We start from the raw sequence: 487,882 nt of genomic DNA, 5'->3' as shown, positions 1-487,882 counted from the left end.
CGTTCACATGCGTGATTAGTGAATTTCGCAGGTGATATACGGTAACACCGAACGATCCCCCTGCTTTGTCCACTCATCATCATTTACTTCGTGTATATGCCGCGATATTTTTTACACTCTGGGCAATCACGTAATTGTTGAGAAAGTGTAAGTGGGGGAGGCCACAACTAGCACAGTTCAAGAGCACGGACGGACGGCTGGTAACCGTGAGTATGAGACATTAAAAGCTTTCACCTTAATAAAGACGGGTGAGAGGGTAAGAGCCGAGACAAGCTAAAGCCAGCTAAGTACCCATCAGCGTTACGCTGTGGAACAGCCTTATGCGTGACTTGGTTAAAGTAGCGCTTTTTTTTTTGTTTTTTGACTCCGTAATCTTTGTCGTGGACATCGGAGAAGTGGAGTCAACTTCCTCCGTATGAAACCACCACCACAAATCGCCAACCGTCTACGACTGCCTTATCTAATGTTGTATAATTAGACTGTTGCGTGGGGTTGCTGCGTAATGGGGTAACTTTCTGTCCCCTCTTTTGGCTGGGTTTTCTGTTGCTCGTTCAGTTTAACCTATCCCATTTTCACATGTAGGTTAGCAAACTGGCTCTTCTGGACTGGTTAACCTTCCTCCCTTTTCTTTTCTACTGTTTGTTTTCTCTCTCTTGTGTGTCCGCCCATATATTTATTCTATATTCATTATATCCATTATATCCCGTTTCTCGTGTATGTGCACTTCTATCTTTATTGATTTTGGCCTTGAGGGTCTGCTAACTAAAAAAATTAAATATAGGTGCCCGGCATTATCTTAAAACTAACAAGAAAACATAAAGCTATCAAACCTCACCACCCTTCTGCATGCCTTCAATAGCGGTACTATGCTAGAAACTCACTTAGACTTGCTGTTTTATATGCAACTTACTTTCCAGGGCTACCTCGCTTGAATGCCGCGATTACACGTATTACAACTTAGATGCTTGTCGTTGTTCACGTCAAATCGATCACGGCTGAACGTAATTATTCTTTTGTCAATGTTACGACTTTAAAAACAAGGAATGTGCTGCTCGCGTGTAATCACCGATGATGCATGGGAAGAGCTCATTTTAGACCCGTCTAGCCACACACAACTACGCGCAGTAAAGTGGATGAAGGAACAAACAACACAGGCTTGCATGTTTAGCAGGACGCTCTGTGCGCAAAGGGGCTACATTTAGTTCTAATCTTAACACACAAACACGATACGTAAGGCTAACAAGTAATGTAGTCTATTGCGAAGTGCTGTCTGCAAAAGTTAATGCTGTAAAAGCAAATACAAAATGCGGATAAGGAATGCAATAGTGGATAAAGAATGAGATAGCACTAAACAACACCCAGTGTGCGTGCGTGTGTGCTTGTGTGTGTTCGTGTACGTGCGCGCATGTGTGTCAGTTATAGTCTTGTAAATGGCCAGCTTACGCATAGCAAACAAAACGCACTACAACTGCAACTGTATCACCGTTTTCCTTTATGCCACGGATGTTATAATTTTGACCGGCTTTGACGAATGAACTTCGCTGTGCGGTGGCAATTATGGTTTATGAAATAAGTGTTCAGTATAAAAAAAAAAGATCCTTGCTCAAGGTTATATGAAATATTTCCCAACTGCCCACCCCCACCGTTTTTCTAAAGGCGCGCGCGGGCGCGTGTGTGTGTGTGTGTAATTTTATTCAAATAAAGCAAATATTTAATGTTGTTTTTGTTGTTGTTGCTCATAATTATGGCCAGAGATTGAATTTTCCCAAAATTCGAGAACCTTGAAAAGCACTTACTGCCAAGCGCCTACAGCTGCCACAGATGTTCGCTTTCCGCAAGAATTCTGTTCTTGATGAGTCCGCTGAACGAAACAGCAAAAGCTTGCAATTATCCTACCTCAACAAGTATGCTCCGTGAAGCGCATCCTTACGATAATAACAATAAAATTATGAGGTTTTATGTGGTGAATCGCTCATGTAATTATGGGGGAAGCCATAGTGAGGAATTCTTCAGTAATCTCGACCACTTGAGGATTTTTTTTAATGCGCGTTTAAATCAAAACACGTGGGTCTTCTTTTCTCTCTCACTCTTTTTTTGTTTTTTTTGTTTTGCTCTGGCCACGGTGGCCTGATTTTGCCCCCATCGAAAAGCGGCCGCTCTAGCTAGCCGCCGGATTCGAACCGACGTCTTCGGTGAACAGCCTAATAACGACAGGTAATAACGGCCCCTAAACTACTTCGAGCACAAAGCTTTTCTAGGGCCCTTCCTATCCTTCGTACAGGCTGTACCTCTACCTCGACACTTATCTCTTCATAAAACACACGGGCAATGTCAGCACTATGCGTCGAGGCAGTCAATATTTCGCACTATTCGGCTGCCCGCCTTTTTTTTTTTACGCTTGCGCAGTTGAAAGCTCACGAAAAAAAGGGAAATCAGTCGACCGCCCACAATAGCGATACCAGACCATGCTGACAAACCAAGGTGGGATACAATTGACAAGTGATATCCCTCATATATGCACCGACCAATCACGTGAACGTACCGCTGGCGTCACGAATTGCACTGGGAAGAAAGGAAACACAAGGACAGAAGAGCACACTCGTTATTCGCAGTTTCAGAGGCTCCTGAAAGGGAATAATAACTTTATAGAAATGCAGTGCAGTCGTCAGCAACCTTAACTTGAAGGCTCCACGGTGTGTCCTGAGGCGGTTTGATTGACGCTAACAGAACATGTAGCTTTGACTTTTGTTCCTTAGATGTTACCCATACGTGCCGACATACTATCTAAGCCTAAATATTTCCACAACAACACCCACCTCTTCACGGCTGGCATAAGTGCAAGTATTCCAACTCACGCGTTGGGGCGTTCGTGTTAATCTTGCTGAAGGCTGTACGTCAATGATCCGCGACATTTCGCTGAATACTTGCTTTGTTTCCTTGTCGTCTCTTTCGGTAGAAACCGCCTAAAAAGTATGGAGGCAGCAGGAAATCACGATGTCATCGTGCGTTAACCCGAGAACGCCCGTGAATAGAACGCCAACAATGGGAACACACAACGGATGGAAGGGAAAACCGATCCGAGGGCTTCGAATGAGGAAAGTTCTCCACGGGGCGTTCTTGACTTACGCATCCTTCCATTCTTCCGTCTTTTTCTACGCCGAGAGAGAAGCGTTGGAACGAATAAATCTGGGTGGCCGGGCCACAAGACGTCTTTATTGCTTCTTCTTCGGCCACGCGTATTTTCCATTCAGACAGGCCACTTCCTGACGATGCGAGCGTTTCGTTCGCGCCCGAATATTTATAGCCGGCGTTGCGCTTCCTAATATCTCCACGACTTTCTCATTATATTTCGGCGCGTCCTTTCGTACGGTAAACCTTTCTGGTGCTCTTGTGCGCGGTCCTTTCGCATAAGTCGTTCATATGCTGCTTTCCCACGAAAGTGGAGGAACTCGTGTTGAATAACAGGCCAGAGCGATCGCACGCTCTAACTAAGCCACTAAAAGCAGCCCCTTCTTGCCCTACCGCGCTGCCGATTGTTTTTACCGCGCTGGTACGCCTGGATGGCTCTCTCGGGAGGTCTTGGCACGGCCGCTATTCTTACTTACCACGGGCACGCAAAACAAACACGCATCCCTACGAAAACCGCAAGTGCCGACGAAGATAAACAACTGCCGGACTCCTCAGAGCGACGAGCAGGTGAGACGAGGGGCTGGAGTGGCAAGCATCCCCCCCCCCCCCCCTTCGGTGCCGGCAGCGCTCTGCGAAGATCAGAGGAAGGAAGGGGAAAGTGTTTGGAAACCCACGGAGCACTTCTCAGGCTTTGTACGAACTCTCTCCATGCCGGCCGCGAAGTTTCCGACGCCTACCGCGGGAGGGCGCCACGGGCCTCGCGGTGCGGAGTGCGCCGCCGCAGCTTGGCTCAATGGGCTCCGTGGCCGCGATCGGAGAAACAACAGCGCTGCCGCCGCTGCTGGCATTCCAGCCATCCGTCCAGCGTTCCAGCTCCAGTCTCTCCGGTTGCCCGGCGGCGCTCTGACCCGAGACTCGCACGCCGGAGTACGGCACACTCCCCGGGCGCCTCTCGCAGCAGCTGACTTCTTTATTTTTTTTTTTTCGTGTTTGTATTTCTTCCGCTCGCGCGCTGCGTTCGGAGTGCTTCTCGAGAACGGCGGCAGAGCCGGCTTCGCCGCCCCACAGGAGCTCACGCGCCTCTCCAGTCTTCCCCGCCGGGACCTGCCCACGCGGCCGTAAGCACCGTGGTCGTCGGCGTTCGCTCGCCCCCCGCCAGAACTCTTCGTCGAGCAAGCGTCGCGAGGAGAGCATCTTCGCGCGTCGGATGTGAGCCGTGTGTCCCGTGGAGCGCTTCTGCACCGTCGCCTCGGCTTCTGTCCCGGTCTGCACTCCCGGCTGGCCGGCTGCTTTCAGCCTGAACATCGACTCGTCTTCGCGAGTGCGCGCGTTGGAGCAGTTGTGAGGAGTGCTTCGCACGCTCTTCTTCCTCTACGGGAGTGACCGGGTGGTGCGACTGCTGAACCACGACACTTTTGCACGACGACGCGCTATGGTTGTGCCGGGTTCGACTGTTGCCCGTGTGCGACAAGCGGCGAAGACGACGTGGCGACTCTGAGTGCGAACTCAAGCGACGCTTGGATACTCGTCGACGGGACATTCGGGGAGAAACCAGCCATGCAGTGCCGGAGGCCCCCGTCACTTGGTCGACTAAACTGCCCCGCGGGCAGGATGCTCCGCGTCGTCGCCGGATTCCTGGTGCTGGTTAACACAGGTCAGTGATCTTGCACTCGCGCTAAATCGACCGAAGCGGGACACTCTGAGCCTACCATGACACCTTCTATTTCTCGGAAGACCGCTTGTTGCCTCCCGAGCCGTCACGCGACGTAAAGGGAAATAGGCTACGACGACTTTTCACGGAACGATGCGGCGATTTCGATAAAGGCGTTTTCATGTATGGCTTTCTGCTGCTAATCGACTGAGCAACCTCGGCTTGAAACTGGCTTTTGTTTTTATTTCGAGGTCGAGGCATAATTCTGTGACTCACATCGAATGACGTCTAATGGCCCGCCGCTGGATGGTATCTCTGGTAACGCACTGCTTCGTGGCCGTGCGTACACTTTCCCGCAATACCTCGGTGATTGAAGGTGAAAGCGCACTGTCTTTGTAGGGTGCTCTCACCATTATTCTCGTATTCAGAAACGCCGCTTGACTTGAACTTGCACTGACCTGAATGCAGCACAAACGCGTTTCGAACGCACTGTCTTTAGGTGGTGCCAAGGCAGCACAAACGTACAGACACGTTTCAAACGCACTGCATTGAAGGTGGTTTCAAGTCGAGGAGGGTTTATGAATACGGGGGTAAGATATGGAATTTAGCTGGAGACTCCTATACTCGCGGACAACTTTTCTTGGCAATGCAGCGAAGGCTACATAGCCCAATCACATGCACCTTTCCACTAAATAAAACAGTCCCACAAATGCTTTCATATTTCTAACGTAAGTTGTGATAAATACTACCTGCATTTTTGGCATCTTATAGCTCTTTATAGCGTTATAGCTCATTGACACAGAACGCGGCTCACACCAGTGAAATATTCGTATTTGTCTGAATTTATTTGTTACCACTTCGCGTTTCTGAATACGTGAGAAAGGCGTGCCTTACCTGGGACGCCAAGCCACCACTCTCCACAGTAGTATACGGAACGCATGTCATACCGTACTACTTCACGTAGTGATGTATGCGCACAATCACCACCCCCGTAGCTTTCCCTTCATTGCCAAGAAAAGGCTGTCCACGAGTATATCCGTTGCACTTTCGGCCCGCCAAAAAAAAAAAAACTCTTGAATGGTTTGGATACTCCAAATCAGCTTTTTGCGAAAAGTAGTCTAGTTTAGCCGTTGTAGTTGTCGGACGATCGTTAACGGCTCCAAAATACAGTCTTGCGTCAATTGCCGCTTTAGTGGCTGCCGGTTTGAGCAGCGTATATACGGCTACAGGAGTGTTTCAAAATAACGCGATTTGCCAGATCGGCGCAGAAATCCTGTGGATGCCGTGGAGCAACAGTGTCTTCGCCGCAGCGTCTACGTTCTCGAACGTTGCTTAGCGTTGTCGCAAGCCAACGTTGAGCAAGCAAGTGGCTGCATGGGAAGTCATTTTTTTATGAGCATGTTTACTGCGGACGTGCAAAATTGCTTTCTCTTTTGCTTGTTTCATTCGTTTGTTTGTTCGCCTTCTTGTTTGCTTGCTTTATTACGACGAGACTTCTTGTTCAATAGAATGTATGTGCTGAAATTCAAATGTGGAACTTCCATGTAACACATCTCCGCCACTTGATGCGTTTTTACTTGCTACCGCCCTTTCGTGTACATGTGCACCGCCGTATGAGATCACGAAAGGGCAGGAAGATTGCAACGAGAGCAAGATAACCGAGGATAACATTATTTCGTTTTCTACAGCATTTTTAAGTATGTCTTCACCACCTGCTTTGAAGCATTGATTGATGAAAGTCATAGATCCTCCTAAAAGCTTTCGGTATTGCTTATTTGCTACACCCATCAGCGTTATCTCATCACTTGCTTTACTTGAAGTTTCTCAAGTTCTGTCTTCCTACATTTCATTTACATTTGGTCCACTGATGTTTTCTTTTTTCAAGGAGCTTCTAGACTATCGCGCACTTAAATGCTCGGAATATTTTTTTAGCTAAACATATGTTTCATTCCAGGAGGTGATCTGAATTGCTGATGTCAGACTTTGCTTTTCTTATGTTCGTGTTTCTTTAGGGCTCTTGCCTAATTTCTTAGTACTTAGGAACGGAAACCGATATTATTCTGCGTCCTGATGTATTATCCCTTATACACGGTCTCTAAGTATCACTACTCTCGCTTAGGACATGGCGACCAAAAATATAAACCTGTACCGGGTTGCGAATTCACGGTTACGAATAGAGGCTCGTTATTCAAAAGTTCTACGTGTACGGTCTTCACGCTATAAAATTAGACGGCTTATACAGTGCTCGTTTCACAACACACGCAGTTAAGCAACTTCGTTTCCTGCATGTTTTCGAAATCCCCCAGTAGCAACGTGTTCGTATAAAAGCGCACACATGCATCCGTCGTATCGACGTTCGTCCTTGCACGCAAATACCACCGCAGAAAGTCGCGATGACAGTTTGATTTCGATCGAAACGAGTAAAATGACTCTTGCAGACAATCTTGATTTCCGATAATTGGCCGCGCATAACTGTGGGCGATCAACGGTGCACAACGTGGACTGACAAGAAATGAATACAAACTTACAATGTCACCTCATTGATTAACCTTGAACTAATTTAGGGCAAGAGCGACAGGCTCAAACTGTTTGACATGGTGTGTACTTTTCAAATAAATGTTTTCGATTGCAAACCGTGGTGATTGTAAGAATAGTTTAATGAACCGGGTCATTGTTATAGGAAAACTGCAAGCAAATATTTCGGCCAATCGTGAAGATGGACACTTTGCTTCCTATGCTGACTGTCGGGCCTATTGCAAACGGTGCTTATCAATTGAGAGTATTGCAGATTCGGACACACTTGATTTTACAACGTATGTATGCATGAGTACTTTTTGTATTAACAGCATCCTAAAATCCCCTTTGGCGATGAATGCCATTCTTTGCCTATACAGCATTGCCTGACATGGCCTCCGAAATCCATGCGTGGATGTCTCCACTCTCAGAGGACCTGCGTGGCCTCCGGTTACATAAGGTGGCGGACACCGAATATAATCGCATTGATAAAATTAACTGAGCAGCGCGTTTATCTACTTACGTCGCCGTTGTTTCACAGTCGTTCAATTCCAAGTTACGCGGCGGTAGTGGATTCCTAAACTTTCGTTTTGTTTAGCCTTGACCTGTGTGTATGGCTATAGGACGAAAATGATAGCCTAAGGACGACGAAGTCGACCAGCCAACGTGTCTTTAACTTAGTTCCGAGTCCTACAAGCGGTCGGACGGGGTACATTCATAACTATTCTGGGGTGCTGCACGGATTGCCAGCTCCAAACTTGTGCACAAGCTCTGGTGTCTCCCTTCTTTTGTGGGAGTTCTTCTTCGTTGTCTTTTTTTTATTTTATTTGCTTATGTCCTCGTTCCGGGCCCCTGTTTCCTCTCCCCGCTGAAGGGTAGCGAATCACTCGCTAGTACCAGGTGGAAGTCCCTGCTGTTTCTTTCAATCTCTTTCTTTATTCCTGGTGTCGCCCCTTATCGCTTCCTACTGGTGTGCGTGAAAACTTCGCGTGATGGATCTTTTAAGTGTTGCCGCTGCAAAAGCGAGTACGTCAAGACGCTCCCTAACGCGCAGGGTAGCACTTCAGGGAGATGGTCGCAAAAAGCCACCTCTGAGCTCTCGCAAGAATCATTCGACCGCATTCCATTGATCTTTCTTGGCGGTTGCGAAGAACGAGAAAAAAGAAAAAAAAAAGCAAGACCATCAATCCGTGCCGGATAATCAGATGTCGTTTAACGCACTTGCCATTGGCACTCATTCCCGGAGCTGCAGGATGTGGGAAAGAAAGAGGGCGAGTGAGGCGGAGAGGAAGAGCTAAATGAGGCAAAAAAAGGAAAACGCTTGGTCGTTGCGTCTCGTTAGGGACGACGGCTGCAGCCTCCGGGCCCAAAAAGCTGCTGCTGCGGCGCCGATTCAACCGCTTACACTGCTTGTTTTCTGTGTACCCCATATGGTCTCCAACGTCGAAAGGACAAAGCTGCACTGGAAAAACAGGAGTGGTGGACGCACCCTCCTCTTCCTCACACCAGGAATCGAGCAGGGAAGAAGGACTGTGCCGACGCCACGGGCGGTTTGCGACGCTCCGCTGGGGACGAGGGCCGCTTTCGCTCTTTCTCTCATCGTTGGCTTCCGAACGAACGTCCGGAATTCGGCGCCCACAGCAACGTTTCTAATTGGATCATCACGTGACGAGAAGAGCGCCAAAGAGGCGCGGAGGAAGCGCCCGTCGTGGCTTTTGGCAGAAACGACAGACCGGCTCTGCTTTGCGCAGTTTGCTCTCTCAGACGCACGCACTTACGCGGACCCCTGCCTTGACGAAGGATCGGAGATTATATAGCTACCGGTCTTGGTTGGCCTTCCCAGGCCACGGTGGCGTTTGCATGGAAGCGGCCAGCCCAGATGGGCTCGAACCTAAAGCAAGCGATATGTTCGGTCGAGGAAGTAAATTTCGTACGTCTTATTTCTCTGAAGAGACTTCGTTTCCCACACCGTTATCTCTCGGACTAGGTTAGCGTTAACCATGAACAGTGCATAATATTGTTTTACCGCTTTTTTTCATGTTTCTGTGAACCAGAGCTCTTTTTTTTTCAACTAGAATGAAAATAAGAAGATGGTAGACAGAATTACGATTTTTGAAGAACACGGTGGTTTTTGGTGTAAAGAAGTAATAACGCGTTCTAGTGTGGTTTCTGTGTATTCGGCATAGGGTTCCTTTAATAACCAATGAACGAATGCTTGTATACTCGAAAAGGCTGCTTCTTGCTGTAGCTTCACTTTAAGCCGAGGCTCACTCGTATCTATCTATCTATCTATCCATCTATCTATCTATCTATCTATCTATCTATCTGTGCCTGTCTGTCTGTCCTTTCAACTACGGTCATCCGATATGTTTGTGAAAGGCAGCCGGAAGATTCGCGGCCAATGAGCAAATGGCCCGCGAATCGCAGATTCGCCACGAGAACTTTCTTTTACCTCGTCTCCTTTTACGACGAGACAAAATAGTATACGTGCGGCAAAGCGCCAGTAAAGCCGCTTCAGATGCGCGCGCGTGCGCGAGTGTCTACAGTACATAGCGTACAGGCATCGCTGGTTCTGTGTGGCAGTGTATAAAAAAGAACCGGTTACACTTCTCGAACAGGGGGATTTACCCCAGGACAAACGAGTCTGCCGACGGACGAGCTAGGGCTCGCGGCACTTCGCTCGATTAGTCTCTCATGAGAAAATGAAGCCGGACGAGGAGAAGACCGGGAGAAGCATCATCCTCGGCGCAGCACTGGCGCATTTCATGGCGAAACTTTATTTTTATTTTTTTGCTTTTTTCGCTAGTCTCGTCAGCAGCGCACGTGCCCATTCGTGCTAGGGCGCAGGTGTTTTGAAGCAAATCTGGCGTATTAATAGCGCAGCGCGCGTGTATCTGTCCAGTAATCATTATGAGTGGAAGTAATTTATCGTTGATTAATACTATACGCGACTGGGCCCTTCTGGGCGTGCGGTCTTTTCAAACGAGACCGCTGTTTTTTTTTTGGCATAATCTGGTGAACACGTGAGGCATGATATACGATATACGTGTCATAGGGCTTTTGTGTGTGTGTGTGTGGGGGGGGTGCATAATGCTATGACGTATCAGTATTCGTAACTGCCGCCATATATTGCAAGTACCGTTCGATGTCGGCATTGATGATCTTCAGTGATCGAATGTCTCCGTTATGCGCATATCCTCTTGCATGTGGCTTTTCACTTAGCTAGTGAATACGCAAATGCCCGGAGTCACGAATGTGTGGTCGGCGAGCTTAAAATGTCCAACATACGCCTAAAGTTGCTTTCTCTTTCAACTGCCGACCTGAATGTTTCGGGTTCGATCCTGGCCCCGGCGAACACATGTCGATGTAGGCAAAATGCCAGAAGCTCGTGTACTGCACGGTGTCACTGAGCGTTGAAAAACACCACATGGATAGCATCCCGGACGTTAAACCCTTGATATCACAATTATCTTTCTCTCTCTCATGCCTCACACACACTGCTTTAGCTTACATTGCATGTTAAGAAAATGGAATAGCAATGCAATGGGACTGGTGAGCTCTGTAATCATAAAAAGAACAATGCGGTAGATAGTAGCGCAACATACGCGAGTATTTCCCGTCGTTCTTGATATAAAGACGGATGGTTGGAACGACAAAGTGATAAATATGTAAGATGAAAGCGTAAACAATAACGCGTCGCTTAGCGACAGTGCATATCTATAAACCTTGCTCGCAGCATGTAAGGTTCGCGTCCTGCGGGATATCGTCTAAGCTACGCCTTCGAATTCGTTTTTGTCTCCCAACTATTCTACTGTGCCTATCCATCCATGCTACTTGCTAAACCTTGGTGCTTCTCTTTGATTCCACCGCGAATCATTACGATGACGCACTAATAGAGTGCAGAGACATGCGTGGTCGATGCGAGAGAAAGAAATCTTGTAGTTGACGTTTGCGGCTTTCTACTCAGCTAACTTGTACTAGAACAGCTGTTGCGTGCATACAAAAAGACGGGGATTCGAAAGCTTGACGCTCCTGCGTTAAGCTCGTGCGTTTGCCGACGTTTCCGCGGCATAATCAACGGAAACCCGCTCGCAACGTTTCATTGCTCTAGTCACAACATTCCTGTATGCGCAGGCAATGCGCGCGCCAGCCCGCATGTATACCGCTTGGGCAAACATGAAACTCTTTCATGGTTATGGGGGAAAAACGTCGGAATTCTAATTTCGTTTTTTTTTGTTGTTGTTGTTCCTCCCTTTTTTCACGGTGCTTGCACTAGTACCGTTAGTGAATCGAGATTTCCTTTTGTCTATTTTGGAAGGGAGTTATATCGATCTCAATACTCGAGGTACGTGTCGCCGGGGCGGAAAACTAAACAAGCAAACTCTGGAGCGGGCCCTCTTTATTTCCCGCCGCTACCAACGAGAGATGAAAGGCGTCCTCAGAGTTTTGCTTGACGCGTGTTCGGAGGCAAACATTTCTCGAGAGGAAAGGGCCGCGGTAATCGCCATTACTTTAAACAGAGCCGCGCGCTTGCTTGAGGAGGGCGCTCATGGTGGCAACCAGGGAAGCACTTGGCGCGGCTCCAGAGGATCTCCCTCCCGAGGAGCGCGCCGTCGTGCAGACTCTTCCATAGATCCACGCCTTTCTCTTTCTCCCTTTCCTCCTCGCACCATAACCCTCTCACTCTCTTACACACACGCCGTCCTGGAGGAAGCCAGTTTCCGGAGACGTAAATCTAATTTATTCAACTGATTCGTTCCCGCTTTCAACCGGCCATGCATTTCTGTCCGCGGGCACAGCACAACACAACACACAAGCGACGGGCTCAAAAGACACACAAGTCAGCGCGCGCCTTGGTGCAAAAGAACAGCGCATTCCCGTCAGGGAAAATGAATAATGCTTGTTTCGTGGGCTCTTCCCTCTCTTTATTTCGTATTTGCCCGGTAACGTAGGAACGCTGCGAGATAACGGAAAACTAATCGGTACGGGCGACCATTTTGAGTGTAGCTTGTTTTGCGAGGAAGTATAGGCGCTAAAAGTTATTGCACCCTTTATCTCCACATGGCCGCAGTGCTCAGTAAAGGGAAACACATGTTTCAGAACGATTAGTTTTTTTTTTTTTTAGGGGGGGGGGGGGGCACCTTATGTTGAACGAGTACCTGTTTGGAGTGCGCCTGTCCCTGGAAGCAAAGTTTCTCGGGCAGTCTATAGGAAGAGAGAACAAAATAAAAAATAGGTCAATAGATCAACGAGTTTCTCTGCGATGTGTACCGTTCGGTGTCGCACTGCTTTCTGGATCGCGTAAACACATTCGAATATGTCCCCCCTTTTCGGAGAGGCAATTCGGTATATTTGCGGAGCGGTTCGATCACTCGCATTTGCTCGCAGGCAAACATCGGAGTGGTATATATTCTCCAGTATGTGGCATCCGAAACAGAAAGTTGTTTTCAGTTTTTCTTTTTTTTTTCATCGAGACAATTTCACGACCGCGGACCAAGAGCGCGGAATCCGTACCGCCTCTTGTTTTTCGGGAGGTGAGCTCGCAGTTCAATACCTTTTTTTTTTTTTTGCTCGGATAGAACAAGCTGACGCGCTCGCGTATGAACGTATATACACATGCAAACGTAGTGTGATCGCCAGTTTCTCGCTCAATCCAAGTGTGTGCCTGAAAACGTGTTTGCATCTTTCGAGGCCTATAACCTGTGAACCACACAACGCAGGTTCATGTTTAAAAAATGCTGGTCGTTGATTACGCGGGCTTTGTGTAGTAAGTTTCGCTACACATATGTATCGTATAGCATATATACGGCCCAGTGTTTTTGAATGCCTCCACGAGTATATCAGCGCTCTAACAATCAAATACGACAAAATACGTTGTCGTATTCGTCACTGGATGTTACGACGGGCAATTTTTCGAAGATATGGTACACGTTCATTGCCTTGACACGATTGTTAGGTACAGCAATGTTGTGTCGCTATGGTTGGATAGATTTAATTAGCATAAAATTTAGTGTATGATACCAGCCTTCACAAGGTATGTGGTGTTGTGTGAGGGCAGTGATAATCGGTGGGAAAAAATTGTCTTTGCGAGTGCAGGACTAAATGTCGACGCTGTTTGCCAACTATGCGGTGAGTTGAGGTTGTGCTGTATTATGCCGATGATCAATGATGGTATCAATGAGCAAAACTGTTTTTGACGTTTGAACAAGGCTTCCTCGCTGTGGTTACCCCGTGGTTCAATGCAGGCGGCAGCTCTAACGGACCAGACATTCAGGGCTCTCGGCCTATAGACCGCCGGCACCGCAGAGGCGCTATTCCCGCGGGCAGCGCGGAAAGCTGGCTTGAGATATCGGTTGGCGCAGACGTCTCCCAATAAATTATTCAAATTGCGTATCTCGCTTCGCGCGCGTTAGAGCATTGCGTGGCACTCCTGGAGGCGCAAATGTCGGCCTCTTGTCGATTGTTTCCCGTGCAGGGTTGGTTCTACGGATGTGCCGCGATGGTAATCAAGTGTCGCTCCAATCATTTCGTCAACTTTTATTCGCGGAACACTGAAAAGAGACGGTAATTTGATATGGACGTCTCTGGCTGCTGGCGTAAAAGAAAATAGCGTTATATATATAAAAAAAGAAACTGAGCGTCTTGGTGCGTATTTGTCTCCTGGTATCGCGAGGAGGCGCTCGATCGTGTCTCTGGGAATCGTGAAATATCGTGACTCTTCGCTCCCGCCCTAAGGGTGCTGAGGAATATTTACAGTTCGCGTTTTCGCCAGATGGAGGCTTTATACGCGTCGTTAAAGTCAGCAAGTGGTTGTATCCCTTGATGAACATGAGAACCGAAGTTCTTAACCCTTTCCCCTTGTATAACTGCTATATATATAAGCAACTGCTTTATGACAAATTTTTAATGAATAGTGTAATTGAATTAGATTTTGACGCAGTATTCGCTGTGTCCATTCGTGGGGACTAAATGTTTGAAGTGTTAGCTTGCGTTATCTGTATAATCACATTGTGCTGTATACAAATATAGTTCGTTAGAGGCATCTCTCATGTGCCTGCTCTTGCTTTTGTGCTCGTCTGTTAAAGCGCTTCTTTCAGTGTACAAGGATAGCCAACCAGACCGGCTGTATGTTCTGCTAGTGTGTTATCGGTACAAGAACATTATGTCCCGGTATTTTTTTTGTATGTGGGGTTCATATTAACCACTAATATCATAAATTCTGTGTTCTTCCTGTTGAACATTATCGTTAAACTTTGTAACACACGTAGTTTCTGAAAGGCTTCATCGCCAGGTTCGACTATGAGGGCTCTGTCTCGACAGCAAGTGCATGAATCTAGCTATATGCACTAAATATGAAATAACTCTTCAAACTTCAATGTAGCGAGTACACTCCTTTTGTAGTATCATCAGCAGTATCAGCACTAACGGAAAATTGTCCTTTCAAAGAACGCAAGTGGTCTCTATCCTCCTTCCCTGAATACAGACCACTTGGCAAGATAACCGTGAGAGTCATTACTTCGCGTGCTACGATGTACCATGCGTGCGTGCAAACGGGCTCTAGACTTGGAATCATTGCTTAAGCTATATCGTATAGTGATGATTCGCGTTTTTTTTTTGTCTCTTTCTGGTCACATCACGCGTACCTCCTTCTCTACAAAAGAAAAGTAATAGTGCCACTCCTTCGGCCGGCAATTATTAGTTCGAACTGCCAAACACGTTTCCATTCTGTTTCCAGCCAACTTGCACCGACACCCTTTCCATTCTTCCTCGGTGAAACTTTCCCACGACATAGTTCCCATTTGAATTTTACCGCCACGAATCACTCCAACAACGTTACGTCGAAGTTCCCGACTTTATTGTCGACGCCTCAACTTCTCCCCCCTTTTGTACGGCGTGTAGACGCAGCGAGGAGGCGTTGTTAGCACGGGAGACGTGACCCGGGTCGCCACAGACGTCGGCGCTATATACGCTCACGCACTCAGAAGCTGTATACGCCATCGAAGCTCGAAATCTCGGCCGCCAAGCAGCAACACGACGAGGACATGCAATCACGATAGGCCATCGCGTGACCGCGTATACATACAATACACGAAAACGCGAGTCCATATGTACGCCCCAATCATCGACTTCCCCGTCCATTCTGCCGCACCGTGTTTCCTGCTATATATGCATGCATCCTCACGTCGCCACCCCCCCACCTCTTTTTCATACCTTTGTTATACAAGTACACTGCGCATATATGAACACGCAGGAGATATACTAAACCCTCCTGGTCCTGTTGCCTCCTCCTCTCCACCAGCGCCGACTCGCTCCAGTGCACGGATCTGCAGAGTGTGAGCGGTGGAGCGCCGATCCAGTCCCAAGCCGCGTGTTTCGGCTGGCGTCCCCCGCGAGACTCGGCCACTATGTGGAGGTTATAGCCACCGCCGGCCAGATATCGCAATTAGAAGCGTGCAGCATCCGCGCGCATATTGGCGAAGGCAGGAGACGTGCTCGAGTTCACCGAAGCCGCTTGCATTTTCACATTAACACAGTTGGTAAATGCAGCGGCGTCATGCGCTGGCGTAGTACACGAGCGTTGCGATACTTTTGCGTGCGCTTGCTGAAAAGAGAAGGGAAATATACAGGTGGAGATTTACCATATCGTGACACCTTGTTAATGAAAGTAAGATATATGTTAACGGGAGAGAAGGTACAAGATCATTACTTCAAGGAAGTATGTCAAAAGAAGAAAAAAAAGAACGGGAGTGAGAGATGAAAGATTAGTTCGGGATAACTTATATCCCACGCTTCACTGGAGAAAATAACAAAATAATTGGAAAGTTATTGCCTAAAGAGAGAGAGCACACAATACGTCACAGTCCGCCAGTCTTGTGCCGCATACGACATCGCTACTACTCTATAAACGGATACGAAAGTCTGCGCAGTCGTGCTGCAGCCTACACTCGCTTACGGCCCGAATAACTCAGTCACTTTGGGTCCCGGAAGAATTAGCGGGAAGCTTCCGTGCAACTCTCGTGGCGCTGCACCTTTTTACAGAGGCAGATTACAGCTGGGGCCCCCGCGCTGTTCGGCCTTCCCGTCGTATCTGCTGTGCGCCGGCCAGGAGTGATGGCAAGGTTAGAGCGAAGGGTCGCTAAGGAAAGGGAGGGATGCGCGATACATGAGCCATTCCCTTTCGCGCGGAATCAGCAGCAGACGCGGCGCGATTGGCGAGGCGCCCCCCCCCCCCCCCACCACCACCACCACCGATCGGCTGGCGAGAACCACAATTCCCGCGAGTCCCTCTATCAAGTACCGCGGCCTTCTCTTCATTCCGGGGCAAGCCGCTATCGGCGGCCGCTATATGGACCGCCCGTATATATATTGCCACCGCGGCCCGTCGCCTTGGTTCGTGAGCCTGAAAAGTGGTCGGATCGCTGTGCCGGCTTCAGTAGCCTATATGTGCAACATACTTGTTTATGAATGCGTCAGCCTTTCGCAGGATCAACGGGATCCTCCTGTCCTCGTGTTTGCTCACTAACGCCCAGAAGCGGGCACAATATGCTCCGGCTGGGCACGTGCCTTCGTATTGGCAGACGCGAGAGGAGGGGCTTATAAACTGCGTTGCTTAGATACAAAAGAAGGAATGTTCCTAGGATTCCAAAGTAGGTCGCAAACAAAATAAAGGTGGACGTGCACGGCACATGTGCAGTTGAACGAAAGAAACAAAAAGAAACGTACGTGCTTTCGTGAAATAGCGATACAGAGAGAAGGAGAAGAAAAGGAGAAAGAGGGAGAGAGAGAAATGAACCAGCGAAAATATTGTTGCAAGAACCGGTACAGTTCGCGCTTTTTTTTCACCCGTACATAGCACGAGTGTTCATGCAAACTCACGCATGCCGATCATGCCGATTCAGAACGCGACGTGGCATATATATGCATGCCGTCAGCACCCTTCTGGCCGGTCGCTGCTCCGTTCTTTCCTTACGATTCTCCCGGCGTCAGCCATGCAGTTGCACTTGTTACTCTCCTTTCCATCTCCCCGTTTGTATATCTATTTTTTCCCCAGTCGGCGGCGGCGGTCCGCCCCGCGTCGTGCGCGCCGCGTTTGTAAGCGTTTTGTTCTGCGGCAGTTTCGTAGCGCCGCATTCCGGTCACACGTCCCCGTTTCGGCCGCGCCGGTGTGCCGTACCGCCGCGACGGCGATCTCGGAAATAACACGCTGCGGAACACATTAGGCCGGCGCGCTCCGCTCTTCTGATGGTGGCTGCTGCTCCGGTCAGAGGAAAAGGCCCAAGTGAAAAAAGAAACGTGAACCGCGCTGCCTCTTCTTCGTGAGGAGGAGTGGGCAGCTCCCGTCATGTTTTTTATATACTTCAAAGTGAGGAGGACCCGCCGTGGTCATTTTCTTGCATTTCGTTCTCTCTCTCGACTCCGTCCTCCTTTGTCGAAGGTGCTCCTCGTTCGCTCCGATTCTGCCCTTTCTTTTCTGTCCTTTTCGTGTCTCCCATTCACTCGAGCACGAGAATTCACCCCCTTTAGCGGTTGTAGCAGCGCATATAACAGAACGCGCGAGGTTCGCCGGCCCCCCTTTGTAAGAAGAGACTTGCGTCGTGCGATGCTGTCGACGACCCGATGGCTGCAATGCATTCATCGCGCCGCGGCGTCGACGATGTACCGCGTTAAGGGCAGAGAGGAAGATTAGAGCGAGTATGGTAATAACAAGGCGAACGCTGTCATTCCCGCCGCCGTGCGAAGTGCATGTGTACTACGAGCCGCTTCTTATCGCATCCCTCGAAGATGAGGACCTGCTCACGAGCGAGCGTCCTCGCACGAAGGGGGCTGTTTGTTGCGTAAGGTCAATTTTCGCCGAGTCTTCGCGGCTGATGCACTGTCGCGAAGCCTGGGCGACCGCGAACATTGAGGAAGGCTGGTCTTCTTCTTGTTCGTCTATTTCTCTCTCTCTTCTGTAAGCGTCCCATCAACGCGGGGAATTCTTAGTACCAGTTGGATCGTGTTTGTAAAAACAAAACAAAAAACAAATGCAGCTAACCCACGCAAACGTGTACCTGTTGGTTAAGTTGTTTGCGCTGGACAAATTGAATGTAAGTTTTGCGCTCTTTGCAAAGCGCAGCGCAGGTAAATAGAAGAAGTGGGGACGTGTTGCAAATGCAAACTCAACCAAAACCACACAGCTAACAATTCCAGGATCCAGGCCTACAACTTCGCATGATGCAAGTCCAGACTTGAGTCTTTTTCTTCGCGAGCTGTGGAATAACGCCGGATATATAACGACGTGCTGAGCATTTTATTTTTCTTGTTGTTTGATATTTATTTTTCATTTTGCTCGGTTTCCTCTCGAAATCACCTCCCGAACATCGACGAAATGTAAAAGCGATAAAAATAGAGACCGTCGGTACACCTTGCGTCAGGATGATGAAACGATCGTTAAGTCTTCGTTCTGGTTCATCTTTCGAAAGCACTGCTCATAGACTAAGTGATAAAAGCAGAGGACCTGGAGTGTTCCTGCCTAACCATCGTCTGGTTTATCGCGTTTTTCTCTCTCCCTAGAAATATGATAAGTTGTGTCAATATAATGCGACAACGTCGTCGTTATATAGCGCTCGTACAGGTACTTGCGTTTAAGCCTTATTTCGGTGTCTTTTTACAACATCGTTCGTAACGTTGCGGCGATGTGGGTCGAATTTCACGAGTGTACCGAGAAACAATTTCGTCGTTGCCCGATCCGAGGCAAACATGGACTCCGGTACTCGGATTTCCCTAATTTTTTTGTTGTCTCTTATGACGTCCATTACTGTTTTATAATAGTACCTTAGCTTTTCCGTCCCGAAATTACCATTTCAAGAATAGTGTAGAGTAGAGTGATGTAAAATGAGACAAAAATAATAATATACTGTGTATTTATTTTGATTTCACTTCCTACAACTAAACTTCAATGCAGAAACCTTCTTTTGGTTGCAAGGTATGTGCTAAATGAATATTGTCATGTTGCCACCGTTAAACCATTATTTAAAATAAATAAATAATGATCAATATGTCTCGTTTTCCCCCAACATGTGGGGCAAAAGGAAACGCTGTGTGAAGCAAAACGAGACAGTATGAAAAAAAAACATTAATTCGTTCAGTTTTTTTTTTTTGTTTTTCATTAGTATAAATAGTTGAAATTCATTTTGTGGACCCATACGCAGCCTAAAGGAGTCAAGTCCTTGGACTCCTCGCATTGAATCTAGACAGAACCTGGTTTTGTGTTGCTTCGAAACTTCTTTGAGATCAAACACCCCAGTCTTTCTTTCTGCTAATGTTGCCATTCGTTGAACGCCTGCATATCATTACCTCATTAGATTACTCAACGATCGGATGCTAGAGATGTTTTGACAGATCTTCTTCACCTCCTTTTGCCGTTTTGATGCAGAGCTGCTCAGGCGTTTCATGGCCTTAACTTCGTCAACGGCTTTGTGAGGCAATGAATTTAAACGTGCTAGATTCAAATTTTCTAGTACTTGTTTTTCTTTTTTGATTAGGGCATAGGAGCAACGTCGTTAAACCTCAGTCCCAGGACGTGATTGGGAGTGACTTGATTTGGAGATTGCACCTTTTCTAAAGCGTTTCTTGAGAGCAATCTTGGAAACACGGAAACACCTCGATGCGGCGCGAATGGAGGGAGTCATGTTCGGAACGGTAGTCAGTGCTTTTTCATGTCGTTTTCCTGCCAGGAAGCTCTATATGATATTTTCTTGTATGTCCGCGAACTCTCCTAAACAAAGGAATATATTATATAATCAGTGTAAGTTCATGATTGAAGTAACAGGACACTCTCTAAAGCAACTGGATGCCTCTTTGTCGCGTTTCGCCCCTCTCACATAGCAGAATTAAAAAAAATAATCCCACTGTCTCCAGCCGCCAAACCAACTAAGCTTTTGGTGTTATGTAGCTCGAAGTATAAGTTAACCATTATAAATTTTGACGTTGCTATACTTGCGCAGGAATAGCTTCATGCACGGGTCCGAAAATTTAGCCGAGCAGAATTTCACCCCGTTTTGAAGGGTGACGAAAACAATGACACCAGCCGCCTTTTTTTTTTCGTGCTAACGTTGTGAGGAATCATCAATTTTTACACTTGAAAATGTATACAGGGAGCAACACTTATCGCTGGAAAAGAGAAACAAAAAAGTTGTATTTGCATTAGTATCGAGGTCTGCGAAGTCAAAATGTCGCGTTTTGTCCCGTGTTCTATTTTACCCCAGCCTATCTATGCTTACGGGACCGAAGATTAGTCCAAGAAAACGAGTCCTCCGGTCTCTTGAAGGGGCAAGCCCTGGAAAAACTCATAACGGTGCAGCAGCTCGCGCAATATCTGGTTCGCGTCAACGCCGCCGCATTATTCAAAGCGACGTCCACGATTCATACAGGAAACAGCCTGTTACGTGCCCCGTGCCACGCGCCCCTTCCACCGGCTTACATTGCCTCGACGCTCTACAGCTTGCGCCGCACGTCTTCTGAGCGATGCGGTAAAAGCCACCTCCAGTGCGTGTGTGTATGCCGTGTTCTTTTTCCTCCGCAGACTCCAAATCGGGAGGACGGCGTGTCGCACACGGCAGGTGGGGGAGGGGGGAGGGTGCCATGGTGCTGGCACGTTAGCTTAATTAAGGGCGAGCTTGTTTTCGATCTCGTCTGCCCGCTCAATTAGGCGCAGCCAAGCGTTACGCAACGGTCGGTACGAGGCGCCGTCGTCACGAACGCTGGTCGCTCACTGCGATCCTTAGAAGTTCGATGAATCCTCCGTTGAAGACTGACGAGTTCGTACGAAGTGCCTGGACACGGGGACGTTTTAATTTTTTAAACGTTCTTTAGGGGAATCTGGACGGGTTAAGTTGAGGGAGCGCTCGTGTTCACCACGACGCACTCAATAGCGGCGCACCGATGGCACGTTCACTGGCGTCGGCCAGAGCGGTCAGCGGAGAACTTCTCGGCGCCTGGATAATTTGAGTGGGATGGCGTGCGAAGCTTCGTCTGCGCATCACGGCTGAACCAAGTGCGGCGCCACGCGCCGACAAATAATTGGACAGCTGGGCTCGGAGGCTCGTGTTGTAATGCGCAGCTCTATACGCTAAACCTAACGCGACGATGTCATTATTTATCGCGTAATAACTCATCACTACGTTCTAATTCAATCTTCATGCGGCGACACCGCATGTACGTTGTCCGGCTGCGCGGGGCCGCGCCAAATTCGAACGCCCTTGCACCGACGACTGAATGAGCCTTCGTGGAATCAATGAACAGTCACTTCGGATTTGCTTCTGATGCTACTCGTTTTGTCGCTATGGAGCTTGCTCGGGTATGTTTTCATTGCGGCAGGAGGTGTAACGAATGAAAGGTATTTTGGAGGGTGTTAAAAAAACGGGAAATGATGACTGCACCAATGATTTAATTAATTACCAGACACCGCTTCACCTGCCGTTTGCTGTGTCAGAGCTTCAACTACCATACGGCGAATAAGAGTTATTCTATTCTCCGGATCCTTCTCCACCCCATGTGTGTTTGATGACTCAATTTGGGACTAGCATCACGTTGTCCTACGATAAAGTGTATTCATAAGCTAAGTGTGATCGCTCTACATTGCTACTTGTCCCCGTCACAGAGAGGCATGTGCAGTCATTGATTACAATAGAAGGGTAATGCTGTACGATGTATACCGCTATCAGCAATTTACAAGCGATGGATATTTACACAAAAAACAGTAAAATTGGCTCGTCGCTTGGCATTGTGTAATGAGGATTATCGTTATTCGTCTGGGAATTAAAACACTGTCCTGACGTCGGCATCAGATATGTTCATCGGCCAATTAATTGGGAGTATACTTTTACAGAGATGTTACGTGATACGATATCGAGCCCAGTATCAGTGTCAATACTAATGCAAACACTAATCTCACAGCGGGGCTCAATGAGTTAAATCGCCGCTTAGGCCCGCAATTTGGAATCGATCAGCGAAGGGACACCTCTCTGATTACTATCATGATTCGCGCCCGAGTTGACGAGGAAATTTAACTATCTCGGCAACAATGTGCGGTGTGCTCTAGTTCATCGGCGCGTGTGACGTCGTCGTGCGTGCGCCATTAGCTGAACAAACAAAGGCGCTTCCCTGGTGCCACACACGCTTAGCGTGTGCACCGATCGTTAAAAGAGCTCGGCGTTGATGATTCCATTATGAACGTCTCTGGGGAAATAAGCAGAGTTCCTTTCGCGTGTCGCGCAGTCTCGATAATCGCGACAAGCGCGTGGCGGAGAACAAAGAAAAGTAACTGAGCGCGAGGAATAACACGAATAAAAGAGAAAAAAGAGCTTAGTGATGCGACTTATTCGAGACGCAGTCGCACCTGCCATTCGCTGAAGGTCCGATTCCCAAGGAACCACGCGAACGCACAGACACACGCTGTAAGAGACGCGCGCGCTCCACAACGCACGCCCGGTGGTGGGGTTTATTTTTCTTTATATGCGAGCCAAACCATCGCGTATTACAGGACCGCTTGGATATCAGCCCGGGATTAATTCCTCACGATGCACCGTCGGTGGGGGAAGGGTGGGGGACTAGCGCCTTAATACAGCACGACCCCCGCATTTTCCCGGTGGCCTTTTGCGCGACAGCCGAGTATAACTCCTTTGCCTGGCGGGAAAGCGCGTCCCACTTATTACGCAGTTCTGCCTCGGTGCGAAATCCCATTTCCTCCTTCCCGGGCTCTCTCGTTACCCGTGCTGCCGAGCTTGTCCACTTGATCTTTCGTCTGTGTATTTTCATTGGATCGCATCACAGCGCGACGCTGCCGCTATGCAGTAGCGAACAAGAAACGACGATGCGAGGAGAGGAGGCAACGTAAAAAGAAAAGGGGGCGCGACCGGTGCACAGAGCCGCCATAATTCGCGCCCTTCTTAATGACAATGCCCTCGCGAGTGCGCCCGTGGACTTTTCCTCTCTTGATCTTCTTCCTGCTCATTGCGTCCTGCGCAACCATCGGTGAAGAACTAATTAGAGGATGATAACAGTCGGCAGCGCGAGTGTGCGTAAAAAAAGAAGAACAAAAGAACGGAAGCCATGGTTGCGTGTTCCCGGAGGAACGAGCAGGGTATTTACAGACTGCTCCTATTTATCGACTGGTACTTCGCTGTTTTCGCTGCCGATGCGGCTAATGCAGGCACTGTCTGCTATAGTTTCGGAACGTGCGTGTGGGTCTGTGTTGGACAAGGAGTCTGGGAAGACAAAACACGCAAAGAAAGAAAGAACGAAAGCGATTGCGGTGGGTGTCCAAAAAGGTGGCGTGCGAGAATTTCCGGCTCGTCTTTCGAGCACATATATCGAAGATACATGACCCGCCGGCGTTGTTGCGAATGGGCAAGTATATACTCTGGTAAACCGACTTCAATCACAGGTGTGTTCTTTTTTCACTCTTGTGTGGACCACCTCAAGAACTGCACCCGTTGGCGCTTGTTGTTGCCTCTTCTTGTCCAAGTGACCCTTTATTGTCTTCTCACTCTTTCGCCTTCAGTGGCTTACACCGATCACCCGCTGTGTTACGTTGTTCAGCCCGTGTATATGCTGGGCTCGCAGTTGAGAGTCGCAGCATAGAAAAAAGAATAACGAGACAAGGAGATTATCAATCATGGTGCATCGAACATGATTGAAGATGTTACTTTGAAAAATGTTTGCTTTCCTACATATAACTCCTTATATGCTCTCAATGAAATTCATTGCGACAGTCACTGCATACTTTTGAGGTTAATGAGTTCTGATGATGAGGTCGCAGGTTCTATTTTCCCCACCGGGGAGCCCGCATTTCGATCAGTCGAAATGAAGACACGAATAAGTACTTAGGTTTATGTGACGTCAGAGAACTCAAATAGCTTAATTCGAGGACGCCACTTGCGCGTTGTAGTATGCCCCTCGCAACATTACTAAAATACACTCAGCTTTACCGTAAAGGAGATTTTGTACAGGAAAAGAAAAACCTGAGCAGAAACGCAACAGAACGCACCCATTTTCTAAATGTGCCTCACATTATTTCAGCACATAGAAGCCCAGAAACTAACTTAAGTGCGCTAAAATGGCTAGTGATAGTTGCCATAAATAAACAGTTTCTCCACAAAGCGCAATGAGCCGTCATTTTATGGAGCATACGAAAAAATGAGTATTATTGTTAATGATTGCTCAATTCTGCTTTAACGCGCCCTATGATCAAAGGGCACATTAAAGAACATCAGCTGATGGTCGAAAATTTCCGAGCCCTTCACTATGGCGTGTTCCTTATCAAATCCAGGCTTTGATATATAAAAGGCAAGTATTATTATTATTATTATTATTATTATTATTATTATTATTATTATTATTATTATTATTATTATTATTATACTACATACCGCCATCTTCTTAGCGGGTTAATTATATGAGTACACATATATTTATTGTTCTTGTTTAACATTTGTGATTGAGTTTCTTGAAGAGTTTCTCTCACACACAGGCGCACGCTCGTCTTTCTTTCACTTAACTCCTGCGAGGAAATGCGGGCGAAAAATCGCGAATGCCCTGTTAGCTATTGATCCTGAAAATGTGTGTATGCCTGTTTGAAACTGGAGCCCCTATTAACAGCCCCTTTGGGACTGGCTGTCCGGAACACAAGTCGGCTTAATCACGTTGACACTTTATTACAGTCTCTTTACGTGAGCCCCAGCTCTTTTATGTGCGGGTATAAATTTGGGCCGCCTTTTTAAAAGAAAGAAAAAACAGTCATGTACAAATGAAGCGGCGCCAATCCGCGCGACACAAAATAACACTTCGTTGGTCAGTTTCTTTTTCTCTCTCACTATCTAATACGTTACAAATTTCGCGTTCTTTAAATGAGCGCAGGCATGTGTGTTTTCTTTCTTTGCGCTAAAAAAGAAAGAAGTGGTTTTAAAAAAGAGATAAATAAATTTAAAAAATAAATTTCGCGCCTATATGCGGCAGAAACTTCGAACCTCAGATTGAAGAGAGCCGTCTGTCGGGATATATATATATATATATATATATATATATATATATATATAAACATTTGCTCCTTGCTAAAGCAAAAAGCAATGCTTGAAGCTTATCGGCTGCGCAAATTCCCATCGAGTTAATTATTTCGATTTAAAACCGCGCGAAATCCTCGGTGATTAGTATGTCGTTTGAGGATCATGAGGATCATGTTGTTTGCGAATACTTTTGCCTTGTTTCTTTTTCGGGTTACCTTTCATCACGGGTCTTGCACACTATACGCTAAAGTTAAATAGCGTTACGCTAGTATAGCATGCGCGGCCTAAAATGAAAAAAAAACAATTAGAAAATTATAAACGTGCACGTGCCAGAGGTGCCGCACTGATTCTGCGGCACCCTTTGTAAAAAATTTGTTCCTGCGTTCTGTTCCCCTGTTTTGTCGTTTTTTTTTTCCTTTTTAAACCATTGCAGCAGAAAGAAACTACTCTTCGAAGCTATCTTTCGGTAGTACAAAGGCGAAAGCCCACTGACACCGCGATTTTGGAGTTTTCGCATGATCGAGGAAATAATCCCCGATGAATCGAACTTTCTATCCGCTTTCCATGCGCTTGTTCGGGAAGTTGACAGCTCGTGAAAAACTGGTGTAATTATAGCGTCATCCCGTGAAATAAATAAATATAAAAGAAGTTAACAGACGCACCTGCAGACTGTAAAAAAAAGAACTCAGTGTGCCGTCTTTCTCGTTCGCTGAAAGTTATCACGATTCACGCCATATGTGGGTGTTATAAACTTTTATTTCGAATGAGCTCCAAAAGAAAAACTAGAGCGCTTAGGTTTCATATACCATGGCACAAAAGTTCTCCAGAGTTCGCCCATGCATGCACTGATAAAAAAAAAATCACGCAGGGCCAACTGCCGTTAAAAAAGAAAAGAGAGAAAAAGTGGCAGCATATCCACGGAGTGAATGATGGAGAGTGGGGCGAAGCATTCGTCCGTCCATGCGTCCGTCTGTGTGACCGTCCATGCGTTTGTTCCTGCGCCCGTCCCTGCGTTCGTTCATGCATCCGCCTCTGCGTCCTTTCATGCGTCCATCCATGCATCTGTCTGTGTGTCCGTTCGTCCATCTATTCAACACTCCAAGTCCCACCATCTCGCATCTTTTTATCATATATTCCCCATATAGAAGCACCGCCATTCAGTGGACATTCCAAGGACTAAACGAGAGGTGGCACACGCACACTTTCTTACGGCTTGCGCTTCGGGTCTACTTCCCACCTTCAACCACCTCGAGTTCATGGTATATACTAGTTCACTGTATTCATGGCACTGCGGCCCAATGCTCGCTAAACCTTTCTAAAACCAAGGAGGTTACGCCCAGAGAGTATAACGTAGCAACCTTTTCCTGTCAGATAGTGCTCAATGTACATGCCAGTGGCTGCTAATGTGAAATGACAGACAGGAGGATTCAGTTTTTGATTTCTTACGGCTTGCGCTTCGTATCTGCTTCCCCCCTTTAACCACCTCGAATTCATTCATGGTATATACTAGTTCACTGTATTCATGGCACTGCGGCTCAACGCTCGCTAAACCTTTCTAAAACTAAGGAAGTTACACCCAGCGAGTATAACGTAGCAACCCTTTCTTGTCAGATAGTGCTCAATGTACATGCCAATGGCTGCTAATGGGGATCGCAGCGTGCACGTTGACTAAAAGCCGAATGCTCCTGCCTCTCATTCCCCGTTATCAGCCATTGGCATGTGCATTGAGCACTATTTTTTATTGTTAAACAACGCACAGAAGAAATCTCTCACCGGCACCACCCTTGAGGTCAAATGTTATACCTATTTCGGGTATGTGCCACTAGTAGTTACGTACTACAAGGAACGTAAAAGCCACGCCATAAGGAGCTTCTCCCCTAAAAGGTAACAATTAACGGAAGCTTCCGTGCTGAGGAAGCTATACCTATTACATGTTTGTAAATAGCGCTAAGCACCATCGACACTCTGAGACGCTTGTAGCGACCTCGGAGTCCGCCCAGCCCAAAGCTCGCCATCGCCCTGTGTGATGACGTGGACACCCGGCACTGCACCTGCAAAGCTGCCTCCGAGCACAGCGCGTTCGCGGTAGGATCCTGCAGTGTATAGCTGAAATAATAAAGTATATACAAATGACTACACCCTATAAAATATCAACCAGGTAAAACGCAGGGTTCTCTAACGCAGGTAAAATAAGCTAGGACATGGTGTCTGTGTTTTTTACCTCTTCTTCAACAAGAGCTTCGAGCATGAGACTAATAATTTTCGGGATTTTTCCAGCTAGATAACACAATTGAGGCGAAAATAAAGCACTGCATTATTATTATTATTATTATTATTATTATTATTATTATTATTATTATTATTATTATTATTATTATTATTATTATTATTATCGATCATGCCTCCTGTTATCTATCTTCGTAAATTTATTAGGGCGTACGCGCCTAATGCTTTCGCCGACATCCTTAATTGCTCATGGTGCATCGAGGCAGAAACTGCTGCCGCAGATTCACTCCGTGACAAATTGTATTTGCCCGCGTTATCAATACTACAACACGCTTGTAATTAATCTTGGGACTTTTCGCTTGAGGACGCCACCTGTTAATTTCACTTTCGCGCTGTGCCGCCACCTGTTGAATGGTTACTTACTTATTCTTGATTGTTAATCAAATTAACAGTGAATAATTTGGCTGCGTGACCTTAGGAAGCTCTGACTGGGGGGAGAAAAAAAGGCAGGAACATAACAGCGTTAGTTAACCTCGCGTTCCGCCGTGTAGGTAACACAACTAATGTGAGAGTTAGGGGGGGAGAGAGAGAGAAAGCTAGTTGAGCGCACACATAGTAACCTTTAATTGTGGTATTTGACGTGCAATGAAATTACCTAAAGATGGTTCCGATAAATTCGGCTATGGGAGTCTCCGAATTCGGACCACCAGGAGCGACGCTCTTGAATCATTGTACACGGTTGTTTTTGTAGATGACCACCATATAATTGGGGCCTGCGTGATTGGAAATTCGAGCCTGCGTCCCATCAGTTAAGCATCGCAACCGCTTAGTTCCAGCTTCACAGCAACCACGGCCGGGGGGAGCAGCCGTGAGAAGTCCGAACGGGCCCTGTGAGTGAGAACCGAGCAGGACAAGTGCCGGGCGAATGACCGTGCGTAGCCCACGGCTCTGATTGACCCGCGAACAGCAAAAAAGTGGACTGAAAGGGGAGAAAGAAGGAGGAGAGAGAGAGAGGTGATGCGACAAGTGGCCCGATGGGTGCTTCCTCGCGGAGGGACACCAGCGCGCGTTGGCGCGTGCAAAATGTGCGTACAGTGTACTAGGTTGGTAAGCGTCGCTTACAGAGTGCTCACCTTTGCGACACAAGGGGTCGAGTCGTGAGATCCTGCGTACAGACGTATAGCGTGTGTACCGCGGACCTGGAGAGAGTGAGTGAGAAACAAAGAGAGAGCGACGGCCATTTTGTGCCCGAAGCGCTCTCATGTACGCGTACAAACACAAAAAGATACGCGAGAACCAGCAGAAGAAGAGGACCCTTAGCGTAAAAAACTCGCTTTGCAAGTCGGCTGGAAAGGGGACTCCGAAGAAGACGGCGAGAGGAGGGCGGGCTGGCGTGGCCGGAATAACAATTACCTGGCCGGACTGTCGCGCGGCCGTTTTCGTACACGTTCCCTTACTTTTGTTTCGTTCTTTTGTCGCTTATCTCGCGGGCAGAGAGCAAAAAAAAAAGAGAAAATAGTGAGGAGGGGACGATGAGGAGCTACAGATCTTCTCAGTTTGGGCCCCTTGTTTATCGTTTTCGTTTCTACCGTTTTGTTCGCATTACTTTCAGTTCCCTCCTCCTCCTCTCCCTCGCTGTCCTGATGGTCCGCCTCGCCCTCTCCCACCTTCTTCGAAGAGTGTCCGCGACGACCACCACCTCCTCTCGCTCTCGACTGTTCGAACGGACAGTCCACCTTGCTCTCTTCTCTCCTTCTGTCCTCCGCATCTCGCCGTCGTCGTTTCCGCCGAGACGCGCACGCTTCTCATTTTCCGCGCACTTTTCTTTCCACGTGTGCGTGTCTCTGTATGTGCGGGCGTGTTGCGTGCAGCGCAATGTTTCTAGATGCAGCGCTGTTACGAACGCCTCCCGCCGTTCGAAACTCGCCACTCTCAGAAGTGTGGCAGCTTGGGCTAGTTGGTATGGCATGACGATAGTTAAAGCGCGAGAACAAAACGACGACACAGAGACAAGACGGACACGAAGGTCCTTCGTGTCGTTCTTGTCTCTGTGTCGTCGTTTTGTTCTCGCGCTATAACTATCGTCGCCACTCTCGTTTGCTTACGTTCGGGGCGCTTCTCTCTACTGCACGCTTTTTTTTGTTTCTTCGGGTGACGTCGCTCCTGACTTCACCTTCGTCCTCCTCTCTCTCACTTTTACCACTCCTCTCTCAATTCTCTCTTTCATTTCTTCCTCGCCAGATGGAAAACTCCTACTTGAAAAACGCGCATCGCAGATGGCAGCCGGTGCGTGGATGCGAAAAAAGAACCGCGCGATCTTCTTCTTCTCCGAAAACACTCATGGATGAGCCAGGCGTTTTGCCGGGCCAGCAGGTGCTGTCTCGTTGCCTAGTTTTCTTGGCCCACTACCGGCGGCGGCCGCGCCGGAAATGCACACACATTAAAAACGTGATGACCGGATTTTTCACTCGCGCCCGGCCGGTGAAGGACTTTCGCTGGATCGAGTAGCCAGCGAAGCCACGAACCACCGTTCCGGTGGGTTCCGCCGCCGTATAGTCGTCCGGTCCAGTCGCTGTCCTCAGCAGCGGGGCGTGATTCACGCCTATCAAGGTCCCTTCCTAGCACGCGCGAGTAGCAGTGTCCGACTCATGAATGTGTCCCCCTCCACCTTTTTTTTTTTCTACCTTGGCGTTGAGCGTTTTTACACGCGACTCCCTCGTGAACACGACAATATGTGACCTCAAGGGACGCAAAATAGAAACGCTAGTGCACCCAGCATTCATAACGCACTCGGCCGACACGTTTAGTTTTGCGTTCGTTTGATAGTAGTAGGCTGTCAGATGAAAAGCTCGCGCTCACATGCAGTGGTCCATTTCACGCTGGGATGCCGGTAGCGGTGCTTCGCTGTGGTGTCAGGCCTTGCAATTTTTAATTCTGGAGCTCTTCGAGGTCCGTTTTATTCTTCGTATATTTACTTTTTTAGCTGTACTTGTTCTTGAGGCTGGTGGCCGCTTGCCCAGTGTTGTATACCCAAACGTGAAACCGAGATAGCGGTAATAATCGGTCAAGAGCTGAACTGGCGTAAAGCGACACAAACCAGGGCTTTGAATGAAACGTCGATCTTTCGGCCATGTGGGATGGACAGTTTGCCGAGGGAGACACACACGTCGGGTATGCATGGGTACGCCTGCCTCCAAGGAGTGTTATTGCTTCGCACTCGGCACTTGTACAGATGATTGAAGTGTTGGAATTAAGTGCTGGAATCGTGACGGTATACCAGTGATGTAAAAGGCGATAATAACCGTGATCTTTGGAAGATATGATTCGCACTAATTGCTCATTAGCCTGGTCAATATTGTACAGTAAGGTAGCAGTCGCTAAGCTTTCTCTTCCAATTGTTCTCGCCGAATATATTTTGCTCTTCGGGCCAAACTCAAGATTATAAGCATTATCTATCGGGACGAAAAATCGGCACATTATAATTTGAGGCGTGCACAAGAAGGGCCAAACGAAGGAAGGTGACAAAGTATTGATCATGCAGACCAAATGACACTAGACAGCCACGCTGCCTTTGCATAAATATTCTTTATCTTGGACATAATGACGGGACTGATGGTGATTATCATTGCGTCACTCGATGCAGTGGTGACAGATAATAACGGCATTGTCACCGGGCAATGTTCCCTTAATATAAGACGTATCTCTCCCAATCGAGTGGTGGATTATCGCGTCGGTCCTACGAAAATAGGCTACCCCGACATTTACCTCGGCAACACCTTGATTGAATAGCAGGCCGCCCTTAAAAAAAGTGTAACACTTTGTTATTAGGAATCCGTGTCATTTTAATCACCCTCGGAGGTACGGGTGCCATAGCCGATGTGATTCTTATTTTCAAAACGTGAGCAGGTCGCTATGGCGTTAAGTAATACGGCCACACTTCATTTTTTTTTCCTCATTACTTTCATTTCCATGCATTTACATTTTTCTTGACACTCACCCGAACACCAGCGAGGGTTCTAATTAATGGATGTTCCGCGGATGAACGCAAATTTATTACGGAAAGCCTTTTAATAGACGTTTTTGAAGTCGAGCACTGAGACTCCAGGAAACAAATATCACTACGTGATCAAACGTTCGGGGACTTACTTTTTCCGCCTGTATAAGACACAAAAAAAAAGTGGACCACATCTTAATAAATTTGATCCGGGAGCACGAAACAGGCATAAAGCATTATGAAAAGGGTAGCCACCATTTTTCTTCAAACCCCTTTTCCCCTAAAAAAAAATCTCTTGCTCGCACTTACGCAGACTCCGGCTACGCAGAATGTCATGTTCGATAAATAGCAACACAGCGTGCGTAACGCGGCGAGCAGCGCACGTGGGTGCCTTCTTTTTTTGTTTTGTTTTATTTTAACCCTTTCCTCACCACCGCGCAGCGGTCGCTTGCTACTTCTCCTCCTCCTCCTCCTCCTGTTCTCTCCTTCTTCCTTTTATTCTAGGATGACAAATTGACAACACCCACTCCGTCGATTAATTCTCCACTCGCGAGATCACGCTCGCGTCGAGGTGCATTACAGATTGCGCCCGAACTCGGCGCACGAGAGAGAAGCGGAGAGAACACGGAGAGTGTACGCAAAACTATATGAAAAACAACGAAACAGGCAGCGCCAGTGACATCGAACAGCCCCTATAGAAAAGAGCAGCCTTGTTAGTGTATATATGGCCAAATGGAAGCGCGCAGATTGCTGGAGGACCGGCTTTGTTTGTGTTCGCAGCAGTGCAAGCCAGCACTCGCCCCCCCCTCTCTCTCTCTCTCGTTACTGCTTTTTTGTTCTGGCATGAAAGAACCATTGCGAACAAAGGACCGAACTGTAAGAGAACGAGCGCGGGCATGAGTAATTATTCGACACAAGTAAGTCGTTTCCACGTGAACTCCAAGAGCCTTCGTACCGTACCGACATCTCTACGGTGCTCCATCCTCTTTACTCATCTTTTTGTTACTTTTTGATTGTATTAGACATTCGGAATAGCCCGTGTTTCAATAAGTGAACCTCGTTGTAGGCGTAAAAATAAGAGAGCCCTTTACGCGTAAGGCGCGAGGTATGAAATGACTCGCGCAGTATATACGTGTTGCAGGACGCAGGAATCTGAGCTTGAGCTCAAGCGAGGCCCGTTTACCGCCGCGTTTTCGTGTAGGATTACATAGTGAGATGAATTGCATGAAAAAGGGCGCTGAAGCTCGTAAAAGTCACCCCCTATATATATATATATACCCTCGTTGTTCGGTTTCCTTACGAATAAGCTTGTGCCCCCTTATACCTTTTAAGAAATCGTGTCGGAGCGATTCAGCCATGCATCACCCTAATCGTAAAACGTCTCCGCACGCGTAATATTTATACGTTTTTCGCTTTGTTTATTATGACGAGTTCCCCTCGTGATATTAAAAAAACAAAACGTTTCGTTCCCTTTATGAGAAGTTTTCCTAGCTGTCACACCTTAGTTCCACTGCCTGCCAAGCTCTAGCCCTGTCGCTGCGCCCGTGGAAGGTATACGTGTTACAAATCGCTCGCGCTTGCACAATCCCCTAGCCGTTATAGCTTATATCTCAGTCTTCACTGCCTTTGTAAATTTTGTGGTCCAAGCACGATTGGCCCAGCGTGTTAGAAGCCCACTCTTCCATTAAAGGCTCTCCTGCGCGAATCTAGGCTTGGAAGCATTAAAAAAACGAACGAAAAAGAAAATGGTGTTCGTCCGTCCAACTCGCGAAGCTCACATTGTATATCTCGTCGATGAACCAACGTCTCCCTTCGATAGAGGGGATGGGAGGAGGTTGAAGAGAACTTCGCAATCTTAGTATGGAGCACTCTTTGAAGACGTGCCCGCCGCTTCAGCGATGAACTGCTGCACTGCGCAACCAACACTTCGGGGGCCCGATGGTACGCCCCTCTCATCCTCCCCATTCTCTGTGGCGGTCGCATCGCGAATGCCATCACTCATCGCTGCTACCAGCTTCGCCAGGCGTGGTGGAAGGGGACTTGCGACACTGTGTACTGACCAGCGTCGATTCGAGCCGGCGCCCTGTCGCACACACGCCGTGAAGCCGGGGCACCGCGGTCCCTTAGCTCTCCTCCCCGACGACGACACCACCCCGAGCGAGCGACCACGCCCCACGGTCCACCCTCTGTCCATCACTCCCATTTCTCGTCCCCATCGTCATCTCGGCCTTCCCTCTGGACGCTCGCGAACACAAGTAAAAACGGTAACGCACCCGAAAAACGCGATGAAAAAAGAAGGGAGCTCTCCGACTCCTATTCACTTCGGCACTTCTTGGGCCAGTGTTCTCTCAGTATATCGCGCGGTTCGTTTTCTTTTTGTTTTGACGGCATCGCGCGCTGTCTTCGATTGCGCAACTTTTCATTTCATTTCTCGGTACTTCTCGCAAATTCTTTTAAATGTCGCGCATGGGATAATTCGTTTATGATTCTGTTTTCTCCCCTACTTTTTCTAAACCCGACTTCATTTTTTTTCGCTTTCTTCTTTCGTTATTACATCGGATCGCTGGCTTTTCAGGGCGACTGAATTCCGAGATTCTATAAAAGAGAGGGGAACCCCCGGCGTTTTCTCTGTTGCGAACTGAAAATGACAAGTGGTCGGCCGTGATAAAAGTCGCTTTGTCTCCTTCCTCAACAACGACGTTTTTTTTTTTGTTTTTTCTTTCTTTTTTGTGCACGCCTAGCTTCTTTAATATTTTTTTCGCACGCTCTCCACGTTTGAGCGGAGAGTTCACTGCTACAACAGGAGGAAACACTCTGTACTCGCAGTAAACTAAAAATAATGAAACGCTGAAAAAATTAACGTACCTTGCACTGGGCAGCTCGCCCTTATCGAAAAGTAGCGAGGAAATAAATTAATGAACGCGTGCAGCCCCATCGAGATATCTAGACAAACAAAATATGAAACATTCTTCGTTAGGATCGTCCTGCAAGCAATGTATTTAGAAACACACGCATTCCTGTCTACCTCCTTTTCTTCTTTTTTATTTGGTAAAAAGGGCATAGTTGCTGAACTGCATAGTTAAGAGTCCATTTCTTTTTCTCTTTACTGTCACTTGTAACGGTTGTCATGCTAGTGCCAATGTGGGTAGTATAAAGTCCAGCAACTGGGCATCAGGAACGTTAACTCACGGAGCCCGAAACTATTCTCATAGTTTGTATATTTTTTGAAGCTTCCTAGAACATCATCATCATCTTCATCATCTTCGTCATCCTTCGTGTCACCTTTCGCGCATCCATCATTTCGGAACCTGTTTGCACCTAAAGCTACAACTACGTTGATGTTTTGCTTAATAAGATCCTCCTTCACTTTTCTTTTCGCCTTGTTTTCGTATTTTGTTTTCTTCAGTTCTGCTTCAGAAAGCCTTGCATATCAGTGTAGGTCAGGAGAAAGACACTTCTGAGCACCTGATTAAGATCCGTCCACCTGAAGCAAACATCAAACAAACAAACAAAAACCGAAGTTTCTAACATATCAGTTGCATGTAATTTCTTTCATGTTCTTTCGTTCATTTGTGTTTCGCTCTACAGCTCATTACTTTTTTTTTACATAATGTGAATCCGGAGAAACTCGGGTCACCGAGAGGTCGAATAATCCATGAATCATCTGAACCGAACATGAATCGACTAAAACTCGGGCTACAATCAATAACAGTATAAGAATGCGATGTAACGATCAAAAGCATACAGCATGTAGCATAGGTCAAGCTTTACCTGCTACTCTCTACGTATGTATATATTTGTAAAGCAATCGGAAGAACATCCAATAACAGCGCATACTACAAGCAATTTCCCGAGCATCGGAACTAAAAGGAACATTCTCGCCCGAAGGTTGTCGAAATAGTGGAGCAGACAAGATTTAACATGAGAGCAGTATTTTCCACGCACGCACACAGACACACACACACACACACACACACACACAACGTGGGAGCTGCAATTGGAGGCCAACAGCGCCAGCGCTAAAGACGTGAGCAAAGCTCATCCGAGTAAAAAGGTAAACGCGCTCTCTCTTTTTTTCTTTTTTTTTAAGGAAGTGGAGCAGTTGGGCGAGTGGCTCCAATGACCTGTCATCGCGAGGGCACACCTTGCGAGGTAACTGCCGGGCAGAACTTCTCGTGCGAGAGCTTCTCTTCCGCTTCGCCAAATCATTGGCGGTGAAAAGCGCGCGCGCATGCTCGTCAAAGCCAGCTTCTCTTTTTATATAGGTTCCATTTTTTTCTTTTCTTTTTCTTTTTTTTTACCGAGTGCGGCGTCGGGCCGTACGAGGCTGTCTATTCATGACCTACAAGCGACGGGCAAATATTTGCCTCCGCTTGCGGCGCTGTTAGTTTCTTGCTTCCCTCTTTCTGTCTTGTAACTTCGTCGGTGCGATCGAGCGGGGGTTCTTTTGCTTCTGCGCTAGCCTGCCTGCGCAATATTAGGACCTACATTACGCCCAACGGCGCACGCGACGAAGGGGAGGGGGCTATGTTCATCCGGAACGGCTCCAACGACCGTGCTGCTCGAGAAGCCGCTCAGAACGAGGTGCATTTTTTTTTCTGTGTATCAAGCTCTGGTGCTATCGTGGTTAGCGGGATGACGGGCCCCGGTGGCTGGTAATTGTAGAGTCACCCTGAAATTCTTGTCCACCGTATCCAAGAAGAAGACAAGTTCTACAACAACGATTTCATCGTTGTCAGTCTCTTCCGGCCTGAAGGTCGCGGGATAAAATCCTGGTTCGCACTTCAATGGTGGCAAAGTTCTAGATGTCCGTGTGCTTGGATTTAGGAGCACGCTAAAGAACCCCAGGTAGCTGAAGTTTCTAGAGCCTTCCACTTCGGCGTCTCTCACAGTGATATCGTGATTTTCCAGCGTACAACCCCAACAATTAACATATATTATCTATGTTTTATGCAGAGCCATTTGGGGTAAGGACTCTTTGATACGAAATTTGGGGCAACTGTTGAGTATGTCTAAGATTATTTCTCTAACACCACTCCTGAAACACGCTATATTGCTGTATAAGCACAACTATACACGTGGAAGTATGGTGCACCCAAGAGCTCAGTCACGTTTCCACTGCATCTGTTCCAGCACATGTATCTATAGCAACGGGTACGCGCTGGGAGTTGCCTCTTTTTTTTTAATCTCTTTGTTTAGATCGGCTAAAGTAGAGTTGTCGCGGATACGTTCATACGCACATATCATGCAGAATTTGCCACGCTAGTGAACGATAACCGTTCTTTAGCGAGGTCCACTGCGGCAATAGCCAGCCTCGTAAACTCCATTATATAGCATGTGCACACTGCCAGAGTGCTTTCGCCACGTCGTCGTCATCTACCTTATACCAGCTCACACCACACCGACGCAAGGTAGCGACAAGGTTCGAGATATACCCCCGTATTCACAAACGCTCCTCGACTCGACTTTCACCCTTCACTAGACGGAGTTGAGCACTGCGCCACAGCTCGGCTCAAAATGACGCCGCGCTGCTCAAGAATCGCAGCAGATTGTCGCCGACTTGCAGTGACTTTCCTTGCGTAAAGATGGCGCTCCCATCGGCTTTCTCAAGTGAAGGTGAAGCATTGAGTGTAAGGGACGTTCTATAGAATAGGGGGGTTAGTGCACTCGCTTCATATGTGAGGTGGGTGGGAGGGGGGGTTAAATATTGCGCATTATTAGCAGTATTTCTTGCCGTTGCCTGCGTACTGTTTGCGCGCGCGCGCCTGTGCATATCGCCTGTGTGGGGCTTCAGCTTTCCCATTCTATCTATACATTTTTCTTCGCGTTGAACACTTGCCGTTCCGTGTTTTTCTGTTCTCCAGACAACTTTATTTTTACTATTCGTGGGCGAAGCGAAGTGGACAGAGACTCGATTAGAAGCGCAAGCAACCATTTGCGAAATTGAAATGTAGCCATGCAGGCATGGCAAATCAAACGGACACGCATCGCAATGAACAAATGACAAATAACCCACAATAGTAATTCAAATCGTCTCTGGGTGGTGATGGCCCTTAGTACCCACAGTTCTAAGCACTTGCGCGAAAACGACTTTCGTACTGTTTCCTTTTTTTTTTCGGCGCCGTTCTGGGCGGTTTTTTTAAGTGCATCAACGATCGCGCAAGGCCAAATGAAAAGAGCATTAAGGATTTCGGACGATGGCCCGGCCGTGCACGGTTTTCGAGAGGATAAATTCTTTCGTAATGTGGAGTGGGAGGCCGCCTGTGCGGCACTGCAGAAAGGACGCAAGCCGAGCTATAATCCAATATTCTTCCATCCTTATTGCGTTCAACTACGCCTAATGCACTCTGATCTTAAAACAAAAGGGGACGAATTCGAGCACGGTTGCCAGAATGCTCGTGCCGTCTTTTATCTCGAAACTAAGTCGCTGTTGAAACACCCCCTTCCGTGCTGTTCTGAATGTAAAACGATTGGCCAAGCATATATACAATAGCTCTACTCGTGCTACAAAAAAAAAGAAAAAGAACGAAAACTATATACATGTGCAGTGAGCAGGATTTCTAGGAAACCTTCCTTATTTTTTTTTTCAAACTTTCGCTGTGACTCATCCGGTTCGTAAATTGATTTTTGACAAATGTAAATGCTCTTTTACGCGAGTGTAATAAGCAAAGCAGCCCTTCTAGAAAAACCGAGGCGTGCACTGATACACTGTGTTTTCTACTTAATAGGGAGTTTTAGAATACCGGTTGCACACGCTGCTGGCGTAGCGTTTGCACTGCTGCAAACGCAACGTTTGCAGCAGTTTACAAGAATAGCGTTTACAAGAACAGCGTTTACAAGAATATCGTTTACAAAAATAGCGTTTACAAGAATAACGTTTACAAGAATAGCGTTCGCACTGCTGCAAACCGCAACGCACGATCGCAGCGGCACCGTAGCCTCGAATCCAGTGTTTGCGGGCCACATGCGGGCCACGATCGCCGCGCGCTATTTCGGATTTTCTACGCGCGGGCTGCGAACGCCGACTCGCGTTACGACGCATGCGCAGTGACAGCGACCGCACCGCAAGGGCTCGTGGTGCGCTATTCTAAAACTCCCTAATATTACACCGACCGTAACATTAACTGAAAAAAAAAACAACTCACGTGTATTGACGAAGCAAGTCAACTTACTTATGAGACAGCAAGCAGACTTAGGCTTCAAGTACAAGCAACAAGGATCTTTCTGATGATCTGCAAGAGCGTTAAAAGAAATTTCTGCTCCTAAACGTCATCATAATCATCAAATGATATTTAACTTCGTATGTAAATGAAAATATAGTCCAGCCAATGAAGGACGTTTACGCTGTGATCGTTTCGTGTAATTTGTGACCATCTAGAAAACAGCACGCGCTAGCCATTCAGCTTGTACCATTGAGTATAGGCTTTGCGCATGTCAGTCATTGGATAACGGTAAAAAATGAAAATGGGCATCTTCTAAACTGCTTCAAAGCATCGTATACCGTTTTCCAGCGAGTCCAGTAGACACAGCGTAGCGTCTGCGCGTATCATCTCCAGACGAATGCAAGTCGTTCGGGAAAGAGTTCAGCATTACAGTACGCTGGCCTTGCAACCTAAGGGAAGAAGCCCAAGTGTAAGGCTCACGTTACTCCTATCAGCAAAAGTGGCCGCCGAAAACGAACTCGACGGAGCTAAACCACTGCCAGCATCTGCAAGGCTCGTCCGCTCGTATACGTCGCCTCCTTGCGGCCGAGGAGTGCAGACCTGACTGGCGCCTTTTCCACCGATGCTTGCCAGCATCGCGGTGAAGCTCGCGCGCGGAACGAGTGTGGCGCGCTCTTTTTCTCTGGACACGGTCCGTCGCACCCGAGAGCCAGGCCGATCGCGATGCGAGATCCGCCGCTCGCTTCATTAGGCTTACGGCCTCGAACTGCGCTTGCTGCCGGCGACGCGGCCATTGAGCGGGGTCGTTTTGGGACTCCTCCGTACGTAGGGTGCCCGCGTTCGCGCCAGGTCAAGTGTTCGGAGTCCGTGGTCCCGCTCGTTTGGCGAGTGTGGCAGCCCTGAACCGAAATGTGCGTGCGTACGTGGCGTTCTTTTTTACTGTAACTGTGCCGTATACGCAGTTCGGACGGCAAACGAGCCCCAAGGTGCAGCTGGAAGCAGCCGGGGCGGACGTAAAACTGGTAAAAGAAAAAAAAAAGACGTGGAAAGGCGAAATGAAGTACAGCTTACATAAACGCCGTGACAGCCATCAATGCAGGCAGTGCCGTTTGGTCCGATGCCGCCGATGCTCGCGGGCAGGTGCTCATTGCTGAGATTGCAGCCGGCCGGTCGACCCACGCTCTACGGTGTGTGCTATGTAAAGAAGGGCAGGACACATGCGCAGTACGAGAGGCAGCCGGTGCTGTCGGAAGCGGCCTCGAGTGATGACGAGCGAGCCAAGCGATTACAAGTCATGTTTCGGGTGTCGTCGCGCGAGGTAAGGTCGGGCCACGCTTAAACGATCGTTATTGCAAGAAAGGTGACACGACTAAGTGCCTAACCAGTCCCAGCTGTCCCGCGCCCCTTCCGATACATATACGTTCTTTTAGAAGCCCCCTGCCGTTACGCTACAGCGCATGCCTCGGAGGTTATAGTATACATATAGCTGGGAGAACAGTCTACGTTGCATTGTCGTGTGCCGCCTTTATGCGTCGTATAATAATCGCGTGTAAAATTAAGCCATGGCGCCGCGACAGAGTTGCGGTTTCCGACGGGTGATTCGGCAAGACAGTGACAGTATAAACGCACCTTGGTTGAAATTCGTTTGCGCACAGTACACTGTGAAATAGCTTTCATGCCCAGCCACCGGCCGGCTGGAATAACAAACATGTCAGCGCAATCATAACAATAATTGTCGGTACTTGGCGTGCCTAAACCTCAATATGATTTCGAGGCACGCCGTAGTCGAGGCCTCGGGAAATTCGATAGGGAGGAGCTCTTTAACGTGCAATGACATCGCCCAGTATACTGCCCTCTGGCACTCCGCCTACATCGTAATATGACCGGGACCGAACCCACCAAATTCGGCTGACTAAGCGGTTTCAACAGAGCCACCTGGATAATAATAACACTAAGAAGTTCCTCTAAAGAACACGAATAGCGACCAACTGAGAGCGCAACAGTGGCGACAACATTTTGTGCCAGGTTTCTCTGTAAGGGTGTGGTGTGATATAACAGAGGCATTAGAATATCGATTAAAGTAGCAACGGCGGAGCAACCTCAGCATAGCTCCAGTAAGATATGGACAGCTGTAAAAAGTATTTCGAGTTCATCGCCTTTGAAGGTGATTCAGGGGTCACGCTCAGCCTTTCAAGGGAAGCCACTCGCAGCTCCAGGCGGAGGAGTGGAAGGGCAATTAAAGAACAGTTGAAAAAAAAAAACCGAAAAGAAAGGAAGGCATTGCAGGACACTAGGGCCTTACCGCGCGTCCTCCTCCTCTCGACGTTTCCTTTTCTCGACTTAACGCGGTCATTGCGATTGTACTTTACGACTCTGTTCTCGGCAAGTCCAGCGCGACAATGCTACTACGGCCGGACAGACCTGTTATGCAAAATACTATGACCATTCAGCCCTGACCCCCGGAGCATCGCCACTGGCAAAAGATAACAGCCTGACCAATCGGCTGCACACCGCTCGTTTCTTCTGCGAGTAACACAGGGGAGGAGTTGTTGAGGTTATGCCCGCGCCTGGGACGAAATTACGGCCGGCCATCGCAAAGAAGTCTGAGCGCAGCTCACGTCGCTTTTGTCTCGCCGTGGCCGCGTCTCGTGAATAGATACGGCACACACCTGTCCGCGCACGCGGAGGGGTTTACTGCAACGTTACGGAGGCGTTTCCCGATGCCCAATTGGCGTATCGCTGATTTCCTTTCACGGCGACCACTGGAGCGCGTCTCCGGCGTCACGCTCGCACTGACGTCTGGCGGCCGATCCGCTTGTCCCGGCTAGGGGGCTGCTAGGAAAGCACGCAGAGTAAAAACAGAGTCCTTACTTTTTTTTGTCTTTTATTTCCTTGGTTCTTTATCGAAGCCTATTCTGCCGCAGCCCTGTTCGGTCTTCCCACGCGGTTCTGGACACGCTACGCAGGAGCCGACGAGCGTTCATCATCCCGGCGAGCTGGGTCGTCATCATTCGCCGCTGTAAATCGAAGGCTCGGACGACGACTCGGAACGCACACACACTGAGTCTCGGGCCGGCCGGCTGCATCGCTGGACCGTCGTTCGGAGGCCCCGGGCCCGACAGTCGTTCCTAGGGTGCTTGACTCTTCGTTGTCTTTGCTTCGCGAAACAGTCTATATATACATAGGCGACGCCTTCGTATACACCTCGGTAACAGCCATGACTTTTTTTCTTTCTCTGCTCTTCGAAAACGCTCGCTTCTGTTCTTTTCCGCCACAAGCCTTTTTTTTATTATTTTCCCAGGGACCTGCGCTCGGGTGTGCATTATAGTCGTCGGTTGTTTATCACGGCGGGAACCTCGTTTTGTTACTGATGTCGCTGTCGTTTCGACTCCTGGCGCCGCTGCGCATCGAAGAAAGGAGGAGGAGGGGGGGGGGGAGAAGCTCGAGTCTTTTCGGCTTGTTGGTCCGGGGGTTGCACTCCTTCGGCAGAGGCCTCCCAGAGTTCCAGTCGAACGCATCGCGCATTTATTAACGCGTGGACGCGCGGAGTCCGTTCGGCTGTGGCCCGAGGCACCGTTACGTCGCCAACCGGGCGTGCGAATGCTCCGCGATGGGCATTTTGTTTTTCTTTTACCCCGTTTTACTTCTTTATTCTTTTTTTTCTCTTGCCAATCTTACAGCGGGAAACGCTCGCAAGTGGGCGGTAACCCGCTGCCGCTTCTTCGAGTTGCACTCTCTTGACGATGGTGTGATTCGCGTGTATTTTTTTTTATTACTTTCATCTTGAAAGACGTTTCTTAGCGCTGAGTTCGAAGCTCGTGCATTGCTATGCACGGTCGGCGAATACCGTGTAACAGTCGCTTTCTTTCTTTTTGTGTGTGTGTGTCTGTGCTTCTTTATTTACTTGTCGGATGTTGAACGAGGAAAAAAAAGAAGGGAGGAATGACACGTAGATTTATTTCCGAAAGCGGGAAACGATAGAGTGAGTACCGCTTCCGGGACAACACCGCTATGCACTGAGAGAGAGAGAGAGAGAGAGAGTTGAAGATGCCAAGGATGCGAAGAATAAAAAAAGAGGTGAAAAGTAAGCGCGTGAGCGTATCGCGAACATTTATACTTGGAGGCTCGGATAGAAACGTTCGAAAAGAGCAGGTTTTGTGAGTGCCCATACTGTTGTCTGTTTTTTTTTTTTGTTTTTACTCCTTCTTCTAAACCGTATAACATTTTTCTTCTTCACGCTAAAACTGAACTACGCTAAAGCAACGTCACTTTAGCGGGCTTCTGGTAGGAGGGAAACAAAAAAAATAAATAAAAAGAAAATCATGTCCGAGTTGGAGGAAAGAAAATATTATGGCGATTCTGGAGCGTTGTGGGAAGTTTAGGACATATGCAACGTGATGGCGTGGTACTCAGTTGTAGTAAACGGTCCATTCATCCCCGGGCTTGCGCACTATAGTAAATTCTGTATGATAGCCCAACAGCGCAGCGCCATATGTGCACCGGGATGCCACGGCGAGTATAGTTCCTTTTGAACCTGGAAACACCGCATGTGACATAAAATGAATCATCGTCCGTCCGTCCGGTTAGTATCAACGTTAACACTAAATGAAATAGGAAAAAGAGAAGAACTGACGTGACGATGTGATGACGTTATGTGACAATGTGACGTGACATGGACGCCGAGATAGCATCGACATTTATATAGTCGTAGCAACCAGGCAAAAGGTGCTTTCGCATTCAATGCACTTATTGTATTGCATAAGTTTTTTTATGCAAATTCACATTTTCGCTAGAAAATAAAACAGCAGTATACCTATCTCTTTTACCCGCTCTACTTAAAAAACCATTCATCTCTACGCATCATATTGGTTTCTAACAGGAACAAATGTCGCCGAAAAAAAAAGAGCATGCAACATTGTGTTTTAGGGTTTTATACTTCCTCGGTAGGCCCAAAGCAGTAGCGAATCATTTGACGTTCGAAATGAAGAGAGATCTGAAGAGTGGTCGTGATAATTGACTTGCTGTGTTATTGTCGTTGCACTAATATCACAGCATGTTCTAACCAGGCTTAATTTTTCATGTGCAAAGAAGTTTAAATGTTACCGAGAAATGTCCATTGATTTTCTTGTAACTACCTTATTTTAACGTGACCACGAATGCAACGTGTGGGGTGAGTTCTTATTGAGTCTATAAAAAAAAAAGATGCTTATTGCGTATTTCGGTATTCGTTTTTAACGGAAGAGGCGAATTTATGTGCCAGAAACAGGAGCAGTGACTTTTTTTTTTTTAGTGGATCCACCAGCTTGCGCCATTCCGCACAACTGATACTCTCTATGTGTTGTAGCAAAACAGCCATTTAGGATAGTTGGGCAAGGATTCATTCTAAATGGGAAAAGTGGGGCACGACACGGAACGGGAACTTGCTTTTTTTTTAGGCGACATGAATTTTAGTATGCGCAAATTTTGTAAGCTATATGTGTGTTATGCTTCTTCAGTAAACTTCCATTTGCGAGTGTGCGCCTGTGTTGTCGTTCTCTTCTCTGGCTCCTGTACCGTACTGGGCCCCACTTTTTGCATTTAGAATGATTTTCACTAACCAGATGGTATAGTAGGTAAATATACGCTGTGATGGCGAGCCAGTAGACGCCAGTGAGAGAGGTGATAACCACTGCACAACTGTTTTTGCCTTACATTCCCACTCTTTGCCCTCCCGTTTCTTTCTTTCTTCTCTTTCTTTCCCTCTCTCTCCTTCTGAGGCAAATCTTTGTTGCGCGTCGGGTCCTCTTGACAAAAGCTGAAATTGGGGCGAGCTTGTAGGTGTCCATAACTTATTAACAAGGAGAGCAGAACTAAACGAGAGTGAATAGCCTGACCTCATTCCTCCGTGTGTGACTCTTTTATTGCGCTGCTTGTTCCGGGATTCTCCATGTATACCCGAAGAAAGAGTACCATACGGCGTTGCTGCACTGGGCATTTCGCCGCCTTGATTAGGAATAATAATATCTGTGGTTTCACGCCCCAAAATCATGGCATGATTAGTAGCAACGCCGTAGTAGAAGGCTGTGAAACTTTTGACCATCTGGGGTTCTGTAGAGCGTGCACTGACTGACAAAGCACAGTGCACGGGCCTTTCGCTTCCATTTAAATGCGGTCGCCACGGGTGGGGTCGCACCCGCGACCTTTGTGTCGGGAGCCGAACACCACAACTATACTGCTCTACCGCGGCGGACGCCTTGTTTTTTCGAGCCCACACCGTATTCAGGAGCGGCGCCCAATGAGGCTAGATAAGCATCTCCGCTGTATATTACGAGACGGAAAGTTGGCCGACTGAGAGCGCGAACAGCGCCTGCGCTCGTACGTTGGTGATTCGGCGGGAAGCGCAGGATACACAGCGGCAACACGCAGTCGATGTTCACACGTGGGCGCCGCCGTCGGAGATTCTCCTCCTTAATGGAATAAGCTGATTGGTCGGTTCGGAAAGCCTCTCCTCTGCACAAGACGAAGACGTCGGGCCACGCGTGTCATTCGTCCCCGTGGGAAACGCAGCGCTGGGAATTCCCAGGCTCTCATTGGGACGAGCAGGGTGAACGAGCGTGTGTGTGCTCCAGGGGCCACGAACCTGTAAATGATGCCGCGGTGTTTAGGGAGGTCACCGCGCCTTATCTGTCATCTTCGGGTCAGTAAGATGTCAACGAAAAAGCGCGCGCTGCTTGGTGGATGGTCAAGATGGTCCAGTTAAGCTTTGTTTTTAAGATGATCTGCAACTATATGGGTTGTCGCTATACGCTGGTTATGTTTATTGCTTTTCCGATTATTGTTAATTATATGTTTTCATTTTATTGATTACTTTTGCAACACCAGTACAGAATGGGGTGCTGGAGTTACGAAACTGGTAGGCGTCTTATTGGTGATGCTTAACGTGAAGTAGAAGAACAACAACAACAAAAAACTGAAAGACCAGATGAAGCGGATACGGAAACGAAAAAAAAAAGTGAAAGAACACCGCAACAAGGGCTTATCACACGCAGAGCGCTAGCGTTGCAGAGGGGCGTCAAGTCGTTAATTGCGGCTCTTGCAGCCAATGAACAAATCAGAGTACAGGAGACAATGATAACGCGTAGCAATTTGACAGTCGCTAACACAATGAACTACGTTCATTTGCATAACTAAACGGAAGCGCTCGAACAACACAGAGCTCGAGGGTTTTCGACAACGCTCACCGCACGGCGCCTCATGTCTCTCGCTCATACTGAGCCTACAGTTTAGGTTAAAGTTTGAACTACCCAATACTTGCGCAATCGTAGCCTAGCTGCAATTAGGTAATACTGTGAGGCCTATGTTGTAGCTAGCTCGGCGATGTGGAATTATACATCCGGCTTGAACAAGGCGGCTAACGGCATGCTGCATAACGTGCTTTTTGACTCCAGTTTATCCTGGAAGTTTAGGTTAATAAAGTACATGGCCCACGTTGATCACTGATGCCAATTACGAAACCTCTCGTTTGATTAGTATTCTCGTAGAAGTTGTGAAGCTCGAGTACGTTGTGCTAATCAAAGATTCTATCAAGAGCGAGCGCAAATGTTTGAAAGGAACGAAAACCCCGAATAAATGAACTATACCGTCACCGCATTGCAACACGCTTGTTTGACTCTAGTCGACATGGGTTTCGCAAGAACGCCTACCCATGCATTGCAGTCCTACTGGTTCCCTTTATGAAAATACTAATTTGGCGAAATTGCGGATTTCAGCGCGACTGGTACGGAGAATCACATCGTGTTACACTGTTTTTTGAAACTGACTAAAGGAGTCACGTTTTTAGTTACGCGTTTTTTAACATAAAAATCCCGACGCCGACTATGTGCTTACGCAAAGGAGTTCGTAAGATCAATTTCCTGTTTGAATATCCCTTCCTGCGGATAACTTTTCCTAAAACACCTTCGGCTCGGTGTTTCTAACAGCACCCTGACTTCCCGATAAACCTTCATGAATTTTCAGGCAATGATTGCTATAGTAACTTAAATTCTGTGATATCGCGTGTCCAAGGAAGGTATAATTACGAGGCTGGCGGTATAATGCATGGCATATTCCGTGTTGGTTTGGTTGGGTGCCGTTCCTTGGCGTGCGCCATGATGTAAGCGCAGTAGGGGGATGTTCGTGCGTTTCGCCTGTATCGAAAGCATCGAACCCGCGTCCTCGTGCTTAACGGAGCCACAGCTTAGCCACTGAGGTATACCACTGCAGGTGAATTGTTAATATAATCGCGTTATCACTATGCTCGCTCAAATATGCTTTCAGCACAAGCGTCCATGCGTGTAAGCATTCGAATGCGCCATTCTTCTTCCGGGCACCCCGGCCCGCCCATTTGTTTGTCTTCTATAGGCGGCTCCGACGGGAAAATAGTTTGAAATTCGTCTTGAGGCCCCCGTCTTCGCCTTTCTCCCAACTCGATCAAGGCGGAATGCATAACAAGGAGAGAGAGAGATAGAGAGAGAGAGAGATGGCCAAGGAACAAGCTGCCGACAAGGTTGTACGGGCGAGCGTGGAGCCGAGACGGCCGCCTTCACCACTGCGCTGACCGATTCGCCGGATCCCGATGACGGATGGCGGCTACTGAATTTCAATGCGACAAGAAACTTTTCCGGACACAGATGTCTGGGAACCGCCGGAAGCAATCAATACGGAGAGAATCTATCGACTCATACTGCAGCTGCGTTGTACGGGGGGCTCCTTCGGAAAATTGCTCCCCATAAAAAGGTATAAATGGGCGCGAAGACAAGCGCGACCCAAAAGCAGTGCTGATCACACAAAACGAGATACAGCTGCCGAGACGTAAACAATGGGGAGCCAGCGGGTTCGGGGGGCGGCTGCACCGCTGCAGGAGGAGGCTGTACAGGAACAACGCTAGCGCGCCGGGGATGTTTCAGTGCTAAAGGGAAAAGAAGAGGGATGTCGAGAAGGTATAGAGGTGAGCTGTCCTGGCGGCCAAACTCGGTACGCGTTTTCGTCCTCTTGCTCGGTCCGTCGGTCCTATAGTATCGAACGGGAGCTCTCGGCGACCGATGCTACGAGCGGGCAGAATCCGATACACCGGTGGCTGACCGTCCACCCCGTTTTTCGACCTCCACGGACATGTTCGCAACCTTCATTTTCCTCCTCTTACATTTTTGCCGTTGCTTCGTTCATTCAATGCTGATAAAATCCTTTGAGAGAGAACTCGAGATTGGGTTTTCGAAGGTGTATAGCTGCTTATATGCGACGACGCGAGAGGCTGTAGGATCGAATTATTGGTGAATTGCTTGCGGACGCCTGTTTTAAGACTTCCCAATATTCTTTCGGACGCAGTCTTGAGATTCCCGCCGAACTCTGCGTGAGTAGATCAATGCGCAAGCGCCGCTGTGAAGGACTTAGCCTTGTCTTCGGACAGAGGAATACAGAAAGGCTCAGAGCGTTTTATAGGTATATCTAGATTGCATTTATTCATGCCAAGTTAATTTCCCACGATCATATAAAAAGAAACGAATGCGCAAAAATGGTAAACTCGATATTGCTATACTAAGGCAATGCATCGCTGACTAACGAGTAATAACAGACATGCTAAGTGATAACACTCACAAGTTTACTGACAGGTTTTCCTGCGTCAATGAAACGGTGGATGTGAAGGCTCCGTGCTTGTCGCACATTAAGTTGTAACGTGACTGCGGCCGAACGCTGAATAGGTGAACACTTCGAAGCACGGTACATGGAACGCATGAGACACATTGTACACGAAGTTCGTGCACCGGTCGAGATTCCGGGTGTTCGTTCAATGTCAGTCACATTATAGAGCAAGTGAAATATTCCGATGTGGCGAGAACGCAAAACGATGCGGTCGTCCATTTATATCGCCCCGTGCGTCAGAACATCCGTCACGGAGGTCTGCGCTACACAGTTCACAGACAGAGAACCACGACGAGTTCTCGCTCTCTGAGTGCGTGCAACAAACTGCCGACAATAGAACCAATACAAGCGTCTTGACCTCCTCCTTTCCACTTGTTTTTCTTTTATGCCTTAACAAAAGACGCTCGCAGACGTCACGCACCTCCGTGGAAAAAAACAAAACCAAAATTCAGCGTAAACTGCTCCGGGAGAGCAGAATGCTTAAATAGAGGTGGCTCACTCGCTTGCGCGTGTAATGAGCCATTGTCCACTACCTTGGCTCCGCCACTGTCGCCTCGGCAGCAGCGTCATCATCGGTCACGCGAACGCTTTATCGCAACTACGCGGTGGCGTCGTCGTCGTCAGCGAAGCCGAGGAGCTTCAAACAATGCTATTCCTGTCCTCGCGACTCGGCCGCGGCCAGTGCGAAAGAAGACGGAATATATTCCAGGGCTAGGTTAGGTCCGGCATCTGCTGACCCCTAGCGGTGGCCTCCGGCAACGGGTATAACCACGTCGCTCGCACGCAGCAAACCTGGCCCTTCTTCTCACCTCTCCGAGTGGGCGCGTCACGATTACCTTCGATTACGAGTGGTGCACCCCCCCCCAACCATTGTTTGTGTTGCGTTTCATGCGCGTCAGCAATTAAAGCCAGCGCGCGCTTAATTGCCGCACCGCCATGGTTGACTTCCTTTTACGCCCACTTTGGCTCTGGCAACGCGACAGGGTCGGACCGGGCAGCTAGGGTCCTGCCGTTTGCTCTGTTTTGTTTTTCTTTTTATTGGTCTATTCCCTTTGTTTTCTGCCGTGTCTGATGGTTGGAGTCCCCTTTACGAGGCGGTCGGCCGACACGAACCGAGCGGCCCCGGTTTTGGGATTGAGATTGAGGAGCCGGGACCCGGAGCGAGCGCTGGACAAACTTTGTTTCGGCCGGCGTGGGTGGATTCGGGAAGGCCGATGCCTCGCGGTATAGCGATGGAGGATGGCAATGGGGGAAGAAGCAATACGGGGAAGGCGCTGTAGTGTTGGGAAAACTCGATGGGGCGGCAGAGGAAGAATCGAGCACTTCCTTTGTTTTCTCCAACCGAACACCCTCCTGGCCAGGAAGAAGAAGAAGTTGAACCCACTTCAGACCGCGCGGTTTTCACCTGATTTCCATTAGCCCACTCTTCGCGCAAGTTTCCTCGACCAAAGACATGTCCCGATTTCGGTTTATTTGTTGTTTTTTTCTTTTACCCTGCGTTGCTCAAGTGGCGAAGAGTAATTTTGTCGAGATCCGGCCAGCTACGGCCCTTTCGATTTATTGCTTACGCTGCGATGCCTTGTTTATTTGTTTGTTTGTGTGCTCGCGCGCGCTGTAATTGTTGTGACAGTCGGGGCTTCTCCGCGCTTTCAGAGGAGTCGACGCTGTGTGTCCTCCGCCATCCGACACGTCTTCACTTTGAGAGGAAACTTCACAGCGAAACGACGTGCCATTAACCTAATGTGAAGAACACAGATCGGGGATAAAAAATAATGAAAGAAAAAAAGACAGACCATGCGCGAACCTCTCTTGTTATTTCTCACGAATTACTTTTCCCTTCGTTTATGATTCTATATTGTTTATATATAAGCTTTTAGTTGTCTTCTCGGTAATAGTAAAGAATTTGTCTCGAACGATGCAGTTGTAAGCATTTTGTCTCAAACAAAGCAGTGTCAGTTAAAGGCATCTATCTATCTATCTATCTATCTATCTATCTATCTATCTATCTATCTATCTATCTATCTATCTATCTATCTATCTATCTATCTATCTATCTATCTATCTATCTATCTATCTATCTATCTATCCGTCTGTCTCTCTACACACACACACACACACACAAACCAAACAACACACACACGCACACACACACACACACATATATATATATATATATATATATATATATTCTTTTATAGCTACTCACTCGCCAAAGTTTATACAACAATAGCTTCATCTCTGTAATGAAAGGGCGCTCAGTGCTTTTCTAAACTCACTGCATAGTTTAGAATTTGCGCAGCTCACCCAAAAAGTTTAAAGCAAGAGAAAATTTGCAATAAGTTCGCTTTATTTATCCCTTTCATTGCTACACTTTTTTTCGTGAATCTCATTAGCGAAAGAATAGGGTGTTATAAATTGACAAAAAAGTTATCTTTTAACGAGTTGGATAATTAAATTTAGCGCAGGGGGCCGGCTGGCATTAAAAACGCGTTATCGAGTTTCCTCAAATCAGGATGAAGAGGAAAGTGCCAAATTAAAAATGTATCAGACGATGATGTATGCCCTGGCATAATTTCATACGACTTCGGAGGGGGCTCAGACCCAGAATTAGTCAATATATTTTACCAGGAGTGTGAATCGTAGCAGTATATGCAGCGTGCGGGGTAAGTGAGGTGATCATTCATCTGCTTAAAAATGTCACACGCGCAAAAAAAAAAAAATCTTCTTCCTTATGTTCGAGGCGAAATCAATGAGTTCGGGTTATTGCATTAGCGCCGCAAACTTCGCAAAAGTAGGTAACCAGTTTGAAATAAAAACAGACTTGTTAAAAAATTGTAGAAGGCAAAATCAGCTAAAAGCACCTGGAGGCCGGAATCTCAGTTAGTTATCAGAATCCAGATAGCACGTCTGTTTTTTTTCCTTTTTTTATGGCACAATGTGCTTAGTGGCGGTATTGGGTCTCAACGTGCTGTCTGTCGACAGTTTTTTTTCTTCTCTATTGCTCACTGAACAGTTCAAGAATGAGCATTCTTTTTGTTTCCGGCTTATGGTGTTCAACGCCTCAAAGTGACTCCATGTTGTGAGAGGTGCTGTAGTAGAGATGTCCGGATAATTCATACCACGGTTCATAACACCGAAACACGACCGCTACCGCCGTGTATCGACTTTCGTGTCAACAGTGGACCACCCCATCCACTAGGCCACCGCGGTGATTCAGCTTGGACCTCGAGCTCTTCTTGAAACACGGCATACGTCTTTCGGCGAGAACGGACGAAATCGCAGTCAAACGGCCTTCGTTAAAAAGTATTGCGGGCCTCAAAAATCGTTCGATGCAGGTTACCTGGCTGTGGAGGTGGCGCATCGTATAACGCTTGCAGTATAGTCGAGACTTAAGAAACCATTCGTTACAGGCGTAATTTCGTTGTAGAAGTATCCGGCTGTATGAGCTGTATCATCATGTAAAGGAGATGTTGTTGCATTCTAGGTTTAAGGGTGGCGTTTGCGCCCACTTTCGCGAGTTTGCAGAAGTATAGCCTCACTTTCCTGCGGCAGCAAAAAGTCCGAACTGTCACCTTCCACTGAGTCACCGAAACAGACTCTCGCTACTTTAATAGGACATTTCAGCTTGCACGTATGCTTTTTACGTTACTGTGTTACCGAATTCCGGAAAGAATCTGCGTATGCGGGTGCCTTTGTGGTACGTAGATCTTTAGAGAACGTAAAGTATGATCCGGATAAGCTTTACGTTTGCTGCCCTAACTCGCTGATTCACTTTCGTTCGTGGCTATTCTTGATATCTGCATTTCGGAGACTTCAGCCGTCAAGTAAAAATAAGCTGAACTGCGAGCGCCAATAGCGATCGCATTGTTTCAGCCGGATTACCGAAGCTAGGGTGGCCTAGAACACCGAAACCGTAAACGTGCCAGACCTAAACACCCCCCTCCCCCGCAAACTGAACAGGTGGCGCCATCTAGCGGGGTCAGAACTAACCAGGCAAGCACAAAATTCTTATTAGAGAAACGTCGTGCATTCGGTTTCTGGTGTAAATGTCTCGAAACAGCATTAGTACAAATGAGTTGCCTTTTAAATAATTTTTTTACCTCAAGAACATTCGGCAAAAGCAGACCTGATTATGACTGTGGCTGCATGAAGCTTGACAAGATGTCGACACCATCATCCAGCAGCCTTGTATTTCTTCATCTCGTCACGCATACGAGGATACTGCATATGATAAAAAAAGCTCCGGGGATACTGCTGTGGCGGTGATTCAATGTTATTTAAGTTAAATATAGCTTGAATGCAGTTATCATCATTTATGATTACCTAAAACGTGCAGGTATACGTTTCCGTAAGTATACGTAAACGTTTACGTGTGGGTCTTAAACTTTGAAAAGCATGCGTTCCAGTAACAGGGTGATATAAAGAAGTATAGGTGCAAGCTAAAAAGCATCTATTATAAGGTCCAGAAGCTTCCCGATCAGAATATGGCCGTACATTTTTTTTTTCAGTTGGTCCCCTCCCACCTGTGCGTTGCTAAGTCGAATATGTGCGTTCCGTATGTCGATGGTTATATGGCAACATATTCCACAAACGACTCTTTCGTTTCGTTAAAGGTTACGTACACAATAGAGTTAACCATACCAAAGTTTATCGCAAGCCTGTATAAACTAAACGAAATTAAATTGGCATTTTCGGCAAAAACAGAAGCCGCGAAAGCTTTGATTATGTTATGTTGAATATTGTGGAACATGTTCCACGCATTTATAAAGACACTGGGCGCTACCATATCTTGTTAAAGTTCATGATCTTTTTATGCATTATGTACGAATTACTTCAAGTCACGTTATCCTGTTTTGTTCTTATTTTTTATCTCCCTCTTCCTTTCAACGCCCTATTCCCCAACCCTATTGCAGGGGAGCAGACCGGATTCTAGCGTTTGGTTAACCTCCCTGCCTTCCTTTTTTTCCTCTTTTCTCTCTCTTTTTATGAAAATCAATAAATAAATACATGCACGAAGCTATGCTCTGTGGCCGTGTCAAGACTATTAGAGGTGTGAGGACATTGATATTACTGCATACAAAAAAAGAAAAAAGAAAAAAAGAGGGAAAGGAATTGTCCAAATACTATTTCTACAGCTCTGATTCCGTCAAAAAAAAAAAACAATGTATCTGAATTGTAGGCGTAGTGCAGAATTTGCTCTTGTTTTTCAATCATCCTACTTCGCAACCCTAAATTGGACTGCCTTAACATTATTGTTCCCACTGCACTCGAAAGCTCAACAAAAAAATAAAAATAAAAAAAGGAGTGGGGGGAAGGAACGTGAACCTTCGAAAGTGTCGTTCGCATGCATGGCGATTGCACAAGCCAGCACAGAGGCAGGTCGGTCACTCGCGAGGCTCCTTTTTCCCCCAAGTGTGGAGCACAGCGTTCTTGCGAAAGAACGCAGCCACACACAAACAAAGTTAGTCTCGGCATCATAAGGCGCGTTTCGGAGCCCTACGCACGCGCACTTTGGGTGCCCGCAAACACGAACGTGGCACGAGAAAACGGCCGAGGGGACCTAATTTGGCAGCGCCTCGCTTATATCTTCGCTTCTCACACACGCGCAGTCTACTTCCATGTGGTCGCCGCGAAAAACGAAGAGTCGGGGCATATCGAGGAGAAGAAGGGAGGGTGCTCTGCGAGAAAAATAACAAACGAGCAAAGGGGTTACTTGAACGCAGAGCGTTGAATACAGCGCAAAGCGTGGGTGATGCCGCATTGCGGGCGTGCGTTCCTCCTCAAGCCAGAATACGCCTCCCTCCCCTTGCTCGCTTGCTTGCTTGCTTGCTTGCTTGCTTTACCCTCAGTTCGCGTATGCAAAGTGCCACCGCCGCATCCGATGCACGGCCCTTCCAGAAAATGAGATCCCCCTCCCCGATCCTTTAGTCCTGCACGCGACGTCAGCGAGGAACGGCGAGCAGTTCGTTTGTTTGGGGAAGCGATAATCTGGGAAGACCGAGAAGACAGTGCGAGTCTCTCTCGAGCTGCTGGACAGCGGTAGTTTCTGCTTTTGTCTTGCCTTCTCGAGCCGCTAACCCGGAGTGCGGAACCCACCACTCGTCGAGCTGCTCTTCTCCATATCGATAGTCGCCTTTGTGTGTGTGCGGGGTGAGGGGGGGAGGGGGGGGTGTGGACGCTTCTACACGAAGCGGGTTTTGTGTGCCCGGACGCGGGGGCTTTGTTCCTTTCCGAAGTGTCAACGTTCTGAATTCCTGCTGATTCGCCGTCACAGATTTCGGTTGGCTGGATGTTTGTCCAAGTTGGTTATAGGCTCAATATTAGGAGCGCAAAACACTAGAATAGGGAACGAGACAAGACAGGTGCCGATTCGCGATTAAACCTTCATTGAAGTGGACACGTGTTCGCATACTGAATTATTCCACCTGGACTAAATATAAAAAAACACTCGAGCAGAATAAGCGTAGTGACCATATTCACAAGCATGTTCTTTCAACCCAGACGTGAGCATATTCGTGCAAGATTAAGCCTGATAGCTGTCACGTATTTTCTAGAGGAAACTTGTAGCAGTTGATGCTTAATATTCGGCGCACATTGTGGTTTGTATGTTATGCGCATGCTCATGTTTACTTATCCCGCTTGTGCGGCAGGGCAGGTTTTTTATTTTTTTGACAGAACATGAACTCACGTAATTCCACGCTTTTACAAGCAAACATTCACTTTGGTGCTAGCACCCATGCTGATGGCTTCTCCAGTCCTCGTACTTCTTGGATTTTTTTTTTTTTGAGGAAGGGCCACATCACAGAAACTAGTTCCCCTTCCTGTATAAAGCATTCGCCCACGGGCCGTTATTGAAACCCCGAGAATCGAGAGCTCAAGCCGCCACCCAGGTTTAGAGAGACGTCCTCTCTCGCAGTCCCAAACGCGGCAGGGTTTTTTCGTATTAGAGTTTGGGCACGCTGAGCTCTGGAGCGATTGTTGCTCAGGCCATTTAGGAACGAAACGAGGCCTAGTGACACCGAAGAGGGGCTAACAAACGCACACGCACTGCACGGAAACGAGGAGATATCGTTTTCGAGAGTTGAGGCTCAATAATAATGTATAAGCACGCGTTCGCATCGCGTCGATATTGTTTAGGGGCGATAAAGGAATGGTTCTTTGCAGCCCGGCTTTATTCCAAACATTAGCATACTCTGCCACAGTGTGCATCCAGAAATGAGAATTAATAACACGGAACTCAAAGAATTACAGAGATCTCGAAGGACTTATCAATTATTCGGAACGAAAGACACCCGAGGGGTGTTACTAAAGTACCGCCCAACGTGGTCTGTATCGCGTGTAGCGTTGGAAAATGCCATCTGGTATAAGATCTGCATTAATGTGCACCCGCGTGAAGTGTTACCGCAGGTTTGCGCGCGATAGGTGAGCATATGGAAATGATTTAGATGGCTCTATAAAGTTCGATATGCACGGTGACTGCACTGCCGAATCGAGACGCCCTGCACTATAGTTTCGTTTTGTTGTGCAGGAATATAAGAGAGAGACATTGGGATAATCTACGCTGTGTGGCGGGTACTTTGATATTAATATCCTGTCGTATATAGTCCAATCGGTGGCGTGAACATTCGTGTCCTTAATTTATGCCCTATTGCAGGCTTTCGACATACCTAATTCTTTCTTGCCTATTTGTGAACGCAGCCCCACAATCTTGCTGTTTTGCCGATTACCACAGCCGTTCGCGCTCCCCCTTACACTAGTGTTCTTCTTCCTTTTCTTCTTCTGCTTTTTAGATAAAATAAAGATCAACGCGGGCAAACTTTTTCGCATAGCCGTCAGTACACAACCCGTACGCCCCTTGACGCGGAAGCAATGAACTGAGCTCCCCGGAGGCCGTGCTTTAGGCTTTGTGTGCTTGTCCAACGGTGAAGACCCCCAAACAGGGGTGGTATTGCCGATAGCCGCCCTGAAGGGGAGGAAAAGAAGAAGACTGTGAGTCCACTAGCATAGTCTTGCCTACTTGCCAGGGGGCGCCACGAACGTACCGGACGAGCCAGGGATATAGGGAACGCGGGCGCAAATAGACTCCCGCCAATCCGCGTTCGCAGTTATCGACCTAGCGGCAATAAAAGCGTGATCCCGGACGGGAGCAGTGTCACCGGGTCGGGAAGGAAGGTTGGGGAATGGTAGGGGATGACGCGGAATGCAGCTTAAAGGACCCCAGAGCGGCGGCGACGTGGCCGGTGGGTGCATCGTTCGAGAGGCGACTGAGTGGCCCACCACCACCTGCGGTGGCCGCTTCATCACGCGCCACGCGGAAATCAAACGCTGCGCGATCTGGTTGCGAGGGCGCACAAAACGATTCTGGGATTAAGAGTGTAAGAGAAAATAGCGCGAATGGCCGATGCAGTGGAAGAGGTATACTAATGATAAAAGTGCATGCAGTAAAGCCTAATACAGAATATTTTTCCTAATGATATCACTCAGAATACTCTTGCGCGTTTCAGTGCCGTCGGTTACGTTTTATATCTTAGCCTCCTCTGTCTCTTCACACGCACACATACAAACCTTTGTCATAGGATGCGTGAGACAGTGTAATACATGTGCGAAATATATAGCCATATTTATGGACTGTTACTGCTTCAGTCTAGTAATCCTCCACAGTAAATTTGTAATCTTTTTTTTATTATTAGAAGATGAGGTGACGCAGCTGATAGTGTTTCCAAAATTTAAAATCTACCCTGTTGTGGACAGCTTCTATAGTCTGTGCAGGCGCACTGTCATTGAAGAGAGAGAGAGAGTGCCACTTTGTTGATTTTTATTTTTTCCAAAGTGCGGGTGCGCTCGGAGTATAGCTTCGAAGAGAATTGTTCGCCCACTCATTCGGCTCCTAATGATATCTGCTGCCGTTTCTATAGATACTGACTCTGAGAAATATCCGCGAGCATCGTTTCCGCAATTGGACTTTGTAGCGAACTATAAGTGCTAAGTAGAAGGGCACAAGGATAGGGACAACAGCAAGCACAGTCTATCTTACAACTTCTTTGTATCGCTGATCCCCGCTTGAAACCTTAAGCTTCAACCTCCCGTGATCGCAGCATAAACAAAAAATAAAGTTTCGTCTCTTGTTTTCCTAGCTCTAGTTACGAATCGTTCTTTTATCTTTTTTTCAGTAACTTCTGTAGCGTTGAATGAAGTCCGTAACAAACTCGACAAATGAGGTTATGAAAGGGGAATGAGGTCGCAAGGCCTTGCAAACGACTTTGTTGTTGTTGTTGTTGTTGTTGTTGTTGTTGTTGTTAGACCAGCGAACTTAGTTGTTCAGATGAATGCCAGTTATTATTTCATCTGGGGAAATCGCTTTGTTATGAAGAGTGCATAAAACAACACACTACGAGAGAATAGGGGCCCGAGTTTACTGCGCAAGCTTGAAGTTCACTCATGCATTCACTCGTCGTGTCCACGCGTGTACTGTGATGGCTTGCTCACAATCGCTGGCGATTCTCTATGGAGCAGAAACGTTTATTCGTTTTGCAGGATAAAAGTAGCAAAAGTGCTGTCTGCGAGGTAGGGGCGTGGAAGGGGTAAAGGTGGGGGTAAGGTGGGAAGGGCGTGCTTCAAATTAATTCCCGCCCTCCGAACTTATAGGGCTTTAAATGTGCTACTCACTATAGCTGCACACTAGGCTTTTTTTTTTGTAAATTTTGCCTTCATCAGATTATACGGTTGACACAGCATTTCAACTGCAAAACATCGTGATCAGCTTCTGTTCTTTCTGCATACGGAGATCTACCGCAGAGAAAGGTGCATGGCTATAGAACGTCATAAGATGTTCTATACCGCGAGGGCCGAACCAACATGCCCTTCAAGTCTACCTTGTCTTGAAAATAGCTGTAACATCAGCGTCCGAGCGATCCAGGGTGGTGTAGGTGACGACGGGGACGCTTTCACGTTCTTTACTTTCTTTTCTCAGGCGAGAGAGCATCCAGGGCTAATCCCCCCGCCGTTTCCGGCGTTCATCTTCCTCCGTTTGCGCGTTGTACCACGTGAGACGTCCTGTGCTCCGCTAATAAGTTACCAAACGTACCGAACACAACCCATTTTCAATGTTTCTAAGTTTGTATATATATATATATATATATATATATATATATATATATATATATATATATATATATTGCTCACGGTCTGTGCCACCGAAGTAGTATTGGAGTGCAAGGAAGCTTGGAGGGAGCGAAAGTTTTGGGTTGCGAAGGTAGCTGCTGGCAGTATCGGGAGCCACTTCAGGAACTGCGAACGCGGGAGACGCATCCGGGGTTCAGAAAGATAACGACGGTAGTTTCAGTGAGAGAAAGACTGTGCTAGGTAGGAAATGGGCTTGGCGGTTGGGATGTCCACTGGCTGCTGCCACAGTAACGAGCTACGTGACCAGCACGACCGCAACGGAAGCAAATGGGCCTGCCGTCAGCTGTGCGCCATTCAGTCGCGTTGCGGGCATCTTGGAAATGCACTGGCTGGCGACAAGGTGTGCACGGCGTTTCGATACATGGAGCAGACAGACTGAATAAACGCCCGTGATGACGAACTCGAGCTTAAAACGGCGTATCATCGATGGATCCGGTAAGGACGTAAAAGTAAATAGATAGTCCTATGGAGTAAAATAAAAAGATAAACTCAAAACATAGATCTAGATGCGCTTTTGTCGAGACTTCACTGTTACGGCATCAACAGGAAGAACTTCCACCATCGTTTGTGCCATGTTTGATCACTCTGACCAAGCTGATTTCCCACGAGCTTCTTTCGTGGGAAATCAGCGTCTTGCGTGCGTAGGGGCGGGCTACTTTATATGAAATGTTTGAGATGGCACGGAGAGCGAAAAGTGAGAGAAAGAGAGTCGATGTACTTATCCAGGAGCGCATAAGGTCCGCCAAGACCACCCGTGGGACTAGGGGTGTATATACCACCCCTAGTCCCACGTAACGATTGCTTTAAGTTCAGTTACTTTCCACGTGCTATTGAAGATTGGAATATGCTGCCAGAGTCTATAATTGGTTGTTCCTCGCTTACATCATTTGAACAGAATCTAAAACGTTTATTTTCCGAATAACAGTGACATATGTTTTTTTTTGCGTGTGTGTGTACTTTTTGTTGGTTGCATGATCCTGCAGTAGTTTTCTTTCAAATCTTCAGCGCGGTGCAAAAGTGCCGCCTCAAATGCGTCATGTGCTGTTCTGCGCGTATGTATTGCATCGCATGTGTGTTCCATTTATGTATGTTATGTATAACTTCGAGTTGCTGGTCACAATAATACCGAGAAATTATCTCGAGACCTGTACGGTACTTCTGTTTTGCAAATAATTGTTTGTACTTCCACCCTGTAACGGCCCACTTCTGGGCTAACAGTATAAATAAATGAAATGAAATGAAATGAAGACAAGCTTGATGAAAATCTATCCGTCATAGCCAACGAAATATCCATAATTCATACGGCTCTGCCAATTAGTTCAGCAACTCCTTCTTGCCAAGGCCAATACAGAATGGAATAGTTTATGGGACCGTGTTGTGATTGTACGTGACCGCATCAAATTTCGAAACGTACTAACAAATTTATTGAATGCCGATGCGTAACGGATTGATAATTTTGTGTATTTGTGTTTTATTCTTGAGCGCATTAACCTGCACGTGCATTTTGATTACTTCTTTGTAACTTTTCTTGCATTTTGCTTTATTAATGACTGTTTGAACGTTCATTTTCTCTTGTGTATGCTTCCCCTTTGTGTAATACCCCAAAAGGTGCCTTTAAGGGTAAATAAATGATGATTATGATGATGATGATGGTGATGATGGTGATGATGGTGGCCTATGCAATACAGGCCATGAAACCCTTCACTGTTGTAATGCGCGGCATTTAGTTTCTAAAATGCCGCGCATTACAACAGTGAAGGGTTTCATGGCCTGTATTGCATAGGCCCGAATATTTCGGTGCCATACAGATTACCAGTTCATATATGCCCTCACATATAGACTCGAGCCATTGGGGTGAAACCGATGCCTTAGTGGAGTGAACCTTAGTGGAGTGAACCTTAGTGGAGTGAAGTTACATGTGACATGTTCAATATTACTATTACTGCGGGAGAATATCTACCCGAGACAACATTTTTTTCTTATGTTTTGCAGCTTCGGGGCTGGGGAGGGAAGTCTGTTTTTTGATGGGTTGCAGTTTCGCCTCTTCAATCATGCCACTCTAATAACTATAAACACGTGACGGCTAATCACTGACACAACCGCTGTTCGACGCGTAAGTCGACAAAACTTGATAAATAGCGCACACTCACAAGCACTGCTTCACAGTAGCAGCAGTAATTTATTATTATTATTATTATTATTATTATTATTATTATTATTATTATTATTATTATTATTATTATTATTCCCTCAAGCTTGTTCTAACACTCAGTCTGAGTCTGTGCTTGAGTGAGACTGCCGACCAGGCAAAATGCAGACTTCGTTGTGCACGCCGTGCAAGCGTCTTCAGCGAACGAGCTGGTGTTGCGCTGTAGGATGGTGGCGCCATCTCATGGCAGCTGTCGCAAACAACGGTGGTCGATCGTGCGGGATCTTCACCCTGTCTTCGTCCCGAGCTACACAGAACGGCGGTACGGAAAAATGGGAAAACAGCGCAGCTTTCTTTTTTTTCCCAGTTACGCAATGACAGGCACACGTTGACAGCTGCGAAAATTAAAAGCGTCGCGACAATAAGTGTCCGAGCCTCGCACAAGCATCGTAATTACGCAACGACATCAGCTATAGAAGCTCGTTGCTACAGCGAATCCATCTGGGTCGCGTAAACTGCGAATTAAGAAAAAAAAAACATTTTCTGTCATGGTGGTGTCATCCATATTATTAATACGCTGACAATGTCGACAGAAAAATTTATAAGTCTTCGCTTCATTGCCTAACGCCTAACGCAGTCATCGAGAAATCGTCGAGGCTGGAAACAAGCTGTACGCATCCCGGATCTTCTGCAATATCTCAAGACAGATAATCTTCAAGAAATATTAAACAGGGCAATGTCTTTGTTGTTATGCTGAACACTTGCCTAGCGGGATCGCGCGTGCCCTGGCCGCTTCAGTTGACTTGTTTTAATCGCAACGTTGAGCGTGCGACTACATCGGTATAGTTGGAACTTTGTTTTTTGTTTGTTTGCATCAAGTACCTTGAAAGGCTGAGTGTTGCGTCACGTAAGTTTTGTTCTTAACGAAGTTCGGGTGATAACAGCAATCAGGAATTTCGCGCTTTTGATAAAAATCAAATCGGGGCTCACTACAGATTGCGTTAATGTTGCGAAAATATTTCGACAATTAGCACGAACAGATTACTCTGCTGAACGCGAAGATTTCAAGCTAAACTTCGCTTTATCCGCTTGTTCCACGTTGCACCGGACATTACAGGTTCGCTCACGTCACGAAAAAATCAACCAGCAAATAAAATGAAAGAAAACGTGACCGAGCAAAGTCTAGGCTTGTTGTCGTGATGAATAAATAAATCTAACGCATTGGTTTAGAAAACCAATTCCTTGAGAGGAAGGAAGAAAGAGGACGTTAGGGTAGACCTTATTTCGATGTGAATGAAAACTTGGGCATTGACGGAATAAATGACACAGATGTAGACGCACGTATGGTTCGCGATATTGCTGAAGAGCAGTGACACACCTGAACTATATGTGACACGCACGAATATCGGTATCCTACGGCAATATGAAGAAAGTGACAGCTGTCGTGTACGACATAGGCTGGTGACAGTAAATTGCAAATTGTGCGAAATATGTCGCACAAGAGCTCTATGTAAGTTACTCTTAGCATTGCAATAGTTTTTTATTTTGTCAATCTGTGCTTGTTCCGTCGCATTTTGTCTATGACGCAGCTTGGTAAGCAGCATTAGTTTCTAGCCTTCTTTCTTTCTATATTCAAGACTCTGTGCATAGGTGCAATAGAATTAAATAAAATTTACTTAATTTATCTGGCACAAAACAACCTCTTTTCAGTACAGAAATTACTGGGTGAAAAAGAAGCTTTTAGCAGTGTAAATATGATATAGTATTGACCTATTCTATATATTTATTGCATGCCACATGTAAAACAACGAAATTTTTGTTAAGCTCATTAAGCCGTCATCATCTTCCTCTTCTTTTGATGAGCGTTCCCAGCCTCTCTTTATCGCAACGAGCGAGCGAAGGGAGTAGCACCAATAAATAAAAGAAAAGAAACAAAAAAGAACGATACTCACAGAGCAGTGATGAGCACTCATCAAGAGCCGTTATACACGTCTGTGTCAAAACAAGCGTAGATGAAAAAAAAAGAAGAGAAAAAGATGGACGTATGCAGAAGCGGAGGCCTCGCGCGCTCGCTGATTGAAACCCCTGAAGGGTATAGTTGTTCCGAGCACTTTCATTATGGTATGCTTTATAAGTTGGCGGTCGTATAGGCTCGGCTTGCGTGGTGGAACCGTTGAATTTGCAACGTCAGCCTATCACAACTGTGCTTCAAAACACTGAAGAAAAAAAAAGAAGAAGTAATAAGCTACTGATGGCACAGACATTGTTGAGGGCCCAACTTCAAAAAAGAAAAAAACAACAAAAGAACAATTGAAAAATGGTTCTATGAAAGAGGCGAAAACATTCAGTCAAGCTGCAGCCGGAGTTGGGAGGGGGGTCGTTGTAGGATGCGGCCGCCTAAAGTTCGTTAGCCCTCTCGTGAAGGCAATGCCGCAGATAGAAAGGCACGGCAGGTTGAAGAATGTTCAGATGGTCGCCATGTGTCGAAAAGGGAGAGCGGGATGGCAGAAATAAGGAACCGTGAGAAAGGTTCGTCGACGTTTCGGTTTACGTCATTTTCTTTTTTTTTTACAGTTTAGGGCTACATAGATGACTCTCCGCTACGCAGTCTATAAGTGCTACTCTTTTTTCTTTCTTTCTTCTTGAACCCCAACGTGGGCGTGCTGTGTCGTTGTGTCTCAAATAAAACATCATCTGTTTCCATAAACACACGCGGTGGCTTTGTCGACGGCCGCGAGCGTTTCGTAGGTCATGTAATGCAGCCGCCTCTTAAGGGGAATCAGTTTCCTCTAGCTCTGGAATTATCTCATTTATTGCAGCTCATTGTGCCACCGCGGTGGTGCCACAGTGGTTGCGGTCGTGTCGAGTGACTAAAACGAAATGTGTGCATTTGATTGCAGCCATGGCGGTCACATCTTGTGACATCACATCATTGTGACCGTGGCGGTCACAGCGAAGTGCTATAAGCCTGTGGGATGTTAACGCGTTAAAGAATCGCGGTGGACGAAAATCACCCGAAGCCCTTCCTTACCGCATCTCTCAATCTTTCTTTTAATTTATTTTCACTTATAAACAATGTGCTCCAACTTAGACCCTAGCAGATTGGTACATAAACATAAAAGAAACTCACAATTCGGCAAAGCAGCACGACAAACGATGACAAAGCAGTTAGAGCAGGTTGCAGAACACTTCGGATTGAATCCACTTCGGACCGAACGCACTTCAAAGGGAACCGAATATTTTGGGGTGTCAGCTTTGTTGTAGACAGGCTGTACCAATATTGAGCCGCTTTTGGGCTGAAAATTCTATAAGCCAGAATGAACACTACCATTTATTCATCCGTTTATGGTGAACCCGTCCACGTTCTCCCCCCCCCCCCCAAAAAAAAAGAAACAAAAAGCTGCGAGAGCTTTCGGCTGTCTTTGATTACACGTCGCGCTCTTAATTTATTAGTTAGTTAGCCCAGCTGACTACCGCACGAAAGTTGACGCAGCGCAGGGACCCGTACACGCTGCTTTCAACGAAAGCTATAACTTGACTCGGTAGTTCTACGGCCGTAGATAACGCCTTGCGTGAACGCGCCAAAGGGAGAACTGAACGCGCATCCTGGGCATGTGCCCCTTACGCGCTATCTGGTTCCGGGCTTGACAAAGCGAAGCCGTTGCATCAAGTTAGGGCTCGTTTCGGAACACCAGGTTAGTACTGAAGGAGGTCTTTCTTTCCTTTTTTTTGTTTTACTCGCCGCAGTTGGTCGATTCAGATGACAATTCGCTAAAATCGCTATCTATCAGCAACGTTGAACCACACTGACAGAATTGGTTTAGGGAATTTGTCCATTATAATAAGAGAAAGAAACGAGGATAGATAGATAGATAGATAGATAGATAGATAGATAGATAGATAGATAGATAGATAGATGGATAGATAGATAGATAGATAGATAGATAGATAGAAATGTAATGGAGAGAAACAAAGGAAGGAAGATAGAGGTGGAAACAAATAAATAAAGAAAGAGAGAAAGATAGAAAGGAAGGAAGGAAGGAAGGAAGGAAGGAAGGAAGGAAGGAAGGAAGGAAGGAAGGAAGGAAGGAAGGAAGGAAGGAAGGAAGGAAGGAAGGAAGGAAGGAAGGAAGGAAGACGTATATTGCGGCCACCCTCTACCTAAACCAAAAAGCAAGCACCCCACGCCGAGAAGACAGTTACAGCGGACCTGGCCAAAGTCGCTCCGCATTCACGGGTCTGTGGCCTGTCGCTCCTTGTCGACAGAAAAGCCATCTCCACCGCTGTGTAGGCCGGCACCTTCACCACTGCTTGCTGTTTACACGACCGTCGAACACGACAGTGCCCAGCATGGCGCCAGACCACGCATATACGTATCCCCACGTGTGAGAGAGACATTGCATACTTCGGCGCAGCATCTGACGACGGCCCACGTAGTTGGGAATGCTTTCGAACGCATGCTGCTGTGTATACATAATCTGACGCGTGTACATAAGCACTAAAGATACTGCCACTTAATCCTGCCCTTCTTTCCTTCTTGTTATTCAATGGCCAACCTCGAATGTGAAGAATGGCAAAGCTTAACTGGCCTAACCTCAGCGCCCTTTGGTCTTTCTTCTTATCCTTTGAGGGTCAATAGTGATGACAATGGCTGCAAATTTAAGGTAATCGTGTTTATTAGCGAGAAACCGTTGACTTCGCGGAGGCAAGTGTAAAAACAAGATTAACCACTTAGACTCTACTCGTGTAGAAGAATGCTTTGTGGATGAGTTTCTTCATCACGTAGCTGGAGGCGCAGAGCGAGAGACAGGGAAGTGAGCCAGACACGCTTTTGGTCATCCGAGGAAAAGAGATTATAGAGGATGAAAAATAAAGAAAACACAGTAGAAATGTCCTGTCCACAGCACAAATTTCATGCAAAAGCGATTGTCTCATTCCTTAGTTAGCCTGGTGAACTATCTTTTTTTTTGGTTTTTTGATATTGTTGATGCTCTTCTACTTATTTCGTGTACGAGTTCTACTACAACGACTAAAGCAATCGATAAACACGCCGTTGTGGTCCAGATGTTACGGTGGTCGACAACTGACCTCCGGGTCACTGGAACGAACGTCGGCCGCGGTGGCGGCACTTCGGCGGAACCGAGAATGCCTGTAGCCTTTGTTTCCGACAAACAGCGCACGTTAGAGAAGTCCAGGCGGCCCCAATTTTCGTATCCCTCCACTACGGCGTCTTTCGTAATCGTATCGTACTTTTGGAACAATAAACCGAAATACTCATTATTAGACCGGCCGATGCTAGTTAAGACCGCTCCTTGTGTCGTGCACCCTTTCACATCTTTCGGGCGGTATAAACAAACAATGCGCGCCCCGCCGCGGTGGTCTAGTGGCTAAGGTATTCGGCTGCTGACCCGCAGGTCGCCGGTTCGAGTCCCGGCTGCGGCGGCTGCATTTCCGATGGAGGCGGAAATGTTGTCGGTCCGTGTGCTCAGATTTGGGTGCACGTTAAAGAACCCCAGGTGGTCGAAATTTCCGGAGCCCTCCACTACGGCGTCTCTCATAATCATATGGTGGTTTTGGTACGTTAAACCCCACATATCAATCAAATCAATCAATCAATCAAACAAACAATGCGGGCAATCTCGGCGGATCGCGGCATCGCTGTCCGGAGCGGTCCCTCAAACGCATGCTTGCAGCGCTGCACGCAAGTAGTGAAACGGCTTTGCATAGCTGCACGCACTCTCCGCAGTCTCGCCAGCTTGACGGGAGAAAACCGCGCGGTCTCCTGCCAAACAGGCGCCACGCGCTGGCTGTCTGTCTTTCGAGAAGAGCGCGTTTTGCGTTATGCCGCGCTCGCAGCGGGAGGCCCATCCCCTCGCCCCTTTTCATGCTTAACGCGCGCACACACACGGAGAGTCGATGGCTGCGCGTGTAAACAAGTCGTAACTCCTGCCCAGTTACGCGAGCCCCGCCGCGGCTGCTTCGCTCAGCGGGGGACACATCCACGTGTGGGCGGACACGTGCGCTGTGCTTTGCACGCGACCGTTGTGATGGCGGTGGTCCCCGGCGCGCAGTGCACCGTGTTTTGTATCGAGATTCTTCTTTTTTTTTTTCGTGGAAGAACGGTGTTTATAGACGGACACGTCTCTTGCGATGAAAACTCGAGAATCATCGATCTTGGTTCAGCCCTGTGCTTGCATCGTTAATCTTTTTAAGTGTCTGAATATATCGAATTCTTAAAATAAAGTGGCATTCTATCGTCAACTTCGTGGTAACAATACGATCCAGTCACTACACAGCGTACTGCTTAAAATTGGTACTTATTGGTCAACTCTGGAAAAGGAAGAGGATAGAAAGGTATGGAGATCCGACACACGTGCCTCCGATTCGCTACCCTGTGATTGGGAAGGAAATTAAGATGTAAAAAAAACGATAACAGACTTAGAAGCATACATAAGTCCCTTGCAACAGTAACCGGAAAAATTACTTGGTTTCTCGCACGCTTTACACTGTCAGGCAGCAGATCATTAAAATTCAGAAACAATTATGTATTGGAGAGGAAGTGACATGTATGCAACTCATGCTTATATTTAACTTATTTGGTATGTTGTTCCGGAGCAACGCGTGAGAAAAAAAAAACAGGCAAATTTATCTACTGTTTGGTCGTACGTATAGTACCAGCAGAATATATTTCTTCTCTAGAAACCATTCGGCTTGAAACACGCATTCCGACTGAGATTAGAAAGATTTGCAACCAAAGCAGGACAAGCAAACACGAGTGCGCCTGTTGGCACAACGTATACAAAAAGAAAGGAAAACGCGAAAAGGAAGCTTGAAAATGCACCGCGTATACGATATTGCCGCTTTAATCTCGACACGGCGGATCCCGGATGCAGCGGACACATCACCGAGGTTCCGGCCTATCCAAAACTCCGGGTTGTCCTTTAGCGCCCGGATTTACTTTTCTATCTCCCACTCGGGAGCCGCAGTGGCAAGCAAAGATAAAATTGAACTTATTGAACGTTTCGAAGAGACGGAATACCAGGGAAGAAGCTATATAGCGGCCGCTAGAAGACACTCTTTTTAGTTTGCACTATACAAAAAACATTCTTTTTAGAATTTTTCTTTTATTCCTCATCGAGCCCCGGCAAGTGGGTCAAAGTGAAACTTGCTTTTCTTTTTTCCCCTGCTATTGACGCTGCTATTGCTTCTGGCCGTCTCTTCTTCGCGTTCTCGTCAAAAAGAGGTGCCGAAAGGAATCTGCAGAGAAACGAATTAGAAAACAAACTTGCGATCTTCTTTTTTTTTTCTGTCCTATGATAACTACTATAGTTTTTTTTATTTAGTTTTCGATCGAGTACCGAAGATTCTCGTTGCCGCCGTCGAGTCTTCATCGCTATAGATGTCGCTCGGGTCGCAATGCCAGAGCTTGTCGAGACCCTGGTTCGACCATATGGAAAAAAGATGGAGGAGCGAGCGCAGCGCCATCTGTCCTCAACCGAGAGGCTGGCGCTCACGTCCTGGTTTTATGTAACGCCTTTTTTTTGCTTCTTTCTCGCAAGAGTCAAAACTCGAATCGCGTCGAGTGAATAGAGCTGACGTTTCTCGCACGGTCTTTGTAGAGGCTGACACGTGGGCAGTGCGCAAAATCGCCGGTGCCTGCCTAAACACGAATCGTGGCAACTTCGCGCATCTTGCATTCAGCTTTTCACATCCACGGCTTCACTACGTTCGTAACAACAACGGCCATTATTACTAATAACAAAAAGAAAAGTGATTATCTAACATTGACTGAACTGAGACTGGGCGAAGGCAAAGCTCGTCGTGTTTAAGCCGCTTTTCAGCATACTCATGGTCAATCAAATTAATGAACGAATGAATAAACTTTATTTAGGGTCTGGCAGTTTTCTCCGAGCGAAGCGGCGAAAAGAAGAAATTAAACCCTGCCCCATACTACGACCCTCCGTCGATGATGGTGGTGCCTCAGGTGCCTAATTCATGTAAATAAATCATTCGAGATGAACCAATACCATTACCGACGTTAGCCATTTATTTTAGCGAGGCTATCCAACATCGCGCAGATTTCTCGAATACTGCTAGTACGCAAGTAAATACGGTATTTGATTTCGCATGATTGCTTGATACGGTCTGTTAAACTACACTGCCATCGTAATCGCTGAAAACCTTGGGTAATAAATTATCTGTTCTACTGTAGAAAAATTCTTAATTGAACCAAGGCGGTTGTGATTGCAAATCTTTCAATCAGTAAAACTTGATGTCTTCTAAGCAGTTTATAATTCATTAGATATATGTAATCTCCTCTATCGAATTACTCGTTTTATGGCCAATCTATCAGAGTGGGTGTGGCCAGGCTTTTAGGCCATCATCACCATCATCATCACCATCAACATCGTTGTCATGATCATCATCATCATCAAATCATCTTTCATGTTGCAGAATGGGAATGAAATATACGAAAAAGAATGGCGCCCTTCCCTCAAAACAAAAGAAAAAATATTAAGGTTGTTTTTAGCTGTTGCAGCAGCAAAATATGCATCACGTGTTCTTTTTTTCTTTTTTTTTCGTGTCTTTTAAGCATTCTCCCTTTGAAGTTCGTCCGACATGGCGCGCGCTTCGCAAAGACAAAGGCCGAATGCCGGAACGTAGTCTCGAGCGACAGCCATGTTTTAGAAATTTTCAGCTGTTCAAACTTTCATCTTCCCCTGAGCTTCTATTTTGTTTCAATGACACTTTAACGCGTTTCCTGAATTACTTACACGTGGAGATCAGCGAGACTGACGCTTTCTGCAGTTTTACATTTAAACTTTTTTTTTGTTCCACTTCACAACACGGGGCTTATACGCCACGTGCCTGCGAACTTACGCGTATATACACTCGAAGGCCGCCGTGGTATCGCGCCTTCGTCCCAATCGCCTCGTTCGTTTCAACGAGAGGCAACACCAATAAATAAAAGGGCGCGCTTTAACGTTCGCCTCGACGGACGGCGTTAGTGCGGATAATCGAACGATGCGGATCAAGTTAGCTGGACAGTTTTTTTTTATCCTAAACAAACTATTGCCCGAAACGTCTCGTTCAGTGGAGACGAAAGGAGAGCAGCGCCGCGGGTCGGTCAAAAGCGCATTAACAAGTAAACGTCTTCAGCGGCAGAAGTTGCCGCTTTGCTGCGACGCCACTGGCCTAAATTTGAGAAATTGCTGCTATATACGCACGGGGCTGCGGAATACTGATGAGCTCGAGTCGCCCTGTAACGCATTCCTCTCCGCTCTCTCTCTTGCTGGTTCCTTTTTTTTTTAAAAAAGCGAAAAGAAATAAATAAAAAAGAAAGGAGACGACATAGAATGCTTCTGTTGCGCTGTCTAGCGCAATGACAAGGCAGTAGACACGCCGCGAAAGAAAGAAAAAAGGACAGAAAAAAAATTACGAACATGTCTGTGGAACCCAGTTGCACGTGTAGAACGACAGAAGAATAGCAAAGAGTAAGAGAAACGAGATAAAAATAGAAATAGCAAAAAACAAAAAGAAAATGACGCATTACTCGCTCTGACAGCGGCGCTTAATATGCAAATGCATTCACGGTCAGGGGGCGTTTATGCATGCAAATCATTTAAACGTGCCCGAGCTTTGCCTACGTTCCTCGGCACATGCGGGACCAAGCTTTTCGTTGTCTCTCTCTCTCTTTTTGTGGAGGGGGTTGTTGACTTGTCGATATATTTTCTCCATACGAGTATATTTGTGGATTTCTTGCGCGGGCTGCAAGTTAAGGGCAAGCGGCTTGTTAACGTCTCGTAACTTGAACCCGAGTCTGTCTTGCGCCGAATTCGATGTCTTTCCACGCAAATTACGTTATCTCGCCCCGGCAGACGTGGTCGTGTTCGTTCCCTATAACGTCTTTAAGGAATTACAAACGCATACAACGTGGTGACACTAAATTGGTAGAAATCTATTATAGAAACTGAGGAACGAGCCGGAAGAGGAAGTGAGCATTGCTTTGTCTCACGGCTGACCGCGGTGGCAGTTGCAAGAAAAGGGTAGACATTTTATTTAGGGACGCGCGTCCGCTGTTTGCATTCCTTTCGCAAATGTCTGAGACGCAGTTATATACCGTCGTAGTATTGTATACCAGCTCTTTGCGGTATTCACCTTAGCGGGTAGACGAAGTTGCGCTGCTACATCCACCCTTAAGGTGAAGCTTAGCAGTGCTTAGCAGCTTCTTTTAAGCATTCAGCATCTGAAAGCTTCACCGCAAGGGCGAAGCTGTGACTTTTTGTATGTATGTGTGTGGTCGTACAAGCCGAAGCTTAATCCTGCCATTGATTGCAAATTTGTCATAGGTTCTTTCGTGGCAGTTTGTTTTTACCACGTATTAATAGGTTTCTCATTATTTTTTTCGATTCGACACGACGCAGTGCGAACCATTGTGCTTCAGGCCCATGGAAGAAAATTATAGAGTTCACAATGAAACTCAGTCCGTTGGTCGCCATGCTCTAATTAAGAGTTACAGTGCTTTACGACCGACCCGGACGTCGTGCGTGGGACCAAATCTCGGCCGTGGAATTCAATTTCTAATAGTCATATTGGGGTTTTTAGAGGTGAAACCCCAACAATTATTTTATTGTCACTCTAAAATTAGATAGAATTGCCATTGAAGGTGAGGGGTTGCTTACAAAAGCAGAAACCACTGCGGTTCTCAGCATGGAAACTATCGATAGATCATGGCTTAAATGTGAGCCTTTTTGTTTGAAGAACTCCTCTAATTTATCAAGCCGCTCAATTCAACCACACGCATTGAAGAACGGAAACCACGATTCCAAATAATCGCATACGCCTACACATGAGTTATCACTCCATGCTCAAGCAAGCTCTTAGCTGCCTCGAAAACGAGGGAGATAAAGTGAAAACAATCGCTTCGTGACATGAAGGCTTAAAGCGCACAAGCCGGGAGATCAGGCTGATCTGCGCATGCAGTGTAGTTGTGACAAGTAATGTATAATCTACTCTCGTTTAGCAATTAGTTATTTCTACGCGAAACAAAAGCAATCTCCGCATCTCCACGAAGTGAACCATCAAGAGTGGGCAAAGTTCTGGGTGTACTACACCGCGCAAGTAACCGTACTTTACCCCAGCGCTGCCCCATATAACTGAACGTGATCCACATAAAGTGCATATAGAAATGTAAACTGATTTCGCTTTCCAGTCGTCGTAAGCAATTGAAGGAGGATTTTAAAAATTGCTGGGGAGGAGTATGTGCCTCGAAAGAGAATCCAAGAAGCTGCCATCGTACCGGTGACTAGATACCATTTTAATATTGGGAAGGTAATTCATCGGGACATATAGACGTGTACCTTTCTTGTGAAGGTTTTTTTCGAGAAGTCTCAACATCTGAGCACAATTTAGTAGACATCAACTGTTCAATATTTTTTATTGGTTATTTTCGCCTGGTACAGTGATATTTTATCTGATAATTAGCCTATGTTCCTGTTGAAGTGTAGTGTAAACCTTTTTCGTATGTCTCACGTACGTTTATACTTTTAGCAATGGTTGTATACCGTGATCACAAGCAAAGACACAGCTAGGTCCCTGAGTAGTTTTGGCCCCAGAAAACAGTTTGTTAATTGTTACTTGAGATAATTTTAGATGTCACGCACCTCCCCTAACTTTTTCGACGCGTTTAGTCGAATGGACTAAGCGTTAAATTAGCGTACAGTCAGTTGCTTAGCTGATGCCAATGCGAGGACCGTGGGTGCAGTGTAATATAATAAACATACAGCCGAAGTTATCGGAAAAACGCAGGCCCATGGCAAGAAAGCAGTCCTCATGAATAAATTCATGCGCCTCGTAATGAGAACAAGATATCCTCTCAGCAGGTCATTCGTGTAGTCGTGACTGCGACTTCTGATTAAGAGGACACAACGGAACAGGAGCGAATAATTTATGGCCCCCAGAGAGTGTCGAAAAAGAGCCGATTAATGACAGAGAAAAAAGGAGAAAGAAAGAAAGAGAGAAAGAAAAACAAGCCATGAGGCTTAATGAGGACCTGAGGACACTGCGTTTTCTTAGGAGGCGAACGGAAAGAAGTTCATATCATTAGGCAGCCCCCAGCATAGCTGCTAAAGGATGACAAAAAAAAAAGAGAAAATGCATGCGCAAGAGAGGGAAAAAAAACGAGACGGCTCGGCAGTTATGACGGCCCAGGTGATTAAAATTGGTAGCCCCTGTTCTGTGCCTTACGTGCGCAACCGTTGCGCGAAAACGTCGTTTGTGCGTGTAAGAGGTTGCGCGCTGTGACCGACGTAACCGAGTCCGCGGGTACCTCCCGCCGCGGTCTACTATAAATAAACAGACCGTTGAAAGCAAGCAGCTGTGCCGCGCCTCCGATGTCAAGCTCCTGCCTTTGCGCGACGAGAATAACAAGGAAAAAAGGAGACAAGAACAAGGCGTTCTGTCCCCGGGTGTACGTACTGTAGTTGGCGGGCCGCTGCTTGTCCAGTTGTCCTGGCGGTAACGGGAACCGCGAAGAGAAAAGAACCTGGCTTTGGCTGCGAATGTGCCGCGCTAGCCATATTGTTTCGGTGGTTACTGCTTTCTTTGACGCTCTGTATATATCGCGTTTCGAGTGTGTGCACCCGTCGTTCCTTTAATGGCTTCAAAACCGCCGGGGCCTCCGCAAAACCACCGCCAAGCAAACGACAACGTTGTTAGTGTTCTCTGCCTCACCGCGGGATTATTACGTGGGAAACCTGATACGCAGGGACACCTCGGAATATGGGGGTGCGTACGCAATCTAAACCAACCCTTGAGAGCTGCACACACTAAACGAAAATGACCTGAAATAACCTCAAAAACTGGGTAAACCATTTGTCCTCTAGCGCACTACCTTTCCTGGGTTTTTTTTATTACCTACTATCGAGGTAAAAATTTAGAGTAATGCTGCACGCACGACGTCGTGAGCGCGGACCGGAAAAGGCTGCACGCACGACACGGCATAGTAGCGACATCTAGCGGGTGACGACGGACGATGCTACTAGCACATGACTAGCACGTGGCGGCCCGAAACGCCGCCGACGCCACGCCGGCCACGCTCACGCGTAGTCAACACATCACTCATCTTTCACGCGCGTGCCTGTGGTTTCTGTGGCGGTGCGCGTTAAGGAGCAGGCAGCGTGCGAGTTTCGAAGACATGGACGAAGGCGACATCTAATATATTGTAGCTTTGTTAATTACTTTGAGAGTCCAAAGTGGTCCGCATAGCAGAATGATGCAAAAGCGCACAGGCAGTCCTAGCTCGCAAGAAATAAGCCAAAAAGACAAAAAAAAAAGATTTTCTTTTCACGGCGTCTGGTTTCATTATCAAGCGATTTCGACTGCAGACGTTGCCTCGCTGTTCACACTTAAAAACATTTAACGTTTCAGTTGCTTGTCTGCGGAAGAGTCCGTTTGCGTGCGCTGTTGGAAGCAGTTAACCATGGCTATCAATCGGAGCCTGTTGTCGAAGGGCGTGTCATCTCCACCCTTGTAGCCAGGACCGGGGAGTCGTTGACCCCTCCTGCCCCTGGCTACGCACCTGCTTGAGAGATGATGACTGGCACGGCCGCCTGGATCGGGCGCGCGCGGCGGGACACCGCCGCGCGCCCCCGATCCAGGCGGCCGTGTGACTGGGATCTAATTTGTTTTTCGCGCCGCTTGGGGACATATTCACACAGTTCAAGTGCTGTGAGAACTTAGCTCCAGTCGTACACGAAATGCATGGATACGTGTTGAGGTTGGGCGCGGGAAAAAAAAAAGCCGTGGCACCGCGTCAAGAGAACTTTGCGTGTGCTTTTGTAGCGAGTGCTGAGGTGCAGGCGATGCTAACTGCTTGGTCTAATCGCTCAGTGGTCTGGTGCATGCGCCCGCTTTTCGTTTTAACGCGTTTTCTTTTCTCGATTTTTTTTTCATCGTCAAAGTTGTAAAACTCGTCCAAGGCACAACGTGGCCATAAACGACGTCACTTACTCGGCCTGCCATAGCGGATAACCGGGCGAGTCCTCGCTGCGAATTTCTATCCTTTCGTGCAGCGCTGTGCGCATCTCGACGACCAGGACCATACGACAATATTTGAGTACACTCTAAACCGCCATGAGCTAGATGTCGAGAATTTGCCGCGTCCATGACTGTGCCGCACCGCGCTTTGCGGATCTCAAAGGCCACATTAATGCCACGCTGATCACACGGATCACACTAAGTCGCGTCGTCACCCGCTAGATGTCGCTACTATGCCGCGTCGTGCGTGCAGCCTTTTCCGGTCTGCGCTCACGACGTCGTGCGTGCAGCATTACTCAAAAATTTACTCTCGTGCTGACTGAGTTTTTGAACGTAGGGAGAGTGGTAATTATTTACCCCAGTGAGGTTTTCAGCGAGTATAGGGAGAGTAAATTTTTACTCCCTTCACAAGGTTTTTGAGGCGATTTCTGGGAGTTATTTTCTGTGGTAAAAAATAAAAATTGACAGGTGCATTCGCCCAGAGTCGACAAATTTATTGAATAGCAGAATTGATAGAATTTATTAAACGGCAGAATTGGTGACACATAGATTCACATACAGACATACAGCAACACGCAACAAATGCAGAATAATACACCACTCGAACAGACTGCACGCGTTCTCAACTACAGTTTGACAATCCGGTATATATAGGCACAACTTTTTGACCAAACGTGTAGTACCGGTAGGAGAGCTCTTTTTTGCATCGATTAACTACAACGGTTGAAGGTGCAAGCGTAAATTTAAGGTGGGCTGCAGGGCACTAAATGTCACACCGACCTTTTATTTTAAATCTACCCGATCTCACCTTTTTGAGTATCCAATAATCACCGGGCTCATGGCCCCACGCGTGTTAGCACTGCTGATGCACAAGTCCATAATATATACCTAAGTACGCACAAACCAAGGTAGCTCAATGATTTTCATTAAGCGACGGTGCACAAACACTGTGGCATTCATCGCAACGGGCGTAGAGGAGCGGTACACGCCTGCACACAAGCTTCTTACCGACGGCGTACTAGGCCTTTTCGAGGAGCACGGCTATCCGACGAAACACAGCTGGCGATCACAGAACACATATCATGCGCGAATTTCGTCGTTATTTCACACACAAATGAACACGTGACCGCTAGCTTACGGGGACGGGGCGGTGTATGCATACTTCCAACGAAAGACCACAGTCCGGGTATTCTTCGTGCTCACCGGCAGCCGCTTGTTGGTTCCGTCTGCGCCGTATCGGCTTCGCGCTACATGTTTGAGAACTGTTGGTACATGAGGTGGGCGATTCGGGCAGTACTTTACTCATGCAGACATCGCCTACTGTGGAACAAAATATATGCGATGCTTCTTTCACCTGCCCCGGCGACACACTCCCACTGGTCACTGGCGGCCGCGACTCGGGGACGACGACAGAGTGAAGCATTTTGCCTATTGCTTCTCCAGTAGGCAAGCACGGACGATGACACCAGATTGATTTTGTTACCACTGGCAGATCTTCGCGATTCAGCATGGAAGCGAAGTATTCGCGACGTGCAGGTTCGGAGGCGCTCAAAATCGCACGGTCGCTCGATGATGTAGGAAACACGTGAGATCCATCAGCCCAACCAGACACACAGATACCGAGCTTCTTGCACCGTCTCTCTCCAAGGCCCCCGCCGAGCAAAAGCCAACAATTTGCGAAAATATGCAGGACAACTTTCCACAGCAGGTTTTCTTTCTTTTTTTTTTCTTTTTTTGAGAGCCCCCCCCCCCTTTCTTTTTTTTTCGTTCACAGAATGCTGTTCTCGCTTGTTGGGCTTATGCTGCCCCTAGTTCCAGTGAAAGTGCATTGACTTGAGGTCAGTCATGAGGCACGGCGATGCCAAAAAAAAAGAACAAAAAAAAAAAAACATCTGTGGTCCTCGCGTATACCTTCAGAGTTCACTGAGAGCGTCACAAGGGGGGGTATGGGGCAAAAGCCACCAAAGCACCTGCACCTTGCAGTCACGTGGTAATAAACTCTGAAACGCAGGTTAAAAATCACGTGATAGAAAACTCCCTACGTGGTAAAACTGGATTTTGACATCCTTTTACTACTTGCCTGAGAGGTGGTGGTAAAACTGTGTCATGTGCTATCTTTTACTCCTACACGAGGTAGTAAATTTAAACGCAAGAGAGTTTTCAGAGGTCATGAGCCGCAAAAAACCCAAACTCGGATAGTTTTTGCTTACAGTGCAGGCAACACAGCCTTGATCAGTCCCCGGCGACTTGCTACAGCTGTGGCCAAGAAACTTCACGAAAACAGATCGTGCTATATATAATTTAGTGGATGTTTCGTGGAGTTTCCTGCCATAATTACTAAAAGGAGCTATGGTGCTGCGATCTTTCAGCCACCATGGGAAACATGGGTACACGGATTTGCCCAGTGTACGTATTTGGGGATTTGAGCACACTATAGCGCCCTCGTTAATTGCCGTGTATCGTATTCTGTTTCGAATAAAAGAACTGCTCCTTGTGAACTTCGTTAGCTGCTTTGAATTATTCAGCCTAAGAGGGTCAACGGGTTGAAGAGGGACTGCTGAGCTTTTGATGAACTTACCTACGTGTTCAGACACGCTGCTTGTATTGGACTTGACTTGCCACCGACTTCAATGCAGCACAAACGCTCGTCGAACGCGTTGTCTTTAGGCGGCGCCAAGGCAGACGTGTTTCAAACGCGCTGCATTGATGGTGGTTTCAAGTTCAAGTCAATGAGCGTTTGTGAATACGGGCGTTAGTCTTGCGACAAAAGCGGCCCCAGGCCGCACGAAGACGAAAGGGCAAAACTTGGGCATGGCCACGTATACCATTCTCTTGCTGGCTGATGCGTCGTGGGTTGCAGCTCCCGTAGACACTAGCAACATACTGTCATCTACAGTACTATTATGAAACTTGGTGGTTATGTTAAGCTAGAGAACTGCAATACCGCGAAGCCAAATTTGTACTGAGCACAACTTTATACGACTTTTTAAGCTTGCCTTTGTTTTCATTCCCCCGTACCTGACTTCGTCTCTACACATTAGCAAGTTATGTGTAACCAGATTAGGCCCCCTGCTTTTCTGTTTGTCCTTCTCACTCTGTTCCGATGCAGACAGCTGTCGCGTCAACTAGGACCGTCCCGTTTTCACGCCTACGCGCGCAACCGTAAGAAACTCTGTACCCAGACACCCTGAAATCGCGTACGCGTGCAGATTCAGCAACAGCCTTACGACACCCCGCCGCATAAGCTCGACGAAGACCTGTCTCGCCGACAAGGACACGTGGACTTTCCGCTGACTCTGACGATACGCGAGGAATGACAGCCGAAACAATGTATCGAGCGAACGCAGGCAGCGTTGGGCATATGCGCATGCAGGACCCACGGAGGAAGAAAAATGTTTCTTCCCCCGTGGAAGGACCTGACGCCTACGTATACCGCGCACGTTGTCGGGGATTCTGCGTGCTTCTGTAGTGTCATGTACAGGCATGACGTGGTCTATACGGGTTGCGAAAACGCCGATAGCTGTTATTTCGAACGCAATCCTGTAGCGCCCCCGTGGTGTTGGCCATGGCGTTGATGCAATCGGGAGAACTTTTGTTTCAACGTCGAAGGCAGCCGAGTCGGTTCCTTAGTCTGTTTCCTTTCTCAACCCTCGGGAGAGGATTATGTTGCCCCTGCCAGATTATCGAGCCCATAGTCTGCACGGCCACCCTTGCTCGAGATTGCAACACTTTTTTCTTGTATTGCGTTTCCCCAAGTTATTTCTCGCAACGTGCTCGTTCGCTTTTATTTACTGGCGACGGCAGGGCGAGAGAGATGCTTATCTTAGGCGACTGCGAGAATTACGATGTGCGTGGACGAAAGGACGCGCTGGGCCAAAGTATATAAAAGAACAGGCTTAGTAGTAGTGGGCAGTAAGTATATATCCGCCCTTGTTTCTCGCGTGGTGTCGAGGCTGTTACGAGGGCCTGCCGCGTGTGTATTCTCAGTATTTCTTTATTAGGACTTTGGTCATTCCATCGGGCCTCTGCGGCTTCGGACGCCTCGGCGGTGGTCATCAGCAGCGCACACAAGACGGTCGCGCTGATTGCGCAGACGCTGGCCAGCGACGTGACATCACTTTGTGATTCAAGCTGACAGCCGGCTTACCTTATTTCCTCGGGGTTCGGGGACTTAGCCGGCCGGAATGGAAGCCCGCGATCGAATGCCAAGAAGTCACGTCTTGCTGCGCCGCTGGTCACTGCCTATACAGCATGATTCTATCCGCCTTTGCTTTGCCGAACCCGGCGCCGCATTAGGCTTACCTTTCGCTCCAAGGGACATCGGCGTGGGGACGTCTTAATCACGCGAAGTGCTTCTGTCGACTTTGTTCACCCGCGTTCTGTTTTTGCTGCTTTCTTTCTGTAACTGCAGTGGCGGACTGTTTGCTCAAGTTGTCCTCCGTTGGTTACAAAAATTTTTCTGGAACCTCATGAGGTTCCAGAAGAAAGTTTTTTCATGTGCTGTGGTGAGTAAGGATATAATGAATCGCACAGCAAGACGGTACCTATATGAGAAAAGAGGCATGGTCCTCAAAGTTGGATTGTGGCGAGGCGTTCCGTGGCACAGCGATCGCATTTGGACAGGCGCGAAAAGAAAAAGAACAACCGCGTGAGTATTTTTTGGTGCGCGTTAATTGGAACCGAGCAGGAGGAGGAGGTTATTCTATATCTCCCCATCATGGCATGCCTCATAATCACCGAGGTTTTGACATGCAGCGCCAATTCAATCAATGAGACTTAACGAGAAGGTTCCAACTATAGCTGGTGCTCCATAGTAAGTAATATTCAAAAACTTTTAGACGGTAACAAACGCGGGCGAGGTTCAACTTCCATCAGATATTCATTTCAAGTGAGGGTCAACTTCCATCTCATATTTATTTCAATCGCATGCATATTCACTATCACATGCAAACATTTCACGTCGTTTCGTCTTGTAAAGACATAGTTTCTTGTTCTAGTGTATACTGTCAGTGCTTATGGGCCGACGAGCGGGTACAGGTATTGCAAGCTTCCATGCAAGGTCATGCTTAAATCTAGTAGGCGGATTAAAAGAGAGACAGCTAGAGAGAATTGGAGATGTGGAACATGGATGGCGTAAAAATTACGGTCTCTTTTCTCACTGCCAGGGCCAACGGTGAATACCGTATCGGTTCACAGAAGGAACGGTGTTTCGCGCTTTCGCGACCTGAACGGGCCCCGAACGCGAGCCGCCTGCTGTCAAGCCCGAGGGGCCTCTTCGTCACGGCTGCTCCTGGCTTAAGAGGTGTTGCCCGTTACATCGGCTCGACAAGCTGAGGGAGGAGGGACCGCATAGTAGGCGTATGCAGCCTCACCGTACCACGTGGCGGAAGATTAACTGTGAACCCGGCGGCGCGCTCGAGCCTTGCGTGCCTCTACTAGCCCGAGTGTCAGAGTCAGGGAAACAGGCCGGCAACTTTTTGAGGCCCTTCCCGCGTTCCGCTAGTCGTCATCGTCGACCGTTCGACGTTTCCCTCTCGCTGGCCCGAGTACATCCAGTTTATTTTAGGCTCCGAAGCACGGAGTTTCCAGCCCTCCCCAGGTCCCCGAAAGCTTAGCGCTCGGGAACGCAGCAATACTGCTAATGCATATATATATACAAAAGCTCTGCCGGAATCGCCAACTCCGGCACACTGCAATGCTTGGCGAGACGGAACATGGCAATGGGCGGGGAAGGGGGGCGGTTTTAATCCCCGAAACGGTGCACGAGCCAACGACGCGAACTAGGCGAAACACGGTATAGCGCGCGCGGCTGTTGTGTTTTACGTTTCCTTTAAGCCCTTCATAACGCGCTCGCATGTTTGACGTCTCTCGTAACGACCTCGGCGTGGGATTTATAGCTCGCCGCAAAAGCGTCGTTCTATTGTGTTTTTTCGGGCCGAATTTCGGGCTTTCTGTGCGGCGATGCTGCGGCGCTGGTCGTAGACATTTCAGGGTCCCGCGAAAGCGCGAATAGGCGAGACGGAGAGGAATATAACAACGCAATTAAAAAGAAGAAAAAAAGAACAAACAGGAGGAACTCGTTCTACATACAGGCGCTCGTTTTGACGGATCCGCTGGTTGGCAAGGTAGCTAATAACGCGCTCCGCCTCGAAATGGCATTCCCTAACATCCCTCTTCTTCCCCCCTCTTCCCTCGGGCTATCTGTCTATCTATCCCACCAGCACGCAAGGTTGTACGGACGAGCCACGGTGCGATATATAAACGAGAGAATACACGGGCCGTTACCTCGCAGCGAAACGACGAAATGCAACGCGGAAACAAAAACCACTCTTTTCAACACAGTGCCCATTTGTCTGAATGCGTATAGGCGTGTTGCGTGAGCCGCACCTGCCGAGTTACTATAGCCTCGCCTCGAATTTCGAAAACAACTCAACTTGCGCCACGTTTATATGGCCAGTTTGGGAGGGGGGGGGCTATGCACTTGGGAGTTCTGTATATAGCCCGGGAAAGGCGGAAAACAATAACGGTATTTCCTAAGAGAGAGATAGTGCCGCTGTAGTTTTAAACTCCGTGTGACGTGAGGAGGCGGGTATCAACTGCACGTGTGGCAGAGGGTGGGCGGCTTAGTCTGTGTTCATTTTTAGCATTTTTTTTTCATCCACGCGTCGTGAAGAGCTTATCGCTCTCAAATACGCGCACGCGGAATGGATAAATTCGGCGCCACGGGCGCTATATTAGTGAGGGCGAATGCATGTTTCGCAGTATTGCTGACATGATTGAGCAGCTTGTTAAGGGCGCACGCATGAGGGAGTTTTACGCTCTGTGACGGCTCTAACAACACCGTGCAGCCTAGGAAAAAAAAAAACTTATATCTGATGCCAGTCTTTTTTTACGTATAGTTCGTTTTCGAGAACATAGCTCGCACTAGTAATTAACCTTTGACTTCCTGAATGCTACCCAGGCACAACTTTTTCTGTAACTGCCATATCAAAGTTTTGCCCATTAAAGAGACGAGTACGAGTGTTTCATATTTGAAATGTTGTGCGGCTACCAACACACACGCACAGAGAGAGAGAGAGAGAGAAAAGAATGATGGTGTAACTTAAGCGCACTGCACTCTTCAGCTGAGTTAATCTGACTGTAGTTAGTTGTTCCTGCTGAATATAGGTCCCATAAATTCAGAAGAACGCAAGGAGATACAGAAACTCGAGGCAAAATACACGCGCACACACAACAGGAGTGGTAAAGAATAACGGAAATAGAGCATGGGCATGTGATGAACACGGGTTATGGAGAAGTGAATAAAAGGACAAAGTTTATATTGCACGAAAAAAATACAGGAAAATAATGAGAGCTGGAAGAGGCGAAAAAAAATGTCTTCTGTATGCGGAGGAGATTTAGTAGGTCGGGTACCTATAAAAAATCCACTATAACGTCACCTGGAGAACTTGCTAATTATCAGAACCGCGAAATGTCTGCTTGCGGCTTTGCGAAAACGTCCAAGTAAGCGCGTGCATGAATGCACGCGCTTACTTGTGATGTGTACTCTTCAATAATTGCAGGAATGCGGTATCATGGTGGGAAGCTATAAACAAAAAGAAAAGAAGCACGATAATACTGGGCCAATCGCTGGTATTCACGATTTCAGAATGAGCGCATGGAAGACTGCTACATTGCTTCCGCTGGCTATCTAGTATTTTCCGTAAGACATCTAGTGGCCGCCATCTTGGGCTATTAATCTGCAGTTTTCTTGTTTCTGTGTATGGTGACGTCAATTACGAAAGCCATGAAACATCGTGCGCCACACTCGAAACTGTCTTCATGCGTGTGAGTCTCCTACAACACTGTCCGTTTAGGTGTCCAAAATGCACAACACAGAGATAAAGCCCCCGATATGGCGGCGCTGAAACCCATTCGTAATACAGTTTATAACGCCGCAGAAAGAATCGAAACCATTAATTTATTAGCGGTAATCCAACCTACTGCGTTGCTGTGTTCTATTAAAGTTTATTCTTTGTGACGAGGAAGACAGGACGACCGTTACAATCTTCCTCAGCCCATTTTGTGTGTGTGTGTGTGATTGGGCGAGGACAATCCAGCAAGAGACTCTCGGCGCTCAAGTGTGCGCTGTCGACACGGGTGCTTCAATTATTCGCGTGGCCGAGACGTCCCTTTCGCGTCGTCGTCTCCAAGACGACGATAGCACCTTGAGAGACGGGTGAGAAAAAAGAGAGAGATAGAGAGAGAAAGGAGGCGTTGACAGCGAGCTGTGTACGGTTCTTGTCCGTGCGCCGGTTGTCGCACGCAGAGGGTGGTTCGCGGCTGCAGATGCCAGCGCCACGCTATCCGGCATCGATTCCGTGCCACTTCCTCGAACGCGACGGCACAAGGAGGACCTTGTTGAGGCGGACGGTTGAATGGAAGCGGCCGTGGATGGAAGCAGGGGGTTGTACTACTACACGTTTTCCATTCCGCAATGCGCACGAAAATATCTCGAAAACAGATGATTCCCCGCGGAGGCGACCGTGCGAAACGCTCGCGTTTGTGAGCGACGTGGCGGTGGCGGCGAAATGCACGACGCATCGATATGCATTCGGAGGCCCCAGAGCTGCTGCTGAATATTGCTGCCATCTGGAGACGCGCCATTTTTTTGTTTCGCTCGAATCCCCGATGCAGGTCAGGAGATTGTGAATGAATGCGGTCTTTGGATTTCCTAATATGGTACAGATAGTTAACTGCTTTCATTTTGTTTTGTTTTCTTCCTGCAGGGATATGAAAATGAGGCATACAGATTAACATGAAAACAACAGCAGCACTTACACTAAACAGTGCGAAATTTAATATTAACTTTTAGAGTTTAAAGCCCCAAAAGCACGATATCACTTTGAGAGACTGCTGGGAGAGGGCTCCGGAAATTTCGACCACCTGTGGGGTTCTTTAAACATGCACGTAAATCTAAGCATATGGGACTCGAGCCATTTCGCTTCCATAGAAAGTAACAGTGGAAACGTTAAATGTTGGAAATGTATAAAGGACGATACCTCCTCTGACGTTCACAGTTTTTGCGTTCGACGTCTTACCGTGATTAAGTCCGCGCAACTAGCGATTTACATGCTTTGTCACAGTGGCATTCTTAATCTGCCAATAAATTCATTGGTGGAAGTTCCATACACTTTCCTGTGAGATATTTTCGCAGGTATGGTAACACTCGTTGCGGTTTAATTTTTAAGAAGAACGATTTAAGTGATAAACGCAGCGACACGGTATACTATACGGAAAACAACTTTCTACTCTTTTTCTTCTGTCGTATTCAGACACTTCGGTTTAAGAGAAAAGAGAAAATACTAAACTATAGCCGGTAAAGTAGAGAGGGGTAAAAAAATTAAAACAGTGGAAAACCTTGCCAGGCGAGTGTATACGCGAGTGGTTGCACGACTCGTTGAGGCGTCCTCGCGCTGTTGGAGCTCTACAGCGCCGCTCGCTTCGTAGGTCCCCTTTTTTATACGCTGCAAAGCCCGGTCGCACATCAGCCGTATATACAGTACTCGTAAAGCGCTTGTAAGGAAGACGAGAGGGTATACCGAGAGCTAACTCGAGGGGCGCGCCGCGAAGATGTGTTTGAGCTTCCGCGGAAGAAGTGTGTAAATCCTCTTTAGAGGGATATGGCACGGATCTGAGCCGCGAAGTGGTATAACCACCACCTCCCCCCTCTCTCCCCTCTTAGGAAAAAAAAAACAAAACAAAAACAACGCGGGACTAGTCGTGTCTAGCCGGCCGGAAAAGTGCTTCGAGTCTTGGGTGAAGAAGAGGAGCGCCTTTAAGGGCTCGCAAAATGGCCGCTATACATGGGCTCCAACCACAGCAACACACTCTCCAAGCCACTCTAAAATAAAACGAGGTAGAGCCGACGTAAAAGTGCATAAAGCCCACACGTGATAGATAATACTCGTTGTTTTTATAAAAAATATAAAAGGAAAAGCTCGGGAATCAAGTGGGTGCATACCGTGTAAAGCCGTACTTGTTAAAGTAAACGCCATCTCGCCAATGTTTAGGCCTCCGGTATACGCTAACGAGTGCTTATGTGGCGCCGTGTGGTGTCGGCCCGCAATTACCTTACGCTTTCTTGACTATTAATCCCGGATTATATATTAAAAGCAAAATTCGTGGAACCGGCCGAGATCACCGCTTGCCTCGCTTCTTTTAGTGTTAAGAGAGAGTCTAATAAGATTGATTTTTTTTCTATTTTCTTGTTTACGCGAAAAAATGGCGCAACCGGGTGAGTGCTGGAGTGGTATATTAAATGCCTGTTTGTTTAAGCAGCCCTCTTTTATTTGCTAATTTTCTTGGTAGGCTGTTTATTTTACGGCCAAGCTTAATCGCACAACTGGTGCAACGAAACTTTCGAAGTACTTAATTGCTTGACTTGTTCATCTCTTTACCCATCTCTTGTTTGTTTGTTTTTCGTAGATCGCAGTTGCGCGTTGCAGTTAGCAGTGTAGCCGCTGTTCGACGCGATTTTCTGGTACTCCGACAAATTTTTCTGCGTATCGGTAAAGGGTACCCTCTCTTTCCTCGCGTTGAATCGTGTTTTGCACAAACTTCACATTGCGCACGCGCGTGAGATAAGTTATTTTTTATCACGACCTATATGGCGTTTATTTTTATTCTACGTACCGCGATATTTCGTTTGGCGACAACGGGTCTATGCTTAAAAGGCTTGACGTTGGACATGGTCAGCTGAACAGCATAATTAACCCGCAGTTTTTCTCTTCTTTTTGTTCTTTAATTATAGGGGAAAAACTGAATTGCTATTTTTTTTTCGTAGAAGTAGCATCAACCACGTTCATTATAAGGCGTGCGCCGAGTTTAGCGGGTGAAGTATGCGATTAGAAGAAATAAGGCAGTCAGACGTTAAAGCTGGCACATATTCGCGGTTTTTGTTTTTTTGGCACTGCAAAACTCAAATAAAATTGCGATTTCCTAAGTGCACGTCAAGTTAGGGAAAATGCGCACACTAAAAAAAAAAGACGAATAGAACCATAAGACAGACTTCAAACTGCGTTTAAAGAAAGTATACACACACGCTTAGGAAGAGTATAACGTTTAAAGTAACAGAGTGCCTCAATTTGCAACGTGGCTGCAATCGAATCAGCGATCTACCTTTTTCATCTTGCGCTGGCCATAAAAAGAATAAAGAAAAGAAAGAAGAATAAATACCTGGAGGATAAAAGGAGTGCCTAACGAAGAAGAAGGTTGTAACATGGTTGAAGCCAAATTCTCTGTACCGGTGCGAAACGAAAACAAAAAAAACGTCCCATGGAAGGTTACAGGGTTCAGCGGCGTCCGCGAGTTTCGCTGCGAAAACTGCTGCGGCAGCGAGTTATTGCCGTTTTATTTGACCACCCATAAAAGGCTTAGAAATAAAGATTGGCCTGAAAGAAATTATATATGTATATATGTATTTCCGCCCCCGCAATCCTTGCCTCTTTTTTTCTTTGTTATCGTCATGCGATGTCAACGTTATCGGTTTCGTTTCGCGTTGACTTATCTTTTCAGTGCCGTCACCTTGAGCATTTTCTACCCGGCTGGAACTGCGCTTCAAAGCAGCTACGTCGCGTTAATTTTTTGTTGTAAAGTTGAAAATTTTAAAGCTGTCAATTTACGCGCTAAAACCACGGCGCGCTTGTGGGGCTTGGCGTTAATTTTGGCATTTTCTGTTCTCTTCTATTCTGTTCTAACTGTTTTTATGGGGAGAGGTTGAGGTCCATATTGCCTCGGTTACTCCATATCAATACGTTCTGCAGCGAAAAAATAATAAAAAAAGAATCATGCTGAAAGGTACCCAAAAATGAACAAATAAACAAATAAAACATGATAGCACACTGAAACCAGTTAAAATATTACGCCAATGTACAGTTTGCTTGCAGCAGTTCACACTGTCATAAAATGCTCACCCGCGCAGCTTTATTTTTTACTGTCAGTATATAGGCACTAACACATCATTTCATATATGTTAATCCCTGCTTTTGGTGGTGAAAAACTTTATTATAAAAGAGAGCGTATGAACCCCCTGAAGGGCCTTACAGACTAGGCGACATCCTCAGTCCGGGGCGCCATTGGACAATATCGCTGCCCTTGCTCGGGCAATCGGGGCCTGTTGGGCTGGCTGTCTGTCACAGGCGCTGATCCAGCCCGGTCTCCAGTAAGAATTCGGTCGGGAAATTGTTTGCCTTTTTTTCTGAGGATGCATCTCAGGCCATAGTCCGAGTAATTTTTTTAATGCTAGAGGCCGTCTGCCCAAACTCGCTAGTTTGTTCCTTAATTTTTCTCTTTCATTCACGTATTTGACGCGCTCCGAAAGAATATGGCGAACACTTTCTTTCGCATGACCCTAACGGCAGCTGAGACTTTTGCAGCACCTGGCGGCGGAGATTTGTACTACGCACTCGTTCCAACGTGGCTTCCATTTTGGCAGCGTGACGAAACACGAGGTCAATCCACTAAGTACACCAAGAAACACGAAAGTCGGTGAGCGAGTTCACCAGCTCGACACCTATACGTCTAGTATTGGACTCGGCTACAATTTTTACTAGTGAAGGTAAACGTTACCAGTTATGCTATCAGGCGTAACCCACGCATATACAAGTACAGTCGGCCAAAACTTCAACTATTGTGCGCAGTCGCCACTTTCTGGCCATCAGCGCCATATTATGAAACGAAGTTACAAAAAATTGCTTCATGGACATGTGCTTTGTGGGCACACAGTTGTCGACACCTTTTTTGAAACTTCATTCAGTGACATGGAAAAAATACAACAACAACAAAAAAAGCTGTTCATGCACAATAGCTAAAGATTGCGCCGACTGTATACAACTATAGCGCTAACAGGCCAACCTCACTTAAAAGTTTCGAAAGTGAACAAGCTTGGACTACTGTGCCGGGATTTGTTTCGCGTAATGCGTCGCCTATATAGAGCGTGTGGTTAAATAGTTGGGCGAGTTGCGCATTGTCCCTGCATAATTTAATCGCCGCTGACTTGAGAACGGGCGAATTGTATACACGCACACGGGCTAAGCCGCGCGCCGCTTACCTGCTGAAATATGCACACTTAACCGAGGTTACCTGGGTCTATTGTGTAGTTACAAGGTATACGCGAAAACAGAACCAGGGCTTTTGGCTTTCACGCGACACGCGGTGTCTTGATATACATTATGCATTAAGTCATGTGCGCATGCGTCAGCTTCCAGCTTTAGCGCTAGGGACCCGCCGAGAAACCATAGTCAACGCCAGTATCACTTCAATCAGCTTGCTTGCAAGTGTACCTGTTTTAATTCTCAACTGAATAGTTAACATCGTGAAGCGTTTCGCATCTCAAACGTATCAAAAACTCTAACACCCTCCCTGCGCGATTCATTTTATTTGATCAACCACTATTGGGTATGGGCAGCATTGTAGCCTGTATTGTGATTGGCTTCGACGCTGTCTTCGCAAGGCTTTCTTGATAGCAGGCTTCTTCATGGCAGGCATCAGACTTCAGACGAATGATGTCCACTTATTTGCCTATTCAGTTATCTATCGCGAGCTCGGAACACAGCTTTGGATAACCTTTAGAGAACACGCTGCTGGCGGCGTCGTTAGCGGCAAAAGATGTCGCGTTGTTAAGACCGAAGGCATGCGTTTGGTTCCCGAGTTTTTCAAGGACCGTATTTCGATAGAGCAATGGAAATACTTCTGTATGCCTGTGCTTGGATTTAGATGCACGGTAAAGAACACATAGTTAAATAATATCTGGGCTTTAACGTCCAGAAACCACGATATGTTTCTGAAAAATGCCGTAGTGGAGGACTTAAAGAATTTCGACCACTCGGGGTTCTTTGACGGGTACCTGAATTTAAGTACACGAGCCTTATACATTTTCGCCTCCGTCGAAAATGCAGCCACCGCCGCCTGGGTCAGATCCCGGGACGAGCGAGTAAGCAGTGGAGTGCCTTGACCAATAGACCACCGCGGGTAGGGCAGAACGCAGTGTTCCCAGAAAAAAAAAATCCGGAGCTACCACCCTTAGCCGTGCATCATAATCGTATCGAGGATTTTGCGTGTAAAATCCCAGAATTCAAAAACTTGTTCAGTATGCTGCACGCTTCAGCATCGCCAGCGTAGAAAACAAACTGGACAGAAGAAGAAGACGACGCTTTTAGGTCGTGGACCTTCCACAGTAGAAAAAAAGGCACGACTGGGATTAATGCACGCCGCTGGATCGTCGTGCGGAAAAACGAGCACGCCTAAGCGGCGTTTCCCACGGGGCCGCGATGCGATCGACTGGCGCGGCGACCGAGCGGTCAACGATCAGAGGGCAGCGCGCGCGTGCGCAACCCGGTCCCGCAGGGCGACCTGCGACTGTCCCAATGAGAAGCAGCTTCGCAATGACCACGTGCGTGGGTACGGTCTAGATGGCCAGCTTTTCGAAATGGTGTCACTGCGTGGGCTCTTTTAATTCTCTTATGTCAATAAACTTTGCAGCGTAAGATTACCGGGTGATCAACTTCGAGCTGGAACAAGTGTCTTAAATTAGATAGATAGATAGATAGATAGATAGATAGATAGATAGATAGATAGATAGATAGCTAGACAGATAGATAGACATACATACAACCTTTGTGGGGGTTCTAACACTCCCTGTAAAGATGTTTGCGCCTCGTTGCGCATGTGTCTCGCGCAGAGGCTGCATTTTGGGTTTACAACCATTGATAGGTAGGTGGCGTTGTGCTCGCGAGCGTTTATCACTATCATCATCATCAAAGTTAGAACGATGTCGCCGGCAGTGACGCCTGGCGGCAAGCTTTGGTGTCGGCACGGGAAAGATGAAGTGTTTTTTTGGCGGGTGGCGGTCGGCGCGAACGGTTGTTTCTAGTGGTGGGTCCCCGGTGCGCGGCACCGCGGGTTGCGCGCCGGGGGCCCTCGTGGTAAGTCAAGTGTTGGTGAAGCCGCCTTGAGTGCGTTCTTGTATTTGTTATGTTGTTGAGTGTTGTGGAATATTGTGTAAGGTTGTTTTAGCGTGTTGATCACAATTGATTTGTAATAATTTGGTTGACGATATCGTCGATCTAAACGTAGTTAAATAAATGTGTGTTATTTGGTTCGTTTCGACCACGTCTGCAGTGTGCGTGTGTTCTAAGAGCGTGGTGCTTTCTACTTTTTTACCGCACACCTTATCGATTAATTTATAAGTTGTTATAGGTGATAAGTTTACATATAGTGGTACGAAATCCGCAGATGCAGCGGTTTCGCGAAGGCATGCTTGATTCTTCAATGGCGGCTGCATGGAGGGCATTGCAAGGGTACACACGTATGGGGCGCCAACGGCCTTCGTTTTGCGGAAATATTCGTTATAATAGTTTTCTATGTATCTAGTGCAAGCGTACGCAAACTTACAATGCCGTTTCTTTGGAGATATGGAACTGTTTCTTTATTGCAGCGAGAGCTGTTATGAAATCACAACATAGGTCACGCGTGGCGCCATAGCTGTCGGCCGCCAGTGTCTGTAACCACTATCGCACGAAAAAAAAAAACAGGAAATAAAGAACACCAAGGACACAATGCGGCTTGAACCCGAGTCCCCTGCGTGACAGACCTTTATTCCACCACTGAGCCATACAGGTGCTTGGAAATCGTTTCCAAACTGGCCTTAGGCACTCTTCTTGTCGAAAAAACAATTGCGTTAATGTGAGTAATAAAGCGTTTTAGAACATCAAAAGACGAACCAGGCGTCCCACAATGCGAATTCTGTAAAGAGTAGGTCATTAAATGCTCCAACGCATTGCAAGAGCCTGTTCTGATTACCCATTAACTGTGGCGCATACCCACATCAGGCATAATTCTTCATCATTGTCGGCCACTGCATAAAAAATTTGAACATTTCTTGCAAGTGGGTAGCATATACCACGCTTCTTCAAAGAATGACGACTGATATATCGTATTGAATGCCGACCTGATACACAAAAATTATGATTATATATGGCATAGTGGTTGTCCAGCAAGTGTGTGCTTGTAGCAGTTACCCAGAGTGTTAAAAAAACACTGAAAGGCCGCTCTTCGAGCTTTCGCTGTGACTGTGCGACGGTTTTTATTCTTATTCCTCCGATATGTTTTTTTACGGATTAGTTGCTTTTATAAGCAGGAAGTAATGGTGTTCGACTGTTCAAGAACAGGTCGCGGGATCGAATCCCAGCCGTGGCCTATTGATTGAGATGGAATGCTTAAGGCCTGTGTACTTAGCTGCACGTTGAAGGAACGCAGGTGGTCGATACTTTTGGAGCTTTCCACCACGGCGGCTCTCATATGATATCGTTAATTTGTGAGTTTAAACCCTAAGATTTATTATTATTACCATTTTATCTGAGAACGCGTGGAGCTACAAACCTTGAGCACGAAACCTATCTCTTCACGAGATAGCCCGCGTGGTCGCTCATCTACGGACGCCATAGGTTCGTCGAGTAGTTTTACGCACAACGAGCGGAATATACACTTTGTAGACCCGAAACAAGAAAAAGACACGCAAAAAAAGACTCTCCTATCTCGCGTTTGGAAGGCTATTTGGCGGTCCTTGCAAGTTCCTCGTTCGGCACACAAACCACGGATACGCGGTCGCTGTTCGAATGGCGAATGCCCCGCTGAGCGGAATGGAGAATGAGCGCTCCTTTCTTGACGCGTCGGTCGCCTAGACTGCGCGGAAAGTTCAATGCGTCGTATCAGCGAAACAGCCTCCGCGGCATTTCCCTGGCGCGGGAAGAAAAGAGAATAGAACAAGAAGGCGGCGGCGGTAGAACGTTGACGTTGCGTGCTACCGCAGATGGTATGGGCTGCGAGGAGGGGAAAGGGGGGTCGCCCTTTTCAACGGAAAGATGGCGCACGGCTGAATATGAATGTGGCACCGTCTTCGTTTATTTCGTGCCCCCCTCCCCCCCCCTTTTTTTGGGTCCCCCGTCTAATCTTTCACACTGCAGGCCTTTTGTTTCACAAACGCTGACACATCAGACGGCTATCTGGTAACGAGAAACGTTGCGAAAGTGAGAAACGGGAAAACTGAAAAAAAAAAGTCTTTGGCACGTGCGTAATTACCTAATGCTTTGAACTTCAATACGCAGGTGCGATGATTTTTTTTTTCACGCTGCTGCTGAAGTGTGTGCGTTATACAAGGTAGCTTGAAGTCAGGCAATGCAGGTATAACGTTTCAAGCCAGAGCTTACACACAGAGAGACATAAATTGTCTGATCACTTATATTTAAAACAGAAGAAAGAAAAGAAGTTTGCATTTTACAGCTCTTACCTCGTTGTAATAATCTATGTACCACGAATTTTCAGTTTTTGACGCTACAGAGGCTGAAGGTTCAGATAACAATTGGTAAGAACATAACACGTTTTGTTTTTGTTTTTCATTTTTGTAAATATAAATTTGATTATTTAAGGGCCGCCTTATCCTTTTAAGGTCAGCAGCCGAGTGCCATAACCACTGCACCTCCGCGGTGGCTATATGTTATCTCTTGGTTTAGGTGCTTGTTTATTGCCCATTTTGTAAAGAGCGTCGCACTAATCAAATGACACAGAAAAAAAACAGTTAATTCACCCTAAAACAAGTTAGAGGAGCAACCTATACAAGTGGTCAAGACGATGATTTTCAGCGTGTACCAACTTCTCGTTAGATGACAGGTGCAACACCGTTTAGACCAGCTAGAGCCTCCCCACTCCTCGGTTACGTATGTCATTACAGTATACAACAGGCTCGTAGTACGTGTTTTCAGAAATGCACATTGCCACGCGCTCGTGTAAACATGCCGTCGAAATATTAAGGGGCTTGTAGCGACGTCGCGGTGTGTTAACTCTGCTAAGCCCATAATTATAGCCTTCTATGATCACAACTGGCACATCAGCTGCAAAGCTAGCTCCGAGCGTATATCGCGGCTGGAGAGCATTCATGCGATACAAGGCGGTGACGAGCTTTGGGCTTGGTGAAGCTTGTACGTGCTGCGACGTCCCTGCAAGCGTTTCAGTATTTCGATTGCACTTACCCCTGTTTACAAACATGGAATAGGTTTATAAATGCGGTGTGTTGTCACTCCATTCGTTCATGCTGTCTGCCGTTTCTTGAGAGCGCCGACAAAGCAGTTTCATCGTATTGTGCAGACTTTGCTGCTAGGACAGAAGTATGCTTTATGGAAATGTGTTTGGTATATAGTCTTAAGTGTGTTTGGTGTTGTACAAAACAGAATAGGATGAAGTGGTTGTCTGCTGGAAAGTTAAAACCGACACATTTGAAATACATTCCTCGAGTAGAAATGAATACCAATACAAAGAGACCTGAAAGAGCTAAAACATGAATGTTAGGCAAAAGCTAGTCAGACATGCTACACTGCGACTTACCCTTCGTAAAAGCTCCAAATTTCATTTCCTTATTCAGCAATAAATCCGTATACCTGAGACGATACATGTTAGATATTATCAAGCGTTGAGAACACCAGCTTCTGGGATCACTTCACATTGAGGTACTTCATACTAACTTGCTCGCGTTGACAATCAAACATGTAGCGGCACTAAAATTCTGATATAAAAAAGAAATGTATTGAAAGGCTGACAGTAACTGAGAAAAAAGAACAAACGCAGGAAAATGGCGGAAAAGTAATCAGGAATAACACTTGCCGTTAGGTGCGCCACGTTTTCTGCCATTCACAGCGTTCATTCAATGTACTACTTAATATGTGTGCGTAGAGCTTTGGTTACGTCGTTACGGAGGTTCTTTTGGCTTCACTGCGGAAAAAAAAAAGCACGCTCTTAACAAGATACCTTCGCCAAGTACATGGTCGTGCTAATTTGCTGTAAGCCGCAGTGCACGTGTCAGCTCATTTGCAGCCCTTGTGTTCTTCCTTCGTCGGTGTGTGCTGTTTACATTTCGAGAAATAACTTAATTAGTTGGGTATTTCCATTGTTACGGTGCAGCCATGCGCGAATTTCACTCTTGTTCTCGCCCTTTGTCAAGATAATAACGTGGGTGGCGGACAGATTTGATAAGCACATGCAGAATCGAATTCTCTTTCGATGCCGATTGAATACTACTACTACTACTACTACTACTACTACTACTACTACTACTACTACTACTGATAATAATAATAATAATAATAATAATAATAATAATAATAATACCTGGTGCTTTACGCCCCAAAACCACGATATGATCATAAGAGATGCTGTTGGGAAAGACCCCGAAAATTTCGAACATCTGCATGGTGTTCTTTAACGTGCGCTGACATGCCAGAGTAAACCGGGCCTATACCATTTCAACTTTACCGAAATGCGACCGCCTCGGCCGGAATCGAACCCGCGACCTTCCGGTCAGCAACCGAGTACCTTACCTAGCGATCCACCGTGGCGGATCGATGCCATGGTGCACTCTTGACGCAGAGCGTTAGTCAAGGAGCAGTCGTGGCCCCGCCGCGGTGGTCTAGTGGCTAAGGTACTCGGCTGCTGACCCGCAGGGCGCGGGTTCAAATCCCGGCTGCGGCGGCTGCATTTCCGATGGAGGCGGAAATGTTGTAGGCCCGTGTGCTCGGATTTGGGTGCACGTTGAAGGACCCCAGGTGGTCTAAATTTCCGGAGCCCTCCACTACGGCGTCTCTCATAATCATATAGTGGTTTTGGGACGTTAAACCCCACATATCAATCAAGGAGCAGTCGTGTTTACGTTCGTTCAACATGCATCAGCGCTGTTTCCAAATTGGGAACGTAGCTTTTTGAAATTCGCAGTCACTATGGTTCCCGTGTTACGCCCCCCCCAAAGAGAGAGAGGGAGAGAGAAAGAGAGATTCGATGGTGGAGTGGTCCCAGTTCGCACACAACGCAGTGCGACGCAGTGAGAAACGTCTCACAGCCTGCTGGCCGGCACAGTATGAACAATGAAGTCGTACAGCCGCACTGGACAGCCCATCGTGAGACAGGGAGCCCCGCCTGCAGTGATGGGGTGGTCGGGGGCTTATACGCTTGCGCCGCGCTGTGGGAGAGGAGACACCGTGGGAGACTTGCGTAAAGCCGCGGCGGCTTTTCTTGAGTAATGAACTCGCGCAAAGTACCCAAGAAACTAGGAAAGGTGCTATAGTGCGCGTTCGTGCGTGCGTGTGTGCGTAGAAGTACATGGTTGGTTGGTCCCCGCAAAAGGAATGGCCGAGTTACGCGGAGTTTCGAGGCGATAAGGAACACCCCCCCTTCCTACTGTCATTGGGTTTTCTCTTCACGTACAGTGCGTATATACGGGGGACCGCTTCAGTTGTGGTGGCCGCTAAGCCTGATGAATCTGTTGGGGACCTAATAGGAAGCAACAGATCCATGACGTGACTTCCAGCGACGGTCGTAGATGTGCACTGTGGTTTCGCAGACGCTGGGGGCAGCCCGAGGTGCCATAAGAGCGGCCCCACTTGGACTCACTACTGATTTCATAACAGCTTCTTTGTATGTTGTTGGTTACTTTTCGTGGCGATTAATCTTGTCGACGCTACTGTATATTTCTTTATATTTAGCAGAAATGTCCAGAGTGGTGTGGACCGTGATTACATCAGTTCTTAGATTCCTCTGCGGCGCCTTATATTGGTGGAAGCGTTTGGACAATCTGTCTAAATAATTGGACTGCAAATGAAAAAAAAACCTGTAATGGTCGTTTTTTTTTCGTTTTTTTCTTCCCTTTTCACGTTTAAGTGTTTAAGTGAGGCTTTCCGCAGAATTAGTGCTTGTTATGAATGTTGGCGTGTAGAGTGTAAGAAACAGTTTCATGGACATTTACAAGAGTAGCCAAGTGATACTACGAGACACATTAATTATAATGAAGGAAGACAGGGCTCGTCTCTTTGAATGACACAACGTTATTGATAATGCAGTCTATAGGTTTTCATTAGGACACATTGATTATGTGCTTTACATGCCAGGGAATGCTTTCAATTAACTGCTCACTAGGCGAGACATGCCTTTAACACTGTACTGGAAGCATCTCCCTAAAATTTCGAATTGAATGCGTTGTAATGAGCCCGAGGTCTCCTTACTAGAGCCTCCATGTAAACAGAGTGGTGCTGTGTAACATCTTGTCACAGTTTACAAGCACGCAGATTATTAGTCGCGGAATACATATTATATGTATATAGCATCGTTATGCTGAACGAAATCGGCTTTCGCGTAACACTACATGGTCAGTTGCGACCGCACTCAATTTACTTTGCGAAACAATGTAATCCCTTTGTGTACGCTCTCATCATTCACGTAATATGATTACTTTATCGGTAGTGGAACTGTATAAATCAGCTGTGTTCTGTCTGAACAAAAAAGAAAGATAAATTAAGGGGAACGTCAAATAAGCATGAAGTAAGAGGGGATAAGCCGTTGCTTGTCGTCCGCCGCGGCCCGTCGTCACAGTAGGGCACAGAAAGCTAGGAAGCATAAATCTCTCGTCAACCGACCAACGGATTACCCTCCCGCTCGTTCGCTGCATCCGGGCATTCTTTTCTCTTCTATACGGCCAAATTCTCGCTCTCCACGCATCTGCAGCGTTGCGCGGATCAAGCCGTCGTGGCCGTTAGCACGGAGGCTCGCCAAATCCGCCGCTGTCCCACGTAACGAACACACGCACGACGCATTTCTATACCTGACTGGAGCGCACTCGGCGATCAATGGGTCATGCCAATCGTAGCGACAGACCAGTGCGCTCTTCACGCAGCACCGGGTCCGACAGGTTCGGTGTAAACAGAACGACACGAGGTTGCCAACATCGCATGCGCCAGGGTCCATAGGCGCAGTGAGGGCGCTCAACCGCTGGCAACATCTCAACGCGACAAAAAGTGAGAGAGAGTGAGATAGGAGTGACCGAAATCTGGAAGGGACGTGAATGAGCTTCGCGAAGCGCTGGTCGGAAATGAAGGCAGGCCCGGCTTAACTGCAGGAAATCCCGGTAATCTCGCCCGGGACGGCCCGTCGTCGTCTTGCTGCGTGGCCCCTTTAGCGGCGCCCATTTGCTCGCTCTCGACGCTGCTTCCGACGTTTCCACAACACTGGACGCACGCGACACGTTGGCGCGCCTACCGGCGATGCCGTAATGAGAAGGAACGCGCGCGTCCGATCCGGACGTTGTTAGCGGGACGCCCCGCTGCTTGTTGGCAACCATGCTTGTCCTTTCATGTCAGAGGGCGATGCCGGATATGGAATGTTGCCCGTTGTTTGCTTTTAAGTATAGGTGAAAAGGTGCTGGTACGAAACAGCGTCTATATATGGCACTCAAACAAATGTTTCGTGGCTGCCATTACGGAATCTATATAGCGAAGTAGCCATTAAGTGTACGCAAGCAAGAGTATCACTTTTGCTGCTGGATGTAGGACAAAAACAGGAGAGTACAAAGACAATTGATTATGCTGGTCATGGGAACAGAAGCTGTGTGTACGAGGATTTCAATGTGTAGTTGTTAAAAAAAAGAATTCCAGGGGTTTTGCGTATACAGGATAGAGCTACAAATGAGGGAAACGCAGGGAGGGTAACTGGAAATAGTACTTCGGTTTTGCTACACTACACAGGAGGAAGGTATACAGGACAGAGATGTCGAACACACTTCATATAGTGGGCCGTGTTCACTAAATTTAATTCCACAGGGGCCGGGATAGGGATGACGTTTGGATCGGAAGTGGGAGCAGGAAGGCGAGGGCTTTGCCATATCTTTTGAAGAATGGTCTTTCCCATATCTCATTCATGGGTCTTTTCGAGATGGTATTTGACGTCAGCATTCGAGAAACACATCGACTCCCATTTCAATAATGACTGAACACTGGAGAGAAATATAATTTTTGGTCCACAGTTATGTTTCAACACATCCATGGTGGCCGCATGGAGCACCTCGCGAACAAAGAACTCTTCAGAGAAATCATTTCAATGAATGTTACCCAAATAAGAACTTATTAATCTTAACATGCGATAAAATAGTGCGGGTACCATTCGGCAGAGTCATGCAGTTTCACTCCTTCAAGGGGAGCAAGAAAGGACGCCTAACAACGCTTAAGTTTGACGTAAGCAGATACGCACACATTACTTTCTTCCACGGAGGCGAACCTAATGGTATAGCAGTGACTGTTCATCCATCGACCAGGCTTGTTCACCCTCAGAGCTGGTGTTTGCGCTAGTTGGCCAAGACAGTGGCGCCGATGCATAAGATGGATCGTTGCAGGCCAGTAGCGAGTGGCCCACATGTTTGAGACTCCTGATATAGGGGCACAGAAGATGGAAGAAAGAAAGCAGGCGGGTGAGAAAGAAGGATGTGAAGACAGGGGTAATTGCGGTTGCCATGAGAGACAATCTTGGAATCGCCGAACCGAAAAGTCACTCAAGCTTTATTACTTTGTTTGGCGTACCAAAACCCAGACCTGGTTACAAGGAACGTCCTATAGTCAGGGGCTCAGAATTAGTTAGTAATTACCATCTAGAGAATTTCGTCGTTCATGACATGCATGGCGCACGAGTGCCTTTGGAAATTCCGCAGTATAGGACTGCGGTGGCCTCACTCTGACCTGTACCCGCGACCTCCTGTTCATTTATGCAGTACCGCCGAGTTACCATTGTGCTTAAAATACTACTGCACGTTTGTTCAACCAATATTAGGAGAATTCATTGAGCAAGAGATAAACGGGTAGTCCTACGGTATCGCAAACAATTGTATAAAAGCGCGATCAGCGGCCATTTGAAACTCGAATAGTTGTGTATGCAAATCGGACGTTAGTGTGGCTTTTACTGGTAGCTAGATTCCAATCGCAGCTTTTGTCGTGCCTTCTTGATTGATGTTGAACCTAAGGTTTCAAGATTATATTGTGATACTAAACTGGTAATACTAGGTTCTGAAATTTTTTGCATACTTGATTGTCGTTGGGTTGAATAAAATAGAAATTGAACTCAAGCCAAATGTAGCCAAACTATCGATGCATTTTAATATTACCGCCAAATTGTTTGACAAATAGTACAGGAGTGCTAATAATCCATAAAAAAGAAGACGTCAAGGACATGAAAAAATTACAGGCCAATCGGTTTATGGTCCGTTCTCTACAAACTATTCACAAAAATAATAATTAATAGAAAAAGGTGACATTAGAGTTCAATCAGCCAAACGCCCAAAAAGGATTTTGTACAGGCTACTCCACAATAGTCCATTTTCATGCTATACCAGTCAAGCGATAGAGAAATGCGCGGAATACACAACTAACTTCTATACATAGCTTTAATAAATTACGAGAAGGCGTTTGACTCAGGCGAGACATCAGCACTAATACACACATTAGGGAATAGGAGTATTGACGAACCCGACAAAAACATGCTGCGAGAAATCTACAGCGCGCATCCACGGCCACAATAGCTCTCCATAAAGAAAGTGACAGAATCCCAAGAAAGAAGGGTGTAAAGCAGGCAGACACAATCTTTCAGGAGGTTTTCAGGGCCCTAGATTAGGAAGCGTTAGGAATAAAAGTTATTAGAGAGCATCTTCGTAACCTCCGGTTCGCTTATGAAATTGCCTTGATGAGTAAATCAGGGAACGAATTACAGCTTATTACTACTAAAGAATATTACTGGACAAGAAAAGCAGAAGAGTAGGTTTGAAAAGTAATATACACAAAACTAAAGTATTGTGCAACAGCATTGGCAGAAAACAGCGCTTTTTGATGAGTGGAGATGCTCTGGAAGTTGTAAAGAATTATGTCTACTTAGGACAGTTAGTAACAATGGAGCCAAACCATGAAAGTTAAATACCTAGAAGAATAAGGATGGGGTAGATCACATTCAGCAGGCATTCTCCAATCATGAATGGTAATCTACCAATAACCCTCAAGAGGAAAGTGTATAACAGCTGCACCTTGCCGGTACTTACCTACTGAGCAGAAACCTAGTGACTTACAAAGAGGGTTCAGCTTAAACTGAGGACAACGCAACGAGCGATGGAAAAGAAACAGATATGTGTAAATGTTTGAAGAGTAGGTGAGGGAACAAACCGGGGTTAAGGATACCATAGTTGAAATTACGAAGAAGAAATGGACATGGGCCGGGCACGTTGCACGTAGGCAGGATAACCACTGGTCATTAAGGGTAACTGACTGGAATCCCATAGAACGGAAACGCACGAAGGGGAGACAGAAAATTATGCGGGCTGAAGAGATTAGAAAGTTCGCATATATAATGTGGCAACTGAAAGCACAAGACCGGGTTGAATGGCGGATCTTGGGAGAGTCTTTTGCCCTGCAGTGGGGCGTAGTCAGGATGAAGAAGAAGAAGAAGAAGAAGAAGAAGAAGAAGAAGAAGAAGAAGAAGAAGAAGAAGAAGAAGAAGAAGAAGAAGAAGAAGAAGAAGAAGAAGAAGAAGAAGAAGAAGATTATGATGATGATGATGATGATGATGATGACGATGATGATGATAGTAATAGGGACAGAGTGTTTAGTACTGATGAATAAATGGAACCATTTTGCATATGTAAATTGTGAAGTATCAGCGTAGCCATCCATGGCGCGAACTAGAAATTTTCGTCACCAAACGGGTCGGAACGTAGCCGATTGGGCACAAAGTAGCCGCCAACGGCAACCATGCTTGCATGTATTATCGTGGCACAGTAATGTATTCTGTTTGTGTTCCTGTTTTAACGCCAGGACACCAGAAAAGAGGAAGTGAGAGTGATAGTTAAAATTCGACTTTGTGCACTTCATGCGAACCGTGCCCAATAAAAAGTAGCTGCCTTCAACACCACCAAGTAAGCGCTCATTGCGGACGAGTATAAGATATTGGGCGTTTTATCATCTTGCGCCACTCAGAAGGCGCCTTCGTAAACTCGGAGGTTACGCGGAGTTCTTTCGTTTACTTCCGTCTCGAAAATATATAAAAAAAGCACTTCATTTAGCGCTTCCTTTGTATGCCAGAATTACGTTGCAGCCGTTCATGCAGTTTGCTTAATCTCGCTGCCCAAAATATGAGGCAACCTGGATTTTACCGTCATCAGTGATTTAAGAAAAGAAAAATATGAAAACACACGAAACTCCCGAGACTTCATAATCTGGACGCCGAAGTAAGCGCTTCCGACCTGATATGGAAATAAAGCCTCGAAGCCAGACTTAAATAAGGCTGTTTATCTCGTTCTCTTCCTTTTTCTTTTCTCTATGTACCCTGATAAATTACCGCAACGTCTGAAATTTTTTTTTAATATCCTCGTGGCATCAAGAGCGTCGGCATACCTTCTTTGTACGTTTTAATAATTTAACTAACGAGAAACAGTTCTGTATACGTATCCGACGGCCTTGTTTAGCTGGCTTGTCATATTAGTTTTCTGCACTGAAAACCAGTACGTAAGGGCTATGTGCGAGTGCTGGATATGTAGTTAACACTTGATGTATTTTGGATACCATCGCTTGTTCAAGATACATGCTCCCTGCGGATGTTGCGGCGAAGTGTACGTTCATTGAAGAGTGCTGAGTCATCGCTGAACTTATTTGCGACAGTAGAAGCGCGCCTCAGTCCTTAGTAAACATTTGATCCCGCATTTTTTATGCCTTCGGGCATCCAGCTCTGGTGGTATGTTTTTTCCCATGATTTCTTTTTTTGGTAACCTTGTTATCATCTGCGGAGGTTTTGCTTTCTTTTCTATCCGCCCCCAATTTACCATCTCAATTCGTCCCAAGTTCATTATTGCTACGGTTTTCAGAGTTGTTTTAAGACTGCACTAAACTGTCGAATATTTCGGCGTCTGCTTCCATTCCATGTCCACGTTTTTTACATAAACGTATTTGTGTACTTCGTTAAACTTTTCTTAACGTCGTCCGTAAATGAGAAAAAAGAAAAAAAACTGCTGTGTTTTGAAGGGGTTGCTTATTTTTTATTTTTTGATTGATATGTGGGAATAAACGTCCCAGAACTACCATATGATTATGAGAGGCGAGGAAGAGGAGGGCTCCGGAAATTTCGACCACTTGGGGTTCTTCAACGTGCACCGAAATCTGAGCACACGGGCCTGCAACATTTCCGCCTCCATCAAAAGATCACTTCTTTTTTGAACATTATAAAGCCAACCCAGCTAACAATAATGCCAAAACAAGTATGGGAAACGTTATCTATTGTGTTTAACTGTAGGCTAGTAATTGGTTGATTGATTGACTGACTGACTGATCGATTGATTGATTGTTTGATTGATATGTGGGGTTTAACGTCCCAAAACCACCATATGATTATGAGAGACGCTGTAGTGGAGAACTCCAAACACTTCGACCATCTGGGGTTTTTTAACGTGCACCCAAATCTGAGCACAGGAGCCTACAGCATTTTCGCCTCCACCGAAAATGCAACCACCGCTGCCGGGATTCGATCCTGTTACCTGCGGGTCAGCAGCCCAGTACCTTAGCCGCTAGCCCATTGCGGCAGGGCTGTACGTTATTAAATATGATGTACATTGAAATAAAAACAAATTAAGTGGATGAGAAATCACACTTTTCATCGTGTGGATGAAAAGTGTGCTTCACACTTTTCATCCACACGATGAGAATCCACACTTGATCCTCCACACTTTTCATCGTGTGGAGGATCGAAGCTGACGACCTTCGCGACGAATTTTCTTCGCATCTTTCTCACTGGCAGAAAGCCGTGACATCACCCGCTAAATGGCGACTGCATGTGATCGTAATACGCTAGCAGCCGTGCATTCAAGTTTAGTTTAGGCGAACGTTTAAAAAACACAAACAAACAAGCGGATAAAATCACTCCGTCCATTTATTTCACTTTTCAAGTGTCACACCAATGGAGAGATGTTCGAACTGATATAAGAAAGGAAAACTGGTGGCACTTGAAAGAAGTTCAACTTGAATCCCAACAAACTTCTTGCCTTCTGTGCCTCAGTTCAGTGACAGGCGAACAACGAAATTAGAAACATAAACTAGCCAAGCGTGCATGCTCTTCTGGACTAACTTCAACCAAAGTTCGTCCTCAATAGCGGTTCGCTCTTGCGCCTCTGCGAGGTGCACATTAAAGGGTCACCGATCTCTACGTCAAATTCTGAGAAAACCAGTAGTAAAAGAATCCCAAGGAATGAAAGTGTGTATCGACCCGCCGCCAACTTTGAGTAAAGGGTGAGTTCTCGTTTACCGAAACTCACTGGGCTCGTCCCGAATTTACCCACTCAGTTTTTTTTTCTTTTGCGTCGATATCGTTCGAAGAAAGAGAAACACATATGTCGGCCAAATAAACGAAAAGAGAAAAAAAGCTTACCACAGCTTTCTTCTTGGTTCTTTCCTGTTTGACGACCGAAAGTGTCACACGGCAAGTATTGTAATACAGCAGGTAGGGGGAGTATCTGTCGCTCACGTTTCAAACCGCGTTTCAGGTCTTTCGCCCCCCTCCCCCCCTCTCCGCCCGCCACCTCACGTGCTAGTGGTGAATGAAAACGCATTAGTCAGAAGAAAAATGAAGAATCCGATTGAAGAAGGTTCAATTTGAGAGGCTTTCAATACATCGCGAAGAAAAAAGAAGAAAATAAGCGACAATAATACGGGGTACCGTCTCGACCCGCGATTCCCTCGACGATCCTTTTCTCTCCCTCTAAATGAAAGGAAAATTCAATCAAAGCTGCGCGAACCTGGATCATCACTTGTTGTCTCGTGGCGTGAACCATATCCCTCCCCCGTTTTTCTGACAGACCCAAACCTACCCCCTCTCCTGCGTCGTGTACTGTACCCTTGTATCCCTCGCTGTTCACTCTCAGCGCCACGATGGACTTCGTCCGCTCTCCCCTGCTGCCGATGTTGCTGCCTTTAAGACCGTGTCATTCGCGTAATGGCTCCAAGGCGCACCTCTGGCAACCCGGAGAAAAGAAAATGAAGAACGTCATTTTTTTTTGCTTTTCCACCGTTGTTTTAAACTTCTAAATGTGACCAGCCCAGAAAACGTACGTCGTGTTGTTCGACATTTTTTCTCTCCTTTTTGTTTCTTTTTTGTTCGCTCGCCGCGTTTTTATTTTGGAGCGTGTACTTCGTCAGTCGTGAAGCTGATTACGATCGACAGAGTATCCGACCCAAAATCTTAGACGTAAATAAACGTATCATTTTTTTCGTTCGTGTTTATATTTAGTTTCAAGCAAGCACTGCCTGCTATATAACGCGTAGGTCTTGAGGTCGACTATACTCCCGAGATAGGCAGGGGCGGCGAACGGAGAGGACATGGACCATCTGTTTATATAGGGACGCGGGGAGTGCGCAATTAAAGATTTTCGATACCTTCATACGCTCCGGGAAGCGCGCCATCCGAGACTTCGATCCCCCCCCCCCCAAAAAAAAAATAATAAAGTTTGCTCGCCTTCGTGCAGTGTGGAGCGTGTGTCCGCTTCCGCTTCGTGATCACGTCTCGTCCCCAATCGGACAGCTCGCTTCGTTCGGCTGCACCGACTTTACCAATTACGACAGCTTGGAGTCGACGATTCAGTCTCACCCTCCGCGTAACAGCGGCAGTGAGCTGATTGCCACCGTTTGTATTGCGCCTTTTTTCACTGACCTTTATGGGAGACTGGTCGAAACGGTGAAGCGATACGTCAAGTTTCAGTTCATATACTGTCGCATCGCTATACGGGCCGTATACCCGTACGAAAACAAGACGATATACGGTACAGAGCCTGCGCTTCATATTTTTTCGTTTTCCGCATTTATGTGCACAGAGACCGTATACAGTAGAATCATCACCGCCTAGCCCACCAGCGAACGTGGCTTAAGCCATATTGGAGCGAAAATATATAAAAAGAAAACAAATCGGTCTTTGTTTTACGAATGTAATACAGAAGAGATAGAAAGGAAAAATCTGACGGGGCGTTCTTGGCTGAAACTTTTAATCTGAAGCTTTGTTTCAGTTTACAAGTAAGCTGATTTGTTATACAATGGAGTTGACTCGGGCTAGTTGGCTATTAAGGCTCGTGAAATAAAATTGCGAGAAAAAAACAATTGACGGAATAACACACATAGACAAACGAGCTTTGTTTGTCTCTGTGTGTTCGTCTGTCGTATTTTTCGCTGCTATAATTAACGATCACGAATTCATACACCTCAGTGTGTTGTTCTAAATCAACTGCGTTGTCCACGAAATTAAAAAAAAAGCTTTTCTGTCATGCAAACAGTTTGCGCAAACACTTCCCTCTACGCTTTAACTCAACTATGAGCCAATCAATGAGGCCAGAACTGGTGGCTTCCTTTAAAGCGAATATATAAAGCCAGACTGATCCGAACCTTGGTGTCGCTTGAATTGCGTGGAACTGGGTCAGAGTTTTTGAGATTTCTGTATCGTATGTGCCTTTCTCTATTGGTAAGTCGGCTACGCTGATGCATGCATCACATCATGGTTGGCTGGAATATTCTCCTGCGGGAAGTTTAGCGTGTGACATCGTTTGTGCGCGTGTGCGCAGGCGCACGTGTGTGTGTGTGTGTGTGTGTGTGTGTGTGTGTGTGCGCCACATAAACGCAAAGATACAGAGAGGAAGGAACTTTTGATTTGGAGTTACAAATGCCACAAGAACATTAAAACAACACTGATATAATTTAATGTTTAGACGCAGAAAGAAAGATGGCCGTTTGGAAGAGAGCGAACGGATATAGCAGTTAGGATTGAGATCAATTTGACAAGCGCATTTAACAAGTAGAAAAGGGTCTTTACTGGGAGAGAAATGTCTTTATTGAATGAATAAATGAATGAATGAGTCAATGAATGAATGAATAAATGAATGAATGGCACAGAACACTGATCTATTACGCTTACTGAAAGGAGAACTTGGCGATGACGTACTCTCATCACGAGAGTAGAAATTTCAAGGGCAATTAGAGTGCGAAAGTGCCCAGCATATAAGATGGAAAAGACCTTCATCTTGCAGAATGATCTGTGATTATAACAATGATGCCGTTATCACTACCCACACAACACGCGAGATGTCTACAGCGACAGCGCGTATCTTTATACACGGAATACGTTTGGACGCAGCGCTTTCTTTCGATTCTCACAATGTCTCGGGCGGTGTCTTTTCTTGATTCTCCAAAAGGTACTCCAGATCAGTTCGGGCTCTTCTGATGGCCGTTGCAACTTCTTGCCTTCTACTTCAATAAAAAGAAAGAAAGAAAGAAAGAAAGGAAGAAAGAAAGCAAGAAAGAAAGCAAGAAAGAAAGAAAGAAAGAAAGAAAGAAAGAAAGAAAGAAACGCAAAAGCAGTTTGTAAACGTCTGTCCTACATTGAAAGCGACGTGTCCGCCTGTCCTCTTTCTATCGACTTATCCCAGGCAGGGAAGATGTGGCATTGACCACCGCATGCGCCCCGCCCCTCCCCCTCGACCATCCAACTCCTTCCTATATATCTGCGCGGATGTCCTTTTTGAAAAAAAGTCCTCGCGTTCTTTCGCGGTCTTATATATACATATACGTCTCCGCGGCGCTCGGCTCCTCGCGCTTTTCACGCCTCTCCGCGTCAACTCTGATTCTTCCATCATTCTCCAAACGGGCAATCCCGGTACCTCGCGGCCCGCAGGGAAACAATCTAATAAACACCTACCAAATCTCTGCGTGCGCTATCGGAAAAATAATAATGATACAGAAAAAGAAAGGGTCTGCGTCCTGAGCACGTGGCATCACGAAGGCGCAGTGCATTGGAGCGAGTGTGGCCGGCGGCTCCCTATCTCCCCTCTCGGCCCGGGGTCTTCGAGCTCGCATCCCGGGCTCTGTCCAGTCGCATCGGCGGCTCCTTATCGAGCGGCGGGATTTGGGCTACCGACTGGACGCTGCATAGATATCGGAACGCCGCGTCCAGCTCCTCTTGTAGCTCTGATCTGAATCCCCGTCTTCCCGTGTTTTATTTTTTATACCCCGCATAAAAAAAAAACACTGATGAAAATAAAAAGGGGTTGAAGGAATGGCGGCGCAGAGATATACAGAGTGCGTTAGATATTGCTAGACGCTTCTTCCTCGTCTTCTGCGCTGTAGATGCTTCCGTGCGGCGCACTCCGTCGCGAGCCTGCCATCCAGGAGAGAAGCCTTTGATTTGCTGTTTATTTATTTATTAAAGCTTGTTTCTCAGTCTCATATACAGCAACGTGCTTCGCAGAAATTTCGTGTCCTTCGCGTTTCTTATATTCATCGTCTCCGGGTGAGCTATACTGGCACTCGGTCAAAGTTTTTTTTTTTTTTCGGGCCATACAGGATTGAAAGGAAGGAAGCGCTCATCAATCAACGTGCTCGCACATGTGAGGCCCGATCGCGGCTTCTTAATGTGGGCACGCAGGGCGGTATTCGGTGAAAGAAACGCGCAAACAAGAATCGGAGAGAGACGGAAGACGAAGCGAGGTTGGCTTGAGTGAAGTGAAGTGTATATACGTCAAGTAGTATATAACATATTGCCTGGTGTGGTATGAAGCTGTCAGCAAACCGTGCGCGTATGCCTTTGGTGAAAGCGTCGAGCCGCCGATCTGTTCTCCCAGCATGAGTGAAATGCTAGTTTCGTGAACGCTACAAGAACTATAGAAGAGAGAAAAATAGTAATTTTTTTTCTTTCAGATGAAAAGCAGCTTAAGCCTTAATAGTTCTTTTTAACGTCCAGTGTTTATTAGATTTGGCTGGCGCAATAAGGATAAAAGCTATTTCTCTCTTATTACTGAATTACTTTTTTTACGCCACCTAAATCGTTACGTTGGCGGCAAGAAGGCGCTTTGTAAGCGAGAAAAAGTGCAGAAATGAAAGCCGGGTAATGACGCAGCCTCCAAGTTTCCGCACTATTCGCCGTGGCGTCACAGATTTTCACGGCATCTGTTGAGGTCAACGTGTTTCCTAATAGGTAAAAAAAGGAAGTACACTGTGGCTTGGGGAAACCAAATATTTGTCGCACCAAGTCTGAGAAAATTTCGTTAAGCCAATGTGGAGAAAATGTGAAAACAAAACAAAACAAAAAACACTTAACGATCCGTGACGTCCACACCGGAAGTTTAGCGGGTAAATTTAGAAGCAAGACATTCCACATTAATTTTCTGATATGTTAATAGGAATGTGGTCTGAAATAAAGAACACTCTAGTTTACAAACTCTAATTTATGAGCACAAGCTAAGTGGTTCAGGGTCCCCTTGATAACATTTTTCTTTAATATGACAAGCTCTCACTGAAGTTATATGCTCATATATACAGAGACAATATATTATATTCCAGTTTTGTGTACATGTGACTTCCTCCACAACACGACTCGGGCTCTCAATCTTATACTCGAACGCAGCTCATAATGGGAGCGCTTAATTGCAATCAAGACGGCACTACAACATGGAACTGCATTTTAGAACCTCCACCTGAGGCGATTGTTTCGCATACTTAGTTAAGCTCGAAAAGAACGCGAACACCACATTTGTCATTGTCGTGGCCGAAAGCACGGTGACAATTTCATTTTTTTTTTGTTCTCTCTTGTCTGGAGGAAAACCTGCCTAATGCGATTCTTTCAGCCTAGCCATTTTAGGCGTGTCCGTAGCACATTCACATTCAAATGACTTACGCTCTGCCGGTGCTTTATTCAACGGCACGTTTTTTGCTTTCTCTATTTGCATAGAAGCCGCGCACTGTCTTGATCTATCTATCTATCTATCTATCTATCTATCTATCTATCTATCTATCTATCTATCTATCTATCTATCTATCTATCTATCTATCTATCTATCTATCTATCTATCTATCTATCTATCTATCTATCTATCTATCTATCTATCTATCTATCTATCTATCTATCTATCTATCTATCTATCTATCTATCGTTTATTGTATATACCCGTACTTGAAGGACATTTCTGCATCTTCCCCTATTTCTGTATGCATGCACTGTTAATGACAACAATAGTTGACAATAACCTCCTGAAACCATGATATTATTATGCATGAGAGGCGCTTATGCTTGAGGAACCTTCACCACCAAGGCCGGGATTCAATCCCGCGACTTTCTGGTCGGCAGTCGAGCACAATAACCACTACACCACCGTGGAGGTTGAATATTGAAGAATATGTGGCAGACAACATACGTATATATTCCACTGTCCTGCGCCGCTTCTTCTTTCTGGAAGTAAAATTAAGAAAAATAACTATTGATTGGTTATCATCACTAAACGTAGCGCGAACACGGATATAATATACTTAAGCAGCACCAACTATGAACTCATTGATTTATTGATATGCGGGGTTTAAGGTCTCAAAACCACCATATAAATATTAGGGATGCCGTAGAGGAGGTCACCGGAAATTTCGACCATCTGGTATTCTTTGACGTGCACCCAAATCTGAGCACACCACGGGTGGGCCTACATCATTTTCGCCTCCATCGACAATTGAGGCGCCGCAGCCAGGATTTGTTCCCGTGACCTGTGGGTCAGCAGCCGAGTACCTTAGCCACTGGATCAGCGCGGTGGGGCAACTATGAACTCAGATATTTTCAAAAAACACACAGGCATATACATCTCATGCAAAGAAACGAAGGATAGCACTGTGTACGGGAGCTCCATTTCTGCGTCTGTGTTTACCATGTCTTTAACGATGATATCGTACCAGCTCGCCTAGATAGACATACTTCTCACCCGGCTGCGGCGGCTGCATTTCCGATGGAGGTGGAAATGTTGTAGGCCCGTGTACTCAGACTTGCGTGCACGTTAAAGAACCCCGGGTGGTCAAAATTTCCGGAGCCCTCCACTACGGCGTCTCTCATAATCAAATGGTGGTTTTGGGATGTTAAACCCCACATATCAATCAATCAAAGACACACTTCTCAAAGGAATGATTATTTGAATAAATGTTTGTTTGATTGGTTGATCGATTCCAAACGTGCGGAGCCCTAACGTCTCCATGTAACCTCGTTGACCCGACTGACCTTCCATGGTCTTCAGAATAAAGGACCTCTTTGACTATGCGCGTGTTTTATGGAGCCCGGAAGTCAGTGCATGTGAGATAGCGAGGCTAGCAGAATTGCCCAGTGTTTGTTTTTGCAGTGGGCCGGCTACAGTATACACAGGCCGCGCCCTCATCACGTGACCCCGGCCCGCACATGCTGCGCGCGCCACACACACAGATCGGCGCATGTATCCAAGGCGTGGCGTGCGGGTTTGCGGCGCATGTGGCCAGACAACGCTCCACAAAAGCCCGTCTCGATGGCAGTGTAAACAAAGCCGGGGCCCGGTCGCCGAACCGTGGCACTTTGAGCCGCGATATTCGCATGGTTCGAATGGCGCGTTATATACGCGGGCGGCCGTCTGTATGCGTCTCGATCGAGTCGCGTGGCCCGTCTGGTCCCCTCTCCATGTTGCGACGTCTCTCATTCCTTACGCCAGTTGGGCTCTTAGGCCCCTGACGCCTTCGTTTGATCGGTTCCAGGGACATCCTCCGATGCTTAGACCGACCGAAATTACCTGCAGATGTTGCTCATACACGAAGAAATTGGGAGAGATGCGCACGTATTGCGTCGTGTTATCGTTGCTCCCCTGGTCTGGCTCATCATTAACGTCATTTCTGTGACTCCTTGATAGCTGTCGTATAGACTAGGTGTGAGGAATGTGTAAGGACCTATTCCTATAGAAGGTCTCACGGCACATAACTTACCTAGAGTGCGCTGAAAATTCCTAAACTGGGGTCGTGCTCGAGCTGACGCTTCGACAAGGCTGCGACTGGACGAGTTTGCTGGTTTAAGTTTTGAAGAAGAGGAATGCGCTTGTCGAAACGCCGGCTCCAGCACAGCCCCAGTTTCCGAATTCTTTCCTCACAAGTTTCCATCGGCCCCTCACTCCTTCTTTTCTTTTTATTATTATTACCGAGAGCGTGAGATTACAGAAAATTTCTATTTCGCGTGACGCACTTTCTTCGAATTACAAGCTGCATGACTTTTCGCCAGATTATTTAACTGAAAAAATTTGCTCCAGTGTGCACACGCGACTCTATTTAGGGATGTAAGAAAGGGAAGGCGTTGCAATATAGAGCGCGCTATATTGCATTAGGCTTGTCTGCAGGCTGGGTCATTCGTTTCACTATTCAACGCCGTCCCCAGAGGAGTTGAGGCGAGGCTTAGATAACAGCCGGTCAGGCCATCTGATTGCTCTCGAAAGCAGGTTGCCCGCAAAAATGAATTAGTTTACTTTGCAGACAGACATTCGCTAACCAGTTAGTCATTCACGCTTTACGTGAACAAGAACGTCCGAATTGACGCCCCGCACACAATGTAGTGAGAAGAAACGTAACGCTGTGAATCTTTCTTTCTTTCTTTCTTTCTTTCTTCCTTTCTTTCTTTCTTTCTTTCTTTCTTTCTTTTTTTCACGGGAGTTAAGGTTGAGAGTTTGAGACAATGGGTAACTCTAAATAAATAAATAAATAAATAAATAAATAAATAAATAGATAAATAAATAAATAAATAAATAAATAAATAAATAAATAAAATTTCATGGTTCCTTACGCGTTCGCTTAACACGACTTAGGGCTATGTATATATTGAACAGTTACCACCCCTTCACTTTCGAAAGCTCTCAGCATCTCCAGTAGTTACGCGGTGCCTTCGGGATCGGCTTATCTCTATAGCCGATTGGCGACAACGTCACCATGCGATTACGTCACCATGTGACTTCATGGTGACGTCACTAAATTTTGTGACCTGTGACGTCACGATGACGTCATCACATGATAACTATATCTTGCATTCCTCGTGTAGGCGTCACCAACGGCGACTTTTCGTGCTTGTTGAGGCATCTTCAGTCTTTCACCTTGATCAACACACAAATGAATGCACAAAGAGATCAATAGCTCAAGTTAAACTCACTTGAACGAAACAACAGGACTCTTCACATGGACACTTAGCTTCTAACACAGCCCTCAACGTCTAGTTATGCCCCACCGCGGTGGTCTAGTGGCTAAGGTACTCGGCTGCTGACCCGCAGGTCGCGGGTTCAAATCCAGGCTGCGGCGGCTGCATTTCCGATGGAGGCGGAAATGTTGTAGGCCCGTGTGCTCAGATTTGGGTGCACGTTAAAGAACCCCAGGTGGTCGAAATTTCCGGAGCCCTCCACTACGGCGTCTCTCATAATCATATGGTGGTTTTGGGACGTTAAACCCCAGAAATCAATCAATCAACGTCTAGTTATAATACACATAATTATATATAGTGAACACGCCTTCGCAAAGTGATTCCTCGAACGCACGCAAAACAACCGCAGCGGGCACCAACACCCATAAAACCTGCGCGAATCAAAGCATTGCGAATGCATTTGCGTGCTTGTGCCCGTGTTCGGGCACCTTACCTGCACGCGCACGTGTGAGCGCACCCGCACGCAGGTTTGTTGCGAAGCCCAGCTGTCAGCCAGCTCTAAAATTTAGACGTCGAGCTCCAGTTTCACGCAGGAATTCGTCGCAGCACGCCACCGCACGCGCGGTTTTTGCATACCGTGGCACGTCAGGAAAACAAAAAAAAAACACTCCAGTGCCGAGAAATTTGCACGCGTGAGGCGGAACCACGAGAGGGGAGGTGCAAAAGAAGTCTCGTATAGTGTGGCGAATGTAGAAGAGTTGGGGCTGTGGTAGAACTGAGTCTTTTTGCGGTAGCAGACTCTGAGGAAGGAAGGTTTCTAGAACTATTTAAAAATAATACGATACGTTGGAACAATAAAACGGTGCTGTTGTTGTGGTCTGAGACGTGAGAACTACAGTAACAAACAAGAGTTATATTTCTAAGAACTAGACAAAGCTATAGACGAAGAACTAGGCGAAAAAGAAAAAGTGAAGACGAGGATGACACGAAGGAAAAAAAAGGAAGTACTCCAGCCCAGAAATCGGAGAAGCGAAGAACGCGCCGAGCATGCGTTCACTTTCCGTTATATGCGGAGTTACGTAACAAGTAACGGAACAGTCCGCGCTCGTCGGCCGCAGGAATGTCGAGTTCTGCGAGGCTCGGGAACGCGGTCGCGAACAAGTCGCGCAAGTGCGCGCGCACCGAGGAAGCACGCATTCCCTGAAACATTCCTCGACGTCTTGGCCGTCGTCTTTCCAAAAACTCTCCGGGCAGCCGATTCTTCGTCTTCGGAACGGCTCGGGGCGAGACACGCTTCGATCGCTACTCTCGAGCGTGCTCCAGTGTTTTAGGAGCGGATGGAAAGAGAGAAAGCTTACGCGAAAGAAGGTGGAAGTGTTGCGACTACAAGGACAATGACATAAACGAACAAAGCGAGCTCTTTGGAGTAAGCGCCACGTTTCCTTCGACGACGCTGCCACTTCGTATATTTACGTATGTGTGTAGTCTCGCTGTCGTGCTCGAAGTCGTGCTCACACTTCGAGGCGCGCCTCTTGAACAACGCGCGTGTCAGAACGTACCTCTAGACGCGTAGTACAGACTTGTGTACAGACTTCGAACGCCTTTCTTGGTCTCCGTGCCCGAGTATCGTCGCTATAGGAATGCACGCAATGAAAACCGCGTACAACGCTTTCCGTGCTCCGCGAAGCCACTTGTGCCGGCAAACGGTGTTTTCTTCGAATGCCGTACACGTTATGTCTCTCTATAATATTTTATCTGCTTACCACAAAACGTCCCATCTTTCGTTAGTTTTTTTTTTTGTACACTTATCGCCGCGGCAACGTCTCCTTTCGTAACGCCTCTGACGCGTGCAGTGGCGCGCGTCTTGGTTTCGTGTGTAGCGTCGCACAATCACCGACAAACGAGCCGTAAACCACCCGTCGGGCTTGACGCGAAGTCGAACATTCTTGTGGCAAGCTGCGGGTTACGCAAACGAGCCATCGTGTACGCGCCTATATGCACACAGTGAAGACTCTTTTGACAGCTAGCGTGCTCGCTGCACACGCCGAGATGAAAAACCTGTGCTTGACCGAACGATAGCTGCAATCTCGTCGGCCGTAAAAGGGGTAAAGCGTTGCATTTTAAGGCAATTACGGCGGACGACAGTTGAACGCTTCGAATCTTCGCGCTATCAATTACACAGCTGGGCTTATACCGGATGTGTCCCTCGTCGGCATTGGTGGACGGGACTCCGCCTCGTACGAACGGGCATACAGTTACTTTCTGTAATTGTTTGTTCGTGTTGCGAGCATTCGGGTTGACAGGACGTGGAACACGTCAGCCGGGTCGGACCACTCGTTAATGATTTTGTGATGATTGCAATTCGACGCGGCAAATTATACGACCGTCGCCGAAAGCGCTGACCGATACTCAAGCTGTCGTTATGGTGGCGAGCGTGCGTGTGGCATTGACGCGAGTGCAATTAGTGATCTCGTGTATCGCCGGACGTCATTCTGTTCGCCGCATATCAGCCGAGGTCAAGCGTTCGTTTCTTACGCGTACGGGGTAGCCCGGACGGACTATACTCATCGGTGTACGTCATTATCTGTCCCGATAATCGCAGCTGTGAATGCCACTCGTAATTCGCTCTTTCATGGTACCCTTTTGCGACAACTTGCCATTGACAGTGACGTTGCCAAGGCTCGCGTTGGGATAACACGACCGCGCTTAATCGGAGTTAAGTTCCCCGCTATGTTTATCGTTGCATGCGAAAATCTTTAGCGTCTGACATCCATTCGCCGCAGCAGTCGACACGTCTATATATATGTATATACAAATATATAATGACCGCTTACGAACCGTTTGAAGAAAAATGCTGAAAGTAGGGTTGAGGGAAGGCGGTGTATCGTTAACTGCATGTGTGGGAACCATCGTTTATGCTGGAAACTTGATGTGCTTTTTTTTTTCCCCTTCTCGTTTCCTCCGCTCGCAGTCTCGGAGTGCATGGTTTATCTAAACTTTATGGCGCAGTTGCTTCGCAAGCATAGGACACATGTGGCTCGCAGCTGAACGCTCGTTCGAGGTTGAAGATGCGCCATCGTTTTCCAAACAGGACGAACGGCGTGGTTGAGGCAGGGCAATAACAAAAACGATAGGAAAAGAAGATTAAAGTATTTGTTGAAACTGCGTGCATTGCCGTGTTGTCCAAGGCACATCACGCTCTTTTTACAAACCGTGAACGTTGGCGCATATTAGGAATGCTTCGTAGGCTCAAATTTGAAACATGTATAGGCATTACAAAATAGGGCGTCAGGGCAAGAAATGAGTTGATTTATGTGTAAGACGCAAACAGCTGCTCTATTGTAATTAGTATATTGTTGCTCGTTGCTAGTATCTAAGTCCTAGGCTTAAGGGACGCACCATAAAGCCATAAGGCTTTATAGGCACTGTAGTGTACAAGCACTGTACTATAGGCACTAGAAACTATAGGCACTAAACGCATTATGAACATGAACGCACTAACGACACTGTAGGCATAAGTTGTGCCCAAACAACCAACAGCGCTTGCTTTAAAAGTACTTGGTTCGAATTCACAAAGCTGAGCGTTCGTAATTGACCGTTGCCATTGATCAGCATCCTCTATATCAACGTTATCTCCGGCATCAGGATTAGCTAAAGTTTTTTCTTATACGCACAGTTTCAGCGTGCGATGTTTTTATGAATATCAGCACTGAATACTGGGCGAGATAAAAATCCACGCCATAATTCAGGGGCACAGATATCAAAATACGTAGGAACGAAGTGCCGCTCATCGTCTTCCACTTCTTGCCCTTCGCTATTTGCGCCCTTCAGGTTGCGACGCTTGTAAGTCCACGTCCTGGTTAACTGTGATCCTCCATCGATGCACAACGTGACTAAGGTGAGGCCCGACTATAGTGGCACACCACATCAATGCCGACCATGCTACGCCTCCCCTTCTGGGCACGTCGGCGATTCAGCTTAGTTCCAAAGACAATATTCACTAATCGCATCGACCCAGGCTCTGTCCACTATACCATCCCTCCTTCTGCCGCTTTGTTCCTTTATTTATGCTACCGCTTCTCTCGAGAACCAACGACCACGTCAGAGATGTCCCCTTCTCAATCTTTCTACATGAACTTCGATCGCGTATAGCCACTGGAACGACGATCAGGTCAGTTTGGCCCGTTTTCGTGTTTGTTTTCCTTTTCTACATTTTATGTGGCTCAAGTACAGACTTCTCGTTTCTGGCGGGTGATCACGTTTGGCCGGTGTCCGCAGCGTCACGTCGGGAGAGTTTCGTTTGGGGTCTTGCCAAGATCGGGACGTTTGGAAGAAGGAGCCACGATTACTGTCCCTTACGTGCGCATTCTGTGCTCAGCGTTTCCGCGATGTTCGCAAGCTTCCTGCGCAAGAAAACAAATGAAAAGGGACAACTTTATAGAAAAGCGCTGGCCTGGGCGTTCCCGTTTCGGCGTGTAAACAAGCCAGAACGTCCAGTGTGCGAAGCCCGACGCCATCGTTGCTGCAGATGCAGGAGCATGAGAGGGATAGTCGTTATCCTCGGCTGCCCGCTTCTCTTTTGTCCGTGGATGCGCGTTGTCAGCGGTATATACCGAAGGTCCGTCTGTATGACGTCTTTCGCGAGGTTATTAAGTCCGTATAGAGGCTACTGCTTGGTATTATGCGCGCAGCTGGACGTATGATCGGGAAACGTGCACAAGCGTATACCTACACGCTTTGGTTCCTGCAGCAGCTTCGGCTGGGTCTTGCTCAATCGTCATCTTGTTTAATGGGGTGTAATAAACCTGAGAGGAAGCCAGTCGTGCAGTGGTTCTTCGCGGGTTAATTACACTATCGATGATCTCGCTTCGGTGGAGACTCTACTGGATTGTTTTTATAAGAGACCACCTTAAGTTGGGATTTTTTTTTAATTTCGTTTTCTGCTGGGAGCTCAATTTCAGAAAACGGTTAATTAAAACGAAAGACATTTTTTTTACCGTTGCTGTAGTTTTCAGACTAGAAGACTGCGCGTTTCACTTTTAATGCCTAAACAAACGAGTAATCAGCCTGTTATGTCACAGATGGACTTTCTGTCTCCGGCTCGTAAACTGAAAGTGCTTGTCCATCTGGGCTTCTCTTCCAACATGAGACTTATTATCAGAAAAAGAAGGGACATCGAGCACCCACGTAATAGAGCTATAGCTCACGACTAGTGTTTCTGCGAAAGATCCAGATAGAGCCTATAAACCCAAACAAGCAGGAAATCTGACCAAAGTGCGATTTGACGCTGGGACACATATTAGTTAACTAAAGCCAGAAAGTGTAGTCACTTTAAGATTAAAAAAAAACTGTAGCGAGAAATTCGGAAGAAATCGTAATACTTAGATCGTGGAACCTGCAGTATTTGTTGATTCAAGTTCTCTCCAACTATGTCTTCTAATTTTTCTACTTCGATATTCAAGCGCATAGGCCTCGCGCAAGTTTTGTGGAAGTAGTCTTCCAACTCCCCACACGTTCAATCACTTTTCGGCGGCTTGTGATTGTTCTTTAAACACAACGAATACTCACAATACAAAACACGATTTCATCATCGATAACGTAGCGTTGAACAGAGGACAGCTCACAACTCATAGCAAATAATAAAGAAAAAAGAACAATGAGTAGATAGAACCACGGTGTCTTTTCCGCAATGATTCTCGGTTTTACACCACCAAATACGGGCGACGTTCTAAAGGGGGTACCGGGCCCGCCGGTAGTGCATCTTGCAAAGTCCTCGGCGACAGCTCCGTGAGCTCCAAGACGAACGAGCTCTGGCCCACCGCGCCGAGTCTGTTAGGCGTGGCTTTTCAAAAGCTCAGCCGAGAGCTTATAAGGGTGTCCTCTTCCAGACGCTTATCTGTAAGGCAGCCTTTTTTCCAGCGTTGAATGGCGAAGTGGTCATTGACTTCATTATACGAGCATTTAGCTTCCGTGTTAGAGAAGAGGAAGTCTCTGAAAAAATAAGCTAAAGAGCTCCTTCCCCCCCCCCCCAACTTTTTGAGCGCGCGCGCGTGTGTGTGTTGACGGTGTGAGGGGGTGTATAAGTGTATATGAGTGTGCTTGCGTCACGTGAGACAGTACGTCCTTGCTAACGTAACAGCGGTGCCAGTGTGCTGTTCTCTTCTTTTAAGGGTTCACACGTATACGTTCTGCGTTCCTATCTGTTTACGTTATCAGTATTACTTTTTACCCGTCAACTGCAGCTCGCACGTTTCATGGAATGGCCAGGTAGAAACCAAACGTATCTATACAGCAAAAATATGTATACAGCGAAGGGGTTTAACCTGAAAGACCGCATTTTATTATGTTGTGTTTGTGCGTTCTGCCAGCGTTTCCACTTCAGCACAGCCGTGCAATGTGCATTCCAGAGACAAAACGGGGTTCCTGAACGACGATATGCAACGTGGCGCGTGGTGCCACGCTAATTACGGAGAAATATAGCCAGTCTCTAGTGCTCTTTAGGCCAAGTGAGGCTCAAGAGGGCCTCTCCCCACCGTAATCCTCTTGATCGTTCCACACCACTCGCATTACCGCACACACGCGCCATGTTCCTACGGCATCGCGTGTGGCTCTTGCAGTGAACCCGCACCATGTAAAGCGCCGTGCAAATACTCGTGAAGCCGGCGGTATATACTAATGCGTCTGGCGCAGTCACTTGACGAACTCTGGGAGAGCAGAAATGAAGTGGCTGTGAGAGGGTTTGGACTCCTGGCTGGCGTTGCTCGCTCGCCAAATGCTTTCTGCTCTTGGGTGCTTTGCAACGACCTGCCAGAACGAGAAAGCGTCGCCCCCGGGGTTTGGAGATGATGAGTGTGTATAAACATTAGACGAGAAAAAAAACAAAGAAAAAAAAGAAAGCCTGAAGTGCCGACGAGTGCCGTGAGCGACGTGCGCTGCCGACGTTACTTTGCAGCTGAAGTGGAGGGTTTGCATTGCTTCGTTGCGAGGCTATGCATCGAGTGCTCGAGGATTGCGGATATCCGTACTTGAATTAGCATATAGATAAGCGCCGGTTGAGCACGAGAGTGTGTGATGTGCGCCATTTTTCGTTGTGGGTAATGAGACGCTTCGGAAGGCGACGTCAGTTATGGTCGGCGTATTGGAAGAGTGAATGAATGAATGAATGAATGAATGAATGAATGAGCATTAATTTTCATTTACTGCTTGAAGATTTGTGGAAAAGTCATTTATAGTACAGTTAGAAACATTTGCACTTACGAGGTTGTTAACGGGCAGGCGCAAAACAGAAGCACTGAATACTTCCCCGACAATAAATATCTTGATGTTTTTTCGTAACTTTAAAGGCTAAACACATATTCAGTGCACTGTTCCCGAGATTGGTAACACGAACAGTCTTGTCGGCATCTGCATGCTGAAACCAAGTGACTTACCATATATTTTCGTCACTTGGCAGAACTTGTTTGATTTTGAAGGTATACATCTTGTTTGAACCTTGTCATGAATTTGCGCATGGTTCTGCCAGATTGCGACCGTTGCGATGATCTATCGTTATCGCTACGTAATAACCGGTTCTTGACGCTAGCAATGCAAACACACCTTTGCCAGAAAACACCACTTCTGATCGTACTTCACGGAACACCGTATCAGTTGGTATTTTTTTATTACTTGGCTAATATTTTGTTGATCGCCTCTGTATGCATCCAAGTACCAGAAGTGTACGCGGAAAGCTTTTTTTTTTCTTGCCCGCATATTGCAATGGCACGAAAGTCCGTGCGCCGGAATTCGCATCAAATAGCTTCATTCATTCCGACCAAATAGCTTCATCTGGAGCGAGAGACGCACATGCCGTAGAAAGCAATGTAAGTACCGAACGATGTCGCATAGCACAGTACACACTTGGGAGAAGCAGCTGCGGCATTGCAACAATTGTAGCGTATGGTCAGGAGCGGTCTCGTTGCGGCGGGCCACAACAGCCGTTCCCTTCCAATCCAATTCTAAAGTCACCATCTATGTCGCCGGTCACGTATCGCGTGAGATCCCAGCACTCCAGTCTCGCCCCTTTACCGTCTTTGTGTTTTCAGTTGTTTCTCGACATTTCCTGTCTACTTACTTCGTTCCTGTATCGACGGCCGCTGACTGTGTTCTCTTGCAGCGCGGAGGCACGACGGCTCCGTGTTCGCGCTGCGAACTACAACGTGCACGCTCGCCCACGCTCAAAACAAACACACATGGACGTGCACGGATATCCTTGGGCTCTAAAGCGCGTACGTGTATACGCGCGTGCACACACCGACGCACTACGAGCGGGGAGAATGCTTCGCGCGCTGGCCATTTGAACAGGCCTACGCAGATGCGGCTTCGTTCCTTCCGCATGCGAACACTTTATTGCGGAGCAAGCACTCAGAGGGTCCGAGCGCACGCTAGATGGTGCGTACTTGCAGACACGCTGCAGAGTTTTTTTTTTTTTTGTTGCGCTGCACCTGCAAGTTTATCGCAGATTACGAGAAATGTTGAAGAATGCCAAATTGCAAAGAACGTGTTTTAAGACTTGCCTCGCTTCTCACTTGGCACCGGACGTCTGCTTGTATTTATGGTGGTCCTTTCGGTTTACGCCGCGCCGTTGTCTCTCATTGGAAGCGCTGTTTCGTGGGTTTTGCGTTGCGGTGCTTGATGGGTTTCTCGCATTTGGCATCAAAGAGCGAGATACAGCGCAACCTATAGGTTACATAACCTCGCTGTCGCGTTGATAACAATGGTTCATTCCGCATCTCGGACACGTCGTGTATTTTATTTTGCACTGGGCGAGATAGAGAATAGCCGTATTGAAGGAATATATAAAAAAGTAGAATAAGAAAAGAAATGCGAAAATTTTGGAGAGACGATGCACGGGGTCGAAGACGTCTGCGTTAAGTTAAGTTGTGTTAGCCGATGTAAGTTATTTTCGTAGAAGGAACAGTTACTGCAAGAGGACCGCGCCGGAGTTGGGCCCCTCCACTAATCTCATATTCCGTTCACCGCTGGCGCGTCTGCACCGCTGCGCATTTGTGCAAGCTGAGAAAACGAGATCGTCGGTTCCCTTGCAGCGTAAAATGAACGAAATCTATTGATTTTACTTGCCACGCGGTCAGACACTGTTATCATTTTTTCTTTTCTTGATCTGCTCATAGACTCCACTCTGACTCAAAAGTAGGAGTTTTGCTGCTAACAACGTGGTTGCTGATTTGACCCGCGGCAGGATTGGCCGAATACTGATTAGAAGATTCTAGTCAACCGCGCTGTGTGGACGTTGAAAATTCCGGAGCGGTGAGAAGTAATCTTGACGCCTTCTCCGTGGTATCTCTCGTTTCTCCTTTGTCGCGTTGGCATAATAGAAAACATCGGAACGGTGTACCATTCCTTTTATTCATTTTAGGCATTAGGATAGCGAGTTAAAAGTATAGGTTCGTGCATCGACATCTAGTAAAAGAACCTCTTGTTGGTCTTTGGTTCCTGCAAAGGTCTGTGGGCGTGTGTGAATGTGTCATTTTGAATCAACCAGCCATGTGTTTCCACCACAAAAAGTTGCACAGAAACGAGTCGGTTGGAGTCTACATGGGCTCATGTAGTTGCTCTTGATTCGCTGGCTATTATGTAAAGAGAAAGATGAAGGGGGTAAACTAAAAAAAAAAAAAAGTTATGGCACGAAAAGGTCTACCAGTTGCTAGACTTGTGTTACCGACGTGCTGTACTATTTCGTACCACCGCGAAACCGTGAAGACAAAAGCGTACAGGGCAAGAATGACAACACTTGTGTTGTTCGTGTTCTACTTGCACTGCTTGTGCCACCGGTTGCGCGGCTTCGCTACACAGCACTGAAATCCCGATCAGCTCGCTCAGGGTTGAGTCTTTTCAAGTTTGCTGAACGGATGCGTGTGTAGAAAGAACATAAAAGAACGCTGTGCGATCAACGGCGATTACACAGCCAGCACATATCTTTAGGATTACAGTTGGCGCGAGATTAGCTATAGAGGGCCTCCACCACTGTGCGCAGGCAATACAGTGGATGCACTTCGGGTCGCTCGCCCCCTCTCCTTCGCGCTACTCATCTCAGTTCTCCTCGAGCGCTTAGATTTTCTAGCTTTTGGCGCTTACAACATGGCCACCACACATATGAAGGAGAAAAAAAATCGCACAGTGGCTGTGATGTGCTCTTTCTCTCAGTGAAGGGGTTGTTGTCTTGCTCTGGGGTAAAGTCCGTAAGCGAGCATAACATCAAACAGCGTACATATAGGAGGCACATGCAGAAAGGAGCAAATATAAGACGTGTTTTATACGCCGGCAGGACGGGGTGCATCGTCCTGTTCCGTCCCTCGCTGTATACCTCCGGCACTCTTCCAGCGCATCGCATGGGCCACGAACTCGGGCTGCTACGTTTGCACAGACCCGCTCCGCGGTGTTACGATTCTGGGACACGGCGCGCTTGCGAAAGCCCCCTGATGACGATAGAGTGTGGTGTTGGGGTAATTACGCCACGGGCGGCGCCCAGTCACCTGAACGCTCCTTGCACAGGCCTGGGGCGAAGCATTGTGTTGGGGAGGCACCACCTGGGCACCTTCCAAGCGGAGGACGGTAACCGTGAAGGCATGCCGCGGGCAAACGTGGGCGCGAATGCAGCGGCCGGCGACTATTTCTGTCCTTGGGTCTCGAGGACGACAAGCGCCGCGAAAGATGCGAGCGTCGCTTCCTGCGCGGTGGCCGCGCACAAAAGAGATGCTACGGGTTTTTTCGTCTGCACGCTGCTCGTGTAAACAATGCAATCTCCGTTCCAAGGTGGCGCTGCATAACGCAGTGACGGTGTGGAGTGTGCGTTCCCACACTTGTGCGAGCGCAAGCGGAAAGCTTAAAGACGCCGCGGCCTCGTTTCTACGAGTCTTAGCGAGCAGTATGAGACGTGGGATGCGGCGCCGGGATGAAGCGGCCGGGTGGACTCCAGCAGGTGCGCGTGGAACACGACAATTACTAGAAAAGAGTCGTTGAGGCGAATATTTTCTTCGTATATGCGCAGGCGTTTCGGTATCGCGGATAGTGCGAAGGTTTGCGTGCGTGACCTCTGAATCACCTTTTCTTTAGAAGTTCTTTTAAGGAGGAAGTGGGCGTGTTTAGTCGTATCGCGTTTCTGAAGGAAAAAGAAAGTGTCATACTGCGAAGTTCGCTTAAAATTATCGGTCCTCGCATTGTTTCTTCCTGCGCGACTGTGTGAATTTCGTAGTCTAAGCCCAGATTTAGGTGGACTTGAAGAACCCCAGGTGGTCGAAATTTCCGGAGCCCTACACTAGGGCGTCTCTCACAACCATATGGTGGTTTTGGGGCGTTAAAAACCACATACCAATCGAATTCTAAGCCGTGGGCTTACTATATGGTGCCATCAAGCCTGTCACTATCAAGTTCACGGCTTGATAGCGATAGCCTATCAATCCATGAACTTGACAGTCCTTTCGAGTCCTTGACTGTGACTATCAAGTCCATAGCCTGATAGTGACAGCCTATCAAATCATGGGCTTTGTAGACTTCAAAATTCACTTTCACATTCGCATCAAGGTGAGCGCAGGTATCGAGCTACTCACTGTATAAGCGAACGGCTAGCGTTGGCCGAAAAGGGCGGGCACGGGACGTGGTCACCCTGTTTATGTTTCCTTTGTGCTCTTCATATCGTCAACTTTAGTATAACGAATCACCATCTCATTTCAAACTGGTGTTTGCTCTCGCTTCCCCTTTAGCTCTCATACTTCAGCCCACATTCGAAAACCGTGATCACATCGCGTGCTTGCGTCGGCGGGCAACGTGCTGCCCCTATAGCTTATACAGATAATGATCGCCAAACAAACGAGGCGTCTCTTGCATCGTGGTACACGCGCGAGTGGTCATGTTTCAATTCCAGGATGCGTCGTTGCCCAGCAGGTGTCCGTCGCGAAACCGCGGCGACGCGGAGGTAGGGGAAAGACGCGCGCTTGTCCGCCCTCCTCGCGTGTCGTCGATAACCACCGTGCGGGGGCGCGTAGTCCAACGCTACGACCCCTTCGGTCGACGGACGCTGCAGTGTCGGAATCGCGCCTTTTTGCCTCCTTTTACTTGGATGCGCATTTGCCGCCACGAGGTGATGCTTGAAAAGAAAGAGCGGGGTATTGCGTGCGTGTACCTGGCGGCCACCGCGTGGGCTCATTTAGAAGAGGAGAGGACCCGGGCGTGGGCAGAGGGGTACGGGTAGAAGACCGATAAGCGAAGTTTTTTGCGATCTTACTCCGCCCGTGCCGTGCGGTCGGCCGGGAAAGGTCCCGAGGGACCGTTCAGCCCTCCTTCCACCGCACCTTCTCGCATTCACGACACGAGTAGAGAGATGTGTGTTGCAGCAAAGACCCCCCTCCTCTCCCTCCAAATATAGAGCACCCGAGAGAGGCACCGCGGAGGGGCTTCTGTGCGCACCGTTGCCGCCGCCACCTCTGCTCCTGCCGGGAGTGAGAGAAAGAAAGAAAAAAAAGAGGTAAACAAATATGGGATACGCAGCTCTCCCGGAACACCATCATTCAAAGCGTGCGGCGCGCGCCCGCGTCCTGGGGATATATCGTCAGCGTCCCCTTGTGTTGTGATTAGAAACAGCCGAGGGATTCGTTGACACGGAGTCTCGCGCTTCTCCCGTTCGCGTGAAGACATCATTCTCCCTCCGGCCCACACCTCCCCTTCGTCTCAATTTTGGCTCGTCCATTTCTTGTTTCGAGTTTTTGTTTTTTGTGTTCAGCGCTTAGCCGCCTTTCTCGCTTCTCTCACTTTCCTCCCTACGTATTTCTTTATTAACGTCGCTTTAAAAACACATCGAATCTAATGATGTCGTCTACTTTTTTTTTTCTAGGGGGTCGTGCGTGGGATGGGCGGGCTCTACGTCCTGTCACTCAGTGAACGTAATCGCTTCTTCCTTAGAGCCCAGTTGTAGAGACTGTAGTTGTTGAAGCTTCTTATGAAAGGAAGAGGCGAAAAGAATTCGCCACGGCATATCGATGCATCTCCTTTGTAAAACAGGAAAGTTGTATTCGAGGTAATTTATATTCAACGAAGTGTGATTAGCATCAATTAGCATGACAGTTTGCAATGTTTCTATTCGTTTTGTTCAGTTCAGTCCAGTTCTTTCTTGCTGATCAACCACATTGGCGAGAAGCGGGCGTGCCTGGTAATGTGATGGTGGTTGCACTAATGAAAAGTTGTGAAAAAGAAATGAGGTATGGCATGAAGTGTTCACATATTGCCCTGAGCGAACATAAGCTGTGCTGCTGACATCGAGCGTTGGTATTTACGATTTTGTAAATTGTACGCAGATCGTAAACGATAATAATGAGTTGACCAAAATGCGAGACTGTCTCACATTCAAGTGGGAGTGCCATTTTCACCCCCTCGAAAACATTGGATATACAAGAGAGAGGTGTTCAAGTGCCATCAAGCTCCTCCACTCATATCGTTGAAGCTGCAATTGAGAAATGTGTATGCCAAATCAATTGCTGGAGTCCTTCGAACAGCCCTCCATCTAAGCCACTTGCTTGCAAACGTGATGAAATCGGGCTGTGAGGAATAACTTTGACGCGTACGGGAAGAACCACGACTTATACAGTGGCGTAGTCATTTTTTTTTTTCCGGAAAGAATGAGGGTGGGAGGAAGGCGTTCGACGAGACCTTATGGATGCGCGTACGTGCGTTTATTAAGTGTGCGTGTATAGATAAACGTGAAATATTGACAATTTTAAGGGTTATTCAACTCCTTCCCTTATTACCTCCCTCCCTTGCGACACCAATGAACATAGAGACAATGATCAATCAATCAGACACAGATGAGTATGCGTCTTCGTTTCAGAGTCACGGGTGTAAAATCAAATACTTAAAACAACCACGCCCGTACTTTTCGTACCTTCATATCGAATCCAATCCAACGTTTAGTGGGTCGAAATCATCACGCTCCTTACGTCGCATCTATACGTGCCGAGAGACAAGAGGATGCTGACGAGAACAGAGTTGCCTGCGATGCATCTACACCGAGCGTCGTGTTTCGCGGTAACGGCACGAGTTCACGGAAAGTGCCGTTATTAGCGCGGCACGACAGGCAAACGCGTCGGGAAGATAAATGCGGCCCGATATACCGAAGCCGAGCAATTCTTCACGTCGTCTCGAACGCGGGTAGGCCTAATGTTTGACGCTATTTTTGAGGCCGCACTACAGGCCTCATCACTTTGTCGTGAAAGCCTTTTCCACCCGTCCTGTCGCCGTGAGCGAGCTTCTTGGCCGAAAGCAGAGAGGCAGCCCCTTCTCGCTCGTGCAGAGGCTCCACAAGAGCGGCTCCAATCATTCATCTTGCGTTGGCGAACGTCTTCGAGAGTGAGTACGCGGTGCTGTGGCCTTACACACGATGCCGTAGCGTTGTCCCTGAACGCATCCATATACGCCGACGAAGGTTTTAGCACTTACGGGTACAAATTCGCGGTGTCGGGTGTCGTCGGGGCGACTCCTTTTGTTCGAGGTGGTTTCGTGTGTTTTCTCTGGCTCTGTGCATGTTCTTTTGAGAGGATTCGTCTCGTTTCAGTCTTAGAAAGAACGCCGCGAAGTTTGGAATGTCTGTTCGAACTTGCTTTCGTGTTTTGCTTGTATGTGCTGGTAAAGAATCTGCGTTTAGGGCGGTCGGTAGTGTAAGGAGGGGCGCACAGACCTAATCAATAAGCAGGCTGACTGCAGGATAACTTCCCGCGCAAGTCAGCTTTCGTTTCAGGAAACGAAACTTGTAACACGAATCTTTTTTTTTTGGAAAACAAAGAAAAACAAGCACAAGTGAACAGCAAACATGGAGACAGCCATTCTATTTCAACGTCTGATTTCTCCTTTTTTCCTGGTTCTTCCCTTCAAAAGCACATAAAAACCCTACGTAATAAGACAAAACAACGAGACTAACAGAATGAGAATAAGAGAAAAAGAATAAGACAAAAAAAAAAGACGGAATAATGCAGAGACGCTGGCATGACCTTGTCCGAGCTTCAAGGTGATATTACTGGAACGAGGTGGTTTTTGGGTTTGTAGCAGAAGGAATATTGCGCTATCGCTCTAAAACACTTTCTAAAAATGTTGCGCCCTATGAAGAGACGAACAATTTTTTGCGGTATTGATACCAGTTGTAGTATTCCAGTATTTGGCTACTGAGAAATGAAAAACACACTGAAATTTTTCTAAATCCAAACAAACACGCACGTCGAATGCAATGCACTTTACCTATACGCTAAAACCAATTTCTTTCGCTGGTGTTTTATTTCCGGCTCACTTCATAAATTATGTGACCGCAAATATATATGCGTATCCGCTATTATCACGCAATGATGACAGTGCTTTGCAAAGAGGTTAGCACTGTGCAGTACAAAAACGGCCCGAAAGGCAAGTTAAGATGAACAAAGACTAGTATGGACAGTCAATCTCAAATTGCGAGGTCACTATGAAGATGTATATCAATCGTATTACAAGGCCGAGTGTATGGATCCCATGAAAGCAAGTCTGCACTGGCGCGCTCAAAACAAAACAACGAACGCCCAAAGAAAGGTCGAACTGCGATGCACCCGAGGAGTGTTCGGCTCAATTATACCGCTAATCAGATGGGCCTGGGCCTGAATCTGTGACGGCCTCAGCGAGGAAGTCTAATGTATGCGCGCAGACTGAACGCCGGGCTCTGACCAGGAGGGCTCGTTAATATCAATAAGGAAGCGACAGGAACGAACACGGAGGAAGGAGAAGAAGTGCTGCTTACGTTCGCCCCTTCCTCTCTGACCTTCTAAAAAAAAGAAGAAAGAAAGCCTCCTCCTTCTCTCCGGATTAATTTACCAAGGCTAATTAAAGAAGGCTTCCCACATTCAGTTTCTGTTTTACATCACAAAAGTGAGTGCGCGTGCGTGCGTAGAATGCTGGCTTGTTTCCACTGACCGTACATTTAGTGCCGGTGCGCGGGACTTTGGTGACCCCCTCCAATTGGCCGCACTATACGATGGGCCTCAGAGTTCGGGACGTAACTGGGCTTCTTACCGAAACGCTACTGCCGGGAATGCGGTTGCGTTGTCTTTTTCCTGTTCAGATTTTCACTTTGCCGCCGAGATTTCTACGCTTCTTTCTCCTCTGTGTTTTTAATACCTTCGTAGTATCATCGCGAAAGAGGAACGCCCGGCATTCGTTCGTGCGTGGCGCTCTTGAAATGCCGTGTTCCTTTTTGTGTAGCATTGAAGTATATATACTTTAAAAAAGAAAGTATCACAGCTAAATAGAGATTATGCGAATAAATTACGTCTTAAGCGCCTGTTCTCCGCTAATAATAAAGCACAACTTAGGGTAACCAAGTGCCATCCTGGCGAATTTCGTTTGCGTTGAGACGGAATGTGCATAATTCACTTGCTGTCGGAACGAGGAGAATAATCAGACTTTTTTGTTATTGTTAGGTTATCGCCCAGTGGCGCCGTTATTAAAGAAAATAATCTTAGAGCCTACTTTTCTTGTTTCAATGAGAGCGCTTGGAATCATCGGAAGCGAGATTTATTTAACACACTTGTATTATTTTGAAGTACACCCCTGTTCGTTTTTAAGCAGCGTGGTCTTCAATTGTATGATAAAATTGCACATAGTTTAAGTATATAAAGAAAAACGAATCTTCATTGAAGCATGTGAAGTGGTTGGGACCCTTCGCCTTTTTTATATCCTATGGTATCCGGAACACAAGACATTTTTTATAACAATAACATGATGATTCCAAATTCTTTGAATGCCTACGCCCCATACAAGAGTGAACGCTAGCTCTTCTGCGTCAATTTATAAATTACAATGTGGTTCTAAGAAGCGATCGTGGACTTGTTATGTTTTCATAGAACCAGTTAACAGTCGCTGAACGCGTGCTGCTCTATGGCTTTGGTGCTGCGATTTTATCGGTCACGGTACCTTCTTAGACACTTTGCAGGTCTTGTCTTCAAAATGTTTTGCTCGTGTTTTTTATTTAGAGGACGGCCTGGCATGGTTGCCTCATGAAGTACGTAGTCAACCGAAGTACGTACTGAACAACAAAGTAGACAAATATGAAGAACAAGCAAACAAGCAAGTATTCGCGTGGCACCGCCACACATGTTCAAGATGAGCGCATAAGACACAACTATATACGGGCGTAAAAGTAGCGCCGATGTAGTCTATATCCACAAAGTACAGCCGCGGCCAGGTCTGTGTAGAGAACGCGAACAGTCTGTTTTCGCTCTGCGGGGCGAAGCCTTGGGGCAGTATCAGGTTATGACGTGGTCATCTTGACAACTAGGCCGTTGATGCTCCTGAGACACCACTTCAGAGCCCGCAACAGCCTCAAGGTTTCGGCCAGGAGAGCAAAAACCGGCTGCTAAAGTGCTCTACATAAACGTGGTGGCGGCTGTACATGCGCGTAAGATTGCCGGTAGCGACCAATTGTACAACCCGATGAAACAAGAGCTCTTTGGATGTTGCCGTATAACACCGTCCATGGCGGTACGGGCCCACACATGCTCTGCCGAAAAGCAGCACATATATAGGTGGCGACAGCGGTTATAAACATACTGACAAGGATAATTATTTGACGGAGGGCCCTTCTATTTAATTAATACGCACTATCTGACTGTTAAGCAGTAGCCTGGTATAAAGGTTACTTGCATCATAACCCCTATAAGAATGCCCCAACTGATATTATGTGACATTATTATAATTAGACGCCTTTTTGCCTCTCCCACGTCATCTGATTTCGACACTATTCTCAATTTAGTTCAGCTATTGGTGAGTGTAGAAGAAGCGGCATCGCCTTTGAGATTGCCGTACACGCAAACGGCCATAAATATCTAACATAGAAGCGACTCCAATAAAAACTTTCCGTTTCGTTTGGATTTCCGCTCACTTTGCAGCATCAGAGTTTTTTATTTTTACTTCAGGCTTTATTTCAAGCATGGTATGTGCTTTATTTTTCTCTTAAAAAACCGCCCAGATCGCGCTTTCGGGATTTCTCCCAAATATTAGAGGATACAAGACGCGCTTCCTTAAATGTTATGAATGTGATAATGTACAGCCCATTCATTACACACTTTGCCACCTTGATGTGGTGGTGCTCTCACTGCACCGCTCGTCTCTTCACCGCGTCAAGATTAGCGAATGAGTCGTCGTTCATCAGCTAGCTTCTATTTTTATGAAAGTAAATTACTGTCTCACTCTCGCAAGGATAGTTACAGCGTGTGCTCCTAAGATTCCTGGAAAAGACCAAAAAAGCAGAAGTGTGCATCAAAGAGCACTGAAATGTCATCTCATGCGTTCGAGGCGTTCTTGCATTGAAAGCGTCGGTGCGGAAGACCCAAGGTAGTATACAGATCTTATCTTAGTCCAAATACACAGTGAATGCACGAGGGGGCGTCGTACGCAGCACGGTGGCACACGTTCCGACAGTCCGAGTATCGTATATTCACTTGCGTAGCTTTCAGGAGATGCTGCACTGTTGCCAGCATACCGGTGGAAGTGGCATAAAATAGCGGCGGCAGTCTCAGCAACGTCGACATCAATGGTAAGGTGAGAGTGCGCGCTCCGATTCTCGTTTCGTTTTTTTTTTCCGTACTACCCCCCTCATCCGATCTCGATGAGAGCGGATGGAAGATGTCTGTTGGTGTGGTGATAGGAAGCTGAGAATCCCATCCCCATTCAGAAAGTAAGGATGCTGCGCGTAAGCGCGTCTTCGCAATCGGAATCAACGGGTCGAGGAAAGCCGTCGTGAAGGTGAAGAAGAAGCAAGGAAACGTCTTTGGGTCTTCTCCCATCGATGCCTCTTCATATATAGTGAGTCCTGCGAAGCTGGCTTTGCCGCTTGAGTGCCGGCTCCCGCAAGCCGGCTTCGCTCTCAGCACTCTTGTCTGCTTACACCGAGCTCCATCTTAAGGCTCGCTCTATGAGCAGTGAATGGGAAAGGCGCAACTCAATGACGAGCAAAAATCGAGCATATATGGACTAAAGCCCAGATGGATTTAAAGAAATGTTGGTAGGGACGTTTATCAAGGCCGCTGTTTCGATACCCTAGAAGTGACACAGGGAAAAGAAATGTAAGGACGGAAGGATAGTCAGTATGCAAATGCTAGATGAATATACAGTTGCAATCACAGGCACTCGTATAGTTCAGTTGCCTTTCAGAAGCAGATTAGCGCTTTGGTGCGCCAATGAACGGTCTGTCGGGGCTTATCTGTCGTCTACGCGTTTGAGGCAAAGCACGCAGGTAATAACATACATGATACTTTATGAAGACCTAATTTATTATGAGAGATAACCGGGTAGGCTTTTTCTGGGCAGCCAACAAAATCTATGCTCTTCGTTTTTTTTTGTCGCTCTCAAAGGTCTAACATCTCCGACAAAAGGCTCGTCTATTCTGGCCACGTGGTTCGGCTACTGTCGAAAGCTGACGAAGCCATAGCCAGATAGGTGCCCCTGACGAAAAGTTATCTTACTGTTGCTCCATGCTACGACATATTTTGAGCAGTTACTGTCGGCCAGTACAAGCTTTCCTTTATTGCGAACTTTTATAGTGTCTGCGGTTTTTTCTGGTGTACTAGGGGTCACTGTAGCCAATTCCGAAAAATGAACGGCTAATAGCAATAACACAAGAAGTGACACAGTTGTTATCTTTGGTACCACTAAAATGCGAGTGAATGGTAATATGTCAGCATACGTAAGTTCAGTTATGAAGGTTTTGTTTGAAAAACTCTGCTTTATTCTTGTTTACAATAGCAAAGTTCAACTTTTGTCCATTAAGTTCACTGACAAGGAGTGAGACGCAAGCGGCAGTTATACTTTGTGCTTGCGGCGTCGGTAAACTGTTTGGTAGTTTCAACTATGTAAAGCCTCACTAGAACGGAATGAAGCAGTAGACAGAGCGAAGTGAGGCGCAGAGACACGTAGTCTTCACTTCGTCCTGTCTCAAGCACTTGTTTCATTACATTCCAATAATTTACCAACTGGGACCAGCACGGTGAAGCACAGTGCTCTAGTTCTCCTCGCGTTCCTGTCTTTCCTGCAAAATGCTCCGAGATCATCTTTCTTCAGTCGCTCAGTGCGGCCGCCGCCATCACGGCCGATAAAGAACGGAGAGCGCAAGGCGTGGTTCTTGTCAAGAAGCCCTTCGATACAGGAAACCGGTCTCCGGAAAGAAACTATACGTTGCGTCGCCGCACACGGGGCCTTTGCGCGGGCGTTATTTGCGCTGGTATACTCGACGCCCGGTCACGTATACTTGCAAACCGCGCAGGGCCAGGCAAGCTCCCCTGAAGGCTGGCGAGTGTCGCTCGCTGGCTGCGGCAGGACGACGCCGTGCACATTCGTGAGTGGCGAAGAGGCGTCGTCGCCAACCCACTCGACAACCTCGTGGCGAACTTTGAACTTTCGGCCTCGCGTGGATATCTCGCGCATCGACGACGTCCGAGTCGACCGACGCTGCCCACGTTAGATTCCTTCGCGCGAAAATGGGCGTGGATTTGTCCACACGCGTGCAATCGAGCGCCCGCGTGGTCCAACGCGGCACGGGGCGCCACCACACGACTGTTTGGCGTGTGTACATGCAGTCGAATGGCGTGCAGTGCTTGCTCGACATTCAGAGTATATCTCTCGAGTACTGAGAAAACACGCGGCGCACATCTTGTGAGGTCAAAAAAAGGGCATCATCATCGCTGGTGTGGCACGATATAGTTCACACCCACCTATATCGCCATTTTGACCGTCCGAACGACACGACGGGAACTCGACTGGCGAAAGCATCTCTTGCGCCGAAAAAAAATTGAAATTCTGCAGTGACGCTAGTATCGATATTCAAACACTTCACTGTCAGCGTGTTGCGGTGTCTTTTGTTGCGTGTTCTTTCGTCCCGCATTGTGCGCATTATTTTACAGCATGCAGGCAAATTTTTCGAGTACTCACTGAAGAGCTGTTCAGTCTCTCTTATTCCAACTTGTAGCTGGGCAAGGGAGTAGCTCATCATATCAAAGAAATATGATGAGTTTTTTATGTATCTCCCTCTTCTGCGATCGTGTTTACCGAACGATGCCGTAGCACCTTAGACAAACGTAACTCCTTTTTTTTTTCTTACCCATACGGGCACCACTCAGGACGAGAACTAACTGAAACGATGATGTATACTTCTGGGATATGCTGCATGTTCTTTAAACGTTCGTTCTATCCTCGAGCGTACCAGGGGCATTGCAAAGCTTTATTTTCTTTTTCGATAGGAAGGAAAAAGATGCGGGGTCGTGTAGACTAATAATCAGTTTGGATCTTTTTATTCGGCTCCCTGGATTCGAACGGTGTTACGCAGCATCTTGTCATCGTATCCACTGTGGTTGTATTGGGGTTGTTCGGCGAACAAAGCACGACTCGCACGACGCCAAACTCGGGGGCTGTCGCGAAACTTCTGTCCTGCGGGCTACGTTCTCTCAGGCCTTGTGTGTTTTTCTGACGTCGCTGTTTTCGAGTGAGCTTCAAGATTCGTAGTGTATCAATGTCGCTCGCATTACATCGATCTTCATGCGATCTGCACCTGCATGGGCAATTGAAAGAAAGACGTCCGCAGCATCTCATTAGGTACAGTCCTTGCTTTCAAGCAAGCCATAGAACTAAACTGCGAAGGATTGAATGCAGCACTTGAGTGTTCAATATAGCTCGAAGGGCAAAGAACAAGCGAAGACACGACGCAACCACTCACAAATTCCCGCCCTTCCATCGTGCTTGGCACCAGTGCGGCGAAGCTGCTTTAATTTTTCAACGCTCGTGGTTTTTTACTGTTGTTTTGAACACTATAACCGTGCATACACAATACCCTAACCTAACTGAATTAAATGTGAGGAATTCGTACCATTTTTATGTCATCGAGTTGTATACAAGCGCTAAAAACACCCCCTACACCACTCACGCATGCATGCACGCACACACACACACACACACACACACACACACACACACACACACACACACACACAAAAAAAAAAAAGAAACGTGAGCAGAGCAGCGATGGAAAACTCGGAGATAAAGCATACGCAAGCAGACGTTCCCTCCGCTAGTCTTCGGTCGAAACGGCGAACGTAAAGTGCTCGAAACGATTGGAACGGCGAACGAATGACGATTTGAAATTACCAAAGAAAGCATATGCTCGAGTATTCAAACGCACCGTTTGATTAAATACATTTTTATGCGCGCAGAGAACACGCATACGTCGGCAGACTGCAGGTGTGCTCAGACCAACCGCGAAGGCCCTTCTCAGCGCCTTCGTGCAGCGGCGTTGTTCATCTTTCGCGTTCGCTTATGCGCGCTTCCGTGCCCGCGTGAGCACGGCAATTCTCCTTCCGGCGGCGCTGCGGTTCCTTCGCTCCATTCGTTTGTCTTATGCGAAAATTCTATTCCGTTCTTGCTTCTCGCACGGGGTATACGTGGCCTTACTCGAACGCTCGCAATCGTCAAAAAAACTACGAAAAGGGAAGAACCACGAAATAAAGCAAGGGGCAACGGGTGCTGAATGCAATGCGTGCTTTAGGTAGGAATCAAGATAAGAGCAAAAGAAGACAGAATGCCCCCATTCGGAAAATTGAATCGCCCGCCGTCGATCACGTCCTTCCGTGGTTTACCGAAGACAAATACCATCCGCGAGCAGGCAGTCTCGCTTCGCGAATTGTGGCCTTCTGTTACGTGCATCTTTTGCCTCCCTGTCTTTGCATCCTTGCGTTTCTTTCGCCTTCAAAGCTTCGCTGGCGCCGCGGGCGCAACACCCGTTCGCCGCATGAGAAACGAGCGGCGTTCCTTATATATTCCAATTTTTTAGTATACTACCGTGGAAGCTATGCGACTTACGCTGCTGTGGTGCTGTGGTCGTGGCTTTGGTTCTTGCGTTCGGAATGAAATGCAAAGGCGGCCATATCCATAACGTTATAACAACCCACAAGGACCGCCTGAACGTACCGCTATACATTTTACTGCTTATGCGAAATTAAAAACCAACCGATAAGATAAAAATGCACCCAATAAAATTGAAAACCAATCAACCTAACAATATGAACAGTCGACAATGACTTTGCCCTGTCATTATGCGTGGAGTATCGAGCCCAGATTTAATTGTTGGAGTTTCACGTATACCGAAACCACCATATATATATATATATATATATATATATATATATATATATATATATATATATATATATATATATATATATTCGAGAGATGCCGTATTGTCGAGGGCTCTGAAAATATGCACGAAAATCTGAGCTCACGAGCATCTAGCAATTCGGCCTCCATCGAAAATGCGCACGAGCATCTAGCAATTCGGCCTCCATCGAAAATGCGGCAGCCGTGGCCGGGATTCGATCCCGCGACCTGCGGATCAGCAGCCGAGTGCCTCGTCGAGCCCAGATTTATGGTTGATCTTGAAATACCACCATAGGTCCACAAACTCGCTCATAAGCCGGCTCACTTGGTCTCACTCAGAATCAGATCAAGCCCCGAGTCTGAGTCTAAGTGAGCCGGAGGGGGGGGGGGGTGAGCAATATTTTGGAGAGTCTTAGTCTGAGTGAATCCGAAGCTCAAGATATATTTCTTGAGTGAGTCTGAGTGAGTTGCTCTTTCTTTTGCCCACCTATGGTTCTATCTAGTCACCTTGAGCATTATACTATCAGCCTCATCTGGAATAACGTTTGTATTCACGTCTATTGACACATATTCTTAAGCAGTTTTGTTTATGCATCATTTCAATAGTTCTTGATTAGAGGCGTGAATTGCGTAGGGGGTTGCTTTCACCTCCCCCCTCCATTTCTTCTAAGAAGTTCTTGACAGAGACATGTTATGTAGTCATCTCTTCCAAGGGAAAAAAGTTACCTAACTTGTTTGTGAGCACTCACAACTGGTATTTGAAGCTATACACTAAAAATTGCCGCCAAGAAGAGCAAATATCACGTGAGATATTGGTATTGAAGAGCATTGAAACTTAGGTCGAGACAGCTTATTTTGGGTTTGTAGACTGATAAATTGACTCACTCGGACTACGATCGAGTTGTAAATGTGATTCAGAGTGAGTCCCCGTGAGTGATATTTTAGTGAGTTCTAGTCTGAGTGAGTTCAGTTGAAGATACTTTTCGTGACCGTGAGTCCAAGTGAGTCTAGCTTCCGAAAAATTTTGGTGAGTTCAAGTCTGAGTGATCGCGAGTTCAAAGCGGCAAATCTATTTCATGAGTGAGTCGGAGTGAGCTCCTTACGTTTCGCCGACCTTTGAATAACAGTGCAAAAGAAACAATCAAACAAGCAAAACACACAAGAATAAATACACTGAGCATGTAACCATATGTTTGCATGCACGCACAATGTGCTATTTTATAAGCTTCGATTCAGCGTTGTCGCCACTTCGACACGTCGCACAAAATGCACTGCCACATATGTCCGCGCTCGCTGTTGCTTGTGCGTTCCGACTGGTTCGTTCAAAGAGATTCTTTCCAAAAAAACGATATTCCGCGCCTGCCGACTTTTTCGGGCCTCCGTTATACGTAAGTAGCAGAAAACGCAAAAATAAGAAAGAGAAGAATAAAGATAGGGTGCTAGCAAGTGAAAACGAAGGAGGCGTGCAATCGAGAAATGGAAGCCGAGAAAACGTTTTCGAGCGCACCTTTCACGAAAATGGCGCTTATATGTATACCTATATAGGTATATACTGGCCGTGCGACACGTTTTCAGGTGTATCCTTTTACGCTGCCTTTACGATCGCCCTCCACTGCCGAGGTTCTTCCGTCGTTTTCGCTGACGCTCTCTCGGAAGCTGCAGTCACCACACGGCGGCTTCCGGGATGAACGGCAAGAATTGCTCCGCGCGTCGGGTTTCCCTCGGCGTCATTTCGACGGACACCGAATCCGACTGCGCGAGTTGTAAGGCTTGCCAACTTCAGAAGTGCGTGTGCGTCGCTATATACAGCGAGGGTTCAAACCGTAACGGGAGCCTTAAAGAGAGTTGCGGACTATAGGTCTCATTTTACGAGTAACCCCGTCAACATTTCCCGAACACGCTCTAACAGCAGCCCTCCCCCCCCCCCCCCCCGCCTGATTTTCCAAGCTTTCCCCGTTTCGGTTCTTTTATATTGAACTCAAATCGGTTTTCGGCCACCGCGTGCTCTTGAGGGGCTCATTACGAACGAGAAACGAGATTGCGGATTTCTCAACCTGCGCACAACTGCAAATGGCCTTCAGCGAGAAGTTTTGCACGCATTAAAAGTTCAAGCTAAGTACGTCAGAATAGGCTAACGCGCGTCAAATCACTGGCCTGCATGGTTTGGCGACAGGTAGATATGGACTGCGCTCGTCTGGCATGAATAACTGTCTGCTCAACAACAACAACAACAACAACAACAACAACAACAACAACAACAACAACAACAACAACAACAACAACAACAACAACAACAACAACGACAACGACAACGACAACGACGACGACGACAATGACGTGTTCTCATGTATCATTCTCGTATAAGGTCACCTAATAATCTGACTGACAATTCAGCGTTAACTATATAGCTGAGGAAGCAGACTACGTTTGGTCTTGTGTCTCAATTTCGTTGTTTATGGCACTTCATTAAAGAAAATCCGTTCGTAAGTTTTGTCGAGAACTATCACCACCGTCATAAGCGCGCAAATGGCAAGAATGACTTCAAGAGGCACAACGGTAACTTATTTTCTTACGTCATCGTTTGTTCTGCGGTGCACTGACTCAACGAGGTACATATGAGGAGCGTGTGTCGCACAAGGAGAATGAGCGAATAGGAAGAGCGGAATATAGCCCGCCGAAGCAAGTACATCTTACTAATATTTTTACATTTCATGAATGAAGTGTGTGGTACCGCTTAACTAAATATATGTGGATCAATCAAGCAACTGACATCAGCTCTGCGAGATCTCCCTTTGATTGGGCTTACTGAAATCAACCGTGAAAGTGTTCTGGAATCTATGAGTGGTTGCTCTTGTTCGGGGCTATCCTTTACTTCCAATGCAACATATATCAGTTGACAATGTAACAATGCAACAATTCCTCTTTCAGACTGCCCCCCGGATTTAGGCGAGGAAGTAACGATGTAATATTTCTCGATACGCTGCCAGACTAGCACTAATCAGCGATGACAGATACACCACACGAGCATGTATATCAGCTTGTCACTGCCTGCGAGCCTGCCATACGCCGTTGACTGCATGTACGCTTAGAGAACTTATGGCAAAAAAAAAAACAATCGAAGAGAGAGTGCTTGTCTTTCAAGAGGGCGTTGACCTCGCGCTTTGTTTCATTTTCATCGACCCTCAATAGAGCAATTAGTGCGGATAAAAGACAAATTAATTGGGCAGCCGGAGCAGTATATTGAAGTTGCCTGCTTCGTCGGGAATGTTTAATGCCCCTCTCGTACCACATGTCCTGCAAACCTCCTAGCCCCTTCCGGTGCCCTCGAGGGAGACGTCTCGATCGGCGCTCGGCCGAAGAGACATCTCAATTGGTGGGCTTTCATTTAGTGCGTGACACGGAGTAATAGGGGTGCACTAATGAGCGGATGCCAATGATAGGGTTCGCAGTGTGCCACGCAGGACGACAGGAGGAGGTCGTGGGTAAAGGAAAAAAAAAGGGGAGAGAGCGCATAACGTGTTCGCGACTGCTGCTATGTGTCACGACGCACATGTCACGCACCCGTTTACGTCTCTGACAGTTTCGGGTGGCAGCGAAGTCGCCTTTGGGGCGCGCCCGTGTCAAGGGAGTCACGTCGTTACATTGCAACGCTGGCGAATAGCAGAGGGTGTTAGAGTCGAGTACAGCAACGAAATAGTAATTTCGACAAACGTGTGCTGAATCTTCGAGCCGATGCAACAGGTTTTTTACGACTCGGTACGCGACGGCAAATCTGTTGCTCTCTGCTTATCTACTTGCTGATTGGTTTTCCTTGCAGCCTGATCACAGCGTTTCGGCCATTGCCTGTCAAGAAAATAGAGGATCGATGGATCGAAATTTATTGGAGCGTGGACTTCAACCTGCCTAGACGACAGCAACGCTAAAGAGACGCTGGTGTGTGTGCACGTGGGGATGACAGAAAGAGAGTGAAAGACGAGGATGGACATGGCTTCACTAACGTGCATCCAAAATCTTGGTAAAGATGCGTTTGTACATTCCACCAACATTCGGCACGTAGGACCGTAAAATTAGGCTTGTAACAGAAATTAGTGAAGTAGAATATGAGAAGCCCTATCTTTAGGTGTTAAAAAAAAACTGTTGTTAACCTTGACACGACCTACGACTTATAGCACTGCTAACTGTGTACTAAAACGGGAGCGTGATTTTGCTTGGCACAATATACAGTTCTCATTAACACAGGTCAATTCAAGATTACTAAAACAAATGTTTGAGTAGGTCTTCATACGGAAACGTTGGTTATTTATCACTTTAGGACTGCGATTTCTCAAGCAATCGTGAAAAATAGTTATTTGAGAAAGACGTGAGTGACGGTGTACCAGCAGTACGTACTTCTTTAAGGCAAGTTTGGACATACTAGTCAGCACACAAATGAGTTTAGCATTAAAGATTGGTCTCGAGAGTCTCTCTTGAGGAGGCAAACGAACATAAAAATGCCCAAGTGGCTTTCTGAAGGCTAATAATGTAATACACAAAGGAATTCATGAAGTTCCAGGAACTTCAATTCGGAAGCCAAGTAGTGGCTGTAACAATTTCAAGCGGTGCTTTCTTCGCGAAGCCCTTCATTTATATCAGCATTCTCGCTTTTCAGCGCTCCTTCGCAGGGCCGGCCTGTTCGCCCCTAAATGTTCGGTCCACTTTTGAAAATTTTCCGCTCTGCGCCCTTTTCTCTGTCCGCAGATTTCAAAGGACCCCAGAAGCAACAGTAACATCTAAAGCACGGGACACTATAAATATAAAAGATAAACAAAGAAACGCGATAAAGGCTCGTTTGCCTTCTATGCATTAGGGTACTTCAGATTGCGAGGGCACCGCGGTCTCCCCTCTCGTCCACCCTCCTCTCTTTTAAATTTCGTCCTTTCTGGCTTTCTCACCTCTCCTGCGCGCTAGTGTACCAGATCTTCTTTCTTTTTCTTATCTTTTTTTTGCAACCCAGGTCTGTACTCGGGGGTCGTTGTCGATAAAACGCGCGTTCGTCTCTTTATCGGCCCACAACCAGTGGCCCCAATTTTGGGGCAGTTCGCTTATCGCACCACATATATGCTTTTTTATTCTTTCTTCTCAATAAACACAAATGCGTTCATGCCCTCGTGCTTCTTTCACCTTGTTACCTCTTAACGCTGATAGCGTTTGAAGGGAAGCGATGTTCTCGCTGCCTCATCGTTCGCATGTGATGAAGCCATAGTACAGACGTGGTTGTATGTGGAGCTGATTGTTAAAAAGTATAATGTGCTACTTAGAACCCCAATATCCGGAAGTAGTTAGCGCGAGCATCAAATTTTCCGTATTAGAATTCCAGCCTTCTACGTATACTACCGTGGTTTCCAGGCTGAGAGAAAGATCACGCGCCCTCTTCGGCTAGCCTCGGGGTATCTTTTACAGCGAAAGCTGTTATGAGATCACAGCAAGGGTCACGTGAACCGTAGTTCTCCGCCGCCGCCGGTGTCCGTAACCGCTATCGTGCAAAAAAAAAAAAAACTAGATGAACAAAGAACACAAAGGACATGACGGGATCAGAACCCGTGTCCCTGCTTGCCAGCCTAGTGCTATACCACTGAGCCACACCGGTGCTTGAAACTCTGTCGCAATCCTAGGCAGGCTTAATGTCGGGAAAGGAATCGCGTTAGTAAATGTAATAAAATGCTTTAGAAGAACCAAGTAACAACCAAGCGTCAAACAATGCAAACTGCGTAACGAGTTGGTCGTCGAATGGTGGTGGTGGTGGTGAAACTTTATTTCCCAAAAAGGGGTTTTGATTAACACTGGGCTAGACGCCAGGTGTATAGGACATTTCACACGTCAGGACAGATAGCCCGATGCTCTCCGCTGCATCGAGAGCCTCCTGCATCGAATGCCCCAATCCATTACTTAAGCTTCAGGCATAAATCTTCATTGTCGTCAGCCACCGCATAAAAAAAAAGTTGCACGAAATCCTCTGCAATTGTGTAGTGGGTACCACGCTTCTCCGAAAAAATGACAAAGGATAGCATAGCAAATGCCTCCCCAATACACAAAAATACGATTTATAGTGTAGCGGGTACGCTGCAAGTGCGCTTGTAGCAGTTACTAAAAGAGTTAAAAAAAAAAGGCTGTCAAAGGCAGCTCTTCCAGCTTTCGCTGTGACTGTCTTGCGCGTTGCGCGCAGGCCTGGCATTTTCTGAAAGACGGTATAGTCTTTCTTGGGATACTTCCACGCAGAAATTTTAGTCTGTCTCTGTGTATATCATTTTGCGTTTCAGTCTGCCGCCCGATTCAGCAGAATGCCGAAAGTTTAACCCCTTCCTTAAGCGACCAGCCATCTTGATCTGATTTTTGCGTAACGTCAGTTTCCACTAACGTGGTTCTGCCGAATTTTTTTCTTTTTATTTTCACCCTCGATCAGCTATCTCTCTTCAGGACAGATTACCATGTATACGCCATCGCTGTGTTCATTGTACCACTACTGAAGGAATCACGTTGTGTGTAGCTTGGTTGTCGTTATCGTTTCACGGAATAATGATATATCATTGAGGACACCTATACACGGTCATTGTCATATTATGCCTAGGGATTTCTGTCCCCCCCTCTCTCTTTCTCTTTTAAGTTGCAGATTTTCACGTAAGAAGACGTTCACACACAAATATGGCGCCGGCAACTGCTGGGGTCTCAACGAAACAGACAAAGCTAGTTTTGTCTTGTTTTTTTTTCATGAAAGTAAAAAAAAACTGCAGAACATTACAAAAGTAACTCTCGTGAGTACGAATTACAGTCGCATAAATTTATGAGATGTGGTACGTGCGTTGTTGTGTGCAGGCATTACCTGACAGAGAAAGTATATATGGATAACCACTCATTCACATACATGTGCACAATAACGTGGAGATTAAGAAGATATCTATAAAAGTGAGGTTAACAGTGTGGCGGTCGTGAAGGAAATATTATTGCTGCTAAGGAATGTTCTTTCGAGGTTTTCTTTGGCTAAATAGTTTTATAAAACGGAAGTGAGGGTCTGCGGTCCTATGTCGATAAAGTCGCTTTGAATGGGTGTCTTGTTGTGTCGGAATGGAAAAAGAAAAGATAATGTACATACTCGTGAGTACATGCTGTGTTTTCGTTTTGCACAGATGTTGTGGCTCATATAACTCCTGCTCGTTGTTTCGAATTTTATTATTTTTTTTAGGGGCGAAGCTCCTTAGGGCGTGGGCTGTGCGTCCCCTGTATGTAGCCACCTCTAGTTTAGTTCTTGCAGTGTTCACTAGATGGCGGTACCGTCCCCTGTATGTAGCCACCTCTAGTTTAGTTCTTGCAGTGTTGACTAGATGGCGGTACCGTCTCCTGTATGTAGCCACCTCTCGTTTAGTTCTTGTAGTGTTTACTAGATGGTGGTACTTGTAGCTGATGATGAAAAGATGCAAGATGTTATAAACTAGAAAGCGGTACTTGTAGTTGATGAAAGACGCGAGATCTTATAAAATAGGAATGATGTCACATATGGCGCGTGTCATTGGTTGAAGGCAATCGTTCGATTTAGTGCGGCGACGTACGCTAGGGGGAGCGATGTAATAAAATCGAGTGGGCAAAATGTACGGAGGATTCATGGTTTACCAGGTTTACCTCCGGAGCTTCGCCCACTCATCATCATTCACTTCGTGGATATGGCGGCACTTTTCTTAAATTTCTGCTATACAATTATTCACACAAAAACTATATGTAGTGTGGAATTCTGCGTTATCCTAGTGCGGCGTAAGTGTCACTTTTAAGCTTCTTGAGTGCCAACGAAGATAGTATACGTATATGTAAATCACCATATGAAGAGTATTGACCGAACTATATAAAAATTTTTTATAGCTCTTCTGTGTGTTAAATTTTAGTGGGTGTGAGAAAAACAGTACGTCCTGTATTGGCAAAATTCAATGATATGTGCGCATTTTCCTGTTGAATTTTATTTTTGTGTTAGTTTTTTTTAGCGAAGGAGTAGCCGGCGCCAAGAACTGGTGACAACACCTTCACTGAGTTTTTATTTCAGCGAAGAAAACTTTGTTGCTACCGCATGCGAGCACGGCATCTTGACGCTTGCATGCACCACGTGCCGGATGCTTCGACGCCGCTATAGGCCTTTATAATGCACGAGTCGTGGGACTCAGCAACAGGGCTTTCATGCACGACGGACTTGTTGAGTGGTTTCGGCGGTGATAATGAGGTTAAGTTGTCGGCACTATATACGGACCCACCTTCTCGAAAATGAGCTCGAGTGCCGCGTGGCGTGACCCTCCCGCTATATGTATATGGAGCACGCAGGAGCATTCAGGGAAATGTAGAAGAAAATTGCGCGCGAGAAACGGCCCTATCGTGTTCAGCGCGTCGTGCGTGTTGACTGGCCGGAAATTATAATGTCGCTCTATACAGCCCTGCAGTGTGATCGCCATTGATTTAAGAACACTTTGTCATACTTGCAGCGTCAAGAAATGGATAGAATGGGGGTTATTAAAAAAAGAAAACATTCAAAGAAAGTATATCCCTTTACAAATTGAGATGGAGCACTTTACTGTGGCGTTTTCTGACGTCGTATCTCTTTAGAGGATTTCAATCAATCAATCAATCAATCAATCAATCAATCAATCAATCAATCAACCACTCATTCAATCAATGAATAAATAATATATAATAAGTAATCACTTTATAATAACTAATTATCCTATAATAATAAATCAATACCATGGCAATGCGACAGCAGTGAAGTAATACACCGTTTCATATTCTCGCGATTCTCTTTGAGCTTATACGCTTATTGCAGTGCTGACGTTTTTGTTTTATGACACGAAAGAGAATACGAGTTAATACGATTGCGAAGCAGTGTCGGAGAGGAGTGTACATATACATTACTGGTTACACTTACAGAAAGGCGTGATTTCAGTTTTTATACGGGCACGTTATGCTTGCGTAAAATAATTTCACTTTGACGGGCCGTGAAATGCCCGAGTAGAATACACGCAGGATCGCTGGGGCACATTACGACTGCACCTTAGGTGAAAGAGGTGGTTAGGGCCGTATAAGACAGAAGAAAACTGTGCACAGAAGGTTGTGAAAAAAAATTCGTCAATTTGCAAGCATAAAACGGAGTCAACAGTTGTAAAAAAAAATATAGGTATAACTTACTGGCCTTAGTCCCAAAGCTTCTGTAAAACTCTGCTGAAAATTATTCCTCAATGATGATGGTGATGATGCTGATGATGACGATTTAGGTACTTCATTTAAATATGCAAATAAGCTGCAGTGAAGGGGTTGAACTGTTGCAACATGGCTGAATCATTCGCTCGAAGAAGAATGCGTTAGGAAAAACACATGTCGACCAAAATCGCTTAATGGCAGTATTTTTGTAAGGGAAAGCGCCTCCTTCACGACAGCGAAACAAATATGTGGCGAGTTCTCACGAAATAGATCTAGAAACAAAGGGGTTCGCAGTCAACCTCGAAAGTAGTGCGGGAATGATAACGACTTTACGCTGGCATAGTTTCTCGAGAAACTTCGTTCTCGGAAACGGAGGCAGGTGCGCGTGAACAAGAGAACGTCTGTATTGTCTGTTTCATCGCTGTTACATCCCAGGGGGCGGGCAACACGTCCGAGCGGAAGAATGAGTCACCGCCGGCTCACCGGATGCGAGGGATCGCCTGTCCAGTCCGAAAATTGACTGCGCATCCCCGCATCCCTGAGCTGCACACGCGATGAGAAACCATGACAGGAGAGCGACGTTTCTCTGTTTCTTTTTTTCTCTAGGCACGCCAAACGTTGCCTTCCTAACGCACAGTTCTTGCGTCTGGCATACATTTCGAAATGCGTAATGAGTCACGTAGTGTCGGTTGCATCTATACGAGACTGAAAAAGGGCACTGTATTAAAGTACTGATCTAAACGTTCATTAGCAACCTATTTTTATGCAATAGTCAAACAACGGATCGCAGCGTTAAAGATGGCTCGGCGTGTTGTATAAACATTGCGAGAATGAGAGATGGATGGGGATGCGAGGCTTAAAGTTTTCTCACAATCATGTATTTCGACAGTGTTTACCCCGAATACCGAAATGGCAGTCAGTAAACAAGGACCTATGTGTTCTTGCTTACTTTTGCAAGCTTTGGAGGTTGTTATGCACCCCACAAAATGGTCTCATGACGACAAAGTACTTTAAAACTATTGAGCTAACTCAAGACCATTGATGAGCTTTAAAGACAAGGTTAAAAAAAACAACTATGTGTTTGCATTTTCTTGCTGGTAGCGCTTCAGAAAAGCTCTGTCAGTATGGTTCATTCTATTGCGTTGCCGTTTGGCGTGGCTTAAGATAAACACCTGTTTTTGTTACCATGGCACGTCTTTTTTTTCTTTAGAAAAATGATCTTCAATGCTAATTTGCATGTACGTCTTTTTTGGACTACCTAAATGGACTACCCGGACTACCTAAATGTCTTACCCAGACTACGTAAATGACTACCTAAATGGACTAACGTGGACTACCCAAATGTCGTTCGGTGATACGAAATACAGCGCGGATGCGTTGCGTGCCATTTTTACTGAGCACATCGAGTTTGAAATGTGGAGACGCTCTCGATTCTTTTCGTTAATCTGTAATATGAGCGCACAACTTTTTATCTGACCTTCTTTCTTCGTTTCGGCCGACTATTACATTTTACTTCTCTCGGGACATATCTCTCCACTGAATGTGCCGAAATGTTGCTGAATTCACAGACTTACAGAGCTATATATATGCAGCATGAAAAATGTAATTTCGCAAAGAACAAGAAGCCTTGTTGTGACCGGCGCCGGAGCTGAAGAGGGAGCGGCGCTCCTTTAATCTTCAAACAAGTAACCGAACGACCGGCTGCCTACTGTTAGGACCGGCGCCAGGTCTGACAATGGATCGGCGTTCCTTTTGATGTTCCTTTTTAGTCGCCAAACGGGTTGGCGGCCTGTGTCCGCCATGTATTGTTCCCCCCCTGGCCGGAGGGTGCGGCGTCTTGCCGCCACGACACCGTGAGCAGTTCGGGAGACCACAAGTGCAGCTTCTTCTTTGGAAGATGACGGCGGCGGCGGCGGCCGGAAATCGTCCCGCTAATTGAACGAGTCGTTCGGCGACCATTTGAAGCTTGTTTACGGCGGCCCTTTCGATGGATGCAGTCATCAACTTCAGACCCCTCGCCCAGCGACACCCCTTGACGAGGAGGAGCCACGTTCGTGCCACATGGCCGTGCAGTGACCACGCTTCAATTTTGAACGTTCACGTGGACCGTGCGTGCTCGTCACCCTCGCGGGTAATGTGTGATCCGTGGTTGGACGGTGCCCTCTGTACGCGGTCCCCGATCTAGGGATCTGGGGAGGACAGACCCTTTATAATGAGCCCCCACGGCTCATTCGGTGTGCTTTTTTTCGAGAAGAGAACCAGGCAGAACAGAGCAGAACCGAGCAGAACCATGTAGAACCAAGCACCATGGAGCGCTATGTTAGGAGTCATGTAGAGGCCTGCCACGTTTGAGGGCTCACCGTGTAGGGAGTTCGCAATGTATATATTGTAAATAAACCCTCTTCAAGTCTCTCTTCCTCCTGCCTCGACAACTTCATCCCGGACCCCCGGTGTCTGGAAACCCCGGTCGCAACAGCTGGTTGGCAGCGGTGGGATACGAGTCTGCGACGGAGAGCGACATGTACCGGAGGCCAGCCGAAAGCCCTGGAACTCGGCGGGATCGAAGCAGCGTACCACCACCGCACGTAATGGGGTGAGTGCCTGGCTTTGTGCTTGAGATATATCGAGTCTTTTGGCCTAGATTCGTTAAAAGATAGATATAACCAACAACTGCCTGGCCACTGTGGTTGTTATCTCAGCACAGGGCAGCACTGGATGATTATCTGAGCAAGTACGCTAAAGCAGGAAAGCTTAGATGATTCAATAGGAACAAGTGGTAATGTTTCAAAATTTCTAAGGGTACGTTGCGGGTTAAATTTTAGGATGTTGTAAAAAGCAGGAGTGAAAAATTAACAAGAAAAAGTAGAGAGGGATGTTGGCCACGTAGTGCTACTTGGGTGCTTAAGCTTGTGGTCTCCGCTGTGAGATTTGCCAGGCTTCAATTTCTCTAGACCCAGAATTGAAACGCTGGTGGGTTTGTGTTTTGTCACAGCTGAGCCAAAGCAAAGTAGTCGCCATGGATCTTACGAGATTGACGAGAGAGGACCTGCTGAACCTGTGTTGGGATCTGGAGCTAGATTTTAATGATGATATGCCTGCTTCTAAACTCCGCGAAGTGATTCTCGAAAGCAATAGTGACAATGAGGAAATCGAGCACTTCGGGAATATGTACTTATTGGACCAGGAGGAGGAAGTACAAAGGGCGCAAAGAAAGGAAAGATGGCGCCAGGAGGAATTGGAAGCTGAGCGCAGGCATGAAGAACATATAAAAAGGATGCAGGAATTAGATGAAGAGATAGAAAGGCTTAATTGTGAATTGGTGGCATTGCAGCAGAGTGGTCAATCCATAGATGTAGCGCACGAACGGTGCGATGTAGCGGCGGTGCCATTTGAGACCGAAGCGAAGGCTACAGGTCAGACATCTGTAGATGAAGTGCACGAACGGTGCGACGTAGCGGCGGTGCCGATTAAGGCCGAAGAGAGGGCTACAGGTCAGAAATTTGCAGATGTACCGCACGAACGGTGCGTTTCAGCAGCGGTGCCGTTTAGGGCCGAAGAGAGTGCTGCGGGTCTGATATCTGTAGATATAGCGGCGGTGCCGTTTGAGGCCAAAGAGAAGGCTAGTGCCTGTAAGGGAATGGAACAGGTTTTAACCCATTCTGAGGGAAAAGAGCTCGCGGTCACAGCAGGGTGTGAGGGTTCCGTGGTGGTGGAAACGAAGTTAAGATTAACAGAGTGTTCCATCGAACCTTGCAGCCCTGTAGACCATGTTGATGAGCGTCAGAGGCGGACGAAAGGCTCCAGGTTTGGCACCAAGGAATGTGCCAAACGGAGAAAGCGTCCGAAAAACAGAAGCGCGGCAAGGCTCGCGATCAGCGCGGCGCGTTTGACGAGGACCTTCAAACGGCGTGGCGGATTTGCGAGAAAAGGCCCGTTGTCTTCTCTGACTGGCTTAAATCGCATGCGTCTGAGCGGCCGGAGAGTAAGGAACAGAAGTGCGCAATCTACGCGGCCGCGGTCTAACGATGAACTGATAGGCAATCATCAGGACTGGGCGCGCGAGATGGCGGAGGAGCATATCGGTGATGAAGAACGTCAGAGTAGGACGAAAGGCTCCCAGGTCCGCACAAAGAAGCGTGCACAGGGGAGAAAGCGTCCGAAGGGCAACAAAAAGGCAAAGCTCGAGATGAGCACAACGCGTTTGAGTAAGGGTTTCAAACGGCGTGGTAAAATCGCGAGAAAAGTGCCGTTGTCATCTCTGACGGGTCTGTATCGTATGCGTCCGAACCGCCGGAAAAGAAAAGCGCATCGTACGCGGCAGTGTTTGAAGGATAGATTGCTAGGCAATTATCCAGACAGTCCGCGCGAAAAATCAGATGAGCATGTGGGTGCTGGTGAGCATCAGAGATGGGCGAAAGGCTCCGTAGACGGCACCAAGAGACGTACAAAACGGAGAAAGCGCCGTAAAAACAGGCAGGCAAAAATCGCGACGCGTTTGAGGAATGTATTCAAATGGCGGAGCGAAATTTCAAGAAAGTTGCCGTATCGCAAGCGCCCAAGCGGCCAGAGAACAAAGAAAAGAGAAGCGCATTGTGTGCGTAAGTGGTCGAGGGGCAAGAGACCCTTCCGTTGTTCTCGCGGTGCATTGGACGGGGTGCGGGGCAAAAGAGTCGGTGGTTTTCGAGGGGCAGGAAGCGACAGCAAGTCGGCTTCGAGGAACGTCGCGGGGTTCGGTAGCAGGGCGATTGACGCGTGTTGTAGACCCCGCTTCTCGAGAAAATCGTTCCGGGCGCGACCACCGCGAGTTCGACTCAGAGTTGTTGCGAACAGCTGTTAGCCTCTCGGAAAACGTCGACTCGGGACTGTTGAAAGGAACATTTTGTTTGTTTTTGTGATTTTGTAAATAACTCGTTTGTACTTTGTTTTCGTTAGCGCTCTATCATTTTGGTAGCCTATATGCGTTGTATAGATCTATTGGAAGGATAGTGACACGCATTAGAGCGTACAGAATTAGGCGTTTGTCATCGGCACCGGAGTTGGTTTGTATGCGTCCGAGCCGCCGGACAAAACGAAAAAAAAAAAAAAAAAAGCACGTTGGGTAGAAAGGCAGACCCTTTCGTCGCTCTATCGACGGCATGTTTGATGGACTGCGGGAGTGCGAGGTACTCAGCGAGAGTAAGAACGCAGGTTGTCAGCGCAGAGCTTTGCGGGGGTCGGAGGCGAAGCGAATGGGTTTTGCCATTGTTCCATTTCCCGTTCGCCTAAAAAGACCCACAGGACGCGACACCGCGCGTTAGTCCCAAAAAGGAGTAGACATCCGTGAGCTTTTGACGATGGTCATTAGTGGATTTATTTTGTTTTGAAATTTGCTTTTGACTGTTTAAGTTGTTTTGGATTTTAATGTGTTTTTTAAGAATCTCGTCTACCAAATAGTGTTTAGGTAACACATTTTTTGGTTTTGTTCATTTCTTGGGCGTTGTACGTTTAGCTAAGGTAAGCGTTGTGCGATTGCATAAACGACACGCATAGGAGCCTGCGTCATGGTAGATACGTGTAAATGAGCAGGAGCAACGTTATGAACTAATTATGACTGAGCGTAGAGACGCAAAGCTATTGCTTGCGAGATTTTTCAGGATTCATGCGAAATTTTTTTTGTTGTTCATTTAATGTTTTGTTCGCATGTGTCCGGTGTGTAAGAAAAGCTAGCTCGTGAGTTTATATGTATGCTTTGTGAAAGTGGCAACAGCAAGGGAACGGTTAGGTGGTATCTCCTCCAGGCAGGCGCACTGTGATGTGCGTTTGCGGATGTATAATAAAGATGTTCCTAATGCAGGTGCAGCACGGCAGTTATGCTTTCGTCTTCTCAAAAGGAATTGACGACTGGCTTTGGCGGCACTAAATTTCGGGAACTAAAAGATAGCGTGAAGTAAAATGCTTCATTTTATGAGTATGATACCTGGTGGGTTACGGCGGATTACTCACGCAAGCACTCGGGTATGCCACGGTGAGCGCATCACTTGACAATTAGTTTTCTTGAAAGCAGTTTGATGGGAAGATTATTATCGGATCGGGATTAGGAGTTTTGGTGAAACCTCAGAGAAACGTCCCGATTGCTGCTTTGTGTTTGGTAATACTGCTTAAGTAAGGTTGCTTTTGGATAATTTGTCGGACTCGACGTGTCTCAGTGCGGGCAGGGTGCTCTCCCGTGCCTGTGGTGGTGTGTATGAATGCTTTTCCCAGAGGGGAGCCACAAGGAACGAGAGGGAAAGAGTCCTTGGCTGAGCGTCATCAGCAGTGGCCTGGAAGACAGCACTACACAGCGACACTTCGAGCAACCTGTGCAGCTGGTCACCCTCAGGTCGCTTCTCCCGCCGGCGGACGAGCTGTTGTGACCGGCGCCGGAGCTGAAGAGGGAGCGGCGCTCCTTTAATCTTCAAACAAGTAACCGAACGACCGGCTGCCTACTGTTAGGACCGGCGCCAGGTCTGACAATGGATCGGCGTTCCTTTTGATGTTCCTTTTTAGTCGCCAAACGGGTTGGCGGCCTGTGTCCGCCATGTATTGTTCCCCCCCTGGCCGGAGGGTGCGGCGTCTTGCCGCCACGACACCGTGAGCAGTTCGGGAGACCACAAGTGCAGCTTCTTCTTTGGAAGATGACGGCGGCGGCGGCGGCCGGAAATCGTCCCGCTAATTGAACGAGTCGTTCGGCGACCATTTGAAGCTTGTTTACGGCGGCCCTTTCGATGGATGCAGTCATCAACTTCAGACCCCTCGCCCAGCGACACCCCTTGACGAGGAGGAGCCACGTTCGTGCCACATGGCCGTGCAGTGACCACGCTTCAATTTTGAACGTTCACGTGGACCGTGCGTGCTCGTCACCCTCGCGGGTAATGTGTGATCCGTGGTTGGACGGTGCCCTCTGTACGCGGTCCCCGATCTAGGGATCTGGGGAGGACAGACCCTTTATAATGAGCCCCCACGGCTCATTCGGTGTGCTTTTTTTCGAGAAGAGAACCAGGCAGAACAGAGCAGAACCGAGCAGAACCATGTAGAACCAAGCACCATGGAGCGCTATGTTAGGAGTCATGTAGAGGCCTGCCACGTTTGAGGGCTCACCGTGTAGGGAGTTCGCAATGTATATATTGTAAATAAACCCTCTTCAAGTCTCTCTTCCTCCTGCCTCGACAACTTCATCCCGGACCCCCGGTGTCTGGAAACCCCGGTCGCAACAGCCTGTCGTCTGCCTTGGCACCGCATTCCGCGAGGTCATTTTAGCGTCGCGTCCAGTTTGTCATTGTTGTGCGTCTTTTGAGTGCCTCGAGGCAGTCGACGACAACGACGGTCGACTCTCGAAACACCGACGTATACAATTCGGAGCAGCGATCTCCCGATTGTTCTTTGCGCCGGTTCTCACGGGACCCGGGCACATTTGCGACGCGACTCAGCCGCCAACCTTCCGGCGAATGGTAATGTCAGTTCGGACGGCAAGCGATAGCAATCAGGGTCACTGTGGTGTCCAAAACAAAAAAAAAGCGAATGACCACCGCCATTTTGTTCGGCGCGAACAAAGCTTCTCTTTCTCCTTGTTGCGGAGCTGTGCCACTTATGATTAGTTCACGCCTGAATGAAAAAAGAAAATGATAAAGGAAAAAGAAGGAAGATGACAAGAAGGCAACAATGGTACTCGACGTGCTATCTGTCTTCAACAAAAGGCGACAGTTCGTCCCTCCGTGGACAACAGCCACACCGACACGATGACGTAGACGTCGCGTCTTGAGACGAATTCTGCTGTATAGGCGCCGGGGACTTCAGAAGAGAGGAGGAGTCGAGCATAACCTTCGAAGCTGGGACGATGATATGAAACCCTCAAGGGGAAGGGGGTTGGGAGGAGAGGGGCGGAGAAGTACACGCGCCTGCTCAAAGCCTGTAATTTATTGCCGCGGACATTCCCAACAGGAAAAAGAAGAAAATCCTGAAGCGACACCGAATACATACTCACGCACCCGTGTCTGTGACGACGGCTGTGTATGTATAAACTGCGGGTTTACTCCCCTGCAAAGCATCGCTGAGAAAAAACAAAAAAAGAAAAAAAAACAGCGTGATAAACAATAGATCCGCATTGTGTGGCCGCCGTGCCGTGTGTTTTAGCGGCGCTGAATCAGCGTCGCGATGCCGCGTCCGAAGATCGCGGTGCCAATAGATTTCCATTGAGTGCGCCGGAAAAAGGAGATGCCAACGGCTCTTTTTTTGTTTCTTTTTGGGAAAAGCGGGACGTATGGCGCGCAAGCTGTGGGGCCCCGTTTTCTTTGTGCCAACCAAGACTATAGGCGAGCGGCAGTTGGTTGGTCCCTGCGAAGAAAATATGACGGCATATACGATTCGAAAAACCGAGGCCCATTCGTTTTCGTTCATAGTTATTGTTCTGACGTGCTAGAGCGGCTCGACATCGTTCTTTCGAACGATAAGCTTCAACACCGCAGTGAATATACTTATAGACCAACCAGTTTAGTCTCGTGGAATGCGAGTGAGATAGCAAATAACGTTATGAATTTCCGAAGATTAACAGAGGTGTGTGCCTTAAGGGAAAGTCTATGTCGCAATAAAAATAAATGTCTGTCATTCACAACCTACCAGTAACAATGTAATGATATTTGGAGTTTATGTCCCAAAGCCAAAATGTGATTATGAAAAATGCTGTGTACTGAAGGGCTCCGGTAATCATTTTGTCTACGTCCAAATGCGACCGATGTGACCGGAATCGAACGGGAAACCTTTGGGTTGGCAGCCGAGCGCCCTATAACCACTGCACCATTGTGACGGACTACGAATTGTGAATACCCTTATTTTTATCATATTGTTCGGCCCTCTGTTTTCTGAGCACGTAATATTGCTTCTATCGATAATCTGGGTGTTTCGAGCTCAAAAATCAATCTTTATGTATTACGTGCGCAAAATAAAAGTTATGACTTTAAGGCATGCTGAAGTGGGAACCTCTAATTACACCTGATCGTCTGGGGTTTTAGATATTCAAGTAAGTGTAAGTAGATGGACGCCGTCGCATTTCGCCTCCTTTAAACACAGCCACTGTGAACGCGTGAATCGAGCCCTCGTCCTATAGCTCAAATACGCAACGCCATAGCAGCTTAGCTGTGACTGTACGTCTTTTTCAAGCGACCGTACTTACTCGAACGTAACACCACCTTTTTTCCTCTCGATTGTCGCTACCTGCAGTCGATGCTAGCTTTGCAATCAAAAACCGAATCACTATTTTGTTTTGCTCCTGAGGGCAACGAAAATTCGCCCCTCGCGTTTTCATCTGGGTCGCGTTACAATCGAGTAAACGTGGTAATAGTGAAATAAATTACTTTTACGTAACAGTGAAGTGCTCTTATTCTGTCTCAGCTGAACCAGGAAGAACAGTTACGAACTGTGAAATAAAATGAAATATGTGCCGCTTAAAACTGTAGCGCCGCTAGCCGATTGAACTGTATACACGCCAGCAGAAATATACTCGGCGTTCGAAAACCTTTTGTTTTCGGAAAACTGCATGCCTCCTAATGAACCATAAGTGTCTTTAACCTCGATTAACAAGCCTAGCAGGTGGAGAAATATATAGGCGCACTTGATGCAAGTGTTCCCGTTAAATATGGCGCGACAGTGACATATACCTCTCGCCACGCCACACGCTACAGAATATACCCATACGGCATTGCAACTCGCTCCATCGCGTCATTCATTTCGCATTTGCTATGTGCAAATATCGCGCGAAACGCTTATGCCAATGTACATTAAGTGCGCGCTATTCGAAAGTGTTTTGAACTAATCGAAAGTGTGCATCGAAGAAAGGCTTTCGTGTTGGCGGCGTCCCATGAACCGGATTAGAATTTACGCCACTAATAGTATACGGGTGTGCGTAACGTACTTCAATCAGGAACTTAGTTCGTGAGGCTTGCATGGAAAGATGAAAATCTAAAGCGAAACAAATGGATCGATCGTTATTAGAACAGGCTTGAGTATTGCTGGCGAGAGAGAGCTTCTAAGTATACACGTGCTGGCTGTCACCTGAGTACAGAGACACATGTTTGCTCTCGTCACATAGCATGTATACAGGCTCATCTCATCCCGAATTCACAGATTTGCCGCAGGAAATTAGCTGATAGCTGCGTTGAAACCCAAGTGATTATTTACTGATAGTAACTGTTGAATTTAATGTTCCGAAAAACCCGACATCATTATGAGGTGCCGTAGCGGACGACTGTGGAAATTTCGAACACCTGGGGTTCTTCATACTGCACCTATATCTAAGCACATGAACCTCAAGCATTTGCGCTTCCGTCGAAAATACAGCGGCTGCGGCACGTGTGCATCTATAATTAATGTACATGCAGATTCAAAGTTCGGCACATGTAATTGAAAGTACATGTTTACGATTCAATGTATATTGACCTTTATTTTCATCTGGGAACGAAATACTGCGCCCAATTTTCCGAATTTTATTAGCGCCTGCCCATCACTCTTCCATCCAAGCGTGCCAGCCATTCCAATCACTAAACCTCTCTGCATACGAAAAAAAAGAAAAAAGAGAGCGCAAAATGAAAAGAAACTCTACACCTGAAAGATTTCGATGCTGCTGAGTTTCCTGGAACTTCCATCAGGCCCGGCATCGTCCCGATAAGTCTGGGAGAACAGGGGCGCCATCAACGCCGCAATTAAGCTGCCACATCTCGCAGCTGCGCGGATGCTGTCGAGGTCCTCTGTATCCTCTTCCTCTTCTTGATCTCCAGCGCGCCCCCCTCCTTCCCAATCCCACTTTTGATGGACGGAAGAAATTATAGCGCGCCCGCGGAGCGCCTCTGTCATCATTTCTCTCCAGGTCTGGCGCGTTTTCGGTGCCCGGACGTCAGATCGCGCACAGATGCTGCTCAGGGCACCGACATCTGCTTCTATTTAGCGGCGACTTCTATAGCAGCGCGAGGGTGCGGGCCGCGGAAAAAGTGTCGCGATGGATCAAGCAGCGAGGGTGTCTTAATGTGTTCCAAAGGTTGACGAGCTGTTTCGTTTGCTTTCTTTATTTTGTCAAATGTGTTGAGGGGAGGCGACGTACACACGACCGTGTGCTGTGCAGTTCAGTAGGCAGCGACAGGATCGTGATCGACGGTTACGTCTGCAGGCAAACTCGCACCCGTGATGCCACGATGGATACCAGCTGGCTGGAGCTATCGTGCATTACCTTACGCAGTGGTGTTTGTATCACGACTTGTCGGCATTGCGAGCATGATAGCTGTGATTCACTCACCATAAGCTGTTACACTTTCCTTATTTGCTCAAAAGAACCACCGATCGAGAGAGAGTGTGTGCATTGTAATGCAGAAACGTAGGGAGGTGAATCACACAATAAATGCCCGGTTTTCAAGGCTGTACGGGGAGGCGGAGAAGGAAGAAAGTGTCAGTGAAAGTGAGAGAGGGGGTTTTAGGCAAGTGCGCTCTCAGGAGTGTGGCAGCTTGAACTAGTTGGTATGGCATGACGATATTATAGCGTGAGAACAGAATAACGACGTCTCCTTCATGTCCTTCTTGTCTCTGTGTGGTCGTTCTGTTCTCGCGCTATAACTATCGTCATGCTCTCAGGGGTGCCATCATCTTCTAAGAAGGCTCGCGGAAACCTTGAGCATTATCTTCGTCAGTTTCTGAAACCATAAAGCGAGATTTTTTTTTTCAGCGTAAAACATACGCTGTCTAATTATGTGTGCAGACGTATACACCAAGTATGAGATGTCACATTTGTTTTTCACAATCTGATGGCAAAGGTGCTTCCCTGCAATAGAAGCGCAGTACAGCCAAGGCTTGATCGTGCTTGAAAAGTCAGTGGCTATTTTACAGGAATTTCTGCTCAATCCAACAATGAGAGCGCGTTGATATCGGATTAACAACAATCTTGTACACTTGTTTTATGCACAGATCCTCTTGTAAATATTTTATGTATTTGAGCTCTCGGTAGAATATTTGTGCGTGCAGTCTTTGTACTTGGTGTGCAGCCACTTACGTGTATTTTTTTTTCTCTCTCCTTGCAGGTAAAGTACCGCTGCTCTTGATTCCTCGCACGAGTGCTTGCGTCAATGTCCGGTGCACGTGAAACTGACTTATTGCTATGGCATCACGCAAAAACGGCCTATTTGGTGAGGAAATGTTTTAAATTTATATGTTGCAGCAATTACCTTTCTTTGTTATCGTCTTAGAAAAAAAAAGCTTACTGCAAGAAGGCCGCGCGCCAGTAAATGCCATTATGGGGCAGCTCAAAAAGTAAATAATGTTTTCAAAGAAGGAATTGCACAAAATACTTTCTGAACGTCCGCACTTTTATGGTTTTACTAGTTTTGTAGATTTTATAGGGCTCCTACTTCATTATGTGTGTTTGCTCGAACTTAAAAGTAGCACTCAGAAACTTCTAGGCAATATGAGAGTGAACGAACTGCGGTCGTTTCGTACATCGACTTTGCCCCAACGCTTGTCGAGTGGTTTGCAAGCGTACGTCAGCAGCTTTTCCACATCAACTGCACGGCGTGTTCTCCGAGTGTGTAAGAGCCGAGGAAAACTCACTTTATAGCACCACGATAAAAAAGCGTTCGTAGCAATCGACAGTTTATGGCCCCGAAAAGCGCATACGAGTGAGTGCCTTGAGTCAATGGTTAGGTCGCAAAGTCGGACATCTGTCGATGCCGGACTTCGTTGCGGTCCTGACCTTTAGAGTATTAAAATGTATCTTTCTCGCGTTGACAGAAAATACTTGAACAGTGACCTTTCCGAATGCAAATCGCATGAATGGACCATTTGAAGACAGACAATAATGCTCACTCAAGCCTCCCGAGGCCGCACTCACGTGTCGTTAGGCTCGCAAGAAATGTTTGTCATGAGTCACCCGTCTTTCGAAAGTGATGCGACCGTCATTACGATCGGATTTCATTTATTACTATTAACAGTCATATACAAAGACTTCTTCGCGAACACAATGCCCTAAGCTGCCGTCATAATGTGGTCTAAAGTACTGATTCGCTCTGAAAAAATGCGACTTTTGAACTAGTACACAATTAACAGGTAAAAATAAAGGAAATTTCCATTTCTAACTTCAGAATAGAGGCAGCCACCGAAGAGCCAATCAAGAGAGAGTGAATGCGAGAGTATAAACGTGAAGAGCGGAAGAAGAAGCAGGTACCCTACAGGGTCTCATCACTGAAAACCGAGATGGTGTGGCCTATATGTTGTATTTGTCGCATACTGGGCAGCAGCCCCCGCTTCGGGGGAGCGTTAATTGAAAGACTCCGCGGCGAAGAGGGGGAGGAGGGGCAACTCGGAGGGACTCGTTTTCGGGTGGTTCGCGTGACGGGCAATGCGAAAGGAGCGAAGGGCGTCCGTGACATCTGTTTTTACCTACAAGCCCAGCCGTGAAGGGAAAGGGGGGTGAAAGCCACAATGACCATTATCGAACACGCGGAAAGCGTTTTGTCCATCTGTCCTTGAAGACCGTCGCACGTGCGGGGTGCGGAGGAAACTCGTTTGACAATACTTGTGCTTCTCTGTTTGCTTTTCCTTTTTTTCTTCCCCTCTCTACGGCAGCAGTGTACATAGCGAACGAATAAACCAGTCTTCGTGATGCGTTCAAACTGAAAGGACGTGTTTTTTCTCTGTCGTCGTCTCACTAGAGAAAGTCTGCCTCCCTGCTATTCCGCCACAACATTTTTTGGTGCCGAAACCCGGGATTAGGGACCCAAAGATGGACATCGACAGGATGAAGCGCAAACGGGCCGTGGTGCGAACGTCAACAACAAAGCTGCTCAATGACATCGCTACCATGGAGGACGACGCGTCACTCGGTGAGCTTGAAGAAAAGATCAACCTTCTCACCCTTAAGGAAGACTCACTCAAAGAGCTAGATCGGGAAATTGAGATTGGCGTAGAAGATGATGCATTAGAAGAGGAAATTGCATGCTCCGAGAACTACAAAGAAAAGATCAACGTAGCAAGAACTAAAGTAAAGCTCATGCTACGTGAGCTTAGCTGCACTAACGCCGCATCAGTGAACGCTTCGCTAGATCGCACCTCAAGTTCCTCAGATCAAAGAGAATCTAGCCGTAACATCCCGCAAGTAACCCCCACAGTAAAGCTGCCAAAACTAGAGATAGCAAAGTTCAACGGCGAGCTTCGACAGTGGCAAGGCTTTTGGAGTCAGTTCGACACGACAATAAACGCTAACCACCACCTGTCAAACGTGGACAAGTTCAAGTACCTGAACAGTTACTTAACAGGAAAAGCAGCGGCTGCTGTTGCAGGTCTTGATTTGTCCGACGGAAACTACGAAGTTGCTCTCTCGCTGTTAAAGGAAAGGTTCGGTCGTAAAGAAGCCATAATCGAGGATCACCTGTCCAGACTGCTCAATATCAAGTCAGTACGTGACTCGCGGAACCTCAGCCAACTTCGGAGCCTCGTTGACGAAGTAGAGAGAGGTGTACGGAGCCTCACTTCTCTTGGCGTCGGTGTCAGCACGTACGGAGCTCTGCTCCTGACAGTAGTAAAGAAGGCGGTGCCTGCGGACCTTCATCTCGAATACTGTCGACGAAAGGGCGCTACTACAGGAGGCAGTGAACTGGAGGCATTTGCGCATTTTTTGAGAGTCGAGGTAGAGGCACGGGAGATTATACAGCGGGCCGAAACACCAAGGGGCATGTGTGCAGAATCGTCTGTCGAAAACCGTAACAGCACCTTTAAAGCGGCGAGAATGTCTTCAGCCGCTGCACTGCATACCATGACCAAGGAGAGAAAAGGGTGTCTGTTTTGTTCGTCAGGGTGCCACGAAAGCGGTGACTGCGATGCAGAGATGTCGGCAGCTGATAAAAGAGAAATGCTGAAGCGTGAGAATAGATGTTTCCGCTGCACAGTAAAGGGGCACACGTCAAGAGAGTGCCGTAAGGCCAAATGGCTCAGGTGTGCCAACTGTAGCGGAAAACACCTCACGGCTATGTGTGATCCTGATTTCAGAGAATACCGTGGCAGTGGTGAACAGAATGCATCCCCTCCACCAGCGACAGGACAAGCCACAGTGCTAAAGTCTTCTCTAGGCTCAGAAGAGAATTTTATGTGCATGGAGGGGCATCAGTTTCTTCTGCAAACAGCACGAGCTTGGACAGTGGGACCGCACAAAAGTACGCTTGTCAGGCTTCTCCTAGATGGTGGCAGTCAAAGGACGTTCATCCATCGCAAGTTGTCTGAAAGACTGCAGTTAAACGTGCTTGGGGAAGAGGAACTTAAAATCTATGCCTTCGGCGACAAGTCCGCTATAACCCGCACTAAAGCGCGTCTGGTCGAGCTGTGGCTGCAAAGCCAGTACGACGGGAAAAGGGCGCGAGTGGAGGCCCTCGAAGTTCCCTGCATCTGCGCAGATATAGTGGCTGTGCCTTTAAGGTCAGTTCTTCTGGAACTTTCGAAATTTGGCTTGCCAGTCGCGGACGTCGCGCAGGGTGACGGAAGTGAAAACATTGATCTTCTGATCGGCGCTGATCATTATTGGGAAATTGTCACGGGATCCACTAAGCGCCTAACCTCCAAGCTGATGGCAGTAGAAACTGCATTTGGGTGGACAGTCCAGGGCCAGGTAGGCGCAAAAAGGTCACCAGGAGTCTGTCCCTCTGTTGCTGGCGTAATGCGAGTAGCAGTGAGCGAACAAACTAACAAAGAAATATCAGCACAGTTGAGGTCATTCTGGGAGCTCGAACACATTGGTATCAAGGAACACGAACCAGCTCGCCACCAAGACGCAATCCAACAGCACTACAAAGAAACCGTCAAATTTGAGCATGGTCGGTACACAGTGTCTTTCCCCTGGGAGCCTATGGTTGATGAGCTCGACGACAACTACGAGTGCGCCGCGAAGCGTCTTAGAGCCAACACAACGCGCCTTTTGAAGGGAGATTCCTTGATCGTGGAATATGACGCCTGCATCCGAGAATACACCGAAAAGGGCTATGCAGAGCCAGCCAACAAGCATTGCAGCGCTTCGGAAGGTCCGGTGTATTACATGCCACATCAAGCAGTGGTTCGACAAGAAAGCCTGACAACAAAAGTGAGGGTGGTGTTCGACGCATCATCAAGTGCCAAAGATCGCCTCTCACTGAATGATGTTTTGGAAAGTGGTCCAAAACTTAATCCAGAGCTCATTGATTTGTTGATCAACTTCCGCACTTACAACATCGGCATCGTCGCGGATATTGAAAAGGCATTCCTTCAAATATCTCTGTCAGAGGGTGACCGGAACGCTGTGCGGTTTCTCTGGTATGCTACCACTCCGAGGAAAGGTGAAGAACTTCCAGCGGTGGCGGCCTACCGGATGACGCGCGTTCCGTTCGGTGTTACATCCAGCCCATTCCTATTAGCCGCAACATTACGACACCATCTTGAAGGACTCCCAGAGCAGTATGCTGAGACTGCGAACATCCTGCGCAGCCATCTCTATGTTGACGACCTTGTGACAGGGGTCGACACCCTTGAACAGGGTAAAGTGCTATGCCAGGAATCAAGCGATATATTATCTCAAGCAGGAATGCGGCTCCACAAGTGGATGTCTAACGACCACGATTTAGTCAACTTCATAGAGGATGGGAACGTGGCGAAGAGGAATGCAAATGCCGAACTTCCTGCAGCCACCAAGGTATTGGGAGTAGGTTGGAATGCTCATACAGATAACTTCGAGTACAATCTGACCTCACTTCTTGAATTCCTCACCACAAGAGCCGACAGCAAGAGATTCGTATTGCAAGTCTCAGCCAGAATTTTCGACCCCTTTGGGTTTATCGCTCCTACAACACTGTACGTAAAGACAATGTTCCAAAGGTTGTGGGAGTTGGGAGCGGGTTGGGACGATCCCTTGCCAGAATTGATGCAAGCGGAGTGGAATTGCTGGTGTGAAGAGCTTCAATGCATCAAGGCGGTGTCCATTCCGAGGATCATCGCAAGGGATTTCCGAGATGAAAAGACAGAGAAAGTGTTGCACATTTTCTGCGATGCCAGCCCAAAGGCCTACGGTGCTGTCGGATACGTTGCATGCAAGTCTGCTCAAGGAATAATCAATATAAGCCTAATTATGGCCAAATCAAGAGTTGCCCCTTTGAAGCGCCTCTCGTTACCCCGACTAGAGCTGATGGGGGCCCTCATTGGTGCTCGACTGTGCCACTACGTTGCCAAGGCCTTGAACCTCCAGAATGCTGCTGCCGTCCTTTGGACCGATTCCACAGTGGCTATGCACTGGATTAAAGGAAACGCTGCCAGATGGAAGCCCTTCGTGGCAAACCGAGTATCAAAGGTTCAGGCGCTGACTGATCCCGAGGATTGGAGGCACTGCCCAGGACTAGACAACCCCGCTGACCTAATCACTCGCGGTATCCTCCCATCAGCCTTGTTAGAAAGCGAATTGTGGTGGAGAGGACCACACTGGCTTCACAAGGATAAGACGCATTGGCCAACGACCGGTGAGCAGAGCCCAGGGGCAGTAGAATGTCACCTGGAAGAGCGAAAAGTGACGGTGATGCCCGTAATATCATCGCCGTTCGAGGCAGTGCTGAAAGTAGAGGAGTTCAGCTCATGCAGCAGAGTCGTGCGCTTAACTGCGTGGGTCCGCCGCTTTGTCAACAATTGCCGCCACGGGAAAGAAAGGAAAGGTGGTCCGCTACGAGCTGAAGAGGTGATCGATGCTGAGAGGTACTGGTTGGCAACAACTCAAGGAGAAGCATTCAGTGACGACATTTCCAACTTGAAAGCCCAAAGACCACTGCACAAAGGCTCTCCTGTTCTGCCACTCAGTCCGTACCTTGACGGGGAAGGTCTCATGCGAGTTGGTGGACGCTTGCAATTCACCGACAACCACGAAGAGACTAAACATCCCATCATTCTACCTAGCACTCATCCCTTCACGCTACTGCTCATAAGGAAAGAGCACGTGAGAATGCTACACTCAGGGGTGCGCGACACCTTGGCGCAATTGCGAGAGTCGTATTGGATCATCCGAGGGCGCCAGGCCGTAAAAAAGGTTATCAAGCAGTGCCTCATCTGTCGCAAACAAAGTTGCCCTCAAGCCACGGAACCAGTGGCACCACTTCCAGCTGACAGAGTAACAGAGGGAAATCCGTTCGACACTGTCGGCATCGATTTCGCAGGACCTTTGATTTGTCAAGAGTCGCGCGGTGCCCGAAAATGTTACATCGCAATTTTAACCTGCGCTGTGACACGTGCCGTCCATCTTGAGCTCGTTAGCGACATGTCGACTACAGCCTTTCTCCTGGCTTTCAAGCGCTTCGTGGCTCGCAGGGGAATCTGCTCGACTATTTATTCGGACAACGCGCTAACCTTCAAGAGAGCAGCAAAAGATCTGAATGCAATGTTCACGCTACTAAAATCAGAGGAAATGCAGTCATACTTCGCCGGAAACCAGATCAGGTGGAAGTTTATTGTTGAAAGGGCAGCTTGGTGGGGCGGATTCTGGGAACGGTTGGTGCGATCGGTGAAGGTAGCGTTGCGCAAAGTGTTAGGTCGGAGCAGTTTAAGCTTTGAAGAACTCACAACTGTCTTGTACGAAGTCGAGGCCGTAATAAACTCACGCCCATTGACTTTCACCTACGATGATGCTCAAGAGCCAGAACCACTGTCGCCGGCGCACTTCCTCGTCGGAAGAAAGCTGACAACCCTTCCTCCACACCACCTGCCAGCCGAAATTCCGGGCGGTGACGCGCATATCTCACGACGCTGGAAGTACCGGTCTGCCATGGCTGAAGGATTCTGGAGACGGTGGCGGAGAGAGTACTTATTGGAGCTTCGATCGGCGCATCTGTCCCGGCCAACGACATCGAGTGACCTAAAGATAGACGATTTAGTTCTTTTAAAGGAAGATCATCTCAAACGACACATGTGGAAGATCGCCAGAATCAAGGAAACGTTCAAGGGCAGGGACGGCAGGGTGCGGGCCTGCAGTTTGAAACTAAGCGGGGGAACGGTGGTGAAACGACCAATACAGCTGCTTTATCCGCTAGAAGTCGACCGACAATGAGCTCAAGAGTTCGCTCATCCGGGGGAGGTTGTTGTATTTGTCGCATACTGGGAAGCAGCCCCCGCTTCGGGGGAGCGTTAATTGAAAGACTCCGCGGCGAAGAGGGGGAGGAGGGGCAACTCGGAGGGACTCGTTTTCGGGTGGTTCGCGTGACGGGCAATGCGAAAGGAGCGAAGGGCGTCCGTGACATCTGTTTTTACCTACAAGCCCAGCCGTGAAGGGAAAGGGGGGTGAAAGCCACAATGACCATTATCGAACACGCGGAAAGCGTTTTGTCCATCTGTCCTTGAAGACCGTCGCACGTGCGGGGTGCGGAGGAAACTCGTTTGACAATACTTGTGCTTCTCTGTTTGCTTTTCCTTTTTTTCTTCCCCTCTCTACGGCAGCAGTGTACATAGCGAACGAATAAACCAGTCTTCGTGATGCGTTCAAACTGAAAGGACGTGTTTTTTCTCTGTCGTCGTCTCACTAGAGAAAGTCTGCCTCCCTGCTATTCCGCCACAACACTATATAGCGGAACACATGTTTCGAAAAAAAAAAAACTAGTCTCAAACTGCTGTAATAGCCCTGCCTTTGCAGGCGGGGCTATCACAGAAGCTCACTAAGCACATCACCGAAGCCATCGTTAGCGGCATCGGAATATTAAAGATCAATTACGATGCGAGAAATCGAAATGGGAGCAGTGGAGATGATGGTATTTTGCGGAAATTCGGTGGATGGGGATGAACAGAGAAGTGTGGAAGTGAAAGTGGCGCTCTTGAACTGCAGGGCATAAAGCTGCTATCGCTCGGGATATTACTTTAATGAAAAGCAAGCGGAGAATTATATTGAGGTTTATTGAAGCTCTATATGCCGTCTTGGCGCAGAGGTTCGAGGTGGTTATTGATGTTCCGGGATTACAGAAAAAAGTGTACTAATTGTTCTAACTACACGCATGGATCATTGTTGCGTAGTTGTCACTCTGTGAGTTGAAGACTCCGGAATCATTCTCAATTTCCCGACCCCGAATGAAATGAGGATAATGCTTGGCGGAATGGAATTAAGTGTTTTTTGCACGCAATCGATTGGGAATGGAATTTCGTCTTTTTCGCAAAAATGGAGCGCGTTTCTATCTATGCGCTGTATCTAAAACGTCAAACTTCTGTGAGCCCGAGCCTCGAATTCAACAATAAAGCAGTATTTTTACAAAGGCTTGGGTGACTACAAGCATGGTAAATTTATAAGCAACGCCTTGGTTTCCATTGATACCCCCACGAGAAAGTGGCGAATACTCTATATGCGCAGCGGGATCTCTAACTCACGACCAGTTTAGTACCTGACATATACGTTAACAACCTTTACGGCAAAGAAGATAATGCATACCTGCGCACAGGCCATCATAGAAGCTTTTCCTCCCCCAACCATGCTTTCGAGGCGCGTTTGAAAAGCGGGAGTGCTGACGAGCAGTGAAGCCCCAGTAATCCGTAATCGATTGAAAGCCACAAGGTTCCCGAGTGGTGTTTCATCTAATGCCAGCACATTGACAGGGTTTTGTTCCCCATCGACCAAATTTTAGTTTTCTCCATATTTACGACCACTCCAGACGGGTGGCAAAACTGCTCACTCTCCTTGAATACAACTTTTGACAAGATAAAAATATTTCATGTTGTCATTTTAGCATTGCCACATGCAAAAATATATTCAGAACATCAACATTTGTTCGAACGTACGTGACCATGCAAATACTATAGGTAGCGGGAGAAGTGCCCCTATGCGAATTGGTAGGGTGTTTGTACTGCACGAGATATGTTACTGAGCTATTATTTCTCTAACTTTCTAAAGTGCTTTGCGCGTACTTTTGCAACCGAATATCAATAAGCCCCCCCCCCCTCCCATTAAAAAAAAATTTGGCTACGCCATTGCTTGGAATGGAATAGAGGCGTTCATTCAGCAACACTGGTTTGATGTTACATATGTAGTTATCATAATAAAAAGCCATCATCGAAAACGTATGAATACAAGCAGTGCCTGCCTAAGTGTTACATAAAGGCAGTGTAGCAGCGAATTTCAAAGCCACAATTGTGCGCTGCATGTGAAGCTGTAAAAGTCCTGAAGGGAGTTAGCAATAATTGAGCAAACTTTAGACACTGCTAAAAAGTCTAAAATGTTGCTTCTACCCTAATTTTCTAGCTGCCTCATGCGACCCCCCCTCTTTTGTTTTCTAAAAGAGAGAGAGAGAGTTGGACCATGTGGTAGCTCGGCTTAGCTAACTGATGAGGAAATGAAATCGCGCATCCGGAAAAGCATGTCTCGGAGTAACAGGAGTGTATCTCCTAGCTTTTTTTTCCTCACTGAAAGCGCCGCAAGCAAATGGAAGAACAGAAAATATGCCATGGTGGCGGCGCTTTTTTGTGGTATTTTCATGACTACTTTACGCATAATCCCGTACCACATCTAAGGGCGTTCTCCGATTTGTGCTGCTTTTGCAATTGTAATGTATTATTATATTTACGCTGCAAATGTATTGAAATATGTTTCTATCTTTAATCTTTCGAGTCTGTTTCCTCAGTGAAGGGAGCATACCATTTTTTTTTTCTAGACTAGTTAAAATCCCTGTCTTCACTTTCTCTCCAGTTCGTTTTATTCCTTCATTGAGAACTTCATACAACGTCGAATGTCTCCTTGTTCTACAGGGTACCAGAATGTGCAGTCGTGAAGTGTGTAATGTAGATTCCAGCTGTTTTACGGCATTCCACAGATCGATGATACCACACTTCTTGTACTTCGTATAGAAATGGCGTGGTTTATCGTAGGGAGGGACATGGAGCGATTTTAAAGTGAAGTCCTGAAGTTAAAGCGTGTGCGGACGTCTGAATTTTTTCTTTCAGTATATTCACCATTTTACTGCCCATTCAAACTATATGCTAAGTGTCGTGGCCACATAACCGCTTTTACATTGATGTCCTTCGCATTGTTACACCATGAATGACTTCAACACCAACTAGGACTATAGTTCAACCTAGACACCCCAAGAATATTCTAAGATAACGAAGCAGCTCAGTTAGTCGTCAGTGTCTTACAAAACAAACTTGTTGATTCTGCGTCAGCGACCCTACCACGCGCTTAAAACTCCATTGCTCAAGCTACACTGTATCGCTGTAGTTTAAAGCGTGATTGCTGGCCACCATTAGAAGTCGTCGTAACGGCGCCTTTGTGACATTACAGGATGGTTTTTCTAATGTGCCTAAATTACTTATCAGTTCAACGCCTTCAGAATACGACAGGCAATGATATAAAGAAACAGTGCTTTGACTCAATCAGGAACTGTAGAAAGTTCATGCTCATTAGAGTAGGAAATATTTGCGTGGATGCTCAAAGTTTCGCTTCTTTGTGTTTTCGTCACATTAAAAAATCAAGAAAAAAACACAAGTCAAATGTGTCTTAAACTCACAAGATATGTTCTGACCTGCAAGTTTTTGAAAAAAAAAATTAAAGTCGAGGCTGCAGTAGCCTACACAGCCATCAGAGGAGCCTTGAAAATTGTCCTAGCAGTTCGAGTGAGTGGATGGGTATGACAGAGACCAAAAGAAGAAACAGTTACAGGGCCTGAAAGCCTGCGGCTGCTTTGGACTGAATGAGTGTAAAGAGGTGAGACATGGGGAGAGAGAGACAGGTACGTGGCGAGAGGCCGTGGCGATGATGCTGCAACTCCGGGCGATCCGGACATTCGGACTTCCCGACCGAATAACGACCACCGCTGAAATAAAAAAAAAAGCGACGGGGAAGAGGAAAGGGGAGGGAAGCGGAAGGCACGACGCCGGATCCCGACGCGGAACGGTGTAAACTAATCGCGCCGGCTATGAGAGACAAAAGGAACTAATAATGAGAGGTCGCCTCGGCGAGGAGGAAAGGATGGCGAAAAGAGGGCGGAGGTCTGGCCCCTGGAGTGACTGAGAAGAAAGCGGCGTAGAAAGAAAGAAAGGAGAAGGGGACGGCGTTTCTCGACTAATAGGCCATTTGGGGGACGCACAAAGCCGGGGACATCGTTACGGAGATGTTGTCGGCGCTCGTCACCCTTAGGCCGCCTTTTGTGGCCGCCGCCGCACAGCCTAGGCCGCTCTCTATTCTGCGATGTCGGGCCATGTTTCTGCGGCGAAGGGGGAAGGCCAAAGCGCGCGCAAACCGCCATTCATTTGGCGCTGCCTTAACGCGCCGCGCGCTTTATTCACGAAAATTCGTGTTCCTGCTTAAGGAGGCGAGAACAGGAGCGCGTGCGAGTATCGCGCCGTGCAAGTGGCAGCTAGGGGAACTGACGCCGGGGAGCGTCGCGGAAGGCCAAGAAGCTGCCCTGCCAAGCGTATACGTGCACGGTGCCAAACGCGTGGGGTATAGAGAAGGAAGGGGGAGCACTGCGAATTAAACTAAATCGCGAAGTCATTAAGCGCGCGCCACGTCCTCTAAATGATGTCCCGACCACGAACGAGTATAGGATACTTTGCTCAGAGGCGCGCGAACGAGAGACGTCCGCACTGGGAAGATGTGTATGTATACAGGAGAGCTTGGGGTTGCGTACTATAGTTCGCGATGTTCCTCGCCCGGAAACGGCCAGGTTTTGATGGCGGTGGTGTATATAGTCGCGTGTGGTGACTGCGCGCGTTAAAGTGCAATCATTTTGTTTTTCAATGTACTTTTCCCGTCTGTTTTACTCAGACTCCTCAGTTGTACTTTTGAATAATGCGCTGTTTCATATTTCACCCTCGCCCTCTGTAATGGCAAGCTAGTCGCACGGAGTTAAACATTAAGGCTACGTGTTGAATACTAATTTATTTTTCTGTCTTGATGACCCCAGGAATATGAGCCGGAAGTTAAAAGAAGTGTCACCGTTTATCAGTGTTGAATCCTTATTACAGTTGATTCAAAATTGAAGCAAACTAGATAAAGACAAGAAAAGACTAACTTAAAACCAACCAGGCCTTTCATAACACGTAACCCAGGACTCCAGCTTTGTAAGCAACGTACTCAAAGTTCACCAGACTTGCTTAGGTGGCATTACTGCGCACTTGTAAGCGCTGGCGCTTGGTATGGAAATTTTATTTATAAAAAAATAGTTGAGCGCTCAGTACACTTCCTTGTCCACTTCACTAGTCATCCAGAAAGGAAGCTATCGAGAGGTTTACGAGCAAACGTACAAGTATAAGTGTAAGAAGAAAGTACTCAGTCGGTATACAGGTTCTCATGATGATAATATTGCAGAAAAGAGACGAGTCCTCAAGCTCCCACGAAGACCACGATGACTAGTGAAAAAGAGCAATAATATATATATATATATATATATATATATATATATATATATATATATATATATATATATATATATATATCGAGGGAGCGTCCATCAGAACAAGAAATGTTTGTTTGTTCTTTAATCTTATTTAGAGAGAGAAGAAGCGTCGGTCAAGGAGATCAATGTAAATGTCAAAGGTTAAGCGCCGAAAAACGAGCTCGGAGATCGCGCGTGAGAGTACTTGCAACCCACTACACGGCACCTAAGACAGCAGGCAGTGACATAAGCCCAGTGTTTGACGACTGGCAACCTCGAAGACTCGTCGACATATCGCCGAGGGTGCGGTGGGCATACGCCACTCCCCGGCCACTCCACATGCCAGCCGAATATCGAAACGTCGGCGCGCCGATTCTCGTGGCGAAGATGCGGCACTCGTCCACGAGACCGCCTCTTATTCGCGGCCGCATTTCCCGGCGCACCGGTCATCACGCACAATCCCGAACGGCTTGTTGCAACCACGATGTCGATCGGCTACGTGTGGCGTCGCTGGGCGCGGGATGTGGTGCCGGGCCGACGGGATCGAGCATCTCGTGCTAGAGGTCGACCTCGAGGTCATTCTGGGGTGAAGAGTGGGCACGATGAAAGGACCAGAGAGAGAGAACAAAAAAGGGAGGGTAGTAAAAATGAGGCCAGACACGGTGTAAGGAAGGAGAGGAGGCTCGAGCCCCTCCCTCGATTTCTCGTCGGTGACCCGCAGCGCACGAAGGGCGCTACTCTTTCTTTTTATTCGCGCTTCGAGAAGCCAACGCCGCCGTTGTACAGAGTGACCTCGTGCTGCCAAGGCGCTACGGCTGCCAAGGGGTTCCTGTCTAGCGGCGCGCAGGAACGTTCGATCCTGAACGCCAACGTCGAATCAGGACGCGCTCGATTTTCAGCGCTTCCTCGCTGGTTACTTTTATTTGCTCCCGCCCCCCTTATTTTTTTGTCACTCAAACCTTTCCTGAGCCTCGCTTGTCATCAGTGGTTTTCGTTATGGTCCTCCCTGACATGCAGGGGCATCGGTAGTAACTTTCCTTGACGGTGATTTTTCGGACAGCACAGCGAGTTGCCTGTGCAAACTTGTTCGCAGACACTCAACGATCTTTGTGAAATGCAAGTTCACGATACTTTCTTATATGTTACATATGCTAGGCCGACGGAATTCGCATTAAGTTTTTTTTACATTTACTTCTGTGCAAAATGCAAAGTGAAAGTTGTTTGGTTGCGTAGTGTCAATCATGTGAACTCCCGACGTGTTGTTGGCGTTTACTTTTCGTTCTGTTTGTTTGTATGTTATTTTTAATTTTATTACTGAAACTTTAGCGCTTCCGTGACACATAGCCAGTTATCTAAGTCGTCTACTCTGAGTGGGATGGTGTCGCTAATTTATTAAGGCGTTCATGAAATAGTTCTGAATGTGAAGTGGTAAAGTGTGATTTTTTTCATCGTTCATTATTCTCTTTCTGTTATAAAATAGAAACTGACCTAGATTTGCTCCTGCCTTCAAGGCACTGGTTTCAACCCTGTGTGCGGACTAGTAACATGTTTGTCCGCAGAAGCATTATGCAGTGTGACCTTGTACATCTTACATTGCAAAACAGAGCATGCGTTGACTTTGAATCTGAATTTTCATGCTACCAGCTCACATCTGAGTTGTGTCCGTCTACAAAACCAACTTCATTGGTTCTTCTACAGCCTAAAGCTGTGATTGCGTAGATGATACCGACCTAAATATCTCAACTAATTGATGATTATTTCATGGTGAGTGATCAAACGTGCATGTTCAGCTGAGCACTCCTACCAGGCAGCGCTTTTCGTTACGTGCTATGTAACTAACGATTGCTTGAACTTCATTTTTCCATGGCATCGGAAGCAGAACAACCTGTTTTATACGGTTTGCATCTATTTACATAAACTAGCTTGGAAACTTCGCATGTCGCCGTCGTGCTTGTTTTACCTCTGCGCAATGGTAGCTATTGGCAAATCTATGGGGGACATCGCATCATATCTGACAAGCGTTCGTACAACGACTGCATATGTTAAAAGGAGGACATACATAACAACAAAGCAGCTTGCGCACAGTTTTACATAAGCATGTAGAAAATTCACTTAACGAATTGGAAATAGATTTTGAACAGACGTACGAAATAAGTCTTTGTTTAGCATTAAAAAAATTGCTTCGTCGAGAGGAATAAGTCTTCTTTCCTTCCCCTGCAGGCTTTTTCTTTAAAGTGTTTATCGCCGGAAGTAGCGACTCGGATAGCCTCTCAAGATAGAGGCGGGTGATTTCATTCCTCCCCATTACTCATTACACATTCCGCGCACAATTATGCTGTATTGGAAAAGGAGAAAAAGAAACGAACTAAAATAAGCATATGCAGCACTGCAGGGCCATTGAGGAGTCCCCTTTCTGGTTCGCATCGCACGGCGCCTGTAGCGGCACCAAGTCGCGTACGAAATCGTTGAGCGCGCGTACGTATAGCTCGTGCATTTGCATGCAAGCTTCCGCATACTGTGCGGCCTCCCCAACCTCCTTCTCCGCGCCTGCTCTTCCGCCGCCCGCGGTAATTCATTCACGGCGAGTCCGTGCCCCTCGGAGCGCGTCTTTGGACAAACAGGTTCTCGGTGGCTCGTCGAAGGATGCGCTCGCCCTTTGAGTATGTAGGTCGGCGAGTTTACAGACTCCATCGGCCTGAGCTCGCGCGCACACCGAGCGAGGGCGGGAACGCAAATGGATGAGGCAGGCACCGGGAATCGCTGCGAACGAGGCTCGACTTGGCTCACGGCTTTCACCTGTCCTTCCTCGCCGTCACGGATTGTGTATTACGCGAGTTTGGGGCCAGCAAGGACGACCACGGTTTGCTTGCGCCAGGTGGCCATGTGCCGGTGTGGGATGCCGTAGTGGACGACGCTTGTTGCCTCAATTACGCAGAACAACGACTCTCTCGTTCCTGGGCTGTGGAAGCCGCCTTGACGAGCTGTTTATAAAAAAACTTCTTGTTACATTCAGTTCAGTTCCGATCAGTTGAGTTGAGTTTTACTTCGTTAAAGGCTCCCGTTGGGCGAATTCTGACGGACGAGATGGCGATTAAGATAATAATAATTCGAAGAGTCGCAGCACAAGTGAAAAATTGCTGAAACGGGACAACACAATAAGGAAAGCAATAAGCGACATACACAAACATTATTTAAAATATACACTAAGAAACTCGCCGACCGTCATCGATGTTGTCCTTCAGAATATTAACCAACAACATAAGTTTATTTAGCACGGTAATCAGCACTATATCACCGCACGTATACCTGGTCACATATGATCAGTTACACGTACTTTGAAAATAGATAAGGGGGTGATGGCGACAGTGTCAGTGAAAGCAGTTCCAGTCTGAAGCTGCTCTACGGAATTATGAAGCCGAATACGTGAAGGTATATCCGTTGTGCAAGATGGTGGACGAGCAACTCGAAGAGGGTGATTAGTGCGACAGAACAATTCGCATTGTTTTTGTGAATACATTCGCACATCAATTTTTTTACTTGTTTTCTTTTTTCGACTGCTTAGCCAAGTAATCTTCTACCTTTGAACCTCTCAGGCTAGTTCAGACCTTGCGGTGTAGGCAATATATGTATTCGAGGTTAGGCTAAGTTCGCTAATATGCGCCATCAGTTTTTGACTCGCTGACACCCGGCGACACTGCTCTGCTTCAGCCTTAGCGGCTACTATTAAACACACCATGTGAGCGTGTATAAGCCAGATTGATAACCCTACTTGTGTATGCAGGCTGCCTTCACTCTACGATTGAGACCACAAGACTTATATTCTGGGCGGTGCGGGCTTAATGGTTATAGTTTTAAGTTCTCCTTCTATCTATATCATTGAAATATCGAAGCAAGCACTCGAGCTACTGACCGCACAAGACTACACAATAGTCCAATGAACTGCATGCATATTCGCTGTACAATATGCGTTGTCTGCAGCCTACGCACGCTGTTTACAAAAGTCTCTGAAACATAGACGCAGAAAGTTTCGACGAGAAAACATCGGCGCGTGATCACATTTTGCACATTCTCACTATCATTCCAAGACGTTTTAATTCATAGCGTATGGATGCCGCCGTATGGCTTGGAGCCCTGGAGATTAATTCACCGACCACCTGGCGCTTGTGAATGCGCAGTCCGCATCTAACTGCATGAGCGCTTGTGAATCCCGGTTCCGTGGGAATGGGGTTATCAAGGCCGGGAATAGAGCGCGTGAACTTTTGTTTAGTTAGCACTTTCTTTCAAGATGTAGCGTATATATGGATAAGGACACACGGGAGCACCGCTGGGAGTAGAATGAATAGCCTAGTCCTGCAAAATACCGTATATTTCAGAATGCTCCACCAACTCACCTCGACCACAGAACGACGTCGATAGCAATCATTCTGGAATGTCGTCCTGTGCAGTTATGGAGGAAGCAGGTGACGAAATGTTTGTCAATCTTTTCAAGGACAACATGTTTGTGCAAGTGCCTGTAAACTAGAAATGATGCCGACAAGCGTGTTGGTTGACAGGCAAACAAGTCGAGTGACAATATACGCCGTCGTGAATTCGTTCACGGCGTAACTTTTGTCAACACGGCCTCATCAAGGGTGAGGCCCACGGGACGGCCTTATGCCCTCCGATAGTATATAGAATACCATGTAATCTAAATCGTTAATTGCTTTTTCTGAACACAAAAGACTGACAAGCTCTGACTATGGTTTTGTGCTCCCCCCCCCTTCTCCCTCTCGCTTTCTCTATAGTGCCAGCTGTCAAATTTCTCAATCCCTTTCTCTAGTGTAGGTATAAAATATCGGTTATGCTAAACTTGTTAACATTTGTACCTTGGCTATACTACAGAATGCAAATTCGGTACTGGACATTGAGAGAGAGAAGTGGTACGACAAAGGCAAGGAGGTTAAACGGGACATAAAAGAACACACGCAGAACAGGATGTGTGTGGTCTTACACACTCCGTAACGAATTATGTCTATGCAGCTTAGCATCATCAATCAACTAGCCCAGCAATAAACTAGTTTAATAATTCCCACTTTTCCCATCTTTCTTGTATTGCTTACTTCACTTCAGTAAGCACTGCAGCAAACGGAAAGTGACTCGAAAAACAAGCAGAAGGAGTTCAGAATTTGAAGCCGCCGTATCTTCGCATCGTCCACCACACCGATTACTAGCGGAAGTCGGCGCTCTACGAAAGACTCTCGCAGGCGAGCGTGGAGTCGGTGAAGTCGACTTTCTCGCGCGGCAAAGTAAGCCTCAAGCCTTTTTTCACGACTGCAGCGCAAAACAATGTCGGATCAGAGCACCACAGTGGCGGCGCACGTATACAACCAACTCCCTCTTGGTAATAGGCACAGTCGTAACGGCACTCGGGTGTTATGGAAGGAAGGGACAGTGCGATGGCGCTGGAGATGCTCCACGGGAGGGCCCTGCCTTCGCGAAACGACGTAAAGTAATTTCGCTCTCCCGCCGCGCTTGCGTCATAAAAGCGCCCGGCGAAGTGTGCGATAGCAGGGCGTCGTCAATAGGCACGGGAAGGCCAGAAACAGTGACGGAACGGGAGCTGAAGAGGGAGAATAAAAGGAAAGGCGATTTCGTGGCGACATTAGCGAACGCAGGAGCGATAGGCATTCGCGCTGTCTTCCGGGTGCAATGACGCCATTCAGCTGTGCAGCTTTGTCACTTGTTTCTCGCTTCTGTGTTGATTCTTCCGTGGAAACATTGCGTTTGGTTGCGAGACATGCGATCGAAGTGGCTGTGGGATTGAGATACTAATCTGAAACTGAATATTCGTGCTTGAGATGTTGGAGGAGCTCGTTATGCTTCTGCATACTCACTGTAAATCTCGCGTCGGCAACCACTGACACCGCAAAAGAGAACGGAATGATGCAGGTCAGAGTGAGTTGTAGCTGGCGTTATGATCATTTAGCCATTTGACGCCAATCGTAATAGAATGAATTCTACTAATCTCACCAGGCTAGAACGTGTAGTTATTTTGCGATAGATGACAACTGCGTAAAATAAGGAACAGGGTGATCTTACGCAGCGTTGTCAAACCCACTCTGTGGGAAGTTAGCTCAAATTTTAATAGAACCCACAGTGGTATACAAGTTAGCACGCTGAGGTATTGCGCTTCTTAGGCTGCGATCGCGGGTTCGATTCCACTTCACGGCGGCCGCATTTCGATGAGGCGAAACGCAATAGCACCTTGTCTGCTTAGATTTAGCTGAGCGTTTAGGAACCACATGTAGTTAAAATTAATGCGGAGAAGTCAACGACGGAGTGCGTCAAATCATGTTGGGTTCTTGCCACATAGAAGACCAGAAATTAAATTGCTTTTGGTTTCAAGTGACAGGAAACAGGTCTTCGACACAGTCGATCACTGTTGGCTCTTGGTATCTTGGTATTGTGGGATAGTTGATCGTAATTAGATATGGTTAACCGTTACTGGGGTCCTACAAAACGCAGGTGGCGTGGAAAGAAGCAAAGTCCAAACTGAAAAAAAGTGAAAAGAACTCTTATGCAGGGCTAGAAGACGGCACAGCAAAAAAGTTAAAAAAATAATATATATTTGTGCGTTGCGCGAAAGACAGCAACCATAGTTTATAAAGTTCATTTCCGAACTGCGCACTGCTTTTTGAACAAAGGTTTTTCGACAGACCGTGTTTTACAAAGTCTCGTTGCATCTGATTTTGGAAAAATAGAAGCGATGCGTTTTAAAAAAGTTGCGAATACCAGTTTTATAAGGAATATTAGGACGTTGATTATACAGTTAGCGTTAAGCTAGAAAGTAAACAAAAAATGAACAAGTCAGGCATTCATGGCAAGCGGGAGGCGTAAAGCGATGAGAGATTATTCAACACGGAGTGTCACTGAGGTCATTTTTCCGACAAGTGGACTTGCATTTGTCGAGGCCGCTGTATTTAGAAAGTGGTCATTCGATAAACTGCAATGATAACCATAGCTTTTTTTCAGTTACAACTTAGTTCCAGTATCTGTGCGAAAACTGTCACCCGAAAAGCAGTGTACAACTCGTCAAGCTGTTTTATAACCTTTTTTTTTAACTGGCCATAATTAACTATTGGGTCCAGAAGCATGTAGGCACTTGGACGACTCCAGAAAATACATAAGTTAGAGGTTTTGTCCAAATCGCGGTTTTCGTGGAACCTGAAGAGCAAGCTCTACGTTTTTCTTCTTCTTTTTTTTCTTCACTGGAAGTCTGAGTTCTTACCGCGGCTGTTGCAATATTCGCGCTTGTGCTCGTTAGGCCTGTCAGCCGTGAGGGCGGCCTGGCACGATCCATGCCCTTCATTATGGACCACTCAGTGATGCGGCTAAGGGTCGCCAGCTTGGGTTGTTAATGCACCCGTTACGTGCCTTTATCAACCAAACAACGGTACTACACAAAATGTTCAAACGTAAGCAAAATGTGTGTACAAGTATGACGTCACGACGTAGAAAGCCAATAAGCAATTCTTGTAAAGACCCAAGTTTGCGGCAAGCATGGACTGGAAGATAAAATCGACCGTGAGTCGTAAGGACAGCTTCAGCTGCGTTACTGTGCTCATTGTTCGGGAAGTATAGCCAGGATTATATTAGATCAAGCAACCGTAATTTTTACCCCAGTTATCATCTGTCAGTCAGGCCAGCGTGGGGGCTTGGAATGGTTACGTCACAGCTGATGATGAGTTGGCGGCCATCATGGCATAAGGAATAGGCTGGATGCTAGTGTAGTCGTTCGTTCCCCGTCATCAGCAGCCCCCCGCGAAGATGTTTGCGGCCTGGAAGCGATGAAAATTCTGGTGCATACGCCCTAAAGAAGCGTAGCATTCGCTGTGCAGTTTCCGTCACGAAAGACAAGTACCCATCCCGTCGACCACCAACTAAGCAGCGTGGTCTGGCTCATACGCCGGTCGAGGGAATATTCCTATGAAATATGAAGAAGAACCGGAGTAAGAGGAGGGAAAGAGTGGGAGATCAAGAGGAGTATGCATCCCGGTCACGATCGTCGAGTGGACATCGGTGGTGGTGCCCTCGTGATCTGTGAGAAATCTGGGGTGAAGGGTGAGAGAGAGAAGCGGGGAGGAGGGAACAGAGCAAAACGGTGACGAAGCATTCGTTCTCCTATCGGCCCGCGCACGCATACACAACAGGGTTATTCGCTGCTCACGGCGTTGGCGAAACAATAGCGTCGACGGGGCCTCTGGGTCCTTGAATGCGTGTTACATGGGCGCTAAGCGAGCGGGAGGGGGGGGGGGTCACTCCTGCCATCCGCCGCCGCTGCAGGGATCATCAGCGAGCCATCGCGGTACAGAGGAGCGGGAACGCTATGGGCTATTTCAAGAACGGACCCACCCTCGCCTTTTTTGTAACCTCTTGCCGTCACTTTTCCCGCTTCAGTCCTCACGCGCGTTGTTCAACGCTCCCCCCCTCTCTACACCATTCGTTTTATGTAACGCTATCGGACGTACAGACAGGCGTCTTTTCTTTCGCCGCTTGTACGTTTCTCGCTCTCCCCGCTATAGCCTCGTTCAGTTGTTCGTTTGCGCGGCGCCGCGAAAAACGAGAGCAAATGGCCCCGCAGGGTCGCGAAGCGCCATGCTACGAGGTCCAGATGCGTATAGCGACCGAAAACGCAGGGGCCGAGCAAGCGTTTCGGCCATGCTTTTCGGGCCACATGAAAAGACAAGGCCGCGCGTGCGTTCTATTCGATGCAGCTGGCGGCGGCCTGCATGTAGTCGTTCATATAGGCGCACCGTTTTCGGAGCGGGAATGTCTTCCGGCCGTCGGTCTCGCGTGGGAACCGTGAAAAAAAAAAGAAAAAAAAGGATACACTTGAAAGGCACCGGGCTCGCGAGGAACCTTTTCTGAGCTTCCACCTGTAATAAGTGCGTCGGATATTCTTTTGATGTAGTACACGTGGAGTCGGAGGATTTCGGAGAGATACGAGATGCCCCACGTTGAACGACCTCCGGACAAATGTTTTCCAGAGATGGGTTATATTCGGCTATCGCGATTCTGTAGCCTTTATCGTACTCAACGCATGCGTCGATGTACGGTATGACCGTTTCAGGCGAGCTGCGCGAGACGACTACTGGAATGCAACGTCGAGTTTCACTTGGAGTTCCCTCAAAGCACACTTTCGAAGTAGCCATAATGGTATCGTTATTGTTATGGCTATATGTACAGGGCCATTGTTATCATCACAACACTTTTTCTGGAAGGTTCGAAGTGGATGGATGGCTGCCAAATACCGGTAATTTTTTCTTTAATGTGGCTACGTGCGACGCTTTGGAAAGCTGCGTAAATGTGTCGAAATTTCATTTTCTTTTTCAGGAACGCTCACAGTAAACTTATTCCGAATTCCTATTCTCTTTTGCGGTACACTGACGCTGAGCTGGCTCTGCAGTGACAATACGGGATATCTGCACAATCTGCTCAGACGACCAGTAAGGGAGTAGGGGGAGGGGCGTGGCTGTGGGGAGGGTTGAGTGCCCCATCAATTTGCTATAGCACACCAGCGATCATCGGTTAATCGATGTTCCAGTGTCCCGCTAACTAAGATTCGATAATAATCGTGGTTATGGTCGGGACGGTCATCGATCGGCTGCTCGAATGTGCGACCAGCACGCCACCCGAAGAATGAAATGCGTCTTCCATTCCCGTAGAAGTGAGCGGCGAGCATTACGGCGACAGGTGGATGACTAGCGCCGGCTGGTGGGCGAACCGGACGAACACGCGTTGTAGTCCCGCGGGGCGAAGTCTGCGGGTGGCTTGGCAAGACATGGCGATGGCAAAGGGCTATTCATCGAACTTTCTTCTTCTTCTTCTTCTTCTTCTTCTTCTTCTTCTTCTTCTTCTTCTTCTTCTTCTTCTTCTTCTTCTTCTTCTTCTTCTTCTTCTTCTTCTTCTTCTTCTTCTTCTTCTTCTTCTTCTTCTTCTTCTTCTTTTCTTCTTCTTCTTTTTCTTCATCATCATCATCATCATCATCGCCATCATCATCATCATCATCATCATCATCATCATTATTATTATTATTATTATTATTATTATTTTATTTTGGCGTGAAGCAAGTATGCATGCGTGTTTTGACAATATTTCAGTGAGAATGGGTCTCGTACAAGAGAGTAACGATCACCCGCCACGGCGGTTTTAGTGGTTACTTTGCTCGATGGCTGACCCGCAGGTCACAGCATCGAGTCCCGGCCACGGCGGCTGCCTTTTGATGGAGCCGAAATGTTTGAGACGAGTGTACCCAGATTTAGTTACGCAGTCGAAGAACACCGGATGGTCAAAATTTCCGTAGCGCTCCACTATACGGCGTGTCTCATAATAATATCGTGTTTTGGGGGACATAGAAACTTCAAGTTTTATTAAAGCACAGAGTCACGATTACGGCACGTCGAATTATTATACCGGTATTAACGTAAGGGTGATTTGGGTTGGTTCTTATCATCTGTGTAGAAAGTACCTTCAACGCGATTTTGATTTTTTTCTGTACGTGCTCGGTTCCTTAACAGAAAGATTTAATTTATTCTAGTACCGTTCACAACGCAGTGCTAGTGAAATTTTGGGTTGCAATCGAAAGGTTTCTTTTTGTAACGACTGGACAGTAGTCATTCAGCTTGCAATGGTGCCACGTTTGCCTTAAATATCCAGCATTATTTCGAAGAATTTGTTTATTTTTTTGGCTTCTGACGTCATTGTACGTTTTAAATAGTTTAAGTAATTACTGCAGTTCAGTCTGTTTTTAGACTATAGATAGTTTCATGTCGTGGGTTCGAACACAGTGCAAAGTTGTATATTTGTGAAATATAACATTAGTAGATATTTAATTAAATAAATATTTACGTAACTGAATGAATCAATTAATTAAGTAGCAATAAATGTATCTGTAATACTGCAAGCCAACATTTTAGCTCAAGCAGAATCGGATTCACGTACAGTGCAAAACTAAATATACAGACAGCGCAATCAGTGAACATAAGAAACAAAACGTGTGATAAAAAAAATGCTAGGAAAATTACTTTAAAGATAGGGCGATCAAACAAAAGCAACAAACAAGCATGTCATTATGAGAACAAGAAAAGTAGGAGCGGTGAGAAGAAAGAGTGCTAAATGTTCAAGACACGGCGTTGCATATCACCAACGAAGTCATCGGAGTTGAATGTGCTAGTTGGAAACGAATTCTAGTCAGCGACCGTACGATGGACGTAACTGTATCGAAATGCTTTCGTACGAGCGCAGATTATTGCCAACCAGTGTTGGTGACAGTGCCGCGTTGTTCTCGTACTAAGACGCCGATACAAATGTCCTTGAGCGGACATATTTTGATTCTTCGTGGTACTGCTCCTTGCCAACCACCAGGCTACAAGCAAAAGCGAGTCCTCGCCTTTCTCCTCAACCGAGAAGTGCGGGTTGTTCTCCTTTCATAACAGAACAAACGCCCGTGTCTCGAAAGGTGTTCTGCGGTACACCGAGTCGGTGGCGCACCTCGGTACACGCCTTACAATGGCTCCCTCGCGGGACATTTATCCTCCGTGTGGTCGACACGTTGCCGATACATCGATGGGTGCCGGCAGTATGGAGCATGAGTTTTTTTTTTCTCTCTTTTACTGTATGGTGTATATAGAACTGCAGTTCGAAGGCGATCGGTGTCCGCTTCTTTTTTTGTTTTCTTTTTTGTTAATCACTCGTTTATACATTGCGCGTGTTTAACAACCCCGATCACCACAACGACGGCTTTCCGAGCGCCGGCACCGGCGGGCATAACGTGGTTCGGAAGTCCGCAAAGGTGCGTCTTGTCGGGTTTCGTCGGTCTAAAAAAAAAAGGATGTCGCTCTAGAAATGCTGCGAATCTTCTACGGAAAGGAAAACTAAAATAAAAAAGAAGTAAATGGAAGAGTAGGGTAGGGGGAATTTCGCGGCTCGAGAGAGCTGGCGGCAACGAAGTATAGATAGGTGGAATGAGAATGTATAACGGAGCGTAGACTCTAAGCGGGGCCTCGCAGCCTCTTGGGCAACGCCCCCTTTTTGTTTTCCGAGAGTGCGTTTCTTGTATAGGGGTGACTCTTTCCCGTTTGTTTATTTGTTTATCCACGCTACCTGTTTATTCGGTGTTTCCAACGAGCCCGGAGGAATTCTTCGGAGAGACCTGCAGCACTCTTCATGTAGCTCCCTGTGTTTTTCACTGCGGCTGCCTGTTTGTTTGTGTCTTTGCACGTTGCGTACTTCTGGCGCATGTGTGTGTGTGTGCGCGCGTCTATATAGGAACATTGGCTCCACTATACGCGGGCGGCGCAGCATAAAGTTGGCCCCTTTCGTCCTTGCTCTGGGCCAGCGATCGCTATTTGTCGCCCCGCTGTTTGCCTCACCTGAGTGCGCGCGAGGAAAAAGGTGTGGTACGTGTATAGAGAGTGGGCTTCTCACCGAGGGCTCCAAATGGCTTTGCGCCGTTTGTCACCCTTACGGGTTCCACAAGGCGCCGTTATTCGGTATCGTAGATACTTGAAGCCGGGAGCATCCCACATTTTTTTTCTCTCTTTTCTTTGAGTGAAGAGGCTTGTGAAAGCGTTGACGGTCTATATTGCACGCCAAGAGAAGCGGGTTGTACAGAAGGTGTACTTGTTGTCACAGTTGTTCTTTAAAGCTTTATTTTTTGTATAACACTCTCACTGGGAAGTTTCCCTGCGATGTTTCTTTTTTTTTATTAGCTTAATCGATCCAGTCGACGCCATTACAACACACTGTAGCACACTCACCTCTAGCATCCTCTCCATACACTTACGCTTTCAAAAATCTCGGGACTCCACTGCTTTGGAGAACAAAGCTTTTCGCCAAAAGTGCGTTCTATTCTGCTACTTTGTGTGAGCGTTATTCGATGGTAAGCATCTTTAGGTAGCTTTAGAGGCCACCGGTTCTTTGAATCACGCACACGCTTTTTCGTGGTAACTCATGAACTTAGGTGCCGCAACACTCGGCTTAAGGATGCGCTTTGGTCACTCCCTGCACTCGTTTGATCTGCGCGAAAAGCATAAACGGGAGTGTACTTTGCTTTAGGTATACGTGAAATAAACTTTATGTCAAAATCAATCCAGAGTTTTTCAACACTGTGACTCAGAACAATTGGGTAATTTTGGCACACAGGATCCTCATTCATGACCTGACTGACATTAAGAGCGCGAATCAGTAGAAAGTATGTAGCTTGCGCACGTACCCCCGTTCATCTGTAGCTTTGGTACTCGTCTGAGAATGAGGTCATCACTGCTTCGGAGATCTATATTTGCACGCTTCGCGCTGCGCTGCGTTTCATTAACGACCAAAGCACGCAACGGTGGACGATTTTTTGCGACTGCAAGGCGGCACTGCAGTCACTTCTGTCAAATCTACGCCATGGTCCACACGAGCAGTTGGTATTTGAAACAGCAGAACTGCTACACCACATAACAGAGAAAGGGCACCAAGTTATATTTCAGTGGTTGCCAAGCCACTGTGGAATTATCGGTAACGAACGAGCTGATCAAGCAGCCCGTTCAGCCCATACAGAAGACAACGACCAGTCAATACCTCTCTCAAGAACGGACGCTGCTAGGAGGCTCCGAATGCTTGCTCGCCAACGCTCCATGGCTCTTTGGAATGAGCCTCTCTTTACGCATGCAAGATTACGATCCCTTGATCCAACGTTAAGCATGCAGCTTCCAACAAAAATTCGACGAGGCGACGCTACTGCTCTGTGCAGACTATGGTTGGGAGTCGCGTTTACCCGTGCGTACGCGTTCCGCATAGGTATGGCCGACACCGCCGACTGTGCACACGCGGAGATGAAGAAACAATTCGACATATCCTGTGTGACTGCCCGAAATACAACCTGGAAAGACAACACCTTTCTGATAAACTAAACAGGTTAGATGACCAGCCGCTGTCAGAAGAAAAGATACTGCGCCATCGTCATGACTCATCGTCACAGAAGAAAGCCGTGCAAGCGCTACTGGGCTTCTTACGAACTACTGGCCTGTCGGAACGCCTCTGAGTGGACTGATTTTGTGTGTGCGTGTGTGTCGGTGTTTTTCTCTTATTTATTTTTTTAACTCTCCCTTTCTCTTTCAACCCCCTATTCCCCAACCCCAGTGTAGGGTAGCATACCGGATACTAGCATCTGGTTAACCTCCCTGCCTTCCTCTTTTCTCGTTTCTCTCTCTCTATATATATTTGCACGTCGGTGGTACTTACTCTTTCAACGCGGTACTGTATGTTTGTATTGCTCAGAAATTTAAGAAATAAACTCCTACCGATATACATAAGTCTCGTGATAGGCAGCTGAACACAAGCTCTGAATCAGGCAGCGCTGTAACTAGAAGATTCCTTTGCCGTATGACGCAATGCTGCAGCATATATAGGCGCAGTAGCACAGCATATGCATTAGATAAGCTTGCTATGAATGTAAGTCGTTTCGCAGCTACCTCTGGTGTTTGCTATACGCGGCTATCTACCTGAATAAAACACGCGGCTTTTGTTTCGGCGTACTCCTACGCCTCATTGAACAAGCCAGAAGTTGCAGAGTTGTTAACAGCATCAGGTATATTTGGTCTCGCCAGGTTAAGGTTGCTTTCTATTATTATTTGTATAGGATGTCATTACATGATCGCGGGGATTATCCCGCCGCATCCGCAGGATATCCCCCCCCCCCCTCATCCGATTAGATCGGATTGCAAATACACATTTCTGCAGGGATTTGCTCCGCGGTCTCACGGTCAGGAATGCGTGTTGTTCTGGTGCCCACCAGCGGTTCTTTTCTTTCGTTCAGTGGAACAGCAAAGCATGAGAGCGTAAGGCGTGTGAATGTACGCGTAGAAAAAGAAAACAAATGAGAAAGAAAGAAAGCGATTCGTCGTGGGCCAGTGCTCCCGCAGTATCAAACCGGTCGCACGGCTCCGTAGTCATACATGCATGCGTGGACACTCAAGTTCCATGTGAAGTGGCATTAGCAGCCCCTCTGTTTATGCCGCCAATTGAATCGGTAAAGACGCGAACACACGTCGACACACTAGCCTTTGTTTACCTCTCTGTTTTTCTGTTTTCAAGCCTAGCGTTTTAGAGCCGAGGTATTGTTAACACTGGATGAGATAAGAAAATCATGTAGACTTCCTGCGGCGGTGTGGATTCGATTCGAGCGTGGGTAAGATTCTACAGCACGGCAGTTGTTCTGCCTTGCGTAGCCCTCGTGTCTCTCAAAGGCTCATCTCACGGTCAGTATTCTTGGTTTAGGACGCTGATTCCCACGATTGCAAGTTGGAGAGCACCTTTGCCTCGCATTATAAATGTTGGGAATCATGCATGTTGGAACACACATTGGTAGCCGAAAGCGAATAGCACATTGAATGCGAAATTCAGCTTTTTCACATCGCATGACTTGTACATGCTGTCGTGTACAGCAAAGTTATATGAGGCTGCATAGTACGCCTTCCATACAAATGACCGTAGCACAAAAGGAAGCTAATGAGTCATAGATATAGGTTACCATTAGTTAACTTGTCGCGTACATTTCACACTAATATCTGTGTCGTAACGGCGCAATTTTTACAGCCATTGTTGCGGTACTGTGACGTCACGCCCACACGTGGCTTATTTTGTATGACACAAAGTTTTAGCGCTGCTACCTCAAGCGTGCGATGTCTAGTTACTCAATGTTCCGCTTTACGACCCGATGCAATTGACTGCGTGAGCTTTGTATCTTTTGTCAGATGTTAAGGTGCCAATTATTCTCAGTAATCGGACTGACTAATATTCTTAGCATCTCAACGCTGGCCGCCTTGCGTTTCTTTCTACTCCACCTCTTAACCTACTCAACTTTCATGTAACCTTTACTTTGTTTGACTTGTTTTCCATTGCACCACTGAAGCTTCACCGGCGAAAAATTGAACGGAGACTTACTAAACATTTTTGAAAAGCTACTCCATTTGCAAGCAATTTACTGGTTACTACCCGGAATCAATAATTATTGATCAATATCTATCAATATAGGTAGTCAGATGCGGTGACGCATGCTTCAATTACACGTGGGAGATGCTAGCCTGGTTAATTGCCTTGTTTACAATGGACAAACCCGTTAACATGTTGAAGAACTTCTAATGCAACAAGCAAACCAACAAAGAAACAAACAAAAAGTATGAAGGTGTGAGAACAAGTAATGGTCAGTCGCTTTAGTGCGGCGCAGGGCCCGCGAACATACAGAACCCTGCTGACTTTAACGACAAAAATTTACCTGTTTCCGGCAAGCGTAGGATGTCGTCTGTAAAAGCAGGCACGTGGACGAGAAAACGGCGCTCAATAATTCTAGTCATCAAGAAGGGAGACAACGCGCTGCTTGTTCTCCCACCGCTTAGTTGACGGATTACTTCTTTTAGCCACACGTGATTTCAGCGAGTAATCGAAAGCAGACGCACTCGGACGCTGTCCCTGCCTGCGGCGCGTACGACATTTTCCCTGCGTTTCACTCGAACTACCTGCTTAACCCGTAAGCACCCCACCCATTAGGCGTCACTTAAAATAACGCGTGCATCGCCCAAGAGCCGACGCATGCGCAGGTCCCATACTTCAAAGGGAAGCGCCTCAGAAACTTTCTCTAAGGGAAGCCGTTGTCAGTGTGCCTTTCCCCATGTTTTCGATTATGGCGCGCTTTCTAGAGAGGCTACATATCAACCTCCAAGAAGCCGGCGCGTGTCGTGTCCTTCTTGTCTCTGTGTCGTCGTTTTGTTCTCGCGCTATAACTATCGTCCGAAGCAACGTCCCACAGATGCCATGTCCCACGCCTAACATCGTTGTGCTCGTTTGTTTCAATTATTTCCGTTAAAGCTACTAGTTGTTATGATGTCGGGCTATTGGGCTATTCAGCTTTTCTCCTTGGGTTCGATGTCTACCGCTGTGGCAAGTGTGTTTCTCGGTTCAAAGAAGGGTCTCGCACAATACTTTAGAAGCGCGTTATAGTGGCCTCCGTGTGAAGACCTCTATTCGTGGGTATGTCGACAGTGCCCCGTCTCGCAATCAAACCGCGGTTTTCGCGCGCAACTTCCGCCTCTCCAACCTTTCTGTGAACGACAGGACAATAATTGTAGAACGTTTACGCCATCTAAAACAGTTATGATAAACAGCGAAATTAATGCAGTCTGCATTAATGGCTGGCTTGCGGGTTTTGTGATGTACGAGAGCACGCATCACATATCTCGGAAGAAATGCAAGTCATGTCAGAATATACAACAACAACAACAAAAAATGTCGACAAAGATAGCGTATCTGGCGTTCAGTCTAATTTACTTCTGTTCGCCGATTATGTTCTCTCAGACTGTTAAATGAAGGAAAGAGCGTCAGTGCTCATAATGTGCATATAGAAGGCATTATAGCACGGAAATAGGAGGCATGTAACATGAAAAATGATTTTTTTATGGTACGTTAGAATCATGGTCGTCGTTTAACTTCACGTTCAATACGACGCGAGTTCCTGTGTTTCCTCATACCTCTTTACCACAGAGTTTCTCACGAAATGTTCTCACAACTTTTGTTGTATGGAAACATTTTTACAACACGACTTCACGCAATTTATATTTTACTACCCCGATGCTGAAATAATCAGTTGTTCAATACCTAATGATATTGCAACAAGTCTACCAGCACTAATGTGATCAGAAAAAAAAATCGGACCGTAAGGCCGAGAACTGCAAACTAAGCTGCTGAAAAGTTGTCTGTTTAAAAAATTATTTTTAAAAAACGTATACGTAAGATGCAACTATAAGGAACTCAAAAGGTAAGCAAATGAAATATTTTCTTTAACATGCGTATCAAGGCAAATATTCCTTTGCGTGGAAATGGGAAATTTACTAATGCACTTGCTCGGCAGATTCAGTGGTTCGAGGAGAATAATATTGGCGAAACAAAAGAAAAAGAAGAAGAAGAGAGACTGTCTCCAACGGTGCATAATTAATTAAAAGGACGAAGAATGCCGGCAGTGACGTCATACTGCAGACACGCCTGGCTGAGCGAGCGAGCGCTGACTTATATATAGTTCGGGCTAACGAAGTTCCTGTCCAGAGACTTCATCTAGCCTGGCTTATAAATGACACAATAAGAACGATGAAAATGAAGCCGATCTTTAAAAACATTCAAAGGAAGGTAAATTAAGAGCTTAGAAACGATAGGAAAAATGCAGGAAAAAAAAGATGAGTTGAAATGTTGCGAGGTTGCAGAAGTCCCTGCAAGTTTCATTACGCGAGCACACAGGCACGACTTTAAAAAAAAGTAAATGAAACGAACAAGGCTGCTTACGCAAGGTTAAAAGCTGCTTGGCTTTGTGATTTCTCAATTCACTAATATACCTCGATGAATGTGCACTATACGTTTCCTTGCTTTTTGCTGGTTTTTTTCCGAACTCGTCCGTTCTGAGCAATTATTTCCATTTCTGTGACGAAGTAATTTCTAATGTCGACGATGAATCCCTCCGATTGTGGGTTTTGCGTTCTCTTTCTTTCACGAACGCAGTAATTTTGGAATCGTCGAAAATTGAAGCGGTTTTACCGTATTACTAAAAGTTGACAATGGTGGACACGTCAGGCGGAATATGCTGACTGAACTCGAATTCGGGGCATGGAAAGCGCTGCAACAAAAGCAGCGCTTTTGATGTCCGATGCAGACATTTATTACTACGGTGCAAGACAAAAGGGGACCAGAGGACGAAAATGCGAAGTCCTGGACTGTATCGGAAATTTCAAAAAGCTCAAAAGACAGGAAGAAAGAATGATCTGTACTCACCGTTCTTGATTTTTGAAGGGAGCCGAAATGAATCACCTATGAGAAATGAGTGACGTCAATAGCTGCCACTATCTATTTCGCTAATTAACTCTCTCACAATCATCTACAGAAACGGTGTTGAAACGTCTCGTCCCGTCTGCAGCCGCATGCGTCTTTCTTTAAACAAGGTGGTGCTGATGCGTGCCTTGAAAAACACTCAAGTAATGCATCTCGGCTGGGCGCGTTGTTACCGAGTGAACCCTACATCACGGATGTTGTAATAATGTCGTTGCAATAACTTATAATACAGTTTGCAACACGCGCGTGCATGTTACTTGTGAAAATACTTGTCGTTTCTGTATAATATTCGTATTTTACAGCGTCAGAAGGTTTGAATTGCATATTCAAACAGCATTGTATTAGGATTACGGGCCAGCGATGACCGTCTTTTTTTTTCGTTGTGGAATATGATTTAATGTGGTAATACTGTGATCTCACTCCCCATCCTGTGCCGAGTAGCATGCCAGTGGCGATGTGCGATCCAGGAAAACCTGTTTTCATAATAAAGAATTTCTGTCTCATGCTCTCTTTCAGAACTGACTAGAATGTTCATTGTTAATTGCGTGTGATACGTGATGGCTGCCGTCGCTGATCGAGGTCACTTTTGGATCCGTGGTACTTGATCGCGTGATTATACAAATAAAGTTACAGCGGAAGATTCATTTTGTGCGTGTGCGGATACGAGTTGTAGTCCGTCAACCCGCATGCACATCAATGCTGGGTGGATGTTAAAAGGCGATTGTCATCAGGCTCGGGATTTGAGGCAATATGCAGAAAAGAACTGAGAAGGGGGGGGGGGCAGTCATATATTGAACATGACACAAAACATGTCGCAGTCGCAGAGAAAGGACTCTTGCTATACGAAGTAGCAGTATTACCCCGCAAGCCAGTTACGAGCTAAGAAACACCGCGTAGCTGCTGAAACTGCAGTAAAGAAAAGCAAACGAAAAGGACGAACTGGTAAACAAGCGGACCGACAAGAAATATATTGAAGCAAAAGTAAGAAAACGGGAGGGAGTCAGGGAGAGGAGGCGAAGAGCTGTCATCCTTATCGCTGTCCGGCCCATTCTTTGGCTCATTGAAGTGGCCGAGATGGGCCACGATATTACGCCGGCCGCTGGCCGTTTTCTCTGCTTCGGGACATTTATCTTGCGCCCGGCATAACGCTTCACTCGGAGGATGGCATCCTTGTCGGTGGCGTCGTCTTCGTCCTTCAACGCTGATCGCGGGCGCTGGTGGCCTTGGAGGGTGTCTTCTCCGCTTGACCCGCCTCGAAGACGCTTGTGGTCGCCGTTCCTTAGCTGACTGCGCTCGCTCGAAGCCATCTCGACGTGCTACAGCCCCAAATGCTTGGCCCCCTTTCATTGCATCCGTCCGCTCCAGTTTCGACACTCTTCTGGCTTCCTTTATTAGGTCATATTTTTACGGGGTTCATATAAGTGCAACCATGCGACTCTTGTTGTGACAGGCTTTCGTTTTCAAGGCCAACGAAGCGATTATTCTTTTGCTCGTATAAATATATCATATACGGATTACGACCACGTTTAAATTTGATTATTCCGAAGCACGCCATACTCCTTTGTCTTGTATGTGAAGTTGAGCTTGATACATAGTAATCTTTCCTGGAGAGCGCTGAGGAAGACCAATGTGAACGGAGCGGGGTATAGTCGTTGAAAAAGGCAGGCACGAGCTCATAAAACTGTCAGATGAGCGTCTAAGGAAATAATGTAGACCGGTCATAGAAACGGTAATAAAATAAATGTTTCAGTGCTGAAGAGCAATGAGTAAAAGAGAGGTTAGTAGGTAAGCACGATTTTTTTTTGCTTCATTATACGCATGCTATAAGGCACAGCTGACGGGGACATGATTTTGCTAAGAGCATCAAAACTAGCACCACCTTACTAACGCAGGTTATCGTTTCCTGTCTGCGGTAACACTGTGCCAGCGGTGTAGGTACCTGGCAATGGAGTTTTGAGATGCGACAGAGGCACCAAGGAACACAGCCTAGCGAGTAAAACCTTCAAAATTGGTCGCGGCAGTGCCATTTTAGGGGGATTACGTGACTGCGCGTCATCACCTCAGGGCATTATAAAATGACCGTCGGAGCTTTTATTAGAGGTGTGCGTAGGTAGGAAAACATCACAGGGGACATTTCATGTCCCCTGTGATGTTCATGTCATGTTTCATGTTTTTCGGTAACCCTGGTGGCTGGCGTCGGTGATATTGAGGACGTATGTTGTAGATACGTCGTGCCCTCTGGTGCAATGCAGGTTATCTGTTCGGCGATACGACTCAAGCGGAGCTTACAGTATCTTTGCGTTTGTATCTCAACACTTTGGCGTCCGCATATCATAGTCGATTGACGCCAACCTACCGAGAAGAGTGTTCGGGTGAATGCGGGATTAGTTACGGTCAGTTTGACTCATTAAAAGACTGCGCAGAGCTCTGGGCCTCTGCACCGTGAAATAGTACTGGACCCTTCAACCGACGACACTCCGCGAAGTGTCGGCGGTGGTGAGGAGGCAACGTCACCGAGAAGTGGCACCTCGCACTTCTAGAAAGCACTGCGCGCGCCCTAGCTCAAACGGCCTAGCTTGCCGATAGGCGTCGCGCCGACCACAACCCGCTCTCGCTCGCGTGAAGTCACACGGATGGCTTTAATAAGGGCGCCCATTGCAATAAAGGCTCCTCTCGTGCTGGACGTTATTAGGGCTCCCTGTTGGGGAGGCCCGACGAATATGACGGGCCGGCGCGGAAAAGTTCCGCGACCGGTGAAGTTTGGCCAGCTGCTCGGTTGATTCCTCGGCGTGGTTAGTTCTGCTTCAGCGGCGGAATGCCGTCGAAGACCGCGTCCAGCCAGTCAAGACCTCAAGTACCTCCCCTCCTCCTTCCGCCGCCGATGCCTCTTCGTCCTCAACACCTTTCCAACGCTTTGGCATGCCTATATGAGCGTCGAAGGATTTCGCTCGGGATGCTCCTTTTCTCTTGTTTTCCTTGCGGAAGTTTGAGGTTTGCTGGAATACCGGGCAATCAGGCTGATCTTAATTACCGGGCTTAGTTTGGTTAGACCTGAGCTGGCGAAGTTAGTTCGCAGTTGTTGGCGCTGCACGCGCGAAAAGTTGTAGAGTGGGGACGATACTTCCAGCGGGAAAGTGGCGTAACACAGCCTCCGCTTCTATACGGGGAAGTGATAGAAATAATTTAATAACCGCTTCGCAAAGCTTTTGAAGACTTCGAGTTTGTACTCATTCGTGTCCAAAGGGTTAGCGGGGAGCATGCTCATAACCAATGATAATGAAAAGGGAGGCATGTTCATGTTTGTTATATTTCGCACTGTTAACTACCCTCACTCGAAATGCAAAGAATGCGTCCAGTGAAGCACAGCCTCCATGGAAAACAGTGCACGTTGTCTGCAATAAAGGAATATTGAGTCGAGAATATTTACTAGCATATCACTCATTTGACTTTCATATATAGAGAAAAGATGGAGAACAGATATCAGTGGCAGTATGTCAGCGTATTCACGACAGCGTCTCAGTAATGTTAATTACTCTACTAGTGTTCGTTGACAGTTATTGCTTCGTGTGTCCATTCATCGGCTAAATTTTATGAATGTGTGTTAGAAAAAGTGAAGTAACTAAATTAAAAGTTGGGATACTGAAAAACTGCACGCCATGTACTTTCGTAAGCGCGTCATCTGAAGTCAGTCATCGCAGCTAGAATACATCGGCAGCTCATGATATACAGGTGAGTTTTTGACAATCAGTAGCAGCTACGCACTGTGAAACAACAGCAACATAAACGAATTTTGCACACTCACATACTCTCTTTTTTTTTTTGAGAACATCCTTCTTCCGCTCATCTAAGAATTTGATTTCCTCACATCCATTATGTGAAATCGCTCGATGACACGAACATATTCGCTTCGTATTTCGTGCCACATACAAAGTTATCTGCATGCGTTCGGGGAAGGCTCGTAGAAGCAATGAGAACAGAGTGGCAACTTTAATTAACGTCGTAAACAGATAAGATGTTCATTGTAAGGTACACAAGTTATCAAACTTCTGGTGTAAGTCCAACATATGGAGTTACATACAGAGAATCATTGATTCGAAGCGACTGCAAATTGGCATCGCCCAATTGATTGCATGCCGGTATTCATGTAGCTCTTTAAGTTACGGCTTTTTTTAAACGTGCACTTATCGTGACGGAACCTGCGAAAGTGGGCGCACTTTCCATAGGCCCATGGCCTGCTTTGCGAAGACGCTTTGATCTCGAGTGAAGATTGGTTATACATAGGCTAATAAATCATGTCTGTTCCATTAGGTCTCTCGACGATCACTTTACTCGGCCCCGAAATTTCTCGAAAGTGTAGATATTCTTGGCGTGCTCACAGATTTGAACGGAGAATATATCTTCTAAAAATACGGCGTGGATGTCCTCGCGCCAGAAAGGCTGTCACGTAGCATCAAAGCGGCGCGTGCATATTCAAAGGAAGCCGACACTTGGGGTACAACGGGGCGGAGATTAAGAGAGTCTAACGTGCCTCGGATCGGGTGGTGTGAGAGATACCGGTCGTCCGTGTGAGCTGTGTTACCGGCTTCGCTCCATAGCGTTGAGCTCATTTATATGGAATCGCGTAGTTCGCGCTTTCATGCCACGTGAACGAAAGTTTTCTTTCGAGGACTTCACTTTGCAGGATTTCGCATACGCTGGCGAGGAGCACAAGCAGGTGCGCGAATCATTTGCATTATAAGGAAACGCTTATCTAGTAGCCTAACCTCCTCGACAAAAGAAAAGCCTTTGTCCCCACTGAATAATGGGGATTCACTATCGGTTGCTGTGCGGAAAAAAAATCACTAAGAAGATTTCGTCGTTTCTCAAAGAAATTTTTTGCCAATTCATATCATAAAGGCCATTATGTGCTGTTCACTCGCTGTTTGGCTTGCCTCCTAAACTCTCCTTCACGTCCTATATTTGAGAAATCTAGTGTATTTCATGCTACCGTTATTCTGCATGCGATGCTCCCGAAAGCTGTCCACGTGGGCGGAACATAAATCATTGAACAGGTTCTCCGTGAAAGCGTGCTTCTCCGCAGTAATAGTCATTGTGCGGACGAGCCGGCTTCTCCGACTCCCTTAACTCTGCATGTTTAAAGACAGCCTTAATATGGAAATAGCGGGGCACAGCGCGTGATGGCGTTGCCGAATCATCGAATTTGATGATCAACACAGTGTTCAACAGTTCGACATTTGCGTTGGATAGGGGGCGCGTCGAGTATGTTTGTGCAGGCATAGCCAGGGAAATGTATTATACTGCAGTGTGGCGTGTGCCTTATTCTTGTTAAGACGGCATTCACAGCCGTTGAAGAGTTGTCAACGTTGAGCCAGACGTTCAGTGCCCTATTTATGTTCACTCCGTTACGACAAATTAATCACGAAGATTGGAAGATTGTCATTTGCATATAAAGTGGAGACGGTTGAGGAAGCAGCCGCATCTGCTTTCATTTGAACGTCTTGCGCTCTTTAAATTGCCGCATAGTTCAGAATTGCAGGAAAATTATACTATTATTCATAATTCAATAGGTAACTTTTCACAACAATTTTTCCCGGCACAGAGCTTGGATTTCAAAAAGGAACGGGTGACTCATTTAACTTTTACTTCGAGCACATTCCTATTGATTTCTACCTAACTCGAGATTCAAGCAGTTCTGAACATTTGAACGGCGCTCTAAAGAACAAGCTTCAGTAAGCTTCCGACGTTGCGCAAGCCGAAAATTGTTCGGAAAGTGCTTAACGAAAGAAAAAGAGTCCTCCACTTTCGGAATGGATCTGTATTCAAGCTGGATTTTGAAACGGTTTAACCACACTGAGCGTCGGGAATACGGAGGCAAAAAAAAAAGAGAAAACGTGCAGATTCACAGAAACTGTTGAAGAACATGTGCAAAGCATACGGAAAGAGAGAGAAAGAGAGAAAGACGAAAGAACGAGGGTGTATCGGAAACAGAAAATCAAGAGAAAACTAAACGTACTAGATAGCACTGCGGATGCCAAAGATGTGACCGCCTAAATCTGGGCTCTGGTCCCGGGGAAGGAACGGATTCCATTCGCCGCCAGCACGACGCGACGACGAAGCCTCTTCGGCTGCGCAGGAGAGGAAAAAAAGAGGACCTCGGCGTCTCGCCGTGGTGCAGCGGCCGCTTCGTTCCGCCTTTTCGCCGCTCGCGCTTCTCGAACTCGAGCCTTCATTATTCACTTTGGCGTCCGCGGGGCTCCCACGCCTGTAGTAAAAAGGAGCGCTAGCAACGCTCCCGCCTTTCACGAGCAATTTCCCCGCCGCGCGTTTCCTATCTCGTTCACTCTTTTTTTCTTTTAGCGTTTGTTATTCCTTCCCGTACAAGTCGTCCGTTATGCGGGATGTACTTACTTTTAGAGTAAGGTGCATACTTTAGCACCCTTGTTAACTTTCCGCCCTAATGCCCGCACCCTAGGCCTCCTCATCTTTCTCCGGCCTGCCTTCTTGGTTCGCCACCTTCGCACAGTATCTCGGCACAACGATTTTGAACTTATTATTTTTTTTGCACGTGGAATCTTGAGGCAAACGTTTTCAAAGATGCACTCTGGCGGAGTTAACTTTGACGGCACCTTCGTGGTATTTTTTTTAACGTAATCTGATGATCTGGTTCTTTACCGCATTGCGTTTTATTTTTGCTGGTATAAGAAACTCGGAACATTATATTTCGTCACACTCAGGGGTCATAAATTACTGTTAGAGATGCTGACTCACTCAAGAAAAAGAAAAAAAGAAGAATGCTCGTGACTATGATATTTAACGAACTTGAAGAAGAGTCACTACAAGTCTGCGCGTGCCTTATTTTAGTAGACTGAGACTTCGTTTGTTTTTTCTGACTGTCACAGGCGGCTCACATTTTTGCACTGACGCGCATATATGAAATGTTACATCATGATTGATTGATTTGTGGGGTTTAACGTCCCAAAACCACCATATGATTATGAGAGACGCCGTAGTGGAGGGCTCCGGAAATTTAGACCACCTGGGGTTCTTTAACGTGCACCCAAATCTGAGCACACGGGCCTACAACATTTCCGCCTCCATCGGAAATGCAGCCGCCGCAGCCGGGATTCGAACCCGCGACCTGCGGGTCAGCAGCCGAGTACCTTAGCCACTAGACTACCGCGGCGGGGCATGTTACATCATTGCGTAGCAACAAATGGGGAGCAACTTTGAGCTCGAATTATTTGGGGACCTTTAATAAGACGCTGCTAGCGTTTGCCCAAATTGACTTTTGTAATGCGTGCATGCTTTTTAATTTTTGCGGTTATTTGCCTCGTAGCTTACAAACGTCAAGGTGCGCCGCAATTAAAGACTGACGAGACGTCTTTGTCTTCCGGATACCTGAATATTGTGCACTATTCGCCAAAGACTCGTGCCGTCAGTAATGAATGTCGTTATTAAAACATCGAGCAGCATAGAACGACTAGCAGAAGATCATTGTCTACAATAAGAAGCTTTCTTGATTCTGCTTGGATCGAAATTGAATGAAAACAAAGTCATCGGATATTCACTACTGTTGCAAAAGCAGTACATACGTAGCATTTTTACATAGTAGTGGATCAAGTAAGTGTATTATGACATGAACGCCGGCATTTGAAGAAAGTGAAGCACCCACAGATCTAAAAAAAAACAAGGCTGCACTGTGTAGTATCGAGTAATTGCGAAATTATCAAAAGAACAAAAAGCAGTGCTATATATTAAGGTCACGTAGAATTTAAGTAATATCCCATTTGCATAAAAGAGCTAACCTTTTGCGCATACCGATTAAGAGAAAGCTTGCGATTGATGGCTCTCGCATTACAATAATCTCCAAGAAACTACGAGGTTCTTCGCAAATAACAAAGTTATGTTTTCGTCCAATTTTCTTTTTTTCAAATTTGCGTTACAATTACTTCTAACAACATCCCGTACACTTTTCTTGGTATCATTTTTGGCTAGTTCTCATTAATATTGTGCCTAACAAAGAAAACGAACCCCTAAATTTACACTTTTTTCCTTCATTCAATGCGAGGGTCTCGTTCTGGCAGACTTGATGCCTTCGGATAGTGTGCGATGGGTTATTGGTTAGCTGCCAGCTCGTAATAAAATCACGTGCAACGTGGCGCCAACGAGGACGAAGAGTTGTGACACACTCACCCTAATGGCTACTGGCGGCGCTAACTGACGCTCTCACATTTGAATCCATATGTATACCCGTAAAGTAGACGAAGGGAATGATCGCCACTGTAGCTCAGGAGTAGATCATGGGAAGCGTTACTCGTAGGTCACGGGTTCGATTCCTTCGGGCGGCAGGGTTTTTTCACACACTTTTCTTTGCTTTACAATTAGTTGTAATAACCTTCTCTATACTGCACAGGGCAAAAGTGTCAGTTAGTTGTCATCAATATTGTGTCTAACAAAAAAAACGAACACTTGGAAAGAAAAAAAAAAGGCTTATTTACCATTAATTGCGCAAGCAAACACTAGGTGAGCCTATTCGCTCAGTGTCCGTCCTCGCAGTTCATGAATCGAGTTCATGTATCTTCTCCCGCCAACTTTACACGATTGCTCTTTAAGCCGCTTGCTGAACTAGTTGGAATACTCATCAACGTTTGATGCACTTACGGCGTTTAGTAGAACATAGAAGCGTCGAACTGACAACCAGGGATGTGAGAGACAAAGAAGCAAGAATGAAAAAACTAAGATGAAAAAAAAGACGAATGAGGAGACTGAAGAACAACGGTGTCTCTTCATTTTGTTTTCCCTACCTCCGTTGAGTTCTGAAAATGCAACGAATGTGCCAACTCCGCTCTCTGCATCGTGAATACGGTGATAAAAAATAGATCTCTTGCCTTCTTCAGAACTTGGCGGCCTCTTGGGATTCTCAAGTTCTTTAACCAGTTACTATTTTAGATGCGTGGTTAGGGTTCTCTCTCTCCGTCTTTCTCGATGTTTCTTGCTACATAAAAAAGCAAGAAATAGCAAGAATAATGCATGAAAACAACTGTCGCTAAGCCCGGCTCGTTATATTGTCTCTTTTCTTTCTTTTTTTACGCTTCCTCCACTCAACAATTGATTTCTCGGGGTCGTTGACTTGAGTACTGGCTCATGCGTACTTCGAGGTATACACTAACGTTTTTCACCCGCGCTTACAAGCAAAATAATGCGCCCATAGCACGTCATGCACCGGCGACGAAACGGCGAAAGTTTTGCAAAACGAAGCAAGTTGTTTCTCGTTTCGATGTGCTTGTGGGTGCAGTTCATTTTTTTTTTTGGTCTTATGGAGGCGCGGCGTCATCCCTGCGACGCCAGCAAAACGCAGCATTAACGCAGTGCTAGAACTCCGTGTCACGACCTCTAACGGTTGTGAACGCCCCGAATCGGGCGTGCAGAGACTGTTTCGAGAGCTGGCAGCCTTTGCCCGTCTACAATTCACTTAAAAGGCGGCCTCGTCTGGCCCCGCGGCGCGGCTGATCAAATTACGCACTTTCTTTCCTCTCATGGATATTTATTGCCTTGTTGCGAGCGGAATCCATTTGTGTCCTTTCTGTTGCGAACGACGGCAGTATAGGTATCTGTGAGCGCCGTGCTTTTGTTCTGGTTGGCGTCGTCGTCATTGCAATCGCACTCGTAGTTGATGTTGCAGTGGCCGTTGCTGTTGTTGCTGCGGTGATGGCGGTGGAATGCGTTAGCCAGCGCTGCGGGAGCACTGTTGCATCAATGAAATGCTGATTTACCGGAATATCCCCCAATTGGGAGATATGGCTAGATCCTCTCGACATCTCTCTAGATTCCTCGACGTAAATGTTTAGGCTCATTTTATCCGAGTGTTCTCTAATCGTGTTGCATGCAATTGCACGGAAAGAGCCCGTCCTGTGCAAAGGGGCTTCGAAAGAAGCGTTTGTTTTTTAATTATTGGTAGGTAATGGTTCACGCGCTCTTAGCATTTTCGAAGAACATTGGCTTGTGGATAATAATTGTGTGGATAATTATCACACGGAAGACTGGTTAAAATATTGAGGAAAATAGCTTGCTGTCGCCATCACAGCGCGGATCTAGAAAAAAAATTATCAACCACGACGAAAATAGTCATAACAACTCATGAGTTCACGTGGTTGCTTGATATGGGGAATCGAATCCACGCTATTTTTTTAAAAACAATAGATCATTTGATCTTGTCTCGCATAGCAAACTCATTTCGGGATTGCATAATTTAGGTCTATACCTGTGAACATCATTGATTGGATCCGTTCTTACCTTCATAATCGCAAGCACTGCGTTAAAGCAAATGACTACATGTCTGCTATTTTACCAGTATCGACCGGAGTCCCTCAAGGCAGTGTTTTGGAACCTGTTTTCTTTTTAGTGTACATAAATGATATTGATAAATAAGTGGACACATGGCAAATACACATAAAGCTCTTTGCAGATGACTGCATAATTTTTAAAACAATTACTTCTCCAAAGGACCAGAAATGCCTGCAATCCAACCTGTGTGCTATGTCAAAGTGGTATGAAGAATGGTAAAAGAAATTAAATAGTGATCAGTCAGTTGTCAAGCACACAACAAATAAGAATCATCATTTTAATTATATGTATCATCTCAACAACTGCCCCCTGACTGAGGTTGAAGAATATGAATACTTAGGTGTCACAATTACAAACCGCCTAACATGGTCAAGTCAGATTAATAAAACATGCTCATCTGCTTCAAGAAAGCTTGGTTTTTTGAGGCATAAACTAAAAACAGTACCCTCAGAAATAAACGTGCTGGCCTACAATGATTTTATTAGACGGAAGTTGGACTACAGTAGCGTTGTTTGGAACACACATTAAAAAAACAAAAGATCTTAGGAAACTTGAGATGGTGCAGCGTAAAGCGGTTAGCTTTATCTTTAATGCTTCCCACAGAAATGGCACCCCGACAACGATGTGAGCATCAATAACATCGCTACTTCACAACACCGAAGTGCAGTTGCCCGGCTGAAATTTCTACACTCGCTTTACTTTCGCTAGTTTAACATTCGTCCAGAAATTTACATAGGAAATCGAATTTTAAAGCCAACTAGGCCCACACATGCTTACACTCTCGAGCCTTACTTTACACGTGCAAATCTTTCCATATTTTTTTTTCTCCCGGACTATCAATGAGTGAAACGAGTTACCTTTTGAAGCGTTCTCTGATTATGAATATCTGGATGTTGATAACTATGTATCCTTCTATTTTTATAATACAACGCAAACTCTCGACTGTGTCACAGTGCGCTTGATTTCCATTCTGTAGTTGTGATTCAGATTGTCTTGCTGTCATCTTAATTATTTACTTTTGTTGTATGTTCACCTGCTTTACCATGTTTTTATTGCTTGAAATTTTCTTGCATTAAAAATAAACTCTGAAGTACCTTTTTATTGTGCCTGCTTGGTCTTTCGACCGCAGTATGCTGTAAATAAATAAATAAATAAATAAATAAATAAATAAATAAATAAATAAATAAATAAATGTAACTAAATACTTAAAAGTGATTCTGCTTCCTGTACTAGTGTGTGAGGTAGTCTATTCAGAAGGGCGATCTAATGGGAAATGTTGCAGGCCCGCGATAAACTGAATCGCTAATCTCATTTCGTGCGTGCCATGCAAATACCAACTCACACACTTCTTTCTGTGCCGTCAAATTTCAGGAGGGGGAAGAGGTAAAAGAAGGCACTCGAGCACCTCGCGGCAACTGAACGTGTATTCTAAAGTGAGCATGTGGCCACGCAAACTGCAGAGTAATGCACGGCGTTTGTCCCCGACTCTTCGAACATTCAAGTTATAAAGCACTTTGCCGAATGTTGTTATAATGAACTTTAGCGAACGTAATCACTCGCTGAAGAAGATGTCACCTTCAGGAAACATTGCTGCAAGAACCAGAAAACGTCGCCATCAAATGGGTTCTTATATAGGGCTGGAGATTTCAAAACAGTGCGCACACAAACGAAAGGAAAAAAAGAAAGAAAGAAAGATAGAAAAAAAGAAAGAAAGAAAGAAAGAAAGATAGATAGATAGATAGATAGATAGATAGATAGATAGATAGATAGATAGATAGATAGATAGATAGATAGATAGATAGGTAGATAGATAGATAGATAGATAGATAGATAGATAGATAGATAGACAGACAGACAGACAGACAGACAGACAGACAGACAGACAGACAGACAGACAGACAGACAGATAGATAGATAGATAGATAGATAGATAGATAGATAGATAGATAGATAGATAGATAGATAGATAGATAGATAGATAGATAGACAGATAGATAGATAGATAGATAGATAGATAGATAGATAGATAGATAGATAGATAGATAGATAGATAGATAGATAGATAGATAGATAGATAGATATAAACACGTATGGCATAGGTGAGCAGAAAAGACGCCTGTGTTCTCGTTTTCCTGCCGCTTAAATAATTATTCCTTAAGGCCTATTTCAACGTTCCACTTGCAAGTTTAGGAAGAAAATAACATACAAATATGCACTGTCCCTGCGCAATCATCTAATCGTCTGCGATCGCGCATGATGTCTTTACCGGTTTATGCCATTCAGGAACCCGGGATTTCGCTCGTGCACTAAATCTAGGCTGTTGGTCTCGGCGATGAAGAAGCATCCGTATAGTACACCGTAGTGGCACCCTGTCATTGCCAACACCAGCTTTTGTGACGTAAGACACATGAGTGCCAATATCACTTGTGTTCGCTTTTTTTAATGATTGCGGTGATGCGAAATATCAATTGAAAAAAAAAAGAAAACAGCCCTCGCGGATTTGAACTCGCCTTCGAAAACTGGTAGAGAGCGAGTAGAATTAATCACGTGATAGGAGTAATTGTAAACCGGGCTGCCGATCTGGCACGCAAAATATGTGCCAAATATCAATCGCGGCATTTTTCGCAGTTATTTATATTGGTTTTTCTGATGGTGGTATAAAACATACAGCCGTCTACAAGAGTACTTCGTTCAACATCAAAGGCACTACAGATTCTGTAGGTGGAAGACCTAAAGAAAAAGTATCCAACAGCAGCTAAAGAGTAACTCGTGACTGCTGGCTTATAAGTTACATGAAATGATGAGCTACTTCGTCGACGACTAAGCAGATATCTTCACTATATTGCGTTATTTCTCTTTCCATTAGTTTCTTACACAATCTCACCCATAAAAGCCATGAACTTAAACTCCATCGATAGAGTCATTTCTTCTCCCGCCAATTCCTCACGCAGTCCATGAAAATTGCTTTGTGTATTTAAAAAAAAACGTTCACTTTATTTACCACTCCTCCACGAAAAGCTTGCAGTTTCAGAAAATCAGCGTATATATACCATAGGCGTAGCTGTTGCAAAGGAGGAATAAACAATGAATGGATTAAAACGGGTACGTAAATGCACATATCAAACGTATACGACCAACGGACTTGTCTAGATATCAGCAGTTCCTTCCCGTCTTTGCCCCCATTTATTGTTTCGAGGCTGCACTTCAATAGGACGTTTGCGGTCGCATAGCGTATGACACGGGTTTCATGACGGCATAATAGAAAGAATTCTGCCACTTTAAAGTGCGCCCGCTGCGAAACACGTCAGCACTCTGCCGCCAGTTTTATATCTCGGAGCACAAGGGTACCCAATTATTTCGAGCTTGTTGTGGTGTTGTTTTATAACTGAAGTGGTTCGGCCGCCAGAAGTCATACAGCCTCACCGGATCAATCTTGAGCGACCGACGCCGACTTTGATTGCACTTATACTCACTACAATATATCCTATTGTTATTTTAACTATTGCTATTCTAGATCACACTTCAGTTATTTGCGCTTAAACTGTGCTCGCAGCTTTGGTTCCTTCTGGTGCCCCCTCTCAGGGGATTTAAACGAACGGTAATGTAAAAAAGTGCAGCACTTTTTGCACGTGGCAGACCTATGAAAAGTGTGGTATACTCTTCGCGAGTATTTATGAGTAACTGTGTCTCGGATGTAAGTGATTTTCATCAGCAATGTTGTAGCGAAACTGCAGCTATTCTTGGTGAAAATGCTACATTTAGGGTGTTGCGGTACTTACTATTGCTAAGTAGGCGACGAGTTATTAGACCAGTCGGCTGCTATACTCAACTTTCATAATCATAAATTTGGAGCTTTTGCGTGAAAAATGGCGATGTGAATATAGGGACGCTGTGGTGAAGGGCTCCGGGAATTTTCACCGTCTGTTGTTTTTTAAGGGGCGCCGAAATCTAGGTACACGGGCCACTGGAATTTCCCCTTCATCAGAAATTCATCCACTGAGGCCGAGGTTACATCCCGCTACCTGCGCGTCAGCAGCCGAGTAACATAACCACTGAGCCGCCGTAGCGCGTTCAATCGGTTTTCAGTGCGTATCTTATGTTTCATGCGTTCTGATCCAGACATTAAAACCTCAAAACGTCGTTTATTATTACTTGTATACGCGAAGCAGCTTATGAGGGGAGCTTTGTCAGTCCCTCACTCTTTCCTTCCCGCGGCGTCCACCCCACACTGTGCATGCGCGTCCCCACTCGCGCTTTCCCCTCTGTTGTTGTTGTTGTCGTCGTCGTCGTCGTCGTTGTTGTTGTTGTTGTTGTTGTTGTTTGAGTGATTCTAGAAAGAGGAAGAAGGCATTTCTGTCTAATTTCTGTCAGCCTCTTGGGCGACACGGCGCAGTCCCTTCTGTGGCGTCCACACTCTCACAGTGAATGCGCGTACTCTCCCTCTCTCCTCGCCTACGCCCTCCACTCTCTCTCTTTCTCATCTAGAAATCCTCTTCTCTACGGAGCTGCAGTGCGCACGAAAGGTGGTGTGGCAGTTGCCTACTCCACAGGCAGCACCGGTAGTTCCGTGGTATAAAAAGACGGAGCACGCGCCTCATTATCTCTATACGCAACGCCGCGATTAGTGCCAGCGTCAACGCCAGTGTCAGTGTTAGCGCCAGCACAAGCTCTCAATAATGCACATCATCTCCCGCTCAAGCGAACCATCTTCCAGCTGCTTCGCATTCACACATGACTCCCTTTAGCGGGAGATGGTACAATTTTTTACTCGTATTTTGTACGTCTCCTCATTTTTCAAAGCACGACGTTTTTTTGTTTTTTTTTCAATACGCAACTCTTGTTTAATTTGCGCTGTCTGATCTCGAGAAAGGCTCACGTTTCGCGTGCGCCCGAAAAACAGCTATGTTCCGCTATCGATCCGAGAGGGAAGTATTAAGAAGCGGTCGGCACGTGCCATACGCGTGCATTCGTAACGGCCGCCCTATGGGGGCCAGTAGGCATCATTAATCATTCTCGCAGCTGAAAGACGAACACGAGCACCCTTTTCAACCGCCAGGATCTCGGAGCGGCGCTTTACAGCCAGCCGTCAGCGGGATCGTCCGCGCGTTGACTGCTGCTCGAGGCCGATAAATCATGAACTCGGACCGGAAAAATCGACGCGCGCCGAACGGGGCTTTCCTTGGGGTCCCGTCGGTTGAAAACGATTAGCGTACTTGGCTCCGGAAGAGGAAGTCGTTATACTTGTCACTGTACACGCGCTCACTTTCACGCGCTCAGAGTAGTGCCCACGGACAAGAAGCAGCAGTGAGTAAAATGCGGATACCCTATAGACCGACACAGAACTTTATTGGGTCCTGAGAAACGCTCCACCTTTAGAGCAACGCGAAACAACTTGTTAAGGCGGAAGTCTAATCAAACATTAAAACTGACCACTTCTCGCGTCGGCGCCAACACGAGGGGTGCAAAACTAGAAAATCATAACCACGTGATGACATCACCACCTCACGTAATCATATCGTCATGAAGAGCAACGATCTGAGACATCAATCTGGCATAGCTTAAGTGACGTCAAATGATTACGTCATCAAAGAACATCAAAATCAGTTGGGATCGAAGAGGCCTTGCAAAACCAGGTGTTGCGCCTCCAGTGCTTGAAGCAGCGCTAAACCATGTTAGCTACGGGAAGCTATTGGTGGGTGATGGAGAAATACTCCGACTAAAAAAGAAATCACAGCATATCCACGGAAATAATGATGATGAGTGGGGCAAAGCGTCCGTCAATCTGTCCGTGCATCCGTCCATCTGTTCGTGCGTCCGTCCGTGCGTCCTTTCGTCCGTGTGTCTGTCTGTCTGTCTGTCTCTCTGTCTGTCTGTCTGTCTGTCTGTCTGTCTGTCTGTCTGTCTGTCTGTCTGTCTGTCTGTCTGTCTGTCTGTCTGTCCGTGCATCTGCTTGTCTGTCTGTCCATCCATCCGTCCGTCCATTCATCTAGTGAACACTTTAAGTACCGCCATCTCGCTTCTTTTTATCATATATTCATCTTATACAAGTATCGCCATCCAGCGGACAATCTATGAACTAAACGAGAGCATGTACCACATTTCTGCTGTCAGCGCTTTGTTAACACTGAGAACGTGATAACGACGCCGTGCTACGATTTTTGTAACAAGTGGACATGCGGATATGTGCCCGAGGGTGGGTATGTGCCACTGGTATGCGGGTATGTGCCACAGGAGGTTATGCACTACGACAACGGGGGACGCACAGGCCATGCCATAAAAAGCTTCGCCCCTAAAAAAAAAAAGAAAACGTTTTCACTGTTGAGTCGCCTTAGGTGGGTGTATAGTGGACCCTTCAATATTCCTTTTCTGTTTGGGCACCCACATTGGGAGTCTTGTTAACAATCATCGTTATGCGGTGGCCTGCACTTAAAAGACGACAATCTGCGGCACAAGATGTCGCTTCTTCGTGTCCTGTGACGTAAACTTCAGGTGTTTTGTATTCATGCACCACGTCTACGACGCCATTTTTGAGGACTCCAAGGGGAATTTTCTGCAAATAAACAAATAAACAGGTGAAAAGGAGGGGCAGAGTGGGCTGCTGCTCCCCCTTCCCCAGTCACCTAAAAAGGCGGGAGCGCAAAGTCAGCCTCACACATAATATAACAAAGAGGGGGGCGCTGCGACAAACCTTCACCCCCCCCCGCCCCCTCCTGAATAGAACCTTGTGCATGCATGTGGACGTAATGCGAGAATGTGATGTAATAGTCCTTCCACGCTATCCTAAGGATAGCACACAGGCAAAAGTACATGTTCCCGGCTCTCACAACGCACTTGATTGTACTCCGACGTTCACAGTCGATTGCGCTGTTCCTCTTATTTTACCACTCACGCTAACGTCAAGATGACGTCAAGTGATGTAATTTTAGTTCCGTCCATGTTGTCAATACCAGACATCGAATTTGTTCAACCCTATGAGGCATATGTCCTCGACTTTGTGAGTAGACAAATTTGACTCGTGGCAAGGCATTGTAGTCAATATAAATGTATAATCACTCTTCCACCAGGGCGTCTCCCGTCGCTTTACGGACTTCTTTGAAGCATAAATACGCAGACGATAACACATGTATGTAGGACTCTAACTGTTGACCTTTCGCGTACATCTGAAATTCCTACATTTTATGTTGTAAGTAGACCGATTTCGATAGCAAATGGAACAGTTAGGGTCACTTGTGGTTTTTTCAATACTTTGAGAAGTGAGACAGAAGCTTTTTACTCGTTCGCATTCAACAGTGAAGCTTAGAATCCTTCTGTTCTATGAGAAGTTGCGCAAGCCTTTTCTGCTCATATAGAAAAAAGTGTTGTACCAGAATATGTGCAAAAAAAAAAAAGTTCCCAAGAACAGAGGGCCATAGCTGCATTGTAACCACCCGAATAGTCTAGATAGCAGAGCTGGTCATAACAAAAAGTGATTTATTTATTTATTTACTTCAAAATACTACAGGCCAACTTGACCCTAGCAGGCGGAACAGCCTACATATAAGAACAAAATGCAAGGATGGCTTAATACATAAAATTGGACAATTTGGAGCTAACTTGTGTTTATATCAATTGAGGCATAAAATTAATAACGCTCATACATAGAGAAATAAAACAGCATCAGCACTAAGAAACGAAATAATCTAACAAAACATATGCTCTTCCAGAGCTTTCCCGAAGTTTGGCGACGTAATTACTGAATCTGGAAATCTGTTCCAATCCTCTATTGTTTGGGGGAAGAAGCTATTTTGAAATGAGTTAGTTTTAGCAAGAATCGGTTTCATTGCATTAAATCTAATGTGTCTAGACCTCATGCACTGCATGAGGTCTAGACACAGGTTATCTGCATTTCAGATAACCAAAAACGAAGATGCTGTTGTACCCATTATTAGGCGACAAGTTACTGCGCTTCTAGGCAGCTTTGCTGACGTCACTGAAACCGCCATGTTGGTGATCCGCATGACACTCACAAAGTTTCTGACGACTCGCATTCGTGTTATCACTACATCGCTTGCAAGTTCTTTCGTTATTGTTAGATGGAGGCCAATGAAATTTTGGCCACATCATTGTCATATTTGAGCAAGTGAAGCACGAGGTGACTTCGCTGCCTCTACGTCATCAAGGCCGCCATATTGGTGAACCAGTTCGTGGTGAAGATGCAGCCATGACGTCACGTGCAAGGTATCTATTGCGTCACCGTCGTGCAGCTGAAGTTAGTTTGAAAACCACAATCGTTTGCATGACGTTTCCCTTTTCTTTTTCCAAAACCTCCTTTCCACGTATACCGTACTTAGAAATCCCGCTCTACGAATGGAAACACGCGAACGAATGGGTTTTGGAGGGTCTAATAAGCCTGCGCCACTATCTGCATTTATACAGTTTCCGCCCTTTCCTGCGATGTCATTGTTCTTTACTCGTCTTCGTTTTTAAAACTAGGTGTTTGTATATTACTATGAAAAAGAATAGATACGAAAACGAGTGCGCTTATACAAAGACGAACGGAAGCGAAGTCCGCAGTGTTGAGCAAATATGTTGACACCAAGGAACGTGCACCGGGTTTTCTTTCTTCGAGAATAAACAAAGAAAAAAAAGAAAGAAAGGCGAGAACATTCCCAACTGCGGAGCACGCCAGCTGCCGCGGCGTCGAGAGGCCCGAGTATCGATTCCGGGCATTTCAATAGTTCTCCGATGCTGCCGCGGCGCCCACCGTGCCTGGAGAACAACATAAAAGCGGCCGCCCCGAAAGTGGGGCGAAAGTTCTCCTCCGGGCTATGGAAGAAACGTGGAAGAGGAGAGGCGCGCTATACGCGTGCCATAGGGCTGCTACGCTCGCTGTGTGTACGCCTGTTTGCATTGAACAAAAGACCAACGCATTCGCGCGCGGTATAGGTATAGATGGAGAGCGAGCTTGCGGTGAAGCCCATTTCTTTTGTTTTTTTTAGAGATTTCTTGCTTGCATCAAAAAGCGTGTGCCTGTCGTCACTGCCTGAAGGAGAAAGGCACCCTTCCGATCTTCCTCTTCATTCTCCTCCATTCTCGGCTGTTTTTGTGCAGTGCGCTGCAATGCATCCAGGTTGCGATGCGCCTGTCAGTGCTCCTATTGTGCGAGCGTCTCAAAGAAGCCGGCGCCGCTCTGGGCTCGAGAGGGTAACGGATCGGAGTAAAGGGCGAAGCGGCGTGGCGTCATGGGCAAAAAAATAAATTAGACATTCTGGATATTCACTGTAAGTATAGAGGGAACGCGAAACTAGTGAAATGTTGCAGGGAAAATGTTGTGCTAATCTGGCAGGAACGTGTCACTTGGTGAGCACCATGTAAACGTATAGGAGACGTTCGAAAGCCGGTGTTGTTTTAACAGTTGTTTGTTATACGTCAACTTGTTGAGGTATTAAGAATCCTTGAACCACTTACACGAACAAAATTGCTCGCTCGAACTCGCGCACACACACACACACACACACACACACACACACACACACACACACACACACACACACACACACACACACACACACACACACACACACACACACACACACACACACACACACACACACACACACACACACACACACACACACACACACACACACACACACACACACACACTGTCGCAACGACTGCGGTGTTTGCAGTGTATTAAACAACTGCTACAGGGAAATCTATTGCGAGACCGGGAGTTTTTTATTTAAATTGACTACACAATGTTCCATTTTGCATTAGCTTTAGTAAATAGGCTCTCAGTGTGTCGGACGAGTGCGGACTTTGAAATGAAGAGAGCCGCTTTTAAGTTTGCACTATAGGTAATCAGTTTGGGAATAGCAAAATAGGATATAAAACAATCTGTCCCTTTTAGACGCAGAGTCAGGAAAAAAACGAACCGATAAGCTGAATCAGCAATTAAAGTAGGGTTACGTTGGGATGATTCGGCAGGGTCATGGCAAAGGTTGATCATAGTTTGGAATGTGTGTTCGTGACGCAATTGTGTCCCGTACCTGCAAGGCAAAGCTAAATCCTTAATCGTCAGAGAAGACCCCTGATGGAATGCGAAATAGGCCACCTATAGAAAAATAAAAATAAATACAAACAGAAGAGGGTTGGCGTAGTGGTTCGCGTGGGGTGAATAACAAAAAAAATCAAGTAAGTAGTGAAGCGATGGGTGACTATATAGTCTTGCGAAGCCGTACAGGTTCAGCGGCCTAGAAATTGGAATCAGGAGTTGGGAAAGCACTTTGACGCCTTTGCTCTCCTTTTTATACATGTTCGTTTAAAATTTTTAGAGTCATGGCGCAACTAACGACAAGTATTTGGAGAACCTTGGGTAAAGAACAAGAATAAATCAAAAAGTAATGCGGTGTTTTCGAAATGGTGTTTTGTAGCAGATACGACTGTGCTATTGGATGACAGACAGCTGCGCAACCTTTGTACCATGATTAAACGATGCAAAACGGGAGCCCATGCTTATCACAGCGTTGAAATTGTGACAATTTATAAGACCTAGCTCTGACGGTTGACATCCAGTAACATTTAGTCTCGAGTCTATTTTAACATTGCATACGGGTAGCTAAGCGCCGTTGGCTGTAATGTCTGTATATCGCGACTTGGTTAGAAATCGTTGAAGAAGAGAATGAACATGGACGATCAAAGACTTAACAAGGGGAATCGTTTTCGTCAGAGAAGCAGCAAAACGCTTTTACAACATCGGCTCACAGAGTATGCATGTTGGTGCTTGTAAAGAGGTCAAACGAACGTGGGTAATACTTGTGTCTTTCCACTTCTTCGGTGGAAACACCGATTCATCAAGTTATAGAAATCGTATTGCTAGTGCGCCCGTAATTTTACTTTTCCAGTTCTTCAGCTGCACTTGGCTGCCGTAATAAGACGAGGAAAAAATTCTAAAACACTTGTCTATTTAGATTTATTTGAGAAGATGAGATGAGATTTATTTGAGAAGATGAGAGCTCCTGAAGCTGGGACTTTGGCTTGCACAGATCTAAGCCAAGTGGGCTGCTGGAGCCAACTACGGATTTCTCAGACGTAAAACTCAGCTTTGCACCGCTCAATTGCACAGCACCCTATTTCGAATATTTCTTTATTTTATTTCTGATGAAATTTACGAGAAATATCTTTCTAGCAGACAAAGAAGACTTATTTAAAACCACAGAAAAGTTAGTAGCAGTATTCATTCGTGAACACCTGCAAGCCTGCATGGGACATATCTGTACGGAGAAGGAAGTTTAGTATGAGTAAAAAATACATAACTTTACACGCTGCACCGTATACAGTCACTGTCGTTCACTCGCGCCAAAGTGAACAACGTCGACAGCCATTTACAGGCAGAGAACGCTGCACCACACACCATTGTACTGCAGTTTCATTGCACCGCGTGATTGTGTTGCTTTCTATTGCCTCGAATCGTTTCGTAATGCGTCTCGGCCCGAATGATTTCGAGCGCTTTTTCAACGCCCGCTTCAGCCTCGCAGTGCGAGTACGTGCTTGGACTCGGCGGTCAGCGGCGGTTGCGTGTGGCGTGCATGCCGAAGCGAGCGGCCCCATTTCCATAAGCCATCTCTTGTTGACATCGAAAATGAGGTCGCCTGCGCATGCAGTGTCGTCACCCGCGTGCGTATGCACAGCACACATTAAGGGGGCGCTGTCCCGCGAGTGTTTGCTCGGGAATAAAAAAATTCCCCTTTTGTGGACTGCAGGGTTGAATGAGGAACGCAAGGTGTACGAGCCAGCGACCTATTAAGCGAGAGAAAATGCGCGCCGCATGCGAATGAGAGCCACGTGCGCTGAAATAGTTAATTGCACGAGATCGAACTAGATACGAAGCTGATAGTGCCTGAGGTGAATCGACTCAAGTACGCGATACGACGAATAGAGGAATCGCGAGCTCCCGTTTTTCACTGGTGATGAAAAATGACGGTATAATAGTGTTTTTTGCTCAACGTTAGTAACTTCATGCCAATACAGTACGAGTTCTGAAGCTCTGTTTGCTAAGGAAGCTGTCAAGCCAGCGCGGAACTTGCAGCACAGTCCTAACGAAAGCTGGGAGAGTGGCTTTTCAGAGCATTTTCTAAACACTCGTTGGGTAACTGCTAGAAGCACACTTGCTGGGTCCCCACTACATCACAAATAACCGTAATTTTTTTTTGTAGTAGGCCAGCAATCACTATATGCTATCCTTCGTCATTCTTTGGAGAAGCGTTGGATCCGCTACACACTTGCAAGGAATTTCGTGCAAGATTTTTTTACGCAGTGTCTGACGACAATTAAGAATTGTGCCTGAAGTGGGTATGCGCCACAAATTAATAGGTGATCAAGAAGAAGCGATTGTAATGGGTTGGGGCATTGGCCGACCCAATAGTTACGCAATTCGCATTGTATGGCTTTGGTTGTTATATTGCTGTTCTAAAACGTTTTATTACTCATATTAACGCGATTCCCCAGTTAGTAAACGAGCTCCAAGCCCAGGTGCATCTGAATGGTAAAATATTGCGCTGGTATGCAGGGAACCGTGTTCGAATCCCATTTTGTCTTTCTTGTTTTTATTTACTTGGTTAAATTTTTTTGTGCAATTGTGGTTACGGACACCGCCGGCGGCGGACATCTACGACACCGCACGTGCCCCGTGTTGTGATCGTATAACAGCTTTCGCTGTAATAAAACATGGCACAGAGTATTTGTTGAGATTAAGGCGACCCAAAATTAACAAGCGTCAGATTCCGGCGCAAAACTTCAGGACGGATCGATGGGAGACCTTGCTGACGAGCGAAGGAAAGGAGGTCCAAGTCGCGTTCCTGGACCAGGCGTACTGAGCTGTTGAGGACCCCACCTACCTGCTTGCCGAACCTTCCTGTTTTTTTCTTTGAAAGACGATAGTCTTTCTTGGGGACCTTCGACGCAAAAAATTTTTGTCTGTCTGCTTGTTCACTTTTAACGGTACCGGGCACTCTAAACGGCACCAGCGGATACCCCAAACGGCCGACCCCATCCGCAGCGCCAACCAATGTTGCTCAAGATTCAGCGTTCATATTTGTGCGATGGTCAATTAAAAAGCAATTATCGCGAATATCTGAGGCACCATAACAACACGCATATATTCTATGTGTGCGGCTTTTACTAGAAAAGGCATAACTAAGTTATTCTTAGGACCGTAGCGTTTATAACGCGGCGCTGACCATGCAACGCTTGCACGAAAAGGGAAGTGCTTCCAACGCTTAAGACGACACCATGGTGGCACCTACCAGTCGCCTCGCCTTCTACACCTTATCACCTTTGAGACGGGCGCGCACGCCCGTCTTAGAGCTGAGCGTTTCGTTTTCCAAGATAACTACCAGATAGCACTCATGTATCACGTGTGACGTGAATTGGTGCGCTCGTTCGCCTGCGCTGCACGCTCGAGGCACTCTAACGCAGTGCCTCCTGAATACCATTCAGCAATTTCCTTGCGCAGAACATCAAATAAACGTTTTGTTCAATCTCTCCGGACGCAAGACTATCGTCTTTCGACCACATTTGCAGATTACCATGCACATAATAAACATTTTTTATGTTCATATCGAGCTTCAAAACATGTGAAAGTTATAGTTGATGCGACTAAAACAGCACAAACGATATGACTTGTCCCGACGGCTAACGAGTTTTTGGGTTGTTTCGGGACATCATTTACCAAATGTCCAGAAAGCAATAAGGTAAAATGAATTATCGGTGGATTATTTATTTATTCATTTATTTATTTACTATTCAATGTACAGCATGCCATTGTCTGAGGATGCCTTTTTCTATTTAATATCTAGAATGTTTCACTAAATAACCACACTTGTTGGAAAGGTTTTCATGTTGTCATGTGTTTTAACAACTCCACAATTAACCAATTCGATGACTCATCGCTTACTTTCTGTTGATAAAATTACAAACGCTGTACGCAGCTTTTTTTCTCAGGCTTACCATTCAAACAACAATATATACATAACGAAAGTATGGGGCCATATATCAAATGTTTGCTACGGCGTAGACTAACAATCATAGCGCTGTCATTTAACTACGCTAAATTTCTGTTAAGTAAGCTGAAAGGTTCTTTTGTGAAATATTTAAAGCTTTTCGCGTGCAATAAAATCACAGATTATAGTTTTTCTCTGACTGGAGGCCTGTCTGAATTAAGAAACGTGTAGTGCGAATGTGATTTCATTACTGCACGTCAGAAAATACTTAAAAAAACTAACGCGTACCTCGTTTTTCCTTTTTTGCAGGTAAGAACTCTAGGACTCGCCCGAAAAGCCATTGAAAACTTCGTGGGAAAACGTAAGCAATATCGCTTCCGTTCGATTTCGCCCAAAACGTGCAGCTGTGCTTCTTGAAGTATGGATCGCACATGTCCACACGCTGAAAGCGGAAGCAGGTACAACAACGATATATAGGCGAAGACGAAGAATTGACTCAAAAGTAGTGCTACTCCTTTCGTATAAGCCGTTGTTTGATTTACCTTGAGTAGTCAGGGAGCCAGACCAGTTTACTTGCTTGCGCTGTGGTTTTTTTTTTCAGTTTATGCACTTGTGACAGAAACCTTCGGAAATTTTTAATGTTTATTATCTTATGGTTTTGTCGTATATATTCGAGCTCAGTTTCATGCTGAGGCCGTGAACGGTAAGCTATGAAAATTACGCGCGAAGAGAGGGCAAGATTAAAAAAAAACAAGAAATAGACAAGTCCAGAGTTTAAAATCACGTTAGGTTAAGCTTTGAATGAGAAGAAAAACACAAACACTTTCTTCAGGGATGTATAACGGGCGAAAAAGTTCAGTTTACGACGAATTGTTCTTTCTTTCTTTTTTTTCATTTTGCAGGGCCATAATTTTTTGTGTAGTATGTCGTGTTTCTTTATGTGGCATATTAAATCAAGACTACCATGACATTTACACAGTACAGGCAACGGTGAGGTGCACGCTCAGCTCGTCAGAGTAAATACTAAAGGAGTAAGTAAATTTGGGCGTAGACTAGTGTCGGTACTTTTTCCTTTGTCCCATCTGCTGATATGCGTGCAGGGCCTTTGTCGACGATGCTCAATATAATAACGTTTTGGAGACGCTCGTTAGGCGCAATAGGACGTTGTTTAATATTAACGCGCAGGAGAGTATACGCTTCGATTGTTTCGCTGCGTCGACAGGTCGTTCATCGACGCGTGTTCTTACAACAGCGTTTCGGGAAGAGTGACAGATCCCAACGCTAAATTCTATACGCGTGGTTCTCGAAGAAGGAGGTGGCGGTACTTTCCACAACCCTTGAGCAGCATGGTAGTGAATTCTTTATGTTATTCGCAAAGGGGCTCTTCCGGCAATCAACGCAATATTTTGTTAATTTCCGTAGTGAGTACGTGACTGCTAGGTGTGGTCTAGCATTGAAGATATGCTTGTGCGCATGCGTCCCCGATATTTTCACGTATTGCGAAAAATAATGGTCGGCGCTTCCATGGCCATAGCCATGGTCAGGCGCAGTTTTGTTTCTCGTGAGCACTGCTGATTTTTCAGGGCAATGACCACTGTCACGTGAAGCTATTCAGTGTCTGTCAACATGTTATTGTACACGTCAATGTTGTGGCTTATAAGTACTTTTTTTAAAGTTTGTCCAGAGGCACACAGGAAAAGTTTTGTTGAAACTCGTCGAAGAGAAATGCGGGAATCATAATGAGAAGCAGCAGTTACAGCAGGCGAATTCTTCTTTCGCTGTCTTTTTTTTTCCGGGATGAAGGAAGAATTCAATCTACGCAGTACAGATATACCGCTGTCAGCTTACACAAAACGAAAAACTCGCACAGCAGAAAACACCCAGAAGATGCCAAAACTTGACTCGACCAACTCGGCGTTGTATTTCTTCACAGAAGCTGTTGGAATACTCAGCTCTTTCAGTTCTCTCCTGTTTTCTTTCTTATTGTTGTCGTCTATTTTCCACCGATTCGTTGAAACGAAAGTGCCACTGCGCTTGTCAGGTTTAAGGGAATCTGTTCGACAAACAGCGACATGCGGGCAGAAAACCGACTAAAGCGAAGTGAGAACCTCCTTCTAAACAACTGTGTTAAGAAACAATCAAGACAGCTCACTCTTTCGCCAAGACAAAGTGACGTATATAGTTGACCCATATAAAAGATGAAGATTGCAAAAAGAATGAAAGAAAGAACAATAGATACGCTCGGCGAGGGAGTAACTAACGGCAACGACGGTTGTGCCAGCCAAGGGAAAGAAAAACATTGGGACTGATAAGACAGCGTGCTCGGGCGTCGCCTAACACGGACATGCAAAGAATTTTTCGAGTGTCTTCGAGGAAGACCCACCAAAAGCAACGTACCGATGGAGCTTTTTCGTCCTTTCTTTCTGCGTCACTTTTATATCTTTGATTGTATCTCTAGCGACAGTGAGAGGTAATCCCCGCATTTGGAGCGCTGACTCGCATTACCCTAAAAGCATCCAGCTAGCTTTGTTGCGAGTGCTAGTTACGTATGTTTTATTTTCTATCTCCTTTATCTTTATTTTGTTTTGTAGCGGTACTGCATACTTATGCTTGTTCCATGGCCACTGATCTCTAATCTGTATTTACTGCGACGCCATGACAACGTTATATAGCGTGGAGTTGCGCGTGTACACGTGGGTGATTGTATCGGGAACGCAGCGAGTACGAAACACTGCAACACGAGACATTTACGTGGCACGTGCCGTACTTTCTTTAGTGTACGCAATAAGGCTTATTGGAGTCATTGATCTTGTTCGTTCCTGCGGAATGTGCTTACCAGTAAGGTGCAGTACATCCTTCCGCGTCGCAGATGATCTGTTATAAGCATCTTGAAGGTGACAGACGCACAGGATAGCGTATATCTGCTACTCTTAGTAAAAACAGAAAAGTTGAACGCGGGTGTGTGTGTGTGTGCGGCGATCTCTATAACTTGCTTTTAGGGGCGAAGCTCTTTATAGCGGCATCCGTTCGTCCCTCGTAGCCGGGGTAGTATGTAACATGTATAACATTTTGACCTCCAAGGTGGTGCCGGTGAGAGATTTTTTCTGTGCGTTGTTGAACAATAGAAAATAGTGCTCTATGTACATGCCAATGGCTGCTAACGGGGAATAATAGACAGGAGCATTCGGCTTTTAGTTAACGCGCGTGCTGCGATCTTCATTAGCAGCCATTGGCATGTACATTGAGCACAATCAGACAAGAAAGAGTTGCTACGTTATACTCGCTGGGTGTAACCTCTTTAGTTTTAGAAAGGTTTAGCGAGCGTTGAGCCGCAGTGCCATGAACGCAATGAACTAGTATACACAATGAACGAACTCGAGGTGGTTAAAGGTGGGAAGTAGGTACGAAGTGCAAGCCGTAAGAAAGTAAAAGCCGAATTCTCCTGTCTGTCGTTTCCCATTAGCAGCCATTGGCATGCACATTGAGCACTATCTGACAGGAAAAGGTTGCTACGTTATACTCGCTGTGCGTAACCTCCTTGGTTTCAGAAAGGTTTAGCAAGCGTTGAGCCGCAGTGCCATGAATACAGTGAACTAGTATATACCATGAACTCGAGGTGGTTAAAGGTGGGAAGTAGAACCGAAGCGCAACCCGTAAGAAAGTGTGCGTGTGCCACCTCTCGTTTAGTCCTTAGAATGTCCGCTGGATGGCGGTTCTTCTATGTGGGGAATATATGATGAAAAGATGCGAGATGGTGGTACTTGGAGTGTTGAATAGATGGACGAACGGACACACAGACAGATGCATGGATGGACGCATGAACGGACGCAGGGGCGGATGCATGGACGAACGCAGGGATGAACGCACGAACAGACGCACGCACGGTTGGGCGCATGGACGCATGGACGGTAACACAGGCGGATGCTGGACGGACGGAAGGAAGAACGCATGGACGGACGAATGCTTCGCCCCACTCTCCATCATTCACTCCGTGGATATGCTGCCAATTTTTTTTCAGTCACAGACGGCAGACAATTTTTCGCTCACAGCCAACGGGACCGACGCCGGCGGCGGGATTTCCGCGACACGAGCTCTCCAACGCTATCGCGTTAATAAACTATATTGTATTGTAAAGCGTGTATACAGAACGCGCGTGCTTGTAAAGCACGACTTACTTTCACTGCATTCACAAGCAGATGAAGTTAGTTTCACAGTATTCACAAGCAGAAAAACGAAACTCATGTGTGACTGCGTGTGAGAACACCCGCTTGCAACGCGGACAGCCCGGGTTCGTGCCCCACTTAGACGCTCATTTTTATAAATAATAGTCTTCTTTGAGTCCTTCTAAGCTTCTTGATCCCGCACAAGGAAATGATTTATTGCTCACAAAAGACGACACCGACGGCGTAAATTCTGCGAGACTAGCTCTTCAACGCTATCGCGTTAAAAAGTACACATGAAAATTGTTCATACAATGTCATAAAATAGCGCATATCAATAAATAACTGCTGCACATTTGTGTACGCCATCAGATGACCTTTCCACGAGGAAACATATATCATGTGGGAGAAGGACGTAAACGTTACGTGTTCAGATTTGGGTGCACGTTAAAGAACCCCAGGATGTCGAAATTTGCGGAGCCCTCCACTACGGCGTCTCTCATAATCATATGGTGGTTTTGGGACGTTAAACCCTACAAATCAATCAAACGTTACCTGTTAGTCGAATGTGAACATACGGGTGCGTGTGCTGAACTATATATAGAAGAGTTTGGCTTGTCATCGCGATAATTAGGAAATATGAAGCAAAAATCAGAACGGATAGCAACTGCTCCGCTGAGAATATTGTGACGTAGACCACATTGAGACTCCTAAAGGTCGGAAAGCAGTATGCGGCATCTTGAGCGACTCTGTGTCCATTATGAGTGCTTCGATGAAAAACAAAATGTGGCCGCATGCATGCACGTGCCACAGAATCTTTCATTTTTTTATCTTCTGTCTCCCCTTACGCCTTCCTCAATTCAAGGCCGCAAACAGGATCTTTATCTTTTGGTTAGGCTCCCTGCCTCTCATTAAACGGTCTTCTTTCTCTATTTAAACTTTTTTCCCTCTCCCCCTGTGATTCATGTAGTAATTAAAGCTGACGCCATGTTTCACATAATGCTTCTGTCGGAAACGTTAAGCTCACTGTGAGGACCGTCTTCGCAAGAAGACTTAGCAGAGCGCATGAACGCTTAGCAGACTCAACAAGCAGACTTAGCAGATGTTGGTGCTAAAAGCAAATTCTAAGCGAGAGAAGGCCATCACGGTTAGTACGTTCATATTTCAGTAAATAGTGTCGTTAACTCGACCCAAAAATAATTCACGTGTCTTCATTCGAAGACCTTGGAAAGTTTTGATTGAGTGGGGGATCAAACACTTGATGAAGTTTAATATTGCGTAGGAATGGGCGCTGAACACGAAATCGTGGCTTGGATCCCATCCGCGTTTTGATGACGATGACACATAAAAAAAGTAAACCTTGTGTGCTAATGTCTAGGCAATTTTTAATGATTTCAAAGCAATCGGAAATTCCAACCATAGCGAGCTTGGTAAGTGCACCATGACTCGGGTGCTTGAAGTTTCACAGTGTTTATTTCTTTTAAAATAATCAACTGTTCAGTCTTGAAGAGCACCGCGTAATGGAAATATCAGGAGTATGTTTGTTGGCTTTGAGCTTTTCTTAACAAAGATTGAACATGCGTTGAAGGAAACGCCACTGAAGAATCATGGGGATGGCTCCTCTTTCTCTACTCATATGATGATACTTTTTGTAATGTTCATAACAAGCGCAAAACTTAATCGAAAAGCACGCACCAATTCACACATATGATGTTCATATTGAATGAAAGTCCACACAACGGAAATGTTGACACAACAGATATCACCCAAGAAGCTGCGGAAACATAAGAGGTGCAACAGAGTTGCAGTTGACCAGAACGGTCACATATATATGGCTTCAATGCGTGCGCATAGTGAACTTGACATGTTGACACGCAACAGGAATGTCCACGCAAGTGAAGTGTTCCTATAATATGAATTAACTTTGCCGCTTTCAAGAAACATCTCTAGACATCTTTCGATAGTCCTGTTTAGTTGTTCGAAATTAAAGAAGGAACGCTTAGCTGACACAATGCAAGAAACCGTGTGCCATAAGCTTGCAATACATTAGCATTTAATATAGGAACGGAAACAACACAAACGTTATTCGAACTTGCGACCTCGCGTTGTGTGTGCCGGTATGCCACATCATTCCTAGTCGCCACATATGGTTCTGGATCAACGAGCACAAAGAACAGCTAAGTCAAGCGACACAAACAGCATTTCGAGCAAGTTCGAGCACACGAAGTGAAAGTGCGTGCTTGCATGCTTACGCACGAGCTGAGATTTCAATTTTTTGTGGAAAAAGTATGATACCAAGTTCAAAAAAGAAAAGTATTACTAAAACAGTATTACTAAAACAGTATTACTAAAAAACGAAATCAACTAGCGTCTCATGCATAGTTGCGCTAGAGCGTGCATAGAGTCTCACCGCAATCCTATTGCCTCGCTGCGTTGTTTTGACATTTCCCTTTTTTTCTTTGTCATATCCACTCCCCAAGGCAATGCTTCCGCCTCTCCTATAGTCTATACAATCTACGTTCTCGGAGAGAGAGCGAAAGAGATAAAGAAAGAAAGTAATAAGGAAGGCGAGCTTGAATTTTCCTGTTTTGGAAAGACAAGTCTCCACAAATGTGGTTCGATCTTGTCGTTTCGCTGTTTGAGAAAAAAAAAAGTGGATAACGTTATCTACTTTTGTTTTTTTTTCCTCGGAAAGAGGTCTTCGCCGCTGTGGCTACGCTGTCTTTTTCATCAGCTTCAGCCCGGAAATCCGATTTAGGCACGTTAATGGTGTCTACGGGGTCCTGCTTCGAACGTCACGAATTGCATTCACCGTGATCGCGAGAAAAAAAAAAAACATGAAACAGAACCCAAAACGTTCTCCCTTTTTTCACGTTGTATCCGATACTTTTTTAAAGCCACTGAGTTCCACGAATAGGTCAGCACACAAATCGCTTAAATTATTTTTCTATATCTTACTTCGATGACCAAGTTATTTTTATAAAAGAGTGCCCAGGTGGTTTCTGCGTGGTGTTTTGAAGCGGATTCATTTTCTCAATGTCTGGATTTGTTCTTTTTGTGAAGCGCGGGAGGGGAAAATAAAGTGTCCGTTAGAGGGCGCCCGCTAATCCTAATTTATTTTTCGCTTCGTTGAGAAGCTCTACTAGCGGACTGATAGGGACGGTAAGTGGGTTCCGAACTATAATCAGTTGCTCCAGTGTTTTGATCGGTCGAGTTAACTTATCAATCGTTTTCCGGTACATGTGGCCTTTCGAAACGAGACAATAATTGAAAGGAAGGTGACATCCTATTCCGATGAAAACTATAGTAGGCATGCAGTTACATCGGTACTTGTAACATGCAGCCGGTTGGCAGTGGAAAAAAAAAGAAAAAGGAGAAGCTGTATAGTCTTACTGACGACGTAGTTAGGAACTTCGGGAAAGTAATTTTAGTTTAGCGAATAATCCTGCGTGATCTGATGCAACCTTATTGATGGCGCGAGAGTCGGTGAGATGCTTCTGTTCTGGAGAGTTGCGTGACATCGTTGGTTTTCGCTTAAAAGTGAAATAGCGCTAAGATAACCGCGACTCCTGTCACTCAATAGGTGAGACGCAACTTCTGATTTTCATTGTTGAGGTATATATATATAGGTGGTATAGTCTATGACGTGTTAAAGCTTTTGCTTGTTGCCTTTGCCTCACACACAAAAGTACGGTTCCTGGGAAACGGCCCTTGTTCGGATTTATTTCACTTCAAAAAAGTTGGCTTTGCTGTGACGTTTCGGGATCCCCGAGGCGATTCTGCCACGGTAATTGGGCACGTGCTGACCGACGCTCGCTCAATCGATACCCAATTTCAGCACGATTACCTCGCAAATGCCACGCTGAAACTGAGCCCATGGCGATTGGAAATGTTGTTGAACAAAGCGTCTACTCGCGCGTGTTGTCGTCAACCTCGCGCATTGTATTTACTTTAAGCGTCTATTTGGACGAGGATGTGTAGCAGAATGTGCCCTCATTAGCGAGTCAGAGGTATTGCCTCCTAGCTTTTGTTCTTTTCCGTTTCTTTTTCATTATTTTTTATTTCGCTTCCTTACACCGCGTGATTAGTTACCAACTGAACTTGGTTATAATTAACGTTATTGGCTTTTCTTTCTCCACGTCTCTCACCTCCACATTGACAATAAACTTCAAGCGCCGCATTTCATAAGTCATACCTCCTGTGAAATACAAAATCGACGTTGCAGCATTATAAGCATGCCTTTCATAAGGGCTCGTCTCCGTTGTATGTGACATTATTCCAGTCGTTGCCGGATTATACTGCGAAACTCTTTGCAGACACCCAAGACCCAACGTTGCCAAGTCGTTTGCTCCAACGACCACATCAGGCCTGCGTAAGGGTGTCAGCTCTCGAAACCGCGTGGTTAGACGTGTGTTTGACAAGTACCACCTTTCATTTGGCCTAATACTGCTGCTATACGGAGAATTCCGCAACGCTAAAGAGAACTTGGGCTGATAAAGAATTTTCGTATTGCTCGCGCTTCTCACGAAGGGGTTGCATTTAAATAATTTGGGCTTAATGCATCAAAGTATTTTTATCGCGCATTAAGAACGCATAATTGTCTGATTAGAGTGATAACAACGAAAAGAAATAGCCAATGTAAGCGCTTAAATAGGTCGGCTTCTAAAGGTGATTTACAACGGGTATAAACCGAAGTAGTAAAGCTCAACTGTTTTCAACTTTCGCATGCTTCTGTGAGGCGAAATATTTTTGACAGCAGTAAATTTTCGATGTGATAATTTGTTGATTACGAGCCTATATAACCAACTATTCAGCTCGGTGCACTATAATGTACACGTTATATGCGCTACGAAAATCATCCTCACGCCTCACATGGTGACAGAAAGAAGTTTTTACTTTAGAATGCATTTTGAACACACATTCTAGCTAATCTGGATAAGCAGTATACGATTGACGAAGACGGAACCAATGACCAACAGCATTGAAGAAGGAGAACATTTGTGTATTCCGCCTCAGGACAAAATTAGGTGCATAGTACTGAGAACAAGCTCCTGCGAATATGCAATAGTCTCGTCTTTTAGCGAGTGATCTGAGAACAATAGAGCTTCTTGGCACGGACTTTGCACTGTTCGAGTGTTACGAAAAGGTAGCCGGGATCTTGCGATAAAAAGTCGCCCTCGTCCATGGGGTGACGCTTCGGTGGAAAGTAACTTCCGACTACAAACGTGCAGGCTTCTTCAAAAACGCGTCAGCATCTTCTTGCATAACCTGGTGCCTTGACGGTAATTTGAGGACTCGCCGCACGGAAGGCACGGGCGTTTATAGAAAAAAAAAGAAAAGAAAGAATAAAAGAAAGCAGCGCGAGAGCTGTGCCCGATGTCGTGGTACATACAGCGGATATCTGTCGAGGAACCCCGAATGACTTTCGACGTGCGACAGTTTGGGACTTGGCGCCGCCTTGCATCCCGCTGGAGGTCCATTTCTGACACCTGTCACTAAATGCACCGGGCGGTCGGCAGGACGGGGCGCTTCGGAAGCATCGTTTGCGCGACTTCTATCCTCGCTTCGGCAAGAGCGAAGACAACGTGCTGTCCTAACGTGGAACCCACCCTCCTCCTCCTCCTCCTCCTCCAAGGACTGCCCCACACCTCGTGCCCGGCTGGCACCTTGCCTTCGACTTCTTCTCTTTCTCTTCACTTCGATTCTCTCCGAGACACTCGTCACGGCTTCTGCCACCGCCTGGTAGCCCGTCTTGTCGTTCTCCCATAGTCTGTTTTTCTTTTTGTTCCTTTTTTATTTCTATCTCAGCAGTACTTGGACTGAGCTTAACGCGCTGATGTGTTGTGATGAGCGCCGCTCAACGCTACTTCGATTGGCTTTGTCGCATTTTCCGAACTTGTGCTTCCTGGTCTCCCCCCCCCCCCTTTTTTTTTTGCTGTCTTGTCAGAGCTCGTCTATTGCTGTTTTGAGTCACGGATCTCTCCTGTGTGCTCGGGGTCTCTGTTACTGGCACCACAGGAGAACAAATGCCTTCGCTGTTGGCTTTTGGGTAGCAGCTATATAAGCGGGAATGTCCGCGATAGCCGCGAGAAAAGAAGGAAACGGGCTGGCAGTGCTCGCTCCCCACTCTCGTTCTTCCCGCCAACTTCCTCACCGTCCGGCCACTGCGCCTAACAGCGTCTATTCCTCTGTTCAACCCCCTCCTCCTCTATTTGCTGCTCTTAGCTTCTTCTTCTTCTTCATGTCCTTTTTGCTGTTAGCGCACTCCGATAAATATAGGTGACTTCGCACCGCATGCATGCCTGCCTTGCCTTCCGTCTTGAGCCCTGTATTCTGTTTCAAGCGAACTATAACAAAATTAATTTTTTTTCGAACGCTTCTGATTGCATAAAATGAGCTCAAGTTGTCGAAGATCAGAGTTGCTTTCTGAACCGATTATGGTGCAGAACGAAGTTTTTCTAAGAATACATTATTTGTGCGGAAGCCGGGCATTAAATGGGGTGTCAAGATTTCCGCATGCGCCCCTCGATAAAGCTAGCAGTGTCAAGTTAATTTATGAGAGACCAGCTGTGTGACAGTATTGATAGTTTTACATCAGCTTTCTCTTACAGTCATTGATATCCCTATGTGTCCTTTTAAGACAGAAACTCAGGTGAATATACAGTCTAGAAGTGAAAAATCGTCGTTAAACAAGGAACATTGTTTAAGCAGACGTGTCGACAACAAGACCTGTCTCTGTCAGCGACATCTCCTCTTCTACGATTGCGTCGTGTTTTTTCTTTAAACATCACGCTTATTTAACACTCCTCTACCGAATGAATAACGCTAGAACAAAAATTTCACAAAACTTCCACCAACAAATTTTAACTTTCGCTGATCAGGTCGCAAAGAAGCACCAATATACACGCTTATTTGTGCTACTTTTTGATTTAAGGAACAAAGCACAGGGTACCAACGCTACAGAAACACACGCTGGGACCTTATGGCGTCGCTTCAACGTGGGCCGTGCAGCCTATACTTACTCTAGCAAGCGTCACTGAAGCGAAGATCTAGCTCGTATTTCACGATGGCTTCAGAGTGATTATTAAGGGCGAGGGCCACGCCTTCGCGCGGGAAGGTGGACATTCTTCGCGTTGGTGGAATTGAACGCCGCCCACTTTGCTCGCGTGCCGCTCATTTTATTGTATCATTATGTCGTACCATGAACAACACTACACACTTAACAAATTTTTTTCCGGAGCGGTAGGGGGGGGGGTTACGGAAACGAGGAGGGAGATATGAAGAAACGAAAACGAATTCTCGAGACATTGGCACTCCTACTCTGAATAACGAGCACTGCGCCGCCTGGAATCCATGCATTCTTGTACGCGGTGTTTAAAAAAGGTTCGTAGGGCAAGCGCAACTTATCATTGAGTCGGGAAGAAGAGGCGAGGCGGCGTGCTTTGTCGTTCGGGAAGTCGGCAACATTGATCCCTACTCGGGCACGCACGTACGTATACGAAAAAAAAAATGAACTCGTAGTTTCAAAAACCAAAGTTCATTCCTTTGCCTGATTTGTAAAAGAGCAGCGTATGCGGGGTTCAGAAAGGGGGGCGTCGACCTGGCTGACGCACGCGGGCGTAAAGTGGCTCGGAGATATCAAGTTGTAATTGACATCAAATTAAAATTCCAGCACCTACGTGAACTTTGGTAACGGCGGTGCTTGTATTTTCCATTTATGGCAGAAGCGCTTTTGGAGGTTGCGATGTTAAGGCGGCGGAACGGCAGTTCGAATGGCAGTTTTGAAATCTGTGGTGATATTTTGACGTTGAAGACAGGGGAAAAAATAAAAAGGAGAAACCCGAAGTACCAATGAAACGCGAGACGCTGCAGACTCGAGGAGTTCATTTTCCAATTGAGGAAGCAATTTTTGCCTCGAGGTGTGAAGCTGTTCTATTACTTTCTTCATTTTTCTTTTATTTTTAAACTCGGGGATACGGCCCCTTTGTCACATGCCCTCGCATGATCACACATTTTTTGACAAGATAAAAGCAATACGAAAAAAAAATGTTCACCTTACTATGGAAACATTTATTATTCTTAGAGTTAGTGGGTGGCCCGCACGTTATATTGAATATTTTAAATGTATTACACTTTAATAATTCCGACTTGGCTGGTCGGTATTACGGTGATATTTGTTCGCGGAAAATTATGAGTGTTTGGCATACGGGGAGTTACGTTCCTTTATATATTTTCTGTTACTTTGCCTAGTAACGTAGCGCGATAAAGAAGAAAGAAAATTGTCCATCTGTGAGATTTGTCAATCGATGAGTGGTCGATTTTTGTTGACATGATTTACGGAGCTGTTGGCACACAAGTAATGCCCCTAGTGCACATTACCTCATAAATTCACCTATTTACTCATGAGAAATAATTCGGGGAACCCTATCGCTAAGTCTTACACAAAAGTTGGGTGAAGAAACAAGTTTAAGTTGTCTGAAATGAACACAACAGAGCGTAGGTCGGCAAAACTTTAACGCTCTCAGACTCACTCGCGCGATGAGTTTCGAGCATTGAACTCACTCGGACTCAGACTGGCCAACATTTTCCTGAGCTGGACTCGCTCGGACTTACACTGATGAAAACTTTCTTTAACCGGACTCACTCCACCTCAGACACACGGCTTGATCTGAGTCTGAGTCAGTCCGAGTGAGTCGACTCTTGAAGGACTTCGCCAACCTACGCAACAGAGACTTCGAAATCAACTGGGCTGACATGACACATAACGTTTTAGTTAAGATCGGGCTGGTAGATGGCTGACTTGGTAAAAAAAAAAACTGGTCCAATGCGGTGTTATAGCGGCCATGGTTCTTGGTGTCTGACCTGATGGTTGCGGGTTCGATCCCCCACCATGGCGGCCACATTTTGATGGTGGCAAATGTTAGAGGTCCGTGTGCTGTGGAATGTCAGTGCATGCGTTATGGATCGCCACATGGCGAAAATTTCGGGAGCCCTCCACGACGGCGTCCTTCGTAATCATATCGTGGTTTAGGGACGTAAAATCTCGAATAATATTGCTATTATTAAGAAATGATTGAAGGGGCATAGTGCTGCGGGTACAAGATGCTAGAAAACGTCAGAATGTTTGATGCGAGAACAGAATTCCTCCCGTACAGAAAAATTGCACGAATAAAGAGGTTTTTTTTTAATGGAGAATATTTGTGTACAGCTCACTCAAAAATAGCTGAAACATCGCGATGGCTAGTCTAGTCATTGAAATTGAATTAATGACGTGCAATAATTAAGCCACAAAAAGAAATCGTGAAATCATGTGGGGTATTTGAGCAGACGCGATAAAAACAGTTTATAGATTTTGCGTTTTCATGTGTACCTTGTGCTTGTTTGTTTAACGCAGATTGGCTAAAAGATGAAAAAATCACGTGAAATAAACGCTCGCTGTCAATATCGTCGTTACCGCTTACTATGTGAGGAGGAAAGCGTATATAGCAATGTTATAGAAGCAGCGGAATTCGATTACAATTTTTTATTATCAGGTGTATACCATGGAAGCGCTTACTCTTCTGCGTCGGCACGCAAGCAAAGTCTCAACGCTCTGACGTACGTAGTTTCTGCGTGTGTGTTGTAAATCCATGCACCTCACCATTGCGAATCCTTCTGAATTTGAACTTGCGTTGGCATTGCCGCGCAGATGTCTTAAATGGTGTATAACGTACAAACATCATTCCAATGCCTGTCTAACGTTCTAGCTAATGCAACGCACCGGCAGGAAAGGAGATGCATAGTAGCATTCTAGATTAAAATAAAAGTCAAACTGATACTGCGCGTAGCGTATCGCGTCATATTTAAGCATTTCACAAAATCTTCTCTCCTTGCTTCTGCATTGGAATGGCTGACAACGCTCTTTCTGATGCCTGTCGTTGCGAGGAGACGTTATAGATACGTCACATCGTGTGTGATGATCCTGTCTGTAATATTCATGACACTCACTGGCGTCCATTTTAGCGCACCTTGACAACAGAGAAATATCTGTTGATTCTACTCGTGTATGTCGTCGACAAAGGACATGCAGCAGAAGGATGCCATGAAACTACTGAGGCTTTTGAGAAAAACGGACTTGGACATGTGGCTGTGACAGCGATGTCGCGTACTACGCTGGAGTGATGAACTGTGACCGGCGCCGTGTTCGTGTGTGTGCTGTGTTATGTGTCATCTTCCTCTCTCTCTCTCTGTCTCTGTCATTTCTCTGTTTCAATCTGCACTATCCCGTTCCCGCTTGTCGAATAGCAAACCGGTTATCCTGAACCATTAGCATCCCTACCAGTCCTTCTCTACCATTTGTTCTCTCTCTCGCGAAATATTTGCTTTAAGCGTACTCCTACACTTGTGTTGTTTCCGAGTAAGTTTTCGTTTGTGTCATCCATCCGTTTACTGAAAAGAAGCAGTGGCGATGAAACTGTGGCTCCCTCGATTGCGCACGTTCGTTGCTTCAATCCGAGTTGTACATGCTCCAATATCTCCCGCCACTCCTGCCATCCTCACTTTTTTTCTTCATTTTTAACGCTAAGAGCAAAATAGCGCCATCACATCCGTTTCAAAACTCACAACTGCCCGTTCGCGATAAAAGATACGATATTTTTTGTTTGAATTTTTTGAGGGAAACTAGAAGGCCGATGCAGAAGCGGCTGTGTCGACGTGCCAAAGTGAATGACTTTCATCGCGGCGGCGATTTCGCTGAGTGATGTTATATATTTTTTTTGCGCCATTGAGGCGTGCTGTAAGTGATATGCTGTGGCGCAAATTCAAAGCTGCGCAGCGTTGCCCACACTCACGCGAACGGTATTTTTTCGCAGTCTCGTTGCAAACAAGGAACATTATCCGGTAATAGGCTCACGCCTGCTGTGATAGGGAGCCGAAATTCGCTTCCAAACGGTGCGAGTAAAACAAGAAAAAAAAAAACGAAAACCACGTTTAGGCTTTTAGATGGCGCCACCGTTGTTCAAGCTGAGTGAGCCTTTAGTCGCGCAACTGATGAGTAAAAACCAAAGCCTGCAAGTGTGTACCAAAGAGAATCGAAGGCTGATCCGATAAGCTTATATGGTTGGGCGCAAAATGTTTCCACGCTTATGCTGGTTCACGGAACAGTAAATCCAAGAAAATTGATCGATAAGGAGTACGTACGCATAAACGCACGGATTATTTAAAAGTCTTTTCCGTCGACCTGACCGCCCTGTATTGCAAGGTACCATTTAAACACGAGCGGCGATTCTCTTATACTTCATCGGTCATTATCCCTGAGGACTTCTACAAATCACCGTGCGTTCTTTAAACTGGTTTCGCGGTGGTGCACCGCGCTAGTGCAGCGGCTGATGTGCTCGGCTGCTGTGCTCGGATACTGACCTGAACGTCGCGAGTTCGATCCCGGCCGCAGCGTCAATTACATTGTTACGGAGGTGAAAGTGACCGTGCGATGCCAGTGCACGTTAAAGAACACTAGATGATCAAAATTTCCGGGAAACTCCACTATGGTGTCTTTAATGATCATATCGTGGTTTTGAGAAGCTAAACCCCACAAAATATTACTTACCCCAAGATTGTTTAAATGGCTCTTGAAATGCACTCTTCCAGCTTTCGCTGTGACTGCGACTGGTGGTGTCTTCTTCTCAATTAAATACATGGATTCCTCCCAAAAGCTTTTTTGTTATATACGTGATTCTGCATGGCCTCTAGAATCGGTGAGTTGGAATGTGGAAGCCTTGTGAATCTCAGGCGTTGTTTTTTTTTTTCGCGGTGCTTTCGTGGTAGGCCCATTTTGGACAGAGTGATGATGTCGTTTGATTGCGTCACGTGATTCGACGCCATGTTTATGCTACGACGCCGTCACAAGTTTTGACAAGCTGTAACTTCACAATGACGCAATAGGGTGACGTCATGTCGGGATGTTGATTTCTTGCATCACTCGTACTCACACCAACGCGGGCGATCACCTTTCGCGTTCGATGAGGCATCTTAGATTTTCACCTTAGGTTATGCTGATCATTTGAGGATGCATATGCTAATTAATATTTAATAATTAGTGAGCGAATAAACATGCCAAAATGATTGTTGCGTAATACCAAAAATAATTATCTAATAGTTATTACTGCGGCACATTGTACGCTATAGAAGGAGTGAGTATACAGGCATATGCAGAAATTTTATTTACCAATGAAAACTAGGCGACGAGATGTTGTACTGGAGATTTTTGGTTATGCAATTAACGGTGAAATTGCACAAACACGCGATAAATATTAATGAAAAACGAACAAACAAACAAGGCAGCTCAAAAGCTAGTACGGCTAGGTAATAAACGAGCTTATGTGATAAACGCTTGTTGGGTACGTATGTCGGCTGCAAGAGTGCTCGTCGCGGTTATTCAGTTAAGTTATGCAGTTGTTAAAGTTATGAAAGGTAATAACACAGCACCAGGCGAACAATGTGGGCTCTGTGTGCAACATTTTGGTCTACTGAATTCCTAAGTGAACCAAACTGATGAATGGTGCTAAGTGTGCTTTTACAATTTAATTTATTCCATCCCAAATCTCGAAGGTATTGCACCAAGGGGGTGGGGCGTGCAATAAGGTTTTCTACAATAACGAGCAATCAAATGAGAGAAACAGCACGGTAATGTAGCTCGTGGTAGTTCAAAAACAAGATTGCAATGCACTACGTTGTGTGCATGCAGTTAGACTAACTGCCGGTTCATTTTTCGCAAAGTTCGAATAGTTTTCCTCGATGTGAGCACGAAGCAACCTATGGCTTTAGAAACTAGCTGCAATATTTCGTTTTTTTTTTGTTGCAATCTGTCAGCTTGCGTATAGGCTAATAGGGTTAATATTTCGTGCTGTATTTTCGATTACTTTCATTTATCGACTGAAGGCGAGAAACTAGCAATACCGGAACACTTGGCCCTCTGCATTCAGCTACACTTTAACACGAGCGCTTCTTTGTGAGGGAAAAAAAGAATATAAACGAAAGGGCACTGAAGCATGACGACCAAAGCAACGATCCTTTTCTAGGGCCATCTCGTTCACGCTATATTATTAACTTTGCAAGGGGATGCCGCAACATGCTTTCTCTCGGTAGTTGCGCACACTTAAACCCTCCAAAAACGGTGCTCCACCAGGACGATACGTTGAAACCGCTTCACACACACACACACAAAAAAAAACGTGGTGAACGCAGGTGTTTCTAATATGTGGTTATTTTATAGCTGTCCGAACACGAGTGCCGACTCGCGCAGGCGAGTACGTTTTTCACAGGTTAGCGGATTTTCCTAACTACGTCTGACGGCGCCTCGTTCACAGAAACAATGTGAGGAACTGCTTATTCTAAGCCTTTAACAGGTAGCACGCGTACACACTGGAAGCTTATTGCGAAGTCGCAGTGAGATACAGGTTAGGCTCAACTGGATGTCAAGCGTATTCGACGCTATGGTTCACAAAACGTAAATACTCTACTAGTAGTGCGCCATACTTGAGCAAAATAGGATATGCGAATGATACACAAGAAAGGGAGATTTGTGTGAACGATCCTTTTGACGAACCCGTAAATATACAAAGGAACGGTAACGCTGTGAGGTAAAGTATACCCGTTGTTGCTTGAAATGTTTTGTTGAGTATGTCGGGGAGTATATGACGTGAACGTAACAGGACCAATAACCTCTTGCATTCAAGTAGAAGTTAGAAAATAGCTATGATAGTAAAATTTTAGCAGAATCATTTTACCTTAAATTGCAGGTATTTCGCGTTATAAAAACATAACTGCCATATCGTCAGCTCTTGCGCAAGGTTGAATTAATGAAGAACACACACGGTAATTAACATAAACAATAAACTTTGCATGCCACAAACAAAAAAAAAGGCGTTACGAGTTCACTAATAAAAATAAAATATGTGGTTTTTCGTGCAAAAACTGCGATACAATTGCGAGGAATGCCGCATAGTGGTGGGCTGCGTAAATATCGACCACATCCGGCATCGTGCACAGTGCACGAGCTTTTAGAATTTCGCCTTCGTTGAAATTTCGCCGCCACGGCCGGTATTGAACCAGCGGCCTTCTGGTCACAGTACCGTGACCTCCGTATCTCTATGGACTACAGACTCGCGACTCTATTGATGCCTTACAAGAAACAGAGAGAGCCTGTAAATATTATACTGGGTGCTGTTCCTACCTGAGTGAAACAAGGATGCCAAAATGTGCAACTGCTTGCGTAACCCCACTCATTCCTAATGCTCACCATACAGACCGCAATATTAAGGCAGGTAAAAACAGCAAGAAGCTTGATATCGGTTAGTATAAACCACACACAAGTGAATTTTGTGGGCGACTCAGTGTAAATCTTTTAAACAGTTTGAAATCACGTTCAGAATAACTTCAGCACGCCTGCAGCTGATCCAGCATCCCAGGGATGTTGTTCTTGGATGTTCTTTTGAATGAAGAGTCTTTTTTGTCTCATTTTTATTTTACCCGAATATTAGAGCGGTATGGTACTTTCATTCTTTCTCTCTCATTTTTCGTTTGTTTTTTGAACGGCTATCGCTCAATAAAACTCCGAGCAGCTAAGCTGGTGAAAACTGCAGCCGTCGGTGAAGCATTTTCAGTAACGATGATGACAAAGAAGGAACCGCTTTCTTTTTTTTTTGCTGTGTTTTCTTTTTGTTGTTGCGCATGCTTTAAAGGCAATAAATCAAGTCTCTCGCCGCTACTTTACGATATTAAGCAAAGTAAAGTAGTTCAGCTGAGCGTATATATATATATATAAGTAAAAAGAAACGTCCCGAAGAGTTTAAGTAAGGTTGCTTCTAATAAAAGGGAGCTCTAAATGCAGTAAATGATCAATACGATGCCAGGTAAAGACCACAATACAGCGACAACAACAAAATATAGAAATGACACTGATCGTAGAGCAATGCGTATATAGGGCGGCTTAGTTACCGGCCGTCAGCAGTCCAGTATTGATTTCAAATCGGCGCCGGGGCAGGTGACGGAGGCGGAAGGCTCGGGAGAAGAGGGTGCAAGGAGAAGTGAGGGGGCTAACGATGTGCACAGAGAACGTTTTTTTATTTTTATTTCCAGCTCTGCAATCCTGTGTCTTTTGCTATTACTTCAATCATCGGGTGGTATATACTTTCGCAGCTTGCTTTAAATTTTTTCACTTACGAAAAATTAGAATTCGTCCGACATGAACGTCAGTTCATATTTATTGGTTATACATGGAATTTCATATGAGGCAAGCGCATCTGATGTATCGGGTGGCAGAGAGATCGCTAAAAGAGATGGCGGGAATTAATGTGCCTTAGTTTAGAGAAAGCCATGGTACACCAGCTTCTTGAAACCACTCCAAATAGACCTTTTTCAAAATTCAGCGCCACCTGTCGAATGAACCCGAAAACACCTTTTTTTCCGCCATGTCTTGTTCCCCTAGGGACGCTCATTGGCGTATCGTCCAAACGCGGTACACGTCCTGCAAAAATACAAGCGGCGCCCGTGTGCGCTGCAGGGAACGCTCATCGGCGTCGCTGGCACACAGAGCCCGCCAACTCACACGAGTGAATAAGATATGGTGGAAGAGCGTATCTCAGTGGTTATTGTGGAACCTATTGTGATCGAAACCTAATGGAACCTAATGTGATCGTTTCACAGTCATGTGTTCATTAGCTGTGTAACTTTTGATAGGAGGGTGTTACTTATGCGTTGTGACGTTCTGTCACTAAATTCGAGATTCACTACGAAAGGTCAGGATGAGCGCCATCGATATAATCTAAGGCGTCAAGGTTTGCTTCATGCGTTTTATATGCGTGTTTACAAACAGGAGGTGTTTGAAATTGATTCCGAGCATTATTACAGTGGCGTTTCCATATAATATCACGTGTTCATTTTGCTTGCAATACCGGATATCACTGTCCATCGCGATGAAGCAGTGGTCATGGCCCGGAACTGCTGATCGCGGATTTGATTCCGCAATTGCATGAGGGAGAACTGCCACAGGCCCGTGCAGTGTGCCATGTCACTGCACTTTAAAGAACTTTGGAGGCCGAAATTTCTAGAGTGCTTCACTACAACGTCTCTAGTGATCTTATTTTGGTATTGCGACGCGAAACCCTAGGAGATAATATTAATGGGCTCGATAACACCTGATATTTATTGCGGTGTTTTAAAATTATATCCTTGCGGTTAGGTGAGCGACCATTAGCTTTAACGCTAAGCTATACCAGGGTTCAACCGCTCTAATTACGTTCAGTACAGGTGCTTTATTTTCCGGAGGAAAAGGGAATCATCAAAGTGATCATAATATGACCGAGTGTGCGACAATTGCGAACGCATACTGTGTGCACTAGCAACGACCCGTAGGCAGGTAGTAACGTCCGTGACAGCGACCAGATTGTTGGCTTTTTTCCGCACGTCTCCGGCTTAAAATGCAAACTCAGTTGAAGGGGAAGATAGATCGATACAGCGGTTGTTCGCGAACCCTTTGCGAACTTAGAACCCGCAGTGCTCGTCTCCTTGTTTTTGACAGCTGCAGAATGCTCGCAGCTTTTCACTAAGGACGGCGTCTGTTCAGTCTAGCGGAAAGGCGTTGCTGATTCCGCGCGCGCTGCACGCAATTAAGCATGAGAATGTCGCATAGGGGAAAGCTACGCGCATGACGAGACGAACAGCGCCCGCCGAACGTACAATAGCCAGCACAATCCACTCACGAAGACAAAAAAAAAACACTGGTCTTTTTTGGCCACCGGGAAGCTAACGCACAAACAATCGGGAACGACGGAATCGCCCAAGCTTCAGGGAAGAAAAGCAAGAAAAGAAAAATAAAAAACGGCGAATAAAAAGAATGTTCTAGCACATTAAAAGAGTAAAACGGGTGATGCAGATTACTTAGCGAGCACTGCGTAGGTCTGGGATAGAGAAGGATGTAAGAAAAAAAATAGCGAATACTAAAACAAAGTCAACCCGGAGGAAAAAAAAAACAGGAAAACAAATTGTGTACTCCGCTACAAGCTAGCCATTTGAAAGCGTTCAAGCGGCTCTTCGCAGAAAACAGCCGGGACAATGGCGGCTGCGTTGGCCTGAAGGCAGAAGTGTAGCGCGGGAAAGCCGCCCCTAACAGGGAGTCGAGGCGAGAGGAGCAGGAATAGATTGGCGCTTTTTGTCTCTCCCATTTGTCCTAATGGTCTTGCTGCAAACAATGTGACCTGTTTCTTTTTTCCTAGTCTATCCTTCACGTGGAGTGAGATGCTTCGTAAAAAGCGGATAAAGAAGTTGATTTGAATTGCAAACGTACTTTGCGGGGGGAATGATAATGGCCGTTCTTCCTGCCTGTATTAGCGTGAGTCTCTCTTTATGAGCCGCGCGCTTAACTTACGCTCAGAAGCTAGTTAGGTAGGAGGGGCATTGTGTATTCGTAGAAGTACAATAGTCGGATGGACCCCATTCACTGCGAGGGCTGTCATGAGCAGCTGTAATGCGCTACATGTAGCGGGGGAGAATATGTGGTTAACCTGCTGCTGCGTAAACATGATTCATGCAAGAACAATACTCATTTTTCAAAGGCGTTTCGCTTGCGCCGTGTACGATCATGAAAATTCCATCTGGATCAGGCCTGATCGCGATCAAAAGTGATCGTGTGACACCGGTATTAGAAGCAAATCATCCACGCCACTTCATGTACGGAAGTTGCTTACATTTGTGGCAGTATGGTTATTGCGACAATGTAAAAATGTGGCCAAAGGTACTACACATAGAAACATACTGATTTGGTGTTCGTTGTCCTCAGAGGAAAAAGCAAAAGGCCAGCTCATTCAATACCAAAGACGTTCAATACCAAAGTCTTGCTCTTCCTCCCATTGTAGTATTGTTTCTTTTTTCAAAAATTACGTCAACTAGGAATGACCATTTTGATGACACTTTTTTTTTCCTGTGGTATATTATTTCTTAAGTATACGTGCATGGGCGCGTAAATTTATGAGATGACACTGACGCAAACGTACAAGCATGCACGCAAGCGCGGACTATGCATCCTCGCTTAGGGCTGAGCTATAGGCAGGGGAAATCCGACGCACGCGTTTTTATCAACGCGCTGACGTGCAAAGTAGGTGCAAGTCCCACCTCAACCCATAACCAGAGTCTTGACAATAGTTATAGCGCGAGAACAAAACGACGACGTTTTGTTCTCGCGCTATAACTATCCTTCTTGTCTCTGTGTCGTCGTTTTGTTCTCGCGCTATAACTATCGTCATGCCATACCAACTAGCCCAAGCTGCCACACTTCTATATAACCAGAGTGTTGTGCCGTTCAAACTGGTCGCGCATACAGATACATCTATATGACGACACAATATTGAAGCACTGCCTGTTTTCTTTTTTTCTTCATTTCTGAACATAACCTAGCGTATCCGCCTTGAAGAGGTCATAGCCTCCGATATAGGCGAGGAGTTAACGCTCCGCTGAAGAAGTCTCGGGTCAGACTCGTGCTTTTCTCTGGGGCACCGAGTGTAGGCAACAAGCGCCAGCTGCGGCCCCTCGCGCCCTTCCACAACAGCGCGCTGCGAAATTGAATTCGCGCCAGCAGCTACGCGCGGCGGCGTTCTCCCTTGATAGGCTGGAAACACGATTCGCGTCTGCCGCGTTTCCAGCGCGGCTCCTCCTCCTCCTTGGGTACGTGCATGTGCACATCATAACGTTCTCTTTTTTTCCAGAGGGCGTGCCTCTAGAGGGCGCCATTGCTCACTAAGGTGAGCGGGATGCTTTATGACGAAAGTTGCGCCACAAAACGAAGTCAAAGGAGTGGCGTACAAAAAAAAAAATACGTGAGTGAACACGAGATGGAAAACTTTTCGTTCAGATCTAAAGAAATAACTGGTATGTAGGATGATGAAAAACAAAACAAAAATAGTAGAACCCGTTATTGGATGCTGTGGGGCGTAGTAATAGACCTGAATGACATTTATACAGGACGGTTTTTTATGTATTTTTCCGCGCACTCCTCAACCGGGTGGAGCTATGTTCGGTTCCCGATGAAAGAAACATGGGCCGATACCGCAGGCAGTGGATCCCTTCACCTGGACTACCAATTTTACTCGCGTACTTCTACTGGCAGTCATTCGCAATATACAACGTTGGCTAATTACATGCCTGCGTCGGCCACTGTCTGAGTGGCCGTTAAACTTGCACAAAAATGGTGGGCATTCCTACAATAAATGTATACGTGGGTCTTACTTTCGAGAATTTTTCCCGATAAGCCCGAAGGTGCTTTCCTTCGAAGTATATCAGTATATTTGATAGCCTTATGTATCGCACTGTCTTCATGAGATTTTAACCACGACACTTACGGGCTATATTACATGGCTACAATGTAACCGCAATATGGCACCATTTCAAAAACTTGCACTAAGAACTCCCTGTTAGAAGCAGCGACTTCTCTAGCGCTATAATGCAGTGAGGTCCCGAATTCAAGCAAACGACAAACTCTAGACGAGGCGGCTATCTCTGTGAATAATAGTAAAAAAAGTCCGCCTCTTGGACCTGTTTAATGAACGTCGTGGCCACAATTTTACGCACGAGTAGCTCGTAATGTCACCTTTGATGTGGCGCAGAGACCGCGATAACAAAAGAGTGAAACCCGCTGTGTGATCTTGATGCTGGCTGCGCGACCGGCGCTTGTCTCAAATTGAGCACCCTTGATCCCGAACGTCACGGATAAAAAAAAGACAGTGCCGCCGTGCCACCACATTCACGTAGTTCGTGATAAGACAGCCTGGCTTCGCGTGGCGGGAAAATGAAAGGACCTGCAGAACCGAGTAGCTTTCTACGGGATGGGGGGGGGGGCAATGTCTTTTGTTTTTAATTTTTTTCGTTCTCTGCTTCGAAAACTCTGGCCGCGAACAAAGGCACAAAGGCTATACCGCGATGGCAAACGAAGAGCGACTAAATGACTGCGCAGTGTAGGAGCAGTTCCGGTAATCGCCTTCATTACCGCTGATATCGGCACCCCGTGGCGCGCGGGTCGCGCATACTCTACAGACGACGCACTCTTGAAAAAAAAAAAAGAAGCGACACAGAGAAACATAAAATGAAAACCTGCCCGACTCTGTACAAAGATTCTCACCTCCCGAGGCAGACAATGGAGGCCATGAACTTCTCCGCTCCTTTTGTCGCGCACAACGTCTCATCGCTCCCGAGCCTATAGCGCGTGCGGTGTTCTCATCTACCCTCGAGTTCACCCCCCTTTCTCGAGGGTAATAACGCCGGGGTCAAGACAACCTTGACACGCGACTTCCGGTCCTATATTTTTCTTCTTCCTCACCTGAGCTCCATGCCTTGAGCCGTTGCACGGTAGCAGGTGACGTCTATAGGCCCTGCTCTTTTCGGTGGGCCGCAGCGTCACCCCTCTGCAGTGTTTATCCCGGGCGGCCACTAATCTCCGTCACCCGGGTGCCCCCTTATAATGGGGGGTAATAGTGAGAAACGCCGAGAATGAAACAGAACCGCGCGGCTTCATCTTCTCCTTCTTCGGGTTCAAAAGGGTGGCAGCGGCAGTTTAGCGGACGACGCCTCGTCGCCTGGATTTCGGATTCGACACGCTCGAGGAATCGCAGTGTGCAGCGTGGCGCGTCGCGTTTTTGCTGCTCACACGTCGCATTTTGGCGTCGCAGCCGTTGTTTTTTGCGCTGCTCGCACGTCGGTGTGACGGTGCTCTTAGTGAACTGACAAGTCGCGCCGCGACACCGGAGCCCCCTAATAAGAAAGCATAAAAAAAACGAAAAATATGACGTGGTACCAAGACGCCTTCGGCGGTGTAGTTGTCGTGAGATCCATTCGGGGTGTAGTGTGCGCACGAGCATCGACTTGACACGAAGAGAAAGAACAAAAAGTAAAAAAAAAGAAGGTACGCGTTTCGGCTTCAGCCGACGTTCGGCGGACGTCAGGTGCGGTAACGCGTGACGGCATCAGCCCGCCCTCCACTTCACCTGTTCGCGCCTTCACACCTTTTCACGTTCGTGGCGTAAGCCGTCGGGTGGGCGATTATTAGCGAACTTCTAACCTGACACCGCGTAAAGCCCCTTTTAAGGTGACCTCGTATAACCTATAGTGCGCCGTTCGACGTTAAAGCGGGCTATTCACAACCCGGGGAAGCGAAGGTAACTTGAACGCGTGTTTGGTATGAGTTAACACGCGCTGCATGAGTACTGCCGAAAATTCTCGATGAGCGGTATAGCCTCACACTCGACCATGATGAATAAACTTTATTTACGTATCCGGCATGTTTGTGGTCCGGGCTAGACCACACAAGGAGGTACGGGGAGACCTTGTCTATGTACAGCCTCGCTGGCCTGCTGGATAGCCCATTTTTGATCTGGAACCTCCGAGCTGAGCAGCACTAGTCGCCACTGCTCCCGGAGGACCTCAGGATAACTTGTTGATAAGCTGGGCATTCCCATATTATATGTTTGTAAGACGCCTTTTCTGTTACACATAGCTCACACTCGATCAGTAAAATTTACATAAGCGGAACTCGAAAAGGGACATAATTAACGTTGTAGGCCCGTGTGCTCAGATTTGGGTGCACGTTAAAGAACCGCAGGTGGTCTAAATTTCCGGAGCCCTCCACTACGGCGTCTCTCATAATCGTATAGTGGTTTTGGGACGTTAAACCCCACATATCAATCAATCAATCATAATTAACGTGCGGCAAGCCGTGTTCTGTCGCCTTGCTCAAATATAGCGACACGTAATATCGCAACTATCACTGAAAAGATCTAAAAAAAGAAAATAGTACATTTTTTTTTTCAGAATCAGCACCAAGAAGTGGCGTTTGTATCTCAAGTCATTGGTTTCGCTGAGGCTACATCGCACTGCTACGTTTACGAAGCGTATTTATAATTAACAATACTGGCTGAGTGAGAATTCACATATGTCTTCAACATAAGGCTGTGATTATGAGCGACGCCATGGTGGAGGGCTGTGGAAATTTCAGCCAGATATTGTTCCTCTTTAACGGGCACGTAAGTCCAAGTACGCGGGCCTTCTGCATTTTGGCCTCCAACGGGACGCGGCGGGAATTCGATCCCGCTAAATTCGGCTCAGCATTCGAGTGCCGCAGCCACTCGACCATTTACCGTGGGGTTCGAGGTTGGTTTACGAAGTTTGCAACTGCGGGACGCAAAATGCGAACGGACAGTTCCGTAAACATCTCGATAAAATGCACGTGTTCATTAGATTAACCTCATTTTAGCTAATGAATGCGTGCTCGAATCGCTTGCGCACGCTTCGTTCGGGAGTTTGTGCAACTCGTTCCAGTTGCATTTTTTCGCACTGCTGCTGAGCACGCAAAACAAAGACACGTAATAGAGGAAGAAAAAGAAAGAAAGAGAAAGAAAGGAAGAAAGAGAAAAAAAAGGGTTTCAGCGTACGAAAAGATTACCGGTCGCACGGAGAGAGGCCACTCGAGCAGCCGTGGTGTATTCATAAAAAGCCCGGAGGCCTCGTTCGCCGAGAAGACGGAGTGGCGGCTAATTAAGGCAACGCACCCCTGCGAGCGCTTCACCTCCGTATACGAGGTGCGCGACCGTGCTCTTACACTGCGCACTTTTGCTGCCTTTGCGCGAGAATGGCGAGCACGCTAAGGCTCTTATAATGATAAGAAAAAGAAGACCCGACGTCGGCGTGCTTTTCTACTCCTTTTTTTTCCCCACCACCTCGTGCTTACATTTGCGGCGTTTGTGCTGCGACTGCGTTCTGTCGTGTCTCGAACCGCCTTTCTATAGGTATCTCTTGCAGTTCGTGCCCTTCAGTTTTTCCGGTGTTCTCCGATTTGCGAATGCACTGTTCCGGCAGCGAACGAAAGCTTTCCGGAATTGCGTCGTTTGTAGCATTTCTGTTGAAGTTCCTGCGGCACATTCGCGCAATTCGTAGCATATTCCGGAATGCGTGGTCGTATAGGCCGAAAAGGACGCTGGGTCGTTCGAATGCTGTTCTACAACTCATAAATAATTTCGAAAGAATGTTACATTTGAATCCGGGATGCTCTTGGTATTTCAGTTAAATGGAATGTCATGGCTACGCAGGATTTGATGGCCTATTCACCAACATCCCTCTTTCGAAGACCGCGACGACGCAGGCTGTGAAATTCTTTCCAAACACATCCGAGTTGTACCTATCGTGACGGAGTATATAGTTTTGCTAGAGAATACTAGTAGTCATGTAGCGTTGCGCATGTTTTGCGATACGCTCCTTCCAAATGCCAGTAGCAAATGAATGTGACAAAACCATTCCCATCTCACTCCCGTTTTCTTTTGTTTGTTTTTTACAAGCCTTTTAGAACGAGTGATCTTGAAGGCTGGGTGCCGCTACCGCTCGTTCTTTACTCTATTTGTTGGCGACGTACGCTCCCAAGCTAAAATTTAGGGAGGTGTCTCATTCTTATTCGAACCGCGAAATAAAAATAAGATAAATTCACGCAAATGAATGATCAGTGCAGCAGCTGCGTGCTCCGGCTGCGTGAACTCACTGTTGCGTTGTGTCCTGGGAGCGACATATTCTTGCCGGGCCGAATGTTGATCGCATACTTCCCGTCTCATTCCTGTATGCGCGTGTGTGTGTATGTGTGCATGTGTGTGTGTATTGATTGTTATGTGGGGTTTAACTTCCCAAAACCACCATATGATTATGAGAGACGCCGTAGTGGAGGGCTCCGGAAATTTCGACCACCTGGGGTTTTTTAACGTGCACCCAAATCTGAGCACACGGGCCTACAACATTTCCGCCTCCATCGGAAATGCAGCCGCCGCAGCCGGGATTCGATCCCGCGACCTGCGGGTAAGCAGCCGAGTACCTTAGCCACTAGACAACCGCGGCGGGGATGTGTGTGCGAGTCTGTGTGTGTGTGTGTGTGTGTGTCAGTGTGTTTGCGTGTGCGTGTGTGTCGTGTTGCATTTTTTTGCTTCCTCACAGTTTGCGCGCACTTTCCTTGTGCTAGAACGTTATTTTTGAGAGGTATAATATACAGGAAGCTTCAAATATACTTTGGAATGTCATGCAACTTTTGATGAGCATCAATAAAGTTAGAAACATGCCTCAACATGCACAGACTTTCCTATATATAAAGAATAAAAAAAAGTAAGAAGGCCCACGCCAGAGGCTGTTATTTTATGAACGAAATAGCACTACTAAAGCACACCAAACAAGGAAAAAAACTTGAAAACCTTAACCAGTTGTTAAGGGTGTCTCTTGACCGCCGCCGTCAGCAGGTTGTGCTCGTAACTTGCATCAGGACCGACGAGAAGGGAAGTACCGGCGAGATTGCGCAGAACAGCAAATCAAAAGAGTTTAATACTACATAGTTAGACCAAAGTGGACATTCAAGTTTACAAACAAAGGTAAGAAGCCGAGGAGCAGAGTTCCGGCAGAGTCTCACTCCAGTCTGCTCCACCCAGTTTCTCCCTGCGCGTTTAAAGGGTTCCAGACGCTTGTGTGACGTCAGGCGCCACAAGTAAATCTCTGGAATGCTCTTCCAATATTTCTGATGGTGCCCGTGCCGTAGCTTCATCCTCCACGGATGGGACCTCCTGCTGTTGTAACGCTGGCGCAAGTTCGACCTCTGCTGGGGAGTCCTGCGTCAGGCCGATTTCAGCTAAAGGGGACTCGGCAACTGCCCTCGCAGCGAGTTCCCGTGCTTTCGAACGCGTTAGCGCCATCACATTTGCCTCCCCAAACAGCTGCCCACTCTCGCGCAGAATCTTGTCAGATCTATTCGAAAACAGGTAAGGGTATTGCGGAGGGAGTGCCGGCGACACGGCAGCTTTCGTCTCGAGCGTGCCGAAAGGACCTTTGATAGTTATCTTTGCGACGGGAAGGCATGCACTGCTCGACTCTACTGCCTGCTTGATCCAAGCACACTCACCCGTGAACATTTGCGGTTCAACGTACGAGCTGTGAACTACGTCCATCGTAGCCGCAGAATCGCGCAGTACGCGGCATGGCTTCCCGTTCACTTCAAGGTCGCGCATGTAAGGTTCGAGAAGCTCGATATTCTCGTCCCTACCACTGATGGATAGAAACACAACTTTTGGTTTCTTACAGTGCGCCGCAATGTGACCGGGTTTATGGCAGTTATAGCAAAGGAACGGTTTCCTCGCTTCTAGCTTCCTTTGCTGTTCTAACGCAGGTTCGGTGTTCCGTTCCGACTCCGACGTATTTACGGTTCGGGCATTCCCAATTTCAGGCTCTTCCTTCGTTTTCACAGGCCCTCTCTTTGGCTTGAACCTAAAATCGGGACCCCCTTTTCGACCACTGTCACTGCCTTCGCGAGCCCGACGTGTGACGAATTCCTCTGCTAGTTCTGCGGCTCTGGCTACAGAGTTAACATCTGGCCTGTCTTGCACCCAATGCCTAATGTTCTCTGGTAACCGGTTGTAGAATTGCTCTAGTAAAAAACACTCAATAACCTTTGCGTGGTCACCGTAGGCCTTCTCCTCCTTTAGCCATTCCACCATGTTTGACTTCAGTTTATAGGCAAATTCCGTGTATGACTCACTCCTTCCTTTCTCCAATTCACGGAATTTCCGCCGGAATGCCTCCGCGGACAGCCTGTACTTCCTAAGCAAACTGGATTTTACTTTATCGTAATCGTCGACCTCCTCAGTGGATAAACGAGCGATTACTTCTGCTGCCTCGCCAGGTAAGAGTGTGAGCAAGCGCTGTGGCCACGACTCACGGGAGAACCCCTGCTTCTCACACGTCCGCTCAAAGTTCACCAAGAACAACCCAATGTCCTCTCCGAGTTTATAAGGGCGAATTAGTTCTGTCATTTTGAGCGATATGTGCACGCCTGCACTGTTTGCCTCGCTTCTCTGCCCTGCCGTTCGCACGCGCTCTATTTCAACCTCGAGTCGCTTTAACTCGAGCGCGTGATCGCGTTCCTCGCGCTCTCTCGAACGTTGAAACTCGAGTCGTTTTAATTCGAGCTCCCTTTCCTCACGCTCTTTCTCTTGCTGTTCTCTACGCTCCTCTGCCTGTCTTTTTGCGGCTTCCCTTTCTCGAATTATCTCAAGGCATTCCGTCAGCTCATCTTCCTCAGCCTCCAGAGCACTAATAGCCTCGATCAATTGTGGTTTCCGGAGTGCGTCAGAAACAACCAAACGCAACTCCTTTGCAAGCTGTAATAACTCCGCTTTACGCAGCAACTTCAAATTCATGGCTGTGTTCAGTGCGACCTTTCCTACTGTACACAACTATCTTGCCGCAGCCCACTTTGGCGACAACAATAGTTCGAATTACCAGTTACGCTTCCCCACTGAAAAAGCCTGGCAAAACTCAGCAGACAAAGCCACGCACTCACCACTCAACAGCCAAGAATTCCGCGTAGACCCTCGCAAACAGTGCATCTGGTTGCGGCCTGGCAGACGAGACGGCTCGTGGATCCATGTCGCAGCTCAGCCCTCGAGTCGTCGAAATGACTGCAGCATCCCACCGCTGCCACCAGTTGTTAAGGGTTAAGAGAATAAAAAAAGCAAGAATGGCTAGGAGCACTATGTACATTTACGATATTTGCTGCATAACGAATGACAAGAATCCGAGCGCAAAGTCTAATACGTGTAAGGTATACTCACAGATTTCTGCAGAGGTAGCCCGTACGGAGGCTTTTTTGTGCACTGCATGTTGCGTTATCATCGTAGTGCATAGAAAACTATCTGTACGCATCCTCAACAACAACAACAACAACAACAACAACAACAACAACAACAACAACAGCAACAACAAACAACAGCAACAACAACGTGGACTGCAACGTAAACAACGGCGTCGAAAAAGAAAACAGTGCCAACGCGATCCACTGAAGAATGGGAACGCCAGGAACAGTAGGGGATGCCATTCGTTCGGCGCATTGAATCGGTATGGCCAGCTTACAGTTGGCTCGTACAATCCTGCGCGAAAGCCCATGAGTGTACGCGCTTCGCCGCCTTGCTGATGTGTATACATGGCGGCACCCTTCCAGGCGTGAATTCTGGCACGCGGCAACGATCGCCCACTTTTAAACAAACACGGTGCAGCCCGGCTTGCATCACGACAACGATAGCGAATCCCCCAGCGTTCTCCGTCGTCTTTGCGTGACTGCAAGAGTTTTTCGTGACATTTCCACGCGACAAATGTGTTTCGACCCATTTCAACCGCCCACCACCCCTTCGCTTTTTTTTACTTTCTTTTTTTACACTAAACGCGTCATTGCACATGGGACAACACTATCAAGCCGCTTTTGGAGGTAGTTTTAGGGTTTCGTTTTCCGTTGTTGGTATTAGCATTCTACCACCCAGGTACATAGGTTGGTATTGTCCCCGAAAGATATTGCTCTGTTCACCGCAGTTAGACGTCAACCTTCTTTTTTTCGGGGGAGGGGGGAGGAGGGTAACTGCACTACAGCCGTCTTCAGGGCTCCTGTAGCGGGCGCGAAAGGCGACCACACTAATTTTGGCTAAAAATGTCTCGCTTTTGTTTCCCATAATTGCGTTTGTGTCCACGTCATACGCGTTTATTGCTGCTTTCTTTTTGATCGTGATAAATAATGATGCCACGTCGCAAGACATATAAATTTCTTTTTTATATTGTTTTGTTACTGCGATTTTCGTCGCAATAAACAATGGTTCCGACGGGCGACATATATCATTTTCTTCCCTTTTGCGGGCGAGCAGCCGATAGGGGGAGACCGGGCGCGCTCTTTCTTCGCTGGCAGGGGGCGGACACGGAAGCGTAGGCGAGACGGGTCGAACTACTCTTCGTGTGTTGACACTAGTTTCATCCGGCGGTTGTAAGTGCGTCTGGCAACAGAGGAAGTAGGGGGATGCGCGGAGGACTAGAGGCGGCCGGAAAGGCCCATACCGAGGGGAAGAGGGCCGTCTCGTTTCAGCCATTTTCCTAAAAATGCCAGCAACACTGCCTGTTTTCGGTGTTTCTCTTTGCCCCACGCTTTTCTCTCTCCGCTATCACAAGAAGAACTCGATAGGATGCGCTCTAAAGACCAGAGCGTCGCACTGCTCAGTGCTGCCTGTTGTGACGACGCCTGTAACTTTGTTAACTTCGTTTATAGCAAAGGTTAAGACCTGCGCTGTTGCGTTGTATTCGTACTGGGGTAAACCAATCATCGATGTACTTAGTTGTGAATCACAACTAGGTGCCCCAATCTGATTTTTTCTCATTTCCCTGCGAGAAAAAAAAAGAAGGGAGATTGGTTGATTGAGTGATGACGTTTGAGGTGAAGCAAATCAACATACGCGCTCCGACAGCCGTCGCGTGCTGGGGCGGCGCAGACTAACTCGGATAAAACGCGTGGTTTTTGTAACATGCGCACATCTTTCGCGCGTACGCTCGGGCTCTTATCTATCTAGAATTATTAGGATATAAAGGAGATCACTTGGAATTTCTCTTTTCGCAAGTGACACGCAAGGTGCAGTGCAGAAGATGGTAAGTATGCGCGTATTCATGACATTTACTCGAACCGGGACGAATACTTTTGACGACCCTTAGTAATGGCGCATGACCGTCAGCTTCTCAAACTTCGTGAACACCATAAAGCGTACAACTTGTGCAAAAAAAAATTGTTCCCAAATAACTTTTTTTACTAAAAGGCAAGGCGTGGAAACGCGAACGCAAGGCAGTAAAAAAACCAGAAATGCCGACTAACATCTACTGGACTTTTCGTATGAATGCTTACAAATTGCCTCGGCTATCTGTTATTCTAAGCAATGAATTGATTCGCGCGAAACGACGCATATTATCAACATTTTTTTTCAGGTTTTCGTACTTCGCAAACAAAAACGCAAGGTATTCATTGGAGCTTCAACCGGAAATGTTTCTGAGAAACAAAAAGTGCGAAGCAAGAGGTCGGTGCTAAAACATTTAAAAATATTCAGTCTGAATGGTCATAAGCCTATCATATAAAGAGACGTTTGATTCATTTACCTAATGTTCATAATAATATTGGGAGAATGACTTGTTGTAATGAGATAAGCATAACTTGATGTCGCCGGAATGGAAATGACCACTCCCGTTTTCCTTCTCATTCACCTTTTTTGCATAAGCGGTGCTCAAGATAAGGATTCCGAACTATACTGCCCACTAAGTGCTGGGCGTAATGCCTGCTATTACAGTGGCTGCATGACGGCGTTCGCATAATCCGCAGCCGAAGCCCCGATGCCGAGGCCCAAACACGCGTCCACGGGCGGTTCCATGCCATTGACCGCGGTTTCGAAAAAAAAAAAGTACTGCCGACGCGCAACAGCCGAAAACGACGTTTACCCCATATAGCCTGCTCCTTCGAAGGAAAGCCTGCGCCCAGCGCTGCGGCGACCTGCCCCAACTTAGGCCGTAATATAACTTGTCAGCCGCAGGTGCTGTTGTCGTCGCCAGAAACAAACCCTCGCGTGGCGTTCCATAACACGCCGGCGGCCCGCCTCACGGGTGAACGCTCGGAGCCAACCGGGTTAGCAGAGAAAATGACAACGTGTCTCCCGGTGTGTACCGGTAATGGGACGGAGTCAGGTCGGGGCTACTCTTTCTAGAAACATTGAAGGACGGTAGCCTGTGTCACCGCGCTTACGTGCGTATTGGTTGTGCTCCAAAACAATTTCTTTTAGTATCGTTTGGCCACCTACAATAACGGTGCGATAGTGAATATAGATTAGATGTGTAGGCATGACATGCCTTGCGGGTGAGCCAATACGACGGGCGCTCCGCTCCGCTTTACAGCCACGGCATACTTTCGTGCATTACACAATGCCTGAGAGGCAACCTATAGACGTTCTTTCGGCTGCATCGCCCATCGTGACATCACAAACGTTAACTCGGCGACGTATTCTACGAATGATTCGCTGTCCGATTTATATGCGGTGTTTTGTGACCCGTACTGCGGCTTCTTCACACTTGTCAAATCTGCTAAACCGAGGAGCCACTTGTTTTCCTCATCAGTAATCGCACTTGAGCAGCATGCCGTGAATACTGAGCCGATTTTTTGAGGTTGCGGCACCGAGGAAAATATCGAACAACTGTTGTGCCACTGTCCTCAATTTACCTCAGAGAGACAAGTGCTTGACAACGCATTGCGGTGACTGAATGGTCGACCACTTTCTGTGCCGGTGCTATTACAGCGCCGTCCACATCCCTCGACAACCCACAAGGCACTGAAAGCCCTCTTGGGTTTTTTAAGGATGACGGGTTTGTGTGAACGCCTCTGACTTGCGGTGGAGTTCTACACCGCTGCAGTGAATTCACTGTCTCCCCATTTTTCTTTCCCTTCTTTTCCCTCTTTCTCATATTTTCTTGTCTCCTTCGATGATCCCCCAATGTAGGGTAGCCAACCGGATGTCTCTCGGTTAACCTCCCGGCCTTCTACAATTTGTTGCTTCCTTCCTTCCTTCCATTACTTGAAGTTCGTTTGATAGCCGCATACTTCGCTGCCCTTCTCAACTGCGATCCAACAGCTGTTGGATTTCGTAAATTTTGGTAGAGTTGGAGCTACAGACACTAAGAAGACATGGTCTCTTTTCCTAAATGTTTTAAAGTGACTTGGAAGTTCCCGATGACATTCATATGCACCTTAAAAATGAAAATTTTGCATTTCGCTTCTGCTTAACACCCATTATAGATTCTCTCGGCGTGGAGTGCTTGCATTATTAAAACAGTATGGCGATTGCACAGTTTTGAAAAAAAATGATTAGGACCTCATACGCATTCGACGTTCATATAAATTATGACATAAAGATACGATGAAAGACTAGAAGAAATTTATGTGAACGTTCTTCTAGAAAACAATTTCATCGGATCTAAAGGGACGTCATATGGCAAATGCTTGTGTTTATGTAAGGTCTCACAGAAGTTGGTTTGGATTCATTCGTGAGCGGAAAAAATAGTGAAGAAAACAGTCAATAAAAGAAATAACAAAGAATAGTACATTTTTGAATCATATGTAGGTGCCTATATCTTTAGCTGTTACAAGAATGTTTTGTTATTTTGCGTATCCCGATGTCAATTACGAAAGACATGAAACGTCGAATGCTCCAACCTGCACATTTTTATGCTAATGCGTAAGCCGCACTTCTTTTTCTTCAGTTGTTATAGATACAACATGGCGAAGCCCACAGCCCAGCGTGTTGGCATGGAAACGCATCCGCTAAATAGGAAAACGTTCTCTATATAGGGACCCCAACCACTGTCAAGAGCTAGATTTTTCTTCATCGAACTGCCGAAAATTATTTTAGATGCGGAGCATCCTATACTCGCGCCTTGTAGTGCGCCGTCCGCGTCGTCCGCGCCGTCCACACCGCTTCTCGAACATTCGACAGCTGACGCGCGCGCATGCGCCGTCGCGCCGTCGCCCACTCTTCCACCATCTGTGCATCCCTTCCTCCTCTACACACCGCGCGCGCTTCACTCCTCCACCATCTGTGCACCCTTCCTCCTCTACACACCGCGTTCGACATCTACAATTCTCCTGATTCTCCAGTGGACGCGCATGTGGCGTCGCGCTTCGAGAACATTCAACAGCTGACAGTGCATGCGCCGTCGTGCTGTATATATACTCAAGGTCGGCGCTCGCTCGCTCAGTTGCCGCTCGTCGGTTGGTTTGTACGGCGCGTCGACGTCCAAGGTCGCGGTGAAATGAATTCCAACGAATCCACAAACACAATGATCGACGTCCCTTCGACCAGCGCCGCCCTTTCGCATACGTGTGTACGTGTTCACTCATTTAACACCCCCTCCTACAACCACGTTAACCAATTTAGCCATCGACCCAAGTAAGTCGCAATTTAACACCCCATTTCACAACCACGTTAACCAATTTAGCCATCGACCCAAGTAAGTCGCACTTTAACACCCCGTTAACCAATTATATGGTCCGCATCCTCCTCAGTGTTCCCCCGAGGGAAGCTGCGGGCAATTTTTTTGAACGGTATATCTAAGAAAGAAAAGCTCACCGGAAACTTCGATGAAAGGGGCCTCAAGGCGAACGAACGCAGTGATGTTTGAGGAAACAAAATTGTCATAATTCAATTTCAGTATAGTTTTGGGGTATTCATTCCGCGAATGTGGTGCTTGCAAACGTGGTTTTGTTACTCGCGCGCACGTGCGCGACCTATGCTTGAGCACGACTGGTCGCGTTCGATGCCTCAGGGTAATTTAATGTGCCGTTTACAGAACGTAGCCGCGCATACGCAAGTTATTAGAGTAATATATGGCGGTAAAATCGCGAACGCGCGCCGTAAGAAGCGTCTTGTCGCTTGGCTACCCCGCGCTCAGAACTTTTCTTCAATGCCTGGGAGAGAAGCGTCGCAATAAACAAAAGCACCACTAAGAGGAAGCGATCGCTATACTCGAGAAAGGAAAAATTACCCCGAAAAGACAATGAGCCAGCCGAACTACCGTGAACGAGACGTGACTGCAATGCCTTCCGCGTAAGCTGAAAAAAAAACAGCCACAACAAAATAATAGGAAAATTGAAAAAAAAGTAGAGGTGCCATACATCGGATGAGATGGGGGGATGAAACTGCCACCATTATACTCGCCAGTTTAGCGGGCCATTGACAAAAACAGGGTGAGAGCAAATCGAAACGCGCTATACTAAAAGAACCTAAACAGCGTGATATAGAAAGATATATAAAGAGAGAAAGGTAGAAAGGGGGAGGGAAGGAAGAGCTGCGTTACAAAAGAAGAGAGCTGTTGCTGCCGCCACGTTCTTCAATGCTTCTGAGTCGCACTTCTTCGGGGCAGGTCTCGCTGTCAGTTTGAAGTTTTCCCTCGCATAAATCACGACACGGAAAGCCGAGTTTTATGGCCAGCTGAGACCGGGACTCCGTTGGTGCGCAGAAAGTCCGTGCCAACATGGGGCAGGAGAAGGCGAGCGGTGTATACAGCAGCAGCAGGAGGAGGTCGTATAAGAAATGGAAAGTTAGGCACCCGGAAGGGAACAACAAACAAACTAAGACGTGAAGAAGTAAAGAGGCAGACAATGTGTGGTAACCTCCCCCCCTCACCCCATAAAAAAAAAGAAATAACAGGACATGGTGATGGGAGTAGTAAAAAAAAGTGTGAAGGGTCTTCACTACGTAGTGACACGCAAGAACGACAATAAAATGACACTGGATTCTGTGGTATAGAAGGCATGCGCGTTCCACAAAAGATATAGAAATGTAAAATAAAAATAAACGAAAAATGGGAAAAGGGGCAACGCAGCTTGCAGCGTCAGTAACCGAGCCGTGAATAAGCAAGCGCTTATGTCGATTTCATTGGCACCGCTTTCATTTCCTCTCGCATCGTTGCGTTCCCTTCGCACACCCTTTGGGTTCAGTAAGCTTTTTTTTATCGGATGTCTTTGTTTCGTATTCTTTCGTGGCTTCCTAAGCTTTTCAGGGAAAACAGGAGGTCTGTATGTCTAGATAGAATACTAATATATATATATAAACATCTATCACGTCACTGCGTAGTATACTAGCTTTGCCAAAACTGTTTTTTTAGACTTTTTAGCTAGCCGTTTTACTATCGCCATTAGAGTTTGAGTGCTTGCAATTCGCGGGCCTTTCTCAGCGTGTGTTTCAGTGTTTCAGTTCGTTTTGCAATTTGCAGTTCCGTTTGTTCCGATTCTATTGCGGGCAATTCTTCGTGATTGAACTTATTGTGAGCAGCTGTTCGCTTACATTTATACTGCAGCTTTGACGACCCCCTATCGCTATTTGTCTTTCGCGCCACTCGACGCTAAGAAAGAAAAGTTAGGCAGATTTAAGTGGCGTCGCTTGGGCGCAAATGTTGCGCTCAGGTTATGTATTGCTCGTTTATCGGCGCACTACAGCAATTTTTCTCTCTTTTTTATATTTCCACATTATGCGGTAGTCAAATGAGCTGCCATAACATTTCTCCATCCTAACTTGGTACGTTTCTTTTTCTTTTTTTTTGCGACTGTTTAAGTGGCGTGTTTTCGAGAGATCATTTGACAGATTTCATCATATCAACAATGGTACACATATATTCTTCGTCGTAAAAAATGTACTGATTTGGGTGAAATAAACCCGATTTCAAGTCTCAATATTTGAAATGCTTTATACATCTTACTCCATTCCGCCAGCACAGAGTGGCCAGCCAGTTTTAAGAACTAGCTCACCTTTCTGTTTTCCCATCTATGGCGTCTCCTATTCCACGTTCTGGTGAAGTCATTGATATCGTCATCATCGTCATCCTCAGCTGAACACATGACCTCTTCGCATTTGACTGAAAACGGTGGATGTTTTTTGGTCATAAATTATTATCAAAAGATTCCACGGAGTGACGGCTCAGTGATGTGCCGGCTGTGGGTCGATATATGCAGCCCTGACTAAATCATGCAGTTACCACATCAGAATTGACCCGTATACGTTAACTACTAATGGGAGGGAAATATCTCCGGTGCGATACTTCCTCTGCAGATAGACAACGTTGCAAGTATACGTCGGCCTTTTGCAAAAGGGTGTATCTTGGTGACCTGACCTAAAGGTTCGTTAATCAAAAAAGCCGTGCCACTTGTTCGGTTGCACTCCATCATGACCGACTTAAGCGCATGTCTCTATTTTGCGCTGTGCTTAATCGCAAACCATTAGTACCCACACCTATAACTTTAATCTCTGTCTTCACGCGTAGCGTAGCAAACTGTACAAAGGCTAGTTAACACTGCTGCGGGAGTGATATCTCTGAAGTAGTTATTTATAGAAAAGGTACCATAGCTGTAGCCAATGCTTTGAGCTTCTACGCAATTACAACATCGTGCTCTTTCTCTTTCTGCGTTTCAGGTGTCCACTGTCAGCAGCAGAGCTTCCGAGTTCGGCCTCAGCCCGTCGAGGTGATCGAAGGACGAACAGTGGAACTCAAGTGCGAGGTGGCCAACCAGGCCGGCGCTGTCCAGTGGAGCAAAGATGGATTCGTGCTTGGTGAGTGACGCCGAAATTTCTGACGGTGTCGTTGCGTTCTGTGATCGTTTAAGTGAAAAAAAAAAGGGGGGGGGGGGGGAGATTCCATTAAAGCTGATGCATAGCCGAGTTCCTACGGCATATTTGAAATCTGTGCGTGTGCTACATATGTGCCTTCTTTTTTCTCTTCTCAATGGTCGTGTCTTTTTTGCGCTGCGTTTCTTTCAATTAAGGAAAGAGAGATGTCATGGGCGTAGCACACCTGAAATGGCTTGCGTTGCGTTTTATTTTTTACACGCAATTTATTAAATGGACCTGCATAAGTGGAGCAGTTCAGTATATCTGACAGAGAATGCTCAACTACTACAGTTGTTGAACTACACTTCTTTTTCCTCTGGGAATAAATCATGATACTGGCTTCACGTGTATTACTTCTCATAAAGCTGCACCCTTACTATGTTGGTATCTGCTTACTGAATGGTTTTAGGAGCTATTAAATCATATATGTCCTGAAACGCATGGTACCTAAAAGCGCGAGGGGTTGAACTGTTCTTCTGAATAAGTGTATGACGTTGTAATTCAGGCGTCACATCTTTCCCATGGGCAACAAAAAGTTCCAGTGGTTAAACTCGCCTTACCGGCAACGTTAGTTACGCAGACTTTTAGGGCTATGTTAGTGCAGGTAGAGAAACGCGAGACTTCGCCTCGAAAATTGAATGGCACCACACTTACTCTCTCGCATTTGCTGTAGAACGCGTACGTTTTCATAGAGGCTTTTTTATCCTCAGCGATGAATAAAAGTGACGCACAAACGAGTTAGCGCGACCAACCAGTAATTCCTGGTACAGAAAAGTAGCGCACCTCGGTACTGTCGGTAACCATGGCGCAGAAATCATTGATCCTCGAAACATCGTCTAATTTGCTTCCCAGAAGCGAAGGCATCGATATCTCAGATTACAAGCTCCGTAATCAAGTTACACGCCAGTTAGGGCACCCCGAATGTGAGACCACGTGGATGAAAAACACCAGTGCCAGCTCACTCCTTCAGCCGGCTGTTTTACGCTGCTTTGTATTTTCGTGGGCAATTTAGATTGCAAGAAGGTTGCGCAGCGAACTTATGCAGCTGTTTCCTAGCCCCGCTTTGGCGGGGCTCAAATTGAATTTTCTCTCTACATGACAGATATCGCGGGAGTCACAGCGTATAACCTTGCTTCGATGTGTGAAAGCTTGCTCTATAGTGTTTGATTTTGCTTGATCTTCCCGCTTTGTCCGAAGCATTTAAAAATCACTGTTATTGGCTGGGCCTGATTTATTTTATTAAAAATAGCTATTTTGAGCTAAGTGGTGTGAGATAAGCTCTTAGTTTTTGCTTCAGGAAATGAGTATCTCACGTATGAACGCATGCATACACATAATAGTTTGAGGAAGAGAGAATAACGCCGGAAGTGTTTTGTTTTTAGTAAACGCGATACACTTAGTACCAGCAAGGCACTTGCTTACCCCGTTTATACTGCTGCAACGCCGTACGCACGTATACTCTTTTGGATCGCAATGACGGCTAGGCAGTGCAATAGTGACCTTATTAAGGCACACCGTGCTTTTTTCGAGATTTTGAATATATATATATATATATATATATATATATATATATATATATATATATATATATATATATATATATATATATATATATATATATATATAGCATCCAGTGGTCAGTAAGATGCTATGCATGGTGTGCGAATAAGGGACACGGACACCAGAGGGAACAACGAGGCACACAGGTACGTGCAACGCTATTATGGCCTACCAACAGGTCCAACTAGCGACTTTAGTGTCACAAGATGCCAATTCACACAGTATTTATAGTTCACTCTATCTATATCGTTGCCATGTCACACGCACGTGCTTCCGAGTGTGGATCACAGCAACGACACTTTGTTGTCAACCGCGATTAGGTGAGTCAGTGAACTCAGGTACTATACCCATAGGCTCGAGCGGAGTTCATAGTTATGTGGGCCAGCACATCACCCTTCCCCTTCCCTCAACCGCTCTGAAACTTAGTCGTTGAGCAGAGCATGGTCGAGGGTGGTCGGGGTAGTGACTAGAGTAGTGACTGCCGACGGATGAGCGACGATGGCGGTGCGCCCGCGGCGGTTGAATGGTTTCTCTTTCCGCGATGCCTGCCTGAACCGCCGTTTGGGAACAAATAGAGTTTCGTAGTTTAATATGGTGCAGAACTCGTCGTGGCGGTGGGTGTGGTGATGGTATGCGACTGCCATATTAGTATGAATTTCTGGAGGTCATCGGTATTTCAAGTGATTACTTTCGCCTAAGTTTTCTTTTTTTTTTTGACGGAGGAGACACTTGTTTTTTTGCACTATTCAGCAAAACATGATTGTTAAATGTGTGCTGTATCCATGATATTCGTGAGGTGACGAACTACGTGATTCCTAAACGTATGCTGTATCCTTGATGTTCGCGAAGGGGCAAAGTGTGTTTATTTACTGCACTCTATGTCTGATTTTCTGTCCGTAAACGCGCGATTTTTTTTTTGCAGAGTACACTGAGGCAATCGCAATCAGTGCGCATAACAAATACAAAGTACTAACCCCCCCCCCCCCTCTCCCGGCTCCAACCCCTTGCGGACGCCTATGATTAAACCACAGACACAGGTCATAAGGGGACGAGAATACAGATAAGGAAAGGAGTGTATTGAGTCACGTAATCCCGTGTGCCTTTGCGGAGAGAGGAATTTATTCTTGATGGACGCGAATATTTTGTTTCCCATGTCACGAGGCACGGTGTTGTGCTCGGTGTTAATATCGGCGCCATGTAAGTCGCTGTGCGCCTCTCGTCGCGTCACAATTTCGGGAGGCAGTTCTTTTCTATTTACTTTTATTTCGGGCCTATGGACCAGGCTGGCGTATCCGAGGGCATCAGAACGTGTGCGCGCGCCGATCGCCGTGACAGGACTCGGAGAGGAAGGGTAGCGCGCACTCCATCGGCCCACTCCAGCTGTTACCGTCGTCGCGCTGCCGACGCGTCTCCTCTTCCTCGGCCAGCGGAGCGAGCGGCCCGAGATCGTTAAACGTAGATCACGCTTGACGGAAACGGCGCTCGCCAAGGCGTTACAAAGCGCCATCACCGGCGACGCCGTAAAGTAATCAAGAAAGCAGACGAAAGACAATGAAAAAAAAAAACAAGTGAAACCCTATGGAGCCCAACAGCCGGACGATCGCCTAAGTATTATGCGACCGATATACGGACGAGAAAAAAAAAACAAACTTTACGACCGCATCGCTGACTTACTTTTCTCTCGCTTTTCCTCACTTTGTTTACTCTCTCCGCCGCTGTTCTTCATTGCGCTCGCTCTTGTGGTGCACCTGTTTGTTTGCGACGCGTCAGCCAGCTTTCTTGTTTACTCTATCGAACTGTTGGCTCTTTTCTTCGGGGTCAACCGTAAAATTAATTTTCTGGAGGCCATCGCCAACTCAATGGGGTGGTTCGTTTCATCGGTTGGAAAAATGCACCGAATACGGTTCTGTGTTAAAATAGACGTGAAAGCAAGAAAATGAATTGCAGGGAACAAATTATGATGCAGTTTAAGATACCCTATCCTGCGAAGAATAGAGATGGCTGAGCATACGCTCTGAGAAGTAAAGGAGGCGGAGGGCTACTGAGGTTGCTCCTTTCGAGGGTGTAACTAACCTGCCACGGTGATTCCTTTTTTTAAGAGGGCTACTGCGAACTACGAATCCCCGCCTCCCCCTCATGGTTTCTCCTTAACCATTGCTCCTTTCTGATGCTCGTCAAGAGAGCAACATTTACTTTCTGCCCAAAAGGAAAATTAGCACTTGATTGACTTAACTAGTGTTTTCAAGTTTGTCCAGCCGTTTGATTAGATGTGGAATTGATATGCAAGAATCACACTCACAAATAAATTTCAGAAAAGTTGCAGGAAGCACACGGGATTCTATAGCTCACGACCGACAAGTCCGCATGCGCGTACACTAGTACACCACGCCATGCTATACGGTACACTCTCGAAAGAAATGGGTGTATGTAGGCACTGATGGGTCATTCGCCCTCGGCGCGATCGTTTCTGCAGTTAATCGAAAGAAAAAAAAAGGGGGGGGGGCTTTGTTCCGTAAGAGAAAAAAGTGCCTTTATTGCCGTGCTGTGTGGAAACTTTTGCACTCAGTTGGTCTCTCGGGAAGCAAAGCACCCTTTTCGGCTTAAGTGTACCGTTACTCTGGAAAGCTGTTTAGAGTTATATATTAAAGAAGACGGAGAGAATGAACGATGCGCACAGGCAATGGGACACATAACGGAAATGCAATCCGTCATGGAGGCCGGTGTTCCTTAAATTATGAACATGGCGCACGAATTGATTCAAATAAACAATTGCGCAGAGTAGGAGGCGGAAGCGTACTGATTAGCGTGATTGGTGCCATCGCAACTGTAGAAGTCATGTTTTTTTTTTAAATATTTCGCTTCAGCTTTTAATATCAAGCAAGTTTGCGTGACCGTAAGATGTAAGCAAACAAACAAAAAACGGTTACGTTTAATGCAGCCGTGGGAACGGGGAACGTATACTATCCCTCTGTTTGACGCGCAAAATCATCGCTTAGCCACGTTCATTGAATAACAAGTAGTTCAGAAGGCGCCTCTGTCTTGACAAGTTCAGCTGCTTCATGAGAGACGTCAGCAATCACCGCTACAGGTGGAATTCGCTAACCTGTAGACAAGGTACTCCTGTGCTACCTCTTCGGTCTCAGTCGCAGTACTGTAATGAGAGTCATCTTGTAATTTTCTTTCTTCATTTTTGGCTACTTAGCTGTAACGATCAAAGCCTCACTCGAGTGTCTCAACACGATGTTACCGCTCTCTCTCTCTCTCTCTCGAACACGCGTAGTTCCAAGAAAGGCGGTGATAGCATGAAGATACCGAATCTCTCGACTGGAATCCAGAATGCTGCTGCAACGACGGCAATAACATTCTCTTGAGTCCGCTGCTCGAGACAATTACGTGGTTCCCTCCTGTCGGATACCTCGGCCGGTTGCGTGCTATATACAAGGCACTTAAATGGAAACGTGCGCACAATACTAAAGCACGCCCATTAGGGCACCTCGTGGCTCTCTGACTTCGCCTTTTCCCCCCTCTCTCTCTTGCTTTGTGCGTGCATGTGTCCAATGTTTTTCTTAAGCTCGCTGTCCGCAAGCTCCGTGCTACCTGGTCATTGCCGAAATCAGATCCATTTGTAAGAAAAACCGAGATGTCCGGGGGCCATCCTCAGCGCCGCGGCTTTCAACGCCTATGCAGGTATATACAGCCGAAGCGCGTGCCTCTTTCCACGTACGCTAGGCTCAGCTCGGCTCACTGCGGCGCTGAATAATCTTCTCGTGCGGCTGGTCCGGGTATCGTGTAAGGCAGCTTTTACTTATTCAAGCCGCAATTTGCAAGTTTCTGCGGGCGTGCGCGTGTACTCTCTCCGACGTGCGTATTATGCAGGTGCGTCTGTCGGAGCTGTAGCGCACCGGCGCCCACCACATTGCTGTACATGGATGCCCGCACGTGGAGTCGAATTTAATTCATCCTTCGGGGATAGGTGGTGGGTGTCCTCCTGAATTCGTCATGGCGTCGGTTTCTCTTACTGCGAGCTACGCTCTAACGACCAGTGACGCTGTTGCTGCTGTTGTGTGGCTGCGGCCGGCTGCCAGACTCGGGGAGAGGCTTTTGCGAGGGTTCAGTCCGGAAAAGCCGCCCGAGGAAAGCTCGCTCCGACACAAGAGTCATTAACGTGTCCGCTAGAGTTAGCAATTTGAGTCGCTCGTCCTTCGCTCTGTGTGCGGGAGTAGCTTGGAAGTACTTCTTGATCATACAAAAATGAAAGGACAGAAGTAAGGAAATAAAATGGGACAAACAAAAAACGCAGAAGCGACAGCATGATGGCTTACTTTCTCCCTCATTGCACTCGGCTTGGCCCTGGCCTTTTGTCGGTGCTATCAAGGGAACCTGTTGGCAATGCCACCCGGATAAAATACAGAACTGCCACCGTGGCGAGCTTGATGATCATCTTCTTACTAACTTTATAATCATAACAGCGAGCAGCGTATAACTTGAGCACTGTATACCTACTGTATATTGTGCATTATAAAGCGAATGGAAACACTTGTCTTTTTGTAAATTTATTGTACTTCTTGATACACCACGAGTAGTTTGTTGTTGCGGTATTGAGACGAGCACTTCGACCACAATTTTTGTTTTTTCGTGACCTCGTTACGACAGTAGTGAGGGTTGCTAATTTCTGCAAGACCTTACTGCTGTTGAAATATGGGCTTTGCGAATTCATATACTCTGATGGTGCCTACAAGCAGGTCTAGTATAAATGCTCACATTATGAAAAAAAAACGGGGTAAATGACGCAGAAGATCAGGAGATAGAAGAAGTGTCAACTTGGGTTTTGTTGACACGTTTCATCTATGCAATATATCGCATTCCGAAGGCGTTAGCCTTGTTTTGTATAGTTCCTTGTGCCACTCAGCGCTGGCTGAAATGAAGGGCAGGCTGCTACCCAATGAATTCGTGTAATGTTGTCACTAAGAAGTAAAAAAAGTAAACTCAAAATCAGAAGGCAGATTCGTGGAGGTTTGGTGTCACGCACCTCCTTGCGTATATCATTAGTGATCCAGTCATTAGTCGCACGAATAATGAAGGCGAAAGCCTTTATTGACTCATACTCGCGTGCGTTTGTCCCTCCGTCCGTGTCCTGAAATGGCGCCAGCTCTCACCCCTGCCGCTTGCTCTCAGCATAACGTTATGGCACAGTGGCGCGTAAGAACAGTTGCCCCGCCACACCTGTGGCCTCTGCCCTATACGCTTTCTCATCAATCGCGTGATTGCTAAAAGAGCGTAGAAAAAAAAGACATGACACAGCCGGTCGAATGGCCGAGGACTTTCGCCGAGCACACTTCGGAATTTACAAAGTTTTCTTTCAACTTTGTGGTCCGCGCCTTCGGAAAAACTTCTTCCCAGCAAAGCCGGCGTGGAGGCGAAACTTCACGTCGTTGAAGTTTCATGCGATCATTGCAGCATCAGCGAAGCGCTCATTTGATGCAGTCTCACGTGTACTTATATTTTTATATACCTAATACGTATATGCCTAATTACGGCACATGGCAATTGTGAATACGTAATAATGACGCAGATGAACTCCGTCAAAAAGTTACTTTAACTTTTTTGTCTGGAATGCACGTTAAGCAAGTGATATAGGACGTGACTGCTGTCGTCTGTTTTTTTATTTTTTAAATTTCGCAAAAACTTATGAGAATGTAAACTACGGTAGAGCCGGCTATCCCCAAAACCATTATGACAGTAAAATACAAGATGCACACAAAAATACAAAAATTACGGAGACAAAATTATCAGAACTGATAGGTAGCTGAGACTCGATTAACTGCAATTAACCAATGCGCATTGATGAATGGCGAGCAAATGCTTTAAAAGGGAAGAAAATAATATAAAGAGAGGCGCAGGAGTACTGGAACAAAATAAGACAAGCGGTGCCTTCGAGGAGAATATCCTCCTCCGCCCAAGCACACGCAATGGCCGCCAGACGGCGTGCCTCTTTTTGCAGCACACTACTGGAGATAAGGATTCCTTTATGCGCGCGCTACGCGAGCGACAACAATTGGTGACAACCGCTAACCAAGTATTGACAGAAGCGCTCAGGCTGGATGTGACACGATAAGTCGAGTCATCCACTTGAAGTAGCGAAGTTGGGTAAAAGAAAGAACCTGCACTATCTTTGTATGCGGCACATTAACAACAAAAATAAATGATAGAGCAACGCTTCAAGTTAGCACCGTCGTCCTCAGGGAATTCCATAACGTTTATGAAGTTGGGCAGTCAAGTGCGAATACTGAAAGCAGTTTGAGAGCTTATTGAGTTAGGTTATGCGAATGCATACGGAAGGAGAAATAAATGAAGTCATTTTTAACAACGGGCGCAGGCAGCCCTCGGAAAGGTAACGCAAGGCAGCTTGAAAGATTTCATGCAACCGTGCGTAACGGTGAGGAGACCTGAATGCTAATTTAGTAGCGCCGAAAACTACGCTAGGTGAAAAATAGGCATAAAAATAAGCATGGCAGTCTGACATGATGGTGAAAATTCATACACAAACTCGGTATTTGATGAAAAAGCAGTACGGCATAAACTACAAAAAAAAAAAGAAAAGCGGTTCGCACGTATGTTTAATGAAGAGGAAACAGTGTGGGCTTTTAAGAGAAGAATAATTTGGAGCAAAAAAAAAGAAGCCGGAAGTAGACTCAAACGCTCACTAAAAAGAAGTACAAACAAAATATTCCCAGCAGGAAAGGGGCACATTTTAAGGAAAGGAGATTCGCATATGTAATATACTAAAGCCCCAGAAACGGCTGGTGAAGTGCATTAAGTTTAAGTATTTTATGTATAAAAATACCTTGCTTGACTTTTGTCTCTATTTAAAAGTGACGGATAAGGATACAAATGGCGATAGTAAATGACGATATAATAATGAATCACATTTCAATCTTCTGTTTTAATTGTTTTTGTGATAGGTGCGAAGCTGGCTGATCAATGGGAAAATGCTCTAACTTTTGAGAAGTTTTTTGTGAATACGGCATCTTTTTTGATCCTGATGTTTTCAGCAGCACCGAAAATATACAAGCGAACAACAACAACAACAACAACAACAACAACAACAACAACAACAACAACAGCAGCAGCAGCAACAACAACAACAAACGAAACAAGTTGCGTGAAGCACGGTGATTTTAGAATTGCTTCTTCCGTAACGGCAAGATTTGCTTTATCAGAACAACATGGTTGATTTTTCTTTACCTTTCGTATTCGTTGCGAAGAAACGTCACTTTGACAAAAAACTTCAGTAAAAGAAAGCCATTAAGAAAACGTGGTCGTATTTGCCATTCTTTCTGGCCGCTTGTTGTAAAGGAGAGTGGTTTTCGGCGAAAACAAAGTGCGACTCCTGGCGAGAGTTTGACGCGCGGAAAAACGAACCGAAGCTCGCAGGACGCGTCTCTCTGGGGTCAAAAGTTGTTTTTCTTTTACAAACGGCAGAAAAGAAAAGGTACATAATGGAAAGCATGGTGACGTGTATCACATCTGCCCTATAATGAAACCGTTGTCGCGTTCTTCGCGCTGGTAACAACAAAAAATAAAATATATATTAAGCGAGGTAGTGAGGGTGCGAATACGAAGACGAAAGACAAAGAAATATTTTCTTGAATATAAATATATACAGATAAAAATGGTAAGCGCTGCCTTTTCGATAACGACAACAGAGCTGCGGGAATTGAAAACTGAGCGTGGCGCGTTAGACGGAGCGACGTGTGACTTCTGGTAACGCGAAATGGAAACTTGGAGGGTCAGGCGAGAAGAGAGGACATTTCGTAGGAAGAAGAAGATGGATAACAAACAAGATTCTAGAAAAGAAAAAATGCAGCCAGAAATTGGGGAAGCTGCACGTGACCTTCGTTTCTATAGGAACTGTGACGTTTTGACTTTTTTCGCTCGGTTTTCAAGGATAAGTGCCACAAACTTGGCATTTCCAACATGAAGAAATTTCTTTGCGAGAATGCTAAAAACAAAAACAAAAACAGAAATAATTACAACACGTAAGTGGGAAATTACGCTGCGTTTCAGAGCTCTTAGTTTGACACGAGCACCGGAGAAAAAAGTATACGAAAAAAAAGCAATCTTTGTTGCCTTGCAATATGGTGGTTATTTCGGAAATTCGTATATATAGCTCGCCATTACGCTTTGGAATCGGTAAATAAGAGACCATTCGTGCATGCATTAGATACTTTTCAGTTTTTAAATGGATCAGTAAGGAAATTATCCAATTCATTTGTGAACGTCGATAAACACCCGAAAATGTTCAAAGAATTCGATCCGCGTATATGTAAAACTGGCTAAGCTGCAAGGCTCAAGTGGTACTTAAGTATTTACCGACAGTCGAAACATGTGAACCCATGCTGGGGCTAGACAAATAGCTCTTTTAATACAAATAAGCACGAGAAAGAGGGAACAATTTTTATATGTTCCTCAGGCGGATAAGTGCCTTGAGGCGACAGCATCAAAGCGCTGTCGAATAACAGTGTTCTCTGGAAGTTTATTGACAGAGCAGGGGATCCATACTGCAAGAGATACATATTTTCTTGTTGCTTGAATCTTTTCTTAGAATGTTAGGGTAGATAATTAAGATGAAGCCAGCGCGTCTCAAGAGCGCGAGTTTGTGGCTTATTCTTATGCTTACTGCAAGCATGATAATAATCTTTCGAACTACTTGAGAATATTTCATTACTTCTGAAGCAACAAGCCTTTTTCCCCCTTTTCTTTGTGAAAACTACACGCACTCCAAGCTATCTATGTCGCAGTTATAATTTCACTGCAGTGAGCAGTTACTTTTACCACTGATGCGCGATTCGCCTGCGTGCTGAATATCCATATCGTCGTTTCGCGGTTTAAGGTGGCAGAATTAGGTTAAACTGGAATAACTTCCTACGTTTTGGTGTATCTTTTATTTTTTAAGGGTCATTGAATTGCGACAAATTTCGCCGTACGTGTTTTGTGCCTCTGTTTCCCTACTCTGGATAAAAACGAGATAAAGATATGGGACTAGTTTGAGCTTCTTAAATGCCTTTTCTAACAAAGAGTAAACTATAAAAGAGATAACGGCTGCACACATGGAAGGTGAACTCCCTCCGAAAACAAGATTTATATATTACAGTGGCTGATTTAACACGCTATCGTAAGATAAGAAATTTTAGACGCTGAGGGAAACTACGAGTCTCTCTCTCTTACTTATTGTAACGAGGCCACTGAAACTGAAGACTCAGTCGGCGCAAAAGTTAAAAGAACAAAATAAAGAGGTCGTTTCGCTCTAACAAAAAAAAAGAAAAGATAACGTAGACACTAAAGTCAAAAGAAATGACGTGAATAAACAAAAACAATTCACAGCGCTCAAACTTGGGCAAATGAAAAAAAAATGCTGAGAAAAGGAGATGGGGGGGGGACGTGGATTCGATTTTGGAGGGCGTATTACAGCTCGTCCAGCGCCGTCCAGTTGAGGAAACAGCGAGCGGCATTCGCTCCGTCCCAAAATCCGGCGCGAAGCACAATTCGTGTCCGAGTTTAATGGCCGGCCACAAATCTCTCGGAACGGAGATTTCAGGCAGCCTTCTCTCCCTCCTCCTAACCCGGCATAGACCCTCCTCTCCACACGCATTGAATCTCGATTGTTCGTCGTCGACCCGGCGTCCGAGGGGCGAGACCCTAGCGTCCGCTGCGTTCGAAGAATACCGCGGTGCCCTTCGTGTGGCGAACGTTTCTCTTGCGAGTGGGCCATCGTGGTCCGTTTCGAAAGAAATTCCTCTCGCTAACGCTAGAGGCTCTTGTATACAAAGACTGCAGTGCCATATAAAAAAAAAACGCAAGAGCCTGTACAGAATGCACGAGGTTATGTATGCACTACGAACAAAAATTGCGAAGTGAGAAAAAAATACCTAGTGTAGGGAAGCACACAGTCGGCAAGTTGGTTCTAATTCATGGGGGAAGAAAGGAAACAGTAAGAAGAACCAATAAGTACGGGAACGGCGATTTTTTTTTTCAGATCATATGTAGTGTTCAAACTCTTGCTCCTTTTCAGACTACCATGTGTGCTGCACAGCACAATTCGGGTCATTTCAAAGAATTTCAGACTTTGAGAGGAGCAAAGTGCAAGTGACGGAGAAACGTTATGCTACGCGAATTCCCGCTATTGATCACTAGTACGCTATTCTCTTTCACCCTGTTTCTCTCCTCCTCTACCGTCGGACAGACGTAAGTACGCTGGGCGGAAATAGGCCGTGGTTGTAGCGGCTGCATGCAGCTAGAATTTTTGGCGGTATACATGTAATTCGCATGTGGACACGACAGCACTACGTAACAGTTTCGTGCAGTAAGGAGGACCGCTGTGCAGATATGCCACTGAGTCTATAGCACATTGTCGCGGAGAAACGTTGACTAATATTACCTTGGAAAACTTTGTAATAAAACGAAAAGTCATGAACATGACTAGATATTTTTGGAAATGCACACATCGTATTGATCACTCACATTCTCCTAATCCGCAAAGTTATTTTGTTCAGTTTATCAATAACATTTAGAAAGGCTGCTTATACTGCTGTTTCAGCATACTCGACGCAGACCGTTGATTTAATTTTAAACAAGTAGAAAAGGGTGAGGCGCGTTCTAAATATTTTAATGGCACACATTGTATTGATCACTCGCATTTTTATAATTCGCAAAGCTATTTTGCTCAATTGAACAGTAACATTTAGACAGGCTGCTTGTCCGGCTGTTTCAGCAGACTTGACGCAGACCAATGATTTAATTTAAAAAAAAGTAGAAAAGGGTGACACGCGTTTCAAGTTCTCTTTCGTAATATTTATTGCCCGATGGTTATGCTATTAGATTGGGCGCAAATATGAAGCAGTGCTTTGTGTCTAATAAATAACGCTATCAATAGAGAGGTCGTTGACAAACACCTTGAGCGTTTGCGATTTGCTGTAAGCACAAGCGCGAGCGGCTGGACGTGTGGCGTCACCTGGTGGTGCGAAAATACAATGGGCGGTCTTGGAAGTGTTGCAGTAACTAAACACATTCTACTCACTGCTGTTGCAGATTGTCAGCGCTGCCATAGTTGCACGTGCGGTATTCTATTTGGGTCAGCAGCGATTAGATTTACTGCTGAGCCGAAGGTCACACATTCGGGTTCTACTCTGACTGTTCGCATCTCGATAGAGGCGAAATACGAGAAGCGTAAGTCAAAGAACGCCAGATGACTGAAATTTCTGAAGCCCTACAGGGAAGGTGTACCTTATAATCACATGGTGATTTTCGGACGTAGAACTCCAGATATTAGAGCATCGTGCTTAGACTAATTATCAACAACAGTCACCACCATGGTACGGCAAAAAAATAAAGCCTTCGCGTCTATCGCGATATTATTACCCCATGCTTATCCACTACCTGTATTCACGACAACCGTTTACTTGAATAGTTCAGAAAATAATTGCATGCCACGGAGCTTTTCCTTTTTGTTTTCCATTCTTCAGTGCGTTTCCGGGTGAAAACACTGAAAAACGATTGCGCTCTGTGCGCACGTGTTTCAGAATGCAGCGAAATCCGCAATGGGTGCAGGAGAGATAAAAGTGGAAGTTGGCGTACGTTTAGGCTCCTGAATAAGAGGCCCTCTGAGTGTCAGAACGCTAGAAATATAAGCAATCGCTGCCGACAGTGGTAAACTAGTGAAAACACGAAAGACAGAGCTCTGCTGGGTTAGGGTTTTTTTCAGAGGGGCGGTTGACGAGAGCGCAAGGGTGCGCGTGGTGCTTTATCGGACACGACGGCGGGTCTCGGCGAAAAGAACGCTCTAAGCATTTCTCAGCCAGGAAGAGACAGCGCCCTTCCAGTTCCTGAAATGTGACAGAAGCGACAGCCAGACAGTGACAACAAAGGCGGGCGCTTTCGGTAATGTTCAGTGCTTCCCCGTTTTTCTGTGAATACAACATAAGGGGCGTTCGACAACGAGAAAATAGATGAGGGGGGGGGGGTGGCACCATGTCGGAGACAGATGAAAAAGAAAAAGAAATGAGCAGGTTAACCTGACACGCAGTCATGAGCAATGTGAAGAAAAAAAGAAACAGTGGTGTTACCTTCAAGATGCAATGGCGTTAGGTAAGCACAATTGCCGCACAGAAAACGGTCATCATTGTAATTGTTAGGGTTTAACGCCTCAAAACTACCACATGATTATGAGAGACGCCGTAGTGGAGGGCTCTGGAAATTTAGACCACCTGGGGTTCTTCACCGCGCACCCCAATCTGAGCACACGTGCCTACGGCATTTTCGCTTCTCCATCGAAAATGCAGCCGCCGCAGCCGGGATTCAATTCCGTGACGTGCGGGTGAGCAGTCGGGTGCCATAGCCACTAGACTACTGTGGCGGGTACCCAGAAAATGGTCCATAAGGCTATAGATGTTCAAAGGGAGAGCGAGCGTTCGCAGGTCGGTGCGTTGCGCCCGTATTTGCACATCACAAGTCGCTGTAGCTTCAACACAAGCTCGGTGTTCCGTTGCATACTCTTCAAAGCTGTTCATATGATTTGCTAACCTGGAGTTGCGGTAAGAATATTTTGGCTAAAAGTAAGAAATAAGGAAAAGTAATACAGGGGGATAACGAAATAAGAAGGATGAAAGGCAGTCGTCGTTTCTTTTGAAAAATAAATCAATGAAGAAAAAGGAGCGTTATAGTGATGCCGAGCTTAAAGGAATGATTGAATGCTGTAGCTCGCTGGTACAGAATGTTGAGCTTTGGCATCAGCGACCAATTTACATTAAACCCGCTAACAAGTTAGCGAAAACCACTGGCATCTTGAAATAAATCGCTTTTATTGATAGACTCGAGTGGTTTACAAAAGTGCACCTATTATGCTTTCATCTTGAGGGTACTTGCCTTTGCAAACATTGTTACTTCAGCTAAGTTCACAAGGCTTCTTATGAATGGAAACAAAATATGGTGTCATTGATTTCGTGTTACAATAGGTATATATAGTCAGCTCGCTTTTTATAGGCCTGCACTCCTATTGATTGCGTATTATCTATCCCGTGACTGTCGTCGATGGCAAATATTGGATATTGCCGGACAGATATAAATTGCGCCTCGTTACCACCCTGTTACTTGCTCTTATTTTATCACCGCCTCGACTCACGAGCGCCCTCCATAACGATGTCATCGAGATGTCTCTTTCGGGAACGAAAGTGTTGAGCAAGCGACGCTGCGAAGTAAATGTTCGTGTTAACGTCGTGTTTCACTCGCCTGCCAGTCATCGTACACGCTGTTCTACCGTGACGAAACCCAGTCAAGCTTGTCTCTGCAGAAACGCTTCGCTTCTCTTTCCGCCCCAGGTCCTGGCGACCTCTCCCTTTTACTACCTCCTTCCTGGAAATTTTATAACCTGCCTGCTCTCTTTTTACACCACGCCCACGCCAACGCGTCGTCTTCGCCTGACGGGATCTTTCGCCTGGGCTGTCGAAAGACTTTCTTATATACCGAGATCCACCAAACTGCACCTCGCTGCTCCCTTCCGCACCCTTGGCTTGCTTCCTTTCTTCCAACTCCTTTCCTTCTTTTACTTCTGAGGTAAAAACACCCTCTACTCATTCCTCCACACTTCTCCCGTTGTCTTGAACTTCAATGCAATGCACCCCGCATGTTCCTTCCCTTCTTCCGCCCCCAGCACCTCACTTCCTGATCCTCCCCTTTCTTTTCGCGAAGATGACGGAGGACGCCGCGATTCCTCTGGCGGCGTGCCCCGAAATTTATGCATACGACACACGCTCCAGTGACCGCAGGTCTCTCGACGCCCCCCCCCCCCTTCACACTCCCCCCCCCCAGAACTGACGTCGTTCGTTCGCGCGATCATCGTCATTATCTCGGCAGCGGAGAACAAGCGAGCGAGAGAGCGCGTCTTGGCGGAAATGGCATCGACGAGGGCGCATCTCGTCTTGTTCGCCCGTTGCTTTTTCTTCCCTCTTCTGGCTGCCATTTAATCTTGTTCCCTCCTTGTTTCCCTTCGGCCCGGCCCAAAAAACGAAAGAACTGCTCTTCCAAGTTCCCAATTTTTCATACACCCTTCGGTACGCGTCCTTTTTTCCCTATTTCTTTTCGTTCTTAACTGTTTTGTCATTCTTTCTTCCCTCGTCGTTTTTCTTCCTTTATTTTCCTCCTCTTCCATTTGGTGGAAGTAAAGCGCACGAAACCCGCCGCCGCCACCGCCTTTGCAACAGCGTCGCTCCGTCATAATCCGCGGCGTGCTTCGGCGCACAAACGAAAAAGGGAGTTGAGTGGCGCACGAAAGAAGGCGTGAGAGAGTGAGATGGGGAGGGGGGCACAGAAGACGCCTGGCGTCGGTAACGTTGCCGCCAGCCAGTCCTGTAGCAGTGCCGAAGCGCACGCACACACTCGAGTCTCGGCAGCCCGGCGAGAAAAATAACGCCGGGACCACCATGGCTTAAAGAGCTCGATATTTTATAGCGCGGTGCGCTTCTTCAAGACAAGATGGAAGGAACAGGCCGGAGTGAGACGCGAGGGGTGAAAAAACAAGCGCCGAGAAACAAATAAAAAGTTGCTGAAGATGTTAATGACACTGAAGTCCAGCGCCAGTCCTCCTCCTTAGGGAAGAAGTGGACGTGCGGAAGCGAAGCTCTGCAGAGAAGTCAGCCTCGCAGGCCTTCTTCCTTCTTTGCTGCACTACTTCCGTCCGGACTTCTGGGCGTGCGAACGGAGGGATGCGATTGTCCCCTTAGGCGCAGCAGAAAGCCTCTGCTCAGAGGCGAAAGGATGCTGCAACGCCCTGGTGAACCTGGCACGCACGGCACGCCCTTCGCTTCGTCATTCGCCTATTGGTTCTCCCGACTTCCTACTTGGGCCACCTTCGTTGTTCCAGTGGCCTCTCCCGTAGAGCGCTAGAATACGAGCTGTCGTTTTTCTGTTTCTCCTGCTTGTTTTATAGGCTGTTGATGGCCAGCATCGCAATGTGGCCTCTTCGGCTCTTCATTTCTAGCTGTTTTTCGGCTTGGATGCCGCTGTTGTTATCCTGGCTGCGTCGCCCAGCGCCCGACATGCTATGCGCAGACACAAAACTTTTGGCTTGAACGCGCCAGATAGGTAAGAATCGAGAATTTGAAAGGACAGACCGTTAGTTGGGCCCGAGCCTGAAACACCTCAAAAAATATTAATAACCATTGGCTGTTATTTTGCGTCGCACGTTTGCAATGTACACGCTGAGTTAAGAACAGGGCTAGTATTTGTTTAATATAGCTGCCTCTACCACCTCAGTGACCTCCCCACTTCGGCATCTCTGTGTGTACGTGCAACTTCAATAGAATGGAAAACGTCGTGATTCAGTATCAGTTCATCTTGACCTAAAACGCAAACGGCTTTATTCTCAGCCTATATTTCTAGGCTGAGAAGAAAGCCGTTCCAGCGCTTCGTCCAGTTTTGATTATCTGTATTTGCTTGTTCGCGTTTCACTTGAAAATGAAGGAGCAATGTGGGACTGCCCCAACGTGGAAATCTTCTAATCAGCGAGATAATGCGCGTGACTTGCGGATAGCGTCTCGGCAGAAGCTTGCACCACCTCGCTCTCAAAACGCCCGCAATGTCGCTTTTCCTCAAAAGAACTATTTATGCGAAGAAAGCAACCTTCGTTCAGAAAGAGCGCAGTTTGCGTTCGGCAGTCCAGTGTACACAGGACCTTGCTGCGAAACGGTGTAGTGTCTAGTGTCATAAAAAAGAAGCCAGTCGTGAGCACCATTTTATATCCGGTACCTGCTGTGACAAGTTGCCTTTTCTTGAGGACAAGTTATTATAAATTTGCTGAAACTGTAAATCGTAAGATTGGCAATTTCAAATAGTATGTACACACTTGGTTACACCACTTCATTTCGCTATTTGCATTTCTTGACTATGGGCTAATAAAAGATAGGGCTAATAAAAGTATCGTGTCTTGGCTCAATTGAAACTCCCGCGTAGTAAGAGTGTCTTCACTTTACGTCATTTTGCAGTGTGCCGTTGCATGTGATCCCTTCACTTATGGTACCACCACGTTCGGCGAGTCGTCCGACGTACCGCTTTCACGATCCGTGTTGAAAGCGTAATTTTTGTTTGATCAAACTTTATGAAACATAAAAATAAATGAATGGTATATTTCTAGGCTGACATTTCTTTTAATTTATGCCAAAACAGAGCATGAGCTACTGAAGAAAAGTAAATATTTATGTACAACTTACTTACCAATAGATATTATCAAACGTATAATTATATACTATGATATTTTTGTTGCCATAGATATAATATTGAGCGCCTGGAAATAACGTTGTATGGCCATGACGCATATACACAGGCTTTCTAATAGGTGTCTTCTGAAAGCGTTCAGGCAGTGCAACAAGAACAGTTTCATGCTGCTCAGCACCTTGCCTTGATATATAAATATCGGCTAAACACAGAGATAGAAAGAGAGAGACAGAAACGAGAAAAAAAGGCCTTCTTCTTTGAGGATGAGTTTAGACGATGACGCACTCTATAGTTTCCCTTGAGACTGGCTGGTCATCTAACGTGTTTAGTGTATTAGAAAGATATTCTTTTTGCATTTATCCGGCGGTCACACAGGACTGGTTGAATCGCCTCTTCATCTCCACAGTGTACGCAGGCCATGGTGTCGGCCGACCCTATACGGTACGCAAATTCACGGGTAAACGTGACGCCCAACCATAGTGTGCAGAGAACAGTAGCGTCATCTCGCCGGAGTCTTGCTGGAAGCCGTAAGCTTAACGTGAGATTAAGGGAGCTTTATCTTACATGCGTAGAAAGAGAATCATTCTAATGTGACATGGAGCATTGGCGAGCAAGCACGTGGAGATTCCTAGCAGCGTCGGTCCTAGATAGAGGTATTGACAGGTCGTGGTCTTCTGTATGGGCTGAATGGGCAGCTTGATCGGCCTGTTCATTACCGATAATTCAACAGTGATTTGGCAACCACTGAAATATATTGTGGTGTCCTTTCTCTGTTATGTGGTGAGGCATTTTCGCCGTCTCAAAAACCAACTGTTCGTGCGGACTTCGGCGTAGACTTGACAGAAGTGACTGCGGTGCCACCGTACAGTCGCAGAAGATCGACCATTGTTGCGTGCTTTGGTTGTTATTGAAATGCAGCGCAGCAAGCTCTGCTGCCGTTAATGTTGTTGCATGAGCTGTCCTAAATGTGATGGTTGTGGCGTGCTTTGAAATAACGACCACCGCTGTTGAGTTGTTGGGCAGGACGGAGCCGTCGGTGTAGACGTGGGTAAATTCTTGGCATTTTTCGTACAGTAGAAGTGAGGCGAACAGCTTAATGGCTGGTATCGACAAATCTTGTATTTTCGGGTTGCTTGGCATCGTAAGACTGATAGCTGGCTGTTTGAGGCACCATAGAAGATTTGGAGGTCTCGCTGTAGGCGTGAAGCCAGGTGGTAGAGAGCCTGCATACGAAAACCATAATAACAGTTCGGGTGTGAACGAAGTGCCGAAATAGCTTCCCTCTCACGGACATCTACAATCAGCAGCGAAACGCAGTGGGTCAGGTTAAAAAAAAACACCGTTGCCAGATAAATTATCCTATACTTTATGCCTAACTTTGAGTGTCTTATAATTAACCAGAGTGGCTCATGAATGTTCCACTACTGATTCATTTCCAGTACTGTTTTCAGTACTGATTCCAATCTAGCACATTCCAACCCTGATTCGTTCATTCAGGCGATATCTTGTCTTGTAGGCTCATGTCGTGTCAGGAAGTGGAATGCCGGCACCTCACCTCTTGTTCATAGATTTCAGAGAAACGTATTACAACACCATGTGAAATAGATTTCTAAAAGAAACCGTAAACTAAACTTAAGTTGTACGAATTTCTACTTAGGTGTGCGTGGGAGGGTGGAGGGTGAGATACCACTTATCTCCTACAAACTGCCACGTAGGCACCTTCAGATCTTCGAAATGTGCAACACTGTGCGAACACTTTTGCTGCGTTTCAACTGCTGCGCGAGTTCCCTCCCATACAAAGCAAATCTACGGAACGCTAGGACAGCGCGCCCTCTCTTGAGACACGCGGCAACTTCTGCAGCTACTGCACGAAGCGCGCGTACTTCAAAGTGGCCCGAGAGATCCGGGCGAGGGAACTTGCATAATGCTCACTCTTGCGTATTAAGTTTGCGGCTTCGGCATCCCGCGCGTGAGCCTTCTTGCATGGGTCGTAGCTTTATGCGTCACCATTGTATGTTGCTGGTTCTTTGCGCGAAGATTGAGGCGACGTGCAAGCACTTGCAGCTCAGCTTGTTTTATCCGAGAGAGGGCATGTAGGTTACTTTATATTGGCGCCTGTAGTTCAATGTGTACCGTTATTATGACACAGTTTCTCAAGTTCTTACCTTGGAGATGCTATTTTTTCCACCATCAGAATACTGTTTTTAAAACGCACCTACGTCGTGTCCCGCTCATTCACAGATGCAGTCATCCTGTTGGTACCCGGGATTGTTGGTACAAAGGCGTATACCGTAAACAGCGCAACAATACGGTGCAGTGCTTAATGGCACGCAGTTCCTGTGCACGATGCTTCCTTAACCTGTGTCCACATTTTCCACTGTTTACAAAAAGTCCGTGTTCATTATAATCATATTTAAGAACTTCAACTGTTACATGGTGCACATCATAACGTTCCGAGTAACTTGCCCGAAACGCATTTACCCAACGAGACCTTGTCTTATTTGCCATTTGATGTTGCCAATACGATTCACTCGTGTTTGAGGACTACACAATAAGCAGCCGAGCGTATGTGAAAATACACGTGGCTCATGCACGAATAGCGGGACACTCCAATGTTAGGTTATTTATTGGAAGACGAAAATACTCGAAGTAGCATCAGGGGTGTCGTCACACCCGTGACGTAGTCCTACACGGCGAGTACGCATTTCTTCACGCATCAGCTGTCTCGCTTTCTCCAGTGCTCTGCAAAGCGTGTTATTACGACCGCCAAAACGATAACACTGATCTTTTACGTCACTCTCAGAAGTAAATAACAGAAAAAGGCATAACATCACAACATATAGCTAAACATAGTGGAGAGAGACGGCTGCCTCGTTTAGTCGAGCACAGGTGGGTTTCCAAGACCACACCAATTAACAGCACAGCGTCGCATGGACCACATCATTAAGCCCTCGTGCGAACAAAGGGCAGCTTCAGAAATTACATGGAAGAAAGGGAAGGAGGCAATGACAAAGAGGGTAGAGTTGAGCCCTATTGTGAGAGCGCGCACAATGCGCCTGGTGTGCCCACGCCCGGATCGTCGGGTGTGTGCGCTGCATAATACGGCGCACGCTACGAAAACAGCTCCTCCACCCTTCCCCTTCCTCACTGGTCTGGCGCAACAGAGTGCCATAGGGTAGTCCGAGCGGAGCTAATAAACGAGTCACGGGCCAAACAAGGACTACGGTGCTAAAAGGCGCGTCCGGCGCGCACGTAAGACGGGAGCCGCAGAATCACAGGCCATGCGCTGTTGCCTCGCTCGCAAGGTAGCCGGCCGCCTTCTCTCTCTCTCTTGCCAGTACCCAGGGGCTGCGGCGGAGGTTGGTGCTGGCGCTACGCGCAGGAGGTGTGAAATCACACGGAGTGGACGCGCCGCTCTCACATGCAGAAGATTGTTCTAGTGTACGGAGGGAAACAAGAAAACTTCATTGCAACATGTGTTTCCTCGTGTGACAGAAAGCTTCTTATCGTGTGTTTACACCCATTTATTCAATAAAGTTTAATAAGGTTCAATAAGGTTCAATAAGGCGTCTTTGGCGTTGGTGTATTCCGTGATACGCCATCGTTATATTGGAGCAGCAAACACAACATGTCCCAACACAGGTTAAGGACGCACGTATAAATCAAGGCTGTCAACATAGGTGTTCCATGTGTGTACCATTGATCATAAAGCTTTGTGTGGCTCCATGTTCCTTGATATATAAAAAACAGTCTGCGGAAACAGTAGCCCTTGAGAATTGTTTAGATTGCTAACGACGCGTGGTATTTGACTGCGCACCTTTCTTTGCAGGTGTACAGTTAATTAATTTTGAAAGAGTCATCTTTACGCATATTCATTTTACCGATCTAGTAATGGCTGTAGAAATGGAATTGTAACATCTACAGGAAGGTCAAGAAAACAATGCAGGATATAGAAAACTGTTTGGCTTGAGACTAACAAATGCGATCGCACAGTAGTTAAACATTAATATTTTTCCCATAGTTGTGGTATATTCGGACACTGAAAAGTGTGCAAAGGGAAAAAATAAGATATAAAGAAACGAAGACCAGAACACAAGATACCATTTATTCTGTGTTATCACTCTTGGTTCTGTCGAAGTTTGAGCTTCCGTGCCGTTCTTCGCAACCCGATTGAATGTACATCACAGGGTCGTAAGGGATTATGTTATACGCAAAGTTTTTCTTTACTATTAGTGCCGTTTGAAATGTTTCAGCGCATCTTTGTTTTTTTTCTAGCGCTAGTGTTGCTTTTGTAGTCACTGCGTTTGCAACAACTTTATTTTTACCTGTTCTATGATAAAATTATACGCATAAGTTCAAAATAAAGGAGAAGGATATATTTAATGACGAAAAGGAGGTATATCTGCACGATATGCTCTGCTGACAAGTTTCAGGTGGGGCCGCATCTTTTCGCCAGTGTTTCCTCTTCATATGACACCAATTAAAGTAGGTTAAAACAACGAACACTTTCTCTCGACACAGAACACTGAAAAAAAAAAACTGCAGCTTAAATTAGGGAACACTGAAATATGACTCACAACGACATCGTCTGTGTTCAAAACGATGCTTTATGGGGGTAGTCTTTTTGGTAGCACGCCTCCAACGAGTTCAGGGTGACGCTAATAAAAGCAAAGTTTTCGATCGTGTTCACGACGCACGTCTGCTCCACGTAGCGCCATACATATGCAACCACTCCTGAGGCGCCCGAGGGGAGCACACGGGGGCAGCCGACGCCGCAACGCAGCAGCAGCAGCATCAGCGGCAGCGGCCGGACAGCCTCGTTCTCACGCCCCCTGGTGCCTGGAAAGGTCGTTGGGGAAAGGGAGCGGGGAGGGCCTAATTGCGCCCTTAGGCAGTGGCAATGTCATTCTCCCCTGGCTGGCTGGGCCTGGCCTCTCTAAGACGTGGCTTTGTTTCTTGCTTGCGTGGAGCCATCTCTTCCTCCTGTACGCGAGACGCCATCTTGGAGACGCACCTTCCGCTGGCCGAATCTGTGCAGCGCGCATCCCTTCCCTCGCCACCTTTGGCCCTGAGGCCCCCTTTTTTTGCAGGCAGTGAGTCGCCAGATACGGCTCGCCGGTTTCATGTCTCGCTAACCAGCACGGTCCGGACATGCCCGGGGTTAAGCGGCGACTTTTGCTTGAGACCCCGATGCGAGTATGAGAAGGGTTCGGGTTCGCTGCCTTTCGGCCGTGAGATTCTGCCTCCCAGGCCCGAGAACAGGTTCTCCCGAAGGGTCTCAACTCATTCCGAATGCACAATTCAGGCTTTTTTTTTTCTTGTCCCGAATGGCTTGCCGCATAACGTGTGAATCTGACGCTACTTAATATCTGATCGCCGGAATACCGAGACGAAGTGACCGCACGGCTCGTTTGAACGAGATTCAAGGGCATTTTCGAAGCGTTTCTCGTCTGGGTATTAGCAACGAGTCCGGTTCTCCTTGTGCTAGTTATTACGAGACCCCTGCACGTCTATTTATGGCCAATATATGCCATGATGTCGTTTTTGCTTGAATGTTCCGCTCTTTCGGAGCTCGAACATTGACCTCATACCTTTTAGCTTTGCAGTTCTAGCGACGCGATTCTGCAAGTTGCGGTGTTTCCGTGGCAACGAGCTAAAGATGCGAATGCTTTCATAGTTGAATAAAGGGCATCGAGTTGCCACGTGGTTAACGCCGTCGTGTTAAAGAAGTCAGCTACATCCTACGTGGTCCCGCCGCGGTGGTCTAGTGGCTATGGTACTCGGCTGCTGACCCGCAGGTCACGGGATCGAATCCCGGCTGCGGCAGCTGCATTTCCGATGGAGGCGGAAATGTTGTAGGCCCGTGTGCTCAGATTAGGGCGCACATTAAAGAACCCCAGGTGGTCGAAATTTTTAGAGCCCTCCACTACGGCGTCTCTCATAATCATTTGGTGGTTTTGGGACGTTAAACCTCACATATCAATCAATCAGTTACATCGTACGTAATATAGCACGTGCTGTATTCTTTTCTGCAGTCGTTTCTTTCGCAAGTAACGATTATGCTAACTGCAACAAAGTGCACGAGAAGTACATAAATAGGTCGCGAACAGCATTTGTAAGAGCTGAATATCAATGTGAAGTATTTTTTTTTTCTTCAACGATCCCTTTTCTAGTATACATAGCCAGCACCAATCGTTGGTAGCAATGTTTTATCACCGTGAAAATGCTACGATGTTACTCAAGAGACCTTAATATGCCTCGTGTAAAAAATTAGGCTTCAACGACATTCGTCAGCAGAAAGTTCCGAGAATAATCTGATGCCTAGTCAATCCTTGAAGGAAAAAAAAAAGATGCGCTTCAATTTTTGATGAGACAGCTGTAAGCTCTCCCGTGGTAGAGCTCACGGTACTCTAAATCGTCGAACATTTCTTCTAAACATGCATATTGCACGTGTAATCAGGAATGGGATATGCTGACTACAAGTTTTCAAGGTCAAATAGAACACTTTATTATCGGAGTGGCTATTGAAACCCGAATTGTTGCTTTTCAAAAGTCAAGTATCGTCAGTACACCTTAGCCAGGAAGGTCGCGCTGTCCTAATTTTTGTTGCTGACGTTCTTTCGCGTTCTTCTCGACCACATTTTACCATGATGCAAGATTTGAGTTGCTATTTTGACGCAGAGTTGAGTTTACTGGCAAAAAAAAAGTCTATTGATACGTTGCACGCCCATTTCTTTCCTATATACGTATACTTATTTCCTATATGGGGGTGGGTATTGCGTATTCTAAGACAGAAGTGTAGCCAAATATTTTTTATGGTAGGCTCAACCACCTGTATGGTCATGCGTGCGTTTGTATTTGTGTTCCTATAAGTACGCAAGCAGAACTGAAAAATTTCGTGGAGGTTTGAACCCCCTTCCGCCCAGCTCTTGGCAACACCCATGCTGTATTGTAAGACTCATGCAAGACATTATGACTTCACGACGCCCATCTTTTAATATATCGATAAAGTTTAATAGAAGCTTCTAATACATGCACCATTTTCATGCTAACAATTAAGATACAAAGTAAGCTGCCGTTTGTGGAGATACGTGTAATGAATCTTTCAAACAGTAACGCGCCGCAACCTGTCCACATCACACCTGTACCACGGCCGCTACATGAAAGAGCGCACGGGTCTATCCAGCTGCCGTGCTTGCACGCTCTGACTTTGCTCTCGATTACAAGTGCTGGAATCGTCGATCAACTAAGTGCAACTGTTTTGAAACCAGAGAGGGCGCGAGTTCGGGCGTTGTTCCCATGCCAGTGTCAAAGCAGGCGCCCTGTCAAAGTTTCCAGACAGTTCAATTCCGGTTGAGTTCATAGTTCACGCAAGATAATCTTCATTACGGAGCTGTAAAAAAAAGAAGAAGAGGCAGTTGCTCAGGTGATAAGCATGCTACAAAAAACTACCAGAAACCCAGGATCTCCCTCCTTCATCTTCTTTGTTTTTTATCGTTGTCGACTGAGGTTAATAACACGCTCAAAGAGTGACATCGCCACTGATTTCGTACCACTCTGTATACTCCTCCCTAGTTGAGTGCTGGTGCGTGCTCGGTTGTAGTCTGCCCCGAAGCAGAGCAGGGTTTCTTCCGAAAAAACAAACAAACAAGAAGATAAACTCTTTTTTCTCTTCTTTTTTTAAGCAGCGTCACTGAAGGTACAGCTTCTTTCGCACTCTCACTTGCCCCTTTCTTGCGTCTGCTGCTGCTACCGTCTTCGTCTTTCTCCGGCGGTCGCACATGTTTCGGCAAAGCAGATAGCCCGCCTCCTCCCGGTTCTCACCGGCCCAACCGTACAGCGTCACCGTCCTCCAGGCCTACCTCCTCCCTTCGATTTGTTGCCGCTTCTGGGCGCGACTACCAACGAGATCTGTCCGGAATCACCGTGGGAACGGGAGTCCCGCGCTCTCCCTTATCGAAGAGCCGAGTCGTGCTTCGATGCGATGCATGTCTCGGTAGCCCGAAACGTCCTTCACCTTGCCGCTGGCGGCCGGTTTATCTGACCGCTCTTTCGCATGCATATCTCTTGAGCCAAACCACGTTCCGTTTCTTGGTTTTTTCATCCTTCTGGAAGTACCCCGTGCATTTTTACTATACACATCCGACTATTCGTGCGTCCTCTTGCTTGTTTTGCTTCGAGACCGGGTCCGTTTGCCTCGCACCTTCTTCTTCCTCCTCTCGTGCTGGCTACGTTCTCCTCTTCCTGGAGCAATTATCGGCAACGATGACGGCCCGACGAGCTAATAACATTTTCCTCCAGTGGTTTCGCCCTGGAAGGGGCCGAACGTCCTTGCGGTCGGTGTCCTCGCCTCGTAGGACAGCCCGAAGCTGCGCGACTCTCTCGGCGACCTGTCGACTTCGCGCGCCGAGGTCAACACGGACCCGGGGACTTCGCGCCATTCTTCACTTCTTCCGCGGACGGCCGCCGGCTCTCCAGAAGATTGTCTTTGCCTGTAAGCGGCTGCCGCGCTCGTTAATGAATCTGGATTCGCACAGAAGCTGCAGCTGAAACAGTGTATGAAGCAGAAATGGCTAAGGTCGGATGGAAAGATGGGCCAGTTGATTTCAATTCATTCTTGACCGGAATGCGCGCACTAATAGACGGCGACGTGAAGAACACTGGGCAGATCCTTGAGTCTTCTCCGTTTGGTTGTCGTTTAGTATTTGCAGATGAAGAGTGCTCCCCAGGTCACGTTCAGCAGCATTAAGATGACTCTATAGAAACGACCTGGTGCGCTCCAATGTTACTGCGCACTGAATCCTGTGTTGTCTCAAACACGCAGTCAAGAAGATGTTAAATGACAACATCCTTCGCATTACGTTTTTGGAGTGTGTTCAGTTATAACTACGCCGTCTCGATGTCTACCGGTGTATATGAGGTGGTTCCAGGACAAGCTTTCAGCTCAGGATTCTTACACGTTTGGCACACGTGTGGTGCATTGCTAACCGCGAGTGAGCACAGTCGAGATCAGATATCTGAACAGTGATTGACCATAGCTTCTGAAGCTCGCGTAAGGGAGCAAACCACGATCAACGAAGTCGATTTGGATCAGGCCCGTTCGCATTCTGAAGTGACTGCGTGACACCAGTATTAACTTTGTTACGTGTCTTTGAAAAAATCTTCTTTTCGAATCCTATACGCTAAAATCGACCCAATTTTCGCCACCTCAACGCCTTTCATCACGTGCCGACCGTAGCATCAGAGCTCAAAGTGCCGTTCCACCAGATGGAATAACCTCCCTGCCTCCATCGCCAGTGACAATGATCATGCATCATTCAAAACTGCAGTCCTGAGCTTGTGACGCCACTCTATATAATGCCATGATTAAATTGCGAGTGTTCAAATAAACAAATAAATAAATAAATCAATAAATAATCAATGAAATAAATAGGTAAAAATAAATAAATAAATAAATAAATAAATAAATAAATAAATAAATAAATAAATAAATAAATAAATAAATAAGGGAAGTGTGGTGTGGCCTGCACTGCACTCTTTTCTTGATAGTATTAGCGCTGCACTGAGGCAACCTCTCTTCCTGTCGTTTCTTTATTCTACGAAACCCCGACGAGCGTCTCGCTATGGCGCGGTCCTTCCAAGGGGTTACGCTGAAGTGCCTACACAGTGCTTCTTCACGGCCGAGTCAATATAAAGCCAGAGTGCGGCTATACATCAGGCGCCGGTGCGGGGGACCCCATAGGGAACAAGCCGCCACGAGTCGGACATCGAAACTGCTGATCGATGAAGGAAGGCGGCAGCCCATCGCCTGGCAGCGGCCTGCGCCGGCTTGCTCGGAATTTTCTCCATTAAAAGCGCGGGCGCGTCTTCAACGAAAAGGGCCATGCTTTTCCATTCTTTCGCAGGCCGGGGTATATGACCGGCCTCGCAAGTGCTTCTGAGGCTGCAATGTCTGGGTGAGTCTCGGACTACAAGACAGAGAGGAAGCGGAGGTCCTGAAAGACAGTGAAGTATAGTGCGCCTATAACTGCGTATACAGTTGCGCATTTTAACCCGTTATGTGTATATTAAACCACGGCGTCTCTGTATAGTCAAGAGCAAGGGTCTCAAGCCCGCATCAACTAGCGGGTCACAGTCACGAAAATATATTCCTGCAACGGCCATGCGATGGAAGGAGGAGCGAATACTGAGGGGCGGGGTGTAGTTGGTAAGAGTTGCACCTAACCTTGCCATTTGAGAGGCGCTTCACATATGTCACATATGGGTCGTTTCTGAAGGTAACTTGGCACCAGGATACGGACAACGCGGTACCTATCTGGATCTTCAAATTTGCTAAAATCTGGATGGTGACCCTAACTTTCGTTTCATGGTCATGTATCAATATTTGGAAACAACAGTTAGGTGCCCAACGAAGCAAATGCTGAAGCCCGGTCATTTACACTTTGCTCATAAATGCAGTAGTTCATTTTGTATTAAAATTTGGAGAAAAATAGTTATTATTGGGCCGTGGGCCACTAGTGAGTGTCGGCAGGCCGCTAGTTGTGAGACTCCCGGTCAACAGGCGAGAAAGTGAAACGCAATAACTTTAATTGAACGCATGTGCTGGTCGTTTCTTGAATGTTTGGCACTGAGTTCACTGATTCTTTAGCTTGCACGCATTTCCCGTCGGCATGGAGAATTTGTTCTAGCCCGAACCACACGCATGCCGTACCTCTTAATAATGTTTATTCACTCCCTTTTTTTTTTGCCCTCCGGTACACGCAAAAAAATTCGGACTATTAATAACGTCGTAGTCATGCGCCTCGCAATGACTCGACGTTTAGCTAACTATACGTGGTGCCCATTTATTATAGCCCTTGGCTCTGTACCTCAGATTTCTTTACATTATAGATGTTGGTGCCTTGCCAGTCAGTATTATGTGAGGTGTGTGGCTAATGTCAAAATGACCATCTCGATCAAACGCCGACATTTTCAAATTAAGGTCAATCAAAGTTTCAGTTACTTCCCACACAGAGTTCACGAAGCAGCTGACAAAGTTGTGGTTGTAAATGAAAACGCTTATTGAAACTATTTACAAGTGAGAAGGGCGGCCTTTAGGGCCGACCCTGTATAAACTCTAGGAGAAGTCCATAGCCCGGGACCGCGGTGGCTTCCATGGCGGCACGTGCCCTGGCCACGAGGGCTCTGGCCACGAGGGCCACGAAGGCTGGGCAGCCGAACAGTTAACCCAAACTACAATATTCTAAGGTATGCGTTGAATTTTCCTCCTCTTTTAACTTTCCTTCTCTTTCTTCCCTTCCCCATTGCAGGGTAGCCCACAAAGCTCAGCCTTTTTTAATCCCCTCGCTTTTCTTCTACCCTTGCTATCTGTCTGTCTACTGGATGGATTAAATTATTGACTTCCTCGTAATAAACAATAACAACTACAATAATAATGAATTTCCCTTCATGTATTACCTATAACCAAATCCTTCCTTGCTGTAACCTTTCCGCTTCCTATGCTTCTTTCTATATTGACACTTGGAACTTGCAATCTCGTGCAAATGCTGTATCGCGAAAACTCATTAGAACTCCGTCCGGTCTTCTAAGGTTTTCCACCGCTATTCAACACTTGTTTGCCTTTGTAATTTACTTTCGAACTTCTGCGTGTAAAAGATCCGAAGTGAATAAGAAGCATTTCGTATTAAAATATACTATATGTTATTCCTTCCTATGCCCCTATGTTTGCACTTCGACACTCGAACCAAACTCGCACAGTAGAATCAACAACCCTGTCGTGTTGTCGGAATAATCTCGTGCGGTCGGCTTTGATCGTTGCCCGTCCTGCAATGCTGCTCTGTTTGCTAACGTGTGGGAGCTGGGTTTCATATTGCAGACCATTGGTGAGCTGCGTCTCTCGATCGTTGACATTTGGTCATCAATGAAGTGACGTCTATGTTTACGATGTTGAGGGAAGTATGTTTCCGTTGACATATTTTAAACAAAACAACAAAAACAACAAAGCTCTCAAAATGGAGACGAAGTATTTGCTCCTGATCCGTCACCGGTTTGAGTGTGCCGTTTTATTGCGGTCATGTACGCGTCATACGAATACACGCTATATAACGGTCGAAGTAAGTGACCTTTTCTCGAGACAGGATTCGGCACGAGGCGTAAGGGGATGTGACTGCGACTCGACAAAAAGAAAAAAAAAGAAAATGAAGGTGGTCAACTCTTCATGGAGGTCACGTTTCACACGCGAGGCGACCAATTCTCGGCGGATACCTTCCCTAAGATTCATCGTGCCAACGACGAACGGGGCCAGTCGTCCCGATGCGCATTGGAAGCCGATATTTCTCGGCAAGATTCCAAGCTCGACCATTCCGGGACACAAATAAGTAGGAAGCGCAAGACGCAGTAACACTGCGGTGCGCCTGCGAAAATTATAAGGAAAAAAGAAAAAAAGATGAGAAACGAATGGATTGTAGAAAAAAAAAGAAGGATAGAAAGGAATTAATTGCGGTGGCCTGACCTATGCCGATTGCAGTCGCTTCGGGAGACGGCCCCAGAGATGGGCGGAGGCTCTTCTGCCGCGACGTGCGCGGAATTCATGCGAGTGAGAAGTGGTCGCCGGCTCGTCTATTTGCGAGCGCCACGTAGCGGAAGCCCATTGCCTCTAGTAGCCACCTCCCTCTATCACCCTGCTCATTCATGTGAGTGGGCTGAATGCCTTACGCGCACATGTGCCGCTCCCCCGAGCTGCTTTATTTTTCAGCTTTGTCATCGGCCTGTCATTTATTGCGGACTAACGCCGACGGCTACTTCAGCGTTGAGAATCAAATCCACTCGTGGGAAATAACGCCTCAGTTTTAAGCAAGGCACCTGCAGAACACTCAGTTGGACCCACGGAGCCGCAAAGTATGCTTTTGCTTTCGCGCTGTGGCGTTTACCGAATGTTCTTACGGTGATCACACAGTCGATCCTGCGATATCACGGCTTGTCTATGGAAGGTAATCAATTTGCCTTCGCGATTCCCGAGGGAAAATGGAAGTGTTTTACGGCTATTTAGGAAATGTGATAAACGCCCCGAAAAAATGTGCACTTTTTTCGTTATTTTCAGTCCTATCCATCCGTCTCTCCGCACTTCAGTTCATCTATCTATCTATCTATCTATCTATCTATCTATCTATCTATCTATCTATCTATCTATCTATCTATCTATCTATCTATCTATCTATCTATCTATCTATCTATCTATCTATCTATCTATCTATCTATCTATCTATCTATCTATCTATCTATCTATCTATCTATCTATCTATCTATCTATCTATCTATCTATCTATCTATCTATTTATTTCTGTCTGTCTCAAACGTATGTATGTATGTATGTATGTATGTATGTATGTATGTATGTATGTATGTATGTATGTATGTATGTATGTATGTATGTATGTATGTGTGTGTGTGTGTGTGTGTGTGTGTGTATGTGTGTGTGTGTGTGTGTGTGTGTGTGTATGTGTATGTGTATGTGTGTGTGTGTGTGTGTGTGTGTGTGTGCGTGTGTGTGTGTGTGTGTGTGTGTGTGTGTGTGTGTGTGTGTGTGTGTGTGTGTGTGTGTGAGATTCTTTTCACTATCATGGGAGGCACCAATAAGCCCAGTCAAGGGGGGGTTTTTTCTAAAAGCAGCGTTAACGGACAAAAGCCACCCTCCGGCATCGGGTTAGCGAGTGTGTACGGAAGCCCCAACGAGAGCGTTCGCCTTCACTTTCGCTCCAGCGGCTTATTTATTTTCGCTCTTCTTCCTTTTCCCGTTCCGCCGAGCAATGAAGAGAGAGTTCGGCAGTTCGCGAATCAACTTGGCGGAGAATCCGTCATTCGAGAGCTGCCTGCATCTCTCAGTCACTCGGTTCTTCATACTACATACATCTTCTCATTCACTGCCCTCTCTCTGTCCTTCTTGCGTGTTTGTTTCTTGCTCCCTCTTTTCTCCCCGCGCTATGCTCCCGAAAGCAACATGCAATGAACGGGTACTGGCAGCGCTGAGAAGAGAGTCCTAGACGCCGAGATTTGCATCTTGCGCAAAATAAGCTCGTATCTTCTGGCACCGAGCGCTTTTCAGCGTCTTGTCGTATCGCTGTTTGCTCGTTTTAGGTTGTTGTTTTTTTGTTTCTTTTTATTATATTTTTTTGCAAACGTCACGTTCTCTCGTATTTCGCGCGCTTTCGCCTCTGAAACATTCATGCTTTTGGCGGGTCGGAAAACTTCCCGGGGAAGGCAAAACTTGTTTCCGAAGTAGTTTTCACGCTTCGCAAAGAGCGTGTAACGAACGCGCCTCGCCGGGAAAGAGAGCCGCGCGGATGCTGACGTGACGGACGTGCACCGGAGGCTCCGAGGCATCGCGTGAAGTCGGCGGCCGCAAAACACCACACTTCGCCTGGCTTTCTTTAGCCGCTCTGTAAGGGGCAACCATCATAGCATCCTTCTTTCTTACTGTTTCTCTTTCTTTCTTCCTTTCTTTCTTTCTTTCTTTCTCTCTTTCTTTCTTTCTTTCTTTCTTTCTTCCTTTCTTCCTTTCTTTCTTTTTAGGTTAGTGTTTTGGTTACTGCTGTAGTTCATGGTCACCCTTTTTTATTGTTTTTTTTTAGTTTACTCGCCTCCTCATCTTTTCAAGGCGAACCTGAGGACCGAAAGTGCTCATCAAAAATGAACAGCACCATCCTCTTCGAGTCTGAGAAACATACCGCGGTTCGAAAGAAAACGTGCTCGGCGCGCGTAGCTGCGGGGCACACATTGCTTTCGGTGCATTCATGACGTCACAAGAAGTGCCGTACGCCTGAAAGCAGGGAATGATACCGGTATTTGTTGTCGCAAAGAAAAAAAAAGGCAGGACATAAAAGAGAAGGTAGGTTGATATTAAGCGATAGTTCGCATTCAAAAAGAAAATAGCCATCCTATTTTTTTGATATGCTAACCAAGGGGACATATTTTAATCACACACTTCACTTTTAAGTGTCATAAAGCAGCATGAATGGGTGTCGCAAGAAATTTTTATATGGCTTATACGCTGAAGCGAGTGGTGTTCACGCCAGGTGTTTGGGCACGTATAAAACAACTGGCGCTGTCTAGGTGAGCTCGTTTTTCCCGCAGAAAAGCATTTTCAGGCACTCAGTAATCCGGAAGTAACTTATTATTATAGAAGTAGTATAGAAGCGTGCGTACTCTCTGTTATTGAGAAAGTACATATGAAGGGTGGCTATTTATTTGCGACATTTGAAACGTTGAACTGTGAAGCAAGACGAAGATCGCATGCACAACGCCTGTGATTTTTTTTTGTATTCGCTACAGTGCTCTTTTTTGTTTAGTTGTAATCTGCAATGACGGGTGTTTTATTCAACATTCTTGCACTAATTTAACAGATAATAAATTTGATGAAAGAGAAACTCAAATACACATGAAAGGCTGAGAAGTTAACGCGGTCACACCCTGTTCGCTACCCTACATTCTTTATTGTGAAGTATGAAAAAGAACAAATCCTCAGCCCACACCATAAAAATAGAGCAGACAATGTCAGTTAGAAAAATAAATGAAGAGGACACAGCCAAATAAGCTTTTGGGAAGGAAGGATGTGCAGGAGAAGCAGTCTTGAACCCCAGTAAAACCGGACAAAAAAAAAAGAAAGAAAAGAAGCTCTTAGTCTGGTGTAAAATCTTGATCTTGCTGCTAACATGTTCGATCTACACGAGAGAAAAGGGAGGGAAAGAAGATAAAAGGAGAGAAATATAGAAAAGCAATAACACGCTTGCATGCTGAGGAGCTTGTCCCGCGCATGCTGAGAAGGTGATAAAACTGTGAACTGTCACAGAGTGCGGGTCGACTTCGGCTGCCTCGTATGAAATACACTGCAATCCATGATGACAAAGAAGGTTTGCAAAGGTTGGCTCCAAGTTAGTGGCAAACATGACAAGCAAAGTATGTATAGTATGCTATCCCCGCCACATTGGCATGCACATCGTTACAGAACAGTTTTTTTTGGCTATAGTGTGGTGATATCTCACTTCCCCGGTGAGGGTCAGTGTAAACAGCGTTTGGTTCATGAACCACGAATCAAGTTTCATTTCGTTTATTGCATTTATTTATCCTAAAGACCCCAGAGGGGTATTACATAAGGGGTGGTTATATAAACAAAGATTACAAAGTTTGACCACGAATAAATCTTGTCGTTTTTTAAACAAAGGCAGGTGAGGTGGTGATGGAAGTGATGTGTCGTTCCATGGTCTTTGGCTGTGCGGTGGAAAAATGATGTCGAGCAAGTGACAGTACGTTCACATTGACGATCAACGTTAAATGAATCGCCTCTGCGCAATGAAATGCGCATAGAAGGTAGAATATAAGGTGCTCGGTGAAATGAACTGTTATAAAATTTATGATACAATGATAAGCTCGCGAGGTGACGGCGAATCGCTAGTGTGACTGAAATGATTGCTGCTATTTCCATTTCATATAAGTAGTTGCACGCATGGTTCGAATAGCGGTGGTTATACACATTTTAATGTGGACGAAATAAAAACGCGTTAGATTACTGAAATGAAGAAGTACGTTTAAAAAAATCACTTTGTGAAAATTTATTTGCAGTTTCGCAGTATCATACACTTTGAAATCAGGCTGTGGTTTTGGCCCATAATTACCCTGGGGATTTCGCGACTGAAGAGAGCATTCTCAAATGTTATCCATGCGAAAGTCCGCGCGCGTAGGCTGCGAGCTTGGGCCATAAATAAATTTGCGCATTGCGCTTTTGTAGAAGTCTGCAAAGCGAATCGTATACAGTCAGGCAAATTCTTGTAGGTCATAGAAAAACCGCAATAAGTTCACGATGATGTTTACATTGGAATTCTCACGAAACCTACCCGCCTAACGCGTGCGCAGATTTCTGATACTTCGCTCATGTCAAGGCGGTTGGACTGTAAGTCAAAATGGCGGAACTTGCTGCGTCACTTATGACGGCATTGCTGCCAAGCGTAATTAAAGCAGTGAGAGAAGGGCTCTATTCCTTTTGTCATTCATGAAACTGATTTGTTTTTGCAGCTATATTCAGGCTGGCTTCATAAAAATCTGTCGTCGCCCATTGTTGTCGTTTTTAACGTCGTTGACTCGCAGTTGGCTTTGTTTAAGAATGCAAATTCTTTTGATGTCCTCCCTCATTCTGTTCGTGGTTATTGTACCGCAATGAATAGGTGAGGCAAGAAAAGACATTGTTCCATATTATTGCTTCTCATCTTTCGCTCTCAGGCTGCAGTTCCTCAAGTGTGTTTGAAAACTAATGACTTCCGCCCATTTTTAAAATTGTGTCATTGCTGCTGAGCAGCACTGGCCTAAATAAGGCCAGTGCTGCTTTGATTTTGTTGATTCTTCTTTAGGTATTGCTGCTTCATGCAGGCTATCATACTAAGCCACAATAATTTTTTGATAGAACAGCTACAGTACTGTAGAAAAAAAATGCGATGTATTGTAGACCCATTTTGCTTGTTCAGTAAGTATTGTGATTGGTACTCTAGTCAACTTACCAAGGAAATATAGATTTTTTAGAATTTTTAACTGTTTTGGTTCCTGGCAAGCTCAATATATATATATATATATATATATATATATATATATATATATATATATATATATATATATATATATATATATATATATATATATATATATATATAAAATCACAAGACGCACTTTCAGCAAGCATCGACGTTGTTTAACGGGCTTGTTCCTTTTCGCTTGTTATCTCACCTTATCTGGTAGCTTAGAGGAATTCACATCCGGAATTCAAGTTCCGTGACACTGAATCATACGGTGCGAATAAGCACCACATTTTGCTTATGGCTACCTCACCAAGTAAATGTCGCTCACCACGATATTTTCCAATGTATTGCAATCCAGTAGGTCTTTTTTTTTATTGTTGCAGTCCGGTAGGTGCTTACATTAGCATGTACCTGTTCAGTATTTCCGTGAAGCAGTTATATCGGATAAGTGCATTAGAGCGAGGAACTTTTGTCTTCTTCTGCGCACTTGAAGGTAACTTCGCGTCAAGGCTTTCATCTCCTACACCTGAGCAGATAATTGGATTGGCGATCCCTCACCTCGTTCTCCATACTACGCTTCATCTTCATCACAGTCGCATCCGCCATTGCGACGGACATCCGTAAGTACAGGTTTAGTGCCTGCTTTCAGCTGCCTATAAGGCTGTCTACGATTTGGATGCACAGAACGCCAGGGGGTAAAATTTCGGGAGCCCTTCACTGTGGCGTCCCTCATAATCATATTGGAGTTTCGTGATGTTAAAATCCGAGAGTTATTGCTTAAGTTTCCCATGAAACAACCAGAGTCCTCACCTGCGACATTGTCGTCCAACTAGATAACTAACTAGGTCTCTGATAGCCATATAGTAAATGTCGGTAGCCAATACTTATTCATCGTTCTCTTGCGTATTCTAGCTATCTTTTTCATAGTAGAGCTGGGAATACATTAAATTGATGCATGAGTGGCGCGGAATCGCCCTACAAGGAGCGTAAAAAATGTAATAGACTTGAACAAAATACGGTACCTAAAAGCTTAGCGTGACCATATCGTAACGCGTAAAATTGTCATCTTGTTCAAGAGGGCGATATTGCTTAATCTGTTTCTAATTTTCATCGGAGACCCCACAGTGCAGGTCACCTTCAGGATCATGTGCACCACGCTATTGAAAAATTAATTACACACAATTTTTTTTTTTTTACCCGAAGGTGTGTTGCATGCCAACGCGGTTAAATAAAGAGCCACTATTTCGCGCCTGTTTTAGCACCTCCCCGATAAACATAGAAAATTTCGGTCACATGTTACCTGTAAGGGGTAAGCCCTAAGCTACCGTAGAGTATGTCACTGGTATTATGGAGAGGTTTCGTAAAGGTGCATAAATTAAAATGTTTCGTCAGGAAATGCGTGACCATATGGTAACGCTCGTACCTACCCATTATAATGGGTAGTGCTGTCACTGCGCTATAAGAGACACTGATCTTTTGACAGTTTCTCAGCCAGCTTCGTTCATTCGTATGCAATCGCTAGATGGAAAGAGAGACAGTGAACAGAAAACCATCAATTGCTGCTGCTGTGAAGTAATCTATTGCAATAACAACGTAATGTTTTTTTTTTTTTTGCGGCGGTGCAGAGATGTTTCTATGAGCAATGCTTTCATGTACGCAGTTTCGTCCTTGTACGCTTCAGTGTTGTCTGTTCGAGACACCCGGCTGCCTGTGTGCACACTGACTACCACTCTGAGACCCTTTACGTGGCTCACAAGATACCTGTACTTACAAATAAGGTGCTGTAGTGGTTAAAACGTCCGCTTTGCCAAGGCCACATTGTCACGAGGGCGTTACGTAGAATCGCAGGGAAAGTGGTGGAAGTGCGAGTCGTCTTTTCGGCGCCTGGTGAATAGCGTCAAGCAGGATATGAGGAAGCGTTTGGACGACTTGACGATCACTGGCGTAGAGAAAAGAATGGGCTGACTGATGCGCGAACCATTGTTTAGAGCTCGTAAGCTGTAAAAGAAAGTATAAACACTGCAAATGTCAATCGGTGGGCTAGACCGACGCATCGCACAACCATCAGGATGTCGGGACGTCGATTACCCCTATCGACACGAACTCAAGGCCGCCAGCGGCGGCACTCTGAAATAACGAGCGAGAGGAAATCAAGCCGGTTGTTCGGTTTGCTGGCAAACAATACTCATGGCGTCTATGCGCGACACAATTTGTGTGGGCTTTGGTTCGTCGTATAAGGTTGCTTTTGAGTGGTACTCCTCTGACCGGCAATATTGAAGCCGGTTGTTTGGTTTGGTGGCAAATAATACTCACGCCGTCTACGCACGACAGAATTGGTGTGTGCTTTGGCTCGCCACCCAAGGTTGTTTCGGGGTGGTACACCTTTAACCGGGAGTATTAGCGATTATATACTATTGCATGACGATCAGAGGAAGCTTTCTGGATAGCCTTGCAAAGAAGAGGAGAAAAGTAGCGCATGTATTTGTCCGTGATTACGGGGCGTACCTCTCGTTAGGGCCTCGGGAAGCCGCGTCAACCAATGTTACCCCGAGAGGAAAGTGAGGCAGCCGTCTAAATGGTGTACAAGTTGTCGATAATGCGGGTCTCGGCTTACGCTGTTCGGGGTGTAAACGATATCGTACCTGAGTTAGACATTGCCATTAGCGAAGCAATTTTAATAACGCCGTCTGCAGCCTGGAACCTGGTATTGCCCCACATTATATGTGCATGCTTTCACATTGTGCGTCTAGTAGTGGACCTCCGCTCTCAGCTGCGCGGGACACAAACCTTCTGTCGAATCCGTCCAATAACAGCCCGGGACAAGGAAACAAACGCAAGAAGTGTGTAGGCTTTCGTTTAATTAGCTCGCCGACAGCGGCGTGTTTACAAGTCACCGCCCACGCAGACACACGCAGAGACACACACACACACGGCACACCTTGTGCCAGTGTAGCCCCAGGGATCCTGGCCTCGAAGTAGGCCGCCACAAATACACATCCCCCGGGCGGCGACGTGGTATGCGGGAAAGAGCGGTTCAAGCCCGAGCCTGATACCCAATTACCAAGTGCCTTTCCTAGCTGCTTCCGAAAACAGCCAGGGGTCGTGGCTTTCCCTTCGGGGAACGAAATGAGCCAATCTGCGTCCTCGGGAGAGCGAAGCTGACCGGTTGCAGCCAGCAGCCCCAACGTCACACCGGTACTTTCTGACTTGGCTCGCTAATCCGTCCGGATTACGGCCGAAGAGGGCAGCAAAAGCAGTTTCACCACACTAATGCGGCTCAGAGGGATCCCTGCCAGCTTCAGGTGCTTAATCATTGGAAAACAACTTACTTCGCGAACGCCTTTTTCTGTTCTTTATTGGCACGTGCGTGTCAAAATTAACCACTGCTAACTACGCAGTCCTCGTGAAAGCTTCTCTATAGCTAGGCGCTTGCTCACTCACTCACTGGCTCACTCACTCACTCACTCACTCACTCACTCACTCACCCACTAACTCACGTTTCGGGGTTTCATACCATAACATTGAGGCTGGTATAGCTGAGCAGTTGATGCATGCATCTCAATAGTGTCAGGCGTAAGCATTGGGAGCATTTGGTGCTGTCTGGTAGCGCAACTGTAATTTACAAGAATTATAATGACATTATGACAATGCGCTTGTTTGTCTCTTCTCTTGTGTCCCGTTGGTTTGCGCTTCCAATTATTCCATTATGAATCTGTACCAACTAGCCCGCCTGTCAACCCTACGACATTACGACAAGGTAATACTGCTTCCATGCGTGAATGAGAGTTCCGCTAGAAGATTCACTCACGCCAAGTGAAACGTGTGCAAGAGTGTGGCCCCCTCTAGCATGTGTCTTCGCTGGCGACACCGCAAGCGCATTAGCACGTACGCTCGAACAAGTGCAAGCGCTGGAAACTCGAGACAGAACGTCAATGTGTGGAGGCGGGAGTCGCGTGTGGAATCGGTAGGCACGAAAACAGGGACCTACCAACGAAAAAAAAATTATCATTCCACCCCGCTCGGTATGGATGTCCCGGTCGAGGACTGCGCATCTCACATTGCCGTCGAAGCGTCTTCGTGGTAGCCTCACAGCTGGAACCACACGATAGGAAAAACTCCGGGCCTCCTTCATGCTTCTCCTCCAGTAGCCCGTGTGTGCATTGTGTGTTCTTTGCACTCGATGGCGCGACGCCTCTTCCCCCCCCCCCCCCCATGAGTCGATCGACAGTCGGACAAAAACGAGACAAACATGAAGGAGAAGGTTGAGACAGCTGGTAAGGAAAAAAGTTTGCGCGGGAACAGGGCGACGAAGGAGACAGCAGCGATTTGGGTCCTGGTAGGCAAAGGGCAAGTGACAGCGGCGCAAGAAAGCCCTCGCTGCCGATGGCGGAACAGGGCCCTGATGTTTGCGCAGCACTTGACCCAACGGCAACACGAGACTCTCGCTCCATTGCAGAACGCATTAGACAAACATGAGCGTGCTGCTTTCGGGCGTAGACCTGGGAGGGGATGGGCTACGTCTTGCTTATTCACGGGGACGGGAAACCTCGCCTCCTCTGTTTCTTTGCCCCTTCCAGACGGTGCCAGTGCGCGCGCTTCTTGCGCCGTCTGCCGCGTAAATGGAATTGCTTTCGCTCTGTTGTTTTGACTTATTTCTTGCACCGACTTTTGTTTCTACGCGTGTGGACACTCGCGGACCCAAAAGGAAATTTGACGTCCTTTCGCTGCCGTTTGCTCTCGCCTCAGCGGTTGTCCCTGCGCTTCAGACAGTGTTTTCCCTAGACTCGGACCATGCATTAGAAGCGACGTGTACTGTTTGGAGGCATTCAAAAGGTAGGCTCTGGCGGAATCTGAGAATGTACTGGACGATGTGAGATTTCGCTCCTGCAAGAGACAGTGCAACTGTCCTGTCACTGTTTGTGAACGCCGAATTGCACTGAGATCAGCGCATTAATACTTTGTTTTTGTTTTATTGCTGAAAATGCCGGGATTCCAGTGACAGTGTTATCGGAAGATGTTCGAGAAGTAAAATAAATGGTCCTAAATATTGGATAAAGTGGTGTACGTTCACGTTTTTTTTTTTCGTGTTTGTCAACTCGGGCGATTATAACAACGATACCCAGCAACTGACCTTTCCAGGGAAAATTTTGCTTCATGCATAATAATTGTTTCCTATGAACTTGAATGCAAACAGCCAGCTCACACTTAGAGACATCAAATATTAGAAAAAATCAATAGAAGAGCAAAAATAGGCTTATTTTAACGTTCCACTATAGAGACAACAAGCTATTCGATATACCTATACACGAAGTGAAATTCTGGTGGGTTGGTATGAATTCATGTCTGAACAAGTTAGCGGGGCACAAGAAAAAAAGATACCGTCCAGTCTTGTTCCTTTTCTCTAACGGCTTATTAGTGCTACTTGTTTACATATGCATGAGATTATAGGCTGGCAAATCTTGTGTCACAAAGACTCACACAAGAAGTATATCTGGCGCTTTGGCTACACTCGAACTCAGGCTCACCAAATGTTTCCCGAGACACTCACGATTCGACACTCACGAAAATTCGCTTCAACTGGGCTCGCTCGGACTCAAATTCACTAAACAATTAATTATCCGGGCTCTATAAAACTAACAGTTATGCCTTTATCTGACTCACTTACGAGTCCGTTGGCCTAGCATTGGCTTTCTCAATAATGGTGTCAATACTCTTTAGCACGAGTATCTCACGTCATCGGTGCCCTTCTTTGTGCTTTTTGACATGGTACCTTCGAATACGAGTCGTAAGAGCTGAACAACAAGTAAGGTCAGTTTTCTTGAAAGAGATGGTAACATACCATATATTCATCAAGCACTTTCCTGAAGGAGTCGGCGGGGAGGGGGAGGAACAAGGCACCCCCCTCCTACGTTTAGACGCCTCTAATTAATGAGTATTTATATTGTGTATGAATAACCCTTAATTGGTATACGTGATAGTAGACGTAAGTGTATATAAGCATGAATCTGAGTAACGCTGATAGTAATTCTTAAGATGAGTTGATAGGACCACGGGTCGGGAAAAAAATGAACTCACCAACACTAATTCAAGAAATATGTCTTTGGCTTTGGACTCACTCGGAATCAAACTCACGAAAATTATCCTGAGCCTGACTTACTCTGACTCGCACTCACGAGAGGTTTCTTCAATCGGATGATGGAGCTCTACAGGGCCCTGTTTCTCGGTTTCCTCAGATATAGCTTGCCCGTGCTTAGCAATACCTGCAAGACCAATGTTCGTATTTTACAGGCAGTACAAGCCCAAGCGCTGAGAGTGTGCCTCGGTCTGCCCAGATGTACGTCAACAGAAGCAACAATTGCAATTGCTGGCGACTATCCAATACAAACTCACATTGTTGTTGAAGTCCTGAGAACACACATCCGACACTTCGCACGTGCCCCCGGCCATCACCTTGCACTGCTGTCTTCAGAGAGGCGCCAAGCATCGTTCGCCAAAATTATCGTGAAATACAACGATAAACTTCCCTCGGGCTTCACTCATGCATCTAAACCATCCATACCACCTTGGTGTCTTATTCGACCCACAGTGCATCTTAGTGTACCAGGGATCCGGAGGAAATCTGAGTTTTCGTCGCCCGTGCTGAAACAACTGTCTCTTCTTCTTTTGCACGAGAAATATTCAGACAGCATACATGTATACACCGATGGTTCCACGAACCACCAGTGTTCGTCAGGGGCAGTAGTTATCCGAGCAAGAGGTGTTACCATCAGCTTTAGGACTGACCACTCCACGGCATCTACAGCAGCGGAACTGGCTGCTTTGCGCGCCGCACTTTGTGTGATCAATCGGGAACCACCGCAACAATGGTCGATTTTCAGCGACTCAAGGGCTGCCCTACAATCTCAGCACTGCGTCGCGGCCCGTACGAACAGCTTGTTTTCGAAATTCGATGCCTTCTCCACACTTTACTCGAGAAAGGGCATCATGTGACGCTTCAATGGCTGCCAAGTCATTGCGGCATCACAGGGAACGAACATGCCGATACTGCCGCGCGGGCAGCCCTTGAAGGAACACGAGAAGAAGCCATACCACTTTCGAGGACTGATGTTGCCTGTAATCTTCGACGACTTGCGCGTGAAATCACGTTTTCACTATGGTGCCCACCAAGCATCGATACGAATCGTCAACACCACCTGTCCTCTTTGATGGCTCTCCGCATGCACACTGGACTCGACCGAAGAGAAGCCACCCTACTTCATCGCTTATGGCTAGGAGTGGCATTTACAAAATCTTACTCCTTTGTCATAGGAATGGCCGACAACGCTCTCTGCGATGCCTGTCATTGCGAAGAGACGCTACACCACATCCTGTGTGACTGTCCATTGTATGAAATCCAGAGACAGTCACTGGCGTCTGCTTTTGCGCGCATCGACAACAGCCAAATGTCTGTGGACACTATTCTGTCAAGTGCCCGAGAGAAGGCATTGCAACAGAAGGCGACGAAAGCTCTGTTGAAATTCCTACGCGACACCGACTTGAATAAGCGACTGTAACAGCAATGTCACACACCGCGAAAGACAAGACTGGACTATGACTGAGTGTGCACGCGTGTGCTGCCGAATGTGCTGTTTCTATCTTCCCTCTCTGCTCTCTTTCATCTCCCCCATCTCTCTCCCATGCGCAGGGTAGCAAACCGGCTGCCTATAGGCTGGTTAACCTGCTTGCCTTTCTTTTCCCTCTATTTTCCTTCCTTCCTTCAATCGGACTCACTCAGACTCAAACTGAACAAAATAATACTCACCCAGAGTCAGGCTCGGACTCGCAGGTCCTTATAAGTTTGAGTGAGTCCGAGTGAGTCGAGTTTGCCGACCTACGCGTTTGATAGACAATGTTAGGCGCCCGACAAGTCGTTTCGTGCAAAAAGATTTTTTCCACTGCAGTGATCCGATGGCAAAAGCCCCCACTATTGTTCGTAAAACTAAGATAGAAACCTGTGCAGCACAACCGAAAGGGAAAATGAATTGTCGAGGCAACCTCGTGAAAATTGCTGCGGAAGGAAAAGTCGTTTCGGAAGTAAAGCCATTAACGGGGACGTTTTACTGTCGATACGAGCGCTGCTCCACCGTCGCAATCGTTGCGTCTTCGCTTTTTCGCTTTTTTTTATGGAATATGAGTGCAGCTATACTTCCTTCACTTTCTGTGCGAAAATCCAGCCGTGACTGCGCATGCACGAAGAGCATGCATTCTCAAGGTGCCGAGTGCTAGGACTGAACGAAGTGCCGGATATTGACGAAACCGAACACGCCATAAAAAGGACTTCGGCGCGTGTTTATAGGACGGGAGGTTGAGAATGTCTTTCTTTAACGTCTCCTTCGAGAAGTAAAACGAAAGTTTGACGGCCACTCGCAGGTGATTTCACTCTAAGGAATCGCACGGACAGTTACTGACGAAAAAAAAAAAGAGCGATGAAAATGAATGACTTGTTGCAACACAGCGTACGAGGCATTTATCATCGAAGAAAAAAAAAAAAAGAAGACTAGGAGAACGTATGCCATTAAAAATGTTGGTACAAGAAGAGCAAGCCTAGCGTGCTCTCACTGATGTGAGTTGGGTCGGTTCGTGTTGCGTAGAATACGGGAGGGAAATTTCGTGCGATGGGACTACGGCCGCAGCAGTGTGCGCCTTGGAAGCCTCCCAGTAATTTGCGTTCGCTCACGTTGCGTTACGTAACGTCGTATCAGGTGGCGATACTTCCAGAAAGTTTAGAACTGTTGCGGGCGAATGAAGGTGTACGTAAAAGTATGAAACTTTTTTACATAGAGTGGCTCAATACCGCTGGTTCTTGCCGTGATTTCAGAACTATAAATAAGATCAAGGAATGGAAAACCAATAGGTTGGCAATCCGAGAAACGGCGTAAAGGAGAAGAGGGAAGCTTGCGATGGAAAATCGGCAAACAGGGGGTTTGTCAAGTCAACCTTTGGACAAGGAGACTTGTCTTCCTCAAGTACGCTGAGGAAGACAAGTCCTTTCAGTGTGCGGCTGCTCACTGAAAGGACAAAACTAAACTATACCTGAACTATACCTGAATCAAAACTCAACTATACCTGAACTGCCCACAACCGTTCCTTCGAGCGCTCGGGGCTATGTTCCGCCTTCACGGCGGCTGCGTAAGGATTGGACGTGAGACCGCATACGCGTAAATCCAGTCTGTGCCGTGTTCCACAGCCAATCAGATCAGTTGGAAACGATGACGTCAGCGGGGCAGAGCGCGTCGCTTGATATATGGGCGGTTTAAAACGTGTTTGGCCAAGTTGCAGCGATCTGGAGCAATTCGCAGTTTTAAAGCGTTGTACAAAACTTACGCAGAGGGCTCAAACTGGCCTCTAAATTACCCTTGGCACTTGGTCTACCGGCCCAATTTGTCTGTGAAAAATTGTCAAAACCGTTTCAGGGTCCCTTTAAAGAACACCAGGTGGCCAAAGTTAACGGAACCCTCATATATGGGGTCCCTAATAATAACATTGCCACCTATGCTCCTTTCTGTGTTTCATGTGGCCGGCCCATCACACGTGTAGATAGTGCCTTGCGCAAAGCACGCCAGGGTATCTGAGTGTATTCGAGATTGCCTTGTGGTGATTTCTTAGACGTGAACGTGCACGCGAGAATAGTTGATTCATTGGAGAACAAACGAGCCACTATTGATAATGCTGAGATGATCGACACCCCATGTATAAATGCCTACGTGCCTTGACATGGATCAGTCGATTAATGGCCGAAGCTCTGTTCGCCGCTATCAAGGCCCGTGTGTATCACTGTAATCTCACTTTACGTTTACCAGCCACAGGATCGTCTAAACAAACAGTTTCATCACTATTGTAGGCGGCGGAAACTCCCTATACCTCCCATGAAAATCGCTCTCGCATGCTGCTACGAAGCGGCAGCGCCGCTTTTACTACTGGCGGTTGCCGGGCACCCTACTATAGAAATAAATCATGAACTGAAAGCTTCCAGCGTGACGTTACTGGTGAGGCCACCAAATATAAGGAAAGGAGGGTTGCCGCAGATTTCCCACTTCGCATCCAAGTGTGAATACGCTCGCGCCTTTTTTCAAGTCCTCAGGCCGCTTGCGCAATGCGGCCATTCGTAGAACTTTGTTAATCATTTTAAAATTTTTGTTGTTGTGTTTTAAAGCGGCGAACTTTAAGCTGACTAATTTCTCAGTAAGACAAAACTCCAACGACACAAATCCCTTAAACTTTTTTATTGCACGTTTTGTATGTACAAAAAATCACGGCACATCCAAGGAGCGAATGATGATGAGTGGGGCGAAGCGTCTGTTCGTCCGTATGTCCGTACGCCCGTGCACGCGTCCGATCGCGTTTGAGAACGCAGACGGCGCACAAGCCGTGCGCAAGCGTCTTCAACGCGCCCGCCGCTGTGCTTCGTTCATGCCCCACTAACGATCTGCCACGTACGGCGACGATACAAAGACTGAGAGAGGCACTCGTTCTCCGCGCACTCAGGAAAAGTGCGCCCGCAGCCAATCAGATAGTAGCGGTGCACAGCGCCATCTAGAATAGCCTCACTCAACTGCAGTTTCTATGTACCTCTATGAAATATCGCCGTCTATTTACTGTTCGGCAGAGACTGCCTTCTTTTCTTTCTCGTCTCTTCTTCTCTCGGTTACGCGTGACGCGTGACAAGGTTAGCCTAAGAAGAGCTTCGCCCCTAAATAAAGAGACACACACGTAATGTGAAAGTGTCGATCTATAAAAGCAGGTTTAACACACAACTGACATATACGGACCGAACATAGTGAGCAAACACTGAACCCAAAATATCCAATCCAATCCAAAAATTGTCAACATGGCCGTGTCGTATTTGACTCCATCACGTCTGTTAAGACGGCGCGCATAGCTTTCTTACAGAATGTGAGTACCAAACGAGACTGAAGTTTAGAGACGTGAAGAGTCTTCAAGTGTTCAAAAGTTTTTGAGAAAGAACGTCGCTTGAAACGGTGTTTCAGCAAGTTCTTGAGCTGTTGTCAAACCATTTACAGCCTCTAGTTACGCCATGTACTGAGAACTATGAATGCGTCAGTTTTCAAGTCTGTCCAGCCATTCCATCTATTACTACGATGAGAGCTGTGTTTCTAATCGTCTAGTTTTATGGGCTGCGCGGGGGGTCCTCTTCAAAGGCAACATGATTTGTTTGAGCAAGACTCAGGTCCTTGTTATTGAAATCATGCTTGCAACGTCGTAACGTGCAGTTTCTAGATTTTGCATAGATGTTTCGAAGGACTTTACAAACTATGGTGCTGTTGTTTGTGTTTGCAGGCTTCAACCGCAGCATACCTGGATACCCTCGGTACGCAATGATCGGGGATCCCGCCCAAGGCATCCACAACTTGAGGATAGAGAACGCAACGCTAGAAGACGACGCTGAATACCAATGCCAGGTAAGTGAGAGAACATTCGAGCATTCAAACCTCTCACGTGGCCCTTGTAAAAGGCAACGATGCAGCAAAAACGTTTTAACCTGACTGTCGGAACTTCGTGGATTGTCGAGGTATGAGCGTATTGTGGTGTCGATATCGGGAACTTTACCTAATTAAAAACTGCTAATTGATGAGTAGTAATCCATTTTACGACCTATATAGGGCAAAGAAAAGACATGAATAAGTGAGGGATGATGAGAGAAGCAAAAAAACAGAAGATAGTCAGTAAAAAAGCTTTGTCATAACAGTGGTATATTGATCACTCAAACCACGCACGCTTTTGTCATATTACTTGAGTTTAAAGCAACGCTGTTCTGATTCTTGACTTATTTTTTTGTGTGCGCTGCCCTTTTCTATTCGCAGGTTGGCCCGACTGCAGACCACAAGGCTATCCGAGCGGATGCCCATGTCACTGTTTTGTGTAAGTAATATTAGCCACTGAGACCACATACACTGAGCTGTCGTGTGCGTAATGTTCAGTGTACTGCAAGAGCTGATGACAACAATGCAAGAGAGGCACTTCATATCGTGTCTCAGGAAGGCAACCTCGAAGTTGAGTTAAAACTACGAAGGCGACGAAAAACCTTGAGCTAGAGTAATTTCTTCGCGTACCTCTCATGTGCCTGCCATCAAAACATTGTAAGACGTGGCGCAATGTCATAAGCAGAGGCAAAAATATATTGTGTGGCTCATGTTCAGCAATTGCTTCGGTAACAAAGTGCGCCTAACGACTCCAGGATTCACAGTGCAGAGTGCTAACCATTACACCATGAGACCACCGACTCCAGGATGCCAGTTCACCAAAAGGTGAGCGTCTTAAACACGAGGCAAATTGCGCTAAGCTACCCGAAGAAATTGCACGGAGCTGCGCCGAGCAGCGAATGCCGGCCCATATGCCAAGTCAAGAGGGGCGTATAAGAGCTTCCGCTCTAACCCCATCCGTCCACGCTGTCCGCGCAGAAACGACCTGTCTCCAGCAGGTCGTCTCCTTCGCGCCTTATGCTTCCGTATCCCGCGGCAAAATGTTGGCGATGCCCAACAACACATGCTTACTTCGGTGCATATAGAGGCTGGTGGCGGCTCTGCAGCTTTCCTAGATATCAGAGAGAGAAAAAGAAAAAGAGGGAATTCAAGGAGAAGAACTATTGGGTCTACAAAACCAAGTACGAGAGAAGCACCATGAAAAGCGCGAAACGTGGGTATAGGCTTAGAAGCCTCTCCGGCCAACTCGCGATTTTTCTAGCCCGTGGACGATGGTTGGCCTATGGCCGGTTGCGCCGTCGCGGATCCTGAAATATCCGCGATGCAATCCTCCTCTCCCATCTCCCCCACTTCACCTCGCCCCTCGGGTGCGTTCTTTTTTTCTGCTTTTATCTTCACTTTCTTCGGTGCAAGTGCTGCGATCTGTGGAGCGTTGAAGCGCGCCCAGATGATTCATCATCTTCTGTCAAGGCGCATTACTCCAGTCATCCGGCGATCCACCAAGATTCTTCAACTTTTAAGCCCGTAGAAAGAATTCCTTTCTCGCCTTTGTTCAGCTTCTTCTTGGCCAGTTCTTCCGCATTTTTTTTACTTATTTAGTTTGTTCGGATTTAGGCCGTCAGTGACGAGACTAGCTCGATCCTAAGCGCGCAACTTGGCGTTCTTGGCTTCCGTTTTGAAAGAGGGAAGCGTCGTTCGAACTTTTTACGCTTTTTTTTCTCCCTTCAACAGCGTTGAAGCGGGCGCCCAGGTCGGTTGCGTCACGGCGGACATTAACTCGAAGTTATGTCTTGTTTTCAGTTCCACCGAGCTTATATGGGGAATACTTTGATCGGGTTAACCTTTCGGGCCTCTCAGTTTTGAGCCGCCGTAGGTGTTCAAAGGAGGAGAAATGGTTTTGTTCAAAAGTGAGAAACTGCTGACGGCCCTCGCGAAGGAAGAATATATGTACCGAATAGTCAAAGTTTTTTCTTTACTTTATCTTTGCCAAATTTGCTGTCCGTTTTATTACATCTCGATTGAGTTGCATGTTCACCATTTTTTTGTGAAGCCTTGGGATTTCTGCATCGATGCACCCCCAAAAGGCTCCATTGCAATACCATTACAGTCTATTTCATCCTGATGGATCTTGAAATACAACAATAAGTTATAAAAGCATTGCAGCTGCACAAAAAAGTATTATTGAAGTTCATATGAAAAGAAGTTATAGATGGTCAACTTGTGCATGATTGAGTAGCCATTCGCCCTGCAATGAGCCAAGCGAACATTTTTGCTTAGTCATGACTGCTACAGCGTTGAACAGCTGCCAACAAAAACGATTTGACTTACAGGCGGCGGCATTCCGTTGATGTGCAGAATGCTAGAACTGCGCCGTACGAACGTACACACATGTTAAAAGTCAAGTTCTCATGTAAGACCAATAGAAACCATCCGCCATATGTATATTCAGATGTTAAGCTCTCAAGGCTCTAATACATAACGGTCTTCAGGCACTGCATGTTCATGTCTAATAGCAAATCTTTAGCTATTTCCTGCGACTTTCGCGCATGTGAAGTAGCTGTCGAGAAGATATTGCGCGCTTTTTCTTAGTACATCGTGTGCACTTCATGCATAGCAGCTGCAGACTCCTGAACTGTGTTTGTAGACATACATAAACCTAATACATCAACGTTTCTCATTTCTTTTTCGCTTTTTAATGTCGGCCTCGTCGAAGTGTAGCCGTCTATAGGCTGAAGGAGTTGAGACGGTAACCTCAAACTCATCACGCTTAGAAGTGTAAGCCATAGAGCATCCGAATCAACTGCAGTTAAAGAACGTTAGCTTGAGTGACCGGTATTTTTTTTTTGCCATTACTGCACACAGCATTCACTCTCATATGGCACCGTTCTTTTACATAACATGGTGGTTAACAAACCAGCCTCACTCGTGTGATCGATCCGCTAACGTTTATTTTTTTTATTAAGCATATATTTTTTATAACAATAGTGAAGTTGTTCTTCATCGGGCCTTGCATGTCCGGCACTCGTGGTGACGTTTGTGAGAAATGTACACTGGCGTGCGTCACAGACATTGGGTAAATCCAACTGCTCACAAATTTCACAAAGTAAGGAAGGCGGCAACAGTTAACCTATCAAATGGCATGCGGGTTACCATAGCCACCCCGCTGTTGCATGATATTTTGTGGCTATACAAGTGGGCGGCTGTGCTGCAAGCTGAAAGCTTAACAAAAGGTGCTTAATAAAGAGCAATTATATAACGAATCTAGAAGATTCGCGAAACACAGAAATGCACTGCCCTACGAATGGACCACGACCAGCTTCGCCATTTAATTGGTGTCTGGTTGATTTTTGTAGATTTTTGTATTTTATGATAGTTTTATTATACTGTAGGCCGTGCAAAGACAGGGATTGGGGATACGTGCAAAGACACAGAAATACGTGCAAAGACAGGGGTACGTGCAAAGACAGGGATCGATTGATTGATTGATTGATTGATTGATTTGTGGGGTTTAACATCCCAAAAACCACCATTTGATTATGAGAGACGCCGTAGTGGAGGGCTCCGGAAATTTTGACCACCTGGGGTTTTTTAACGTGCACCCAAATCTGAGTACACGGGCCTACAACATTTCCGCCTCCATCGGAAATGCAGCCGCCGCAGCCGGGAATCGAACCCGCGACCTGCGGGTCAGCAGCCGAGTACCTTAGCCCCTAGACCACCGCGGCGGGGTGACAGGGATCGATTGTCCGTGACCACGTGCCTAAATAGTTAAAAACAAATATGGCGCGTCTGTGATGTGCATTACTAATTGCTTTTATTTCCTGCGTGCGCAGTGCCCCCTTCTTCGGTGACCATCACAAACCACCCGAACGGCAGCAGCGTCGAAGTTCGTCAGTCGGAATCCGTCAAGCTCACCTGCGTCGTTTCCCAGGCGAAGCCCGCAGCGCAGCTCAAGTGGTTCCGCAAGAACGTCGAGCTTCGACCAGGTGCGTGACACGTTTACGATGTGGCAAACGGAGCACGCCGCAGATTCCTTCGTTGCCGACAGCTCGCAAGAGAGCCGTAACACGCGTGGCAGAGAAATGAGCGCCGCAGATAGGAGCTGCCACGTTAGGAAGCTTTCGTGACAGAAAATTTACTGTGCGACCAGTCGATGTAACTGTTGCAGGGATAAGACCACCGTTTTCTTTTAATGGCGATAGTCTTTCTTGGGATACTTCAACGCAGAAATTTTGGTGTGTCTGTCTTTCTGTCTGTCAATAGAACCAGCCTTCCAGCGAAAATTCAACCCCTTGTTCAATGACCACTCTTGTCCTGATGGCTGCGTTCATACTTGTGAACATTGTCAATTAAAAATAGATTTTACGCATTATTGAGGCAAACATCAAGACGTGGGTATTGGGCAGTGTGTTTCTTTATTTAAAAATGCATAAATACATCATTTTCAATACCGCAATGCTGTTAATACGCTGCGCGGACAATGCGACGCTAAGAACAAAAAGGCGAGTGTTTCCTATAGCTTCGCTAAAACCAACGGAAACGACATGGTGCTGCCACCTAGCAGCTGCTCTGCGACATAAAATACTTGAATGTCTCATTACCAGTTCTAGATGATGCCTATTTCTCACGCTGTGTAAGCCCTTTAGAAATAACTTTAATGCAGTGTAGAGTACCTCGAAGTAATCCTTTTCCGCCTCTCCGTAGGCGGGCGAGCAGGACATCAACGCACTTCTACGGAGACAGGAGACTATCATCTTTCCACATTCTTTGCAAAGAAACATGCAAATACGCAGTTAATTTGTTCCCGCTTTTTGTTTTCTGTGTTCTTGCGCCAGTTTTCCGACAAAGATTTTCTTCTACGCAAGTACACCGCTTGTATTTTTGAACAATAAATCTTAATGATGTTTGTTAAAGGTTATTATTTATTGATCTTTATTTCATCCGCCCTCTCGATACAAGAGATCCTTACAAATAGAACACGAAGGGGAGTCACGGTGTACAATCAGCCATTTGAAAACGAACATTTAATTAGGCGAAGTACTCTTGATGGAGTACGATGCGGTGAATGTGTCATGAACTCTGATCAATTGTTTCGTTAGTGATGCCTGTGACGCTATGATGACTGGGAGACGTGGCCTGGTTCATACGCCATGTTTATTCCATTCTGCACTTCTTCCTTCTCTGCCTCTATGAACCATCACTTAATACGACACACTTCCGATGAGGAAGTCACTTTTCTGGTGACTTGCGGTAGCGTGTGCAACAGATATTTTCTTTAGTTCTAATTGTCATTGCTATTCCTTTTTTCTATCCGAGTGAAGTAGTTCCCATTTTAAAACAGCCAGTCCCAAAAAGACATACCTTCACAGTCTGCTTCAGATAAATAGACAGATTAAGAATGCTTCCGTTTTTCTTTCACCTGATTCAGACTTAAAGGCAAGGGTTAAACCTCCCGTCACTTACAGACTTCTTTACAGGGGAGGTCAATGTACATGCTTGATCAAAACAGCAAGTCGTGAAATAAAAGAGCGATGCACGTCACCTTGCGTCATCCGCTCTCATAAATATAGAAGACTGACATATTGAGTTGCATTGTAAGAGAAATTTATTCTCTTATCGAAGCAAGATGGCGAGTTGGGACAGTTGGTTGACGTTCATTTAAATTTTTTTGTTGAGCACACACACAAGAAAAGAAACAAAACATGGACAAGATAAAGTAGAAAAGGCTGCGCTGTTTTGTCAACCTCTTGGTTTCCGTGTTTTTAGGTGCGCTTAACGAAACTTATCAAAATGAATATCTTATTGAAGGCTAACGGTTTTCGGTATGCGGACAAAAAATTGAAGTTGCTTGATTCTGTCGACGTCATCTTTCTGTCATATTTTTTTCCCTCAGACAACGTGCAGTACAGCGTGGAAGAGAGCGAAGGCGGCCGCCAGAATGCCATCAGCAGCCTGACGCTGACTCCTCATCCGGAGGACAACGGTGTGGTCTACACGTGCGAGGCCGTCCATCCCGCGCTGGGCACACCGCTCTCCACGTCCGTCAAACTGGACGTGCTATGTGAGTGATTTGTTGTGTTCTCACTCTCGGAAGTGCAGATCGTCTTTTCAAGACACGCTCATTTTTTAAAAGATACTTTCATCGTGTCTTGGGACAAACAATCGTCTAGTGCATTATCATTTCGGTCTACAATGACCCTACCGCAAGCGTACTTTCAGTTATATTCGTCAGAGAGGGCTATCTAGACAATTGCCTCACTATGTAGCATACGCCCACGAAAAGAACACTGACATTGCAGCAGGGCAGCTATTAAGGCGAAAGCCTTCAATGTATCATACTCGCATCCGTCCGTACGTCCGTGCCCTGGAGCGGGGCCAGCTGTGGTCTCTCCCCATTACGCTCTTTCATCTATCACGTGATTGCTCAGAGAGTGCAAAAAATGAAACAATAAAACAAGAACATACAAGAAAAAAATAAGGAAGACATGGCACAGTCAAACAGATTAGCACACGTTTCGCTGAACACTTTGGAGTTTACAAAGTGTTCTTCAATTTCTTTTACTGTACTTTTTTTGCGTGCGGGTACGCAACAACGTTTGGGGATGCAAGCGGTTCTTACATGTTTCATACATTGAGCAAGCTCATTTCAAGTTCGTGGTGGGATGATATCGTTATCAGGAGGCACAAATTGAACAAGGCGTAAGAAGGAAATGCCTCGCAGAAAAGATTCGTCGCTCGCATCACCGTCAACACTATTACTGCTGACATACCGCAAAGAATACACGAGCTTTCATGAATCCTCTTTTAAGTATAACAAATTCTTAGTTCAAGATGGGTTCTAATCCATCTTTATTGACGCCATACCGTATGATGGCAGGCACGTCAGCATCGGTCCACCCACGACGATGACGTCAAGGCCTCAAGTGTCGATGCTCTCCAGTATCCAAAGGTGTAAACATGCGCGCGAAACGCCCACGTCATAACGAAGTTCTGAAAGTTTTCAACGTGTTCGGAGGAGCCGCGATTCATCCGCCCGCGGCACGTGTGCACCTGCGCCTTAACCGAGCTTTCCTGCGTGCGGCGCTGTCGGGGCCCACCGATGGCCCCCGGCGGCGCCCCGGCACGTCATACGAAACGAGGTGTGAACTAGACGAGACGACGACAGAGGCGCCTTCGTAATCGCCAACTAAGCCTGGCCTGCAAAGTGCGCTCATCGGCGGCGGGCCACGTGCCATTCGCGACGGGGAAAGTGGCGCAGATCCCCCCCCCCCCACACACACACATTTAATCGCATAAATTACGCCTCTAGGTAAATTGGAGGAGGCGCACTCCACTTTAGCTCCCCATCTCGCCCCCTCTTTTCGGGTGGCGGTCGGGTTTAGGCCGGGAAATTTAATTTGCAAATGCGTCCAGGCTCTCCTACGCCGTCGCTGGTGGTGGGTTCAAGCAGCCGTCCATACGGTGCCTGCTCTGTACGCGTGTCGCTTCAGCTGGCAGCCCGCCTGTGGAGCTGTGTTTACCTGCGTCATTTTCGGTGCCACGGACACGTGTGTACAGTCGCGCAAAGCCTCTGCTTCACACAATGCTGTGAGTGAATCAGCATTTATAGTTCACAGGCTAGGGAAGAGGGGGGGGGGGGGTGCATTTTATTGTGTCTTGGTGGATTTCAGCTTACATACATGCAATACGGGGCTACCTGAACTACTTGATAGGCGATGACCGGGGGAACCTAAAGATAGCGGAACCAACTCCAGCATTTCCCTTTCCAATATAATTCGATAACAGCAGTAATTGAACTATGCACTCATTGTTCCTTTTATTGTACAATACTTTTTATGTGAATATACGTAGGAAGAATGGTAATGCAGGAATAATCAGCCCTCAAATTTGTCAAAGCTAGAAGATCACTTATAAACAATAAAAAAATGCTTTCTTTAAAGAAATTGTTTTTGCCTTAAAGATATCTCCAGCAAAAGCCTAACATTGATTGGGACTACAGAGTGTGATCCATAAATGAAAACGTCATCTTGACATAGCTTCCTGCCTGGCGTCTTGCAACGCTGGAATGCGCTGCTAAAGAAGCCGCACTTAACGGAGAGGGATTGAGCGACGGAATATTGAGATAATCACAAATAAAAATATCGGCACTAATAGCACGTAGGGGTTGAAGACGGGGATGGTAAAGTGCGCAAACGATATTTCTTTCGTAATAGGCACAATTTACGTGCTTCACACCACATTTGGAGTCCGTGGAGACCCACAGAAGTTCTGCGTTTATATAGGCTTTTACGTGTAGTTGTATGGTGGGGCTCTTATTGCTCAATGCTCGTAGCTTAGCTAACCCATGGGATAGTAATGCATTTCTATTAGTGCTAGCGACGAGAGACTGAGCATTTTCGCAAGTGCTGCGTTTTTTTTTTACCCAAGCAGCGGTGGCATACTGATACGAATATAATCGCTTTTTGCCGTTCCGAGTAATTAGTTCAAGAGACGAGGTGCGTCTATTCCTGTTTTTTCTTCTTTTTCTGCCTCTTTCCTCTTCAGCAGGGTCAAAAACATGGGGCGAGCTTCATCTCCATAGGAAATCAAACAGATCTAGTGTGCATGTAGGCGGATATGAGCGAAACTAGCAATGTAAGCATTTCAGCATTGTGTCTTGGGAGAGGTGTTCTCACCGGGAAGTACGTGATAGGCAGACGTCAGACGCAGTGACGTACGGTGATATATTGGTGCATGCTTGATCAAGGTGTATGAACTAAGGAGACATGCAGTGCCGAGAGCCAAAAGTTGGTGTCGTGGACATATAGTTGTTTCAGATGCTTGCAATTGACACTGCAGCAGTTATCGAGAAAAGGGGCCCTTAAAAACACTTCATTAGGAAATTACAATGACATAGTTAGCATAAAATTTCTGAATACTAATAGAACATTGTTGTGGACTTAACGTCGGCCGATTCCACTTGTAAGTATATGTTGAGTATAATTTAGGTTTAAGAATTTTGATTTCGGGGATTTTGCGAATGCGTCCTGCCTGTACTCGCGCCGTGCGCCCTCTCGATATTCTCTTTTACCATAAAACAAAAATCGGACGCTGACCGTCAGTTAAATTTTGCCACTTGATCTCATGGTGTTAATTTTTAACGGCTATCGTGAAAAGATGCACACATAAAAAAGGGAAAAAAAAGTGAGGTCAACCTGGTGCGTATTTCCTGTTTGCTAACCTGAATAGAGGTAAAAAATAGTGTCAGAGAAAGGAAAGGAGAGTACGTAAAAAACAAAGAAAGTGCTGTAAGCATTTTTTAGCTAAACTAGTAAAAGAAGAATAACATAAAAACGCTGAATCATGCTTCGGAAAAAACTTTTGTTGGGCTTGTGCCCAACAAAAGTAAATATTGAGGGCGAGTGATATGGTTGGCCGCTGTTAGTGAGTCTTTGCGATACGAGCTGGAAATCACACGAGGCACATGGACAAATGTTCCTCCCCGACAACGCTGGAAGAAGGCTAAAATACGACAAACAAAGGAGCAACTTCGCGCTGACCTGCACCGACCGTTTATTGCTTATACTTAGACGCAGCGCTGACCTATACCTAACGTTTATTACAGGCCGACGCAGTGCCGCTCGTTTAGTTACCTCGTTTCTATATCTATTTATGTTGTATGTACTCTAACGTGTACCAGATATAGCTCCCATGAATTGGCTTTCTCGTTACACTACATTTGTCCTCATCTTCTCTCGTTACTGAACCAGCTGGGCGGGTCAAGAAGTCATTTCACGAAATTAATTGTTTACACGTGGGCGTAACACTCTCACGCCCATGCTAACAATTTTACAATGTTTTAAGCTCTCATACTATTTAAAATAAGCTTTTAGATCTGGTTTTATGAATGAGGTCGTTTAACCACCATGCTGATTCAGTAGTTGTCACTTTTTGCTTCTTCATCAAACATGACTGGTTGATTCCCAGATGTGGTAGGCACATTTACAATTTTAGTCAGATGCAAAAACGATCGTGTCACAATCGAGACATTTCAGAAGCTCGAGTAATCAGAATGGGCCAGGAGCTCCGAGCTCTTGGTGTATACGGTTATTATAGCTATCTTAGCACTTCTTGTTGAGCGAGGGGGTGCACTTCTTACGGCTCTATATGTGCGCAAATACCGGATGAAACACCGAATAAGCAAAGTAGACAGAAAGAATGCAGAAATAGTGCTCTTTATACGTAGTTTTTTTTCTTTTTCACTTGACCTTTTAGCACATATCCTATACAGTGTTCTTTTTATATTAATGGCTTCGTTTCCGATGTGAAAGAAGCGCACAGCGCGCTAGTCGTGTCTCTCGGGGCTTTGAATAAAGTTTCACCATCCACTGCACTTGTACTCGCTGATTCTTACCGTTGCCGCCTGGCGTAAGTCCAAGACGTCACTACGCTGCTAAGAAATTCCATTTCAAGAGAGAACTAGTGATTCCCTTCCCTTTTTTTTTCGTTAAACGGAAACATTGTGTTCATCATTCTCCATTAGAATGGCCTCACCGTTTCTTTGCCATGCGGTCGAAGCAATCTTAGTGACCCATACGGCAGTCGCCCCATATTTATGATACAGTGAACTGGTGACAAATGCTAGCAAACATGGCGTCAAACTGAATTTTCTACCAAGTATCACTCACGTGCAAGACGAACGAACCGGTCACACAACAGGAAGAAAGGTGTACACCGTAAACTTTTCCCCCTTGCCCTCCGGCATTCAGTCGATTTGTATTTTGTGTGTTTTCCACAGCTCTCTGCAGCACTTTATGTAGGCATGCATTAAGTGGTTTCTGAGGCACGTTGCTCATGCATTCGTTTTTCCTTGTGGCATAATTTTTCTAATACAGCCTCTAACTTATTTTTTTTTGCTCATTTTCTTCCTTCCCTCTGCCCCTGCCTTTTAACTTGTCTCTTATTCTCAGTCGCTATATATACCTTTATTCCAGGGTCGGTTGTTCTTGCGCCCTTAATGATGGCACATGCCAGGTAACATGCCCTATGTGATTGTTTTATGGGTGCATAAACATTTGTAATAACATCTATTAGCCAATATAAAAGTGAGGACATATTATTACTTTTTTTCTACTAATATGATGTACAACAAGAAGGCACACAAATAAGGCGCCCGATGCCTTCCGGCTCTTGATTAGGTCGAGGATGCAACCTAAACAATAACAAGGAAAACGTCAGTACGTGAAAAATAAGCATTGAGTAATTGTAGCTTTATATTTGAGTTACGGAAAGCAGGACACGGATTACAAAGTTATTCAGTTGCTAAACCTTCACGAATCAAATATAGATTTTACTCTGAAATCTAAACCATTTAAATCTCATCTTAAGTCACTCTTTTTTCCGACTGACGCCATTGTAGACCCATAGTCATTTACACGTAAAATAATGGTAAGCTCTCTTTCTACGTATTTTTATGATTGTTCACTGTGATTGTGAAATGGGATTTGCTCCAACAATGTGTGGAACAAAGCGTATTTTAAAATGTGTGCTTTTGTTTGTATATGCCAAAAATGCATCTTTTGAATGTTTGAATATTTTGATTATATAAAAGAGATATATTATGGCATGCCAGTATCTTCTACCAATGAAATGTGTAACCAATGAAATATGTAACCGATGTATACAGATGTATGTTGCTGATGCGCAATTGTATATGTCACTGATGCAGACTGTTTTTTGGTTAATATGGGGTGAGACCTCGTCAGGCTTTTAGCCTTTAGTCTTTGCCTCCCGCAGGAAAAAAAATTCTGTATTTTTTTTGTACTACAAAATAAACAATGTTGAATGTTGAGTAATTCTAGTCTTATAGCGTCCCGTCTTTCAATGTGAAGAGAAACACGTTGTCTTCTTTTCGCTCGCACACAGTCGCCCCTGGTCCTCCCGAGATCCACGGCTACACCGAGGGCGAGACGATCCGCATGGGAGACACGGCCACGCTCCGGTGCATCTCCCGCGGCGGCAACCCGCTGGCGCAGCTCGTCTGGTACCGGAACCAGGAGCGCCGCGTGGTGGACAGCTCGTACACGACGAGCGGACGCGAGTCGGTCAACACGCTCACCTTCGTGGCCAACTCGTCGGACAACAACGCGGTGTACCAGTGCGCCGCCACCAACGTCGTGGCGCCAGAACCCATGACGGCGTCCGTCCGGCTCACCGTGCAGTGTGAGTGGCGCTGCTAGCGCTTATCCCCATCTCCCCGCTTAGTCCACGAACGAAAGAAGCGTGAATTTAAGGGACCGTTTGCTTTGTCGGACGCAGCAGTATTAATGAGAAATAACAGACGACGATGCCAAGAAAAGCACAGGGGAAGTTATTAGAAGTAATTCTAATGTAAATGTGAATAAATAAAAAGAGGAAGAGAAGATAACTTGCCGCGGAAAGGAACCAAACCTGCTACCTTCGAATGACGCGTCCGATGCTCTATCACCAAGCTAGGGGAGCGTTCATGTCCCCGTTCTTCCTATAGTGTATATATGTGCATTTAAACTTTTCCAACTTTTCAAGTATGAAACTTCTGAACGTTTGAAATATTTCAGTTTTTCATTGCTGTTACCATTGATTACTTAGCACTTTCATTGGGTAAGTTACGGACGAATAGAGCTTTAGCTGAATCATACCGTTGTAACTGCAGTCGCGCCTTCAAAAGTGAAAGTGCGCGGCCCCAAGGAAGCCAAGGCCGGCGACCAGGTGACCATGCGCTGTTCCACGGAGCACAGCAATCCGCCGGCCGAGGTCTCGTGGGTGGTGGACGGCCGTCCCTTCGAATCCGTCTCAACCATCACGGCCGACCCCAAGGGGGGATGGGTCACCACGTCTAACATCACCGTCAACATCACGGGACAGGTGAGGGCGGTTTTCTCGCGTCTTGTCGAGATCTATTGCTTTAGGGAAGTTTTACTAGAGCAGGAGAATGTCAAGATTGCTGACAAAGGTTTAACCCGAGTCACCATCGTCATCAGTCTGAAGCCTGTCTGCGCCTAGTGCAAAACAAAGGCCTCTCATATGTTCCGCTAATCAGCCCACTTCTGTGCTTTCTGCTGCCACGTTACACCTGCAAACTGCTTAATCTCATCGGCCCAACTAACTTTCTGTCTCCTTCTCGCGTGTTTGCCTTCTGCGGGAATCCAGTCAATCACCCTTAATCAACAGCAGCTACCCTGCCTACGTGCTGCTTGCTACGTGCCCGGCCCTTGTTCACTTCTTTCTTCTTGATTTCAGCTACGATATCATTAACCCCCGTTGCTCCATGACAATATGTGGGAAGCTAAAGGAAGAAAAATTGGCCTTGTGACCAACACTGAAATTTTATCAAAAGCGGTAATAATTAAGCTGAAATTTTTTTGAGTCAGGTCCACGCAAACAAGCAGTTGACACCCCTCTCGAATTATATATGCAGAACAAAACGAATGATGTTACGCAACACGTATAAAACCGTCATGTAACAACCAAGTTGCGTGGAGCCCTTCTTCACCCGAACGCCCCACCACTTCAAGATTTTTTTTCTGCTTTCTCTTTTCCGAACCCTTTCGACCTGCCTTCAATATGCCTTTAGATTTACGCTCTCTGCCCTAAGGATGTCACTATTGCGCCATACGATCTTCAGTGCCTCTCGTGTCACAGAGAGGCAGCTGGTCATGCCCTGGAGTGATCCTCCTTTTGTAGCTGGCCCGTTCAGCTGGTGTCCGCCGGGAGACGCGATCGTCTGTGTGCCCTACTCTTCTCTTTCCGTTTTATTTTTCAAAGAATCTAGGCGTGCAAAAACGTCGCGTTACTTTTTTTTCTTCCTTAAAAAGTTTGAAATACTCTTCTCGGCGTCATTCGTTCAACGATGACTCCTCGTCTCCGTATTTCGAGGAGGGCACGGGCTTTCGTGAGCTTCTTTGTTTCTTTTTTCTTTCTTTCTGCGAGCCGAGCAAGTGCCCACAAGTCACAGCGTAAGTCGGGCCAACACGCCTGATTTTTGCGCAAGTGCGCGATGCGCTATGATGTTCCATGCCGGCCCAGTCGGGCATCTGGTTTTTAAGCGCCCTGGGGCCATTCGAGTTGGTGCCGAATGAAGCTGATGGGCGTGTTCGGAAACAGCGGAGGCGGCGTTCGATGAGGAAAAAAATTAAAAAAAAATAGAACGGCGAGAAATCGGAAAGGTGTTCACGGACCAAGAGCTTTGGTGCTCGGATAGAAGCGTGAGGAGGACAGGGATGGCGTAGCTATTGCCCGTTCACTCCCTATATATTAAAATATAGAGAGAAAGAGCGTAAAAGGATAAGGAATAAAAAAAAAAACATTTCGAAGTGAGTACGAAAGATCGCTAAAAGAAACAGCGAGGGGCTGGATTACTCGTACTGGGCGTGAGTACCGTCGGCGCTGACGAAGAAAAAAAAATGCGAAAGAAAGAAACGTAGTAAACTGAGATGAGACGCGGCGCGCGCCGATTGGATGACCGAGTGCAGTCGGAGAGGAACACTCCGTCCCACGTGATCGGACTTCTTCTACTCCCCTTTGGGTTCGCTTCCATTAAAATCTCATCAAGAAGCGACATCCAGAAAACGATGGGGAAAATGGACAAATGGCCAGAGGAAGCGGCAACAATCGCCTCGAGCTCTCCTGGCTTCCTGCTTTTCCTGTCCCGGTGCGTTTACACTTTGCTCTATTTCGCCGGCTTTCCTTCGAAAAAAAGGGGGAAAAAAGCTTTCTTTATCTCTCTCTCGGTGTCTCTGTGTTTCGTCGCTTCCTTCTCCTGCACCCCTATTCTCTTTAACGCCTGCAAATGTTTTTGTGCTGTCTGGCGCGAGATATACGTTTTAGCCGCAGGGGGGGGGGGGAGGGAGGGGGGAACTTGGCGAGCATGCTGAAGAGATTCGGGTGGAGAGGGCGATGCGTCTAGACTCTCTGAAATGTGACGTATCGGAATGCGAACCTGCCCTAGAAAAAGAGTAGAGACAAAAACGAACCTAGTAAAATAGTTGGAGCCTGGATATGAAGTTCGTTGGACTTGTATACCGCATTTACAAAGGAAAGGAAGCCAGCTTGATGTGAGGAAGAGGGTGCTGAGTACTCAGGCCGGTAGAGACAGCGGATGAAACGCCACTGATCCGAGAAACTATAGACGTCTTCAGTTTTGACAAGTGACGCCTTAATGCTTGTCAAAGCGAGAACTGCGCTCTCTGGAATACCTTTTTAATCGGTGTAGCAAGTAGGAATATAATTCTTTCCCAATTTGTGTGTCCCAGTTGTAGCGAGGCGCGAAATGGGTTGCTCGCTGCAAATGTGAAATCCATAAAACGGGAGTCTTTTTTTTTTCTTTTCTCGTCTTTTGAGTGCTAAAAATGTATCCGAGTCACCGTTTTCTGCGTATGGGAAATAGCAACGCACACTGACTGCATCAGCTAATAGTTAACGGGTGACAGAGAAAGTTCATGAAGAAGGTTAGATGGACAACTGCAGCCAGGCCACTTTGACTGCCGGAGAGCTGTACATGATGGCAGGTCAAACAAACAAAGAAACAAACAAACAAACAAACAAACAAACAAACAAACAAACAAACAAACAAACAAACAAGCAAACAAATACAAAGACTGTAATCTAAAGCCGAGAAAAGTGCAAAACAACTGAGGGACGTCACTGGATGTCAAAAGTGCACAGCGATAACATTGCTGGCGGAACTTGCACAGAAATAAGAGGTGGTGTACTTTTGTTTTCAGCTCAGGGAGACGCTACGCAGTACAGTAATTTAAGCCGTGCTGGTAAATTATCCTCCGCGTGATTCACCCAACAGAAATAATAAAGAACGCATTACGCTTAACGACGGGTTGTGAAGCGCCCTTCCAGCTCATGCAGCGGCCGATCGGGATGTTGTGATTGCGTTTACTGCTCATGCCCGTGTAGTTCTGGTGAACCTGTGTAAATTGCTGTATTTTGGATTGTTCAAGAAAACTAGCGTAGTAATTCATAGATGGCATTCGAAAATGCAGTCGCCTTCGATGGAGACATCATAAGGCAGCACCCAACCGCATAACTCGAAGCAAGTCCTAAATCAAAGAGGCAAGTGTAACAAAAGCTGGCACTGAACTTAGAGAACTGCATAGTCTTTTGTAGGCCTGAGTAATCCCGGTTACAAATCACGACGGTGTCCTACGAACCAACTTGAGTAGTGACCGCAGACGCTCAGCTTAATCGTGATTGTGTGTCAATTTTTTAATTGATTCGTTGTGTACAGATCCCTACTGCAGTTGGATGGAGGAGAAGGAGGAGGAAGGGAAGGGATGAAAGGCAGAGAGGTGAACCAGACGCACTTCCGGTTTGCTACCATGCAAGGGGAAGGTGTAAGGGGATTAAAAGATAAGAAAAATAGGAGAGGTGAAGGGCACCGTTTGGGTTCATGTGACCCTGTCCATTGCACGATTATTAGCAGTCACTTAGTCCGGTCGATTTTAGAAAACCTAGATATGCCCGCGTCGCTTTGCTGGCCTGCGACGCATAGAGCCACGAACCGAGGATCGCCTCTTCGGAAAAAGGTCAGTTATTTAATTTGTTTAATGTTTTGAGTAGCACGTCGCGTTCACTCGCAAAACGATCACATGAACACAGTAGATGTTCCATTGTCTCGTCACTATCTCACAACTCATGATCTGGAGCTATCCGCCATTCCTATGCGAATAGAGTACGCCTTCGTGAAAGTTACTCCTAACCACAGGCGGCAGAGTAAAGTTGCATCCCTGCGGGAAAGGTCCGATGAAACTCGATGCTTTCTCGGTGGGTCCATTTTGTGTAGGCGGTGGTTCCCGACACTGTGGTCACTCAGCCAAGTTTTGGACATTGTGTTAGCGAGTGAGCGAAAGCCTCAGGCGTAGATATTGCAGAAAAGCAAGACGGCATAGCATACGACCGATTCAGAGCTGAATTGGCTAAGTAACAATGTCTGGCATAAGCACGTTCAATTTTTATGTTGCGGAAACCCATTGTAACCGCTCTATTGATGCCAAGAGATAAATAAGTGACATCCATCCAACGAAAAGTGCAGAACGCATATATACTGTTTACATACATACATACATACATACATACATACATACATACATACATACATACATACATACATACATACATACATACATACATACATACATACATACATACATACATACATACATACATACATACATACATACTGTTTAGTCTGTCGGGGGAACGCGAAAATACTCATATATATTTCTTCACACTCCAGGGAAGATTATGTCGAACATAAGCTATTCTTCTAATCTATGGTCAGATGACGTTTATCAGTTGCACGATGCGAGAAATACGATTAATCACAAAAGAGGAAAACGTTAACTTATACAAACACCACATAAAATCTCGTCTTTGCATTTGGATTGAACGTGTATGTTGGACGTTGCATTCCTGTGTAAATGTCGCGACGGTCGACTAATGTGCTCAATGTCAAAAACGATTGTCTTAATGTTCGCCCCCACTGAAGAGGAAGAAAGGCTAACAAGCTTGCACATTTATTAGATTTTAGCTCGTGTATCTTTTCTCTTATACGGTAACAGTTCTTACCTAAACGAGCTTATCTGTAAGATTCTCAGCTTTAGAGCTTTTTTTCATATAGCTTAAGCTTAATGACGTCCTCTAGTCCTCCAGCAACTAAGCTACGCAGGCTAAAAGCCGTCCGTCTTCATTAGGTTCTGCTTTGTTTTCACGCATCGTGGAGGGGGGGGGGAACTAAACTGATGGCGAGATTTGGGCCAACAGCAAGAAAAGAAATGAGATTTATGGTTCCTGTTTCTGGGAGCGCCGCACGCGCCGAATCTTGCCGAGAGCGGGACAATCAGCATTTCCGGTTTACGCGTCAACGTGTCACCGCCTCCTTTTTTTCTCGGAGACGAGCTTATCGCGCGTTGAGCGCGCGCATGCGCAATCAGCTGCACCTCGTGACGCTTCGTCGAGGAAGGGTTGGGCGCCGTGGTGCGCTCTTCTCCGCGCACATCTCGCATTCTTGTCGCCGGCGACAAGGCCGAAATTAATGTCCACGTCGCATCGAAAAGCGGGCACGGGACAAGAAAAATAGGTGCCCCCCACAAGCCTGGGAGCGACCCCCCTTACTGTCTCTCTACCCCCCTTTCCCTACCAATGTCAGCCATACGTCGTCGACTTCTCCGTGGCCTACATACAAGAGTCGCGACGCTTGCCATAGCCGCGTTTCCTAATGGCCCTTCGCGCGCGGACAATCCGTCTTTGCCAGCTCTCTCTTTAACCGTTTCGGAACAAGTAGGAAGAAAGCGTGCGCTTTTCCTTCGCTGCGCTCACAATCGCGTAAAGGGCAAGGCGGCGACAGACAGCTTGGCCACGTCACGCAAAAAGACACTATTTGCCCGCTCTTCGGCGCGTCGGAGCGCTCGCCAGAAATCCGTGACCTTCTTCTTCGTGTGCCCCCCTCCTCCCCCTCTTCTTCTTCATGCCGTTCCGTCTCTCTGCCCCGGAGGCAAGGACGCCATCCTTTTTAGAAAACGATAGCGTCGTGAGCGAAATTTCATTTCTCTGAGTGCACGGTGGCGTTTCGCATATGTGTATACGCGGGCTGTGCAGCGCGCGCGGGATTGAAGGAAACGCGCTGATATGTTCGTCGGTCTGCGGCGAAAGAGCGGCCAGAGATCAGCCATTTTGCCGAAGCTCCGAGATGTTCCTTGATTTCGGCCGGCTCTACGGGGCCTGGCTTTTGCCTTCCTCATTTTTTTTTTGTTCGCCCTCCGTCTTTTACTCGACGATGTTATGTGGATTCCCGGCGAAACGAGATTGAGTGAGCCGTCTGCTTTCGCGGGATCTGTTTGATGTTTGCCCGTCTGCTGCATTGAGTGGACCAGCTTCCTTTTGCGATAACGTTATTTTCGTGGAGTTTAATCATTTCCTTTAGATTTCACTTCATGTGGTGCCTCTTATCTTTTCGCTGCTGAGCAATCGAGGCCCGATGGCTTAAGCAAAGTGCTCTATGCTGATCACTGTGGTTCAGTGGTTGACATTAAAGGGTTCCTTAAAGTGAAGGTCTTAATGTCTTTAAATTGATGAATTATTCTATAGAGAGTCTAATCTTGTTATTTTCCCCCCTCTAGGTTCATGAATAAAAGAGTAAAGTGGGGTTCAATGTTCTTCAATTGAACTTCATGCCAAAGTTCACTACCTGCTGTCAGTCTGACATCACAAACTTCAGTCTTTCATTGAATTTTTCCGATCAGTCTGGTTTGCTAGAAATAGCTATCCGTTTTTGAATGTACATCTTTTGAAACAGTGCAATTAAATTTTATTGATGAAGAATTAGGTGAGCGTAGGAGACACCCCCGAAATATATCACGTCACAACTTGTTCGAACAGGAGCCTTAAGGCGACGTTACCACCTGTGCATATTTTTTTCGCGGGTTTTGTTCGGTTCGTTGGCGGGCGTCTTCTGATGGCCTTTTGGTGTCACGATGAAGTAATTCACTAATACCAGGAAAAAAAATGTTGGTCTTTGCAGTGATTATTCATCAAGTATTCTGCCGGTCATTGCCGGTCTTCGCCGGTCATAGTTTACGGATAAAATAACACTTATCAGTTCAGGCGTTGGCTGTGTAAGTGTGGTAGAATTTCGGTGATGTTCACCCAGAATATTTTTTTTCCTTCTCTCTAATGGCTCTCTGATTTCATCATCATCATCATCATCAGCCTGACTAGGTCCACTGTAGGACGAAGGCCTCTCCCATGTTCCGCCAGTTAACCCGGTCCTGTGCTTGCTGCTGCCAATTTATACCCGCAAACTTCTTAATCTCATCTGCCAGCCTAACCTTCTGTTTCCCCCTAACCGGATTCCCTTCTCTGGGAATCCAGTTAGTTACCCTTAATGACCAGCGGTTATGCTGTCTATGCGCTACATTCCCGGCCCATGTCCATTTCCTCTTCTTTATTTCAACTATGATATCCTTAACCCCCGTTTGTCCCCTAATCCACTCTGCTCTCTTCTTGTCTCTTAAGGTTACGCCTACCATTTTTCTTTCCATTGCTCGCTGCGTCGTCCTCAATTTAAGCTGAACCCATTTTGTAAGTCTCCAGGTTTCTGCTCCGTAGGTAACTATCGGCAAGATACAGCTGTTATATACCTTCCTCTTGAGGGATAGTGGCAATCTACCTGTCATAATTTGAGAGTGTTTGCCGAATGTGCTCCACCCCATTCTTATTCTTCTAGTTACTTCAATCTCGTCGTTCGGCTCTGCGGTTATTACCTGCCCTAAGTAGACATAGTCTTTTACAACTTCAAGTGCACTATTACATATCTCGAAGCGCTGCTCCTTTCCGAGGTTGTTGTAGATTACTTTCGTTTTCTGCAGATTAATTTTAAGACCCACCTTTCTGCTCTCTGATTTAATATTATCATAATCCGCAGGAACGAAACATGAAGATGTTCTCCTGCTACGCTGTCAACCAAGCCCTTGGAGACACGGTCGTCGAAACTGCAGCTGTCAGCATCCTGTGTAAGTGCATAGGAATTGTTGCATTCTCGTCGTTATTATAATTTCGAGTGCTGTTTGTTTGAGGGGACGTGGGCTCGATAAGATTTCGTAACGCTGCCGTATGCTGCTATTAGATATTTTAAAATAAAGTTACACTTAGCGTATGCATTGGTTTGAATGAGTGCGTACGTATAGGCCTGCGGCAGGGACGTTTAGAAGAACGATACTGAGTATTTAGAATCGCAATGTGTAGCCTTGCTCCAAAACGTTTTGTACGTGTTAACAATAAATACAGAACAAAAATAGCAAATTACAAAAACTACGTTATTAGGCGCGAAAGTACGAGAACGACAAGATTTGGATTTCATAACAAGAACCCATCAAGAGGCACCATTTGTGAGCCTAGAAAAAAAAAAGCTTTGTTGTGTGATGTGCTCTCACGCTACATAATGCTATACGTAAGAAACATAAGAAAGAAGTCAATTACACGTATGCGCGTAAACCACACAGCATGTCGAACGGTACGATGCGTTCGAGAAAAATCGCTCTCACAATGAATGATTTTCGTGCACGAAAGTGCCCGCTGGGGCACAAAAATGTAGTTACCATTTCACAAATAAATTCTACATGGCACCAGATATCGCGCCCATGGGTACAGTACACAGTCAACAAGACCCGCGATATCTGTTTTTTTTACTACACCTAGTTAACTCATGCGCAGGTGAAGAACAATCAATCAGTTGACAACGTAGATCACCAGACATGAAGCCACGTTCAGTCACATTGTGACAAGGTTAGTTTTCGGAGTGGCAATTTGTGTGTAAATGTGTGGGTATGTGTATACGTGTGCTCGCTTTTGTGTGTGCTAGAATGTGCGTGTGTGTATTTGTGAACTTTAGTTCTTTAGCTTTTGCTTTCGTGAGACGTCAGACGTAGACGTGAGTGAAGCACGTACGGGTCTGTGTTCGTTTAAAACCGCAGATGCCCCCGAGGCTCCACGCATTTTTGGGTACACGGAAGGAACACCTATTCGCGCGAAGACGCTGCAGCACATAACGTGCGTGACGAATGGTGGGAACCCGCTTCCCACCGTCCGCTGGTTCAAAGGAACACAACGGGTGAGTCACCGATCCTGTATTGATTATCTCAAGGTGTGAATAGTCACTGCGCCCGTGCTGATCAAGTCGGTGAACGATGGTTGAGCTGAATCTTAACTTATGACGTGCTTTTGTTATTCTTGCTGCTACTTCCTTGTGTGCGTAGTGAGATGGCGTAGAAGACATAAATTGTCCCAATACCATTAAGCATATTATTATTATTATTATTATTATTATTATTATTATTATTATTATTATTATTAATATTAATATTATTATTATTATTATTATTATTATTATTATTATTATTATTATTATTATTATTATTATTATTATTATTATTATTAGTAGTAGTAGTAGTAGTAGTATAAGTAGCAGTGATAGTAGTGAAGTAGTATTAATAATACTATTACCAAGGAAAGGTGTCTTGTTTCTTCAATGCCCGGTAAACAACAAAAATCCATGGAAAATAATCACAATTATTTGAGCTTGTATTAAATTGTTACAATTTGATAAAATTCAGCGATCAGCAATGATATCACAAGAGTGGTTTACTGGGTGAGTTGGTGCAACATCACCGCAGAATTCAGTTAAAGAAAAAGAAACAATCAGGGCAACCCACGTATACAGCGCGAAATTTAAACTGAACTTTACTGAAAAACCCACTCATGCGTACTCTTAAAAAGATCGAGCCACGTTGTCAAACCTTAACAGCGAGATACAACGCTTCGTTTTATGGTTATCGCACAGAAACCACAGGGTACTTTATGCTTTTAGACGGTGCTTTTTAAGAAAAATCGCAATATCTTTCGTAGGATGAAACTTCATACAATTCGTAAATTCGCAAATATTTTTTCAAAGGTGCTGTGACAGTAGCGTACAAACTTTCGATTACTATAATTTTGTAAGACGGCTTGATGGAATCTTTTATTACATGGCTTTTTTTCTCTCTTTCTTTCTTTCCTTCTTTGTTTCTTTGTTTCTTTTAGGAGTAACAACACTACTGAATTTAGGTTTTTTGCTTATTTTCTTAATAGATTTCATGGTTCATCATTACTCACGTGGAGCTTTAATCTTATAACTCATCAAAACATTACGAAAAAAATTAGACTGTCATATCCCGTTTTGTTTTTAATTAAGAGAAAAGTGAAACTAAGGTGTCCTGACACGTACGTTTAACTTAAATTCGTTCTGTTGACTCCGGCAGCCTTTAACGAAGCGTAACCTGCTCAAGAAAGACTGCTTTGCCGCACGAAGCGTCTTGCTACAGAAAAGCTTCCATTTCACGTTCAGGAGTGTCGGTTAATCTTTTCTCGCAATGCAGCTTCCACTAGTTTTAGTTTGTACAAGTTGATGACTTTCAATCTGTCGTCATAGTGACTTGCGCAGCGTTCCAAAAGAAGCCGCTACCTGGTATATACGCTAAATAGCGGCTAAATCTAGCTAGCTTTATTTACTTTGTTGAGCAAGGAGTGTTAATAAATCCTCCGAGGAGCTCGCAGAACAACTTAAAAAATTTCTTTGCAGATTTCTTCATTACTGATGCTCACATCTATTTTGTTGACATTATATGCGTTATTTTTTATTTTGACTTACTAGCTTCGCAACAGGAAATTTAGTGATAAACTGATGTTATGTTGGGTCTGACCGAGAGACATATGATGACACGTTGCGAGAAATAGAAAGCTCCAGTCTCTGGTCACCGATTTCTTTAGTTTGACATTTATCAAACACTGCGCAACTGTGTGTGTTGAACCAGAAAGTAATTGAGTTTATGTTCCCTATTTGGCTATATATGGAGATGTTACTGGTAAATTAATGCGGAAGGATTTATCGTGCCTGTAGCGACGACAGTTTGGCCAGCACACACACGCACACACACACACACACAAACACACACACACACACACACACACACACACACACATATATATATATATATATATATATATATATATATATATATATATATATATATATATATATATATATATATATATATATATATATATATACAAGTACTAAGAGGGAAGAGGGCTGGATATAGAAAAAATACATCAGTGGTTGTTAGAACTATCCTGGTTTTGTAATGAAGTATGGTTGTAGTCGACAACAAACGAAGCATAATCTAATAGCTTATATGCATGAAAGCTTATTACTTGAATAAACATATCGTTGCAAGCAATGCAATGGGTAACATTTCATAATGGTATCTCTGGGCCTGCTGTTGTGGTTTATCTTACTGCTGTACATAAATTAGGTCTTCATATCAAAGCTAATATGGTCCGTCAGTTGTTTCTTACGCCAGCAACACAGAACGGAAAGATTACGATGCATCGAAAAAAATTCAATTTCGATGACTCTCGCGCTGTTGGCACGCAAGTGTCGTCTTTCGTTGTTCGTTACTTTTTATAAGCGCAAATCTCATCTTTCTTGAGGCCTTCCTTATCTTCAGTGTGCGTCGTCTGTTGCTCAAAAGCCATGAATGATACAATTGAGTTCATGCTCCAGTTTCTGTGGGTGTACGAACAACGTTCGAAGCTAACGTGACTGGAAAAAGAAATAAAAGTTATTGTTATTTGTTGTTCGAAAGCGCTTTTATTGCAGAACTACCTGCTGAAGAGAACTTGAGATCGTGGCATGAAATAATTGTGTGTAGAGGTGATAGGGGGTAATATTTATTTTTTGCTTTGTTTTACGACTTCTTTTCAGTCTTCCCACATGACACGAAATATAACAAGATTAGTGTTTACAATGGGACTATTTTGATTAATCAACTGCCAGAAGAAAAATTGAAGTGTATGAACTCTTTTCGTTCAGTATAGATGTCTGCGTTATAACAAACAAGAAAAATAACCACCTGGACTTGTGGAACATTATTCGCATTATCTGCGGTGTACATTGTTGCTTTACTATTGTAAAACTATGAAACAAAAAAGGTGCGTACGTTCGTGGAAACATGGGTTCATACAGGAATCCACAGAGACAAGCGGCGCTGCGAAAGCACAATTTTAGGTCTCTCTGAGTGGCGTGACTTATATGTGTTACATCGCGCAAAATGAATGAACGAATCAATACTCCAGTTAATAAATAAATAAATAAATAAATAAATAAATAAATAAATAAATAAATAAATAAATAAATCTTTAGCGTTGGTGTAGTAACAATAACACGTGGGGAAAAAGCACAACGAAGTTTTAAGACCGCAACTAGAACCACTGACTTCAGGACACTCATAAACTATCGAAGTGAGCTCATTTAGGCCACTTTGACTTGAGCTGCGTCTGTATGTGTGCAGGTGAACTCGACGTCAAAAGCTAACGGAAATTCAGTGACCTCGGAAGTAGCCATCGTTGCACAAGACTCGGACAACGGAGCGGAGTACCGCTGTGAGGCGTCCAACCCGGCAACGAAGAAGGCCCTGACGACGAGCATCAAGCTCACCGTTCACTGTAAGTGTGGCGCAACTTCCTAAGCTTCTTAAATAGCTTTAGTTGCTGTATCGAAACGCATAATGCACGGACTCGGGGAAGCAAACACAATGCGTTCTTTTTGTATGCAGTTCCACCTCCTGCTGTGACTATCAAGATAAAGCCACGAAAGCCGAGGTCTGGACAGAAGGTGAGTCTCCTAGTAGAAGCCCTATTTGGCAAAAGTGCTGAATTTCCTGCCTGTAGTGGCAGATTGCTTACTTTCGTGAATCTCGACAAGAAACGTGTCGCCTTCATTGATCTCAGAATATATTTATTCATAGATTATTATATTTTTATGTTTATTAAAAAAGACCATGTGGAGAATGTTTTAGCGAGGACACTTGTTAGATATTTTATTTACTGTTAAGGTCTGTTTTTAGAGGGTAATATAAATGCAGTCACGAGAGCAATTACCTAAATTTAGTATGTGTAGATTTGCGAAAAATGAATGAAATTACAACTGAAAAACTCTTCAAAGGTGTTTCGAATGATTGATAATGCAAACAGTCGAAGGCACAAGCAAGGCACATGAACACACACACACAAACGTGTGGCAATAGCGAACTGGTTGCTGCCACTCTGCTAATATATTAAGAATCTTCGGAACCAATCTTCCATATGTTAAACAGAAGTGAAAAAAAAAGAACTTTTTTCCTCAATATGGATATTTTATGGTACAATTTTTCCTCGTGAGCATAAGCAGTACATTCCGCAGCGCACGTAGCTGTGGTGACTAGAGCGGTGGTGCTGCACAGATCCCAGAATACGCGCACGTGAGAGCTCGCTGAATGCTTATCTGTGAACAGAGGAAAAGCAGGGAGGTCTACTGGCTGCATGTTCGATTTGATATAACACCCAGTCAAGAGGATATGAGTGAAGGAGGGAGAGAGAGTTGCTATTAGGAAGGAGCACGTGTACCTGCGAAGACGAAAAATATGCCGCATTGAAGATTTTGGTAGTGGCATTTTCAAAATGAGGTTTGCTTAAAGAGGTTTCGGAGCCTAGCTGAGGCTTCTACTACTCGAGTTACATCATGACTCACATTACGAACTTGTTAATGACAATGGTACCAAATTAACGTTTGAAAATGTCCGTTTACAACAGCAATATTCAGATGTTGTAATTGTTCACACGCCAAAAACTTCCATGCTTTATTCAAGAGTTGGTTATGGTGATCGCATCAAGGTGCTAGCAGCCCTTGCCCGCACTTTAAACACACATCTCATTAAGGAACTGAGCCTTCAACGACAGCTAACGCCATCTTGCGCATTGTGCAGCTGACGCTGACTTGCGAGACCGGCTCGAGCAACCCGGCGTCCGTGGTGAGCTGGTGGAAGGACGGCCTGCAGCTCTCCGGTGCGGTGGACGAGCCGTTGGTCGATGCGCCGTTCGGAGGCAAGGCCTCCAAGAGCGTGCTCGTGGTCAACGTCACCGCCGACGATAACGAGGCTAACTACATGTGCCAGGCGACCAACAAGGCTCTACAACTCAGTGTCCACGACTCGGTCTTCCTCGACGTCACCTGTGAGTGCACCTGTCTGCTTTATTCTTCGTGAATTGGTGCAGAGAGGTTGAGGGAGGGAACACCTCGGATACTCGATCAATCTATGACGTACCGCAGAAATTTAAAACAAATAAGTGGACGAGGCAAGCTAATGAATAAATAGAACGCAACTAAGCTTGATTTCCTTTTGAGGACGCGGGACTAAGAGCCCGGAGTACTTTTACAATTCTGAAGGCATGATATGTGTGAGCAATTAATAGTAACAAACTATATATGTGTCACGAAAAAGTTTGCCGCAGGTTAACATTGCGGCTGCTTCGAACTTTGAATTGTACCCTACAAATAATATACAAGCAGATAGTCTGCGTAACACGGATGTTGTTATGTTCACCTTTAATATTCCTCACAGTGAATGTTTCGTTGCTATGTCACTTTGCCACTGAGGTCAACGATGTAAGTCAGCCTCCCTAAGTATAATTGTATTCCTGTGATTGTTTAATAAAATCACTTTACGAGAAGCTCTGCACTATTTGTTTTTACTAATACTGTTCGAACATCTTCTTGCGATGTGTCGAGCCTACGCGGTAACTGAGATTTAACTGTACTGACAAACGAATACCGCGAGTAAACGAAAGCGGCACGATCCTGACGACACTCCTATACTCTATATGTACAACAATCGAGTGCATTAAAATTCTCCAGACTGTAAATATGTATATACACGCCATACTTGAAGTGAGTTCGGGACAGCATCAATGAACGTTTTCTTTTCTGCGTTTTTCCTTCGTAGAGTTATATATACTTTACTTTGCAAACCAGAAGCTCCCTCGGCGGTACTTCAGAACGGCACGAAGCGTCGTTTTCGGCGGCAAACAGTGAAGCCGGAAGATATTACGTCGAGAGCGCGGGAAGAAAATGGCGTGCGTGTCGGCAACGGCAACCGCGTCCATGCGCATTGAACCAGAACAACGAGATTTGTTCCGGACTCGCCGGTTCGCAAGCAGCCTCGGCATCGTTCTCGTCTCTCCTTTCGCGAGTGGGAAAAGAAAGGCTCTCCTTCTCCAACGCGGAGAGCACCCAATATAAGGCGCATATTGTGAAGGGGCGCCACTGCGCCCGACTATTCGAGGCGCCGGAGCGCGCTGTTTGTTCTCCCGAGAAAGACTTGAGAGCTTCGCCACACTGCTTGCCATCACAAAGGAGAAGAATGCATTACGCGCGCTAGCGTGGATAGAAAGGGGTGCCGCACTGACTGTGGGGTTTGAAAGCTGAAAGGAATGCTCACGCGCGATGTTCGGAAGGGGCAGGCGTAACCAACCCGCATGCTGATGCGCATTTGCCAATCTAGCACGCCGTTTCGCCCGTGTGCCACTCGAAAGGAAACCACCCCTCTTCGCAAGCGCGCCAAAATAAACGGAGCAGCGGCAAAACAGCAACAATTATGGAGCATGTCGGCGATAAAGGCGAGACGCCGGAGCAGACGTTGCGCGGGAAACAAATGCGCCAGATGGGGAAAAACAACTTTTCCAGTGAGGCCGCCGGAGTCGGGGGCACGCCTAACTGCGGCGTCGGTTCTTCGCCGACGCTGCGTTCACTTAGCGCTCCAGTCGTCGGTCAAGAAGAATGCGCACTCTAGCGGACGAAAAGCGCCACCCGGAGAAGGGGGGCTCCACACTTTGCGCGCACGTTCTTTCTTGCCTTGAAAACAACAGTTGTGGGTGGAAAGTAGATGCTTTTGGGAGGACCGTCTCTCCCTTCATCCCTCTTTCTCTTCTGTCACGCGTGGGGATGACTTGCCTGCGAAACGTATCAGCTTCGCGGGCTTGCTGTAGCGGTGATGGTGATTTTTAGAGAGACGCCCGCGAGCCCTGTCTTACCTCCTCGAAAGAGCCCCCAGCGTCTCTGCTCCCTAGCACTTCCCCCGTCCTTCCTGCATTTGCTATCAAACTTCGCTAAAAGGGCGCCACGCTAGGGAAGTGTCCGTGGGAGGGCGCGCCCGTTGCGCTAACGCTCGAGATGCTTCTCCTCAGCATCCGGGGTTGTTGTGACAAGATCGCTCGTTTCTTTTGTTGTGTGCGCGTCACTTCAGTCACGCTGCCGTTCATTCTGGTTCCTTTCTTTTGTTTGTTTGTTTTATAACCCTCTTGCAGAGCCAGTGCGTTATCTTTAGCAATGTGAAGCGCACTACATTTGATCGGCCACATCCTCGACGGAAAGCGGATGCCGTTAGCAACGGCTGACAGCCGCGTTTTGAGTAGCTCGCTCTTATTTTTAGTTACGTCGTTCGCTCGCCTGAGAGAACTGCGGAAGGATACGTGGGAAGCGCTGAATCTGCGCACTTCCTGAGTCCCTATGGCTTCCGCATTGACTGTGAAAGCGCGAAGCCAATTAGGCCGTACGAACAGGGCCAACATCCACGGTATAATGATGTCGCAGCATGACCGCATGTTTCTGTTTTCTTTTTCGCCGGCTGTCACTGGCAGGCGAGCAGTCGCTTCCGAAATGTTCCCGTGTTCTCTCGTTGCGGCATATAGTTTCGTGACGTCATTCTGTCAGCTATGAGACCGAGGCTAATAATGCTAACTGCCGTGAAAATTCGCCATCTGTGCGATAAAACCGGCTATGAGTCATGGCAGCCATACACGTTTTTCTTGAGAATCCACAATAAGCCACGTGTTGATGTCCGAGTCAATTTCTAGCGAGCTGTAGCTTTAGCAATAATCAATAAAATTTTTATGGGTACGCGTTTTAGCTCAGCTTCATTATGAAATACTCAAGTATGAATTGTAAAAGTGCTCTCTACTTACACCATGTTGATTTCTCTCCATGCTACGCTATATCTAGTTAACTGGTGAGGGCCAAGAATAAATAGATGTAGACAAACACCACAGGAGAAGACAATTTAATTGAGAAGAACTAAGAGAGAGAAGAACGTAATACCAATTAGTGAACACAAATGAGTATGAACACTAGTAAGGACCGTTGATTAGGAACAGATGATGAGGACTTATCTCCTAAAAATACTGCGGACTGAACATGAACATCTACTAAATTTATCGAAATAAAATTCCTTGAGCCCGTACCACCTTCATTAAGAAAAGTTTTCTCCGGGCACGCCATGGTGTACAGCTCACCTTGCGATTTGTATCGACTTCGTCCTCGTAATTAATGTTGTATTGCTCTTTTCACCATTTCTTTTTCCTAGACAAGCCCGAGTTCTCGATTGGGCCGCTAGAGCGCTTCGACATCGTTGAAGGCCGCTCGCTGGTCATCAACCTGACGGCGCAGGCCAACCCGCGCCCGGTCAGCTACACGTGGACCAAGGGTGACCGGCGGCTGCCCACGGCTCGGACCTCCAGCCGATCGGCCTCTTCCTCCAATGCGGCGCGCGTGGTTGCCAGCGGAGCGCTGCTCAACCTGACCGGCGTGGAGCGAAGTGACGGGGGTGTCTACGAGTGCGAGGCCACCAACAGTGAAGGTTCCACCAAGGTGTCCATCCTCATCAACATCCAATGTGAGTCGTCACGCGATGAAAAAATTAATGAATAAACGAATGAATGAATGAATGAATGAAATGAATGCAAATTGTTTATTGTCGCGCCGGTACAGGGTAATTATGCGAGATTTTCGGAGAAAAAAGCTGTATTTTACACATTCCAGGAAGGCAGAAGGCCAGAGGACGGTGGCAGAATAATGTGGTGAGAAATTCTCAGATACGGGATAGCCTTGCATTGGACTATTTGCTATTTACTAATATATCGCAGTGTAAAAAAATGTTAAAAACTAGAGAAATAAAACACAAGAATATGAAGGAAGGACAGGTGCTACAGTCTTTCAAAAATATCCACAGCCTTTCTTTTATCTCCTTCTCCCGTTTTCTTCTCCCCCCCCTCCCCCCATACTTCGCGCTACAGTAATATGTTTAGATATGGGGTGGTGCAGGAGCAAACTTTTCGACAGTTCTTGTTGCCGGCTTCATGAAGACGAATTCGTTGTCGAGAGACTGGGTCTAGCAACAGCCCACGTCGAATTTTTTTCTTTTTTATTTAGACAGCCTGATGCAGCCGTGGGCACCCTCACCCTAACAGCAGTGGTTCAGACTTTGAGCATGACGTTGGATACTCTCATCAAAACTTGTTTTTCACTGTTTCGGCTACTTTATCCCCGATTAAACATACATGAAACCCAACTCCCCTCCAGTGTTTTTACGCTTTAAACGAACGTTTATTCGAGTTAATGCTACACCGAGTTTAGTTTGCAACCATTCTTCTACCACCCGCGTCGACTCCCGTTTGAACCGGGTCAACGTCGTGCGCACCGCTGCTGCTTCGCATTATATCAGGGTTCCCTTCGGGGAGATGGCCCGCGATTTTTGTTTGGACGTATTTGGTATTCGACAGATTAATTGCCTTTGGTGTACTGTCTCATTGAAGATTACAGACGATAGATTTCTTCTGAACTTTTTCTTATACGAAGCGATCAAAGTACTGTCCGATGATAGTACGACGTGGTGCAATAATCTGACAAGTCTTCCTACAGTGCGGTGCAGTAGATCCCCCTCCCCCCTTCCCCCTTCGTGTCAATCTCCCGTTTAGGCGTCAGTATACATTACAGCTTTGAATGGTACCCAAAAATACAATGACGTGTAGATATATACTTTATTCAATCTGCATCTGTTTGGTTTACCATTTCTGCGTGTTGCTCATTAATTAATTTTTAGCGAGTAAATTCGAGTAAACTTGAGCTACATGTTCAACATCATTTCTTGTGCCTTTCTAACATAATACTAGTATTGAACGTAGAATTACAAGAAGGGCACTGTGGTTATAGCTAGATTTCCTGAGTGAATAGAAGTCGCATAGAAAAATTGAAAATCAAAGAACAAACGCAACATGAATGTGAGGGCTCATGCACATTGTCTCTCCAACAGACAATGACTATACCATCACATATGCTCTGTCAAGTTCACAGATACATAAGTGAAGATAATGAACGGGGCCTTATCAGAACTGCTTCCTAAATCAGAGCTCATTGTGAATAAATATCAAATTGTAAACCACGAAGTCTGTGCAATGCCGTCAGTTCAATGAGAGCGACTGTTTAATTCATGCGCACTTAGTTCTGTTTTTTTTTAGTATGCGAGAAATTTGCTATAATCAAAGGTTTGCCATACCTAAGGCTGGTTATCCTAATAAGATCGTCAAGAAATTAAGGAGAAAGAACAAAGATAACGAAAATACAGAGCGTTAATGAATGTCAATGTGAAAAGAGCTAAACACTAACGAGGCAACTTCGTGGATCCTACGGCAAATGAAACAACAAAAGTAGTCCACAAGGCTTACATTTTAACGTATTATGTTGAAATTTTACATTTTTCATCTTTCAAGTAAACAAAATGTAAGCTATACTTTAATGATTTCCTTCTAAATCCATCCGGTTTTTGGCCAGTTTATGCGACAAATACGAGTATCTGTACTATACACTGCTTCACATGAACACGAACATTGCACATCAATGTAAAACAGACAAAAAAGAAATGCGCATAAACTGCCGATTATGTGTTCTTTTATAATCGTAGGTATGGACCATTCCCCTCGTGGTTATAACCTAGTGTTCATCAGGCAACATGAAAAAACAAATGCTGTTAACAAGTAGCGCACTGTGTAGATGGGGAACTTTCGTGTAAATTCGAGACCTAAACTCGTATCTTAACGTCGTCATGACTAAGCTTAAAGCACGTCACTGTACAAACAAAGGGTGCGTCTAAGACTAAATAAGACTAACTTTTCTTTCTGGTTTCTCGTATCCCTGACCCCGCGCTGGTGTGCTTGCCTTTTGAATGGTCGCACAGATGGCGCCGTCATCAAGGCTGTCACCGAGACGGTGATCATCGACGCCGGCTCGAGCGCGCAACTCGAGTGCGACGTGGACGCCAAGCCGTTCAACGACGACACGGTGTCGTGGCGCCGGCCGGGCTTCGACATGGGCCGCACGCGGCAGATGATCAAGGACGACATGCGATCCATCTTCACCGTGTACAACGTGTCGCGCGAGGACTCGGGGCCCTTCGACTGCGTCGCCCACAACGGCATCGGAGAGGAGGCCGTCAAGACTGCGAACCTCATCGTCAAATGTGAGCAGCCCGTCCCGGCTCGTGCATGCACGCGCTTTCAGTTTTTTTTTGTGTGTGTGTGGATGCGCCCGGCTACAAAACGCGTTTCGAAGAGCGCCTTGGCAGTGATTGACAACTCGAGGCCAGCTTCGAGGAAGTGTACACAAGGACGTCGTGCATATCGCGGCCGAAATTTTGTGCGCTTAATATTCACGATGGTGAATGAATGCACTGACGCGGATACTGGTGGAAATGTTTTTTTTTCTTTTTTTCTATTCGTGAGTCAACTTACTAAAAAATAATGCATGTGTTTACAGACTATCAAGCCAACAATGATTGATATGTGGGGTTTAACGTCCCAAAACCACTATATGATTATGAGAGACGCCGTAGTGGAGGGCTCCGAAAATTTAGACCACCTGGGGTTCTTTAACGTGCACCCAAATCTGAGCACACGGGCCTACAACATTTCCGCCTCCATCGGAAATGCAGCCGCCGCAGCCGGGATTCGAACCCGCGCCCTGCGGGTCAGCAGCCGAGTACCTTAGCCACTAGACCACCGCGGCGGGGCACTATCAAGCCAATAAGGGGCCTGTTAAGGAGGTTACTGTCACTAATAACGTGTAGACACTTCACTACGACTTCTCAAAAAAGCTCCTCCAACAAAGCGTCGCTGACGAGCGTAACTCGGTGGCAATGACATAAGTTGGCACAATTTGTCCAATTGAGCCACATCTTTAAATAAGCTGTATGTGGTGTCCTATTTTATGACTGAAAACGATACATTGTGCTGCATCGTCAGGCGAGAAAGATTTGTTTTGGAACCCTTCTCACAAAATCCTAAGTACAAACTTAGGTGGCATTATGACTCGCTCTTTGTACACAAGCTGGTGACGTTTCCCCGCAGGAGACGTTTTACCGGATAACACGAGGACGCACAGCAATAGCCTCTTTTGTTTATAAATATTACACGAAACTATTACAACTCTAAGATAGTGTCTTAAAGTTGTCCTAAAATTGTACACTTTCTTAAAATTATAACAATATGTTTTTTTCTATCCAATGTTGTATAAACAAAAAAAGCTGTTGCTACGCGTTTAGAGACTATTACATAGAAAAAGACATAATAATACAACTCTAAGACAGTGTACTGATTGATATGCATGATCTAACGTTTGAAAACTACCATATGGCTATGAGAGACACCGTAGTGGAGGGTTGCCGAAAATTCCGACCACCTGGAGTTCTTTAACTTGCACCCAAATCTGAACACAAGGGCCTACAGCATTTTCGCCTCCATCGAAAATAAAATGCAGACACCGCAGCTGCGATTCGATCCCGCGACCTGCGGGTCAGCAGTCGAGTACCTTAGCCACTACACCACCACGGCGGGACGACAGTGTACTAATGATCGAGGCGATATCAGCAGACGTTTCAATGCGGTGTTGTGAAAAAAAAATTGCAAAAAATAACAACAAAAGAAACCCGCATAATGCGCAATCATTGCAAAATCTCCAAGGCTATATAGTTCTTCTCAAAATGTGGCATCATTCACCGCGAAGACAATGGGCGGACAGCTGTTCTATTGAAACAAGTTTTTTTTTTGTTTGAACCACCTATTCATATCATAAAAAGAGTCGTGTGTAGTGACGACGTTGATATACGAAGGGAGGCTGGCAGTCAACTCATTTAGATCCGGTCTCACGTAACTCTACAAAAAGCCTGTGCAAGAGAACACGGCCGCTCCAGGTAGACTTTCGGCACCGTTGTTATGTGCTGAAAGGGCAGCCCGTAGAAATGTCCGCCTGCTGTGCGGGCACAAGGAGCGCGCTGATCGTTGCCGCGATAGCGTAGTGACCCCCCCCCCCCCCCCGTTTGCTGGCGAGATAAGCGCGCGCGCAGACGAGCCTGGACGGAAAGGCGCGGTGTGCGCTCCGTAGAAAGAGGAGGCTCGCAAATTCTTCCTCGCATATATATACATACATATACATATACGTGAATGACGTTGGCAGCAGTGACGGTAAAAACCAGCCAACACTCATATAATTGCTATCGCAATAAAAATAGAACTGTACTCTGGGCTGCAGAAAAAATGACGGCATACAAGAATGAAATTTCGGAAAGAAATTGCAATAGAGTCCACACAAATACAAAGTTTGGGCGATTGATTTTCAGCCTTTAGGAACATTGAAAGGAATGTTAGTACATCTATGGTTGTGAGTAGCGAAACGTGATTGCGGCAATGTTGGAGTTAATTCTATATTACCAGGAGGTTGAAAACTAGTGTTTCATGTGACGTATTCCTGTTAGTATGTTTTTATAATGAAAAGATGTTCCGCAAAATTAGGGAGGATTTAACCGAATTCGCGGCTTCAGCCGTCGTGCCATTTTCAAAGGAAATCCTTTTGCATTCACGTCGGGGAGCTTTGTGCGCGCACTAAACGAGGTCAAAACAAAAAAAAAAGTGTGGGGGGGGAGCGTTAATTAGCTCAGCTGGCTTAGGCGCACCTGTTCAATCTGTGCTGTGCTTTCCTCGTTTACTATACGCAAAAAGGTTAGTTCCACAACTAGATCTAACCCACTCATACACGTTTCCGTTTTATTGTATTATGTGTAACTAAGCACAAATTATGCATTTCGCTCACAACTTCAACGTGCGCCACTTTATGTGCAGTCCGTCCCGAGATTGACCAGAGTCCACCCCAGTTGAAGGCCGCCGGCCGGGAGGGTGGAACTGCCGAGTTGCTGTGTCGTGCCCAAGCAGCGCCCAACGCCACGTTCTCGTGGTCGCGCGAGGGCGTGGTCATCACCGCTTCGTCCCCGCAGCCGGACAAGTACGACGTGTCCTTGAGGCAGGTCGACCTGCTCACCTTCGAGAGCACGCTACACGTGAAGAACATCCGCTCATCCGACTACGGCCACTACGAGTGCGTGGCCCGGAACGAACTCGGTTTTGACAGCGCCAAAGTTCACTTGGACACCCTCAGTGAGTCACTGTTCTGACGTCCATGCTCATTATTATTAATTCCCATTGTTTTCAAGATGTGTGAGGGTGGATTTCAAAAGTACAATGACAAAAAAAATATGCACGAACGTAGAGTAAGGAAGGACACAGAACTACGATCGACGTATCACCAGGGATGAAAGATTAGGCGTTCAAACACTGATGTAAAGTAAAAGTGAGGAAAACAACTGCAATGAAAATCCTATCCAATGAATCTCTGCGAACTAGCTCCACTTTCTGTTCTTCTAAATTTATGCTGTAATTTTACTTTCTGTCGGGTTTTAGGAGAGAGAGAGAGAGAGAAAATTTAATGCGGAAAGGCAGGGAGGTTAACCAGAAAACATATCCGGTTTGCTACCCTGCACTAGGGAAGGGGTAAGGGGAGACAGAAAAGTAAGAAAAAGAAATGGGAAAGGGAGGAAGAGAAGCACAAACACACACACACACACGCGCACACAGTAGTGTCACAATCGTTCAACAAGGCGGGTCGCTCGCAGAAACTTCATCAGTGCCTTCGTTGCTTTCTGGCGTGAAGCTCGATCTTTCCGACATTCCAAGATTGACTGCTCAGAAAGTGGCTGGTCGTCGAGGCGAGCAAACACTGCTGAGAGGGACTGTCGCTGAGAGCTGTACTGGGGGCACTGACATAAAATATGTTCAATTGTTTCGTCATTGTCGCAATGGTCGCATGCAGCGCTGTCTCTCATTCCGATGCGGCAGGCAAAGGCGTTCGTGAAAGACACCCCAAGCCACATGCGGCAGAGAAGGGTCGTCTCGGATCGGGGTAGGCCAGATGGAATAGTAAGTCGTAGGCATGGGTCCAGGCGGTGAAGACGGGTGTGGAGAAAACCGGGCGTATTCCGCATAGACCTTGCGATATCCTGCGCAAGCGTATTAATCTTTGCTGCTGCGTCGCTTCTTGATAGTGGAATAGGTTCCATCACTCCATTTTCGTGAGCATTCTTAGCTGCATCGTCGGCATGCTCGTTACCGATGATGCCGCAATGGCCTGGTAACCACTGAAAAGATATGTCATGTCCTTCGTCTATTAGGTGATGGTACAGTTGTCGTATTTCGAGCGCCAATTGGTCTTGAGGCCCACGACGTAGAGCATTGTGTAGACATTGGAGAGCTGGTTTCGAATCAGTAAAAATGCTCCATTTTTGTGGTGTCTCTCGATCAATCCTGCGGAGTGCGCTGCGGGGTGCCGCGAGCTCCACGGCTGTCGATGTCGTCTTGTGTGACGTTCTGAACTGGATGGTTTCGGCTCTTGCTGGGAAGATCACAGCTCCTGCAGATCCTCCAACAGTTGCCGAGCCATCCGTGTAAAGTTTGACATGATCTTTGTATTCTTCGTGTAGCATGAGTAGAATCATCTGCTTTAAAGCTGGCGCCGAGAGCTCCGCCTTCTTGCGAATCCCCGGCACTGTCAAGCGCAGTTTTGGTCGGTCTAAGCACCAAGGAGGTGTTAGTATCCGTTCCGGAGGCGTGTAGACTGTTGGAAGGCACTCACGGAAAGTCAATACTCGATCTTCTGGAAGCGAAGCTAGGTGGTGGGCAGGGGCGCGAGCAAGGTGTCTAATATGAGCTCTAAGCACCTCCAAAGTAATGTGCACTGTGGCCGGATGATCTTTGGCGATTGTGATGGTTTCCGCTGTTGATGTACAGCGTGGTAATCCAAGACAAACTCTGAGTGCCTGGCCCTGGGCGTTTTCTATTGTGCGTATACTGCTTTTGCAAGCGTTCGTCAGAACCGGCAAGCTATACCGCAGGTACCCCAGAAACAGCGTTTTGTACAAATGCAACATCGCGTGCACTGATGTGCCCCACGTTTTGCCTCCGAGGAACTTGAAAAGTTGTGCGATGGCCGTTAGGCGATTCTTTAGAGTGGCCACATGGGGACTCCAGCAGAGATTTCGATCGATCGTGACCCCCAAAAACCTGTGGGTCCTGGCGTAGCAGACACTGTGTCCATTGATGGCGATGGGATATGACGTCATTGCCTTCCGCGTGAACGCGACCAGCGCCGATTTCTCAGGAGAAATCTCGAGGCCTTGTTCTCTAAGGTACGCCGATATTGAATTCGCTGCTTTCTGGAGTCTCGCACGTACCTGAGGACGTGTTACACCTGACGTCCAGGCACAAATATCATCTGCATAGAGAGATATCTGCACGGAATCTGGTATGCGTTCCACGAGACCGATCAGAACCAGGCTGAACAGTGTGGGGCTCAATACACCACCTTGAGGAACACCACGGTGTGTATAATGTTCTGAAGTCGGCCCATCATCAGTTTGCATAAACAATGATCTCATATGTAGGTAGCATTGGATCCAGCGGTACACTCGCCCACCCAAACCAACTGACTCGAGGGCGTCAAGTATGGCTTCGTGAGAAACATTGTCATATGCTCCTTTGACATCTAAAAATAGTGCGACAGATAACCGTCTGCTCATTTTCTGGTGTTGTACGTAGGTCACCAGGTCAATGACATTGTCAATGGAGCTCCGAAGACGACGAAAACCGGCCATGGCGTCTGGATATATTCTATGGCGTTCTAGGAACCACTCGAGTCTGGCAAGGATCATTCGCTCCATCAGCTTCCCTACGCAACTAGCCAGCGCTATTGGGCGGTATGATGTCAGCTCTAGAGGCGATTTTCCAGGTTTGAGAAGTGCAACCAACCGGCTTGTTTTCCACTCTCTGGGGACCGTTCCATCTCTCCAAGACTCATTGAATACTTCCAGCAAAGCACTTCGTGCTCGATCACCGAGATTGCATAATAGGCGGTATGATATGCCATCCGGCCCAGGCGATGACGATCGATTGCATGAAGCAAGAGCCACATTCAGTTCTTCCATTGAAAAAGGCAGGTCCAGGTGCGGGTCAAGTGAATGTGGCGTGTAATCAGCAGTAAGGGCTTCTGTGCAATTTGACGGGCCCGCAATCTTCCTACAAAAATCTTCCGCTACCTCGATATCCCTTCTATTTTGGAAAAGGGCCAAGGCTTTAAACGGAAAACGTTGTTGGGGAAATATGCGTAGGCCTCGCACGGTTCGCCATATTTGAGAAAGCGGTTTGCGAGGGTCTAGACTCGCGCAAAACTTCGCCCACCGTTGAAACTCCAGTTTGTCTATACGACGCTGGATCTTCTTTTGCATGCGCCTGGCCATCCGTAGATCTTGAATGGATTTTGTGCGTCGATATCTACGCTCCGCACGCCGACGAGTCGCACGGAGTCGCTCTAACTCCACGTCCATTTCTGAGGGCCTTGAAGAATATGCCAGCGTGCGCATCGCACTCTGCGCTGCTTGTTTGATCGCTTGCTCAATGCCAGAGGTTAAGCCTTTTTCACAAGCGTGTTCAATGTTGGTTGTGAATGCTGAAAAATCGATCCTCCGTACGGTTTTCGGCGGGTGGTCGCTAGCAAAGCCTTCGATGGTGAGATAACTGGGGATGTGATCGCTACCATGTGTCTCGATGTCTAAAAACCACTTAACGCTTGTGGCGAAGCGACGTGACACAAACGTCAAGTCCAAACAGCTGCTGTACGTTGATCCTCGCAGAAATGTAGGGCTCCCATCATTAAGTAGAGACAGTTCATGAGTCGATACAAATGTAGCCAGCCTCCGGCCCGTGGCATTGACTTTTGAACTTCCCCAGATTGGGTGGTGGGCGTTGAAGTCCCCTATAATTATCCACGGATCCGGGACGCTCGAAAGAATGTCATCCAGTCTTTGGCAATCAAAACGGGCTGAGGGAGATAAGTAGACACCTATTAATGTGAAGGTGAGGGTTTTCTGCTTCACAGTCAGGCAAACATATTGGTTCTCATCATGAGGCGACACAGGTTGAATGATGTAGGTAAGCTCCCGACGAATATACACAATGACCTTGGTGCTTTCGTTTCGGGTTTTGGACGGGATTGATTCGTAGCCGGATAGCCTGATCGGGTTTGATAATTTCGGTTCACATATTACGATGATTGGGAAACGGTTAGAAAACACGTACTGACGAAAATCGGAAATCCGTGATCTAAGTCCTCTTGCGTTCCACTGGATGACTGATGCTTCTCTGACGTCTTTGCGGAACGATTGTTGATCTCCTGCCATGACTCTACGCGAGGGAGGCGAGGACTGGGCTCAGCGCGTCCAACACCTGTAACCCGCTTCGAGCGGTTGGAGTTCCCAGGCTTCTTAGTATGTCTGCCATGACAGCGACGAGGGATCGTAACATCGGGATGATCTGTCGATCGACCCTTGACACATCCTCAACGGAAGTAGACTCGGTGGAAGGTGTAGGGCGGCGAGGCCTCGCAGGAGGCTCCTTTGCAGGCTGCGTACGCGGAAGCGTAGGCCACTCATCCGCAGCTGTGAGCTTCTCCACTTCATTTCGCTTCGTGCTTACTACTTCACTCGTGCTCGGAGGAAATGGGTTATGCGCAACACTCTGTCCTACACGCCTCCGTCGGCGACTACGCCGCCGCCGTACCCTTTCATCAGCCTCTCTGTGGGTAGAATTGTCCCTAACCATTTGTTTGATAATGGCGATTTCCTTCTTAATCCGAGGGCATTCCTTGGATGCAGCATCATGCGGACCATCACAGTTTCTGCACTTCAGACTTGTTGCCCGACATGCGTCTGCAGTGTGCGGCTCAGCGCATCGGGGGCATACTGTGGTGTTTGTACATACACTCTTGATGTGCCCAATTTTCATGCAGTTATGACACTGGAGTGGTTTAGGGACAAATGGTCGAACAGGATGTCGGAAGTGTCCCACTTTGACATGCGACGGAATGGAATCTCCTTTGAACATTATCTTTACACAACGGGTGTTTCCGAGGCGAAGTACATTCGCGATGAGAACTCCTTCGTTCGCTGGTTTTATGAGAGTTGGGAGGTCCGAGTTTGCTATGGCCAAATCAATGTCGTAGATTACTCCCGCCATGCAGGCACCGTCCATTAGAATAACCGGTCGAACTTTGATGCCTCCCAAATCTGATACTCTACGAAGCTTGTCTATGGCGCTGGCAGTCATTGTGTCCACAGCTAGAATATTCTTCCGCGTGTTCACCCGGATATCCTTAATGTCGTTTGGTGCTACCCCCTCAAAGTACATAGAGAGAGCTTGCCTGTTTACTGCTCGAAGGCTGATGGTGGAGTCCTCGGGCATGAATAGGATGGTGTGCGGCCAGCGTTCTCCTTTTGACTGAGACGTTAATGTCCCTGCTGGTGAAGACGGCTTGATACTTCTTCTTTTGGCCTTTCTGCTTCTCACGGTCTCGAATTCGTCATCCGACGAGTCGTCGCCAGTGGCCGAGTACAGTTCCGTGTCCTCGCTGGTGCTCGAACAGGTGCTTCGTTTCCGCGACGAGCTTGCCAAAGGTGGTCTATGGCCGGACAGAGCCGCAGAGGGCTCCGCGTCCACAGCCATGAGGCAGTGACTATCACCGTTGGCCTCACTGGTTCTGGGCCAGGCGCGCTGATTTACCGAGGAGCTCGCCATAGCAGACCTCTGGCTGGGCGGACCAGTGGATGACTCCGCGTCCGTCGCCTTGGGGCAGGGAGCAGCGTCTCCCGTAAAAAGCGAAAAACTTGATAACAATGCTCGGAGCCGAAAGCAGAAGCGTTCTATGAAGAGACACTTCGTCGTCGTCCCGTCGGGTTTTACGTATATAATAAGCTAACTGGATCAAACCAAATGTTTAGATCACCTATTTATTCCAGGCTGCTTCGCAGAACTACCTCTGAGGTTCTTTGATTCTTTAAATGAGGTATCGCAGTTTACAATTGCTTATGTAAAGATAACACAAAGCATTGCTTCGTCACTTACAGCAATGGACAGTTCATATCTAGTCCTGGGTGTTCTGCTATGTACATTGGTTTCATGGTGTACCTTTCATTTGGTCTCCACGTAACAATTTATGTGCAGAGCTTTCTGGTTAACGCTGTGGTTTAGAAGTAATGCGTTGTTCCAATGTAATTCTTGTCCATCTTCGTGCCCAGGTGCGCCTGACCCTCCGCTCCAGCTGAAGGTGACTAACGCCACGTACAACAGCCTGACGCTGGTGTGGCGGCCGGGCTTCGACGGCGGGCTGCCGCAGTCCTTCCGCATTCGCTATCGGCAGGCGGCCTCGAGCGAGGGCTACCACTACCAGGACGTGCTGCAGTCCAACCTGACCAGCTACACGGTTGGTGCTCTACGACCCGACGCGGAGTACACGCTTGGCATCATGGCCTTCAACGACTACGGAGAGGGGGAGTACCTCAAGGACATCGTCAAGGGAAAGACCACCGGTGAGCTTTGCTTGTTTGCTCTTATGAGTCGGGCGCTGCGCCGTGCTCCCTACCGGGCTGCCGAAAGTAGCGTCTTCTTCCTCTTCTAACCACTACCACCACCAGCTTATGAGTCATGCTGGTACTTAAGAGCGCGAAACAGACAAGATGTAAGAATACAGAAACGAGCGCTTATCTCAAACAACCATTTATTCAGAAAAACTGGTCAGGTTTTTTCAAGACCGAACGTAGAAACGCATGCTTGAAACCCCAATCTAAAAAGTGAAGGACAGCTATCACCTTGGAATAAAAACAAAAAACAAAAAAAAACAAACGTGACGTATGTGATACACACACAGCGAAAAAAAACAGCGTAAGTTTTTAGGTTGTGGTTTCACGCCTGCGCTTCCATGTTCGGCGTAAGTTAAAGCCTGGGCAGTTTCTGTGAATAAACTCTAGTTTAAAGGGAGCGATGCTTTGTGTGATATGCCTCTTGTACCTTGTTTGTTTCGCCCTCTTCAATACATGACATGGATCAGCACACTTAAACATTCGACTGCACTATGACCTCATCAAGTGTGAGGTCCACGGGACAGCTTTATGCTCTGCCATAGTAGAGTACACATTTCTCAGAATGGTATACCACTTTTCTTGACACACAAACTCGCCCAAATATATGTGCTTCTAAACATGTTATGATTCGATTGAATTTTTCGGAAAATACGAGGCATTGCCGGCGGTCAAAACAGACGGAGGTGCTTTGCCTACTGACGGTTTTACTCGCGTTGAGCGTAACAGCAGCTATGCTTACTTAGCCAAACACAATCAAAACACAAAATACATCAAACATACAAACGAAAGCAGCAGTCAGATTGACCAGAAAACGATTTACATTATACAATGCTAATGCAAACAGCAACACGTACTGTTTAGCATAGTTGCCGCATATTGGCACAAATAGGTGCGAAGAGGGTAAATTAGGAATCATTGCAATGCTCACATATATACACAAATATATACATACACGTTGTAGAGGAGACTGTAGTCCACTCAACCGTGCCCGAAAGTGTAAGTACCCTAAATTTTGAGTAGCCACTGAATTTTCGTCTTGAAAAAAAAATATTAGAGTTGGGGCTGGATTGTGCCAGTTAAGTTATTTGAGGTTGCTTATTTCCCGATTTTATGATTTGTTGCGTTCGGCGTCTGAAGGCACCGTCCACGCCGCTTTAATAATCTCGGCGAAACCGTGGAAATGAAACTTGCACCAAAACGCGAACTATGCTGTCTTGTAAGGCCATTTACTTTAAATAAAGAGAGTGAAGGGAAAGAGCCAATAACGAAGGGGATAAAGGAATGATGATAAAGCAGAAAAGCTTGCCGGATCAGAAGCTTCTGGTTTTCTACCCAGCGCTAGGTTAAGGAAAACGAAGATAGTGCCGGTGAAGATTCACGGGCACAGAGCGGGAGTCATGACATATTGCGCTGGTGTCCGAGCGGCCGGGACACTGTCGGTAGCCATAGCAACGGAACCAATGTGACATTCGCTGCGGAGATCCATGTCCGATTTTCGCAGAGACTACCCGGGATCTCGACCAAAATGATGCACGTAGACTTGCAGTTGCAGATGCCCTAAGCTAAGTGCGACACAATATGACTGCAACCAGGAAAATGCGAATCATTTAGGCGGTGGTGGAGGATCACCGCTCATCAACTCAATAGCATTTAGTAGTCTTAGTCGTGGCTATTCCCATACGATTATGAGCTGGTGTGGTCTGAACTTGTTTTTATTTATTTAAGGGGTGGGGGTGAGGGATATTGTAGAAGCGCCGATACTACCATTCGGTATGTATATAACGTTTAATGAAACGAACGTTTAGAGAAGATTGCGCAACTATTCTTATAGACCCGGAGTGCTTTTCGAACGAGATGCGTCTTTTGCGGAATAGGTATTCACATTTAAAATACTGTTGCATTTTCGTTGGGAACGGATCGAGGTTGGAAACCCGTCCAATATAGTGGTTCACATCAATTGTATTTTGGCTGTTCCACGTGAGTCTGCCACTTTACATCTCATAATAAAAATATTACCCAGATTTTCATATGATGTCCGCTATCTTCATTTTAGCGCGAATGAGGACGCTCTAGGTGTCTGGCAAGTAATATTCGGGATTATGCAGGTCAATTTGAGAAAAGTAACCAAAGTTGCGTAATAAATGCAGAGTAAGGATGTGCACATCTTTGATTACGTTAGTGCAACAGAAGCAAGCAAGATTGCTCTCACGCTCTTTCTCTCTCTCTCCCCGAGTTTATATATATATATATATATATATATATATATATATATATATATATATATATATATATATATATATATATATATGAATAAAAAATTGCCCGCAGCTTCCCTCGGGGGAACACTGAGGAGGATGCGGAGCATATGATTGGTTAACGGGGTGTTAAAGTGCGACTTACTTGGGTCGATGGCTAAATTGATTAACGTGGTTGTAGGAGGGGGTGTTAAATGAGTGAACACGTACACACGTATGCGAAAGGGCGGCGCTGGTCGAAGGGACGTCGATCATTGTGTTTGTGGATTCGTTGGAATTCATTTCACCGCGACCTTGGACGTCGACGCGCCGTACAAACCAACCGACGAGCGGCAACTGAGCGAGCGAGCGCCGACCTTGAGTATATATACAGCACGACGGCGCATGCACTGTCAGCTGTTGAATGTTCTCGAAGCGCGACGCCACATGCGCGTCCACTGGAGAATCAGGAGAATTGTAGATGTCGAACGCGGTGTGTAGAGGAGGAAGGGTGCACAGATGGTGGAGGAGTGAAGCGCGCGCGGTGTGTAGAGGAGGAAGGGATGCACAGATGGTGGAAGAGTGGGCGACGGCGCGACGGCGCATGCGCGCGCGTCAGCTGTCGAATGTTCGAGAAGCGGTGTGGACGGCGCGGACGGCGCGGACGGCGCACTACAAGGCGCGAGTATAAGATGCTCCGCATCTAAAAGAAGACACACGTCGAAAAACATGGCCGTGGGACCGGCCTTCGTCAGAAATGTTATTCTGACGAAGGCCGGTCCCATGGCCGAAACGTAAAGAAACCTGTCCGTTACGTGTGTCTTCTTTTTATTCATACTATTTACCGGCGTCCAAGAATTTATTCCCTGCAATTATATATATATATATATATATATATATATATATATATATATATATATATATATATATATATATATATATATATATATATATATATATATATATATATATATATATATATATATATATATATATATATATAAGGTATATCGGGGTTACGAACGGTGCAATAACCTGCGAGGAAGTTCAGCTGTAGTGAATTTTCATCTCAGCGCAAACGAGAACAACCTAATCCTTCCGCCCATTTTCACCTGCTCGGTGAAACAAGGCGCGAAGGCGCATGCCGGGGCTACACGTAATCACTCACCTTCGCACTTTTTTTTTTTCAGACGACGCTCCACCTGCGCTCACACAGGAAATCCCGCCACCGGCAAAGATCGATATTCCCAAGATAATCATCACGAGCGTCTCCGTCGTCGGGACTTCGCTATTGTTTCTCAACATCATCCTAGTCATTTGCTTCGTTCGCAAGAGGAGGAAGAAGCGACTGGAGGAAGGTGAGTGCAACTCGCCGAATCGCCTAACGTTTCTTTTTTTCTCTCCATTTTCTTCATCTTCAATCGCGCTGTCCTCCCGAACATCGTTCTTCGCTCGGATGTTCACGAGGGTGACCCAGTTTTGATTTCGGCGCTGGTTTATTTGTTCTTCAGTATTCGCTGAGCAACAAGGAGAAATTTCATGTAATTTTCTTCCTTGTTGCTTGCCCCTTGTTTGCACAGCCGTTATTCTTTCGGAAACAAGTCATTTCGCGGTTCGCGAATCTCCTGCCAAAACTGAGTCGAACTTCCATTTGCACATTTTCGGAGTGCCTAGATGTTTCTACAAATGAACCGGGACGAAGAGGACGAAAGGAAAAGCCGATAATGTATACGAACGTAACAGCCCCGAATTTTTATTTCTTTTCTTGTGTTTTCATCCACAAGGTCGCGTTTTCGCTGTAGGGACCAATAATGTTTGACGAAAGTTCTTGCACGTTGTTTAGTAAATTCTAAAGCGCGCATTTCACCATTTCTGTATATGTGTGTGTGCGCGCGTGTGTGTGCGTGTGTGTGTGTGCGTGTGTTGTACAACCTGCGGTAAATAAAGCGCAGAGCCGTGCTTGGTCTTGCCATTGTTGTCATGCGCGTATTTCGTCCTATTGTCTCCGATATAGGAGAACTGCGCGCGCGAAAACTTGCTGCTGATTGCAACATCCTCTCTTGCTCTCACCCACATGGTGTGCTTACATTTGGCGATCGATGTAGCCGCGTACTCTTCAAATGAGATGGCTCGTTGCGAGGAATAACGTACCCGCGTAAGGGAGAGAGAGCGAGCGAACAAAAGAACAATATAAAGAGAGAACAAAGAAGAGAACATAATGGCGAGATCGGTTCGTAGCGATGTATTTGGAAGTGTAGTCTTGTAGCGAGTGTTTGTTCGAGTGATTGCAATATTGCACTATAGAGTCAGGCTTGCGGAAAGTCTTTCGAACCACGGCTGCTCTGTCCGGTTTCGCGCTTTGATGAATCCTCCGGTTTCTGGTGTCGCAAACACGCCGATCGAGGCTTGATCCGTTTCCAATTAGTCGCAGCGTATTCAGATTACAGCAAACAGCAGAGATTTGGCTAATCGCTAGCGTTGTGGTACCGTGAAAGCTTGCTTCAGGTTGTGAAATGTGTGTGTCGATTTCTCGCGCTCCCGTATGCCGTTGCTCTACAGGTATTTATCGTACGCCTACGTCGCACCGATTACGCCTTGATTGGAAGCGTTGCTGTGGAAAACTTAAATTGCCCACATGATGAGTGTACGTCATGTCTGTTTAATATTCCTTGTCAATTTTGCCGTTTTTGTCAATAATAACGACTTTTGACCCTTTTCCACCACCGCTTTTGACCCTTTTCTGCGTCCGCTCTTCAGAAATACGCTGGTGCTTACTTCTTATTTTCGCGATGCGAATCTCGCAGGTACCAGGTGAAAGGTTTTATAACTAGTGAAATATATTTAAGCTGTAGAAAATTATAGTAATACAGCTTAGAATAGGCCTACTCGCCGCCGAATGAAAAGTTCACTGTGAAAAAATGGCGCAGCAGAACAGCATCTCATTCACTGTTTCACTGCGTACTCAAAAAAAAAAAATCTGTGGTATGAAAATATTCTAAGGGATTCTAACTTCAGTAGAATTATGTATAGACTTCGGGGTTAAACAATGTGTGCCGAAGTACTTAAAATGAAATTACGACGTTTTCAGTACAATAGATGCATTTAGGTTTACCCTAAAACTTACGTCTGCCTCTTCCAATATTCTAGATGATTTGAGAGAATAGGGCTTTCCCCAACAGTATACTTCACATTATTTTATCTGTCATTAACAATTACTTAACATATTCTGAAAGTTACTCAAATACTGCCGCACACACAGCAATTTCGGAAGGGTAATCATGCAACTGAAAAAAAAATCATTTATGAGGTGACTGTACAAACTGGCACATATGAACGTGACAGCAGCTGTGATGTTGCACGATGGCACAACTCGGTAGCAGTTGGAGTTTCTGCACTTCTATAAACTTCCTCAACAATTTCAGTGAAGTGATGTACTGAAATTATTGCGAGAAAAAACATAAAACTGAAGAACACGGTGAGTAGGCAAGTACGCGAGAAAACGTGACACATTATCTACGGTGGTTTCGAGCGCAATCGAGATATTTTGTGAGATTCCACACTACACGCGTACGTGCTGCTTGGCTTACCAGCAAAAACACATACCGAATGTCTCCGATACAATGAACTTCAGTGCAGGCGAAACCCTCATATTTCTTACGAGGAATCGTCCACGCACAACCTAACATAATGGTACAAATACGGGGCCTTACGTGTCGAAACCATGACCATCATTATGCAGGAAAATTTTGCTTTACATCTGAGCAGAAACGTGTTCTTGCCTTCCAACGACGTCGGGTAGCGTGGCCTGGAATGAAACCCATCCATAGCAGCGCGACTCAAACCTGATTTCAAATGGCGTACGACTGAGCGCGGGAGCCGTTGTCGATTGTGCAGAAGCTCGAGTAAAATTTTTATTGAAATAACAATTATGTGCACAGTCTCGACTGGTTTTTGCCTTTGCCGTCGCTACCTCCTGCTGACTTCATGCACCGTATATATATATATATATATATATATATATATATATATATATATATATATATATATATATATATATATATATATATAAAAATAAGGGAAACAACTGTATACCTAAGGGCTCGTTTTTCCGTGTTTTGACACAATAATAATGAGATCTAAGAGACAGTAATGTCAAGGAATGTACAGAGGAAGTTATTAGAACCAATGGAATGTAAATAAGGAGAAAGAAAAGTGCATGAAAAAATAACCAGCCGTGAGCAAGAATCGAACCTACGACCTTCGGATAACGCGTTCGATGCTTTTGTTTTCTTTCTTCTTATTTACATTCCATTGGTTCTAATAACTTTCCCTGTACATTCCTTGGCATTACTGTCTGTTCGATCTCATATATATATATATATATATATATATATATATATATATATATATATATATATATATTAAAACTGAAGAAAGAAAAAAATTCACCCGCACTCGGCACCCAGCTCGTCGCGATGCGCCAACGCGCGCTTATCTCCCACGTGCACTTTGCCCCGTGGATGGGGGTGGAGGGGTTAGGTCCTTGTGCGCGCGCGCTTACCCTTCGGTGGGGAAAATTGTGTGCCTTGGCCTTTAATTGATATGTGGGGTTTAACGTCCCAAAAGCACCATATGATTATGAGAGACGTCGTAGTGGAAGGCTCAGGAAATTTCGACCACCTGGAGTTCTTTAACGTGCGCCCAAATCTGAGCACACGGGCCTACAACATTTCCGCCTCCATCGGAAATGCAGCCTCCGCAGCCGGGATTCGATCCCGCGACCTGCGGGTCAGCAGCCGAGTACCTTAGCCACTAGACCACCGTGGCGGGACGGCCTTGGCCTTTCACCAGAAAGATTGCGTTTAGTTGCCGGGCGCACAAAGATCACTTCGCTCCCTCGCCAGGCCCTGCTTGCGAAAACAGCACGCTTTTCAAACATAGCAAAGTAAAACTGGGACACTCGTTAGTTCGCACTCATATATGTCCCTTTGGTTACGTTTCGTGTGTCGTTTTTGTTTAAACAACACGTTAAGCGTTGAGATATAAACGTTGTAAGTTAGCTTTCGTCCACTGTGTGTTGTTTTCGAGCGTCATTTGTGCGTGAGCAGCGCGCTGGACGTTTCGATCTGCTAGCTATTCTCAGCGTTACATTCTAAGTTGTTGCTATCGCATTCATTACTTCACTCTTGCGACGAAACTGTGACTTTATTGTTTTATCAAGAACATTATCAATGCTGTTTTCGTCAGTCATCTGTAGCTATAGAGAAGCGGAAAGCGATCGCAAACAACGGAACACCGCATGAGGCTATCGCATGCTACGCAGGCGCGCAATGGTGGCCGCCGAAGAGTTCGCGCCGTGACGTCACCCAGTCCTCCCGCCAGGCGGTGTCATGCCCAACTTCACGGGGCTTATACGCACTTTCACATAAGCTTTCCATGTTGTTTGTGTTCTGCAGTTGACAACAATGATTGTATGAGTGCACGTGCATTCATATCCCGGCTGCGGCGACTGCATTTCCGATGGAGGCGGAAATGTTGTAGGCCCGTGTACTCAGATTTGGGTGCACGTTAAGGAACCCCAGGTGGTCGAAATTTCCGGAGCCCTCCACTACGGCGTCTCTCATAATCATATGGTGGTTTTGGGACGTTAAACCTCACATATCAAATCAATGAGTGCACGTGCATGCCGTAAGTTGCTTGTACACTGTTTCCTTCGGTCTGCCCTGCTTGACGATGTGGTGTTCCTTTCTTTTGGGCAAGAAGAGAGCGACCAGTCGAGCAAGACCGCCACGATCGAGATGTACGCGCCGAGCAGCTACAATGAGACTATGAACGGCGAGACGGTCAGTTCCACGTCCGAGAAGAGCGAGGCTTACTCCAATGAGCACAGCGCTGAATACTCGGTGAGCACCGCCCATGTACTACCCATATATACTGTGTGCCTCTATACATTCACCATTGTCCAGAGGTCCTTGTGCTGGCACGCGTTCTACAGCTCGCACTGAGCGCGTTTTCTGAGGACGATTTCACTGAGATGCGGAAATATTCCTACCGAACACTGAGGCAGCTCCGTAAACGGATGTGAAGAGCGAGTATTATCGTGTGTTACTCTGTCTTAAAATAAGACATAATAATAATGATCGTGTATATGACGCGCCTTTTTTTTTTTCTATTCTCCCCGTGCGCCTGTGTAAGGTTGTCACTGGTGGCTACTTTTTGCCAAACTGGTGCATTTGCAAGACCCGTGCCGACCTAAAATTATGAATGGCGACATGGCGAATTTCGTCGGTTTTCCTCTTGCGGTTCGACTGAGTTATGCATTTCGTACTCAGTGTATTCAATACGAATGGGCCACATTATTTATTTTTATTTTTCGTATTTTTACACCCACCATAGAAGGTGCAGTTTATGCGCAATCAAGTACGTCGTCCTGTTTCTCGTGTGTATCTTCTAATTCACCTAGATGCTGCAGGCACTCGCGTACTCATGAGTCCAACAGCAACCTCCCAACAATTTTGGTCAGTGAACTGATTTGCACGCAGAGGGGTGGTGGTGTTATGCTACATCTTTTAGGAGCTTTGAGAGCTTTGAGGCGTCTTCAAAGTTTCGTGCCTGAAGTGGCTAGGTGGCGGTTAGGCCGCGTGTACCGTTCGGGGCTACAAGTTCAAGTGAATTCTTGGCCGAGGTGTACGAAGCATTCAGAGCTTCTATATACACATTCGAGCTGCAGCTTGCAAGGCCATTGATTCTTCTCCACGAACCAGAGTTCGTCAATGCTACCATCTTCGAAACTCCGTGCATCTGTCAAAATCTCAAAGGCTGCTGATTCTGTCTTATCACGTCGTCGAAGAAGCAAACAAGTATATATACTGTACTCTCGTGTGTCTTGCGTTGCACGTAACAGCAGGTATGATGAAGCGAACAATCTGTTTAGATTTGCGCTTTACTTTTTTTGCCGACGCTGCTGCGGCCACAGAGATCTTCGACCTCTCTGAACGTACCTGTCCCAATTAGGGCAGCGGTAGCTGTCGCAATCACATCGACGGCTTAAGGAATGCGGTGAGTTTTTGGTAGCGGCTGTCAGCTGGCGCGTCGGTTCGTTAACATTTGCAGGCTGAGCTTTTCGGGATGAAGTTATGCAAGTGATATGAATTAACAACTGTAGATGAGCACAGCAGCACAAACCTAATAAGGTGATAGTGTTAGAAGATTCCACGTGCCAGCCTGTGTGACGTGTCAAGCCCATACGTGAGTGATCATCAAATGCAACTACCTTTTCTTTTTCTTTTTTTTCCACTTCGTGCTGACTCAGGAGGAATCGAGCAAACCCGCCGCGGCGACGTACTTGATCGATCAGGCGAGCGACAGCTACGTTCCTGACGGGTCGCTGCACTATGCCCCGTACAACCGCTACGGCGACGAAGGTAAGAAGTGCCCTGATCTCTTTGCTCGACACACCAGCTGGAAGTTTTTTAAGCAATGCCACTCCCACGTGGTGTCATAGCCATGATATCCTAAATGTTTACTTTTACTGTGTCTCATTATCAAGTTTATCGCTAAGAGCCATCTTCATTTAGAGATATGTAAAACAACCGAAAGAAGCCATGGTAATTGAGCTATTAACAAAGCTTTTGCCTACACAAACTACGCTAGTCCCCGCAGAAGCCTCAAGACGCTTACTAAGCTATTTTGTAATGCGTCCCATGACTGAGCTTTCAGGTTTTCAGAAGGACCCTCCTCATGGTCGTGAACTATGCGAGGCGCTCAACAAAAGTATCGCCACAAGTTACTGAGCGAAATATGTTCTTAGCGTATTTGCACGAAGCTACTTAGTAATCAGAATACCACCTGTAAAAAAATGCGAAATGATTATCTGTGCATTTTGAAAAAAATATTAGATTTCGTTACTGTACCGTAGCATTGTGGTTATAATTATAACAACACTTGCTAGACATCTCTTCCAAGGAGTTACATCTGGTTTGAGTGTATACGTGGCTGTATAGACAGTTATGTCACTTCTTAACGCGTTTACGAGTCCATGAAATCGGATTCCGGTAATGGTGCTTCTGTTAACTGCAATAAATCCTGCCATGAGGGTGGTTCTGCGAGTGTGGCATTCGACAATGCCTTGTATTGTCCGCCGTTTAAGCCATCCGCATTTTCAAGGTTTCTAGAAATAGCGAGGCGCGATTGCAATTCCGGAGTTCCTGTTCACCATCAATTAGAAGTTGGAGCGTTACTTCAAAGTGACGGGATTGCAAGAAATGTATTTATTAACCAATTAGCTAATAAATAATGATGAAGATATTAGTCAATCTACAAAATACTATGGATCAATGGGCGCTGTTGAGGCCGTTTTAGGCACGTGCAATTATCGCAAATGCAGATATTTAGCTATGATAGTCTTTTTTGGGATGGAAACTTTTAGTCTGCCTGTCTTTCTGTTGGTCTGCCTGATAAGCGCCCAACTATCGTGATCTGGTGGCTACGCTTATACTTGTCAACATTGTCAATCAAAAAACAAATATGATGCGTGTTAGAGGTGCAAAAGCAATACCTAAGTGTTAGGCAGTGTGTCTTCTTGTTTGAAAAGTGCACAGATCCGGAACTCTAAAGACCGAAGCGTTTATTAGACTGCGCTTACAATGTAACGCCATGAACGAAAAAAAGCGGGGGTTTTCTATGCTTCGCTAAAAAACTCGGGGGGGGGGGGGCTTTAACTGCTTTAACTAAAACGACATGGTGCTGCCACTCATCAGTGGCTCTGCGTTCTGAAAGAAAAAAAGTTCGTTTCTTAACATTTCTGCCAGATGGCGCCAAATCTGACGAAGCGCCTTCAGGCAGAAGATTATCGTCTTGCGACAGCCTTTGCAGTGAAGCATAGAGATACCCGGCCAATGTTTTTGAGTAGATGTTGTGGATTATCGCTCGTTGATAGCAGTATTATAAAAACAGTGATTATAAATTCGCATCTCCTACTCCGCCTTGTTTGGAATCAAAGAAGCAGAAAAACAAAGAAGAATAACTCATAAGGTGTGCCGCAATTATGTCATATCTTTACACGCTCTTCTGGATGGCCGCATCACTTCCTATACATTGCTGCATGAAAGTCCAACCGCGCACAAATTGAACCATCGTTCACCGTTTTTTTGGACGACCAACATTAGAAAAAAGATTTGGAAAAAGACGGAATAAAGAACAAGAAAAATAAAGACAACGTGCAAACTGAAGGCAGAGAACATCTCTTTCCCCAGCAGCTAGTGCCTCCTCCTTTGTACACCGCTTTGCACCCTTTTAAGCGGCACGGAACGTTTCACGCATCCTTTCGTTATGAAGTTTCCGGATTTCTTCGTTTAGAGCCCACTTTTAGTTTAGCTGAAAATTGTTTGATATTGTTCTCATCTTGCGTTTTGCCTCGCCCCCCCCCCTATCATTTGTCTGCACCATTTACGCGATGAAACATGGCTTTAACGAGAAGTGCCAGCGATCTTCACAGCGCGATCTCATCATGACCGCTGCTCAGAAAAGAAAAAAAAATTGAAAAAAAGGAGAGAAGACTGACACGGATAAGGTTGCAAGGCTTGGACATAAACGCTGCTGTAGTTCGCGTTCTTCTTGCGGACTCGCCTCTTCCCGGTTTCTCACCACGTGCGCATAATGCGCCTTGATATGCATATTTCTAGCTCTAGTCGGCTCCGCGCTTCCTCCTTCGTTTCTTTTTTTTTTCCTTTTCGCCGGTGATTAAACGTCCCTGTGGGAGCAGGCCTAACGAGAAGATTGTTCCAGAGGAAAAGAATGCAAACTGGGAATTAGAAACGATGTACATCGGGGACGAGGAAAGAAAATAAGGTGGATAGATGCAAAACAGCGAAAGACTGAGGTCTTGTGCTGTTTGCACGTTTTTGCAATTTGTCTTTTTTCTGTCTGTCGCGAATACTTTGTAATACAGGACACGGAGACTAATTTGGTGCTCTAATGCAAACTCCCAGGTGAGTCACCTTGCGGTAGGTGTAGCACTGTACCTTTGAATTACGAGGGAAACAAATAAAGAATACGTCTGCAATCACTGGCTGCGCAAGTAGGATGATGGTCAATAGTTAGGGCATGCAGATGTTTTAGGCGGCTTTTATTTGCTGCTTTTTTCAAGCAACAACTTTTGTTGTGGTGTCTTGAGCTTGATTCATGGTCATCTGCGATTTTAGTGGCCCGTCTTTAAAGTATTAGTTGTGCTACTCAAAACACGTCATATTAGTGAGCAACATTCCGTAATGGTGTCGGAACTTTTTTTTTACAGTGTGTTTTCTGTTTGTTACGTTTGCAACATAGCTGCATTTTACAAAAAAAAAACAACTTGAAAGATTCGCATGCAAGGATTCCTGCAATGTCACGGCGAATTCGCCGCACGTGGCATCAGTAACACCTTAACCTGTCTATGTCTGGTATGTTCGTAGTTTTTTCAGCTGCTTCTGTGTATTGTAGAGAAACGTTCGTTGCCGATCAGTGTCATTGCCGAGTGAAAATGCTCAGTAAACTGAAGTTTTCCGCGTACGATAAGGACGGTATGATAGTAGGGCACACCCATAATGACCCACCGGGCACACCGGGCATATCTCGGTGACCCATGGTTTTCTCAGATTGCATCTAAATCGAAGTTAACTAGATCCTACTTCAAGACCAGCACCTCACTTATTTTGCAAGACATTGCTTTCCCCGGGAAGTCTTGGCACGAAACAGCGCTCAATTCACTTGCAGAAAAGAACACAGGGAATGAAATGAAGATGAACGTCATGTACGCCCTACTTTCATTCCTTTTGAACCTCTTTTCCATAGAGAAGATCCTTTGAACAGCATTTGTGAACTATCTTCGACAGTGGAAGCACAAACGCACTTGTTCAGGCTTGGGAGTACACCTACGATTGGCAGAACGAAGCATTCCGTAAGGCTGACCTTGTAAGCCTATGCAGAGAAAGGAAATTAAGGCATCAATCGGGCCCGCAGTGTGGCTTTTGCCATCTTCTCTTTAGGCTTTTCTCTCACGCGTGATTAGTGTGTAATGAAACTCACCGGTATACTCCCTTCAATAGTCTGCTCTCATCTTGGTTCATAGCTGACGAATGAGCATTAATGGAGGCTAGGAGAGAAGCCAAAAGAGAGAACGCACCATTACGTCTTCTTTTGTACAGTTATTGTTGGACAGCGAAGTGTATGTCTAACAGCACGCTGTCCGGTCGTCTCTTGATTTTTCGCGCAAAAATATGTGAACGTCACGAAGTCTACCCCTGTGTTCATCGGCGATGAACATGCACCAGTTTGGATATCTGCCAGGCTCTGCGGCGACCGCGCCGAGGAAGAGGACGGACTTTTACTGTGACAGCGAGGACACTGATGTCTACTGACCGACAGGTGAGGGGCCGTCTGATGACGACCTTGATGACCTTCTACTTGTAACGAGGTGAAAGGGAAAAAGGCGCAACACCAGGGCCTTTTCATTCCTCAACACACTGAATGAAGGAGCGCCGCAAAGGACCGAAACCGAGGTCATCATTTTCTATCTTTTTGAGTCCTATGGTAACAGGAAGGGTTCTATAAGTAAGCTGTTTCGACGCTGCTTGAGAGAATGGTGCCAAATGAAATCACCAGAGTGAACTAGTGTAAAAATGCCATGACGATTGTTGTTTTGCATGCTGCCATGCTGAACATACCACGCTACATAGGCTTCAATAGAGTGAACGTCGGTTACTACAGCACTGAGGGATCTAACGCCGTCACCAGTGTCATCTATGACGTTGATGCTGCCATTGTTAGCTCCGACTTGTGTGGCTTGGTCATGCCCACCTAATGAAGCCACTGCTTGAAAATAGATTTTAAAGGCACCTCGCTACCTTCGTACATAATGGTGGGCCACTTGTGTCCTACTGGAAGGCGTTTTGTGCCAAAGCCACTGCAGTGTCAGAACTTCATAAATACAGATCACGTGAGTAGTGATCGCTAGCACAAGCGAGTATGTTCGCGCTGTGCTGAAACCAATTCCGTGGACAGTTCTACAGCCTTTGTTTTCATCTGTTTAAATTGTAATGAACCCCACGAACCTTTCTTAAAAGAGTTGACTGTTGGGCTCTCACGATTGCTTCTTCGAAAGATTGCCCAAAAATGAAAAGAGAGATAGCCGTATCGAAACAAATGGCGAGAGACCATTAATCACATGATGAGGCTGCCGCACCCGTCAGAAGGCGGCGCCGTGAACGCCGAAGTTCATCAGAGAAATCCGATGCCTGCGCATCCGCAGTGCGCATTCGACGACCTGCTTCACCTCCTTTGCCACCCGAGCTCTTCACGGCTGGTATAAACCGGAATGTAATGCGGGTCATGGTGGATTCAACTAGGCCTGCGTTGCCGAAGCCGCAGCCACACGGATCGGCGATGACAGGTACACGCCGGAACACCGTGGAAGGCATGACGCAGCTTTGTCTCCGTTGCCGAAGTCACAGCGACACACAGATTTACTGTACACATCGGCAAGCGTGAATCCTGAATCCACGAGTCACAAGTTGCGAGAAGAAGACAAGTTAATCTTCATGGTGCTTCGAACGCCGTTAAGCACACATCGCATGCTTGTCGGCAGGCTGAAATCACCCTGCGTGGAGTCCGTACAACAGGCACTGATTTATGGTCTCCACGTCTCGTGGGTATGTCCCGTGCTTTCAAACCTTCAGTAGACCCCATATTTGGATGGTCTACAGTGGAAAACGATACGCCTGAAAACCCGCGTCCACAACTGTCGAAAGGCGCAGTCTATACTTTAAGCTGACGTGTACCTTTTTTTTTGTTGCTTTCTTCCTTTTTTATTATCCTCTAATCACTTATTCCCATTCTTCCTGCGTAGGATAGTTAACCGGATGTTTGTCCGGTTCACCTTCCGTCCTTTCCTTCTTCTTCCTTCTCCGCCCTTTACGGATGATGGGTGGTGCCGTACCAACGCGCGTTTCGAATTTACATTTGTTGACGTGTAATTGTGAGACGTGGCTGCGCCTTGATTTCACGCTAGTGTCGTGCTCGCATCCTGCTTAGATCTCGCCCAATGCCCTCCTCTACTGGAGAGCGTTCTCACTGTTGTCTTTCCTCCTCCCTCGCAGCAGTTCCGGCTGCCGGCAACGGCAGCATCGATCGGCGGATGTTGCCCAACAGGCGAGTCCACTACGAAGGAGAAGACGAGTACTACAGCGACGCGCTGCGACGAAACGCGTACAACCAGAAACTAGGAGACAAGGTGCGTACGCACGTTCTGTGGCGCTAAAAGGTTTAACGCTAAGTTTTTCGCGGTGAAAGCTGCCGCACATTCTTAACAGATGCGTTTAAATCGCTTCCTTGGGTCTGGGTAAATCCAGCAGAGGCTTCACCTTTCAAACACAGCCGTGACGGATGCTGTAGTTATACAAATGCTGAACTAATTGTTTCTCTCAGAAGTTTCCCTTTGGCTGCATAGGCCCCACCGTGGTGGTCCTATGGCTAAGGTACTCGGCTGCTGACTCACAGGTCGCGGGATCGAATCCCGGCTGCGGCTGCTGCATTTTCGATTGAGGCGAAAGTGCTATAGGCCTGTGTGCTCAGATTTGGGGGCACGTTAAAGAACCCCAGGTTGTCGAAATTTCCGGAGCTTTCCACTACGGCGTCTCTCATAATCACATCGTGGTTTTTGGACACACAGCCGCACCTATGAAATCAAATTATTAGCTGTATAGTCATGTCACTGCATCACACCGATAGATTCTGATGGCATCCAGACTTTGTTTGATACGTGTGGTTAACGTCCCAAAACGACAATATGATTATGAGAGATGCCGTAGTGGAGGCCTCCGGATATTTCAATCACCTGAAGTTTTTTTAACGTGTACCCAAATCTGAGCAGACGTGCCTAGAGCATTTTCGCCTCCAACGAAAATGCAACTGCCGCCGCCGGGATATGATCCCGCGATCTGCGGGTCAGCAGCCGAGTACCTTAGCTACTTGCCCACCGCGGCGGGTACACCCAGGTTGTATACCTAAAGCTGTAGCACGAAAATATAGATTACTAGATTAACTTAGGTATTGAGCAGCATATGCATAAGAACGACTCTAAAAGACAAATGACGAGACAAGACAAGCTTGCTGGTACATCTGATGGTGAATTGGGGAGGCTATGTAAAACGATTCAATAGTCTCATCCGCAGCGAATGCCTCAACATTATGAGAGACGTGCAGTTGTCATCACTATACAAACAACCCGTGACCTGAGCGAGACTAGCACTACTGGCTAATACGCAGCTCTGCAAAGCACTGATCATAGTCAAGCTCTGAAAAATACTAGAAAAATTTCGAGCGTATGATTTATGACAAAGTGGCCGAGTCATGTCAGAACAAGACATATCACATTTGTATTCGTTTATGCTCATGTAATGCTCCCAGATTAAAGCACAACACCGAAACGTGAAGCACAAAAGCTGTTATGCGCAATCCCCGAAACAACTTCGTCATGTCGCTAATAATCTGGCCACTAAATGTGTGTAATTTTAGCCGTCATACCTGTCTACAATACGCCGAGAGAAATTCAACGAAGTGAAAGTCCGGGCATTGCTCATGCCACAAATAAGGCGTTACAATCCGTGGGCACTGCACCTGCAAATACATGAACTTTCCATGTGCATGCTGTCAACACCTTTATGTGTTTGACCGCGTACACTACAAAGACATGTATGCTCCAATCCTTGTTGTGTCCGTTGAGGCCCTTGCCTCCGTGGGTCATTACAAATGCCGCTTTTTTAGCGTGCTGTTGCTTATTAGTTCGAGTACCCCAGCTGTTGTGAGTATGTTGCCGCGAAACGCAAGCAACTTCAAGCCAACATTTTGCTCGACTAAGGATGTTTCAAGAAATTACTTTACAAGTATGACTAACGCAGTACCCATACACGTCCTTTTCTTCTAGGTGGGCTACGGCAAAGTACCGGGCGTAGGTGCAAGCCAGCCTCCTCCTCCGCCCGGCCGCACCTCGGCAAGTGGCGTGGACGCAATCTACAACATCAAGGCAGACCAGCAACGATACGTTCCTTACCCAGTTCCCGGTGGCGCCCAGGGTTCTGGCCCCGGAGGCCCATCCGTCCACCATCACCCGGGAGGCGACGTGGCCGCCGCAGCGGGACAGACCATCCTGACGACGTTCAGCCCGTCGGGCAACGGGCCCGTCTCGCCCGTGCTGGCCTCCATGCACAGCTACGGACCGCCGCTCATGGATGGCGCCGCGGTACACGATGAGATGGACGGCCATCTTGTCTGACGATCCACCGCCGTCTAGCGTGACCACCGATGACGCTAGCCTCGCAAAAGGACACATGCTACCATCCGCTCACCGACGTCAGAGCGGCGACTGAGTTCAACATCGTGTCTTTTGCCCGATATCCGTGCCACTGCTTCAAAAAGAGGCCGGCAGTCGGGTTGACGCTACGCGGTGTGCGAGAACAGCCATTGTTGCATGTGGGATGTGCAAGACAGCGGACGGACGCGAGAACTGCGTCGGAGTCACAACACCGAGTACGCCGTGCATTCGAAACTCCACGAGCCACCTTGGTTAACGACCGCTTGCCGCTCATCAGCCGGACTGCAGGGAAAATGAACGTTTCGCGTCACGCCGTCGACGACAGACATCGCGCCAGCTCACTCCACGCCATATGCCGCTGGTTGGCGGCAGGCCCACAGTTTCTACAATAGTGAATGTGTCATTCTCGTCATTGCCGCTGAAGAAGACCCGGGAAAGACGAGACGATCCTTCTTTCCCAAAATCATTTCTCGCGAAAGTCGGGTTTCAATGAGCCCCCGAGCAGTGTGCGCTCTCTTCAGGGATGCTATACAGAGCTTGTTGACGAGTCCACGTGAATGAGAGAGAGAGAGTGTGTTGTGCGTTAATTGCTGTCTTTTCACGTGTTTTCGTTCTTGCTTTCTCATTGCTTTCGCGACGTCGATGTCGGCGTGTGAGTGTACGAGTTCACGTGCCTGTGAATGTCTCGGTTTCGAACATGTGGTGACTTTGCCGCCGTGCTCGCGGCAACTCTTCGTTGTGCTCAAGTCGTGCATCTAGGAAATCGTCGTCCTCGAGTCCGTCACCCAACGGAGTGGATTTGTACTGACGCGCTGTAGACGACTTTCCATCGTGCCTTACTGCAATCTAGTAAATTTTCTGTGCGGAACTAGCTTGATTTTGAAAGCCGCCCCGATGACATCCACATTTTGTAGTGTGTTCGTTTCTGGCCGACTACTGGACGCTGTGTGTGGTGTGTCATTGCGCTCTTGGACTAAGCCTTTTTATTTTTTTTTTATTTTTGCCGTCACTGAGAGAGAGTTGGCATTATGCTCTTGCATGGCGGTTATTTATAGTAATTATGAATATGACGAAAATGTGTTGTGTTTTGTACAATTTCAGTTGCTAATGTGTCCCGCGAGAGGATGACATCGTTAAGTTTCACTTGTTCTCTATGAAAATTTTCATTACGTATGGTTTGATGTATTTAATCAGTTTTTTTCCTTGCAATGCGTGCACGGGCTTACTTTATTTTTCTTTCAAACACGTGACAGTGTGAATTGTGTACATAACTAAGTGCAAGCATGCCATGAAGCTGTCACTCTATTCACCTCATAGCCGCAAAGTAACCACATTCTCTCATCACGTCTAGTCACAGCCAATGGCCAAAGAAACTGCTGTTGCTTTCACGCCAGACTGAAACTTTCTTACCAATACCAAGTACCACATAACAAAAGATACTGTTGTCACAATTAAGGTACTTAAAGCACTCTTCGATTCCTGAAGGTACTTAAATGGTCACAAGGAAAGCGAAATTCGCTGACATTTAGTTTGCTAGAGCTACTTAACTTAATAAATTGTACAATGTGTTTAGTTTATGAACTTGTATCTTCAATGCAGTTTTAAGTGAATTTGCACCACTGTCGGCCTAGATCTGTCCATACTATGAAAACAATTCATTATGATGACTTCATGCAGCTCTGAGCGACCAGCATGGCAGACATTATAAAGCCTAGTCTTGCTGACTATCACCAAAGGACCAACATGCCAACGTGCTTGCGATTCCTTTTTGGCACTAGCGAGCTGTCATGAACTTGTGAGCATAATTTTTTTTGTAAGTGTTTTGTTGTGTTTAAAGGATGATAAAAATGGTGGTGACTTTTGGTCAGCGAAGACAGGCGCCACTTGTCCGCTTTCACCTCCTGTCTGCTGACACGCTTCAAAAATGTACAGCAATACACATGAATAAATGGTTTGTCCTTAACCCGGTGTGTACTGTGTCGTTAAGAGCGATGTCAAAACTGCGACAGTATATACTATTGCACTTTGGCATAATTCAGGATTGAATTTCTATTTAAGCATGGTGTCGTATTCTATTCAGATACTAGAAGTACAGTTTAGGATATGTGTTGCTCATGAGCTCCGATCCTAGTATTCTTTGTAATTCCAATTCATTTCTTCGACAATATTTAAATGGGGCTTTGTCTCAGGGGATGTTTCAAGGGACCGACGACCCGCCAAAAACGTGAAATGAGACGTCTCTAATGATGGAAAGATTGTCCGTCGCATTGACTAGATGCCAACCTCTTTTTTTTTTTTCCTGAGGGATAGACCTATATTTCTAGTTCTTCCTTCATAGTTACAAAAAAGGACAAAGAAAACATGACGGGTTTTAGGCATTGAGTTTTCTAAAATTAACTGGATGGAACTTTTGCGCTACGATCGTTCAGTGACCACGAGAATGATGGGTAGTGCACAGATTTGCCTAGTCTTCGTACTCGCGGGCGGTGAATGTCACTTGTGGCTTTGTTTATTGCTGTGTTTCGGTTTTGTTTTGAAGGAAAGAGCAAACCCTTTTGTTCTTCGTGACCCGATTTGAAATGATAAGACTGATGATTGATTGATTTGTGGGGTTTAACGTCCCAAAACCACCATATGATTATGAGAGACGCCGTAGTGGAGGGCTTCGGAAATTTCGACCACCTGGGGTTCTTTAACGTGCGCCCAAATCTGAGCACACGGGCCTACAACATTTCCGCCTCCATCGGAAATGCAGCCGCCGCAGCCGGGAATCGAGCCCGCGACCTGCGGGTTAGCAGCGCCGAGTACCTTAGCCACTAGACCACCGCGGCGGGGCAAAAAAATGATAAGACTAAATGAATAAGATGGTGAAGTGCAACCGCTAAAAATTCGCTGATATTGTTTCGTGCGAAAACAGCTGCAAGCCACCCGAACACACATGCAGCCAGAAGCATGAAGATTAGACAAATCGGTGTGCTACCCGTCTTTTTCCATGCTCGTTGAAGCGCTGTGCATTGCAATTCCCATACACACTAGCGCCATAGTTTTCTCTAGTGTATATTTAGGAAACTTTACGGTTTAAGGTACGCAACCACGTGACTGGTGATTGTTGTAAATGGTCAACAATTTTTTTAAGATTGAAATATTGCTCGTTTCTTACTATTAAAAGTTATCACTCCATAAAAATGTACATATTGGCCTGCGTTGATAGTATGCATTAAAGTGGCACTGCCATCGCGTGACGTAATGATCCCATGTTCGTCAGCACAATTTGAGGAACTCCACCGTTCCCATGGAACCATGGCATGCATCAAGAGAGTAGCAATCCCGGGACAGGCATTTCATGACACAGGCCCAGGAAACCTTGGGCACAGGCTATAGTGAACTAAAATATGATGTAGTGACTCGACCAGCTGGGCGCCGGCGTCAGCTTTCACACGGATACCACTGCAGGTGGCGCCGCTGCTACTTTTCTTGTGGAAGATGGGAATGCTTACGAAATCATCACTGGAGACTTACCGAACGTTTAAGCAGGAAATTGCAAGAGAAAAAATCTACGATGATTCTCGGGGTAGTTCTCTGCTCTTCGAGGCTAGAACGGGAGTATTGCATACCAAGACGTACCAAGAAAAATACGAAGGCACAGACACGGTATGTAGTGCGTGTGGAGAGGAGGAGGAAATGGCTGAACATTTGATAATGTTCTGTAAACGGCTCCACCTATAGTGGAAGATAACAGTGCTGAATTTTTCAAAACAGTGGGGTTCAGGGACAGTGAAGGTAAAATAGACGAGGAGGAGGCTAACTGATTGGTGGCTACAAGCGAGGCGCGAGTGAAGTTCAATCCTTTAACACACAACGATAGTACTTAACGTTATGGCTAGGTGGCGTGAGCCACCACCCAATCTAAAGGGCACAGCCGGATACACCCATGCACCCATGCCAGCTTCGGCTGCGTTGTCGGGCCATCGCGGACTCCTGCAGAGCTGCGGATGTGGTTACTTCTAACACGCGTTCACTTCCTGGTTAATGCAAACGTAAAATTACGAGGGTAGTTACTGCGTGGACAACCTGGCAAAAGCGTTGGCACGGCATCAGGAACCAGTGACGATTTTCCTCGGGAAACGCGCACTTCACTGCCGTTGATCACGTGCGCATATTCGCGCAGGATGTATCTTGGCTCGAAATGATGTTCGCACACTACCGAAGTTTCGCTCACTGGCTTGTCAGTCCTCCGGAGGTTGCGCTACCACTTTCTGTAGAGATCGTCATCCCTGGGATCTGCAAACAGCGACTAGCGTTACTGTATATGCTACCTTTAGGTAGCACCTAAAGTTAGCATATCCGGATGGTTTGGAATCAACTTGACCACGGACCATTTTGTGTGCAGAAGATACTAGGACCTCGGCCATCTGCCTCAGTTGCGCAGAAAGCAACTAAAGCACTGCTACTTTACCTAAAGTCAACAAACCTGAGCGACCGCCTGTAGACTGTGTGTGCTCCCCGAGTGTGCTCGTGATTGTGTGTACCTTCTCATCTTTCTGCAACCTCTTTTCTTCCCTTTATCTCTTCCCCAGTGCAGGGTAGCAAACCGGATGTGCGTCTGGTTAACCTCACTGCCTTTCCTTGCATTTTATCTCTCTCTCTCTAAAGGTAGCATATACAGTAACTCTAACAGCGACGCCTTCGGAGCGCCCCGGTTAGCAATTGGGCAACCCGGAGCAAAGCAATGAGAATCTTTTCTCCGCTTCGACATGTCGTGAGCTACATGTTTGTTGGTGCGAGATACCTCACTAAGTACACACTCCACCTCTGTACTGGCGACATAATGCAGCAGATTGCACCGCACACGTGCAGTAGAGTAGCCTGTTAGAACGGGTAATGAAATAATGTGGCCTGCAAGAGCCACCCATCGCCTTCGCTCCCTTAGGTGGTCCGCGTTCCACAAGAGCGTGGTACGCGTACCACAAGAACACTTGTCGAGAAGCACACACACGGACCGGAGGAATAAAAAGCGCGTCTCGTGTGCGCTAGGATTTCTTTCTGGCCATCGCTGGCCTTCTCGTCTACGTCACTCAGGCTAAATATTATTTCAAACATCTGCGAATAACAAGAAAGCAACGGTATTATGCTTCCCGTTTATGGTATTGGCCTTAACGCGTACTTGGAAACGCCTGCACGGAATAAAAGTGACATGGAAGAACACGGTACTAGATGTAACATAATACACGAAACAAATGAAAATCAGCCTAGTTACTTTTTCATGTTTTGTTGGGCTGACACTATTACTTAGGACAGCCCGTATGGCTTCCGCGCGCCTTGTTCGGTCAGAAATCCTATACATACACTCGCGGCCTAGATTCACGGTTTCCACAGAAATGTGGACACAATACTTAATTGGCATCACAGCTGCTCGCACTCTGGTCACTCACCAACGAACACGAGCACAACCATAAGCAGCACACATCACAACTCTGAAGTACAGCCCGACGGCACACAGAGAACGATGCAGCATTCGTTGTTTCTCGTCGAAGCGCAGTAATGCTGCAGGGACAGCAACGCCAATGTGAACGCACCGCCGAATGTCGGCTTCGGTTGCGATGTGTGCCACATCAGCACACAACACAACCAGCGTTGTTTGTCCGTTCACATATGCATTATAGCTTCCAGGCCCTGACGAAGTTTCTTGAGGTGGTGGTGGCTCAATGCGCCAAACTCACACAGATACTCACGCACACGCACTGATTTACTCGCGCGCTGCCCGCACTGTCCAGAGAAAACGCTCGCCTCTCGCACATGACATGAAAAGGTGCAGGGGCGCCGCGAGAAATCCTATAGCGGCCGTCCGTGTCGTTTTGGATGGCCGAGACAGCAGCCACGGCCTGCCGGTTGCACCACTAGATTATATTCTAGTTCACTATAGCGCAGGCGCACACAACGCGGTATATATAAAAGGAAGGTGTATAAACCAGCACCACCTCATTTTAACACCTTCTTATTTTCAAAAATAGCTAAAAAATGGCAGCATATCCACGGAGTAAATGATGGAGAGTGGGGCGAAGCATTCGTCCGTCCATGCGTCCGTCTGTGTGACCGTCCATGCGTCTGTTTGTGCGCCCGTCCCTGCGTTCTTTTGTGCATCCGCCCCTGCGTCCGTTCATGCGTCCATCCATGCATCTGTTTGTGTGTCCGTTCGTTCATCTATTCAACACTCCAAGTCCCACCATCTCGCATCTTTTTATCATACATTCCCCATATAAAAGCACCGCCATCCAGCAGACATTCCAAGGACTAAACGAGAGGTGGCACGCGCACACTTTCTTACGGCCTGCGCTTTGGGTCCACTTCCCACCTTTAACCACCTCAAGTTCATGGTATATTCTAGTTCGCCCCGCCGCGGTGGTCTAGTGGCTAAGGTACTCGGCTGCTGATCCGCAGGTCGCGGGTTCGATTCCCGGCTGCGGCGGCTGCATTTCCGATGGAGGCGGAAATGTTGTAGGCCCGTGTGCTCAGATTTGGGCATGCACGTTAAAGAACCCCAGGTGGTCGAAATTTCCGGAGCCCTCCACTACGGCGTCTCTCATAATCATATGGTGGTTTTGGGACGTTAAACCCCACAAATCAATCAATTATATTCTAGTTCACTGTATTCATGGCACTGCGACCAAACGCTCGCTAAACCTTTCGAAAACCAAGGAGGTTACGCCCAGCGAGTATAACGTAGCAACCTTTCCCTGTCAGATAGGGCTCAATTTACATGCCAATGGCTGCTAATGAGAAATGAGAGACAGGAGAATTCGGCTTTTACTTTCTTACGGCTTGCGCTTCGTATCTACTTCTCATTTTTAACCACCTTGAGTTCATTCATGGTATATACAAGTTCATTGTATTCATGGCACTGCGGCTCAACGCTCGCTAAACCTTTCTAAAGCTAAGGAGGTTACACCCAGCGAATATAATGTAGTATCCCTTTCTTGTCCGATAGTGCTCACTTGAATGCCGTGCGTGCTGATGTAAATATCCTCCACACTATCAGTTCGTATTGGATTTAAGTGGGGATCACCATCTCCGGGTGCTATCAGCGGTGTAAAAACAGAACTGAAATAACGATTAAGGCATTCAGCTTTAACAATGTCGTCATGGAAGACGTCATCAGCAGAAACAAGCATTGGTATCGGCACAATGTCTTTACCATTTTTTGACATGTTTCCAGAACTCTTTTGGTTTATCTTTGAGAAGGGATTGCAAAGATTCAGTGTAATCACGTTTTGCTTTAAAGGTACACGTCTTAACTTCAAGTGTTACATTTTTCAGTCGTAACTTATTAATATCGGTCGGGGTACCACAAAAAGTATGGTAACATCTCAACCGTTTTCGTGTAAGTCTGCGCAGTTCTTTCGTGAACCACGGCTTACTTTTCGCTTTCCTAGCCGTTAAGTGCCACCCTGGAACGAACGCATCACGTAATTCAGTCATTTTGTTTTTCGAAAAAATCCACAACTCACTCACGTGGAGATGTTCCGCAAGGGTCTCAAATACAACAAAGTAATTATCCAGAGACTCATTTATTTTTCAACATTAGCTTTAGGATAATTGTATACGCGCCTTTGGTCGCACACTGATGTTTTAACGTAATGTACACTCATTTCAGATAGCATGGCATCGTGATCGCGAATCCTGGGCAGGACGTAAGTAGCAGCTACGAAACTGGGTTGGTTTGTAAAAATTAAATGAAGGATATAATTTTCCCGTGTGGGCTGTAGTACCGTTTGGTGCAGTGCATGCAGATTCGCGATAATAATCATCTCCTGAGCAGATGCCCCAGATGGCGATATCGTGGTTGATTGCTCATGCCAGTGAATGTTTGGCAAGTTAAAATCCCCCCAATAATCATGAAGTCCGAATGCACCTCATCAATGGCACTTGCAAGCTGTGACATCACGTCTATGGGTGAATAAGGCGCACGATAACAACTGCACACAGTTACTAGCTTCTTATTAACGAGCTCGAGTTGACACCAGACAGCTTCACATGTTCCGACGACAATGTCAAGGGTGGAAGACACTATGTCACTTTTAACTATAATAAATACACCACCACGATGACCATTCCTATGTTTGCGGTAGCACGTATAGCCTACCGGAAACACCTCGTCATCAAGTATTTCATCATTTAACCAAGATTCAGTTCCAAGCACCGCAGACGGTTCGGACATCCGAAGAAATGCACAAAGTTCATCGACTTTGTTTTTAATGCTTCTGCAGTTAATTACCAGGAAGGAAAGGTTCACTCCTCTAGATTGACAAGGTCATTGCAGTGCTAGAACTTGCTGTTTCTCCGTGTCGTAACCATATATTTTACCATTCAGTATCAGTGTATCATATTTCAGTATAACCTTTTCACCTTCCTTTTTGTGCGTTTTCGCGTAATCCCACAGTATTTTTCTTTTCTGACGTACCTGCCGAGAAAAATCTTCAGAGACAGTAATTGTCGAGCCTTTCAGTTTACTATAACGTTATGAAGAACGCCTTGCTTTTCCTTAAAATGCAGAAACTTGGCTATAAACGGTCCATCTGCCAACTTGGAATTTCCCGAGTTGGTGCGCACGTTCTATAGTTAGAGAATGGATACCCAACTTGGAGCTACATATCTCGGTTATGTGCTTCTCCGATTCTTTACTTGTTTCATTTGCTTCGGTATCTTTTACACCATAAAAGACGAGGTTATGACGTCGACTACGGTTCTCTAACTCATCCGCTTTTCGTGTCAGTGACTCTATTTCTTTCTTTTGGTTTTCCGGCATTTTAACGCAGTCTAATATTTCACCGTTCAGGTGATCAATGTTCGACAGTTTAGTTTCTAACGTAGCGATACGACCACCAAGCTCACCTATTGCTACTCGATTTTCCACCTGCGCGACCTCGATAGCACTAAGTTTCTCTTTAATAGCACTTCGACCGTCTAGAAGCTGTTGCAATTTTGAGTCAACTGCCGGCCCACAGTATCATACCTTCGCACCAGTATCATACCTTCGTCATCCATTCAGGTACCGTAACACCAAACTTGGTATATGTGACGCTGCCGAAACGGCTGCGAGCGCATCATGAGCGTGGCGTGTAGTCATGTTGTTACATGACACGCATGTCATGATTTTCATGTTAGGGTCTGTCGCTTGTGTTCGCCATGCAATCATGTCATACCATACCAGTTTTGCAACATGCCATGGGAACGAAACCACCGCAAGAGCTGCAGGACCATGAAATGTAAATCATGACATTCATGACATCCATGTCATAATTTTCATGTTATGACTAGTCAGATATGTTCTTCATACAGTCACGTTATGTCATACCAAGTTTAGTTTTGATACCATTATCGAAACGGCCAGAAGAGCTCAAAGTCGTAGGCGGCTAGATAGATAGATAAATAGATAGATAGATAGATAGATAGATAGATAGATAGATAGATAGATAGATAGATAGATAGATAGATAGATAGATAGATAGATAGATAGATAGATAGATAGATAAACAGATAGATAGATAGATAGATAGATAGATAGACAGATAGATAGATAGACAGATACGCTCAAAGTCGCCGAAGTTCGCTAAGTAATGCTTCGTATTTAAAAGTTTTCTAATGAGTTGGAGCATTGGAAGACCCACTCGTTACGCAATTCGCATTTTGTGATGCCTGGTTGTTTCTTTGATGTTCTAAAACGCTTTATTATTCGTTTTAACGGTATTCCTTCCGCGACATCAAGCTTGCCTAAGGTCAGTTTGAAAACGAGTTCTAGTCATCAGCGTTGGTGAATCGTAAAATACTGGGCTGGAACGTAGTGGACCCAGCTTCAAATCCGATTGTTTCTTTGGTGTTTTCTATTTAATAAGGTTTTTTTCATCTTTTGTGATACTGGTTACAAACAGCGGCGGTGGCGGACAACTACAGCTCTGCACGGGACCCGTGTTCTGATCTCATAAGAGCTTTCGCTGTAAAAACGGGGTCCAGCATAGTCGATTGTCAGACCCTTTAAGTAGCATGATGGGCGTTCTTTAGTAGACCTAACAATTGAGCACGTCAGACATTCACTGCTGTGGTCATATGGTTGAAAAGCAGAGCGATCACTCACCAAGGGCCACTAGCTCCGGAGTATTCATGGAGAGAGGATGCTGCGTTTGCCAACAAATGAATGGAATTTGGGCACCCTAAAGCTTCACCTTTAAGAGTTAAACGCAAGAGTGATATCTTGTTCCCAGTGTACAATTCAAACACTTAGGGGGTGAAAAATATTTCCGAACTTGCTATATGCACCCACTACGTGGCCTCAAGTGTGCAGTATCCTGTGTGCCTTTTGTAGTGAGTGATTGGCTTTAAACTATGAAGTCATTATTATAATCCTATGTTTTGACGCCCGATGGCAATGTTCGTTTGTACCACGGAATAATACTGCTATAGTACCTGTTTTATGACAAAGTATGCATGTATACAGGATGCGTGTGTTTGTAAAGCGTAAAAGTTACTTTCACAACCAGAGAAAGTTATTTTCACAGTATTCACAAGCACTGTCGTGGCTGTGTGGTTGAACACCCACGTACCACGCAAACGACCAGCGTTCGATACTCACTCAGACACGGGATTCCTAATTATTAAAAAAATATAATCACATTTTTGTTGATTTTTTTAGCTAGGCAAAGATGACGTTTTTTTTTTCGCTCACAACCAACAATGCAGACGCCTAAGCCGGAATTTCTGCGAAATGAGCTCTTTAACGCTATCGCGTTAATATTTAGTTTGCATACAAGAGTACACAAGATGACCTTGGAATAAGAGAGCATGCTGACGACAACTGCCATCTGGAGAGGCACAACGCCTGCCTATACTTTTTTCATGAGAGGGAGAGTTGGAGGAAAGAAAGATTGGTTAAAGCAAGAGATGAAAGAATGTAGGAATGTAAGGAAAGCTTGAGAACGATTGAGCGAAAATACAAAAAAAAACGTCTATAAGCAAGGGGCCAGTGAGGAGATCGATGTTGGGTTTGAGGGTAGAAAATGTGTGCTGAGTAGAGCTTCTTCGATTTGACTTTTGCACAACACTTCTCACTTCAAGTTGTACCGAAAGGACACGAGGGATGCGATAATATGCTTTAGATTAATGGACACCCTCATTAAGACGTTCGTCAGTCAGTGAAATCAGTCTCTATGATTTTTCTATTACTTTAAGGAGTACATGCGGAATCTGTATAGATCCCATTAAATTTCTGTTATCGTCTTACGGACAACTTGGAAAAATATGGAAAAGCGTACAAAACGTTTAAAACAGGAATACGATACCCTGAAACGGTGATCCAGGGGTTAAGCTGCTCACTTGCTGACTCGCAGACCATCGGATCAAATCCCGGCCGTGGTGACCGCATTTTAGATGGAGGTGAAAATGCATGAGGCTCATATGCTTTAATTAAGGTGCGCCAGGGCGTTAAAAACCCTGGGTGGTTGAAAATTCCATAGGCCTCCAGTCTCTGATATACATTTTGTGGTTTAGGGACGTTAAACTTCTGCTATTATCCATTATCATACGATATGCATTTATAGTATTCCACATTCGACATGCAGACAGCAATATGCTTATTTAGAACAAGTACTATGATTGCCTGAGGAGTAGTGCACGTCGGTGTGGACAACGTGGGTTTGCGTACGGAACAGAAGACGGCACTAAAGGAAGACGAAAACACAGAATGCCAGAGCTCCATTATCATATGCGGTACAATATTTAGTGAATATATTGAATAGTTATGCTGTCAAGCACGTTTCCTAAAATATATCGGCGAAGCAAGCATTGTTCATCGTGCTAAAAAAGTTCAAGTAGACATTACCGGTATTATATAGAATTGCTGCTCCTAGCCTACATATCGTGCTGATAATGATATCTTTCATTAAAAACTATTTATAAATACGCATATTTCTGTATATAACTACGAAGTTTTTTATTTTCTAGAACTTTCTAACCACTGCTTCCTTTCCTTTTTGCTCATTTCTAAAACCACTCCTACCGCGCATCGTCAAGGCTGCTGCCAACCCAGAAAGTTGTCTGCGTTCTTTTTTTCGTTTTTTTTTCGTCTATTTCCCTTAACGTCCCACCTGCCCTAGCCCCCCCCTTTTCTTTCCCATTTTTCTCTTTCTTTTAGTGTTTTGTCATCCTTGCTCATTTTCTTTGCATTTTCAAATTTCTTTTTCCTTAGCCGACATGCCTCCAAATTCTTGAGTTGATTTCGCTGAGCGGGCCACCTACACACGCGGGCCACATACAAAGCACATTTTCGCCAATGACCTTCCCCATTAAACACGTGCTCTTCAGACCCCATCCGGTATCGCTTACCTTCGATAGCTTGACATTTAAAAGTACTCCGCCTGCTTTCCGCTCTTATTGAACAGCTTTTTTGTTCTGCGATTCATTCATAGGTGTTCGGGAATAGGCGTACATCGCTATCGTCGGCAACCCTTTGTGGTGGCTCAACGCGGCACCCGTTTGTCGGCTTCGAAGTTTCATGCTTTTTGTTTTGTTCGTGTCTGCAGCGGCCACCACTTTGCAGCACACCGCTCCTACTTTGCATGTTTTTTTTCTATCCTCCGAGAACATTTTCATTCATTACAACCTACTTTGAAATGAAGCGAGGACTGCACTCTTCTGCTTTATAGATTTTTTTTTCAGACGGCAATTACCATCAGAGACACGCGCCACCACCAGGAGATGACGTCACTACTAATCCCCTTGAAACTAACCCCCCAAAGATGATAAGGCGCCTTTGACAAAGATTGGTCCTCCCATCGAAACGTCGGCCAGCCTGCATGAGGCACTTCCACTGTTGATCCTGACTATCCCCCTACGTGTTTCCGTCTCTCGACTCCCATCTTGGTAAAGTACCAAGCAGTATTTTGTAAAGGCTACTCCAGAATAGGCCATATTCATACTATAAATCAGGTAATAGAGAAATAGAATACAACCAACTCATATACATAGCTTTCATAGATTACGAGAAGGCGTTCGACTAAGTAGAGACATCAGCAGTAATGCAGGTACTAGGGAATCAAGGCAAGGAAGAACCCTACATAAACATACTGGAAGAAATGTACAGAGGATCCACAGCCACCACAGTTCTCCATTAAGAAAGCGACAGAATCTCAAGAAAAAAGGGTGTAAGGCCGGGAGATACGATCTTTCTAATGCTACTCACCACGCGTTTACAGTAGGTTTTCAGAACCCTAGATTGGGAAGAGTTAGGCATAGAAGTTCATGGAGATATCTTAGTAACCTACATGTACTAAACCATTTCAAACACCAATATGCTGCCCAGATGCCGGTGCCTTTAACCTACAATAAGGATGACAAAAACAGGTGAACAGACAAATTTAAGGACTCGTGCATACCGTAACTTCTAGTCATTTGTAGCTAGATGTACTGAAACATAAAGTGCGGAGAGCTACGGTACATTCACTCAATACCTGCAGTTTGCTTAATAATGTAAATGGCTACAAGTTTGACATGAAACTATTTAGTTGTCTCATTGGTTTTTTCGGCGCATTGGTCTCAAATATTTGTACGCCACTGTCTTATGAAAATAACAAAATGCGACGTGAGACGGACAAATCTCTAAAGTCTCTGTAATGACAGTCCTTTACTAGTATATTTTTGTGTACAAACTATTGCTGAAAAAAAGAATGTTTGCAGTAATAAAGTTCTGTCATAAGTAAAACAAGCATTCGAAAATTCAAAACATATACTTTACACTTGTTAACGAAAAACGCGCTCCGAGAGAGAAATAAGAAAAATCCTGTAAACAACTTTTGCAGAGCTTTCAGGGTGCAGAAGTTTTGGTGTGCAGCCATGTGGAACAAGTGGAAGAACTCAAGGAGAGATACCAAGATAGAAAGCGACAGAGCAGGCGGTGAGGCATAGCGAAAATTAAAACATGAAGTGTTCTCCGTAGCTTAACGATGTCTTAAGGAGAGAATTCCCGATAGGTTGTTGAGAAAAGCAAGGCACGCAGTGCTCGGCCGTCGTGCTCGCACATTTCAGGGCGCACTGTACGAATCGCAGGCGTCCCACGTGGCCAGAAGGAGAGTTTAGGTGACCGTATCCGCATCCGAAAAAGTTATCCTTGAATTCCGGTCCCAGAAGGAATACGCGGTCCCATTCTCGATGCTGGTCAGGTATACAGCACCAGATAGGGAGGAACAGAAGGGATCCCACTTTCTGCTCACGTTACGCTCCATGAGCTCATCTATCTGAAGACCCGTGAAAAGGAAACCGACTTCGTCTTCCCGACAACCGGTGGAGGGACCCACCCTGCCCCTCTCTCTTCTCGCCGCCTCTCCCGATATCTTCGACCATGCTTCTTGCACAGGAAACGGAGATCTTGCGCCATATCTTTCGCAACTTTCCGACAGCGTGTCATCGTTTAGATTATAACTTGAAAAATTTTATGCGTCATGCGTTGTCATTTTTTGTCAGAGCCCGAATGCAGCATATAGGATATTTGTAGTTTTCACTGATGTCAGTGAGATCACTGATACTCGTAGTCAAAGCCTGTTTCTTGAACATTTAAGAGGATTAGCGTAAAAACGAAAACACAACGTACACCATAGGTCTTTTCATTGATTAGAAAAAGGCTTTCAACACAGTTGAACGTAATATTCTAATATCCCAGTTACATTAATACGGTGTAACGGGCGTGACAGCTGAAGTAATAAAAACTTATCTTACCACAGGAGAACAGTAGGTAGAGGGTAACGCTGTTTCCTCAATGAAATCTGTAAAAAATTGTGCACCAGAGGTTTCAATATTAGGCCGTTACTTTCTATAACTTAACTTAATGATGTGTGTGACATTCCACGATCCACAATATTAATTATTCACAGTGATGACACTAACATATTTTTACAGGGGAAAAACTCATGCACTTGAGGCTGAGATGAATGAGTACTTATGGAAATCGTAAAAATGGCTTCATAAAAATAAGCTCACGCTTAATATACGGTATCTAAAAGTAAGTAAATCATATTCCAGCCTATCAACAAGCCCTACAAAGACATTAGTTTTTTTTCGAAAACCAAAGGCCCGAGCAGGTTGTATCACGATAATTTCTCGTAGTGTGATTGCAGGAATACTTGTCCTGGAATACCAATGTCGATAGTCTTGAATCCGAACTAAGGAATGTTGTTGGGTATGAATTTAAACCAAATCCACATATACCTATTGGTCTGAAAAGAAGATATACTACGCTCTTTTCTATTCGCCTTTGAATTATAGTATGCTTGTATGGGGCACTACAAGTGAAAAGAATTTAAACAAACAGGAATATGAACCTTCAACAATATTTAACAGTACATATATATCGCAATGAACAAGGCGATGTTACGTTTTCACAAGGAATGAACCAATTTCGGTGAATGAACGAAGTGTCAGGGCTACACTTGAAACAACGGCACCAATGTCTCTATAACGGTAGTACAAACGTGTTGATATATACTAACATGAAGGACCGTGGCTCTGGTAGGTTGTAGCCGAGAAGGATAAGTCAGGTAAGCATTAAGATATATCTGCTTGTGCTGGGCTGTCGCTTACATGGTGCAGCAGCTTTTATGATTACTTAGACAACGAAGCTTTCCAGTTCGTGTCCACGCGCATAGACAGGTTAATAACTGCAGATGTGATGTTAATGTACAGAACAATATCTCAATTTTTCGACTGTCAGTCATCCAGGTGGATAACACAGACTGTTGCTCATAAAAACACTACGCTTGTACTCTTTGATTCTCAACAGCTAATCATACTTCCATTGCAGCGGTATTTGTGGAGATCACCAGTATGAAACAGCAACAAAAACAACAAAAACTTGTTTCAGCTAGCCTTCAATAGGCAAAAAGATTTTCTGAACAACTAGATGCCCTCCCGGGACCAAGAACTTAAAAACGTCACTTGAAGAATATGCACCGCCAGCCATCATAATCAATGGAGGGTAGAACGGGACGGGATTAATCTTGTATCTCCCTACGTCTCTTGAAAGAAAATTGATTGATATGTAGGGTTTAACCTAAAAAAAACCACCACACAATTATCAGAGTTGGCGTAGTAAAGGGCTTCGGAAATTTCGACCACCTGGGGTTCTTTAACGTGCACCCAAATTTGAGTGCACGGGCATTTTTGGCTCAATCAACTTTGAGGCAAACCGCCGATGCAGTTTTATAAGAAGTTCATGCAGTCGAGTAAGAACAGCTTCGTTTATTTCGAGGGCGGCAAACAGCGCCAGACGCTTAGCAGTTGTATCACATCGCGGTGCAGGCACGTTCAACAAAGCACATTCGATAATTGGATCCGAATCCCCCTCGCGCTCTTCTTTGGCCGGCGGGAGAGTCCAGAGCTGCTCGCAGGAATTCTAGTGACACTGGCAGCAGAAGTCTGGTTCGTCGACTCGGGGTTCATTGAGCCGATGCGCATCGGCGCTCTCTCATTGCGCAGTCCGGCGGCGCCCTCCGGTGGAAGGCGCAGCAATAAGCACTAGTAGCGCCAAGTCTTTATGGCTCCAAGGCGGGAACATGAAAGAAATCAGCAAATAAGTTCGCCCAAATGTTCAAGTTGAAATGCGTGTTATGTCTTTGGTCGCTTATGTATTAATAAAAAAGATAAACAAGAATAATGTAACAAACATGAAAAGCTTGGTAAATACCCAACTGTCTTCATAACAGTTTTGCTCACTTGTTCGATTACATTAGGTGAGGTGTGGACATGCTTGAGGACCAAAAACACCCCGAATACTTCGCAAAATGGAATTTAAAAAGTGATGAACTGATACCGAATGAAAGAAAACCACTGGTTTGACGTCATCTAGAACTAGCTATAGGGCATTTCGAGATTGTGGCCCAGTCGCTTTAAACTAAGATGAGAACACCATCTATTAGTTATTCACTTTGTGGCCTAGTGAACTGTATCACATTGTAGATGGCATTCCAAAAGAAGCTATACTATGTTTACGACGTCTATGATGCGTGGTAATTTTTTCCCGGCCGGTGAAGACTGATCATTGATGTGTAGCCATCACTTACACTTTTGACATCCTCACAAGCTCGACGGTTGCGCAATGCACTTTGTGAAGCAGTAGGAGCAAAGCTAGACCGCGAGCTTGCCATGTGACGCCATGGTGTGGGCGCAGTAGGGTAATACATTGTGTATCTTACATTCCTCATGGAAGCGACCCTGCTACAAAACAATTGCGACTACAAACCCCGCATTTAGGAACGCACCTTGACTTTAACTTGACTTTCCACTGCGTTCAATGCAGCACATTTGCGTCTCGAACACATTGTTTTTAGGCGGTGCCAAGACTGCAGAAACTCGCTTGGACCGCCTATTCCGATGAAGGCGGAAATGTTGTAGGCCCGTGTGCTCAGATTTGGGTGCACGTTAAAGAACCCCAGGTGGTCGAAATTTCCGGAGCCCTTCACTACACCGTCTTCCATAATCATATGGTGGTTTTGGGACGTTAAACCCCACATATCAATCAATCATCAATCGTTTGGAACGCACTGCTCTGAAGGTTGTGCCAAGTCAAGTCGATGAGTGTTTACTGAATACAGGTGTAAGATAGCCTCCAAGTTGTAACTTAATTTCTTAAGAATTGTAAACAAGCCCTTTTCCCCCCGCCCCCTTGAGCAAAACGCAGACAACTTTTTTTCGAAATCACAACACCTTTATTACGCGGTAGTCACAGTGTACTTGCTGCCTCAGGACCACGTAACACTTGCCAGAACCCGACCCCGCTTGTTATGTGCTGGCATGCCAGCACCTAAACGTCACATCTTCAAAACACAGTTATCTACCGAACACTACAAGTGAAAACTTCCCAGCATAATGAAAAAAAAAACCACGCCTCGAGTGCAACTTCTGAAGTTGTAGCAGTATTGGAGCATTTGTACACCATCCACTTATTGGAGTAAACGATGCGTTCGGAAGCCTACTTCTTCGTGCTGATATGTCAACCTAAAGTGCGGTGGGAACGAGACACCAGTTTGAAGCAGACAGAACGAACGCAGTCGAACAAGTTATTTATTGAAATCGCATAAACTGCTCTCCTGAGGAACGGTTTATGCGTGGCAGACCTGGAATTGTATCAATAAGGATTTAATCAAAAATTCTGATTTTGTTACACATGACAATGAGAAGCACTTGCCTGCTCACTGTAGAGCATGTGTGAAGAAGTGCAAGCCTTTCATTAAAATTGCAAAGGTGTTAGGCGAGCTACTAGCCATGGGGCACGTGAAATACTGGAAGCCTCGTGGATAGCTGGATTTGGCCTATATAGGTAAGTCAGGGATACATCTGTGTATCTTTCTAGGAAAGAGATTCGTTTTATTGTTGATAAGAGTCTTGTTGGGGGTGTGTTCTTTCGTGGCGTGGTCATTATTATCATTGCGCACGCGCATCTTTTCGAAGTTTATTGAGTTTTCAATATATCAGTTGTTAATCTGCGTTCACCCTGTCTGCTTCAGCGCTAGCTAGCGTGATGTCCATAGCAGAGTTTAGGTTTAGATAATATATATTACCCACTATTCTCTCACATATGCTTCCCGAGTTGTTCTCACTAACACTATTCGCTGAGCAAGTAAAGGGCATTTTACCACCAGAATAAATGTATCTAAAGAATTCAAAGATGGTCTTTTTTTTTAAACAAAGCCTAGTATTGTGGGAGTGCTCGCTTTACATATGAATTAAAATCACTTATCAAAAAAGGATGGCTCTTTTGCACTAATACTGTTTTTGCAGCAGAGCAAGCTTTACAACTAATTTAGCAGAGTTCACAAGTAATAAATATGATTCTTTCGCAATAATTGGGCTACCTTTTACGCGAGCCCACTAGCACGAAGAAAATAATTTCATATTTTTGTTTGTTTCGCTCGGCCAATCAAAGGGGCCATATGACACTTTTTGAAGTAGCCATGAAATGGAATAACTACAGGAGCTTATTGCCTCACGAATTCACCACCGCAAAAATTTTTGGAATCTGTCTAGTACGAGCGTAGTTACAAATATTCATCGCACGCTGCAATTTTATTCTCTCTTCTCTGTTCTTAACAAAAGCACTGAAAAATAGGCAGGGATTGGGGGAGGGGGGAATAGTACGGGGAAAGAAAAGAGGTCATGCAAGCCTCCAGACCTCAAACGCTGTTTTTCTTTTTCTTCGAATACGCTGCTTTTCAGCGTGATTGCGTGCACAGGCGTGAAGTCACAGCCTCCCGTGGGGTTCTCAGTAACAATCAAGCACGCCATGCTCAAATCCATGATTGGCTGATGCGATGGCTGTGACGAATGATCTTTGACCTTGTAACGCCCTTTGTCGAGAGAAAAAGAGCGATTTTCAGCTGTATTGCGTACTGCAGGCTGCATGCTGTGCTCTTATATGTGGATCGTGTTTTCTCTTGAGCTTCGAATACAGGTTGCCGCAATTTCTGACCCTCCTTAAAAAAAGTCTAGCTTTGCCGCAAAGGCCAAGCAAGGAACATGATAGCAACAAAATGGAAGTTCACGCGCAGAATGGCAAGCATATCGAAATGCGCCCCGCGTTTCTTACGCACAAACGACACACGAAACGTACTCACAGGTACAGATGAACGCATAAGTGTCTCGGTTATTTCGATGTGTCGAAAAGCGCGCTCTTTTCGCAAGCGGAAACTGTCCAACCATTTCAGTGACCTTTCTGCGCCCAGTAATCACAACAAAGTCGTTCTGGAGAAAACGTAAGGTCAGCCAAGGCGTACGATCCTTCCTACCACGAGATAGGCCTGCCAAGGGCCTGCGAATGAGCTTTCACCTTCTCCTCTCCGCGGGCCAAAGTACGCGTGGGAGATGAGAGTGCGCGCCGCCGCGTCGTGACGATGTGGAGCGCGCTCATTGTGTTATCTTACTGGTAATGCTAAAAACACGATAGTCCCCCCCCACCCCCCGAGATGCCCTTCACCAGAATTAAGTGGTAGATATTAAGAATAAGTGGTTAACGCCTCGCACTAACGTTTCAGAGGCTCCATGTTCGATTCCGTGCGCCGCAGCTTTCTTCTGGATTATTTTTTTCTTACGTTTTTATATACATATAGCTTACCCATATATACGTATAAATATAAGGTGAGTGATGGCGACGCCCACGGTGATGTCAATGTCGATGCCGGTGGCAAAATTCAGTCGAGAGTGTTCATATGATTGCTAGCGCAATAAAAGTATTGCAGACCTCTTTCATGACCACTACCCAACCTATCTGTCTATCAGTGAAGATTTTTCCGTCCGTTCGTTTTTCGCACTAATAGAATTATTTTGGCAGAGCACTGTTTGCAACAAATAAATGGTATCCACACTACCTAAACTTGACTTGTTCGAATTTGCACTATTGTTATGACAATGCACGCTTCACAACAAAATTAGTAGAGTCCACGTTGTTTAAAACTGGCTTCTCCGCACTAGTAAGGTCAATGCGGCAGCGCATGCTTTAAAGCAAGAATTGGAGGAGCACTGGACAAAAATGACTTTGTGCCATGGCTAGGCAGACATACTAAAAAAGTATTCCGGAGTATATATATCGAAATACATTTGTGAGAAACCTAAAATAACGATTCTGAGATACATTTGTAGTCGATCTAGTTGGATATTGCAGAGATACTTTGGCAGGTATAGCAATACAGATACCGAAATATTTTTTGTTATATTGAGAATGTTCATACCCAGCAAAATCCTTTATTAAATGACTCCTGATAGAAAAAGTTTTGTTTGTGACATTTTTGCAGTAATTAATAGCTTTCTGTTTGGTAGTGATAAAATATGATCGTAGGTGCTCTACGCATCGTATTAATCAAATGAAACAGACAATCATGCCATGGAAAGGATAGGCGAGATGCTAGATGTATTTGTATTTTAAATGTGAAGAAAAAAAGTGGACGAAATTGGGGTGGGCTGGAACTGAGCCTACGACCTATGAATACCAAGTCTGATGCTCTACTAACTGAGCTACCATGGCGGCTATCCTCACGTTTACATTGTAGGGAATATATGTGCATGACACGTGGGAGCATCAGTTCACGCCGCCAATTGGCACGACGGCGAGTGTTGAACTCTCTTTTTCTGCCTATTTGTTGTCACGTAGCACGTGATGTCACTATGAGCTGGCAGCTGATCAATAATTCCTTGCATACTACCTCTAAGTGCAGAGCCTGTCACAACGAGACCCTCCCTATGAATGAAAAGAAGTGTACGTTTAAGGGCTCGTGAACGTACACTTGTCTTGCCGAGTGTTGCCGGATGAGGAGTGTCTCGGACGCGATAAGTGGTAACATGGCATTGTGGTCAGTGCAGCGACGACAGGTCATCGAACGGTCATTAGGCTACTGGGCAACACGCCGGGCAGCCACGTGTACAGATACTTACACACGACCGGGTGGTGGAAAGCCACCAACCATGAGAAGTGTAGTTCCCTGGAAAGCGATTTGGCAGACACGTCAGAGGGTTCTGCCATTCCATGGTAGAACAAATTGCTTCTATCTATTCAAAGGCACTACCTTGAAAGCCGCCTACCGAGTTTTGTTGGCGCCGGACCAGGAAACTGCGGATTCATCTGTTTCAAAGCGTATCCGCGTGGTCGCATCAAAGAATTGGCTGGCAATCCTTAAAATGATGATGACACTGATGATGATAGACAGCGAAGACAGCAATTTTTTTTAGGAGAGGCCAATTGGCCTCCGCGTTTCTGCCGGTGGAGCCCTCGCCCGTTTGCCATGTGCCATTTTGTACCGGTGGGAAACTATGTAAAAAACATGCCTCAGTTCAAAAAAAAAAGAAAGGTAACAAGATACCCGTGACTCTCACAGTATCGTGGCACAACCATTTCACCGTAAAAGTACTTCACTACTGAGATACAAACACATTTATCAAGTGTAATGCAACACAGATATAGAAGTACTCCAAAGTATCTCTGAAATACTATCGCGATTGTCGTGTATCGCTAAACTGCTTGGCTTTGTTTTGTGCTACTCAGGCAAACAATGCAGCAGAGCACTCTTCACCACTTCACATCATGATTTGTCGATTCTCACTGTGGTAAAGAACGGCTTTGCTGAACTGCAACTATCATTGCGGCAGAGCTTGCTTTCCAGTAAACAGAGAGCGACAGTGAACTAAGGGAATGCAGGATTTTTTAAACAGATGCTAATCCATTTTCGTACAATGAGCTGGAGTAAGAAATAAGAGGACGAAAAGAGTGACAGCAGCAAATATTATGATGGACAAAATCGCAAGTACACTTGGGGGAGCACGTCCAGCCTACAGGCATTCTCACAAATATGTTGACTCTAGGTGTTTAAGTAAAGCTTTGGTTGTATTTTGTGCCCTCGAAGCAGGTATTCATGGCCCTACGAAAGTTGTTTTCAAGAAATAGCCTCGTTCTAGTTAGTCTAAAATCATCGCGTGCACAGATACTCAAGGTGCTGCAATTGCCTGTCCATTTTCGCGAGAGTATGGTATAGATATCTCTGTCATACCTACACAAAAAAGAACGCCTTTGTGAGTGCAACACCAGAGGTGGTATCCGCGAAGGATGAAGTTTGTATAGCGATAGGTCAGAAAAATTGTGGAGCTCACTCGGACTCACTCAAGAAATAGATTTTGAGGTTTGGACTGACCCGGACTCAGACTCACGAAAATTTTCTTCCCCTAGGCTCACCCGGACTCGGACTGTGAACAATATTACTCACCCGGACTCACTCAGACACAAACTCACGGCTCGATCAGAGTCTGAGTGAGTACAGATGAGTCGACTCGTGGTTCCATCAGCTTAAAATTAGTTTTAAGTGTGAATACACTTTATAAGCGACCCCAAGCCATCCACCGCCGTCGGCGGCGTCCGCAGTCTTCTCTTTATCTTTAAAAGAAAGAGGACTTGGCGGGCCGCAGCGCGACGCTCTACCGAATAAGCCACGGACGCGACGCTGATATCGGTGTCAGTAACGCGCCTTATACCCCCTCTCCCTTGGCTCGCTTCTCCGCTCTCCTCGCTCGCTGCAGCTGCGCGCGCAACCCTCTCTCTCGCGCGCCCACCTTCTATCTCAGTCTCCCGTCGAGAGCGGGTCGTGCCATGGATGTCCCGGAGGCAACGCTACCATCAACAACGAATGCAGTACAACCGAATGCCAGCACTGCACCCGTCGTTGGAGGTGACGGTACCGCGGTGGTTTCGCCGACGTTGGAAGACAAGGCGGCGCGGCGAAGGGCTCGTGAGACCGAACGTAAGCGGGCGAAGCGTGCAGCGGATGCCGAACTGCGTGCTCGCGAGGCCGAGTGCAAGCGGGCGAAGCGTGCAGCGGATGCCGAACTGCGCGCTCGCGAGGCCGAGGACAAGCGGGCGAAGCGTGCAGAGGATGCCGAACTTCGCGCTCGCGAGGCCGAGGACAAGCGGGCGAAGCGTGCAGCGGATGGTGAACTGCGCGCTCGCGAGGCCGAGATGAGGCGTCAGCATCGAGCCGCGAACGCGGCCCAAGCAGCGGAACGACAACACAAGCGTCAGGCAGAGAAGGGCGATGAAGGCCGGCGTCAAGACGCCGCTCGCAATCGTCAACGGCGAGTGGACGTTCCCGAAGCCGTTCCAGCCAGTGAACGTGCCGCGCGGGAGAGGGTGCGAGCCCTGGACTTTGCTCGTCCGGACGCGTCGTGAAGTGTAAATAAATAATACTTCGTATATAATGTATCTGTGTACAAATGCTTCATGACAAACAACACTTAAATTCATTAATTACACTTTAATAATCATCATCAGTATTAAAACTCCCATTTCACCGAGGGTGAACATGGTTAAGTGCGAATGCACGGGGTGATGCTATGAGGGGGAGTAAAGTTAAAATCTGTTGGCATTCGCCAGTGAGTTAACGTAAACTCCCCCGTGTGATCAAATTGCGATTCCCAGGAACCATTACACCATAAAGGCACCATGGTGTGATTAATAAATATAATAGTGCGAAATAATAAATACCCCTCATAGCATCACCCCGTGCATTCGCACTTAACCATGTTCACCCTCGGGGAAATGCTTGGGAATTTTTTTATAAGTAGTGTCAATGCTCTATAATACCAACATCTCACATGATCGATGGTTTTCTTGGTGATGTTTGACTTAGTGACTCAAAGACAAGTTCTGAGTGTTTCCAAACCAGTAACGCGATTTTTTTTGGAAGAGATGACAACATAACATTAATGATCAAGACAATTTCTGGAGGAGTTGGTGGCACGAGGTCAAGTTTCTACATGACATGGTCTTACATGACACGCATATCATGATTGCCTTGTTTGCACCAGTCCTTCGTGATCTATTCACGTCACATTATGTCAAACTTGGTATATGTGAAGCTAGAGGAACAGCCACGAGCACATCATAAGCGTGGCATGTAGTCATGTTCTTACATTTCACGCATGTCATACTATATACCTTCGTCATCCACTCACCTCACGTGATATAGAAATCGGTATATGTCAAGCTAGCGAAACGACCGCGAGCGCACCATGAGCGTATGGCGTGTAGTGATGACTTACATGATATGCATGTCATGATTTTCATTCTAGGGCCTGCCACTTTTGTTCACCATACAGTCATGTCATACCATATCAGTTTTGCAATATGTCATGTGAACGAAGCCACCGCAAGAGCAGCAAGACCATGATAGTAAATTATGACATTCATGACATACATGCCTTGATTTTCACTTTATGATTGGTCACCTATGCTCGTCATACAATTATGTTATGCCATAGATGTTTTGGTGTAGATCCCATTATGTAAACGCCCAAGAGAGCTGAATGTCGTATGCGGCTAGATAGATAGATAGATAGATAGATAGATAGATAGATAGATAGATAGATAGATAGATAGATAGATAGATAGATAGATAGATAGATAGATAGATAGATAGACGCTTTTCAATGCTTCGCATTCAAAAGATATCAATTCAACACCACGCTTTTGCGACAAAGAAAGATAGAAAACGGACCGATTGCGGAACTCGACATGTGAACGACGATGAAGGAAACGCGGGCGCTTTCACATATCTTCTGAGGTGGAACTTGAATGCATGCTGAGGTACCAGAGATGCACTTCTTGAAGGCATGTGTGTCAACGAGAGAGAGAGAGAGATTTGCTGTTCTGGCGCTCTTCAGTCCATTGCTCTCCCGCAGTGCTTTTCCCGCAGGGACCCTGATAGTTTGTTTTCCCATCGAGGTAATAAAACACTTTTAGTTTCGGTATATACGTGTGGCTGACATCGATTGTGTTGCTTCTGCCGACTTGTAAATAGGAGACTATGAAGTGCCTTGCATATTTCAACGGAACAAAAGTAGTGCATGTTGAGACAGAGAGAGAGATAAAGATGCAAGGAAAGGCAAGGACGCGGGTCTGGTTTGCTACCTTGCACTGGGGAAGGAATGAAGGGAAGAAAAGAGGTTGGAGAGAGAGAAGAAAGGTACACACAATCACGAGCACACTCGGGGGAGCACAAACAGTCTACAGGCGGTCGCTCAGGTTTGTTGTCTTCAGGTTGTGTAGGAGCCCTTCAGTCACTTTCTGCGCAGAGCAGACACCCAAACCATCCGGAGCTGGCATCGCTGCGTGTTGTAGTAAGTAGCAAGCGCAGCTGCACAGGACGTGTTCGATGGTCTCTTCAGCTCCGAAAGAGTTGCATGTAGACGGGTCTGCGATACCGATGCGAAGAGAGTACACCTTTTTAAATGCAACACCCAACCAAAGCCGGCATAAAACTGTCGCATCAAAACGGGAAAGTTGCGATGGTATCTGTGTCTTGAGCGAAGGATCCAGTTCATATAGGTGACACCTTTGGAAGCTGGTAGACGACCAGAACGTGCGTGTGAGATCTCGAGCCAGCTAGTGACGTTGTACGGCTGCATCAGTCCTTAATAGAGGAATCGGGACCACACGTGTTCCTTCATGCGCTGAGCAGGCTGCATCATCGGCTAATTGATTTCCAGTATTACCGATATGTCCAGGCAGCCATTGATAGATAATATCATGCCCTCGTGCTAGAGCATAATGATGGCGATGTCTTATTTCATGTATCAATTGTTCATGATTCCTCTCACGTATGCCAAACTGCAAACTCTGAAGTGCTGCCTTCGAATCGCAGAATATGACCCATTTTCCTAGATGCCTTTGAATGAGATATTGTAAAGCGGCTCTTATAGCAGCAAGCTGTGACGCCGTAGATGTAGTCCTATGTGACAACTTAAATTTGTTGTCATTGCTGCAGCTGGAGTAACAGCGGCACCTCATGAGCTGCTGGACGAGACCGACCCATCAGTGTATATCTGAGTTCGGCCCAAGTACAACTCATATAATTTATAGTAGCAGTGTTGCTTGCTTCAATGCTACTCTGAAGTGGTTGCTTTTCTTTTTGATACCCGGAATTTCTAGACGTACCTGCGGCTGGTACCACACAAAGGACATGCAATTCTCGTAGCTGGCGTGTATCCTGACGGAAGGCTGTTTAGGTGCTTAGATATGGCGCCTGAAAACGTACCACGTGGTCTCTTGGAAGGTAGAAGGACCAAATGGTGGTCGGGGACATGTCTGGCATGTCGAATGTGCGCTCTAAGGAAATCCACAAACTCTATATGTCCTGACCGGATGGTCCTTGGCAAGCACGATTGTGGCATAGGTAGAAGCGCATCGGGGCAGTCCTAAAAAGATACGCAGCGCCTGACCCTGCACACTATCCAATGAATGAATATTAGATTTGCAAGTGTGCGTCCGTACCGGCAAGCTGCAGTGCAAAAGACCCAGAAATAGGGCCGTGTACAAGTGTAGCATGGAGGTCACAGAAGTTTCCGGTGCTTTCCCTCACATGAATATTATTATATTCACAATATACAGCAGTTTCTTTCTCAAGTAGGTGCAATGCAGGCACCACGAAAGACTTCTGTTGATTATTATGTCCAGGAAACGATGCGTCCATGCATATTTGACATTGCATATCTGCCGAATGATGTAAACAGAGTATGGCGTCATTGGTCTACGTGTGAACGCAAGCAACGCGCACTTCACAGTTGATATAGTCAGGCCTTGTTTCTGAAGGTAGGTGGTTGGGGGGTCGCTGCCCGATGTATTCGCGCACGCACCTGAGGGCGAGTAACTGCAGCTCTCCAGAGGCAAATATCATCGGCGTATATGAATAGGCACACCGACTTTGGCAGGACCTTCACCAGACTAATGAGGGGAACATTGAACAAGGTGGGGCTCGGAACACCTCCCTGAGGTACTCCACAGTAGGTGTAGTGCACAGTAGTTTTACCCTCATTTGTTTGCACAAGAAAGCACCAGCCAGTTATAGAGTCTTTTATCCATTGAAACATTCGTCCACTAATGCACATTGCTTCGAGAGAAGTGAGGTTGGCATCGTGAGCTACATTATCATATGCACCCTTCACGTCAAGAATGAGTGCCACTGATATACGCTTGCGACTTCTTTCTTACTGAACAAATGTCAATAAGTGATTTGTGGGGTTTAACGTCCCAAAACCACCATTTGAATATGAGAGACGCCGTAGTGGAGGGCTCCGGAAGTTTTGACCACCTGGGGTTCTTTAACGTGCACCCAAATCTGAGTACACAGGCCTACAATATTTCCGCCTCCATCGGAAATGCAGCCGCCACAGCCGGGAATCGAACCCACGACCTGCGGGTCAGCAGCTGAGTACCTTAGCCACTAGACCACCGCGGCGGGTCAAAGTGTCAATAAGTGAAGGACACAGTCGATAGATGAGCGGCCCCGACGGAAGCCTTCCATACAAAAAAGGTAGTTGATGTATCGTTCCAAGTACCACTGCAGACGAAATAGAACCATTCTTTCCATGATTTTTAAGAGGCAGCTTGCGTGGGCAATAGAGCGATACGCTGTCAAGACCAATGGTGATTTCTGGTTTGAGAAGTGGTATTAATCAAGTTGTTTTCCATTCTCGGGGAACACTGCTACTGAACCAGGAGTTATTGAAGCATGTTAAAAGTTCTCTTATGGCTTTTTGTCAAAAATGTCCCAACGCACTATAAGTAATACTACCAGGACCTGGCGAGGACGTGCGCTTAGAGGCGACTAACGCACCTTTGAGTTCTTCCATAGTGAATGAAACGTCCATTTCTGGTAATCGAGTCACAGGAACAATCACAGCGTCAATGCTCTCGTTCATAATATTCCCGGCAACTATCGTGTGAAATTCTTCAGCCAGCTCGAGTTCTGTTATTCCATGATGGAGTGCCAAAGCTTTAAAAGGGTACCGTTGTTGCGGAGAGGAGCGAGGAACATGAACTGTTCTCCATATATATGACAGCGGCTTAATAGGGTCTAGAGATTCTCAGAATGCTTTCCAGCATTCGCTCTCCAGCTTGTCAGTGCGTCGTTGAATCTTTTTCTGGGGCCGTCTTGCCTCCCTCAGGTACTAAATATGAATTTGTGCGTATGTATCGTCGTTCAGCACGCCTTCGTATAGCTCGTAATCTTTCCAGTTCAATGTCAAACTGCATTATTTTAGACGAGAATGAAAATATACATTTGAACGCCTGCGTAGCTTCTGCGTTGGTATTTTTCAGGCTGCAGACAAGGCCTTCTTGGCAAGCTTCTTCAACACGTGATGTAAACATTGACCAGTGAGCGCCTATTACAACACCAGAAGAAAAATGTTTTCTGAGTCCATAAATCTTTACGTAGGTGGGTATGTGATCAATCCAATGAGTCTTAATGTCCCAAAACTATTTAACTTTGTGAGAGAAGCACCGTGACACCAATGTCAGGTCAAGGCAACTGCCATACGTGAGACCCCGCAAATATGTTGGGGTACCATCGTTCATGAGGCAGAAGTCGTAGTCAGAAGTGAAGTTTTTGAACTTCACTTTGGGCTCATTGTGAATGTGTAAGGTTCTCGTCGTATGCTGACTATGCATGTTTCGCTGTCGGGAATACCGCTTAAGTTATTCTTCTCTGCGTATGCGTAGAATACCGTAGCTATCATGGAAGCCAGTCTGCACCAAATTAAAGTATCCAAAAGGGACTTACATGTTGGGTGCGACATAGTCGGCTACCACTGTCGCTGATGGCAGAAGAAATGTTAAGAAATAGTGATAAAGTAATTCGTCCAACGAGCAGCAGTGAAATATATAACTTACTGTCAATTGAGGCATATTTGTAAACAAATCTGGATTTTTTATAACAGATGCTAGCACCGCATTTTCAACATTCACGCAAAACAAGGGACACATGCATGATGTAAAATAGTTGAAAACGAGGCAGTCAGTCATATTTATTGTTATTTAGGCAGCGTTTTCGGTTTTTTTTTACAACCCCTTTTAAATGTTTCTAACTTCAAAGCGTCCCGAAAAACTAACTCCGTCTCCTTTAATCTGGTGCTTAGATCATGGCATGGATATCAAAACTTTACCTAATAGCGTGGTTTTCAGCTGAAAGACCGCCTGATGAATATCCTGATTAGGCTTACGGAATATTACTTGCAGTAACTTGCCCTGCGGAAGCTCAGCAAAAAGCGTAAGAACGCTCGGAAAGCTGCACAACGTGTGGAAGCCTATATTTATGCGCACGACGAAAAGGATTTCCTCCTACCGATTGCGTGGTTGGCGGCAAAGAGCCAAAGTCACAGAGCTGCAGTGCTACTACCGGCCGTCCGGAAGCAAGAGCTGAGCCCACGCAGCTTAGGTGCCGGAAATGGCTGTAAGCTCTATGGCGCCATTGCATCTCGCTGCGACAAATGCTGTCAGCTCTGGCGTGGCTCGCTACCACTAATTCCGCTAATGACCACGAGGTCACTGATTCGCTTTTGTGGCGACAGGTTTCCCCTCACTATGCAACACTACAAGAACCCAATGTGTAGTTTCCGCTGCCTCTGATCCGACGTAGCGAACTGACAACTGCGAATGAACTATGTAAGTCTTGCTTCTGGAAATAACTGGAGTTCAACTGTGAGTCCCGGAGCATAGCAAGTGATGCGAATCTGCAAGAAATTTGCTACAAATATTTCAAAAGAAGAAGTACGCTATAAACTTTCAAGCACTGCGAAAATTGTTGAACGACGCAAAAAATAAGCACGAAAATTATCTTAAGTCTTCCCTTGTAATGAGAAGCGACACACGCACACGCATGTGCAGACGCACACACATGCATATATACAGATACACACAAAGGAGCCACATGATTAAGAACTTATAAAGGTAAGTATGTGAAGTGATAATGTTTAGCAAAAGTTAATCGTATAAAAAAACAACTGTACGTGTTTGTATATCGCATGCAACATTAAACGAGAACATATATTTGTGGTTATTAAATATTGTGGTTTCTTAAATGCATGGGCCGCCAATCGATAACGTGATCAGATGAAACAATCACATGTAATATGATTATTAACCAACATGTACTATAAAGCACATTCTTTTCAAACCTTGGTGCTTTTTGCGAGTTAGCCAGAATCGCAATTGAACTTGCATCCCTAGCTTCGTATTACGTAACAAGTGTTTTTGCATTACTGCTTATGACAGTGTTGTAACCTATCTTTTACGAGAACCATCGATCAGGAGATATATATATATATATATATATATATATATATATATATATATATATATATATATATATATATATATATATATATATATATATATATATATTATATATATATATATATATATATATATATATATATATATATATATATATATATATATATATAAATAGAGAGGAAAGGCAGGGAGGTTAACCAAGCTTGGCTCGGTTGGCTACCCTACACTTGTGGTGGGGGAAAAGGGGAATAATAGAACGGAAAGAGACAGAAAAGAAGAGGAGTAAGAAAGAGAAGCATAAATAGTCAGCTCGAGACTACACAGCACGGCCTCGCACAGTTCTTTCACAAGCGGTCGTGAAGTTTAGTGGTCCTTAAAAAGTACAAGAGGGCTTTCGTGGCTTTGCGCGTATGGGAAGCCGTCGGCCAAGGTCCCAGGATCTTCTCTTCTGTAAGCGGCCGTGAATCCAGCTGACAGAGCTTGGCTTCCATAATACGTCGTTCGGTCTGGTATGCTGGGCAATGACATAGAATGTGCTCAAGCGTTTCCTCGCAGGCGCAGATGTTGCATGCCGAAGTGCTCGCCATTCCAAGGAGATGAGAGTACGAATTCGTAAATGCCACGCCCAACCTCATGCGACACAGTAAAGTTTCAGCGCATCGTGGGAACCCGGACGGCAAACGAAGTTGCAAGTTTGGGTCGATCGAATACAGGTGCGTGTTGGAGAAACCCTGCGTATTCCATTGTAGGAGAGATATACGGCGAGCAAGTGATTGTAGTAGTCTTGCAGCGTCCGTTCTCAAGAGTGGTATGGGCGTGCGCTGGTCTTGGTCATGAGCCGATCAAGCAGCTTCGTCCGCGCGGTCATTGCCGACGATTCCGCAATGACTCGGCAACCACTGAAATACAATATCGTGACCTTCCGCTAGCGCTTCGTGGTAGTCGTGCCTTATCTGATATACTGATTGTTCATGTAGCCCGTGCTGCATAACAAACCGTAGTGACTGTAAGGCTGACCTGGAGTCGCAAAAGATTGCTGGCGAAGAATGTACTTTACTGCACCTTGAAGTGCTGCGAGCTCTGCTGCTGTCGACATCGTGGTGTGAGAAAACTTGTACTGAAGCAACACATTTTCAGATGGAACAACCACTGCTCCTGTGGAGCTGTTGGAATTAGTGTAGCCATCGGTGTAAACATGTATGCGGTCGAAGTACCTTTCGTCCAACAGACGCAAAGTCAATTGCTTCAGGGCTAGCATTGACATGCGTGCCTTCTTAAAGATTCCAGGAACTCATAAGCGCACGTCAGGTTGACGAAGACTCCATGGCGCAGTTGCTGGATGCATCGCAAGTTTGAAGCCAGGCGGTAGTATGTCCTGATGTTTTGTCACGATACCGCAGTACGAAGAATGAACAACCGGTCACAACGCACATCATTGTCGAGACGCTGAGAGCGCACATTCGGCATTTATCACGGCTACCGTCACATCATTTAGCGTGTTTGACAGCTCGGAGGCCCCATTCTTCGTCGATCAGGAATTGTGCTATTGAATAAGGAAGGAAGCAGGCAAAGGAACGAGGCAGGAAGGTTAACCCCAATGATACCCGGTTGGCTACCATACACTGGGGGATTAAGGAAGCGGTCAAGAAAATTGAGAAAGAGAGAAAAGAAGGAAAAGAAAAGAAGGAGAGAGAGAGTAAATTGACTGCAGTGTGTAGAATTCAGTGTGTAGAAGTCAAAGGCTTTCGCACAAACCCGTCCTCCCCAAAAAACACAAGAAGGCATTCACTACCTTGTGGGCTGTCGAGAGATGTGGACAGTGCTGTAATAGCACCTTTTACAGAAAGTGGCCGCTCGTACAGTCACCGCAATGCACACGGCCGCTTGACAAAAAAGAATGCGGTACTTGTCTCTCTAAGGCAAATCGAGGACAGTAACACTGCAGCTGGTGTTCGATATATTCATCGGTGCCGCAAACATTGCATACCACGCTATCAGTGATACAGATCAATAAGATATATGCTTTCATGAAAGCAACTCTCAGCCAAAGGTGATAGAGAAGCGAAGTTTCGCGTCAATGTAGGCCGGAGTTGTAGTGAAGGGTCAATTTGATGTGGTCTAGTACGTTGCATGCTTGGTGAGTTCCACTCAAAGTGGGACTGTAGGCTAGTGAACGTCCACTGGTTTTAAATCAGAAAACAAGGCCCATGCACTTGATATTTCTTCAGAGTCGATGAGTCCCAGTGCTCTACGCAGAGCTTCGAGTTCTACTGCCATGGTTGCGTCATATATCAAGTATTAAATTGCAGAGTTACCCATGTGATGGTATAAGCACTGCTCCATCAGAACTGGACGATGTAGTCGAGCCACCCACGTAAATGTGCACGCCGTTACTGTAGTTCTCGTCCAGTGGGAACAGATTCAGTTATTTTAAGGCATGTGTCGGTAGGTCTAATTTTCTCCGCATTCCTGAGACTAATGAATAAAAACTGTAATTCACCTGTGAGCAAGTGACGTAGAATAAAAGACAATAAAACGATAGGAGAGCAGTGTCGCATAAATTTGAGATTAAAATGCCCAGCTCGTAAAAAAAAGTCTTGACATGTCTGAAATTTCCCGCAATGATCTTTTGGCGCATTACATTTTCTACATCGTAAATGCTAAAACAAAATACATAGCTATGTATTTAGAAATAACGTAAAATCTTGAGCAACCACGTCAGAAAAAAAAGAATGCGACATAAAATAACCAGAGGAAAGGTAAATCCATAAACTGCAGCCTGTTCGGCTCAATTATATCGCTAATCAGATGGGCCCTTCCTACCAGGAACTTATTAGGAGGTCAGTGAGTAAACCTAATTTATGCTCGCCGACTGGAGGGCATACTCTGACCGGGTGGGCTCGTTAATATCAATAAGGAAGCGGCAGGAATGAAGACGGCCTCGGAACAGGATCTGCTTGTATCCGCCCTACCCGTGTAGCTCCGTAAAAACTCTCTAGTGCTCCTGTGGATTAATGCCCCCAAGCTAATTAAAGAGGAGCCTGCCTGGCCGGTGGGCCGTTTTCTGTCGAAATTCGCAAGGCTGCCCGACTGCCATGGTGCCTACCGCTGATTACTACTCAATGGCAACAGAGGTTTCATCGAAGTTGTTTCGATCGGGAAAGCTACGGCCTGCGTGCTGGTGAATATCGGTGAATAAGATTAAAAAAAAATGCAACGTGTATGGCTCGCGTTTGCGCCATAACATTGTGTGACAATTTTCTAATCGTCCATCCGTCATGGCATCCACAGTTGACATTAAAGCGGCCTTATGGAAAGAACGCCTGAGATCATCATTGAATTCCTAAGCAAGTTAGACCACCATGCCGAACATGCTGGGCACGAATTACGGCTGGATAATTCTGTATTACCCGTTTAACGTCCTCACGTTTTCTGTGCTACCTCCTATACTTTTAAAAAGAATGAGCTTGCTCGAAAACCTGCGCTTATTGCTGAAATTTCATAGTGAAGTGTATATAACTTGATGAATCGGCAAAACATACGTATAGCGCATGCGTACCTTAAAAAAACTGAAGTAATACAGTGGGAAAACGACAAGAGATGATTGCAGCAATTTAAAAAGCAACTAAGTTCTCTGAGCTTGTTTAAGTAAATATATTGTCATCCAGATGTTCAAATCTCACTGATTGGATCAAACGTGCTCGCACAGTACGAAATGAATATACACCTGTATATATATATATATATATATATATATATATATATAGTCGTGTTGTCAGTACATAGAAATGTGTTGACATCTTTGTAAACAAACAGGTTGTTCCAGTATGTAGCAGCATGGCAAGAGAATGAGGTGGAAAAGGTGACTGTACGCATGCGGGGGCAGCCCACTTGAAAACTGTCTTGCACGATAAGATGTTCAGGCTTCTTAGTGAATATAGGGTAGTTTAATATACAAGATATGAGAAAACCCACGAAAAAGCGAAAAGTTTGAAATACGCAGAGCATGGAAAGATTGAGTAAGTTCAAATATTTTTTTCAAGTACGTTATGCTTACGTCATTTGAATATTTAGAGCGGATGAACCTGGCGGTGCAGCTTTGAACGGCTTAGAATGCCTTGATGAGATATTCTTGGTGAGAATTGCATATTGCGGGTACATATTCAAGTTTCAGTCATATCAATTTTCGGTTAAACTAGTGGCCTGCTAGGCCAGGAAGCCCCTCAATCATGCAATTATTGTTTTTTTTTTGGCACCTTGAGCAACCCTACGCTCCTGCTACGCGTATGACGCGTTTTAGTGTCACTCCTTACACGACATAATATTCCTTGATTCTTTTTTTACCTGAAGCAGTTCCAAGCAATGACGCGGCTCTTTTGCGACGCAGAAGGCTTGGATTTGATTTGCAATCGAAGCAATGTTTCCTCATGAATTATTGGTTTGCATGTATCTAAATTTTCACTCCAGGACAACGCTGACTCTTCGATCACAGACAACGAAGACGACGCCGACATCAGTATTGCTGCCTTCAACGCTTTTTTGCTGTAGAAAAAGCCGTCGCCCACAACTGATAACCATGAAATGTCATGAGAGTAAATGTGAAGTCACAGCCATTATTTGTTCTCATCTACCTTCCTACCTTGGTGGAGCCGAATACCATTTAACGTCTTTGGCATTCGGCCTAGCAGACACGCAATCCTGAAAATGTTAGGTGGCACCGAGATATAAGGACAGAAATATTCAGCATAAAAATTGACGAAACAAAATATACTATTATACTAGAAGTGGCACCATAGTGAAAACGAAGAAAGTAATGGTAAAGAGCAGATGAAGAAACGCAAGTAGGATAAGACAAGGGCTCGCCGTGTTCAATGTACCGTAACATCAGCAGAGGCCATTAAGGGACGCGGGGTCCGTTCGACATCGTCCAAGCGCAAATGCGGCAAAGAAGTTGGTATTGTGAAGGCGTCGCCCCGGCGAAGAGAACGGTGGAAAAGAGAATAGGATCTTCAAGAGGATGAAGCAGTCAAGAGGATCTCTATCGTTAACTTGGGGCATCGCTGGGTAGGACTATGTTAGGGTTTTTTTTTTTTTGCATCCATACACTTTCCTGTGTTACGTCATCCTCCTCGCTACCGCGAGGAGGATGACGTAACACAGGAAAACATGGACGGCTAATTGTGCGACGGGACAGTGCTCCCGCTTTCAAGATGAGGTAAAGTGATGACTATACAGGAGCCCCAAGAAAAGCTCGCAGCTTTCCTGAGCACAAGGACAGCAGAGATGAGGAGTGCTTTATTTTAATTGGGGGGCTGTAGGCACGCTGTTAGCGGACTATCTTGTCCACAATTCGTCAAGACGAGAGACAGAAAATGCTTCCTGATTTTTGTGCGGCTTTCAGCCGAAAGAAAGCAGATAAGGCAGGGATATGTTTTTATTTTTAATGAGGCGTTTCATTTCAAGGCTTCCCTGTCCTTGCCACTGCTTCGTGCATATTAAGCAATAAAAAGAAGTTTCATGTTCCTTCATGCAATAGCTTCAGACTACTAGAAGAGGATAAGCATCGTTTTCTTGTTCTACGTCGAATGTAGTCCATCCAAGCCTAACGTTTTGTGCAACAAACATGGTTTTATACTACTCCCGCCAATGGCAGAAAATGGAAGCCTTCGGTCCCTCACCGGGTTTAGGACTGCCCCCGGAATCGGATCACCTATCACCAAATTAAGGCGTATTGTGATGGGTGGTTCATCGCCACTGACATCCAAAATTATGTCATGATGACGTCACAAATTTTGAAAACTTGTGACGCCGTAACTTGTGGCGCCGTTTAGTGTCAGAATTCATGACTCCATCTTGTAATCTTGTAATGACGTCACATGATTCTTATTCGCCCCAGTCGTGCTGGCGCCGCTGACACAACGAACACTCTCCACGTTTATTGGGACATCTGAGGCTTCTTGCCTAAATGGTAAGGACCGACAGTGTATGATCCTGGATGACCGGTTAGTTGGTTCATAGGGTTCAACCAAAGAGGACTAAATGTTCCTTCGGCTCAACTGCCCCAGGTGACATAGGGTATGAGAAGTGTCACAGCTGAGCGCTCAGAATGGAGTCAAGAGGATTCGCCATGAACATGTTCTTTTCTTTTTTTATGTTGAAGTAGCATCGCATCATATACGGGCCAATGCCATTTCGTGTCAATCGGAGTGTCATCACTGGTTCCTCCGTTCCGCTATTCGCCTATTTGGCTTCCTTATTTATTCTTATGCAAAAATATGCTGGTATCCCATTTTATTTTATTGAAACTTTTGCCGATTACTTAAAACTTGCTTGGTCGTGTCCTACAGACGACATTTGAGCTGCTTCGGCACTGAGGAAGAAGCGTATGTGTCCAACAGCATCGAATAAACGGACGTCATCTAATTAACGGGCCTGTTTACTATGATGCTAATATTGTTACGGGGAATAAAGTATACACAATATACACAATATTACACACTACTAGTCAGCACAGAGGATGACGTGGTAATATATTGAAGGCAAGTGTAAAGCTTTCGTTCTTTAATTAACATTGCCTACACTGTACATACGACACAATATTGGGAGAATGGAAGCACATAAAGCTGAACACACACACACACACACACACACACACACACACACACACACACACACACACACACACACACACACACACACACACACACACACACACACACACACACACACACACACACACACACACACACGCGCGCGCGCGCGCGCGCGTTTTTATAATTTTTAAAGTTTGGCTTTGTATGCTGCAAGTATCACCCGGGTGCAGTGCTTTCTTTTTCTAGCTCATACACTGCTTGAAAGCGAAAACGATAAATCAACAGATTCACAAAACTATTTTGTGGGCGTGTTGATTTTACAATTGGCTGAATGCGAGAGCCTGGCCAGGCAAGAGAAGGGCATACCAGAGTTTGAAGAAGAACCAGTTGTCTTACTTGCTTGACCCATTGCATTTGGCTTGTGTCACCTACGGGGGATAGACCATTAAACCAGAGGAGAATGGTTAAAATTTAGATGAACGAAAATAAAGTAGTGTATCGTCTAGAGGATACGTAAGTGTAAAACTATAGTATACAATGCTACCAAACTAGTTAGAAGAAGTTTAAAGGAATAAATTCTGCTAGGGAATAACTCAACAAGTAATTCTTCTTGTGTCTTTAGGAAATTCCCAGGCGTCCGGCTGCTGTCGCCTAGCGATTGAGCCCGAAAGGAACAAAATTTTTTAAGAGTAACTATTCTGTATTTATTTTCTTCGCCCTCGTGTTTTCAGCACTTCATAAGAAATAACCAATTCATACTAAAATGAACGCCAATGCTTACGGCATACGCGACTGCATAGACTGGACACGTCTCGTCGACTCCGGCCTCCGTTTGGACTCTCTCGACACAAGACAACGGTGCTTTGCCGACTATGGCTTGGTGTCGCCTTCACCAAAGCTTTCGCCTTCCGAATCGGCATGGAAGACAGTGCTGCTTGCAGTCATTGCGGCAGCGATGAAACTATAGAGCACGTTCTCTGTCACTTCCCTCGTTACAGCGTGCAAAGACGGCAACTAGCTGCTGCGTTAGCTCGCCTTGACGACAGACCTTTGTCTGAACAATCAGTGCTGGAAAGACGACATGATTTGTGTGCTCACAGAAAATCAGTGAAGGCCTTACTGAACTTTTTGCGTGGCAGCGGCCTATTGTATAGACTGTAGGACCACAGCCCCCCCTCCCCCTTTTTTTGCGTGCGCCTATTCCCTTCTTCGCTTTCTTTCCCATATTTCTATCCCATTCCCCCTTCCCCTAGGCAGGGTAGCAAACCGTAGGCTCCATTTTCTGATTAACCTCCCTGCCTTTCCCTCATTTTATTCTCTCTCTCTCATACTAGGCAAACTCGCTGTATTGCGAAAACAAAAATTACACACAAAAAAAAATGGAAGGTCTCCATTGAATTTCATATCCTCCATTGATTTACGAAGACAAGCACAACTCTAACAAAGACTCACTTGGTTCATATAGTGATGTCCGGGGTAGTTGTGCCTGCCTGTTCTTTTATAGTATTATCTACTTTTCCATATTATCCCTGCCGCATTATACATAATAACCATGCTGGCATGCCCACATAATCACCTTCGTCAAAACGTCTTCGTGCCAGCGGCGAGTCTTCTTTTTTCCCAAAATATACACAAGCCGCTCTCGAATTGCCGGAAGTAATAATAATGTCTCATCGTAACCTATTTTAGTGCACACTGACACACTGATAAAGAAAAAAAGGGTACAACACCATGGTATGGGCTAAATGTTGTTTTCACAGCCAAGAATAAACTGGCCAAGCTGTGCCCCATGGTTAGGAAGAAGCTGGGTGCTGTTGGACGAGGAGGCGCACAACCTTGCAAGATTTAAGCACAAGGTCTGTTGTGTTCCATGTGCGTTTAACCTTGTTTACTGTATTCTTCTCTTACGTGGACGAGTGTATGTGGGGCAGACTGGTCGCTGCATAAATATTCGCCTAAGGAAGCACCAGTCATCTTTAAAGGGCAGGCCGCTAACGCATTTGGCCTTACACTGTGCAAAGTGTGGATGGGAGGCACGCTTTTCAAATACAATCATTTTGTTTAAGCACCACGATCGCACCGCACGAGAGATCGCAGAGGCATTTCACATCAACTTAGGCAATCATTCTGTATCAGCCACCCGTCAGTGACAATTTTCGAAAAAGAAGTGCCACTGCTGAAGCAGATATTGAACACATGAGATATGGTACGATAGACATGGATTTAAAATTACGAAGTTGCGCATGAACACAGGGTGATTTCATTGATATATAAATAAATATATAAATATATAAATGTTCCATTTCTTAATTAAACCTTCCCTTGATAGTAGCGCTGGTGCTGTCCCTTTTTTTTTTGTCCGTGTGTGCTAAATATAAGTTACGATGCACTGATATCAACTAGCTCGTCTTTGAATATTACTTCTGTTCATGATAATGTCTTTCGCCGTCTAAGGAACATATATGCAAGCAATATTCGCCTAAGTAAGTGAAACGAACAATCAGGAAACCCGGAGCATTCGGAAAAATACTCCGAGGTGGATTAAGGATGAATTACGTTGCTCATAAAGCTTATTATTATTTAGAAGGATAAAGCAGTCTTACAGCACAGAATGAATCACATGAGTGGTATCAACTTGCCCTTCAGTAAAGAAAAAAAATGTAAGGAATGTCACGAACAAGACAAAAAGCAAAAAAAATATTAGATGGCCATAGTTCTAATGCAGAGCTGTGCTTTCAGCTGAATTGACGGACGTTATTGTGATTGCAGGCTTGCACAAAAATGGTAGAAAAACAAAACAAACAGAACAGATTGCGCGAAGGAGATCAAGCTTAAGCGAAAGGCAGGGAGGTTGATCGGAAGTTTGCTACCTGCGCTATAGAAAGGGTGAACAGAGACAAGAAGTTCACAAAAATCTAGCAGAATTGATCAAGAGGTGAATAGTGCTTCAGCCCCACTAACGTGAAACATGAGGAGCGGTGAAGCAGGCAGTGTTTTGAGTGCCATTTATTTAATGAGGCATTAGTGGTGGCAAGCCGGAAACTACGCCTGTGTATAGGTTCATTGATTGATAAGTGGGTTCTAAGCTCCCAAAACCACCGTATGAATTCGAGAGACGCCGTAGTGGGGGCCCCGGAAATTTCGACTATTCGTGGTTCTTTAACGTGTACCCAAATTTCAGTAGACGGGCGTACAGCATTTTCGTCCCTATCAAAAATGCAACCGCCGCAGCTTGGATTTGATCACGCAACCTGCGGGTCAGCAGCCAAGTACCTTATACCAACGACGCATGTATATAAAGTGTGGTCGATAAGAAAAGTCACAGTTTTGTCGCAAGGGCGAAGCAATGAATGCGATAACAAAAACTTGGAATGTAGCTCTGAGAACAGTTAGCAGATCGAAATGTGCAGCGTACTGCTCAGGCGTAAATGGCGCACAAAGTCAGCACACGCTGTACGAGAGCTAACTAATAACGCTTACAGTTTGACGCTTAACCAACTGTTTAAACAAAAAAAACGGTGCACGAAACGTAGTGTCATGTACAGATATGAGTGCGAACTAACGGGTGTCTCATTTGTTACCTCGCAGGGTTTGCCAACACCACGGTCGTGGTTTGCCTCGAGTGCCTGGCAGAGGTCAAGAGTCGGAGCAGCCTGCTTCGCTTGACCTCAAGCTTCGACTGTCCACGAAACCATCGGGAAGCGACGGCAGCCACCAGTTCCACTGTGAACCCGACAGCTTGGCTGCAGCCCCTGGTCCACGCGTCCAAGTTTAAGACTGCCTGACTTCGTCGGCCCTGTCTTCGGAACCTACCCACTCCATCTTAGTGTCGCCCTGCTCTTCGCCGGAGCCCTCTGACGGCAGCGTCCACATGCACGCATCTGCTCGCCGTAGACGTCTGGGACACCTCAGTCTAGCAGCATTCGCTGGTGAGACTTTCGGTTACGGTTGAACTAGACTTTTTGTGACTGCTTCGAGCTCTTAGCACAGGTTGTAAGATTCCTTGTTATCATCAGTGCGTGTTGTGTGTCTCGTGATAAAAAGAGCAAAACAGAAGGCAGCCTTGCCGTCTTTTTTACGGACATTGTGTTCAATGACGCAACAAAGTCCGCAAAATACAAATATTCTGCAGAACTCCATCACAATGGCACCCAACGTGGGGCGATGCGATTTCTCTTCTTACAAGTGGAACAAAACAGCCACGACATAGATTTGAGCGAGTTAAGCAGCGTTGCTGGGAAGCTAGGCCTAATCGTGGAAAGACTCAGGGTGTGGATGCAAGAGGAGGAGGCGCGGAAGAGAATGAATGCGAGAGGAGGAAGCACGTGAGAGATAATGAATGTGAAAGATGTCCCGAGCGCAAGGCTGGACGCCAGAGCGAGGTTTTCAAAAAAGAACGAAGGGAGAATAAAACAGGTGGCCCAGGATTGGGCGTTGTCATTGGTTCTTTGCAACTATATATATATATATATATATATATATATATATATATATATATATATATATATATATATATATATATATACATCAGAGGACGATGACGAACTGTTCGGATATCCAAGCGCTTTTCTCTGTGCTCTCAAATTTTTTTCGGCGACAACTTCAGATTTTTCTGGTGCCTCGGCTTCACGTCTTGCGGCCATGAATGCGGGGGAGGACCGCATCTCGGCCGACCACCACGAGGAAGAGGGGGACTTCACTCAGTGACAGCGAGGGCACAGAGCTGTACTCAGCCGCCTCGGAAGACGACTCATCTGAAGATAACTTCATTCTTGCTCGCAGCACGAGGGTGAAGAGGGAGACCGTCAATGCAGCCTCGCCCACTTCTGCGAGTACATCGACTATTGAAGTAAAGGCATGAACGCTGGCCACCCGTCATCATCTTTGTGCCAGAAGGGTCCTCAGGAAACCCGCGACTGCTGAACAGGCAAGCACTCTCCGCTTTTTTGGAACGTGTAGTGCCTAATGCAATCTAGGACAGCAAAGTAAATACGCGAAAAGTTATACTCGCCATAGACGTATTCCACGTGAATGCGCTTGGACCACTCAAACAAGGGACTGAGCTAGGTAGCATCAAAGTGCGCCCCTTTACACCGATTGACAATGCATCCATAGCTCGTGTGATATCCGTCGTAGACATATTGATTCCCGACGCTGACTTGCCTACCCTCATTGAACCAGCAAATGAGGGTACTGTAATCACTCAGGTACACCGCCTTGGGAAGTCGCGCTGTCTGAATGTGTACTTCAAAGGAGACTGCACACCATCCCATGACATTTCTGACATCCCGTTCGACCTTTTGTGCAAAAGCCACTTCAGTGTCACCAGTGGTTTATAGTAGGTCGCGTCAAGACTGTGTGCCCCAACTCACTACGGTGCCCCCGGTGCGCAGAGCCCCATTCGGAAGATGCGTGTCCAACCACATTTCTTAAATGCAGTAACTATAATGGCTCGCACACTGCCTCGTCGAAAGACTGCCCTCGAATTAGGAAAGATTACGAGGTGCTTAAGCAAATGGTCAGAAAAATTCGACCCACATGGATTCTGTCGAAACAGTCTGGTGTCGGCAGCGGACTCGACCTCAAAGACTACGCAAGCTCAAAACGACTGGGCAACCCTTAGTCCTACAGCAGTAAAGGGGCACTAAAGTGAAACAACAATTGACGTCAGAGTGGAAGCCTAATCTATGACAATGTCTAAAACGACAATATTATCAACAACAGTGCCCTACACACCATACAATTAAAGTAAATGCACAAGAACACAAGCGCCGCAGTAGGACATTTTCAAAAAGATCCCGATGATATTAGACGGACCACCTACTAGTAATCAATCTAACTGCACTAAATAAAGAACGTTCTGAGCAATAAGAGACGCAGTGAAATGCTGCTTGTTCATTTCTGTTTGACTCACGGAAAAAAAGAATCGCAGGACGTTACTGTGGGGAATGGCGCGAGTGGTTCAACAATCCAATTTTCGAGTGGTTACACGAGACAGGTAGTGCCATCTATCGGGACGCAGTTGAAACAAAAGCGTCTGCAATCTTGAAGCCAATGGCTGGAAATTGATTAATGGCCATTGTTGAGGCTGTGGCTCCTGCTGCTTTCAGTCTGCTGCTACTTGCACTGTAAAGCCAGGTGACGTTGTGCATGGCAACGGTGACGTGAGACGGTCCGGTCGGTCCGCTTCTTGAGGCGGTCAATTTGAAGGGCCTAATACCGAAGCGGAGAACTAAAACAGGATTTTATTTCAAAATAGGCCGTTCCTTGGCAAAAACGGAACGCTACAAGATTCCCACAAGGTTCCTGGACCGCCATTTCAACAATCAACGTTGACTTAATAGTTGATTTTAGTGTCCCTTCAAGTTAAGCCGCAACGAAACCGACAAATTCAAAGGAAAATGCGGAGAGGAATATCTATACAGAGTAATGGCCTATTCTGCCAAGTCATCCGCTAACCATAAAACGTCAGAAGATCACGCCCACTCAGGAGTCTTCACCAACCGCTGATGACACACATAAGCAAGATGGCAAAGTCATAACTGTGCTCCGTTCTCTCATGGGTGCCGCCCGCGAGATCTTGTTGGACATGAGGACAACGTCTGCCCGAAGCGCTCTCAAAGGATTGGACGCCTTAGGCCCAGTACTTGAATCACTCGAGTAGAAAAATGGCTAATGAGCGCCATCATTTCTGAGAAGTCAAGGAAGCATTTATCATTCAGCGGAACGCCAAAAACACACGCTTTAGAATAACAGAAGCATAGTCTATGACGTTAGGTCTTCCATTCATGTTGGCCCTCACACACACACACACACACACACACACACACACACACACACACACACACACACACACACACACACACACACACTGCTTGTATGTTCATTTCTCGCGATATGCTTGGTCTGTTTTCGACTAAGAAGTAGCCGGGGCTTCAGGGTGCACCAATATCTCATTTTACATCATATTAATAACAAAAAATCACAGCATAGCCACGAAGTGTAAGTGGGGCGAAGCATCCTTCTGTCCGTCCATGCGTCCATCCATCCGTCCGTCCACACGTGCGTCCGTCTGTGCGTCCGTCTACGTGTTCGTTCGTCAGTTCACGCGTCTGTTCATCCTTGCGTCCGCCCATGCGTCCATCCGTCCGTCTGTGCTCAAACAGATAGGCAGACGGACAGAAAGGACGGACGCGGCCAGCGGATGATTCATGGTTTCCCGATGAAACCCTCTGAATCTTTGCCCCACTCATCATCCATCACTCCGTAGATTTGTTATAAGATGGTATACAGTAGGATAGAAACGGGGGCTTGGTAGTTCAGTTAGTTGAACGATCGTGGCTACTACATACATGCATACATACAGGTGACGACCAACCCACGCCTTAAGGAACTTCGCCCCTAAAAGTGAACATAAGCAAAGTCAAGTTTGATTTTACTTGCAGTGAAGGAAACCGACATGTCACGTGTATTATCCGACTACCAGAATTTGTTGAAGCTACGTTGCGAATTACCAATCGTTGTCATTTTTCGCCAAACTTTATTATATGATAATGTGCGAATAGCACTGAATAAAAAAATTGAAAAAGCTGAGCACCTTCCACTTGATCTTTCGGCCATGTGCCAACTCACCATGTATCGTGTTTCTTAGCTTACTGCAAAAGTTATCAAGTAGTTTATTCAAATGATGCAACACTGCTCAGAACACAAGGAGGAAGATAGGCTCAAAATGACCAAACACCATGCAAGCAGTTGTAGTACTCCAATCCACAAGGGCTTTTGTAATGAAACCTTTGGCAAAGGTCGGACTCGGGCGTTTCAAGTTGGGTTGTTACAGCGTCTTTTACGACTGCCTTTACGCTGTACCCTCTTCCCTAATACCCTCCTTACGACAACGGTGACTTAACAGCGACGAGGCAGTGAGCTATAAACATGCGAGTAGGGCGGTTCTTGGCGCTTTTATTGTATTATCAAATCCGTGAAGCGAAAACATGCATCGCCACATTACGCACTACGTTACATTTTATGAGCTGTTTTCTATTGATCTTGGACGAATCCTGTTCTGTCGCGGCTAAAATAGCATATTTCGTGCCCTTGTACCTATAGTTGGTTGGAGCAAGTTTAAGGATACTGGATGCGTCGAAATGCCCGAAGCCCTCCACTACGGTGTCTCTCGTAATCATGTCGTGCTTTTGGGACACAACACCCCTTATATTACTAATGTTATTTTTAATACTACTAATAATAAACTTTGTTGAATGCGCATGTGCACACTCATATTTGATAGAAATGGTTTTCTCGGTCTGGTGCTTACAGACGAAGGCTTGCAATCCTGCATTGTATTGTGAGAAATTTTGTACAATGCGTGACAATAGACGATCCCCACTGACTTGAGCCTGCTTCGGCTCTTTTTCAAGGCCGCCCAACGTCCACACTTGGTACGTAGCTCTCTAAATTTTGAGGCCATTATCGGTTGCGCTAATTTTTTTTCTGCCTTTATGTTGTTTTAGTGCCTTGGACAATCACCATTCCACGAACGAGATTATTAGCTTCATCGGGAATGAGGGCACAATGTGTTGGTGCTCAGTTTATACAACGTTAGAATGTACGCGTACGCAAAAAAAAAGACACTGAAAACATGAGGTGGACACCCCCCCCCCCCCCGGCCACCTCCTTCCACTTTTTTTTCGAAGTATGGTTTACGGCCCCTGCAACGTATACTTGGGTGCTCATTGTCCAAACAATACTGCAATGTTTGCTGTTGCTATGAGGGAAGAAAGAGATCCTTCCCTAACAGCAATCACATTTCGCAACAGGGCTGGTCGTCGATCCACAGAGCACGGGTTGTGAGAGACTTCCTGGGGAAGCAGGAGATATCCCTACTGGAATGACCTCCGAAATTGGTGGATCTGAATACTTTCGAAAATCTATGGGGCCACCTGAAACTTGCCTTAGCAAGAAAGCCCTTCCGCAACTTAGGACCAGTTGTGGGTCGAGGTTAAGAACAGGTGGGCAAGCGTGAAGGTCGATCGCGAATATGCTGGATCACTTTATCGCTCACTGCCGTCAAAAACGGCAGCAGTCGTTTCTATCAATGGCGACATAAACCGATATTATTTGTTCGCATTTTCTTATCTGGTAGGGCGCTTGTTTGGAGCAAATTTAAGTGTTTCTGCTTTATTCAGTAACTAGGTCACATATAAACGTTCTTTTACTCGTTTTTTGTTTCCTTCTCACAACAATTTTTAATCCAAATAGGGTTCCCGCCATTCAGACGAAAATCGCCTATTTTTTTCGTCTATTAGATCTGCCTAGTAGAAGAAAATACAACCAGCAGACGATGAACGTGCGTGTCCATTAAATGGTTCACGTGGTGGAAACAGTCAATCACGCTGCACATATATGCTGCAAATGTGCACTGTTTCCAACGATGACTGTTACGCGGCCATGACTGTGCCATCGGCCACGTGCTCGTGTATTCACCCTGGCAGTACTCATCTTCGTACTACGTTAAATGGGCGGCTAAGGCCAATGCAGCCCCCGACTAGGGCTCCTCCTAATCAAACGAGTTATGTTCCCATAGAATTTTTCTGTCCTGTCCTGTCTCACACAGTGCGTGGTAGGCCTCCTGAAATGAAGCATGGTTTTCAATGGTATACCACCATTTCTACTTCTTCCGAGACATCATGCGTGCACCAGCTTGGTGACAGTCAGTTGATTTCAGTAGTCACAAAAGTGGCCAGCATTAAAATATACACCACCCAATTTCTAATGATCGTTATAGGGAACGCTTTCATTTGCAGCTGCGAAAAAATGAACCTATGGTGACGAGTGACCACGCTACTAGCTATAAATTTCAGGGAGCCAGTTGTCGTCAATATGGACGCGATCACTAACTCAGCAAAATAGCAATAAAACCTCGAAGCTCACCGTCTGTCACTGTGGTGCAGCAGTAGCACTCGAGTTGACATGTATGCGCTGTATCCAAAGATCCCCATAACGTCTTTTAGAGCACAAAGCAAAGCAATTCATTCTTTACCGATTGATCTGTCACTTCATTTTCACTAAGCCAGTGAATTAATTGTGCGTTCTGATTGTCATTTACATATGATGAAGCATGTGTTAGTTTTTCATGCTCAGATGTTCGAAAAGCCTTCAGACGTGAGTCACAAAAGCCACAGCACTGCTGTTCCATTAACGGAGCTGACAAAGCTGGAGAAATTTTGATGTTAGAGACCTCCAGTTTCCCAAAGTAAATAAAGAAATACGCGGATATATAATTGGCTCTTATGACAATGTTAAGATTGAAAAATGATGTCATATAAAGAACAGCATATTCATTCTTTCAATTTACTACCTGGATATTAGCTTTCATGTGCACCTAAATGTATAATTACGCATGAATTAGCATCCCAGTTGTAAGCATACTTTATGAACTTATCAGAAAGCGCGCACTTTCAGGAACATGATGGTGATAGGGTCAAGAAAGTGCCCTTGTTTGACTTGACTACTTCCTTCTATGTTCTTTCTCTAATACTAAGGTATAATTCCGTAGGTGTCCTCTCACTTGTTTGCGTAGTGCAAGGCTGCGTCACTGAAGCTAAACAAAACGGGGAAACATGTATACGCGAAGCAGGGAACGCATTACGCAAACATGCTGACGAGACGAAGGAAGGAGGCAAGTTTTCAAAGTCTTAAAAACTTTCAGAATCTACAAACAGTGACAGCCTCACCGGGAGGAGTGAGTATCGATTGCGGCAACTTCAACAGTTATTCAGCGCTGTCTCAGTGCCTGGAAAGGAAAGAAATAGAAATAGAAAATAGAAGGCATGCGGAGACCCTGCGAGCATGTTTGTTTAGAAGAGGAGACGAATGCTTTTTCTAGGTGGCGTACGCTGTTGCTGTGGACGCTATGGTAAGTGTGATGCCAAAGATGCTCGAAAGAACTTTGAAAGACATCATTAAAAAAAATAAAATGAAGCGTTCCGTTATTTAGGAAGTATTTGTTTTACTCAGTATTACCACGCTGGTCTTGTCTTTTGCGAACCTATATACACAATTATTTCCGCAGTGGTTCCCACAGAAAAAATATATAATTGTAAAATACGCCTGTTTTGAATTCGTGAGCGAATGTAACTTGTATTCATAGTTTTATCGGAATAATATGTGTTTTCCTGTACGTTCTCTTTTTATTACAAACCGGAAACATCAATTTATTGTAGGTTTACTGTTATACGTATTTGTGCATTCGTGTCGCACTTCAGCCACATTGAGTTGGCATTTCTAGTACACGCACGACTGAGACATGCTATAAACAATGCAGGTAGTCGAATAAAAAAACGTGAACAACACTGTTTATTAGGTGACCTCACATTGCAAAAGTTGAAACCTGGTCGCCATTGTGATGTGTACGTATTCATTATTAAATCCACTATGGGAACTAAGCAGAAAACAGAAGTAAATGTGTAGATTGTGCGGCCCGAATGTTTAGGCAAAATAATGAGATGCCAATAGGTAGCAAAGTCAAAGCCTTGGAAGACTGTGGTTGTGTGGGTTCAATGGATTCAGGGGTATGTCTGAACGACGTTGCTGTGGCCTGTCTTACAGATCATAAAGCTGGATCTTAGTTTATTAGTAATAAAATGGTTAGTTGGGTGAGTCGGTGTGCATTCATATTTGAAGAAAACAACAGCGCACTGAAAAAAAGAACGATGTCCCGTCTTCTCTTTGTCTTCTTTTTTTTCAATGGGAGTTTTTTTACAAGTATTTTATTTGTTTTTTATAATGCCACACGTGTTGCTTGCTTCATTTTAAGTGCATACCGTGTCCCAATGTTCGAAAAGCTTCGTGGTTTTATAAGATAATTTTTTATAAGTTTACGCGGGGAACGTGGGACGTCAAGTTTATTCCATATACTCACGCGAGTCTTCTAGATAACGCTGGACAATTCGATGTGTGATGCGTAAAAGACGGCGCATTCCAACGATGATCTGTTTACTCGATGGCTGACGCTATTCTCGCCATTATGAGCGTACAAGTTGAATTGGTTGTGCATTGTTCCTTCCGTTTTGCGGGAACAAGTTCACCCATACAAAGACTTTCATCTTATGCTCTCCGACTGCGGCCTTGGTCGACGTGATGGCCAAGTGTATGTATTTCAGCCAGGACGCCACAGGAACAAACTCTTTATTGGCACGTACAATGCCTATACATGCTTGTATCAGAAACCATACTAAATGACGCCGCTTGTTGCAATTTATGCGTCTTTCAATGATGCCACTGCCACTATATTTCGTCTATGCGTGTGTACAGCCGGGGGCTGGTCGAGGCGCCCATAGCTCTGAATACGTTTATAATTTTAGTGGGAGTTTTATTAGGCAGATCTACACTGAATTCAACAGTGGCTGAAGTTTGCCTGAAACGGTAGATAAACCATCATAGTAGGGGTCTTCATCTTAGAGCTTTGTTTACAGGTGTTACATAACCGTATTGCGCGTTAAGGGCAGGGGCTGCTTTCTCATACAAAAATGAATGATGCTTAATACATAGCTGCAGTAAATTGCGGGCCAATTTTTGAACAAATTAGAGTTTTCTTCTCGTTGTAGAGTTCACTCGTACAAGTCCGCGTGTTCATGTATTCCTTTTCACTGGGTCGTGTTTCACCACTTCAAAATGTTACATGTTTTGTTACTCGTCGTGAGCTGGTGTTGACGTACTCCTACGTTTTCGTTCAAATACGTGAAAACTCTAGCCCCATTCACTAAATACTATTTTCACTGTGATTGAGTTGCTTTAGTTTTAAGACAAGGTAATTAATTTAAAGTAAATAATTTAAGTCTTGGTTGGTCTATACAGCTTTCATCAGAGAGCCACAAATGGAAAGTGGTACATAAACAGTGTTCTAAATAACTACCCACGGCTTAAAAATAAGCCGACACACTCTAGGAAAGCGTGACCAAATGCATGGTACTACTGACTGCCGTAAAGAGTGAGTCACCATTTCTTGCATTGTACTTATGTCTTTATTGCGGATGACTATTTGACGAACATTTGAAGCAACGAAGCTCGGCAAAATATTACACTGTTCGGTGCTACAATTAGTCACTCGTTGCAGAATGCACGTCCTGGTTATGCAAGCTTGGAAAAGTACAATGGTAAGCACAGTAACTAGGGTGCGCCTGCGTTGCATCGATTTATTCTTTTTCTTTCGACAGCCTGCTGTGACGCCGCGTTACTGAACTGTTCCACCAAAACAAGGAGATGCATCCTTCGCCGCTTTCTCTTTTGACGGCAATTCAGATGAAGGCTCATTACGAACCATTAGTTTACTTTTCTTCCGAGCCGCGTCCGCTTTAACCGGAGGAGTTTCATCATTCTGATGGGTGTTTGCCTGTAAGCTAGCAGGAGCCATTGCGTGCCGCAGCCGTTGCGGAATTATAATGTCTTGAGGGCATCAGATCTGGTCCCTTAGGGCTTCTCTCGTGCTACAAGGCTTTGCGGGACGCTCGACAAGGGGTAGCATGTTGTATTCAGTACGACAGGTCCACTCTTGACACCTGTCACCGGACGGCACTAGAGAACTTGCCCTTCTATTTTGTTGACGCCCCTCTTTCCCGGGCACACTCACCGAGTTCATAGCGAGAAGTAAAACAGTAAATTGCGATGAGAGTGAACGCTTTTTCTTCCACTGTCTCTGAAGAGCCTCTTCTGCTACCTACAGGTCATTGTATCAAGAGAAACATTACTTATGGTTTTTATCGATGCTTTTGTAGCTCTCACGAAAAGTGTGTAGGTACTGGGCTGTTGCCGCTAAGTGTTTTTGTTTTTCGGGTACAGCCGCCATCGCGCTTTTCTTGCACTTGAACGTAGCTAAAAACGCTGATGCATATGGTGATGGTGCATTCTTGCTGGGATCACCTGTGAGACGCCTAGAGTCTTTGTCATCGCACTCGTATTGCCTGTCTATATTATGTTTTGCAGGTATACTTTCTGCAAGGTGGTTTGATACTTGAATAAACAAACAATATATTGTTCCTTAATGGGCGGAAACAGCGCACAAGCTCACGGGACGAAGAGAAGAGACACAAACAAGCGCACTGTTCCTTAATGTCTGGAACAGTGTCAGCTCCCATGAAAATGTGCTCTGATAGATGTTTTCGAAGTACTCACAAGTGGTTGCTTCGCTTTTTTGCTCTTCGACATTGTGGTACTATAGTTGTTGCTTACTCTCCATAGTGTAAAGGGAGTGCACATCGACGCACGTGCTCTTCCTGGTATGTCAGACCCCTTCTGTCTATTTAAAAAGAAATCAGAGCAGCAACTACGTTAAGTGAAAAAAAGAGGTATTGCTTGCTAAACACATTTTGAAAAAAAGAAGAGGTATTGCTTGCTAAACACATTTAAAAGAAGACATAGCACTCGATTGACTCGGAAAGCCGATAAGCTTGCTTCGGTAAAATTTTAAAGAGCTCCTTCTAACTTTATTAAGCAGCATTGAATCATTTAACATTTAGCAGATTTTATTTAACTGCATTGTGATGCACTATCTATTTGTATCGTAACTAAGGGTCAATTTAGCAAGCGTTTTGCTCTTTTAACGCTATAGCATTAAATAGCTCGTTTCACATAAATTGCGGCACCGGTGTTTCGCGGGTGTCTTCCTGGGCAGACATCAGGCGCGAGTATGTGGCCCGAGACGCCGGCATGCGCAGTGAAGGTGTAGACGGCACCACCGACGCTGGATCGCGACTTCGTGCCACTAAGGTTCTTATTCATGAACAGGCTTCATCCTTTCCTATACGTTTTCTCATTGATTTAAATTTTCATTGCTATTGATGAACAAATGAGGCCAGTATTAGTGTCTTTATAACGCATGTAGAGAGCACAGAGAGCTGCGAAAAACGTGAGGTATGGCCAAAGTTGGTTTGTGAACACGGGCTCCACATTGAAATTTTAAACGTAGATTCACTCGTGAAAATATTGCTATCGCGAATAGTGACGTTGAGCCATGTCTCGGTAAGTAACACGATGAAAGTCTGACGTGAATCGATGAGCGATAAAAGTGCAATACCATTGTGCGACAACAGTTCTAAAGCCGGTGTATAAAAAATTGCAGGATATCCACGGAGTGATTGATGTTGAGTGGGACGAAGCGCTGGAGGGTTTCATCGCTAAACCATAACCATTCGCGAACATCGCCCGCTACATAATCAAAGACGTGACGAACACTGTATATATTTATACAGGAAATTTTATTATTCGTAAGTGGTAGCAGTACGTCGCTTCCATTTTCCCTTCATTTTAACGGCTTTATGGCTGGTGAACTGGTAGATTGGTGATGGGGCGCAGTGGGATGTTTTCAAGGACAAAGCAGCGGGCAGTTTGCAAAGGTAGAACTATAGGCGTTCGCGTACACACAAGGAATGGACACATTGGGACATTCTATGGTTCTTTTATCCGCAGCTGAATACAAGTACATGACCCTATTGCATTTGACATTGGCTACATCTGAACAATATTTGCCGGAAATGTTGTAGACCGTGTGCTCAGATTTGGGTGGACGTTAAAGAACCTCCGGTGGTCGAAATTTCCGGAGCCTCCACTACGGCGTTTCTCATAACCATATGGTGGTTTTGTGACGTTAAACCTCACATATCAATCAATCAACAATATTTGCTTGATGGTCGGTAAAGTGGTGGATCGGTGATGGGGCATAGAGGGATGTTTGCAACTGAGGACGAAGAAGTGGGCACTTTGCAAAGGTGGATAAAGCAGTCTGGATAAGGCGGTCGCGGAGGCAATTCTTCCAGAAAAATAGGGTCAATTAAGATTCTCCATTGGAATTGCAGATCAATTCACTCTTCAACAACTCATCTAGTATATCTGTGTTCAAAATACACCCCTGATATATTTGCATTGCAGGAGACATGACTCTCCCTAGATAAACCGTTTCATCTAATCAATTATCATTCGTTTAGGCTAGACCACACGTGCAGAGGTGGGGGACTAGCATTTTTCATTTCTAACAGAATCAGTTCAAAGGCGAAAACCTTGTACAAGTATATGTTCCCAGAATGTGAAATTTTTGTGACAGACGTCACATTACCCGGTTCCCAACCTTTCTCCGTAGTTAATGTGTACTTTCCGGACGGTGTGCAAGACATTAGACGATTGGATAAGGCAATTGGATCATGGTGTAAGGAGAAAATTGTAGTCGGCAATTTTAACTCTCATCACACGTGTTGGGGTTTTAAACTGATCAGTGTGGTAAACGTCTTTGCGAGTGGGCAACAGATAATAATCTATTGTACCTAAACATCAGAACCTTCCCATTTATTCGTGATCGATGTCGATCAGCCTTAGATTCAAGTTTCGTAAGCTCGAGTATTTCAAGCTCGTCCTGGGGAGCGCTGCACTGTGCCACAAGTAGTTATCATTGTCCTATAAGTTTTGAAATGTCTTGCCCTAGAACCCTTCCTCGCCCTCAGGGCAGAGTCTTTGTGAACTACAAAAAATATGAGATAACCTAACATCATCTTTGTCGACTTCCTCCGACGAGAGTAAGGATTGCAAAGCGATGAAGTTGAACGCAATTATTAAAAGAGCCTATAAATGTGCTGAATTTACTGTAGAGTCGGCCGAAAGGGCGCCCTCTTGTGCTTGGTGGAATGAAGATTGCACACGAGATCACCGCCATCGCCAGGCAGCTTTGAAGCAGCTTATTCACAATCTATCTAAATCAATCTATCTCCTAAAAACTGGTCTGATTACAGATTTATAGCAGTTAATTTTAAACGCACAGTCACTAAAGCAAAAGAGAAATGTGATCGTAGACATCGCAACTTCCTCTCAAAAATGAAAAATAAGAAAGCACTGTTTCGATACATGACAAGAAGGAAGATCCTGCCATCACCAGTAAATTCGGAATATGAACTTCTATCATCCGAGCAAACGACTAAAGCTCTGTATTTATTTGCTGAAGGCTTAGAGAGTAGATTTACACCAACTGTACCTACCAGGTGGCAGATTCGTACAAACCAGGCTAATTTTGAAGAAGTTTCAATGTCGGAACTATTCTACGTGATAAGGCAGTTACCCCTTTCAGCCCCTGGCCCGGATGGAATTACAGTACCTATGATCCAAATATTATTTAAAACATCTGCCTGTGAAATTCCTAATGGTATAAATTATTCTCCAAAGCATGCATGGAAACCTAATGATTGGAAAATAGCGAAGGTTATTCCAATACCTAAGAAACAGGCATCAGGATTCGACGTAGAAAATATAAGACCTATATCCTTAACTTCTAACATGGTCAAACTCATAGAGAGGGTTCTGCATGGCAGGATCACTAGTTGAATAGAAGGCAAGTCAATACTAAAACCTCAACGAATTGGCTTTAGATCCGATTGTTCAATCTGGTGGGCCCATGAAGACTTGGGGAGCCGAATACTGGTTGCTAAAAAAGAAGACAATACGCGGCACTAGTGACTCTTGACATTGCAAAAGCCTATGATAGCGTAGAACATTCGATTTTGCTTAATACACTGATGACTTTAAACTTCCCACAGTACATGACGGCGTGGTTAGCAGAGTTTTTGACCTCACGAGAATTTCATTGGGTCAAGGATGGATGCTCGTCATCTAGATACAAACTGAATTGTGGAGTTCCCCAAGGAGCAGTTCATTCACCTCTTCTATTTATTATACTGATGAGTTCCATACCGAACTGCCAGGATATCTATGTCTATGTATATACTGATGATATAGCCTTCTTTTCTGCTGAAAATGATATTTATGCTCTACAGCGAAAGTTACAAATATACTTGAACATGCTAGAAAGATAGCTGCAGTCAATTTCAATGGCTTTAAATGTAAGAAAGAGCGCTCTCTTGGCGTTCCCCATAACCGATTATATTTCAATCGATATTGTATATAATCAGCAACCCATTCCGCAAGTAGGCTCCTTTAAATATTTTGGTGTTTTGTACAATGAAAAACTTAACTGGAGTCCACATATAGAGTACATTGTGGCTAAGGCTCAACGGGCTTTAGTCTTACTGCGAAGAATGAGTAATCACAAATTTGGCGTACGTAGAGACACCATGTTAACGATATACAAAATGTATATGCGCCCAACATTAGAATTCGGGTGTGTGTTGTTTTCAGGAGGACCTGCGTACAAAACTAAGCAGTTGGTTCTCTTGGAGCGGGAAGCTCTGCGCTTGTGTCTGGGGCTCCCTAGGTTTGCAGCAATTAATGTTATTTATCAGGAAGCGTACATTGCCTTGTTGATTCCGCTTGTTAACAGAACAGACATTTCTAAAATTTTACAGCTTACCAGTGAGAAGACCTGAGTACGTTTTCATCAGTGACCCAGATTCATTCTTTCTCGCTCATTTGGCCTCGTTTTCATGCACCGCAGATAATCTAAGTACAAAAAAAACTTGCAAGTATAAATGTCAACATTAGTGACGTAATTGCATCTGATATCTAAAACCATATTCTTAATATAAGATATGATGAGATCTTGCCTTCACAATCTAAATTTCAATACCGCAAATTCTTAGAGAACCGGCTAGCAGATTTCCTACAGCATATACAGACATGTAACATAATAGCCACAGATGCTTCCATCAAAGAGGAAAGGGCAGGCGTAGGAATAGTCTCCCAATCACTTGGCTGGTCATTTGCTGTGAGGCTACCCGATTTCACTCCTGTTTTTGAGGCGGAGCTAATGGCAGTCATCATGGCACTGCGAAAACTTTCGCAGAATGAGAACAGAGCAATATTAATTACTGAATCACTCTCGGTATGCACAGCTCTTGCAACTTCTTATACCTCGCGTGCCATCACGACGTTACGATTTTTAGTTCCGTCTCAGCTGAAGTACCTAAAATTAGTATGTGTACAGGGTCACTGTGGGTCAACATTATATGGAATGGCTGACGCCTTAGCTCGCTCACCGCTAGATCTCCCAATAATTCAGGTTCTCCCGGAGGTTGAATACTTCACCGCAATCACGTTTAGAAGATTAGCTATCCACACAGATAGGATGGAATCAATAACCACGTGAACGGAATAATCACCTAAAATATCCACGAAAATCGTAGTGGAGCCATTCTCGACAATCAGAAGTCATGATCACCAGATTTCGATGTCGTGTCGCTCCATTAAACTTTTATTGGTGCAGGGCTGGTTTGACGATATCACCCCTCTGCGAATTCTGCGGAGAAATGGAAAATATCGCACATTACTTTTTGACATGTGCAAGATATTCTCGCATCACAACTAGATTTCTAATTACTCCATTTACAAAAATAGGCTTCACCATATCACAGGAAAATATTTTAAGCTTCGGTGCTTCGGGCTTGAGACACTGCCACAGGGATGCCTTTGATGCCGTGTGTAATCTCATTATAGTTACTCAACGAGTACCATTTTACCCTGGTATTTAAAATTATTCGTCACTTCGTTAGGTTGAAACTTAAGTTTTCAAAATTATTCCCGTCAGGTTATTACGGCAGTCTGGAATACAGGCTCAAAAGCATAATACTTGTAGGCAAATTTATTATTTTTCGTATATTTGCCCGTTCATTTCTTTATTTCTGGTTTTAAATTTCACAGCTTACCTAAAATAACTTTTACCAGTCTCTACGTTGCATTCTTGGCCTACCCCAAAGTGGGTACGTGTCATGTATCTAGAATAGCAAAGCAAAGCAAAGCAAATGTGGAACTATAGGTGGTCACATACATGCAAGGGACGAACAAACCCACGCCTTCAGGAGCTTCGCTCCTAAGAAGAATTTTGGTACGGAAACCAGTAACACAAACATGAGCTTGTACGGTAAAGTTAGCTATTTAAAACCTACGCGAGCGTCGGTGCACACTGAACCATGCCTGTGTATTCAGGCATGTGTCTAACTCTGTTACCAGCCACTAAACTGTTTTAGCGGGACGGCTCAGTGCTCTCCCATAGTTGAGTACGAAGTACTCAAAATCGTTCAACATATTAGATGCGGAAGCATCTTATACTCGCGCCTTGTAGTGCGCCGTCCGCGCCGTCCGCACCGCTTCTCGAACATTCGACAGCTGACGCGCGCGCATGCGCCGTCGCGCCGTCGCCCACCATCTGTGCCGCGCGCGCTTCTCCTTCGAGAACATTCGACAGCTGACAGCGCATGCGCCGTCGCGCCGTCGCCATCTGTGCCGCGCGCGCGCTTCTCCTTCGAGAACATTCGACAGCTGACAGCGCGTGCACCGTCGCGCTGTATATATACTCAAGGTCGGCGCTCGCTCGCTCAGTTGCCGCTCGTCCGTTGGTTCGTCGCAATAAATAAAACACCGCCCTTTCGCATACGTGCCGTACGTGTTCACTCATTTAACACCCCATTTCACAACCACGTTAACCAATTTAGCCATCGACCCAAGTAAGTCGCAATTTAACACCCGTTAACCAATTACATGCTTCCGCATCCTCCTCAGTGTTCCCCCGAGGGAAGCTGCGGGCAATTTTTTTCGTCTGCATTGAAATCAGCTTGTACTGATATAAGCTAGCAGAAGAGCCGAAGTTTAATGTATCAGGCACTGGGTCACTGGCGCATTAAGGCCCCGTCAGAAAGGAAGGAGATTCCATAGGCGTTCACGAACAGCTTCTGAGTAGTGTTGTAACATGTTCAAAGTGTTGCCTATCAACTTATATAACCGTGTCTCAAACAAACTCAAGTTCCATTTTTTTGTTGTTTTTAAAGAATTAGGCTCTAATATCCCGCTTATTTTAAGATGAAAAGTGGCCGACACGATTCTCTTTCAAAACTGTCGCGAGAATTATCCCCAGTTTTTTCCCTACAGAAATCACTTAAGAGCCGTAATGAATCTTTTCAGGTTAGACTTTTACAACAGGTTATGCCGTACGAACAGAACGTTAACCCGCGTCGAGTGATTTTCAAGGTCGTCAATTTTTTCTAGACCCTGCTAGATTCCTGTCACTGTTGTGTTGGCCATAGAGGGTGTATTGATCGCTTGTCATTTTCTGCTCTAAACCAAGGACACGAAGTCGGCGTGCATATTGTCACCCACTACATAATTTGGGCGTATATATATATATATATATATATATATATATATATATATATATATATATATATATATATATATATATATATATATATCATCGAATGCGTTATTCGAAGGTCGTAGGTTCGATTCCTGCTCACAGTTGGTAATTTTTTCATCCACTTTTTTTTCTTCTTATTTAGATTCCATTGGCTTTAATAACTTCCCCTGTACATTCCTTGGCATTACTGTCTGTTAGATCTCATTAATATTGTGTTAAAACACGGAAAAACGAGCCCTTAGGTATACACTTTTTTCCCTTATATATATATATATATATATATATATATATATATATATATATATATATATATATATATATATATATATATATATATATATATATATATATTGTAACGGGGTTTATTTGCAGCGCAGAACGCAGAAAGCGAAGCAGTCAACAGCGTCCGGCCAAGCGCAGCCAGCACGAGCTTATGCTGATGGCGATGCCCCTGATGCGCCGAGAAATGCCGCTGAAGCTCCTCTTCTTCACTACAATCGCCCTCGCACAAAAAGACACCATCCTGGCGGATTAGGGAGAAGAAACGACTAATGGGTCGTAATATGGCTTGAGACGAGAGACGTGGACAGTGTCGCGGCCGCGGTAGCGTAGGTCTGTGGATAGAATGATGGGCTCCACGATATAGTTGACGAGTGACGTTTGCTCTACAACGCGGTATGGCCCGGTGTATTTGGGAAGAAGTTTTGCGAAGCAGCCAGGCGCGGTAGCAGGTGCCCGAAGCCATACTAATGAACCAGGTGGAAAGTTTGGAGCCGAACGGTCCCCAGTCTGGCGGGATTGCTGCTGCCACTGGTCCTCGGTAGAAAAAGAGCGGGCAAGCTGGCGGCATTCTTCAGCATGTCGGGCAGCTTCGGACAGAGTTGTACTTTCGGACTCATAAGGTTTATATGGAAGAATAGTGTCTACTGTATTTGAAGGTTCTCGTCCGTACAAAAGAAAGTATGGCGAAAACCCAGTAGTAGCTTGTACGGCAGTATTATACGCATAGGTGACGAACGGGAGAACTTGGCCCCTATTTGAATGATCAGAGGCGACGTACATCGACAGCATACTGCCAAGAGTACGGTTGAAGCGCTCCGTCATGCCATTTGTTTGAGGGTGGTACGCTGTACTTGTGCGGTGCACGATTCGGCATTCGTTGAGTAATGCCTTCAAGGCGTCAGAAAGGAAGGCATGGCCTCTGTCACTTAAGAGCTCGCGAGGGGCACCATTACGCAGAATGAAACGTTGCAACAGAAACGTTCCAACGTCACGGGCTGTGGCAGTCGGCGGCGCGGCTATTTCGGCATAGCGTGTCAGATGGTCTATCGCAACAATAATCCAGCGATTACCAGCTAGAGTTGATGGTAGTGGTCTGTCAATGTCAATGCCGACACGATCAAAAGGTCGACTAGGACAAGGAAGAGGTTGTGACGGGTAGACTTGCCCGGGAAGTAACTTTTGTCGTTGGCACTGAGCACACGAGCGAATGAATTTTCGCACGTAGTTATACATGCCACGCCAATAATATCTGAGTCGAAGCCTAGCGCATGTCTTGAAGAGGCCTGCGTGGGCGCACTGTGGGTCCGCGTGAAAAGCTTCGCAGATGGCAGCTCGAAGATGGCGGGGTATCACAAGGAGACACTTGCGACCGTCAGAAAGGTAGTTGCGTCGATAAAGAAGATCATCCCTTAGGCAAAAGTTGCTAGCCTGGCTGCGGATAGCGCGAGACGGCGAAGGAGTGAGAGGATCAGAAAGAATGCTTATGAAGCCACTGATCCAGGGATCCTTTCGTTGTTCCACCGTCATGTTGCGCAAGGCGGATGACGCAAGTGCAGGCTCGAGGGAAGAGAGGCAAACACCTTCATCCGATATGGGTGAGCGAGAAAGGGCGTGGGCGTACGTGTGCTTACGACCAGATCTGTAAATAACGCGGATGTCGTATTCCTGAAGTTTGAGCGCCCAGCGAGCAAGTCGTCCGGAAGGGTCTTTAAGTGTGGATAGCCAACAAAGGGCGTGGTGGTCAGTGACGACGTCGAATGCGTGACCATACAGGTAGGGGCGAAATTTTCCAAGGGCCCAAATAATAGCTAAACACTCTTTCTCGGTCACGGAGTAGTTAGCCTCGGCTTTCGTCAAAGTACGGCTTGCGTAGGCGACGACATATTCATCAAACCCTGCCTTTCGTTGCGCGAGCACAGCGCCAAGTCCAACACCGCTGGCATCAGTATGAACCTCCGTGGGAGTGGCAGGATCGTAGTGGCGGAGGATGGGTGGTGAAGTCAGCAGGTGGCGTAATTTGGTGAATGCATCATCGCATGCTGGTGACCAGGTGGAAAGGTCCTTGTCGCCGCTAAGAAGGTCCGTAAGGGGCGCACATATGGAAGCAAAATTTCGGATAAAGCGTCGGAAGTATGACGACAAGCCGACAAAACTTCTAAGTTCCTTCAAGTTCTTTGGCTTCGGAAAATCGGCGACTGCTCGAAGCTTGGCGGGGTCGGGAAGTATGCCGTCCCGCGATACGACGTGGCCAAAAATGGTGAGCTGCCGAGCACCAAAACGACACTTCTTGAGGTTGAGCTGAGGGCCGGCGTCGGTGAGACGTGTGAGGACGTGCTCGAGACGATTTAAATGGGTGTCGAAATCGGTGGAAAAGACAACTACGTCATCGAGGTAGCATAAACATGTGTTCCACTTGAGGCCTCGCAAAATAGCGTCCATCATTCTTTCAAAAGTGGCTGGAGCGTTACAAAGGCCGAAAGGCATAACGGTAAACTCGTATAACCCATCAGGTGTGACAAATGCTGTTTTCGTCAATAACACGGCGCTCCGACGCTGAGACTCGGTAGTGGCGCTGCCGTAGAGGCGTATGGCTTCCTGTGTCAATCTTGTGAGATATGTTCGATGTGCGACTGAGGCCAGAAGCGTGGCTGTCAAAAGAAGTACGAAACTTTTGCAGCAGGTTCACTAACTGGCTTCGTTCTGACGAAGACGTTGCGACATGGATGGAGCGGTGGAAAGCGTCAAGGAGTGACTGGTCAACAACAGAGTCAGAAATGAGTGCGCTGAGGTCCGTAGAAAGTAAACTAGATGGAGCGTCAAAAATGTGACGGGCGTCGATCGGATGCACGTGACCGAGACATTCACCATAGAATAAAGGTAAGGGCCCTTCTAGCGTATTGTACACGAGCGTCTTCGTGACGCCATGGCGGAGAGTAAGGAGAGCAATGGGCAGTGGAGAACATTTGCGTTGAATGAACAGGGCAGAGGGCGTAAATAAAATATCACCGTCGGAAATAGCGTCACACGACACAGTCACCAGCAGAGAAGAGCGCGGTGGTACGGTGGTGTCGTCGGAAACAAACAGTTTATAACACGGCAGGGAGGCTTCGACAGTGTCAACATCAGGAAGGGCAGATAGCTCAAGTTCAGCGCGACAGCAGTCAATGACGGCATTATTATTCGCAAGGAAGTCCCAGCCGAGTATCATGTCATGGGAACACAAGGGCAGCACTACGAATTCGACGATATACACAATCCCTTCGATGACGACTCGTGTGGTGCAGGCTGCGAGAGGTGTTACACTTTCTGCGTTAGCCGTTCTAAGAGAGAGGCCGGATAATGGCGTCAGAACTTTGCGGAGTTTGCGGCACAGGTTCATGGACAGGACGGATAGAGCGGCTATGTTGTCAACAAGCGCCATGACGACGATACCATCGACTGACACTTCAATGAAGTTAACTGGACAGGGGCGAGGACTTGTGCATGGCGACGGGGACGCAGTTCGTGCCTCGGGAACTGCGGCCGTTAGTTTTCCTGGTCGGTGGGTCTGGAACGGCGACGCATAGGGGAAAGCGAACGTCGACGTGGAGATGGGGAGCGGCGGGTCGGGCCGTGTGGACGATCAGAAGGAAAGGAAGAGGAAGGAGGGCTTGAAGGCGTAGACGAAAACTGAGGGTCAAAAGAGGGCATTCGTCGAATGTTCTGGGCAGCCTGGCGACGACGACAATAACGTGCCACGTGGCCAACACCACCACAAGCAAAACATATGGGACGGTTGTCGTAGGTCCGCCATTGGTTGGAGTAGACTCCGACTTGCGGCTGGGAGGCAGAAAACTGCGGCTGAGGTGGTATCGGCATAGGCGGCGGTGAATAGGTCGGCGGTGAATAGGTTGGCGGCGAAAAGGGCGGCGGCGAATACATAGGCGCTGGCTAGAACGCAGGCTGTCGAGGTCGAGCAACGGCTTCGGCGTACGTGAGAGGTGCGGCGACTGGGGGAGGTTCACGGGCGGGAGGAAGAACTTGTGCGACCTGGTCTTGAATGAAGTCGCGGAGTGTAGACGGCGATCTGCGTGGTTGATCCGGTACACAGGACATCAAAGAGAGCTGACGAGCGACCTCAGCGCGGATGAACTCTTGGATCTTGGAGAGAAGAGGGGCATGGTCTCCTCCTATGCCAAGGGTGGAAAGGCTGGACGAAGAGTCGTCGAGCACCGAGGGACGTCGGGTGGAAAGACGTTGCCTGCGCAACTCGTCAAAACTCTGGCATAACTCGGTCAGTTCTAGGACAGTGCGAGGACTCTTAGAAAGCAACATTTGGAAAGCGTCGTCCTCAATGCCCTTCATGATATGCTTGATCATAAGCTCTTCGGACATTGACTCGTTCACTCGCTTGCAAAGGTCCAGAACGTCCTCAATATAGCTTGTGAAATTCTCACCAAGCTGCTGGGACCGAGTATGTAAGCGTTGTTCGGCACGGCGTTTGCGTACCTCACGCCGCCCGAAAACTTGTGTGAGGCTCGTTTTGAAGACCGACCATGTAGGGAGTTCCGCTTCGTGGTTTATAAACCACAGCTTGGCCACGTCCGACAGGTAGAAAGAGACGTAGGCCAACTTGGCGGTGTCATCCCATTTGTTGTGAGTACTGACTCTCTCGTACATTGAAATCCAGTCGTCAACGTCCTTGTCTTCTGTGCCTGAGAAGACAGGGGGATCTCGCAGACGCAGAGAACCGGCGCAGAGAACAGTAGGCGGTGCCGGTAGAGGAGTTGGAGCGGCGCTTGCGTCGGTAGGCATAATGGATGGTAAAATGCGATTCCGAAGCTCCAGGATGATCGAAACCCAGCAGAATCCACCACTTGTAATGGGGTTTATTTGCAGCGCAGAACGCAGAAAGCGAAGCAGTCAACAGCGTCCGGCCAAGCGCAGCAAGCACGAGCTTATGCTGATGGCGATGCCCCTGATGCGCCGAGAAATGCCGCTGAAGCTCCTCTTCTTCACTACAATATATATATATATATATATATATATATATATATATATATATATATATATATATATATATACAGTGGGAGTAATAATTCAATGGGCCAGTTAGTCTTCGTGAAGGTATGGGATATGGCACAACGGGAGCGTTGTCAACAAGGATAAATATATTTATTTCCCAACAGTTTCGGGAGGGGACCTCCCTTCATCAGGGGATGAGTTATACTGACATGAGCTTCCAAACTTCCTTGCTGCCGCGTCCCTCTCGCCTTGAAAGACGTTTGCGAGAGTGAGAGGGAACTGGAAAAAGGAAAAAAAGGGGGGGAGAAAAAAGACGAAAAAAGAAAGAAAAGAAAGAAAGTAAAAAAGAGGAAGAACCACTGTCAGCACTGAGAACGAAGCCAACTGTCCGTCTACATCCACCTATGGTTCATATCACGTGCTGTTCAGTTCTTGGCGTGTGTCGGGCCACCCAAGATTGTCGCCGCGGTGCCGGGAGGGTCCGGGACGGCGTGCCTAAAGAGAGGGGTTTCCCCGTAATTGGTCGTTCGGCGGGCGGCGGGCGGTGTGTGTAAAGGAAAGGTTTCTCGTTAATGGGTCGGTCGGCTATTTAACTTTAATCTTCGTCCGTTTCCCTTCAACGGTCATGAAGTGGTAGGCAAACGTAAACACTTTGTATGTGCATGTGGAAAAAAAAAGAAGAAGAAGAAGAAAGGACAGTGTACACGTACGAGTCAGTCAGAAAAAAGCATGGTCTCCAGCTATCAATCTTTGTCACCAATTTTCTCCTGGCTTACTTCTCGGAGGCAGCTGAGTTTTCCGGGGTCCTCGTTGATACCGGCTGCTAATGTACAAAATTTGAAAATAAAATATGCCTCACGCTGTTCGCGCTCGCGTCTGTTTGAAAAACCGGACTGCAAAAGAGTTACGCTAATATTTTCAAAACTCTGGTTTGGCAGGCGCAGATGTCTAGATAAAGGTAGCTTCGGCAGTGAAGTGGCGTGGTACCGGTGATTATTGAACCGCAGCCGAAATGGCGTGTCTGTTTGGCCGATATATTCTTGTCCGCAGATGTTGCAATGTAGCATGTATATTACGTTACTGGAGTCACAATTAAGGCTTTCAGTTATGCAGAATTTGAAATCCGAGAAGTTCGCTTTGGATTCACGTGTTGTGAGCATCTGTGGGCATACCTTGCATCGAGATTTTCCGCAGGGATGGCACCCTGATTGAATTTTGGGGGTGTTTGTCTTTGCTCTGACAAGAATGTCCTTCAGATTTTTATCCCGGCGGTACACTACGTGAGGTGGTTTCGCGAAAATAGAAGTTAGTCGTTTGCTTTGCCTGATTATGTTGAAATGGCGGGAAAGTATGTTGTTGATTCGTGGCGCTGATGAGGAGTAAGTTAGTACAAGGTTCGTTTGGGAAGTCGTTTTAGGTACTCTGTTTGGTCCCTTAATTATATCATTCCTGTTCACGTTGCGAGCACGTAGTATGGCATCGTCAATAATGTCTTCCGGATAATTTTGTTTCAATAAGGAATGCTTTAGGTGTTCCGCGTGTCTGTCAAATTCCCGCATATCGGTGCATATTCTTCGGTACCGGTAGGCCTGAGAATATCGAATACCCGTTTTGCAATGCTTTGGGTGGCTGCTGTTGAAATGTAGGTACATTTGACGGTCTGTAGGCTTTTTGTAAAGGTTTGTTGACAAGCGGTCATTTTCGACCGTGACAGTAACGTCCAAAAAGTTAATGCTAGTTTTGGAAATTTTGTGCGTGAATTTTATTGACGGGTGGCATTTGTTAAAATCCTCTATGAAACGAAAAAGACTTCCCTCATCATGGTTCCATATCATAAAAATATCGTCTAAGTATCTTCTGTAGTAGAAAGGTTTCAAGGTGCGTCCCTCAATGAATGGGATTTCAAGTGAAGCCATAAAGGTGCTCGCGAAGTTTGGGGCCATTTTCGTGCCCATTGCAGTGCCACTGACCTGAAGGAAATGCTTGCCGTTGAACTCAAAATGGTTATAATTTAGTACAAGTTCAAGAAGTGTAAACAGTACCTCGCCACTTACACTAGTTGATGAGTCAGATTTTACATATTCAGAAACCATAGCCGCTATTCCGTCATGGTGGGGTATGTTGGTGTACAGTGAGCAGACGTCCATGGTCACCAGAAAACTGCCGCCTGGGATGTCGAGACTGGAAGTTTCGCAGATGAAGTGGTTTGTGTCCTTTAGGTAATAGGGAAAATTTGGGGGGATGTTTTTTATTAAGGAATTGATGAATTCTGATATATTTTCTGTTGATGTGCTGTTACAGGATACTATCGGACGTCCCGGATTACCTGCCTTGTGTATTTTGGGGAGCAAATAGAATCGACCGGGAACAGAGTGGGCCGGTAACATTGCTTTTAACATTTTGCGTTACTGTCACGGTCGTTACTGTCACGGTCGAAAATGACCGCTTGTCAACAAGCCTTTACAAAAAGCCTACAGACCGTCAAATGTACCTACATTTCAACAGCAGCCACCCAAAGCATTGCAAAACGGGTATTCCATATTTCAGGCATACCGGTACCGAAGAATATGCACCGATATGCGGGAATTTGACAGACACGCGGAACACCTAAAGCATTCCTTATTGAAACAAAATTATCCGGAAGACATTATTGACGATGCCATACTACGTGCTCGCAACGTGAACAGGAATGATATAATTAAGGGACCAAACAGAGTACCTAAAACGACTTCCCAAACGAACCATGTACTAACTTACTCCTCATCAGCGCCACGAATCAACAACATACTTTCCCGCCATTTCAACATAATCAGGCAAAGCAAATGACTAACTTCTATTTTCGCGAAACCACCTCACGTGGTGTACCGCCGGGATAAAAATCTGAAGGACATTCTTGTCAGAGCAAAGACAAGCACCCCCAAAATTCAATCAGGGTGCCATCCCTGCGGAAAATCTCGATGCAAGGTATGCCCACAGATGCTCACAACACGTGAATCCAAAGCGAACTTCTCGGATTTCAAATTCTGCATAACTGAAAGCCTTAATTGTGACTCCAGTAACGTAATATACATGCTACATTGCAACATCTGCGGACAAGAATATATCGGCCAAACAGACACGCCATTTCGGCTGCGGTTCAATAATCACCGGTACCACGCCACTTCACTGCCGAAGCTACCTTTATCTAGACATCTGCGCCTGCCAAACCACAGTTTTGAAAATATTAGCGTAACTCTTTTGCAGTCCGGTTTTTCAAACAGACGCGAGCGCGAACAGCGTGAGGCATATTTTATTTTCAAATTTCGTACATTAGCAGCCGGTATCAACGAGGACCCCGGAAAACTCAGCTGCCTCCGAGAAGTAAGCCAGGAGAAAATTGGTGACAAAGATTGATAGCTGGAGACCATGCTTTTTTCTGACTGACTCGTACATGTACACTGTCCTTTCTTCTTCTTCTTCTTTTTTTTCCACATGCACATACAAAGTGTTTACGTTCGCCTACCACTTCATGACCGTTGAAGGGAAACGGACGAAGATTAAAGTTAAATAGCCGACCGACCCATTAACGAGAAACCTTTCCTTTACACACACCGCCCGCCGCCCGCCAAACGACCAATTACGGGGAAACCCCTTTCTTTAGGCACACCGTCCCGGACCCTCCCGGCACCACGGCGACAATCTTGGGTGGCCCGACACACGCCAAGAACTGAACAGCACGTGATATGAACCATAGGTGGATGTAGACGGACAGTTGGCTTCGTTCTCAGTGCTGACAGTGGTTCTTCCTCTTTTTTACTTTCTTTCTTTTCTTTCTTTTTTCGTCTTTTTTCTCTCCCCCCCTTTTTTCCTTTTTCCAGTTCCCTCTCACTCTCGCAAACGTCTTTCAAGGCCAGAGGGACGCGGCAGCAAGGAAGTTTGGAAGCTCATGTCAGTATAACTCATCCCCTGATGAAGGGAGGTCCCCTCCCGAAACTGTTGGGAAATAAATATAGTTATCCTTGTTGACAACGCTCCCGTTGTGCCATATCCGATACATATATATATATATATACATATATATATATATATATATATATATATATATATATATATATATATATATATATATATATATATATATATATATATATATATATATATAGTGCCCTTTTCTTAGGGGTTCCTGAAGCATGCCGTTACTAGTTTTATTCAATGCGCAAGATATTGGCAGCCACAACGTTCAGCTTTTCTTCTTGGGCCCCGGATTAGGCGTCATAGGCCCCGGATTAGGCTCGACATCAGCTCTCAAAACAAGTATAGGCACCATAGGTACTGTCAGGGCCAACAAAGTGAAGGGAAGACGGGTAATACATGTGTAAAATTATGACGTGTGTAAAAATATGATGTGTGACGGGAAGATGAAGCGATTCGTTTACGGAACACACTTACTCGTCTTTATGCTTTTCTGGATTTCTCGCTGCGGTTGTGGGGTCTATCACCCCATACATGACGGTGATGGATGTTCTATTTCACAGGGCGCCGTGCAAGTACGCTTCTACCACGAAGACTGCTTAGGAAGCGAGGAAACGCGTCTATTGAGAGCGGGGACACTGAGCTGTACTAGGAATCAAGTGACGAGTCCTCGGACGACAGCTTCCAACCCGTCCTCTCCCGCAAGGACAAACGATGGATCTTCAATGCATCTTCGGCATCAAGCACGGCCACCATGAAAACTGCCCCTCAGTGAGGGCCTCACTCCATCCTCTTTGTGCCACTGAAGGCTACCGACAGTCTACGTGGGCTGTATTGACAAACGCTCTTTGTGTATCTTGAGAATATTACGCCAAATGAGATCAAAGAAGTACGACTAAACGCAAGAAGAAACATCTTGGCAATCGATAAGCTGAACCTATGTGCGAGTTTACTATTCTGAGGCAAATGGTGCGAGACAGCTCTACCCACAAAGAAGCCGCTGAAGAAGTCTGGCGAAGACGACTATGTCACCGTCGAAGGTCTTCGCGAACAAAATAGGGATCTACAAGAAGTAAGTCAACGCACCTGGGAACGGCACCCGCTGCAGCGTACACCGCGGCGAGCGCAGACTATGGAAGTGAGTAAACGAGTAGATCTCTCTCTGCTCAAGAGTGGCCGCCACTTACGCGCACGCGGCTTGTGGAAGAACCACATCAGGAGCCGCCTTCACCAGAACAAGCTGCGATAACAGAGGAGCAGCGGAACTTGGATATGCAAGTGATTGCTCTTCTACAACTTTTAATTATTGCCATTCGCAAGGTGTTAAACAACATGCACACAACGTCAGCCAGAAGTGCACTTCAAGTACTGGATGCTCTCAGTCCAGTACTGGCAGCTCTTGAGTAGATAAAGGCTCACCAGCCCCTGTCTTTCAGGGAAGAGGTCAGAAAAGTAACATTTTTTCAGTGGAATATACTGAGACTGACATCACGCTTGCAGATTTCCGTCGGTTCATTCTCACCAATACGTTTCCCATCATCGTCATCTGCGAGCCAAATTTATCGAGCGCTATCAGACTCTCTGAATAAAAATCATTTATGTCGGCTTCTTTTGATGGAAACAGCAAGGTCCTGCTGTTTATTCGCCGTGACCTGACTCACATGCTTCAGTCTGTACCACCTCATAATGATAATCAATATGTATACTTAACAGTGAAGAAAACAGGGTTTTACTGTAATTGTTGTCGAGGCCTACCTGTCGCCATCAAGTATATTTGACCACAGAAGACTAGGAAACATCCTATAATTCACTTCTGGCCCATGGGTCATCATCGGGGACTTTAACGCCCACCATACGCTATGGGGGAGCCCGAATATCAGCACAAAGAGCAGAAGTCCGATAACATTTGCTTCAGACAATGAGCTGTGCTTGTTGAATGATGACAGTCCTACATTTTTACGTGGCCCAAGATACAACAGCTGCCTTGACTTGGATTTTGTCTCTCGAGGTATCATCAGATGTGCCGGTCTGTTTGCGGACATAGAAACACATGGAAGCGACCACATTCCCACACATGTCAAGATCAGAGGATTGTCACCTTGCAAGGTACCCGACACTATCCAAAGAGTGGACTGGCCCCAGTTGGAATCTCTCATGAAAGAACGCTGTCCAGAGAACACCTCACATAGTATAGGTGATCAACTCCACAGTGCAAGACATGATGTGCACCCTCACAGGCTCTTCGAGGGTAACGGAATTTTATGTAGAATTAGAACGACTTCGGGCTCTCCGACGGCGTGCAGAACGAAGGTACTGACGTACGCAAGCGATCGACAATTTACGAACCGCTATACGTCTTCCGAGCAAGATACAACGCCACATCGACAAGCTAGAGTCACAATGTTGGGCAGCCTTTTGCGCGTCGTTAGATCGCCTCAAGCCTTTATCACACTTGTGGAGGTCAGTAAGATGGCTCCGGACAGTTCCCATTAAGCGGTCTCCATTCAAGGATCTAGCACTCTCTCAACAGGGATCGAATGTCGACGTGGCAGAAGAGTTCCGTGCCAAATTATCTGGTTGGCTCGCAGATCCCTATATCTTCACGCAGTCACATGGTGTCACGACATCGCGCGATCACCGCATGGACCAACGTTTTTCTATACATAAGCTTAAAGCAGCACTGGTTTTGTGTAGACTGACATCAGCACCGGGCCTGATGGAATATCCTACAGATCACTTTGTCACCTTGGTGAGTGTAAGAGAAGTGCCCTCCTCAAGATATACAATGATTCGTGGCAAGAGGGCACCCTCACAGTTAACTGGAAGGCCAGCCATTCGGTTCCATTACTGAAGCCTGGCAAGTCTCCATTGGTGCGCACATCGTACCGCCCGACTGCACTGGCTAGTTGCTTGGGCAAAACAATGGAGAGGATGGTACGTGGAGGGCTAGAATGGTTCCTGGAGCATCACAACATCTACCTAGATGCTATGACGGGTTTTCGCCGGGGCCGATCATCAACTAATAACGTCATAGACCTGATCAGCTACGTGCAACACGAAAAAAGCCGAAAGCACCCCTGCGCTTTTTTATTGCTTGATGGGAAATGGGCGTATGATATTGTCACTCATGAAGCTATCCTCACCGCTCTCAAAGAGGTAGGAGTTGGCGGTCAGATGTTTCAGTGGCTACGCAGTTACCTCTCCGAGTGATCCTTCTTCATGAGAACCTAGCATGGTGACGCTTCGCTACATTACAGCCGCCGTGGTATTCCCCAGGGTGGCGTACTTAGCCCTGCACTATTAAACCTGACGATAATCGCTCTCCATAAGCATCTGCCAAGTACTGTCAGAGTGTCAATGTCAAGCTGACAGGCATCTGTCATTTGTTAAAGTTCTTCCCTGGAAAGAACTCCAGAGCCGATATGATGAGCCGCTATGTCCACAGCCGCTATGTTGCGACTATACAGGATTGTTTTCCTTGGTTTCCTTCGGTACAGCCTACCTGCGTTAACCAAAGCAAGTAAAACAAGTATATGAATGCTTCAAAATGTCCAGGCTCAAGCACCCTGGATTTGTCTAGGCTTGCCCCAAAGCGCATCAACAGCGGCAACTATCCCCATCACAAGGGACCGCCTCATCAAGACCCACAATAATGTTGAAGTGCTGAGGACACATATACGACACCTTGCTCGAACTCCTCTTCACATCACCTAGACTCTCTACCAGTGGACCGACCAAGCACAACTTACTGCAAAACAGTTACCGCACATGGCGATTGAATCCCAACTTCGTTCTCTCCTGTCGCCAGACCACACACTAAACGAAAATGACCTGAAATAACCTCAAAAACTGGGTAAACCATTTGTCCTCCAGCGCACTACCTCTCCTGGGTTTTTTTTACCACCTACTATCGAGGTAAAAATTTACTCTCGGACTAACTGAGTTTTTGAACGTAGGAAGAGTAGTAATTATTTACCCCAGTGAGGTTTTGAGCGAATATAGAGAGAGTAAATTTTTACTGCCTTCACAAGGTTTTTGAGGTGATTTCTGGGAGTTGTTTCTGGTGGTAAAAAATAAAAATTGACGGGTGCATTCGCCTATAGCCGACAAATTTATTAAATTACAGAATTGAATGAATTTATTAAACAGCAGAATTGGTGACACATAGATTTACATACAGACAAACACACACACACAACAAATGCAGAATAATACACCACTTGAACAGACTGCACGCGTTGCTCAACTACACTTTGACAATCCGGTAATTAAAGGCACGACTTTTTGACCGGCTTTTAGGACCGGTAGAAGAGCTCTTTTTTGCATTGATTAACAACAACGGTTGAAGCTGCAAGCGTAAACTTAAGGTGGGCTGCAGGGAACTAAATGTCACACCGACCTTTTATTATAAATCTACCCAATCTCACCTTTTTGAGTATCCAATAATTACTTGGCACACCGGGCTCATGGCCCCACGCGCGTTAGCACTGCTGATCCACAAGTCCATAAAATATACCTAATTACGCACAAACTATGGTAGCGCAATGATTTTCATTGAGCGGCGGTGCACAAACACAGTAGCAGCACGTATTCATCACAACGGGCGTAGAGGAGCGGTGCACGCCTGCACACAAGCTTCTTATCGACGGCGTACTAGGCCTTTTCGAGGAGCACGGCTATCCGATGAAACACAGCTGGCGATCACAGAACACATATGCTGTGCGAATTTCGTCGTCATTTCAGACACAAATGAACACGTGACCGCTATCTTACGGGGACGGGGTGGTGTATGCATACTTCCAACGAAAGACCACCGTCCGGGTTTTCTTCGTGCTCACCGGCAGCCGCTTGCTGGTTTCGTCTGCCTCGTATCGGCTTCGCGCTACATGTTTGAGAACAGTTGGTGTATGAGGTGGGCAATTCGGGCAGCACATTACTCACGCAGACATCGCCTACTGTGGAACAAAATATATGCGATGCTTCTTTCACCTGCCCCGGCGACACACTCCCACTGGTCACTGGCGGCCGCGGCTAGGGGCCGACGACAGAGTGAAGCATTTTGCTTATTGCTTCTCCAGTAGGCAAGCATGGACGATGACATCAGACTGATTTTGTTACCACTGGCAGATATTCGCGAGTCGGCTCGGAAGCGAGATATCCGCGACGTGCAGGTTCGGAGGCGCTCGGAAGCGCACTGTCGTTTGACGATGTAGGAAACACGTGAGATCCATCAGCCCAACCAGACACACAGACACCGAGCTTCTTGCACCGTCTGTCTCCAAGGCACCACCGCCGAGCAAAAGCCAACAATTTGCGAAAATATGCAGGACAACTTTCCACAGCAGGTTTTCTTTCTTCTTTTTTTCTTCTTTTGAGATCCCCCTGTCTTTTTTTCTTTTTCGTTCACAGAATGCTGTTCTCGCTTGTTGTGCTTATGTTGCCCCCAGTTCCAGTGAAAGTGCGCTGACTCGAGGTCAGTCCTGAGGCACGTCGATGCCAAAAAAAAAAGATCTGTGGTCCTCGCGTACCTTTAGGATTCACTGAGAGCGTCACGATGGGGGTATGGGGCAAAAGCCACCGAAGCAGCTGCACCTTGCAGTCACGTGGTAATAAACTCTGAAACGCAGGTTAAAAATCACGTGATAAAAAACTCCCTACGTGGTAAAACTGGATTTTGACATCCTTTTACTACTTGCCTGAGAGGTGGTGGTAAAACTATGTCATGTACCATCTTTTACTTCTACATGAGGTAGTAATTTTAAACGCAAGAGAATTTTCAGAGGTCATGAGCCGCAAAAACCCCAAACTCGGATAGTTTTTGCTTACAGTGCAGTGACTCGGCCATGGTGCCTCACTCAACCAATTATTGATATTACCATACCTGGCATCCATAAAAACCAATTTGTCGCAACCGGCTCTTAAGCAGCTCACACAACTTCTCTTGTTTGAAAGATGCCAAGACTCCATACATATATATATACTGACAGATTGGATCAGCGGAACAGCTCAACAGGAGAAGTCATGATACTAAGGTTGGTCACGACGATTAAATTCAAGACATCCCACGGAACAACATCCACGGCAGCAGAATTGGCAGCACTTCGTATGGCGTTGCAATTTGTCATTGATCAACCTACACGCAAGTCGACTGTTTTCTGCGACTCGAAGGCGGCACTGCAGTCTGTACTATCAGCCTTACGCCATGGACCGCACGAGCAGCTGGTATTAGAGAGAGCAGAGGTTATACACCACCTGACTGAGAAAGGGCACCAAATTACATTTCAGCGGTTACCCAGTCACTGCGGAATTATCGGCAATGAACAGGCCGATCAAGCTGCCTGCTCAGCCCACGTATAAGATCATGAACTACTATTACTCTAATGAATAAGTAGTGGCTCATGCAAAGCTCGGCAAACACATCGTCAGTGCTAAGCCCGAGACGCTCGGTCCGGACGTTGTCGCTGCTTTCACTGGCTAGGCTTACGCTCCTACATGGTCTCAAATAACAGTTCTGGCTGTCTCAGTCCCTTAATATACTTGGTGGAGTTTGCTGGGTCTCCTCGCAGTCCAGTATTTGCGAAGCCAGACTCGACCTGCCGCCATGACCATTGCATCTGTCACAAGCCCTCCACCGATGACTGCTCAGGCCATCATGTGCTCCGGCGCGGTCCGTCAGCGGGACCCTCCCAATTAAGCGGCACTGACGATTACGACGTCGACGACTGGCTGGCTACCTACGAACTGGTGAGTGTCTTAGAAAAATAGGACGAAGCAACGAGACTGGCCACCGTCGGCATTTACCCCAGTGACGTACAATGCCCACTTGTGGCTTCGGAACCATGAAACCGACCTTCCAACCTGGACAGCATTCAAGACAAAGTTCAGCGAAGTCTTCGGTCGTCCTGCCTTCCGAAAACTTCATGCGGAGCAGCGCCTTCAGTCAAGATCTCAACTGCCTGGTGAGAATTTCAGCAGTTACATAGAGAACGTAATTAACTTGTGCAAACGCGTCGATGCCAACATGAGAGAAGCGGACCACATCAAGCATATTTTTAAGGGTATCGACGAGTACGCATTCCAGATGCTCATTTCAAAAAGCCCGGCTACTGTCGCCCAAGTTACCTAGCTCTGCCAAAGCTATGAGGAGCTCCGGCGGCAACGTTTCGTCACCCGCCGTGCTGTGCCACATCAAGAATCTATGTCAGGCTTGACTCCCTTGCAAGATTCCGTCTTCCTCTCGCGGATCAAAGATTTCGTGCGCGAAGAAGTTGCCCGCGAACTCTCGCTCATCTCCGGCCTACCGGAGCGCAGTGCGCCTCTTAGCCCTACACTACAGACTATTATACAAGACCAAGTGTATCAGGTCCTTCCTCCGCAGCTGGTGCCACCAGTCAATGCACCATTAACCTACGCCGAAGCAGCAGCACGACCACGACCACAGACGTTCCGAGCACCGCCTCCACTGCCTTCTCCTGTTTACGCCGCCCAGCCGCCACGACTTCAAGTCCACCGAGTCCCTAATCTATGGCGCACTGCCGACAACCGACCGATCTGATTTCCGTGTGGTCTGCCCGGACACGTCGCACATCTGTGCCACCACCGCCCACTCCACTCGTGTGAAAATCCCCATCCATATGAGTACGACCACACGTTTCCCTACACTCCAGACATCGAATTGCACCCTCCTCGACTAAGCCACCAACCAGCTTCTGATCGCCGATCTCCTTCTCCAAGTAGTCGCTCGCCCTCCCCGGTGCGCCGACGCCCCCTTACAATAGACCTCTACCGGGGTACGTCACAGCGTGACGTCACTGGTGCACGCGCAAAGCGGTGGTTGGCAATACACTCCCGCCGGTGGCTGAGTGGAGTGCAGTCGCTCCGTGCTTAGGGCAAGTTTTCAATTCTTTTTCAAAGCTCAATCTTCATCTCACACTTGCAACATTAGCTGTGGTATGTGTCACCGAACATCTAGGTGTGTGGTAAAGTGCGTGATGAAATATTCGCCGCTTTGGGCGCTTTTTATCTCAGAGAAGTGAACACACGTGGCGGCCTCTGTGAGGAACAGAGGCACCGTCTTCGAAAATGTGCCGTGTTGACTGCGGCATGTGGTGTGCGTTGAAAGGCATCGACAACATTGGTTCACCTTTACGGACTGTGAAACTGGGAATTTCGGGCGTTATGTGTTCAATGTGAATAACGCGATTCGTCTTGTTTGCAAAAACACTGGTATTCGTTGTGGGCCAGTTGCAGTAACCGGTTGTCGATGGAACTTTATGATATGGCATTTTAGTGAAAGTAAAAATACATTTGACGCGATCATCTGTGAGTCGGTACATCGCAGCGTATGTGCGGGCTGCATAAAAATAAAAGTGGATGATCTCCGGTTTATATATACGGCACGCATGAGCTATAAGCTTGTTGTAGCATTGCCAAATCAGCATATACGCTTCACCACAGCTATAACTCGCATTATCGGATACCTGATAAGTGTAAATGGAAACAGCGGAGATTTTCGTTTCTTATCTACTTTGTACTTATACGGCTCGATCCTTAAGAAGTGACAATGCGCATTAGAAGTTTGTGTATCAGGCCTAAAGCAGCAATATAATAGGTATGAAAACACGCTATAGGTGTCAAATGGAGCAAGTTAACTGTGGCAGATAATATTCTATATTATTAAGTGCTTGGGTTTTACGTCAGATGAAGTTTTACTGGGTTATTGAGAAACGCAGCGGCAGAATTTCGCTTCAGTTTTACGAGGATATGTTAACCTCAGCCTATCGCACGGCAAGACGTGTTTCTTTCTTTCTTTTTTTCACTAATCTCTGATCAGACTTTTGCGCAATGAGAGAGAATCTTATCCGTAACGTCGCACACTGCAGCTCAAAACCATGCGGTCGCCAATGCTGAACCTCGTTCAAAACCGCATTGCACATGCCACGATGAAAATTAAGTAAGCTCACAACCATGTGATGCAAGGAAAGGAAAGGAAAGGAAAATAGAGGGAAAATAAAGGCAAGGAGGTTAACCAGCCTATAGACAGCCGGTTTGCTACCCTGCGCATGGGAGAGGGATGGGGGAGATGAAAGAGAGCAGAGAGGGAAGATAGAAACAGCACATTCGGCAGCACATGCGCGCACACTCAGTCATAGTCCAGTCTTGTCTTTCGCGGTGTGTGACATTGCTGTTACAGTCGTTTGTTCAAGTCGGTGTCGCGTAGGAATTTCAACAGAGCTTTCGTCGCCTTCTGTTGCAGTGTCTTCTCTCGGGCACTTGACAGAATAGTGTCCACAGACATTTGGCTGTTGTAGATGCGCGCAAAAGCAGACGCCAGTGACTGTCTCTGGATTTCATACAATGGACAGTCACACAGCATCTGGTGTAGCGTCTCTTCGCAATGACAGGCATCGCAGAGAGCGTTGTCGGCCATTCCTATGACAAAGGAGTAGGATTTTGTAATTGCCACTCCTAGCCATAAGCGATGAAGTAGGGTGGCTTCTCTTCGGTCGAGTCCAGTGTGCATGCGGAGAGCCATCAAAGAGGACAGGTGGTGTTGACGATTCGTATCGATGCTTGGTGGGCACCATAGTGAAAACGTGATTTCACGCGCAAGTCGTCGAAGATTACTGGCAGCATCAGTCCTCGAAAGTTGTATGGCTTCTTCTCGTGTTCCTTCAAGGGCTGCCCGCGCGGCAGTATCGGCATGTTCGTTCCCTATGATGCCGCAATGACTTGGCAGCCATTGAAGCGTCACATGATGCCTTTTCTCGAGTAAAGTGTGGAGAAGGCATCGAATTTCGAAAACAAGCTGTTCGTACGGGCCGCGACGCAGTGCTGAGAGCACAGATTGTAGGGCAGCCCTTGAGTCGCTGAAAATCGACCATTGTTGCGGTGGTTCCCAATTGACCACACAAAGTGCAGTGCGCAAAGCAACTAGTTCCGCTGCTGTAGATGCCGTGGAGTGGTCAGTCCTAAAGCTGATGGTAACACCTCTTGCTGGGATAACTACTGCCCCTGACGAACACTGGTGGTTCGTGGAACCATCTGTGTATACATGTATGCTGTCTGAATATTTCTCGTGCAAAAGAAGAGGAGACAGTTGTTTCAGCACGGGCGACGAAAACTCAGATTTCCTCCGGATCCCTGGTACACTTAGATGCACTGTGGGTCGAGTAAGACACCAAGGTGGTATGAGTGGTTTAGATACGTGAGTGAAGCCCGAGGGAAGTTTATCGTTGTATTTCACGATAATTTTGGCGAACGATGCTTGGCGCCTCTCTGAAGGCAACAGTGCAAGGTGATGGCCGGGGGCACGTGCGAAGTGTCGGATGTGCGTTCTCAGGACTTCTACAACAATGTGAGTTTGTATCGGATAGTCATCAGCAATTGCAATTGTTGCTTCTGTTGACGTACATCTGGGCAGACCGAGGCACACTCTCAGCGCTTGGGCTTGTACTGCTTGTAAAACACGAACATTGGTCTTGCCGGTATTGCTAAATACGGGCAAGCTATATCTGAGGAAACCGAGAAACAGGGCCCTGTAGAGCTCCATCATTGCGTCTACTGACATCCCCCACGTCTTTCCTGCCAGGAACTTGAACAGTTGAGAAATAGCGGTCAGGCGCTTCTTCATATAGGTCACATGCGGACTCCAACAGAGGTCCCTATCAATAATGATGCCCAGAAACCGGTGGGTTTTGGCGTAAGAAATCGGTCGCCCGCAGATTGAGATGACATAAGGGGTCATTGCTTTGCGAGTGAAAGCCACCAGCGCTCATTTTTCTGGTGATATGCTGAGACCTTGTTTGAACAAGTAGTTGGCAATCATAGTTGCTGCTTTTTGAAGCCGGGAACGTAGCTGAGGACGTGTGACTGCCGATGTCCAGACACAGATGTCGTCTGCGTATATTGAGATTTTAATGGTGCTTGGCAAGTATTCAGCTAGGCCAATTAGTGCAAGATTGAATAGCGTCGGGCTAAGAACTCCGCCTTGAGGAACACCCCTAGAAGTATAGCGTCGCGTAGTTCGGCCATCTTCTGTTAACAAAAAGAATGATCTTGCAGCCAGGTAACTCGAAATCCACCGAAAGACTCGACCACCAAGGCCAACCACCGCACGAGCACCCAAAATGGCTTCATGTAGTACATTATCATAAGCGCCTTTCACATCTAGAAACAAAGCTGCATATAGTCGCTTACGGGATCTTTCGTGCTGAACGTACAAAACTAGATCAACGACATTGTCAATAGAAGAGCGGTCGCGTCGGAAACCAGCCATTGAATTCGGATAAATCTTGTAGTATTCAAGATACCACTTCAGGCGGCCTAGTATCATCCGTTCCATTATCTTCCCTACGCAGCTGGCCAGTACTATTGGGCGGTATGAGGTCAGTTCGAGTGGAGATTTGCCCTGCTTCAAGATGGGTAACAAGCGGCTTACTTTCCAGTCATCAGGAACATTGCCATCCTGCCACGAGATGTTGTAGAGGCTCAACAGTTCTCTCCTTGCACCTTCCCCAAGGTTGCACAAGGCTCGGTACGGAATACCATCTGGGCCCAGAGAAGTTGAACGCCTGCAGAGAGCTAGTGCCGCCTCGAGCTCCTCCATTATAAAAAGGAGGTCCATGTGGTAGTCACGGGAACGGGGGACGTCACCTCTCACTGGAGAATCTGGACGAGTGGCTTGGTTGGTGATCTGCGCACAGAAATCTTCTGCGACATCGATGTCTTGCCTTCTTTGAAATAGCGCGAGCGCTTTGAATGGAAAGCGCTGTTCCGTAGGGTGACGCAGAACTTGCACCGTTTTCCAAATGTGTGAGAGTGGCTTGCGAGGGTCTAGTGACTGGCAAAACGTTGTCCATCGTTCCGACGCTAATCTATCCATGCGACGCCGAATCTTCTTTTGCATCCTCCTGGCTGCCCTAAGATCGTGAATTGATTTTGTACGCCGATACCGACGCTCCGCCCGGCATCGCAGTGCTCGGAGTCGCTCCAACTCTATATCAAAGTCGTTTCGTGTGGAAGATATCGTCACCGTGCGAGTGGCGTTTTGCATTGTGCTCTTAATTGTTTCCTCTAACCCAGATCATAGGCCATCGCTGCAAGCATCTTCCATGTCAGATTTGAAGTTGGTCCATTGGACTGCTCGAATGGTCGTCCGTGAACCATAACTAGACAAGCCTTTGATGTTAAGGTAGATTGGAATGTGATCACTTCCTCGTGTCTCAACATCTGGAAACCACTTGACGTATCTCGCGAGGGAGTTGGCGACAAAAGCAAGGTCGAGACAGCTGCCGTATGTCACCCCTCGAAGAAAAGTGGGGCTGCCGTCGTTCAGGAGAGTAAGGTCATAGTTGTAGGCGATGTTTGCTAACCTGCGTCCTCTTGCATTTGTCCGCGTACTTCCCCATGCGTGATTGTGCGCATTGAAATCACCTATGAGGACCCATGGTGCAGGACACACTCTCAAAATATCCGCTAATCTCCTGGAATCGAGATAACTTGACGGCGATATATAAACGCCTACGAGAGTAAACATGAGTTGGTTCTTTTTTTCTTAGTGATGCAGACATACTGATTGTCATCGTGAGGTGCAATTGGTTGCACAACATACGTCAGTTCACGACGAACAAAGACGAAGATTTTGCTGCACGCACCGTTCGTTGAAGACATGACAGCTTCGTACCCCGATAGTCTTATTGGTTTCGACAAATTGGGTTCACAAATGACGATGATTGGAAACACGTTGGTAAACACAAACTGACGAAAATCTGAAAGGCGTGATTTTAGTCCTCTGGCGTTCCATGGGATGACGGATGCAGCCTTGACTTCTTTAAGAAATGTTGAGGTGTGAGTAGCCATCTTCCTAGTTGAGAGATTCAAGCACTGGGCTTAAGGCGTCCAATAGTCCAAGTGCGCTTCGAGCAGATGGTGTCTTCATGTCGACTAATATCACTCGGATGGCTTCTATAAGGGAACGCAGCCCCGAGATCACTTGACGATCAGTTTTAGGCAAATCTTCCATAGTCGGAGACGGCTCTTGTGTGGCCACAACCTGCAGAGGTTCCTTGGCAGAAGAGCGCGTCGGGAGCGTGGGCCATTCTTCCAGCGAAGGAGGCTTCTCTGTTTCTTTCGTAGAAGTGGTGGGCCCTTTCGCGGCGCTACTGGATAGAACCGCTAAAGAGTGGGAAGGAGCGTCTCGCGAATGTGCCTTCTTTGAAGACTTTCGATGATGCCGACGTCGACGCCGACGCCGGACTACTTCGGCTGCCTCCCTGTGTGTTAAGTTGTCTCGGGCCATTTGTCTGAGAACCGCGCGCTCCTTTTGGATTCGAGGACAGTCTTTCGACGAGGCAGCATGAGGACCACTGCAGTTGGCGCACTTCAGAGTAGTCGCCCGACAGACGTCTTCAGCATGAGATTCAGCGCAGCGGAGACACAGTCGTAAGTTGGGTCATACGCCCTTGACTTGTCCTAGCCTGAAGCACTGATGACATTGAAGTAGCTTTTGGATGAATGGTCGAACCGGATGTCGAAAATGTCCAACTTTAACGTGGGTCGGTATGCAGTCTTCCTTGAAAAACACTTTTACGCAGCGCGTATTTCCAAGGCGCCGCACTTGCGTAATGACAGTTCCCTCGTTTGCAGGCTTGATGAGGGTAGACAAGTCAGCATTAGGAATGGCAGTGTCGATGTCATAAATTACACCGGCAATTGATTTGTCATCCATCGGGATAAAGGGGCGCATTTTAATGCCACCTAGCTCAGTCATTTGCTGCAGCTGTCCTGGCGCACTCACATCGTGCACGTCTATGGCGAGAATGTTCTTACTTGGGTTTACTCGTACGTCCTTAATTTGATGTGGCACCGCACATTCGAGAGCAACCGAAAGGGCTTGCCTGTTCAGGAGCCGTAGGTTGCTTGATGGATCTTCGGGCATGAAGATGATGACGTGCGGCCAGCGCGCAGGCCTTGAATGCACAGTCGCTGTGCTTGCAGGAGCTGATGCTGCTGTATTCGCCGTCCTTCTCTTTGCCCTCTTACCCCGGACAGGTATAAAGCTGCCATCGGATGTGTCGTCTTCCGACATAGAATAGAGATCGGTGTCCTCAGTGTCACTGGGAGAGCCAGCTCGCTTCCTTGTGGTTGACAGGTGTGAGGATCTGTGACCAGGCGGGCCTCTGGCATGCTCCGTGTCCATCACCGCAAGACGGAGAGGCGAGGCACCTCAAAAGACCGATGATTTCACTATAATGAAACAGAGCGCTGAAACAAGCGTTCTTCTAAAGAGACACTTCTTCTTCCTCCGGCATGCAGGTTTATACTCCACGACATAGCATGCTCAAACGTGTGCGTGCCCTCCGGTGTTTCTTGTCATGCAAGTATTTCTCAAAGTGCCAGTCACCGTGTACATTCAAAAAGTTTGCTTTCGAAAAAGATCAGACTTTTTATGGCTGCCATCTGCGTGGGTGAAACCCACTGCATGCTATTCGCGTCTGTCAGTACTTTAAATGAAGTTTCTCCATCCATCCAACTGTGACGAGCGAATTTCCGCAATATTAGAGCAGTGAGCCTTCCGCAACCATCTACTTTCAAAAGCCGTGACTTTAAAATATAGCAATGTAGAAATTTCCGTCGAAGGAATGCTGACACGCAGCTATGCTATGCAGAAAGATTCTACCGGCGTAACTTTCTTGCCAACCAGCACCTGCTCCGAGAGAGGGTATGGTGGGCGGGTTGTCCGCAGTGATGTCACACTGCTTACAAACACAGAGAAGTCTATTGACGTGGAAAACTAAACGACGAAGTTCCCGAGGCAATAACTGCGTCCTCGTCGCAAAGCACAAGCCCTCTTCGTTCGCCGCTGAATGTAATTATTGCCATTCTTGAAGGTGTACCTGTACTTGCCCTTATTGATACTGGTGCCGCCATTTCTGTCATCGCCGAAAAAGTTTGCCGCTCAATTGAAAAAGTGACGACGCCTCACTTGTGTTCGTGTCTTCATACTGCCACTGCACAGCCTGTGCAGCCTTTGGCGTCGTGTACCACCAGACTTGTAATTCAAAGAGTGAACAGTTCATAGTACTTCCACACTGTTCTCACGACATCATTTTAGGCTGGGATCTTCTCTCCTATCCCCAAGCCGTCACTGATTGCGCCGATGCCGAAGTTGTCTTTTGTCCCCCTGGTGATGCTCTACCTGCCGACGATCCCCCTTCTTACGCGAAGTTGGTCATTAGTGACGACACCCAGATTCCTACGCACGCTACTGTCTTCGCACCTGTGTCGTGTTCCGCCGTTGTTGACGCTACCACATTATTCACACCTTCCTCTGCTTTAGTTCATCGCCACCTACCAACTCTCCCAACCACTCTCGTTACTCGTCAAGGTGGTGCGACCGACGTGCCCGTGGGGAATCCGTTCCCATTCACGATTACGCTGCTTCGGGGCGAATGTATCGGCTCAATAGAAACCATCGCTACACTTTACGTTCCTGATGAATCATCGGAAGCCAGCGCCCTCTCCTGTAGTTCCGTGTATGACCCTAACACTGCCAACATTTTCAACCGTGTCATCGACGAAGGCCTAAACCCACTACAGAAAAGTGAGCTTTTGAGCCTCCTTGACAAGTTTCGGCCATCTTTTGACCGTCATAGCGGTACCTCAGGTCAAAACTTTACTGTACGCCACCAGATCGACACAGGTAATCACCCACCACTACTGCAGTGACCGTACCGTGTTTCGCCGACTGAACGCCATGTCATCGATGAACAAGGAGGTGACATGTTAAAGCGCGGCGTCGTTCAACTATCAAACAGTCCTTGGGCGCCACCGGTTGTTTTAGTTAAAAACAAAGAATGGCACGAAACGCTTTTGCGCATATTATCGTCATCTAAACAAAATAACCTGAAAGGATGTTTACCCTTTGCCTCGGATCGATGACGCCCTCGACTCTTTACAAGGCGCACAGCTCTTTACCTCCCTTGATCTACGCTCTGGGTATTAGCAAGTGCCCATGAATCTGGATGATAGGCCAAGAAATGCCTTTGTTTCCCAGGCACTTTCTTCGCTTGGAACAGGTTCTACGCTGCCTCTCTGCAGCAGGCCTCTAACTTAACTTGAAGAAGCGTCACTTTGAAGCACGCAAGCTGATAATTCTCGGACACGTCGTGTCGAAGGATGGTGTTCTTCCTGACCCCGCTAAGCTACGGGCTGTTCGCGAGTTGCCGAGGCCCGTGTCTCTCAAGGAGCTGCGTTGTTTTGTTGGGCTTTGCTCATTCTTCCACCGCTTCGTCCGGGATTTTGCCTCGATCATGGCACCTCTGACAGACCTACTTCAGAGAGACCGCAATCAATCTGCGTGGTCTCCAGCCTGCGACAGTGCCCTCGCAAAGCTCCGTGAACTGGTTACAACACCGCCTATACTGCGTCATTTCGATTGAAGCGCTCCCAGGGAAATCCACACGGATGCATATGGTGTCGGTCTTGGCGCTGTACTCGCTCAACGAAAGCCTGGTTACCAAGAATATGTTGTTGCGTACGCGAGCCGCAGTTTTACAAGTTGTTGCATACGCGAGCCGCAGTTTTACAAGAACAGAAGCAAATTATTCGGTAACTGAGAGAATGCCTAGTTATTATCTGGGCCATTACAAAATTTTGGCCTTATCTGTACGGCCGCCCTTTCGATCTTGTTACCGACCATTACGTGCTCTGCTGGTTATTTTCCCTCAAGGATCCCTCCGGACGCTTGGAACGAAGGGCTTTACGGCTCCATGAGTACGACATCCGTGTCATTAATCGCTCAGACTAGAAGCATGTCTATGCCAATGCTCTTTCGAGTTTTCCTGTTTCTACTGATATTGCGAGTGTCTCCATCCAAGACAACTTACTCCCACTGTTAGCACACATCGACATCGCTGCGGAGCAGCGCGAAGATTCGTGGATTGCGTCTCTGATGAATTACCTATCTGAATTACTTATCTGAAACACTCGCCCGCCCACCATATCGAGCACTACACCGACAAGCCTGTCACTTCACCATCCGTGATGGAATATTTTATCGCCGCAACTACCACCCTGACGGCCGCAAATATCTACTCATCATACCCAGGCATATCCGTGCCAGCATATGTGCTGCTTTCCATGCCGATCCGCAGTTTGCACACGCCAGTTTCTTTAAAACCTACGCCAGGCTAAGTTCTCGGTTTTATTGTTGCGGCATGTACACATTCGTTCAAACGTACATTCGATATTGCACAGAGTGCCAACGCCGCAAGCACGATCCTAGCCGTCCTACTGCGCCAATGTAGCCGCTACCGTGCCCAGTGCAATCAATTGACCAGGTTGGAATAGACATTTATGGTCCTCTGCCATATATACATCAGCTGAAATCGCTGGATTATTGTAGCGATCGACCATCTCACGAGATATGCCGAAACGGCCGCTCTACCACCCGCGACGGCACGTGACGTTCCGTCTTTCCTGCTACAACGTTTTGTTCTGCGTCACGGCGCTCCACGTGAACTTTTGAGCGACCGAGGCCGCGTCTTTCTCGCGGATGTTATTCAAGAACTTGCTGAATGCCATGTGATTCACTGCTGTACTACCGCATATCACCCACAAACAAACGGCTTGACCGAACGTTCTAAGCGCACTCTTGGCGACATGCTTTCGATGTGTGTCGCCTCCGACCGCACCAACTGGGATCTTATCCTTCCCTACGTAACATACGCTTACAAACGCCACCTCAAGCGACGACAGGCTTTTCTCCCTTCTTTTTACTCTATGGTCGAGAGCCATCATTTCCAATCGACACCATTCTCCCCTACCGACCCCAGTTATCCGAAGGCACACCAGTTTCCTAAGCCGCTCGGTATGCGGAAGAATGTCGACAATTAGCTCGCACCCTTACAACATAAGAACAAGGACTACAAAAATTTCATCACGACGATGAACGATCCCATTACCAGTTTTCGCTGAACTCTCTTGTTTGGCTGTGGGTGCCTTTCACTGCTGCTCCTGGTACCTCTACAAAGTTCGTCAGCAGGTACCATGGACCTTATCGCGTCATAGAGCAAACTTCCGCTGTCAACTACCTCATCGAACCCTTCACGCCGACTGCGGACCTGCGTCGCCGAGGCCACGAAATCGTGTACGTGGATCTTCTCAAACCGTATCATGAACCATTTGTTCTCACCACATCTTGGAACACCTACTTGGCTTCGTCTTCAGCGAAAAAGAAATATGTAATGAAGAAGTAGTGGGCCATGCAAAGCTCGGCAAACATATCGTCAGTGCTAAGCATGAGACGCTTGGCCCGGACGTTGTCGCTGCTTTCGCTGGCTAGGCCTACGCTCTTACCTGGTCTCAAATAACAGTTCTGGCTATCTCAGTTCTTTATTATACTACCACTTTCTAGGAGAGATGCTGCACGAAAGCTCCGCTGGATTGCTCGCCAGCAAAACACATCACAATGGAATCAGCCGCATTTCAAGCATGCCCTACTGTACTCGCTTGACTTTACGTGAAGTCTTTAGGTCCCGTAGAGGCTTTGCCGAGCAGACCAGACCCTTTTACGTAGGCTGTGGTTGGGCGTTGTGTTTACCGACGCCTACGCCATCCGCATTGGGATGGCCGACACCGCAGCCAGTGGCCACTGTCGCAAAGAAGAAACCATCCAACATATCCTTTGTGACTGCCTAGAGTATAGTAGACAACTACTATGCCTTCGCAAGGAACACAGCAAATTAGATAATCAACCTCTGTCAGAGGAAATATTTCTACAATATCGACTAGATAGAACTTCACAGAAGAAGGCCCTGAAAGCGCTAGTGCACTTATTGCGATCGACTGGCCTTTCTGAACAGTTGCAGCCAGAATGCCCTTCCTGTGTGTGTTTGTTTTCTCATGAGTGCACGTTCATTTTTCTCTTCTCTCTCTTTTTATCTACCCCCTCTTTCTTGCCCCTATTTCCCCACCCCCAGTGCTGGCTAGCAAACCAGATGCCAATATCTTGTTAACCTCCCGGCCTTCCTTTTTCTCTGTATCTCTCTCTTTATGACGTGTGACGGTAACTGGCCGAGTCAAATTGATGTGAGCGTTGGTGTATGTATATGCGGTGGTGCAACAATGAAGTGATGTGTCGTCACAAAGTGATGTGGAGGCCGTGAAGTGTAGTGCCGCGCAGTAAAGTGTGGTGCGGTGCCGTGACATGTGGTGTGATGCAGTGAAGTACCTGGTGGCCGTGGGAATGTAAGTTTCCGTGGAGCGAAAACTCAAAATCGGTTGGTTATTCATTGTCAGGACCGACCAAGGGAAGAGGAGATGGAGACACGTGTAAACAGGTAAAATTTTAAACATGGAAAAAGACAACAAGGAACGCAAGAAGAGACACGTGGCGACGCCGTATCGGAGGGAGTCGAGTGCAGGGCAGAACACAGGAGTCAGAAGGCAGCGTTGGAGAGGCTGGCATCTGCTGACGTTCTGGCCGGGTCCCGCCCTAGTCTTCGCCCTCAGCATCCATCTCGGTGAGCGGCTCAGGTAAATACAGAACAGTGGCTAGTTGGGCAAGTTGGTGCTGATCCTTAATGTACTGCGCAAAAACTGGACGGAAACACCAAGTAGAGAAAAAAGACAGACAAGTGCAGGCTATCAACTGAAGTTTTATTGCAAGACCGAGGCAATATATAAAGAAATGATAAAAGGCAAGGAAGGGCAAAGGGGGAGGAGTAAAAGGCACGAGGGGCCAAATCAACAAACTTAGGTCACATCAGGAATACGACACACGTCATAAAAAACCTATAGAAAGCTCAACTTCTTATCATGTATGGCCACAGAGGATACACTTACGCACGACTCAAAATCTTGTGAATATGTGCAGCCTCAATAAATTGGCGCACTCTTTGGTTATTATGCCGAAACAACACAGAAGTATCATCAAAGAGTGGCACGCAGCCGGATTCCCTACAGTGGGCTGCTAGATGAAGGCCGGAGTGGCTTTTCAGAGAATTAAAATGTTTTCGAAGTCTTACATTTAAACAGCGACCTGTCTTACCCACGTATACACGATTGCATGACAAGGGTATAGAGTACACAATGCTGGTGATACATGATACATAATTATAATTATGACTAACATTGCATGCATCTTGCTGGACATATATCTCATTCGCGATTCGCCTATATTTTTGGCACCTCAAGTGATAACTTGTTTCTGGCAGAAATAACCACTCGGACGTCATATCTTGATGCCACCTTTTTATGCGGTGGGTAAAACCGTGAACATATGGAATAACAGCAAATGTCTTATGCTTCGCCATCTCATCCAAGTTGCAACCAACACCAGGGCCTCTTTTTTTGTTTTCTTCATCAACTTCTCGCAGACCTTTAACAATACATCCCGTGGAAAGCCAGCTTTTCTCAGTTTTTGAACCTGCCCAGCAAAACTTTTTTTCAAATATATGAGTGCAGGATTTCTTCAGTGCAGAGCTAAAACAAGAGAGTGCAATCGCATTTTTGTCTGCGCTTGTCTGTCCTTTTTCTCTACTTGGTGTTTCCGTTCGTTTTTTTTGCGCGGTACATTATGGTGCGCAAATACCACTGTACCTGGGCTGCAGTGCGCTCCACCCGAGCATGAGCCTCGGTGAACAGTGCCGACAACTACCGCTGCAATGGCTGCTCAGCCACTGTGCACCACCCCTCAGCATAGACAGCAGAGAGGGTCTTCCAACTGGCGAGAATACGTGTGACCATGCAATATGAACTCACTTAAGAACAAAAGGTGGTCATGACACCACTAACAGCAGACATCGTCATATCTGCAGGAATAAGCATCACAGCAGCTAACCCATGCAAACATCAGCGCTGAGCACCGTACTGAAAATGTTGTGCCATAAACCAGGGTGGCACCTAAGGTCACATAAATTTGCACATGAACTCCAACCACTGCAGCCCCACGATTCCAGAAGGAAAATACTTTGACATCCAGATTTGGCAAGTGATCCAAGAAGGCTGGCGTGGGTGAAAACGGCATTGATACGCAGCAGTGCACTGACGAAGCGATGTTGAGCCAAAGGAAGCGCACAACGTCACATCATTCACGCAAACAGTGTGTCGAGACCATCCAAACAGCATAAATGGACTATGCGTGTCAGCGGAAAGTCAGCAGAAGGACCAGGGACATTATCAATGAGCGCAAAGACAGCGGCCGTTCCCTGGTCAAGGAGTGTCTCGAAATATGCGTGATTTTGCACATATTGCTCAACCGCTGCAGTCCCACGTCGACAGAAAAAAAATACCTTGGCATCCAGATATTGCGGGTGATCTAAAATGCATATGGTGGGTGAAAGGGCCGAAGTGTGACAAGCGACGCTGAGTCAAGTGAAGCGCCCATCGTTACACCTTTCATGCAAGCATAGTGTCGGGACCAGCCAAGCAGCAGAAATCAGCCATGCGTCCACAGGAAATGTGACTTAAAAGTGTGGCAGCTTGGGCTAGTTCGTATGGCATGACGATAGTTATAGCGCGAGAACAAAACGACGACACAGAGACAAGAAGGACACGAAGGACACGAGCACTCGGGTCCTTCGTGTCCTTCTTGTCTCTGTGTCGTCGTTTTGTTCTCGCGCTATAACTATCGTCATTCCACAGGAAAGTCACTGAAGGGCCGGGCCCATAAGCTGCGAGCTCAGACGCAAGGTTCAGACTCCGACATTGACATGAAGTGCCCTATCGAATCTCTAGAGGTATATGCCGTACGGATACATGTTAACTAGGCATTTTTTGAAGCAGGGAATATATACGAATTCTCTTCTCTTTTAATGCGGTAATTGTGCTTAACTTCCTTCTGAGTGAAATGTGTGAGGCCCACTTATTTTTTAAACGCCATGTAAACAAAAAGTGATCGTAGCTTTTTAACAGAACCAGTACAACCATCAACCCTCTCTTACCTCTTCCCTTACCCTTTGTCTAGCTGTTATTATGGCTTATCAACTTAAGTCGAATTCTGCACAGTTCTTCCCTTAGTGCACTGGGTACAGTGTATTAAAATATGCCCAAACAGAAATCTAAGCTTTAGATGTTATTCATTAAAACGGTACCCATACATTCTGAAAGGACATTCAATTCTGAAATGAGAACAGTTGCTTTCTTAGTGAATGGTTAAGTTTTATAAAAGTAAATTCAGCACCACACATCTGTTATTTTTTAAGGCAAACTCTGTCACGTGGTGCAAATATTTTGAAGCCGCTGAAGTTGAAATAAAATGTCTCATTCTCAAAACTTTCTAAGCTAACTCTAGCATATCAGGTATACCAATTTTTTGAAAGCTAAAAATTTGTGTGCAAAATAGCATAAAGTGGAACTTCAATGACCTGATTCAGGCAATAACCTTTATTGCTAAGAAACGCCTTCATGTTGCACTCTTTCTTTGATTTCTAGCGAACAAGTACTTGATGGTGCTAAATATTAGGAGCAAGAAAATAGAAAGCAAAGGCAACTGTGCGTGTTCATCATTGTAACGGTTACAAACATAAATGCAAATGTGTTTTAAAATTGGAAAAAACTGATCTCGGAGAACTCATTCGTTTGTAGTGTTAGAATGAAAGGACAGCGAGAGGGAAACTTTGTATATTGTTCACACATCACAAAAAGAGCAAGTGTTATCTATAAGGTAAAAAATTATGGTACTTGAATATCATGACACTGCATAAGTAAAAGAATGTTAGTAGGTTAGTTGGACAACATTAAGAAAGTTTAGCTTTTATACGCGATGGCGGATTACAGCTGTACTATTAGTACCAATGTTCAAAGCAGGAAAAGATTGTGAGCTTCGTGCCATTTCTCTGAGTGAGTGGCACACGTGGGCGCGAAGTATAATTCGCCTTCCAGCATAACGGCCACCCGCGCACAAATATTTTGGAAAAACTAGCTTACGTCATCATCCGATTTGGCCATTTCTGTGCAAGCCCACATTGAAATATAGTTCTGTGCTGTTTTGTTCGCTACCAAGCGAAAGAATGACATCTGCGGCGTTATTTTAGAGTGACTCACGCGTCGATAGTGCGTCAATGGCTCTTACAGCTCACGTTAAACAGCTTGTTTATTTCGAACTCAGAAGATGTCTCTTTGCGAACTGTAAGGAAGTGCGCTTTAGTTCTTTGTATTATTTTGTTCCTGTTTATTTCTGAGGTTTTGCCCGTGCACTGGGTTTTATCAAGTGTAATAGCGAGAAAGGACGTTCGTCCTGAACAAAACCTAATTAGGAGACTTTACAGAGTTTACATCAATCGCCAGTGGCCGTACTACAGAGAGAAATTTGGAGGACGCTTGAACTTCGCTTTCAATAGCAGAAACTTCCCATCTAATAACTTCTTGACGTTAATGCATTTGCATCTAAACAGAACATTCAACGACACAATGCTATAAAAATTGCGTTTTGCTTATATCATTTTTAAATTCTGACCTTTATAATGGAACCACTGCAGTTATTGGCTTAGGTTCTGCCGAACAAATTAAAAATATATGCTGCACCACCACCACACTGACGCTTTAATTACAACAGCGCTGCAATCGTAAGAATTGTTGGAATGCGCTTTCACGCTTAAGATTTTCCTTGCTGTCACAACGTGAGCACGCATTGTAATCGAGTGTCAAAGCACGAAAAGAGCTGTCGTTTTAACTGCCACGCGCAAAACGACACTATCGATCGCCGAAAGGAAAAAGAGAAACATCGTGCTGCCAAAGGAAAAGCTTTAAACACAGTTTTACTTCAGATTCAATAAAACGCTGAGTGCCTGAGTGCTGACACATTGCGCTGCGTCGTACGACAGTGCCGTACTATGAAGTATCTTAAATATTGACGTGGAAAATGAAATTCCTGTATGTGGGCGATGAACGATATTGAAGATATTGCGTAGTTTGTGCTTCACTTTCTCAAAGCGGATGATTCAGCCAGTTTGCGATTCATGCTATATGCATAGTGCGTGCTAGAGAACACGGAAAATAAATTTTCTCCTTGTGGCCCTCTCCATATCAGCCATATTTATGAGCACGCAGTATTTATTGTGCATTTTTTGTAATCCATAAAAGGCAAAAAATTCACAGCATATCCATGGAGTGAACTGTGATGATAAATGGGGTAAATTTCGCGGGCTCTCAGCTCGGCGTCTTCCTGTCTTTGTGCGCGTTTCAACGTTGCCTCTCGGGCATGCGTCTCCAATGCATCCGTCCGTCCGTCCGTCCGTCCGTCCGTCTGTCCGTCCGTCCGTCCGTCCGTCAGTCAGTCGGTTGGTCGGCCGGCCGGCTGGCCGGACGCCCGGACAGTCTGTCTGTCCATCTGTCCGTCCGTCCGTCCGTCCGTCCGTCCGTCTGTCTGTCTGTCTGTCTGTCTTTCCACCCGTCCATCCGCCCGTCCGTCCCTCCTACCAGACTCCTATCAAATTAAAGCACACGCAGCACGCATCCACGCCGTATAGTGATTAGTGATCACCTCACGTACTGCTTAAGAACCTTCATATGTGCGCGTCTCTGTTTTTTTAGGGTGGTGTGAGCCTTTGACCCACCGCTTGCCTCCACCCGCTAAAGCACATTGTTACCAGTCCATGCTTCCATGGCAACAAGTGCATGTATCTCCCTGCCAAGCGTTCCTGCTCCGCCGCACTGCACCAGCTGCATGTTGACGTGGATGTGCAAGCTGCGGCACAAGATGCGTTTGACTGCAATCTAGACCTAGCTTTCGCAACGAAGGCATACTCGCGCTAAGCGCACCTGCAAGAACTTTGGAGTGTAAATTCCAGGGGGCTGCGTGCCGCAATGAAAAACCATCTGGAGACTGTTCCACTTCCCGACTTGCTCTAGCCGACGAAAACGCTGTCCGTACGGACAGACAGACAGACAGACAGACAGACAGACAGACAGACAAACAAATGACAGATGGACACATGGACGCACGGATGTGCGCACAGAAGAAAGCACGAACGCCCGCACGCACGGACGGACGCAATGACCGAAGCACGGAACCACGTACGGATGGACGGATGGACTGATGAACGCTTCGCCCTACTCATCATCATTCATTGCGTGGATATGCTGCGATTTTTTCCTGTTCTACAAAACGGTGGCTGCTTTCAGAAAACAACCGTCCAGCTTTCAGAACTTGCTATATAAAAAAAGTGCCGCCATATCCACGAAGTGAATGATGATGAGTGGGCAAAGCTCCGGAGGTAAACCTGGTAAACCATGAATCCTCTGTACATTTTGCCCACTCGATTTTATTACATCGCTCCCCCTAGCGTACGTCGCCGCACTAAATCGAACGATTGCCTTCAACCAATGACACACGCCATATGTGACATCATTCCTATTTTATAAGATCTCGCGTCTTTCATCAACTACAAGTACCGCTTTCTAGTTTATAACATCTTGCATCTTTTCATCATAAGCTACAAGTACCACCATCTAGTAAACACTACAAGAACTAAACGAGAGGTGGCTACATACAGGAGACGGTACCGCCATCTAGTGAACACTGCAAGAACTAAACTAGAGGTGGCTACATACAGGGGACGGTACCGCCATCTAGTGAACACTGCAAGAACTAAACTAGAGGTGGCTACATACAGGGGACGGTACCGCCATCTAGTGAACACTGCAAGAACTAAACTAGAGGTGGCTACATACAGCCTACAGGGGACGCACAGCCCACGCCCTAAGGAGCTTCGCCCCTAAAAAATCACCCTCTGCTCGTTGAAATCCATAGGCTACGTTCAATGTAAATAAGCGACCGCTGAGAACCAACATGGCGGCCTGTCCTGATGGCAGCCGTTTTAGCCTGTTGTAGGCTGCCACGATCGAACTTGTCACTCGCCTAAAAACGGAGATGCGCGCACATGAAGGCTCTCTACGTACTGCAACAGCGCAACGTCATCTAGTGAACATTGTGAGAAGGGGTGGCTATAATAGAAAAGGGAGTGAGCCACAGCGTAAGTAGCTTCACCCCTAAAATGACATGTAAATGGCAATGCAAATAGATTATTCCCTTGACGTGACGACCGAACTTGCAAATAGAGTCATAAGACGTGTATTATTGCTAGGATGAAAGAAGAAGCCGGAAGTAAGTACAACGAACCAGTTCACTTTTATAGAGAGGCGGCTTTATGCACGCAGTGTACAATTTAGAAAGCAATTTAGAAAGCAATTCTAACCTCCCTGTCTTTCCGCTTAAGCTTTCTTCCTCCTCCTTAGAAAGCAATCGTAAAAAGATGCTCACATCTCCACCAAGCGATGATGACGAGTGGGCGAAGCTAGTTCCTAAGGCCCATAGTCTCTACATTGAAGTCGCCGACTAGTATGCCGGGGACGTTCAGATGAATGGATGTACGAACGCACGAATACATGGTCGGGTGAATGAATGGACGCGGAGACACATGTACGGACGGATGGAGGGACGGATGCACGCACGAATGGGCGAACAAATCGATGTACGCACGCATAGGCGAATCGATGGATGGACAGGTGCATAGATGGACGGGCGGAGGATCACACAGACGAACGGTTGCATGGACGAATAAATATATGAACGTACATGTGCATGGATGGATTAATGAACATATGGTTGGACGGATGAACGGCCGCACACAAGGAAGGATAGACAGATGCATGTACGGACAGACAGATGGACGGCACAAGTGGTAAACTATCATGTAGTAATACACTGGTTTTGTGTACCCATAAACCCAGGTTTTTACAGATGTTTTCGTATTTGACTGCAGGTGGTTCCGTTTCAGTTTTGTATAGCGTAATGAATGCCGGACAAAGTTAAGCCCTAAGAAGCTTCGCCCCTGAAATAATATGGTGTTTCTATTCGTCTCCACTGCTGACCCGAAGACTGTGGGATGGAATTCGGACCACGGCGGCCACATTTCCTGTGCAGGTGAAAATATTGAAGCCTATAATTTATTAGGTACTTGTCTCTCCATCATAGAAATCAATCTAGCACGATAGTAAAGCCTATCACTACAACGTATGTTTACGGTACACATTGATGTAGGAGAGCTTGCAGAATGTCTATTAGTACCAGACGTGGATTCACCCTCAATGACGTTTCGTGGTATACTCCATCCCGATGAAAAACACCGATTATAGGTAATTAAACAACCCTTTGTGTAGTTCTATTAACGGAGAGAGTGTAATCAAAGAAAGTGCTGTGAAAGATGCAAGAGCGTTGCTGACTAGACACACAGCTTGGCCTAAAGTCACCATATACCGCGTCATGTTAGAGAGCTACTGAGCACCATGGCCTAAAAAAGACATGCAACGCACGTCTTGGCCGTCCTTTATGCCGCTCGCGATTGTTCACCTTTCTTTCCCCTTACCTCCTACACTACAATAATCTGTCACGTAACCCTTCTCACTCTTGTAAGTTGATTGATTGATTGATGTGTGGGGTTTAACGTCTCAAAAGCACCATATTACTATGAGAGACGCCGTAGTGGAGGGCTCCGGAAATTTTCACCACGTGGGGTTCTTTAACGTTCACCCAAATCTTAGCACACGGGCCTACAACATTTGCGCCTCCATCAGAAATGCATGCCGCCGCAGCCGTGGTGCGATCCCGCGACCTGCGGGTTAGCAGCCGAGTACCTTAGCTACTAGACCACCGCGGTGGGGCTCGCTCTTGTAAGTTCTCTGTATGTTCAACAGCAGACTTAAACCACATCATGTGGCGCTGCCCTAAGCGCACACTTCCCTTTACCTTCAAACGCCCAATTTCTAGTGTGGAGCAGTGGGAGGCTGCCTTGCGCAGCTCGAAATCCGACTATTCAGGATGTCGTCCAGGAGGTGGCTGAGAGGGTAGAGGAGAGCTACTTCCAATGGCACCTCCCCTTCACCCTCTGTCCTATTGCCCCCTTCGCTTTAACCAGAGATAAAGTTCTTCATTCATTTATACATTACTTAGTTAATTATATAAGTCAATCATTCTCGGTGCGAGCGTAAATAGGGAACGTGGTGCTACTACCTGGAGGGGCAGGCGTGCATCGCAGGGCTATTTTTAGTGTGGACAAATACTATAAGCGTGGCCGGGTCTGGGGCTGAGGTTTCCCCTAGCGGAGAGTTAAAGGGGCCCTGAAAGACTTTTTCAAGCAACCCTGGAATGAATTCACAAAAAAGTTACCTGCCTTACAAATTCAACACCGCTAAATTTTTAAGAATCCATCAAGTACGAACCGATTAATAAAGATTTGTCGCACGCTACAATTGCATTCTCTCTTCTTTCGTCCCGGCGAAAGCGCTGGAAGCTAAGCATATAGTAATGGCAGGAAAAAAAACGTTACGTGCACCTCGTTATTTTCGCACTTTTTCCCTTTCTTTTTGTTAGAATACATGGCTTTTTCAGGGGATCGCGCGCGCACGCATGGACAAGCCGTGGCCTCCCTTGGCGATCTTTGTAACGACCGAGCGTGCCATGTTCTAATCAGTCAACGCCTTTTACAGGTGACTTTTGAGCTTCCCCGGTCATTTTTTAGAGAAGAGAAAGCAACTTTTGCTGACATTGATAATTTTTTTTGTGTGTGAACTGCCAGCCACGTGTATACTTGGCTCGCTCTTTGTCGGGAGCCACTACTACCGATCAGCATCGTTTTCTGACCATGCTCAAAAAGTCTTGCAGGGCCCCTTCAAGACACTGACAAAGAAAATGACAGCATATCCACGTAGTGAATGATGAGTATGGCCAAACGTTCGTCCGTCCATCCGTGCGCCTGTCCGCCTGTCCGTGCGTGCGTCCATGCGTTCGTCTGTCTGTCCAACCATCAGTATGTTATTTCATCTCTCTCTTTCTCTCTGTTCGTAGGTGCGCCCATCAAACCGTCCGACTGTGTTTGTAGGTGCTTCCATCCATCCGTCCGTCCATCAGTCTGTCTGTCTGTCCGCCTGTCTGTCCTTCTAGTGAACACTCTATACCGCCATCTGGCATATTTTCATCATATATTCATTATATACAAGTACCGCAATTCAGTGGGCATGCTTCAAACCACAAGCAGTTGTGCGCATGAAACATTTTGAAATTTTTCATGAGCCCACTACGTAGTCTTGAGAGGAAAAGCGCAGTACCGTGTGTGCCCTATATAGTGGGTGGCCTGCTTTGAACCACGAAGTCATGATAGCCGCATGTTCTGATACCCGTTCGCAGTGTACGCTTGTACAACGAATTATTACTACGATATGGAATGTTGCAATTTGGAGCACGTATACAGGATGTGTGTGATCGTGAAAGTCACTTTTTCTCTATTTACAGGCAGGGGAAGTTCTTTTTACCGTATTTCCAAGCAGACGCTTGGCTCTGTGATAGAACACCTGCCTGTTCTACAAAAGACCCTGGTTCAATCCTCACTTGCACACAAACTTTTCTATTGTTCCTTTGGTTTGCATGTTTCACTCTTTTCTGCTCATGCACAAAACCATGATTTTGGCTCACAACCAGTGACGCTGACACCAACACCACATTTTCTGCGAAACAAGTTCTTTAAGGCGATTGCGCTAAAGCTACGCCTCTCGTGAAAATGTGCTGAAAGGTACAGATGCGTGGAACGAAGCGTTACAAGAGCTGATAACGCAGTCTATGGTCAAGATGGGTTTCTTCACTTTACCGTTCCCAGGCGCCGACACTGCCTTGCTGACGAAAGAGCACTTCGAGAGGAAAATGAAAGACACAAAAGGCGCATTTTGGTAGTATTCAGAGTGCGTGACCATGGCACGGTAGATAGCACGGCACGTGGGTCATGGATTTCGTGAGTACGGCTGCTTTCGACGAAACCTCTTTTCTTAAATTACCCATTTGATTGTGTGCATTTGTTCGACGTTGTTTCCGGAGCAAAAAAAAAAAAAACTTCACGAAAGTATTGCGGACCAAAGAATCAAATAATTTTGTGTTAAAGCAAGTCCATTGCTTCGCAACACAAGGTGTTCACCTGCGCAACGGACGACACGCAATATTCGTATAGAGTATGTCTCTTTTGCTACGTATTTTTACATCGCTTCAGGATTTTAGTGCTATAGACGAATTGAATAAGTACCGTATAATATGTGGGGCTTTACGCCCGAACACCACGATACGATTATAAGGGACGTCATATTGGGGGGCTACGGAAACTTCAACCATCTCGTGTGCTTTAACATTTCGTCTGCATGTAAACGCAGACCGCTGTAGTAGCAATGATATCCGACACACGCAGATCAGTAGTCGGGCCTCCTAATTATTTCGCCACGGAAGCGGAAAATGTGCAAGCACGTACTATCATGAACATTATGAAAGAGGATGCACCAGCACTTAGCCAATAGCTTTAAAGCCCAGTTTCACCGATTCTTACATGTCACCGCCAAAAATAAGGCGGAAAGAATGACGCTCCCCGCGGACTGCTGTTACTCCGACCACGCGTCTGATGTATAACGACGCTGGAAACATGTGACACTAATAACATAGTATTGTGGCTCCAGTTCATTAGCTTCCGCGTAGTACTTATCAGCACCATCTTTTTAGAAATTACATTTTCTTTAATTTCAACATAGGTACTTTACGTACATAAGCCGTCCGTGAAGCATATTCAACTTACGTGCTCTGTTACTTTCAATATTTTAAAGCCCGTATTCACAAACCAACCTCATCCTTTCCTCGAGATTTCCCTATCGCTTTTCCACCTTTATTTCGCTTGATGATTAGGCCAGTATTCATGATCCAGTCTTGTCCTTATCTTTTGCCTGGTTACTATTTTCGCGCCTTTATAACGCATGTAGAGGGTATAGAGAATGTTGAGGAAAACGAAAGGTCAGGCCGAGGTTGGTTTGTAAATACCGGCCTAAGTAAGCATTTTGCCTGGAAGCTTCTTCATTTTTTTTTCGATTGCGCTCGAGCACTAAATGACACTGCTCATTTGAATTCAAACAAATCAAAAAGCCTGCACACTAATTGCCGACTGAAAACAGCAAGAAGGCATTTCATAATTGTAGTATCTGTCACGTCGGCTATTCAAATACACAGCGGTGCCAGAAATTCTCAAAATTCGCGAGTTTTTATCCCAGCCACTTGGGACAGGTGTTGCTATGAGGTCACTTGACCTCGAAGATAAAAAGCAACCATTTATGCTTAATCGACTCTTTTAGTTTGTACATGTATTCGAATAATGTCACGTTTCTATCTGATAGGATCAGCAGAATGAACAGAGGACAGACTTCAGACAGGCTAGGTGAAGTTTCGATTGGAGGACCGACCTTTGTCAAAAACTTATCCCACTACGTGTTTCCATCTGTGGGCTTTCATCTTCAGTTTATTACTTCTCGATCTAGTTGCTTGCCAAGGCAATTACAACTTCATGAGAGGCGCTCGCCTTAGCCTAACGTTTGTGCAGGATTTCCAACATCCAAATCAATGTTTTCCTGGTCTGTGGCGATGTTGGGTGCATAGAATGTACGTATACGTGCTTTCGAATAAACTTGTGCACCGTGCAAGTCTGAAGCTGGTGGGTGTCATAGCTGCAGCTATAGAAAGTGCGAGCTTGCTCATTGCAGTGAGATCACTTAATCACAAGCAGTTTGGCACACGCGCAGTGCCTACTTCCGCATTTCGGTCATCAGGGACCCCTACGAGAAAACAGGGGCGACGCAAAGTGAAAACGTTGAGCCGCAGATCGCTTGCGCGGGAACGGCGGGCCACGCGCACTTGTTGGCGCCCCTTGCGCAACCGCCGTCTCATATTTCAAGCCGCGCTGTGCGTAGATGTTAGGGTGCCGTAGAAACAAGGCCGAGGAGGAGCCATTACTTCAGCCGCCTAAGTACTTGGCTGACGGCGGAAAATTATAGCAGAACCTTGCGGCAGAGTGCCAACTCGGCTGCAGTGATTGATTCCCGGCGCCGTAGCTTCAGCGGGGAAGCCGAGCTCGCCGTGCGTCTGGCAAAGTTCGGGCATCGACTTCCATCCAGCCCTCGCGCTTTCAACTCCGAGTCGTGAAGGGCGCGCCGGGCATCGCTCTTCTTCAACGCCACGTACGCCGTGCGCAGGACGTGTTGATGACGGTGGTGTAATGAAACCGCGTTTGTCGAAAGGCCCTGGAAGCCTCGGATGAGTACCGAGTATGCGCCTTAAATAAAATAAAATGATCAGTCTAGTTATCGAATATGCGGCTGCTCTTAACGCCACACGCATAGTGAAACTTTTGACGGCCCCCTTCATTCATTAGATAAGTTGCAGAGAAACATGTGTTCGGCGAACTTTGCTTGCAGTACTAGGGTGTTTATTCTGTGTTGTTTATCAATGGTTGTTTATGAATGGTTATAACAAATATTATTTTTATATTATGCCGTAATATGAAAGTCACAAAATATTTTGCCAATCTTTTAGCTGATCACGAAGTGAGTTATCGCACAGCAGGTAATCTTCCAGCTTGCGTAAGGTCTTATTACTTACAGAGCTGAATGCATGTTGCAAGGGCGGTAACAACACGCGAGAGAAACATTCTCTGTAAATAGATTATTGGAATAAAACAAATACCAATTGAGTGTCTTGAAGACTGCGGAAAATTAACTGGGCTGAATAGTGTGATAACATCTAGATGCAAGGTGATCTGATGCATTATTTGCAACAACTTTCAGTGTCCTAGTTGGTTTTAGAAAATTGTCATAAATTTTTTACTACCATACCTGAGTTGTTACTATGATGAATGCAACATGCAGAGTAACATTATTTTTAGAATCTTTGTTTTATTTTAAGATAACGTTGCAACAATAAAAAAGCATGATTAATCGAGAGAGAGAGAGAGTGAGAGAGAGAGAGTTATGAAGTTTTTGAATGAAAAACAGAAGTCTTCTGGCGTACATAAATGTATCTACATGGCACTCTGTATAGGGGAAGGGCATTGAGGACAGAAAGGCCTGAGGAGAAGAAAGTAGGAAAGGGATAAAAAGAAAGTAACATGATTGCGTACGTACATAGCACAACGTAATGGTGATGATGTAAGTTGTTATAGTTTATCGGTTACGATAATGTGCTCCAGGAATCCAAACGGAAATTTTAAAATGTGATTCTGCTGTGAGAAGAAGACCTAGGCCGGTATATTTGAGGGTGGTTCTTAAGAGGCAAAATGCACCTAAGTTTTGTCTGCCTCATGAGTGACACAGCACCGCGCCTTGTAAAGGAAGGGGGAAGGTGGAAGAAAAAGAATAAAGGAAAGATGGAGATAACAAGAAATGGCCCACATCTGCATATTTCACTGCAAATGTCGTCGAAAGACGATAGTCTTGCCTCTGGGGAGAGTGAACAAAACGTTTATTTGATGTCCTGCGCCAGAAAATCGGTGAATGGCATTCTGGAGGCGCTGCGTTAGAGTGCGTCGATACAGTGTTCACATCTAGTACACTCTAGCCTCGATGCGTGCAGTGGAGGGGAACTAGCGCATCGAGGCACGTCACACGTGAGACATGAGCGCCATCTGACACTTGGAAAGCAAAGCGTGCCGTGTGCGCACCCGTCTCGGAGGCGATAAGGTGTAGAACTCAAGGCGACGGGTAGGTGCCACCACTATGTCGTCTTTGATTGATTTGATTGATTTGTGGGGTTTAACGTCCCAAAACCACTTCTGATTATGAGAGACGCCATACTGGAGGGCTCCGGAAATTTTGACCACCTGGGGTTCTTTAACGTGCACCCAAATCTGAGTACACGGGCCTACAACATTTCCGCCTCCACCGGAAATGCAGCCGCCGCAGCCGGGAATTGAACCCGCGACCTGCGGGTCAGCAGCCGAGTACCTTAGCCACTAGACCACCGCGGCGGGGCCACCATGTCGTCTTAGCAAAGCGTTCGAAACACTTGCCTTATTGTGCAAGTATTGCATTGTCAGCGCATCTTGATAAACGCTATGATTCTTAGAAATACTTATGTATGCCTCTTCTAGTATGAAGTGATAAATACAGAATATTGACGTGTTATTAATGTCCCTCAGATATGCACAATAATTGCTTTTTAATTGACAAGCGCACAAGTATGAACCCTGAAACTTGAGCATTATTGGTGAGCGCAGTGAATGGGGTTGGATTTTGACCGTTTTGGATATTGTTTCGGCGGACAAACAAACTAGTCTACCAACAGACAGACAGACCGAAATTTCTGCGTTGAAGGTTACCAAGAAAAAAAAAAGACTATTGTCTTTAAAATAGGACAAGGCAAGTGGCAGAAAAAGGAGATAGGAAAGTTGGGAGCTGGTCGAAGAAGTCCGAGGACGGGGCACCACACGAGCTTCACGGCATCAGAAGGTCGCGGAGTGCGAACCAACCGGCGAGACCGTGGGCAGCACACACATTCAGCTTGAAATCCTCCGAACAACTTTCCCCGAGACCTAGCAGGGCTTAGGAAGTTTAACCCGCTTTTTTCTTTTCTGTATGCATGGCAATTCAACAAATTGTGTTCGATTGATCTGAAAGCAGCACTGCGGTCGCAGTATGCCTCAGTGGTCAACGCAAGGTGGCCCATGTATTTTTATTTTTATTTACTTAGTTGTACAACCTACATCGCTCAGGCGGTCACTAATGATCGCTCAGGCAGTCATTAACTGTAAAAACGACATTTTTACAGTCGAAAAAGGCACACATTTGTGCAGCAGCGCCTGCTCATTCACGAAAAGCACCCAGTTTGTAGTGATAAGAAGTATCCGTTGAAAGACCCACAACACACGTATCCAGCTTACCGTATTTACTCGCATAATTTGCGCCCTCACGTAACTTGTGCACCCCTGATGTTTTGCCAGCTCTACGAGAAAAAAAATTACTCGCGTAATTTACGCTCCCCGACCCGCCCGAGCCGGCTCTCACTCACCGGCGCGCGCACGAAGAGACTTTGTACTTTTGGATGCCTTGAACAGGTGTGTGCCCCGCCGAGCATGCGAACGCAAACGGGCTGCGAGTACGAAGGCAGATCGCGAAGACTTGCCCCGAACTAGTTGTCTCTGGAACACTACTCGAGCGTTTGCCTCCCTCCCCCTATCTCTACGATATCTACCTGTAGGACGTACACTCAGAGGTACACTGGCGTCACGGAATGAACAACTTTCTGCTTTGGAGTCGTGGAAGCGCCTGCCACGCCAACTGTTCCCCTCTTTCTCTGCGTCCGCGCTGCAACGCAACGCTTGTTTGATTTCGGAAGTTGGGGCTTCACATCTGCCCGTCGCGTTTTTACTGTCCTCTCGCGATGGCCTATGGTATTTATATATATACGGCAAAATTCAAGCTCGTGGTGGTGAAGCTTGCCGAAGAAAACTGGAACCGTGGCGCCACCGAGCCCTTCAGCGTAAACTTCAACGTCCGACGATCGGCGCGGTCGGTATGGGAGGAAGCAGAGTGCGTGCTTGCTAATACAATTTTCTGCAGTTGAAGAAGGCCTTTATAATTATGTAGGTCCTTCAGTACCGCCATGTAGTGGGACCGTGTTTCGCCCAGCATTGTCGAGATCAAGAAAAGGGGCATTTGAACGCGCTCGACAAAACCGAGGACAATGCCCTTTGGGGGTGGGGGCAGTGATAGCGGCCGCCACGATGTTTCTCAATCGAAACTTTCGATCAGTAATTCTGACTAGACCACCCATTACCGGATCTTACTAGTTAAAGTACGTGCTGATTCCGTTTAATTAACAACACTTCGTTTGTCCTTCATTATATTGTTTTTAGTGTGTGCGTTGGGGCTATTGCACATTATGTCGTATGCATTCGCAAAATTGCCGCGTAATTTGGGCCCCCCCTTCTGAGAGCCCGAAAATCACAAAAAAAAAGTGCGCAATTTATGCGAGTAAATACGGTATTCTACTTAAGAATAGTAAAAGGGGGAAAATCGGCAAAGACACCAATATGATAACCGACCTGACGAATTTTTTTCGAGTGATTATTTCTATGTGACACGTAGTATGGGCTCTGATATGTGGGGTTTGACGTCCCAAAACCACCATATGATTATGAGAGACGCCGTGGTGGAGGACTCCGGAAATTTAGACCACCTTGGGTTCTTTAACGTGCACCCAAATCTGAGTACACGGGCCTACAACATTTCCGCCTCCATCGGAAATGCAGCCGCCGCAGCCGGGATTTGAACCCGCGACCTGCGGGTCAGCAGCCGAGTACCTTAGCCACTAGACCACCGCGGCGGGGCGACACGTAGTATGGGCTCATCATATATAAACTTTGCTCTCACAAATTACGGAATGGAAGAACTATATACGAAAGAATTTTTTTTGCGCTGCTGAATAAGTTTCTATCTTAAGCCACTTTTAATGCACGTAATACAGGAGTTAAAATTGCAATTGTCACTGACAATGTGTGCAGCATGGTTTTGTGTGTGTTCAAGTTTATAGATGAAAGCTTGACGATGGGGATGCCACACTGAACAAGCGTATTGAAGAAGAGGTGGGGCTTTCGAAACATACAAAACTTCTTTCAGACTTTCTGGGGCAAATTTTAAATTGCAAGTATTGAACTTTAACGAACTGATGGATTTTCCAGTTACGTAACATATATGCATATTCCAAAATAAATCCGTTTACAGGTATACACATAGCTATTTAAATAGTTCAGCATGGTCAAGTTGCGCTTCTGACAAAATGTATATATAGTATGGTTGAAAAGGTTTGAGTTTTCTGGTTGAAACTGAGAAAACATCCTTTTGTTACATTCAAACACACCTTCAATTTCTCACACCATCTCCCTACAGCGTCAAGATCATGTTGTAAAGCACAAATATTATCAAAAATTAACTGTACTTTGCTTTATAAACAACGCAGTAATCTGCGCACAGCCTCACGTTCGAAGTTATCGTCTCTCACAAATCATTTTTGTAGGGTAGAAAGCGTCAACGAACAAACAAAAAACTCTGCGGCACCCCGGAAGTTAGGCTGAGGTAGGAAGAACAGAAATTGGGCAGGTGGACTGTTTTATAAAAGATAAATAATCCCTTAATAAACCAAGAACATTTGCAGGCAGACCTATAGAAAGATAATTTTTGGAATAAGAGAGCGTGTGAAACGGTGTGAAATGCTTTCTAAAAGTCCAAAAATACCGAATCTACTTTATAACTTAATACATATTAACTTAACAAACATGAAAAAATTCCCACAGTTAGGTTAGACCAGACAGTTCAGTTTTAAAACTTTGCTGAACTGGGCAAAAAAATATATTCGTTTTGTAGTGTTATGATGTGTTGAAGTATTTTGCAGTAAACGCTGGTCAATTAAATGGCGAGTAGTTTGCGACATTATTTTTGTTTCCAGACTTCAGTATTGGCACAAAATTTGCTAGCTTCTATTAAGATGGCAGTTTATGATCTTCAAGCAGTCTTGAAAATAAGGTCAAAAAGAACGCTAGATCACTTGAAACTTCTTCAATACTTCATTAGAAATTGCACCAGGCCTGGGAGCTGAGTTGTGATGAAGTCGCTTGACCAGAGCCCACAAGATACTAGCGAAGGTAACACTGCAATTCCAAAGCTCAAATTCCGGAGGCGTCGTAAATGGCATTTCACCTTGACATGATTTGGATAACACATATTGAACATATTGGTTTTGGGCAGGTTGACTTCTCTGCATCTTTCGAAAAGGTTGCTTCCCCACTAGTTATATCTGGAATGCCCAGAGAATCCACCTTGTTCGCTTTCACATACTTCCATCCCTCCTTAGGATTAGTAATAAGCTTTCTTTCCAGGGAAACAAAAAAATTATATTTACCTTCTCCTAATTGTTTCTTCAACATTCGGCTTAACCGAACTAGTTTTTTTTGTGTACAATGACAGTTCGCGATGAACGAAAACGCCTAAAAACGCGATTCTTTTTATTATTTAACTTCCTTAGGCTAGCTCCAATCTAAGATTTGTCAGCTCTCTATATTCCGGAAACAACCCTCGAAGGTAAGTGACTACTGACTAATTTAGCAAGCTAGGTTTTAAAAAACTCCCAATGATTGGTGATCATCATGATCAAAGTACACATTTGGAGCTCAGGAAAAAAAACAAAATTGGATGACATCACCTAATATTTACTGTTTTTATTAAAAAAATTGTTCGCAGAGGCATTCTCTTTAACTTTAGGTTTGGGCGAACCAAACCACCAACAACCACCTCATGATCCCTAATCCTCGTCATTATCGTAACTGACTTTTTTAGGGTGGGATGATTACAAAAACAGGATTTAGCATGTTAGCACAAAGCCTACTGTATACCTTGTGGGTGAAGCAGCAAACTGATGCAATACCTTTTCGCTAATGAGCTCTTCAAGTGCTATGTTCAGGCGGGGCCGCAACTGCAAGGTGGGAGCATGACTTATCCAGTCAACACCAGGAAGGTTAAAATTCCCTCCACCTATAGTATAATTGGTTCATCAGGGAGCCACGTGTATTCCACAAAGCTTTCAAGTTTCGATAATGGTGATAAGCAGTGCAAAAAAAAAGAAGGACCTTAAAGCTTCGCCGTTAAGAGTTGAACGCGATAGCGATGTCTTGCTCCTAGTTCGTACTTCGAACACTCAGTGCATGAAACCTTCTTTAACTTGCCACGCATCCACTTTACGTGGCCTTAGGGGAATAGGCGCAGTAGCATGTGTGCCTTTTGTTGTGGGCCACCGGCTTTAGACCACGAAGTCATTATGAGAATCACAAGTTCTTACGCCCCTTCACAATGAGCGTTTGTACCACGCTATATCGCTGCAATACTTCATGCTTATTGAGAAGGATGTATACAAGACACGTGTATTTCCAAAGCATGAAAGTTACTTTCAGTGCATTTTCAAGTAGAGGAAGTTAGTTTTAGAGTATGCAGAAGCAGACTCATGGGCATGTGATAGAACGTCCGCTTGACACGCAGACTAAAGACCCGAGTTTGGCTCCCACTCTGCGCCAGCTCTTTTATCATTTATTTTATTTACATCGTTCTCGATTTTTTGTTCACGCATAAGATGATAATTTTTCGCGCACAACTAACGACATCGACGCCGGAAATTCCACGAAACGAGCTATTTATCACCATCACGTTAAAGCGAAATCAGTGTTCCTATTGTGTCCTTCCATTGCTCTGTTTTTTTTGTTTGCGCTGTTTACCTCGACCAGCTATGAACCGTAACCACCTTGCCCAGTTTTCAGTACTACTGCCCCGCCACGGTGGTCTAGTGGCTAAGGTACTCGGCTGCTGACCCGCAGGTCGCGGGATCAAATCCCGGCTGTGGCGGCTGCATTTCCGATGGATGCGGAAATGTTGTAGGCCCGTGTGCTCAGATTTGGGTGCACGTTAAAGAACCCCAGGAGGTCTAAATTTCCGGAGCCCTCCACTACGGTGTCTCTCATAATCATATGAGAGACGTTTTGGGACGTTAAACCCCACATATCAATCAATCAATTTTCAGTACTACTCCCAATGGCTGTACCTTCTGAGAGTTAGGCAGCTGATAACAACAGCCCACCGCAACGTGTCGCACTTGTGACAGCGGAACTTAACACCACACGGCTTCGCAACTGAAACCCGTCGAGTGATAATGACGAGCTTTTAATCTCTTAACAAGCAATATGAAAACTCCCCTGCCACGCGCGTCGCGATCTTTGCGATAGACGTTCAATTGTGAGGGGAAAACTTCTGCGTTGTAAGTACTATCGTCAAGCCACGGCTCAGTGTCCAAAATATTATCGGCATCTAGCTATAGCGTCTAAAAACGCATCCTTCTTATTTCCTATGCTCCGCCAGTTTACAACGACGAAAACCAATTTGGGCTGACTGTGCCCTCGACGTCAAACGGAAGGCTTTTATCATTATTGAATGGTTCCACATCATCAATGATTGATTGATTGATATGTGGGGTTTAACGTCCCAAAACCACTATATGATTATGAGAGACGCCGTAGTGAAGGGCTCCGGAAATTTAGACCACCTGGAGTTCTTTAACGTGCACCCAAATCTGAGTACACGGGCCTACAACATTTCCGCCTCCATCAGAAATGCAGCCGCCGCAGCCGGGATTCGAACCCGCGCCCTGCGGGTCAGCAGCCGAGTACCTTAGCCACTAGACCACCGCGGCGGGGCCATCATCAATGAAAGGCTTGTACATAAAGATTGATTGATATGTGGGGTTTAACGTTCCAAAACCACCACATGGTTATGAGAGACGCCGTTGTGGAGCGCTCAGAAAATTTCGACCCCCTGGGGTTGTTTAACCCAAATCTGAGCACACGAGCCCACAGTGTTCTAGCCTCCATTGGAAATCCAGCCGCCACAGCCGAGATTCGATCCCGCGACATGTGGGTCAACAGCCGAGTACCTTAGCCACTAGACCACCGCGGCGGGTTGGTGTACATAAAGTTAGGGACCCAACTATCAAGTTAATAAGTCAAAGGCTGAATGTTTGTTTTCGCTCTTTGGCAATTGTGACCAGATTTCTTCTTTCTAATCGCTCTTCGCTAGAGTAATCCTCACTTATTAAAAGAATCGTCTCTCTTCCCGTGTGTGCCCTTGGAAGTATATTTAGCTTTTCTTTAAAGGAACGAAACTGTGCTACAATGGGCCTATCCTTCGAGGTGGATAAACGGTTCACCCTGCGAGTCCGTACAATGTCCGATGACGCCATTTGGGCACCCAGATGGCTCAAGCAAAGTGAGAGCACCTGACCTTTTAATCCTTGGAAGATGAAGATATTTCTGCTTGCCCTATTGACAAAGTCTTCTTGGTTCCTTTCAACCTGGTTCAATTGGGTAGCAAGGAAGGAAATCTCAGATTTAGGTTGTTTAAGGCGGACCTGGGGTCGCGCTTTAAGGCCACTGGGGTCGCGCTCAATGGCAGCCGATCAAGCCGTAAGTTCTGCAAGCTTAATGTCAGCAGCCTTATGATTAGTTTTAATGTCTCTGAGCACCTCGATAGCACTATTCTGACCCTCTTGTATTTTTGTTAGTCAACGTCATGCTTTAACGAGTCCCTGTTCTGGTTCCACAGCGGATTCTTCTTGACGTCTACTGACAGCAAATAGCGCCTCGACAACACAGAAAACACAGCCCGAGAGTGCTCGACAGTTGTCTCAAACAGACAATGAATATAAGCATGCGCAAGACAAAAAGTTGGGTTTTGGTACTGGTACACATGACCAGTCTTATCGTTGAATGTAATTGTTACAGTAAGGCATACTGACCTGATGAGCAACAGACTGTAAGTATCCCGTTGTCATGACAGCACCGAAAACCATTGGTGGCTGGCAAAACAGGCGCTTAACCAGTTCGCACTAGTCACATGTCGATACATTCAATGCCCAGGCTGACTGATGGATGATAAGTCTGATATCCGGGAAGGCAGCCGTCCAATATAGCACAGCGGAACACGACTAGCAGCGGTGAAGCAACGGACACTGTTCGATGTAGCGTGGCTCGTTGATCCAAGCGGACGTCAATTGCGCATTCTACCACACGACTTTCGCCTGCAAAAGCTGAAGGGCAAGAAACTGTAAGTATCCCGTCCTCATGACAGCAACAAAATCCAGCCGCGTCTGGCGAAAGAGGAAGTTAGTAGTTCGTTATCACATGACGATACACGCAATGCCCAGGCTGGCTGATGGATGATAAGTTTCATATCGCTCCGAGACCATATATTCCGTGAAGCGCAAACCAAGCCAGAAGGCAGACTCTAAGTATAGCGTGAATAGTTCAATTCATGCTGTCTGAAGACTACTGAATCGTAACATGACAACGCCACCACTATTTAAATTTGTTTATTGTGCAAATTTTACAAATGCCATGAGTGTGCGTTTGGTCTGCTTTTTATACAAGCGATTTCTTTTGAGCAGCAGCTGTAAATTCAAACTCGAAAGGTGCGTAAAGTGTCGTGCGCAGTGATTCAGTATCGAGATACGCATACGTATCTCGACAATGAAACGTGGGCTATAAGAGATATTGAAGTCCAGGGCTGTGGAAAATTTCGAACACCTTATGGTTCTTCATGTGCAATACATTCCGCTTGCATCAAAATGCGCCCTCCCAGCGGGTCCAACCAAAGTCAGTGAGAATGGTAGCCGACTTCCATAACCTCTGAGTACCTCGGAAAAGTAATGCAAATATCACCTATTGACTAGATGATAATTTATAATTAAAAAAAATTGCCCGCAGCTTCCCTCGGGGGAACACTGAGGAGGATGCGGAGCATATAATTGGTTAACGGGGTGTTAAAGTGCGACTTACTTGGGTCGATGGCTAAATTGGTTAATGTGGTTGTGAAATGGGGTGTTAAATTGCGACTTACTTGGGTCGATGGCTAAATTGGTTAACGTGGTTGTAGGAGGGGGTGTTAAATGAGTGAACACGTACACACGTATGCGAAAGGGCGGCGCTGGTCGAAGGGACGTCGATCATTGTGTTTGTGGATTCGTCGGAATTCATTTCACCGCGACCTTGGACGTCGACGCGCCGTACAAACCAACCGACGAGCGGCAACTGAGCGAGCGAGCGCCGACCTTGAGTATATATACAGCACGACGGCGCATGCACTGTCAGCTGCCGAATGTTGGAGAAGGGGGAGAAGCGCAACGGCGCATGCGCGCGCGTCAGCTGCCGATGTTCTCGAAGCGCGACGGCGCATGCGCGCGCGTCAGCTGCCGATGTTCTCGAAGCGTGACGGCGCATGCGCGCTACATTATACAGCTAGCGAATGTTCGTGAAGAGGAGAAGCGCACGCGGTGTGTAGAGGAGGAAGGGTGCACAGATGGTGGAGGAGTGAAGCGCGCGCGGTGTGTAGAGGAGGAAGGGATGCACAGATGGTGGAAGAAGGAGGAGGAAGCTTGCGGATGGCGCCGCACTACAAGCCTCGAGTATTAGATGCTCCGCATCTAAAAGCTTATTATAGCGCATTAAAACGCTTGTTATGAACTTGTCCCTTTAATTTAATTGCGTCGCCGCGTCCTGCTCAGCTTTGTGAAAGAGCACCATGGCACGAACTGCTCAACTGGAGACGTGCGAAAACCCATCTCCACAAACGTACACAAACACTCACACACACGTGCGCACGTGCGTGCTGGCACGCACGCGCGAACACCTACACATACAGGCGAGCAGCCACGCACACGCACGCGCACACCTGCACACTGTTATGCCACAACCATGGTCCTCGTTCGGCAGCGCTTGTTCCCACGAGAACCAGAGCAGTTTGGCGAACTCTTCCTCCTCCCAGCGCCACATTCAACGCAGACGGTGGCGAGCCACCGAGCAGTTCCGGGCAAAGCGTCGCCTCCTCCGCCAAGCCACTCTGCCGTTCCGGGGGACTGGTCTCGCAGAAAAGACCAAAATGTTATTTAAGGCCGTGCCAGCCCCATATTTAGAGGATTTTGCCCCAGCCGACATCGTCGTGCTGGCCGGCTCTGTACAAACGACAACCTGTTATAGTAAACGCTCCTTTTTGTTCGGTCGAAGGCTTCAGCGAAGTCCGATCGACTGCTCGACGCTCTTCGCTACCGCTACCATCGCGACACAGCGAATTCCTAACAGTGGTGGCAGACGAGAATGCCATCAAAGCCGAAATCTTAACAACACACAAGCACACGCAATCGTACTCACAGCCACCGAGTCACACACACGCACACACATCTGCGTGCGCGCACACATGCGTGCAAGCACGCACGCACACAACCACACAAATACATATGCGTAGACCTATACGCACAAACACACATGCACGTACAAATAACGCGCACGCATGCATGCAAGCACGCACACACGGACGCACGCACTCAAACAGGTATGCACACACGCACGAATAACGTACCTAGATGTAAAAATAATGGGAAGCGGGTGCAAGAAAAACTTACAGCTCAGGATGATTGGCATGAGTGACTGAGCAAGCGCCAGGCCTGAGCGGCAGGCACTGTACAGTCACGGAGAAAGGTAGAAGAGCGGCCTTTCAGAGCCTTTTCTAAGCACTCTTCGGGTAACTGCGAGAAGCACACTGCTGGGCACCAACTACGCTATGAATCATCACAATTTTTGGGTAGTAGGCAGGCATTCGCTATGCTATCCTTCGTCATTCTTCTGAGAAGCGTGGTATCCGCTAAACACTTGCAAGGGATTTCGTGCCAATTGTTCATGCAGCGGCTGACGACGATGAGGAATCATGCCTAAAGTTGGTATGCGCCACAGTTAATAGGCGATCATGAACAAGTTTTCTAATATATTGGAGCATAGGGCGACCCACTCGTTACGCAATTCGCATTGTGTGACGCCTGGCTGTTCCTTTCATGTTTTAAAACGCTTTATATGTGATACTAACACGATTCCTCTCCCGACATCAAGCCTGCCCAAGGCCAGTTTAGAAACGAGCTCTCAGCACTGGTGTGTCTTAGTAATAGCGTAGTGGGCTGGTACGCAATAAACCCGGGTTCCAATTCCATTGTGTCATTGGTGTTTCTTACTTACTGAGATTGTTTCTTTGGACACTGGTTACGGACCCCAGCGACAGTGGCGTCGACAGACAACTACAGTGTCGCGCGTGACCCGTGTTGTGACCTCATAACAGCTTTCGCCATAAAAGAATATTTAGAACTGCACAATGTGCGTAATTGTCGTACTCGTTTCAGGGCAGAAGCTGCTACCCAAGAATTTCTATTTTTGTTCTGCCTTGTCCCAAGATGCTAAGTGATGCAAGACCACAAAGGCTTGAAGAGAAAGCAGAAAAAAAAGCCAACAGCTTGCCAGTGTACCAGAAAAGGTTTGTTGCTCCAGTCCATCGGTTACACAACTACCTCCACAAAGAACAGTCGCCGGGAAAGATGTTTCGCTCAGGCGAAAAAGCAACATGTGGTGACGAAAGAGAGGATCACCGACTCAGATAACAGCGGGACTGTAAAGAACCACCACCCTTTTAAAGACTTTGTAACCTTTTTGTATGCTTAAGACTTTGAGAGTGGATTGTACGGTGCCCTTGGGAAGAAGTGATGTTTTCGGTGGGAAAAAGCGCTCTGTTGCCACTTTTTTTCCCTGGCTGCGCGTTTATATCGAATTGTCTCCGACTAATGAAGAGAGATGAACATGTCTTTCAGAAACAAAAGAAAGGTAATCGAAGAAAATGGTCGCTCGTATTATTCACCCCGTTGTTTTGCAAGAGTGTCCTAGAACGCCATGTTCGCATTGCGTAACCATTGCCACAGTGAGAATTACGTCATTCAATTCCTGAAGTGAGTCCTTGAGTGGAGCTTTCAGCTCCCAATAAAGCACTGTTTCTCATCTTTAAATACATGTGAGACGCGGGAATTCTGTCGCAAGAGAACCAGCGCAGATTTTATTAGCACCATCTTCGTATGAAAGATAAAGATTAGTGCCGATGGAAATAGCAGTAGAACTTTTATTTATGACCTGAATTTTAGATAAAAAATACTAGTCGAAGATTCGATTTAAAAACAGAAGAACAACAAAAATAAAAATTTTAATCCCTACATTATCAACGAATATTGCAGTTTCAAATGCGAACACCAACGGTCAAGCTACCTCCTCTCTTATATAGGACGCACAAATTGACGTTGTAACCAGTAGCTACAAACCACACGATTAGTAACTGACGTCACACCATGCATGCGTGCATGAGCACCCGTACAAAAACACGAGCGATGTCACCATACAGAAAGTGCATTCACGAGGAAAAAAACATAAATAATTTGAGAAAACACAATATCAACCTTAATTCTCGGCGTTTGCGTACCGGCTGCCATCTACAGAAATGCATTAATAGCCGTGAACTCTGGCGAGAAATTCACTCAGAAATAGGCTTGCTTTCACTTGAAGAAAAATGCGGCCACTGTTCAAGTAAAAGAAAACTCGCAGATGTCAGGCATTGCGAAAATCAAGTGCTGATCTTTACGAAACGTGAAGTGCACAGAACATGGTGAAAGGAACACAATATCAATGAAGGGTTCAAAAAGACACTGAAAAGTAAATAAAGAAGGTGTTTAAATCTAACGCATTCATCGATAAAGTTTTCCATTCGAGCACCACGCTTACTTTTTCTGCAAAACGCATCTTCTTGTCTGGTTCACCGCATGTGCTTCGCGTTTTATGCAAAATATTATTTGCAGTTTGACACCCGTCTGTTTCCTTCTCCACATATAGTCGGCCAGTCGTAAGTAATGCGCTCTGCCAAATTTTTGTTACACGTACGTGCGCTAGGTGTTTTGCGCTCGCGGAGCACTGACTGCCATATCTGTACACAGCTTCACTCTAGGAGAACGTACGAAAACGTCACATGCCCGGAAGCGTCCCCTCTAAAAGCGTGGAACGTTCCCTGACAGCTTATCACAAAATCCATTCATTCGATTTGGCTGGAGCGCTTATCGGTTTCTGTGCGTTTCTTTGACTGGAATTTCTTAGTTGACTGAGCCCAAACTGACGAGCATTGTCTTCAGTAGATACTGCGCGACACTCTCTTGTCAAAAGGTGATTTACTTGCACAGGTACGTTAAGGTCGGTGTTTGTGTTGGAACGTGCCCTAGAACTCGCAGTAATGCAGCAGTCTCAGGTACTAGGGAATCTAACGCCAGTATAATTAATCAATGGTCCTTCTTCTTGAACTCCGCCTATTACATCGCGGTGGTTTTTCCAATATGCCACTTGTGTTGTGGTGCAAAATGTTAGACACTGAGTATCCTATGGGTGAACCTACCTTGCTTGTACAGTTGCTCTTATGTCATGTGTCGTAGCGTGAATTAGTTGAGTTTACTTCAATAGGTTCAGAGCAATACGGGCCAGATGAAATTGTGCGAAAGGAGATACTCGTGAGAGTAATGTTTTATGTTTCTACTTATAGGTCGAAAGAACAGTACCGAAGAAAATTTTCCAGGAAAATTTCGCCAGCATGTCGACAATTTTTTGAGCGCGTTTAATCCTGAAATAATTAGGAAAACGAAGAATATGGCATACAAATGCCAACGTGTTATAACCAGGGACTTCATAATGTCAACTATGTTTCATACCAACACCACACCAATATATCGAGTCAGTGATCTCGACCTTCCAGCCCCCATGTGCGGCTGAAGCATCAGCTGCTATACTCGACTATGGTCTCGATTGCCACCCTTCGTAGCTTCCTTCGACACCCCTGATCATTTTGCCATAGTTGTTGGTAGCCGCAGTAAGGGGGCGAAGCTTTCGTGGTCGGGCCAAAACTCACGTCAAGGCACTCAAGATGGCCTTGTATGTCGCTTAAGTTCATGGTATAGCGCTACTCACCAAACGCACAAGCATGCACATGCCCTTGCGACACAGTCATGTCTTGCCGTACATAGTATGCATGTTTTTTAATTTTTTTGTACAATGCTGCAGACAGTAGTCCGAGCAGTATAGAATGTACATAAACACACACACAGACATATAAAAGCAAAAAAAACACCGAAACTTTGTAGCTAACAAGGTGGAGGTAGATGGTAATAAATTTCTCTGTGAAATTAGTCGCGGGAAGAATGAAAGTTATGCCATGACGAGTCGACCACGTTTCAAATACCGAGTATACAGGTCGTTTGATATATTTGAAACAATACTTTAACACTGAAAACAGGTTGTAAGCGAATCTAACCAAATGCGTAATATTCGTGGTGTCTGATATAATTACTGAGTATACGGTTCATTGCTCTTTTCAATAAGTCACTGATTGTACTGTTCTTACGGGAAAGCCACATTAGCAAGACGTAATTGCAACTTCATGGGCGGCCTACCCCATGCTCTCACCTCACCTGCTTTCTTTATTGCTCTATTTTACATCGTCGTCTTCCATTGGCTAACTGCAGTCCACTTCCCTGTTTCAGACATTGATTACATATCCTGTGGTTACACTTGAACACGTTCCTAAAGACTGTGCACTATAATTTATCTGAGGCACCCTTGTATTGCATGTTTTTGGATACAATTGAAGTGCTGTCTTCACAAATTTGAATGTTTTGTATTACTAAGTTTTTGAAGGTGATGCTTCATCTTCGCAAAAATGTGTATGTGGTCTCCAGCTTTCATGGCTGGTATCTTCTGTTTTCACCTTTATCAATGCTTTGCTTCATCCCGTGTTTGCGGAGTTATTTTCTACGAACTTTTCTGAACTTCATTGAAGATTTGCAAGCAGGCCTGATTGATTGATATGTGGGGCTTAACATCTTGAAACCACATATTATTATGGGAGACGCCGTAGTGAAGGGCTTCGAAAATTTCGACCACCTGGGGTTCTTTAACCTGCACCCAGATCTGAGCACATGGGCCTACAATATTTCCGCCTCCATGGGAAATGCAGCCGCCGCAGCCGGGATTCGATCCCGTGAACTGCGGGTCAGCAGCCGAGTACCTTAGCCACTAGACCACCGCGGCGGGGCTGCAAGAAGGCCTAACCCGCGAGGTAAAAGAATTCCCGGAAGTAGCAAAATGATGAGTGCAAACTATAAGTGTACCGACGCTTCATGGTGGCGTCCTAGCAGCATTTACAACCACCCGCAAGGTCTGGATGCATCATTAGTGAGTGCTTGATGTTTCTAATGGCCTTTTCTGTTAATGCGGCAGGCAACGGTGATACGAAAAAGAGCAGTTAATGATCGCTACTTGGTCAGTAGTTTATCTAGCTAGCTTGGAACGCCGGAAAGCAGAACCGTTGCCGAAGGCTAGCGTCTCAGTGTGCTTTAAGCTCTCACGTCTGAGTGAATTGTTGATGCTGCTTGCATTTTCTTTTCTTGGTTTAGCACTATAATTCCCACGTATTTGTGAATTAAAAGCAGAGACACGTGCATTCGCACGATTCCTTCACCCTTTTTTATTGGGCAGCGCGATGTCTCAATGAAACAATTCGGCAGATCCCACGTACCTAGGAATCGACATTATGCGAAGCATGCGGAGGAACGGTGACAATGTTGCAATTTTTTTTTTCGTTGCGCGACCCGTCATGAAATGACGTTGAATATATGTACGAATGTTGCACGCGCAAACAAATGTTGAAGAGTGGCAGATGTTTATATAACCAGCTGTTTGCACTTGCGCAACGATTACAACTGGAAAATGTGTGTTACCTACACCGGAAGCTGATATGAAGCGCTGATGCTCGCGAGGATGCTGGCCCTGGACACTGCTACATGAATCAACTTCAGCGAATGGCGCCTAACCACAATTGACGCTAACCCGACGTCACGGCTGTTTCAAAGGAGTAGATATGTAATGTTTAAAAAGAGGATAGGCAGTACTGCAACTACTATTGACGTTTCATGAAGATTAGCGTCTATCTAAAACGTAGTTCCGAGACCTGGCGTAGATCTGTGGTAGAATGCTTCGGTGCCACGCGGTATTCTTTGGTTCCATACCAGCTGGAACCCTGACATGTAATCTATGCCTTCTTTGGTCGATGCTACCGATGTCGGGTATTGCTTAACGCTCACACGTTCGAATTGCCCATGTATGCTCTCGTCATTCCTGGGTAGATACTAAGTGTGAGTCACCTGTGGCACATACCCGCATAACAAAGGCACATACCCGTTCGTGGGTATGTGCCAGTGTCAGGCGGGAAGTGATGGGATTTTGAAATTATTCACGTGACCAACGAGTCATTCGTCAAACCATGTTACCCTCCCATGCTAATTTTGGTTCACCTCGAGTTAAGGGGATGACCTTGGGAGCACCCAAACCTAAGTGGCCACATAGATAGATAGATAGATAGATAGATAGATAGATAGATAGATAGATAGATAGATAGATAGATACGCTCAAGGTCGCCGAAGTTAGCTAAGAAGTGCTTCGGATTTAAAAACTTTGAAGAGCACTCTTCCGCAGTATGTATTTGCCATGGTGTGTCTTGATCGCATGATCTTCGTTTCGTTCACCATGAAAAGAAAGTATCTGCGAGTGCAATTGCTGAGGCTACTCCATCTTTTTAGAGCACAAATTAACAAGAAACAAGAAAGAAAACTGGCGCGGACATGTAAAGTGGCTAGTCCATTTACAATTTAGACGTGAATTATTAACACGCCCAAGCATGCTCTGTTTCAATGGCTGACGGCGTGTATCATAACTGGCCATCAGGACCTCATGAGTCATTTCTTCACTCCATTTATAAAAAAGAAAGCTAGAACGCGATTCGAAATCGGTGGGGCATTGGTCACAATGGTGCGAGACAATAAAATGAAATTGCTGGATCGCTCTTGAAGTGGTTTACCAGTGCCTAAATTATCTAATATACTGTTTCTTCCTAAATGTATGTAAATGCCTGTTTTCAATATTGGTGACCAAATAGACATTGTTTAGAATCACGCCTCACTTTGGAGTGGTGTTCAAGACGTTTATTCATGTTGCCAGGAAACAGTGACTCTCTGGAATTTATAGGAGTTTAATCTAGTCCTCTAGTTCAACCAAATTCCGCAAAATAAGAGGACGACAAGTGCGAAGGCCCTGTACCAGAACGAACACTGTCTCGTGCGCTCACTTAAAGAGAAGTGACCGGATTTACCCCTTCGGCGAGAGCTCATCACGCCAATTAGAGGAATAAATATAGGTGCCACTGGTCATTACAACTGCCAGTTTATTATTACCCAAGTCGAGATTACCGGCTTGTCAGGGGTCAAGACTGCTCCAGTATGGAAGGCTGAAGCTTTCGTCGTTGCTGGTAGCTTTCTATAAATGACAACGAATACTCATGCGCCAAACTCGCTGACCTCGTAAACACCATAAATACCTGAAAATACTGGAAGAAACTCTTATTAAAAGCATATTTGCACAGCATGAAGTCAACCAGAACAGTTGGAAGGACACAACACAGGCGCTGATTTGAACAGCAGGTGTCATGAATGAGCGGTGGAAGACTGTGAAATCTCTCAAAAGCCCCTAGTGCTGTAAGTTCTCTTTTATGCTGACGAGGTGAACTAACAAAAGTAAGGGCTGATGACAAAAAGCTACCTAACGCAGTGAGTTTCTGCCGTTAAACGTACACTTCCTTCTTTCATTCATGGCGAGGGTCTCGTTCAGAAAGACTTAATGCGTTGAGGTGGTATACGAGGGATAATTGGTCAGCCGCCAGCTCATAACAAGATCACGAGTGGCGTGACGCCAATAGGCAAACAAATAGTGTTCCAAACTCGCCAAAACACTGGCCATATTGACAACAGGTGGCGCTGACTGACTCTCCCACGTTTAAAATGCACATACATACCGTACAAAATGGACTAGGAGATAGCCTTTGCTCAGTCGGTAGAGCATCGGATGGTGTTATCGAAGGATGCAGACAAGGTTCCTGCCCATAGCAAGTTATCTTTTCGTTCACTTTTCTTTTTTCACAATTACCTAACAATTGCTTCTAATAATATCTCCTGTACTTTCCTTCGCATTATTGTCTGTTAGTTCTCATTATTATTGTGTAAAACAAGGAAAAAAAATTGGCCGCGTATCTGCATGTTACACTGGAAATGTCGTCGAAAATTGGTAGTCTTGCGTCTGGAGAAAGTGACCAAAACGTTTGATTTTCTGCGGAAGAAAATCATTAAATGATATTCTGAAGGCGCTGCGTCACAGTGCCTCGAGCGTGCAGCGGAGTCGAAAGAGCGCATTAAGTCACGTCACACGTGAGACATGAACGCTATCTGGCAGTTATCTTGGAAAACGAAGGGCGCGGCGTGCGTGCCCATTCTTGAAGACGATAAGGTGTAGAACGCAAGGCGATGGGTAGGTACCGCCACCGTGTCGTCTTAGCAAAGCGTTGGAAACGCTTGCCTTTTTGAGCATCGTGTTTCAATGTCAGCGCAGCGTGATAAACGCTATTGTCCTTAGAATTACTTATGTGTGCCTTGTATAGTATAAAACCACACGTAGAAAATATCGATGTGTTATTATAGCGCCTCAGATATGCACAATAATTGCTTTCGAATTGACAATCATGCAAGTATGAACGCAAAAACTTGAGCAACGGTGGGCTCTGCGGATGGGGTCCACTATTTGGGGTAGCGTATGACGTCGTTTAATATACCATTAAAAGCGGACAGACAAATGTAAAGACAGACAGACAGACAGACAGACAGACAGACAGACAGACAGACAGACAGACAGACAGACAGACGGACGGACCACAATTATTGCGTTGAGGGTACACGAGAAAGACTATCGTCTTGAATAAGCCCTAAACGTACCTTTCTTTCCTTATAGTTGCTTACATGGCACTTCTGGAGTTGCAATCGTTATGGGAAAGGAACAACCGATTTTCTCTCCAGAAGTTTCCGGAGTCATTGCTAGTTGAGACTCTAGCATGTTAGTGTCGGTTATTCTATCGAACGTTCCGGAGCACAACTATGCTTCAATAATGTGCGTAACTTAAGCGGCCCTTCTCGCTGTTCAAGTCAATTCTCAGTGCTAGGCGGTACAATTTATGAATGAAAATAAGCATGGTGGTAGCTACTATTGATGCCAATATATACACCAAATTCTGGAGACTGTTTATCGTGCTCTCCACAAAGCTGTTTTTTAGCCTGCGTGCTCGAAATGGGCGTAGTGTATTAGGCAGAGTTAATTGATGCATACCATTTTGAAACAATTGGTGGTTTATCTCTTGTATTTATAATGTTCATGTTGTTGCGACGTAACTTATTTGCGTAATGCAGATATCGAAAACAAATTTTAAACTTTACCATACAGAAGCAAGCATGTGTCGTGGTGAAGCGCGGATGGCAAACTTCTCTGCAGTAGTGCAAATAATGTTATTAAGTGCAATTATGTTGCTGTGGAACGGAGGTGATGGAAAAATGATGGACCCTTAGGTGTTGGTACGGCATGTTGCCGACTGTGGCGACTGATGCAATGCAGGCTGATGACGATAATCAAAATCAGCTCGGCCTTTTGTAATACTGTATAGCGTATTGCAATTTAAATAACTTATTAGACTTTCTATGGGTAACTTTGTTTCGTTACAAGTGCTCTATAAGTTCTAAATTTTATGTTGCGAATGCTGCGAGTTAAATATCTATGTAACTGTTTTTGTAGAAGTGTGCTATTTGTTACAAGTCTTCCTGTACACATGCTCTTGACATGTTTGTTCTTGCGCAATTGAATTCTTTACCTGGCCTGCCACGGCTCTCAAGTGCGAACTGGCGTTTTACAGAATAAGTTAATTAGTTATTTGTTGATTAATTATTATTAGGCTGAACAAAGTAAATAATTAAATACATTTATTGCACTAGGTATTATGTTTACTCGCCCGACATGACTGCTGGAAGAGATCTTTTTTCAAAAGAATTTCTAGCACTTACGTGGTTCTGCGGTACAATACTTGACTGCCGTGCAGAGTACCTGGACTTAATTCGAGTTCGCACTGTGATATTAATTGATTGCATACATAAGACTTTTCCCCACACGGTAGAGACGCTGATTTCTCGCTCACAAGAATTTACTCTAACACTGCTACAATATCTTCTTTCCGGGACACGGCCTCCTCAACGCGACTACAGGCTTGTGCAAGAATATATCAGACAAAGTGCGCCTAAGAGACCCGTGCTGCCACCTCACGCGAAACATCAAAAACGTTGGAGAGTAGTGCGTGCTATATCGATGAAGCGGCGCGGCATGCCACTAGCCACGACTTGACCCGCGAAGCGGGTTGGGAGGGGGTTCTACAAGCTTCGTAAGCTTTGCACCACTGTGGCGTCGTAGCACCAACGCGAAGCCGGCCTGCAACTATTGGAAACTGGTGGGTGGCTGGCGGGCACTGGGGATCGAACCCAGTACCTCTCACCTCTCATAGTGCAAGCTGATGCCCAAGCTGCAATGACACGTACTGTCAAGCTCTTCGATTATACCACCATGATTTAGACTGCACTCAATTTTCCCAATAAATTAACGTTGTTCGACTTCCACTAGAAAGACGTGGCGCAAGAACTAAGCTGAGGCACACAACGCCTAGCACCGTAGCAATGGCCATCGTAAGGTGAAGGAGTTGTATGGCGCTTTTTCTGACTTATCTTCGTTCTTCTCGCTTTAACCTTGAGCCACGTCTTTCTAGTATGGGTACACCAAGTGGTCCAACATAGTGCACTGTTATTTAACAGATATCGTGGAATGGATTTTCTGGAGGGGGGTATTTGTGGATGCTAGATCGTTAAAACGAATGGTTGCACTATGCTAATAAGGCGAAATGTTTTTATTTTTAAGTGGCTGATACACATAAAATCAGAGAACACTGCCACTGAAGGAAAGAAGCCCACATGAAACTGGTTCTCAACGGTTCGCTATAGCTATCACTGAACCGAAAAGTGAAAGATTGGCAATAAAAAAGGAAAGATCATCTACTGTGTAATGGTCCGCAAAATGCTGTTACGTGTCTACAAAAATGAATGCGTATGGTTAACGCAGTAGGGATAGCGGGGAAAGTTTTCGTGGCTATTTATTGACAGATAGTGCTTATCATGGCACCAAAATTGAAAGTACGAAATTTGGTCAGTGCCACAGGCTTGACAATGGTTCTCCAGGAACGTGGGGACGCATCACAACAATATCCCAGCTCAAACCGTCCAATGCCAATGAGCCAATGTCTTCTGTAAAGAGGGCATGCTCGGTTGAAGCCTTCTGTTACTACTGACTGATATGTGGGGTCAAACGTCCCAAAACCACCATATGATTATGAGAGACGCCGTAGCGGAGGGCTCCGGAAATTTCGACCACCTGGGGTTATTTAACGTGCACCCAAATCTGAGCACACGGGCCTACAACATTTATACCTCCACCGAAAATGAAGCCGCCGCAGATGGGATTGGATCCCGCAACCTCTTCTGTTTCTGCTGAACCACGGGCGTGCTATTCCCGTTTAATGCAATAATAACACGCCGTCCCGTATGGCCAGCGTATGGTTTGCGATAAAATGGTCATTTGGTCACATATAAAATGTTTGCCGCGTTGCAGCTAAAGCTAAACTTCATATGATAGACGTCACCTTTTTCGGTGCCTTCAACTATAACATCATGTTAAAGTTTTTCTGAAGTTTTCCATCCTGGACGCTGAAGGACCTACCTCCTGTCAGGGGGGTCAGTCAGACAAAATTCGCAGGAGACGGGCCAGAAACGCTGAGAACAAGAGCCACCTTTAATTTACGACTCAAAAGAAACACAAGCGGCCTTCCGGACTGGTACGACACAGCACTAGTGCACACAGGAAAACCAAACACCCGGAACAAAATATACCCGCAGACTTGAGGTCAATGGAACATACGCAGTGAAACAACGGCAGGAAAGCCAGCGCAGAACATAACAACAGGAAAGTAAACTCACACGTAACACGCCGTATAATACGGGCCATCGACTCGCCTTATAGTCGATGGCCCCAAAACCGGCGAGGCCTCGTCTCTAGCACGCACGGAGGAAACACCCCTCGCGCATGGCGTCATCGACGCCGCATTCCATCTCTCGCCTGCCATCGAGAAAGCCTTCGGGCTCATCGCGCACCCCTTCTTACCTCGATTGATATGTGGGGTTTAACGTCCCAAAACCACCATATGATTATGAGAGACGCCGTAGTGGAGGCCTCCGGAAACTTCAACCACCTGGGGTTCTTTAACGTGCGCCCAAATCTGAGCACACGGGCCTACAACATTTCCGCCTCCATCGTAAATGCAGCCGCCGCAGCCGGGATTCGAACCCGCGACCTGCGGGTCAGCAGCCGAGTACTTTAGCCACTAGACCACCGCGGCGGGGCACCCCTTCTTACCTCACCGTCACTTTTCCGCCCCCCTGTGGCTTATTGGATGCTCACGCTAATCCCACGCATATGCAATGCGCATGTGCTCTCCTCGCCCTGCTTCCGCCGTGCGTGCTGCAGATAAAGGCTCATCGGCCCGACAACACCCCCCCCCCCCCCACACACACAAGAATGGACACTACGCTGACCCCCGTATTCAGAAACGCTTCTCGACTCTACCACTTCACTTGACAGAGTGGAGCCCTGCGCCGCTGCTCGGCCGAAACTGATGTTGCGCTACTTAGGAATCGCTGCAGATTATCGCTGATATGCAGTGACTTGTCGTGCATAGAGACGGCGCTCCGGCTTTCTCAAGTGAAGGTGAAGTGTTGAGTGAAGGGACGTTCTAGAATACGGGGGTGAGTGTCATAGTCCATAGACTACTAAAGGCAGTAGTGAACACTATAAAATACAAAATGTAAGCTAAGAAGCAGTCTCTGTTTAGTGTATAGAGTTCGTCGGGCACTACAACTCTATTATTAGTCGCGTGTCCCCATCAACCCAGTTCACAACGCCGACAAAGTGTTATCTAGGCAATAAAATCAGGGTTTAGCTCTGCGTGCGCTACCATATCCTTGAAGATTTCATTGCCTTGATACTCGACAATAGGCATTACGGGATCGTTACTTGCTAATATTCGGTAATACTTGCGGAGGATATTATTCATCTTTAAAAGTGTTATTGAGCATTTGGTTTTAAAGGCAAGCGGATGGTGTGACGAGACCTCTTTTACTATAACGTTAATTTCCTATCGATGTACGTGCTTTGTTTTAGGCCCTGTTTAGACTGTCACGCAGATATTTTTTTCAACTAATATTTTCTTTAGGTTGCTACAGATCCTTCATGGCTCGCCATTTCGACAAATATCTCTCGTTTACAGTGTCGCAGGTGATGATTAGCGTAATCCGGGTTTTGTTGGCTGTCTGTTTGTTTACTGAGGAGTCTCGCCTTTCAGTTTTTCTGTCTAAATAGAGACCATTGTGTCTTAAAGCTCATTTCAATTACAGAAATGGTGAATGTAAGAATAGGGCCAAAACATGTAACAACGGTCAATTAATGCACTTTGTTTGCTGACGCCTTGTTCTCATATAACAATTAAGTCATCTCTGTAGCGGGGACATGTTGACAGCTTTTCTAGAGGTAACTTTAACAGCTGTGATTCTAACCCTTCTATGAAAATGTTTACGTCGAAAAGGTTCTTGCACTAGTGCAAGAATTTCCAGGTAGTGGCCCGCCGCGGTGTTGTAGCGGTTATGGCGGTCGGCTGTTGAAGCGAAGATCGCGGGTTCAATTCCAACCATGGAGGTTCTGTTTCGATGGTGGTGAAGTGGTGAAAAACCGTGTACTGTGTCATGCTAGTGCGAGCCTAATAAAGAACCCCAGGCGGTCGAAATTTCTGGAGCCCTCCACTACGGCGTCTCTCATAAACATGTTCTGGTTTCGGAACGCAGAATCTCAGCTAATAATAATAATAATATTTGCAGGTAGGAGGACAGATTTCATTCAAAACAAGTATACGAGATGACTAATTTCCGTAACCAAAAGTAAAATTCAGCGCAGTGTACTTGTATTCTATGAAGCATTTTTCCACCACTCCCATTCCTTCAGTGGTATATATTCCTGCACAAATAGCAGGTGAATAATATTACCAGAATGGCCTGATTCGATAGACTTTGTGCTTAGTTGATGGAATCTATTACTCTAAAGAATTGACAGGTATATTGAACAAAGAATGGCTAGGTCTCATATTATATAAGTGATGATTCAGAAATGTTGATAGCGTTTCAGCAGGTGTATCATTGACGGCTACTGTGCACCAAAAATGAGCTAGTGCGTGCCCCTATATTTTGAACGAGCCCCACTCCATCTGTTGGAAGCGCGCCGAAGCACCCTGAACTGTCATGCGAGTACACGCTCAGCAAACCGAACGCTAATATTCTCAGCCAAGGTCCGGCTTAAGCGTATTTCGTGCTTTTTCCTCCTCAAAACTTGTGGTGTTTTCTTGTCAAACTTTGAGGTGTCCTTTATTCATCGTTCTGATTCGTCCGGAATGTCTACAGCACGTGCATTTCAGACTGCGGATACAACTTATCAAGTATGTCCTGTGGCGATGGGAAAGAAACGAGACAGCGGAAAGTGTGGGTTGTTATGACCGCCATCGGTAGGCGCCATGCTGTCGCTGAGAAGCGTAGCCGGGCAGCGTTCCCACGCCTGGAACCCCGGTTTTCTTGGAACCAGCATCGAGAGATGACGGGGGAGCGGCGCTCTTTTAATCCTCAAAGAAGTAGCCGATTCGCCGCTTGCCTATGCCCGCCAGGTATTGTCCCGGCTAGCCGGCGGATGAGACGTCATGTCGCCACGAAGCTTTAAGCCGTTCCAGAGGGGACAACAAAGACAGCGAATTCCTTTGAAGAAACGGCGACCGGCGCCACAAAGTGCCCTGCTAATTGAGCGGACCGATTGGTGGACCGTTTGATGTCTGCTGTCCGAAGCTTGGGACCCCTCGACCAGCGACATACACGACGAGCAAAAGCCTCTCTGGCGCCACCTTTAAGTGCAGTGATCTTGACTCGAAATTGGATGTTCACGTGCGGCGTGCATGCTCGTACCCCTCACCTGTTGTGTGCGTGTGTGATTGGTGTTCCACTGAAGAAGGAGGAGCCCGACAGGGCTTATAACGGCGCCGCAGAGTGCAGGACGTCGCTCTGAACTGTGTAGCGGTTCAACCACCACGTTCGTGGTTTGCGAACTCTTAACCTCATGCTGTAAATACTTGTAAATAGTGCCATAAACCTGTTTGTTTTTCGTATCCCCATCTCGTAAGCGTTCGTTTCCTCAACCCGAAGCTACACCACGCTACCACAGCACCCCGGGATCACAACAACTGGTGATCAGCGGTGGAATTCCCAACAACTGGTGGCAGTGGTGGGATACGACTCAGCACCCCAAGCCACAACAACTGGTGGCAGCGGTGGGATTCCAAGCTACAAGTGACAACAACAGTCGGCCCAAAAGAAGCAGTTGGCTCGAGACATGGATCACGTATGGGTGAGTGCTTGGCTTTTCTTTTGAGTGAACCAGGTTCTAAAAGAGGATTAAATTTTAGAACTGGTAGTTAACTTTGCCGAAAGACTCAGTTTTGCCGTTTCGGAAAGTTTTTTTTTGGAAGTAGCGAGCACTCAGTACGATCATGAACTTACGGGAGCTGCATAAGCCGGACTTGTTGCTGTTGTGTGAGGAATTGGGGATCAATACAAAGGGTTTGGCACGAAAACCCATAATCATACAAGTCAATAATGATTTGGGGGCTGAGGATGAGGAGCTCAGTGAAGCATGGGACCTCATCAGTCAGAGAAAGAGACAGCAGAAGGAGGAGGAGGAGAGGCGTGAGCGCGAAAGAGAGCGTGAAACAAAAAGACGGGAATCTGAGAGAGAGGAACGTCGCATAGAACGAGAGCGTGTGCATGAAATCGAGATGCGTAAACTAGAACTCGATTTGGGAAAGAGGTCGGGTAGCAGTCCCCAGGAAATGATAGCTCTTCCCAACAGGGAGGCAGAGTTCAAGATGTCTAAGTACATCCAGCCATACGTGGTGTCAGGGGATATTGGTCTGTACCTGGCGAATTTCGAACGGATGTGCGAGAAAATGTCGTTTGAGCAGGACACCTGGTCCCAAAGGCTACTCACGGTTCTGCCCTGCGAGGCAGCAGAGGTTGTTGCGCGACTCAGCAAGGAGGACGCAGACAACTATGAGAAGGTCAAGGCTTGCCTTCTAAGAAAGTATAGACTTTGCGCAGAGGCCTTTAGACAAAGATTTAGGGGCGCTAGAAAGTCTAAAAGCGAGAGCTATCCCGACTTTTTGTACAAAATGAGAGCGAATTTGACGGAATGGCTTAAGAGCACAGAGTCATACAGTGACAAGAACGCTGTAGTAGAGAGAATTCTATTAGAACAGTTTTTGAATTGTCTCCCAGAGCAGGAAAAAAACTGGTTACTGGACCGGGGTGACATAAGTTCTGCGACAAAAGCTGCTGAACTCGTGGAGGAGTATGCGTCGCGACGATATTTTAGCAATAACCTGGGTGCAGATGGAGCCCACAATTCCAAGCCAAATTCAAGTAAAGGTTACGTAAAACATTTTTCGAGCTCTCGACATGAAAAAGGGGAAAGAAGTGTTTCTTCTAACAAATTTCAAAAGAAGGACGATGGTGAACCTGGCGAAAAAGGGCAAAACTCGGGAAAAGCGAAAAATGCTTTTGAGATTAAGAAACCGTTCGCTTGCTTCAAGTGTAATGAGACTGGTCACATAGCCGCGAACTGCCGAAAGGAAAAGATGGCATTTTCATTTGTCAGTGACTGCGAAGAAAACATGAGGTTACTGGAGCCTTACATGCATGACCTGGTGGTGAATGGAAAGCCATGCAAAGTGCTGCGTGACTCGGCAGCAACAATGGATGTTGTCCACCCGTCGTATGTGTCACCATCCGACTACACAGGACAGTGCTCGTGGATCCGCCAGGTGGTGGAAGAGCAGAGCGTATGCTTGCCTGTCGCAACCGTTGTAATTGAGGGCCCCTTTGGTAAACTAACAACTGAGGCAGCAGTATCAGAAAAACTCCCTAAATTTTATCCGTACTTGTTCTCAAACAAGTCGGATATGTTATTGCGAGAGAAGGGCATTCTCTTCGGTGACAGGGTAGTTCAAGCATTAACCCGTTATAAGGTGCGAAAATTAGCAACTCAGCTATCCTCGGAGCCAAATAACACTGAGGAAGCGCATGACGTAACAGTGGTGCAAACAGAGGAAGACATTTCAGGCAACCGTGGCAGCGAGGCACCAGAGATCGGTCAGCCGGAGAAGGAATCTCGTGATAATGAACTTGAGTGTGCGTTACTGCCACCAGCATCAAATAGCTTTACTTTACTTCTGAGTGCGAACAGGGATAACTTGGCCACTGAGCAGTTAGAAGATGCCACCATTCAGGAGATTAGAGAGCGCCAAAGAACGAGTAAACAGGCCAGGAAAAATATTTCTTTCCATCTGAAGAATGGCGTGTTGTATCGCTCATACAGGGATAAGCGCGGAGTGGAACGAGACCAACTAGTCGTTCCCCAGAAATATCGCGCAGATCTGCTGAAACTTTCACATGGCAGTTCGTGGTCGTGTCACCTAGGACACAGAAAAACTAAGCTGAGGCTATTACAAGAGTATTACTGGCCTGGCTGTTTCAAAGACGTGGAAAATTTTGTGCGGTCGTGCGACACATGCCAGCGAGTTGGAAAGGCACAGGATAAGTGTAAAGCACCTATGGTGTTAGTGCCGATCATTACCGAGCCGTTTCAACGGTTAGTGATCGATATAGTGGGACCACTCCCTGTGACAAAGACAGGATGTCGTTACATTCTAACTATGTTATGCCCAGCCACTAAATTTCCTGAGGCAGTGGCACTGCGTGAGGTTACGTCACAGAGTGTTGTGGATTCCCTGTTGTCCGTCTTTTCGCGAGTAGGGTTTCCTACAGAGATACAGAGTGACCAGGGCAGCGTATTCACTAGTGTCCTCACGACCTCTTTTTTCGAAAGATGTGGCATAAAAATAGTGCACAGCTCTATTCATCACCCTCAGAGCAATAGCGTAGAAAGATGGCATTCCGTCCTGAAGCGCGTCCTTCGAGGATTGTGTTACGAGAACAAACGAGACTGGGATGCATGCCTCCCAGCGGCACTTTTTGCTTTGCGGACGGTACCCCACGAATCCACTGGTTTTAGCCCCGCCGAGCTGGTGTATGGTAGGTCATTGCGCTCACCTTTGAGAATGGTGCGCGAAGCGTGGGAAGGACACGGAGAAGATCCGACCGTGATAGAGTTCATTCTCAATCTACTGGAGCGGCTATATAAGGCCAAAGAACTTGTGGAGGTCAGCATGAAGTCAGCCCAGGCCCGATCAAAAGTTTACTATGATAGAACAGCTCGTCAACGAACTTTCAATATAGGGGACCGGGTCATGTTGTTAAAAGCGTCAAGGCAGAACAGGCTCGAAGTACAGTGGGAAGGGCCTGCGGAAGTAGTTGCAAAGCTATCTATGACCAACTACGCAGTGAAAATTCCAGGTAGACGTAAAGAGGTACGCATTTATCATTGCAGCCTAATGAAGCCTTATGTGCAAAGAGAGGCTGTGGTGAATATGACCCTGAATCTTCCTGAAGAGATGGAGGACAACTTTGTTTGTCTAAACGGAGGGAAAGGCAGGGCTAAAGAACTCCTTAGTAAAACTAAGCAAAGAAAGGAACTAAAAGAATCCCAGCTTTCGGATCTTTGCGAGCTGATAGGAGAGTTTGACGACTGCTTTGTTGACAAGCCGGGTCGGACTGATTTGACTGAGCACGACATTGAGTTGACTTCCGAGGAACCCGTGAAGTCCAATTGTTATCGTTTATCTCCACGACAGAAAGATATTCTCGATAAAGAAGTAAAGCGCATGCTGGAATTAGGAGTGATTAAACCCTCAGAGAGCGAATATGCTTCCCCAATGATCTTGGTAGAAGCTCCGGGCAAAGACCCGAGACCTGTAGTTGACTATCGAAAGTTAAATGCTCTCACAAAGGATCAGGTGTATCCGATTCCGAACATTGAAGAGAGAGTGGAACAGGTTAGTCGAGCAGCTTACGTGACTACGTTGGACCTTACTCGAGGTTACTGGCAAGTGCCGCTCACTGAGCGAGCCAGCCGATATGCGGCTTTCGTTACTCCCGCGGGCAGCTATCAACCCACTATGATGAGCTTCGGTCTCAAAAATGCTCCGTTTTGTTTTTCCCGCCTTATGGACAAGGTTTTAAAGGGCTGCGAGGCTTTTGCAGTACCTTACTTGGATGACATCGCTGTATTCTCCGATGCCTGGGTGGATCATTTGATGCATTTAAGGGAGGTGCTCGGCCGGTTGCGTCAAGCAGGGCTTACCGTAAAGGCTGAGAAGTGTTGTCTTGCGAGAGCAACCGTCGACTACTTAGGTCACAACGTAGGACAAGGTTTCAGGAAACCCTGCGAGCTAAAGATCTCAGCAGTAGCTGACTATCCCCGGCCAATAACAAAGACCGACGTCAGGGCGTTTCTAGGACTCACAGGCTACTACAATCATTACATCCGAGACTATTCCACGTTGGCAAGCCCTTTGACCGATGCTCTCCGCGGGACAGAGCCTACGAAGGTGGCCTGGGATGAAAAGAAAGAAACTGCCTTCTTAAAACTGAAGGCAGCATTGATCAGCCGTCCGGTCTTGAAAGCTCCTGAT

The 487,882-nt window shown here is 46.2% G+C and overlaps 1 protein-coding gene across 3 annotated transcripts; it reads left to right on the top strand.

Annotated features, from left to right (window-relative positions):
• The first annotated feature begins 4,550 nt into the window (after positions 1–4,550).
• On the top strand, positions 4,551–357,530 carry LOC119172902 (nephrin-like). 3 transcript variants are annotated; one of them, XM_075893718.1, is made up of 22 exons: positions 4,551–4,783; positions 250,588–250,725; positions 297,501–297,622; positions 298,025–298,082; positions 301,477–301,629; positions 303,537–303,704; positions 309,548–309,844; positions 310,314–310,525; positions 318,093–318,180; positions 319,141–319,277; positions 322,555–322,708; positions 322,819–322,877; positions 324,007–324,253; positions 327,439–327,747; positions 330,085–330,366; positions 333,020–333,331; positions 339,355–339,645; positions 343,121–343,288; positions 347,694–347,833; positions 349,243–349,354; positions 355,064–355,197; positions 356,890–357,530. In XM_075893718.1, exons 1-22 carry the CDS (start codon positions 4,687–4,689, stop codon positions 357,235–357,237), a joined length of 4,026 nt encoding a protein of 1,341 aa, XP_075749833.1. In that variant the 5' UTR covers positions 4,551–4,686; the 3' UTR covers positions 357,238–357,530. The 3 variants fall into 3 exon arrangements, with proteins under 3 accessions (XP_075749833.1, XP_075749834.1, XP_075749832.1); XM_075893719.1 differs by having other exon boundaries at positions 347,691–347,833; positions 355,067–355,197; XM_075893717.1 differs by having other exon boundaries at positions 347,691–347,833.
• Positions 357,531–487,882: the final 130,352 nt, after the last annotated feature.

This window comes from Rhipicephalus microplus, chromosome 4, assembly GCF_043290135.1.
Source record: "Rhipicephalus microplus isolate Deutch F79 chromosome 4, USDA_Rmic, whole genome shotgun sequence".
Classification (NCBI taxonomy): domain Eukaryota; kingdom Metazoa; phylum Arthropoda; class Arachnida; order Ixodida; family Ixodidae; genus Rhipicephalus; species Rhipicephalus microplus.
The sequence above is the reverse complement of the archived record's forward strand: the minus strand, read 5'-3'. Positions and strand labels throughout refer to the sequence as shown.

Excerpts from the sequence above, each read along its gene's own strand:
- LOC119172902 (XM_075893717.1), top strand. The coding sequence starts at position 4,687 with ATGCAGTGCCGGAGGCCCCCGTCACTTGGTCGACTAAACTGCCCCGCG. Across the intron at positions 303,705-309,547 it reads CGTCAAACTGGACGTGCTAT|TCGCCCCTGGTCCTCCCGAG; the intron begins GTGAGTGATTTG and ends GCTCGCACACAG. Across the intron at positions 347,834-349,242 it reads AGCACAGCGCTGAATACTCG|GAGGAATCGAGCAAACCCGC; the intron begins GTGAGCACCGCC and ends GTGCTGACTCAG.